The sequence below is a fragment of the Delphinus delphis genome, chromosome 3 (assembly GCF_949987515.2).
Source record: "Delphinus delphis chromosome 3, mDelDel1.2, whole genome shotgun sequence".
NCBI classification, from domain to species: domain Eukaryota; kingdom Metazoa; phylum Chordata; class Mammalia; order Artiodactyla; family Delphinidae; genus Delphinus; species Delphinus delphis.
In genome coordinates, this window is record NC_082685.1 from 159,462,869 (window position 1) to 160,039,584 (window position 576,716).

The 576,716-nt window shown below is 40.4% G+C and overlaps 1 protein-coding gene and 2 non-coding genes across 3 annotated transcripts; 1 reads left to right on the top strand and 2 right to left on the bottom strand.

Annotated features, from left to right (window-relative positions):
* Nucleotides 1-10,601: 10,601 nt before the first annotated feature.
* On the bottom strand, nt 10,602-426,339 carry FBXL7 (F-box and leucine rich repeat protein 7). Its single transcript, XM_060007103.2, has 4 exons — nt 425,882-426,339; nt 311,022-311,111; nt 18,953-19,564; nt 10,602-11,421 (listed from the first exon to the last, which is right to left on the bottom strand). The coding sequence occupies exons 1-4, from the start codon at nt 425,916-425,918 to the stop codon at nt 10,685-10,687; spliced, it is 1,476 nt and encodes a 491-aa protein (XP_059863086.1). The 5' UTR covers nt 425,919-426,339; the 3' UTR covers nt 10,602-10,684.
* LOC132423735 (U6 spliceosomal RNA) lies at nt 203,620-203,721 on the top strand. The gene has a single exon (XR_009519055.1). It is a non-coding gene; the product is annotated as a U6 spliceosomal RNA (small nuclear RNA).
* A 147,905-nt stretch (nt 426,340-574,244) lies between the features above and the next one.
* On the bottom strand, nt 574,245-574,351 carry LOC132423804 (U6 spliceosomal RNA). Its single transcript, XR_009519107.1, has one exon. It is a non-coding gene; the product is annotated as a U6 spliceosomal RNA (small nuclear RNA).
* Between the last annotated feature and the right edge of the window lie 2,365 nt (nt 574,352-576,716).

Genomic DNA, 576,716 nt, shown 5'->3' on the forward strand with positions numbered 1-576,716 from the left:
AGATCTAACTGCCCTGCCCAAAAGAAAACACTAAGAGGCAGCACATACAAAAATGTAGCTGTGTTCTTTGGAAATTGTTTCCCTAGAACGCTGGCTACTTCTGATTATCAATGGTATTCATTCTGCTATATTCTTCCAGAAAAAAATCTGGCTAGGGGATTTTAAAAGTCAGTACAAAAGACACATTTCACTACCACATTGGAAAAAATATTGTGTTTGGCAAAGGGGAGACTTCTGGATGCCATCAGCAAATACCCTCATCTTTAGTCCTAGTAACCAGAGCTGAGAAAAAAAAAAATCTAAGCCATGAAGTCCTGTCTGCATCCTAATTCAGATGGGTTATTTATCCCCTTGGCTTTCTCCTATAGGGTTTCAATTTTATTGGCTGAGTCAAACATCTTTCTTGTCCTTATTCCAGCATCAGTAGAATATCTCTATTCTTTTACTCTTCTTAGTTGGACAGATTGGCAAGATTTAGAGTGATTTTGATAAAAATTGAGGGCAGACGCAACACTCAATATTTTTGATAGATGTGGCTCCATTGTTGTTTTGTTCTGAGTCTCAAAAAGCTAAATAAAATACTGAGCAAGTGAGAGTTTCACAAACACCAGAAACTTTTATGAGATGGCATCCGTGCTGGGTACTCCTCGACCAACTATACACATGTTTGTATATGTATACATTATCTATCTATCTATCATCTATCTATCTGTCACCTACCCAACCACCTTTTTACATGAAAACCAGTCTGTCATGTAAAATATGAACAATGGTGATACTTCCCAAAAATTTGACCCCTTAACTCTTGTTGTCATATCTTTTAATATAGAAATTAAACGATTCTTCCAAATATTAACAGAAAATCAGTGGCGGAACCAAGAAGCAAATTCTGGACTCTTAAATTCTAATCTGATAATTAATTAACTTGATCAGATCTGATCATGTTATAAAAAGTTAAAGGCAACTTTTTCTCTTTGTATTTGTAATATGTGCCAGGGGCAGAGTTGGTCAATTATCTCTGTGTTTGCTCTTTTGGAGTCTGTAGGAGGGACCTGATCTTAGCACAAGAGCATATTGAAGTTCTGCTACCACGGACTTCTAATGTCAAGAGGAATGCTGGTGGAGACATTAAGAAATTACTGTAGGGCTTCCCTGGTGGTGCAGTGGTTGAGAATCTGCCTGCTAATGCAGGGGTCACGGGTTCAAGCCCTGGTCTGGGAGGATCCCACATGCCGCGGAGCAACTAGGTCCGTGAGCCACAACTACTGAGCCTGCGCGTCTGGAGCCTGTGCTCCGCAACTAGAGGCCGCGATAGTGAGTGGCCCTCGCTTGCCGCAACTAGAGAAAGCCCTCACACAGAAACGAAGACCCAAGACAGCAAAAATATATAAATTAATTAATAAACTCCTACCCCCAACATCTTCAAAAAAAAAAAAAAAAAGAAATTACTGTAGAAAGCTTAGAGGCATCCCAAATGCTAGACCAAGGTAAATTCAGGGACATTTGGAAATTGTTAATAAAGAAGTAGAGAATAAATGAGCTAAGTGCATTTGGTTTGAGCCCTTTGGCAAGACTCTCTGCTTTCAGATTAGTGGTGGGGAGAGGTTTTAGGAAGGTTGGAAAAAGGGCCTGTAAGAACTTCTACTCTTTGTTCGGATTCTGCTAAAGAAGGATGGTGGTTAAAAGTAGTTTTCTGAAGGATTAGGTGTTCAGATGTGCATAAATCCTACTGAGGCTAACTGCTTGATGCTAACTTGAAGCAGACTTAAATTTATCTCTATGCTAATGATAACTTGGAATATAATCAATGACACCTAGAGCTCATCTGCTACACAATCCATGTCTATTGCACCTATTACAACCCAAACAAAAAGCAAAGGATTTTTTTTAGTTACATAAAGGTGTGGGACCAGCAGGTCTTCCTATGACAAAGGTGAAGTGAAATGAGAAATTTCTAGTTGTAATCCTTTCAACAGAAGTTGGAACACATCTAAAATGAAACTTAATCTTTAAAAAGTTCAGTTATTTGTATTTCTAGTCCATTCCTGGACATATAGAAAGGATATGTTTGGGCATTCATTAAAAGCAAGACAAGAGACCTACAAACCATTCGTTCCTGTGATGTTCTACCAGAAACAAAATGTCATAAAGAACCTTGACACTTTTCTCTCAGTGGCTTTTTGAAATTTTTTCAAATTTTTAAGCCCACATCTATGGAGGGCTTACCTGTAGTTTTGTAGCCATTTTCAAGAGACTTGCTGATACTCACTAATCATTTACATGAGGGACCCTGGATTCTAACGGGAGCAAAATTTACCACTGTAAACACTGCACGAGCAGGACCATCCAGGGAAATGAATAGGAAATGATGAATGATGAGGGAACATCTACAAATAGATCATGAAGTTTTGAGTTTGGCAAAAAAAAAAAAAAAAAAAAACCCAAAACAAAAAACCTCCGAATTTGTTAAACTTATAGTTTATAGCTATGGGGTAATGAAGTCTCTGCATGCTGTTTGGAATTCAACTTGGAGAAATGGAGTGGAATACCTCTGTGGTCTTCCAGATCAAGCCTCGTTATATTTCCAGGATCATCTCCAAAAATGCTCTGTGGCCTTGACAAATTGCTCGAGTGTCTGACAGTGGTATTTTCTGCTGAACGTTGGGCTACCCATGCTTAGCGGTGTTGTCTGAGAAGGTCTTTGAAATCACCAGAGAATGCACCTCACCCCACCGTCCAACCCAGGGACACATCTTCTGAAAACAGTTTACAACACAAGAGTAGCCAAACCCACCTAGCACAACTAAAAACAATACAGAAGAATACAAAACCAAAACAAAACAGGACTTAAACTTGAATTTGTATTTCATCAGTTGCCACAGAGAACTCTATGGGCAGTACTGTGAAAAAGGAGGTTAAGTACATAAAATTTATCTCACTCAAATCAAGACATAGTAACCTTTAAAAAAGTTTAAAAAGTTGCATTAGCTCAGTGTTTCTTAGTTTCAGCCAAATTCTCCCAAGGCCTTTCCTGGATTCCAGCTACTCCCAAGGTTTAACATTGGGTTCCCAAGCCCTGGAGAGGGACTTTGCTGTGGAGCTGCTGATATAATACTTTGCATTGAGTAGAAAATCAGATAAGAAAGGTCACTTTTCTCCGTGACCAGAGCAAGCTATTGACGGTGAAGAACTAGGCGTCGGGGCCCTGAAGCCACAAGGCCAACGAATTTCGGGTGAGGGAAGTTAAAGACACAGAGACAGTACCTGAGAACGTGTGGCTGTTCTTCTTGAAAAGCAAAAGGACTCGTTACATAACATGATCAGCTTTGAGGTTATTTTGCCACGTGCATGTGGGATTAAGCACACGTTTTAAAAGGAAAGGAGACTAATGCCCTCCCGTGGCGGTGTTTGTATTTCCCATCGCTTTCCCGTGTGCACTATTTTTAAAAGAAACATTACACACAGGAGCCCCAAGGTGAGGGTACCAGTGAAACAATGCCAGCTTGCAAATCCGGAGGAGATTTCGGTTTTCATTATGTGAGTTAGAGGTCATTATTTGAAGGGTTCTTTTTTTGTTGTTGTTGTTTTTCTCTCTCTTTTTTAAAAATCCATAGCCTCCTGGTCTCCAAACTTCCAGTGGTCATTATTCTTCGGGTGTTTAAAAATTATGAACATAAAAGAGAGCCAACTGGAGTCTCACAGTCCGAGTAGCTAATGGAAAGCTTGTGCTTCACGAACGTCATTCATACAGATCAACTATGTCATAAATCACATGCTGGCCTGCGTGGATGTAATGAGAACAAGAGATATGGTCTGAATTCTCCCTCTCTGGATCTTCTACTAAGACAAGGCTCTGTTCAGCAAAATGATCTCTTCAGGGGATTTACTAGGTGGCAAGGGAGCATGAAAAAACAATATTTCTCACATTTCTCCATTATTAGGCAGCAGGACTGCAAAATGAGAGACTGCACAGTTTAAAATCTAACGCAGTGCATTTCAGTTATACTGGATGTATAAAAATGTAAAATTATACAAAGGGAATCATGTCTATTTTGGTCTCCATCTCTAAAAGAAAGGCTTTGAGATAAAAATGAAGAAGGATATTTATCAGTTGTGACAGTTTTGTCCCTTTATCTACTTTCTCTTAAATGAAAAAGACCATGATAAGTTTGTTTAAATTCTTAATGTAAACACCCGTGAAGAATACATTCAGGATGTGAAACCCGGATTTTTTTTTTATTTTTTTATACAAGGTGGCTGTGTGTTCATTAGTGGTTGTTGGACGATTAGAGAAAGAGGAAGTACCAATTACTGGTTAATCTTTGTAATTAGAAATCGTCTCCCCTGTATCTTTGTGTGCTTATCTGGAAATGGGCTTAATAAGTCTACTACTCAGACTTTGGGAGACCTTTGGGGCTCTGAAAAACCAGGAGGATTATTGCCTGTGACTGCAGGGGAACAGGGATTAAAAGCTTTCCTATCACTCTTCCACTTTTTAATGGATTTCACTGTTTAGTTGATTATTACTGATAATTTCACATTTGCAACCCTGATAAAATTTGAGCTTTCAAAGAATCCAGCCTCAGTGAATTTACAAGTAAAATCCATTTCTTGGAAATTTTAACAGCTACTTAATCAATCTTACTTGGGCCATCCAGTACTTTTCAGATTATTGACACAGACCAGTTTTTAATAGAGACATGGTACACTGAGAAGCATCACTTATTCTCTCTGACCATTCCCATCATAAGTGCATAATGCTTAGGGTAAAACCAAAGAGCACAATGTTGGCTGAAGAACCCAAGGATTATTGAGGGGGGTACCTGCTATCTCCCTCTCCCCGAGCTAGATTCTGTGGAAATTATTATGGCAGTTTTGCTGGGCTATGGCTGTGTTCGGACTGTTTGTTGTTTCATATGCTGTTTGAAGGATAGTCAAGCTGCTTTGACGTTCTTAGAGTTTGTCCCAGAAATTATGTGTGAATGTTGTTTCTGCAAAATGTTCCCATCCTTTAAAAACTATATTATGTGCGTATTGTATGTGTGTGAGAGAGAGCGTGTATGTGTATGTAGGAATTAATCTATGGGATGACCTTAGAATAAAAGAGAACTTTCTATTTCCATATGACTAACTCAAGGCGAAGGCAAGGTTAACCTAGAGTTAGAATAGCTAATATTATGATTATCTTAACCTACAGTAGAGAGAAATTGCTTCATCAACTTTATCAAATATTTTGTCCCTGAGTGAGCTCCACGTTTTGGATGTTCAAGTGCATCATGGCTGTGAAGCTCACCTTGTCTGAGTTATAAAATCCAGCTCAAGGATCTTCTCCCTGAGAGGAGTCCCTAAGCTTTAGCCTTCTCTCCATATAATGATGAAAATGATTTCTTTGGTGAACACCGTCAGGGCAAGACTCTCAGAGCTAGCATGGTGCCTGACACATACTGGGTTCTTAAAAAATACTTATTTGATGAATGAATGAAAAAATGTTGCCACTCTCCTTTGTATGTTCCCTTCTCCACCTTCCAGCTCCTTACATGATATTATTTGATCTGAGATCCTTTAGCGTAAGGATATTGTTTCTTATTCACCCGGAACCTATTACAGTACCTGGTCAATAAACTTCCGTTAAAGGAGTTAAGGGATGCTGAGTACCATCTACTCCTTCAGAAGAAAATGATTGGCACTCCCTGGGGATTCACTGTTCATGAAGAATGGATTGCATCATCCAGTTTCCATCATATGCTGAAAATCACATGGGCCAGGACAGAATTCAGACATACTGATCTCATCAGTATAAAATTCAGTAGCTGAGTAACCGGAGGGAGGAACATTCTACGATATAGAAAAGACCAGATTTGGAAATATTTAGGTCAGGGTTTTCAACTTTATTTTTTAATGATCTTTTAAAGCCATCCTTTGATACCTGGATGATGTTGACTGTTACTTCCTGAGCAACAATTTAGAGCTTAAATGTAGACTTCCTGGATGCTGCACGAGATCAGCATTCCAGCTGTACGTATTTCCTAGGATAGCTCTGCCAAAGATGTCACAGCTGTGCTGTTGACAGGCAGGGATGGTACCATAGCCAGCTCCCAAATGGCCATGTTCTTTCATCTCATGTGGTTTCAAACGCAAGTTGACCTGCTGACTTGAGAAGAAAAAAAAAAAAAAAAGACTCTACAAAATGGACCTGTGGCTTTAGGAGATAATGATGCACTCAAGGAAAGAAGGAGAAATAATCACTTCTTGAGTGCATTCTTGGTTGGTGTGTCCCCAGTCTGAGTGTCTATGAGGGTATTTCTTCCCTGGAGTGAACAACTTTGCCCACTTGATGGTCATCTTAATGAAACGTGCCTGAGTTGCTCTTTGGACAACTGGAGCTGTGTTTAGGCAAGTCTCAATGATGGCATGAGCATCCTCTGCAGACAGAGGGCGACAGGCACTCCCCTTGCCCTGCACCGCTCCTTCCTGCAACATTAAGAGCCCCTGTTGGTGTATGGAGCAGAAAGAAGGAACCATTTGACCAAGAGCGTGCAAGATGAAAACCAATTTTGTTTCACAGACTGTGTGAACGTTTTCACGCAATATTTACCCAGTCCCTAAAGAGTCTCTCTCCCTCTTCTACCGTCTATTAACTTCTCCCTGAACTAATCATGATTGCCGGCTATTGAACAAATGCACTACTTTTGGTGACTTTTCTGTGGAAATTTAGACACAGTAGGCAATTTTACTGCATTATTTTTCCCTTAAAAATACTCGGTGTTTTTGGTTTCATGTTGCGTGCTCTTGGATGTCAAACTTCTTGAAGCCTTTTTTCTACTTCTCAACAAATGTCAATATAAGAAATCATGGACCACCAGGGCAAATGCATTTTATTGACTGCTAACCTTATTCTGAGATCTGGACAAGAATTGCATGGGTCTGTCTACCTTCGAGTTGAGGTTCCAAAGCAGTTAATAGTCCCATTGGTTTCCGTGAGAGTCATTAAGCAGCTCACATAGGGTGAGAAGAAGGTTGAAGACAACTACATTTAAAATCGATATCTCAAAACCGTTTTACTTGCTAAAGATGGAGTCTGTCATTCATCAATCAGTACTTACTTTCTGCCATGTTGATTTCTCAGATCTGAAGGTTTGGGTGAAGAGATATTTGGCATTCCTCTTTTTCCAACTGACTGATAATTTTTCCTTTTAGATCAAGTTGCCATATTCTTCTCCCAGGTCGTAATGCTCTAAGACTTTTTAAAAAATTTGTAACAACCAATGGTCAACGTAAGTTTGCAAATTTCTCCAGTGTTTGTAACCAGTGCCAGGGGAAGTATATTCAGGGCCACAGTTACTTATTTATAATTCTCAAATCTAGAAAGCTCTGCTAAAATAGCTTTCTTCATTATGCTTTTGCACAACTTAATTTGGTGACAAAACCTGACCTGAACGGATACAAGGCTATTTATAGCCTCTAATCATCTTATGTAGTTGACTATTTACATCCACTGCTGTAGAAATAGTAACACATTTATTAAGAGTGCTGGGCTTCCCTGGTGGCGCAGTGGTTGAGAGTCCGCCTGCCGATGCAGGTGAACGCGGGTTCGTGCCCCGGTCCGGGAAGATCCCACATGCCGCGGAGCGGCTGGGCCCGTGAGCCATGGCCGCTGAGCCTGCGCGTCCGGAGCCTGTGCTCCGCAACGGGAGAGGCCACAACAGTGAGAGGCCCGCGTACCACACACACACACACAAAAGAGTGCTGTCCAAGATTCTACCAGGGTGTTACAATATACTCCATAGATAACTTCCTAAAATGTGAAAAATTATAAATTCCGAAACACACCTGCCTCCAAAGGGTTGGTTAGGGAATTGAAGACCTAAATTAAACTGTGAAGGTAATGATTTTTCACTTACCTGCTAAGTTTCAGCGAACGATAGTGAACTAAGGGGAATGACAAAACCATGGGTGCAACTTTAAAGGGACGACAAATTCAGTGACCCGACCTGCTCTCTACTCGGACATGAGGCAAGTCTCTCCCTCACTCTTGATTGTCACCATCTGAACACCAGGCTCCTTTGGCCAGGGTATTAAATGAGGCTTAACCCAATTACGAACATATTGCTTTATTTCTTGGTGGTAGTAAATTAAGGCTTTTTAGAGTCATACAGCACGCAGTGATTTGAACATTAGAATTAAAAAACAACAACAACAACGAGCATTCAATTTTGCAAAGGCAGGAAGGAAGCAATGTTTAAAAACAGATCAATTTCCTAGTGAGGCTTTTTGCTTGGTCTCTAAAAATCTGCTGAGCTGTTACCCCAGGAACCTGTGTCATAGGTACCTACAACAAGGGGAAGCAGAATGGGTGAAGAGAAGACGGGGGAAAAGGGAGAAACCGGGAAGGACAGTCCATGCTGGGCAATCGGTGTGAAAGTCGGCTTTGTCTCATGTTTGGAAGACGTTTAGGTGCTGTGGTCAGGTGGTGGGGATAAAGGTATTTGGAATGGGATGCCCCTTCTCTGGTTCTGGGAGCCATTTTGGACCTCTCCTCTCATTCCGGGAGAATTAAAGCAGCTCACTTGGAAGATGCCAGTGCCAAGGGTTAGGCACAATCCTTTGTGACTCTCAAATTCTGAAGCTTTAGACAGGGTCACAAGTCATACAGCAGGGAATGCTACCTTCAACCCCTTTCACGGTTCTAAACCTTGTGACCATCACTAGATATTATCCCCAGCCAAACCATTCCTTTTCCCCCATGGCACACAGCCTTGAGCGCGCCTCTAAGCTGCTGGCGGTGTTGATTGGAGAGGAGGTCATATTTCATACCCTACCTCCTGCTTCTCAACGTAGGACAAAGCCACGCACGAGTGCAGCTGTCAAGTGGGGCGTAGGCTCGATCTGAAACCCATTCCACATGCTTGACTTGCAGACGCAGAGGTTCTGGGTTTGGGTGGTGGATCCTTTGAGAAAGAAATGGATGAACTGTTTGAACAGTGACGGAGGAGGGCTGTTGCCAAAGAATAATTTAAGAGAGGTCATGGGTTTATTAACAAAAAGCAATTAAATTTCATGAAAACAAGCAGTGGAATTTCTGGCATCCTGACTTCACATGAATGAGGATAGCAAATGGATTTCTATCCAAATAGGACCATTTAAAATGCATACTTGGCAATGACTTTAACGTTGTATTCCAAGGGTCTGGTTGGTGGACCAGCGCCTAAGTCTTACCATTCTGTTCCTTCTTCCGTTTGTGTGGCACTTTTGAGTGGACAGGATTTAAACTACCTGGAAGTCTGCTCTGCATCTTGGACGGAGGACATGCAAACAGTCACAGGGGAAGGCACACAAGGTGGCAATCTGCAAGATTAAACACTTATGACTTAACCCCAACAGGCTTCATGCGATGAAGTCTGGATGCACAAGGAAACAAATAGATGAGAAAAGTAGAAATGTGATCTGAATGACAAAGAACCGAGGCGTCTGTTCCTCCCAGCTGCAGGGCAGATGTGTGCATGCATGCCACGTGTGCAGTGAGAGGGATTTGAAAAACCCTAGAGGACATGTGTTCTCTTGGGCCTCCCTTGTTAATTAAAAATTATGAGTGCCTTTCCTCCTACTTGAAACCACTCAGAAAGATCAACCTGACTGGGGGATGTGGGTTTTGCTGTGATTAGGAATCCCATGGCCTCCATACAATGGTGTGGAGTGGAGTGATGCCGAAAGCATCTGTGTATGGAAACCATCCATCTAGCTGGGCAGGAGAAGATGACCAAGAGACTCGCTCACCAAAACAAACAGGCTGTGAGTGATACTCAGATCGGAGTGAAGGACATACAGGACGCCGGTGGTGGCGTGCCTCCTGAAAGCATTCACAGAATCAACACCCCTGGAAGAGGTAGAGGTCTCCTGTGCTCTATGCCAAGGAGCCTGTGTTTACTGCTGTCTCTATTCCCTCGGCTCTAAAATGGGCATGAAGCTAATCCTCGATCAGATCAGAGAATGGCCTCTCATTCGGTGCTGGAAGCCGAAGCCCAGAGAGGTCAAGTGCCTTGCCCAAGGTCACACAGCTCATAAGTGGCAGAGCTGGGAGGTGGGGGAACAACGCAGGTCTCTTCCTCCACTGTGCTGCCTGCCACCAATGATTCTTTAAAAAGGTTTAGAAGCGCTTCATATATACCAGGTGCTGTGACGTTTATCTAACAAGAATTTGCTTGGGGGTGGGGCTGAAAAATGTGCTTTAGGCCAATCAAGAAGTTGAAAGAGGAGGCGGTCTGGAGAGCATTATTATTCTGATAATTTGCTGTCAGTGTAGGAGAGGGAGCAGTGGGGTAGGAGGGACCAGGGTGTAGACCTCGGGGCTCTGGCCAGGAGGAAGGAGACAGAGAGAAAAAGGCGCGTTCCTAAACACACTGCAATCCGCTTTCTGAGGTACATCCTTCTGAGACGAGAAACTGCCTACAAATGACCTGACCCCCCAAGAAACCATTGGCTGCGATAGAAATGTGCCCCCCAGCCTCCTTTCCTGGACCTCTGTTGCCCACGAGAAATAAGGAAAAAGAAAAGCCAGATTCCTAAGAACCTTCCTGGAAGAAAGAGCTGTTACGAGTGGGTGTCGGCGCTTACATACGCTGCTTTGAAAAAACATTTTGTTTCGTTCATGTCTGTATGAAGACAGCGACGGCTGGAAGCTGTCCCTTCAGAAGAAGGCAGGGTTGGTGTGCTCGATGACGCAGCGCTTGCAGTGGCGTTTCACGAAGCGCAGGGCCTCCACGGACACCTCGCAATCCTGCACGTTCAGCATCTGCAGGTCGAAGCAGTTGGCCGCCACGATCTGCAAGCCCTGGCCTGTGATGCTCTCGCAAGACTTGAGGCTGAGCCGCTTGAGATTGAAGCAGTTCAGGGCCAGGCACTCCAGGCCCGTGTCGGAGACCAGAGGGCATTTGCCGATGTCCAGAGACTTGAGTTTCGCGCAGTTCTTGGCGAGGTACTCCACGCCGTGGTCCGTGATGCCCTCGCAGCCCCTCGCGTTGAGGTAGCGCAGCTTGCCGCAGTACTTGGCCACGTAGCGGATGCCCACGTCGGTGACGCGGCCGCAGTGGGCGATGCTGAGGTACCGCAGGCGGGACTCCAGCTTGGCGATCTCTCGCAGGCCGAAGTCGCTGACGAAGCGGCAGTCGCTCACGCTCAGCTCCTTGATGGAAGCGCAGTAGATCATCAGGTAGCGGAGGCCCTCGTCCGTGAGGCGGACGCAGCGGCGCAGGTACAGGTGGGTCAGCTGCGTGCAGTGCGCCGCGATGGTGTGCAGGCCTTCGTCCTCCAGCACGAAGCAGTCCGTCATGTCCAGGTAGCGGATGGAGATCTGTTTGCCATGCAAGGGGGACAGTTTAATGGAGGCCTCCCGGGTCAAGCTGATGCAGGTCACTTTGGAGCACCCTACACGAAGAGACAGAACACACGCTCAGAGCGACCTCCGAGAATTGGGGGGGGGGGGGCTGCGGGTGCAGTTGCGGGACTCCTTTACGGATTGCTAGCCCTCTCTGGATTCAGGTCCTGAGGTTACCCCTTCCCTTCCCAGCCCCTACGGAGGAGGAACGCCAAGAATGGGCTTTCCATGTTCATTTCATCCCTTAACGACTTTGGGTTTAAGAGGCTTTGGGGCTCTAGAATCAGAAAGATAATGGTTCCAATTCCAGATCCATCACTAGTTGCCTGACGTTGGGCAAATCAATCCTTCTCGGTACTTCCTTTGTCTTAAAATAAGGATGAGCACGTTCCCTGCAAGGTGGCTGTGAAGAGGCAATGAGACCATGTGTGTAAATATCCTGCCCTGGCCCTGGAAAGTTCGGGAAGCTCAGTAAAGGTTAGTTCTCACCCTACAATGGTCTGGTCCAAAGAAGTGAGATATGAGATAGAAGGGTTGGCCATGACCTGGGTGTGGCAGAAAGAGAGCATTGGCTTGGGAATCACAAACCAGTTCAGATCTACTTTTTATGGCCTGAGGCAGGAGGCTTAACTTTCCTGAGTCTCACGACTCTCCTCTGAAATGAGGATGAGTAGCTGGCGTGCCTCCACGGGGTATAATGAGGATGCAACGAGAGATAATGGATACGGACGTACTCTGAAAACTACGGCAAATGTATATACCAACAGTTATTAGTCTAACAAGGTGACCGTCTAGGGATTCAGTTCAACCCTCTTTGGTCAAGGAAGAACAATTGTGTCATCGGGATTATCCCTCTAGCCCCTCAACCAGTTTCCCTGCCCTGCCCTTACAATCTCTACGGTCTATTCTCCTCACAGCAGCCAGAGAGATTCTGGAAAACAGAATTCCATCTATCATGCTCAAAGCCTTCAGATGGTACCATCTCACACCACGTGTAAAATCGAAAGGGGCCTCCAAGGACCTGCACCCCTGTGCCCTTATCTCTTACCCCCTCTTCCAACCCTACTGGCCTCCTTGCTGGTTCCCAGATGGCTCAGGTGCCCCCCGCCTCAGCATGTGTGCACTGGACAGGGTTTCCCTGGATAGCGCCACGGGCCACCTCCACTTTCTTAGGTCTCTGAGCAAATGTCCCTTTACTGGACAATTCTTCCTTCTTCACCCTGTATGAAGTGGTATCCCCATTTATTTTCAGCGCTTGTTATCACCTTGAGGCACTATATATTTATTTATTCACTTATGTATTTGCTGTCCTCACTCTGGAATGTGAGCTCCTAAGAAAAGGGACTCTGCACTGTTCACTGCTGTATCCCTCATACCTGGTTCACAGCTGGTGCTCACTAAGCATCTGTTGAATGAATGAATGATTTATAGAGTGCGTACGGTCTTTTCTAAGAAGACCTGATGGGATAATCCAACTTCCAACATTTAAATGTCCTCGGGACGTTGACCGTGGCTGACGTATATCTACATCAAAAAACTAATTATCTGTTCTATAGTTAATTATAATGCCTCTTATTTATGTTGAATTATGAAGTTTACAAAGTGCTTTCATAAACATTTTCTCACTTGATTCTTAAAAAAATCCATTTTACAGATAAGGAAATTAGTGCTGAGGAAGATATCTTTAGATGCCTCTCGAAACATTGTTTCCAACCTCCCTTCCCCTAAGAATGTCTGTTTGCATATGCATTTTATATGCATATATTTATACTATATATTATATAATAATATATTTTATATATAATGAATATTACATATATAATATATATATAATATATAATGAATATATAGTTATATATGAAGCCCTCATTTAATTGTGTATTTCAGTTCACTGGTTATTACTCTTTAAAATATGTACAGTATATTTTTCGTATATGATATAATTAGTAGCCATAGCTGATACACATTATATACATAAATGCATATGTATACATATATTTCATTCTGCTACACAGACTGCACTGATACACATTATATACATAAATGCATATGTATACATATATTTCATTCTGCTACACAGACTGCATATATACTTTTCATTTTCTCTTTGCTTTCCCCAAATCCCTCTGGCAGCTCTAAAGACAGGTGCCTCAACCCTGGCAGCTCTGTGCCTTGGTTGATGACGTCATCTCCAAGGCTTCTAAATGACCACGTGACAGTGCTAACGGGGACTTTTCCTCCCACTCCTGGCAGGCTGCCCAGGAAACTCCTATAAAATTCAGGTCATGGGAATAATGAGGTTCAGAAGCCACGTGCTACCAAGTCAAAGAATTTCAGGAAGGAGCAAAGCATATACTCCAACACTGGAGAACAAAGCTGCAGCTTGGCGAGGCTGCCCACACTACTCCACTGGGCTCCGTGGTTTTGCAGAACGTGGTTGGTACCCTTCAACTGTAACTTGGAAATCTTCCTTTATTTTGAATTTCTTTTTTATACTGACTGTGATCCTGCTTATGCTGAATTTATATGTTCACAGTAGTGGTTGCCCATCTGTGATGTTTTTCAAGATGATATGACAACCTTTGTTCCTAAACTCTTAGTTCCAGTTTCCTATTAAAAAAAAAAAAACCTAGTAAAATCTGCTGCACTCCAGGGAGGATACTCTATTTGGTCCAGGGAGATACCAATATATGCTTGGTTTTTGAAACTAAGCCCCAAATTTCATGAAATACTAGCTGAGCTCAGTTTTGGTAAAGACACTATTTTGATATGCTTGTATCGTTTTAGATCAATAATTTAAAATTTAAGCTTTAGCCTTAATTCTTACAGATTTGCTAAGTTTGGGTTGGAAAGAAAATAAATTGGTTCATGGCTCAGTAGGTAATATCTGTGGCTAGTGGAGGCATTCATACATAAGAGACATGGAGAGAACCTGAGAAATCATTCAATTTAAACTTCAGTTTTTAAAGATGAGGCATCTCAGATTCAGTGAGATTATAGGACTTGTACAGTCAGACTAGGGAAAAGTTTCCTGATCCAAGGTTTCTAATATAGCAGGGATGGTATATATAGCATGCAACTGATGAATTGCATGAGGGATTTACAGTAGATGTGTCAGCATGAAGTGAATATTTAGACACTGGGGCATCAGAAGTCTTGGGAGTGGTGATACCTATATGGGGATTCTTGGAAGAGAGCAACAATTTTAATACACAGATATGGAGCCCAGGTAGTATAAGGTAATAGTATGAGCAAATTCGAGAGACAAGAAAGCATAGAGGCAGAGGGGGAGTGAGGAGTGTTGATAGGCTAGAACATAGGATTTAATGGCAACTAAGATGGGAATGGTCCATTGGGATCAGATCTTGGGGGCCTGCCTTAACATTCAGGGTAAGGAGTAGGGATATTACACAACAGAGAGTGAACAGTATGGGTTGAATAAATCTGGGGATATCTTCAATGAATTCCAGATTTGGTTCAGCTTTCACAAATATGCTCTTCATTACCACTTCCTCTCATTATTGGGGTAATAATATCTACTTCTCTGGGATACAAAAGGCCTGATGAAGACCAACTACTGTCACTGAAGACCAACCTCTGCCCTGCAAGCATCTTAATAACAATGACAATCCAAAAATGATGATAACAGTTATGATTTATTGAATGCTTACTACATAGTTTTCAGCAGAACACACATGTGAGGACTTATCATGAATTAACTCATTTAATCCTCCCAATGAACTCAATTTTACTGGTGAGGAAGTTTTATTTACTGCACACAGCTTCCTAAATGCTCGTTCAGAGTATTAACCAATGACAACTTTGTTTGAACGCTTCAGAGGTCAAGATGACTGTTTAGGGCTTTGACACCCCTCTGTTCACGTCATTACAATATCGTAAAGTGCAGAGATAAAATATGCCTCATTTTTGCCCATATAAAGCTTGTAATGAATTGAGAGAAAGGAATCTTGAAATATACAAGTATACAGTGGCAAAACCCCGTAACACTCTACCTGCTTATACTCAAAAGGTAGACACCTGGGAGGAAACCTTCAGCTTACCGGGCATCAGGCAGGGAAGGCTTTACTTAAGGGATGCTTGCGCTGGGGCTCCAACAATGAGAAATCTGTTAAGAGGGCTGTTGGGGAGAGGCAGGGGGCAGAGGAGGGAATGGCACGCAGGTCAGAGAGTGCCCATACATCACAGTGTGCACAGGCATGATGTGTTGGGAAATGCAACTGGTTCTATAGAAGGGAGCGCTGAGGTTACATAGGAAAGGCGTGAGGTTTGAACTTGAAAAGGGCAGCTCACAAAGGGCCATATATACTCTGCTGAGGAACTTTTTCCTGTATGTTGTGAGGAGGAATTGGAGATTTTATGTAGGAAAATGAATGGTGAGACTTGCAGTCTGAAGACATCCTTTTGGAGGCTGGCTGTGTGGAGGGCGGGTTGATGAGGTTGAGATGGGTGTAGGGACAATGATGGGGGAAGCACGCATACAGGCTGGCAGGTAGGGGAGAGGGGACGGACTCGAGATTCTGGGGAAGTAGAATCACAGGGACAGGATTCAACTGGTCTGATATAAAAGATTAGGAAGAATAGTAAGGAGGACTCCCAGATCTCCAATTACAGGGGACCCTTTTGAAGCCATTTCACTTGTAATAATCACAAGATTTTATACTTTAAAAATTGGTTAGGGGCTTCCCTGGTGGCGCAGTGGTTGGGAGTCCGCCTGCCGATGCAGGGGACACGGGTTCGTGCCCCGGTGCGGGAAGATCCCACATGCCGCGGAGCGGCTGGGCCCGTGAGCCATGGCCGCTGAGCCTGCGCGTCCGGAGCCTCTGCTCCGCAACGGGAGAGGCCGCGACAGTGGGAGGCCCTCGTACCGCAAAAAAAAAAAAAAAAAAAAAATGGGTTAGTCTTAATATATTCCATTGATGTTTAAAGATGTCATTAATTGTGATATTTAATTTTATGTGTCAGCCTGACTAGGGGACAAAATGCCAAGATATTTGGCTAAACCTTATTTCTGGTGTGCCTGTGAGCGTGTTTCTGGTTAAGATTAACATTTGAACCGGGGAACTCAGTCAAGCAGTCTGCCCTTCTCAGTGCAGAGGGACACCATCCAATCTGTTGAGGGTCCGAATAGAACAAAAGGTGGAGGATGGAGAACTCTCCCTCTGCCTAAACGTTTGAGCTAACACAGTGGTCTCTTCCTGCCTTCGGACCGAGACTTACACCATCAGCAACCCTGGTTCTCAGACTTTTAGACTCAGACTAACTGCATCACTGGTTTTCCTGGGTCTCCAGCTTGCAGACGGCAAACTGTAGGACTTCTCAGATGCCGTTAATTGTGTGAGTCAATTCTTCTTCATAAATCTCTTTATATATATACTATTGGTTCTATTTCTCTGGAGAACCCTGACTAAACTTTAATAAAAGGTAATAAGTGATAATGAAAAAACACTAGAGCTAGTTATAGTAACTTTCAGTGACGTGAAAAGATGACTTTCAAGGTGGGCATGCTAGGGATGGGAGGGGCAGTCTCACGTCCTCTGGGGGAATTAGGCTCTAGACCAGCGATGAGTCTTCCAAAGTCAAGTTTATTGCCATTGAGGAGGTGGTCACTGTCAGAGGCCAGCTGTAAGACCCAAAGGGAATGAGGCATAGGTGAAATCACAATTTCTAGATTCCCTCAGAACTGGAGGGCACTGTTCAGAGGTGGTGATACAAATTCATCCCTATGGCTTGTTGGGTCCTTCAAGTTCATCTACCTGAAAATACCCATCACCACTCCTGCCAATATCTACAATTATGTGCTCTCGGTGAGTCAGAGCTTCCCCTGTGTACACAGTCTTTATATACCCAGATCACAGCGTGTCATCGGAAGACATGTGAAGAAGATACATAAATATTTTAGGTTCTGCAACGGGGCAGGTTGATAAAGACGAAGGGCATCAAGGCTTCCATGATGGTTAGCAAAGGGACCAAGCAGGATCGAAGCCCAGAAATTTCCATTCTCAAATAGCCAAAGTAGTTTCTGCATTTCTGAATTTCAAACGGACTCCAAGGACAGAACACAATTACTTGCAGCCTGTACTGAGGGTGCATGGGCTGCCCCTTTAACTAAGATGAGGATTCCAAAAATGAGTCATTTTCTAATCTGAGAAAATGAGGTGTTTATAAAAGAGGCCCACAAGCTTCAGAATCTTAGCCTGTTAAAGAATCCAATCCCTTAGCCCCCCGTCCCCCCCCCTTTTTTTTTAAACGAAGAGGAAACACATCTAGAGAAAGCTGTGAATTGTCCCAAATCACAGAGTTCTGAAACTAGTTTCTACCACATCACAATGCTTTCTTTTTCCAGAAATCCTTGGGGGGAAAATGTAAGAAAACCTTTTAGTTTCCTGCTTCTTTATGCCAACAGCTGCTCATGACGAACTGAACATACAGTTTCTATGGCTTTGTCCTGGAGCCAGCTGAAGGAGGGGGGCAAAGAGCTGCTTTCCAGCAAGGGAAAGAATCTGCGAGAAATAATTGACTGTCATCTGAAATATTTTCAGATGTCGGTTTTCAAAAGAGAGAGCGAGCTCAGAGAGGCGATTTTTACCTCAGCTTTTGCCGGAGGGTATCATTTACCTCAGATGCTTGCAAATCCCCAATTCTGTTTATTCACCCGTCACAGTGGTTTTTACTTCTTGACCCTCTTCCCCAACAATCCCTGAGGTTGTAGCTCACGCTGTTCATTTCTTTAACTCCCTGATGCATCTTACACATTTCAGCCTCTCGAATGTTCGTCTTCTGACTGAGCAGTGGATGAGATAAAGAAAGGCTGTTAGTCCGGCTGGATCCACGTCTGTCTGGCGCCTAAGTATGAGTCTGGGTTTTAATTCTTCCTGCCTGAGAGAGCGTTTCAAGCAAAGCAGCCATGCTGGGATTTCCTTCATTTTTAAAAGGAACTAAAAAGGCTCTCCCTGGTGGGCCCTAACCTTGCACTACTAATTGAGAACTGTGCTTGAGAAAAGGTGCAAAATCAACCCAAGGGTGAGGAGAGTAGGGGTGAAATGTGAAGAGGTGCTTGGCCATGATGGATTTTCCCCAATGTCTGCAAAATGGTGAACAATCACAATCACAGGCCACAACACAGAATCAGCTTAGACACAGCACACAGGCTCCATGAAACAGTAACCAGTGGACGTCAGGGCACTTTCTAAACTACCTCCGTTTGAGTTAGAGTTGGTTCCTATTTATCTGTGATTAGATGTTTAGTTCCCATTATCTACGGTTGCTCTGAAATTACTTTGAGAATGACGGGGAGGAAAGACACGCTTAAAAGTCACCCCAACTTGAACTGCCAGACAAAAGGTGCTTCTAGTTCCTCTAAGAAGTTGACATCATTTGATGAAAGGCATACCTCTGGCCCCCAGGGTCATGCTTCCGCAAAGACAGTCTTTCAGGAAGAAGAGTCAGCCTCCTGACCCCTGGCTATCACAAGGGGGACCCTTCCCAGGTGGCAGTGTCCTTTACGGGTTCGGGATGGTGCACTGGGAAGGGCCTGCCGATGGCAGGTCAGTGGCCACGTACCTGACACATCCAGATGCTCCAGATTGGGACAGAGGGACACCACATCGAAGACTGCCTCGTTGGAGATATTGTAGCAGCCCGAGACTTCCAGCCGCCGGAGCTCCGGGCAGCGCTGGGCAATGGTGTAAAGACCTCGGTCCGTGAGCCGCCTGCAGCCACTGACACTTACGGTTTCCAGCATGAGACAGACGTTGGGTGTGTCCTGACAGAGCCTGCGGGTCAGCACCTTGAGGGCGCGGTCCACGTTGACAGTCTCGCCCGTCAGGCGGATAGTCCTCCAGAGGCGCGGGTCCCAGGCCAGGTTGTACCAGCGGCGGCACACGCGGGCGCAGCGGCACAGCTGGTTGGTGGGCAGGAAGGAGAAGATCTGCACCATGGCGTGGTCCGGGAGCCGTTCGATGCTGGCCTGCTCCTTCGGGGGCCGGGAGGAGAGCCGGATGAGAGGGTGGGTGAGACGGGTCGGGGGCGGGGAGTGGACCATGGCCACCGTCTCCCCGGTGACGGAGGACGAGGAGGTGGACGAGCCCCTTCCATTCTGAAATCCCGGCAGGTTGGGTGGACATATCAGGGCTGGGCTGGGCGTGCTCAGTGTGCGCATGCTCAGGTCGGAGTCTGGCAAAGGACATAGATAGAGCAAAGGGTTAAGGATGGCCAGAGCGGAGCCCCGGGAAGGAGGCAAGGGAGGTGACACTCATGCCACCGACATCCTTCCTGGGCCGACCCCTGCTGAATCCGTCACCGGAAGTGGAAGCACATGCACGTTTCACCCATTCCAGAAAAGGGCTAATCCTCCCATATCTACATCAGGGGTGGGCACACTATCTGTGAAAGGCCAGATAAGAAATAGTTGAGGCACTGCAGGCCACATGGGTTCTGTCTCTGTTGCAATTATCCAGCCCTGCTGTTCTAGTGCAAAAGCTGCCATAAACAATTCGTAAACAAGCAGTCGCGGCTATTTTTCCATAAAATCTGTCCTGTAAAAACAGGTCAGCTGATCTGGTCCAAGGGCTAGAGTCTGCTGACCTTTGATCTACGTTAATGGCGGTTATCGAAAGGGCACAAGGGCTGTAGTTTGCTGACCTTTGATCCACGTTAATGGCGATTATCTAAAGGGCACAACTTCAAAGTTTCATTATTTCTATACTGGGAAGGAAGCTCATACGTTATGAACACAAACTGATTTACTTTTCTGATTATACTTTAGTTAGGCAGATGGTTACGCTTCACTTACGAATGAGGGGAATGTGTTTCCCAAGAGGGGAAGACTGGCCAGTGGGTATAGAGAACATTTGCTGTCTCTGCCCTCACTTGCCCCCTGGGGTTCAGTCCCCCATCTTTTGATAACCGTACCCCAAACTCTGCGGTCTGAGTTCTGGGGAGCCCCTGCTTCCTTCCTCCATTAGATCTAGCACTTCAGATGGTATTTCCAGGCCTTGAATATCTGTGGCAATACTTATTTTTCCTTCTTAGTAATCATTCCTCCCTTTGCATTTGAATACTGTGACTCATATTCTGTTCCTCAGAACCAGAAAGATCACTTGATGAAGATGCAAGTGGTTTTTGTTTATGAGGGATTGAGAGTTCTTTAGAATACTGCTTTAAGAAGTCTGCTCATTTCATAGCTGCCCCTCTCCCAACCTTGAGAGACATATATACATATATATGGAAGAATTTATTCTCGTGCTATATAAATATATTTATATAATAAATATTTTACATATTTAGATGGATAGATTTATTTAGGAAGACATTTATTCTCTTTGTAAATATGTTTATATATTTCATACAGATGTGTGAATATACATATATATATGCATATATACATACAGATATATATATATATATATATATATAGAGAGAGAGAGAGAGAGAGAGAGAGAGAGAGAGAATGAATTTACCTCCAAAATACACATTTCTTTATCTGTGAAATAAGTGAGTTCATCTAGATAATTTCTAAGTCATTTCCAGCTCTAATTATAGCTCTAAAGACTTAAACAAAAATTCTATCCTCGTGTGCTTTTTCACATTTCGTACCTTCAGAATTTTCAAACACTTGTCTTTTCAAAGAACTTCCGGCAATAACGTATAACACAAGAACTTCTGACACAGGACATCTCTGCTGTCTACTTGTAGTTTTCCTATTGATATACTTTTTCTATTTCTATGTTTTCTTTTGAATTTACTTCTCTGTAACCTAACACTGAGACTGTCCTACACATGTCCACCATTATTGCTCCTGGAGCATCCTTAAATTATCTGTCCACCCCTCTCCCACCGACAGACCTATACATACACCTTGTCTGCCTTTTGAAATGCAAACACCTTTTGTGACTGAATGCAAATGTCACCTCCACTAAGAATACTTCCTTAGTGTCTTTGAGATATAATTAATCCCTTCCCTTTGGAAATTCCCACCCTTTGTTATACAGGCATGTGTGAATTTATCTTTCCCTAATGTGGCTCATTGTATTATTTTTCTCACTTTTGCATTTCTCCCTATATCCCCGTATCCTTTGTCGCGTATCTTTGCAGTCTTCCTAGGCAGAGTATATTTCTTCGGTCCAGTGATGTTGGCTTTGGCCTTGTGACTTGCTTTGGCTAGTGAATATCAGGGGATGTGATTTGTCCAAAGCCGGTTGTGTGGTTGGGCTTGCCCACCTGCTTCTGTCATCACCATGGGAAGAACATGGTTGACTGGTCCACTGATCTTAGGATGACGAGAGGCCCATCATCTCATCAGATGAGCAGACAGAACTGGCCCCAACCTGCAGCTCAGGGCCAAGCTCAACCAAGCCTGGCTGGAGTCAATGGATGCCCAGATGAACCACAGACGTGGGAGCTAGAGTACTGAGTTTTGGGATGATTTGTACCACAGTATTGCTGCGGCAACAGACGACAGATATGTCTTCTATTACACTAAAAACTCCTTTGAGACAGGATTAAATCCTTTTCTTATTGTGTCCTGGCAGCCCCTGACGTAGGTTTATGGTACATAGTAGGTGCACATAAATGTCTTGAATGGAAAGGAAATATTTATATGTTTAAAAAGGATTAATACCTAGCTTGGCATGTACTTTTCTATCCCAGGTGGTATACATACTGCATTTTAAGTCATTCATAAGAAAAGAAATATGTACTTCTCTCTTTTGTAGTCAGCTACAATAAACAGTAAATCTTTAAGGAAAAGCTTAAGTGTAAACTGATTAGGGATTTCAGAACTGCCATCCAAGCTACCACGGTACTAACCATCATGACATGAACTCCAAGAATTGCCTCTGAAGTTACCATTTTTCTTAGGCAGTTGAACAACTTCTTTTGGACCAGGAAGGAGGGGCAATCTTAGGCTTTCAGCTCTGACATTTTAGCAGCTGTGAGGGCTCTCAAGTCTCTCTCCTGCCTGCCTACATTCTGTTCGTCTTGAAAGAGAAGACACTTAATTGTTCTGTGGAGACCTGCACGGCTTGATTTAGGCCCCCGAGGAATGAACTATACTTACGGTGGAGGTGGAGTGGATTCCTAAAACCTGCATCTATAACGGGTTCACTTTTCGTCTCTCTTTCATACTCCCAGCACTGGATTATAGGAATGCATCCAGATTGCCTAGCACTGCTGTGCATTCAGTAACGCTTTTAGTTTTTTCTTTCTTTTCTTTGCCAATAATCATGCCCTGGTATTAAGGGAATTCACACTCAGAAAAAGATGGCAGTCTGGCACCTCCGTCGGGAAAATTCTGCCCTGGGAGACTCAGGAGCACGGTAATGGCTCTCCTCTCTAGTGCTTGGCAACAGGATTCTCATCAGTAATTCACGATGGCTCTGCACTGCTCCCCAAGGTGGGAGTAGAGTAGGGGAGTCTGGGGGATTTCAGCCAGGACACCTGGATGTGTCTTTTTCCAGAGCGTACACCAGGTTTCTCTGAGTTTTTCCTATTTATTCTACAGTAGGTCAAAAACCCTCTGAGAATTTTTGCAAGGATACAGTTTGTCATAATTGAATAAATAGCACCCGATAATTATAAAAATAATGAAGAATGATAAGTAATGCTATGGTCTGAACGTTTCTAGCCCTCTCAAAACCATGCTGAGTGAATCTTAACCCCCAAGTTGATGGTCCTAGGGGTGGGGCCTTTGGGAGGTGATTAAGTCATGAGAGTAGAACCCTCATGAATGGGATTAGTGCCTTTATAAAAGAGACCTCACAGAGCTAGCTCTTACTTCTGCCTCGTGAGGTGACAGTGAGAAGGCAGATGTCTACGAGGAAGTGGGCCCTCACCAAACACCGAGTCTGCCAGCAGCCTCTTGGACTTGCAGCCTCCAGAACTGTGAGAAATACATTTTTGTTGTTTATAAGTCACCCAGTGCCCTTCTGCAATAGTAGCCTGAACAGACTAACACAATAACACCTGGAGATATTTATATCTAGATGTTGTCACAAAGTATCTTTTCTTGATATTTTATATCCAGAAACGTATATATTTTGGGAAATAGAAATACGTAAATATATTTTTTTCGCAGAATACATGCACACACATACACGTAAGCACATATTTTTAATTTGGAAATAAGCGCTATTATGGAAAAAGTATGCATAGCTTGCCACACAGTTTCTTTTACCCTTTGATACTTGGAGCCATTTATTGCCACAAGCGATGACTTATATAAACAGGAAGTACTTTTTCCATATAGAACTATCAAGAGTCCTAGAGTATCAATGTCTATGTGCCAAGAAAAGGTAGTATGGCTTCAAATTCAAAACAAGGACCATTTCCGCTACCAAGTCATGTATTCCATGTGCCCATGGCACTGCAGAAGGACCTAGTGCTCTCTTTGTACATTGTTTTCTCTCCTATGTCCTTTTCAGAGGACTGGCAGCTAAATGGACATTGGCAACAGCTGCTAATTTTTCTGATAGAGCTTAGAAACAAGGATGCTGATGCCCTGATACCTGGACACACACACAGAGAGGAAAGGATCAAAGACAAATATTAAGACGATAGAGTTAGAAGAAACCTGGAACCCTCCTCCTGGCCTTGTGACATTGCAAGACAAACAGAAGCAGAAAGAAAGATGACTTTATATGAACTTAGAATATGACTTCAGAATATTTTGTAGGAATGAACATATTTTCATATCTGAATACCTATTCCAAGTGAATTTCTACCTATCTGATGTCTTGAGGGCAAACTCAACCTGTTTATCTTAGCAGTAGGGTGATACCCATTGGGAGATAACACAGTATAACAATAACTGAGAGGACATTATCACTACTTTTTTTTTTTTTTTTTTGCGGTATGCGGGCCTCTCACTGCCGCGGCCTCTCCCGCTGCGGAGCACAGGCTCCGGACGCGCAGGCTCAGCGGCCATGGCTCACGGGCCCAGCCGCTCCGCGGCATGTGGGATCCTCCCGGACCGGAGCACGAACCCGCATCCCCTGCATCGGCAGGCGGACTCTCAACCACTGCACCACCAGGGAGCCCCCCAGGCATTATTTTGAGCAGGGAAAATAGCACTGGCAGAAAGTACCAAGTGAAATAGACATCTCCAAAAGCTTCTATCAAGAATCAAATCTACTGATGCTTGCATTAAGTGTCCTTAAATTCTGAGAAGTCCTTTTGATAACTGGAAATGGGGATCACGAAATGGCACAGAGTAGCTTGTTTAAAAGCCCTTCTTCCCTCCTGCTTCTGTGGTATCCACATGGCCATGAGGCGCAGATACCACCCACAGCGTTCTTGGCAAGAATCATTGGAAGGGGGGTATGCAAAAGCCGCTTGGATCACTCCTTTGAAGATCAAATGTCCCCTGAAATATCAGGACAAGGAATGCCCAAACTCTTAGGAGACAAATACATCTTCATCACATATGAAAAATTTCCAGAATGTACAAGGTAGGTGGCTTTTGAAATTTACCAAGACTGCTGTCTACTCTGCAGACAATCTATGAGCAAACCTTTTTCAAAAATAAATACATGAATTGGTAACGGAATCAGTTAAAGGTACACTCAATGAATTACGTCGTTGTAGGATGGATCAGTGAATGGACGGATGGACAAACAGACAAAGCTATAAAAGGAAAAATGATAAAATCTGCAAAATAGGACATGTTTGGTTAATTTCACATATAAAAATGGAATTGGAGGGCTTCCCTGGTGGCGCAGTGGTTGAGAGTCCGCCTGCCGATGCAGGGGACGCGGGTTCGTGCCCCGGTCTGGGAGGATCCCACATGCCGCGGAGCGGCTGGGCCCGTGAGCCATGGCCGCTGAGCCTGCGCGTCCGGAGCCTGTGCTCCGCAACGGGAGAGGCCACAACAGTGAGAGGCCCGCGTACCGGAAAAAAAAAAAAAAAAAAAAATGGAATTGGGAAAGAGGTTGTCAGTTATGAATGTGTAAGACTCTAAGAAAGATAGAGATGAACACATGTGAATGTCATGAAAGCAGAATGGGAGAATTTAAGGAGAAGTGAACAAACCGTTTTTTGCAATAGTACATGTATTTTGTGGCCTGTGTCTCTTAATGATATCGGGAAGCTGGATATATCCCCCAAACCGAAAAAGAACATAAAAACACACACCACTGATGTCTGCAGGAAAATATACAGAATAAACTGCAAGGAATACATACACAGGGATAGACACTGGGTATGAAAATTCAGTAGGTTGCGCTGCTGCAGATTCTTGGATTACAGATTTATAGGCAGAAAAGAAAGTGACGATTCATTTATTCACTGGATCATTTAACACACATGCTTACTGTTGCCTGAGTGCCCAGTGTGGTCTGGAAAGCAGGAGTTTTTGCACTTGAGTAGATTATAAAGCAAATGTTCCCGACCCACCTCCTTTCTGCACTGCAGCCCCATTCAAGTACATCCACAGCAAAGACTCTGCCCTTTCCAATTGCTTGTAGCCTTTAGGGAGAGAGAAAAAAAGACTCTCTGTTGAGAATGTGCCTGAATCACACAAAATCCAGGATGGAAAAGGATAGAAAAGTACGTCTAAGTCTGAAAACATAGTTTTCAGGAGTCCAAGGTAAGGACAGTGAATATAAAATCTCCTAGTAGTGGGAAACATTTGAATTAAAGAATATTTTTGGTAAACTTTTGGATTTCCTCAACATGAGGCTAATTTTTATTTCATACAATGGAGATCGTAAATCAAATGAATAGAATTATACTTTTTTATACTGATATTTTCATCTGTTTTCTAAAATGAGAGACAGTGGATACTTTAAAGTTTAAGAACTCATGGCTCCATTAATAATTTCAAACATTTCCAAGTATGTGAATTATGTGCGAATGATGTGCTTTATGCTGTTAAATTAAATATGTAAAGAATACCAAAAAGTATAGCTGTCTTTTTCTGGAGGGAAAACCCTATGACCTTTTATTCTCATGGTTTCAAAAGTCCTGGAAATTTTACCTCTTCAGTAATTATACTACAGTATCAAAAATATTCAAGGCATCTCACGCATACATGCTTATTAGACACATTTTCTTCTAACTAGATAGCTGCCCGTTTTGTACAAGTTTTTATTTTCAAACCACTGCTGTTTACACTCTAGGAAGTCATATTTACATTGCATTGGCCTTTCAATGTCAAAATTTACAAAGCAACTCTGCATTTTCCCCCTCTGATTACCAAAACTTTTGTGCAAGATGCTTTCCATTGTAAGCTGCCTTTCTACTCAAGAACTCTTGCCATAAAAAGCAAAGTTTCTTTTCTTAGCTTAAACTCAAGCTTAAAAAAATAGATCCATAAAACCTAGCTAGTAAAAAAAAAATACAATCTAAGAGATCTTTCTCTTCTTGTTTTATTTCAAAATATTTTCTTTTAATGTGGTTCACATCAAAGACACACCCTAGAACTTATTTGAGGTATTGGTTGCTATGAAGTGGAAATTTATACAGACAAGGTTAATCCTGCATTTTACCTGGGAGGGGTTACCTTTAGGACTCAAGGGTTCTTGTTGGGAATGTCCTTCAGAAGGTGGCACCCCCCAGGATCAGATTATGGCTAAGACTTCTGCCCAAGAATAAAAACCCTGCTTTGTCAGTCACCTGGATCAGTCCTATAAAGGTAGAGGTATGGTGATTGGTCCCTGAAATCTTGACGAGGGCGTGAGGGTCCTCTCATATCAGGGGATATAGTCTAGTCCAACGCCTGGCTCTATTTTTATGCTTAACACCAATTCCTCAATTTATCCAGTTTTTGACTCTAAACTGATTTGAGTGTGGAGTCTATTTTGTCCTTTAGCTCCTCTAAAAGAGAACAGTCACACTGCTAAGGAAGCTTTTAACCCACGTTGCCCTAAAAGCCGTAATATTATATAATCAATGAAATGTACAGAATGGCACCTTGGGAATCTATAGTGCAGGATCATTTTGTCTGCAACGCAGAGTATCTAGAAAGGATCTTTTAGACAATTTATTCCCGAGGAAGTATCAAGTGGCCTCAGAAACTATGTAAGAGTCCTGGATTATAATTCACAGCCTCCTTATGGCTTTACTTTGTGTTGAAATGATAACTTCCTAGTACTTTTTAAAAAGTCTGTAAAATGGCAAAGGGAGATGACCTTACACTATTTAGTCTTTAATGGAAAGCAGGATATTTTATCCCTGAGTACCACTGCTATTAGACGCAACCCTTTTCAAAAGGTGAGGAGATATTCTCCTTTGGGTAGAGCATGTTTTTAGAACCACTTTAACCATTTGTTCATCTTCCTTTGTAATAAAAAGAAAGGTTCAGATTCAAAGTCTTTGACAGGCAGCAGTTATTTAGCTAGCATTTAATAACATTTTAATGTTTTGTAAAAATGATTCTTTATAATTTACTCTTATTTAAAATTCATTTAATTATGACAAACGATACTGGTCTTTCAAGTAAGGTTATGAATATCTGGCTTTTAAATAACTTAAGTTTACTTTTAAAAATATTAAGTGATAATATTTAATAGTACAGGTGTGAAGAGCTATGGCAAAGATCATGATGGCATTTGTAAATGTCTCAAGTTTAGGAAACACTGTTAAGGTGAAAAGAACATTGAAGACGGATGAACTTGGATTCCTGCCTCTGCGTTACTATGTGCAACTTGCATCATGTGAGACAAGATGCTGAAACTCCAGGGGCCACCAACCTCCTCTTTCGTAAACTGGAAATAATTCCACCCACTTTACAGAGTAGTTAGGTGGAGTCCATGAAAGGTTAAGATATTGCTATCTGTAGAAGTGTTTGACAAAAATTATAAATCTCTACTGAGGACCTCATGGGAAAGAACTTCTGGGCTCTCCTGCTATGGGGCTGAGTTTTTAGGGGCATACTCTTCTGGATTTCCAGTGAGCAGTCTCTTGGCCATCTTCTTCTGCCCCACTAGATTTCATGTATAGTCCCACCTTCATAAATTTCTTATTGTTGCTGCCACAAACCTTTGAAATGTCTTTCACGTCAATGGGGGGTGATAGGGGGAGAATAAAGATAAATACAATATAGATAAAAATCCATGGTTAGAGCACAATGTACTTTTGGTGAACAAAATATGACCACTGCATTTACTGGCAAAAGAATACTGTAATGGTGAAAGTCTTTTCTCATAGTTTATTATAATTTTTTTTTTTATGTCACGGTGGACTGCTCTCTCCTTGAAATTTCTCTCCTGGTTTTGCAGCACCTTTCTCTCTTCTGCTTTTCCTTTCTCCTTCTCAGGAGCTGTTTTCTCACCTTCTTCCGTGGTGCACCACTTATACACCAGTGTTTCCACAGAGTTTCATCGTTAATTCTTCTGTTAGCAGCTGCCCCCCTCCTCACCGTGGGCTCATGCGCTCACAAGGCTTCAGCAAGTGCCTCTAAGCTAATGACTCCTGAAACTCAAGTTCCAGTCTAGACCATGCTCTTTCTGCATATCTCGCCCAAACATTAAATACATATAGCCAAATACCTGCTAGAACAGTGCTGCCTACTATGGTAGCCACTAGCCATCTAAGGCTACTAGAAATTCAATTTATTAAAATTAACCCAAAAATTCAGCTCCTTGTGTGCACATTTCAGGACTCACTAGCCACATGTAGCCAGAGGCTGTTGTACCAGACAGCACCGATACAGTACAATTCCATCACTGTAGAGAGTTCTACTGGACAGTGCTATCTATACTAACTCTTTCCCACAAGTGTATCTCCAATACAATATGTACAAGACTGAATGCATCAATACCCTTTGGGAAACAACCTTTTCCTGTTACTTTCTGTATTGGTGTTAAGGTATTACTGCTGGTCAAGTCTGCCTCCTAAGCTGGAAATCTGGGAATCACCTTGAATCCTACCTGTATCTAATAAGTTGTCAAGTCCCTCACTTTGATTAGTTTATGGAACTAGGATTCCCCTCCCTTTCTCTGTCTCCACTGCTATCTCCTCAGTTCAAGTTTTCATCATCTCTGTCTTCTCTCAACAACTCCTTGACTGATAGCCCTTACTCTGGCCTTCCTTCCAATTCTCCAGCACTCTAATATAGCCTTGGCACTGCATTTAGAGTCAATTTTCTAAAATATGGTCCAAGTCCCCTGCAACAAAACCTTGAATGGCTCATACCTTTCGTTGGGGTTTGAACTGGGTCCCCTACAAAATTATGCTGAAGTCCTAACCCCTGGTACCTGTGAATGTGGCCTTACTTGGAAAAAGAGTCTTTGAAGACGTAATCAAGTTAAGATGCAGTCATACTCAATTAAGGTGATTCCTAATCTGATATAACTGGTGTCCTTACAAGAAAAGAAAGCAGAGACACAGGGAGAGAAAACATAGAAACAGACACAGAGGTAAGATGGCAGTATAAAGATCGAGGCAGAAACTGGAGTTATGCTGCCATAAACCAAGGAACATCGGGCCACCAGGAGCTGAAAGAGGCAAGAAAGGATCCTTCTCTGTGTCCCTTCCAGCACCTTGATTTTGGACTTCTAGCCTCCAGAACTGTGAAACAAGAAATTCTGTTAAGTTACCTGGTTCGTGTACTTTGTAACGGTAGCCCCGAAAACGAGTACACTTCTTCCCATACTTTTTAACTGAATGATTATTATGTGCCGGACATTGCATTAGGCACTACCTAGGTAACAAAGTCTAATCTTTCTTACAGTGTGTAGGAGACGCTTCCCCCAAGTTCACATCGCAGAGCACATGCTCATGTTGCTCTCCTGGCCTAGAAGTTCTTTTCCCCCAGACTAACTGGTTGATTCCCAGTCATTGCTCCAGTTCCCAGTAGGATGTCAGCTTCTCTGTCAAGCCTTTCCAGATCGACCCAGGCTGAATTATTTAACTACTTTTACTGTTGCACAGAATTGTAGCTGTACCATGGCCCTTTTCACACAGTGTCTCTCCACCCACCGGACCGCAAGCACCTTGAGTCCAGGAGCTGTTCTCCTGCATCTCTAAGTCAATCAGGAGTCACAACTGGATTCGGCCACCAAGAAACTGTCTACCTAAAGAGCAAAAGGAAATGTTCTTTGCTTGGCCCTACAACAAACCCCTTTCAGTTTTCTTTTGTTTGGAGTTGGAAATATTTATAGGAAGTCCAGATCTTCTTCCCATTATGAAGGAATTACGTCTGCATAAACCCATCATAAGTTGAAAATATCTTAAGTTGAAAGTGCATTTAATACATCTACCCTACCGCACATCATAACTAGCCAAGCCTACCTTAAACATGCTCAGAACACTTACATGAGAACACAGTTGGGCAACATCATCTAACACAAAGCCTTTTTTTTTTTTTTTCTTTTCGGTACGCGGGCCTCTCACTGTTGTGGCCTCTCCCATTGTGGAGCACAGGCTCCGGACGCACAGGCTCAGCAGCCATGGCTCACGGGCCCAGTCGCTCCGTGGCATGTGGGATCTTCCCGGACCGGGGCACGAACCCGTGTCCCCTGCATCGGCAGGCGGACTCTCAACCACTGTGCCACCAGGGAAGCCCACACAAAGCCTATTTTATAATAAAGTGTTGAATATCTCATGTAATGTATTGAATACTGTACTGACAGTGAAAAAGAGAATAGTGGTCTGGGTAGTGTTTACCCTCGTGATCATGTGGTTGACTGACAGCTGGCTCATTGCCACTAGCCAGCATCATGAGAGAGCGTGGCACCGCATCATGTCAGGCTGGGAAAAATCAAAGTTCAACATTTGCATATCACTTTTACACCATCATAATGCTGGAAAGTCATAAGTCGGGGACTGCCTGGTACTTGGAGCAACCAGATGGTTCAGACTGAACGAGCTGGAACATCTCTGTCCTTCATCAACATCTCATCTTTGGCCCTCCACTTAATTTAGGCTGAGGTAGCATACACACTTAGTTTAAAAATATTCGTTGGACTTCCCTGGTGGCACATTGGTTAAGAATCCACCTGGCAATGCAGGTGACACGGGTTTGAGCCCTGGTCCGGGAAGATCTCACATGCTGCAGAGCAACTAAGCCTGCAAGCCACAACTACTGAGCCTGTGCTCTAGAGCCCGCGAGCCACAACTACTGAAGCCTGCCTAGAGTCCGTGCTCTGCAACAAGAGAAGCAACAAGAGAAGCCACCGCAATGAGAAGCCCGCGCACCGCAACGAAGAGTAGCCCGCGCTCGCCGCAACTAAAGAAAGCCCACACGCAGCAATGAAGACCCAACGCAGCCAAAAATAAATAAATAAAATTTTTAAAAAATTCGTCTACTCGGAAAATATTTAAAAAGACACATGCACACACAAAAACAATCTGTTGCAGCTCACATCACCTGAAGTATCTGAGAGCCAAATTCTTAGTGCTTTGTTCACGGTACCTGCTGTTGTACATGAGTCACATCACTGCTCACTTCTAATAACAATGAAACATGAAAACTCACAATAAATGAAAAAAAGAATAACATTTCTACATTGGCCCACAATTTTAAAATGTATTCTGTTTAACTTTAGTTACCTAAAATGGAACAGGAAGTTTTGTATGTGTGTGTGTTTTGTTTTTCCCCCAAATTGATTCACCCATCAATTGTAATAATCGGAACTGGCTTTTCCTTGACAGTGTGGGAGAGACCATAATATTTATTTGTTTTTTCCCAGAGAGCTCATGGATAGCTTTTGCAAAGCTTGGGAAATGAGCCAGTTTTGTCTAGACAAGAAAACACATAGATTTCCATGAAAAGGCTTGTAATCCATAATTTTCCACTTCAAGTTGTACTTTATGTGGCTGCCTTAATTGCTTTCTACCTTCAATTGTCAGATAATGCTTTTGCCTTATTTCTCCATGAATAGTTACGAAATTCCAACGTTTGCATCTTTCAAAGTGCAATAGATGGTATAGTATTGAATTTAGATTTTGGTAAAGAGAAACATAAATTTTCAGTTCATAGCAGAAAATAGGCCCTACAGGGAGAAATAGTCTAGCTCACACATTCAGCTCTCAAGTGAGAAAAAACAGAAATCACCAGTAAACTTATGAACATGTAAAATATCAATAATTAATTAGAATTGTTTCCAAAGCAAAGCAAGTTCCTGAATTTCCTTAACCATTTGAAAATATGATCCACCATTGTTTAAATTCTTTACAATTTCTTTTAATATAAAAAATGTATAAAGCATTTATTATATATAAGACCCTGTTCTAAGTACTATATAAATATTGACTCAAATACAATGTTCCTATTATCATTTTTTTAGTGCTTGGGAAAACCAATGACCCAATGATATAGAGAAATATTTTATTCTCTCCATATTATCAAATAGAGAAGGGACCAATAAAGGAACTTCACACATTTAAATATTGTTTTATTTACCTACTGAGGGTCTCTTTGCAGCCTGGTGGGTGGATGGATACCTTAAGGTGACCTAGGATACACTTGCATGGCGAGTTCTTGCTGTAGCCCAAGTTCATAATCTCTGCTTGAAAAAGTGGGCATAGAGGGAACCTACCTCAAGAAAATAAAAGCCATATGTGACAAACTCACAGCCAACATCATTCTCAATGGGGAAAAACTGGAAGCATTTCTTCTAAGATCAGGAACAAGACAAGGGTACCCACTCTCACCACTATTATTCACTATTATTATTATAGTTTTGGGAGTTTTAGCCATGGCAATCAGAGAAGAAAAGGCAATAAAAGGAATTCAAATTGGAAAAGAAGAAGTAAAGCTGTCACTGTTTGAAGATGACATGATACTATACAGAGAAAATCCTAAAGATGCCACCAGAAAACTACTAGAGCAAATCAGTGAATTTGGTAAAGCTGCAGGATACAAAATTAATGCACAGAAATCTCTTGCACTCCTATACACTAACAACAAAAAATCAGAAAGAGAAATTAAGGAAACACTCCCATTCACCATTGCAACAAAAAGAATAAAATACCTAGGAATAAACCTACCTAAGGAGGCAAAAGACCTATATGCAGAAAACTATAAGACACTGATGAAAGAAATCAAAGACAATACAAACAGATGGAAAGATATACCATGTTCTTGGATTGGAAGAATCAACATTGTGAAAACGACTATACTCCCCAAAGCAATCTACAGATTCAATGCAATCCCTATCAAATTACCAATGGCATTTTTCACAGAACTAGAACAAAATTTTTTACAATTTGTATGGAAACACAAAAGACCCCGAATAGCCAAAGCAATCTTGAGAAAGAAAAACAGAGCTGAAGGAATCAGGCTCCCTGACTTCAGACTATACTATAAAGCTACAGTAATCAAAACAATATGGTATTGGCACAAAAACAGAAATAAGATCAATGGAACAGGATAGAAAGCCCAGAGATAAACCCTCACACATATGGTCACCTTATCTTTGACAAATGAGGCAAGAATATATAATGGAGAAAAGATAGCCTCTTCAATAAGTGGTGCTGGGAAAATTGGACAGCTACATGAAAAAGAATGAAATTAGAACACTTCCTTACACCATACACAAAAATAAACTCAAAATGGATTCAAGACCTAAATGTAAGGCCAGACACTATAAAACTCTTAGAGGAAAACATAGGCAGAACACTATGACATAAATCACAGCAAGATCCTTTTTGACCCACCTCCTAGAAGAATGGAAATAAAAAAAAAAAATGAACAAATGGGACCTAATGAAACTTAAAAGCTTCTGCACAGCAAAGGAAGCCATAAACAAGACGAAAAGACAACACTCAGAATGGGAGAAAATATTTGCAAACAAAGCAACTGACAAAGGACTAATCTCCAAAATTTGCAAGCAGCTCATGCAGCTCAGTATCAAAAAAGCAAACAACCCAATCCAAAAATGGGCAGAATGGGACTTCCCTGATGGTGCAGTGGTTAAGAACCCGCTGACAATGCAGGGGACACGGGTTGGAGCCCTGGTCCGGGAAGACCCCACATGCTGCTGAGCAACTAAGCCCATGTGCCATGACTACTGAGCCTGTGCTCTAGAGCCCACAAGCCACAACTACTGAAGCCCGTGCGCCTAGAGCCCGTGCCGGCAATAAAGAGAAACCACCGCAATGAGAAGCCCGTGGACCGTCATGAAGAGTAGCCCCCGCTCGCTGCAGCTAGAGAAAGCCTGTGCGCAGCAAGGAAGACCCAACACAGCCATAAATAAATAATAAATTAATTAATTTAAGAAAAAAGGGTGGAAGACCTAAGTAGACACTTCTCCAAAGTAGACATCCAGATTGCCAACAAACACATGAAAAGATGCTCAACATCACTAATCATCAGAGAAATGCAAATCAAAACAACAATGAGGTATCACCTCACACCGGTCAGAATGGCCATCATTAAAAAATCTACAAACAATAAATGTTGGAGACGGTATGGAGAAAAGGGAACCCTCCTGCACTGTTGGTGGGAATGTAAATTGATACAGCCACCATGGAGAACAGTACGGAGGTTCCTTAAAAAAAACAAAAATAGAACTACCATATGACCCAGCAATCTCACTACTGGGCATATACCCTGAGAAAACCATAATTCAAAAAGATACATGTACCACAATGTTCATTGCAGCACTATTTACAATAGTCAGGACTTATTTGGAAGCAACCTAAATGTCCATCGACAGATGAATGGATAAATAAGATGTGGCACATATATACAATGGAATATTACTCAGTCATAAAAGGAACGAAATTGAGGTATTTGTAATGAGGTGGATGGACCTAGAGTCTGTCGTACAGAGTGAAGTAAGTCAGAAAGAGAAAAACAAATACCGGATGCTTACGCACATATATGGAATCTAAAAAAACGGTATTGATGAACCTAGTGGCAGGGTAGGAATAAAGATGCAGACGTAGAGAACGGACTTGAGGACACAGTGGAGTAAGGGGAAGCTGGGACGAAGTGAGAGAGTAGCATTGACATATATACACTAGCAAATGTAAAATGGATGGCTAGTGGGAAGCTGCTGCATAGCACAGGGAGATCAGCTTGGTGCTTTGTGACCATCTAGAGGGGTGGGATAGGGAGTGTGGGAGGGGAGGCTCAAGAGGGAGGGGATATGGGGATACATGTATATGTATAGCTGATTCACTTTATTATGCAGCAGAGACTAACACAACATTGTAAAGCAATTATACTCCAATAAAGATATATATATATATATATATATATATATATAAAAATCTCTGATTGAGAGCCTCCAGGGCCTCCCTACAAGGTAGGGTTATTTCAAGGAATAGACCCAATACTCAGTAGCACAAAGACTGGCTTTTCAATGGGCCCCTGGATTTTGGGGGCAGTACTGTACATGGCTGGCTCACATGGGCCCAATTCTGGACTACATTATTAATTCATGCTTGTTTTAGGAAGTCCTCATTTTAAAGGGAAATTAATAACAACCTTAAGGAAACTCGGCTGCAGCATAGAATTCAAGCAAACTGAAATACTTCTGGGAAATTCTTCCACACCAACTGCATATTTTTCTGTAGAATTAGGACCTTTTATCAACTTTCCAATTCACCCATATTCCAACCAGTCCATAATTTCTGGGTCATTTTTCTCTTTAGAAAGATATCTAGAAGTGTATACTTATTGAGTATATCTCTTAGCAGCATTTGGGTGACGATTGAAAAAATAAATCTAAACGTAAGTTCCTAATTATAACATGCGGTTCAGCATAATCAGCGCTGAAAGCTCCCGCTTAATCCTGAGATCATTAAAACAAAAATGCTTGGGGTCAGGGCTGGGAACCAGGAGGGGAGGAGGTATACATTTGATACGTCGGAGATGATCTCTATTTACAATAGCTTTTTTGGACAACGTGTTCCTTTATTTCTCTTTTAACCAAAATTCAAGATTTAGTCATAGCAAACAAAATGGTAGATTCTGGTTCAACATGTATAATATATGGATATTTTGTATTCTAGGATGTTTCATATTTAGTAGGAAACTTCTAGTTTCCCCAGGAGGCCATGGTTTGACCTTGGAACATGGGTCAGGGTGTAGGCGGTGGCCCATGAGTAGACTGGGAGGTAACTCAGGATTTACCCCCTCTCTCCTGCCCCTGCATTTTTCCCTTTGCCTCCCCTAACCCAAGATATCCAGATGGTTCTCGTGGGTGGACCACTCTGCTTACTTTCATTACTTTAGATCTGAACTTAAAATACTTTATTTTTTACCAGCAAATGGTAACACTTTGACATTTGCCAGGCTGGTGGCTTGGGTTTTCCTCAAGATTTGTTGCTGTTACACTTATTCACTTGGTTTTAAAATCTCTCTCTATTAAATTAATAGGAGCAAAGATTACTTCCAAAGATGATAAAAACATCTTCAGATTTATGCTTCAGAGGTTGAGCAGATAGAAGCCTTGAGGTAGGAATTGTTTCGGCTCATTCAAAGTGAACACCCTTAAAAAAATTCCTCATTCTGGGTCAGATGGTGTGCAGGTTGGCCTCTAAGCATTAAGTTAGTACTTTTTGGTTAAGGAGAAGATCAAATCTCTTAAAACAGTTCAAAACCAGAAAATAAGTTGAAAATGGCAGCTTAATTTTAGATTTTAAGAAATTTCAATGTTTTATTGTTTAAGAGTTAATTTCAGGTTATTCTGAATAACAAAAAAATTCACGGTTGAAAGCTAAAAGATTGGCTCCATGGATCAAGAAAATAAAAAGATGATTTTTGCATTTTGCAAAATGGTCCATTTGGTTCTTCTAGCCATGTCAAGAACCTTATGAAACAGTACAGTTAAATATTCAGTGATTGACTATTATGATACTTAATTACATCACAGAATGGCACAAGCCACAAAGAAATGGTCAGGTATTTGTACTTTTAATAATCATCTTTGGCCAGTCATGTAATGTAAAGGACACACTTTTCTTCATTATAAAAAAAATAACCTACATAAATACAGTCAAACAGTTATGAAACAGAGATTTCATTTTCTTAGGGAAACATTTAGGACCAAGATTAATGTGCAAGATATCAAGTGTGTGGTTTGTTATTAACATAATTCTTTCTTTTTTTGTATCTTACAGACCTGGAACTCATTTTGAGCTTTGAACAGAGCTGTCCTTTATCCCTGGAAATAGTTTTTCTTCTTATGATTTGAATTCTGTAACGATCACAATAAAATTAGGAGTAACCCATCACAACCATAATTTATCGAATACTTAATCATTGCAAAGAACCTCTGTTTTTGCCACAAAAGCCACAAAGCGTTTATAATTTACCCCTCTTTAGAGTTTGGCATTGTTACCTACTCAAAATAGGGAACAAAGAGCATTGTGTACTCACATCAGGGTTATGAGTTTTGTATGTTTTCGTTGTAAATAAGTACACAAAATGTCAGAAAGGGTCCGTTGCAATTTACATTCGACTAAACAGATAACCTAGTATGAACAAATCTGGCTCAAAACTTAGAAGTCTATCAAAATACAAGAATACATCTTTAAATTAGAGTAAATAATTTTTTACTTTAAATAATGCTTGAAGTAGTCCTATGACTTTAGTGATAAAAAATATAAACACAATAGAAAGCTGTACCTATGAAGATTCAGAGATAATAATATATTGTACCATGAAATGTAGCAACTACCATGGGATGTTCTAAGGGTGCTGTATTTCACAATGTCAACCTTAAGCTTAGGTCCCTGAAATAACCATTATTTCTCCAATTCTTTCCTTCTCTTTCCAGGGGCTATAAAAATGTAGTTTCCAAAAGTTACATAAAGAGAAAGTCAGTGTCCAAGGTTTCGATCCCTAGATTGTGAAAGCGTGGACGACCATCAATACTTGTATTGGCCATCAATACAAGTATTGATATATATTCTATTGCCCCATGTGCTGGACTTTTTTGAAATGAATTAGTGGCACTCTGACCTCTAATCTGTTTTGAAAATTTTGAGTTGCATGAGAAATAGAAAAAAACAAAACAAAACATTAAGGCAGTTACTACGTTGCAGAGTTGTATAATCTCCTTTAAAGGAGATTCCACAAAAATATCTCTTCATGGTTCTATCTTTCAAAATTGAGAACTAAAACCATGTTTAAAAAAAAAAAAGTCAAATGTCTGAATAAATTCTGGGTTTTCCTACTTCCTCCCTATTTTTGCACAAAGAAAGGAAAAATTGTTGCTGGTCAAAAAGAGTTTGTTTTCATGTGCATGCAGAGACCAGAGGCCATAAAAAGATAAAGCTATGGCAACTAAGAAGGTGTTGATCTTTCTGGAGAGAAGTGTGACAATACCAAAGGGTGAGGAGAGCCTTCATCAGATTTCGTGATGTTTACATCTAAACCCCCTCCTCCCAACTCCTGTATTTAATAGTCTGCACCCAGTGGGCACAATACTGGAAAGGGCATGGTAAGGGATGGGAATTGACCTCTAGATAGGCACCATTTGTCAGAATCCTTCAACTAAAGAACTGAGAGTCCGATCTTTTAAGAAACTTTTCCTTTCCTAGGTGGGTCCCATTTTCCACTCTTTTATTTCTGAAATGTTGCGCATGGAGTTTAATATATCCTTTTAAATGGACTTTTCTCCTCAGTGTACTCATTTGGCTTGCCTGGCCTTCAACCTGCTGAATTTTCTGCAAGTAGCACAGAGGTCATCAGCATGGTGACTGCTGTCTTCCTCTCCCAGCCCTTTTGTAGAAATGCCCTTGACCTAGACATTTGGCAGGCAAGTTACCAGTCAGTCCTTCAGGGCTTGCTCTGATCTGCTTGCCTAGACCTACCACTTGAAAATGTCACCATCAATATCATCGCACTTCTGTTGAGAGCCTACACCGTGCTCACCAGAGATCAGAGAGGCAGGAACTGAACTGGCCTGGAAGGACTGACAGTGACAACATGGTGTTGGATTTCTGAGGACAGCTCCGTGACTTCTCTCAGTCTAGGGGACTTGGTGAAAGAATTGTACTGAGCCGCTGACTCTTGAGCTGTACAAGCCAACTGGAGACCTATGTGGGACCCCACAAAGAAAGCTAGCAAGTTCTCTCCTAAAGAGTAAGCCCTCCACTCAATCATGGGCAAACTGTGAATACCAGCATTACTACTTAAGCCAAAGTACCTCTCATACGGGGAACTGACCAGCTTCCTCAAGTCATCTGGACACTTTTTTCTTTTAATCAAAGCACTGAATTCTTCCTTGTATATTGTTCAGTTGTCTTCAATCAACATAATGGCTGCAAAGAGCGAAAATGTGCTGGCTCAAAACATTCGACCATTTAGATAATCATAATTGTGTAAACAGAGATGCAAAGTTGGGCACTTTGTGCTATGAGGATGTTAAGAGTTCCAGGACTTCGCATACTGGGGCATCTGTGCCTTCTAAGGAAAACAAACTGATAACGCCACAACTTTAAACATTCTGTCTCATCTTAAATATTAAACATATGCTGTAAGGGGAAAAAAAGCACAGCCATGTGAAAGCAAGACAACCAATATAAAACTGTCACTGCGTACTCTGCGGTCACAAAGAGAAGGCCAGGAGCGACAAGATGAGAGGCAGCTGCATGGACGTTCCCCATTTGGAAGACTGGACAGGAAAAGAGAAGCAGGGTTACTGGGAGTAGAAGGCTTTTGGGTCCTAATGAAGTGCAGGTTTCTGGTCATCCTATAATCACATTCCCTTTGACAGTCTGCACAAAGCAAGTTAACTGTTGAAGAATGCAGTTAAATTCCCTTCACACATGCGTTCTAAAATGAACGATATTAACCTGAAAAAATAAACCTGTACAATATAGAGCAAGACACGGCCATCACACCTGCCTAAAAGTCATTAAGAATGCAAAGCCAGCCCATCATCAGATGAATGGATAAAGAAGATGTGGCGCATATATACAATGGAATATTACTCAGCCATAAAAAGAAACGAAACTGAGTTATTTGTAGTGAGGTGGATGGACCTAGAGTCTGTCATACAGAGTGAAGTCAGTCAGAAAGAGAAAAATAAATACTGTATGCTAACACATATATATGGAATTTAAGAAGAAAAAAAAATGTCATGAAGAACCTAGGGGTAAGACAGGAATAAAGACACAGACCTACTGGAGAACGGACCTGAGGATGTGGGGAGGGGGAAGGGTGAACTGTGACAGGGCGAGAGAGAGTCATGGACATATACACACTAACAAACGTAAGGTAGATAGCTAGTGGGAAGCTGCCGCATGGCACAGGGATATTGGCTCAGTGCTTTGTGACCGCCTGGAGGGGTGGGATAGGGAGGGTGGGAGGGAGGGAGACGCAAGAGGGAAGAGATATGGGAACATATGTATATGTATAACTGATTCACTTTGTTATAAAGCAGAAACTAACACACCATTGTAAAGCAATTATACCCCAATAAAGATGTGAAAAAAAAAAAAAAAAAAGAATGCAAAGCCAATCATTCACGTTCATGGCTGAGTATTTAGTACACTGTGCTGAGTATGATTAAAAAATCCTTCTAGGGCTTCCCTGGGGGCGCAGTGGTTGAGAGTCCGCCTGACCATGCAGGGGACACGGGTTCGTGCCCCGGTCCGGGAAGATCCCACATGCTGCGGAGTGGCTGGGCCCGTGAGCCTGCGCGTCTGGAGCCTGTGCTCCGCAGCGGGAGAGGCCACAACAGTGAGAGGCCCGCGTACCGCAAAAAAAATAAACAAAAATAAAATAAGAGACAAAGTGCTCGTAGAGTCCACATGGTCCTACGTTTTCTGCCCCTACTTACCTCAGTGACCCAGTTTCCTACAATGTTTCCATTTGCTCACTGAGATCATGTCCTGGAGCCCCTTCCTGTTTCTAGGGTGTGTCAAGCACACCTCCCCCTCCTCAGGACCTTCCTGCTCATCGTGAGGCAGGAGATAGATGGGCCCCAGGCTAAACAGCTAGAGTCTGTCCACTGTGGACAGATACTCCAAGCTGAAGAGGAGAAGAGCTGAGCAACTGCCCAGATAAGAGACCACATATTTCTCATTCTCGAGGTCAAGGAGACCTTCCCGTCTATACATGCACAGAAAAGCTCCTTGGAGGTCAAAAGGGGAGTGATGTCAACCTACCCATAGGCCTCTTTGCTGGAATCCATCTTGGCTAAGAGATGTGCACGCACACATGGGAGGATCCTGAGATATACCAAACACAGACTCAGAACCAGGCAAAGCAAGATGAATGGTCACAGGAAACCCGGAAGAAATGCCCCATATAGGTGATTTAAACTACCACGAGGGTGCGACTCTCTCCCTGAGCCCGCCCGTGTGTCTATGCACGTGTGTGTCTATCCACGCGTACTCTCTCTCGTCCTAAAAACAGTATCCTTGTTTCACTGCTTTCCGTTTCTCTGTGGAAATGCACTTTCTGCAAAGCTGTATGGGCCAGGGCCTTGTCACTGGCCACTGGTCTAGTGTCTAGGATTCGGCGCTCTCACTGCTGCAGCCTGACTTCAATCTCTGGCCAGGGAACCAAAATCCTGCTTCAAGCCGCTGCAGGCTGAGGCCACCCGGGATCCGTTGGAGTGCTGTCCCCAGAACGTGGGATAGCTCACACCATCTGCCCCCTTCCCTTGGTGCTTTCCCTGAGCTCTGCTCCTTGGGCGGCAGGGGCCTGGCCTCTATGCATCGCTTTACCAGGCTCCTTGTTCTGTGGGACGTAGGAAGGGGCGGGGAGAGTCAGTCTTCCACACCCCTCTGTCCCCTTCCTGCTGGGGGCTTGGGCAGTGGCTGCGTTCCTTCCCCTCCAGCCCCCTCTGCTGACAAGCAGCCCCTCTCCCTTGGCTACGGTTCTTGCCAAGTTCCAATATCACCATGCCTTTCCTCTGCCCCTTCAGGACGGTGCATGGTAACGGCTTCCCTCTGTAGCTAGTCCCTGGGTACTCACCATCCCTTCCCCTTAATCCTACCTGTATCTGTGTAAATAGTATTTTTATTCAACTCCTTCAATTACTCCTTGTGCCATCTGTCGCTGCTCATAGCTTACCTCCTGGGTGAAGTCTTCCACAAGAAGCTCTTTAAAACATAAGTCAGGGGCTTCCCTGGTGGCACAGTGGTTAAGAATCTGCCTGCCAGGGCTTCCCTGGTGGTGCAGTGGTTGAGAGTCTGCCTGCCAATGCAGGGGACACGGGTTCGAGCCCTGATCCAGGAAGATCCCACATGCCGCGGAGCAGCTGGACCCGTGCACCACAACTACTGAGCCCGTGTGCCACAGCTACTGAAGCCCGCACGCCTGGAGCCTGTGCTCTGCACCAAGAGAGGCCACCATAGTGAGAAGCCCGCACACTGCAACGAGGAGTGGCCCCCGCTCGCTGCAACCAGAGAAAGACCGCATGCAGCAACGAAGACCGAACACAGCCAAAAATAAATAATAAATTAAAAAAAAAAAGAATCTGCCTGCCAATGCAGGGGACATGGGTTCGAGTCCTGGTCTGGGAAGATCCCACATGCCGTGGAGCAGCTAAGCCTGTACACCACAACTACTGAGCCTGTATGCCACAACTACTGAAGCCTGCGCACCTAAAGCCCATGCTCGGCAACAAGAGAAGCCACTGCAGTGAGAAGCCCACGCACCGCAACGAAGAGTAGCCCCTGCTCGCTGCAACTAGAGAAAGCCCGCGTGCAGCAACAAAGACCCAATGCAGCCATAAATAAATAAATTAAAAAACCAAAAACATAAGTCACACTTTATCTCCATGGTACTTACTACCACCTCATATATAATACATTAATTTTTAAAAATTGTGTGCCTCCCTGTATAGATTGTAAGCTCAAACGACTTTGTGTTTGGTTTCCTGATGTGTCTCCAGCTTGCACAAAATATGTGGTTAATAAATACTTGTTTCCTAATTCTAAAATATAGGAAATTATATTTGGGGTTTCTTTTTCCTTCCAAGATTTTAAATGGTAAAGGCAGTGACTTAATGTCAACAGAAACCACTCTGCTCTGGAGAATAGAACTTAAGGAGAGGATGGAACATAAAAATCACAGGAAATCTACTGACCCTAGGTTAGGCTTATAGTAAAAGTAATTAGTATATCCCTGACCTGAGCAAGAACTTGAAGACCCTTAAGAGTCTACTTCCCTACCCTCCTGCACTGCTGGTATGAATGTAAATTGATACAGCCACTATGGAAAACAGTATGGAGGTTCCTTCAAAAACTAAAAATAGAACTACCATATGACCCAGCAATCCCACTACTGGGCATATACCCTGAGAAAACCATAATTCAAAAAGACACATGCACCCCAATGTTCATTGCAGCTCTATTTACAATAGCCAGGTCATGGAAGCCACCTAAGTGTCCATTGACAGATGAATAGATAAAGAAGATGTGGCACATATATACAATGGAATATTACTCAGCCGTAAAAAGGAATGAAATTGAGCTATTTGTAGTGAGGTGGATGGACCTAGAGTCTGTCATACAGAGTGAAGTAAGTCAGAAAGAGAAAATACCCTACGCTAATGCACATATGTGGAATCTAAAAAAATGGTACTGATGAGCCTAGTGGCAGGGCAGGAAAAAAGACTCAGACATAGAGAACAGACTTGACACGGAGGGACGGGGAAACTGGGATGAAGTGAGAGAGTGGTGTGGACATATATACACTACCCAATGTAAAATAGATAGCTAGTGGGAAGCAGCCACATAGCACAGGGAGATCAACTCGGTGGTTTGTGACCACCTAGAGGGGTGGGATAGGGAGGGTGGGAGGGAGATGCAAGATGGAGGAGATATGGGGATATATGTATATGTATAGCTTATTCACTTTGCTATACAACAGAAACTAACACACCATTGTAAAGCAATTATACTCCAATAAAGTTATATATATAAAAAAACGATTCTACTTCCCTGACATATGTGAGGGCATACGGTAGAATTAGGAAGTGATGAATTAGGCAGTGTTAATGTTACCTTTTTTTTTTTTTTGCCGTACATGGGCCTCTCACTCCTGTGGCCTCTCCTGTTGCGGAGCACAGGCTCTGGACACGCAGGCTTAGCGGCCATGGCTCACGGCAGGAACCCGTGCCCCCTGCCTCGGCAGGCAGACTCTCAACCACTGTGCCACCAGGGAAGCCCTAATGTTACCTTTTAAAACTACTTCAACTTAGGGGCTTCCCTGGTGGTGCAGTAGTGAGGAATCCACCTGCCAATGCAGGGGACACAGGTTCAAGCCCTGGTCCGGGAAGATCCCACATGCCGTGGAGCAACTAAGCCCGTGAGCCACAACTACTGAGACTGCGCTCTAGAGCCCGTGAGCCACAACTACTGAAGCCCATGCGCCTAGAGCCCGTGCTCTGCAACAAGAGAAGCCACCGCAATGAGAAGCCCGCGCACCCCAATTAAGAGTAGCCCCCGCTTGCCACAACTAGAGAAAGCCGCGTGCAGCAACAAAGACCCAATGCAGCCAAAAAGAAATAATAAATAAATAAATAAATAATAAATACTACTTCAACTTAGTTGAAGAATCCAAATGGTAATAAATTATAGCAACAACAGTACAACAATACCAGAGAGAAGTGTAAATGATGTGGCGAAAATACTAAGAATAAGCTGGCTAAAATTAAGCTTGAATTCTCTCTGCACAGATGATAGATTTTAGCATTTTTTTTTAGATTCTTCTAATTGTGTAGATTATTCTGCTTAGTATATCATTATTCAAGTAATTTTAATTCATCTAAAATATCACCAAATTGATCACCAGAAATTAGTTAATAAACTAATCTTGATCTCCTTCTGGATTTGTTTATAGTATATAGAGTTCACATATTGAAAAGTAAGGCTAGAAAATCAAACTTCTTGTTGGAGTCTCCTATGGATTTCTATTTTCAGACCGTCTTTAGAGGATACCAAGGTTGAGTTCTGTCAGTGTTCTGCTCGTTACTTGAAAAGAGAGCATGAAGCTTGCTATTCCCAAGAATTTTTGTCCCTTATAAAGTCAGCACTATGAGAAACATATCTCAGGTTATGAACGGTCCACTGCTTCCCACCTTGCTTCTTAAATTGGCCTGGGTTATGGCACCTGGCTGATTTTTTGTTTGTTGTTTGATTTCACAAGTCTTTGCCTTGTTTTTTATTCGGGAGTGGCTGCTGAATAATCACATGTTTGTGGAAGGAAAGGATAAATGGACCCTAGAGATAGAAATGCTCCAAGCACAGAGCCCCACTTGCAGACACTCGAAGTGTTCAGTTTAGTGTACTGATTCTCAGCCTTTGCTGAAATTACATGAGGATTTTTAAAGCAGCACTGATGCCTGGATCCAACCTCCTGAGATGCTGATTTAATTAGTATGGCGTACATCATGGGCACTGGAGGTTTTCAAAGCTTCTGTGTGTTCTAACATGGGAGAGAGTTGGAGGACCACTGATTTAGGGAAAATGAATGCCACTGGCATATCTTTATTCACCTGATTCTAGTCACATATAGCTTCTGCTGCTTTAACTCTAAAAACACCGTAGGTGCTCCCGCGTTCCCTCGCTTTGGTTCATTAGGAACAATCTCTGTTGCTCACTGTTTTTCTAAGAAACATGAGCTTTTGCTTTTCGGTGAGGAAGTTCATCAGAAGTCATGTGCAAGCTTCCTGATAAATCACACGAGGAGGGATCTTATCTTCATCTTAGGTAGGGCTGTTTGGGGGAACATCAAGAAGGAAGGATGCTGCTCCTTGAAGAGAAGAAGAAACTCTCGGCTTGTTAATCTGCAACCACTGAACCCCAAAGTGGAGTGTTTTCATTGGCTTGTATCTGGCTGTTAGTAAATTTCACAGTGCTTAATACCATCCATTTTCTCTGGGAGGGCATTAATATCCTCTTTCCCCACTTTTCTGCTTGTTTGTCCCACTGGCTTTGTCATGGATATCCAAGATACAGAGGGACCAGGCATAAACAAAGAAGAAACTAAATGGGGAAAGGAGCTTTAGCATTGCCTGAACACTGCTATAGGCTTTAGGAAGGTAAAGACCAAATCTGCCATTTTTCATGAAATGGAAATGCACGCACAGGTGGCAGAATGGAGTCAGGCGCAGAAGGTTATTATTTGTCTTGGACTTCATCTCCTTATAAGATTCTTTTCCAAACCCGACCAAGTGATTCTCTTAAGAACTTAATAGCTTTAACAGTCTAAATGTCCATCGACTGAGGAGTGGATAAAGAAGATGTGGTACATATGTATAATGGAATATTACTCAGCCATAAAAAATAACGAAATAATGCCACTTGCAGCAACATGGATGGACCTAGAGATAGTCATACTGAGTGAACTAAGTCAAACAGAGAAAGATAAGTATCATATGATATCACTTATATGTGAAATCCAGAAAAAAGGGTACAAATGAACTTATTTACAAAACAGAAATAGAGTCACAGATGTAGAAAACAAACTTATGGTTACCAGGCGGGGAAGGGGGGAGGGATAAATTGGGAGATTGGGATTGACATATACACACTACTATATATAAAATAGAAAACTAATAAGGACCTACTGTATAGCACAGGGAACTCTACTCAATACTCTGTAATGACCTATATGGGAAAGAATCTAAGAAAGAGTGGATAGGACTTCCCGGGTGGCGCAGTGGTTAAAGAATCCACCTGCCAATGCAGGTTTGAGCCCTGGTCCAGGAAGATCCCATATGCCACGGAGCAACTAAGCCCGTGTGCCACAACTACTGAGCCCACTCACCATAACTACTGAAGCCTGTGCGCATAGAGCCCGTGCTCCGCAACAAGAGAAGCCATCGCAACGAGAAGCCCGTGCACCACAACGAAGAGTAGCCACCCCCCCACCGCAACTAGAGAAAGCCCGGGCGCAGCAACAAAGACCCAACGCAGCCAAAAATAAAATAAATAAATTAAAAAAAAAAGAGTTGATATATGTATATGTATAACTGATTCATTTTGCTATACACCTGAAACTAATACACTGTAAATCAACTATACTCCAATAAAAATTAAAAAAAAGAACTTAATAGCTTTAAAATGTCACCACACAAAGATAAAAATCATGGGGGAAAAAATTCAGTGGCTTCTGGAAGGCATCTGTATTAACATTTTATGTGGAATTTTCAGGGGGGGTCACAAGAACCACTTCATCAAGTAAATTAAGAGCTCTTAAGTTCCTGGATGATAATGCAAGATAACTTAGTTTTAGTTGCTAGGGATGCACTTTACAAAATCTCCTTACATTGGCCTCTCAGGTTGTCCGCCCATGGGATTTTCACTGAGGAAAAGAGATCAGGGACCTCTAGAGCCTTTGGCACTGTTATGATGTCAACCGTAAAGAGGCTCAACCCTAGAGCTGGTGTCCAAGGGCTTGGAAGGGCAGGTGGATGGGAGCGGGGGCACTGGGAGACAAAGAATTCCGGAATGAGTTAACTCTGGCATTTTAACATTGGTATTTCCTCCTCTTTCCACTGAAGAAGCACCTATGTATTTAAAATAGTTTCACAGACACTAACACAGAGTTACTCCTCTTGAGTTTACCAAAATAACCACACGCGAGACTTTCTAACTCCTACAAAAGAGCTATTGCATGCATGAAACCGTCATGGGTGGCAGTTAATACCATAATGTGTGTTTAGTGAGCTTATTAGCTCACTCTTTTCAGGGACAACCCTAAACAAAGCCTAGAAGTGCACATGGTCAATATTTATATTCGCTAGACACATTGGGATGGTTTGGAGCCTTTTCCAACAACAGCTGTGCAAATGGTTGATGCTGGGGTCCTTTCTCAGACTTAAATCTCCATTTAGCAATTCCTGCATACGTCCAAACACTGAAAATATTTTCGCCTTTGATATGTAGGAGAATCCAATTTGGTATTTAAATGTCAAGCCAAGAGGGATCACCCATTCTCCTGCCTTCCCTCCCACATGTGGCTTTGTTTCCCTCCCTCGCTCTCTTTCTCCTGTGACAATGCACACTGCCCTGACTTCCCCTTGAGAAATTCCCAGAGCTTGCTCTTCTGTGCTGTCATAAACATAAAGGGTGAAACACTGGCTGGAAATGTAAACTTGGATCAAACTTCCAAAACACAACAGAACAATTGGTGGTCTTGTCAGGTCCAGTCCTTTCATTGGACAAAACCATAGCCTTGACTAGGTTGTACTGTTTATAAGGCCCATCCCCACATATAAACGATTTTTTTAAATTATGGGAGAGCCACGTTTATAAACGCCATGAGTCTGTTTAGAAAAAGCAATTTATCCGTCTCTTGAATGGTTAAGCTTTTTCTCTTTCCTCTTTCCAGCTCCAATGCAAAACAAAGCACAGTGTGGCCTTTTAATTGAACAATGAACTTGTTCCATGCAACAAAATCTTCACGACCCTTTAAATCATTGTGGAGAGAGTGTAACTGTTAGATCAACCATGTTGCTTTATGAACCACGACTCTTGGAAAATATGTGCTTTGGAGACTTTGGGTCACACAGGCACGTGTACACGCACACACAAAGGCAGACCCACATGCAGCTTCCAAAGTTTTGTCAGATTTTATTAGAAAAGGACCTTCTCCTTGGCTCTGCGTACACTATTGTACCCTGCTAATTAATGAAGTGGAAGATCCTTGGTTTATGGGGTGAAAAGCCTTCCTGGCAGGATGGCCATCCATAAACCAGCATAATAAAGGGGAATGTGGGGATTACTGAAATTTGCCTCCATTTAAAGACAGAATATAACTCGGGAGATGTACTAAGTCATATCCACTGAGATTGCTGTTTGGAGAAAAAAGAAAATAGCATACGTCAGAGAAATGCCTTTTGGAGACAAGGCTAATTAAGGCGGTGGCTAATAACTTGAGAAGTCCCTCTGTCCAGTTTTACCGCCACAGTGAGAAAGGAGCAAGGGAAATATACAAGGCCACCCACTGGGACACGGATCCTTTCCCCTGTGCGTGTTCTCATTGTAAAACTATGTATGCCTACATGCATATGCACACATAGGAACTCACGCATAAGTGCACACACACTCACACAGAGCTCACGATTACTTCCTGATAGTTCTTTCAGCTGATTCGAAGAAACAGAAAGGGGGACACAACATCCAGTCTGCATTTAGTACGGACTGTTCCAGCCCCCTTCTCCCTTCTTTTTTTTTCTTTTTTTTTTTTTTGCGGTACGCGGGCCTCTCACTGTTGTGGCCTCTCCCGTTGCGGAGCACAGGCTCCGGACGCGCAGGCTCAGCGGCCATGGCTCACGGGCCCAGCCGCTCCGCGGCATGTGGGATCTTCCCGGACTGGGGCACGAACCCGTGTCCCCTGCATCGGCAGGCGGACTCTCAACCACTGCGCCACCAGGGAAGCCACTCCCTTCTTCTTGCTCTCCTTCTGTAATTTACTCACACACATTTTAAACAAGAAAATGTCATTTTAAAAAGTGAGACTAAATGATAATAGGGATTGCTAACTTGCCCGGTTCTGGCTATACATACGGTCATAGAAACTGAATCAGGTCCTAGAAAGACAATGACTTATAAATTTTTAATATTTTGGAGGGTAGTCATGGTGGGAACTTAGCCATTTCTTTGATCTTCCTCCTTTCATTTCGCAACCATTGAAGTGGAAATCAATATTTGCTTGTGGTAGGTGCTCTCTGACATGGGTCTCAGTGATCTCCCTTGCTGGTATTTACTTCTGTGTGTCATCACCTCCCCTTGAGGGTGGACTGGACCTAGTTACACGCTTCTAAACAATAAAATTTTTTAGATCAGTTTATAAAGGACTGTGACTTACCTGTCACTTGCCTTCTCTCCTCCTCTCTCTCTTACTTATTCTGATGAAGCCAGATGCCATGTGTGAGCTGCCCTAAGGAGAGGCCCAGGTGGCAAGAAAATAAGGGAGGTCTCTAGCTAACAGCTGGTGAGGAACTGTAGCCCTCAGTTCTGCCAACAACCTGTAAGGGAGCGTGGAGTGGGGTGCTTCCCCAGCAAGACTTGGGACGGCCACAGGTGATACCCAATTGCGATTTATCTGTCTCTACGAAGTGCCAGAGGGCACAGCTAAGCTGTGCCTGATTCCTAACCCACAGACTCTGTGTAATAATAAATGGTGCTGTTCTTAGCCACCAAATTTGGGGTAATTTGTTACCCAGCAATAGGTAGCCAATACACCATTCTAAAAACATTCTCCATCATTAGCTGGTAGACTCTGAATATTTTTCACAATGGTAAACATCCACAATTTATTAAAAGTTCCCTTCTAGTTTTCTGGGGAGGGAGAATGTTTTATTTTGAATCCCACCACTCTTCCATTTCTAAAAGAATCTGTTAGGTTCACTGGAATTCAAACAGTAAAAAATGTTCCCAATAAAATAAGCCTGTTTTTACCTACTGAATTCCTTACTCAGAACACTGTCTTTTCTCCACTAACATCTTGTATTTGATATTTTTAATTATCTACATTGAATTCATTTGTAAATAAATTGTGTTTGTCCCTCTTAGCCCAGTTTTGTTTGTTCATTTCTGCATCAAAATAATAGATGATCAAGATAAATGCAGTTAGCTGGCTGCGTGATTACCATTAGTATTATTATTTTTTTGGTAAAAAACTGATTCTATAAGCATTTATTAGGTAGTTAACTATGCTTGAACCTGTACTATACATTTGGGCAGACAGTTTGATATTTATAAACAAATTATCTTTACATGAAATAGTTTCTCAAAAAAAGGTGGATTTTAGGATTTAATTAGATTAAGGTCCTACATATTCTTGTCCTCTGCCACCACTGAAATATCATCTCCAGATGTTCAAGGAAACTGAATGACCAACAGAAGTGGTAATTTGGTCAACATTGATCTAAGACTTAAGGGAATAGACCCAAGACCACATCTTGGACTTGCTGACAAAATCTTTCCAACAAAAAAGATGCTGGTTTCACCACCTGTAAAGTGGTAAGTGAGTTCACAATGCCCAATTGGGGGTTATAAAACCCTTTTCTTACAACACTTAAAATTGTTATGCATACAACTTGTTGTGATGAGAAACCAATGTGTGGGAAACCTTGTTTGGTGAATAATAGCTTTTCTATACAGGGGTTTAGAAACCATTGAGTATCTCATGATGTATTTTCAATAAGAGTGGGGTAAATTGGTAGTACTTTCTCTTCTGGGAAAAACCAACCAAACAAACAAACAAAACAAAACAAAACAAAAAAGCAAACAAATGAAACCTTAAAACTGCCCTGTCAGGGATAAAGTGCTTGGGAATGTGTATTCTTCTGAATTTCCTGCTCTGTCACAATGCTCTTAGTCAGCATCTATACCCAACACTAAAAATGTAGATAAAAATATCCTCATATTTCCTATCTTACGGCAAATGTTTGCGCTTTTACAGCCTAACATATGAATGATAAATATGGAAAGGGTAGTTTTAATTACATGGAAGAATTTTTCAACTGTTGTGAGTTGGCCGCCATCTTGAAGATGAGATAATTTATGGTAATGTGTCTGGGATTAAGAGAGAGAAGGCTAGGACTTAGCTTGATTCCTGAAAATGACTGGACTGACATGAGAAAATACACTTAGTTAATAATACATATTTTAACAAAATATGCTGTATCATTTTTTCTACATGAATTTCAGAGATTGGAGCTCTGTTTGGCTTCAGAAGAACTGCCTTGCCTGATGATTCCACACTTGAGTTATTTCTACTCTGCAAACTCAGGCGTTTCACCTCAGCTTAGCCTTAGGGTTTTGGCCAAGGAGAAGGAACCAGTTCTGTGCCCATACAGCAAGCTTTTCTTCTAAGGGGAATCGACTGAGAAGAGACTGTGCTTATGCAGTAGAGGTCATCTGACTTCATTGCTAATATCCCCTTCCTGGGAGCATTAATGTATTTCCAGTTCTGTCTAGTGACTTCTGCCAGGTCTGAAATGTGGGTTTTATAGCAGTCTTGGCTGTTTATGAAGAACGGGGATGCTGGTTTCATTCATGGTCCTGGACAGCAGACATTTCCTAAGACCACACCTTAGACAAGTCAGATGCACATAGAAAGCTCTGCACTCTGACGCCAGCCTGGATCAGGTCCTACAAGAGCTCCTTGTGTGTCTCCCGGCCCGGACCCTTCAGGTGCTGGGATCCTTGTCTCTGATAGGTCATGACACCAGAAGCATTAGATGACCTGGAGTGAGTGCTTTCTGTCAGCCTCCTATGGGATCTTATGCTTAGTGGCTCCACTTTCTCTCTCTTTGACGCTGCAAAACACAGACATCCCAGGGATTTGAGTTTCAGCAAAGAGTTACCTGTAATTTGGTAGAGAGTGATACATGGTCACTGTAGAAAAGTGAAAAGATTTTAAAAAATGAACCTGCTCAAATCGGGAAACAACAGCAACAAATCCAGCAAAACAGTGAAATCATCTATCTCGGGAGTCATTGTTTTTTAAAAATGGTTTTTAGCTTACTCAGAAGAATAGTGAATCTGACCAAAGAATCTGTGCTTTAAAGGCGACTTCTGACAGTAAAGAATACTATTAAGTTACCTCCGGGCTGCCATTATGTAGGGGCTTCCATGCAAGAAGGTAGTGTGGTTTGGTGGGTAAGAGGGAAATTTCTGGAAACAAAATGCTTGGGAAAGTTAATCTCTGTTGATTAGTTTTCTCACCTGCAGAGTGGGAACAGAAATAGTACCAGCCTCACAGGGTGGTAAAGCTTAAATGGGCAGATAGTAGAGATAGGCAGAACGATATGATAAGTACTCAATATATGATTTTTTTTTTTTTTTTTTTTTTTTTTTTTTGGTATGCGGGCCTCTCACCGCTGTGGCCTGTCCCGTTGCGGAGCACAGGCTCCGGACGCGCAGGCTCAGCAGCCATGGCTCACGGGCCCAGCCGCTCCGCGGCATGTGGGATCTTCCCGGACCGGGGCACGAACCCGTGTCCCCTGCATCAGCAGGCGGATTCTCAACCACTGCGCCACCAGGGAAGCCCTCAATATATGATTTTTATTATTAAATGAAAATATAAAACTTTCCCTGGCCTACGTGATTCAGAATTTATTTTACTAAGCATATATTACAAACCACATTATTTATATGGTAAGGCGTAGTACTTCTCAAACTCCCTGTGTTAAGGGACCAGCTTTTTGTCTCCAACGTGTCCTTGACCAATACAAAATTAATAAAAATAAATTACTAGAAAAATAAAATAAAAATGGAATAAAGATACACAAAACTTAAGCCTAAACTGCTGTATAAAATATTTCTGAAAGCTTCGTTTCATTCCTGTGTTTGTCTCCTTGCCATCTGGTCATGCAATTCACAGATGGGTACGTGTCTGTAGACCCCACCTAGAGCAATACAGTGGCAGAAGACAGTAGCTTTTAGTTAGGACTGTAGTGCACGGGCACATTTTCCTGTGTTGGGCAATTCACCTTCCTCTGAGGTGGCATGCCCACCCCGCTAACCACAGGCACTGAAAAAAAAACTTAGGGCCAGCTAGCTCATGATCTTGGCTTGACCAGATACAGTGACGTGGAATGGAAGTTAGGTATGAGAAGAAGCAGAGAGAACAGAGTCATTCCAGTAAACAGTGGAGAAAGCAACAGAGGCACACGCCACCTCCAATAATAATCAGGATTCTAGAAGCAGCCTGGGAGGGGTCTGTGCCCACGTGGGCGTGGTCCTTCACCAGGCCAGTATCCTGCCATGATTATGGCCCAACACCTTTGGAGGGGAGCTCCTGGGCCTCAATTTCAGACTCTCTTGGAAAGTTAACCTACTTGACATTATTTTAATGAGTTCTCTCTTAGCTGGTAGATTTGTATTGCTTGAAATTAAGAATCATTAGTAATTGATATGAATTTAAAAGACAAAAATCAAGAAGATGGGCTGTCCTGGCGTTTGGCATCTCATTGACTCTGGCCAACCTATGGCTGTCTACAAACACTCTGGTATTCCTATGTGTATTATTATCCCATTACTAACCCAGCTCTAACTTCTTTTCCGTCTTGCTCCCTACAGTACCATCATATGTGTAAAGACACTCCAGTTTAGTTCCAGAATCAAGCTGAAAATGGACGAACATTTTGTACTACGTTCTGACAAGTTTAAGTGACATGGGCCAGTTGGCAGGCCGTATGTCACAGTTATGAAGGAAACTGGTCTCCCACGTTGTGCTTTTTTACACGGAGGGGAATTTATCCTGGAATTTATTCATGCTTTTGTGATCTTCAGCAAGAATTTAGCCCCGCAAAGCTGATTTCCCATGTAGGAGGCTGCTCTAGTGAAAGCCTCCTGCCATGTAATGGGTGACAGAGGCAGTTTCCTGCTCAGCCGACAAAGAAAGGTGCACAGTGGTGTGAGCTCACCGCGGGAAGTGTGCCTTCCCCCTCATGCTACAGTGTCTGCAGGGGCTATCCAAGTGTCTTTTAGGAAAGTTTTAGCTTTAGAAAATAAGGGAACTAGGCTTGAGGATTTCTTTCCCCTTCCAAACTCTGAGAACCTGGTTGCTGTCCTTCAAGTTTCTTCTGGCCGTTATAATATGATCTGAACTTACTGTTTGATCAGCTGGCACATTTTGTGTCAAAAGGCAAATATCATATGATATCGTTTATATCTGATAAAAAAGACACAAATGAACTTATTTACAAAACAGAAAATAAAAGGCATTTTGTTAAATTAGACCCTCGAATGTGGTGCATATATACAACGGAATATTACTCAGCCATAAAAAAGAAGGAAATAATGCCATGTGCAGCAACATGGATGGACCTAGAGATGATCATACTAAGTGAAGTAAGTCAGACAGAGAAAGACAAATATCATATGGTATCGCTTACATGTGGAATCTAAAAAAAAAAAGATACAAATGAACTTATATACAAAACAGAAATGGACAGGCAGGCATAGAAAACAAACTTATGGTTACCAAAGGGGAAAGGGAGGTGGGGAGGGATAAATTAGGAGTTTGGATTAACATATACATACTACTGTATATAAAATAGATAATCAACTAGGACCTACTGTATAGCACAGGGAACTCTACTCAATATTTTGTAATAACCTATTAGGGAAAAAATCTGAAAAAGTATATATATAAATATGTATGACCGAATCACTGTGCTCTACATCTGAAACTGACAAAATGTTGTAAATAAACTGCATTTCAATAAAAAAATTAAGTAATGGGGAAAATAAACAGAATAATACAAAGTCAAAAATATTAAAAAAAAAATTCCTCATGTATGATCTCTGCAAGGAGGTAAAAGGATGAAAAAACCCAAACTACCTGAAATTACAAATCATGAAGATAGGGCTTTGCTGGTTGTATAGGTTCCCTATCATGATGCAAATAATTATTGAGAAAAGAAACAATGAAATCATCACCTATTACTGCTGAATTAGTAGGGATCCGTGTGCCTACTCACTTTGGTCTGAATAGCCAGATAGCTGACAGCAAGTTTGCTTGGGAATGAGAGAGTTCAGGGCAACAGTTTTTGACCTTGGCTACATATGAAAAGCACCCAAGGAGCTAGAAAAATGATCCATGTCTGGTCCTACTTCTAGAGAGTCTGATATTCCAGAGAGTCTCCAGCAGAAGATACCTGAAACGTAAAACTCCGTCAATTTCTACACATGAACCTCAAGGTAGGAAACTTCCTTTACTTCTTAAAATAGTAAACTATTACCCTATGTCTGTTTTTGAAAACTTCTGCTTTATAGTCAAGCATATTTTTAGTCTAAATTCCACTTATTTCTGATAAATGGGAGCTTTTATTTCAGTTTCCTTAAAATAAATAATTACAAAATCAAACTCAGGTAACACTTCTTGGAAAACATTTTTCATGACGTGATGCGTCATGCTTTGCCAGAAGCAAACTCATTTATTAGTGTGGGACTCAGAACTCCATCCATAGGAGAGCGTTAATAATTAGTTTGGGAACATTCGAAACCTAAGTTCATCTGGTAAACTTTCATGTCAAAGAGCAGAGATTTTAAGTATTTAATATCTCTGTGCATTTGCTTCTCTAGAGATCAGTTCAACTTCTAAGTTAACTGCATATTTCAACTACCTTTTTTTTACCAGTTCATAAAGGCCAATTGGTTTGTCTCTGATCACATAGTTAGTACCAAAGCCACGTCCAACCCCAGATTATAGCGTCTATTCCTACTGAAAAGCTGTCATTGGATTCACATGACACCTGCAACCGTTAACATTTGTAGCGGTTTCTCTTTAGTAACATGTAGACATTTTGCCAAGTAACCAAAAGGTCCCCCACTTACTCCATGATTATATTTTGGTTATGAAAAGAGAATGCAGCCCGTGTAAGGACTTGAATGGGAGACTTTAGCTCAGTCACTTTGCATAGTCTCTACTGACTTTATTATATGATATTCAAAGACAAGTTAGACTCATATGAATAGCAACAGAGAGATTAATTTCCTTTGTGTTGGTTGTTAATTTATGTGAAGGGTTCATTTAATCATATTTAAATTCCACAGAGATGAAAGAGATGCAATTAGCAAAATATGAACAATCTATCTTTGTCATTCTAGTTCCTCACTGTTTAGATCTGTGTACTTGGCAAGGTAAATAACAATGAATAATGAAGTAACTTCAAAATATTACTTGGAGCCATCTCTCAGTACGTAGGAACAGACAGATCCTATAATAGAGGAAATTAACAAGCCAAACAGAGAAAATTAGTAAAACATTAATTTCTAGACTACTATTATTTCTGCATTGCTGAGCCCATCTGCAGCACTGATTTTTCCCTTTAAAATAATTTGTAATTCTTTCTAAACTCCTGCTGGTTTAATCACATGGCTGCAAAAGAAATTGCTGGGGTTTTTTTGTTTTTTGTTTTTAACATCTCTGCAAAAGAGAAGCATTACCCTTATGATGAGCAAACTCTTGGAAGGAATACACTCTTCTACTGCTGTTGCAGTTCATCTTTAATGCTGCATCCTCCTTCATGTCTCTTCACATAGTTTCTTGCATGACCTTTTAGCCTTGCCAGACTTTCAGGCCTGTTCCTTAAAAGACACTGGGTTTCAGCCTTATGTGAGTGTAGCTTGATTCCACAGATGCAGACCAGATCACAGCCCATGGGCTCCCAGAAGTGCTTGATCATGAGGACATGAGTGTGAAAGGACCACACAAATCCTTTAGCTGTCTTCACAGACAACTCATAGAATACCTCACCAGCAATATCAGCCACATCCTTTTGAATAAAATCTGCACAGAAGGTCCAAGGAGCTGGCTTTTTAACAAATGATGGGGGACTTAAGTCACCCACACAATAACCATAATGGAACCTGTTTATTTCATGCCATTACTTCTGTTAATAAAATCCCTATACATTTCTCTAATAATTAGCAATGTTGAGTGTCTTTTCATGTGCCTTTTGGCCATCTGTATGTCTTCATAATTCGAAGAGATACATGCACTCCAATATTCATTGCAGAATTATTTACAATAGTCAAGACATGGAAGCAACCTAAATGTCCATCAACAGATGAATGGATAAAGAAGATGTGGTACATATATACAATGGAGTATTACTCAGCCATATAAAAGAAGGAAATGATGCCATTTGCAGCAACATGGATGGACCCAGAGATTATTATACTAAGTGAAGTAAGCCAGACAAAGACAAATACCATACAATATCACTTATGAGTGGAATATAAAAAAAAGGATGCAAATGAACTTATATACAAAACAGAAATAGACCCACAGACAGAGACAACAAACTTATGGTTACCAAAGGGGAAAGGGAGGTGGGGAGGGATAAATTAGGAGTTTGGAATTAACATATAAACATGACTATATATAAAATAACCAACAAGGACCTACTGTAGGGCACAGGGAACTCTACTCAATGTTTTGTAATAACCTATAGGTGAAAGGAGTCTGAAAATTAATGGAGTAAAATAGATAGCTAGTGGGAAGCAGCCACATAGCACAGGGAGATCAGCTCGGTGCTTTGTGACCAGCTAGAAGGGTGGGATAGGGAGGGTGGGAGGGAGGGAGACGCAAGAGGGAGGGGATATGGGTATATATGTATATGTACAGTTGATTCACTTTGTTATAAAGCAGAAACTAACACACCATTGTAAAGCAATTATACTCCAATAAAGATGTTAAAAAAAAAGGAATGGATATACATATAGTGTGTGTGTATATATATATATATATATATATATATATGTATGTATATAACTGAATCACTTTGCTGTACACCTGAAACTAACATTGTAAATCAACTATACTTCAATAAAAAGGTAGTTATGCTTAAAATTTTTTAAAATCCCTATACATATAAATATAGCCATATCATAAACTCAAAGTGACATCTTACCAAAAATGTCTATTTGAGTGCCTAACCTACTGCCCACGGATGGCTCCTTTCCTCCCGAATCACCCTCCATGCTCCCCAGCAACTCTGCCTGAAGATGGAAGATTCAACAACCCCATGGGACAGTTTTGGCTCAAAATTTAATCTCCAACCCTGACAACCTGGGAATAACCTTCAAATTATTTATAATTCACTCTCAGATCACGAGCTAGTTTCCACATCTCCAAGTCCTTGAGGAATTCCCTAGAGCTTAGACCACTCATTTCCTGCAGAAAACTCTCTTTCTTCTGGTTGTCTTTGTATCATACTACATGGCCTTCCATCCACCCAAAGTGCAACCCATGCAGTCAACTGAGAGTGTGAGGAAGGGAAGAGAAACTGGAGGGAAGCCAGGCTGAGTTCTTCTGTCCCTCTGTTAAATTTTGGAGGAGGTGAAATGTGCCTCTCTTTTCATAGATTCCTTTAAGCCAGTGGTGCTCCTATCCATCTCCTCCCTTTGCAAAATGCCCTAGGTACCCTTGATGTCTCCTGGCTGACCAGACCTTGGGCTACACCAATCCCCCAAAGTGAAAGCAGAACCCAGGATCTCCACCAGAAACCAGAAAGCATCAATATTTATAAAAGCTCCCCAGGTGATTCTAATCGGAAGCCAAGACATGGGTTCTGAAGACCCCTGCTTCCTGGTATTGACACCCTTCTGTAATCACCTCCTCTTAAGTATGGGAGATACATAGTGACGGCCTTCTAGAAATAGAATATAGGGAAAGGGATGGGATCATGTCTAAGATTAGGTTATAAAAGGATGTGGCTTCTATCTTGTCAATCTCTCTTGCCTTCTAGGTTTGCTTGCTTTGATGAGAAGTCCATGTGGCATGCAGCTGAGGTCAGCCTCCAGCCGATAGCCAGTGAGGAATGGAGACTCTCAGTCCAACAACCCACAGTGATCTGACTATGGACACCAATCACCTACATCTTCAGCTGAGCCTTTAGATGACCCCAGCCCCAGCTGACACTCTGCAGCCTTGTGAGAGTCCCTGAAGCTTTGAGAACACAGCTAACCTGTGCCCGCACCCCTCACCCAGAGACAGTGAAAAAATAAATGTGTATTGTTTGCTTTCTCCATTTTTATTGAGGTATATTTGATAAGTAAAAACCATATATGCATACTTAAGTGTATAAAATGGTGTTTTGATATATACCCACATTGTGATATATACCCACATTACCACAATCAAGTTAATTAACACATCCATCCCCATGTGTGTGGAAGGAACACTTAAGATCAAATCAATATGGACTGCTTTAAGTCACTACGTTTTGGGATCATTTGTCACATAGCAACAGATAACTGATACACATGGTTACTCTAGTGATAAACGTTATAGGAAAAATAAAGCATGAAATAGTACTAGAAAGTGATGGGACTAGGGGTGAAGGAAGAAGTTGAAATTTTGAATAGTGTCACAAAGGAAGGCCTCATTGAGAAGGTTCCACTGAACAGAAACTTGAGGGAGGTGAGGGAGGGAGTCATGCAGATGCCTGCAGGGACATCCTTCTAGGCTGAGGGTTCACAGATATGCAATGGGGTAGAAGGAAAAATTCTCATGGGCCCACCATATGTTGAGTGCTTTATTTGTATTTTCTCAGGCTCTCCGCACAGAGGCCTAAGAGATGGGCTGAGATTTTATCCATGTACAGATGAGGACCCTCAGGCTCAGCACCCAAGATGACACTACCATAAGCACTGGGGCACCAAACGCAGGCCTTCTGAGTCCAAGTCCATGCCAGAGAGCATGTATTAGTTTTCCATTGCTGCTGTAACTAATTACCACAGACTTTGGGGCTTAAATAATGCAAATGTATTATCTTACAGCTTTGTAGGTCAGAAACCTGACATGCTTCCTACTGGGAGAAGATCAAGGTGTCAGTAGGTGTTCACTCCTTTTTGGAGGTTCTAGGGGAAATCCATTTCCTCGCTTATTCAGGTTGTTGGCAGAATTCAGTCCTTCAGGGTTGTAGGACTTTGTAGGTTGGAGGTCCTGGTTGCATTGCTGATTGTCAGCCAGGGCTGTTCCCAGATTCTAAAGGATCCCACATTCCTTGGCTCGTAGCCCCCTTCCTCCATTTTTAAAGCCAACAATAGCAGGTTTGAGTTCCTCTCAGGCTTCAAATCTCTGCTGCCTCTTCTTCTGTGGTTGCACCTCTTCTGTCTCACTCTTCCACTTTTAAGGACCCATGTGACAAGAATGGTTCTAACTTGATTGTCTAGGTTAACCTCCATATATTAAGTTCCACAACCTTCATTCCATCTGCAAAGTCCCTTTTGCCATGTAATGTAACATATTCACAGGTTCCAAGAATTGGCCTGTGGACATTTTGGGGCAATTTTTCTGCCCATTGCAGAGGGACACTTTAGGGAAATTAACCTCAGAATTACTTAAGATACACAGATGCTCTACTGTAGTTGAACAGCAAGTAAACCAATCACTACTCTGATTGGTTTATGTGATCAGTCTATGTGATAAATGTTATCCATGGGACTAGCCACCATTTTCCTTAGACTGGGGAACTGTCAAGAAAGGCTTTCAGTAGGAAGTGTGCTTGAGTTAAGTCTTGCAGGATATTCAGGAGAAGGGCAGAGTTGATGGGCAGGGTCTTCCAGAAAGAGGCAGCTCTGAACAGTCACTGAGTTGATAAACAGTATGCTGAGTTCAAAGAGCTCCCTGCTAATATCTTACACACATGCTTTTGGGGAAGGGGAGGGAGGGAGTGATTGCAGGGCTGAGAGAGGTAGCTTCAGTGCACAGTTAGTGTTGAACTTTATCCTGAAATGTATGGATTTGAATTTATGAGTTCTTCAAATTAAGAAAGATTTAAATATTGCAACTTAATGTAAATTGGAAAATTCATACATCTTTATGTCTTACCCACTCCAAATATATTTTCCTACCATTATGCATCTTTCTAATGTTTCTAACATTAGAAACATGTTTCTAAACTTTCAGGTTAGGTATGGGCAAAAATGGCTCGTTCTACCTCATTTCATATAAGTGATGGGCACTAGTCACCAAATTGAAGTTATAAATATAGGAACCGTTTCTCATTGAAATGGCATCCAGAAATTTCTGATCCCATGCTGCTATGTGCATGGATATATGCACGTATGTGTAGACTAGTGTATCAATAAATATGCATTTATAACCTGTAAATGTTTTGTTGAGTCTCATATATTAATGAAATCAGCCCTTTAATTCTACCTGGGGTTGAGGGCACATCTTGTCTCAGTAGCATTTATTAACTTCACTCACCTAATAATTACTGTTTGGTGGTTCATTGTTGTGACTGCAGAGAACAAATAGAGAATTGAAGCCATTCTCTGCATAATCGAAAGCAAAATCTACATCTGTCCCATTTGTGTGCCACTTCTGTGGAGAGATGACCTTTTCTTCGGTAATGAATTTGGTGTTGTAGATTTTGTCTTAGGAAAAAGAAATCGCACAATTGTTTGTGAGACTTGGCTGGCACTGTGGGCCTTCTGTGCTAAGGGGTCCCATTGTTGGTGTCTTTGCAGATAATGAGACGGGGTAGGAGATCTAGTCTTCTGGGAAAACTAGAGAATTACATGTTGTGGTGTCAGGAAGGGAGCAGTCCCTTTATGTGGGCATTTTCCCTGCAGCTGGTATTTATGGGATTGTTTTCTCTGACCCCTGAGGCACTTTTAATTTTCTCAACATGGAAAGGTCAGTATTTCATCTGGGCAACAATTATGGTGAAAACAGCTCTAAGCAAAAGTGGATGGAAAGCAATTGTCCTCCCCAAATGGTACTATTGTATATTGTTTTCAAAGAGCTATTTTAAAGAGAAAGAAGAGGCGGAGGGAGGGAGGAATGGGAGGAGGAAGAGTGAGAGATCCAGAGACGAGAACAGAGAACAAAATGCTGAGTGAGGCTGTGAAGGGATTAGGGGAGAGGATGTTTGCAGAGTTAGAGACCTGTCATCGATTTTCAGCTCCCTCCATAGACGCGGGCAGTGCTGATGGAGAGGTCAGCTTTGTGCAGTGTAGGAGTGAAGTGGTAGAGTCATCTTTGCTTCTGGATCCTCCTGACAAGTCTAATCCCAATTCAAATATTTCTCCCTTTGGTTTTCTGAGAGCCTGCCCAGCAGTGAATGCCCTCTTCCTACACTCAGGTAAGCTCCCATTTGCTTTCTAACCCATTTCTCCCCCTGTGGCATCGGGATCTCCTGCAGGTCTGGAGTGGAGAGCTATGGTTCCTATTTGCCTTCCTTTGGGATCTGCCCCTCCTCAACCTCATGGGATTACGATGGAGCTGTCAGTCAAGGGGCTCCATCTCTCCCACAGAAGCTGGACAACTGACGCCTGCTCACCTATTAGGGACATTTGGGATACTGGAATGGATGCTTAGGGCCAAAAATTGCTTCTTTCCTTATGAAATTTTAAGTTTTTAGGACCATCTATGTTTAAAATAGTAATTCTTCCCATTTTGTAAAGAGAATCACTCACTGAATGAAAGCGATACCGCAGAAATCAGAGCTAAGGCTTGGAAGAAGAGTCAGTTCTCTGAGACCATTCATGGAACGCCTGAATTTAGCTAGCCGAAAGCAAGACAATACCAGAACTTTTCAGCTGCACCAGACGATAGATTCTATTTTAGCTTAAGGTTAGATTAAAGTGGGCTCTATTTCTTGTAGTGGGAAAATATCTTAGACAATATAATATTTTCTTTAATATTTTTGAAGTCTGATTGTGATAGAAATCAAAATCTACTGATTCTACTGAAACCTAAATCATGAGTCTTGGCTACATTTCCACATGAACAGAAATCTGCACTGCTTTTTCGGCTTCTCTCATTAAGTTTCTCCACTTGCTCTGTGAGGCTTGTGTTAAACGATTTCTGCCAAGATTTATTCCTTCCCTCTGGGAGACCTGAGAGCTAATCCTGTATTTTCATTCATTCTCAGCACTTCTTAGTCCTCATCACCCTCTCTCACTCTAGCCAGGAGAGCAGCAGTGATGCACCACCTACCCCAACTCTAGCCTGGGAAGATCAGTGATGGGGCTTCCAGAAACGCAGAAACAGTAAGTTGGACAGTAGAGAGACAATAAGGAAAATTTTGTCATCAAAGTGAGGTCACATCCACCACTCTCTGAGGTTCCCATGTAGATATTTTAAAAACATAGTCCATGTGGATCAAATTCACCTGGTACCTGTCGAATTTCTGCCTTGAATTTTTCTATACTCTCTGGTACAAGAAAAGGCATCAACACTTCTTCTTCTTAAATAAAAATGGGCTCTTAAAAATCAAATGATGACTGCAAAGCACATGGGCCAAGTGGAAAAGATTAATACTGGAAATCCTTAATTATTAAGGATTTTCTCAATCCTTTCACGGCTTCTCTTTCTGGCTTTCCACTCTTGGGTTTTTAACTACAGTACTTATTGGCACTGGTTCCAGAGAGCAGATAAAATAAGAGCTAATTTAGAGTGGATAATCTGTCACCTGGCAGTGCCTTTGAGAAATTTTAGTAGAAAAGGTCATTGTTTAAACTTTTTGCTGTATATAACACATGGGGATTACCGTTAACCTAGATATCTATGTGCAGAGTGTACACATGCCCATACAGAAGCAAATGCTCCCGACAAACACTGACATGAACATACACGAAAATGCCTGAGTCCCCCAGGGACTTCCTTAGACGAAACGAGCAGCCAGCCTCACATTTTGGATGTGGCAGAGGGTGGAGAGTAGCGGGGAAGATCCTCTTTCTCCCAGGTTAGTCCTTCCCACCATCTAGACTCTGAGGTTCCTTTCTGCTTCCTACCTTGTGTTCCAGCTCAGGGTTGCTCACCTTCTCCTTGCCCATTCCCATCCCATCCAGATGCTATAGAGACACATTCCTGTTCAGCGTGGCAGCTTTCTCCTCCATTGAAGTCACTTAAAGTACAGAAAAGAGTAACATCCAGCTCCCTTCCTGGCTCTCTACTCACTGGCTTTGAGACCTGGGCATGCTGTAGAGCATATCTGAGCCCATTTCTTAATTCAGAAATTGGTAATAATAATGACTAATAACAGGAGTCTTGTGAGGACTCAGGGCCATAAGACACATAAAGTGCCTGGGTTTTGTAGATGTTCTGTAAACATTACCTCTCCATTCTCGTCCTTCCACTCCCAAAGAGAGTCAGTGTTAACTCTATCCATAAGTTTAGTTCGCCATGTTATCTCATGCCAGCTACTACACCTGGCCTGTAGCAGGTGCTCCATAAACATTGTTTAATTAATAAATAAAGTCTGGCAGATCACATATTATCAATTTGTGTTTGTAGAAGGTGAATGCAACCTGGCTTCTTATACAAAGGGCATTGGAACACAGCAGATAATGATAGGGTGGGCATGTGCCGCAGTCTCCAGAAGGGGACACCAAGAATGTGCCACACTGCAGAGGGCAACTCCTACAGAGGGTGGCTGATTTTCCGTGGTCAGCAATCCACCACTTGAGAATGCCAGCAGGGCGAGCAAGGTTAAAAGGACCACAGTACCAGCTCTTTCTCTTCTGTTGACAGCCTTGCCGCTGTGTTCTAGAAAAACATGTGCTTCCCCTTCTGCTTGGTCTTAAAGCAGAGGTTGGAAGGTGTGGGAAATGAGGCTTACTTCCACCCAATCCTCCATGCTCAAGGGCTCCGAGAATCACCAAGTGTTGTGCATTTTCCCACTGAGTCAGGACAGATGAGCTTTGTCTGAGCGTCCGTATGACTGTCACTAACGTGTGGCCCAACACCCAGTACACAAAGACGTACCTTCAAATCTGCAGGTGGTTGAGCAAAAGGCTTTGGTTTGTCAGGAGAACACAGGATTTGCTTTCTTTCTTTAGTCTGAGGGATTGCTGTGGCTCTTTTAAAAGACAACAGAAGTATGGACAAAGCAAACATCTGTCATTCTGGTAAAATTCTTGCATATGTGGTCTGTGAGGCAGCCTACCTTGGGAGCCAGTGACTGTGCCTCATCTATAAGAAGTCTGTGACAGCCAAGGCACTCCCTGCTCAAGTGCTGGAGCAATGGCTCGGTCTCAGTATCACCATGTCACACCAGAACCTAAGAAACGGGGCGTTATCTTGGCAAGGCCGGTGAATAAGCCACAAAAATATGTTAAATATGTTAAAGAACACACAGTGAGCAGAAGTATGCCACTTTGGAATCTACAGTATATTCTGTGGAGTAGAATTCACTACCACCTAGCAAATATTATCTTGAAACACATTCCAGCGAACTCTGTTATTGGAAAGAATTTTGTCAAAAAGTGTAGTGCAGAGAGCCTGGATATGAGAATCAGCAGATAAAGACTGTGGTCTCACTGAGACTGCTAATGGGCTATTCGACCTTGGCCAAGACACTCAACGTTGTTGGATCTTATCGTCTCTAACTATACAAAATAGGAATATGGACTAGCCAATGTCTAAGGCTTCTATCAGGGCTAACACCCTATGGGTCATTTGGGTCCAGAGTCTGGTCATTTTCCAAGAGGAGTCCAATGTCAAGAATTGACACTATCCCTAAGTATTTAACTAGTTAAGGAGGGCTTGGATTTGTTGATAGTGACTATGGAAGTAAGAAGCCAGGTTAAGGGAAATTAATATGCTGATGGACCAATATGAGAAGATGAGGGAGGATGGAATAAAATTTTCAAAGATAGGCTCCAAGGACCTACATTTGAATAAACTCATCAGAAAGCGAAATAAACCCAACTTCCCAAAGTGTGAAATGCTGTCACTAAAACTAGGCTCTATCGATATCATATGCAAGGCTCCGTCAAGATCCCTCATTGGTACCCTGGCCACAGGGGACTTCTTTGATGAGAGATAACAAGAAGAAAATGAAGCAAGCCGGATGGCCAGAGATGATATCTCTTGATATTTGTCAAGTAAAAGTGAAAATGTATAAAATAAAATGTTTGATTTGATTTTGATCAAAGTTTGCTACTCTTAATAAAATTTGGCAACTCTAGGCTGTCAAGAAGGAGAATATGTGTCTATGTAAACAGGAGAGCATAAGGAGTGAAATTTCATGACTAATAAATTGGTTGAAAATAGGAATTTATGTGTTGTGGTGTTATTTGCCCAAGTCATTCTAATTGAGCTTTTTTTTTTTATTATTTCTGATTCCTCAAGAAGAAATGAATTCTAGTGATAAAGAACGTCAGGCCTGAGTTTATGGACCTTTTAGATCCTCAGTTTCCTTATCTGTAAACAATGGACAGCATTTCTCAGCCTGATGCTATTGGCATTTTGGGTATGATAATCAGGCAGCATCCCTGGACTCTACCCACCAGATACTGATAGCACCCTTGGAGTTGTGACAATCAGAAATATTTTCAGACACTCCCCAGTATCCCCCTTGGGCAACATCACTCTAGGCTAAGGATCTCTGAATTGGGTACTCATGGTTATCTCATGTGTTACTGGGAGAATGGAATGGAAGAAAGATAAGAAGCTCATGGTGCAGTCTGGGCCCAGCAGTTGTCTGGTGCCTTTTCTCTTGACTCCAGTCTTGGTGGAAATTCTGGGGACCTTCAAAGGCTCCATCTATCAGCTCCTTGAGTCATGTGCCATCTACTCAATTGGTTTCTCTGATCTCTGTTCATCACCTGATCATGATGGCTGGCTTTGAAAACCTAATTGACATAGGTTTAATGTCATTTAAATGACATAGTTGAGGAAGAGGAGAGAGAAGATCCAGGTATGTTTTTTAAATCCCAGTATATTAAAAACATACATTATATATGCAATATTTATTGAGCATGGTAGTAGAAATTTTTCCAGACCGAATTGTCTATTAATCACATTCTAGTTCATAGCTATGAAACTATATTTTATTACATTAAATTTCTGGTGATCCACTGTGTCCCATAAGTACAGTAAAGATGGGTCTATAAAACAATCAACCAGAACTTTAAAAGCAAAAAAAATGGTAAAATCTGAAAAATGGTTCTATGTTGACTTTAACCAAAGAAGCAGAGGCAAACAACTTAAATCAGGTTATAGAATCAAAATAATTTGGCTCTTTTAAAAAGAAAGAGGGGCTTCCCTGGTGGCGCAGTGGCTGAGAATCCACCTGCCAATGCAGGGGACATGGATTCGATCCCTGGTCCAGGAAGATCCCACATGCCACGGAGCAATTAAGCCTGTGCGCCATAACTACTGAGCCTGCGCTCTAGAGACCGCAGGCCACAACTACTGAGCCTGAGTGCCGCAACTACTGAAGCCCACGTGCCTAGAGCCCATGCTCTGCACCAAGAGAAGCCACGGCAATGAGAAGCCCGTGCACCGCAATGAAGAGTAGCCCCCCCCCCCCGCTCACAGCAACTATAGAATGCCCACGTGCAGCAACGAAGATCCAATGCAGCCAAAACATAAATAAATAAATAAATAAATACTAAAAAATACTAAAAAAATGAAAAGAAAAGCTAAAGCAAAAACGAACATCTGGTCAAGGCAGCTTGCTCCCTTATGAATTCACAGTTGGAAGTTGCTGAAAACAAAGTCTTACAAATGTATACATTAGATAATTCCCACCAAAACACCTCTCTGCAAATGAAGTTACTGTTCATATAAGGGTATTGCCTGTCCTGTATAACCACAGTACTTAACAACAAATGCCATCAGAGAATTCTACAGTTCTTAGATCCCTTGGAGCTAACTGCCACGGGGCTTAAGCTGCAAAACCACTGCTTTCCTCCTAAAAACCCTACTTTCAACCAGTGAATACCAGAAAGAACACCTTTCCTGACTCAAATATTGGCTGAAGAGTTTAGTGTAGAACAGTCCTTTATCTTTGCTGTCAACGACAATGTGTTATTTATGGTAATTTCTCATAGGATGAATTGTTTGAGTGTTTGACACATCTTAAATAAGTTATATGTGTGTGTGTGTGTGTGTGTGTGTGTGTGTGTATGTATACATATATATATTTCCCTCCATTTTTCCATTCTCTAATAGCTGAGAGGTTGAAATTCGCTATGATTCTCTTGGAGTGTTGTAGAATTTTAATGTGAAAAAAGAAATGGAATAAGACTGGAATATGAAGCCATGAACTTGGAAAGAAATCCCAGTTGCCACATTGATGAACACTGCATTTTCTTGAGCCAGTGTGCCTGCTTGGAACAATTGTTTAACTTGTCTGTTCCCATTTCCTCAATTTATGGCTGTTAGGTCCTTGAAACAGAAACATTTCGAACACATGTATCAAATATTTATACACATATACACCCATGTATCAGAAACTGTACTTTATATATTGAAAATCACCCTTTGTAAGTCATCTTTGCGCATATCTGTTAGTAGTTAAAAAGATTCAGGACTTTGTTGTGGGAGAAAGGAAATTGTCTATTTCTGCATAATAAATATGTTTTCTGATCACAATCCAATCTTGTTGGTTTCTCACTTTGCCTAGAATCACAAGAAAACGTTCATTACCTTTACCAACTCACTCCCTTACTAATAAATTTGAATAGTTCCTCTTTCTAGAACAGTGGTTTTCAAACTGTGTTCCTGAGGGCTCCAGGGTTCCACAGATGTGTACCAGGTGTAACAAGGGAGAACAGAGCTGTTTACAGGACTCTTCTCTGCCCTCACGCTTGAGAGCACAGCTTCCATTCAATGTAAATAACATATGGAATATATCTATTCTTAGACTTTCATTTCATGGATGGACCTGCCACTAGAACCAGATGGTACCATAGCTTTCCAAAGATTTGTGGAATGGCAGCCTGGAGAAGAGACTCTGAATTCATTTCACTAAAATCTTCTTCTGCAACCTGGGCCCATATTAGGGCTGCTTTTAGGAAAGGAGGAGAGAAGAGGAAAGGGGGAGGAAGAAAAGAGAAGAGGGGGCAGTTTTAAAGAACAGAACTTGCAATACGTGAGTAGGACGTAGACTTCCTGTGTCATCAGGTTCTGTGGCAAATGACAAGTGAAACCTGGTGGCCCTTTCCCTGGCTAAGGTTTGCAGAGCGTTGGGACTGACAGACACGCCAGGACGCCATGGAATGTTGGAAGAAAATGGTCCTCAGGTGGCAGAGCAGTGGAGATGCCCAGTGTTGTTCAGGCAGAGGAAAGGATCCCTGAAGGACTGGGGGCCTGGCTATGGAGTTGAGGAGGGTAGATGGAAGTGAGTTCCGAAGGATGTGCATTTTGCGTAACATCTGGGGGCAGGTATGATGCCCCTTACAGAAGGCAGGCAGATAACGTCTATCCAAGCTCTCAGGCGCCCACTAACCCTAGGTGGGCTTCGAAGGAATGAGATCCCTGTGTGCCCAGAAGAAACAAACACTGAGCTGTGTAACTATTTGAGTGAGAAGTTTCAACTCACTGAGGTATAAACTTGGAACAGATTTCCCTGGTAACTTACTAATTGTGTTCTCTTTACTGAATCATAGGAAACACCTTACTGGATGTCACTTTCAATTGTGAAGGTTTTTCTGGTCCAGGTTATACCCCAGGCTCATATTCAATTCAAAGCCCTCCCTTACCTGCTAGATCTATGGCTCAAGTGGCGAGCAGACAGCAGGGGCTATGGAACTCCCAAGAAGTTCCAGCTACAGTTCTCTTCAGTCAGAACCGATGGCATGTGCTCCTTCACTTGCCCAGAGCTCCATGATCTCCTCTACACACACACACACACACACACACACACACACACACACACTCGTGCATGCTTGACTTGCGTTCTTTTTAACTCAAAATCCTTCATCCTGCACTTTCTCTGTATTTGACGCTACATATGGATTTCTTATAACTTCTTAATGGACTTGCTGGGCAACTTGATTCCAGCAACTCTTGGGAACAACTTAATTAGTAGAAAATAAGTATAAAACAGATATACAGTATGCAGGTAAAGAACATGGACTTTTGGACCACATTGCTCAATTCTAACTGTGTTGATCTGGGAAAATGTCACTTAGCCTCTCAGTGCTTCAGTCTCTATATCTGCAATCTCAGGATAGTAATTGCTCCCAGCTGGTAGGGTTTTTGGGAGGATTAGGGGATTTTAACAGTGTTTAGAACAGTGGTTGGCACTCTGAAGTGAAGCTATCATTATTATTCTATTTTATGTATTTGATGCTATAATCTTGGCTGGGTTTGAAGCCACGTCTTACTGTACGTATGATGTAACAGGAAAACCATGAGCATCCCTCAGGCTCAGTGTTTGGTTAGTAAAATGAAAGGGATGAACCGTCTCCTGTACTCCCTTCCTTTGGTTAGGGTGTACAAAGGATGGCTGGGGCAGGAGGACAGGGACGTACTTACATGATGCCACGGGACTAAAAACTGGTAAAATCTTTTTGGAAAGCAACGTTGCAATATTGTTTATAATTTAATGTGTGCATACTTTTAATCTCAGCAACTTTTATTTTTTGTGGCTTATCTTACAAAAGTACTTGCATACATGCCAAAAGATAAATGTATAAGAACATGTATTGAAACATTGTTTATAATGACCCTAAATATGCATTTATTAGGAACTGATTACTTATCATAAATAATGCTACTTTAGTTTATAGCCATTAAAAAGGAGTTTGAGGGCTTCCCTGGTGGCGCAGTAGTTGAGAGTCCGCCTGCCGATGCAGGGGACGCGGGTTCGTGCCCCGGTCCGGGAAGATCCCACATGCCGCGGAGAGGCTGGGCCCGTGAGCCGTGGCCGCTGAGCCTGCGCGTCCGGAGCCTGTGCTCCGCAACGGGAGAGGCCACAGCACTGAGAGGCCCGCGTACCGCAAAAAAAAAAAAAAAAGGAGTTTGATAGTCATGGAAGTAAACAGCCAAGTGGAAAGAGCACAAGTTGTAAACAGTGTGTATAGCATAATCTCATCAAAAAAAGAAAGAAAAGAAAGAGGGAAAAGGAGAAAATGAATGAAAGCAATAACAAATACATGTGTATTTTAGCAGGTACATAAAACACAAATGCAGAAAATATATGCTCGACAATTATCAGTAGTTATTCTGGGGACGGAATTATGGATATTTTTATTTTTCTATGTTACATATTTCTTTATTCTCTAAGTATTTTAAAGTCTAAGTAAGCACTACTTTGGTAGCTAGGAAACAAAGCTATTCAATTTTTTTTTTAAAGAACAATCATAGACTTTGAATCAAACAAGCTTGAGTTCAAACTGTAACTTTATAACTTTTTAGCAGTGTGACCATGGGAAAACTATTGAAAGCTTCTAAATCTTAGTTCCTTTCGTTGTCAAATGGATAATACTGAATTCTCATTATTGCAAGGTGATTTAAATTCCCTAACGCAAAGCCGTAAATGTTTCATAAATGTTAGTTTTCTTCCCTCTACTTCATGCTAATTACAAAATATCTATAGACTATGCTGTTTAACTTAAAAAATAGGAATAATATTTCTTGACAAAGATTTTAATTTAGCTCTAGGAGTGACACAAATTTAATAGACCAAATTTGTGATATCCTTATTTTAACTGTATCATGTTTCCTAAGATCGTTTTTATTTTAGAGGGACCAAGAAACTATGTAACTTAAGTGTGAAAGAAATGGTTAAACCCCTGCAATTTTACAGTAGGTCTATCAGGACAAATATATATGTAATTTTCGTGTCCCAACCCATCTGTAATCCAGTAAATCACTGCAGAGTGAAGTAACAGTTATTTCACTATAAATGTTTATAAATATATGTATTTATGCACATTTATATAAACATGCATATGCAGAAAAAGCTCTTCCGCATGTTAACAGATCTTTAAAACTACAGAAAAATTTCTTTCTTTTGAACTCATTTTACACCTTTAAAACGTTGTAAATGTATATTTCTTTTGAAATAAAAACTACACAGTAAATGTTGCAACATTTTATTTACTTACATCTAAAAATATATAGAAGTAAGCAACAGTGAAAAATAACCAAGGTCTTTGATAATTATTTTGTTTTTATTTTCTGTCAAAATTACCAGGGCAAACCTTCAAGCTACGTGTTTTCCTAATTTGGATGAGGTCAACTAGTAACTCCGTGCAGGAAGTGAGAACAATGGATTTTGACTTGTTTCTAACGTTAGGAAATACACTGGTCTTATCATCACAACAGTGGACTGGTACCCTGGTTTCATTGTAAACAATTAAGCAAAACATTAGTCAAGAAGTTGATCAGTATTATTTAGGGAGTAGTATCTGCTTTTTGAGGCTTGCCTGCAACTGTTATAATCAAGTAGTGTAACTTTTTGTGTGAGTGTTTTTTAACAGAAAGGAGTCAACTGTCACACTGCCGACTCCAAATAGAACTTGACTGAAAAATTCAGGTAAGTTCATGCGGTAGGAAATTGTTGTTAAGTGGCGAGGGCTGTTTGTGGCCAGTTTCAGCCAGAATGACCTACTCCATGTTGAAAGCAAAATAGGAAGCATGCTGGGAGAGCATGTGACAAAAAAATGAAGTCTCACACTCTCGGCATGTGCATATTCAGAGAGGATGAAAAAGAGAGCACCTGATCTGAACCTGAACTTGAACCAGATATCTCACCACAAAGTCTTCCTTATTTCCTTTCCCCCAAGGTATGCTAATGTAATTAACATTCAGGTAAGCTCACAGGGCAAACAGGCCTAAGATTACTTTGACGGATTCCAAACTCTATGGAAAAATAGGATAGTTCACATGATGGGTAGCAGGATGTGTATAAAAAATGTGTGTGGAATTTGATTCTTTCACGTTTAGGCTGACCTATTAATTACAGTCAATTATTAAACGTACACACTTAGGAGGACAAACGTTTGTTAATGTGGCACGTCCAAATGAACCTAGCATGCTCGGGCCCTCTATAAATATTTGTCAGATCAATTGTTAACAGATGCTTATTTACTACATGGATTCATAACTCCTCTGCCTCTCTCTCTTATTTCTGCTTCATATTCTGGTGCCAGAACCATTTCTCTCTGAAGGCAGAAAGATGAAATCAGAGTAGGGAAACTCTCAAGTGGTCTACTTTATTCTATTGAATGTTTTGGTCCAATGGCTTGGCAGAGAGGAACTTTCTAAACGCTGATGAAAACAACCTGTTACATCTCTGTCACCGTTCCTTAAGGGAGTCGAAAGGATCAAATATCTGTATGTCATTCAAGAAGACAGCCAATGTCCTAGATGTGAAATTTTGAGTCGTATCCCTAACATATTCAAGATCCGTACAGTTGCCACATGTTTTCTAAAACTATCAGTGTAGGGGAAATTTCAAGTCCTGATCGTAAATATCAATAGGAAATCCTTGCAATCGAGCCCCTCGCCATACCCTTAACTTCAAGCCCTGCTCCTTCCTGCCCTGTGCTTAATAATCCAGGGCTCTGAAAGACTTTACTCTCAAGTCAAGGCATCAATGTACCTGAGCATCAGTACGCCTGAATGCGCAGGGCAGGAACGGCTTAAACTTCAGAAAGGCAGTGATGTCCACAAAGTCTCCTCCCAGATCCTACTCCATGTGAAACGTCTGTATCACCATCCTGATGGGTCAGAATTGCGTTTAGGCACTCAGATCCCAGAAATAGACACACGTCTTCCACCTCTCACCACCCTTCCCATCAGGTGAAGTACCACTTCTCAATTCAGGGTCTTTGCTGAGCTATGACCTCTCCTTGGAGGCTCCTCACGTCTCTTCCTTCAACTAGCAACCACTTAATCATCCTTGAAATCTCTGTTCAAGACGGAGCCTCCTTGAAAAAAGACCCGACGCACAGCCGGAGATTCTACCTTGAGTTCGACCTCCCCAGCCGCCACGTGCCAGGCCAGGTGGTCCTCCTCTGTGCTCCACGGTACACAGTGGTTCCGTGTTTAACCACTGCATTTGTATCACAGCCTAGTGTTTCTGAACACAGACTTGGGAGCCAGTGCACCTGGGGTTCAAATCCGGGCTCCTTCGCTCGCCAGCAGGGTCAGCTTCCTCATTTGCAAAGTGGACATAATACTAAAATCTACCCTACAGAAAGGGGGGTTCAATAAACCGATATATCTACCCTACCCTACAGGTAGGTAGATATATCTATCTACCCTACAGAAAGGAGGGTTCAATAAACCGATATATCTAAAACTTAAAACAGTAATCCTCAACAAGTGTGAGCCCCTGACAGCGATTATCGTGTTTGCTCTTCACCCTGGATATCTGGTTTATTTTTTTCAGGAAGAGAGGTCTCAGGTATCTGTATACCCCTCACCCCTTACATAGTGCTTGACACCCAGTAAGCGCAATGCACAGACTGAACTTGTAAGAATAATCTCAGAGTCATAGAATCCTAGAACTGGAAGTGTCTAAAAATCAACATTTAGTTCCAAGTTCACAGAGCAAAGAAGCACTCTATGTAGGCACAGAGAGCCATTTTTTCCCCAGGGAGGAAACAATTGAACATTTCAGATTTTACCCTTGACTGTAAACACGGCCTCCTTAAATGGCACAGTCCTCATACAGCTTCTGACAAATACCCAAAGGCTTCGTGTCCATGCAGGGTATCCAATTATAGTTTTCAACAGAAAGTGTAAATTACAGGATGCCTGATAAATTCATCCAGAAATGCTAAGAAAAACAGATGGTATTTTCCAAATCTTATCAAATGATTCCCTTTCTCCTCACTCACCAGGGTAGTTTTGTGCCAAATATGATGGAAAAGTAATTTGCCTGTCCCTGATCATTTACACACTCCAGAGGGAGGGGTTGTCGGACTAAGTAAGATATATTGATTTCCCACACAGTATTCTCTTCCTTCTCTGGGTGGTTAAAACAAAACAAAGTATTTGATTTCCCCCATTTTTCTGCTGATGAAAGATGACAGATCCAATAGTTGAGCTCACAAATAGAAATCTTTATTTTGCATGATTAGAATCTTTCTGTTTCCACTGTAACCAATCCAATAGCAGAGAAAGATATTCCAAAGTCTGCAAGGCCAGTGCTAAGGGAACTACAATCTAGCATGGACTGATGGACTTTTTTTCACCATGGTATCATCTCCCTACACACTCATAGACCTAGACAGCTTGGACCTTGATGAAACTGACAGGGCATGCAGAGGAGAGAGGATGGGTTGTTTGTGCTTAGTGGTTTGTATTCTGGGTTTCTCTTTAGTACCCTTTAGACATACCCTTCACCAATAAAAAGTGAATTCGTTATGTCTTTTCATGAATCGAGAACCTGCCTTAGAAGGAGGCCACTGGAGCACTGCATGTAGGAAACATCTCTGGTTTCTAAGATTATTTATACATTTATTATAGTTTATAGACTCATTTTTTCCATTTTGCTATTTATTTCTATGAATATCTCAATGAACAAGCTCGCATTTACCCTTAGATATGCTTAGCTCCCCCAAACTACATTAACTACCTTGACTATTAGAAAGAATTAGGAGAGAATTGAAACTATAAGTCAACAGACACAGCAGACAAGATTTACGCAATTCCTATGGACTTAGCCTTGAGAATTACTGTACACGAAGAGACTCATGGTGACTAAAACTCTCACTCTCAGGCATAACAAGAGGACAAAAGTGTCCTTATGCTACAGAGTACATATGAAATGATTGGAACAATCCATTAGTTCATTAATTCAAAAGGGGTCTGTTGCTGAGAAAGTGAGTTCTAGCCTCTTGGAGGACAGGGAAAGAAGGTCAAGCTCCCAACAGGCTGCTTTCCTAAGCTCAGGTGCTATAGTGACCTCAGCACGTGCTAGTGTGTGAGTGATTCTCAGAGAAAGTCTGCTTTCAACTTGGACTCCATTTTGCATACAGACTAAAACAGGAAAAGAGGTCATTTATGCATCATTTTCAAATGGAAAGTACTCGACAGATGAAAAATTCTTTGAACCGTGGTAAGACTCTGCAAACAGACAAGGGAATGCCAAAAAAAGGAGTGACTGAACTGGCCTGGCAACATGTGCTTCAGGAAGTGGCTGGGCGTGTGTGTCCTTGCTGATTACACACATAATAGCTCCAATGCCATGTTCTGTACCAAGAAGGGCTGCATTGCAGAGCTATGTTTTCAAAAGAAAAAAGAAACAGCGCTCTAATCGAGCCCTGTTGGAAAGAGGCAGAGCAGCGACAGGAGCAGAGAGATTAGGAGGCCTGTGTGCTGGGGACAGAGGCAAATCGCACAGGAGGAAAAGATGAGTGGGGCTCACAGCACAGTCAGAGGGAAGATCCAGCATTGACAATGCTCCAGGATTTTCTAGAAAAGGATTCAGGAAAACAAAAACTCAAAAGCATGGCTCATATCTCTTTTTTTCATTTCCTGGATGAGAGCCCTGGAGAGGAAATGGTGGGTACAGGTAAGAAGCAAATGGTATATTCAGATTTTAGGTTGTAACTAGAATTATCTGAAGCCTGATGATAAAGGAAATTAGCTGGGTGTAACCCCCAGTTGACTGGGGAGGAAGGTGTGAGAATTGATGAGATAATGCTTGAAAGCACTTGCTACAATGCCCAGCACATAAGTTCTATGAAAAAGTTATAATCCCAAATGATAATATCAATAATTATAACAAATGTCCGTATTTTAAGAGGCCCTTCTATCTCTGTCATCCTGGAGATGACGTGGAGGTGATCTCAGCTTATATGGCTGTGAAAGTGGTTTCCCTGTGAACCCTCCCACCTGAAAATCCAGGACTGATTTACCTGATCTGGGGTGCTTTCAAAGACATGTCCCTGTCTCTACAGAAGCTGTGGTCCAAAGACATCATCAGATAGAAGCTACACTGCAAGGAAGGATATAAGAGAAACTAGAACAAGGGGCTTCACACTTAGAGCCCAACTGAGGAAGAATATTGTACCATTTCTCTTCAAAATTATTGCTTTTCAACCTGGAATCACATGTGTGCATCTCTTGGAATTCATCAATTCAAAGGTTTCAAATACTTTCTTATCATTGCCCATGTTGCTTTAGCTTTTTTTCATACTTTCACTAACCCTCGACATTTCTAAGTTTTCCCATATTAAAAAGTAATCATTACTAATTTAATTTAAAATTGTGTAACAGCTTTAATTGTGATGACACTTTTCCATGATGTTATGGTATGTGGATACCTAGGATATCTAAGCTCTGATGTTCACAGGCAGAATTGCTGATGCTTATGAAGGGAGGTCCTGGAACCAGACTGCTGGGATTCAAATCCTCAGTCCACCTCTACCTAACTAGCTTGTCAGGCAAGATGACTGACCACTCAATACCTCAGTCTTCTCATCTCTATAATGGAGACAATAACAGTACTTCACTCATGGGAGAACTGAATGAGTTAATACCTATTAAGTTCTGAGAACGGGTAAGGCAGAGCAGAAATATTTTAGTGGACTTCAAGTTTTTATAGGTAAATAGAATTCAGACAATCTGTCTTAATAGTATTAATAGTCTCATTTCAAGAGATTAAAAACAAAATTAACATGTAAAAAGTTTGCATTTTGAATTAGCAGTGATTCGTTTCTTTGAATTCATTCATTCATCTATTCATTTATTCACCAAATATTTACTAGACTTCTAGATGGTCTCTTTAAGATACAATGAAAAGAAGAAAAATTGACACTCAATTTTAATACGCAGGTCAAGAGCGGGATCACACACTGAATTCATTTTACATTTAGGTGGCTTTTTTCCAATACTTAAATCACAAACCAAAGGATAAAATTTAGGAGTTGGTCAAAGCTATAAAGGGTTTTTAATGCATGGAAGAATTGCCTGCATAAACCATATTTCAGTAGAGTTCATTAAACTGCACATAACTAGAGCAATAATTTATATATTCAGCTTTAAGAATACCCCCCAAAACATACTAAATCTTGGCAACTGCCATCTTGGATTTACTTTTCCAGAACAGAAAATAATTCCAGGCAATAGCATTTGAAAACATTAACCCCTGGTTTTATTTCCTTTTGAACAGCCAGGGAGTCAGTGCTCCCGAAAAATACTGTTTGAAATAACAATAAAACCCCTAGAGTTTCTGGAGAAGCAATAGGGACTCCTTTGTCACAAAACAAATTTTGGGCTCTCAGTCATTACAAAATCCTGCAGTTACTTTCATTGCCTTCGAAAGTTTTACTTTTGACTTAAGGTTCTTTCTCAGTTAAACAATTCCATTAAAACATACATCTGTGCACACACACAAAACCTTCTTGGTTTCAAAGAGTACTGTGCCTTTAAGAATGGAAAAAGGCATTAAGTTTCCTTTAAGAATGGAAAAATGAATTAACTGAGGTGGTCTGATAACATAAAGAGCTGGATAAGACTTCTAAATTTTCAAGAAAGATTAGACTATTATAGATAATTCAAGGATAATTATAGATAATTGTACATACAACACCATAGACTCATCAGAGATTTGTGTCAGATATATCTCTAGAAGCACAATTGCTAGGTGTACTTGTCACCTATTGCTGTGTAACAAATAATCACAAACTTAGCGGCTTTAAACAACACCATTCATGATTTCACAGTTTTAGTGGATCAGGAGTCTGGGTTGGGTGTTTGGCTCAGAGTCTTCCAAGGCTGCGATCAAGGTGTTGGCTAGGCTGTGTCCTTTCTGGAGCTCAGGATTCCCTTCCAAACTGACATGGTTGTTAGAAGAATTCAGTTCCTCGTGGTGGTAGAACCTGTTTTCTTGCTGGCTGCTCACTGGGGGCCACTCTCAGCTCCTACAGGTCACCTGCAGTTCCTTGCCATGTGGCCCCTTACAATATGACAGTTTACTTCTTCAAGGCCATCAAGAATCCCTCTCTTTAGGAAGGTGCCAGTCTCTCCTTTAAGGGCTTTCACCTAATTAGGTCAGGCCCACCTAGGATGAACATTTCAGATTCTACCCTTGACTGTAATTCCCTTTTGATTGAATTAAAAATAAATGATTTAGGATCTTAATTACCTCTGCAAAATCTCTTCATCTTTACTATATGCTGCAACCTAATCAAGAGAGTGAAATCCCATCCTATACATGGGTCCTGCTCACAGTCAGGGAAGGGACATATGCAGAGCTTGTACACAGAGGGCAGGGATCTTGCAGATAGATGATCTTAGAATTCTGCCTAGTGCCCTGGGCTAGAGTACTTACTTTGCCAAGGTATGGAAGCAACCTAAGTGTCCATCAGCATATGAATGAATAAAGAAGATATGATATATAGATATAGATATATATGTACAAAATGGAATCCTACTCAGCCATAAAAAAGAATGAAATAATGTCATTTGCAGCAACATGGATGGACTTGGAGGGCGTTATGCTTAGTGAAATAAGTCAGACAGAGAAAGACAAATACTGTATGTTATCACTTAAACGTGGAATCTGGTAAACAAAACAAAACAAAACAAAACAAAGAAAACTCCCAAATAATAATCTGGTAAATAAAACAAACAAAAATCAAAAACAAAAAAGAAGCGGACTCACATATATAAAAAAAAAACTAGTGGTTACCAGTGGGGAGAGGGAAATGGGGAAGGGCAATATAGGGGTAGAGGGAGAAAAGGGTTATTATGGGATTATATGAAATCATGTGTGTGAAACTTTTGAAAATTGTAATGCACTATAGAATTTAAAGAATCTTTCACTCAATAAAAAAATTAATAAAGTTCTAATTAACAAAACATAAAAATATAAATAAATAAATGAAAATAAATAAAAATTTTAAAAAATAAATAAAAAGAGTACATACTTTAAAATTTTGGATCCATACTGCCAAATTGTTCTGCAAAGAGGTCGGGACAATTACAAGTCCACCAGCAGTGTATCAAACTTGCTTGTTCACATTTTAATCAATATTCAAGATGATCAAATCCTTTAATTTTTTTCCAATCTGGCAGGAGAAAAATGTTTTATTGTAGTTTTTTTTTTTTTTTTTTTTTTTTTTTTTGCGGTACGCGGGCCTCTCACTGCTGTGGCCTCTCCCGCTGCGGAACACAGGCTCCAGACGCGCAGGCCCAGCGGCCATGGCCCACGGGCCCAGCCGCTCCGCTGCATGCGGGACCCTCCCGGACCGGGGCACGAACCGGCTTGCCCTGCATCGGCAGGCGGACTCCCAACCACTGCGCCACCAGGGAAGCCCTATTGTAGTTTTAATTTCTATTTCTTTCAGAAAGAAACTGAGCATAATTTTATGTGCTCACACATCTTCTGTGAATTACCTTTTTCATATCCTTTGCTTTCTTTTTAGATTGGATTGTTTTTAATTTTTCATATTGACTTATAAGAGCTATTTTTGTTTTATGGAACAGAACTTTCTCTATTTTTATGCTTTGCAACTATTTTTTTTCTCTCTCTCTTTTAGCCTTTGAACTTTTTGTTTTTGCCCGTTTTTAGTCATGAAGAAGTTTTTTTTTTTTTTTTTTTTTTGCGGTACGCGGGCCTCTCACTGCTGTGGCCTCTCCCGTTGCGGAGCACAGGCTCCGGATGCACAGGCTCAGCGGCTATGGCTCACAGGCCCAGCTGCTCCGCGGCATGTGGGATCTTCCCGGACCGGGACACGAACCCGTGTCCCCTGCATAGGCAGGCGGACTCTCAACCACTGCGCCACCAGGGAAGCCCATGAAGAAGTTTTTAAAACAAATATATAATAGTGGAAAATGAAAATCAAAAACTGTGTCCATCAACTTGTTGGATAAATTGAATAAATTGATGGAATATTCTTAAAACATTAAAAAATGAGTTTGATATTGATGGTTGATATTTATTGAGAGAATTTTTTTTTTTTTTTTTTTTTTGCGGTACGCAGGCCTCTCACTGTTGTGGCCTCTCCCGTTGCGGAGCACAGGCTCCGGACGCGCAGGCTCAGCGGCCATGGGTCACGGGCCCAGCCGCTCCGCGGCATGTGGGATCTTCCCGGACCGGGGCACGAACCCGTGTCCCCTGAATCGGCAGGCGGACTCTCAACCACTGCGCCACCAGGGAAGCCCGATGGTTGATATTTATAAGATATGGACACAGAAAGGAGACTTCAATATTTCAATGAGTAGGAAAGCAGGTTAGAGAATATAATTGTGATCCCATGCTTGATAAAAAAAATTGTTATATGCCTATTTGAATAATTGTATATTCATAGAAAAATGTCTAGAATAGCACACATCAAGATAATAGCAACACGCCACAGTGGATGTATCTGGAGAATTGGATGAGGCAGTTGCCTGTGGCTTTTTACTTTATTCACCTCTATTTTTATACTTCCATTTAACATTACAATAAGCAATCTTTGATTTTATATTTGAAAAGAGGGTAAGTAATGAGGTAATAATATTTAATCCACTTTAAATATAAATGATGCATTTTACTGTGTTATTGGAATATTCTTAATCATATTTTCCATTTGAGGGATATTCATTTAGCAATATGAGCTTTTTCATTTCTTTACACCTGGTGGGTTAGTCCTAATTTTCCCAGTTGACAAGAGGAGCTAACTGGGTCTCAGTGAGTCTGCTACTTGACTGGTGATCAGAGGGCTGGTTGGTTAGTTGGAAAAGTGAAAACTGTAACCTAGATGCTCAAAATCCTACCAGAATATTGATTCTACACTATCACCCACAAAGTGGAGTTTATTGTGTGCATCTCACATTGGACTGGGCTGGTGTGTGCAGAAAAACCAACTAGAGACTGGATTAATTTACCACATCAGGAGGGCACACAGAAACATCTGCTAAGAACAAAATCATCCAAATATTTTCCACTCTATTTGAAAGAACCCATTTCTCAGAAGGACTTATTTTCCCATAGTAGGTAAGTCAGAGGAATCAGCACGATTAGCTACCAAGTTGCACAGAAGAGGACGTAGGAAGTGGTCCAGCCAGCCGGTCGGCTTGGTGTCTAGGGGCACAGCACGAGAGCTGGGGGGTAAACTGGAGGTCTGTGTGTCAACCGGAGGGAAGGAGGGAACAAGTTGGATCCTGAGACCAAGGTGGCTTAAGAAAATGGATCTTTTCCTACAGGGTCCCTAGCTATTTGGATTTTCTTGTATTTGTGACTCTTAGTTACTTCCAAAGTCTTTTTTTTTTATTTTTTGAGTTAGGGTGGCTCTATGAGTGACTACGGTTTATCCCTTGTGACAAAAATAATGCCTTTTAACTCTGACCAGTGCCAAGCACTGGTCCCCTCTGTGGCACACCCTCTTCTGCTCTCTCCATCTCTCCACATGCCCTGATGTAGGCATCCCTTCCTAGTGCTTGGTTTCTCTCATGCCCGCAGCATCCTGCCCTGGGGTCTGAGTGATGCTGTCTGGAAGGTGGGGACCCTGATGGAGATGGAGGAACCGTTCTTCTTCCCTAGCCCTGCCCATTCCTCCTCATTCAGCTCATTCCTCCTGTACCCTGTGCCCCCAGCTCTCTTCCAGCACGAAGATGGCCTGGACACCCCGCCTGGCTTTCTCTCACTGCTCAAGGGGATCGGTCCCTGGCAGTGCTGGAAGCCGGCCTGACTCCAGAAATGTCCCTGCCTTACTTGGAGTCACTTCAACTCCTCTCACAGTGAACTTTCAGGCCCTAGAAAGAAGGCAAGACTTGCTTCGCAAGTGACAGCTGCTAAGTGAAAGCAGACCTCTGATGTAAATAGTGGAGGTAATACTTCCCATTCCCTGGCACTTGAACGGAAAGGACTGAAGCAAAATTAAAAGGCCAATCTGTACATAATTCAAAGCATCTACTGACAATTACCTTCCCCACCCCCCCACCCCCCGGCGGTTAAAACAATAGAAATTCAAATTTTCCACCTTCTCAGGCTCTCCCCACTCCAATACTAAACTGTCATAGGTGGGAGTGGTGTCTTTAGCCTTGCTGGCAAGGTTATAACCATCAAAGGAAGAAGGAGTTTTGAAATGAAAAAAAAATTCTAACGTATGGCATTTCTCCAGAGCAGTAGTTACTATAATTTTTAGCCTAATTTTTGGAAAGTATATATATTTTTACTGTCACTGTGCATTGATTCTTCTTTAAAGATTATTCATATGACACCTTCTTGAGATATCTGATTAACTTTAAGATTTTAAAACTCAGACAAAAGAAGACAATTACTCAGCAATTTGCAATCTTCTGGAATTCTTAGAAAATCTAGAGAGCTCTATAGTTCTCTTTTAAACTTTCATTCATTAGATGCAGGAATTTGAGGAGAGCAACGTAAGGATATTCACTTGTCTTCTGAAAACTGTTGTTCTTTGCATTCTTAGGCTACGGGACTTTCTCATATTTTTAACTCTATGACCAATCCACCACATAAAAGGAAATATTCATATGCTTTTATTCATTTATATATTTTCTGAATTCCTACTATGTGGGAAGAATACAGCAGAGGAAAAAAGAGGCAAAATCTCTGACTTTAGGGAAATTTCATTCCAATAAAGACAGACAATCAATAAGCCAATAAACACATAAACGTATGTGCATGAAATGTGTTATGAAGTAAAAAGGAGAGTAATAAGGGCAGATAAAAATGAGAACCTTTATTTTAAATCGTGTATCTTAGAAGAAGAGGGGAATATATTTTTTAACAGAAGCAAAGGCTTATGTGAATCATCATTTTATATGAGAACACACACATTTCTTAGCATTATACAGATGTAGAAAATTTGAGGAAAGTGGGCATAAAAGATGTTTCCTGAAAATTATAAGAAGAATCACCTGTAAGAATGAGGTCAAAATAAGGATGTTTCAAAACATATCCTTTTATTCGCAGAGGTACTTTCATAGTCTCTTTTCTCTTTTCAAATCATGGTTAGCAAAATATGGTCCAGCTTAAAGAAGCTGTAGTTGTTTTCTCACTTGTTTCAGTGAAAAGCAATTGTTCATAAAACGCATTTTTCTTTGTCATGATTAAATCATCAATAGATGATATATTTTCCATAAAACGTTTGAAAGAGTTACGGCAACAAAAGCTATTCTCACTGGCTTTCTGAAGCCACTAGTTAACCCGCACTGTCTGCTCCACTGTAGAAGCTTCCCCTTTCATTCAAACTCCATCTAAACCTCCGTTTGGCAAATTCTTATGATTTCAGCAGGACTGGGACTTCCAGAGAACACTAGCTCCCTGAGATGAAGATAACAACAGATATTTAAAAAAGGATCTGTAATGCATTAGGCTTGGAAATAGAACTTAAGGAACTCTGAGCCTTCACGTATCAATGTGTATCATACATACAGAATTGATGAATATCATGTGATGTATATCATATCACGCATGCATACCATGCAGAATTAATATGCAGAGTTTTTCAAAATTGTTTAAAAACAATTTAAGAGATGCATAGTCTAACCAATTGAGAAATCATGAATTAACATTAGCCCCACTGAAGATTTCTGACACTTGATTCTTTGGGGGTTTTGTATCCCCCAGAAAAGAGGGCTGGCTTCCTTAAGGAATGTCTGATTGGGAAAAATTTTTGAAATAATTCATTTTTAATCAGGAGGGTTTTCAAATACTTTGTACTTATTCTGAAGTATCTCCTCAAGTTTCAGTTCAGTAAACACTGGGAGACAATAAAAAAACCCCAGAAGCAGAGGACCTAATAGAAAACTGGGTAAAGTATAGGACTAGGCGATTCACAGCAGAGAAAACCTAAGCAGCACAGAAATGCATAAAAAGCTCTTGACCTGCAGAGTACTCAGGGAAAACAAGATTTTTTTTTTAAAAATGAGAAAAATCACAGTGAAGGAAAAACAAAGCAAAAAGAATACATATTAGAAAGTTATGGGTAAAAGCAGTTCATAAAGGGCATGTTGGAAATACAATTATATGGTTCGTAGGGTCTATTTAGCATTTCAAATGTGCAGTCAAGGGAGAAGAGACGCCAGTAAAAGAAGAGGGTTTTGGTTCTGGGAGGAGAGAAAGACCAGGAAACCAAGGGTGAAAAAAGCTTTTCTAGAAGGCGCTGGGGTTATCAGCCAAATGTAGCAGACAAATGTACTGAGATAAAGATACAAATATTTGTAGATTTAAAAAGTTTTAGCATTGAAGATAGTCTCAGTGGATCCACCCACGGTGTGCTTGTCTAATTCCCTAAGGTGGGGACCGAGTGGCCTGGGTGAGTCTGGAGCCATAGCAGGCGAAGCCCACCATATGCCTTTCCCAAACTCCAACACACTGGACTAAACGGTTGTCTTTCTTCACGGCCTTAGACATGCCAAGAGGAATGAGTATATCTGTTTTGTTCCCAAACAAAACTTACTTATCCATTTATCCTCCTTTTACTTTATGCCGAGTGATTAAGTTTCAAAACTTTCTCTTAAAAAAAACTACTGAGGATCTGAGAGCAATGCAAATAACCACTGAGGACAGAGTCTGCGTCCAGGAATCCACAGCCCTGAGAACTGCAGCTGTCAGATGTTGACCTCCGATTCCTGACTCCCTACCAAGTTAGTTTCAAGGAAGATGCACTGTATTCTGGGTCTTTGACCAACCTGACTTCTAGCCATCCTTAGCTCTTATAATATCATTTTTTGTTGTTGTTGTTCATAGTATCTTTATTCATTACAGGCAAAAACTGGAAACAACACAAATGTCCATCAACAAGTGAACGGATACGTGAGTTGTGGTCTGTGTATACAGTGACACGACTCAGCAACAAAATGGTAAAAACTACTCATAGGTGCCCAGCATGACGGAATCTCAAAAACATTATGCTGCAAAGGACTACGTATTGCGGGATCCCATTTATGCGTTCAAGATCAGGCAACACTAATCTATGGTGATAGATTTCAGAGCAGTGGTTACCCGGGAGAGAGAAAAGGAGATGAGACTGGGCACTGTATTTGATACCGACCAGGGTTCTTGGCCTTCCCCAATCAATAGAAATTGACTAGATCTTAACGCTAATCGTTATCATAATAATAACCAAGAAAGGAAGTGATTAGGTAACAGATTATCTACAGAGGGTGGTCTGGCTCTATCTAGAATCTGGCTCACTTTTCCTTTGCTGGATTCAGTCTAAGCATGCTTGTTTTAAATGTCCATTGTAACCAAACATAAATGTCTTGTTAAAACAAGTTTATCTTCACTAAACTTAACTGTAGTCTTTGATTAGCTGTTTCGAACTGAAAGGAAGCATATTTATGGTTGTTTTTCCTTTTGATGGATGTCAGCTACATACAGGCAGAACTGTGTGTCTCAGATCCTTTAAAATGTCCTAGAATTTCTTCTGTGAAGTCTGAAAAGACCAGTATCACACTTAATTTTATCCAACATATGCAGTTAAAAATAAATTGAGGGTTTACTGCTTTATGAAAGGATTCCTTATTAAAGGATTAGCAATAAATTTTAATAAGAAGCAACTGCCTAATTTTATCAAATAATATTATTTGCAGGATTTCAATTCATGTTAAATTTTAAAATTTGAATGTTATGATGGCTTCGGTCCAAGTTGGGCAATAGACTGGATGTTTGTGTCCTCTCCAAATTCATGTACTGAAACCTATTCCCCAATGTGAGGATATTAGAAGGTGATTAGCTTTGGGGAGGTGATTAGGTCATGACGGTGGAGCCCTCATGAATGGGATTAGTGCCCTTATAAAAGAGGTCCTAGAGAGCACCCCAACCCCTTCCTCCATGTGAGGTTACAACAAGAAGACCACCATCTGGGAACCAGGAAGCAGGCTCTCAACAGCAGCTGAATTTGCCAGAGCCTTGATCTTGGAGTTCACAGCCTCCAGAACTGCGAGAAGTAAATTCCTCTGTTAATAAGCCACCCAGTCTATGAATATTTGTTATAGCAGCCCAAACTGACAAAGACAACATGTCAGCAGAATATCAGGGATCTTAGTGTCATAGATTAATGAGTGACAGAATGTTTTGGCTCTAGGCTATCTAATTCTATGTAATTCTGGGTATTTGTCTGCCAGACGTAAGGGAGAGATCTAAAGCTGCAAAGTCTGGATGCCTCAGTGTTTTCTTATAAGTGAAGTAGCAAAAGAAGACAAAACCTCTCAAGATGTCTAACAGAAGGTCCTGCCTGGACAAAGGGTGAAGATACAGTTGACAGCTGACTTACCCCAATTCTCCTGATAAGGTTCCTCTCAAAGTTTCCATCGTAGTGTACAATGAGGATGGTTATGGTGCTTGAATGACAGAAGGCTCAAAGCTGACAGAGGCTAGGTCACATTGTCCTCTGCTCCAAAACGTGCAGGGTGTCTTGGACTAACCTCTGTATGACATGTCACATGATCTGGCCTCTCATTCCTCTCAAACTCAGTTCTCACAATTCTTCCTCTTTTCCACTTAGCTCCAGCACACTGCTCCTCACTGTTCCTTGAACACACGAGGCTTATTCCCACTTACAAGCTTGGCACTGCCTGTTGCCTTTGTTGGAATGCTCTCATCATAAATATCTACATAGCTCATTCCTTGTCTTAGTTCGTTTCAACTGCTATAAGAAAACACCATAGATCAGCTGGCTTATAAAGAATAGAAATTTATTCCTCCCAGTTCTAGAAGTTGGAAGTCCAAGATCAAGGTGCCAGCAGGTTCCATGTCTGGTGAGGACCCACTTCCTGTTTCATAGATGGCCATCGTCTCACTGTAATTCATAGGGAGGAAGAAGCTAGGGAGCTCTCTGGAGTCTGTTTTATAAGGGCACTAACCTTATTCATGAGGGCTCCACCTTCATGACCTAATCACCTCCCAAAGGCCTCCTTCCTAATACCATAATATTGAGGGTGAGGATTTCAACATATGAATTTGGGGGGATATAAACATTCAATCTACAGCACTCCCCACCTCATGCAGGTCTTTGCTCAAATGTCACCTTCTCGATGAGGCTGACCTAGAACATCTTATTTAAAATTGCAACCCACTTGCCTCCCACCTTGATCTTCGCAATCTCTTCATATGATCTTTTTTTTTTTTTTTTTTTTTGCGGTACATGGGCCTCTCACTGTTGTGGCCTCTCCCGCTGCGGAGCACAGGCTCCGGACGCGCAGGCTCAGTGGCCATGGCTCATGGGCCCAGCCACTCCGTGGCATGTGGGATCTTCCCGGACCGGGGCACGAACCCATGTCCCCTGCATTGGCAGGTGGACTCTCAACCACTGCACCACCAGGGAAGCCCCATACGATCTGTTTTTTCATTTTTCTCCCTTTTCTCTATAGCACTTATCACCTTCCAAAGTACTATATAATATTTCTCATTTATCACGTCCATTGAGTACTGTCTGCCTTCCTTTATTTAAATGCATGTTCCAGAAGAACAGGGATCATTATTTTGTTCACTGGTGCATCTCAAAGCTCTGAAAACAGTTCCTGGCACATAGTAAGTGTGCAATAAATATTTGATAAATGAATAAATGAATGAATGAAGTTGGCAGAATATTGTGCAATGATAAGATATAAGGACCATGAGGGTCAAGATCATCTGGAGTTTTGTCACCACGATATCCTTAGCGCCTAGGACAGTCCCCAGCAGACAGTATTTATTGAATGAGTGAATGAATGTTATTGGGGTGGGGGGAAGAGTTCGTAAAACCCAAAGAAGCATAAGTGAAAATGAATACCTTTGGACCAGGACTGGGGTATTTTTGTGTACCAAATCCTGTCCAGAGTTCTTTAGCCGCATGCAGTTCATAAAATTACCCAGAGTGTTGCAAAAAAAAGATTATTCTTTTCAGTTACCTGAGAATTCAAAAGGGCTACAACTACTTAAAAGAAAGTCCTGAAAAAGATGACAGCATCTGATAGACAAAGCAAAGTACATGAAGATGGTTTGTCCTGTGACATAATTCTACTGCAGTATGAAACTCTCTTTTCAGTGCTGTTTTCCTGTGCTGTAATCAGAGATCATGGGTTTTGGAGTCAGACCGACTTAACATCAAATATCCTCCCCATCCTGTCCTAGACTGTGTGGCTCTCAAAAACTCATTCACTTTTTCTGGGCCTCCATTTCTTGTATTTTAAAGGGTTTTCTAGCAAAATTCTATGGTGATTACCTCTGGGCAGCAGAATTATGGGTGGTTTTATTTGGGTCTTTGTACTTTTCTCACTTCCTCAATTTTCTCCAGTAAACATGCTTTTAATAAATGTTTTTATTTTAAAAGCCAATAAATAAAATAAAATAAAATAAAATAATACCCCCTCTTTAGGACTCTTGCAAAGCTAAAAAGGATGTGTCAAGTAAAATGCCTAGACGTTCCCCTCAAAATCACAGTGCCCTCTATGTCTTTTCTATGCATGATTCTAATATTTCTATTGCATAATTATGCATAATAATACATTATTACAAATTATAATTCTAAATAAGATTTTGTTTTCTCATCCAAGGTCTAGCCATTAGATCACTTTATTCTTTTATTTCCTTCTTGTATTTTACGCCATAACTGTACAGTAGGAAATGTCACAAGAAAATGGAATTAAAATACAGCCCATTTCATTTATTTCCTCAGGGCAAATCTAGCCATGAGTGTTTATTAATGCTGGGTTCCTTAAAAATTATAGCATTACATCAGAATATTTACTAAAAGGGCAGATCAATGATTCATATGTTACCCACTATTTACATCTGAAAGAAGCTAATGATGTATATCCCTGATAAGTCATGACTTGATTACCAAGCAAAAGTGACCATTAAAAGATGAAACTGTAGTTTACAATGACTAGCCCAGCTCCGTTACTTGGAAATATTTCTTTTTGAAGTATGATTAACATTTAGCTACTGAAATTAAAGAATAAGCAAATCAGTAGCCAGTGAATTTGCTGATTTTTCTCTTGCCTACTTAAGTCTTCATAGATGCCACTTGCATAATGTAAATCTTATTGAGAAAGGAGCACTTCTGTAATCTGCATACTTCCAGAAGGCCAAGTTTTCAGCTCCAAGGCTATAAAACACACGCTGTAGAAGAAGACATGGGAACCTTGAAGGATTAAGAACTTTGATAGGTTTGCACAGCTTCTAAGTGGCAGAGCTATGATTTGAACTTCTTGAAAGAGAAGCCAGTTAAAGCCATAGAATTTATAATCAGAGAGCCGTACATTTAAGGTTGTCTGGAGTGCTTTCAGCCATCAGATTCAGAGCAGCAATACTTTTATCAGTTTTATGTATGTGTCTTTTACAGAAGACAAAGATCCTATTAAAAAATCTATATACTACCTGTGTCAGAGTATAATTTTCAAAACCTTAAAAACATGACTTTCATATAAATGCAAAATGAATAAATGTAAACTTTTTTTAAAAACTCTTTAATGAGGGAGCCAGCAACAAGGATTCAAAAGAGAATAAGAATATATAGTCAGAGGAAAAATAAACTTTTAATAAGATTTCTGGATCTGATGCACAACTGATTCCCTACAGGGAAGATATCTTTTCTGCAGACAGAAATAATTTGAACGCTACTGGCTAAAAATCTACATGTTAACATATATAACTTCATAGAATTTAGTCTTTAGTAAATAGTACTCAGCGAGTCAAACAAAATTACCTAAACTTGTTCCCTAAAACAAGAATATGATCCTTGGGTGAACATGTTAAGCAATGTTTCTGTATGGCATCAAAATGACATGCTCCCCTAGCTTTGCCTTATTTCCAAGTTTTAGTTAACTTTTCTTAACTCCCAGTAAGTGTCTTCCTGGAAATTGAAAACAGATTAGTAAGTACAATGAAGACAATAATGCTTTATTTACAGGTAGCTCTATAGTTTACCCTTTGATAATTATAAAATTACCTAGAGAGTGAAGATGGCGTCAGGATAGTTCTGATGCAAGAGAGCATGGCTATTATTTTCTAAGAGTAGAAACCAGATCTTCCCTATAAATATATGTTACCAAAATACATATTTCGAATGAAAATGATTACTTGTGTCAAAGCAGTTAATAACATCATGAAACTCTTAGACTGTTCATGCACTTCCTCTCAGACAGCACTAAGAAGCAGATGCAAGGGGGGAAAAGTGATGGATTGAAGGTGACATTCCTGACCTGGGATGGGAAGATAAACAAATCTCCTTTCAGTACAACCTCTTTTAGCTTGAGTACGGGTCTCTGTGCATCACAGGGACAGATGCCAAAACCTGGCCCAACACAGCTGACAACAAAGCCAAGGGTGGGATTGGAAAGACTTGCCTTGTGTGGCTATTGCTTTGGATAGGGAGTCTGGCTCCATGTTTGCCCAAATTAAATTCAGAGGGGAGATGACAGAGCTGGTCGATTACAGCAAAGCAGACTGGCTAACCCGCACAGGGACTCTCTGAAGTTTTGACTCGATCATCCCAATTTACCAGACACAGGTCTCTGAGGTTTTTTATTGCCTTGGTTCTTCTCTGCATTCGGACCAAGAGAATTCCTACTAACTCAGTGTTGTTATGTCTCGCAAGTGTCTGTATTCTCCTGCCTTGTTCTACTTGCAAAAACATCCTTAATTGAACTAGCGGTTCTGAAGATGGTTAATCTAAAGTGTCCTGTATGAAAAAGGATCATCTGACCCAACGTGGAATCAAATCATGATGTGTTTTCACCATATTTCTGAGAAGTATTCAAAATTCTGTCACTTTTGAATATATAAATTCACATTGAGGAATAACACTGATATTTATTAAGGAACAAATGATTTTTCTTGCTTGATTTATCCCCTAGGAAGTGCTACTTCTAGCATTTGTAAAAACAATCTTTAAACAGATGTAATGAAATCATATTTTATGATATTATAGGACTGCTATTCTCCAAGGTTGCTAGCTCCCATGATCCTTTTCTCCACTATTGAGGTAGCAGAGATAACCTCCTCTAGGAACTGCCCTGAGGGAAAGAGGGAGAGCTCAAAACAGTCTTTTGAAATTCACAGCAGAGGCAACAGTATTCTTGAAAGTAAAAATAATTTAAAGTCACAAGAAAGGCCTGGGCCTTTCCAGTGAGAAAAAGATGTGTGGTTTCCATTAACCAAAGGCTGGAGTACTTAGAGCACAGAGTTCACACCATAAATCTTGAAGCAGGGAGGCCTGCGTTAAGACCGATAGCAGCTTACTTCTTCTGAAGGTCAGGGATTGGGGTGAAAAGAACAGCAGAGGTCCTGCAGAGTGGGAGCTAGAAGAGCAAGGACCATGGGCCACCTCTTTATAGAGAGTGAGTCACAACTTGGGGTTTCCACGTGTACAGACAAATGTCCATTACCTTCTTTCCTAATGAAAGATGTTATGCAGATCTCTGCATGCCCGCTCCCAGCCCCACATATCCTACCACATCCCCCCTTTCCCCATCCTCAAACAGACGTCTAGACTCAGCCTGCAGATCAGCCTATTAGAGCTTTGACAAGAGTTCTGTGTGGGACAGGAGAACCTCTTGGTGTTTCCCTAGAGTGTCTGCCCATAAAAAGTCCATTAAAACACAGATATCCCTTTCCCTGGAATGCTGACGTCCAGTGAGGCTGTTGTTCCTTGAATCACATTGTGGGGAACACTGGCTCAGCTCCCTGGTTGTAGGATCAGTGTGTCCTAGGGTTGTCTCCTGTTCTAGGTTTTCCCACAATAGGAATAATACCATTTAGTATCATTGACAGTATCAGATGAGTCTGTGTCGTACAAAACCTGCAGAATCTGGACTATGGTAAGGTGCCCTGTGCCTTGTCTTTCCTCCTTTTCCTCATACCCCCCTCCTGAGAACGTTCTGGCTCACATCCCCCCCCTCCCATCTACATCCTCCTCAGCATTCAGCTTGAAAAGCCACTATCGCCAGGAAGGGTTCAGATATGCCACCGGCACGCAATCTCCCTTGAGCTTCCAAAGCTTATTATTCACTTGAAGTTAGACGAATCTTAAGGATCTTTAGCAAAACTAGCTACTCTTTTGATTGCATTCTGTCCTAAGTTATTATCTGAGTATTTCTCTCCTCCATAGACAGACATTTCCTTGAAGACTGAGACTTTAGATGTTTTTCTGAATTTTATGCTTCTAGAAAGAACCTTGACTAGAGTAGGCACCCATTTGATATCTGATGGGTTCAGCAGGTTGCTGGGAGAGAGAAGTGGAGAGCAAAGGGGAACCTTAAACAGTTAAACAGTGTGTCAGTCAAGATGAGCTAGGCTGAACTGCAGTAACAAGTAGCCCCAGCATCTAAGTGGTTCATACAGTAAAGATGTATTCCTTATTCATCTACATGAGGGTGAACATCTACGTGGGCATGGTTTTATGCCCATTATTCTCCCTCTGAGATTCAGGATGCTACTTGGAATATGGCTTGTTGATGTGGCAGAGAAAGAGAGAACTCTGGAGGGTATCTCCAACAAAACATCCCACAAATCCCATAGCACCCAGTTAGCCAGTCAGACCAGGGCTGGGCCTGAGCCCAAGGCACCATGTCAGGGTCAGCAGTTCGTGATGGATTCCGGTGATGACTGTGATCACAGTATTTTTATTAGCGGTTTGCAGGCTAAGGTTGTCATTGTGCTTCACGTTCTGTCCTCGGCTCCTGAGAAACAGCCAGAGGCCAAGATGGAGAACTTCCTGTCTGAGTCTCTCCAGTTATAAACGTTGCAGGAAAGTTGGCCCTAAAAGCACAAGGGAAGAGGGGAGAGGAGAGAGGAGACCCAGCCCCAGAAGGGGCCATGCTGGGCTCCAGGGGAGGCTTCTTCTCACCATCCTACTCTCCCTTGGGGAGAGTTGACAGCGACCAAAGCTGGCTCCAAGGCCAACATGTAACAAATAGGCATAACTTTAAAAAATGCTCAACCTCACTTATAATCCTGAATATGTAATTAAAACAATAAGCTCTATCTTGGGAACAGGGCTGGATCCCAGTTTCATGGGCCTGAGGTTTGTGCAATTTGGAGGGAGTCCTCTTTAAACTTGAAGAGGAAAGAGATTGGACTCCTGCCTGATTGCGGCGAAATATCTTCCTTCTGCACAATTTTCTGAAGTCTAAGTGAATCCATTTCTAGATCTTTCCCAGGACCTTGGAAAGACCCAGGCAAGTGTGGATGCTGAAGTGTAAGCCTCACTGGCTTCAGGATTAATCCAGCTTTGCAGGGGAGGGTTTTAAGCAGGGAGAGATGTGGCCAACCCCACATGTCATTCTCTGGGCACATTTCAAGATGCCAATGATTTGAATCTCAGTTTTAATTTAAATTACTGAAATAATCACATTACTAGAAGACGGAAAACCCGCAGAGAACCCCTTTGCAGGATCCTCATACAGGAAATACCCAAGTGCCACATATTATTATTGTGCTAATAAAACAATATTTCAAAAGCAAATCTTGATGTTCAAGTTTTCAATGTTACGGTCCGACAGTAGAATAACATTTCACGTTCATACTTTCAAGAGCAATTCTAGGAAAATACAGATTGAGTGTGGACTGCAAACTTATATGCCGACTGGTGAATTTTAAAGCAAAGAGAGTCAATGTTATTAAGATGAAAATAATTGTATATGATTCAGAATCCTAAATCATTACCATATGTTACTTGGGTGACTCCGAACATTAGGAAAAAATATAAAAGTGAAAAAAAAAACCCATGTTTCATTTTAACCATTCATTTCTTGAGATGGTTTTGAAACATGGATTTTAGATATATTTGAATGGCAGCTGCTAGCTTTCCAAAAGTATAAGAAAACTTTTTTAAAAAAGTCTATAAATTTAGTATTTTTGTAGTTACAACTTTCCAGAGATAAATGGCTTAGAAAGCAGAAAAACAAAAAAATTGTAACCAATGAACTGCATTAAAAATCAAAGATGGGACTTCCCTGGTGGGCCAGTGGTTAAGACTTCGCCTTCCAGTGCAGGGGGTGCAGGTTCTGTCCTTGGTCAGTGAGCTAAGATCCCACATGCCTCATGGCCAAAAAGCCAAAGCATTTAAAAAAAAAAAAAGAAGCAATATTGTAACAAATTCAATAAGACTTTAAAAATGGTCCACATTAAAAAAAAACAAAGATAATTACTACAGATAACAAGGGTAGAAAGAAAGGCTTAAGATGTCTCTGAAGTTTCAAGGGTTAATTTTGGGTCATTATTAAATAATGATATGAAAATTCACTGTTATTTAATTAGCTGTTTAACACAACTTTATAAAGAAAGCTATATTAAAAACCTAATAATCCAAGGCAGTGGTCCAGGCTTCTGAAGGTCATGAATCACCATTCAAATTAACAGTAAATTACTGGGCCTTCCCTGGTGGTGCAGTGGTTGAGAATCTGCCTGCCAATGTAGGAGACACGGGTTCAAGCCCTGGTCCAGGAAGACCAAATGCCGCAGAGCACCTAAGCCCGCAAGCCACAACTACTGAGCCCGCGTGCCACAACTACTGAAGGCCACGTACCTAGAGCCCATGCTCCACAACAAAAGAGGCCACCACAATGAGAAGCCTGCACACTGCAATGAAGAGCAGCCCCTGCTCACCGCAACCAGGAAAGCCCACATGCAGCAACGAAGACCCAATGCAGCCAAAAATAAAAAAATAAAATAAAAAAATGTTTAAAAAGGGTATATTACTACTATTGATTTTTTCTCACACTTCACCTTTGCTATTTCATTAAAAATTCTAGGAGGAGACCTTCAAGATGGCGGAGGAGTAAGACATGGAGATCACCTTCCTCCCCACAAATACATCAGAAATACATCTACACATAGAACAACTCCTACAGAACACCTACTGAACGCTGGCAGAAGACGTCAGACTTCTCAAAAGGCAAGACACTCCCCCCGTACCTGGGTAGGGCGAAAGGAATAAGGAAAAACAGAGACAAAAGAATAGGGACGGGACCTGCACTTCTGGGAGGGAGCTGTGAAGGAGGAAAGGCTTCCACACACTAGAAGCCCCTTCGCAGGCGGGGACAGGGGGTGGGCGGTGGGGGGGAAGCTTCGGAGCCACGGAGGAGAGCGCAGCCACAGGGGTGCAGAGGGCAAAGCGGAGAGATCCCCGCACAGAGGATCGGTGCCAAGCAGCACTCACCGGCCTGAGAGGCTTGTCTGCTCACCCGCCTGGGCAGCTGGGGGCTGGGAGCTGAGGCTCGGGCTTCGGAGTTCAGACCCCAGGGAGAGGACTGGGGTTGGCTGCATGAACGAAACCTGAAGGGGGCTAGTGCACCACAGCTAGCTGGGAGGGAATCTGGGAAAATGTCTGGACCTGCCTAAGAGGCAAGAGACCACTGTTTCGGATGCGCGAGGAGAGGGGATTCAGAGCACTGCCTAAGCAAGCTCCAGAGACAGGCACGAGCCGCGGCTACCAGCGTGGACCCCAGAGACGGGCATGAGACGCTAAGGCTGCTGCTGCCGCCACCAAGAAGCCTGTGTGTGAGCACAGGTCACTATCCACACCTCTCTTCCCAGGAACCTGTGCAGCCCGCCACTGCCAGGGTCCCATGATCCAGGGACACTTCCCCAGGAGAACACATGGTGCACCTCAGGCTGTTGCAAAGTTATGGTGGCCTCTGCTGCCGCAGGCTTGCCCCACATTCCGTACCCCTCCCTCCTCCCGGCCTGAATGAGCCAGAGCCCCCGAATCAGCTGCTCCTTTAACCCTGTCCTCTCTGAGTGAAGAACAGAGGCCCTCAGGCGACCTACACGTAGAGACGAGGCCAAATCCAAAGCTGAACCCCAGGAGCTGTGTGAACAAAGAAGAGAAAGGGAAATCTCTCCTAGCAGTGTTAGGAGCAGCAGATTAAATCTCCACAATCAACTTGATGTACCCTGCGTCTTTGGAATACCTGAATAGACAACAAATCATCCCCAAATCGAGGTGGTGGACTTTGGGAGCAACTGTAGACTTCGGCTTTGCTTTCTGCATCTAATTTGTTTCTAGATTTATGTTTATCTTAGTATAGTATTTAGAGTTTATTATCATTAGGAGATTAGTTTATTGATTTTGTTGCTCTCTTCCTCCTTCTTTAAAAAAAAAATACATATATATATATATATATATATATATATACTTTTTTCCTTTTTCTCTTTTTGTGAGTGTGTAGGTTTATGCTTCTTTGTGTGATTTGTCTATATAGCTTTTCTTTTACCATTTGCCCTAGGGTTCTGTCGGTCTGTTTTTTCTTCTTTCTTTTTTTTTTAGCATAGTTTTTAGTGCTTATTATCATTGGTGAATTTGTTTTTTTTTTCTTTTTTGCAGTACGCGGGCCTCTCACTGCCGTGGCCTCTCCTGCTGCAGAGCACAGGCTCCGGATGCACAGGCTCAGCGGCCATGGCTCACGGGCCTAGCCACTCCACAGCATGTGAGATCTTCCCAGACTGGAGCACAAACCCATGTCCCCTGCATCGACAGGCAGACTCTCAACCACTGCGCCACCAGGGAAGCCATGGATTTGTTTTTTAGTTTGGTTGCTCTCTTCTTTCCTTCTTTCTTTTCTTTTATTACTTTAAAATTTCCTTTTTATTTTTAATATTTTTTTATTTTAATAATTTCATTTTATCTTATTTTTTTCTTTCTTTTTTTCCCACCCTTTTCTTCTGAGCTGTGTGGCTGAAAGGATCTTGGTGCTCTGGCCGGGTGTCAGGCCTGTGCCTCTGAGGTGGGAGAGCCGAGTTCAGGACATTGGTCCACTAGAGATCTCCTGGGTCCAGGTAATATCAAACAGCGAAAGCTCTCCCAGAGATCTCCATCTCAACGCTAAGACCCAGCTCCACTCAACGACCAGCAAGCTAAAATGCTGGACACCCTATGCCAAACAACTAGCAAGACAGGAACACAACCCCACCCATTAGCAGAGAGGATGTCTAAAATCATAATAAGGTCACATTCACCCCAAAACACACCACTGGATGCACTCCTGCCCACCAGAAAGACAAGATCCAGCCTCATCCACCAGAACACAGGCACTAGTCCCCTCCAAGAGGAAGCCTACACAATCCACTGAAGCAACCTTAGCCACTGGGGGTAGACACCAAAAACAACGGGAACTATGAACCTGCAGCCTGCAAAAAGGAGACCCTAAACTCAGCAAGTGAAGCAAAATGAGAAGACAGAGAAACACACAGCAGATGAAGGAGCAAGGTAAAAACCCACCAGAACAAACAAATGAAGAGGAAATAGGTAGTCTACCTGAGAAAGAATTCAGAATAAGGACAGTAAAGATGATCCAAAATCTTGGAAATAGAAGGGAGAAAACACATGAAACTTTTAACAAGGACCTAGAAGAACTAAAGAGCAAACTAACAATGATGAATAATGCAATAAATGAAATTAAAAATTCTCTAGAAGGAATCAATAGCAGAATAACTGAGGCAGAAAAATGGATAAGTGACTTGGAAGATAAAATAGCGGAAATAACGACTGCAGAGCAGAATAAAAAAAAAAGAATGAAAAGAATTGAGGACACTCTCAGAAACCTCTGGGACAACATTAAACGCACCAACATTCAAATTATAGGGGTCTCTGCAGAAGAAGAGAAAAAGAAAGGGACTGAGAAAATATTTGAAGAGATTATAGTTGAAAACTTCCCTAATATGGGAAAGGAAATAATCAAGCCCAGGAAGCGCAGAGAGTCCCATACAGGATAAATCCAAGGAGAAACACGCAAAGAAACATATTAATCAAACTATCAAAAATTAAATACAAAGAAAACATATTAAAAGCAGCAAGGGAAAAACAACAAATAACACACAAGGGAATCCTTATAAGGTTAACAGCTGATCTTTCAGCAGAAACTCTGCAAGCCAGAAGGGAGTGGCAGGACATATTTAAAGTGATGAAAGGGAAGAACCTACAATGAAGATCACTCTACCCAGCAACGATCTCATTCAGATTCTATAGAGAAATCAAAACATTTATAGACAAGCAAAATCAAGAAAAAAAGGGAGGAGACTCAAATCATAGAATTAAAAATGAAAAAGGAGAAGTAACAACTGACAATGCAGAAATACAAAGGATCATGAAAGATTACTACAAGCAACTATATGCCAATAAAATGGACAACCTGGAAGAAGTGGACAAATTCTTAGAAAAGCACAACGTAGTGAGACTGAACCAGGAAGAAATAGAAAATATATACAGACCAATCAGAAGCACTGAAATTGAAAAACTGCGATTAAAAATTTTCCAACAAACAAAAGGCCAGGACCAAATGGCCTCACATGCAAATTCTATCAAACATATAGAGAAGAGCTAACACCTATCCTTCTCAAACTCTTCCAAAATATAGCAGAGGGAGGAACACTCCCAAACTCAGTCTACGAAGCCACCATCACCCTGATACCAAAACCAGACAAAGGTGTCACAAAGAAAGAAAACTACAGGCCAATATCACTGATGAGCATAGATGCAAAAATCCTCAACAAAATACTAGCAAACAGAATCCAACAGCACATTAAAAGGATCATACACCATGATCAAGTGGGGTTTATTCCAAGAATGCAAAGATTCTTCAATATACGCAAATCAATCAATATGATAAACCATATTAACAAACTGAATGAGAAAAACCATATGATCATCTCAATAGATGCAGAAAAAGCTTTTGACAAAATTCAACACCGATTTATGATAACCCTCTAGAAAGTAGGCATAGAGGGACTTACCTCAACATAATAAAGGCCATGTATAACAAACCCACAGCCAACATCGTTCTCAATGTTGAAAAGCTGCTACCATTTCCACTAAGATCAGGAACAAGACACGGTTGTCCACTCTCAGTACTATTATTCAACATAGTTTGTCAGTTTTTGCCACAGCAATCAGAAAAAATAAATAAATAAAAGGAATCCAAATCGGAAAAGAAGAAGTAAAGCTGTCGCTGTTTGCAGATTGACATACTATACACAGAGAATCCTAAAGATGCTACCAGAAAACTACTAGAGCTAATCAATGAATCTGGTAAAGTAGCAGGATACAAAAGTAATGCACAGAAATCTCTTGCATTCCTATACACCAATGATGAAAAATCTGAAAGAGAAATTAAGGAAACACTCCCATTTACCACTGCAACAAAAAGAATAAAATACCTAGGAATAAACCTACCTAAGGAGAAAAAAGACCTTTATGTAGAAAACTATAAGACACTGATGAAAGAAATTAAAGATGATGCACACAGGTGGAGAGATAAACCATGTTCTTGGATTGGAAGAATCAACATTGTGAAAATAACTATACTCCCCAAAACAATCTACAGATCCAATGCAATCCCTATCAAACTACCAATGGCATTTTTCACAGAACTAGAATAAAACATTTCAGAATTTGTATGGAAACACAAAATACCTCGAATAGCAAAAGCAATCTTAAGAAAGAAAAGCGGAGCTGGAGGAATCTGGCTCCCTGACTTCAGTCTATACTACAAAGCTACAGTAATCAAGACAGTATGGTACTGGCACAAGAACAGACATATAGATCAACGGAACAGGACAGAAAGCCCAGAGATAAACCCACACACATAAGTTCACCTTATTTTTGATAAAGGAGGCAAGAATATACAGTGGAGAAAAGACAGCCGCTTCAATATGTGGTGCTAGGAAAACTGGACAGCTCCATGTAAAAGAATGAAATTAGAACACTTCCTAATGCCATACACAAAAGTAAACTCAAAATGGATCAAAGACCTAAATGTAAGGCCAGACACTATCAAACTTTTAGAGGAAAACATAGGCAGAACACTCTGTGACATAAATCACAGCAAGATCCTTTTTGACCCACCTCCTAGAGAAATGGAAATAAAAACAAAAGCAAACAAATGGGACCTTATGAAACTTAAAAGCTTTTGCACAGCAAAGGAAACCATAAACAAGACGAAAAGACAACCCTCAGAATGGGAGAAAATATTTGCAAATGAAACAACGGACAAAGGATTAATCTCCAAAATTTACAAGCTGTTCATGCAGCTCAATAACAAAAAGACAAACAACCCAATCCAAAAATGGGCAGAAGACCTAAACAGACATTTCTCCAAAGAAGATATAAAGATTGCCAGCAAACACATGAAAGAATGCTCACCATCACTAATCATTAGAGAAATGCAAATGAAAACTACAATGAGGTATCACCTCACACCAGTCAGAATGGCCATCATCAAAAAATGTACAAACTATAAATGCTGGAAAGGGTGTGGAGAAAAGGGAATCCTCTTGCACTGTTGGTGGGAATGTAAATGGATACAGCCACTATGGAGAACAGTATGGAGGTTCCTTAAAAAACTAAAAATAGAACTACCATACGACCCAGCAATCCCACTACTGGGCATATACCCTGAGAAAACCATAATTCACAAAGAGTCATGTACTACAAGGTTCACTGCAGCTCTATTTACAATAGCCAGGACATGGAAGCAACCTAAGTGTCCATTGACAGACGAATGGATAAAGAAGATGTGGCACATATATACAATGGAATATTACTGAGCCATAGAAAGAGACGAAATTGAGTTATTTGTAGTGAGGTGGATGGACCTAGAGTCTGTTATAGAGTGAAGTAAGTCAGAAAGATAAAATCAAATACTGTATGGTAACACATATATATGGACTCCAAAAAAAAAAAAAAAGGTTCTGAAGAACCTAGGGGTAGGACAGGAATAAAGACACAGACGTAGAGAATGGACTTGAGGACATGAGGAGGGGGAAGGCTAAGCTGGGACAAAGTGAGAGAGTGGCAAGGACATATATACACTACCAAATGTAAAATAGATAGCTAGTGGGAAACAGCTGCATAGCAGAGGGAGATCATCTCAGCTCGGTGCTTTGTGACCACCTAGAGGGGTGCGAAAGGGGGGGTGGGAGGGAGACGCAAGAGGGAGGGGATATGGGAATATATGTATATGTATAGATTCACTCTGTTATAAAGCAGAAACTAACACACCATTGTTAAGCAATTATACTCAAATCAAGCTGTTAAAAAAATTCTAATAACTCAAAGGCCAGATAACTTCTAAGAAATTGAAAAGTACTCAGCAAGGTAGGAAACCTTACATGGACAGGCTCTGTACGGCATCGGGTGCATTGTCTCCAATCCTTTCTCAGATTCAGAGAAGTTTTTTCCTAGTCAATTGACAAATGATTGGCAACAAATGAATGGCAACATTCTGGATATCACTCTAAGATTTCTGCTACAAATTCTGTTTGGCCTTTCCAAACAGAAATACCACTGCAAGTCAGGGAGAGACCAAATCTAAACTTAAACTTTGGCACTGAAAACCCACAGGGTTCCCCAGAATTTTGAATCTTTGTTTCAACTCACTTTCAGGTGCTTCCTACCTCCTTACCTGAGCTTACAGTGTGACAGATCAAGAAACCATCTCAGAAGGTGTTCCATTATTTACTGAAGGTCCCTGCTGGAGTGGATTTGTACATACTATTCCGCTGATTAAAAACAACCCTTTCAAGCTACATTCCTAAACTCCAGCTAAGGTTTATTCATTCATTCAGCCTATGGTTGCCAGATTAAATACAGGACACCCAGTTTAGACTGAATTTCAGATAGCCCGTGATTTTTTAGCGTGGGTATATCCCAAGTATTGCATGGGACACACTTGTAATAAACAAATTATGTGTTGTTTTAACTGGGTATCCCATATTTTTATTTGGTAAATCTGGCAACCCTAATGCAATCTTACATTAATTACAACCAGCAACACCTACACAGCACTGACTATGCCAGTCACTTAACATGTTTTTATGTGTTTTTAATTCCAGCAATAACCTCATGAGGTAGTTATTATCCCCATTTTACAGGTGTGAAAATGGAAGCACAGAGAATTAAAGTAAACGTTCTCTTATGAAATCAAGTAATTTAAACCTGGACCCTCAAGCTTTAGATGGCTTTCCATCTTGTGGGGATGGAAAGCGCCAAGGTTTTCCAGAGAAAACATTTTCGAGCTGCTTGAGCACAAGGACAAGTGCTTGATCCAGGTCCCTAACACTCTTTGGCATGGAGTATGATATATACTTTTAGTTTGGAAAATATCCACAGCAGGTGTTACCAATTGCCCACTGAAGCCATTAAGACACTCACAGAGTATTGAATTTTAAGCAATGAAATTCTGGGTGAGCTTTCCAAGATAAACTGGCTACAATGCGTGCCCCTTAATCTCCAAACGATCTGACCTGCTATTTGTTTGATATAGCTATTTAAAGAGCACCTACAACTGCCAAAATGAAGATTTCTGTTTTAACATAATTCCATTTATTATGTACCTCGTATGTGTCAGATCTAGGAGAAAGACACATACAAAATTTAAATGCAACATGCTGAATGTTAGGGTGGAGATATACACAGTAGCTCTATAAGTGCAGAGCAGAGAAGAGCTATCCAGCTCAAGATTAGGGACTACAAGAAGGTCTTCACGGAAGAGATGTGACTTGAACTAAATCTTAAGGACCAAGGAAGCGTTCATAGGGTAGGAAGTTGGGAAGGCTGTTGTAGGTGAAGCTGACGGTGAAATGGAGAGAACCTTGCTTCCCATCATCATCGGGGAGCCAGGTCCATCACTGCTTGAGCACATTCTTAGTATGAAAAAATGAAGCAGCCCAGAGGAGAATGCCTGGTTCTCTACAATGTCAAGAGACGAGTATAAGGAACACAGGTACACTCTCTTATTTCAGGCCTCTCTGCTTTTTTTAAAAAAATTAATTAATTTATTTTTGGCTGTGTTGGGTCTTCGTTTCTGTGCGAGGGCTTTCTCTAGTTGCGGCAAGCGGGGGCCACTCTTCATCGCCATGCGCGGGCCTCTCACGATCACGGCCTCTCTTGTTGCGGAGCACAGGCTCTAGAGCGCAGGCTCAGTAGTTGTGGCTCACGGGCCTAGCTGCTCCGCGGCATGTGGGATCTTCCCAGACCGGGCCTCGAACCCGTGTCTCCTGCACTGGCAGGAGGATTCTCAACCACTGCGCCACCAGAGAAGCCCCCTCTCTGCTTTTTAATATTATTTTTTTCTTTTGCTGAAACAGACTAGGCATGATATTAGATCTTAGTGTATGATGGACAGAACAAAAAGATCACAGAAAATGTTGGTGCTTTCCTTACTCTGTACTTAAAAGCCTGAATTTTATACCCTCTAATGACTATTTTCTCAAAGTACTAACGTCTTAAAAGCTCATCTACATTTTCTGAGAGTTTGTCAACATTAGACATTTAGTATTAAATGAAGAGTCTTTAAAATATTTTGAAATGTGATTTTTCTCTAATATTTTCAAGTATATTAGTTTATACCTAAGGAGTGGGAAATAGACTTTGCCAAAGAATGAACTGATGCGGATGTTGGTCAGTCATACCCAAAATATCACAAAGCATTGGCTTCAGTACATTTAATTTTGCTCTCGAGAGAAGTCTTACTTTCAACCTGGCCCGTTAACCAGGGAAGAAATGTCAACCGCGTCCTCAAGTTTCCATAATATGTTTCTTGTGATTTTCAGTTCACTAGAAGCTCCATAAGGAGGCTTAGATGATGTACTTTAGGCAGAGTGCAATGAGCACCGGTCTGGGAATCACTGGAACCTAAGTTTGCTCTTGGCTTTGGTTCTTACTTGGTCAAGTCATCCAACTGCTGAGTTTTTCCTTTTCTTCATCTCTCAAGGGATAACTGAGGTTGACAATGGCTCCAGTCCCCTCTGGCTCTAAAGAATTCTGCTTCTATAACTTAAGTTGTTTGATGGAATTACTTTTACCCATTTGCATTTCAAATTTTTTGAATAATAGATTTAGCAAAATTGCAAGAGACCTGGGATAGTATCCAGAAAAAAAAAAAAAAAAAAAGGTAATGTCTTCCACTGACCCGAATGCATACAAATTTGGAAATTAGGAAACATCTAAAATAAAATTCTCAGGGCTTTATTTTACAATAGGAATTGGAATAACTTCTACTTCTGATAGAAATATGACAGGTCTACTTCTTTCAAATGCATGTGTGATCTTTTCTTCTTTTGGCTCGAAGCCAGTGAAAACCTCAAACAATCCTAAATAAGTAAATTGCAAAGTTACTTTAGTTAGGAGTTGTAAGCTCTATTCAGTATTTTACAGCAACATATGTGGTGTTTTATTGGATTGAGAACTTATATTCCATATAAAGTCATTTTTTTTCCAAATAAAGATGATTTTACTGGATTCAATTCAGATAATATTAACATTTATGGACCAATTCCAAACTTTCTTTGGTTTCTAGTAATCATATACGAATGAGAATGGCTACAGCAATTCTATTAATATATTTACTTCTGTCAGAAGCTGCATTAGCAAGCATAACAAGAAAACATAAGAAAATAAATGTTGAAAATTGGACTTTTAAGGGACTCTTCATAGCTTATGGATTTTATTAAATAAATGCCAAAATAATTAAATTACTACAAAATTTTAACTAAATGTTTATTATTTATTTTGGCTTAAAATAAAAAACCCAGAAAGTTTATAGTATCTGATGTTCCAAAATTAATATATTTGATTTACTAAAATAAAAACATATCACAATGAATTAGGTTCACATCTGAAACGTGCAGAATGGCTTTGACACTGCTTATGCCTTTTGGAAACTCTTTTAACTCCTCAGAACCTCGGTTTTGCATCTGTAGAAAGACTGGTTGGTAATTTTAAAAGTGCCTTTGAGCTCTGAGAATTTATGATTCCAGATAACAGCTTTCAAAAAGTACTTAGAAGCCCCTGAAACTGTTTCGTTAGATCAATTCCAAAGATCTAATATAAAAAATATATATATCCTGTGTTTCCAACATCAGCCAGTGGTGAAACTGGGTTATTTAGACCAAGCAACACTGGTAAAGGGGGCTTACAGTATTTGTCTACCATGAAGAAGAAAATTATCATTGTTTTAAATCAACAGATGTTATGTTCTCCTTTGAACTGCACTTAGCTTTTTCTTGGAAAATGCAAACATTAAGGACTATGAAGACCAGCAGAGGGCGCCACAATCACAACCAAAACAAACAAAAGAAAAACCTTGTCATCACATCCAGTGCCAGGAAGTCCCGAGCCTGGAATCAGAAAATGAGCCACAGCCAGGTGGGAACAAAGATTTTCAGAATGTATTTGGGAAACTGCCAATGAAAATGGTTTACATTTAATCTCAGCATCCACTTCCAGATCAAGGGCTATGATTCTCTTCTTGGGTATCTTCTGGAATATTTCATTCTCTTTGGGACACCATATAGGAGAGAGAGGACAGTGCCAGGTTAGAGCACGCCCAGGGCAGGCAGGGCAGGAGACAGGAAGACAAGTTTGGTGTATGGGGCGTCACTGATGAGAGGGCAGGCATAGTCTGAAGACTAGAATCCTTGGGTAGAGCCTTTGCACACTTGAGACGGTCTCATGTGAAGCATAAAAAGGACTAGTGTATCGCCAGAGGTCTAGGACAGATGGAGCTCACAGGTGCTCAGGGTTGGGGTAACTGTGGGGAAGAGTTTCTAAACAAGTGGAGCTGCCCACAACTGAGTCAAAGAGCTCGGGAAGTCTCCAAGCCACGGCTGCCCACGCTTCATTCACAGACCTGAGAGATTTATGAATCTGGTGAGAGGCTCGAGTTGATGACTAAGAAACTAGAATTCGAATGCATTAATTACACTTGTCATTATGTCAAATTGTATAGAGTCTGATTTACTTCTAGGAAATAAGTATGAGATTACACATGCTTTTGAAACACAAGCTCATTATTTCCAAATAACAGGTCATAATGACTGTGATGAGCTCAGAGATCTGTTATTAAAACAAACTAATGATTATAATTATTAAAGTAAGTATAAGAATGATTAAAGAATTTGCTAATGGTTATTCTCTGTTGATACAGAATTGGACTCAGTAGAGTGTCTGGTTATTATGTACACGTGTATATTCCTCCACACGTATGCAGACACCCACACAAACGTGCATATTTCTACGCAGAAAAGTGGAAAATGGTTATATGGAAACAGGCATTCTTCTTACAAAGGCATGAGAGTCCTGTCCGGTTATTACGCAAGGTAATGCAAAGGCTTCTGAGACCTGAGTGCCGGCGTTCAAATCCAGTCTCTAGTACTTACTGGCTGTGTGGTCCTGGGCAAGTTCCCGCATCTCACTGGCTCTCACGTGGTCCCCGGAATGGCAGCATCAGCATCAGTGTGCCCTGGGAACTTTCTAGAAATGCAAATTCTCAGACCACACCCCAGCCCTCCTGAATCAGAAACTCTGGGGGTAGGGTCCAGCAACCTATTTTAACAAGCCCTCTAGGTGATTTTTGATGCACACTAACATCTGAAAACCCTCGGTCCATGTGCCTCAGTTTCCTAATCTATAAAATGGGAGCAAATAGGGTTATTATGAAAAATAAATGAGTTAATATACACTTATAGTGTTTAGAACAGTATGTGGTACATGCAGTATGCAATATGTACGTGTTTTTAATATTACTATACAAATCTTGATAGCCATTAGAAGAAAAAAATATCATCAACTGGAATGTTAACGTTACGTGGAAGTAGAATCAATGGGAAAACGGTGATTTTGCTGAGTGCAATAATTTAAAAAATGAACCCCACTGAAATATGGGATGGAGAAATATCCAGGCTTCATAAACCAGGATTGACAGGAATTCCTCCAGAGGAAAGGACAGCCAACCTTGCTCATCGGAGAGCAGTCCCATCACCCTTGTTGCTGGGGTCTGCACACTCACCCCGGCGGGCTTTCAGAGGGACATCATTTGGGTTCAGGCTGGCCCACCTCAAACCCCACATAGGATGATTCTCACTGAGGCAGACACGGGAGCTCCATCTAAACTATTATGCCTTCACGTCCATCCCCAAGATCGAGTTAATCGGGGTGCTGAGATTCTTCTTAACTGAGAAATTAGGGATGAGGTCACCCAGGTGCTATGAGGGCAACATGACGACTTTCTCAGGCACTTTCAGTTCACCCCCCCTGAAATCTCAGAAAAGCCACTCCTGACTTTTTGGTGGTTATTAAGGGAGGGCTCTGGAATTTCTCTAATCCTTTAAAGTGTATAAAGTCTTTAATCTTCCATTTCCAAATATGTAAAACAGGGATGGTGGTGGTGATGATGATGTGATGATATTACTTTCCTCATAGGGCTCTGAGGGTCAGTTAAGAGAAAGGGTAAAATGGGACCCACCTAGCAAGTGTCCCATACACATTCGCCATTGCTGAGTTATTCATTTTCATGGCTAAGTAAAATGACGTTCCGAGATCTTAAGTAAATCGCTCACCATCCCACAGCCAGTAAGTGGCAGAGTTGGAATTCCAAGCCCGGTACATTGGACAGGAGGATGAATGGGCTCCTCCCTGTACAACACTTTCCTGAGAACTGTCATTTTACAGGAACTTTGAGATTGGTCTCCCTCAGGAATTATAGGAGATATTGATTCACACACAACTAAGACATTAGCAAAAAAAAATCTTCACAAGATGAAGACTGATGCTAATAATCTAAAAAACTTTTTTAGGTAAAGACATATCTAGTTGATAATATAAGTAAAATTATGGTTCTAATTAATGAAATTGCCAACGATTTCTTTAGAAATTAATTCACAACAAAGCTATCTAATTTAGAAACGATTTACTGAGGACATACCATGTGTCATGTCCTATTCAGTGGATAGGACAGGGAAGTTGAATAAGAGGTACTCTTGCCATCAGGAAGAAGGCATCCAATAGGACAGTAGCTCACTTCTATTAGAGCACTTACTACTCCAGACAAATTACTTGGGGGTTTCAAGGCAGGAGGGTGGTGGTGGTGTAGGAATCAGTATGTTCTAAAGTCTCTTTAGATAAACATTGAGGTGCAGCCAGGTTTGAGACCATAGGGGAAGGGAGCCGATTTTTTTTGGACCATTGCAACTCCTGGGATTCATTTTTTCTTCACTGGCCCGTGTGGGCTCAGGTGCCCCTTCCTGACCAATCATCATTTCTGATGGGGAAAAATCCATAACTACCACTAGATACTAGGGTGTGGTCAAGTCTTCAAAAAAAAAAGGCCTAAGACTGAGAAAAGAGAATTCAGTTGATAGGAAATGAAATGGGGGACTTCTCTAGTGGTCTAGAGGTTAAGACTCCATGCTTCTACTGCAAGGGGGCACGGGTTCGGTCCTTGGTCGGGGAACTAAGATCCCACATGCCATGCAGTGCAGCCAAAAAAAAAAAAAAAAAAAAAATGAACTGGGCAAATTGAAATTGGATGCTTATAGAGGAAACCCACAAATGTCCAGGAGACCAGGAGGTCTGAGATCTGGGAGAGGTTTCTCAGGTGGAACTTGGCTCTGAAGGCACGGAGGACAAAATATAGCACTTGAATTGCAGGAGGGAAAGTGGAGGAAGGAAGGGACAGGGATGAGAGAGAAAGAGGGAGGATATAAGATGAGAGAGGTCTGGCTAACTTTTTGTGATTAAATAAAAAACAGGAAAATATAAGCTGAAGGGAAGATAAGGCAAGAGATAACCAATGGAGTCCTCTAAGAGCAGAGAGGAAGGGGTATGATCCAGAATCAGATGCCAGGAGGAGCTTCCCTGGGTGGAAAGATGTCTCTCCTAATGAGGGTACCTGAGAGGAGGTGTGGATGGGTCCACACAAGGACAGGACCAGTGCCTGGGCAGCTCAGTGTGAGTGCAGCCAGGTAAGGTACAGTGCTGGTACCAGCAAGAGACCTGTGCAGTCACTCATCTTTGCTATACTGTAAAATAATAATAAAGGCTCTTCTAACATGAAGTGTGAAGGGCCTCCCAGATGTAGGCTGGAGTTCATTCCACAAACACACCAACAATGACTTCGTGATCTAGCATTTGCAAGGAATACACAACAATCCCAATATTTATTTTTACTAGACTCTGAATAAACAGAGCTGGTCTATTTTCATTCTAGAATTCAATATGGGGCCCAGCTTTGCCTTCCAATAATATTTTGAAAAGGAGAAGCAATCACAAGACTTTTGTATAGGACATATTTCCTCATTCTATCATTTAAGATTACCAGCTCCAACAAAACCCAGGTGGGCATAACCCCGCATCATCCCTTTTCCTGAAGTAACGACCCTCTTGGAAGGTTCTCTTTCCAGCATTAGAACCCAGATAGGGATCAAGTTGGGAAGGATGTGGAGGGTGGTTCCGTGTGTGTTATCCTGGGGTTGGTTATGTCTCCTAACAAAGAATCTTTAATTTGCAAACTGGTTGATATCAAACAAACTCAGTGCTATTGTGGCTTTAATTATGATGGTTTTAAGAGAGTATCTGATATTAAAAAATATACACTGTCTTTTACTGGAAACATTTTTTCCCCTCCATTGGTGTTTGTTTTAAAATATCAAAGTGAAAAGAAAAAAGGTACAATTTCACTCTGTTTCCAGCTCTTTAAAGATGTTGAGATCACTCTTGGAATGAAGTACACAAAGCTTAGTAATAGTCATAATGATAACATAATAGGTGTTTTTTAAACTTTGGATTTCCAAACATCCAGATGTTTGGACTTTGCTGAAGGTATCCAGATGACTGATTACATTTTTTCAGTTTTCATACAGCCCCAGGACTTCATGGAGCCACAAACCTTTTACTTGCAACAACGCAATTAGAAATTACAATTATTCTCCTATCATGTAGGACCCCTGTGAACAAACTAAGGTCTGCAGGCCAAACCCAGCCCCCGCCATTTCTTTACGTGTTGTCTCTTGGCGGCTCTCAAGCTACAAGGCAGAGTCTAGTAGTTAGGATGGCCGGCAATGCTGAAAATATTTACTCCTGGCCCTTTGCAGACAAAGTCTGCCAATTCTTTATGGAGATCATCATCTTCTTTCTGTAGCTAACTGGCTTTCTCTGATTGGCTTTAGGAAGTTATCTAAATCAGTAAACTTATTGGCACATGAGTAATAAGCACTTTGAGAAGATGCACTAATGACTTTGGCCCTTGTTCAGTTGTTCAGAGGTGAACTTAATGGAATTGAATGTTTAAGAGGCCACTGGGTTAACTGCTCTTCACCTTGGAGATCATTATGCATTTGGTTAAGAAAAACGCTAACTTCAGATGCATGGGTAAATGAATAGACAGTATGTTCTCAGTTTCCATTTTTATAATTTATCCCACGGGGATTTTAAATGATATAAATTACAAGAAATGATGGAGCACTCAAATTCACCTCAATATAAAGATTTAAGTTTCACCAAATTTTATTATGTGATAATTTCTTCGAATATGCTTATTTAATGATCAGTATTAAATTGACATTTAGACATAGAAAGTTAAGGAATAATGAAAACATTAAAAAATGATAAATTAGGTCACTATTTTTTCTGTATCATTTAAAACTTAAAGTTTTGTAAAATTTACTTTTTAGCCTATTCCTTCATGATTTTCTAAAAGAAAGGGTTAATTTAGCCACCTTAGTACGCAAAAGTCTTAATAAATAAATTCGAATTAATAAATATTTACTGAATAGCTTAGAGATGAGCTTTTCCTGAAGATATATTAGATGAGAAGGAATAATACAATGTTTTCCTTTCTATATCAACGTCTAGCTATGAAAAAATAAATTTAAAACGATCTTTTTCACTGGTTTGAAAAACTGGAAGAAAAGGTCACAGTCTATCTACTGTCTACAGATATTTAGGTTCTCATTTGAACATGATCTGGGACTCTCTCCTAGTATAGCTAGTGCTTTGTCAGATTTTTATCTCTTCATAAATACTACACACATGCTATTTACTATAATAATATATACTACTAGCATTGTATTTATGTGTATATATGTATGCATGTGTATACGTGTATTATTATATATGTATATATAATAATGTATACTGTTAGCGTTGTATTTATGTGTATATATTGGTGATGAAGAAGACAGAACGCCTGCCATAGTACCAGCTACTGTCACACAGACCCTCTCTATGTTTCCTGGGTTCCAGTTGGTTCTACGTTGTACAGAATCTCTATAAAGGAAGCACAAACACTTGAAGCTGGATCACAGAGAAACATGCCTTCTTTTGCCATTATTTCCAAGTGGAATCTGCTGGTATCCAGTCTTGAAATGCCAGTCTCTAAATTTTCTCACCCATTTAATCCTCAGTCTTATATGCTAACCCTAAACTTGCCTTATCTATTACAACTTTACCAGCTGACCAGGGATTGCGATCCAGACAAAAATGAAAAAAAAAATTTTTTTAAGTTGGTAAACATCATGCACTCAGGAAAGGAAGTCTCTAATAGCCTCATTTATCAAGAAAAAGCAAACCTGTCTGCTCCCTATGACTGATGTATTCGTCACTGGCAAAGCCTCAGGCACTTCCTCCCACCACCTTTTGACTTGTTATAAGGGATGTCCTTCCCATTTTACAGGTGAGAAAACTGAGGTGCAGTCAGAGTAAGTGACCTGCCCAATGCTTACAGCAGAATCTGGGACCTGATCCCAGGTCTTTGGACTCAAAGCCCAGCAAACTTACCATTACCTCACATTCAACCACAAGCCTCTCATGGACTTAAGGAACAAGAACAACCTACACAGAAATTAGGAGGAGTTTTGTGGTTTAAACTTTGGTTTTTGACAAAGGTTGATTTGTTAGGGAATTGCATTTTATTTTTGGACAAAACTGCCAATGCAATTATTTTGTATGAAAAAAACAAAATAAATACATTTCATAACACCCAGTTTTGAATAGATGATCACCTTTGTGGCCTTCACAATAAAAAAAAAATTAAGTAGCTGCAGCGCAAGATCTTTAAATCAACTTTGAGTTTAAAGGTGGCACCTAAAATATATCAAACATCTGAGCCACGATGGTGTGAACAACTGAATGTTTGTTTTTAAAATTTGGGTGTGGATGTGCAAAACAGGGAAGAAAATGAGGGCAGCACTAAGGCAAGGTCTTGGATAATTCCTCATTTTGTAGATGAGGAAAATGTGGTCAGGAAGGGTTAGAACTTCACTCACGGCCCGTTAATATCACATCCAATAGTCTTACTAAATTATGATGCTTTATTGTCATGTTTACATCCAGGTTTGGGTATCAAATTAATTGTGTGTTCAGTGAATTTGAAAAGGCATGACCTTTACAGGTACATAAAACTGAAAAACACTGCCAACATGAGAAGGGCCATCCATCTCCAGAAAGAAAAGAAATCCTGATGGATTTTACCAAACCCACCTACCAGCACGCACTCACGGCTTTCTTCAATTTATAGACAAAAAACTAAGAAATTAAACACCTTTTATTTGCATACCCAGGAACAGAACAGAGTAGTAGATGAGCTAAAAGGGAAGCAAGTTATTTCGGCAATATATTTCTACCAGTTAATTCCTGAATACTTTGTATCAGAGTGATAAGATCAAGTCTAAAGAAATAATACTAATAGTTTTCATTATGATAATTTCTTTTTGAATGTCCAAACATTTCCAAGTACCTAAAAACATTTTAATTATGTGTCTAAATCTTGAGGTAGATGTGGATAATTTGCATCACATTGGTGAGAATCCAAGAGCACTTTTCACATACAAACGTCTTTTCATAGCTCTGTCCATACAGTTTGAAATGAAACATATATTACAAATTAATCTAAAATAAATTACGTTTTCTCAATTGCAGCCATTGGCTGTCACCTTACTAAAAACACCCTTCAGCCAAAACTCAATATATAGCCATTTGATTTAGTGCAGGATACTGAGGTCTGATGAAAGCAAGAAAGTGTGAAAATTTAAAACCCTTAAAGCAAACACAGCCCATTTTATAGGTGATGAAAATAACTGAGTATAAATTCTATATTTTATTTCAATCTCTCACAAAACTGTCCTGCCCTAAATAGTCAAGTGTCTTGACTGAGTAGACTTTAACATTCCAAAAATAATCTATCAAGGCAGAGTTTTCCCATCTGCAGCATGTGACTCTCATCACCTTCAAATATTTCTCATTAAATAGGGATTAATTCACAAGGCCCCCTACTCCGCTAAGGACCCACTATAAATATGCAATAGTTCAGGGAAAGTTGCTAACATCCTTATCAAAGGCACTAATGTCCTAAAGAGCTTAGCAAGTTTGCTTGTATAATGAGTCCTTAAAGAATTCTGTCTCCATGGAGGCTGGACAGCTATTCTGCATTGAAACCCTATTCAAAGTTGTAAATTTATGTTTCTTTCTCTCCAAGAGGCATTACACTGCATTTGTTCTTTTCTTCATTCCTTTCAAACAATCAGATAATTAGCTGCAAAAATGTTATCGAATGCCAATGCCTATAGAGAAAGATGTCAACAGTACCTTCACTTGGAGCGAGGAAGTATGTGGAAAAATTGGTACCAGTTGGTAGAATGCAAAAACGCAAAGTCATAACTTAAGAAAGAATTATTAAATGTATAAAGAAAAGTCCCGTGTCAAATTCATAATCTGTTGTGGAGACGGTACAGAGTTGGAAACAATTGCTCATGCGACTGGACTCATCACGGGGTTGCTTGGGGTCAGACAGATCAGCAGCCCTCGGTAACAGCACCACTCAGAGGCAGGGCTGCCAACACAGCGCCGGGCCACCACTGTGATTTGCCAAGCGGGTGTTCCAAGGGAAGATCTGGAGTGTTGACAGTGTATGTTATTGGAGTGAGGGAGGGCTTGTTTTTTCCCTGGGCAAAACTAGCATCCTGTAGTTTTCTCTTGGAGGTTCCTAGAGCACGGCAGCATATTAAAAGGATCTGTTAAATCTGGTCTCACCAAAGCATTTCTCAAACCAATCTGATCATGGAAGATTTTCAGGACCACATTGTTATGGTGTGAACTGCATTCCCCCCAAATCCATATGTTGAAGTCCTAACCCTCAGTACAGTACAGTAACTCAGAATGTGACAGCGTTAGGAGATAAGGTCTTTAAAGAGGTGATTGAGTTAGAATGAATTCTTAGTGTGGCCTCTAATCCCATATGACTAGTGTCCTTATAAGAAGATGAGATTAGGACACAGACACACAAAGAGGCAAGACCATTGTGAAGATACAAGGAGAAGGAGGCATTTGCAAGCCAAGGAGAGATGCCTCAAATGGAAACTAGCTCTGCTGACACCTTGATCTTAGACTTCCAGCCTCCAGAACTGTGAGAAAATACATGTCTGTTATTTAAGCTCCCGAGTTTATGGTACTTTTTATGGCAACCAGAGCAAATTAATACACACAACAGAAAGATTTATTGGAGCAGAACACTATCTCACAGCAAAAATATCTCTATAATTAGTGTACAGTGGAAAGCACAAAGCCCACGGCCTATCTGACCTCTGCATCCCACCATATGAGCAACTACTACTAATAGTGTGGTTAATAATTGTGAGGATCATAGTTTCTTATTTGCCTGAGTTGTAAATTTAGAGATACTTCTACAATTTCTTTTAATTTTGCCCAAGGACCAATTTTTGTGTTTTCTTTTGTTAGGAAAGATGGAAAGGGTAAAAATGCAAGAGTAGCATTTTCGTATCTACATCTTGTTTGATCATTTACTTAAGAGGTATCTGTTAAATGCCTACTATGTACCAAGAACTGTGCTAAATAGTAGACACACACAAAAAGCAAGATAGATCTGCTTCTTGGATTTTAGAGTTGGGAGGAGAGAGAGAAGTATTAAATATCAATACCATTTATTATTTCATTTCAGTTTTAAGTGAAACAAAATTTCTTTTATGTAAGTGATATAAAAGAAAAATAGTGGCAACTGAACCATAACTAACAATATTACAGCTTTCACTGAACAAATCTAAGGCAGATAAAATAATGATGCAAATAAAATTTGCAGTCATGGTATTCATAGTAATATGGTCAAATCTGTGTCCCATGTTTTACTCTTTTCAATATTAAATAAGGTACGTGATTATTCACCTTCTTAATATCTCTTGTGGTGAGAGAAATCTAGAAAACATTAAGCAATAAGAAATACATTTCAATTTAAAGTATTTCCCCTATTATTTTTTGCATAAAATGAAAACCATGGATCATTATTGTCTGAGCTCTTTACTGATATGTATTTAAATTTTTAAAAATATATTACCCCCAAAAAGACTAGAGTGTTATTTGCTAAACAATCCAACAAAATATTTTGTGTTTCTAAAGAAATTCTGGGAATCCATATTCAATGCTGTACATTCAAATGACGTGTGTCATGTATGACACTAGGGGAAAGTGGAGAATTGCAGCTTTGGCTGTTAAAAGACTGTAACGTTCAGATACTGTGTTTCAAATGGGCATGTCAACATGTCTTCAGTTATGCAAAAGAAACGCCTTTCAAGTCATCTGTTTTCATGTTTTGCCCTTCCATTTCAGCTTCATGCCTCAGCTCTGTTTACTGATTAGTTGAAAAATCCTAGCGTCTCTCCTCTTTTGTTGTATTAGCTCTGTTCTTCTATCAAAAAGTTTAAAGCTATTTTTTCTTTTAAATCATTTGATCTTTCTAGGAGTATCAAGCATTTATAGGCATAAATGATTATTTTAATATAATTAGTTCTTTGAGATTCTAGAGATATTAATATACATGGCTAATAATGACTGAGTGTCCACTCTGTATTAGGCCCTGTGCTAAAATTATTACATACCCTATCAAATTGCATCCACCTAATAGCCCTACGAAGTCGATTCAATTAGTGGTCATCTTCTTTTTTTTTTTTCTCAGGGGGAAGTGAATTTTAAGGAAGGGTTAGCAATTAGGATTCTGACCCAGATCAAGCTCTTAGCCACCACAATGATTGCCTGATAAAGTGAGTCAAAAGGTACCCATTGGGCTCCCCTGCTGGCGCAGTGGTTGACAGTCTGCCTGCCAATGCAGGGGACACAGGTTCGTGCCCCGGTCCGGGAAGATCCCACATGCCGCGGAGCGGCTGGGCCCGTGAGCCGTGGCCGCTGAGCCTGCGCGTCCGGAGCCTGTGCTCCGCAATGGGAGAGGCCACAACAGTGAGAGGCCCGCGTACCGTGGAAAAAAAAAAAAAAAGGTACCCATTGTGGTAGTCCAAGAGCACCGAAGGATGAGCAGTTCCCACAGGAAATTCTGAAGTTCAACATTCAAGTAACCATCTGCATAAACCATCCCCGAAATATGCATACACCATCTGCTTCAGAATATGCAATTACACAGATGTTTGTGATACGGACACACTGATACACATTATCGTTAAATATAGCAACTTCACATGGTGACGATCATGGGTTGCCCACTAGCAAGAAAATATTTCTGCACAGTTACATCCACGATGGCTGTTTAATATTAAGGTAGAGCAATTCCTTCTGCGAGTTCCACTGAAAGAAAATGGCTGGGGTTTGGATGGTTTATTGGGTGAAAATGATAGCCAGCTGTCTTCAGAGATCGAGGATGGGCGAAATAATATAGTCAACGGAGGCAGACTCTCTAAGTTACCCACGTGAATTCTGAAAGGCAGTGGTTAGCAGAACAAAATATCCCTGCACAAACTCACAAATTGTGCTGTATATTAATTCCACACCTTGAGTCCCTACTGTGTGTCAGGAGCTGTGCAAGTGCTGGCAACAGCAGAGTGTAAGAGCACCCAAGTCCTTGCTTGTGTGGGGCATCCAAACTTTCACTTACGAAGGAAACTCAGACAAAGGGGATCACCACTGGGTCACTTGGGACAAATCTCTCTTATATCATAATTTATCAAGCTGTTATTATTTCTTCATGTGTTGAGTCCGACTAGGGAAAGAGAAGGGCCCAAGGCTATGTCATGTCCATCATTATTCTCAGGGCCCAACCTGCCATCTTTCACTCTAATAGTTACTGAAGGTCTGACTACCATATACCAGGGTTATCCTGTGCGAGATGTGCAGCCATGCCCAGAGCATCCATTGAAGATGGGGGAGGGGCAAGTCCAGGCTGAGCTTCAGGAAGGGGCTCTGGGGAAACTATCACTGACCATCAGAAGTACATGGCTGGATACAGAAGGATTTACAACTGGAAATACATTTTAAATAAATTCAGGAGTTCCCTTTATTCCCCTTACATATAAAGACTTGGTAAACGGAACACTTGACCTGGAGGGTATCTTCAGAATTTGATAGGACACTGAGAAAGACAACGAAGAAAATCTAAAGAAAAATGCCCACTGCGGACTCCACAGGAAGCAGGCGAGGGACTAGATCACTTCCACACACGTATTTCAGCTAATCTGGGGCAAAGGAAAATGATAAATTATCCGGTCCTCGGGACTGTGTGAGTAATTTCCAGCACAGATGTGCCCTCTGCTGCTGACAGACCTGGAACAGCTGTCTTTTCTCAACTGCCAAGTCCTGGGTTGTGGTCACAGGGAGACCTAGCAGATAGTCAGAGCTCCCACAGCAGATACCTCGTCTTCGCTTTCACCCAGCCGAGGAGCCCGACAATTTCCAGCTCTGGAGAGCTGTGAATTCAGAGTGGAGTGCGCTGTACCGTGGATTTGCCCAGTCAGGCTCAGGGGTTACTTCCGACCACTGGCAAAGATACCGCCCTGAAGTGCTTTTGGGGGGTGCCTCGCGGCTAGACATCTGTGTATACTGTGATTCAAAGACACAAGTGGGAGTTAGTTCTGGAAGGGATCTTGAGCATTTGGAAGCTCAATTTATGACACCTTCTTGAGAGATGTAAGAGGAAAGCAGGGGTTAGAGGCAAAAGTAAGTCCCTGTCGTGAGGGGAAATTTGATTAAAACCAGTTTGCAATTTAACTCTCTTCCTCAGGAATGGTGACTATTCCGGATTGCCAGAAAACTGCACTGAAATACTCCGACCTACGTTGCATCAGAATGTGCTGAATTGTGCCCACTGGTGACTGCAGCGCTTTTTTCCTCTCCAGACAGTGAGGCTACTTCCTTCCCCTAGCCAGCTCTCCGGGGTGTCTGGGGCACAGTTCTTCCCCCTCTACGGCCCTCTCCTTCCCAGCACACACAGGACCACGCATCTGCTGAAGTGTGTGTTTGGAGGACATCTAAAGGCAGGGTGGCAGGGTGACCTACCTCCATGTGCCAGAATGTTCACTTTTGTTTCTCAGTATAATACATACATATATTATAATGAGAATATATATTTATTATATATTATATATTTATAAAAATATATATAACATATAATGAGAAAAAATATATATATATATATTTACTGTTTAGAAATGCAATCATGTCATAGCATAGACTTAGAAATGGAAACAGCCTCACAGGACAGGACACATTGGACAACTGGGCAGCTTTGGTCCAGACAGCTGGACTGGGGAAGTCACATAGTAAATCTCTGTCCCCTTGCTTTAGGCTGCTTCTGTCACTTGTCCCAGGAGAGAGCTGTTTCTGGACACAGGTAAGCCTCCACTCTGTTTAGCTGGTGTATTTGTGAGACATACTTACCAATCCACGATTGATCCCGTCTGTCTCATAGATCTGGGCAGGGCTAATCTTCCGAAAGAATAGGGTGGCCATGTCTCCAGGGTGCTGGGCAAAGCCCTGTTTTATGCCTGATGTCTCAACCTGATAATTATCAAAACATCTGCCCTCTCAAATGAGCCCCAGTGTGGAAGAGAAATCTGTGGTGTTGTCCTGATGTCACTTCTCCGCTCAAAATCTTAAAACTCCTTCCCATCCGTTGCTAACTCCCTCGTTTCCACACTGTTTTTAAACAATAATTTATTTTTTAAGTTATTCACTCTAATTTTTTCAGGCTATGCCAGAGATTTTATTTTGGTTTTCGTATTTACATTTGTCAAAGCTAGTTGAAGCTGATACACGGGAAGGTACTTTTGAGATGAATCATCCACAAATCAACACGTGAAGTGTGAGCAGGAAGTGAATTCTTCCGCTTTGGCTGAGGAAACACCACCAAAAGCACCAAAGTGACAGACTTTATGTTATTTTAGAGAATAAAAGCAACTCACTTATGTAGCCTATAAACAAGCAAACTGGAGAATGATGGGGACAAATTAAACAAGTTTATTTTTAAGCTTTAAATGTTTCTGTTAAATTATTCAATCTGTAGTTAAGTCCTTTTGGCTTTCCTGGGTCTAGCTACTAAGCCTTTAGGTTATAGGATTAGATCAGATGATCTCGAAGAACTCCATCACTTGTAAAGTTTGATTCTGTGATTGAGATTTTTTTAAAGCAACTTGAGAAATGAACATAAAGGCTGTAGGACAAAAATCCATCTTCACTTTTCTCTTCCTGTTTATTCACAGCCTGAAAAAGGAAAGTGAGTCATTCGTGTCCATATTTCATACCCAAATAACTGTCCAATTTAAAATAAATTAATAAAAGCTAAGATATCTATTTTTAATCAATCTCAGAAGCTGAATGATTAAGTAAATCCCATCAAATATTTAAGTTATCATAAAGAACTTAGCTTTCTTTTTAAAATCCTATGATTTAATAACCATTATTTTCCCCCAATGGATTCTTCTCTCCTGGAATTGATTATGGTTGATAGTCAGTAACCTTAAGGGTCAAATAGGGCCTTTGGGGCCCTGCATTGACTCTTTAGAAAACTTCTCAATGGCTACGGTGATACAGTTTCACAAAGACCTTTGTAATTAGATGTCATTATATGAATCCCCAGTGAAGACCTGGCCTGTAGATAGATCTTAAGCTAAATCCATAAAAAAACTAAAATCCATAAAAATTAAAAAGTTGTATCTTAATATAATCTTCTACTATATTTAATATGATAGTTTACTATAAATTCAGTGTGTGGAGTATTTATAGTTATCAAATTCAGAGAGCTTTCTATTTGGGAAGAGTGAAATTTCAGGATCTAAAAGAGATATCATCCCTCCTCACTCCTTATAGCTATTAAGTCATGCTAAGGAATTCAGAACAATATCCTTCTCTATGCTAGTGTCTCTATAGTTGTGACCCCACCCCCAGATTCATATACTGAAGTCCTAACCCCCAATACCTCACAATGTGACTGTATTTGGAGATAGAGTCTTTAAAGAGAAAATTATGTAAAAATGAGGTCTTAGGGTGGGCCCTGTAATATGACTGGTGTCCATATTGGGAGAGGAGATTAGGACACAGACACACACACAGGAAAGGCTATGCGAAGGCACAGGAGAAGGTGGTCATCTTTAAGCCAAGGAGAGAGGCCTCAGAAGAAATCAACCCTGTTGTTATCTTGATCTTGGACTTCCAGCCTCCAGAACTGTGAGAAAGTATATTCTTGTTGGTTAAGTCACCCAGTCTGTGGTACTTTGTTATGGCAGCCTAATAAACTAATACAACAATCAACTTTTACAATTTTATTGTAAATATAGAAAAGTAGAATAAGAATGCTGTAGTACAGATAAGTTGCAAAAATATATTCTGGTGTTAACAAACAATATGGAAGTGTAAAATCAATTATTTTAATATTTGGGTTAGAAGAAACAGTCACAAATAACTACAAGTGATGGTAAGAATCTTGTGATACTTGTTTCAGAAAGAAGAGCTATCACCATTCCACTGAAGTGTCTGATTGTTTCTCTTTTGCGTGACACAAAGATATGTAGGGAATGTTCTGGCGGGCTGCTACGGAATGTCCAAGTCCTGTCTCTTAAACATGGGACTCCCATTTGTGTGATTCCCCCCTGCGCAAAGGCTGGAGTGACTGACTTCCCCTTCACACAGGGTCTTTGCACTGGTCGAGGGACGAGTCCGTGGATGCAGATAGTAAGGTGAGATGCAGCAGCAGGTGAAAGAGATGCTATTAAAATTCATCCTCCTTATTTATTTCTAAAGAAAATAAGAAAGCTTTTGGAGAGAGGTAGAGATCATCTAATGAATTTTCCCATTTGGGGTTGCATGGAATGGGACAAATTCTGAAACACTGATGGAATTACAGAAAGAAAAAGAAGGCGAAAGAGGGGGAGGGAAAAGAGGGAGGGAGCAAGAGAGAGAGAAGTATGAGACGCAAAGAATATTTAATTGAGCATAATATGCAATTTCAATTCCCAAATTCAGTATGAAATTTATGGCAAGATAATCTATGCTTGGATTCATGCAAATTGACTCACTTTCCTTCAACCATGCATTTGCTACAGTTTTTCTCTTTTCCTCCTACTACTTCTCCTTCTCCTTCATCTCCTTCTTCTTTTTTTAATGCATGGTCAAGATAGTGTTGTATTCAAGAACAGGACAAAGTGATGACGGGAAATGCCAAAGTTGGTTTTATCTGACTCAAACCCATTGTTACACAGATAAGTATCTAAGATATTAGGAGATCAAGGTTATACTTGTGGTATATTTCACGATAGAATGTTGATCAAATATTTTTAAGTGGCTAATTTCCTAAGTCTGAGTATAAAACTGCTAGAAGTCAGCCAGTGCACAGATATTCATCAAAGGTCTACTCTGGCTATAATACAGGTCAAAGCTCTGAGGATACAGTAAGAACCAGATGATGTTTGCGTCTTCAAGGGTCTCACTTTCTCCCAAGGAGTGACAGACAGACATGAAATCCACCAACAGATTAACAATATGACTGCAGACATAGGTAATTGCTAATAAGAAAACATAAAGTAATTTGGTGAAGGATGACTTGGCAGTGCTGAGAGCAGTGCTGGTTTATCTAGGAGGGCTGAGGAAGCCACTTTGAGGGGCTATTTAAGACACTTTGAGGGGCTGTTTAAGCCAAAACTGCAAGGAGGGAGCCCAGTAAAACTCTGGAGTAAAAGCATTCAAGAAAAAGCAAGAACCAGTGCAAAATGTCACGTGTGGGAGGCCAAGCTTAGCATGACCAAGGGAGAGAGAGATGAATGACTGGATGGCAGTGAATGAGGGTAACAGTCAGACCTAAGAGTATAGATCTGGACTTAGAAGTGGGTGAGATCGTACAGATCCCCCTGCCTTGTGGAGGAGCATGGATTTTACCTTAATTGCATTCAGTTTTAAGCAGAGACCGACGTGATCTTGCCATTAATGCTTCTAAAACATCACTATGGCTACTGGGTTGAAAGTGGACTGTTTGGGGTCAGAATAAAGGAGGTGAGATCCAAAGAAGGGGTGAGATGAAGGCCTTTTGGAGTGGTTACCATAGAGGAGACGGTGAGAAGTACTCAGATTCAAGGTAGATTCTGGAAGTACATCCAAGTGGACCTGTGGATGAGCACAATGGGAGGAGAAGGTGGGAATTGGGGGAACTTAATCACATGCGTGTGACCTTCAGTCATCTTTGCTCTTTTTTTCTGCTGAGGTGAAGAATACTCCATCAGACTAAGCCTTTTAACTTAAAGTCCCTAACATCTCTGAATTTCATGGATAGAATGAAGATAACTATACCTCTCTCAAAAAGTTCAACAAATGCTTCAAATGCATCAACTGTATTAGTAATCAGCTGGCAGACTAGATTCCTGCACAAGTATGGAATGAAGTTATTATGTTCACCATTTTGGCTTCGAATCTTCTGCACGCCCGTCTCTCAATGAATATTTTTTTTCTTTTCTTTTTTTTTTTTTTGCTGTACGCGGGCCTCTCACTGTTGTGGCCTCTCCCGTTGCGGAGCACAGGCTCCAGACGCGCAGGCCCAGGGGCCATGGCTCCCGGGCCCAGCCGCTCCGTGGCACACGGGATCCTCCTGGACCGGGGCACGAACCCGCGTCCCCTGCATCGGCAGGCGGACTCCCAACCACTGCGCCACCAGGGAAGCCCCCCAATGAATATTTCTAATGCCAGGGAAGAATATTTCAAAACCCTGGCTTGCTCTCTTCACTATATACCCCAGTGGGGGATCCTTTACCTGTTGATAAAAATCTACAGTGAAGAAAATTCTTTATGCTGTTCTAGAAAGGACATGACTTATCTTTTCTTGTCAAAATGAAAGCACCATTTTTTTGACACTACTTGATTTCAAATGCTGGGAGTGATATTTGGAAAGAGACACTCTGCCCTGGTTAGAGTTGGTCAACTTCCTCATGACGTACCAATGGAACTCCTAGACAGTGTGTTTTGCAGGGAGAATGCAATAGGCATTCTAAGGATATGATGTTAATCTGTGCATTGAACATTTTCCCTCAGCCTTTGAGACACAACACTGTGACCTATTTTTTTCCCCAAGAGGGTATGGGGAGGCGCCTAAAAGACCTTTTACTGCACTTCCAAAGGGAATGAGCCTGGCACAGCCCTTCCTTGATCTGTCTTAGGCGAGGATAGTCTCTCCTTCTCCTGTCCTCACATATAACTCTACCGTTAGTCGTCTCCTGTTCTGTACATTTCACCCATGACAGTGCACTGACGCGGTGTATGTAAATGGCCATCTCCTCAATTACACTGGCTCTACCGGGCACAGTGAAGGTAGAGCTGCCCGGCCAGGGCTCAGCTCGGGTCACTGCTTGTCTTATGAGTGAGTCCCAACTACACTCGATTGTCAGTAAGTAGGAAAATGTATGATTACCTCAATAAACTCTGGCAAAGGGACTGCCTCAAGGCACCATATTGTATCCCAAAAGCGGGTACATTATTACACTTAATTTTCAATCCAGATCAGAATCCTCACTTGCAGACAGGAAATTTCATCTCCCCCAAGATGGACCAGGCAAAGTTACAGATACAAATTTATGTAGAGCTCTGACATAACTGTGTCAACCACACGCTCTCAGAAGAGTGAACGTCTGCTAGACCTTCATAATTCTCCTGTGGGAGAGTGCTGATGAAGGATTTGTTCAAGTTGCTGCTATCTTTTGTTTTTGTTTTGATTTTAAAAAAATATTTTAACTTAGCTTGTAAAGATGGGTAATAAATTCGCATAGTCCATAAGTGAAAAAAATCCAAGATACACAAAGTCTTCTTCTAACGCCATCTGCAGTCTGTTCAGCAAACTCTTCCTAATGTTACCACCGTTACTAGTTTTAGTGAATCCTAAAGACTTCTTTTACATCTGCAAATATTCATTCTTATTCTCCCTTTTTTCACAAAATGATCATTACAAAAAAGTTAATTTATCAGTGCTAAAGGAAGCTCAAAACAATGTGGGGAAACTATCAGGTTCACAAATGGAAGAAATTAAGTTAACCCAAAGAAAAAGGGGAACTGGCAGAAAAGAAAAACATAAAGGGCCAAAGTGGGTTTTATTTGCTGCTCCATCAGCCTTGAGCAAAGGAGAGAGAGTCTTCACTCAGCTGAGTGTGAAGGGTCTTGGCAAGCCTGTGGGTATCTATGTGCTTCAAGGCAGACTTGTTTGGTCATCAGTCTTTCCAAATAAAAAGCTTAGGTTCTGTCAGGAACACGGAGACAATAGCAGACCAACCGGTCTGTGGTCAGAAGAATTAGATGAAATGGCACCGACGCTCTTAATGAGAAGTCCATCTTGTTTTATTCCTCTATCTCAAAGCTCCCATTTTTCTTTGCTACCTCTTTTCTGTCATCTGGGGTGTATTAATAGAGAAATGGGGAGGAACCATAGAAATTAACTGGAAAATTAAGTGGAAAAAATCCAAAGTACTTTGCCCCAAAAGGTCTGGGCAAACCTAAAAGCCAGTATTTCCTGTGATATAGATGACTCCAAGTTTCAGAATATATAATTTCTTTCAGGAGCTTAAAGTTACATTTTTAAAAACACAGACATCACACATTTCTTGTCTAAATTGTAAGCTGTCATTAAGATCTGTCTTAATTTGTTTTAATACAATTTAATCTTTTCTGTCTATCCAAAATGTAACAGTTCAGGTAGTACTGATTTTAGATCAAGGCTGAAATGCTGCAAGTATTGAACAAGATTCATCCCCATGAACCTAGTTTTACTACCATTACCACTCCGGTGTTGAGCAGGACAGTCACATATGGTTGTGCCCTGTCAGATATTTGGCCAGGGGGGTCTGAGATTTAATCTGCCCCTCAACTAGTTATGCCCTATGGAGGAGGGCTGCACCTATCCAGAGGAAGGGGAGCATATCTCTAGCGGGCCACAGAAAGCAGTGACTTCTTGTAATTCTCACACAGGCACTGCAAGTTCCAGCTCAGCCCTGAAGCCAAGCACTTTGAAACCATTGGCAGTAACAGGCGCCACCATGATTATGTTTATATGGGAGACCACACATCAGGTTCAAATGGGATAGTCCTGCATTATACCTGTTGACCAGCTTAATCATTATTAATGCCACTTCCACTCTTAAGAGTGTTTGGGACTAGATGGCCTTTTATATTGGTCATCCTAGTCTTGTATATTTTGTGCTACCTTTGTAGAACAAAACATACAGGGAGATTAATTTACAGGGCTTAACTGAATCCCTTTCAAAGCTACACTCATGAGAATAGCCAAGATGATCTCTTAGCTGTGTTGTATCTCTTTTTGAAATCCACTTTGTAGTGTAGATTCCTCAAATAACTGAATCTTTAAAAATCAGCCCCAAATGTGTACTGTTTCATGCTAATTAGGATAGTTGTGCTCTTTCTTCAACTATCCCTTATATGCATGAAAAAAAAAGGTGGTAAGGGTAAAACAAGCATTCTGCAGTAACTCTGAGTCTCCCACTGAGGAGTTCCTGATCTTATTATGCACATTCTCAAATCCTTTCTCGGCCACCTTGTCTGTGCCTAATTTTGGCATTGACTTGGGCAACATGATAGCACCTCAGGCAGCTGAGGGAATTCCATAATCCTCACTGGCCTGGCACAGTGAATCCTAGTGAAGTCTGGATCGTGCCAGTTGGAGAAAAAAATATTTACTGCTGAGTTGCTAAAAGCTCTGGATGCTTCCCTCATCTGCAAATCATATAAGAAGTGGATGTCACAGCAGGGTATAAAATCCAACTGCTTTGATGCTTTTTTTCTCATGCAATTACCTGTGTCATTATGTCATTATTTAGGACTCTGTTTCGATTTGAAAGTTTGGGTCAGTAATCAGTGCAGATTCTAAATAGACAAGCTAGCAGAGCAGGGGTTGGCAACTTTTTTTCTGTAAAGAAACAGATATTAAACATTTTATACTTTGCATGCTGAACAGTCTTTGTTATAACTACTCAATTCTGCCTTATAGCACAAAAGCAGCTGTAGGCAATGGGTAATCAAATAAGCATTGCTGTGTTCCAGTAAAACTTTATTTACAAAAGGAGCTGGCAGTCTGGATTTGGCCTGTGGGCCATAGTTTGCTGACCCCTACAGTTAGAGGACTCCCCTCCCCTCTGGTCTTCCCCATTGGCTATCTATTGGAAAATGTGCTCTTATCATCATCATGATTCATAGCAAAGTTCCCATGTCTCTTTCCTTATCTAACGAGACATTATTGGTTTTTATGGCAGAAAACCATTCAAAGATTTTCAGAGTTGATTTTGAGAATCCTATTACATCTCAAGATTTATTCATGAGTTGACTTATTCTTTGGGCAATCTTCTGGATGGAGAATTAATGGCACTGAAACATTACAATGGATACAATGGATCCATACAATGGCTTGGCTTCAAATGGGATATCACTTTAGTAAGAAAATCTGCCCACTGAACAGGAAAAATACCTGTAATGTCATAAACTAGAAAATTAGATTATAAATTATGACAAAAGCTTTTGAGAGTAAGAAATTTGATAGTTTGGGGCCTGCTGTTATTCTAGTTTTAAAATGTGCCTCTCTTTTCTTCTCCTCTGTTACACTTACGGTAGTAATTTGATGAGTGTGCCTTTGAAATCAATGAGATGCTCACGCTTACTTGGATCTCTGCATAGGTAAAAACATTAAGATGTGTGCTTACTTCCTTCTAACTTAAAATAAAAATATTATATTCACCCATCCTCTCCACTTAGCCTCCAAAATAAAGAACAATGGAGTTATCCATATTCATCTCTTGAAAAAACTCATGGAGCAAAAACTTGAGCTGATTTTATTGATCAAACACACCATTTGTTTGCAGATAATTTTTGTGACTGAGTCCTCAAGGAAAGTACGTTTTGTTCAAATTAGCAACACTTAAAAGGGCATGGATTTTAAAGTTTCCACCACAGAAAAGGTACTGCGATGATAATGTTAATGTCTGGCCCTTAGGCACATCTTCATTAGAATTCTATACAGTTTAAGGCTTGCAAACTGCATCAAATCTTGATAATTACCTTAGGCTTCCAAAATCGATACACATTTAAAACCCTGGTATGAAAAACTTAACCATCTTTTGACTATATCCCTCTGAACTGCAAACAGTGACATATTTAGAAAAATGTTAGTCAAATTATCATATAAGAAGAAAGGCTTTCTAATTCTGTGTTACTACCTCTTCACCCACAGTCCCCACTCCCATCATTTCTCAGAGGTTTTTTTATCCACTCTTGTCAGAGCCACGGATTCTCCAGTCCCTGAACTGGAGATGGATGGATCCCTGGAGGAAGAGAAGGCTGTAGAAAAACAAAACACACAAACACAAACCAGATTGGGCATGGGGTATAACAAGAGATGAAGAGCCACAGAATCAAATGTAAGGCTTCCTCTGGCAAAGCTGTTAGCCACCAGCTTCAGTCTTAAAATGTCTTTTAAAGTTTCAAGAGCAATTCATGCTAAGGCATCATACTAAGAAACGAAGCTAAAAAAAAGTTGGAAAGTATTTCCCACAGGAAATGCACCCTGCTTGCTCTCTCCGGCCTGTATTGAAGCCAAATTTCTATCTAGAGGAAGGACCTTTGTTTCTCTCCCCCCCCCTCCTCTTACAATATTATTAGGTTGCAAACAATAGCTTTTTTGTTGCAAAGCAGGAATAAAGGAGCCTAAAATCAGCACACAATTGTGTGATCACTGGTTAGCCTTGTATCCCAAAATTGTTAAGGAAAAAAAAAAAAAAAAGAGTATTCACAAAGCCAGTCACCCTACTCACACCAAAAGATAAGGGAAGGCCCTGGAATCTGTGAGCAAAAATCCTCACTATGCATTTATAGGGCCCTGGCAATATTTCCCACAAGGGCTTGCCAATTTTAAAGCACTTTTTCTTGCTTTATTTACCCATCTTTAGTCAAGGGAGATATTATTAGTTCTGAGCTTTCCAAGTTTGTTATTCATGGTGCTGAACATGGGGGTAATGAGAATATGAACATATAAACTGCTGATGGCTTTAAAGCAAAACATTTGGTAAAAATCTTTTATTTTGTTTAGATCTTGTCATTTTCTATCACCTCGGAAGAAGTTTATCAGTTAGCTCTCATCTTGGCCAGGAGATGTCGCTGTAGTTGGATTAAATAATTTACAGAGCAATTTGGAATATGCTGGAAACAGTCTGAGTGTTAAAAACTTTCCGTGGGACTGTCACGAATGTATAGAGAGGCATTCTGTAATAAAAGTGGACTCTGTGTACCCAACTCTGCTTTTAGCCAATAGATACATTTATGTTATGCTCCAGATTAAAAGGAAATGCTTATTCCCTCCCACCTTGCTAAAAGTCAAATATACTAGAATAAGATAGCATCATAAACTTAGTGATTTATCCATCTGGGTGAGTAAAGGTTTTAGTGGACATAAGCATGAGGGAGTTTTGTTTCCACTTTTCATAGAAACAGAAAAAACAATCCTAAAATTTGTATAGAACCACTGAAGACTCTAATAGCCAAAGCAATTCTAAGAAAGAAGCACAAAGCTAGAGGCAACAGACTTCCTGATTTTAAACTATACTACACAGCTATAGTAACCAAAACAGTATGGTACTGGCATAAATACAGACACACAGACCAATGGAACAAAATAAAGAGTCCAGCAATAAACCCTTGTATGTATGATCAACTAATATTTGACAAGAGTAAAGGTATACTCAGTGGGGAAAGGATAGTCTCTCCAATAAATGGCATTGGGAAAACTGAATATCCACGTGCAGAAGAATGAATACACGCTAAATCAAACTGAATGGAAAAAGTACAGTGAAAATGCCATAATTACTGCTTTCTCTCATCCCCCACTTCCCCTCCAAGGTGCTTTATGAGCATCATTTATTCGTGGGGTTAAGGACAGCTTGCTTGAACATAAAATGCCTGAGAGCTAAGCCAGCATATGCTGTAATTGCATTTCTCTGTTATTTTACCTAACTTTATGAATATATCAGGTAGGATCTTGCCACTTATTATTATAATATTATAGTTAGCGATTGATAAAGCTCCAGATGACAAAATGATTCTCTCTTTAGGCATTAACCAAAATTACCAATTGTTCTTGCAAAGTAGGTACTAACTGGAGTTTTTTCATGGGACGCTCTTTGGAGTCAGTGTTCTGCATTTGCTCCACCAGATTCACTCTGGAACCTTCCGTACCCTCCTCAGTGACCAGGAGCCAGGCTTCTGAGGGTTACATCTACACAACAAGGATCCTCTGCTGTCCGGCTCCTAGTTGGAATTGACCAGTGGGAAGCCCAGCAAAAACAGAGAGGGCAAAGGAAGGGAGAGGTCATAGCATTCATTATGCAACGTCCTCCCCACTCAGCCTTTTCTTCTCTACCAAAGGCTTCTCCTTGAGACATACCTACAGTTCTCTCCCAGTCCTGGCAAAACCCCCAGGGGTTTGCCTGCCTTTGCCCTCCAAGGCCCAAGAGCTAGCCCAGGGTACTACCCATCTTTTGCAGGTCCCTTTTAACCCTGCCCTCAACTTTGTAAAGTCCTCTCTAGGAAAATCTCTCCAGTTGCCTTCTTTGAGTGTTCTACATACACACATCATTTCTGGATCCTGGCTGGCACCTGAAGCATGAAATAAGCTTTAGTGGAATGTGTACTGTCTACTATTTAAATACATGATTAGGCATACATCCCTTGTAGGTGTCCTAATTTGAGAATAAAATAGTTTTTATTGGACTTACCCAAAACCAAGTTTTGGAGAGAAATTCATGGAGAGAAGAAAATGTATAAAGACCACAGAATATTTGAAACAAAGAACCACAGAACTAAACTTGTTAGACCCAATCATAGGTTTATTTTAAATCCTGATTCCAAGTTATAGTATTAAGTTTAGCGACTGTTTATTGAGAGCCTACTAACAGCTCGACACTGCGCTCAGCATTTTAACATAAGTCATCTGTCATCGGTCTGATAAACTTGCAAGGCAGGTATTATCCCCATTTTAGAGTTGAGGGTAATGAGACTCAGATAAGTGCAATAACCGACCCTCACATACATGGCTAGTTACGGACTAGCAAGGAATCCAAACACAGCCGCACTCTGTCTACTGGACAGACCACCCCGTCCAGAGGGACACTGGGACCTCATGGACTCCACACGGCTAAAAGGACTTCAAGGAGTCCAGAGCCTTAACATAAGCCTGTTTCATTTTACTTAATCTAATCTTCCCAACAGATGTCCTCACAGAACCATTATCAGAGAAAACTCATTAACATCATGTGTCCATGGATCACAGTTTGGAAAATGGGGGCTGTACCTCTATTTCCTGATTTTCCTCTCTTAGAGCTGAGTCTGATGCCTCTTATTTCTTCTGGGACCAGTGATTACATTTAGGAAAGCCTGCTCCAAAACATCAGATGTACTGGAGTTTCTCAAACACTACCTTGTTATCAAAAGGATGTAGCGTATTTGTGAGACTTTCAAAGCATGTCACAATTTGATCATGATAAGGAAGAGGGAAGAGGAATCTTCGTAACAGGAAGTTTTCTTCAGCACTTAATGATTTGGGCAGAGACCAGGCTAGCAGTCATCTGATAAAATGATTTGCTAAGGAAAATGCCTGTGTGGGTGATTTGAATAATAGCTAACATGTACTTAACACTAAGAATGCGCCAGCCACGACTCTTCAGCCCTTGACAAGAGTTACCTCATTTAAAACTCATGGTACCCCTTTGAGGTAGATATTAGTAGTCTCTAATTTTACAGTTGAGAAACTGAGGCACAGACAGGTCGAAGAGGTTGAAGAAGTTTCAGTGTCAGACAGCCAGTGTAGAGAAAGTGGCATTGAGCTCTAGGTAGTCGGATTCCAGAATCTGCTCAGAGGAAGGGCTTTTCTGCTTAAGAGATGCGAGCTTCCTCCTGTTATGGACCAGCCAGATTTTAATTAAAAAAAAAATCCTGTACAGTGATCTCCACTAAATGCAAGGATGAATCGACTTCCACACATGAAATGTGGTAGGAATAATTTTTAAAATCAAGTCTGATATTAAAAAAATAGTTTCACGAGTTCAAGGAGAATTGTAATTTAGCCTCAGTGGGGAGACGATCTGGAGATTTTAGTTAACGGTAATCTAAATAGGAACAAGCAGTGTTAGAGGTCTGAAAATGGGGTCTTATGCAGCATCAGAGCAAGTTCAAGGCCCCTCACGAATACTCCCAGGCCTGCCGCATGCACAACAAAAGCATTATTTTATTTTGAGTGCTACCCTTTGGCAGATTCAGAGGCAAGTCATCAGCACAGTGAAACGATTCACAGCCTGGTCTGACGGTCTTCCTGTAGCAGCCCTGGTCTACCCTGCCTGCTATCCCATCTTCCCCAGAGCTGGCCACGAGCCACGGAACCAGAGCCAGGGAGCTGGCTTCAAGCTGAAGCGAAGAGAGGCAGGAGCCACAGAGCTGGGTGATGCTGGGGTCCAGAGAGGGTGGGAGAGACCCACACAGCCAACCCTTTTGTATAGAACACACAGCAGGGCACCAGGTAGGCTGTGATGCCAAAGCTCATTGGTGACGGAATCAGCACAGACAGCCTGCACACCTGCCAGGGCAGTGGTGGCTAACGGCCTTGAACATCACTCTGTTGTGCTTCACCTTTGTGCTCAGCAGGTACAGGGCAGAGGTGAGCATCAGGTTGCCTTCAAGGACAGGGTATGTTCACTTAAGGACATAGGTGGTCCACTCAGGTGGAAGAAGCCTTAGGGTAGTCATGGTGATAGTCTGACCATATCTGAAGAGCTGTCATATAGAAGGACCTGAAACACACCCGAGATGCTGGGGATACTTCCTTGAGCGTGTTAGGTAAGCTCTTGTCTCCATGGAGCTCCTGGTCTGATGGAGACGGAGACATTAAACAAATGATTGTATTATTAAAAATATTGTTCCAAACTCTGAGAGCTGCCAATAAAGGAAAGATACCAAGTCGTACAGAGGATCTGGGGAGACGCCACCTTTTTGAAGAAGCGTCATTTAAGCTGAAGAGCTAAGGATAAGGAGTTAGTTGAGTGGAGAGTGGAGAGAGGGATGTTTCGGGTGAAGGGTACAGGACCTGAAGAATCTGGAAGAAGGGTGGTCCAGCACGGAGGAGGAAGGCCAGGGTCAGATCTTAAGAGACCTCATAGACCCTGTACAGATTTTGGATTTACACTTCCAGGCAACACTTGGAAAGCTTCTCTTCTCCCTTCCAATTCCCCTTCTCTTCTCTTGTTTTATAGTCTATGTTTTATTTTCTCGCAATTTCCCATAATTAATGGACATTACAGGTCTACTTCCTTTGTCAGCAAAATATTAATGGTTACCAATTTTACATTCAACACTGGACTAGGCCCTATGGCTTAAAACGTAAATAGGATGTGTACTGGGTTGAAGTATGTTCCCCCCAAAATTTACATCTACTTAGAACCTCAGGATGTGACCTTATTTGGAAATAGGGGCTTTTGTAAGTGTAATTAGTTAAGATGTAATACTGGATTAGGCTGGGCCTTTATAAGAAGAGGAGAGAACTCAGAGGCACAAAGGCGGCCATGTGCAGAGCGAGGCAAAGATTGGAGTGATGTGTCGAATAGTCAAGGAACTCCAAGGGAGTGCCAGGGATCTCCTGCGGCTGGAAGAAACATGGACGGATTCTCTCCTAGAGCCTTCAGAGGCAGCGTGGCCCTGCTGACACCTTGATTTCAGACTTCTGCCTCTAGAGCTGTGAGCCGACACATCCCACTGTTGTAAGCTACACAGTTTGTGGTAATTTGTTACAGCAGCCTAGGAAGCTAATACAGCATGCATCTCCCTACTCAGGCCACAGGGTATGAAGCAATGGTGTAAAAAGAAATTAGTGTAAGTTAAAATACTATAATAAGTGCACATCCAAGGCATTATAGAGCTTTCAGAACATCCCTGAAATTATTTCTTTCCTCTCTGAATTTAATTTTTATTTTTACCATGCTTCCTCAGAAATCTATGTTTTAAAGTCAATTTAATTTCGATAGAAGGTGGGACGTGTAGGTTTCTCTATAATCTAAGCCAGGCAACAAAGGACCTCTCTGTTTGACCAAATTGAGGCTTTCTGCATTTCTGAACACAAATTCTCATGGCATTAGAAGTTTGGACTACATCATTTCCTTTCTCAGGACCCAACTACGGTACCACGTTTACTCAGATATTTTATCTTCTGAATCCCCCTCTGTCTTAGCTCTGCTTATGTCCTGAAATTTCCTGTCCCCTGATCGAGGCACACCTCTTTCAAAAGGCCTTTCCAGCTGTCTTTATTTGAAATAAGTTCCCTTCTCTCCTATACTGTAATGCCTTTAACATTGCACAGGTATCATATATTACATGTTATAAACTCTTCATTGGGGATTGATTTCTGGTTGTTTTATTAGCCTTCTAGGGCTGCCCTAACAAATTACCACAACCTTCGTGCCTTAAAACAACAGAAATGTATTCTCTCACAGTTCTAGAGACCAGAAGTCTGAAATCAGGGGGTCGGCAGGGCTGCACGCGGTTGGAAAGCTCTAGGGGAGAATCCTTCTGCCCCTTCCAGTTCCTGGTGGCTCCAGGTGTTCCGTGGCTTGTGGCTGCATCACTCCAGTCTCTGCCTCCACTTTCACACGGACTTCTGCTCCGTATCTTTCTCCGCTGTGGGTTTCTTATAAGGATAGATATCATTGGGTTGACGGCCCGCCCAAATAATCCAGGATGATCTCATCTTGAGATTCTTTACTTAATCACATTTGCCACAATCCTTTTTCCAAATAAGGTCATCTTTATAGGATCCGGTGGTTAGCACATCGATGTACCTTTTGGGGGGCTACCACTATACTTCGCATCCACTTGCACCTATAAGTTCTTTATGCGTAATATGCATTTAGTAATCAATTGTTTGATTAAACTGAATCAAATTAAACTTTTGAATCTACAAACTATCCTAATTCACTTTTTACCAAACATATTAAACTCACGCCAAGCCACAAATTCCATTCTGGTGTAAGGTTACATGGCTGCCAGCTGACGTTATTAGATATTGAATGACCCTCCCAGGACGAAAGAGACAGTGGGAGTCGTCACTGTCTATATATTATGCACTGACAGAGTTTTGAATACTGTCAGGACATTTAAAGAACATAATAATCTGACAGGAAACAGAGGGCAATTTAAGAAAATAGGAAATATCAAAAAATATAACCAACAATTATACTTAAAAACTTTGTAAGTGAAATCTAGGCAGTGATAGACCTACTCTGAATTCCAGTTCTACTTACTGGTTGTCCAGTCATGGCGAATTCTATAATATTACACTTCTGTTTTATTCTAAAGGTAAGGAAGAGAAGGAGAGAGAGGAAACAAGAAACCCCAAAACCCTCTAGTACTATCTACCATTAATTTCAGTATTGCTATAGTTATTGAGAATTCTCCTGTGAGAATTCACCTATGGAAAAGTCTAGAACTTGTGAGGACTTTACTTAGTAGCACTTGCACTAGGAGAAGACAAGTTTTAGAAAATCAGGACACAACAGAAGCTATTTCTGCGTGTTGCTTTTTCTGTTCCAGGACTCATTTCATGAAGACAGTCTAGCCCAATTAGTTAGATGAATGGAGTCATTCCAATATTGAATATTGTTTTTATCAAGTATTTTCTGTTTACTGTAAAAACATAGAAGTGTCATTGCTTTACAGATGCCACCCAGAGCCACATGCTACCACAGCCAAAGTTGGGGACTTCGCACTGTTGCAAAGCTAGAGCAAACAGGCCACAATATATACCAGATGCAGCTGAACTGCAATGCCACTTAAAAAGGTTCAATTGAAAATGTCCTGAATCTACTTTGCCCAAGAGTTATCAGTGGGACAGTGTGCTCTTTGACATGATAATACAACAAGCTGCTAGTTCATCTGCTTCCAACGTGGTATTCCACACTGCTCTTCATCTTCTTTCCATCAGTCATGTGACTTTTAATATTAGGAGGGCTCTAGATTCCATGTATGAGGCTGGTTTGTTTTCCTTTAATTGGGGTAGGGAAGCGGTGATTGGCTTAGACTCCTAGAGGCATGAAGTCACCTTCACCATTCCCATCTACTACTTCTCTTCCTCTGTGTATGACACACTTCAAAGTAACTTGTCTAAGTTTATAACCAACTGGATGCAAAGGTGACCAGGGAGCCTGCCTCGCACTCTGAGACGTTTATAGTGGGCTGTGTGTGTGCTGTATGTGTAAATGAGGACCGTGGTGGAATTCACCTCTGCTGCAGAAGAAGGCTCCACAGCTGGCCTCTACCCCTTCTTCCCATGGTGTTCTGGTGACAGCAGTGCAGAGCGCCCAAATGTCTATATACACGCGGGGATGGGAGGTTAAGAAGTCCAAGCAGTGATTCTTTTTAACCTCATAATTATAAGCTGTTTTTCTGAAATGCCGGTAATTGCATAAATCTCGTGCTGGTGAGACAGAAGCTTCCTTCATCACATCCAAGGCTGTGTTACAGACATGGAAATCGGTACACCCACCCTCAGATGAATGAAAGAAGAAACGAAAAGGAATATAAAAAAACAAAAACAAAATTACAGTGATGACACACACCTGTATCATATACATATATATGTGAATATATATTCTTATATATCCTGTCAATCTCTCAGTCACAAACGGCAGCAGAGTACATATGTTAAAAATGGTAGCCCACCAAGGGTGCTTCTTTCTAAGTCTAATATCCTTGAGCATTTCTGTTTGATGATATGGGCCCAAATCTTCAATTTTGAAGTGCTACAGGGACTTCCCTGGCGGTCCGGCGGTTAAGACTCCACGCTCCCAAGGTAGGGGGCCCAGGTTCGATCCCTGGTCAGGGAACTAGATCCGACAGGCCGCAACTAAAGATCCCGCATGCCGCAACTAAGACCCAGTGCAGCCAAATAAAAAAAATAAATATTTTAAAAAAATAAAGCGCTACACACATATCTTAATGTATTTCATGCTATAATCACAAAAGTTTAGCCTGAGGAGGGGCTAAACTCATTTTCTTCTTTAACAGGGAATCTGAGACTCACAGAAGTTACATGATTTGCCCAGGTTACCAGGGGAAGTGGTAACAAAGTCACGACTGCCGCTCTCGGTTCTTCCTCTCATGTCCACATAGCATCACACCGTTACATTCTTTAAAGGAAGCTTCCCCAAAGCAATGACAATGACGATTATGGGAGGTGGCGAATTCAGCCACCCAGAACTGCTGTAACAACGTAGGCTGTGGGAGGGACAGTCACTACTGTGCTACCAAGGTAAGAGTTTGGGTCACCATGTTAGAACCGAGCGCCCACTTGCTGAGAAGAAATTCTCCAAACTGATTCACTGTGGCCCACATCCCTGTTTACCTTCGCCCCTGTCCAAAGTTCAAGCTTCCTGTGAAATCTGATAACTCTCATTCCCATTCACACACATCCGGTCACATGACCCCAAACTTCACTCTTCTTTTTCTGGCTAAGCCTTCCCATTGTGACTGCTCGTGCTCTCAATCAATAATCCAGCACAGGGCTTCCCTGGTGGTGCAGTGGTTGAGAGTCCGCCTGCCAATGCAGGGGACACGGGTTCGTGTCCCGGTCCTGGAAGATCCCACATGGCCGCTGAGCCTGCGTGTCCGGAGCCTGTGCTCCGCAACGGGAGAGGCCACAGCAGTGAGAGGCCCGCGTACCGAAGAAAACAAAAAATCCAGCACACATCCTTAACTTCCTAACTTACCTCCTTAACTACTCTGAATGCTCCCTACACCTCTGTATGTTAACTGATACTCGGACGACTCCTTCCTCTGCATCTCTGTCCAGTGAATGATGTCTTTTCTCCAGTATCCCCTGAACCTCAGGGCTTAGAGCTGGGGTAGGTACCCTCCTATTCTCCTTGCTACTCCTTTCAACCAGTTATCATTCTTGTTCTCACAATGTCATGCCCCTCTGAGACTCGTACCAACCAGTCCCACCACCCTTGGACCTCACTGCTTTCATGTTGCTTATCTCATTCTTGGGTGGCTCACAGTGATCATTCTTGGACACTTCAGCATCCAGGATCCTGACTTTTCAGTTCCTTGACCTCTCCTCCAATGGCCTCTTCTTGCAGCCACCTTAGTCACCTACTCCCAACATCATATCCAGGACCTGCTCATCTCTGGGAGCTCTGTCACCTCGTAGTTCTCTACCGCCCCTCATAACCTTCCAGCTCACTTACTGGAAATGATGACAGTCCATGACTCCAACTTCTCATCCTTACTGACCCTCGAATTTACTAACCCTACCACTATTCCTCAGCCATCTTTTGTTTTCACTTCCTCCTTTGCCCAGCCTGGATTCCCTGGCCCATCACCATTGTCACACTCATGTAAAAACTGTCACTCTCTTGCTTCTCTGTGCTGCTGTTGTAATCCCCCGTCAAAATCCCAAATCTAATTGCTCTAACTTTCCACCCTCTCTCTGCCTGCACATTAGCTGATTTATGTTGCTGAGGAATATCATACAGCTATTTGGTTTCACTTTAAATTTATGACTGCAAATGTCAAATAAAGTCTCAGTATTGCCTGGTAACCCTACTACATTTCCTTCCTAAATTCACTTTTCTGCTTTAAGTATCCTTTTTTTCTCAAATATCTCCCAACCCTTGGCCACATCCCCAACCTCTGTCTTAGAATGGAGGAAACACCCCTTATCTTTTCATAGGCAAATGTCTTCATTTTGGCTGTAGGTCTGAGTTATACTTCTTTGATCTTGCTTTGTTTCTCCCGTGTTATCAATCTCTCCATTCCTACTCTTCAATCCTATCAACAAGAAATGCACACTCTAGGGCTTCCCTGGTGGCGCAGTGGCTGAGAGTCCGCCTGCCGATGCAGGGGACACGGGTTTGTGCCCCGGTCCGGGAAGATCCCACATGCCGCGGAGCAGCTGGGCCCATGAGCCATGGCCGCTGAGCCTGCGCGTCCGGAGCCTGTGCTCCGCAACGGGAGAGGCCACAACAGTGAGAGGCCCGCGTACCGCAAAAACAAAAACAAAAACAAACAACAAAAAAAGAAATGCACACTCCAATCTTTCCCCTTAAAGAAAAGGTCATCCCTCAACTCTTCAGATGTCTTTAGCATCTGCCCCATCTCTATGTTCTCCTTTTCAGAAACACTTGTCAGGAGATGTCTACATATATGGTCTCCACTTCCTGGTTTCTCATTTACATTTTAAAAATTTTATTTTTAAAAATCAAAAAATATATATATAGTTTAAAATATACTTGTATATTTAAAATTTTCTCCCCTTAGGCAGTCACTTAAAACTCTCTTAAGTGAATCTCCTGTGATTCACTTTAAAGAACACGTTCACAAAGCACTTCTCTATTTCTCAATTGTGGACACTTATATTGGCTCCCTATTACTGAATATGGCAGTTTATTCTTTTACACAACACCCTACACACACACACACACACACACACACACACCCCACACTTCTCCTTTCCCTATCCTCCCAATGTAGTTATGTCATACTTTTTGGTTACATCAGTATTCAGTGGTATGGAAATACCATTCATAAACATGATTGTGGTGTACCGTGACTGTATTTTATTTTTTGAACAACTTTTAAATTTTTCTAAAGTTATCAGTTGCTTCAATTTTCTGATTATTCTTCTATTTATCACAAACTCAATCTCCACTAGGGCTGCAGAATTTGTCTTAATATAGTCAAACATAACAGGCATACTATCAGTTCCATTTCTATTGGACAAATCCTTCCTGAAGTCCCCTATCCTCTGACTCAAATTAGACCATGGTGACAAAGGGGGAGAGATATAATAAAAGAGACCCTTGGGAGTCATTGTTATAACTGCGTATGCAGCATGTTTTAGAAATAGAGCCTGGCCAAGAAGTTTAAGGAGGGGATAATGAGATCATGAATAGCAACAGTTTCAGGATAAACAGAATCAGAGCACTACTTTTTACAGCCCAAAGGAGCTTTTGCACCAGACAGAAAGTTGAGAATTTTCCGAACTTTTTGGAGCAGCATGGCAGAGGCAAACTCAGCTTCTGGTGGTGCTCAGAAATCTGACTAATTGACTGCTCTTGTTCATTCATTTGTGTACTAAATTTCCAGTTCATCCATTCCTACACTAAATTCTTCAGAATATTAAAACTATATTAATATAGATTCATTAAAGGGCAAAGTTTTATGAAAAATCATTTTCATCTTTCGTGTAATAATTCCAATCACAATTCCCCAAATCTCTACTCCGTCTGCTTTAATAAAACGCATAGAACTCACTGACCTCCTATCTTGGAGGTGCTTATTGAAGAAACAATATGGCCATGTCCACCTTCTAAAACCCATTCCTATTTCTTAGTAACTCTGAAATTGGTTTATGGGGCTAACGGACTTAATTTTTTTTCCTAGAAAATAAAGCAGGTAGGGCTTCCCTGGTGGCGCCGTGGTTGAGAAGCTGCCTGATAATGCAGGGGACACGGGCTCGAGTCCTGGTCCGGGAGGATCCCACATGCCGCAGAGCAACTAGGCCCATGAGCCACAACTACTGAGCCTGTGCGTCTGGAGCCTGTGCTCCACAACAAGAGAGGCGGCGATAGTGAGAGGCCCACGCACAGCGATGACGAGTGACACCCCTTGCCACAACTAGAGAAAGCCCTCGCACAGAAACGAAGACCCAACACAACAAAAATAAAGAAATTAATAAACTCCTACCCCCAACATTTCTTTAAAAAAAATAAAAATAAAGATAAACCAGGTAATCTTTGGGCAATTCCAATTCAAATTATGGTACATTCTGAATTAGTGGCGTTCAAATGATTTGAAATGTTAAAATATATATAAAATAAAATAAATAAAAAATATAAACATATTTTATATCTATCTATATATATTTTTTCCCTTCACCCCTGGATTCTACCTAAGATTCTTTCCAGTAACACAAATATGGCTTCCTTCAGTTCAGTCAATGTAAACAGGTTACCACAGCTAACCTTTAGCTTTTTACTTTGAATGAGTGATTATACATTGAATATTAACCATTAATCTTGCTGCTTATTTAGTGAAATCAACGATAATTTGATTTATTTTCAACAAAGAAATATAGACACAGCAATGGAGAGTGGAAGCCAGTTACCCCCCAACCCCAAGCTCCTTGGCAAATCCAGGCTTCCTTTGCCCCTCATGTTCCAAAAGACAACTAGCCAGAGAGAAATCATTTATTTAATTTGATACCCACGTGATGTGACAATTAGTTTTCAAATACATTTTTGACAAACACAAGTAGGACATCTGGAATGAGGTAGGGATGATTAGGTTTGGGGAGAGAAGACTAATACATGGAAATTTCAGAAATCTTTACTGAAGAAACAAGTATTCCAAAAGTAAGTGGTTCTGTCTTTAAAATAAAATTGCTTTTTGAAATAAGAAAAATGCTTACTGAGTTCTGCTACAGAATAAATCAATTTTTCATGATGATGCTTACGTAAAAGCCATAAATCAAGTCTTAAGCACTTTTGAAAAAGGCCATGCAGATGTCTATTGTGTAATTTATTATACTGCTATTAATTTGCTGACTGTACCTAAAAGACTTCAAAATGCTCAAAAATACATACTCAAATTTATTTTGTATGAATTATTATTAAAATACTCAAAATCATTTTAATCCATGTAAAATTTTATCTCAGTGCTATAAAGCAGTTTTTTAATGGGCCATGGATAATTTTCCTTAGAACTCAGAATGGCAGAAAACCAACAATTGGAAACCACATTTCCTGAAAAGGCACTTATTGTGACAGACAAGAAGATAATTGCTCTCAAACCACTCTTTTCCATTTTTAATGACACGGCTTTTCTACTCTGTTCTAGATGCAGTAATAAGACCCGCCATAAGTGTACATGTTGTCAACTGCATTGACAATTCTGAATAAATAAGGATTTTACCCACTAGCTAAGAGGAAAACAAAAAGCCCATTGAAAGTAAGCTCTCAGCGTGAACTTCATATCATATATTTAGTAGGAAATAACAAGCATTTGATCTTGAGAAGAAAAGCGCTGCAATTGTAAGACATTATCGTTAGTGAGATCATCCCTTCCTTTCTATCTTAGGGCATGATTAATGTTTATTTCTAGCTAAAATCTCTTCTAGATTCTTGGTCTTTTGGAAGTATGACTTTCTGAAGCTATTTCAACTGTATTAGAAAGCTGACTGGAGCGTCTGCAGCTATCCCTACATTCTGTGGAGGGGGATGGGGACTCAGGAATTCACACTACCTACAAAGACTCTTGGAGTAATCTGGGGAGACATAAAGAACAGAACTGCTTAGCAGGATCAGGAAAGTGAACCACTGGAAAAGAAGAATGATGAAGACGAGAAAGAGAGGTGGTTCAGGGAGCAGTACTCTTGAGAAGGCACCACAGGTGGAGACCTGGTTTTAATAGAGAAGTTTCTTCTCAGTAGAAAAGATTAGGTCAGTGGTTCTCAGTCCAGATTCTTAACTCAATCAGTCTAGAGTCGGTACACAGAAAAGCTCTCCAGGTGATTTTACTGTGCACCCAGGGTAGAGAACCACTGAAAACTGAAGAGAAAGAAAGGCCAAAATACAGCGAGGTGTTGAGAAGGAGAGTAGCTGAGATGGAAAGGGCAGAGACTATTCTCTCAGTAAAGTGACAGATGGAGTTATCTCTTGATACAGGAACTGGGTTGGAGGTTTGAAGAGAATGGGAGTTATATGAAGGGAGGGGAGTAAAAATGCAATAGGACTTTAACCAAAAATATCCTTTGAATGACCTAAAATATATTAGAGTGTGTGAAAGTTATATAATGATCCCTTATTGTTGAGAAAGGATAACTAAATTTGCTAAGCATCTTAGATACTCATACATTTGTCCCATGATTTCTTCATATTAATTAGGTAGAAAATATAGGAAATATTTAAGTTCATTGTTGAGTGCACTTACAAATTTTGACTCATCTTGAATATAGTCAAAATACTACAACTTTCTCAAAATATTTTTAATGCAGGTTGATTTTGTTTGGTTACTTGTTGGTATGTGTAGGGGGGAGTGAGTTATGTGACTTATTTCCCACACTTCTCCAGCATGGCTGCAGAGAAGATAATTAGCGTTGTTCTAGACTAAATAGTGCTTCTTGCACAGTTGAGCACTAGGCCGATATAAGAAAGAAGTTACTCAACCTTGGAATTCACTTTTTTCTTTCCTTTCTTTTTTCTTTTTCTTTTTTTTTTTTTTTTTTTACAAGAATAGAGGTTTGTACCCTATATATATCCCATTTCCTTAAAAGGGAAATTCTCTTGTGTCTCCTAGGACCCACACTTTCTATGTATCAAGCTTTTAAATTCGGATTCAACTTCTTTCACTGTTCAGAACTGTGCCATGTGTATTGTCATTTTGTGAGTCTCACAATCTCATAATAAGAGGATTTGAACCCAGCAGCTGTTTACTATTTCAGGCTAACTGAATGTGATTCCCATCATCGTTAATTTTACTCTTTTGCCTTCCAATTGACTACCAATAAGAGAAAGACACAGGTAGAATACAGGGAATACATTATCTGTATGTTACTCATTGATGAGTCTCAACTATAAACACTTTTTGGAGGGAAGATTTAAGAACTACATTATTTGATTTACTCAAGGTTGATATCCAAGTGCATTAATTTTAAGTTAGCAGGGAGCCACACTGCAGTGGGAAAATAATGCTAGGTCTTGGGATACAAGGTTGGCATTTGCCCCTAGGTCCACTACCACCTACAAACTGTAATTTGAAGTAAGTCTCTGAAACTTTTATGTGTCACTTTCTTTCCATGCAAAATGGAAATGAAAACATCCTCCCTCACTAGGCTGTTAATAGGATGACTGGAATAATGTGTGTGAAAAATATTTTAATGTGAATTAACTTTGCTTTAATTCTCTATTTTGAGAATGTGTTATATTTACATATTGAGCTTCCAGAAAACAAAGCACAATATTCTACAGAGTGATAAGGAAGCAGAAATTAAGATACATACGTAAATGGAGTGCCATAGGCAAAGAGGGTTAAACGCCAAACGTTCAAATTGGTGGCTTACGTATTTCATTTAAGTTCTATAATGATTACCTTCGTAAACATTAGCATTATACGTAACAAGGTATAATGTTCTGTATAACGTAGGAGTATTTAAAATAGAACTTATGAATACACTTCTGAACTTGGAAAGGAGCTAGCCCACTTACAGGTCTTTTCTTTCTCTCGTGCTGATGTCGGTGCCATGAAGTTGTAAGAAACATATGAGAGAAATTATACTAAAAAATGTGAGAATTTTTTCCTGCCTCGCCATCACATATATTGAGCCCAAGACACAATTAACCTTTTAGAATATATTACAGATGCAGTACTTAGCGAATGGGTGGAAGATGTTTGTTGAGATAGAAACTTGCCGGCCAACGCTAGGGGAAGCTGGCAAAAGCTTTAAGCTTTGCCATGTTTCTCATAGGTTGCCAACCCACATGACTTTTTCCCTGAGAGTACTGGCAGCTGCCTTCCTTCTCTTCAGGGTGCACTTCTAATTGGCTGTTTCCATGGCGACATGGACTTCCTACCACAGTCTTCTTTATTAACTAGCTATAAAATGGAGGTGTGCCCTAAGCAAAATGTGACTTGGGGTGTAACAGCAATTAGGATAAAACCTACCACACTTTTCTGGAAGATGCTAATTATGCAACCAAGAGTCGTGCACGCACAATTTATTAACCCAAGTGTTGGCAGGTACCTACCCTGATTTCTTCCTGTAATGCTTCACTTAACAAAAGGCTCTGGAGGGGCTTCCCTGGTGGTGCAGTGGTTGAGAGTCCGCCTGCCGATGCAGGGGACACGGGTTCGTGCCCCGGTCCGCGAAGATCCCACATGCCGCGGAGCGGCTGGGCCCGTGAGCCATGGCCGCTGAGCCTGCGTGTCCGGAGCCTGTGCTCCGCAACGGGAGAGGCCACAACAGTGAGAGGCCCGCGTACCGCAAAAAAAAAAAAAAAAAGGCTCTGGAATCAGATTTTTTGTTATTGCCATTAGTATTATTATTATCATTCTTATTATTATTAAATACAAGAACAAAAAACGGTGGCTCACATTTTGCATTAAGGAAACTCACAATATGTTGCAGGTGTCTATGTTAATCCTGAGAAATAATAAAAACTGAAATCTGTTTTAAGCTTTACTCTTTAAAAACCTAGTAGTTTCAGGTGGAAAGTTACATAATCAGAGTATTGTTGCACCTGCATGTCCAGAATCTCTGGTATGTCCAAGTAAATGTCTATGATGAATGGAGCGTGGAAGAACAGTCAGGATGTTTTGATAATGTAGTTGCAATGGGGTTGCTTTGGCCTTATCAACATGTTTAAGACTGCTATTGTTGTTCTTAATCACCACAAATTGTGTGCAGCTGACGTGCCTGAGCCAATTTCCCTTCAGTGCCTCACCGAAGTTCTGAATTAGCTGAAGCAAATGTGTAAGCACTGGTTTTGTGAAATCCATAGTTTTTTCCTACAAAATAATGTGAATCACAGACATTCAGCACCCAAAATCTGTTCCTGATTCCCATTCCATCCCAGCCTTAAAGAATGGAGGTTTGAAAGACGGGGAGCCAATGCATAATGAATATCACAGATGAGGTAAAGGGGTCAAAGATATAGTTTGTGTTTGATGGGGGAAGGGTGGAGAGTGAAAGAAATTCATGGAATGACACTGTCCCCTCCACGGTGAGTGATAATGAGTGGGGGAGATGCAGAGTAAATTCCAGAAACATAATAGAGCTGTCAAAATACATGGCATAAAAAATACATTATAGATACGCATTACTATATATGAAATAGATAAGCAACAAAGACCTACTGTATAGCACACAGAACTATATTCAATATCTTGTAATAACCTAAAATGGAAAGAATCTGAAAAAATATATATATGTAAGTGAATCACTTTGCTGTACACCTGAAACACTGTAAATCAACTACACTAAAAAGTATGGGTTATAAATTACACAGGGTACTGTTTTCCACCAAATTACAACAAAAAATTTTTTTGAACTTTTTTTGGGCAAATAATCACTACACTTTTACCTTTTTTTTCTTTTTTTGGCCCAAAGGTTGACACGTGCACCCTTTACATTGTTTGAAGCACAAATGTCCTACTCCCCTTTAGTTATTTGATACTTATGTAATGTTTAGTTGTGATATCTTTTCTAGTTGCAATTATTTGAAAATTATCTCAGAAAATGTTTCTCTATTTTCTACCTGGCAACCTGTCAAGGGGTATGCTCTGTCCCTCTTATACTCTCTCTCTAAGCCCCCTTCACAACCCTAACTACTTCTTTCCTCACCTATTTGGAATTTCTGGGAGAAGGAGAGAAACTGGACAGGAGTCCCTCACGTCCCAAGGGTCAAGAGGAAGAACTGAACCCTAGGAAGGGGGGTGGTTCAGGACCATGGATAGCAACCGCAGAGGCACCTGCCTTCACCTCCAAACTCAATAGCCAAGACCAGAGAAGGCAAGGAAAAACTGTTGCTTATATTACTTTGTAATTAGTCAGGGATTTATGTTAAATTGTTATTTTTTAATTTTTAGGCTGTCAAAATTCTTCCTACGGCCGGATTTAATGGTTTCATTAAAGTGTCGTCCCCTTAGAAAAATAATGGTCTGGAAAAAGGTATCAGGACAGGCCAGAAATCTGGACTCCCTATTATGGCAGGGGCATGCCAAGCTCAGGGGTCAAATTTACAAAGATGAGAACAGATTTTTAAGTCCAGGGCCGTAGCTAGATAAATTGGGAAAGAGAAACTCACAGAGAAACAGTAAAATCTGAAATAAAAACCTCATCTAGGTCAATATATATGGTAGGCTGAGTGATGGTGCACACAGAAATGTCCAAGTCCCAATATCCGGAACACGGTAAATGGAATGTCCAGGTTAAATTAAGGCTATTGAAATGAGGACACTCTCCTGGATTAACTGGGTGAGCCAATATAATGACAAGGGTCCTTATAAGAGGGAGGCAGGAGGGAAGGCGTTAGTTGCAGGAGACGTGATGAAAGAGCAAGGAAGCAAGAATAAGTCAAGAAATGCAGGTGGTATCTAGAAGCTGAAAAAAAATCAAGGAAACACATTCTCCCCTCCAAGCCTCAGGAAGAACGCAGCCCTGCCAACACCTTTATTTAGACTTCTGACCTCCAGATCTGTAAGAGACTAAACTTGCATTTTTAAAAGCCATTAAGTTCATGGTAATTTGCTACAGCGGCAACAAAAAATTAATACAAGATCCACAAGAAGAACCCAAGTGTAAAGAGAAATGAAGGGAATCAAGCAACATGGGAGTATTTATGAGTGGAAGGACTTCCATATCATCACTTTCCTCTGTCCATTTCCTTAAAACGACTGAAACATCCAATAAATGTTTCCATTACTCATCCCCTTTTCCCAAGTAGAATAGATTATATAGAAGCATATAAACCACACACTTCATTTAATGCCCTAACTCTGCTGTATAATAAGCAATGGCAATCAGTATGGAACTCAGCAGACTGTCCTCTAGACCACTGGTAATTTCTTTCATTATTTAAAAATTCTCTAAGTTTTGGAAAACAATGTGCTTAAAGTAAAATATTTAAATTGAGGCCCAGTTCAATAAAGTTGGGTGGAACCAAGTGAATGCAATGCAAATAAAGGAACGTTTTTCATTAATCTGGACTTGCTTTTCTGTTTAAATGTCAGGCATTTTAGACCTTGAAAAAAAAAGGGTCACATGATTTTCATAGGTCCTGGTCGCTACTGAGGTCTTCAGAGAATTGAAGAGGTGCTAAGACTATATGTCAAGCTACAGATAGAAAGAACCAATGTGGAAACAAGAAGGGGAATAATGAAGGGTATTTGAGGTGGGAGGGGAGTGGTGAACAGAAGATTGATACAACCTAGCTCTTTCTTCCACTAATTCCAATCATTTATTTTGTCTGGCTAGCTCCTGTCCTAGAATCTATGCCAATATTTTTAAAATTCATACAATCACATCAAGAAGAGGGTATTATTATTCTCATTTTAATACACTTAGAGGTCTAAGTAACTGATCCAAGTTGACATAGCTTGAGTGTCTGAGGAAGGGGGCCTAATTTTAAAATATCTGACGCCAAAGCCATGCTTTTTCAGTCACGCCTTTCAGCGATTCGAGACAGTACAGAAAACTTTTTAGTTTAACTAATTGTTTTTAGTTTGTCTTCCATGTCCTGGAAAGACAGGGTTTTGCTTGTCCCCTTGCCAAGGGAACAGAATTTTCATTGAAATTGAACAGTGATTCAGAAGCCCCCTTTCTCGCTGATACACCAAGTATTCTTCAGCTCAGTTTCCGGAAATACGAAGGATGCTACCACCTGTAAACCTGTGTACATAACATGTTCTTTAGGTTTAACTATCTTGTACCATTAAGTGGAGCAGAAGAGGAAGTGGAAGCTGCTAGAAAAATAGGAGTAAAGTATATGTGCTAACATCACTCTTGTAATTTTCATGCCTAATTCATCAATTTATGAGACTTTTAGTTCATTTATGGATAGTTTCTTTTCTTAATTTAATTTTGATGATCACCTCTCGAATTTCCTATACATATCCTCAGTGTAGCACAGGCTCAGTAAGTATGTACCCAAGAAAGTAACATCATACAGGAAGATGCGCTGGACATTAATTTTCTAGTTAAAAAGAAAATGAACTGAAGTCCAACTAAAAATATTCAGAACTGTGTTCCCCCACTGTTTTTTTTTTTTTGCGGTACGCGGGCCTCTCACTGTTGTGACCTCTGCCGTTGCGGAGCACAGGCTCCGTACGCGCAGGCTCAGCGGCCACGGCTCACGGGCCCAGCCGCTCCGTGGCATGTGGGATCTTCCTGGACCGGGGCACGAACCCGTGTCCCCTGCATCGGCAGGCGGACTCTCAACCACTGCGCCACCAGGGAAGCCCTCCTCCACTGTTTTGAGTCACCTGATCTCCATTTCAGGGCAGGCAGGGCTACATTTCGCAGCACAGTGAAGAATGAAAGTGCCGATAAGATGTATTGTTTAGGGAAAAGCTCACAGTGATTAAAGGTGAAAGCAAATGTCATGCATTAGAGCAGACTAGCAAGGTGCCAAGAAGCCAATATCCCTCTCAGGTCCACTGATGACCCTCTATGTGACCTTGGACTGGTCACACCACTTTTGTTGCAGAGAAGACTAAACTATAAATCACAGGGAAGAAAGCTAGTTCTAACTGTCCCACAGGAGTGTGGGATGATAAAATTGTATCAGAGATGTGGAAATTCCTTTGTAAGCCTTACTTGCTTTTGCTGAGCTATACAGAAAGCCAGGCTTTAAGAAGATCTGAAGACTTGCCTTAATACAACCTTCACTACTTGGGTATCTCTGGGAAAGTTTCATAATCTAGAATTTTCACTGCCCCACAGTGTGTACAAATAACCATGGAGAGGCCGTGTGTTGCAGCAGAAAAGGAAGGAGGCTAAGGGCTAGGCACACTTAGAGTCTAATTACTTCCATAAGCCCCAGTTTCTCAATCTGTATAATGGGTAGGATGACAATGCCTATATCAAAGGAATGTTTGTACAGATGAAATGAAATAGTTCATGTAAAACTTTTGGATAAATTAGACATATTTTTCATTTCAAATAACAAAACCCACAATATTGGCTTAAACTAGTAAGTGTTTATTTTCTTCTCATATCAAAAAGTCTAGAGGTAGGGAGGTAGCTGCTGGTTGGTTTATCACCTTGGTGGTGGCATCTCTGTAGTTTTCTTGGGCTCTGCCTCTTGGTCACAAGTTGGCTGCCAGAATTCCATACATCATAGTTGTATTCAAGGTAGGTAAAAACGAGGAGGAAGGGAGGAATCAGATGTGTTTGCTCCTTTTGTCAGCAAAACAGTTTTCCTCAAAGCATTTCCTGCATCCTCTCTCTCATTTTATCCTATTGGCCAGAACTGCCTCACATGGTCACCCTAGCTGCAAGGGAGACTGGGAACCCAGAGACGAGGATGACCTATCACCCAGACTGGGCACACGTGGCTCTGAATAAAATCAGGGTTTGGGTGACAAGAAAGAATAGGTCAGAGAATACTAGGAGACAATTAACTGAGTTGGCGACAACCTAGCACCTAGTAACTAATGGTTAAATACTGCTTTTTTCATCCTTCCCCCACCAATAAACTGAATAATCCATCCAGGTTTAATAGCCTGTGATTCCATATGGTCTATTAAATTGCAATTAGAGATCAGTACTGTATAAAAGTTCTCTAAACTGACTTATTTGAAGATGAATAGGACAGTGACAAACCTGATTCATGACTCTTTAGTTTGAGATGATTTTAGATTTACCAAAACAGTTGCAAAAATAGCACAGTAGGGTCTCATACACGCTTCTCACCACTTCCCCAAATGTTAACATATTATATGACCATAGTAAGATCATCAAAACCAGGACAATAACACTGATACCGTGTTATAAACTAACCTGCAAGCCTTTATTCACATTTCATCAACTGCCCTGTCCAGGATCCAATCCAGGATCCCACTGCATTTATTTGTCATGTCTCCTTAGCCTCTTCCAATCTGGATGTGGAATATTTTCACAACTAGAAATTTTTACTATTTTGATGTAGTGACAACAACAGAGCCATTTGTTTTGAAGTCTTTGGAATGTGCTGTATTGAATATGAAAGTTCCATTACCATGTGGTGCCTGGAGGGTTAAAAAGTTGATTTGCTAAATATTCTTTTACATCAAGAATACATGTACATTTCAGAACAAAAAGTACAGATGATCAAGCTACAGATGCGTACAGTATGGATTAATGAGGGAATTTTGCATCGCGTCTGGGTAATGTTAAATTTCTCCTTTGGACCATTTTCTTGCCCATGACATAAGCATCCGTCATATCCACAGAGGGTCGACTTTGAAGGTTCCAGATGGATACATTAAAGATATATGCTCGAATGGTGACAATTAGCTAAATAGGGACAGTATCATTCATTAGAGAATTCCAACACGGAGTGCTGGGCTGTCTCAGGAAGTGCAGCGTCCTTACATTTCCCTGTCAGGAGGCAGCTGGCGGCAGAGGGAGTCGCATGCCAGAGGTCATGTGGCAAAGCAGCAGAGAGTGCGGCCGGGGCTCCCCACGCAGCCTCCTCACCTGGATGCCCTGCTGCCTGCCTGGTCATGGAATTAGAATGATTTATGATCTTGGCAAATGAACTTGAATATTATGCCAATCTTTTGGATCAATACCCGGGAGCGTTTCCCTAAACGAGGCATCTTGACTCTGATCTTTTGATAAACTGAGACTTGACTGCCCTGAGATGGGAGTCGAATGCATCAAAATGTCCACAGTTCTGGGCTTTGATGTATGGTTACGTCTCCATGTCTAGCGCAGATCAGCGTCCTCCAGTTGCTGTCTCATGCACCACTGCAGCCGCGGTGCCCAAGGATGCAGCTCGGAGTGGAGCCTCGCCTGGCACAGCGCGAATGGAGAAACTCCGCACACTCTGAGTACAGCACGATGCCTGTGCTATCACTACTGATGGCACGATCTCAGAAGAGGACAGTTTACCAAGGTCCAAAATTCTAAATGTAGGTGTTCTTCTTTGCTTTCCACTGGTGCTCCACGTTATGTTTCTCTTCTGGGGATTGAGAATGAGCAAACCTGTGACAATGTTACTCCTTAAGCAAATGATGGGTACTTGCTTTTAGAGTTCACACTATCCTTAGAATAAAAGGGTATCAAAGCACATGGAAAAAGGATAACATAATTTAAAGGTATTCATTTCCCTCTACACCAGTAGAAAAACATAACAACAGATTTCTAATTCTGATACTGGTTAAATCGTGTACTTGTTAACCAAAGTAAAGGGACGTATTGCATCTTTGAATATTGTTATTATGATGTTGAAGACGTCAAAGGGGGATAATTGTTCTTAAGGAAACTTGACAAAAAGTAGTAAAAACGTATGAATGTGACAATTTCTTGCCATATGTACATATATTATTCCTTTCTTAGATTAAAAAATAGTCATGTTATGAACGATCGTACAGTTTAAGTACAATCTGTGTGTATGCTTTCCTAGTGGCATCTGCCTTTGTCATCAAATATTTATCTCTTTGTGCTAGATAATATTGATGCCTCATCATATACATTTAACTAACAGAATAATGTTGAAAATAATGGTGAATTAGCAATGACGAGCAGTAAGAAACGAGAACAGGGCTTCCCTGACGCGGGTTTGTGTCCCGGTCCGGGAAGATTCCACCTGCCGCGGAGCGGCTGGGCCCGTGAGCCATGGCCGCTGAGCCTGCGTGTCCGGAGCCTCTGCTACGAAACGAGAGAGGCCACAACAGTGAGAGGCCCGCGTACCGCAAAAAAAAAAAAAAAAAAAGAAAGAAACGAGAATAGGTCTCCGCGAAATTGGTTGCATTTATTGTATTGTAATGAACCTTCTGCAAACGTTCTTTATATATATGCTTGCTGGGTTTGGTGTCCCAGTTTTTGCTTATTCCTAGAGTAGCTCTATACATTCACAACCAAGTTGTAGGGAAACATATGCTAAACATCCATTGTGGTTCTGCGGTTTAGAAAAACAGTTCCATGTAGCCTTCTGCACACTGAGAAGGCTGCAATTCCTGCGGAAGACACAAACCCCACATCAGCAAATCAGAGCCCAGCCTTAATTTTGGCCTGTGGCATGCTATGGATATCATCCTTAGAGTAAAACAGTGTTAAACTGTTTCCTAGTAGTTTAAGACATTTTTAAATGAAAACTGTAGATTTTGAAAACAGAATTATTTATCATTGGCGTGAGAGAGAAAAGCAAGGATGCTTAGAGGAAAACTGTCCTCTTTTCAGGTTGCCCTGTCCGACACGGTAGACTGTAGCAGGTGCATTTACAGTGGACTGAGTTTCTTCGTTAACATCTGACAATTAGAAAACTTCGGTTTTCTTCCCCCATTTACTTGGTTTGATGAAGGTGGAGAAAAACACAAAAATCAAATATGGGACAGAATAACTTGATAGGAAAGTTATTAATCCCTGTTTTATTTGGGAAGAGGAAATATACTCTAATGAGAGTCAATTTTAAAATAAGAACAGTTTTATTCCAACACAATCATGGATTTATACATAATAATGGAAGTGGAAACTTGAAGGCAGACTTTTAAATATTAGGTTCCTGAATCCTCACTTATATTTGTTTCTTGTTTTTTTTTTGCGGTACGCGGGCCTCTCACTGCTGTGGCCTCTCCCGTTGCGGAGTACAGGCTATGGACGTGCAGGCTCAGCGGCCACGGCTCACAGGCCCAGCCGCTCCACGGCATGTGGGATCCTCCCGGACCGGGGCACGAACCCGCGTCCCCTGCATCGGCAGGCGGACTCTCAACCACTGCGCCACCAGGGAAGCCCTCCTCACTTATATTTGTCCCTCCACTCTGCGGTGATGAAGACAAGATAAAGTCAGTGGCAACAAGCCAGTTCCATATAGCTTAACTAAATGGTAAACGTTCATGGAATGCCTACTTCATATAAGACTCCTGTCCAGGGACATGAAAATGAAGACGTAGTTGTAGTTCTCAAGCACCTCTGTAAGCAGTGAGGGAGACCGACATATCAAAAGACTATTATAATTCAGTGTAGAAGGGTGCACACATGTTTAAGACCGTGCCTGGAATTTTCGCCATAAGCTTCTTCTGCCATAACCATGTTTGCTGCAAACATTTTTTCTGCATAACTAATTGGCTGTAAGACAATTTCGCCATGAAAAATAAAATAACCGATTGACGGTTTTTTGGTTTGACAGTCTGTCTGAACTGGTTGAAATGTGTTAGCATTTCTTCCAGTTAGCAACATTAGTGATGATGGCTTTATCCAGCTGACAGGTGATGATGATTTGCCCCAAGAGTGGCTCCTTATTTTGAAACACACCACACTGGAGGAAAAATGAGGCCGAGGGCCCCGAAGGTGCGGAGTTGAATCTACGTTTCCCACAGAACTTTGTAACGTCTATCAAGAGCCATGTAATATGAACAGCGGTGCAGAGGCTTCCACAATGCAATACAAAGCTCTGTTACAAACATGCAGCCCAGTGTTTGGAAACTGATACCTCTCTTAATGAAGGAAGAAATTTTAGTGAAAAAGAAAAGGTGTGATGCTGAGTGAGAGGACAAATCAACAAGGAAAAAAAAAAAGTATAAAATACTATGAACGAAAGACTTGGAAGACAAGTGCTTAGGTACAACCAACAAAATAAAATCAATTATTTGTGCAGTGCTGCCATGAATCTACACGCATTTTTATGTATTTAAATATTTTGTATTTCACAATAGAGTCTTTCAAATTTTGTTATTTATTTCTTGTGTTTCACTATGTCCTTTTTAATGGTCCTCTTTTGTTTTTCATTAGTTTGTCTTTTACAGCAAAATTCCTTTACAGCCAATTAGCAATGTGGCAAAAATGTTTGCCGCAAAGATGCTTACGGGAAAAGTACCTAGAACTGCCTTAGTGATTGTTGGGAATACAGGTGTCCCCTGCTTTTCAAAAGTTCACTTTACACCACTTCATTTTTACCAAAGGCCAACATTAGTACCTGTTTTCGATAACCAAAGAAATCCTAAGAGGATTTTTGCTTTTACAATGAAGGTAACTGCTTCTTTGCTTTATGCCATTTCAACTTACAAAAGGCTCCACGGACACCTTTTATTGTGGATCCTCCCCCTCCCCGCCCCCAAGTGTGCTTCTAACCAATAGAATCAGGCAAAGGTGAAGGGACATCACTTCCGTCTTTAGGTTATAAAAGAGTGTGACTTCCGTTTTGTGAGCAGACTCTCCCTCTTGCTGGCTTTGAGGAAGCAAGCTACCATACTGCAGAGGCCCCCCACAGGCAATGAACCCATGACCACATCTGACTAACAGGCAGAGAGGAACTGAGACACTCAGCCCAACAACTTGCGAGAAACTCAATCCTGCCGACAATGACATGAGTTCAGAAGCGACTCTTTCCTGGCCAATCCTTGAGGTGACCACAGCCCCAGACAATACCTCAAGACCTTGAAGCTAAAAGCCCAATTAAACTGTGCCTGGATTCTTTATCCACGGGAACTGTGAGATAGTAAATGTGCATTGCATTAAGCTATTAAGTTTGGGGGTAATTTGTTATGTGGTAATTGATAACACAGTGACGTATTCATGTTGGGAGCCCACATTTGTTAAAGAAAGTTGGAGAACTTTTATTTTAAAAAGTGATTCAAACATATTTTAAGATAATTTCCAACTAGGGTTTGCTTTTAAATGATTTCTAGGAAAAGAAATAAATAATGGTGCTGTTGCAGAAATGAATTCAATGGAATGAGATGAATAAATGAATAAATAAATAAATGAATAAATCTTTTGTTTACAAACTTCACCAAGTTCAAGGTTGTGAAGAACCAGGAATCCCTGTGCCTTAGGCAGATCTCTCTGCAGACCCAGAAGAGCAGAGATGTACAGCCATGAAGCCCTAGGCCCTCCTGATGCACATGAACACCTCTGGGAGCACGCCGTCCCTGTTTAAGGCATTCTCCTACCCGAAAGCTAACTGTGATATTTTTGGCACCAAGTCAGCCATAAACAATTATTTTTAAAGACAGGGAAAAGGAAATTACCTACTTAGAAAATTAATGCTGTAAATTACTCAGAAAGTAACACTGAAGCAATGGAAAGGAAATGGAAGAAACAAATTGCTTCCAATGTCAACATAATTCTACTTCTCAAATACTCCTTCTGTTCGCATGCACGAACACTGTACCTAACCAAGACAATGGACAAAACAGCCAGGAGAGGGAAGTGGTTGTCCAGAAGAAAGATGAATGATATTCACAATTCTTGCCTCTTTCATTTTCCATTCGTGTAAGATTCTTGTAACTGTCCATGGTCACTTTGAAACACAAATGTCTGCTTATTTTTCTGCTTTCTTCTCTAGCTGTTTCTAGTTGCTAAAATATTTCTCATTTGACACTTTGCTATGTGGGAGTTAATTTTTTTTTTTTTTTACGGTATGCAGGCCTCTCACTGTTGTGGCCTCTCCCGTTGCGGAGCACAAGCTCTGGACGCGCAGGCTCAGCAGCCATGGCTAACAGGCCCAGCCACTCCACAGCATGTGGGATCTTCCCGGACCGGGGCACGAACCCGTGTCCCCTGCCTTGGCAGGCGGACTCTCAACCACTGCGCCACCAGGGAAGCCCAAGGAGTTAATTATTTTGTTCAATAAACTCATCGATCCAGACAATCTATGACTTAAAAGTAGGTGCAGGCCTTGTCAATGTATGTAACTTGGTGTACAACTGTCCAGACGATAAGGAGAGCAGTGACCCCTGCCCCAGCAGGAGGCTAAAGGTGATTCCACTCCTGCCCTACATCTGCTTTGTGACTTTCTTGATCCTAGTTTTTTCTTCATCTTTAAAAAAACAAATGATCGAGGCAAATAATCGCACAGATCTCTCTGGCTCTGCAGTGATGTACGTCTGTGGCAGTCATTGGCTCATTACTGATACTACTTAGTTATGTGCTGAGGACCTTGCTTTACTCACATTCCATTTCCAAGAGACAGGTCTATTCTTCTTGGGCAGTGCATGCCACTGTTGATGCCAAGCTCTACCCTTGGCACTTGTTCCCATAATCTTCCCCATGGGAAATGCCTACATTTCCATCTATGTGATCATGTCCACTACGCAGTCTTCACTCAGGTTTGCTTGCCTTTAGCTGGGTTAGATCTCTCACTGCTGAGCTCTGACAGCACCCTGTACAAACCTCAGTTACAGCTGTTACTAAATTGTACTGAGATATTTTCTTTCATACCTGTCTCCTCCATAACTAGACACAGAACTCCTCATGACCAGACACCACTCTTCAATAGATTTAATCCCCATGAGGGCAGGGATATTGTCTGTTTTGTTCCTTGTCATATTTCCAATGCCATGGCATGTACTAGTGGCTAAATAAATATTTAATGAACAGGAGAATGAGTGAATATATGAATTAATATCTACTGACATCAATGTCACTAGCACCTCCAGGGAATAGCATATTAAACATTCAACAGATGATCAGGGTCATAACAAACCATTTACATTTCCAGGACATATACTACTGAGCTCAGAATGAAAAAAAAAAAAATATATATATATATTGATTTCACAAAGCATAATGTCAAAGCATAATTATTATTAGTTTTTTAAAGCATAATTATTTTTTAATAAGTACATGTAAAATGTTCTTTCAAATTTAGAAGCTTGTCAACATCATGTACTAAGTTATTTCAGAGATGGTCAGTGGAAGTCTGGGAAAGATCATACCTAAGAAAAATGAAAAGTAACTTCATTATCACAGCTTCCTTTCAAGTCCATGGTTCAGTTTTAATAAAATCAGTGAGAAAAGTTATTATGAAATCATTTGGTAAGATTGGATTCCATGTTAGTTGTGGATTCCATACTGATTACACTTTATGTTTTCATTTTTAACAGGTTTAAAAATATGGCCTGAAAAAAAAAAAAAAGGGCTTCCCTGGTGGCGCAGTGGTTGAGAGTCCGCCTGCCAATGCAGGGCACACGGGTTCGTGCCCTGGTCCGGGAAGATCCCACATGTCACGGAGCGGATGGGCCTGTGAGCCGTGGCCGCTGAACCTGTGCGTCCGGAGCCTGTGCTCCGCAACGGGAGAGGCCACAACAATGAGAGGCCCACGTACCGCAAAAAAAGAAAAAAAAAAAAAGGGCCTGCCATTAATACAATTATACTAACATAGGATGATAATAATAGCTTCAGCATTCTGACACAATCTTATTTCAATTCCCTAGGTAGGAAAAGCCTAAGAAAGTAACTATTAGTGTATAAACTGTAAACACCTTTGTAAACACCTTATGGGATGATCAACGATTCATAATGTCTACCTCACACTTATACGGGGGCTGCAATTATTTTAACAAATGCAAGAAACGATAGTATCTTGTTGGCTAATACATTAGCATATTTCAAACGCATGTACTGTCTATTCTGATAATAAACATACATTTTAAAGATTTAATAAAATTATAGTGGCTGCTTATCATGTGTGCCTTCTCAATCAAGATATACTAAAATGTTAACTCATGTAAAAATCCATCATAGGATTTTATTTTAAAATTTATCAGGGTTTGTTTTATTAATTCTTTTCTTAATATAAAGGCAATTCAAGTTAACCAGGCTAAAGAGATAAGTAAAAAGAACACCTGTGATCAAACCCAACTACATGGAGCCAACCCCTGTAAACACTTGGCTACAGGTATATTTAATTATATTTAATTAAGTCTATGTTTTTAATCAAAGATGGGATCATGCTGCTTTGGGACCGGCTTTAAAAATGTAATATGTTGTGAAAAGGTTTCTATATTAATAGATATATTTCTGTAACATTTTAATTGTTGTGAAACAGTCTGTTACACAGAAACACCATGATATATTTAGCCAGCCCTTTGTTTTGGGGTGTTTTTCACTTTATTAAACATCCATGTACACCAGGATTTTTCACCGTCAACCCTATGAACACTTTAGGCTGGATAATTCTTAGTTTTGTGCTGGTCTGTCCTGCTCATTGCAGGATGTGCCTCTACCCACTGGCTGCAGCAGCAACTGTCCCAAGTTGGGACAACCCAAAATTTCTCCAGACACAGCCAAATATTCCCTGGGGGACAAAATCATTCCCAGTTGGAACCACTCCCATAGACAAATAACTGCATACAAAATGGGTTATCTGCACTGAATGTTTTCCCTGAAGTAGAACTGCTGGACCAAAGGGCGTGACCTATGGAAGGTTTGAACGTGTGTGGCCAAATGGCTGCTGTTGAAGAGAGTCCCTGTCAACTCGCCACCCCAAGAGTACAACTGTGAGATAGTCTGTTTCTCTTTTACTCACCAGCATTGCACAGAACCCTGTTTCTTGTCTTTTTTTAAAAAGTCAACACCGACTTGAGAGTACCTCATTGCTGTTTAAAATGCATTTTTTTAAACAACTGGTGAAGAGAAACATTGTACAGTAGGTTTTTGCAACATTTGTATTTCCCCTTTCTTTGGTGAATAGTCTTTTTTTGACCTCTCCTGTTAAAGGATTTTCTTTCTTTGGTTTTCTGAGCGTTCTTTATAAATTAAGATACTGCCACTATCTTATGTTGCAAATACTTTTTTCCATTTTCTTAGCTACCTTTATTTTCATTTAGTTATCTTTTATGCGCAAGCTTCATAATGTTATATCTATAGCTATGTATTATATAGATATGAAACTATGTATATTATAGTTGCTTTTGTAACCTCTGATCTTGGCAGCATGTTTACAAAGTCCTTTCTCTCCTCAAAACTATATAAATATTAAACTATATTTTCTTATAGTATTTTTATCTTTGTTTCCCCGGAGTTTTTAAATATTTTAAGCAGTTGACGTTTATTTGATTTTGGAGTAATACATAAGGTGATTTTCAAGATATTTTCATGTTAAAGAGAGGGGTCCCTGATACCTGGAGGAATGGGAACCCCACCCTGGCTTATCATATGTTTCACTCTGCCAGCTTTACTTGGCTCTTAGATCCCCTAATTCTTTCCTGCTATTTCTCCCATCATTATCATAATTTGACCATGAAATAGGTGTCAACAAAGCCAAACAGAATGTAAAGGGAAAAGAAAGGAAGAAAAGGAAACCATTTTGACTAATCTGTTAACTTGAAAACAAGAATCAACTAGTTGTGGGTAGAAAATGAATATGTACTATAAAGGGGTTGGTTGAGATGAGTTCATGTTGGCTGAATGAAGTGTTGTCCCCATTTAGCTCAGTCCTTCAGCCCTTTGAGATTCGTGGGATGCCTTAAGTGCATGAAACACGTCCACATATGTAACCTCCTTACATCCTCAAAAGAGCTTTAGTAGAAATTCTAGTCATTCTTAGTTTACTAATGAGAGAACAGCAGTTCAAGGGCTTACCACCATCATGCAGCTACTGGAATAAGGAGAAAATCTTGATTCTTTTGTCTATTACCTCTACATGTATTATAATGTAACAACACAAAGCCTCTGGTCAGGAAGGTTTGTTGTTGTTGAGAAAATAAATCGACATAGGGTTTTGCCAGGAATGCCCTTCAGCTTTCTGTTTGTCACAGTGAATTGATGTCTTCCGGACTCTGTGACTCTACTTGGGATTAGCGTCTGAAGTCTGAGAGCCTCCTAGGAGTATAGGAAGAATTTGAAGCATTCTGCAAAAAATGTAAAGGAATGTAAGCGGCCAGGTCTCAGAGCTGCACAGCTTTAGTCAATTTCCTCCTAATGGCCTCCTTGAACCAAGGCAAAGGCTTCTCTGGTTTTGCGTTATTTCACCATCTCTTCGATAACTTTTCTTAACCACAAAACTTGCCTTTAAAGAAAAAAACACACACTCTTCTAGGAAAGGATTCTGAAGCAGGAGTCAGACTCAGAATTTGAAATGACAAGTCAGCTATTGTTTATTTATTCCTGATTCCTGAACCCTCACCCCGATGTACTTTCTGAGGTTCACAGAAATACCATTTAATCTATTCTCTGCAGGCACTACTGCCATATAAAGGAACACTTCCCACCTCTAACACTCCCCCAGCAAAAGATACCTAGAAACCTTCGTATTTACTCTTCTGCTCAGACTACTGACCCTAATTCTTTGTAGAGAAATAAAAAATTAGGCTGGCAAATATTTTAAGTTTGGTAGATCTTAAAAACATTTTTTCCCTTTCTTATTATTTGTCCATCAAAGCTATTTCTCATATTAGATAATGCTCCAGAATACACTGAGTTCATTAACACACTTGAGAATTAGGGAAAGATCAGACTGGAAACTGATCTCTTAACGACTTCAACTGCACATTTTACAAGGGGCTGTTGGCAAGTCATTAAAAATGACCCACTCATACAAATGGACACCCTTGTATTGCTGTGGGGACTTGATCTTTGAAGCCCTTCTTTTTCCTGGTTAAGGACAGCATAGCTAGTAAAACTAGGGTCATATGGCTTTAAAGTATCTGCATCCAACGTTGATACCCTAAGAATGATCCATTTGTCTCAACACTTAGTGACTTCATGACTTTTCCTGTGATTTACACTGCACGTCCCTGGCATAAGTCAGAGCAAGACAGAGCTATCTGGATTGAACACTTCAACTCAAATCCATCTTTTTCTTGGGGAGAGGATGGACTGAGAACAATTTGGTTCAATGAATATAAGAAGTAATATCAAGATGCCCTTTTCTTATTTATTTATTTATTTTTTCGGTACGCGGGCCTCTCACTGTTGTGGCCTCTCCCGTTGCGGAGCACAGGCTCCAGATGCGCAGGCTCAGCGGCCATGGCTCACAGGCCCAGCTGCTCCGCGGCATGTGGGATCTTCCCGGACCGGGGCACGAACCCGCGTCCCCTGAATCGGCAGGTGGACTCTCAACCACTGTGCCACCAGGGAAGCCCCTTTTCATTATTTTTAACTCTTTGCTATTGATATTTTTGTCACCTGGAAGCATCATTATTGATTAGACCAAATGTTTCCAAATGGATAGTAACAGATTATGAAACTGAGAAAAAAAATAGAAAGGAGGTAATCTGCTTTCAGCTAACACTGAAATTCTTACAAGGAGGGGAGGAAATAAGATTGAAAATGTATAGGTATGCTATCATAAAACTAAATAAAGTATTTCCCTTTACACGAAGGCAGAAAGAAATACAGAAAATCGAAACATGGAGATGATTTCTCTTTTTTTGCTTCCTCTTGATGTAAGAAATTATTAAATGGTATGTGTGAAGCTTACATTTTTCAAGTGAAATACAGTGGAGTGAAATATTTGAAAACACCATCTAGATTTAATGGAAGAGAATCTGAGCCAGGTCTTGGGAGAATCCTTTAAGATTTCAGAAACATGCAAATCAGTGACTAGATTGGACTGCTTCACAAATAACTCTGGAACTGTGAAAGTTCTCAGTATACTGGAAGTACCAATTTACTTATGCTACGCCAAATTCTCATTAACTAGATGCTTTGAATGCAACCAGTCAGCGGGGGAGTCTGGAAGCCGATCACCTCTTCTCCCCCTGCCCCGACTCCCCCCTCCACTATTACGGAAAATTCTGGAAAACCAGAATGCAGTTGATTCAACAGAAGCAACAAGTATTTTCTGGCCCAGGCATTGGAATGCAACAGATTTCTTCTGTGCCAGCCTTTCTCAGTTTACTCCAGCTGTTGTCTTCAAAACAACCTGTGAACTAGTCGCCATGTTTTATACACTGGTTGATAACATATGTCTGGCTAGTTCTTACTGGCTAGGAATCTGTGTGGGTCGGCTACTGTTGTTGGTTATTTCCAGATATCATGGAGAGTGTTCACCCTGATGGAGGAAGGAAGGCAAGGGGCCAAGGAGATTTCTCCTGGATGCCCTTTGAAAAATTGTCTTTGGTTAAGTCACAAACTGAGGTCACAAACTGAGGTTTCCTAAGCCTGGTTGCCCAGGCAAAGTATAACTATTTGCTGAAAGCTTTATGCTTCTTGGTGTGCAGAAATTGCCCTCCCATGTGATGGGTAGATGATGTAAGTATTTTCTACACAGTAGATCCAGCCAGCCCCTTGGATATCCATCTTTTATGCCTGCCTGATCATTCATATTTTCAATGCCTCCATCCTATTTTTCATTTAGAGATGTTCTTGGATGGGATCTATTGATATTTCTCAATCACATTCTTTTTGCCAGTGCACACAGGACCACTTTTATCTACTAAATTACAAAACTTTCTTCTAAGCTGAGGCTTCCCTAAGATGTACAGAGTTTATATTTACAAACTTGTTTTCAGCCAATAGTCTGGTATGAAAATCTGAGCAACATTATGGGGTTTTGGAAACTGTTTCAGCAAATCAGCAATCTTGAACAACTGGGGCAGATGAAATTTCCTAAATATTCAGAAATAAATTCCAGCCATGCCCCTTTATCTTCCCAAAACAAATTACAGCTATAAATTGTGTTAATCAGTCCCTCTCTCATTTCCTAGTCTGCATCTAAAAGTCAAGTACTTTGGTCCTTGGAGTAAGCAAGAATTTTCCTAATAGCAGGAAGTGAGATGTACTTGAAAACAACTTAATACTATTGTGGGCAAGGTTCGAAAAAGCCAAGGATTTAATGCTTTCCAGAATCACGAATAGAGCCAGTTAGAGTCTAGACAACAAAGAAAAAAGCCAATACTATTCTTAGTTACTGTTGTTCATGTTTGTGCACATGGATTTATTTCACAGTTGCTGAAGGATAGTGGGGATACAGATATGACCACAGCTTGCTTAATTTAATTTTATTTGCAGAATAGCACACTTTTCTCATTGATAGTAAAAGTTACATTAATGTTAGAAATACGAAGAGTACTGGCAGGGCAGTGACTGTCTTGTGAAATCATATTATTCTTTTTTTCTGTATCCAATGTCCCTAAACTGGCTGAAATACGTCACAACATTTATACGAAACTCATCACCCCAAGTAAATGCCCAGTTCCCTCTAGCCACCGCCACTGTGGTCTTCCTGCTGTGAAACTCCTGTACACCAACTTTTTGGAATCTTTTCACCACTAGTTCAGGGTTACTGTTAATATCTGGGGCCTTCCCACCACTGAATAGACCCAAATTTCTGTTCTTATTAAGGTCTACTGGTAACACTTCCCCAGCTGCACCTTCCACAGCCAATGCATTCAGAAGCTCCAAATAGGCTATTACAGCCACTGGGCATGAAGCCGTCACCCAAAGTTAACGCCGGAAGTAGTCAGAGAAATCAGAAGTAGTCAGAGCACTACCTGGGACCTTGTTAAAAAGGCAAATTCTCAGGCCACCCCCGCTCCACCAAATCGGGAGGTGAGGTCCAGTGATTTCAATGTAACAAGCCCCCTAGTTGGTCCTGTTAACACACTCAAGTTTGAGAACCACTGATCTCACCCAACCTATTCATTCAGATAAGAATGCTGAGACTATAGAAGTTAAGTGAGTTTTCATGGCTTCCCACTTAAGTTCGTGGTGAAGTCGAGGCTAAAACCCACGTCTGATAATCCAGGGCTTTCCGTGTTCCAGAGCTGCATTATTATTCATTATGCCATAGTTTGCTGACCCTGTCCCAGACTAATAAACCCAAGCCAGTAAATATAAAGCTTTTATAAATATAAATCTTGGAGGTAGTGAGAATGGAAGGCTGTTGCTCTAAAGCCACGTGCCATTGCTTGATCCCACTCTTTTCACCCTCCCTGCAAACATCTAAATATTCTAGGAAACAGTAAACATATCTATTAGGACAACGAGATCCTTTGACTACGTCTGATTAACAGTGGTCAATAACAACACAAGTAATGAATTTGTACTAATTAAAGTTCTGAAGGGGGAAAAGCAATACAACATAGATTTATGGGTTCCGTCTTTAGAACAAAGGGCCATGAGAATCTCCTGTCCACACCTCCTTATCTGCAGATTTTTAAAAATCACATAGGATTTTGACAGTAACGAGGGCTTTTACAACTTGATTTCTGAGTGCACTTTAGAGCTTTTGATGTACTCTCACAGACTGGGAAGAAAGCAAGCCGGTTGGGATCAACTGCTCTGCCAAGTCACAGATACTAACATTAAAAATGTGGATCATCTAAAGTTGAGGTCAATTACTCCCCTTGATCGTCCTTGAGCTTGTTCAGAGAGCTGATTATTCACTTGCCAAAATGAGCTCTCAATAGCAAAGTGTCTGCTGAAAGAATAAAGTAGCAGATATTCCAGTGCTTAGTGAATTCATCAGTCACAAACACTAGAAGAAATAAAAAAGAGTGTGTCCTAGGGAGCGTGTGTCTGGCGGGCTGTCCAGCCCACGCCTGCTCCCGAGATTCCAGCCCTCTGTGCCGGCAGCGTCGCAGCCCCCGAGTCCACTGCTCAACAGCCAAGTCCTACTTGAATTGAGGTGACAGAAATGTACAAAGGCTTATCACAATAGAAACAACATTGCCCTAAAGCCAACATTTTGCTGAAGAAAAAGATTGATTAAACCGAGGACAAATCCCTGGACACATCACTCTGAAACAAGAATGAAGGACGGTAGTGAAAGTACAGTCGTCCCTGGAGTAGTGTACAGTTCCCCCAGAACTTTCTAGAAGGATAATTCATGGTTGATGAATTTAAGACGTGACTGTAAAAGAAAGACTGGGGGACTGAGGTTGGGGTTGAATTTATACACGTCTCTATGAATAGACATATATTTCCTAAAATGGAGCAATAAAAAGTACAGTCAGTAAACAATACGCTATGAATTTTGATACATCATAAATTAGCAACAATGACACAATCCTATCGAATCCCATTTATCATTCTTTGACTGCATATATTCTTTAAGATCTTCCCCTACAGATTCAGTGAGATGTTTACAAAGTCTTTGGTTGCATATTAAGATGCATATTGTGTCCAGGGTTTTTTTTTTACATCCAAAAATCTTAGTATTTTGAAATTCTCAATTTTCACATCCTGTTACTTGCCTTGGTACTGGTGGGTTGGAGCAATCCAAGATTTTGAGATTAAAATAAAATGCTTTGGGAAGCTCAGCTCTGTTGATTATTTCTCACACTAGGTCTCCTTTACCTGACACTTTCTGTCCGTGAAAACTTGCTGACAAAGCACAGGCTAGCAGCGCACTCATCCATCTGAGCTCCTTCTGTTGCAACACACATGCCTCCGGAGAACACATCTGAGGCACATGCTTCTTTTCATTTTTTTCACAAGATTTTATTTTAGGTTCACTCTCCATGTGGAGTTACTCGCAAACTGTGAGCACTAGAAGCTAAATTCTGAAGATGGATGAGAAATAAAATATTAAAATTTTTGCAAGAGGAGTTTACTCTTTTACTACAAACCTTGTCATTACTTAGCAAGGTAAAACACTTTATTTCCCCATTCCGTGAAGTGCTATTGAATGAGAATGACATTGGGGATTTGCAGCTCTGCCTTATTTTTACTGACTCTGTGGATTATCCAGTTTCCCAACTGCTGAGCAGCTAACTCCTGGGTTGCCCTCCTGCTGCTGGGTAATCGTTATGCATCCAGGGAACACATTCTTAACTTACATATTAATCTGAGAAAAAAAATATTACTTTATATCTAAACCCACTACAAAAGTAATGGGAGCAAATACTCCAAACAGTAGACAAGAATGCATTTTTAAGATGAGCCATTGTCACAGGCCATGCCCACTGCATTCCTCTCTTTGATACATATTGTTAAAAACTGACATTGAGCCCTGAATCTCACCGACTTCTACTTATTGTAATACTGACTCTCTAAAATGATAGGAAAGGCATGCGATTCCATTCAATTTATATAGGAATCCTATGGTCTCAAATACTCTCGAGCTTTACAAATGAGTCTAAACTCATGTAGAAGATATCAAAAATTCTTAGTAGTTTCCAAAATGATCATAGCCAAGGGTTTTCGGAACCAACCCATACCTAGACATGCCTCCCTGTGCAACAGGAAGTCTGGCCTGGCTTCCAAGTCAGAGTTCTAATCCGAACATCAAAGTTCACGTGAGAACCCTCCTTCCAAACTCTATCATGTTACATACATCTTTCCGTCTCCTGATGGCCCCCTTTATCACCACCCAAATTCTAGCTACCACCTGGCAATGGACCAAAGAAAAGGTCAAAAGAAAAGTTGTACTGTAGGTAAAAAGAAAAGTTGACCAAAGAAAAGGTCAAAAGAAAAGTTGTACCATAAGGCCAGAGCCTTATGGAAACAAAAGGTAAGTTTTCAAAAACAATGAAGAAACTAGCAGTTGAGCTTGACTGAATATCACGCCAATATCTCCCTGAAAGGACACAATCCCCAGAAGTGACAGTATCTTAGAATCAAAACACAGAAAGAGGAATATGTTTGAATGATGACAAATGACTTCTGTCCTTTGGAAAAAATTAATTCATCTTTCTCTTTCAATGTAATAGACATAATTTGACAAATTTTAGAACAGGAATGACCGAGCTTAGTCATTTATATCATGTCGGTTTGGGCATTGTTTCCTTCCAGATATTAAAGGAAAGACTGAGGGTAACTCACACCCCAGCAAATACACTTCAGGGCTGCATTCCACTCACGTGAGCTGCTCACTGCTGCCTGCTTTATCAGCTGTATTTTTGCTTTTCTGTCCCTTACATGCTTTGCTCTAAGACTACAGTTAAAAGGATGGTGACAGCGACATATAAAACCTGGAGCAAAGCAGCCACTCATGACATTGCCCAACGGCAACCCCCAAACCCCCAAACAGAAAAAACACACAGGAAGGCTTCTGACCAATATGGCCCAAGACAGGTTTTGGGTACCCAAGGGCAAAAGACGCAAAACAAAACCAAAAAGGCAGGAAACGGCTCATAAATTTAGAATGGAGCCCTGAAGTCAAATGTTCAATCAGAGACTTGCCAGGATCCGCAGGTGGGGCTGTTCCAAGTGGTAAGAGCCAGGCAGGGGGTAAAATGCTTTCTTCTTCACCAAGCCAGGCCAGAGCACAGGCTTGAGGGCAGAGAATAGCGTTACAGCAAGTAATGCAAGAAGGAAGCTGCGTTAGACCTCAGGATGAGGTCAGCTGAACATCCTGCTGCAGGAAGAAAGCCCAGTCCAGGGCGCTGGTAAGATTGAAACCAGGCCACTACTCTCTGCATCTAATGATGAAAATCTTCAGCAGTTTATTATCTTTCACCCACAGTATACAGTCATTACTAACTTTACACCACAAACTTAAAACACAAGCTCCATTCGACTGTAAACCGCACCAGAATGTAAGTTCCTCGAGAGTGGGGACCTTTACCTAATTTACCAGCCCACTCAAGTGCCTACAATGGACACACAGCAGGTACTTCACACATATCTGCGCAGTCAATAAAAACCAGAAAGGATCCTCGTCATAAAGACAGTGCTCCGGCAGGGCTGTTGTATAGGTCTGTGCAGGTTGGGTCCTGTACAAAAGCACCTGGCGCCCTGCAAAATGAGGCTGGAAGCCAGCCAGCGTGTACCCATCAAAACCTGACCCTGGCTGGAGAGTGCAAAGCTCAGAAAAGGGTGCCTTTTTGCAATTCATCCATCCATACAGGAAGAGGAGTCCCCAGGGCTTTGCCAAGGCGAGCTTCCTCAGGGAGGTTACTTCGGTGAGCTGGGAAGGTCAAGGCTGGGGGCATTCAGATGTAATGCAATGCATTTCACCAAAACCATTCTACAATTCAGACATTTTGTCAGTTCATTTCATTACTGAGGTTTTCCTCCGTGAATAAGGCTTTGCAGGAAACATAACTGCAAAAAACGACTGAGGACACCCCTTTACCAAATTTGTCACCAAGTTCTTACAGATTTAACTCACAAGCAGAATTGGAAGTTTTGAAATTACGAAGACATGTTAGCCCTACTCCTTATGTAGCTATTAACTAGCCAACATGATGCTCTGAGCATTTGGGTCATCATTTTTTCTTTTTCTTTTGTTATTTCTTAAATATAATTAGTCACTGAAAGTATCTAAGATATTTAAGTGGAGAGAAACATTAGCATGGAGGGTAAATAATGAATGAATCAGTGTCCAGGTACAGGTTGAGGTTCCTTCACTTTGGTTCTATTGGTATTTGAAGCCAGATCATTCTTTGTTGTCACGGGCTGTCCTGTGCATTGTAGGATGTTTAGCAGTGTCTCTGGACTCCACCCACTAAATGCCAGTAGCACTCCACCTCCCGGATGAGTCAAACAAAATGTCTCCAGATGTTTCCAAATGTTCCCTTGGGAGGAAAATCACCCCCAGTTGAGAACCAATGACATAGGTGAAGCTGCCGTACTGGAACTGAAGTAGAGCCAGAAGAGACTCAGATATTCATGGGTAATTAAAAAGAATTACCGCAAAGTACTAGAACGGGTCGAAGCCTTAACATCAAGCTGGAAAACGGTCCAAGTTCAGCTGCCCCAGTTGGGGAACAGAGGATGGTAGGAGAGTGGAGGGATGGGCAGAGAGACAGGCACCAGGCTAAGCAAAAAATATGGGGCAATATTTTTATGTCAGTGAATGAAGTCACAGATGGAAAATCTAGATTGTGCAATTCCCTCTGGGCTCCACATAAGGTAGTAATCTTAGGTTGGATCCACATGTGTGCATTTGAACCAACTAACCATTGTCCATAGATTTTTTTTTTCCCCTTTGCCTGAAAAAACAATCTTTGCTGAGAAATCAAGAGTACCATTACACTGCTGGCCTGATTCAGTGAATGTGTTGGCTGAAATAATACCTACGGCTAGTAGTAAAGAGGGACAACCAAATAAATAGAAATGGTTGGTTTGGTGATGACTTCAATGGCCACGTTGAACCCCTAGGGCCTCCAATTTAAGAGTTGGGTCACTTGGCTTGTGCTTTTAGGGAGGAAGATGTTGAAAACTCTGATCTCACCCTAACCTGGGCGACGGATCCTATTGCTCATTTTCTGAGCGTCTTCATTCGGGCTTGTCCCCAAAGCATCTTAGAACCCTGCAGAGACAAGGCTGAAGCTTGGTAGAACTGCATCGTCTTGAAAGCTTATGGGGAAAGGAACGGGTGAAAGCAAAAGCACATCTTTGCATTCATTCTGGCCTATATGATCATTCTAGTTGATGCCTGGGAACGTCTACTTTGCATACGCTATATATTTGCCTCATTTTTCTTGAAACGCTTTCTTCGTCTGAATTCTAGGAACTATAGTCTCGTGACTTCCCACCTTCCTCCCCATCTTGCTGAGGGCCAACACGGGAGGCCCAAAGCTCCTTCTCTCTCTGCACTCATTCCTGGCTTGTTTTGACACTTCGTTATCAGTGCATGACAAGGTAAGTAAAAAAACTCAGAGTAAATGTTTAGAAACTTTGACAGCAATTTGACGAAACAATTTCATGTCCGTTAAATGCAATAGCAAAAATAAAATAAAAGTTGGTACTTGCATTTTGTGTTTCTTTCTTTCACTTTTAATTTCATTTTCCCTTTAATTTATTTTTACTGTATTTGACAAAGTATTCATCCACAGTAACTGAGAAAAAAACAAAGGTTCTTTAGCGGAGATCAGAGATACTTTGAGAAGAGCCACCTTCAGATGATCTCATCTAATTCCGTGGTTTTAAATCACCATCTCTATGTCGCTGGCATTCAATTTTACGTCTCCAGCCAGATTCATCAGCCAACTGCCTACTCACCTCTCCACCTGGAAGTCTAAAAACCATCTCAAAGTGACGTATCAGAAATGAAGTCTTGTTTTACGCTAGCCAGTCGTGCTCCGCCCAAGTCTTCCTCAGCTCATTAAACGGCACTATCACCCACCCAATTTTTCAGGCCAAACACTTAGGGATCATTGTTGACTAGTATCTTTCTACCACCCCATACATCCTATGCAGTAGTAATTCCTGGAGGCTCTGGCACTAACAGATATTTCAAATTGGACCACTTCTCACCATCTCACCAAGATATCAGTTCAAACCATCATCTTCTCTCATCTGGAAAAATGAAACAGCCTTCTGCTATTTCTCCCTGCTTCTATACTTGCCCATTATATAGTGTATTATCCCTGGCAGTTACATTGTTTGTTTTAAAGTATAAACCTGATCCAGTTCTCCATGTCCCCAATTCTCCAGTAGATTCCCATCACACTTAGAACAAAGTCCAGAGTATTACCATGGTCTAGGAGACCCTATGCAATCTGCCCCACCACCGTCCTTACCTCACTTGTGACCATCGTCCTGCTGGCAACTCCTTAGGCACCTTCCTATCTTAGGAGCTTTTGCATCTTGCTTCCCTCTGCCTAAAACACTTTTTTCCCTAGACATTTGCAAGTCTAACTCCCGTGCTTCCCCAAGAACCCATTTCATGTAGCAGTACTACGATGCCTCATCACGATCACTCTTACGTCAATGCATTGTAACTAAATATTGTAATATGATTTAATTATTTCAAAATTTGTTAAATGCCTCTCCCTTCTCCCAAAATGTAAGCTCCAGGAGGGAAAGTGTTTAGACTTGTTGATTGATATCTCTCCTGTGTCTAGAGAATGCCTGACACAAAACAGAGACCCAAAAATGTGTTCGAATGAATTATGTTATTTGAAACATGTCTATGAATATAGAAAATAGTAAAAACAGTGATTAGCTAACACAAGGGTTTTGCTACTTAGGCTTATTCATTATTCATTCATATTATTCCTTTGACATTTTTGTTGAAAAACTATACACCCTCACAGCCATGGTTGCCAAATAATTAAATATCTATAACTAATATTTAGACTGTTCAGTAATGAGCCACAGAAATGTCAACTGGAGAGAAATACATCAATGCAGACTCATTTGATTCTCATCTTGTGATAACAGTTTGCGTTTTGTTCGGCAAATAATGGAAAGTGCAATGTAATTGTGTATATAAGATTGAAAGGAAAATGCTTTAAAATTTTTCGGAACGCCAACTCTCTAATACCACGGAAGAAGCCATAAAAGTACAAATGATTTCAATGCTAATTACAACGTAGTTTCATCCATTCATCAGCACAGGTTACCCATGGCTCTACTAGACAGCCCTCATTCATTCATTCATTTTGCTACTTAGGCTTATCACTCATTCACTCATGTTACAGATATTTATCAAATATCTACTATGTGTTGGACTCTGTTCCAGAGGGTGGGGAGGGAAGGACACAGTCATCGACAGAGCACACAGAAGACTTTCCCTCACCAAGCTGCCTTTCCAGGACAGTTTTATTAGTTCCGACACCTGTTTGTGACAACAGTGAAACTACTTTTCATCGGCCAAATTCTGTAATTCATTGGTTTGAATGAGTTTAGAGTCCTCTTTTTAGAGATGGGTTTGCTCTTTTCTCCAGTCTCTGTATTTTCAAATGTCTGAATGGCTTCAAAATTAAGATATATTACTCTCCTCCACCACCACAGGGGAAAACATTTAGGAAATGCTTTTCAGATTTTGATTTATTAAAGACAAAACCACTTGTATTTCTCACCAGGGAGTATTTATATATATACCCCCTATACGTAATCTCATCAAGTAGTTTTGGACGAAAAAACCTCTGAAAACAGCAAGTGTCCATGAAGCAGAAATGGACTTAAGAAATCTATGTGCACAATTAATAATTCACTCATTTTCTAAGCTTTGAGTTCGTGCCAGCATGCTGCTCATTTTGGCCTCAGTAAAATCGTTATCTCTGATTTTTATTCAATCCTAACTGCCCAGACCAGGGACTTAGCGTATCTGTCCCCTGACTGTGGCGCCCTAGTGCACTCAATGGATTTGCTTTATATTTGTGAGGTCATCCTATTCCAGCTGGGCTGTTGGTTTGCTCAGGGGCAAAAAGGTTCTTTTTTTCAACCTCTTAAGAATGGTTTCATTTTCTTTATAGAACTTAATTGGACTATACGATATCTTCCTTCTTTCTTTGCCTCCCATCTTGCTTTTTTCATTAAGGCAGCCTCTGAGAACACACACATTAATATTCACTGCACAGAGCCAGATGTTTTTTAAAAATTTGTAATCTCTGACTCTTTTTTACACCCAAGAGTAGCCTTTTCCAGGAAAAGAAGAAAAACAAAGAACAAGGAAGGAGCATTAAATCTCCCACAAAATGAATTCAATGCCAAAGAATGACTTCCTAAATATACAATTTCACCCTGACTGCCAATCCACAACTTTTGGAAAGAAAAATTCTTTTTTTAAGTTGGAAATTCATGTGAGAACTATATGGGAAAGAAGTTGCAAGTATACACACAAACACTCATATCTATCCAATGGGTAAATCACCAACAAAAGTGGGTATTATTACGTTTGACATTAGGCATAACTGTCACCGAAGTTAAAAATATACATCAAGAGACTCAAAGTGTGTCTGTGTAACTGTGAAGGCCCAATACTAGGCTTGTCTAAAGGAAGACTACCACTTGGCATCATGTTTCTATCTATAAGAATATTTTCTAAATAACTAAGAGTCTTTGGCTTTCTGTTTGCATTGAGGAATGTTACAAGAACGAGCGTGAGGGTTGTGCTCTTTTGTGGGTGATACTGACTTTTAGTCCACCCCCTTGTATAGTATCCCCACCACGGGAACACAGAGGAGACATTCCTCTCTTAGGAAAAATATCTGATTATCTTGAGCAACTACATTCTTTACGTCTTATAAATATATTGAATTGTGAAATTGATTGCCTTTCCCTCTTTGTACAACTAAGGAATTCAGCCAAAATTTGTGACCACCTCTGACAAAATGCACAATGCCAAGCATTTGTGAATATTACCTATTCCCCAGTTGTGTTTTATTCTTCTATCTTTGCTTTCCCTTTGCCCAATTTCCTCTCTGTTGATTTTATTTCCTTCTCTGGGTTAGCCATCTCGAGTCCATCTTATCCAAAAAGTAGGGATGTAAGGAGACAGGGAAACATACAAACGTTTGCCAGCAAACATAATTTCTCATTAGATATATAAACACTCTCACTTGTGACTATTTGCAATAGTCTTTTTTCTCCTGCCGCATCTTCAGAAGCTAGTTGTATCAAACACAGGTCCTTTTAAAGGTGAAATGAAGATGGCAACACATTCAAGTAAAGCCTGAGGAAGTCTGTGCCCAAATAGGGAGCTCTGGCTAGATAGTAAATGGAAGACCCGTGTTTCTGAAGAAATTCGTTCGTAACATGATGTTAAATGGACATTTCAGCTGAGGTCTGATGAAGTGGGGACCCAGCATGTTAGAGTGAAGGGACTGCACCGTGCAGAACTGGTGGAAAAGGAAGTGGGGGAAACCAGAGGAAGAGTCAGTGTTGAATATCTGCTGAGTCCAGACAATGGGGACGGCGATGCCACCCCAACACCCGTCAGCGAGAACCCTCCTGTCCCCTTGCCTTTGCCCCCTCCCCACGCCCATCCTGAAGGTCTCAAAATCCCAGGTTAGAAAACGGGAAGTTGATGGGAGAAGAAACCAAGAACTTCTGCTTCCTGTACCTGTAGCCACGCAGTGGGGGAAGGAGTAACCCAGCTTCCATCAGGTCGGAGCCTTCATTATTATAAGGGCCCCAGACAACTGAGTTACTGAGATAAGGTTGTCTTTGCATCTTATCTAAGAGCGGCTGAGAAGTCTGGGTCCCTGTGACCGCTCATCCAGGGAGAGAGAGGCTGGCCCCTGCTGAGTAACGAAGAGACCATGGAAGACAAAAGGACTTTGCTTAACAAGTATATGCCATGAGCCATGCTTGTTGGACATAACGTTTACACATTTTGCCAAGGGTTACATATTTATTTGTCATGGTTAATTTTATGGGTCAACTGACTGGATCTCAGGGGGTCAGATATTTGGCTAAACATTATATCTCGGGGTATCTGTGAAGACGCTTCTGGATGAAAATAGCATTTGCTTTGGTGTATTCAGTAAAGCAGTTTGCCCTCCTCAATGCAGGTGGGCCATCATTTCATCCACTGAGGACCTGAATACAACAAAAAGGCAGAAGAAAGCAGAATTCAGCCCTTCCTGCCTAATTTTTTGAGCTGGGATACGGCCAGCTGCACTACTCGTTCCCAGGGCTTTGGACTTGTACTGACTCGCACCACCAGCTTTCCTGGACGCCAGCTTACAGATGGTAGATGGTGGGACTTCTCAGCCTCCATAACTGAGTCAATTCCTCATAATAAATCTCTTCATATCCCATTGGTTCTGTTTCTCTGGAGCACTCTAATACATTATCATTTCATCCACATCGTGAAGCTGAACATGTCCTAACATGTAAATGACACCCCTTTTCTACGGACCATATCCCAGGTGCTGGTGACTCTGTCATACTGTTTTCGAACATCTGCGGACAAACATCAGCTCTACATGGGGGCCCAGGCGCCCAGTCACACATTAGCTTTCCTTGAGGGAAATCACAGATCTGAAAAGGGCTTTGTTATTTGTCTTATTTCTCTACAGACTATTTGATTCAGACAGTTGTCAAAGTATTAGATAATGACAATGTCATTTATGGAGAAATACACAAAGGGACAATGGAAAATCTCCTTCCTTACCAGATCCGGCGAGGGGTTTCTCAGCTCTATGATGACACTGCACAAAGTAGTCATTAGGCAAAGTGACAACCCTCTTTCCGGAGTAAAAAAGTCACTTTTCTACCTATTCTATTTACTCCTTTTTAAATGTCAAGGAATATCCTCTAAGGTTGGCACTCTAAGCCTCTTAAAGTAAGTCCACTTAAGTGACATTTGAAATGTTATAGATCTCAGGTCATTTGCTCGTTGAAGTATTTGTTGAACATCTATGAGAAGACAGGTTCTGTGGCTGGGTGTGGGGTATAAAGGATGCACATGGCCAAGGAACATATAGACCAATAGGGGAGATGACTAAAAACCACTAGCAGTCACAGTATGTCATAAATGTTGCAGAATAGAGCCAACAAAGAGCGTCAGGTGCCCAGCAGAGGAAGGACCAGGGAGAGGAAGGACTATGGGGGAGGGGTGAAGATGACTCTGGAACTAGGGTGCTGGGGCTCAAACCTGAACTTTGCCCAATTACTAGCTGTGTGACTCTGGACACGTTAGTAACCTCTCTGTGTTGCCACTTCCTCCTCTATGAAAAGAAATGATCGTTGTATCTACCTCGTGGAGTTGTTATGGATATTACAGTTAAACCACAGAAAGCGGATACAATGGTTTTGGGAACACAGTGTGGGTCATATAAGTTTCAGATATGATAATTACTAGGTGCCATTATCTGTGGTAACAAGCAAATATTTGGTGCCTTTTTATCCATAAATAGACAGGAACTCTTGTGTGTATTCCATTGGACAGAAGTGTGTCAAGCGGGCCCCTGTGGCCGTAAGAGAAACTCAGAGTTTGAATATTTCACTTTCTAGCTCTTAAGTTAGAGGAAGGCAAAGGGAATTGTTGCTGAGAAGACCAGACCTTGGGTTGCAGGACTGTCTCCTTAGTGTATAAATTTTCTTAAAACCAGTCAAGTTTAGAGTAAGGGACAAAGATGACAAAGCAAAAACAATCATTAAAAACAAAAAACAAGCAAAAAACAAGCATTAATACATTTGTGCTTAGGAATAATTTGTGTACATGTGCTGTGTTATGTACTTACCAAATTTAAGACTGGGTGATTTATTTAGGTTTGCTCTTTTAATTATAAACTTATAAAAAACGTATAAGAGGGCTTCCCCGGTGGCACAGTGGTTTAGAGTCCGCCTGCCGATGCAGGGGACGCGGGTTCGTGCCCCGGTCCGGGAAGATCCCACATGCCGCAGAGCGGCTGGGCCCGTGAGCCATGGCCGCTGAGCTTGCGCGTCCGGAGCCTGTGCTGTGCAACAGGAGAGGCCACAACAGTGAGAGGCCCGCGTACCACCAAAAAAAAAAAAAAAAAAGTATAAGAAAAAGTCACTACTTTATAAAATAATATTGTAATGTTTATGAGAACTGAAGGGTCAGCATGCTTATAAATTTAATTTACTATATTTATGTAAATTTCTCCAGAACTTGGGACTCTTTGCTATGTTAGACCTTTGAAAAGCTTAAAAAATAGAAATGAATATGTTAAATTTATGAATGCTATTTAAATATTCAGTGAAACTTAACTAAGTTGTGAAGGTCCCCTTGAAAGTGACTGCTGAACTGTACCAGATTTATATACAGAATAATGATGGTTTGAGTTAACTTTAAGAGCTTCAGAAAAACTACGTTTTGGAATTTGCAATTTTAATAGTTTGAATGTTAATTTGAGAAAACAAGAATAGTTACAAATTATTTTTTCTTTGGATGAAACACCTAGAAAGACACCAAATCTTACAGTGAAAACAGCTAGTAGGAAACACGTCTTGCTTCAAACCATCAAATCAAATTCTAGGGCTGACTATGAACCACTGTGCTGTACTTTGTTCTACACTGGGTTTGCAAAATATTACCCTATAAAACTGTTTCTTAAAAGTCTCCAGTGACCTCTTGTTAATAAACCCAACAGCTTTTAATCTCCCACCTTCCTGAAAGTCGGTGTATCACCGTATTGGAAACAACCAAGCACACCTTTCTTCTTCTTCTTTTTTTTTTTTTAATCTTTATTGGAGTATAATTGCTTTACAATGGTGTGTTAGTTTCTGCTTTATAACAAAGTGAATCTTTCTTCTTTGAGCACGATCCCGTCCTTCTGAACAGCTCAGTTTCCTGTTCTGATGCCTCTGGATCATCTCTCACCTTTCAAAAACTAGATCTCACTATCCCTAAGATCATCTCATCTCAGACCCTTTCTAGAAGATTCTGACATTTATTAACCTTGGACATTTCTGACAGTCATTTAACCTCTATTCCAAAAGCCATGCAAGTCGCTCTTACACAGCTGTGGAATGTAAGGCTTTTATTTCCCACAACTTTCTAAAGACAACATCCCAAATTTTTAGCGGACACCTCAAGCTTCCTTTGCAAACATGTTTCTCTCCATGTATTTCCTCTCCCTGATCATGTCACTTTTATCCCTCTAGTCACTAAGCTTAAAACCTCAAATATTTTTGCTTCCACCATATGCTTTACTCCTTACATGCAATTAGCTGTGAGTCCTACTGAGAACGCAATTGATTCCTCAACAGCCCTTTCTATTTCGCTTGTCATCATCCTGATTCAGACCCGCTGAAACGGTCTCCCTCACCCACACCCCATTCAGTGAATCAAGAATGCCATTTTCAACATCAACCCCGCTAAAGTATACCTAGGACATGATGAAGAAGAAAAAAAAAAAAAAAAAAATTTCAAAGGCTCTATACTGCCTACTAGAGTACAAACACTTTAACTAGGATACAAGGTCTCCATGATGGTTCTGGCTTTCTATTCAAAGTCTAGGTGTTCTTTCTTTCCTTTCTACATATTAAGGTCTACTAACTTCAAGACCTACATTAAAGGCTCTCCCCAAATACTTCTCTCATGCCTCCAACTGTCAAATCTCTTTTCTGAACTCCCAGAATACAACATGGTCCCTCTCTTTTGTGGTTCTTATATCTCAAAAATAATGATAATAATAAAGGAAAGGAGGAAGAAAAAGAAGTGGAGCAGAAGACGGACAGCAGACAACAAACAGATAAAGAAAATTGGAAGGAAGGAAGGGAAGGATGCAGAGGTGAGGCTTCCCTGAGACTGGGGTTCTGCTCTGGGACAGGCTCTGCGAGGGTCCTTCTCACTTGTTACCCACTTGACATGGACAACACCAGTCCTACAAAAGCTTATAATAATTTGTAGTTTTCAGAAAAGGACGCAGATCAGAGAAATTAAATGCCTCGCCTGAAGTCTAGCCAGCCAGTAACATCTAGAGCGGGAATTTAAATCCATGACGTGACTGCCAGCCCCAGAGGAGGGGTAGTGTGTGATGAGAGGGGGCTGAGTCAGGAGGGAGTGCATGTCCCACGGAGGTCCCAGGGAGAGGAGACAACGCATAGCATCACGAGCTTTGGGACCACAGCCACGAGGACACACGAACTGCCACGGCCACGCACTCTCCGTTCAGCGTAGTTGGGGGAAGCTGACAGTCAGCCCAGCCCAAGCGGCAGCAGCCTTTTGGGTGGCAAGAGGAAGGGGCTCGTGTAGCAGGCGGCTGCAGAAAAGGGTGCTCAGCCTCGCTGCGGGCAGCAGGACGAGGGCCTGAGCAGCAGCAAGGACATGCATACACTACTTTATAGGGGAAAAAACCTTATTAAAATAACAAATAATATGCTTGAAAAACACTAATCTGCTACTTACCGCTAAAGCTTTTTTTCTTAATTTGGTAATTGTCTGCTCTTGGAGAGACATGCGGCCTCCACTGCACCCCGCTACCCAGCAAACACTTTAGTTACATCAGATTCACGCCAAACCCCAGTTTCTAGCCTCTGCCCGTTCTATAGACAGATAGGTCATGTCACGACTGCTACGTTGGAATCATCTTTGCAGCACTGACTCTTCCCAGTACAACACTCTTCACGCAGCAAATACTCATCAAACGTTTTGCTAGATTCATGAGTGTGATTTGGAATCCATTAATCTTTTTTTTTTTTTTTTTTTTGCGGTACGGGGGCCTCTCACTGCTGTGGCCTCTCCCGTTGTGGAGCACAGGCTCCGGACGCGCAGGCTCAGCGGCCATGGCTCACAGGCCCAGCCACTCTGCAGCATGTGGGATCTTCCCGGACCGGGGCACGAACCCGTGTCCCCTGCATTGGCAGGCGGACTCTCAACCACTGCGCCACCAGGGAAGCCCTCCATTAATCATTTTAGAAAAAAAATGATAATACACTAATTTCACTTTCCTATAATTGTATGCATGTTAAATATAAGTTCTAATGTTTACACTTGGTCCAAGTCAATGAGCACTATCTCAGCACTCACTATCGTGCCTGTCACAACGTGATTATTATTTCTGTAATGTTTGGATAGTTTTACCTCTTTTAAGTATACAGGCAGACCTCATTTTACTGTGCTGTGCCTTATCATACCTCGCAGATAGTGTGGGTTTTGGTTTTTTTTTTTTACAAATTGAAAATTTGTGGCAAACTTGCATTACCATACTGCGTTATTATGACGGTTAGCATTTTTTAAGCAATAAAGTATTTTTAATTAAGGCATGTACATTTTTCAGACATAATGCTATTGTACTCTTAATGGACTATAATATAGTATAAACATAACTTTTATATACACTGGAAAATAAAAAAAATTTGACTCGCTTTATTGCTGTGGTCTGAAACTGAACTGGCAGTATCTCCTAGGTCTGCCTGTAACTGTTCTGTATGAAACCATTTTATAATACTAAATAGAACAGTCAATCTGAAATCACTTAAGCCCCAAAGAGAGGGAATTCCTGAAGGTGCAAAGCTCCTTTGTCTTTCTGCGTTAAAGTCCAAGGGCAACATCATTACTCTTCTTTTTTTTTATTGCTATTTTTTTTAACATCTTTATTGGAGTATAATTGCTTTACAATGGTGTGTTAGTTTCTGCTGCATAACAAAGTGAATCAGCTACATACATCCCCATATCCCCTCCCTCCTGTGCCTCCCTCCCACCCTCCCTACACTAACATCATTAGTCTTGATGGCATTTTGTCTTCTGTATTTGACACTAGGAAGTTGAAGGAGGAAATTGCACCCGAGAGGGACTCCCTTTTTTGGCATTAAGTTGTGGTTCAGAATATGCACGTATTGCAGTTTAGACCGAGTGGAGTTTCCATAGATTGTGATCTTAAAATTTACAAACCACTCGCCTTAATTCTGACCTTAAGCCCCACTACCTTTAAAATGGAGCTCAAAGGGACCTCACACGTGCCTCTGCAAATTAATAAATACAGAAGTCCTGCATCTGACATGTGGGGATTTCTTATTTTACCTAAAAATTAAAACACTGTAGAGTAAATGAAAATATAAATAAAGGAGACAAATAAGAATAAACATTAAAGGCTTCATTTTAATTACTACAAATAGTTTCATTGCTATTGGGTTATTTAGTGCATCAATTAATAAAAATGATAAAACCCCAATACTCCTTGTGTATGAATCTGGCTTCTCCTTCTCTTGCTTTTATTTTGTTGGTTGGTTGGTTGGTTTTAACAAACAAAGTGACCCTTAAATCCTGAAAGAAATGCTAACTCTTGATATGCCCTGTAATTTGAGGAAAGAAAGTATTTCAGACGTGAATAAATAAACACATCTGTGGAATTAACCTAAGAATTACTTGGTCAACTTTGCCAGAACCAACTTTCAAATATTGAATTTTATATCGGGGAAAAAATGTTCAAGTATGGAAAACAAACATACCACGGGCAAAAGAGCTCATAAGATTCACCAGAGGGACATGGAAGAAGCAAATCCGTCCATCTGTTCATACCTTATTTTTGCATCGCATTTGGAAACGTGCTGGACAGAGATAACTTTGTTCAGTCCTGAAGTGCGACTTGACGTGACTGTTGTTTCTGGCGCCTGACACACCACACAGGACCCTTGAAGTGCGAGGAGCTGGCCAAGAGAAAGGCAGCTGCCAGTGGCTGCGAGGGGATCAGAGCCCCGGATGAGCCTCCCTCTCCCTCTGTGCTCTAAGCACACGCAGGAGTTCAATTTGTCGAGCAAATTCATCATCTCGCCTCACCAACAGGAAACTTTCAGAATGAACAGGGGACCGTGTGCTCTGTGACCCGCCCCACGTCACAGAGATGATTCAAGAGGGCTGTGGGAAGGCTGATGCTCTGCATTGACTTATCTTGGTCATCTGTGTTCTGTGCTCATTAATTTTTTCATCCAGAAGCAGTATTTTCTTTTTCCTTTTTTCCACTTAAAATCCTTCCTCTTCTCCCCTCCCTGGGATACTGTGGTGTAATTTTCTTTTTTTCTTTCAACCACTTTCCCTCTTGCAAAGAAGAATGGACTTACCAGGTTGTATCTCAAGGGTCAGTGGTGCCTCGAAAAACCGTTCCCTCCTGGCCACACTGATAGAGATGCTCCCCGGCATGACTACCAAGAGAGCTGAGCAACCTCGCTTCAAATACAACCTCTTAACCTCATCTGAACAATCAACATGGGGTTTCTACCTCCAAAGTGTTAGAATACTCAATTCTGATGTCAGTAAAAAGTTATGGGGGTGGGCTTCCCTGGTGGCGCAGTGGTTCAGCATCTGCCTGCCAATGCAGAGGACACGGGTTTGAGCCCTGGTCTGGGAAGATCCCACATGCCCCGGAGCAACTAAGCCCGTGTGCCACAACTACTGAGCCTGCGCATCTGGAGCCTGTGCTCCGCAAGGGGAGAGGCCGCGACAGTGAGAGGCCCGTGCACCGCGATGAAGAGTGGCCCCCACTCGCCGCAACTGGAGAAAGCCCTCACACAGAAACGAAGACCCAACAAAGCCAAAAATAAATAAATAAATAAATAAATTTATTTAAAAAAAATGCTAACTAGGCTGTACATAGGATTTAAAAAAAAAAAGTTATTGGGGTTAGGTTTGTTACTAGGTCATCCAAGATGACACTATTTTATAAGCAATGAAGTAGTCTGCACAAATTCAAATTTAACATTCATTATCAGGCACCAGAATACTATCTAGTTGGGTCACACACCTAACTGTGAATGGAAAAATGAACGCTAGAAATAGCTTTTCCAAAATAGAACAAAACATTTTCACAGTAGGAACGTGAACAAGGTTTCATGTAATAATGTGACTACATCTACACTCTGTTCCTAAAACCAAACCAAACCAAACTAACCGTCTCTTGTCATTTAACAGTTAGAAAATCTCAGTGGTCCTGTTTATGACAATTCTATGACTTTAAATAAAACAACATGTTTTTTGAATTTTTATCTTACATATTTTTGATGTATTTAGTAAACACCTCCATAAGATCTTGAGGTGCCTTGAAGGAATTTTTGCAATTCAACAAAATGAAAAGCAAACAGCTCAAGAAAACGGGACCCATGAAAAATGTGGCAGAAAATAATAAAAAGCCAAGATATGATTAATACCGGGAAATCCTTTAATCCTATACAATTTTTACAAGTAGGCTGTACATCTGGTTCTGAACTTCCTAGTAGCCAAAGAAACTAGGCAAACACAACTGGTTAGAAGACTCACAGCACCTATGCAAAAGAAAAATAGACGAAAGTTTAGGAGAAATTTCTTCCAAATTTCTCTGTTGTCAGAAAGTGCAGACTATGTGAAACAGGAAAAATGTCTCTAAAATGTATTCTATTTCTACATCTTATGTTTCAAGAGAATTCTAAATACAAATATCTTCCTGGCCTCTTAACTTGTTAACATGATAATATGGGACGTTAGCAGTTGGGATGCTTTGCAGTTGTTTTGTGAGGCATGTGTTTGTTTGTCATGGAAACTCTGCTTCCCATCCCCTCTCATCATGCATCATACAGCATCACTGCACATGGTTAAGAATGTGGCATCTAGAGCCAGTTTGTTTATTAGTGTGAACTGGCTGAACTGCATCACTTCTTTGGGCATCATTTTTCTCATTTGTAAAATGGTGATAACACTAGTACCAACCTTTTAGGTTTGTTGTGGGAATCAAATTAAATCCCTTATGATACTGCCTGGAGCAGAGTAAGCACTAAAAATGTTAGTTATGACTAAAATTGTCATTAGTATTTAGTAATATTTAAGTCTGTGTGCCACATGTAACTATTTATTACTACTTAACTATTAATGTTTATGTTTATGTATAACATACACCAGTGTACAATCATAATATCAATTCTGCCTTAAAGAAAAGATACATATCATTACTAATAGATTATGCCAACGTATTTTTCCCAAATAAATTTTGTGTGTGAACTTCTATTAAATCAATTTAGTGCTGGTTTGGAATCATGGTATTTTTTTCTTTCTTCCTTATAAGGTAGTCATATTCAAGGAAAGAGGCTAATAACATATTTTACATATCATTATTTGGAACATCAGTCATTTCAAAAAGCCATCATCAAGTGGATGGGCCTCTGGGAAAGAGCACCAGTGAAAGGCCCCTGGAAGTTATTCATGTACAAGTTCTCTGTTGGTGTTAAAAGAAAAAGGGAACACTAAATTATCCAGAACAATGAATTCAGAAACCTAAGAATAAACTTTCAAAAACTGACACCACGTATCTACAGCCCTGGTTGATGTGGAAATAGCCTAATGAAGGAATTGACGCAAACATTTTTGTCATCCTTCCTGGCTTGTTATGTCCAGTGGAGAAACAAGATTCTTTAATTATATATGTTCTAGTTCTCATTTAAGTGCATTTCTATCATGCATTAACTCTACAGAGGTTACTTTGTTCATTTCACTAAATTAGATCCATACACACATCATATATTGCAGTCCTCTGTGACACTAATAAATCAGTCATCATCCAATCCTTAATTCTACAACACTGAGCAAATCAGATGATGTAAGAGTCAAATCATTTGGCTGTTTCAGACAGGATTCATGAATGCCTGATCCATGCTGTATTGGAAAAGATTCCAACATGGAAAGTCAGAAAACCTTTGTTTACATCTGAGCTTCACCACCCATGAGCTTGTGACTTTGACCTAGATACTTAAATCTCTTAGGCTCAATGCACTTAACTCTAAAATAGGAAAAATAATTATCGCTAATTCAAAGATATATTGTGAGGATAACATGAGATATTTGTAAAAGCCTTTGAAAATTATAAAATATTATACAGAAGTAAAACCACAGTTCATGATCTGACCCTTACTTAGTTACATTCAGATATATGATCCTAGTGGTTTAAACCAGGATCGAACTCACAGGAGAGTGATTACAAGCTAGAATCTCATTTTTAAAACTTAAATTGCAGGACATAATTGGTCTAGACTTTCTTTGCAGAGTACTGCTTTCTAATGGCCATGTCTTTTTTTTTTTTTTTTTTTGTGGTACGCGGGCCTCTCACTGTTGCAGCCTCTCCCGTTGCAGAGCACAGGCTCCAGACACACAGGCTCAGCGGCCGTGGCTCACGGTCCCAGCCGCTCTGCGGCATGTGGGATCCTCCCGGACCGGGGCACGAACCCATGTCCCCTGCATCGGCAGGCGGACTCTCAACCACTGCGCCACCAGGGAAGCCCCAGCCATGTCTTCTTAAGATACTAAAGTATGCAGCAAAAGTTTGGGATCCTGGCCCACCATTATTTCTTTATGCCCGTTAGTTTCTCCAAGCCTGTTTCTTTACATGCAAAGATGAAGGTAATGGTAAAATTTAGTAGAATAGCTTGAAGGTAGGTGAGATAATCTGTGTCAAGCGCTTAGTGGAGTGCCTGGCATACACTGAGTGCTCAAAGAATACTTGCTCTGATTACCTATTAACAGAGGTCCAATATCCTGTATTATTTAATGAAGAATGATCTTCCATGTGAGAAATATCTACACCTTCATTTAAGTATGTAGTTTAAGAAAGGACACAACATAGAGTGGAGATGGACAAACCAGGTGGAGGAATGATCTACCATCTATAGATCAGTCAACGTATTTATAGGTTAAGTGGAAGAAAAGCATGAGGTCACCATTTCCTTGGCTGTGCTTAAAGTTTTGTTAAAAGTCATCAATAAAACAAACATTCCAAAACTGATCAAGGTGAAAGGCAGAAGTCTCAAACAAAAACATATTGTAAGAAAAAGAGTGATGAAATAAAACAAAGGAGAACTACAAATAAAATAGGTGTAAAATAAATGTTAAAACTTAGATGAAATAGAAAAAAATACCAGAAAATGTAACAACAAAACTGACTCAAGAAGACACAGAAAGTATAAAAAGTCCTAGCATCATAAAAGGTTTTGAATCTGTTTTACTGACAGGAGTCAGCAGACTACAGTCAACAGGCTGGCTGCCTATATTTGTAAATAAAGTTTTATTGAAACACAGCCATGTCTATTTTAATGTTTACACATTATCTATGGCTGCTTTCATACTACAATAGCAGAGTTGAGTAGTTGTGATAGAAATTGTATGGCCCACAAGCTGAAAATGTTTATCATCTGACGCTTTAGGAAAAAGTTTGCCATACCCTGCTTTTTGAAGTCAAGCTCACTTATGAATATAGATGCAAAAAGGACGTTAAAAGACAAAATGTTTATTAATAGTTACAGTAAAAAGCATTCAATAAAATCCAATACCCATAATGATTTTTCAAAACCTTGGCAAACGTAGAATGGAAAGATGTTTCGTAAGCCTAACAAAACCTGTTTATATTACACCCACAGCAATCATTAAACTTAATGGTGAAATATGGAAAAGCATTCCATTTAAGAATAAGAAAAACATGATGAGGCTTACTATTATAACTTCAGTTTAACATTGGATACTCTGGCTAGCATAATAAGACAAGAAAAATAAATAAACAGTATAAGGGCTGGAAAGGAAGAAATCAAAATGTCATCATCTCCAAGTTCTATTATTATTCATATTAAAAAAAAACCAAAATAATCTCGGATAAATTATTGGGTGTAACAAAAGGGTTTAGTAAAATAACTGTAAGATGAATTTTCACAAAACATAGATTTCATTTCCATAAATCAGCAAGTTTATAAACGTTTGGAAAAGAACATTAGACCCAGCAAAAAGAGCCAGACCCCAAAAATGTACATATATACTGTATGATTCCATTTATATGAAATTCAAGAACAGGCAAAGCTAATCTATAGTGACAGAAAATGAATCAGTGGTTTCCTGGGGCTTGGAAGGAAAGGGGGATTTGACTGAAATGAGGCAATAAGGAATATTGTGGGATGACAGGAATGTTTTACATCCTGATTGTGGAGGTGGTTACATGAGTTATACATTTGTCAAAATTCATCAAACTGTGTATATATGATTTTTCATATGGTTTCACATACTTGGTGCATTTCATCATATGTAAATTATACCTCAATTAAATTGACTTTAAAGGAAAAAAGGAAGATAAAAAAATCTCTGTACCACCAACCAAAAATATAAGGTACTTAAGAATAAATTGTAAAAAAAGTTTTAAACATTTTAAGATTATTTTAAAAACATGAAGAGACCGACAATGGAGAGCTATAAAATATCAGTGAATAAAAAACTCAACATCATAGAAATGTCTGTTCTTACCAAACTGACCTAAGATTCAATGCAATTTCACTCCAAATTCCAAATTTTTGTGAAATTCACAAAATAATTATAAAGTATACATAGCAAGGAAAGTGCCAAGGTAGCCCCCAACAAAAACAGCCAAGATATTCCTGAAGAGAAAAACTGTGAAAGGACTGCCCTTCCAGATACCAGGTTGAATTTTAAACATGAATTAATACAGTGTTTTATCAGAGCAGAAATACACAAACAGGACAATAAAATAGAATGTAAACCCAGAAATGACTGACATAGCCTATTCAGTCAATGGTGTTGGGCAATACTGTACTGGAGCTGGTTTGAACCAATAGCTGATTGTTAAGTTTTAAAAAATTTTTGCAAGCTATTTGTTAATATAACCATTAAAAAGTGAATTGCATAAACTTACAATTAAGTAAATCTTATTAACAACAAAAGAAATAAATACTCAAAATTCATCACTTCTTAATGATCTTACTACATTTTACTAAACACCATGTTCCTGAGGTCATTTATGTCCTTTGATCTGTGTGGTGGAAACACGATGTAATGTGGACCACAGCATGCCCTTTCCCAGTTCTGTGTTCAGCAATGTCATGTCAGTAGCGTGAAATGGGCAATTGTGGAAGTATTTATACCAAGGAAATTTTCAACACTACAAATCAGGGCTTCATTTATTGTTTTGTGTATTGTCTATCCTTAAGAGCGTAATAGAAAAAACTGTTAATTATGCAGATTAGACTTAAAAAGTGTGTCATGCCTATAGTCATTACTTTGTGAATAGCACAAAAAATAAGAAATAGTCCTCTAGTATTCAAATGTTATTATTTGATTTAACAAAGAAGTCACTAATGTCACTGACAAATGGTGAATTTCCAAAACACATTTTATTTCACTTTTGTATTACTTGTTAACATAAGCAAAGAAATCACCCAGTAGTCAGTACTATAATCATTCATCAATTGCAACCATAGGTTGGCTACAGATACAATAAAATCAGTAAAAGCATTCTGTGATAATGAGCTGGTTATATAAAATTCACCCATAAATGATATTGTATAAAATATTTATAATATTTGCATACATATGTTCACTGCATTATAGCATTCCATTATGTAACATAAGTTTCCAATGACCTGTCAACCAGTAACTGAGTTGTTTTCAGATTTTTTTTAGCAATGCTATTATGAACATTTCTATGGAAATCTTCTGAGGGCATATATCCGAGAAGTCAGTCAGCCAAGGCAATGTGTCCACCTGATGCCTGCACCTTGTTCTAGCCACACTCAGATATCCTGGACCCTGGAATGCACTGCCCAAGTGGCCACAGCCCAATTCCAGGGACTGTGTCAATCTATTCCCTGGGTCTATCCCTGCAGTAGCAGACTGTGCCATTACTGTGTGTACCCCTAACCTTGATGGAGAGCCAAGGGCAACTCTGTGTGTGGGTTGGGCATGGAGCCCAGACACGCAGGCTGTGCTGTCTAAGTGTATATGTGCAAGCTTCCTGTTGGGAGGATAAAGCAGGGAGCAGGGCAGGGGTGGTGGGGCGGTGATATGAGTATGAATGAGGCACCAAGATCAAATTCAAACCTGGCCTTCCAGGTCGTTATGAAGAAATAATGAATGAAGATTGGGGGATAGTCGACATAAGCCTGACATATATCTGTTAAATATTCATCGGATGGTAGGTAGGCCTCCACTATACTCTTTCAATTGGCTCTGAAAGCCTGCTATTGGAAGTATTGAAATATTTCATAATAAAATATTTCTTAAGAATGAAGAAATATGCTAGGTGCACAATTATGCGCATTCTTAGGCAATACTTGCGATTTTTATAATAGCAAAAATGATCTGGGTAGCCAAAACATAGTGTTTAACACGATCGTACTTAAAAAGTGTCCTTATCTGGGCTGAAAATATGCCTGGGAAAATATCACTACAATGCTAACACTTAAAAAAAAAAAGATTTAAAAAACGGGAAGTGGGGAAAAAAGGCAATATGAAAAGAAAATATTTTGAAAAGTTTAACTACAAAGGAGAGCTGAGAATTGGCATAGTTGGGTCTGAGAGTCAAAAAAACGGTTTTCTCTCTCTTTTTTAGTTGGGGAATATTTATTTTTGTGTTATCATGGAAATAAACAGAGAGAGAAGAACTGAAGATAGTGCAGAGGAGAAAGGAGAAGGGAGAAAAAGAGGGAAAAGAGGATATAAATAATTTTATTTGAAATGCAAATAAAAAGGTAGGACCTAAAATGACTAATTTTTCCCGTATGTTCTGATCTTTGTTTGCTATGATTTTAGGCAGAGTATTTGTAGATTTTGTGAGTGACCTTTACTTACAGATCCTGCAGCTCCACAAGCTTTGGAACTCTTATCACTTTAAATATTCACAGGTCTCTTAAAGTCACATGCCTAAAGGAATTTAGAAAGAGACTGTTCTGCTTAACAGTGTAGACTTCACACTACAAAACAGTTCTTTGAAAATCCAAGACATACCTAGTCTCCAAGCAGAAAATGAAATGAAAATTTACCTAGTCCTTATAATAAAATAAAATATTGAGCTTCAAAGATGTGTGTGTCTGAGCATTATACAAACCTCCCTTACCAAACAGTTACAACTTTCATAAGTATTCTATCATAAAAGCAAAATAAATTATACATCTGAAATTTAAGAGGGGATCTTTTTAAACAATAAAATACTCCAGAATTAAAAACAGATATTACTGTTCTGCAGAAAAAGTTGCACCATGAATAAAATGTAACAGAGGAAGAAAAAATACTGTATATAAAATTATTACTTTCAAACATATTTCTCACTTGAGTCATCACTGCCTTTATTTAACAAGCATTCTGCACTGTAAAAACATACAGCTTGTCCCAGAATAAGCTCATTCTCTGAGACTATTATGTAAGTTTTTAGAATTTTGGCATTTTTCTCCCAGGGGTGTGTGTGTGTGTGTGTGTGTGTGTGTGTGTGTGTGTGTGTGTGTGTGTGTGTGTGTGTGTGTGTGTGTGTGTGTGTTTCAGAGAAGCAGGGGTAACTACCAATTTAGGTGGAAAATCTCACATTAAGCTGTGATAAGCACTGCATAATTATATAATATTATACTCTTTCCAATAAATCAATTTGAAAGGAAACAGCTAAAAACAGATGATAGCTGATGATGCCACTGTTGCCAAAGCTGGTGGCTTAATGTACAAAATGATTTGCCATATTAGAAAAAGTAATTGTTGACCGACATTTCAGATAGTGAGGATTGCTGAATTTACTAAATGGGAGAGAAAAAATAAGCTAGGTACGAAAGCAAAATCAGACTTACAATTTAAAACATGAATTTTTAATGAATTATTAAATGTTTTCCCAATATTAACAACCTACATGCATGCTTGACAGGGTTCACAACAGAGATGGACCATGTAATCAGGCACAATGTGGTTTTATAACACCATTTTAAGTCTGGAGAAAAGTCAAGTAATTTACTCAGCCACCCAAGGTAAATATAATCAAAGCTTAAAGTTTACAACATGAAAGTTTCTAACTGGATGTCTTCCATATGATTCTTGAAGGTTTTCAGGAAAAGTTCCAAAGGAAGTCTTCAAGGAAAATGTCCTGGGGGCATCCACAATGTGGGCTCTTCATTACTAGCATAACTTGGAAGATGATGCTAATTAATAGTCATAATTGCTAATAAATGACTGGTTTAGTACAGGTATTATGCTTTATTGCTAACATCTCACTTTATGCATGGCAATTCAACAGAGATTGAAATTTAGACTTGTAGACAACTGGGTGACTCTTGAATGAGTTCAGTACACAGCCCGATGCCTGGCACAGAACTGGTGATAATGTTTGTTGAACAAACGAGAAGCAGTAGCTACTGATTTTGAATATGCGCTCAACTTCTCACCTGCCAAGTACTTCTGAGTCAGTGAGTGGATATCAGTTGATAAGCCTATTACTTCAGATTCTCTCACTGCTGTTCTCTCTCTTTTCCAAGGAGGATTCTGGAGAACTCAGCTGAATTCTCCCATGATCTCTGGCCTCAATCAAGGCAAGCTACCTTGACATTAATCATTCCTGCAGAATGTCTGTTATTTCCTTTAGTTCGTGCTACAGATTTTAATCGACAAATAAATGTCTATCCGTGTTAAGACTCTAGAAAGATAATTACGCTCATAAAAGACCTAACTGACCAGCTGGTGGAGAAAAGAAATAATTGCCACCTTAAAAGGATTTGTTTCCATTCATTTGATTGTGTTTCTGTGTGCTGTCACAATTTCTAAGTGGATAATGGAATAAAAGAAAATAAATATCCTCCATTTGCAGGAAGCAGTATATTGTAGTGGTAACAGCAAGATTATTACCAGACCAATCACTACCTACTAACTTAGCCGTAAAATTTTCCTTCTCTGTAAAATAATAGTACCTGTCCTACAGGGCTCTTGTGGTGTCGGTATCTCATAACTGTAGGTAATTCAACTAGTATGGTGTCAGAAAAATCATGGCTACTCAAATAATGATATTCACTATAGTTCTGGATATTTTTTCAGTTAAAGAAAAACATCTTCTTGCTGAAAGATTTATCATGTCAGATTGAGGGAACAAAGACGAAACTTGTTACTATTTTCTCATAAGACAAAAAGTGAGGATATGAAATCTCACCAAAAAGATGTGTTCAAGTCTTTGGCTGTTCCCTGGAGATATGTGTAAACCCTTTTAGGATACCACACTGTTCAGAACAACACTGGTTTGAGTCAACTCCTAGGAAGTAAGTAATGGCATCATCTGAGCTTACAGTTCCATCCTGAATTGTATTCAACGGTCAAAATGCAGATTTCAGTAGGAACATAAAGCCAACTTGCTTGGACAAAACTCTGAGCTTCTCCTTGTGTGAAGGCCACAAACAAAAGGGCTTTGGAGCTGTTCAAAATGATGGTGAAGCCCTCGTGTAACTAGTCTTTTTATCACCTCTTAGTCAGTTGAAATTCTGTCTCCCCCAATACACATTCATGAGACTTTTTTGGGTGATCTGAATGTTTAAAGAAAAAAAGGTCATTTATGTTTTCTCAACAGTGCAAAACTGTACTGATGATATTTATTTTAAACATCACATATTTTTCCCTTAGAGGAAAAGCCCGTTATTATTACAGCTGAAAGCAATAACTCTCAAACTGGGAAACATTTCCAAATCAAAAACTTGTGATTATCACAGTGCCTGGATGCTTGGCTGTTATTTTATTTGTTTGTTTATTTAAAGTCATCCCTTAAAGGGTCAAATATATAAAGATATTTATTTAGCTAGTCTTCAACTGGCCTTGTCTGTAAGTACTAAAATATCCAAATATTGCAAAAGATAAGAACGGATTATTTATTTGGGTAGCTTCAGGATTTTCCACTTTCGTTTACCTGAACCTTAACTAATGTCCAAACAAAAGCCTGGGGAAAAGACCCTTTGGGATTCGTTGTCTACTTATCCCCCAATTTTTGTTTTGAAAAATGTCAAACTTATGGAAAAACTTGGAAGAATAGTACAACAAACACCTATATGCCAAGATTTACCAATTGTTAATGTTTACACATTCTCTCTCTCTCTTATATTTACAGATATGAATAATACACAAGTATATGTGTACATATGTGTGTACGTATGTATAGGTGTACACACATAGAAACACTCTCTTTCTCAGAATTACTTGAGAGTTAGTTGCAAATCTTGTGACTCTAAATCTCAAAAATACTTCGGCATATACCCTCTTATGAAATATCCCACATCACATCAATACAATCATCATACACAGAAAATTTAACAATGATTCATATACCCTTATCAATAGAAACTCTATATTTAAATTTTTTCCATTGGCTCAATAATGTCCTGTAAAGCTGGGAAATTTTATTTTATTTTATATTTGAATCTAGGATCTGATCAAGGATCCTTTAATCTAGAACATTCCCCCAGACTTTTCTTTTTTAACATCTTTATTGGAGTATAATTGCTTTACAATGGTGTGTTAGTTTCTGCTGTATAACAAAGTAAATCAGCTATACATATACATATATCCCCATATCTCCTTCCTGTTGCCTCTCACTCCCACCCTCCCTATCCCACCCCTCTAGGTGGTCACAAAGCACCGAGCTGATCTCCCTGTGCTATGCAGCTGCTTCCCACTAGATATGTTTTACATCTGGTAGTGTATATATGTCCATGCCACTCTCTCACTTCATCGTAGCTTCCCCTTTCCCCTCCCCGTGTCCTCAAGCCCATTTTCTATGTCTGCATCTTTATTCCTGTCCTGCCCCTAGGTTCTTCAGAACCACTTTTTTTTTTTAGATTCCATATATATGTGTTAGCATACGGTATTTGTTTTTCTCTTTCTGACTTCCTTCACTCTGTATGACAGACTCTAGGTCCATCTACCTCACTACAAATAACTCAATTTCATTTCCTTTTATGGCTGAGTAATATTCCATTGTATATATGTGCCACATCTTCTTTATCCATTCATCTGTTGATGGACACTTAGGTTGCTTCCATGTCCTGGCTACTGTAAACAGAGCTGCAATGAACATTGTGGTACATGACTCTTTTTCAATTATGGTTTTCTTAGGGTATATGCCCAGTAGTGGGATTGCTGGATCGTACGGTAGTTCTATTTTTAGTTTTTTAAGGAACCTCCATACTGTTCTCCATAATGGCTGCATCAATATACATTCCCACCAACAGTGCAAAAGGGTTCCCTTTTCTCCACACCCTCTCCAGCATTTACTGTTTGTAGCTTTTTTTGATGATGTCCATTCTGACTGGTGTGAGGTGATACCTCATTGTAGGTTTTTTTTTTTAATTTAATTGTATTTATTTTTGGCTGCATTGGGTCTTTGCTGCTGCACACAGGCCCTCTCCAGTTACAGTGAGTGGGGGCCACTCTTTGCTGTGGCACAAAGGCTTCTCATTGCATGGCCTCCCCCACTGCGGAGCACAGGCTCTAGGTGTGCGGGCTTCAGCAGTTGTGGCTCGCGGGCTCCAGAGCACAGGCTCAGTAGCTGTGGTGCACGGGCTCAGTTGCTCCACGGCATGTGGGATCCTCCCAGACCAGGGCTTGAGCCCGTGTCCCCTGCCATCGGCAGGCAGACTCTTAACCACTGAGCCACCCGGGAAGCCCCGTTGTAGTTTTGATTTGCATTTCTCTTATGATTAGTGATGTTGAGCATCCTTTCATGTATTTGTTGGCAATCTGTGTATCTTCTTTGGAGAAATGTCTATTAGGTCTTCTGCCCATTTTTGGATTGGGTTGTTCGTTTTTTTGATATTGAGCTGCATGTGCTTGTAAATTTTGGAGATGAATCCTTTGTCAGTTGCTTCATTTGCAAATATTTTCTCCCATTCTGAGGGCTGTCTTTTCGTCTTGTTTATGGTTTCCTTTGCTGTGCAAAAGCTTTGAAGTTTCATTAGGTCCCATGTGTTTATCTTTGTTTTTATTTCCATTTCTCTAAGAGGTGGGTCAAAAAGCATCTTGCTGTGATTTATGTCATACAGTGTTCTGCGTATGTTTTCCTCTAAGAGTTTTATAGTGTCTGGCCTTACATTTAGGTCTTTAACCCATTTTGAGTTTATTTTTGTGTACGGTATTAGGGAGTGTTCTAATTTCATTCTTTTACATGTAGCTGCCCAGTTTTCCCAGCACCACTTATTGAAGAGGCTGTCTTTTCTCCATTGTATTCTCTTGCCTCCTTTATCAATGATAAAGTGACCATACGTGCGTGGGTTTATCTCTGGGCTTTCTATCCTGTTCCATTGATCTATATTTCTGTTTTTGTGCCAGTATCATACTGTCTTGATTACTGTAGCTTTGTAGTATAACCCCCAGACTCTTTTGACTTACATGACATTGGCATTTTTTAGAGCCCAGATCAATTATTTTGCATAACATTCCTCCATTTGGAAATGTCTGTTTTCTCACACTTAGATTAAGGTTTCATATCCTGGACGGGTGTATATCAGAAGTGATATTGTGGAGCAATGTCTCATATCTATTTTTATGTAATTATTTGCAGTCAACTTTTCACTCACCTTTTCTCACTCATTCCAAGAGTACAATATGAAAGATGGCAAGCAAGCACTTTTAGTGTAGTTTCTTATTATGTCCTGACCACTGGTCTGCAATACCTCTGGGCATCAGAATGTCTACTTCACTAACAAATCATGATAACTTTTTTCAGTGGAGTAGGTGGTGAGAGAATTTTTTTAAAAAAAAGGATGGTTTCAGTGCTCAGCACTTACGCATTTTAAATGAACATCCTTAGAACAGTCTGTAAAGGAATCTCAGTAGAATTCTACTTTTTATATCTGCTGGGTGGCTTAAAGTATACACTAGGAAACTAGACCAACAACATGGTCATCATCCCTATGAGACAGCAGAATACAAAGACCAGGTGTTGCTGGGAACTGGAAAGAAAATAGAAATGCACTACCAAACATAGCTCTGCATACCAAGTGGCATATTCACTGAGGCCTGGCAAATGTATAGGGCCTTACATGGCAGAATATTTAAACTAAAATCAGTCCATGTCAGGAGACTCTGGACTTTTCTCTCTGTAAGTTTTTGAAGATAATAAAATTTCTTAATTTTCTGGAATAGTTTAGGTAAAGTCATATGCAAATCAAAAATGTTCCTCATTATTCTTTGCTTCCAAGATATTAATTAAATGTTATCATCCAATATGATTTTTAATATAAATGACAGCCACTAAGCAAATCTGGAAATCAGAGTAGACTGCTTTCTCTAAAATATTAAGTGAACACTAGCTGTAACTGAAAAGGTAAAATAAAAATAAAAATTCTGTTGTAAATCACTAGCATATTTCTCAATATAATCCAAAGAAAACCCCTTTCTCGGAAATGAGCAAATATAGTAGGCAGAAAATCAGTAAAGACATAGCTGAACTCAATAACACCATCACTCAACTAGATATAATTAACATCTACAGGCTACTTCATTCAACAGTAGCAGAATACACATTTTTCTCAAGCTCACAGGGAACACTCACCATGATAGACCACATTCTGGGCCATAAAACACACCCTAACAAATGTAAAAGAATAGAAATTATACAATGCCTGCTCTCAGACCACATGGGATTAAACTAGGATTCAAAAACAGAAGTTAACTGGAAAACCACAAAATACATGGAGATTAAACAGCAAACTTCTGAAAAATACATGGGTCAAGGAAGAAATCTCAAGGTGAGTTTAAAAATATTTTGAACTACCTGAAAATGAAAACACAACATATCAAATCTGTGGAATGTAGCAAAAACAGTGTTTAGAGGGAAAATTATGGTATGGAATGCATAGATTAGAAAAGAATAAAGATCTAAAATCAACAATTTAAGTTACCACCTTAGGAAACTAGAAAAAGAAAAGCAAAGTAAATCCAAAGTAAGCAGAAGAAATATTAAGAATTAGGGTAGAAATCAATGAAACAAAAAAGAGGAAATCAATAGAGAAAATCAATGAAGCTAAAAACTGGTTCTTCAAAAAGATCAATAAAATCAATAAGGCTTGGGACTTCCCTGGTGGCTCAGTGGTTAAGAATCCGCCTGCCAATTCAGGGGACACGGGTTCGAGCCCTGGTCTGGGAAGATCCCACATGGCGCGGAACAACTAAGCCTGTGCACCACAACTACTGAGCCTGTGCTCTAGAGCTCATGAGTCGTAAATACTGAGCCTGTGTGCCACAACTACTGAAGCCCACATGCCTAGAGCCCATGCTCCACAACAAGAGAAGCCACCACAATGAGAAGCCTATGCACCACAATGAAGAGTAGCCCGTTTGCCGCAACTAGAGAAAGCCCACACACAGCAATGAAGACCCAACACAGCCAGTAAATAAATAAATAAATAAATAAATAAATAAATAAATAAATAAATAAAATAAGTCTCTACCCAAGGTAACAAAAAAAAAAAAAAAAGAGAGAGAGAGGGAGGACATAAATTAGTAACATTGGAAATGAAAGAAGGGACCTCACTACAGATCTTATTGAAAATTAAATGAATAATAAAAGAATACTACGAACAACTCTATGCCCACAATTTGATAAAGTAGATGAAATGGACCAATTTCTTCAAAGACACAATCTGCCAAAACTCACACAAGAAGAAATAAATAATCTGAATAGGCCTATACCATAAGATGTTAAGCAAAAACCTGAACAAACTTTTTGGCCAACCCAATATAAAAGAAATTGAATCAATAATTAATAACCTTCCAAAGAAGAAAGGATTGGACCCACATGGGTTCACTGATGAATTCTACCAAATATTTAAAGAAGAAATTACATCAATTCTACAATCTCTATCAAAGGATAGAAACAAAGGGAATATTTTCTGTGAAGCCAGTATTATCCCAATACCCAAACTAAACAAAGATATTAGTAGAAAAGGAAACTACAGACGAATATCTCTCATGAACATTGATGCAAACATCCTCAACAAAATATTAGCAAATCATATCCAAAAATGCATTAAAAAGAAGTATACACCATGACAAGGTGGAATTTATCCCAGGTATGCAAGGCTGGTTCAGCATTTGAAAATCAATTGATGTAATCTATCACAGACTAAAAAAGGAAAAACAAGTCACAGCAATAGATGCAGAAAAAGTATCTGACAAAATCCAACACCCATTCATAATAAAAACTCTCAGTAAATTAAGAATAAAGCAGAGTTTTCTCAACTTGATAAAGACTATCTACAGGAAACCTATAGCTATCATCATACTTACTGGTGAGAAACTCAAAGCTTTCCCATTAAGATCAAGTACAAAGCAGGGATGTCCTTTCTCACCAGTCCTTTTCAACATCATGGTGGAAGTACTTGCTAATGCAATAACGTAAGAAAAAGAAATAAAAGGTATACAGATTGGGAAGGAAGGTTTAAAACTGTCTTTGCAGATGACATGATCCTCTACGTAGAAAATTTGAAATAATAAACAAAAAACTCCTGGAATTAATAAGTAATTATAGCAAGGTTGAAGGATACAGGTATAACAAAGTCAATTGCTTTCTTATACACCAACAATGTTCAAAGGAAAGTTAAAATTAATAATGCAATGCTATTTACATTAGCACCCCCCCAAAATGAAATACTTAAGCCTAAGTCTACAAAATGTACAAGCTCTGTGTAAGGAAAACTACAAAACTCTGATCAACAAAATTAAAGGAGAACTAAATAAATGGAAAGATATTCTGTATTCACAGATAGAGAAATTCAATATTGCCGAGATGTCAGTTCTTCCCTACTTGATCTGCAGATTCAATGCAATCATGATAAAAAATCCAACAAGCTATTGTATGATATCAACAAACTGATTCTAGAGTTTATATGAAAGGCAAAAGATACAGACCAGCCAACACAATACTGAAGAAGAACAAAGTTGGAACAATGATGCTACCTAACTTCAAGACTTAACATAAAGCTACAGTAATCAAGACACTGTGGTATTGTTGAAAGAATAGACAAATAGATCAATGGAACAGAATAAAGAGCCCAGGAACAGGCCCCCATAAATAGAGTCAACTGATCTTTGACAAAGGAGAAAAGGCAATACAATGGAGCAAAGATAAGTCTCCTCAACAGAAGGTGCAGGAACAACTGGACATCTACATGCAAAAAAAAAGAAATGAATCTAGATACAGACCTTACATGCCTCACAAAAATTAACTCTAAATGGATCACAGACCTAAATCTAAACACAGAAGTATAAAACTCCTAGATGGTAACACTGGAGAAAACCTAGATGACCTTGTATATCAGGGGTCCCCAACCCCCTTTTAGGAACTGGCTGCACAGCAGGAGGTGAGCAGTGGGCAAGCAAAGCTTCATCTCCCACTTCCCATCACTCGCATTACTGCCTGAACCATCCCCCCACCCCATGTTCGTGGAAAAATTGTCTTCCACGAAACCGGTCCCTGGTGCCAAAAAGATTGGGGGCCGCTGTTATATATGACAGTGACTTTAAATACAACAGCAAAGACACAATCCAAGAAAGAAATAATTGATAACTAGACCTTGTTAAAATTTTAAACTTCTGCTCTGAAAAAGACATCAAGAAAATGAGAAGACAAGCCACTGACTTAGAGAAAATATTTGCAAAAGGCACATCTGACAAAGGGCTGTTATCCAAAATATACAAAGCACACTTAAAACTCAGTAATAAGAAAATAAACAACCCAATTAAAAATAGACCAAAGACCTTAACAGACACCTCACCAAAAAGATATACAGATGGTTAAAAAGTTATGAAAAGATGCTCCCCATTATATGTCATCAGGGAAACACAAATTAAAATAAAGAGATAGCACTACATGCCAATTAGGATGGCTAAAATCCAGTAAACTGACAACACCAAATGCTGACAAGGATGAGGAGCAACAGGAACTCTCACACACTGCTGGTGGAATGCAAAATGGTACAGCCACTTTGGAAAACAATTCGGCAGTTTCTGCAAAAACTAAACCTACTTTTTTCATATGATCCAGTAATTGTGCTCCTTGGTTATTTCCCCAAAGGAGCTGAAAACTTATGTCCACACGGATGTTTATAGCAGCTTTATCTATAATTGCCCAAACTTGGAAGCAACCAAGATGTCCTTCAATAGGTGAATGGATAAACTGTGGTACACCCAGACAATGGAATATTATTCCATGCTAAAAATAAATGAGCTATCAAGCCATGAAAAGACATGAAGGAATCTTAAATGCATATTACTAAGTGAAAGAAGTCAATCTAACAAGTTACCTGTTATGATTCTAACTATATGACATTCTAGAAAAAGCAAAACTATAGAGACAATTAAAAAAAAAAAAAAAGAAAACAGTGGCTTCCAGGAGTGTATGTGTGTTAGTGCATGGGTGGAGATGAATAGACAGAGCACAAAGAATTTTTAGGGCAATGAAAATACTCTGTATGATATTATAATGATGGATATATGTCATTATATATTTGTCCACCCACAGAATGCACATACCCAGAGTGAGCCCTAAAGTGAACTATGGACCTTGGGGGATTATGATGTGTCAATGTAGGTTCATCCTTGGTAAAAAAGGTACCATTTTGGTGAGTGGTGTTGATAACAGAGGAGGCTATGCATGTGTAGGGGTAGGAGGTGTATGGGAATTATCTTTCCTTTCAATTTTGTTGTGAACCTAAAAGTATTCTAAAAAATAGTTTTTAAAAACCCAAAGAATCAAATTAAGTAAAAAATCTAGCAATCAATAAGCCAGATAATATTTATTTAATATTATACGAAGTATTATGAACTATAAAAAATTATAAGTTAGTTTCTGAATATGAGCATCTGTAATTTAGTAGCGTGCATGCAAAAATCATGCCAACAGTAAAGCTTCATGTGACATGAATTAACTAATCCACACATAGACCAGAAGAATGTTAGGAGAAGTTGCAGAGGAAGTAGTGATGATGCAGGTCTGACCGTGGAGGGGGTAGGATGGAGTATGAGCCGTTAAGGTTGGAGGTCAGCACGATGAACAAGGAAGAAAGGAGAAGGAAGCCAGCAGGCACGGGAGGTGGGCCAATGTCATGTAATCCTGATATAAACATGATGAAAACAGAACTGTATTTGGCAAGCCAGGTATAAGCAAGCTGTTTTAACTTGCCACATTTACACAGATGTTTGGGGTCAGGTTCACAAAGCAAAGAGAAGTACAACACAAGTCTAATAAGAATCCCCGCGTGCAGCAATTTTTTTAGCTAAAAATCACACTGTCTGTACAGTACCTCCTCTGCTGAGGGAACATTTGCCTCAGGAGAGATGTCCCAGGGAGAAATTATAAACAAAAGAGCATTAGCAATCGTGACGTCTGTACACAAAAAACATGGTTTTACAGTTTAGTTTAATCCTCTGTAGACAGTGCTTGATGAAATACATTTTCATGAGATGTGCATATTCTTAGCATTAGAAATTCTAGAGGCTTTGTGAAAATACAGTATGGTCTTCTCACTTGAGCAAATCAAGCCAGAATCATTTAGCACTGCTATTTACACCTCTAGGATACAATCCTTGCAATATGCAAGTACCGAGGAATTAAAGATGACTGTAGAATGTTAATAATAAGCTGCATCTTCACTTAAAAATCTTAATGTTTCTGGTTGGAGAACCAATTTCAGACCATTGTTGAATGTTCTGTTCAGTGGGTCATGTGGCATACATAAACAGGACTGAGATTCCAGAATAAGATGAAGTATAAATTAAAACAATAAACAATTATGAGGCATTGGTTTACACCATGTATCAGCAAGCTACAGCCCATGGGCGAAATCCAGTCTATTGCCTATTTTTGTAAATAAAGTTTTATTGGAACACAGCCACAGCCATTTATTTACATCTTGTCTCTGGCTGCTTTCATGCTATATGGCAGAGCTGAGTAATTGTAACAGAGACCAGATGGCCCACAAAGCCTAAAATATTTACTATCTGGTCCTTTACAGCAAAGATTGCCAAACCCTGGTCTCTGCTTTTAATTGTCAGCGCCTTAAAATATGTGTTAGTTTTCTATTGCCACTGTAATAAATTACTGCAAAACTAAGTCACTCAAAACAACACAAATTTATTATCTTATAATTCTGGAGGACAGAAGTCCTAAAATCAAGGTGTCAGCAGGTCTGTATTCTGTCTGGAAGTTCTAAGGGAGAATTCCATTCCTAGCATCTAGAGGCCAACTGCATTCTTTGGCTTATGGCCCCATCCTCCACCTTCAAAGCCAGCATTTCAGTCTCTCTCTGCTTCTGTTGTCATGAAGCCTTCTTTTCTTCTCTGCTTTTGCCATTACATCTTCTTCTTAGAGACTGACTGTCTTGCTTCTGTCTTATAAAGATCCTTGTTATTACACTGGATCCAGCCAGACTAATCCAGAATAATCTCCCCATCTTAAGATCCTGAACTTAATCATACCCGCAAAGTCCCTTTTGCCGCGTAACTTAGCATATCATAGGTTCCAGGAATTATGACGGGGCCATCTTCCAGAGGACATTATTTGGCATACCACAATATGTAAAATAATTCATTTTCCAAAGAGAGTGTAGGTGCTTGAAAAGAGACCCAAAGGTGGCTACATGCAATTTAATATAGACTTTTTTTAAAGATTTTTTTGATGTGGACCATTTTTAGTCTTTTATTGAATCTGTTACAATATTGCTTTTGTTTTATGTTTTTGGTTGCAAGGCATGTGGGATCCTAGCTCCCCCACCAGGGATCAAACCCGCACCCTCTGCCTTGGAAGGCAAAGTCTCAACCACTGCACCGACAGGGAAGTCCCTAACACAGACTTCTTAACATCCACCCAACTTCCTCCACATTTCTTAATTCTTCTTTCTCAAACCCTTCCCTCTGAATCTTGACCTCATTTCATCACTGTGTATTGCTATCTCAGAAAACAACTGAGGAAAGACATGTTCTTACATCTGAAACCTCGCATTCTTTGATTCAGAACAACAAAAGCTTTATTAAAATTTAAATGTACAATCTTCTCACAAGTTTTATCAACCAAAAAATCACGCTACTGGTATGTTTATCATCCTAATTTAGAGGAGACAAAAGCTTCATTCACATATACCTAAAAGACAGGATAGGAAATAATGAATGCCCTCAAAAAGGTAGGGGTAATCTTGCATGCATGCTTTGAAGATGGAGATGTTGGACTTAGGAAGGAAGATGGCAGGAAAGTCTTTATGTAATGGTTTCACTAAAGAAGGGTTGAAAGAAAAGCATAAGACGAGACATGTGTGGGGATGCCCCAAAGGGTACCTATGGGGAGAAGCAAATCCTACAAGTTAGATAGGTCACAGGTTATGTGATAGTGGATGGCAAACAGAATGTGGAAAACCTCAAATTCTAGACTAGAGAATTCAGACAACTTATAGATGCTGAAGGTTTCTGGTCTGAGTAGATGCTGGACCAGAGCTGTATTGATGGGATATTAGTCTGGCCAAATTTTAGAGGAAAAAGGGAGGTGAGATGACATAAAAGGGAATAGTTTTCCTTCCACCCCAAATGAGGAGAGAATGTCATGTGACAACGGGGGTAGGGATTGAAGTGCTGCAGCTGAAGTTGACACCTGAGGCTGCCAGAAGCTGGCAGAGGCAAGTCAAGATTCTCCTCTACAGATTTTAGAGGAAGCATGGCTCTGCAGACACCTTGATTTCAGATTTCTATCCTCCAGAGCTGTGAGACAATAAATGTCTGTGCTTTAAGCAACCTAGTTCGTGATACTTTGTTACAGCAGCCCAAAGAAACTAATACAACACCTCATGCTCAAAATAACAATAATCATTCAATAAATATTTATTGGCCACCTACTGTGTGTCAGGCACCATTCTAGGTGCTAAAGATACGGCAAACAAAACTGGAAAAAAAAAAAAAAAACTAGCTTAGCTCCTACTGGGGAAAAGACAGATAACACACAAACTATTAGGGTTTCGTATGGTGGTATCTATATGGAAAAAAGTTAAAGCAAGCAAGAGAGTGTGTGTGGTGCTCACTTTGGCAGCACATATACTAAAATGGGAACACAGAAAATTAGCATGGCCTCTGTGCAAGGATGATGCGCAAATTCAGGAAGCGTTCCGTATTTTTTATAGTATATTAACCCATATATATGGAATCTAGAAAAATGGTATAGGTGATCTTATTTGCAAAGCAGAAACAGAGACACAGACATAGGGAAGAAACGTATGGATACCAAGGGGGAAAGGGATAGTGGTGGGATGAATTGGGAGATTGGGATTGGCATATATACACTACTATGTATAAAACAGGTAACTAATGAGAACCTACTATATAGCACAGGGAACTCTACTTGGTGCTCCGTGGTGACCTAAATGGGAAGGAAATCCAAAAAAAGAGGGAACATATGTATACGAATGGCTGATTCACTTTGCTGTACAGCAGAAACTGACACAGCAGTGTAAAGCAACTATACTCCAATTAAAAAAAAAAGTGTGTGTGTGGGCACGTGCGCAAATGGGTGCATATGAGAGCCCAGTTTAAGATAACGGGGTCTAAAAAGTCCTCACTGTGAATGAACACCTGAGCATGTGAGGGGTGAATAGTCATCAGGGTATAGAGGATTGCTGGCAGAGGGGTCAGCAAGTGCAAAGGCCCTGAGGTCGCAACATTCCTGGTGTAGTCCAGGAAAAGCAAGGGGGTGAGAGCATGGATGGAGCAGAACATGCAAGAGGAAAACTGGTAAAAGTTGAGAGCAGAGAGTCAAAGAAGGTGTGGGTGGCTGGACTGTGTGTAGACCCTTGTATACTGCAAGAACACTTGTATACTGCAAGAACACTGGCTCTACTCTGAGTGGGTCCAGGAGCTTCGAAGGGCTTTCGACAGAGGACTGACATGATCCAACTCACTCTTTAACTGGATCACCTTGATTGTTTTGTTGAGTGTAGGTTAAACGGGGCCACAGTGGAAGCACAGAGATACCACTTGGGAGATTACAGCAATAATCGGGATGAGAGATGATGGTGGCTTAGAGCAGGGTGGCAGCAATGGACATGATAAGAAATGCCCTGACTCTGTATATTTTGAAGGTAGACGCGAGAATGTTTGCATCTTTAATGATGTCTTTGGGACCACGATGTAATGTCTTAACTTCCCAACTAGATTGTTAAGTTCATTGTGGGCAGGACCCAGGTCTTATGTGTCTCCAGGGACTTCTCCAGTCTTGGCCCTGGCATCTTACAGACAGCAGGTGCTGCATTTAACACACATTCTTGATCTTTCAATAAGAAGGAACTAACTTCTTACTTCCAGAGACCCACCAATGTCACGTGAGTATGATTCCAGAACACTTGCCATTTGAGTCAATGACCAACTATGTGAGAAAATGTTTCCTGGGACAACTCCAACCTTTGTCCTTTGCCAACAACCCTCCAACACATAACTTTACTGCTGTAAATTCAGCTATATTCAAATATTCCAACAGTGTGTTATTAAGCCTTGGGCATTTTTAAATTCCATAAATTTTACTTAAAGTGCTCTTCTGGTCTGAAAACAAAGAAAACCCGAAAGAAAAAGATATAAGTTGGAGGATTCATGTGAATAGAACTGAGAATAAAAGCACATTTGATTATTGGCACAAGTTTCTTGAAGCGAAAGAGGAAAAAAAAGGACTATTTCCTTCTGAAGATATTGTCTCAGAGATTTATACAAGTGTTCAGGGGATCTGATAACTGGTGGTTCATTCCCTAAAGCAAAAATTAACTGGTAAAGAGAACTCTTCAGCATCGAGATGTCAGGCAATGTGATATTTGGCATCAGAAGCTAAGTGTGGCACTCCCGTTCAGCTCCTTGCAGAGAGCGGTTGTAATTTCTAGCTACAGTAACTGAAAGTTTATTTGGATTGCTACTTTTTCAGGTAAAGGAATGCTGGGGTTGATTAGTAGTGAAAATTAGGTAAGGGCACCCTTCCGCACCTGCTAAGACACGTGACAGAGAGTGGACCCAGTACTCCGGTGGGATTCAGCACATCTGGTTTTCATTTGGAAACAAACCTACTTGTTTTACAGGTTTGTGCCTCCGTCCCATTAGCTGAGAAATGGGAACCAGGTGACAGGCTGAACTCTTCCCCATCTCTAGAGATGGGGCCACTTGTATAAGCACCTCGGTAAGCAGACGACACTGGGAAAGGATGGGTATAGCTCTGTGATTTGTCTTCAGATGTCAAACTGATGTTCTGATGCGAAACCAGGGCAGACAGGTATCATTCCTAATCAGACACCTACCCAGCCCCTGGGCATGAAGAGATTTAGAATGGAGAGCGAAACTGCAAGTAGAAAAGCATTTTAGGTCTTTCAGGAAATACATATCCAAAGCTTGGCAGAGAAATAAAAATAGTTGTCGGCCAGTTTAGGAAGACAGCAAGATACAGCAGAAAAACAAAAAGAGAGGAGGTGTTGATACAGAGGTGGGACAGGAAATAAAGGTAAAGGGAGAGAGCTGAAAGAAGAGGAAAGACACAGGGTGGAGAGAGGGAAGGTTGGAGACACGTAGAGAAGAATTTCCTGACACCACTCCTGGCTACTTACACAATCCCACAGTGGCTAAAGCAAGCTCTCCCATGAAGACGGAAGGGCATGTAGGTGCTTCAAGAAACTGAAGTGATTTTGGGCACAGGAACTCGCCTGACTCATCCAGCTCAGATGGAAAAACATCCCTGTGGTCTGTAATTTACACTTTTGTCCTCTGTAGAACTTTCAAAGTAGGTGCTCAACAATTATTTGTTGAAGGTGATTGAACAGTAAATACTCCAACACAGTACTTCAAGAGCAAGACAGACCCCTGGTTTCTCCTTTGGAAATTCTGTACTGGCGGGAAAAGTAGTATAGCCCTTTGAGGAAGGGCAACGCACTGAGGTGAAAATAGCATGAGAAGAAGTCAATATCCAATGGTGGGAGTGGTCAGGAGAAATATTTGGGCTAAGAAAGGCTGCATGATCACAGCACTGGATGGTGGATAGGTTGACATATTCTACACCCCTTCCACAAACACACTTTATATGGTTTATAGGCGGATCTAGCAAACAAACAATAAAACCCATTTCTGTAACTGGTTTCTGTCTAACCTTCTGACTCCTACTGCATTATATTCCTGGGGAAAATTTCCTAACAGATCCAACCAGTAGATTTTAACGTTGAAGGTTCTAGAAAGTCACAGGTCAACCCTTCCTTCTCACAACTGCTTAGTCCTTCTTTGTGACAACATTCTTGGAACTCCGTTGTCACACGGCAGCCTTCTGGGGCTCTGGGGCTCTTCTGATTCCAAAGTGTTTGGGGAATCACAAAGAGCCTTCCTAATTCCTCATGAAGCTCCTGGCTTCAACCTGGCAAATGCAAAGAGCTGGTCAACCTTCTTTTGCCTTGGATCCCTTTGTACAGAAATAGAGCCAAATGACAACATCCCTACACAGGGTACGTGTCACGAACAAGCATGTAGTGTGTTCATCCCGAGTACATACAGTTTAAAAACATTAGATTTTTATTCTTTAGATTTTTTTCAAACTGTATAGATTCTTTACTAAAAATGAAAGCTACTTATAGTGAGGTATGCGCACAGAGAAACGTTGTTATCCAGGTAGTCTAGAAAGACTATCGTGGTATTACTTTTTTTTAATCTAGCAAAATGTTAACAGATGAAATCCCTGTCCCCATGCTAAATGGATACCTTAAAGTGGAATTCACTCTGAAATTTTACGTGTAGTAAAGAATATTGAAAATCCTTGTACAATTTGCATACACTGGTCTTTTCTGGACCTGAGAGTCTGGAAAATATTTGAATAAGATGATTCGCTGATTTTCCTTTCAGGAATGAACACCAGAAGATCTGTAATCAATAATTCAACATGCCTCCAGGAGATGCAAATTATTACTATAAAGTGAGTTCTTTAAAAAACTGCTCATCAACTTTGTATAGTGACACACGGTAACTAGACTTATCACAGTGATCATTTTGTAACGTATAGAAGTATTGAATCACTATGTTGTACACCTGGAACTAACATAGTGTTGTAGGTCAATTATACTTCTATTTAAAACAACTGCTCATCAGATTGGCATGGTAATTTTGGGGGAAAAGTTACAATCTTGGAACCTCTGACGTCAAGGCCCAGTAAAGGGGGGGATGCAGATAAATGGGCAACAGAGATATAGGATTGAGGGTGTAAACAGTTAAAGTGAGTGGTGGCATAAGGTATCGCAGAGTGATACTTCTCAAAACCTTTGGATATATTTACAGAACAAATTTCATTTAATCAGTAACTATTAAGAACTTAAAATATATCAAATACTGTACTACTATGGATATTCATGGTGTTGAGAGGGAATTCAAATGGTAATAGTGAAGCCGGATCCGGTCTCTGTACCCCAACACCGAATTAATTCTTGGAGACAGAGTTTTGGGTGAAGGAGAAGCAAAGGGGGCCACAGCGGGCGAATGCCCTCAAGACTGTGTGTCCCAACTTGGAGGGGGTAGTGAGGAGTTTTATAGTAAAACTATAAAGGAGGGCGTGATCTATAAACTATAAACTAAAAAACTATCAAAGAGGGCGTGATCAGCTCATGGACAATCTTCTGATTGGTGGGGAGGTAAGTGGGAGTTGGCATCATCAACCTTCTGGTTCCAACCCCTCTGGGGTGTGTCTGCTTGTGAGTACCATACCTTTTCAACTTCTTCCACCTGGCAGGGGTTTCAGTATCTGCAAAACAGCTCAAAGATACGTATATCCCTTGTTGGGGAACCAGGACCCTGGCCCAAGGCTGTACTATTGTTTCTTTTGACTGTTCCTCCCTTGTCTCCTGCATCCCCTCCATTCCCTAATTAGCAACTGTCTGAACCTGCCCATAGGAACTCAGGGAAGGTCACGGAGGCTGAATTAAGCCTATTTCCTATAATCAAGAAATGGGGGACACAAAGGTTTTTGTGCCCAGGAGCCCTACAGGGTCCTGCTCGGTAGTAATAGGAATCCTGATCATCTAGCATCTTATCTTCCTAGTAAAAAAAAAATGTTTCTATCTCATGACATTACTTGAAAATTTGAGGCAGATGTCTCATGAAAACAAATTCTATTGCCTGATTCACGTGGAGATTGGAACCTGATCTACAAATGCCCTATAACCAATAATCGCCCCCATTCCTTTCTTCTTCCTCCTCCTTCTTGTAGGAATGCAGACTCATTTTTACTGATGTACTGACAGATATATAATAATATTGGAAAGGACGCCACACCTTCAGAGATTTGTAGGACTTAGAATATGGTATGTAGCAGACAGTGAGAGCCTAAAGGTTGAAAAGCAGCTGATGAGAGCGACCAGGTTAGGAGACGGAAAGGAGGGTGGGCTGGAGCAGAAAGGTGGGAGATGGCAGGATAAACTAGGGCAGGTGAGAGAGATAGCTAAAGAATTGAGTCAAGGTCAGGAAGAGTGAATGCATGTGGACAGGGGTCCTAGGGCAAGTAGAGAAAGTATAAGCCCAGGTGAAGAGTGAAAGACTGGGTAAAGTAACGGGGCATGAGAAAAGCGCTTTCCTGGGTTCACTGCCCCAGGTAGATGTTCTGTAAACTGAAGGTTTGAATTTTAATATGCCCAGCTGGTCCTCCATCGCTGTGCCCTCAACATATCAGAGATTCCCACGTCTATATCATCAGCTCAGAGGCCTCCTCTGAGATCCTCACTCACAATCTAGTTCCATGCTCTGCCCTGACATCTCTGAGTTTATCTGGCAGACGTCTCCAGCTTAACTTGTCCACCACTGAATCCATGCTTCCCCACCCCAGATCTGTCTCCTTGCGCCAGTATTTTCCACCTCAGTAAAGAGCACTATTATCTCCCATGAATTCAACCAGGAGCCCGGGAGAATTCCTCCTTCCTTACTTCTCCCTTAACCCTCTTCTACTTTCTTCCAACAGTAAATTCTTTAATCCTACCTCAAACCTTTCCGTACCTCGTGTTCATCACTGCTGCTACCTGATGAATGGAATACTGCCTGTCATATCAGTAAACAAAAAATGTCACCGTCATCACAGCACAGCCACTGCCAACAGTGAGCTGGTGAGCTCTGTGGGGACTCAGGAAAGAAAAGAACACCTGCCATCTAGCAGCCACCAGACTGCAGCCACTCCCCACAGAGAGCCCTGAGGAAAGGCAGGATGTGAAAACAGAACACTGGCCCCAGAGAGCTAAGGTGCATATCAAAGGAACAATTTCAGGGAGCCCAGACTCTTGCATCTTCCCCTACAGAGAAAAGCACCAAGTTCCTTAACTTGAGATACCTAGTTTTCCTTAATTAACAATAATCCTTTGATGTTCAGACTAACTGCCCTTTGCTGCAAAACTATATATCCTGGCTCTCCCCCTCACCTCCTTGGAGCAGTTCTCCCGGGGTTACCTGAGATGCTGCCTCCCTGGCTTGAAGTCCTAAAAATTCTCACCAAATAAAACATAACTCTCAACTTTTAGGTTGTGCATATACTGTTTAGTCAACATACCTTAATCAAGTTCACCATCATTCCTTGGATGAACTATTAAACACCCACTTCCAATCTTCTGCACCAGAATCCATTCTCCACTTTTGAGCAAGGGTGAATGTCTTAAAATGTCATTGTATCATGTTCATCGTGGTACATTCATTTACCATGTCCTCCTGTTCAAAATCATTCAGTACCTGCCTCTTTCTTTATTCCCATAGAGAACAGCTCTCTTGGTGACTGAATTCCATGCTGCCTCAGTGCCTTTGCACACATACTTCTGCCTGGGATGTTTTCACAGAACTGACTCCTTCTCACCCTTTAAGTTCAGCTTAAAGGTTCCATTCTTATAGTTTATCCTTTCTGGAGCAGCTATTCTCTGTTATTCTCTATCACAACGTCCCATTTTTCCCTTCAAAAATTAACATTTTATTTATTACTTTTTTCCCCATTAGATTATGAGTTCAATTTGGGCAAGACCTACAACTCTTTTCTTCACTATTGACTCACCAGCACCGGATATACTGCCTGGAACATAGAGGCACTCAAAGATTTATTCAGTACATAAAGAAATAAAAATAATCCAACAATGTCAAAGTCTTTTGGGGGTAATGCATGTTATATATTATTTTCCGACTTTGAATCTCTAGAACAATTTTTATGTTACCATTTGGACAATTAAAATATGAGTGTCCAGTGATTATTTACCATTGTGGTACCTAATTAGTACCTGCTGTTTAATATTTTGCCAAGCTGCCTCCCAAACAAGACTTGAATGACAAGGACCAAATCCCTAAGTCCATTCATTCACTCAACAAATGAGACACAGACACCGTTCTAGGGGCTGTAGCTACAGAGCTGTACAAAACAGGCATGGTTCTCACCCTCCAGTGGACATGGGCTATCCTCATATTCGTTAATTTAATCTATTAAATTAAATTAAATCGATTAAATTCGTTAATTTAATCTATTAAACAGAGCATCAAGTTCTGTTGACGACAAAAGGTAGATAACAATAAACAAACAGGAATTCCTGCCCTCCCGAGTTCACATTCTTGTGTACATGAGCTTAAATGTGTACATTACAGTACTTAGCCTCTAACGCTGAGACTGTTAATATGTATTTAAGGATTTCATGTCAAAACATGTTAAGTTGGGAAGGAGTTAGATAACTACGTGTTTACGAAAATTCAATGCACTTCTTCAATCACAAAGAAGGCAGCCAAATAAATAAATATTAAATAAATATATAATCAAAAGAAAATACAAAATTAGAGGTGGGGCAGTCCTGAAGCTCTGATTACCATGATTCTTTTTAACCCATTTAAACCAGGTAAAAATTGCCCACATCATTTTTTTTTTTAACCCAATCCACCCTACCAATCTGAATGAACTGTCTATGCATAGAAATCTGCCTTAAGAGAGAGAGAAAGAATGTCCGGGGCTGAGAAACTAGGTAAGACAAAGGAGACGGACTAAACCCAAGCCTGCCCTTCAAGAGCTCTGGTAACGGACACCACATTTCAGACATGTGATTTCATTCACAAAGCATTTTAAGTAGTTTAATATGGTGCACTGTCAGATGACAAAGAGCATTCTGGATTTAAAAAATAAATAAAAACATGCAGTGTAGTCTCCAGCAGAATTTAACTCCAACGTAAGGGATGAAACAGAAGAAATGCTGTTATGTCTTGACTTGGACATGACTGATGGAGATGGAAAACTGTCAGAGGATTTGAATCTAATTCTTGGATTTGATATCACCACAAGGAGTTCTGCATTATAGCTGTTTTCTGTAATTGTCTTTCAGAATCCCTATGTTAAATGCAAAGATTCTACCTGAATAATCTCAGAAGAAAACTTTTTTACCTCAAAGAATTGTCTTACATTCAAAGGTCAAAATAAATGTTACTGTTTTATAGTTTCTGTAACTAACATACAGAGAAAGAAAGAAAGAAAGAGAGAGAGAGAGAGAGAGAGAGAGAGAGAGAAAGGAAGGAAGAAAGAAAGAAAGAAGGGAGGAAGGAAAAAAGAGTTCTGCCATTGAATTACAGAACTTAGAATCTTTGTTGTTTTTATTTTTAAAGAGATGTGCAACTTATTTATTTTTTAAAAATTTATTTATTTTAAAATTTTCGGCCATACCCCAAGGCACGTGGGCTCTTAGTTCCCCAACCAGGGGTCCAACCCGCGACCCCTGCTTTGAAAGGTGGAGTCTTTTTTTTTTTTTTTTTTTTTTTTTTTTGCGGCACGCGGGCCTCTCACTGTTGTGGCCTCTCCCGTTGCGGAGCACAGGCTCCGGACGCGCAGGCTCAGCGGCCATGGCTCACGGGCCCAGCCGCTCCGCGGCATGTGGGATCCTCCCGGACCGGGGCACGAACCCGAGTCCCCTGCATCGGCAGGTGGACTCTCAACCACTGCGCCACCAGGGAAGCCCTGAAAGGTGGAGTCTTAACCACTGCACCACCGGAGAAGTCCCAGAACTTGGAGTCTTTTCATATCAAAGTTAGAGAAGTCATCATGCCAGTTCCTCATTTTATAAATAAGGGAACTGAGATCCCGAGAGACTGAAGGTTTTCCCTAAGTCACCAAGTTCATGAACAGCACAAGCAAGATTTAAGTCGGATGACCTGAAGGGTAAACTCTTCACCCTTCCAGAAAGAGCGGCTATCTTCCTCCTCTTCCTCCTCTAGGTTAACCCTTCTCAGTGGACTCCCAGCACATTTTGCCCCTCCACCCTGAAGCAGCAGGAGCAGCAAAAAGAGCAGGAACCCAGGCCACCGAAGGACGAAGAACACAGAGGAGTCAAGTGGCACTGAGATGCCAGCCTACTCCTCAGGGCTGACACTTAGGACCTGCCACGGCCTGAGTGTGACCTTGTTTATCTGCTCTGCTCAATATTAGCTGGTTGTATCCTTCTGTTCTGGGGGAAAATATAATTGCATTTGTTCCTGTGTATCTTTAGTCTATGAATGCTATATACTTTTTGAGTTACAGTGAGGTCACTGACACTTAGGAGACTGAAATGCACATTAAATTTTATTATTTAAAAAATTATATTATTGGGACTTCCCTGGTGGCACAGTGGTTAAGAATCTGCCTGCCAACGCAGGGGACACAGGTTCGACCCCTGGTCCAGGAAGATCCCACATGCCGCAGAGCAACTAAGCCCGTGCGCCACAACTACTGAGCCTGCGCTCTAGAGCCCATGCTCCACAACAAAGAGAAGCCACCGCAAAGAGAAGCCTGCGTACCACAACAAAGAGTAGCCCCCCGCTCGCTGCAACTAGAGAAAAGCCCACCTGCAGCAGTGAAGACCCAACATAGCCAAAAATAAATAAATAAAAGAAATAAATTTTTTTAAAGAAATAAAATATTATATTATTAAAAATAAAATTCCAACACTCCACTTTTGAATCAAATGGGTCACATCCTTCAAAATCAGCACCTATTTTTATCATCTAGTTTCTGGCCTCAGCACTCTACCAAAACTTTTTTGACCTTATGAAATCCATAAGACACACGATCTATTGAAGAAGCATTATAACTGCTATGAAAAGTTAGAAGTTATTTTAGGAAGACTGTGCCTAAAATTGACAAGTTAACATGTGTGGCTGTGCAAGGTGTATCACATTCGTCCATGAACCCTGACTTTTCATTTAGACCATTCAATGCTTTGTTGAATTACTTTTGCTTATTTTCAGTTCCAAGTTGTTTCATGCATATACAAAAAGTGAAGCAATAACTGTCCATATGTTGGATCCATGAGCAGAGGAGAACTTCTCAAAAGTTAAACCATGCAAATTTTGTCAATATCATTTGATACTTCAAATGCAAAATACAGTTAATTCCAATAATAACTTTGTTTTCTTCATCCAGTTCATAGAATCAAAAGTAAATTTTTGGAAATTCATTCTGTTAAAGGTGAAACATCTGACATTACTGTGAATGACCCCTGTAAACTCAATTTAAAAATTCAACACTGTAGGTGAGGGGAAGGGGGAGGGGGAGGGGGCTGGGTGAAATTGGTGAAGGGAATTAAGAGGTAGAAACTTCCAGTTATAAAATACGTAAATCTCGGAGATATAATTTCAGCATAGGGAATATGATCAATAATACTGTAATACCTTTGTATGGTGACAGATGGTTACTGGACTTACTGTGGTGATCATAATGTATGTAAATGTCAAACCACTATGATGGACACCTGAAACTAATATAGTATTGTATGTCGACTACACTGCAATTAAAAAATTTTAATAAAAAAATGTCTATGGGGTTTCCCTGGTGGCGCAATGGTCGGGAGTCCGCCTGCCGATGCGGGGGACGCGGGTTTGTGCCCCGGTCCGGGAGGATCCCGCATGCCGCAGAGCGGCTGGACCCCTGAGCCATGGCCACTGGGCCTGCGCATCCAGAGCCTATGCTCTGCAGCGGGAGAGGCCGCAGTGGTGAGGGGCCCGCGTACCGCAAAAAAAAAAAAAAAAAGTCTATGAAAAAATTAACATTGTAAATAAAATGTGAAAACATTCAGTCTGAAATAGTTATGTATTTAAATACTAAACATTAGAATTAAGAATAAACTCTATTTAGCAGAATTTGCTCCAAACTTAGCAGGTACCTAAGAAACTGTAAAGAGTATTTTCTTGTTTATAAATATTTTGATCTACAGAGAAGACTGAACTGGAAATGTCAATAATTTCCAATTTCTTAATTTGTTAAGCATAAAATGCAACCTTGAAGATGACTGCAGGCAACTTTATTTAAAACAAAAGAAGAAAAAAGACCCTATTGAGAAAAGTATGTTGTTCTATAAAATACCAGTGACTTGGTATTGGAGAAAGTACATGTAGAAAGAAGCAGAATGAGACCACTTAGAGATGGAGAGAGCCAGATGTGGAGTGGCTACTCTTGAGACCAGACACCCTCTGCATTTTGTTTCTCTGAAAATCCCTCATGTCATTCAATGACCCCATTTTTATTTGAGCTCATCTGAGTGGACCTGGTCTTTGCAAACCAAAGACCTGACTTTCTTTACTTCTCAAGAACGACTGCCTCTGTGCTCCACGACACAGCCCTCCTTTCTCTAAGGTCATATTTTCACAATGCTGTGATTCTTAATCTACTTCACTAACTTCCTTCCAACCTGTGAGTCTTTAAAGCGAAAACCACATTCCATTCATCGTCAGAACAATGTCCGATACATAGAAATCTTCAGTAAATACATGGTGAACGAATAAATATTCTAAAGACCAAGATTATCTTCATTGTAATCGTCCATTTCACGAGGAGTGTCTTACAGCCCATGGATTTCTTCTTTTCTTCCTTATGCATTAATTTTTGCATTTTGCTCTTTTATTGCATTATACTATTTATCATATTTGAAAAATATTTTTACGTTAATTAATTAGTACACCAGTGAAAGAACTGAAGCATGATGATGAAGATGAAACCAACACAACATTGTATATCAAATATACTTCAATTTAAAAAATAAATTAATTTTTTAAAATACAGTTTCTAAAGTTAAAAAAAAAAGATGAGCTGCAGCCAAAAGGAAACCATTACAACAAAGTGAGAAAACCCAATGACTCGATGATGAACAGCCGGTTAATTCTGAGACTGAACTATAATATATATGTTACTCTTTGCCTGAAGCTGCTGTTTTCCAGTGAAGGTCTAAATATTTACGTGGAATACCATAGCTGGTCTTTGGACTATTTGGCGTGCGCGTGTTATTCAGCTTAGATTCTCCTGCTTCTCTTTGAGGACTATTGATGCAGAGACACGAAGAATAGTGGGTCTTTCTAGAAAATATGCAACCCTTCTCTAAGACTCTGGAAATCAAGGTTTCAGCCTCAGTGGAGGATAGAACCAAAAAGATACTACGAATAGGAATAGTCTTCCCATTCTATCGCCAACCTGACCCTGAGGAAAGTTCACAGACTCATCTGCATCCTCTCGCACTCTTCCTAAATCTAGATCTATGCATACCGTATACAAACCTGTTTAAAATTTGCTAATTCATACTAAACATGCTTTCTATGAGATAATGATTTAGGCAAAATACTTTATGCACCAGACATGCCAAGAATCATCAAAAATCTGTACCTCACTTTATATGCCACGTCACCAGAGAGGCAAATAGACATACTGGATGGAATTTTGCAAACTAAATACAGATCAGCAACAATAACACTGTTACTGAAAAAAGTCCCTTTGGACCACAAGTATAAGTAAAAAAAAATGAAAGGAAACTATGAACTGAGTACAAATGATTCACATATCAACCACATTTGCTTTTTCAAAATGTGTTATTTGAAACAGCCGACATAATAAAAATTATAAATTCCACTCAACATGCAACTCAGTGATCCTGAGACACACTTGTTAATACTTAAATTGGTGTGACTTCACTTGCCAAAGAAAGGACTAAATACAAAACTCTAGATTGCAAGACACACACATTCACATCCAATTGGTTATACAAGCAACCACTGGCAGACTCCACGTATTATCATACTTAAAGACATGCAATTTGAATTATCTTAGTCTCCAAAACAGAAAATTGGTTCCATGAAGAAGCCTACAATTACTTGGAAATGATCAGGGATTAACAATGTATATATTATTGAGTGTGTCTGCAGCAAAGAGCGCTTTTACCTTCAGTCCATCTATATTCTATCTGTATTCTATCCTGAAAGGAGGATTTTTAAACATGCAATTTTGATCAAATGCATGGCCTCCTGAAATCCTTAAAAGGCCTGGGGGAGCTCATATTTGCATTTTGGTTCAACTTCAAGAAGAGCTTTTGCCACTATTAATGAAAAGAAAACAGTCATCATGGGAGTGAATGACCCAATTTTCCTCATTCCTTTGATAGTTAAAATAGTGGAAAAACAAAAACATCGAAACTGTGCTTAATTTTATAAACAATTGCTGTTAAGAGGAGTCTTAATTTTCTTTAAAAGCATGGGGTGATCAGTTCAACAAGCATAATCTGTGAACACCACTTACCTGCCTCTGCCGGAATAGAGGAACACATGGTGGCCGTGCACTGTGAAGATATTACACGTGGCTACATGTGCTTATTGCATAAGCTTTATGTGGTCATAACTTATCATTTACCCAGTGCATTTGTCAAACATCAATTTAGTGAATGCTTCTGGTAGGGCTCCTCCACGTGGGTATTTCCTGCAGAGGGGTAATTAATACAGATTCTAAGGCACAATCTCATACTTCCAAAGTCAGACTCTGGAGGTCAGGTTAAAGAAACCTGTAATTTTAGCTTGTTTCTCAAGAGACCTTTAGAGAGTCATGCTGGACCAGTTACTGACTCTGATTTCAGAATCCCTGACCTATTCTAGCCACATCCCCTTCCCCACTCTGTTGTGGGTTAAACTGAGTCTTCCAAAAAGATATACTGAAGTCCTAACTTCCAGCACCTTAGAATGTGACCTGTATTTGGAAATAGGATTTTTGCAGAGGTAATTAGTTTAGTAAAGGTGAGGTCATACTGGAGTAGAAAGGTTCCTTAATCTAATATGACTGGTGTCTTTTAGCAAGAGGAAAGAGACACACAGGGGCAGTGTCATGGGTGACAGAAGCAGAGAATGGGGTGACTGCAGCTACAATCCAAGGAACACCAAGGATTGATAGCCACCACCAGAAGCCAGGAAGGGACAACGATGTTTATTCTCTCCCGGGTGGACTACTACAGTTACCTTTTCATCCAACGATGATCAGAGTGTGCTTTGAGGACACCTACCTTAGAACCAACTTGGGAGTGCTTTATGAAAGAAAAAAACCCATGTTCCTGAGTTCCTCTGACCTAGAGTCTCAGAGCCTCCTGAAGGCAGAGTACAAGAATACACATTGTCTTCAAGTACACACACTACATTCTCCAGGAGAGATCACATGCTGGACCACAAAGCAAGCCTCTGTAAATTTAAGAAAACTGAAATCATATCAAGCATCTTTTCAGACCACAATGCTATAAGGCTAGAAATCAACTACAAGAAAAAAACTGCAAAAAACACAAACACATGAAACCTAAACAATAAGCTACTAAACAACCATGGATCACTGAAGAAATCAAAGAGGAAATCAAAAAGTACCTAGAGATGAATGAAAGTGAAAACACAATGATCCAAAACCTAAGGGATGCAGCAAAAGCAATTCTAAGAGGGACGTTTATAGTGATTCAATCTTACCTCAGGAAACAAGAAAAAAAATCTCAAATAAACAACCTAACCTTACACCTAAAGCAACTGGAGAAAAGAACAAACAAAACCCAAAGTTAGTAAAAGGAAAGAAATCATAAAGATCAGAGCAGAAAAAAATGAAATAGAGACTATAAAAATAATACAAAAGATCAATGAAACTAAAAGCTGGTTCTTTGAAAAGACAAATGAAATTGACAAACCTTTTGGCCAAACTCATCAAGAAAAAAAAGGAAGAGGGCCCAAATCAATAAAAACAGAGAAAAAAGAGAAGTTAAAACCAACACCACAGAAACGCAAAGGATCATAAGAGACTACTATGAACAGCTATACACCAATAAAATAGACAACTTAGAAGAAATGGACAAATTCTTAGAAAGGTAAAATCTCCTGACTGAACCAGGAAGAAATAGAAAATATGAGCGAACCAATTACAAGTACTGAAATTGAATCAGTAGTTTAAAAACTCCCCAAAAGCAAAAGTCCAGGACCAGATGGCTTCACTGGTCAATTCTACCAAACATTTAGAGAAGAGTTAACACCAAACCTCTGAAAATATTTCAAAAACTTGCAGAGGAAGGAACACTTCCAATGTCATTCTATGAGATCACCATCACCCTGATACCAAAACCAAACAAGGATATCACAAAAAAAGAAAATTATAGTCCAATATCACTGACGAACACAGATGCAAAAATCCTCAACAAAATACTACCAAACCGAATGCAACAATACATTAAAATGATCATACACCATGATCAAATGGGTTATCCCAGGGATGCAAAGATTTTTCAATATCTGCAAATCAATCGATGTCACATACCACAAGAACAAACTGAAGAATAAAAACCACATGATCATCTCAAAAGATGCAGAAATATCTTTTGATAAAATTCAACATCCATTTATGATAAAAACTCTTCAGAAAGTGGGTATAGAGGGAAGCTACCTCAACATAATAAAGGCCATATATGACAGACCCACAGCTAACATCATACTCAATGGTTAAAAGCTGAAAGCATTTCCTCTAAGATCAGGAACAACACAAGGATGCCCACTCTCACCACTTTTATTCAATATAGTTTTGGAAGTACTAGACACAGCAATTAGAGAAGAAAAAAATAAATAAAAGGAATCCAAATTGGAAAAGAAGAAGTAAAACTGTCACTGTTTACAGGTGACATGATACTATACATAGAAAATCCTGAAGATGCTACCAGAAAACTACTAGAGCTCATCAATGAATTTGGCAAAGTTGCTGGATATGAAATTAATATACAGAAATCTGTTGCATTTCTATACACTGACAACAAAATATCAGAAAGAGAAATTAAGGAAACAATCCCATTTACCACTGCATCAAAAAGAATAAAATACCTAGGAATAAACTTACCTAAGGAGGCAACAGACCTGTACTCTGAAAACTATCAAATGCTGATGAAAGAAATTGAAGACAACACAAGCAGATAGAAAGATATACTGTGTTTTTGGATTGGAAGAATCAATATTTTTAAAATGACCATACTACCCAAGGCAATCTACAGATCCAATGAAATCACTATCAAACTACCAATGACATTTTTCACAGAACTAGAACAAAAAAAATTTTTAATTTTTATGACCCCAACTAGACAAAACAATCTTGAGAAAGAAGAATGGAGCTGGAAGAATCACTTTCCCTGACTTCAGACTATACTACAAAGATACAGTCATCAAAACAGTATGGTGCTGGCACAAAAACAGACCTATAGATCAATGGAATAGATAGAAAGCCTCAAAATAAGCACATGCCCTTATGGTCAACTAATCTACAACAAAGCAAGCAAGAATATACAATGGAGAAAAGACAGTCTCTTCAATAAGTGGTGCTGGGAAAACTGACAGCTACATGTAAAAGAATAAAATTAGAACATTCTCTAACACCATAGACAAAAATAAACTCAAAGTGGATTAAAGACCTAAATGTAAAACTGGATACTACAAAACTCCCAGAGGAAAACATAGGGAGAAGACCCTTTGACATAAATTGTCACAATATTTTTTGGTTTTGTCTCCTAGAGTAAAGGAAATAAAAACAAAAATAAACAAATGGGACCTAATAAATTTAAAAGCTTTCGCACAGCAAAGGAAACCATAAACAAAACTAAAAGACAACCTATGGACTGGGAGAAAATATTTGCAAATGATGCTAGCAACAAGGGATTAATTTCCAAAATATACAAACAGCTCATAAAGCTTAATATCAAAAAACAAAAAAACAACCTAATCAAAAGATGGGCAGAAGACCTTAATAGACATTTCTCCAAAGAAGACATACAGATGGCCAGTAGGCACATGAAAAGATGCTCAATATGGTTAATTATTAGACAAATGCAAATCAAAGCTACCATGAGGTATCACCTCACACCAGTCAGAATGGCCATCATTAAAAGTCTACAAATAATAAATGCTGGAGAGGGTGTGGAGAAAAAGGAACCCTCCGATAAAGTTGGTGAGAATGTAAATTGGTGCAGCTACCATAGAGAACAGTATGGAGATTCTTTAAAAAACTACAGATAGCTACCATATGATCCTGCAATCACAATCCAGGGCATATATATGGAGAAAACTCTAATTTGAAAAGATACATGTATCCCAACGCTCACAGCAGCACTATTTACAATAGCTAAGACATGGAAGCAACCTAAAAGTCCATCAGCAGATGAATGATTAAAGAAGATGTGGTGTGTATATATATATATATATATATATATATATATATATATATATATACACACACACAATAGAATATTACTCAGCCATAAAAATGAATGAAGTAATGCCATTTGCAGCAACATGAATGGACCTAGAGATTATCACATTTAGTGAAGTAAGTCAGACAGAGAAAGACAAATATCATGATATCACTTATATGTGGAATCTAAAAAAAATGATACAAATGAACTTATTTACAAAACAGAAATAGAAGGATTTCCCTGGTGGCACAGTGTTAAGAATCTGCCTGCCAAAGCAGAGGACACGGGTTCAAGCCCTGGTCCGGGAAGATCCCACATGCCACGGAACAACTAAGCCCGTGCACCACAACTATTGAGACTGCGCTCTAGAGTCCACGCTCTAGAGCCTGTAAGACACAACTACTGAAGCCTGTGCGCCTAGAGCCCGTGCTCTGCAACAAGAGAAGCCACCGCAATGAGAAGCCTGTGCACCGCAACAAACAGTAGACCCCGCTCGCCGCAACTAAAGAAAGCCTGCGCACAGCAACGAAGACGCAACACAAATAAATAAATAAATAAATAAATAAATAAATAAATAAATAAATAGAAATAGACTCACAGATGTAGAAAATAAACTATGGTTACCAAAGGGGATGGGGGGGAGAGACAAATTAGGAGTTTGAGATTAACATATACACACTACCATATATATAAACTAGGTAAACAACAAAGACCTACTGTATAGCACAGGGAACTATACTCCATATCTTGTAATAGCCTATAATGGAAAAAGGTCTGAAAAAGAAAATGTGTGTGTGTGTCACTGAATCACTTTGCTATACGCTGGGAACTAAACATTGTAAATTAACTATACTTCAATTAAAAAAAAAAGAATCTGAATACTTCAAAGAGAAGTCTGGGCTACTCCAGCAATTATAATTAGTCTTCCTACCCTGTCTAAAAGAATAGAGTTTCCTGATTAACTTGATTTAGAGTTAATCGAGCATTATTCAGCAATCCTTTGACGTCAACATTTGTTTTGGAAAAGTGTTGTACGCTTTCAGTCCAAATTCTTTCTTAAGTAACTGAACTCAGTAATGCTCATTGTGAGTCACTGTAGAGCAAACACATTTGGGCCCCATGGATCTTAGAGGGAGACTAAGAGAAAAAGAGAATCCTTTCTTAATTAAAGACAACTTAATACTGTCGACTAGAATTTATCGTCACGATTTCACATAAAATCAGGAGTAAAATAGTCTTCTATATTTACAAAAAAATACAGCACACCATCTTTATTTTGCTCATTTCACTTTTGACAAGTAAGGATAAAAGAGATTTTCTTGAGAATCACTACTCAAGCTCTGAAGTTCTTAACTAGCCATTATGACTCCTTGGATAAACTCATAAAATGTCAACATGCTCCCCAAATGCACATGTGCATATGCAAAATTTGTATGCAACCTGGAAATCAAGGTTGAAGACAGGACTTAAATTTAGGTGGCTACTGGGTTGGAACGTGAATTGACTCTGCCATGTTCTAGAAGTTATCATGTTTTATAATACTCCTTGATAACCATTTGAAGAATAGCCATCAGTTATTTTTTAAGAGATTATAGATGATCTGTTTCTCGGTGTTTTTTATTAAAACACTCCCCCTTCTAGTGCTTTCTGTTTGGCTTCTACTTACACTCCCTGTGTCTCAACTTCTGGAAGACATATTAAAAATCAGGAAGAAACATTTTGATTTCACATTGCAACTTCCCATGTTATTATAAGGGTTCTGAATCATCACCAAATTTCCATCTAAAATATAAATGAGAAGGTAGGTCTCAAGAGAATAGTGCTATTTTACCCGAAAAACAAGTTTGAAGTAATTGGTTAATTTGGGGAAATAGCATTTCTTCATTAGTTCTTTGCTTTAGGGTGCTGGTTAGTTTTAATAAAATCCAAAACCACATTGGCTTTAAAATAGAAAGTTGATTTCTTTGCTCATTTTTAAACACACTATAGGGAAAAGAAAAAGAATTTCACAATTCTGTTTTTCAGGCAAGTTTTTAAGACATATGAGAGAGAGGAAAATGCGTTCCTTTGCTAGCTTAATTAAGCCTTGTACGTACACACGGCGTGCCAACTCTAAGAAAAATGTCTTTGTCACCTCCAGCATCTCTCCCCACTCCCCCCACTCCCAATCTATGTCTCCTTACCTCAAACCTAGAATGTAGAAATAGACTGTTAGGAGACTTCTCTACCCATTCAACTTCTTATTATCCCTGGATATACTACATGCTATTGCTATATTAATCTCATAGCACTTTTCGAATCTTACCATGGGTTGGCTCAAAAACTTATATTTGCTCTCCGATTGCCTTCAAAATTAAATATAACTCCTTGGTTCAGACATTTAAGACACTTTAAATGTGTCACCAAAATATATCATTCTCTTGCTCTTCCTAGATGAGTTTTTCTCTTCTACTCACCTTCTATTCTTGACTTTGACTTGTGCTTTTAGACTTTCTAGACCTTTCAATTTTGTCATTCCTTGCCCCTGGCATGATTTCTCTGCCAGTCTTCACAACCAGAGAGGATCTATTCCTTATGGCCCAACAAAAATACCAATTGCTCTAGCAGTCACTCAGGTCCCCATGAGGACAGTATCTCACACTTACATGGACCTTTGCTAACATGTACCTACAACTCAGACCTTCCTATAAGGTGTCTGGTGTTGAGTTACAAGCAAACTTCTCTTAAAGGTCCTGCTTTTTTTGTAAAAGCATATGCATTCATTCACTCACGCAACCCATATTTATTCATAACCTACTATGTGCTAGACAATGGGGATATAAAACTTAAGCAAAACTTTCCATGTAAAGGCAAAACTGTCGTGATAAAGGCACACAGGTGCTATGGAAAAGGGGAAGGTGAGGCACTGAAGCCATGTAGGATGTGAGAAACGACCTCCAGAGAAGGGACCCCTAACTAAAATTGGCATTCGTCCCATGAATAACTGTGGGAGAGGATGAGATTCCAGGAAGACAGGATGGTTCCACAGGTTCTCAAGGCCCACATTAGAATTCAGATTGATCTTATTCTGATAGAAATCAGCACTGAAGCCATTTTGAAAAGGGAAAGTCTGCTCTAGTTATGCAACCATGTTAAAAAGGTAGATTGGGCATTCGTTTAGTAGAAGGCCCCCTTTAAAACTCCAATAGTGGTAAAACCTGACCACAGGCAGTATCCTGACGAAGCCGGAGCCGGCTGCATGGAGTGGTGATAATATAAAATTAAGTTTGTAAAGCATGGCACACACAGGATTAAGTCCTGATCAGTGATTTAGGTGGAGACTCAACTTATAAGACAAGGAGTAATTGAAAACGAAACCAGGTCATATCATGGTTTTATCTATTTTAAATTCTAGAATGTGTCTGTAAACCCTTCTAATTTGAAATAATCCCTTTCCTCCCTTTCGAGCCCAATGTATAAGGCTATGGAGAGAAAACTGACATTTAGAAAGACAACTACAACTTTAAAGCATGACAATGATCATTTCACAATTAAAAAGTATTAAATTATGTATTCTAGGGCAGTAAAATGTACTAGTGCTTTTTGGAATGATGGAAGAACCTGAAATTACAGTTAACCACACCACAGCATACGTATTCCAATAAAGCAGTGTTTCACTCCCAGACAGCAAGAGTTTGGGGCCAAATACACTCAGGAGAACGAGGATTAGCAAGAGGCACGAAGGACAAGGGGTGGCAAAAAGAAGAAAGGGAACCTCGCGTTTGGCCTGGGGATGCGGTAGGCATGCCTCTCATGCAACGAAACAAACCTTTCAAAGGTTTCTGCCCTGAAATTGCATCAGACTTAAGCAAAGAATGGAAGCAGACCTGGTATTTGCAGGACACAGAAAGCAACTGCAGCTGGAGTTCTACTCTCCAACCCTGGGCCAGTCATTAGCACCATCGCTTTTTTGGAACACAGGTTAGGAGCTTGATTTCCGGATTCAGACAGGCTGGGTTGATCCCAATTCCAACGTTTATAGGCTGTGTAATAATCTCTCTGAATATGACTTCCCCATCTGTAAAATGGAGATAATAAAACCTACTTCAGAGTGTTTGTTGGGAGATACAGAGATCATCCACGTAAAGCACTCTGCATGCTAACACACAGTGAGAAATCCACAGGTCACAGTTGTTGTGACCTAAGAAATCTCCCTGGTGCTTGAACTAGATGTGCAAGTATTTTAACTAAATATTCAGACTCATATTCAGTCAGTGGACCTCTTCAGACTAACTTAGGAGGGCCTCTCGTTCTCAAAAGGACCATCATTTGGAACCAATTTGGCCGCTGGCCAACGACCTTCACAGCAGTGTAGGGCTGCATTGCAGACTTGCTACAGAGCAAATGCAGACAGGCTACAATGAGCACAGGGGCTGAGAGGCTTGCAGATTTAAACACTCTCCCCTCCTGAGGCCCTGAATGCTCCCACCGACTTCTATTTCCTCCCAGCCTGGGCATCCAGAGAGGGTCTAAAATGGGGAGTTGTTCTTTGAGAGGACTCCTATTCATGTTTTAGGACTACGCACACCTCAAATGCCAGAAATGCAGACAAAAGGCAGATTGAAGTCATTTGCAAAGTTCAAGGTCATCTTTCCTTTTTCTTTCCTTTGAATCTAAAAGTTAAGTCATTAATTATACCACAAGTCTAAAAAAGGAATTCTCCCAATCCTGGTCTTTATCGAGTTGGGTTAGACAAGAAGGCAGTAATTTCTGTTTTTGTTTATTTTTGAGTAGGTCTGTTGCCTATGCTTAAATTTCTTGTTAAGTCTCTCTGTTTTATAGCTAATCACATTTTTATAGCAGGCATGAAGCTCTCTACAAGGCCCTTGCTGAGCTGTTCCTGTAAATCAAAACCTTACTCGGCTGTTCTTGTAGCTGGCAGTGGAACAGGGTTAGTTTTACCATTTATGGTTGCAAAGTCCATCCAGATTTTTTTTTTAGTTCCCCTTAGCTTTTTGTTTTTTCTCCACTCAAACCCCCCCTACTCCTGCCTTAAAAATGTATATTCCAGGCTTAGCTAAAACATGTCTGAATAGATTACTTCATTCCTTACCACAGTACATTAATAAAGGTGTCAAAATGACAGAGGATGCTTGGCTTACCTCCCTGTGTCCCAGATCCATTCCTCAAGGGCAGGCTATAGCTATTTGGGAACAGTCGATCTGATCTTTGGGGCTCCTGGAAGCTGACCTCCAAAGTCTATTTAAAGTATTAAACACTTTCTAGTAAAATATAAAGTGGACTGGGCACTTAAACACATCCTGTCTTGTTAGGCTACTCACACCTCAGCCTTGTCTTTGCCGTCATGCCTGTGTCCAGCTGGGGACAGAGGGAGCTCAGGCATTTAACCCTAGATTGCTTCACTACAGGAGCGTCAGTATCTCATCTGTGTTCACACTAGTGTTCCAAATTGTCCCACTATTTTGCTAGTTATGGTGAGATTAAGATAAAAGAAAGGTGTGAAGATGTATGAAAAATAAAAAGAAGACGTATGTATGCAAGGGGGAGATATTTTTAAAGAGCAAGTGAAAGAGCTAGGGAATAAGGGAATGTGGATCCCATCCAAAATTTCCAAAACAAAAGACCTCCACAGGCACCACGGTGGAACCTGTACCTGTGGGAGTTAAGAGCAGGGGGCAATGACCAGATGGGCTCTCAGCAAATCCCACACCTGGTGGCATCCACTGTCACCTGTTCCAGGTGAATACCCCAGGTGGCTCTACTCACAGGAGACAAGAATTTGCTCTCTGGTCCCAGTAACTGACCAAAGTAAGACCCCAGGAGAAGGGAGTCTCAGCTCTGACATTGGGAGTTCTCCTTCTCCTAGGGACCCAGGCAGTTCCTCTGCCCAAGTCACGTGCTAGGCGAAACCCTGGCATCATAATGATGAGTAAAACATTGTCACTGCCCTGATGGAGCCCCTGGGCCCTTTTTCTGAGCTCTAGTCTCTAACTGGTTCACAGAACCAAGAGGCAACTTAAACATGATTAAGCAGGAGGGGATGTATTGACTCCAGGAAGGAAGGGTGGTAGGTGACAGAATAGAAGGAGAAGCTGGAGGAAGCAGTGGCTTCCGGGCTGGAGCTGAGCGCTAGCATAGTCAGCTCTCTCTCCCTTTCTTCTTCACCTCTTCCTAAGTCTGCTTCCATTGCTCTTCCTGGTAACAAGAAAGTTGATGCTGGTACCACCAGCTTAGTAACCCCAGCAGAAAGACGGAACCTGTTCAGTCCAGCGTGTGCATAGCAACCACTAGAAGGGCTCTGACCACCGGATATCACAGGCACAACCCTCGAAACATCTTTTTTTGTAGCAGATGAGGCCTCTTGGTCACACCTGGATCAGGTCCCCAATTCTAAGGCCAGGGTAAAAGGGTCTATCATCAGAAGAAAGGGGACTGGAGAGTTAACTAGCTGCCTCTGTTAACTCCAAGGCCAGAAGAAGACAAGGGTCAACAGTACCAGGATATTTACCCAAGAGAGAGGCACCGGGAGGCAAGGAAATATATTAAATGAATGGCTCTTAAATTGGGATTGACCTGTACACACAACTATATGTAAAACAGATAACTAATAAGGACCTCCTGTATAGCACAGGAAGCTCTACTCAATACTCTGTAATGGTCTATATGGAAAAGAATTATAAAAAAAGAGTGGATATATGTATATGTATAACAGACTCACTTTGCTGTACACCTGAAACTAACACAACATTGTAAATCAACTATACCCCAATACAAATTTAAAAAAGAAAAACGGCAGAGGGAAATAAAGGATGGAATAAGGTCCTTTGTAGGTGTTAGTATTTAAGTGAGGAGAAAGGCAGTGGACTTCAGAAAGGCACTCCTTATAACCTGGCCATTTCTTGTCCATAACAAGAGGTAACACTTCTTATTATTAGGCACCAAGCACTCTTCCAAGTACTTTATATTTTTTTAATTTTTATTTTATTATAGTAGTGTTTTGTTTTGCTTTGGCCGTACCACACGGCTTGTGGGGTCTTAGTTCCCCAACCAGGGATTGAACCCATGCCCCCTGCAGTGGACGCTCAGAGTCCTAACCACTGGACCACCAGGAAGTCCCTTAGTTTCTATTTTATATTGGAGTATAGTTGAGCTACAATATTGTGTTAGTTGCAAGTGCACAGCAAAGTGATTCAGCTACATGTATACACACATGTATTCTTTTTCAGATTCTTTACAATTACTTTCAATGTATTAACTCAGTCAATTCTCATCCCTACGGAGTCGGTACTCTTATTATCCCCATTTGACAGATGAGGAAACAGAGACACAGATGTTTAGCTGTTTGGAGGACGTCACACCTATGAAAGGGAAGAAAACCTAGATTCCAGTTCGAGCAGCCTAACCTGAGGGCCCACGCGCTCACTTACACTCTCCTGCCCTGGCCCTTTCCCCACGTGGTCAGCACCATTTCTGCCCACAGCAACGCAGACACGCCCAGATCACAAGTCCTCCGTAATCTCACATCAGCCATACCTGATCACGGATGTTCGTCAGAAACCTAAACCCCCCCTCTTTCACTGATCTTTCATTATAATCCAGTCTCAACGGTTCGGAGAGTCCCTCTGGATTTACTTCCTCCTCGAGTGACACTGACTCCCAGACTTCCCTCTTCCCAGTCGGTTTCATCCCAGATGAGGATGGAGTGATAAGGTGATGAGGAATGTGTTAGGTTTCCCTGGATCATTCTAAGAGAATTAGGCCAAGCAAACGCCTTTCAGAGACCTTAAAACTAAGGCATAAATCATCACACAGCTAGCCTCAAAGAGCCCATTTCTGCTGCCTGACGGCGACTGAAACGTAAACGTGCTCAAGGGAAGAAAGTGAACAAAAGGAAACCATCATCAGAGGGACACTTTCCCCACTGAATCACAGTCTGAGGCACCTGGGGCTTTGGGGGATGAAGCAACCTCCAAAAGAACAGGAAAATCCACCAGAGGAGACTGAACTCCATCGGCTGCCTACAGCAGGAACAGGACGGCAGAAGGAACAAAACACCAGCAGGCTCACACTTTATAGGAAAGCCTTAGAGAAGCACCTGTAACAAGCACGTTTAGAGCTTTAGGGGTAAAGGTCAGAATATGGAGATTAGTCAGTCCTCACTGTTGGTCCATTACATAAAACATCAAGTGGGTGTATGACTTGCCCTTAGAAGCAAGTAACGCCGCTCGATGATGCTTCTAGGGCATCATCTGCTGTGTGATATTCTGAAGAAAGGCAGGGGGGAAACCTGACCCAAAAGGGTGATGTGAATTCCTGTGGCTTCAGACAGACACCAGCAGAGGCCAACTGTCTCCCAGACACTGTCCTGGGTGCCCAGTGCAAAATAAGGGTGACGTGATTGGCTAGGAAATCTTGGTGAGATGGATGTATCTCCCAGGAAATGTCCCACTTTTAAAAATTAAAATCAAGTATTTTAAATAAACATGAGGAAGTATCCTTTCCCTTAAGTTACAAAAGAGGTGCTCTGATAACACTATGCACAGAAATCCCACTCATTCTCCTCCAAACCTTCATCTCTTCCTACAGTTATAACAGCCTCTAGAGCCCCTGCAGCCTGCAGGTTAGAAGACTCCAGTATCTCCTCAAGACTGCCTTCACACTCCCATGGCGTTAACCAGAGAATCTGGAAGAACAAAGTATATTTATTCTACTCACTGACCAGAGGGACAGTGTTCTAGCTGCATATGATTATTTATTTTAGTTGAATTGGGTTTTGATTATACCCGCCAAGCTGATTATTTAAAGTAATGACATAGTTTGAAAGCTTTTGAAAGCAAAAGCTTCTTTTCTAAAGTGAAGAAATGCCTCATCACTTAGCTCATCTGTTTAAAAAAATATAAAAAAGGATTTTCCTTCATGATGCGGAGAGTGAAAAAGGCAGAATACTGCCTTCCACCAGCGGTTCTTAACCAGAGGCAATCTGGTACACAACCGTCATCTACGGGGGTATTTGGCAACATCTGAATACGTTTTTGGTTGTCACAACTTGAGGTATGTAACCAGCATCTAGAGGGTAGAGACCGGGGATCCTGCAAAATGTCCTGCAATGCACAGAACAACCCTACGAGAAAGAATTATGTAGACCAAAAGGTCAGCAGTGCCACGGTCGACAGACCCTGATTTAGATAACCTGGATTCTATCCATTATTAGCTGAATGGCTCTTCACGGGCCAGTCACTTAAATTCTGCAAAACTGCGAAAGACAGTTGTGAGCAACTATGACTACTCTTCTTTTACAACCACTTCTATTACCACTAGATCGATTCATTGAGCACTTACTCTGTGTTAGGTATTGTTCTCAGTGTTCTTATTTCGGTGAATCAATACAACTACCTTATGAGGCACTGTTATTTCTCCATTTTACAGATGAGAAACTGAGGCACAAAGGGGGTGAGGATCTTGCCCAAGGCAAGAGCTGGCAGAGGAATGCAGAGCCTAGAAGATACTGTGCACATTATCAGAGGCTGTGTCATGGCTCTTGATCTTAGCTGCTAAATGAAATACTGAGCAGACGATCAAGACGTGCTGATCAAAGGAATCCGTCATCAAGCTCTTTCTATCACACTGGAAAATACTGCCTATGAGTTTTTCTAAGAAATATAATAACTGAAGCATATCAACCTGAAGAGAAGCAATAGTAATTATATTTAGGAGAACAGAGAAAGGAGTAAGAACAATGAAAGAGAGAGAACTGCTGGGCATCAGTGACACACAAGCCAGTCCAGCTCGTAGCAACAGCACTGGGCACGGTGGATGTCAGAGTTCCCTGCAGGAGGCTTGGGAGAGGCAGTGATGGAAGTGATGTCCTCCACGTGAACAACCTTGCTACTCTGGGCGATGGAGGATGAGGCCCAATTCACTAGCTCTGTCCTTGGCAGTTGGGTGTGAAGAGGACCATCCTTTCTGGACCAATTACCCAACGTGGGTTATTCTGGAATGTTCCCCTAGCATCTCTCTGTGTGGTGGTCTTTCTGAGCCTCACCAGCTCCACTTTTACTTCACCAAACAAAACTCCCTGGTGGTCCCTCCATACATAAACATACTCAGTTACAGAAGAAGCCCCACTGTCATCAACTTTGAATGGTATTCATAACGCACACCGAGTGGTCAGGAACCTTTAGCCTCAGGGACACTACTCTGTTCCCCAAGTTCACTGTGCGTTTCCTCAAGTGGGACATTTATGGGGAGGTGCTGGCTGATCTACATAGAGAGCCCTCAGGTACAGACTGGGACGTCTTTATGGGGGACGAGAACGTGGCCTTGCTTTTGGGTGATGACAAGGCAGCAGTAGAGCCTCTGACTGACAGCAAACTGTGGCGTGGTTGTGAGCGTGGTCTGACTTACTGGAGCTACACGAGTTTGTATGCCTGCTCGCAACTCCGAGCATGTTAATGACTTTCACTCAGCAAGCCTCAGTCTTCTGATTTGTAAACTAGTAATACTGCCGATAAAGGATAATCATAGTACCAGAGACATGATAGGCACTAAATCAGTGGTTGCCATGGCCAACACAACCCAACACTCCTGTAATAAATGTTTGATTGTGTCCCCTTTGCTATCCTAAAATGAGATTCATAGATATTGACCTTCATACATAATTTCAAAAGAAATAATATAATGCCCTAACTATATAAACATAGGAGAAATAGAAGAAAAGTAAATACTGATAAAATGCCACGCCTTAAGTATGTAATCTGTCGTGTTCTTCTACCTTCATTGCAACAGCTACAAATGCAGACACAAGTGTGAGGTGCTGGTGCCTGTGGCGCCACAGCAGCACGGCAGCTGTGACGGATGGGACTGTCTGAAAGCATCAGCAACTCCTGGGGAAATTCCGACTCCAAGTCCTACCATCCCTCAATATACATGGTAGTTTCATTCCTGGAAAATTCAATATTTTCAATATTCAATATTCAATATTCAAAATTCACTCTGCGCAAAAAAACCCAAAAAACAAAAAACTTCACATTTACATAGACATGGGTGTTAAATCCTACACCCAAATAATTATTAACAACATTTTTTAACCTACTTGAATGTCCAGTAAGCTCACAAACATTTCTTCATTGTCTTTGTTATGAAAAACTCTTCTATGCATTGCAGGCCACTAGCATCCCTTGTCCTTCCCTGAATTCCAGCAGCTCTCCTCCAGTCACTGTGATAACCAAGGGCATACTCACAAAGTTGACCCCCACACTGCTTTCAGAGCGGTGCCGTACCAGCTAAGAACCATCACACCAGACCAGTGGTATCACTATTACAACAAAAACGGGAGGTCCTACAGTTCTATGAAATGATTATCCATTTCTCTTCCCACGCTGCATTAAATGCATTTAGAATTGGCACTAATTAGTAAAAACAAGCTCATGCAGGCCTCTCTGATGGAGCGTGGCAGAATGAGAATGGGAGGGGCAGCTTTAAGTGGGAAAGGAGCACAGGCTGCTCACATCGGGGCTTCTGGTCTCTGAATGTCTTTTTCCGCTGCCACAATTTGGATCCACTAAGGTGACACAGGATAGCAAGAGTTAAGCTCAGAAGTCTGAAAAGGAAAAGGCAGTTATAATTAGGGCTTTTGAATTCTAATCAGCCATATGGATTTATTTCTAATGATTTTCCAAATACAGGATTTCCTGTAAAGGGGTTTTGTTATTACTACAGCCACCAATTCCAATCCGGGGTGGCGTTGGATTGTGATTCTCTCTAATGATTTCACTTAGTATGCCTTTAAGGGGGGCAAGAGAGAATTTTACTATGGAAGCAGACAGTATGGCATCCTAATTCATTCAACAAACACGTAAGAGCCACAACCTGCCAGGCCTTGAGTTCAGAGATGAGGACAGCCTCCCCTGGAACACTACATAGAAGCTAAACCCACGTGACTGGTTCTAGAATTTCTCTGTCCCAGATAGAGATTATCTTCGCTTAATTATAACTAGCCTAGGCTTGGAGTCTGACAATCATAACACCATGTCTGAAGCCCCCCAGAGGGTGGTCACCATGCCTCTTGGCTCAACGGTCCAATCCACTAAACGTTAAGTGGGTCACAATTTCCAAACCTTCTTCCTTCCAAAAATTTACATTTTCAGGCATCACTGCACTTCCAAGCTATTAAAACTCCAGTAACTAAAGATATAGGTCCAAAAAAGTCCATTTTTCCTTCTAAATTATACTGAATCTTATATAATTTGAGGTTTCTTTAATTCTGTGTGTTTAAGTCTTAGATAAAATGCAATGATTAAAATAATATCCCTAGAGGTCAGTATACTTTGTTCATTGCTACACAGGGAGTAGTTGGGAGAGGGAAAAAAAAAAAACAAGCAAATGCAAGTTGAGTAGGAACAAGGCCCCTGCTCAGATAATATGGCTTCTAAACAAGATGGGGGAGTTTAGACAGAGGGACCACAGAGGGGTGCTTGGTTTGATACTAAGTCTATTTACTGCACTGCTAGTAGAGAATTTAAATACTGTCAGATTTATCTAACACAGTTAATTATGTAAATGCATTGGCTCTGTCAGCTAGGGGGCTTTCTAAACCTGAGTGTAATGGACAACATAAGAGAAAGATAAACTTAGTTCTTTATGATCTTCAAGGACCTCAGTGAAGAATCCATCTCACCTGCACATCAAGGGCACGACAGCAAGTGTGAAACTGAGACAGGCTGGGGCCTGGGGCCTGGGACCCTTTGCTGCAATGCTGCAATGCTTGCACCTGGACAAATGTCTCCTCCAGCAACAGCATACAAAGAAACTATAAGGGACTGAAAATAGCTGTGTACATGTGCGGTTGGGGCCAATTCTGGACGATCAGCCAGAAGACCAAAAGGAACCCAACTGTCACTTCTGAAGAGCCGAGAGCAAAAACACAGTGTAGGGATCGAAAGCAGGGGACCGCTCATGCCCCCTGCACTCAAGACAACCAGAGGGGTGGGCAAAACACCTGAGCCACCCCTCCAGCTTGACCCCTGGACGCAGCCCTGCCCTCACCCCATAGAAGGAGCGAGCTCGCTCCCCTCCTCTGGGAGTGAGCAAGGGAAACTCTTACCTGTTCTGGCTCCCCTCTGCTGCCCCAGGGGCCCCAGTAAAGACTTGCCTGAATTTCCTGTCTGGCCTCTTATCAATTTCCATTGATTGAGGAAGGCCAAGAACTCTGGTCTGTGACAAAATTGCTTACATTCTAAAGTACTTGGAGTGAACAGGTAGCCCAGTGAAAAGCCATTCAGAGAGCTAAACTGGATGCATTTGGAACTCGTGTCCAATACCAGTTTTCGTATACAGAGTCCACATGCCCCTTGTAAGGGCATTCCTGAAAAACCACATCTGGCCATTGTTCTGTGACAAAGAGACCAACAGGGACATTGTTCAAAACTTTTTTTTTTTTTCCAGGTATGGTTTTTGTGCATTTGCACATCTGCTCTGCTTTCAGCTGCCTACCTTGACTACCAGGCTGGTGACTGCAGATCTGAGATTAGGTCATAATAACACATAGCAAGGTCAAATGCAGAACACACCATAATAATAACTACATTTATTGAGTGTTTCTTATGTGCCAGGCACAGTGCTAAATTCCCTCCCTATATATTCTTTCATTGAATCCTGGCAACAGCACTGCGAATAAGGTACTTCATCCCGTTTTATAGATGAGGACGCTGAAGCACACAACAGTTAAAAGAAGTGGCCAAGGTCATACATATGGTAAGTAGCAGAGTTGGGATTTGAACTCAGGTAGGACTGTATTAAAAGCCTGCACTTTGTAGCCTTCCAAAACATCCAGTCTACTTTGCCAGCACTGAAGAAATAGATGGAATATTCTACTATCCCCCACACGCATTTCTTTCTGACGTGTGCACTATACCAGATACCATCCCTTTCACCTGAAACAGTCATCGCAGCCTTTCAGGTAAAGTTATTCCCGATGTGTGCCTTGAGCTGCTGTCTATGATTACCTTCTTCATATAATCTTGAGACCCGCCCCCCTCCATGCAGCTGCAGTACCTCCACTTGCTTCCAAATCCTTTTGTACCTTCCCTGTATGCAAACGCAGAAAGCACATGCAAGATGCATTTGTACCTTTTAGGTACTTAATGTCATGTTCATAGACTTATATTCACACTATGAACATAATTAAGAATTTGAAAAATCATTTCCCCAAATGCATTCATGAATTTTATTATTTGGTTATACTCAAGAGGAAGGCTTTGTTGTTGTTGAAGATACACTTCTGTCTACAACGACACTGCTATCATGTAGTGTTGGGTTAAGGTGTGATCTAAACCACCTACCTCTTCTTTATACTACTTTGCATATATCTTTCTCATAGTATGCATCACTTTATAATATCATTTGCCTCCCTCCCGCACCAGACCAGACCATAAATTCCCTGGGAGCAGGTACTTAGACTTAGCAGGTACTTATACACCCCCATAAGTTAGCACAGGGACTTTACGAGAACCACATCAGCAATGACTATTTGGGAAATAAATGGATGGATGAAAAGAGAGATGAGTCAGGGGTGGATAGCATGAACTAACGGTAGCATATTACGATTAAAATGTCAACTATATCATATACATATACTGAACCATTATGCTGTACACCTGAAGCTAATATAATGTTATACGTCAATTATATCTCAATTAAAAAATTAAACTGTATTGAAAATTGTCTACATTATCTCAACCAATGTGGGAAAATTGTTAAAATATTTCATCACTTCAACTTTTAAAAAGGCTTGTGTTCTTAAATTTTACTCTGCACAGAGCCCTTGGGAGGCCCTGTGGGTTCTTCATTTTCCATACAAGAAAACTGCACTTTAAGGAAGTTAAGTGATCCAAACATGTAGGAGGAAGGTGAAAGAAGTGATGGACTTCAACTTCGTACCCTTAAACTACAAAATAAAATCATTAAGGGTGAGGATTTTGGTAAAATCATGTGCTGAACAATTTTTCCTCTAACTTGCGTTATTCAAGAGAAGGATCATTCTTCTAGGTCTAAAACAACTTAATTCTTTTAAAAGCCATGCCTCTCACCGCCTGTGCTTTTATGAGGAGAACATTACATTATTACGGCTGCCTTTTTACAGCCATGCTTCCAGGAGGACCTCTGCTCTGCTGTGAAACAAATTTCTTTCATTCTCAGACACATTAAACTTTCCACCCTCTTTATGGTGTCCCAGAATGCATAGTTTATACCTCCTTAAAGAAGGGACTCACCCGTGGGACCTGGGGGTCAGATGCAGTATATCAGAAAGCTTTAGGTGGAAATTCTTGCAGAGTCCTGTCTTGGGGTAACAGAGGGCATGGCCTAGCAGGGCTACATGGTTCCCAGAAGTTGTTCACCTCTGGTGCTGCCCAGCCTCACTTTCACACACAATTCCTTTTTTTTTATTTTATTTTTTTTTTACAGCAGGTTCTTACTAGTTATCTATTTTATACATATTAGTGGATATATGTCAATCCCAATCTCCTAATTCATCCCACCAAGACCACCCCGCCCCTTTGCCCCTTTGGTGTCCATACGTTTGTTCTCTACACCTGTGTCCCTATTTCTGCCTTGCAAACCGGTTCATCTGTACCATTTTTCTAGAAACCATATACATGTGCTAATATATGATTATTTGGTTTTCTCTTTCTGACTTACTTCACTCTGTGTGACAGTCTCTAGGTCCTTCCATGTCTCTACAAATGACCCAATTTCGTTCCTTTTTATGGCTGAGTAATATTCCATTATATATGTACCACATCTTCTTTATCCATTTGTCTGCTGATGGGCATCTAGGTTGCTTCCGTGACCTGGTTATTGTAAACAGTGCTGCAACGAACACTGTGGTGCATGTGTCATTTCTTTTCTTTTTTTATAATATCGTTATTGGAGTACAACTGCTTTACAATGGTGTGTTAGTTTCTCCTTTATAACAAAGTGAATCAGCTATACATATACATATATCCCCTCTTGCGTCTCCCTCCCACCCCCCCATCCCACGCCTCTAGGTGGTCACAAAGCACCGAGCTGATCTCCCTGTACTATGCGGCTACTTCCCACTAGCTATCTATTTTACATTTGGTAGTGTGTATATGTCCATGCCACTCCCTCACTTCATCCCAGCTTACCCTTCCCCGCCCCTCATGTCTTCAAGTACATTCTCTATGTCGGCATCTTTATTCCTGTCCTGCCCCTAGGTTCTTAAGAACCCATTTTTTTTTCTTTTTTAGATTCCATATATATGTGTTAGCATATGGTATTTGTTTTTCTCTTTCTGGCTTACTTGACTCTGTATGACAGACTTTAGGTCCATCCACCTCACTACAAATAACTCAATTTTGTTTCTTTTTATGTCTGCATAATATTCCATTGTATATATGGGCCACATCTTACTTATCCATTCATCTGTCAATGGACACTTAGGTTACTTCCTTGTCCTGGCTATTGTAAATAGAGCTGCAATGAATATTGTGGTACATGACCCTTGAATTATGGTTTTCTCACGGTATATGCCCAGTAGTGGGATTGCTGGGTCATATGGTAATTCTATTTTTAGTTTTTTAAGGAACCTCCATACTGTTCTCCATAGTGGCTGTATCAGTTTACATTCCCACCAACAGTGTAAGAGGGTTCCCTTTTCTCCACACCCTCTCCAGCATTTGTTGTTTGTAGATTTTCTGATGATGCCCATTCTACCTGGTGTGAGGTGATTACATCACTGTAGTCTTAATTAGTGTTGTTGAGCAGCTTTTCATGTGCTTCTTGGCCATCTGTATGTCTCCTATGGAGAAATGTATATTTAGGTCTTCTGCCCATTTTTGGATTGGGTTGTTTGTTTTTTTAATATTGAGCTGCATGAGCTGTTTATATATTTTGGAGATTAATCCTCTGTCTGTTGATTCATTTGCAAATATTTCCTCCCATTCTGAGGGTTGTCGTTCATCTTGTATATAGTTTCCTTTGTTGTGCAAAAGCTTTTAAGTGTCATTAGGTCCCATTTGTTTATTTTTGTTTTTATTTCCATTACTATAGGAGGTGGATCAAAAAGGATCTTGCTCTGATTTATGTCATAGAGTGTTCTATGTTTTCCTCTACGAGTTTTATAGTGTCTGGCCTTACATTTAGGTCTGTAATCCATTTTCAGTTTATTTTTGTGTATGGTGTTAGGGAGTGTTCTAATTTCATTCTTTTACATATAGCTGTCCAGTTTTCCCAGTATCACTTATTGAAGAGACTGTCTTTTCTCCACTGTATATCCTTGCCTCCTTTGTCATAAATTACCTGACCATAGGTGCATGGATTTATCTCTAGGCTTTCTATCCTGTTCCATTGATCTACATTTCTGTTTTTGTGCCAGTGCCATATTGTCTTGATTACTGTAGCTTTGTAGTAGATTCTGATGTCAGGGAGTCTGATTGCTCCAGCTCTGCTTTTTCCCACAAGGTTGCTTTGGCTATTCGGAGTCTTTCTGTCTCCATACAAATTTTAAGATTTTTTTTGTTCTATTTCTGTAAAAAACGCCATTGGTAATTTGATAGGGATTGCATTGAATCTGTAGATTGCTTTGGGTAGTATAGTCATTTTCACAATATTGATTCTTCCAATCCATGAACGTGATATATCTCTCCATCTGTTTGTGTCATCTTTGACTTCTTTCACCAGTGTCTTATACTTTTCTGAGTACAGGTCGTTTACTTCTTTAGGTAGGTTTATTCCTAGGTATTTCATTCTTTTTGTTGCAATGGTGAATGGGATTGTTTCCTTAATTTCTATTTCTGATCTTTCATTGTTAGTGTCTGGGAATGCAAGAGATTTCTGTGCATTAATTTTGTATCCTGAAACTATACCAAATTCACTGATTAGCTCTAGTAGTTTTCCGGTGGAACTTTAGGATTATCTATGTATAGTATCATGTCATGTGCAAACAGTGACAGCTTTATTTCTTTTCCAATTTGTATTCCTCTTATTTCTTTTTCTTCTCTGATTGCCATGGCTAGGACTTCCAAAACTATGTTGAATAATAGTGGTGAGAGTGGGCAACCTTGTCTTGTTCCTCTTCCTGAGGAAATGATTTCAGTTTTTCACCATTGAAAATGATGTTTGCTGTGGGTTTATTGTATATGGCCTTTACTATGTTGAGGTAGGTTCCCTCTAGGCCCACTTTCTGGAGAGTTTTTATCATAAGTGGGTGTTGAATTTTGTCAAAAGCTTTTTCTGCATCTATTGAGAGGATCATATGGTTTTTATTCTTCAATTTGTTAATATGGAGTATCACATTGGTTGACTTGCATATATTGAAGGACCCTTGTATCCCTGGGATAAATCCCTCTTGATCATGGTGTATGTTCCTTTTAATGTGTTGTTGAATTCTGTTTGCTAGAATTTTGTTGAGGAATTTTGCAGCTATATTCATCAGTGATATTGGTCTGTAATTTTCTTTTTCTGTAGTAGCTTTGGTTTTGGTATCAGGGTGATGGTGGCCTCATAGAATTAGTTTGGGAGTGTTCCTTCCTCTACAGTATTTTGGAAGAGTTTGAGGAGGATAGGTGCTAGCTCTTCTCTAAATGTTTGATAAAATTCACCTGTGAAGCCATCTGGTACTCGACTTTTGTTTGCTGGAAGATTTTCAATCACAGTTTCAATTTCATTACTTGTGATTGGTCTGTTCATATTTTCTATTTCTTCCTGGTGCAGTCTTGGAAGGTTATACCTTTCTAAGAATTTGTCCATTTCTTCCAGCTTGTCCATTTTATTGGCATAGAGTTGCTTGTAGCAGTCTCTCAGGATGCTTTGTATTCCTGAGGTGTCCGCTGTAACTTCTCATTTTTCATTTCTAATTTTATTTATTTTAGTCCTCTCCCTTTTTTTCTTAATGAGTCTGGCTAAAGCTTTATCAATTTTGTTAATCTTCTCAAAGAACCAGCTTTTAGTTTTATTGATTTTGCTATCGTTTTGTTTCTATTTATTTCTGCTCTGATCTTTATGATTTCTTTCCTTCTACTAACTTTGGGTTTTATTTGTTCTTCTTTCTCTAGTTTCTTTAGGTGAAAGGTTAGATTGTTTATTTGAGATTCTTCTTATTTCTTGAGGTAGGATTGTATTGCTATAAACTTCCCTCTTAGAACTGCTTTTGCTGCAGCGCATAAGTTTTGGATCGTCATGTTTTCATTGTTATTTGTCTCTAGGTATTTTTTGATTTCCGCTTTGATTTCTTCACTGACATCTTGGTTATTTAGTAACATATTGTTTAGTCTCCATGTGTTTTGTTTTTTTACGTTTTTTTCCCCTGTAATTTATTTCTAATCTAATAGCATTGTGGTGGGAAAAGATGCTTGATATGATTTCAATTTTCTTAAATTTACTGAGGCTTGCTTTGTGACCCAAGATGTGATCTATCCTGGAGAATGTTCCGTGTGCACTTGAGAAGAAAGTGTAATCATCTGTTTTCAAATGAAATGTCCTATAAACATCAATGAAATCTATCTACTCTACTGTGTCATTTAAAGTTTGTGTTTCCTTATTAATTTTCTGTCTGTATGATCTGGCCATTGGTGTAAGGGAGGTGTTAAAGTCTCCCACTATTACTGTGTTGCTGTCAGTGTGCTCTTTTATAGCTGTTAACATTTGCCTTATGTACTGAGGTACTCCTATGTTGGGTGCATATATATTTATAATTGCTATATCTTCTTCTTGGATTGATCCCTTGACCATTATGTAGTGTCCTTCCTTGTCTCTTGTGACATTCGTTATTTTAAAGTCTATTTTATCAGATATAAGTATCAATACTCCAGCTTTCTTTTGATTTCCATTTGCATGGAATATCTTTTTCTACCCCCTCACTTGCAGTCTGTATGTGTCCCTAGGTCTGAAGTGGGTCTCTTGTAGACAGCATATATATGGGTCTGTGTCTGTTGTTTGGAGCACTTAATCCATTCACATTTAAGGTAATTATCAATATGTATGTTCCTATGACCATTTTCTTAATTGTTTTGGGTTTGTTTTTGTAGGTCCTTTCCTTCTCTTGTGTTTCCCACTTAGAGAAGTTCCTTTAGCATTTGTTGTAGAGCTGGTTTGGTGGTGCTGAATTCTCTTAGCTTTAGCTTGTCTTTAAAGCTTTTGATTTCTCCAACGAATCTGAATGAGATTCTTGCCAGCAAGAGTAATCTTGATTGTAGCTTCTTCCTTTTTGTCACTTTAAATATATCATGCCACTCCCTTCTGGCCTGTAAAGTTTCTGCTGAGAAATCAGCAGTTAACCTTATGGGAGTTCCCTTGTTTGTTATTTGTCATTTTTCCCTTATTGCTTTTAATAATTTTTCTTTATCTTTAATTTTTGTCAGTTAGATTTACTATGTGTCTTAGCATGTTTCTCCTTGGGTTTATCCAGCCTGGGACTCTCTGTGCTTCCTGGACTTGGGTTGCTATTTCCTTTCCATTGTTAGGGAAGTTTTCGACTATAATCTCTTCAAGTATTTTCTCGGGTCCTTTCTCTCTCTCTTCTCCTTCTGAGACCCCTATAAAGTGAATGTTGTTGCATTTAATGTTGTCACAGAGGTCTCTTAGGCTGTCTTCATTTCTTTTCATTCTTTTTTCTTTATTCTGTTCCTCAGCAGTGAATTCCACCATTCTGTCTTGCAGGTCACTTATCCGTTCTTCTGCCTCAGTTATTCCGCTATTGATTCCCTGTAGTATATTTTTCATTTCAGTTATTGTATTGTTTATCTCTGTTTGTTTGCTCCTTAATTCTTCTAGGTGTTTGTTCTTTAATTCTTCTAGGTCTTTGTTAAACATTTCTTGCATCTTCTCAATCTTTGCCTCCATTGTTTTTTCCAAGGTCCTGGATCATCTTCACTATCATTATTCTGAATTCTTTTCCTGGAAGGCTGCTTATCTCCACTTCATTTAATTGTTTTCTGAGGTTTCATCTTGTTCTGTCATCTGGTACATAATCCTTTGCCTTTTCATTTTCTCTGTCTTTCTGTGAATGTGGTTTTCGCTCCACAGGCTGCAGGATTGTAGTTTTTCTTGCTTCTGCTGTCTGCCCTCTGGTGGATGAGGCTATCTAAGAGGATTGTGCAAGCTTACTGATGGGAGGGACTGGTGCTGGGTAGAGCTGGTTGTTGCTCTGGCGGGCAGAGTTCAGTAAAACTTTAATCCACTTGTCTGCTGATAGGTGGGGCTTAGTTCCCTCCCTGTTGGTTGTTTGGCCTGAGGCAACGCAGCACTGGGCTACAGGCTCTTTGGTGGGGCTAATGCTGGACTCCAGGAGGGCTCACTCCAAGAAGTACTTCCCAGAACTTCTGCTGCCAGTGTCCTTGTCCCCATGGTGAGCCACAGCCACTCCTTGTCTCAGCAGGGCACCCACCAACACTAGCAGGTAGGTCTGGTTCAGTCTCCTATGGGGTCACTGCTCCTTCCCCTGGGTCCCGATGCGCACACTACTTTGTGTGTGCCCTCCAAGAGTGGAGCCTCTGTTTCCCCCAGTACTGTCAAAGTCCTGCAATCAAATCCTGCTAGCCTTCAAAGTCTGATTCTCTGGGAATTCCTCCTCCCATTGCCCAACCCCTGGGTTGGGAAGCCTGCCGTGAGGCTCGGAACCTTCACTCCAGTGGGTGGACTTGTGTGGTATAATTTTTCTCCCATCTGTGAGTCACATACCCAGAGGTTATGGGATTTTATTTTATTGCGATTGCACCCCTCCTACCCTCTCATTGCGGCTTTTCCTTTGTCTTTGGATGTGGGGTGTCTTCTTTGGTGAGTTCCAGTGTCTTCCTCTTCAATGACTGTTCAGCAGTTAGTTGTGATTCCAGTGGTCTCACAAGAGGGAGTGAGCACATGTCCTTCTACTCTGCCACGTTGAACCAATGTATCTCACACACAATTCCTGGTATAAATCTACATGACCCAAAAGTGCCTTGGTATGGTAACAGCATTTGAAAAGACACATTTATAGCTGATTAATTTAAAACAACAATAAACCATTCTTTGTCAATTGAGAGCTTCACGAAAAACAAAAGACAAATTTTAGGTCTCCAATAACTAACTCTCGATGCTCCTGAAGCAGTGGTTTAATTCTACATTTGAAATGGAAACTTCCTATGTTTCAAAAGAATAAGCAATATCAGCAATAATACCTTCACCTTTTACTGTGCTCTCTAATTCTATTTACAGCCTGCCCTTGGTTTCTGTAAACATTACTAAAAGGATAATTAAAGCTACATTTTACTTATTATGACCAGACATCGCCTAAAGCTCTAGATCTGAAATATGGAACCAGGTAATTCCATATGTTCAAAATTTCTTTTACTGCCATCTTCAACAAATAGAATATCTCAGACAGTAAAGTGTTTTTCCAGCATCTGACACAAGCTGAAGAGTTTCCAATCAGACATAAACACTTTGGAAGCCAGCGGTAACAGACTGTATCCATCCGTTAAGTTGTAGCCTGCACAAACATTTCCTCTTAACCAAGTGCCGTTTGGGAGTTCTGTCAGGGGAAATATGTTATCATGTTTTGGGCACCAATGACTCCCTGATAAATAGTTTGGTTTTTTCTCAGCTGGATATAAAAGTTTTAGAACAATGTACTGTAAAAAAAAAAAAAAAATGGTTTTAGGCAAGTTACTTAGAATAAAATTTAAAAGCAATATTTTACTTATATGCCAAAGTAAAATAGGGTATTGAAATACCATTCTCTATAATTAAAGACAAAATATCCTTTTTATCTGGGTACGATGATATATTAGGTGGATGAGGTAGTGACATGTGTTATATATTCATCCAACCTGTTTTGTTTTCCTCCTGGAAACACAGTAAGACTGTAATAGGGAAGAACAAATCTGACTCCATATTAGATCTGTTATTATTTTACTTTAACCTTTGTACTCTGTTGCCTGTGCTTAGTTATGCTGGCTCTGCACCTTCTGTAAGAGAATGTTGCCTATAGCCTGAAATATACAAGATGGCTTATTCTCAGGGCTCTGACCTTTAAGAGGCCATTCATGTAAAGATAAAAAGTTGAAGAACAGAGAATAACATTTGTTTTATTAAAGGTTTATATGAACATCGTGACCTGACCTACGTGGACAGCTACAAGAACAAATGATTCCAACACCAAGAAGTTTTTCAACAACTAATCACGATCCTCCCTCACCTTGCCTTTAAAAGTTCTTTGCTGAAACCCTTCAAGGAGTTCAGGATTTTGTGGGCACGAGCCACCCCATCTCCTTGCATGGCCCTGCAATAAACCTTTCTCTGCTCCAGACTCAGACGTTTCAGTATTATTTGGCCTCACTGTGTGTCAGGCACACGAACTTGTGTTCAGTAACAAGGCTACATTTCCCAGCCTCCTTTGCAGTTAAATTTAACTACGGTCATGTGATTGAGTTCTGGCCAATGGGATGTGAACAGAGGTGACTGAGGCCACCTCATACCTGGCAATAAACTCACTTGCAGGAGCCTGAGATTACCTCTTATTTTGTGGCAACTTTGGCAGCCACATGTTGACCAGGAAGGACAAAGCCTGGGTTCCCAAATGTCTAAATGACACCGGAACAGAGTTTCCCTCCTCCTTCCCTGACTCTGACCATAATGGTCTACGAAGTAATTAAGCAATTAACTTTTATTATATTAAATCACTAATATTTTAGGTGTTGTTTGTTACAATAGTTAGCATATTCTGACTAATGCAGACCTGAGTCATCTGGGTGACTGACACAATGTGTTTACATAAACCTAGTCTGAATGAAACTACATAAACCTAGTCTGAATGAAACAAAGCAGAGATTTCTTATTTCTTGAGAGAAATCATCCTGCTTAGGCAGCATCAGTTATGTTCTACCTTCAGAAAAGTAAAATGCTTTTTTCCTTCTGTTCTTATTCTAGTTATCCCTGTATTTCCTAACAAAGGCAAAAAGAAAATGTAAAACTGAGGTAAACACGAAAAAAAAACCAACATTAACCCATCTTTATATTTGGTTCAAATGTAATCATAGGATAAATGACTATATTAAATCCATATTTTTGAACCATCTTTTTCTGATTATAAAAGCAATATAGTTTATTATAGAAAATAGAAAAAAATCCACAAAAGCAGAAAAAATAAACATCACCCATTATTGCACCACCCATTGGTAACTACTATTCACAGGTTTGCATAAACCATTTTAGTCTTTTCCCTGTGTATGTGTGTGGGTGTACAAATACATATTTAATTTTATAAATTTGTAATCATACATTTTCAATAATGCCCTTTAAATATTTTTCAATATGTGTAGAACATTTTCAAAAGAATCTTTCTTCTACAACATCATTTTTAAAGCTGCATATAAATGCACTTTACAAAATCTCCTATTGATGAATATATTATTTCAGTTGTTAGCAGAACCAATGCTAAAGTGGATCAATCTGTAGAGAATCCTTTGCTACCTCTCTAATTACATCTTTTGGATAAATCCTCACATTGAAGTTGATTATTTTGAGAGTATGCTTTTTTATAAAAGCTTTTGACACAAACTGTAAAATTATCCTCCAGAAAGGTTGTACCAATTTATGTTCCTACCAAGTTAGTAATATTCTTCACATTGATCTCTTGACAGATCTATTCTTCAATGCTATGCATACCCATCTGCTTGTATCTTTTAATAATTACATTTTCCCACCTGATTCTTGCTGGCATATAAAAAAGCTATTAATCTTTTTTTTTTTTTTTCATTTACCTTCTCAGGAATGGCATGGACTTTGGGTTCCACATAGGGTATATCTTTAAGTTTAGATGATGGGAATAACTAAAAGTAAATCCTCATGGAATTATTACAGCCATTCACTAAGATAATATATAGAAAGCATTCAGCACAATAACAAAGTACCTAATAAGCAATTAATAAAATTCAGAAAAATGATGCACTGAGAGAGCATCCTAACACATTTTCAGAAATCTACACGTTTGGATCAATGTCACTGACATAGATTAAAGCTTGCTCACACTCATGATGGCAATGGGCTTGAGCAAACATGTATTCAGCACAAATTACCTGCCTAATTATTTCTGGCTGACATCTCATCTTTACAGCTGTTTTCCTCTATTTTGGATATATTAATCAGAAGTCTACTGAAATCCAAACACAACCAATAAAAGACCATGTGATCTATCTAAGCCTGGTTCTTTCCTCTCTATTTGACTATAGGTTAGGAAGATGAAACTACGAGATTTCTGATTCCTATAGTATTTATCACCTAGAATAGCTAACTGGTACAGTTGTTCAGGTTGTGTATTGCACAAGAGCACCAAATCTAAGGAGTTATGATTCACATCTAAGCCATCTGTTTTTTATTATAACTTCATCACCTCCAGAGATGAGTGTTTATTTATTAAAAAATTTTCCCCCAAAATGGCAGTGACATTTCTTTCTTCTGATGAACTTAATACTTAGAATAATTTTCTGACAACTAGAAATAAAATGTCTCAGGAAGAGTTACCTTCTTAAAACACACATAAAGTCATCATGTAGCAGTAGCCTTGTCCTCAGTTGCTTCTGTAGTTTGCAGAAGTGAATATCCAAAGCATTGGACAAAATTGCATGTAGTTGTGAATGAGGACACTTGTTCCAAAGAGAACAATGTTCAATTAAAACTTGTTTCTATCACCTGCGATATATATATATATTATCTACCCTTCTGCTTCTCCAAGCAATTAATGAGGAGTTTTGACCATATCTTTATTGCACAAAAATAACCTTCTTCCTTTGTCTCTCAATTCCATAAATGGTGCAAATGTATTTTATTCTATTTTCAGTTTTATCACCATCTCATTTTTTTCTCATGATTGAATTGTTATATGTGGTTGATGGACTCTCATTCTATGCAATAGTACACAGTCCTCAAGACTTCATAAAAAAAACAGAAGGCTGTAAGCCGTTACCAACTAAAAATTCATTCAATGCTCATGTTTCCAAGAGATATTGGCACTGCAGTATATATTGTTACTTTTAAGGAAAAAATATAATTTTCTACAACTATATTCAGGAAATATGCTTTAGCTTTCATATTTGAGTGTGAGAGGAACAAAATTCTGAAAAAAAAATATGAAATCAGTGCAGTACCTTATGGGTGCTTTTATTTTCCAAGCTTTTTTTTTTTTTCAGCCACACCGTGTGGCCTGTGGGATCTTAGTTCCCCAACTAGGGATTGAACCCGGGCCACCACAGTGAAAGCGCCGAGTCCTAACCACTGTACCTCAAGGGAATTCCTGTATTTTCCAATCTTAATTAATAGAGAGACAGTCTCCTAGCAAAGTAACCAGAATAATGTGTAACTTATTCAAAAAACAAAGTGGAAAACCATAATTAAAACTGTAATCACATCTAAAATAGAGATGGTAAGAAGCTTTGCCCTGGGCTGGCTAAAGTACAGTCCATAGCCATCCAGTCACTGTTGACTTCGGTTTCAACTCAGAGGGTATTTTATTAGCATTTAGTAAAACAAAATGAAGTTTTTCTTTAATCATGCCTTTCAGTGAGGATCAGTGAAAAAACCACCAAGATTTTCAATTAAGCTGATTCCAAATAACTCAACTTCCATAAACACGTTAGTAGGTAGCTATATTTTTTTCTGTAGCTGCCTGTAAGATGTTGGTCAGAAAAGTAAGAGTCCAGAAATTGGTCAAAATTATTTCAGATGGTCAGCTGTATGGTAATAAAGAATCCAAAGAAAAGAAAATTAGAGGGCCCTGCCCCGCACCAATTTTCTCAATTCATAAAAATGAGGACTTAGAACAACTCTAAGTGGAGTATAATCCGTAAAAATATTGAATCACTATGTTGTACACCTGAAGCTAATATAATATTATAAATCAACTATATTTCAATAAAAAATAGAAAAATAGTTCGGGTAGAAGAATTTTTTTTTTTTAAATCTCAGGTTGAAAAGAAATGTGGAGTTAGAAATTCAAGCCATTTGTATCTGCCTGAAATTATGTGATATCCAAATGCCCTTTTGTTCTTTGACATTAATATGCTCAAAGAAAGAGTTTGATTCTTCTCCTCTCAGAACAGAGGCTGGTTTCGCAGGATGACTAACTCACATACCTCATCTTGAAGATGTCTATAAATATCAACTGTTGAGCCATATTTCCTTACATCGATAGACATTAGTAGGGAACCTAGATTTTCTTGGTCTAGTTATATATATCCTTTTTTTCTGGGTTGAAGAATCAGGAATCTGAACACCAGTATCATTAAAAACCAAGCAAAGTCTTTCTGATTTCCATCCTATAAACTCAAGATCAATGCATCCATGCTTTATTTATCCTTGGAGAGGATTAATTTAATTTTTATTTTCTCTCCCTGTGTTTGCTTTGGAGCTTTTCACATATGTTGCTGAAACTGACTAGAATTTGGCAGTGAGAGGCTGTAATGAGATGTATATCCCTTCAGTCTCCCTCGGCCAACTTGGCAAGGCTGTCAGTGCAGGCAGGAGGACAGCTCCATCTCCCATGCAGGAGGTAGAAGATGGATGAGAAACAAAGTCACAGGACCATCTCTGACCAAAGCATTGAAGAGAGGTTGGCACACTTAATGTTCCAGGTGAATGGTGTTCTTCACACTATCATCTTTCTGAGGATGTGAAGCTAAAGAGAAAGGGAGGTTAAGGCAAGAGACCTGGAAGAGGAATAAAAATTCAGGATTTGCTAATGTCCTTTTCTTTCCCCCCTATTAAAAAAAAAAATGGTTGGTCAGAGTGGTAGTTCAGAAACGAAATCCACATGGTGGTCTGAGATATACATGCTGAAACATGCTGTTAAAAACTTTGTTTCTCCCTTTGATGACAGATGACTTTTTTAATAAAGTTCTCCCCAAACTAGGTTGTTTCCATATCTTGGCCATTGTGAATGTTACAATGAACATGGGAATGTAAATAGCTCCTCAAGATCCTGATTTCAATTCTTTTGGATCAATATTCGAAGTGAGATTGCTGGTATTTCATATGGTAATTCTATGTTAAAATTTTTGAGGGACTTCCATACTGTCTTCCATAGTGGCTGCAACATTTTACATTCTCACCAACAGTGGACAAGGGTTCTAATTTCTCCACATCTTCACCAATACTTTTCTTTTCTAAAATTCTAAAAGGTGCAAAGTGATATCTCATCATGGTTTTAATCTGCCTTTCCTAGATAGATAAAGAAAATGTGCTATATATATATATATATATATATATATATATATATATATATATACACACACACACACACACACACACTATATATACACTGGAATATTATTTAGCCTTAAAAAAGAAGGAAACCCTGTCATATGTGTTAACATGGATGAACCTTAGGACATTATGCTAAATAAAATAAGCCAGCCACAAAAAGATAAATACTATATGATTACACTTAAATGAGGTATTTGTAAGAGTCAAACACATAGAAGCGGAGAGTAGAACGATGGTTACCAAGAGGGGAGGGGAGGGGGAAATGGGGACTTTCTTTTCAAAGGGTATAAAGTTTCAGTTACGTGAGATGGTTAAGTGCTAAAGATCTGCTGTACACCACAGTATCTATAGTTAACAATACTGTCTAGCACACTTCAAAGTTTGTTAAGAGGGTAGATCTCATGTTAAGTATTCTTACCAGAATGAAAAAGAAGTCTCCCCAAACTTAAAAAAGAATTCATTGAGAAACAGACTAGAATTAAAGCTCACATCTTTTAAAATATCTATTACACATTCAGTATCTCTCCTTTCCAGAAATTTCTTGAGGACAGTAATTATATTTCATAATCATTCATCTACCTCGAAAACAATCACATGGTACTGATGAGCTATAAATTTTACTTACTGCTCTGTTGATGATGATAGGGAAATGACGATGATCTAGCCAACATGAGAGAGGTATTTTATATTTTCATTTTCACCACAAGAACTTAATATGGGCATTAAAAAGTGCTGCTTTTAAAGTTAAGGACCATATTTAATGTGTGGCTTTGCAATAGAAGAATATAAAATGGCAGGTGTGGAGTGCTAGACCCAAGACTGCCCAGCTAGTGCACTTAATGACAAGCTGCTTCCACTGCAGTCAGGATTTATCATGTGGAACACTGGCTCGGAGGCCAGTTCGTGAGCCTTCTCCTAGCTGAAAAGCATTCATTTCATCTTCTGTTTCAAATGCTTAAACAAGCGTTGTCCTTGTCCAACCCCTGGTGAAGAGCAGTGCCCTGCAGTGTGGTGACCTATGGTTCTACTTCTGTAACTGGAGTTTAAGCAAGGAGTCTTCTCAACACGCAAATGAGCTCTTTCAGGGCAAACTGCTGAAGATGAAACATGTCACTGAGCAGGAGTGTTTTCACCTTCATAAGAAATACTTTCAGTCAAACTGTCTGAGACAGACGCTAAACACCAGAAAAATCATTGTTTCAAAAACCTTGAGTAAGATTTTACAAAAATACAATAACAAAACCCTTTGCCATATTATTTTCAACACATAACCATATTTTGTGTTTCTCAAATTACAAAGTCTAGTGAAAACCCTGGCATCAATATCACGCTGCATTTTATGGATCAAAAAAATGGGGTCAAGAAAGGATTTAGTCCCATCAGATATGAGAGGAGAGAAGTGAGGGAGAAAAATATCTGTCTTCCCCCAGTTCGCTTGCAAACCAACTCATTACTTAAAGAACACCTGCAAAGCTGATTTAGTGTTACAGAAATTGAGAGCTGTGAAGTACCCCCAAGACTGTTTCGGTCTTATTTTAAGGATAGGCAACCTTGAGGCTCAATAAAGTTAGACTCCATATTCAAGATTAAGTAGAGAAATGAACGATCTCAGATCTCCTGACTTACTGCCCTCTACACAGTATCAGGTAAAAATACTGACACAGTTAAAAACATAACCTCAACGATCACAGCATAACACACAGACATTCAAGGGCTGTGAATACAGCCATTGCACACTGATTTCCTACTCTGTGCAGGCCACTCTGGTAGGCAGGAGGAAAGCAAATATGAAGAAGAGTTAAGACTGTGACAAGGAAGGGGACCAAGGAAGTAAAGAATGACTAAGCCATGGAAAAAGAACCTGAGAACAGGACTCAAAACTCAAAAATGTTCAGTGAGTGAATACTCCATGCATCAAAGAAGCCCTGAAAATAGTCTGCTGGGTGCTGTTTGGGATTGTCAGAGAAGACTTCTCGGAGGTAGGGATGGATATTCTAGGAAGATGGGAAAATCATGTAGTCGGTCAGCAGGGCGGTATCTTGGGGAAAGGTTAAGTAGGTTGGTATGGCTAATATGTCTTGTCCAAAGGATGAGAATGGTAGAAGGTGAATTTCCTCAGCCAGGCAGTAGCCTTGTATGACATGCAAAGGAATTGCAGCTTTATCTTAGCTCACTGTTTCTCAAAGTGTGTGTCATGAGGTATGTCTGAGAAGTTGCTCTTGTAAAACAAAACAAAACAGAAAACTATCACACACCCCCGAGAAGTCACAGCTCCTACTATTGTATTTATAGTTTCATATATCCAGCCAAAAGAACCATTCTCAACTTTGATTCTGCCCAATATTGAGACAAAGAACTATTTTTGAGTAATATTTACATGCTGAATACGGCTACATGGGACACATTTTGGGAAAGGTTGTTACATGTGATAAGTCAGTGAAGGGTTTTAAGAATCACTGGATAGAATGTGCAGCAAAGAACACGAGATGCATTAAGACTTAAGAATGAGGCCTATGTGGACTCATTTAATTCCAGATGGGAAGGGCAGACCTAGGAAGCCAGAGCAATAGAACATATAGATAATCAATCATATGGAGTATACGATTTATGGAGAAAACGAACAGCCAGCTGGAAACAGTGACAATTTTTACAACGACCCTGTCTCAGTTAGTGTTCCCTCGTGTTCTTTGTCCTATGATGCTGCTACCATTCTAGACCCCATTCTAGTGGCCAAGTTCTAGCACCTGAAAGGCATGAAAAATAATAAAGGAATAAATCAGCCGTACACTTCTTCTGTTTGAGGCCAAAAATTTTATCCCAAGGCAGGGAGTGAACATTCACATGATAAAATGAATGGTCATTCAAAGCAATCAAAACACATGCAGGATCTTTCCAGTACTGTCCTTAGTAAGATGACAGACGGCTCAGAACCTATAGAATGAGAATTTTACGGACCTCACATTAGTAGGTATTTAATCCAGTAAATCTATGAGCAAGAGTGGAAAGGTAAGCCCACTGAGCAGCAGCAGAGTGTACCACAGGCCTAAGCAACTGGCCTATTTCCTCCAAACAGATCGCCTACACAAAACAAGACCTTACGTTTCAGCTCGGTAAGTAAATACGTTTTTTGGAGCACTTACGTGAGCTAACTGAAATGGTGAATGGAAGCAATGACATAAACTTCTCAGGCCTCTACAGGCCAACACTTCGATGCAAAATATCCAGAAAACTGAGATATGAGATCGCTTTCTTTGTTAAAGTTTCCCAGCTAATGACTTAGACTCTACCTCCCTTTATTTATTTCAGGTGATGCCTAAATTCAGGAGGAAACCTTGCATATATCAATATAACATTTTTTAACAATCAGTGGTTACAAATACGTATCATAAAAATTTCTGGTTCTTAAACTTCAACTGCATCAAAAATGCCTTCAATTAACACGTAAATAATATAAAACTTAACATTTTGAATATAAGGTATATTTTGACTCCATTGTTTTTTCAGGGAGTTAACCTCCCATTCCAGACACTGCAACTGATGCATTATTCATCTGATTGCTAATTTACTGTGTTCCACAATAAATGCAGATAATCTATCTGACCCAGTCTGTTGCCGTTCAAAGGAAAGTCTGCTGATATCAGCTTCATTCACAGAGCAAAGACTGAAAACTGACATGGATGCAGTAATGTGAATTCAAGGGGTCCTTCTAGAGGTCAGTCCTGGAATCGTAATGATCTATCTGAAAGAAATGTGATACTGTCAGAGAAAATGAAAACCTTCCAGTTAGCTAAGGAAACTTAACTCTTTCTGATAATATAGGGCAAAACTAAAATCTCCCATACGTGGCAAAACATCAGAATTACCTAATGTAATTATCAAGTGCATTTTTGTGGTCAAGAGAGATTGGGCTAAACTCTAACTTAAAAGTAGGGGAGGGGGAGTTCTTTTATAGCTCTGAGATCTAATAATCGCCCCTTCCTTTTCTTTTTCAGGTAAAACCAACAAACTCTTAAGGTAAACTCAGATTCCGAACTATGTGAGTTGTTGTGGATTGGAGTTCTTCCCTCAAGTGAAGGGACAGTTCATAGTGTGAGTTTCCTTTCCAAACAGAAACCTCAGACCCAGTCTGGTTGGACTTTATACATACAACACAACAATCTCTAAAGATCTTTTCACAAATGGATCATTATTTTAATGTTTTTCCTTCAAAACCTTGATTTCTTTGCAACAGACTTCTAAGAAGTCGACAGCTGGATCTGGTCCTTCTTAAAAACTTGACAAGAAACTTCATCACGTATCTATTTGTTTCATAATGTAACGGTTGATAGCCAGTAACACAGCTACACTAACAAGAAGCTACATAAAGCATTCTACGAGCTATGTACAAACATTCCGATAACCCCAACCTCATTTCTGGTACCACTATTGATCCTGGAGTGATCCCAGGCATTGAAGTGGCTCACCGCCAGTGCTTACCCTAAAATATAAGGTTGCTTCTCGCAATGCCACTTCAAAACTGAGGAAATGGTAGTTCAGAAAGACACCTGATAATCACACAGTTAGCAAGTAGTGGAGCTCTTTTTGACTAACCTGCAGGACTCTTTAAAGCCTGTACTTAGCTTTCCCCCTCTGTAACATTATAGTGCAAATGCAATGAGACTGATTTCCCCAACGCACCAGACGTATATCCAAATGCATGTTCTTCCTTGCAAGGTAATTTGCTCAGGGAATTACATGCCTTTTCCAGTATGCTGCCATTGATTCACATAGTTTTTGGACTTCTTCCTTTTGGAATTTCATAGTTTAAAACATTTAGAACACAAATGGCAACAAACCTCTGTTCTTTAGAGATGTGTTTGCTGACTACTACAAAATAAATGAGGAGCCAAGACACAAATAAAATGGCTGATCAGGCTCGGGGTACAATTTGGGGTCAAAAGTGAAATGTGCCTAAAATACAAGGTTCATTTCTTTCTGTGGCGCAGAGACTCTGAAGGCAATTCCAAGGATACCCAAAATTGTTTGAGCAGCGGTAACATGTTGGAATCACTGCACATTCTTACCATGTGACCACTCCAAAGGACAAAACTCAACCTAAAGAATAATGTCTGCTTAAAAATTTGTTTCTATGTTTCATGATCAATGTTTACCATAGGTATAGTCACTAAGATTCATTCCAAAACATTATTCCTGTAACTAAATGATTAACAGACGAATATACTTCTAAAGTATTGTGAGTTCTGAATGAGAACGAGAGTATTACTTTCAGTCAGATTATTTAGGCTTTTTCTCTAACTTTAATGAATTTTAAAAGTCCAAGGAAACTCTGTTCAATATCCTATCCACATCTCTCTTAAATTGTATTTGGGTCACCTGGAAAATCTGGTAGAACATTCAAAGGAGCCTAAAAATAGCAATCAAATACATTTTCCAAGACAGAAAGAAAAAGGACAGGTGGACAACCGGCAAGAATTAAATTTAAGAAAACAAATTACAAAATCAGTTTTGAATTTACAATTTCAGATTTTAAAGGACCTCCTAGAACATTATTTCCAGCATAAAATCTCTCTATGAAAACAGAATTATTTTTAGAAACTGAATGAAAACACTGTTAATATATCTAATTTTAAACAGGAGGAAAAAGAAATGTAATACTGGCCAAAAGTGTTTCAACCACATAAAATAAATTCTAAGGATATTTCAAAGAGTTAAAGCTCTTTAAAATAATACCCCCTTTCAAGTAGTTTAAAGGCATTACTTCCTAATGTTCCTGGAAGAAATCCATTTAGAAACATTAAGATGTCTTGAAATATCCCTCTTTGCTGTATTTTTATATGGCCAAGAAATATATATATAAAGATATAGGGACTAAATACTATGGTTTTCTCCTTCCCTAAAAAGTAGGGAAAATAGAGGTCCCTGTCATAGACACAACCCAAAGTTTAGTCATGGCATGAATTCAGGTTTTTTTTTTCTAAATTCAAGATAATTTGTATAGCAACTAATACTATTAGCATTAGTAGCTCCCACCAACAGTGATAGTTTCAAACCTCCTATAAACGCTTATGACAAAAGTGACTTTTGTTAATAAGATACCTTGTCGACCCAAAGCACTCAAAAATGCTTTAAAAGGGTTCTATATTTCTCTCTGTGCGTATCACCATTAATAGAGCAGACCAAGCCTTAAATTTGGCACTAGAAATCAAAGTTGGATCTTCATAGTATTCAATGAACCAAATCATCTAAATGATTTTTTGGTCCCAATTCAACATTAAGCTCTAAAGGGTACCACTGTTGACATAACTCTGGAACTCTTGGCCTTTGCTACACCTGTGGTTGCCACAGGTCACTGAACCTAAAAATGAATCATCCAGGAGCAGAGAAGAGTCAGTTTCATCTCAAACCCAAAGTCAGAGTTAGGAAACTTTTAATCATGAGTCCTAAAAATTAAAAAAAAATCATAAACCCAAGCTGATATTTATTTTTTAAAAAAAGAAAAAAAAACAATTTCTGATGTTACATGGTACTTCTAATACGGCAGAGGATTGACTGAAAAAATATGGGCAAAACTTTCAGAAAAAATCCTTACTGCGGAGTGTGGCATTATTGATTTAATTGGAATTGATTATATCGGAGAAGATGGGATCAGGGTTAGTGGAAATTAAAGAGATTTAGTTAAGGACTTTAGGAAAGAGTGTATGGCTCTAGGAGACCACAGAACCATAGTGAAAAGCAGACCAAAAAAATATAGAGCAGGGAACTATAGAAACTTTACATTCTTTCCACCACAAAAGTGGGGGGAGCAGAGAACACACTTGAAACTGTTGAAATGGAGCAAAGATACAGCTGAAATTGAATAAAACATGCACCACTCTGAGTTACCTTGGCTCTTGGAGGCCCCCCTTATCATGATAATACAGTAATGAAAGAAGATCTATGCAAATGAAGTAGAACAGTAATTAAAGGAGAATGCAAAGTACCACTTTCCACTTAGCTCCACCTTGGAGTAAGGTCAGAGGATGAGTTTGGGGAGCATTACACAGCAGATAAAGGACAAGATAAAAAGGAACAGGGCTGTAAGTGTACAAGGGTGAGGAACTTTTGGGGAACTACAAATGAGTTGTTTATTCCACTGACTTCGACTGTGGTCAGGGTACATAATAAACTAAGGATCTGGACTGTGCACTGAGTCGCCTGACCAGTGGGATGGCTCTGTTCCACTGAAGAAAATCTTAGAAGAAGTAGTCAGGTGATCTAACACCTAGTACAAAAACAAATGTGAGAATATGGAGAAAGACGTCTTCATTTTAAGTGAAAGAGATGTACCTCAGACCCATTCATAGAATCAATAATAAAATCAGAAATGTTATCAGTTACTTTTCCTTTCACAGGAAACTTCAACATAAGTTCTTGCCCTGATTCAGATGGAAGGGTCCTGCTTTTAGCTCTTAATGTAGACTCTTCCTGTTATAGCTGACTGCTCTACTAAGTTAAATTCAGCGTATGTATCAGTCTACCTAGGGAAGGTTATGCTGCAGTAACAAACAGTCTCTCAGACAACACAAATAATACAAGCTTACCCCTCACTCATGTTATATGTCCAATGTAGATCACACCCTCATGGCACAGTTTCTATCTGCATGCATTGTGAACTTTGTGGCAGAAGGAGAGTAGAACAAGGCAAACCAAATGATGTCTCTTAAAGGTTCCACCTGGAAGAAACATCACTTCTACTCAAATTTCATTAGCAGGAGAAATGACGTGGCCAAGGGAATTAATGAAAAGGGATGCACAGTCCTTCAACAAGGGGCAACAAATATTTTGAAACAGTAATACAATTTACTACAATATTTAAGTTCATATAAAGAAGCCTCCTTTCTTAATCTAAATGGACACTAATAATAACCATTGTATATGTTAGTTCGGGTCCTCTAAGAAACATACTGTGACAGAATTAGATGTGCAAGTGATTTACTGGGAAAATACCTGCGAGGACGAATGTGTCAGGAGCAGGACGATACAGGGACAGCTGCCAGAACAACATGCCTGATGCTTGTGAAGGAGAGATGGGAAGAAGGAAGGTAGAAAGAGTCTTAAACTGCAGTGTAGTTCTACGAAAGTTCTGGCAAAGCCAAGAGGGAAGAGTTGGAGAGCCAAAGACAAAACAGTCCTGTGTCTCACCCTGTATCCCTGCCATGGTCAGTCATTGGCTGGGAACAGCCATGGGAGGCAAAGCCCTGGGGTAAATGCAGTGATGGATCAGAGCACAGCACTTGGGGCCATCAGTCTATCATGCTTCCCTCAGTAAAACGTCTGAGAATTGCATTTTCCTGGCTAGCAAGTTGTGCTTTAAAATTCTACACTTCAACGCTTCTGACAAGTTTCATTCATTTGTTTTTTTAAACTCATTGATAGAAGGCACTTAGCTAACATCTGCTTAATATGTCAAACCCTGAGCTGGACCATTGGGAGAACACAGACCCGGATTTTGAAGAGGTCATTGCTAATGTATGATACAGAAATGGTAGTGACAGAAAAAGCAGCAACAACAATAAAGCCTATATATTTGTCAATCACTCATTCTAAGTAAGATAAGGTCCTAATAAGCATTTTATATGTACTGTCTCGCTTGTGGTGACAACCTCAGACGGAGGCTCTTACTTTCATCCTTCTTTTTTTTTTTTCTTTTTTTTTTCATTCTTCTTTTCCAGATAAGAGAACTGAATGAAGCATAGATATGTCATTTGATAAAAAATATAATTGCAGGATACACAAAAGGTGTTGAGGGCATAGATGAAGAATGACTCTTGACTTTAATCTCTTAGAAATAAGTTCTTCTGCAAATAGCAGAAGTCCCAAAATAACAGTATGATACATTGTTGGGTTTTTAATCTACCAAAAGTCATACTCGTAGGCCAGTACAGATGAGGTTCCAAGTTGCTTCTATCTTTCTGTACTGTCACCTTTCAAATATGACTTTCTACCTCTTGGTCCAAGATGGCTGCTCAGGTTCCAGCCATCAGTCAACATTAAGAAGGAAAGAAGGGAGAAATGGGCATGCTCCTTCCCTTTAATGACATTTTCCGGAAGGCACATACACAATATCCACTTACCTAACACTAGGCGCAGATTAATCACATGGTCATATCTAGCTTCTGGGATATGTATTCTTTATTACAGGAAAACAGGTTCCCCATCAAAACATGGTAAAATTTAGAAGTTCTACCACCAAGGAAGCAGGGGAAATAGATATGGAGAAGCAGCTGAAGATCTTTGACACAATCTTGAGGAAAAACTGTAGGAGTTGGTCAGGTAGAGAAGGTGAATATGGGCTCTTTCAGTTAGCACGGAGAAAGACAGGGACATAAAGAACAGATTATCATATTCAGGGATGTGGCTTTAAAGAGAGTCAAGATTGAGAGGGGCATTTATGGCTCATTCAGAAGTTAGAATTGGCTTTTGTAGCTGATGAGAGCCCCTGCCAGATTTGAAGTAGAGAGAAGACTGGTCAGATTGGATTTGCAGTATTGGTGGGGTCGGGGAGCGGGGGTTGATAATGGCAGGGGCAGTGGTAAGGATACAAATAATGAACATTCATTACTAGACTGGTTACTGTGTTCACTTTGCACTTCCAGCTACCTATGAAATAGGTATTATTACTGTCAACGTTTTTAAGAGGAGGAAACAGAGGCTCAAAGAGGTGATTTATCCCAAGTTACACAAGTTCAGGGCACAGATTTGAACCCAGGTGAAAGGCTCCTACAGGCAAGAGGGACTGAGGGCCCAAACTGAAGGTCTAGTGATTGGAATGAAGGGAAGAAACAGCAGATTGCAGGGCTCTTTGTGAGATTCAACAGGCCTAGATATCATCTGAAGATTGGCACACAGGAAGGAGGAATCAAGACTAAGTGAGATTTTTAAGCTTGAAAGATGGTTTGAATGAAGGTGACTTAACTGGAGAGATGAAATACAGAAGGAAGAAGGCTTAGAGAAGAAAATAATAGATGTGTGTGATGTCAAACCTCAATCAGCAACTACACTGCTGAGACCACCAAAGAGCCATGGTCAACAGAGAACAAACCGGCCAGATGAACGAGGTGGGTACCCAAATGAAATGCACACTCAACAATTCAATCTCACTCTAACTTCCAGGAAACACGGCTGAAGGTAGCAAGTATAGTCCTCTTTTCTAGGAATAAGAGGTTCAAGTTTTAGTAACTAGTGCCCTGCAGGTAGTACACTAGCCTTTAACGGTGTTTTCTTTCCGGCCACTGTCTACTTACCTCAGACAAAGAAACTTGATTGCATCAGACGGAATTGGTCCAAAGCAAATGGGTTTAAATTAAGTTGGACTGATCAACATTCTGGCAGTTATTGTAACTACAGAAAGGAAAAAAAGAACACACTCCAAATGAGACTGCCTGCTACATCCAGTCTGTATGTGTACTATTAGCCTATGATTGGTGTTTGTATATATTTACTATCCTTTATAGCTAAGCTTCCAATATTATGAACCAGTGACTAGAATTTACTATAGACCATCAATATATCCCCGTAAACTTTCTCTTTTATTTGTTAAAAAATTAGAACGAAGTACCGGAAGTTTCCAATTTTCACCACAGAGTAATCCTACAAACAAAGTCATAATGTAATTTGTGAAAGAGTACTGAGGTTAAAATGAAACACTTGATGTCAAATTAATAAGTGATCAACTAAGACCACAGCAGGACTAAAAGCTGTGCTGGGAGCCAAGAGATAATAAGAAATGACAAAGAGAGAGCTCCTACATTATTTTTGTTTTCCCCAACAATGCACGTGAACTACCATTTAAAAATGGTGAACATAAATAGGTAAATATATATGAATCCAAAAAAGAAAAAAGAAACACACAGAGAATAGCTGCTATGTGATGCAAGTGAGTTCTAGTTTTCTGCCTCAGCTTAAAAATGTCCCAGACTACCAACAGAACGTGCACCTAAAATCATTGAACGTGATGTTGGAATAACTGCAGAAAATGATGTCAGAAGAATAAGACAATAAATGGGCAAATGTTATGATTTCAAAAAATGAGCAAGTGCACTCTCCAAACTGTAGCTATTACTATGGATTATTAAGGGATGGTGTGAAACTGGCTATAAGCTGAAGCAGTAATCACTAATAACTAGCATGGCTTTGCCATGTACAACTAACTTCATTTTATTCTTAGACAGGGTTATTACACAAGTAAATATAGTTTGCAAATATAGTGAATAATATATGTGGACTTCTGAGAAAGCCATTCAGAGCTATCATGTAATCAATCATATGACCAAGAACAATAAAGGATAAAAATAAGATTAAGTGGGTTTTATCAAGTTGAATGTAGCAATTCATGAATGGATATCAAATTTGGGAAGAGGTTTCTCTGGCAGATCTCTCTTTGGACCCAGCTGTGACCTATTCAATAGTTTCATTCGTGATTACTGAAGGAACAGCAACTCTGTTGAACGAAAGATCAGGATCTCCCAAATCTGGGCAATCTGAAGAGATTATATGAAATCTCAAACTACAATTTAAAATGACAATTTGTAAAACTTCACTCAAGGGATCAAAAAACCAGTTTAAAGAGCAGGATTGGGAAGAAATGGCTTAGCAATGGCAGGATATATGAAGAAGACTTGGAAGATATTTTGACAGTAAACACATTATGATCCAATGATAGTCATGATGCAGTAAAAGTTGACCTGACACTGACAAGTACACAGCTATGGATATGCCCTACTGTACTCTGTTCACCTGAAGCATTATTTTTATTTTGGGGTAATTTAAGTGGGCTATAAACAAATTGTAATCTGCCCAGAAAAGAGCATCCAGGATGATGAAGTGCTTCAAAACTATAGTGAATTAGGGTGCAGAAAGTTGCAAAATAATGTTGTTCCCCCTGTAGCAATGAAAATCAGAAAACGGTGATCCTCATCTGAGAGTTAAGCTCATAAAGCAAACGAAACTGATTCCAAGAAGAGACAGGAGACAGCCTTTGGCAGAGCATGGGAGGAAGAGATGGCCACCATGCAAAGAGCTAAAAAGAAATCAGCTACAAGTGTAATGGATTCTTACAGACCACAGTTGGACTGGGGTGGGGGTGAGGGTGGCCAGTCTACAATAGCTGCAAAGTCCAAGAGAGGGGTAGAGTTTCACTCATTAATCTGCTTTGTCACTGGCTTCCCCCGCCCCACCCCGGTGCTCATGGCAAAAATTGGGGGCAGATTGGGAGAATAGAGAGAGCTGTACTCAGCAACTGCTGGGGGCAGGCATGAAACATTCCGCATCGTCCTGGATCTTACTTTTATTGAAAGTATAATCCTTAAGCCACAGAGGGGAGAAAAGTACCTTAACAAAATGAGAATTAAAGGTAGGAATGACAGCAAACTCCCTGTCAGATGCCACACAAGACAGAAGGAAATAAAGTAACATTCTTAATGTACTAAAGAAAAACAGTCAACCCAGAATCCTATACCCTGTGAAAACATCTTTCAAAATTGAAATCACAGTAAACACTTTATCAGACAAACAAAAGCTGAAAGAATTTATTATCAAAGAGCAAACCAACAACAACAACAAAACATGTTAAAGAAAGTTCTTCAGAAAGAAGACATGGTATCGGATGAAAATTTGAATCTTTAATGTTGAAATCCAGAAAAAATAAAGTGAAGGTGAATATTAAAGACATTTTTCTTATTTTTAATCACTTCCAAAGATAATTGAATGTCTAAGCAACAGAGTTACATCGGTTGGGTTTATAACATATGTAGAGGTAAAATACATGGTCACAATAGCACAAAGGAGGGAGAGAGGAAAGAGATGTAAGGTTCTGTTGTAAGATTCTTACACTATATATAAAATTCTATAGTATTATTTGAATGTAGATGGCAATGAGTTAATTATACATATTGTAAAGCCTAGAGACTTCCCCCAATAAAGAATTAATAAAGAAAGAAAACTAAAAAACAAGAGTAGAGACACGATGGAATCATAACAACACAAAACAATCCAAAAGAAGGCAAGAAAAGAGGAAGAAAGGAAAATAAAACAAAAAGAATGAAAATAAAATGACTAGGAAGATGATAGCTATGAAAGCCAATCACATCAATAATTACATTAAATATAAATAGTATGAACACCCAAATTGGAAAAAAGTAGATTGAAGGGACAATAAATGGACTTTTAAAAGCAAGATCCAACTATATAATATATGTAAGAAATCCACTTAAGTAAAAAGACATAGACAGGTTAAAGAAAATGGATGAAAATACTAATCAAAAGAAAGTTTGAATGGCTATATTATCAGGCAAAGTAGATTTCAGATAAAGAAATATTACCTGAAATAGAGAAGGACGTTTTATAATTATAAAGGGCCAATTCACTAAGAAGGCACCATAATCCTAAGTGTGTATGCATGTAACAACAGAGGTTCAAAATATATGAAGCAAAAGCTAACAGAACAGCAAAGAGAAATAAAGAAATCCATAGTTTAGAGAGACTTCAACACTCCTCGCTCAATAATTGATAAAACAAGTACATAGTAAAACGAGTAAGGATACAGAAGATCTGAACAATACTATTTACCAAGGTGGCCTAATTGACATTTAAAGAACACTCAAACCCAAAATAGCTAAATATATACATTGAAGAGCACAAAAATTTTTGCCAACATAAAACTAGAACATACTCTGTGTCATAAAACAAATCACAACAAATTTAAAATGACTGAAATCATACAAAGTATGTTTCCTAATAACACTGGAATTAAGCCTGAAGTCAATAACTGAAAGAAATCTGGAAAATCCTAATATATTTATAAACAGAAAAAAATTAAGGAAATATTTAGAAATAATAACACATGAGAAGTCACAGCGAAATCAAAAACTATTTGGAATGAATTGAAAATAAAAATACACATATCAAAACTTGTGAGATGCAGCTAAAGCAGTAATTAGGGTTTGTTTATACCATCAAATGCTTATATCAGAAAAGAAGGTCTTAAATCAGTAATCTAAGTATCTACCCTAAGTTACTAGAAAAATAAAAGCAAATTAAACCCCAAGTAAGTAGAAAGAAAAATAATGATGATAAGAGCTGAAGTCAATACAACTGTAGCAGAAAAATAATAAAGTGACAAAATCTGGTCCTTTAAAAAAGATCAAGAAAATTGCTAAACCTTTAGCCAGACTGATATGCAGAGAGGGCGAGAGTAAGAGAAAGAGAAGAAGAAAGAGAAACTCTGAAAGAATTACCAATCTCAGTAATGAAAGAGGACACATCATTACAGATCTTACAGATGTGAAAGAATAGTAAGATAATATTTTGAAAATCTTTGGGTCAATAATTTTGATTAAATGGATGAAACAGAAAAATTCCTTAAGAGACATGAATTACCAAATTTCATTGAAAAAAAAAAGAACCTTAATAGCCATTTACCCATTAAACTAAATGTATAGTTAAAAGACATCTCCACAAAGAAAACTTCAGGTCCTGAATGCTTCACCAGTGAAGCCTACCAAACATTTTTTAAAAAGAAGTAATACCAACTCCCCACAAGCTTTCTCAGAAGATATAGGATAAAAGAATACTTCTCAAGACATGTTAGGAGATCAGCAATACCAAAACCAAAGATATTTCAAAATAAGAAGACTGACAGACCAATATCCCTTACAAACACGGATAAAAAATTCTTAACAAAATAGCAAATTAAATCCAGCAATATGTAAAAGGATAACATTATGAGCAAGTGGGTTTTTCCCCCCCAGGAATGGAAAGTTGGTTCAGTATTCAAAAAGTGCTTAATTTAATTCGAAGACTGAAAAATAAAAACCATATGATCATCTCAATAGATGATCAACAGTGACAAAAAAGGCATTTGACAAAATCAAAACATCCATTCACAATAAAAACTCTCAGAAAACTAAGATTAAAAGAAAACTTCTTCAACCTGACAAAGGATGTCTATAAAAAACCTACAACTAACAATATAGTTAATGGTGAAAGACTGAGTGTTTTTTCCCCCTAAGATTGGCAAGAATGTATGTTATCATCACTTCCATTCAGTATTGTACTAGAGTCCCAGCTAATGCAGTAAGTCAAGGCAAACAAAATACACACAAATTAAAAAGAAAGAACTATAATTGCATTTATTTACATATGACACAATCACAATCATCTACATGAAAAATCCCAAAGAACTGAGAAAAAAGGTACTAGAATTAATAAGTAACCTTAGTAAGGTTACAGGATACAAACAATTAATACAAATCAATTGTATTTCTATATACTAGCAATGAATATTTGTGATTTGAAATTACATTTGTGTCATCCTAAGACCAATAGTTAAAAGTGGAAAGAAATGAATGACTTTCTCAACATAAAAGATTGCTTCCTAACAGTCAGATGTAGAAAATTACACAAACTGTCTAGAAACTTCAAGAAACTATAGTTATTCCATCCTGGAATGGCAAACTGCTTGAAAGGAGTTTGAAGTGAGACAAGCAAGATTCTCAGTCTTAGACGGAGCCACACTATGTCATAGGAAATACTGCAAAAATAAAAGAAAATGGAAGCAGAAGCATTTAAAAATTGTTGGGTTACACTCCAAGGTCTACAAAATGGGCATAAATGTGAAGGGCCTTCATGCACTATGAAGTGTACACATAATCCCTAAAACCCAACTAGGCTGTGTCATAAATTTGATCTCAAGCTAATGTGAGGACAGTAATAAACAATAAACTAATAATAACTGTTTGCCTTCTTATAATTTAATGGGAGTTTAGAGAGATGAGCTGAATGGCCGCACATCCCTAAGGAAATCTACAAGGAAGTTTGAGCAGGTGCCTTTTTTTCTCCCAATAAATTCATCAAGACCCAGCATCCAAGTCCTTTCCACTGAACTTTGATCTGTTTCAATGATTGGTAGTCATGGCAATCGTTCAGTTCCTTTGCGAAAACCGAGAAAGCGAAAGAATGAAGAAGTAGAAAATGTGCTCTTCAGAGGGGATGAGATGCATGGAATCAAAGTGTTTCTATGAGAGCTTGGCGTAGGATTGAGAAACCCTGCCTGATGGGGACACTCTTGCTGAGGGCATTGTGGCTCATGGCTCAGGGAGTTAGAGCAGGGAAAGTACAGTGGATGACTGACTACACCTCTCCATTTGACAAACAATGTGCTGTTGGGTGAAACTGTGATGATGGTATAGGGTATTCACTACTGAGCATTTTTCACAATCATTTTGATTATAATAGCAATAGTGGCAAATGCAAACCACACAGAAACATCTAAAGCTTATCGTTTCTCCTTCCCACATCCAACATCTCCTCCACTGTAGTAACAATTTGGTATGTATCTTCTACAATATTAATTTTTTATGAAATATATTTACACATATAATCTTTTATATTGGGATAAGATTGTAATTTGATATGTTCATTTTAAAATATGTCAAGCACAGTCTTCAGGTTGATACAGATAGACCCACTTAAACAGTGCTGAAGAATTCTAGGCTACAGAAATATAACTGTCCTTATACCATCATTCTGATGATCATTTCAGTTGTTTCCTATTCCAAGGAAAGCTGTGATAAACATTCCTGTGTTTGGATTTATGCGCGTTTGTGTTTGCCTATCTTAGAAATTGAATGCTTTTGTTTTTGAATAAATCTCTGTGAATGAAACTACAGACCAATGAGTACCCACATTTTCACTGTATAAAGTATTACCAGGTCACAAGGCCTCAGGCCCATACATTCCTACCAACGGGGTATAAGAGAGTAGTTATTTTCCTACATTCTTACAAGCCCTTAATTCTAACCATATTTTGAGTTTAAACAAATGCGATGGTTGAAACTTGTGATTTTATTGTTGTTTCCCAAATTATCTAGGAGGTTATGCAGCTTTTCATTTGCATTTTTTCTCTAGTGGATTGCCTGTTTATATCATTTGCATATTTTTTCCTCTTTAGTTGTTTTGACCCTTTGTTATTTGGATTGTAATCTTCTTCTCCCGGACTGTCATTTGTCTTTTATCCTTTTAAGGAAGGGACTCTGTCATAATTCTTGGTTGCAAACACAATTCACTCCTACTAGTGTAAGCAGAAAAATAATTTATTGAAGAATATTACAGAGGTCACAGAACTTCCAAGAAGAAACAAACAGTTGATCTCTGAGGCTACAAAGCTAGGGGAAGTGTCCAAATTAAGCTGATGCATTGTTACACCAGATACACTGCTCTCTTCCAACTTCCAATGTGCAGGATGTCACTGCAAACAGCTGGACGTTTCTCTGTCAGTTTCAATATAATTAATTCCATGAGGCACCTTCTTCTTCATTTCACTTTTTCTGAATCAGAAATTACAATGGGCCCATGTGAATCATGAGACCAGTCTCAATACTAGCTGCAAGGGAGCCTGGGAAAGTGGATTTCTGGCTTCTGTTTTAGGAAGGCAGAATTTATAAAGGAGGTAATTCCCCAAACATCTGAATGACATTCAAAAGTTGGTAGCCAGTGAGGAAACATTTAAAATGTCCACTACATGGAGACTTTCCCTCACATATGTTCTTAAATTTCATGAAATCAAGTATGTCGTTTTTTTCTTCATATTCTTATGGTTTTGGTCTTGCTTAAAAAAAAAAAAACCCATCACCACAGGATGATTATATAAATGTTCTCTTATAGTGTCTTCCAAGACTGTTGTGGTCTATTTTGTAGCATTCAGATTTTTTCACTCATCTGTAATTCGTTGTTATGTAATGAAGTATGAAGTTGTAATTTCTCCAAAAGTATGGGCAGTTCTTTCTATTGCATTAATTGAATAATATATAATGTATTCACTGACTTATAATGCCTTCTTTAATTATATGTTAAATGATCTCTAATTGTTCTATAAAACTGTTTATCGCAGGCCAGTACCGCACTGTTTTATTTAAAGCAGCTTTATATTAGGTTTTCATGCCTAGTAGGGCAAGCTTCTTTGCTCTTGTTCTGTTTCAAAATTTCTTGGCAATTTTCACTCATTTATTCTTCTAAACACTTTATTTTTTTAATATCTTTATTGGCGTATCATTGCTTTACAATGGTGTGTTAGTTTCTGCTGTACAACAAAGTGAATCAGCCACATGTATACATATATCCCTATTTAGAATCACTTACGTGTTCCAACAGAGAAAAAAATTCTGATTGAGACTGCATTAAATTTATATGTTAATTTCAAAAGAAGTGACATTTTTATGATATTGACTTTTTATGCAGAACACGGTCTGTCTTTCCACTGATTTGGGTTTTGTTTTATGTCTTTCAATATAATTTTATAGTTCTCTTCATAGTCTTCCTCATTAAATTCATTCCTAGGTATTTCATAGCTTTTTCCCCACATTATTACAAATGGGATCTTTCTCACTTCCACTTTTATAATGTCACTTTAGCCTCTTTTTCTAAATGCATCTAATTCTACAACATATATACTGCATAGTCTACCCTTCATGTAAGTAATTCCCAGAGTGCTCAATATTGATAATTTTATATAAAATGAGTTTGAGGGAATATACGGCCACTTCCTAATTAAAACTGATTATCACATACAGTAGACTAATTATTTTCTTCAAATTGACACATCTATTAGATAATCATTGTCTAGACTTTGTAGTTCCATATTTTCTTTACTGTAATAATAACTATACGTGTTATAGTTACATCCTTACTGCTTACCAATGTTATTCTGCAATTTGACATGTGATTCACATAAATGTATGCATTCACAACTTCTCAAAGTTTATATCTAACTAGACCTAAAAATGTAAGTCTTTAGCAAACATTGTGAAATTATCTGTTTCTCCATGTAGAACCTGTAGTTCCAGTTTCTACTGCAAACCAAGAGAAAAATTTCCAAATGATTGTAACTTAGGGATAGGCACATAAACAAAAGACTAATTGTTTCTGTAAAATCTTCATAGTATTTTGAACAAGGTAAGGATTACAAACACACCTTTACACAAAAATGATTCTCAACCATCAAATTTAGGGGCTCCAACAGCACCAAGGTTCTGGTGATGGGAACATGCTTTGTACAGAGCAGAGCACCCAAGATACAGTAATCGTATCACTGGCTGCAGCAATGAACTGGGTCAAATGATCTGAGTTTTCATCAAGGCTTTGTGAGATGCCAGGTTTGTAAGTCATTTACTTTCTCCTCATATCGTTCCGACATCTATGAGTGAGTTAGTGTAATAGGCATTTAGGTCTCTCTCCGTTATCATGTTCCGAGACTCCAAGTTTCAAAAGTGGGCCCTGTGGCTCCCCCAAGACCATGGGGAATGGTGGACATGTCTGGATCCATGGACACAACTATTTCAGGCACACTGAAACCACAACTTTCAAGCAAACTGATCAACCATAGTTTGCTAATAAAGAAATTTTACTGTAGCCTGGATCTTTGCTGATGATACTACCACACGTATGGAAGTGCTGATTAACTTAGTCAAAAGGTATATTTCTGTATCAATTCTGATACCACAGAAAGAAATATAGCCTCTGCTTATTTCCACACCTTGGATTGGTTGGCACAGCATGTTCAAATGTAACTTGGACTAAAGTGTGTGCTGACATCAGTAACCATCATAATGTGGTCACACCAGGAATGTGGGTGTTTTCTACACATATGATTGCAAATTAGCCATATACCATCTACCAGCTTATAGTAAGATCCACTTGAGCCACATTCTGAGAAATTATCTGGCATGTAAATAGCATGCAAACATAAAGGTGAATACAAACAATTTTTAATATGTTGTTTATCTTCTAGAGACATAATTACAGAACCCACATGTGTGTGTCTAAATAAAGTAAGGCTTATGGAAGAATCCTATTACATGATTTTTTAAAATCTAAAGTGAAATTTTAAGCCCTAATCTTCTAAAATTTATCTAATACACACAGAGAAAAGCCACAAAAAATCTTGGGCAATATCTCTCATAGTGTTTCAAGGAGCCAAAGCAGGTGTCTGTTTTTCTAATCAGACAGTTTTCTGTCTCAGAGGTTACAGCTTTGGGGAATAGTTGGAGGTTTTGAATCCTTTAAATAACTTTGAATCCTTCAGGTATTAAATTCAAGATAAAAATGAGCCATAAGTAATAGACATGAAGAACATTTCAATAGAGAGATGGCTACCGAATATGCATCAGGCATTCAAACTACAGGAAAGACAGTTTACGGCTAGTAAGTAGACTGCTAAGAACCGTTTTAAGGTTTGTTGCTATTGTTTTATAAATTTCCCTCATATACAGAATGAAGAGGCAGATGACTCTCTTTTAATTTCATCCTTGCACATATGGATTCCAAGGCTCCTTTCTCAATGATGTACATGAGCCTAATTAAAGACCCTACCACTTACACATCAAGGTAACTATCTCTGAATTGCCAATTTCATCTGGCCTGATTTGGAGAACCGTTCAGGGGTATTACAGGAGTTACAGAACCTTGCCTTGGAGTAAAACTAAACCCTTCCCTAAGAAATAACTGGTTCCACTGTCTGCAGGAATGAAAGCCAGCTTACTTAAGTCTAATTAGTTCACTGCTTGGTGTGTTTCACTCACGTGAAGTACGATGGCCATTTGCATGACCTCATTCCCAGGTGTTGACACGTTCAGTGCGGCTAAATGACGTTTATTGCTTCTTTGCTTCTCCAAGTTTGAGTCAAAGCCATTCATGTTTCAGTAAACGGGCAAGTTTCTGTAAATAAACACCATGCTGAGGAAAAGAAAACTCAGTTTGGTGATGCAAAGTCGGGAGAACTGAAGGTACATGTCATTTCTGGTAGCTTCTGTACAGAACCCCCCAAAGGGAAATGATATCACTGTAGATAAATGCAGTGAGAACAAATGGATAAAACAAGCTTTTTTTATTCCATTAACCTTTTCTACTAAAGGCGATATTCTTGAGAAGTGGAAATTGCTTCATATTTCACCTTTTTTTTTAATTGGCCAATCGCTTATATAGCACACCTTCTTTAAATTTAATTCTGTTCCTCAATCGCCTAAGTAGTCTTACAATACACTGTACCAGATGGATGAAAAGCAAAGTTACTTGGAAAATTTTTGATAACCTTTTCATCCAGAAATATAATTCCTATAGGGAAATCAGCCCCATGGGTCAGAAGTCCTTTGACAATGGAATCTGAATAAAGGCTATCAGCAATTCCAGATAAACTCGAGTTTGAATGAAATCTTAAGGCATTTCTTTACTGTGGGTAATCGCACAAACTTCCAAATTCAGAATGAGACAGGCTTATAAAATTGTTTATGAATCAGGAGCTGAGATGTTGGCCCAAGACTTGAGTAACATTCTTTATACTCAAGGAAGTATGACAGAAAGGAGGAGAAAAGATGAGCCCAAAGGGAACGTAGAAGCTACTGGAGAGACTTTTGCGTAGACATGGTCTCCAAGTACAGCAGTGTTTATATGACTGGAAAACAGCTGATCAGAGAGTGGAAAAATTCCTTAACTGTCAAGGCAACCACTGCTTCATAGAAACAGTCCTACCTTTAGATCATGTAGAAAAATTTGCTAACCTTGAAGTGCATGAGGCAACACTTTTTATCCAGCCATTTGGTGATGCAGGAGCTGCTTCTATCTTAATCAAAGAAATCAGAGAAAATCAGAAGTGAATCAGAGAGAAGAGAGACTCATGAACAAGGAATGAACAAGTGAAAACCGAAACACAGGCACAAGCATGAGTACTGAGGTGGACAGAGCAAGATGTTAAAAGAAAAGAAAGATTTGCAGATAAGTCAGATACGAAAAGAAGATATGTTGGCATTCATATTTCAGATTGATGTAAGAGAAAGAAGAAATGCACACAGATGAGGGAAAATGGAGGCAAACAGAGCTTCTAAATAACAAAGGGAAATAAAGCAAATGCAAAATTTCATTCCCAAGGACGTGTAAAACAAAAATCCAGGTCTGTGTTCGGTCTTGAGCATCAAATATAAAAGAAATTTAAGCTGTAGAGATTTTAATCTTTCCCTACTTAAAGATTTGCATGGATCTATAACATGCCAGCACAAATTAGCAAAATGCATCATTGCAACATGCTCTGAAAATTTGACCACGCCATGTCATAGACAAGAACTAGTCAGACTTTAGGGGCCAGTATCAGGAAAAGATTTAACAACTGATGAAGGTCAAGTTTGGGGATGGAACACGACGAGGAATTAGAGCATTTTAAGTTCAGCGAGTGAAATAAAATGTGGTAAACATTAATGTAGAGAGCGAGGCAAAAGTACACTGTTATTCAGGTGTCATAGCTGATGAGGGCAAGATATGAAACAACCACATAGCCCAAAGGGGAGAGAAAGCACAGCCACAGCAGGGGAGAATCCAGGAGTATGCAACACTCAAAAATAGGAACAGACAGGTAAGAGCAAAATTGGTAAGAATGTACACATTGCTGTATTTAAAATAGAGAACCAACAAGGACCTACTGGATAGCACACGGAACTCTGCTCAGTATTCTAAGCAGCATCCTAACCTAAATGGGAAAAGAATTTGAAAAAGAAAATAGATACATGTACCTGTATAACTGAATCACTTTGCTGTACACCTGAAACTAACACAACATTGTTAATCGGCTATGCTCCAGTATAAAGTAAAATAAAAATTTTTTAGAAAGCATGTATAGACCGTTAAACTGGGGGAGAGGGTGAAGCAGGTCCTGTAGTTACCAGGGGCCAGGCACAATGCTGAGATAGGAGCTTATTAAGTCTTGGCAAACCAATGTCACTACGATTTTCTCCTATGGGCTCTTTTTGTTTGGTCTGTTTGTTGTTGTTAGTCTTAACTCTTACATTTTGGTCTACAATCCATTTTGAGTTATTTTCTGTATATAGTGTGAAGGAAGGATCGGGATTAATTTTGTTGCATATGACTGTCCAATTGTTCCAGCATCATTTGTCATGAAGATTATCCTTTCCCCATTGAATTAACTGGCTTGGCACATTTGTCAAAAATCAATTGTATAAGTCTATTTCTAAACTTCTTTCTGTTCTACTGGTCTATTTGTCTGTATCTGCATTGATACCTTCTGTCTTACTTCCTGTAGCTTTAGAATCTTGGAATCAGGCAGCAGTCCACTTCTAAGGACTGGCTACAAGGTCAGAACCAGATAAAAACAGGTGTCATTGGTAAAGATGAGAATTCTGTTGGAGCTCCTTAAATCTCTCCAGCCAAGGTCAAGATTGGCCATGGAGATCAAGTAAAGCTAACGTTACTGGGAGAGTTACAGCAGTCCCAGCCACAAAGGGGAAGCGCTCAGAAAGGTTACAGAGGGCTACGTAGAGCCCATAACTATCTGACCTCAGACTCCCACACATAGACCGATGTGATATTGGAATAACAAACTAACATCTTTTTTCATGTAGTCCTGCCTAGGTGACACCCCAGCAGTCTGCTGCAGTCATACCTTCGTAAGATAAATATCTAAAAAGCCAAGCTGTGAGAACATCTTTGGATGTCTTCACACTACCAGAAACAAATATACTTACCTAAGGGTATGAACAAGAGAGTTGATACAAGTTTAACCGGTTAACTTACAGTTATCCTGCCAAAATGTGATAGCCTCTTCTCTTCTGTTTTATTCTCGGGACGGACCTCATAACATGAATTATCCTTTGCTATTTGATTGTTCCCTAGGTACACATAGGTCTTATAACCGTAAGACTTGTCCACCTCAATAACTTGAACCAGTAGTATACTAACTGAGCAACCAATAAGAAAGGCTTGTTAGATTTCCAGTTGCAAGGTATACATGCACTGCAATAAAAAGAAAATAAGTATGTCAAGAAAGGAAATGAAAATATGGCCATTTTCCTAAAAGCATAAGAACAAATCTGGCTCCAAAAAAAGTTGAAATTGACTTGGCTGGGAGTCTGATGAGCACAGTCTGAGACAATAAAACAGTTACAGAGTCTGAGTTCAAGTGGTCATTCCTCCATAGTTTCCAGGGAAGATCATTTCAGCTGGTGTTCATCGTTCAACAGAAGTCTTCAACAGGGTATAAGGCTAAAGGATGGGAGATGTGGAAAATTACTGTGGCTAAGAGAGCCCGAATGGAAAAATAACCTTCACATGAATGCATGTGGAAGTTGGTAACAGAGACCTTATCCTGCAGGAATGTGGGCCCTTCAACTGGCCAGGTTCGAGCCATCTTGGGGCCTGATTCACTTGGCTCTGTGAATACTGAACAGTTAAAACTAGGCTTTAGTTCAGACAGGATAAAAATAATCACCACAGGAATGTTCCAGAAATTTTAAAATGTAGAAGAGAAAACCCTTCATGGAAAGCCCAAAGCCAGAGTCTGGTGCCCTTTCATGTATGTCTAGTTACAGATATCTTCATTTTCTGCATCTCAGAAGGTTTTATACACATCCTTTCACCGGACTTAAAAAATGTAGACTTAGGGCTTCCCTGGTGGTGCCGTGGTTAAGAATCCGCCTGCCAATGCAGGGGACACGGGTTCGAGTCCTAGTCCAGGAAGATCCCACATGCCGCGGAGCAACTAAGCCCGTGCGCCACAGCTATAGAGCCTGCACTCTAGAGTCCGCAAGCCACAACTACTGAGCCCACGAGCCACAACTACTGAGCCCAGGTGCCACAACTACTGAAGCCCACGTGCCTAGAGCCCGTGCTCTGCAACAAGAGAAGCCACCGCAATGAGAAGCCAGCACACCGCGACGAAGAGTAGCCCCCGCTCACCACAAATAGAGAAAGCCCGCATGCAGTAACGAAGACCCACACAGCCAAAAATAAATAAATAAATAAATTTATTTTTTTTTTAATGTACACTTAGTGGCAAGCAGGTGCCTTCATCCCCAATTCAGATATAAAAACAAAAAAAAAAAAACAAACAAAAACAAGAACAAGGCACAATGTTTAAGAAGACACCAGACAGGATTCTATAAAACCCATCTCAGTTCTTGGCTGACTTAAATATTAGTGAAAATACAGTTCAATGTATATTACAGTCACATCAGTGGTCGATGTGGTCAAGACAAACTAAATTCAGTAGCAGGTAACAGCAGGAAAAGGAAGTATGCATTCAAAAAGCGGTGATTCACTCTATGCACTTCATGTTCTCCTTTCCTGTATAAAAATTTTCATTAAAAATGTATGCCGGGGCTTCTCTGGTGGTGCAGTGGTTGAGAGTCCGCCTGCCGATGCAGGGGATGCGGGGTCGTGTTCCGGTCCGGGAAGATCCCACATGCCGCGGAGCGGCTGGGCCCGTGAGCCATGGCCGCTGAGCCTGCGCGTCCGGAGCCTGTGCTCCGCAACGGGAGAGGCCACAACAGTGAGAGGCCCGCATACCGCAAAAAAAAAAAAAAAAAAAAGTATGCTGGTGGCAAGTGTTTATAACATATTTTTGCAGACTGGTGTTTTCAGCACTTACTCTATCCTCCAGGCTGTAGAGAGGCAGCCTTCTGGTTTCAAATTCTGGCACAGAAAGTCTAAGTTGCATGAGCTCAGGCAAAGTACTTCCACCTCTTACTCTAAATTTATTCATCTAAATTTATTCATCATTCACCATTGCCTACTTGGGTTGTGGTAAAGATGAAGAAATGCAACGTTTAGATAGCATTCAGAGAGGTTGCAAAATACTCCAATAAATGGTAATGCTCCTCTATTCCCTCTGACTCTATCATTGGAACAAATTAAATTTGATGAAAAATTCTTTCTGGGACTCTTATTGTTGCCTACTATTTAGTGCTGAGAAAGAATAAGCATGGAAGGGCAAACTATGTAATGAATTCACTACACCCACCGCCAGCTCCACCCATAATACTCCCTTGCAGCACTCCATTTTTCCAGCACTTAGCCTCTTTGCTTTCTGGATTTTAGAATGTTGTGGTCTACCATTTGGATTTGGGAGTAACATATTATATGAGACAGTATGGAAAACTGACAGTTGCCTCTAAGCATTGAGCGATAACAAGAAATAAGAGAGACACTGCATAAGGCAGTAAGAAGGCTTGGTGTCTAAGTCTTGTGTTTAAGTCCCCAGTGGAACACTTACTGGTTTGATAATTTTGCGTCTTACTTCTCACATTGGAAATGTGGCTAATCATGCTTGTCCGATGGAAGTCATAAGAATTTAGGAGGATTAAATACAATTATTTGTGAAATTTCTTTGTAAGTGCTAAATACATCAACGACTGACACTTTTCTTATCATTATAAGGTCAAATCGATAGATTGGAATGCTTTTCTTCACATTGCCTTCATACTCCCATCTTGAAGTTGGTCCAATCAAATTTAGTGTAGGACTTCACAGACACTGAGCTTATCAGAAGCGGCATCAGCTTATCAGAAGCGGCATCAGAGAACTTTAACTGGAATCACTTAAGACCTGAAGACCAGACTAAATCAGGCGTTCTTTTGTGATTTGAGAGGCAGCATTCAATAAACATAGTGAGCGCACACTGCCCAGTGCAGTTCCTCAAAATCTGATCTGAATCTTCAGTGAATTCCAGAATGAACCAGGGCACTCCAGGCTCCTGAGTTTTCTGGGGATCTCACTTGGTCATATACTCCCCAGAGGACGGTCTGCTGGGCTCATCATAACACGATCTACATCTCTGAGACTTTGCATCCATAACATCCGTAAGCCTCAACGTGTGAGGGCAACAGTCCTCCATTTAGTATCACATAGTGACACACCATTAACACAGAAGGAGAATTTTAGGGGACTGCAAAACAACAAATAAGTTAAATTAATAACGTGGTGTTTAAACCTTTCCAGCAATGCCAAGGCTCTGTAACAGCTGAAAATGATTTGAGGAATAAGATTAGCCAAGGAGAATGTTTAATTTCCATTAACGTAGGAGTATCTATTCAGTCCTGCCGTAGCCATAGAGGCAGTACTTGAGACAGTTTTCAATTCTGGTTGCAGCTAAATTTGGTGAAAGTTATTTCTTGGCATTGTTTCAAGTTCTGCATTCTGGAGCCAGACTGCCTGGGTTCAATTCGTAAGGTGACCACTTACTAGCGGTATAAACTTAGGCAAGAACCTTAACCTCTGTCTCAGTTTCTTCATCTGTAAAATGGGGTAATAATAAAGCTACCTCACTCAAGTATTGTAAGAATTAAATTGGAAATAACTAGAATAATTCTAGACACAAAGTAGTTACTTACTATTTATTATTATTACTACCATAATTCAGATGCAAATGCTCAAAAATAGCTTTATACTTGATATTTATAGTGTACCAAAGTGATGCCTTCAATTTGTACGAGATGTGAGGCATTCACTATTATCCTCACTTTATAAATGAAGAGAATGAGTGTCAGACAGATTGAATTCACAATATTACCCAACACCTTGGTGGGTTAATCACGATTTCTAAAACGCTGCCCCTCCTCCCACCTCTATCCACCTGCCTCCAGGAGTTTTAAAGTTTCTTAGAAACACAAATGAATGAAGTAATTGCTGTGAGTGAGTGTTAGAATGGAGAAGAAGCTCTAAGCAAGCCAAAATTCCATGTTCGAAAGGAAGGTGAGGCAATTACATTGTCATTTTCAAGTGAACAATGCAGCCAAGATATTTTGTTACTGGACAGAACTTTCAAACTGTAAAGTCTCATATAGAATTGAAACAAATAAGCCCATTGCAAAGAGTACAAAGAGTTATAAAGAGACCTTTTTTTTTAACATCTTTATTGGAGTATAATTGCTTTACAATGCTGTATTAGTTTCTGCTGTATAACAAAGTGAATCAGTTATTTGTATACATATATCCCCATATCCCCTCCCTCTTGCATCTCCCTCTCACCCTCCCTATCCCACCCCTCTAGGTGGTCACAAAGCACCGAGCTGACCTCCCTGTGCTGTGTGGCTGCTTCCCACTAGCTATCTATTTTACATTTGATAGTGTATATATGTCAATGCCATTCTCTCACTACGTCCAAGCTTACCCTTTCCCCTCCCCATGTCCTCAAGTCCATTCTCTACATCTGCATCTTTATTCCTGTACTGTCCCTAGGTTCTTCAGAACCATTTTTTCTTTTTAAGATTACATATATATGTGTTAGCATATGGTATTTGTTTTTCTCTTTCTGACTTACTTGACTCTATATGACAGCCTCTAGGTCCATCCACCCCACTACAAATAACTCAATTTTGTTTCTTTTTATGGCTGAGTAATATTCCATTGTATATATGCGCCAAATCTTCCTTATCCATTCATCTGTCGATGGACACTTAGGTTGCTTCCATGTCCTGGCTACTGTAAATAGTTCTGCAGTGAACATTGTGGTACATGACTCTTTTTGAATTATGGTTTTCTCAGGGTATATGCCCAGTAGTGGGATTGCTGGGTCATATGGTAGTTCTATTTTTAGTTTTTTAGGGAACCTCCATACTGTTCTCCATAGTGGTTGTATCAATTTACATTCCCACCAACAGTGCAAGAGGGTTCCCTTCTCTCCACACCTTCTCCAGCATTTATTGTTTGCAGATTTTTTGACGATGGCCATACTGACCAGTATGAGGTGACACCTCATGGCAGTTTTAATTTGCATTTCTCTAATGATTAGTGATGTTGAGCATCCTTTCATGTGTTTGTTGGCAGTCTGTATATCTTCTTTGGAGAAATGTCTATTTAGGTCTTCTGCCCATTTTTGGATTGGGTTGTTTCTTTTTTTGATATTGAGCTGCATGAGCTGCTTATAAATTTTGGAGATTAATCCTTTGTCAGTTGCTTCATTTGCAGATATTTTCTCCCATTCTGAGGGTTGTCTTTTCATCTTGTTTATGGTCTCCTTTGCTGTGTAAAAGCTTTTAAGTTTCATTAGGTCCCATTTGTTCATTTTTGTTTTTATTCCCATTTCTCTGGGAGGTGGGTCAAAAAGGATCTTGCTCTAATTTATGTCAGAGTGTTCTTCCTATGTTTTCCTCTAAGAGTTTGATAGTGTCTGGCCTTCCATTTAGGTCTTTAATCCATTTTGAGTTTATTTTTGTGCATGGTGTTAGAGAGTGTTCTAATTTCATTCTTTCACATGTAGCTGTCCAATAAGCACCATTTATTGAAGAGGCTGTCCTTTCTCCATTGTATATTCTTGCCTCCTTTATCAAAGATAACGTGACCACATGTGCGTGGATTTATCTCTGGGCTTTCTAGCCTGTTCCATATTTCGGTTTTTGTGCCAGTACCATACTGTCCTGATTACTGTAGCTTTGTAGTATAGTCTGAAGTCAGGGAGCCTGATTCCTCCAGCTCTGTTTTTCTTTCTCAAGAAAAACTTTTTTTTGGTTTTGTTTGTTTCTTTTTAGGGAGCAAAAGCAAACTCTGATGAGGCTCAAATGGAGCCATGAAAGTGGGGATGGAGAGAAAGTCTTTCTTTTTTTAATTTATTTTGTTTTTATTTATTTATTTTTGGCTGTGTTGGGTCTTTGTTGCTGTGCGTGGGCTTTCTCTAGTTGCATTGAGCGCGGGCTACTCTTTGTTGCAGAGTGTGGGCTTCTCATTGCAGTGGCTTCTCTTGTTGCAGACCATGGGCTCTAGGTGCATGGGCTTCAATAGTAATGGCACCTGGGCTCAGTAGTTGTGGCTCATGGGCTCTAGAGCACAGGCTCAGTAGTTGGGGCACATGGGTTTAGTTGCTCCGCAGCATGTGGGATCTTCCCGTACCAGGGATCGAACCTGTGTCCCCTGCACTGGCAGGCAGATTCTTAACCACTGTGCCACCAGGGAAGTTTTCAGTTGCTCTCTTCCTTCCAGTGTAGTGAGGGAGGGGTTTTACTTCCTCCCGAGTACACTAGATTCCCTATATTAGAAAAACATTGACTCAGGAGCATCTCAAAGATGCCATTAATTCTGTTATGACAGCATGTCTCATTAAGGCATCAAACTTCTTGCACATTTCTGATGAGCTAAAATGCAGCCTCCTAAAGCAAACCTCAAACCAAAGTCATCTGGAAACTGAGGGTGTGTTTCCTTAAAAATGAAGCATTGCTCGAGTAGCCAAAAGTAATGAATAAGTGCATTCTCTCTCCTCTCTTATTGTTCATTTTCTAATCTTAATATGTTTATCTTTAATCCATGCTCAATATTGACTTTATATTGTTAATCTATTAGTAAAAATGGATGAACCTATGTTTAGCATATATACAAATCCTGTAGGTATTGCTGCAAGCCCTTAAAGTTTTAGATGTATTTTAGCATAAGAAAAAGAACTGTGGCTACGCTAAATCAGTCCTTTTGGTAGAATAAACTTAATATTTTCTTTTCCCCTAAAAATCTGCAGCTTATATTCCTTTTATATCAATATTTATTTTCTCAAAGCACTTCACGTAAAATCTTGCCTTGTAAAATTCAGCGTATTTTATTTTATTTTTATAAATTTATTTATTTTATTTTTGGCTGCGTTGGGTCCTCGTTGCTGCACGTGGGCTTTCTCCAGTTGTGGTGAGCGGGGGCTACTCTTCGTTGCAGTGTGCAGGCTTCTGATTGCGGTGGCTTCTCTTGTTGCGGAGCACGGGCTCTAGGTGCACAGGCTTCAGCAGTTGTGGCACACATGCTCAGTAGTTGTGGCATGTGGGCTCTAGAGTGCAGGCTCAGTAGTTGTGGCACACGGGCTTAGTTGCTCCTCAGCATGTGGGATCTTCCCGGACCGTGTCCCCTCCATTGGCAGGCAGACTCTCAACCACTGCACCACCAGGGAAGCACCATAGTTGGCTTAAAAGCAGCCACCAATTAAGAAAGTGTTCAAGCTCAACAATAAGTGTACCTTAATTCCAATATTAAATAAATCAGCTCCTAGTCTTACTACTGGACTAATCTATAAAATTATAGAAGCAATACCGTTAATATGAGTAACAAGAAATATTTCTCCTTGCACAAGTTTACATCAGCAACTAATAAGATACTGATAATTAACAGTAAATAAATATAACGCAACACTAAACTATTTATTAAATACACTGTTAGTCCAACACAGGTGTGCAGCCAAAGAAAGATTAAAATAAGTGAAAGGAACTCGGCAAACACAAACCCCGCCTGTTTACCAAAAACATCACCTCTAGCATTACCAGTATTAGAGGCACCCCCCTGCCCAGTGACAATCGTTAAACGGCCGCAGTATCCTGACCGTGCAAAGGTAGCATAATCATCTGTTCTCATTTAAGGACTTGTATGAATGGCTACACGAGGGTTTTACTGTCTCTTACTTTTAATCAGTGAAAGTGACCTCCCCATGAAGAGGCGGGGAAAACAAAATAAGACCAGAAGACCCTATGGAGCTTCAATTAATCAACCCCAAAAGCCATAATGAAACCACCAAGGGACAATAGAACTTCACGAGTTGACGATTTCCGTTGGGGTGACCTCGGAGCACAAAAAAAACCTGAGTGATTAAAGCCTAGGCCCCCTAGCCAAAGCATGATATCACTTATTGATCCAAAAATTGATCAATGGAATCAGTTACCCTAGGGATCACAGCACAATCCTATTCTAGAGTCCATATCGACAATAGGGTTTATGACCTCGATGTTGGATCAGGACACCCCAATGGCGTAACCGCTATTAAAGGTTCGTTTGTTCAACGATTAAAGTCCTACGTGATCTGAGTTCAGACTGGAGCAATCCAGGTCAGTTTCTAACTGTTATGTATTTCCCCCAGTACGAAAAGACAAGAGAAATGGCCCACTTTAAACAAGCGCCTTCAAAACAATGAATGACATAATCTCAACTTAATAAGCAAACACAAAATAACCACCCGAGACCAGGGTTTAGTGAGGGTGGCAGAGCCCGGTAACTGTGTAAAACTTAAGCCTTTATACTCCGCGGTTCAAACCCTCTCCCTAACAAAATGTTTATAATCAACATCTTAATGCTTGTTATTCCTGTTCTTTTAGCCGTAGCATTCTTAACATTAGGAGAACGAAAAATCCTAGGCTACACACAACTCTGAAAAGGACCCAACACTGTAGGACCACACGGCCTACTTCAACCCACTGCCGACGCAATTAAACGATTCCCTAAAGAACCACCATGACCAGCTACATCCTCCACCTCCGTGTTCATCATCTCACCGATCCTAGCTCTAACTCTAGCACTAACAATATGAATCCCCCTACCCATGCCATACGCCCTCATTAATATAAACTTAGGAGTATTATTCACAGTAGCCATATCAAGTCTAGCCGTATGCTCTATCTTATGATCTGGATGAGCCTCCAACCCAAAATATGCACTAACTGGGGCCCTACGAGCAGTAGCACAAACGATCTCACACAAAGTAACACTAGCAATTATTCTCTCATCTGTTCTCCTAATAAACAGGTCTTTGACCCTATCAACCCTCACCACAACACAGGAACAACTATGATTGATCTTCCCATCATGACCACTAGCCATGATATGATTTATTTCCACCCTAGCAGAAACTAACTGAGCCCCATTCACCTTAACAGAAGGAGAATCCGAACTTGTTTCCGGCTTTAATATAGTATACACAGCAGGCCCCTTCGCCGTATTTTTCCTAGCAGAATACGCCCACATCATTAAACTACGGATGAATCATTCGATACACGCATGCAAACGGAGCTTTCACGTTCTTCATCTGCCTTTACGTTCACACAGGACGTGGCCTAGATTATGGATCCTATGCCTTTCAAGAAACACGAAACATCGGGATTATTCTACTGCTTACAGTCACAGCCACTGCATTCATAGGCTATGCACTACCAAGAGGAAAACAGTTTTCACAAACCTCCTCTCAGCAACCCCAAACACCGGCACCACTCTTGTCGAACGGACCTGAGGCGGCTTTTCTGTAGACAAAGCAACACTCACACGATTCTTTGCTTTTCATTTCAGTCTCCGCTTCATCATTACAGCACTAGCAGCCGTCCACTTACTATTCCTCCACGAAACAGTATCCAACAACCCCACGGGAATCCCATCCGACACAGACAGAATCCCATTCCCCCTCTATTACACAATCCAAGATATCCTAGGCGCTCTACTACTAATCCTAGCCTCATCCTAGCCTCACTAATACTAGTCCTTTTCTCACCCGACTTGCTAGGCGACCCCGACAACTACACCCCAGCAAACCCACTCAACACACCACCACACATCAAACCAGAGAGATACTTTCTATTCGCATATGCAATTTTACGATCAATCCCCAACACACTAGGAGGAGTCTTAGTCCTATTACTCTCAGTCCTGATTCTAGCATTCATCCCAATACTCCACACACCCAAACAGCGAAGCATAATATTCCGACCTCTCAGCCAGTTCTTACTTTGAGGGCTAGTGGCAGATCTACTAACACTACCATGGATTGGAGGACAACCAACCCGTAGAACACCCCCTTCATCGTTATCAGACAACTCGCATCTATCGTATACTTTCTTTTAATTTTAGTGCCAATGCCAGTAACTAGCGTCATTGAAAACAATTTCCTGAAATGAAGAGTCTTTGTGGTATATCACGTTACCCTGGTCTTGTAAACCGGAAAAGGAGAACGACACACCTCCCTAAGGCTCAAGGAAGAAGCCCTAAACTTCACCACCAGCACCCAAAGCTGAAATTCTACCTTAAACTATTTCCTGAAATTGTATTAAAAGACATTTACAAAATTATTAAGTACTATGTCAGGATCAAAACAGTCCATTTTATCACATACTACCATGTACATCGTGCATATCTGTACTACCACGTTAATAAGTACACATATCTCATATGTACATATTACATTATATGTATAATCGTACATGACACTATTTACCCCATGCTTATAAGCATGTACATCATATTATTAGCATTACATAGTGCATACAGATTATTAATCGTACATAGCGCATTGAGTCAAATCAATTCCAGTCAATATGCAAATGCCGTCCATTAGACCGCGAGCTTAATCACCAGGCCGCGTGAAACCATCAACCCGCTCGGCCGGTGTGCCTCTTCTCGCTCTGGGCCCATAACTTGTCGGGTTTTCTATTGATGAACTTTATCAGACATCTGGTTCTTACTTCAAGGCCATCTCACCTAAAATCGCCCACTCTTTCCCCTTAAATAAGACATCTCGATGGACTGATGAGCCCATGCTCACACATAACTGTGATTTCATGCATTGGGTATTTTTTAATTTTTAAGGGAGATGCTTGGACTCAGCTATGACCTTAAAAGGTCTTAACACAGTCAAGCAAGTTGTAGCTGGACTTTAATTGAATACTATTTACCAACATCAACAATCCATGGTGTGCAATTCAGTCAGTGTTTACAAGACATAACTATATTATATGTGTACATACGTGCAGTAGACAGAGCATTCCACTCGCCCTCCCCTGTCTAAAATAATATACCCATCAAAACAAATCAGCCTCAGAACGCCCCCATCATACCAATAATCTACTTAGATGTTCACCACCCATACAGACAGACATCCCCCTAGATTCATCAGCTCTTTTATCAAAAATTTAATACTAAATCTGATACAAACCACACAACACAGCCATATAGACATCATCTGTGCACAGCCAAGTTGATGTAGCTTAAACAACCCCTAAAGCAAGGCACTGAAAATGCCTGGATGGGCCTACTAGCCCCATAAACACACAGGTTTGGTCCCAGCCTTGCTGTTAGTTTTTAATAGAATTACACACGCAAGTATCTGCACTGCGGTGAGAATGCCCTCTGAATCACTAAGATTAAAAGGAGCCCGTATCAAGCACACTGCACCAGGAGCTCACAACGCCCTGCTCAACCACTCCCCCAGGGGAGACAGCAGCGAGAACTAAGAACTAAGCCATAAACGAAAGTTCGACTCAGCCATATTAATCAGGGTTGGTAAATTTCGTGCCAGCCACCGCGATCATACGATTGACCCAAATGAATAGCAATACGGCATAAAGCGTGATAAAGAGTAATACAAAATAAAGTTAAACCTTGATTAAGCTGTAATGAGCCCTAACTAAAGTAAAAATAGACTACGAAAGTGACTTTAACATACCCTGATTACATGATAGCTAAGACCCAAACTGGGATTAGATACCCCACTATGCTTAGCCCTAAACCCAAATAATCAGAGGAACCAGATTACTCGCCAGAGTACTACCAGCAAGAGCTTAAAACTCAAAGGATTGGCGGTGCTTCACACCCCTCTAGAAGGGCGTGTTCTATAATTGATAAACCCCGATAAACCTCACCAGCCCTGGCTAATTCAGTCTGTATACCGCCATCTTCAGCAAACCCTGAAAAGGAGCAAAAGTAAGCACAACTACAACACATAAAAACGTTAGGTCAAGGTGTAAGCCATGGGGTGGGAAGAAGTGCGCTACATCTTCTGCACCAAGAATACCCTTTCATCTGTACGAAAGTCTTTATGAAACCTAAAAACCAAAGGAGGATTTAGTAGTAAATCAAGAACAGAGCGCTTAATTGAATAAGGCGATGAAGCATGCGCACACCGCCCCTCACCCTCCTCAAGTACTGACAAAACCACAACTTATTAACATATACTAGTCAATTATAGGAGAGGAGATAAGTCGTAACAAGGTAAGCATACTGGAAAGTGTGCTTGGATAAACCAAAGCATAGCTTAAATAAAGCACCTCATTTGCACCTAGAAGATTTCATAGCCTATGAATGCCTTGAACTAAATCTAGCCCACACCCCTCCCATCACACTAGCACGAACCCATCAAATAAAACATTCACCTAACGTCTAAAGTATAGGAGATAGAAATTTAAACACTAATGGCACCATAGAAAAAAACACCTTAAGGGAATGAGGAAAGGAACATTAAAAGTAACAAAAAGCAAAGCTTAGCCCTTGTACCTTTTGCATAATGATTTAATTAGCAATATTTTAACAAAGAGACTTAAGTTAAACTACCCGAAACCAGACGAGCTACTTATGAACAACAGTTACTAGAACAAACTCATCCATGTGGCAAAATAGTGAGAAGATTTATAAAGAACAGGTGACAGCTGGTTGTCCAGGGAAAGAATTTCAGTTCAACGTTAACTACTGAAAGCCCTTAATATTGAGAGAGAGTAGTTGTGCGCTCTCTCTCTCTGCCTAATATTGAGAGAGTAGTTGCTCTCTCTCTCTCTCTCTCTCTCTCTGTTGATGTGTCTGGAAAGCACTCGTTACCATTCTAACATCACTGTTATATCATTTCCCACATAAGGGCAATAATACAACTATTTTTAACTCCCTGCTCCAAATTATCCGTATAAGTAGCAAAATATCAATGAGAATGGATTTGACAAGGACAATTCCAGGAGGGATATTGTGGCCTGACAAGCTCACCATCCCTGTTAATGAATGAAAGTATAAACTGTCAAAATAATGTTTAATTCAAAAATCACTTATTTGGGGGTTTTTTGGGGTTGTTTTTTTTTTGTTTGTTTTTGTTTTGCGTTATGCGGGCCTCTCACTGTTGTGGCCTCTCCCATTGCGGAGCACAGGCTCCGGACGCGCAGGCTCAGCGGCCATGGCTCACGGGCCCAGCCGCTCCGCGGCATGTGGGATCCTCCCGGACTGGGGGCACAAACCCATATCCCCTGCATCGGCAGGCGGACTCTCAACCACTGTGCCACCAGGGAAGCCCTTATTTTGGTTTTATAATAAAGGAAAACATTGAATCATACACACATCCAAGCGTTCATTTGGACTAAATTCCTCTCATTTGCTAGGTCTTGACATGGCCTCAGATCAAGCCCAAGTAGCCACCTCTACAGGTGAGAAACAGATTATCCTTCCAGAGACAATCACTGCTTCCAATCAAGAGACACGTGAAGCACATCATGTCAACTGAGCATGTGGGGACCACTTCCTCTTCCTCAACCAAACCAGTCTTCATCTCCATCAGCTTTATATTGTGGAGAAGCAAATGCTTCCTTCAAACTCTCTGAGCTCAGCCTTCAATTCTTGCTTGACCCGGGAAGATAAAGCATGGTTCAAGGTTCCATACTTAATTCTTCAAAGAAGTTAGACCCTGCATCCACCCACCTTTCCAACCCTGGCCACAACGCAAGAGATAAAGAAAGTAAAAAGGAGGACAACAAGGGCTTCCCACGTGGTTCCACCCAAGATCAGCTGTTCCACCGAAGATCTTTCTATACATCTGCCTTTCACATGAGGAAGCCAGGGTGAGTTGTTGTTGCGTTTTTTTTTTTTTTGTTTTTTTTTAACAGGCATTGCATAGAAGTTCTGACCTACGATTACAAATATGGTACACAGGACAACGTGATTCTTGGCTAAATCTGTTGGCTCCCCAAACTCAAAATTCATGCAAATCTCTAGCTAGATTTAGCTGGTTCCTCTCTCCTAAAATTCTGCAGCAAAGGAAAAAGATGAGATTGGCCAGATCAATCATGCAAACGTATAAAAAGAGAAGCAGCTCCATGAGGAAGCTTGAGGATTGGGACACTTGTCGCTAGAGAGTTCATTTAGGTTTATAAAACTTGAGCTGTTTTTGCATGGTTCGTAAAAAATTACTACATGAAAACTTTGCGTGCTCGCTGCATTATTCATTGCAGACCCTCTTAAACAAATACCTGTTAAACACATAAAAGGGTTCGTGCGTGAAGTGGGGAAAAGCAAATGAAATCTGTTAAATAAATTATAACTGAGATGAGTAAAATGGTGCTCTGGTCACAAGAAGACAGGTAGGAAGTCCTCAGAGTTTTGCACTTCATTTATGAAAGAGAGATGCAACGGTTCTCTTTTTCTTTTAAGTAAAATCGCAAAATCAGTTGAAGGGGTAGGCAAGTGCACGCCGTGAGATAGAAGAACATTCGAGAATGGGACATGTTAGATGAGCACGAGGGGAAGCTCTGAGAGGGACCCCAGCTCTCCTAAGACTTTCTCGGCCTCTGCCCCCCACACGGAATCCTCTCGAGGTCTGTCTTGTTCTAGGAGCACAAAGGCTCACCCGGTTTGCTCCGTGGCAGTAACTGGGTCTAGAGCCAACCAGATTTCCCTTCACGTAGAAAGGCTGAGAGGTTTTCACCTGAAGGGCTTCGTTAGCTCCCCCACCACTTGAGGGTTTGGGTTTAGGTAAGGAAGAGAAGGTTTCAGAGACCATACATTGTTACTTTCTAAATAGCCCCAAATTCCTGGTCACGCCAGCCACGCCAAGCTCTTCTGAGTCAGACATCAAGGGCTAGGCAGGACTGTCTGTCTCTAGTTTTGAGCTGAACAGGTGCACGAGCCCTGATATCTGTGACCCTCAGAGGCCAGTCAGCACCAAAACTGGCTGCGTGTCGTACTCTTGAAGGATTACACATCCCTGTCACTTGCAACACGGATTTGAGTGATTTTCTTTTTCTTTTTGCAACAAACAGGAAGCACTGGAGAAACGTAAAAACTCACCCTCATGTTAATTTTTCCATTCACTAGAAGATAAAAGCAGCCTGGAGAAAAGGGAAGCGATCATTGGGCTAGGGTTGGGGTAGAAGGTCTCTAAGTCTCTTCTAAGCTATAAAATGCCCATCGTTTTAACTGCTAAGCTTGTTGAAATCGTGTCAGAATCAATACTCTTTCAAAGTCTCATTGAATCTTCAAACATACGGGAGGTCACATTTACTAATGTATTCAGTCAGGGTTCTCCAGGGAAACACACCCAATAGGAGATTATAAATGTAAACAGATTCATTACGAGGAATTAGCTCAAGTGGTTTTAGAGGCTGTGAGATCCCAAGATCTGCAGTCAGTGAGCTGGGGCCCAGGAGGGCAGATGGTATAGCTCCAGTCTGAGACCGAAGGCCTGAGAACCAAGAGAGCTGATGCTTTAAGTTCTGCTGCAAGTCCGAGTCCGTGTCCAAAGGCAGGAGAAGACTGACATCCCAGCTCCAAGATACTCGGGCAGAGAGAGAAAATCCTTTATTCTCAGGCTTTCTTTCTATTCAGGCCTTTAATGGGTGGGGTGAGGCCCACCCCCATATTGGGGAGGGCAATCTGCTTTACTGAGTCCACCGATTCATATGTTCACCTCATCCAGGAATACCGTCACAGACGCACCCAGAATAACATTTAACCAAACGTCTGGGCCCTCTGTGGCCCAGTCAAGTTGATGTGTGAAGCAAACCATCACATCACTGTTGGAGACCCTTACTCCCCATTCCCCCCGTTCCCCTGGGAAGGAAGGTCCACGCAAGCAAAACCCCCTGCTTCCCTCTGCTGCCTCCCTAATCACACCCAGGGGAGAAGGAGAAGTGAACTAAAGGACTGTAGAGTCTGGGAGAAGGACTCCGGTGTGCAGGACTCCGCCCCCTCTGGGCCTCTGCCTTGAACTCACCTCACAGCAGAGTGAGCATGCGCCATCCTCAGCGCGCAGCCCCCTGGGACGGTTCTGGAGGGACTGGCTCCATTAAAGGGGTCCTTAAAACATTAATATTTGGTGCATTTTCTGGGAACCTAGAGAAAAAGATTATGGATTTCTGGAAGTAAAATAATCCCTGGAGAGTGTGGAGAATCTTGGGGGGCAGGGGGGTTGCCTTAAGCGGGCTTGAACTCCGGGGGTGTGTTCTCAGGCTCAGGCCACAGGGCCTCAGCAAGTACCAGCTGTGGGAGCCTTTGCAATCCGCCCTGGAACGTTCCAGCTCCAGCGTGTGAGATGCTGCAGCTCCATCGTAAATGGCACAGGCTCCACTTGCCCTGGTGGTCACACTGGGTACAGGGAAGAGAGCAGACTAGCCCCCCTAGACTCTGTTATGGGTTAAATTGTGCCCCCTCAAAAGATCTGTGGAAGTCCTAGGCCCGTTACCTCAGAGTGTGGCCTTATTTGGAGCTGGGGGTCAATGAAGACACAATTAGTTAGGATGAAGTCGTGCTGAAGCACATGGGTGCCTGATTCATACAGAAGAGGAGAAAGAACGCGGAGACACACACGCGGGAAGCAGGCGGGGTGATGACAGAGGCAGAGACTGAGAGCCTGCAGCTGCTGCCCAAGGAACACCCGGCACTGCAAGGAAGGCTTCTTCCCTACAGGCTCCAGAGGGACCATGGCCCGGCCACCACCCTGATTTCAGACGTCGAGCCTCCTGAACTGTGAGACAATATACTTCTGTTGTTTTCAGCCGTTCAGTTTATGGTACTTTGTTCTGGCGGCCCCGGGAAACTACAGAGACTAGTGTAATATCACTCCGACACCAAATCCCAACCTCTAGACAAACACTAAGACATGCACCAAAGTTCCTTATGATGCCCTAAGATGCAATCCAAGGAAACCAGCCTTTTTGTAAATAGCCTAGGTTAATGCCCCTGCCCCAATTAGGGGCAAGGTGTTTCTCTGGTCCTCAGCATTGTAGGTGCAGCAGCAGGGCAGGGCTGGTCAGAGGCAGCAGCAACATCCGAATTCACCAACACAGCACTCACTGTCTCCCCTCCACACCCAGCTCTGGATTGCTACTATTCACTGAGTTAGTCTACTTCAACAGACACGAAATCTGTAAACTATTAAGAATAATGACAATTGTTCATTAAGCATTCTCCTATGCCAGGCAGTGACTTAGCAGTCTTTACATAGAATATATCCTGATGCTTGTAATAACTTGAGAGATGAACATTTTTATCTGCAGTTTCTGGAATGAGAGACTGAGCTTCGTAGGTCCAATAAATCATGGAGCCTGATTTTGAAGCCAGGCCTGTCTGAAATGCCAGCTCAGTCTTCGAGATATTTCTGGACATGAAGAACCAGATGGATTCTGCAATTTGGAAATTTAAGAATAAATCACAGTGCCAGAGAGGAACAAAAAATACAAGTCTTCCTCAATAATTATTCATCAGATTGTTTCTCGAAACATGAGAGGTCCTCAATGATCAAAACACAAAATAGCACTCCTTACTGGGAACTGCCACTAAAGGATCATTTTCTGATTCTGCCTGGGAAACCAGCCTGGGTAGGGAGTCAAACTTTGGTTTCTATGGCTCTGACTGTACGTTAAGGTTCAGAGAAGTGAGAAGGAGAGTGCCAGAGGATTGTTTTTATTCTAAATCTATTTTCTAGTACCACAGATATAATATTACTTTCTACAAACACAGTTGAAACACCGCTTCTGGAACCTATAAACAGGTCAATCAGCAGACTGATGACTGGTAAGGAGCAAGTGTGCAAACTGCTTGCTGAGCTGAGCTGGGATTTTACAACAGGTCGTCATTGCCCTTGAAACACGGTCTGCAGTCAGCCTGACTGGTGAGACAGGCTGTCCATCCCCCCTCAGCACCACCAACACCTACTGTGTGCACTCGACGCTAGAATTACACACTCACTCTACAGCAGTGCTTTCTTGAACTTTAATGTGCGTATCAGTCACCCAGACAGCTTGTTAACATGAAGATGTGGCAGGTGTGGCGGAAGTCTGAACTCTCTGACAAGCCCCCGGGATGCGATGTTGCTGGTTCTGGGTCCCACTTTGAGTAGCCCAGGGCTAGATGACCGATGTTCACAAGCCCCCTGGCAGCTTCACACTTAGCTATCCTCATGGGTGGGTACCATTCATTCTTCCAGTACGCACTGGAGGACCCTTCCTCATCATGCAAGCTTGTATCAAACATCAGGTCCTCTGAAGCTTCTGAAGATCGGCAGGCATGGCCTCTCCCTCCTCTAGGTCCGTTGTGGTTTCTGAGTAACACATTAAAAAGAACTAGAGTTCTACTTAATTTGTTTGTCTTTGTGACAGATTGTGCTTCTGGAGGGCAAGGATGATATCTACTGTGTCTTCTCGTCCTTAATGCTCTGAACAGGGTCTGCAACAGGGTAGCTGGTAAACTGGGTTAGCCAAATAAACACAGCAGACTTAATGGGCTGTGGTTTCAAGAGTTTACACTTTCCTTAATTTTCAAAATCAGATAATTAGTTTTATCTCCAGTTCTTTCAGTCCCTTGTGCTGTGATTTGTTCAGACTTGTTGACTGGTACTCATTTTAAAGATTCTTTTTAAAACATGTCATCACTTTTTGTGAGCTGCAGTTTTAAATCACAGAGGCCTACAACAGAGAATCGAGTCCAGAAAAGGATGCCTTAGTGCAAGGCATTGAGTAGCTGTATCACCCTGAATCCTCTCACTTCTAAAATGGTTTTAATAATGAACAAAGCAGGACCCTCTGGGGTATTCCCCGCTACAGACCGTGTCCCCGCTCCATGTCTCCACCTCTTGTTTGTAAAACAGCTTTAGCCTCTTAGGCCCTCCCTGAGTTTCAAAGAGCAAATTTAATCAGAGAAGTGAGAAAATACAGAAACAAAGGAAAGCAGTCAAGAAAGACAAAGTGATAATATTTAGCCATTAAACAAAGTCAAGGACTTTTAGTTCCTCCTCAAGGGCTGTTGATAATATCTTGAGCCATATTCTTGAGTTGTTTTGCAGGTACTAAACCCCCCCACCAGGTGGAAGAAGTTAACTGCTAACCACCAGCATGTAGACCCCAGACTGGTTGGAACCAGAAGGTTAATGATGTTGACTCCCAAAATACCACCTGGTTACCTCACCTCCAACCAATCAGAAGAATGTTCAGGAGCTGATCAGGCAACCTGAGACACTCTCCTTCACTTTGCCTTTAGAAACCCTTTGCCAAAAGTCACTGGGGAGTTTGGGTCTTTTGACCACGAGCTGCCCGTTCTCCTTGCTTGGCCCTGCAATAAATGCTGTGCTTTCCTTCATCACAACCCAGTGTCAGTAGACTGCCTTTGCTGTGAGTCAGGCGAGTGGACCCAGGCTTGGTTCGGTAACAATAATAGCACCTGCCTCATTGATTCTGGGGGTTAAATAAGATAATATATGTAACACATTTAGAACCATGGTTGGCACAGAGTAAGCACTGTTGGAAAGATTAGCTGTTGCTATCATGTATGCTTTTCAGCGTTTATGAAAACATGCTCCTTGCTACTGAAAGAATTGAAGACCAGCATCTGTGGCTCTGCTTTCCCTCTGTTGCCTGTTAAATGATACTATCTTCTGTCATTGCCTTATGCTTTCTTTGACATGTTTCCCACTTCACCTTCTTACAAACTTCAAACAACATACCATTGTGTAGTTTTCTGCTTTTTCATTCTTGTCTGTCTCAGCTCATTTGGGATGCTCCTCCCACTGACACCATTTCTGAAGCTTTGGTACTACTTTTCCCTTGATTCTGCACCTGTCTTTATCCCTTTTATACGGGCTTTAAAATCTAAGCTCATATGAGATCCATTCACACTGCCTCCAAATTCTGCTCATTGGAAAGGGTTGCAATTATCAGAATTTCATTCTTTACTTTTTTTATTTTATAATCTTCACCATCATTACTTTTTCTAACTTCTGAGGGATAAAACTATCAGCAGAGTGCCTAAATTTATCAGATGCTCTTTATTAGCAGAATGAGAATAAAGCATTTGAGGAGCTCGGTGACCCATCACACCTATCTTTTCTGTCTGCCGAGACAGAAGACTGTGTCATTTATGCATTCAATACGTGCAAAAATGAAACATTTCTGCTTCGTTCTCCTTCTATCATAACTAAAATCCACCATCTCTAGTTTTAAATATGTGGATTTATTATTAATTATATAACATATTTTTAAATGGTACTCCTCCCAAGTCTCTCTATTGGATCCATTACTTTTGAAAAAACAAAAGTATATTTCATCCTACCAAGTTTAAAGACATCAAAACTGAAAATCATAAAGGATATGCTGCTAAATAATCTACGCAAGGAAAAACACTGCAGAAATCCAATCAGCAGTCACATATCCAAAGAGAAGGTTTTGACCTAACTTCAAAAGACTGGAAAACAAATGAATATGTTTTGAGTTAAAAGAAAACATTTCTAGCCTACATATTAATTTTTAAATGATTTCCTGTTTTAATCTATTTTTTTTCTAATATTTGCCAACCACAAATTCGCCCGTCACCATGAGCAAAAAGTCTTGCATGCTTAATGCAACCAGAGAACACTTAATTCTAAAATGCAAATAGTAGACATATGACAAATAAATACTGACAAGATTTTATGAAAGAGCACAATATCAGGGGTTTTAACAGACTGTTATATGGGTTAAAGTAAGACACTGTGTCTTGAGGAGATGCTTCTCAATCTAAGCGTTAGAAAGGACCTTTTTTTTCCCACGTTTCCAATTCGTAGGAATACTTTGTAAAATGCAACAAAAATGAAGAGAAACACAAAAGTTTTTTTTTTTTTTTTTAAAGGCAGATGTACAAATTACAAGCCCATGAGCATCCCTTTGGATGTTGCAGCATATTAAGTCGTTACAAAGGATTCTAATCATTCTTAATTTCTACATCTACTTTGATAGAAGCAAATGTTTCACAGATTATCACTGAGCACACTTGATTATCACTCCTCTGTCATAAGCTACTAGGAAAAAACGTGACTGAAAATGGGTCAGAGCCAGACTAGTCCCAAGTACTGTTATTTCTTACCTGGCCCACAACTGACATCTAATGGGCTTTCCTTACTGCCCACTCCCAGGGTCACACAGCAGCCAGAGCAGGTCTGTCTCTGTTCATGGTCTTCAGGGGCTCCTCCTTGCTCTTAGAATAAATCCATAATCTACACATGGCCTAGAAGGTCCTACAAGAACTGGCCGTGCCCACTTGTCTGATGTCATCCCTTCTCCCCTCTGTCACTGTCTTGCAAATACACATGGGCCATTGCTCAGGGAAGCCCTCAGCTTCCTCTAGGTCCAGGGTCTTTCTACAGGTTGGTCCCTCTTCATGGAATCATGCATCACCACCCATCCATCCTAAAGACTAAAAATGACTGCAGGGACTTCCCTGGTGGCACAGTGGTTAAGAATCCACCTGCCAATGCAGGGGTCACAGGTCCAAGCCCTGGTCTGGGAAGATCCCACATGCTGTGGAGCAACCAAGCCCATGCACCACAACTACTGAGCCTGTGTGCCACAACTACTGAAGCCTGTGCACCTAGAGCCTGTGCTCTGCAACAAAAGAAACCACCACAATGAGAAGTCCGCACACCGCAACAAAGAGTAGTCCCCGCTCACTGCAACTAGAGAAACCCCGCGTGCAGAAATGAAGACCCAACACAGCCAAAAATAAATAAATAAATAAATTTATATTTTAAAAATACATATATAAATATATATATATATATATATATATATATATATATATATATATATAAATGACTGCAAATACATCAACATTCATCCCATGTAGTGGTAGAGTCAATGCCCCTACCTTCAAATCCAGATGACTCTGTGACCACTGTGACTAACAGAATATGGCAGAATAAATGCTGTGTTATTTCTGAGCCCAGAACTTAAACTGGCAGCTTCCACTCCTGTCTCTTGAAAGACTCTGGAACCCTGAACAGCCACATAAGGAGTCTGGTTACCCTGAAACCATCCTGCTAGAGAGGTCAGCTGTAGGCTCTCCAACTGACAGTCTAGCCATCCTAGGCAAAGTTTGGGCACACATTGTTAACCGTCTAGACTAGCCTATTCACCAGCTGAATACCACCAGTGACCTCAGTCCATGCCACATGGAGCAAAACAATTACAGTCGAGCCCCGTCCAAATGTCTGATTGGGAAAAAGAAACCCTGGGAAATAGGGCTTCCCTGGTGGCGTAGTGGTTAAGAATCCACCTGCCAATGCAGGGGACACAGGTTCGAGCCCTGGTCCAGGAAGATCCCACATGCTGCGGAACAACTAAGCTCGTGCACCACAACTACTGAGCCTGCGCTCTAGAGCCCACGAGCCACAACTACTGAAGTCCGCATGCCTAGAGACCCGTGCTCCACAGCAAGAGAAGCCACCACAATGAGAAGCCCGTGCACCGCAACGAAGAGTAGCCCCTGCTCACTGCAACTAGAGAAAGCCTGCACACAGCAACGAAGACCCAACACAGCCAAAAATAAATAAATAAAATAAATAATTTTTTAAAAAACCTCTATATAAAACTGTGAAATACATTACAATGGCTGTTGTTTGAAGTAAATAAATGTAAAAGCAGAGCAATGACTTCCCCAGAGATGTCCACATCCTAATCCCCAGAACCTTGAACACGTTACTTTACATGGTAAAAAGGACTTTGCAGACGTGATTAAGATCTAGAGATGGTACGATTATCCTGGTTTATCCAGGTGGATCCAAAGTCATCACAAAGGTCCTCATAAGAGAGAAGCTGAAGGATCAGAGTCAGAGGGACAGAGAGAGACAGAGGGAAATTTGAAGATGTTATGATGCTGGCTTTGAAGATGAAGGAACAGGCCATGAACGAAGCTGGAAAAAACATGGAGTGGATTCTCCCCTAGAGATTCTGGAAGAAACACCTCCCTGCCAACACCTTGATTTTAGTCCTCTTGAGACTCATGGAGGGCTTCTGACCTCCACGACTGTAAGATAATAGGTTTAGTGGTGATTTGTTACAAGAGCAACAGGAAATAAATGCAGTAAGTGTTAGGGTAGTTTGTTACACGATAATAGACAACCAGAACACAACTCTCCCTGCCATCACACCTCCCCGCATACCTATGTTCAAACAAATCTTTACCTTGCTAGTTCCTGTTCATCATTCAGACCCTCAGCTTAAATTTTTACTTGTAGGCATGTACTGAAGAATATATTCTCAGCATGTAGCATGTAATTTATTTCTGAGATTATATAATATCTGAGTCCCTACAAGATGAAAAGTTCCAGAAGGTGAGGTCTATTTGGCTCACCAAAGAATCCCCATTTCTGCATGTGCAATACCTGGCATTCTGTAAATATTCGATGTAAATGAATACAGAATGAATTAGAATATAAAAAATGTATTGGAGCAAAGGAAACTATAAGCAAGACAAAAAGACAACCCTCAGAATGGGAGAAAATATTTGCAAATGAATCAATGGACAAAGGATTAATCTCCAAAATAATATATAAACAGCTCATGCAGCTCAATATTAAAAAAACAAACAACCCAATCCAAAAATGGGCAGGAGACCTAGATAGACATTTCTCTAAAGAAGACATACAGATGGCCAAGAAGCACATGAAAAGCTGCTTAACATCACTAATTAATAGAGAAATGCAAATCAAAACTACAATGAGGTATCACCTCACACCGGTTAGAATGGGCATCATCAGAAAATCTATAAACAACAAATGCTGGAGAGGGTGTGGAGAAAGGGAAACTTCTTGCACTGCTGGTGGGAATGTGAATTGGTTCAGCCACTATGGAGAACAGTATGGAGGTTCCTTAAAAAACTAAAAATAGAATTACCATATGACCCAGCAATCCCACTACCAGGCATATACCCTGAGAAAACCATAATTCAAAAAGACACATGCACCCTAATGTTCATTGCAGCACTGTTTACAATAGCCAGGTCATGGAAGCAACCTAAATGCCCATTGACAGATGAATGGATAAAGAAGATGTGGTACATATATACAATGGAATATTACTCAGCCATAAAAAGGAACGATAAACCCATAAAAAGGGTCATTTGTAGAGATGTGGATGTACCTAGAGGCTGTCATACAGAGTGAAGTAAATCAGAATGAGAAAAACATTGTCATACAGAGTGAAGTAAATCAGAATGAGAAAAACAAATATCGTATATTAATGCATATATGTGGAATCTAGAGAAATGGTACAGAAGAACCAGTTTGCAGGGCAGAAATAGAGACACAGATGCAGAGAACAAACATATGGACACCAACGGGGGAAAGCGGGGGGGTCGGGGGGGGGTGATGAGATGAACTGGGAGATTGGGATTGACATGTATACACGAATATGTTTAAAATAGATAACTAATAAGAACCTGCTGTATAAATAATAAAATAAAATTCAAAACAAACCCTACATTCACACATCATCAAAAAAAATAATGTATTGGAGCCTTAGTTTGTAAATGTAAATAAAGAAGAAAAACTGTTAGAAGTGTGTTCAACTAATGGAAAGAAGTTTTAAGAATAGAAAATTCTTTTAAAACTTATTACAAAATGTCCATGAAAGCAAGTGATGGCTGCCTAGATGGGGGCTGAATGCATATTTGAGCATCAGGGAGGAAAAAAATAGCAAGGTTGACCTTTACCCAAAAATATTAACCAACAGTGAAAAAAATCAAAGAACTGAATTTTTGATCATATCACATTCAGCAAAATTCCAAAACAAGAAAAAACTGACCAAAGAGACATTCACACCCTTACAGAAAAAGAATCAAATTGAATTTTCTATAAATTGCCTCTTTAACGTGGAAAAGTTGGACAATACTGGAAAACACAAAAAAGAAATCTACAGTTGTCCCTCAGTATCTGCAGGAGATTGGTTCCAGGAGTCCCCACATATACCAAAATTTACGGATGCTCAAGTCCCTTACATAAAACGGTATAGTATGTAATCTCTGATTCTCAGTGATAACCCTTGATGGTACCTTGAAATATGTCCCCTCACTCGTTTTCCTTTAAGAATATGATCCTAAGGACAATTGGGATCACATAAGAAATGATGCTTCATAATCTGCATTCTTCATAAATGTTTTCTTACATCATTAAACATTGTTTGCTAACATGTTTTTAATAGCTTAACAGGACTTTTACATACAAATGTCTCAATAAAATATTTTACCAACATGTTTATATTATAAAAGTTAAGAAACTAGAACTACAAATAACACTCAGACTTGTAAGGTAATTTCCTAGTGTGAAATTCCTAGATCAAAGTACATATACATTTTTTAAGGCTCTCGATTCACATGTATCAGTGTTTTCTGATTGTGAGGTATAATAAAAGAAGTTCGAGAAATAAAATATGCTACGTGAAGATTAACAACATAGACTAACACATCAAAAGCTCTGAGAAGTCCAGCAATAAAAAAGAAACCTGCGATGAACTTAGCTTAATAGAAAGATAAATATTTTGAACAATATCAAGATATTTTCTACCCCATACGGCATGAACTACCCCATGAATGTGCTGGTGGTCTCCTTTAGCTTTATGACAACTTCTGTTTTTATGCTTTGAAAGGTTCTTCTACCCCAAGATCATAAAAGAAGTCATCTACATATAATTTGAACATTTAAATCTTTCATCCATCAAGAATTTATTTTGGCATCAGGAACAACTTAGGTTCTCCATGTTCCTTTTTTTAAAATGAGAAGCTGATTTTCCTGTTAGGAATACTGACAAGGCTTATCTCTCTTATCCAACTATAATGCCATCTTTATCATATCCTAAATGGCCATAGATAACTCAATCTACCTTAAGCTCTCTGTTCCATTACACCAAGCTCCACCATACCACACTTCGTAAATATCTGTAAATGCAGAATATATTTTCGTGACACTAAGGAAATGGTACTTTCATTACGCGTTTCCAAAATTTTTCTTGGATATTCTCACATGCACATGTATTAATTCAACGAATGAGTTCCACATATAAGTAATTCAACATCCATACTGTGATACATATGTAATTGAACTGAATTCATCATGCACATATGGTTAGGTACGTATAGATGTTGGATTTTTTCTTCTAGGTTAAGAAAGTAGAATTTGGTCAAGTTTCAAAATTAAAATCATATTGGGGGACTTCCCTGGTGGTCCAGTGGTTCCGAACGCAGAGGACGTCGGTTCGATCCCCGGTGGGGCAACTAGGATCCCACATGCCGCGAGGCAACTAAGCCCACGTGCCACAACTAATAAGCTTGCATGTCACAACTGGAGAGAAGCCCACACACTGAAACAAAGAGCCCGCACACCGCAACGAAAGAGCCCGCATGCCACAACTAAGACCTGATGCAGCCAAAAAATAAATATATATATTTTTTAAATCGTATGGGGATTTTCATAATAATTATGCTGAATTCATTTAGGGGAGACTTTTCCATACTAAGTCCTCCTGTCCCAGAACAAGGTTGGATATGGAACTTACGTAAAGTGACTGTGATTAAGCTGATGAAGCGAAACCAGCTAATATGCAGAGGGACTCACACTGAAAATATTTTTTTTTTTTTTTTTTTTTTTTGCAGTACACGGGCCTCTCACTGTTGTGGCCTCTCCCGTTGTGGAGCACAGGCTCCGGACGCGCAGGCTTAGTGGCCATGGCTCACGGGCCCAGCCGCTCCGCGGCATGCGCGATCTTCCCGGACCGGGGCACGAACCCGTGTCCCCTGCACCGGCAGGCAGACTCTCAACCACTGCGCCACCAGGGAAGCCCATGAATATAATTTTTAAATTCAATCCGCATGACCAACACATGAAGTAGATAATATTATTATTCCTGGTTCACAGAGAAGAAAATTAAAGCTACGTAACTTGGGTCACATATATATGGGGAGTTACAAAATCACAAAATTTTTGTTGTACAGGTTTTTTTTCTCCTCTCATTCAGATTAAATGAAGAGTTCAATCTCCAACTTCATTTTCCACATACATCCATTAACCAGAATTTAGCTCTGTAAATCTCTGCGATTGGATGAATTCACTTCCCAATCTCCATCCTGACCAGTTCCAATCCAGCGAGACAAAACATCTGAACTTTATAGTTTCCTAGTTTCTAGGAAATAGAACATAGCTGGCAAAAGATAATCTGAGGTCAAGGTTGGTTCTAGGATAATTCTTTTAAAAAAAGTAAAGAATAATATTGTTTTCTTTTTTAGGAATGGTTTTTCTAACATTTTCTTCATAACAAGTCAGTGAACCCAGAGAATAAGAGCACGTTTGTTAACTGGCCAATTCAGCCATATTTTGTGCCAATAAAATGAAACTTACTTCTCCAATTTCATCAGTTAAAGAACCACAGCCTCTAATTTGGTACTTTGAGATGTCAGTAAATGAAGAATTGAAACAATTCAATGTACTGAGGTTAAAAGAGATTAAAAAGGGATTTAATAAAATTAAGGTGGTGAGGGGAAAGAACATATTTTCCCCGTCCCTTAAAATTGAGGTTACAGGGAGGAGTGCTGAATAGCCCTAGAATTCTTAGATTTCTAAGTTTATTTCATTTGCTGATCTAAAATGTTAAAAAATTTTCTGTGAGAAACTGGTTGTTTATAGAGCTAGCATTCAGACAACTTAACCTTTTGGTTTAAAACAGTAAAGCATATGAAAACATAGAAACTGGACATATTTTCTGTTCTATCTTCCTTTCAACATGCCCATTCTGCTCTAAAAAGTTGTTCGCCGCTTTAACACAAAAGGCAGCTGAAAACACATTGATAGCAAATATTCCCAGGATGTGCCTCAAGTTTCCCTAAGCAATAGCATTACTCTTTTTTCTAAAAAGTAACTATGCTTCTCACATATTACTTTGGTTCTGCACAGCTTTTGTCGCTACAGTCTTTATGACTATAGTTGGAAAGTTAATCAAGAGGTCTACTCCTCCTTAAAATCTTGACTAACAACCCAGTCATTCATTCAATAAACATGTATTAAATGTTTATTACATGTCAAATACTGTGGTAGCCGTAGGGTATATACAAAGCTGGATAAAACATAGTTCTTTCCTCAAAGAAGTTCAAGCTAGTGCAGGAAGGACACCATGGAGGTATGAATTGAAGCAATACAAAATTCTTATGCAGTTGGCATCTCAGTTGAGCTGTAGTTTATTACTCGTCACTGCTACAGTGCATGCATGTCTGAGCATATCTGGAGATCTGATGGGGCAGCCCAACAAAGGTGATAGGCTTGGTTGCTGAGTAGTAGAAAAATCTTAGTAGCAAATGAAATTTCATACTATAAGGACATATGTATAGAGCAATGATTTATAATATAAAATACTATAAATTGGTAAAATCAGTGTGTACTGTGATTTTAAGACATACTTTTACCCCTGCTCTAACTTTCCTCAAAGTAAGCCCACAGCAGCAGGAACCCTTTGCTTGATTCCCAGATTTCTGTCTTGAATATATTTCTCCAATAAAAGGCCCCAGACTCGTTGGGGCATGACTTATTCTGTGTCTTGGGCAGAAGAAAAGAAAATAGGATGGACATTCTTTTGTGGCCAGAAAGCAAGGATGGTTTTATAGCCTGAAGGACAGGGCTGCAAGGGCAAAGGAGATGCTTAAAGGTTTTTCACAGAAGTTGTGAAAAGCCAAAGATCAAAAAGAGAATAATACTTATTAATAATCAGAACAAAGTGAGTTTGTAATTAGAGTCAAAAGAGAAAAGGTAATATAAGTTGCATAAGTCACTATAAGTTATATAAAATACTGTTATATACAACAGAAGATAAACATAATAGAATACTTAAATTTGGACTAATGTTAATGGTAAGGGAGTGTTCGCTGATGGATTCTTTAGAAGTTGGCTTTAGCTGTATCTGTGTAAGGCGAGTGACTACAAAGAAGGCAAGAGAACAGTCTCAAAAGTGAGTCCATCACTGATTTCTATAGGAAATTCCCTCCCTCCAAGAATTTTGTGAGTTTAGTAAAGACTGACTAGCGATTTTCAGGGATGCAGGACAGTGTCACTTTGGGCACCACTAACCCACAAGTTGTTGGAGTATCTCCCCAGTTCCACTATTTCTTCTTCTTCCCATCATCTCCCTCTTCCCTCCCCTGGATTCCCCCTGTGTCTCCTTCCTCTGAAGCTCAGAATCTCTACTGTGCAGAGGAATCTAGCTTTCTAAAGCCCACATCGGGAAACTCACTCAAACACATGCAGTTATTTGGAAGAACAAATGTCCTCACCCCACCCTGGAAGGCAGTAGCGGTTATAAACAGCTGAAAACTCCCCTGTTATATTTATAATTTTTGACTGTATTACTATCTGCTTCCCGCAGACTGCATCCTTATAACAATTCTTCAATCGCCTCTTAATGATCACAAAGAATTTCTAAATTACTTGTATATTATTCCCTCCATAATGTGAGTTTTCTATATTTTTTTGGAATACATAGAATGTAAAGGAATGTCCTTTACAACTCAAGTGCTTTTCTCTCATTTATTAATCAGCCTAACAGCCTTGGGAAGTCAGGGACTTCCTGAGGAAGTTAGTTTATCCTCAGGAAGTTATTTCCTGGTCAAAGAGGAAGTAAACAGACATGTTAACCCGAGTTTTAAGGTCAGATTCTGTCCATGACTGTAAAGGGCAAATATTTCCAACATCAGGATATTTGTCCTAAAACGTTGGTTCCCAACTTCCTCCATATTCTTTCTTTGCCTGAGATGAGCTCAGAAGTTGGTTACTCAGTGTAAAACCTTCCAAAGAACCCAAAGAAAGATGGTGGGTGTACAGTGTCACAGAACGATAGCCTATTTGTCACTGACAACCCCAATTATATGGGATCCACGGAAAACCTAATACAAAGAGTGTGCAGCCACTCCGTAACTAACCGTTTTAGTGAAAGAGTGGCGTTCAACGCACTTTTTGACCTTATTCAATGTTGCCAGAGAAAGGTCTGTTTGGAAGCCTCCCTTTCCCCCATGTAAGCCCAAATGGATTTTTCGTCACAATCTAACATGCCATGCTGTATCACCCTCTCCATCCTCCACCTTCTACCCACACAGCAAAAGCCAAGTCCCGGGCTCCCAGGATGCCTTTCCCAACTCCTCCAGCTATAGCACTTCTTCAGATCACTTGTTGGGACACAATCCCATACTACCCCAAACTACTATTTAACTGTTTCATAGGTGTTTATTTCCCCCAGAAATTGTGAAAGTTCTGTAAGCAGTGGATCTTGTCATAAAATCAAATTCCTCAGGGAACCAAAACAGCGACTAGCAATATTGTGAAGGATGATGGTTTATGGCGTTAGAGAATGACGGAGACTCAAGAGCTGCAGGTTGGATGCCTCACTTAAATCCATTAAACCCAGAGTTAGTTTTGAAACTTCTTCAGGTAGAAGAAGGGTAGGGATCATTCTCTGTGCTACCAGTTGGTGACTAACATACATTTTGTAGCCCCCAATCAGTGCCTAAGCAAATGTATTTGAACCTAGATTACATCCTTTCATAAATTTCCATCTAGTGAAATTACTGATATCTTAAGAATGATCCAAGCTTTTATTACAAACACACTTAGCTGTACTTAGATGAATCAGAATGTCTATATTTGAAATATATTGATTATTTGAGTGCTTTTTTACAAGTTACAAGATGTAGGTGAAGGAAATAAACATAGAATTTTGCACATGAGATTAGAATACTGAAGATCTGAGAAACTCTGGCTGTCTCAAGTATTACTTTAAAATGTCCTTAAACACACACACACACACACACACACACACACACCACATATACACACTCACAGAGAAACGTAATTTCCTTCTGAGACTCTTAAATGACATTTTTGCCATTCTGGATAATTCATTTGGGAAGATAACTCCCTCAAGAAATTAAACTTATTTCTTGAGTCTGAGATGGTATTTATCATTTCAATGTACATTTCTAGGCTCACATAACCACTTTCTGGATATTGAGTTGATGAGGTTGCCTCTGCTTAAACTAACCCTCAGAGGCAAATGTGACTTCCTTATTAAATTGGGCACATTGAATCTATAAAATGTTCAAATCGCCAGATGTAATGGGCACAGCTTTTCAAAAGTCACCTAAGTTACAATTAAGCAGTCGCTTCAACCATAAAGGAAATTTGATCAGGAGGCAGTAAGGTGCTAATTTAATTACCAAAACACATTAAGCTTCAAAGCTAAAGCCTTGCAAAGCATTCCTAAATGATCCTGAAATTTTAGAGATAGTTAAGTTTAAAATTTAATTTTTAAAGGCAAAACAAAGCTCTATAATAATCGGTCATCACCTTCCTCATATACTGAATAAAAGTTCCTAAACACCAGTTTTTGATTTTGGAATCTCTTCCTCCCCATAAGGTCCTCCACCCTACCTTCCAATTTGGATAAATGTCATTTTATAACTATTTTATTTATTTATTTATTTATTTTTATCTGTGCCGCACAGCATGTAGATCTTACTTCCATGTCCAAGGGGCGAACATGCGCCCCCTGCAGTGAAAGCGCGGAGTCAACCATTGGACCGCCAGGGAAGTCGTCCCTTTATAACTATTTCAAAAGAGATTTCTTCAGCATCATTTTCTTTCTCCAGTTCTTTATATTCCTCTTCCTATGTTATCTATTTGCTCTTGTGTCATAGATAGAATTTCATTCAACTGTAATAGACTGCTTCAAGGTACATTTCCAGTCTTCCAAGGCACATGGTCTGAGATTGGTATCTACCACTTGTGTGCATTTCCAATTTAAGAATAATTCCATCGCTCAGTTTTAAAGGGAAAACAAGCAAAACAACTATTCAGTACTTTTATATTACATACACTATAGACCCCATATCATGATTAACTGACATATCAACTTCAAATCCTAACTCTGTCCGGTGCAGTCTGTTAAGGGCACAGTTCTGGTAACCAGAAAACTAAGCCTTCAACAGTGCCGTATAAAAGCAACTTGGAATCTTGACTTTTGCTTTCTATAACTAAGGAATTGAAGTCATTTTCTAGGCTATACATGGACACAAAAGTGTTTCCATGCAGAATGTCAGCCATCTAGACATGATTATGAGTTGGCTTTTGAAAAGGTACTTCTCATAAGTACTTTCAAAATATACTTTTTTTTTTTTTTGGCGGTACGCGGGCCTCTCACTGTTGTGGCCTCTCCCGTGGCAGAGCACAAGCTCTGGACGCGCAGGCTCAGCGGCCATGGCTTACTGGCCCAGCCGCTTCGCGGCATGTGGGATCTTCCCGGACCGGGGCACGAATCCGCGTCCCCTGCATCGGCAGGCAGACTCTCAACCACTGCGCCACCAGGGAAGCCCTCAAAATATACTTTGATATAAACTTATAACAATGACTAGTGTGAAATTCTCATTATTTTTTGCATGACAATTACAAAACAAGCATTAAGAATAAATCTTAGCACTCAGCACTCAAAGCCTATCTTTGCTACCCAGCAGTTTTACATGACTTTGGGCCACCCTGATTCTTCCCAGTCTCCCTGTTTTCATCTGCCAAATGGAAACATTTATGCCTACGTCACAAGAGAAGTATGACGATGAAACAAAGATGAATGCAATAATACTCATGAAAGTACTAGCAAGAGCCTGAAATAAGTGTCCGAGAAATGTCTGTTGAATTTGTTGGATAGTCAAAAAGGCTTTTTGGGAAACAGAATCTACCTTGAGTTAAAAGCATCATCTTTCTCTTCCTGGGTGATTCATGTGAATTTTGTCTGAGGAGTACATTCAAGAAGTAAAAAGATAACATAAGACAAAGAGAATAAAAGCAAAGCCAAATGCCTGGACATTTTCAAAATAACTCTATTTGGAATTGGTCGCATTTGGGCACCGAAAACGTGAGAACCCAGGACTGTATAAATAAACTGGTGATTGTAGGTTCACGGAAAGAACATCACCGCAAATTCTTCCTAAATAACTCATTTCAGATGAAACATTTTAAAATGAACCTCTTTCAGGGAGTTAATTAAATGGGCAATTTCACAAAGCAACGTTAGGCAAATCTACTAAAAGGCTATTTTATAATCCTGAGCTGACAACGGTAGTGTCTCCATCTCTGGAAGCGAATCTACTCAAGTAGGTTGAGATCCTTTTGCCATTTGAAGCAGCTCCCCTCCTCCCACCGGAAGGACTGATCTATTGGGGCTCAACAATCTTTCTCAAACTCTTCCAAACAGCCTGCTTCAGCTTTGCAACCAGCTCAAAATAGGCAGCAAGAGATCAGGTGCACAAATGAGAGATAAATAGCTTCACGCTCCAAAGGCAAAAGCTTTTTTGAAAGGTTATGCTTTTTTCTTGGGCTTCCCTGGTGGCGCAGTGGTTGAGAGTCCGCGTGCCGATGCAGGGGACACGGGTTCATGCCCCGGTCCGGGAAGATCCCACATGCTGCGGAGCGGCTGGGCCCGTGAGCCATGGCCGCAGGGCCTGCATGTCCGGAGCTTTTTTCTAATTGGACCATCTTTCACCAAAACATTACTGTGTCAGACTCCTGCTTGACAATGTACTAGGTGTGTAATCTTGAGCAAATCTCTTCAGTTCTCTGTGCCACAGGAATTTCTTTGTAGAATGACTGCAGTAGATCAGAAGATTGCCAAGAATTTTTGTAGCTCTAAAAACTCTCGGATTCCACGGCTGTCCGGCTTGATAACCAACATGTATAAACAGCCATCACACCTATAAATTGTGTTGTCCATGAGTTCAGTATCTAAACTTGAATGTGATTAAAGAGCAGCTGAGTGAAGCTGACTCTTCATCAGCCAACTGCATTTGGCCTTTGAACTAACCACTTCATTTTCCCCCAGCTCAAGAGAAGGCTGAGTTGTTGAGATGCCACCCTTAAAGCCACACCCTCATGCCTCACCTCGCCCATTTCACGAAAGAAGCCCAAGCTCAGCTTCTTATTTCTAGGAAGCTTCGTCATGATCTAACCTAATCCAGCCGATTCTGCTCACAGCTGGACATGACTTTCAAAGAGCTGAAGGTCAAAGGCCATTCTTGCCAGTACAAGAGAAAACACCCTGTGGGTGAGAAAGACAGAAACAAATGGAAGAGAAAGAATAGTAATGCAACTGGAAAGAATGAAGCTATGGTGTATGATGTTGGAACGCAGATTTTGTTGGGAGAAAATGGAAAGTTCTCCAGCTTTCTACACTTGAACCCAAACCCCCTACAGTATCAGGAAACCAGGAACTTCAACTGTCACAAGAAATATAATGGATCTTAAAGAAAGCCTATATCGTATCAGAGAGAAAGCACTGCAGGCTGCCAATTCCTTGAAAGGGGTGTGGCTTTAGAGTCACAAATTAAGACTCATGAAAGTTTTGCATGAGATTTTGGAACAGAACACTACCATCAGGTAAAAAATGCCATTCTCTTTTGGATTAAAATCAAATTGTATCATCATCTGGGCCCACCATCCTAGGGGAATAGCCTTATGACCCAAAGTGGATCATGGGTGGATCCGCTGCAATTGGGATCACTGCAATTTGAGATAGACAGCAAAGACATAAGCCCTTAGCAAAGAATCCAACTTGGAGTGATGCTAACATGTTTAAAACCTGAGCTGAGGTTAACAACTATCCAAGAAAAGCTAAAAACTTAATTAATTAATTAAAAGGTTGGGAAATCTGTGGGTCTATAATCTCTCCCGCCTTCCAGAGCTTCATGGGCGAATATGTACATACAATAGGTCAACTCTGACAGGGTACCACACGCTGGGCTATGAACCCTCCTGGTCCAGGGATTTGTAATCATGGCTTTCAGGCCAGTTCTGGCCCCAAGGCCAGAGCATCTCAGGAGAAGCTTCCAGCCTCCAGCCCTGCACTTTGTACTGGCCAAGACTCAGCCTCTCACCTCTCAGAGTTGGGAGGCAGCATATTAAAAGATTGGTTTGTGATGGTTTAGATATAAGTCTGAAGGTCAGGCAGCGGCCCCCCAAAACCCTTTTTCATGTGTAAAATTCAATGAGTTTTAGTAAATTTACTGAGCTGTGTAACTATCACCACAATCCAATTTTAGAACATTGTCATCTCCCCCATAAGACAGCTCATCACCGTTCCTGCTGCCAGCCCCAGGCCAGTGCATGTTGTACGTCCTTCCCTTCCCTCCACTCCCAGGTCCTCAGTTTATTTCCCAGCATACGTTGCATAGAGTGGTTACCCACATGTTTCCCAGTTATAGATGGTGCCTGGGCCATCAGCTACCCTGTGGAGGTTGGACACAAATGCACACATGTGCACACACACAGGCACACACACACACCACCCAGGGAGCTGATACAACACCTCCTCATCCAGCCCATCAGAGAGAAGTCCAACACTGCTCCAAATGCTTCCATCCCAGCTGTTACAGGCATGGTCACGGTTTTCAAAAGCTGCAGGAAAACTGAATATTACCCTCCACAAAAGATACCATGTTTAGAACTCAGTAGCACACAGACCCTTAAACTGAGGATCCTCCCTGTGCTTCTTGAAGGCAATACCCAGGAATTCAGAGGCAAAAAATCATAAGAAGATCAAAGAACTGAAGAAAATAACCATAATCATACAGCTTCCAGAAAGTCAGGCACACAACTTACCCAATACGCTTTTTAATAGCAAAGGTTAAATACAGTCCTAGAAAACAGTGGAAAGAGAATCAAAGAAGCATTTTTAAATGTGCTCTTGTTTAGCGTGTGTAAGAAATCTGTGTCCAGCTTCTGTTTTCTTTTCTTTTGTCAGTGTGTTGCATACAGTGGTTACCTAGGTGTTTTCCGGTAGGAGGAACCATTAATGTCATCAGGTAAATCCACCTTGTAGAGGTAAGAATATGTGATGTCCTGACTGCTCGTCCTGAGAGATGGACCTGGGCTCTGTCACCTGTGCACTGAGAAACTGAGCACTGTCTATTATGCTTCTATCTGGAAAAAACTAGACCCATAATATGAGACCATTCTGTGGCAAACAACCCTGAAACACATTTTAATGTAACTAATACCCACATCAAATTCATTTTTTAATATTTTAAAATTTTCACTGATTGAAAAACAGTGGCAAAATGGATTCATGCAAATAAATAGCCAAACAACACATTCTTTAAAAATTTTTTTAGATAAGCAAAAAATGGATAGCATCTTTCATAACGACGAGATTCTTCCACTTAGGAGTTCGGAAAAAACTCCGCCATCAATTTAGCCCAGTTGCTAAAAATTCTGTTTCATATGAACATCACACATTTTCCCATTTTCCTCTCCTGAAAATGCACTGTGACCAAAATGTATGAAACATTGACAGGGCCTACACCAAAAGGATCTTCCTAAGAAAATGGCAAAACAAAAATGAAAAATTTTTTCATAGTTATATAGTTTTTTTTTTGAAGCATAAAAGCAGACTTTTTTTTTTTTTTTTTTGCGGTACGCGGGCCTCTCGCTGTTCTGGCCTCTCCCGTTGCGGAGCACAGGCTCCAGACGCGCAGGCTCAGAGGCCGTGGCTCAGGGGCCCAGCCGCTCCGTGGCACGTGGGATCTTCCCGGACCGGGGCACGAAGCCGTTTCCCCTCTATCGGCAGGCAGGCTCTCAACCACTGCGCCACCAGGGAAGCCCCAGACATTTTTAAAATGCATGAAATCCCATGGCCCCTTCCCCCAACCTTTGCAACAGAGCTCATATATTTTTGTATCTTCTATTTTTGAAAAGGAGAAAAAATATTAAGAGAACTTAAATCCGGATAGGGAAACCCGGAAGAATTATTTCACATACTTTTAACTTTCTATTTTCACAGCCACTCAAATTAGACAAATTACTGTGACAAGTGTGACTGTAAAATAATGATGGAAAGAAGTGATAATTTTACAAAACATAGACTTCTGATTAGAGCAGATCATAAATCAATTAAATTGAAGTGATTTCCACTCTGGCTTTTAAGAATCAAAGCAAAGGTCTAAAAATCAATTTACCCGATTTGCACATTACCTTAACTGAATTTCAAGAATGATCTAATCCCCATATTTGAATGAACAGGCACAAACTTGACAAAGCTGGATTGCTACCTGATTCTTCACTCCATTAAGGAGAACACCCCCATCTGTTTGCCACAGAATGCCGGTAAAAACAACGCTAAGGCACAAAACACAAGGGAATACAATCCAGTTGTAAAAGCTATTTATCTGTCAGTCTGGGGATAATTAACCCAGAGGAGATAATTCTTATTTGAAACACACCAAGTCAAAGAATACCCAAAGAGAAGATACACACAACAGAAGTAAAGCATCATCATTAATGCATACCCTGTAGTGCAGATCAAGAGCAATCAAACAACCGACATGACCAACACCAGGCTCTGAGTGCGTTTCCCGATATTACAAGCAGCAGAAATTAAGCCTCTGAAACAAAGACTGGAAACGGTGTTTCCACAACACCCTGCACACTAGGAAAGTAGGCTCTATACAGTGTCGTGAGAAAATCGGCTGACACCTCACAAGTCTTTCATGATAAACGGCATTCGCGTCTTCCATGGACCTTCATTCAACAATGCGTTTAGAAAGAACTCTTCTTCAGAAAAGAAGTCATTTAAATGTGTTTCACCTTAAAATAAAAGGAGCCGATTCCATAATTGGGTCAACTTTCCACTAAATAACTACAATAGAAACAATGATTTCCACACTCAAACGAGTAAGTAATAACTGAAAAGCTTCTCAACTATTGGGAAGCAATTAAATTCCAACATGTGCTACTACATATAGTCAAATTCTTTATCAAGAATATCAGTGCAACCAATCTTTGTTCTGACAAGCAGGACTTTTCACTTACTCTTTAAAGAATCAAACAAACCTCTTTTCCTACTCCCCAGGTAGTGGGAATAGTTCAAGTTCTACAAATCCCATGACTATGACCTTCCCGTTATCAAAATCCTGAATTCCAGGTGTGCCTATTTTGAAAGTTCTTGCAGGAACTTTCAACTGCAGCATAAATATTTTACAATCATAATGTTTTTCATACTGAAAAACAAGATATGTCATTCATAAACACTTCCCAAAAGTCAGCCTGTTATAGTTTCACAAAATAACAGCATTTACCTTAAACCATATCAAAACAACTTTAGTAGATGGTGACAGCAATGCAACAAAAAAGAAACCTGGGAAAACCTTGGCCTTCTCATATTTAAGAATCTCATATGCTTCCACTCAGTAGAACAAAACTGAAACTCACACCTTTTACGTGTCTTCCAAACACAGCCAGCACTGTGACCAGAGGGCAAGAGATAATGAAGAGCAGATGCCTACCTTCACTGGTAGCCACATTCTTCTGGGCTTGGGTCGGCGTGTGATCTGTACTTGAACTCACGTCGGATGAGATGCTTGAGCTGCCTTTGCCTAGAGAAAACAGGAACGAGCAGCTTTTGAGTTTTGTAATTTCAGCACTGGACCGTGCCTTCCACTCCATCCCTTACCAAGCCATATCACTTGTTTCCAAGAAAGAAGCCATAATACCAAGAAAGGAGTTCATTAGGTTCCTTGCCTTAGGCATTAAATATCTTTTGGGAAATATCTGACCCATGTCATAGTAGAACTAAAGCCCTATTATAATATGGCTTGACTATAAATTCAGACAAGATTATAAAACATAGTCAAATATGATAACGTAATCTTGTTTTGGCATACATGTGGATAAGAAAGTCCATGTGGGAAACACATCTACAGTATTAAGTTTTTCTTTGCAACTATACGTTTCCTAATAAAGGCTAAAGACAAATCTAAGAATGAGGCATTAGCCAAGGAGCGAGAGCCTGCTGGCTCCAAACAGCTGCATCACCTTAAAAAACAAATTCCCTGCTTTAATGGGTTCTTCATTAAAACAAACAAAACCAAAAAAAACCCACTTTGTTTTTCTAATGCAGGACTTCTCAAATGGGGGTGCCTCTCCCTCAAGTGGACATCTGGTAATGACTGGTGGTATTTTTAATTGTCACAACTGGGGAAGGTGTGCTACTGGGATCCAGTGGGTAGAGGCCAGGGATGCTGCTCCACATCTTACAGCGTATACAACGGCACCTCACAAGAAAGAATTATGCAGCCCAGAACATCAATTTGCTGAAGTTGAGAAACCCTGGTCTAAATAACCTCACCTCAGCTCACAACTGAGTTTCTACTCTTCTAAATTTTAATTTGAACATATACATTAATATTGCAGACATTCTGCAAATGCACATGAAAGTCTACAAATATGAACCACACTCACTGCCTCAGGAGGGAAGTGCCAATGACCATGGTGGACAGCATTCTAAGATGATCCCCATGGTACCTGCTACAGGCTGAATGTTTATGTTCCCTAAAACTCATATCTTAAAACCTAATCCCCAATGCCATGGTATTAGGAGGTGATTAGCCTTTGGAGGTGATTAGGTCATAAGGGTGGAGCCCTCATCAATGGGATTAGTGCCCTTATTGAAGAGACCCCAGAGAGCTCCCTTGCCCCTTCTACCATGAGGACACAGGGAAAATATGGCCGTCTACGAACCAGGAAGCAGGTCCTCACCAGACACCTTGATCTCAAACTTTTCAGCCTCCAAAACTGTGAGAATGAAATATCTGTTGTTATAAGCCACCTAGTCTATGGTATTTTGTTGTAGCAACCTGGACAGGCTAAGCCAGTGTCCATGCCCTTGGTAACCTGCTCCCCTTGAGTATGGATAGAACTTGCAATTTGCCACTAAGCAACAGGACATGGCAATGGTGAGAGGATTTTGCCAATGTAATTAAGTTTCCTATAGCATTAACTTTAATCAAAAGGGTGATTATCCTGGGTGGGCCTGACCTAAATACATAAGTAAACCCTTTTAAAGAGCCTAGAGGAGAGAGATCCTTCCTACTGGTCTTGAAGAAGCAAACCACCATGAGTTCCACAACTGCAAGGAAATGAATTCTACCAATCCCACATGAGCAGGGAAGAAGACCCCAACCTCACATGAGAAAGCAGCTCTGGTCAACACCTTGCCTGCAGCTTCGCAAGATCCTGAACAAAAGACCCAGCTGATCCAAGCCCAGAATCGCGACCCAAGGAAACAGTGAAATAATAGATATCTTGCAGTAAGCTGCTGCTAAATTCATGGTAATTTGTTACGCAGCAATAGAAAACTAAAACAGTCACCAACCAATTACATCCCAGATGAACTCTTTTCACACCCCAAGTTATGATCTAAACTCTTCCATTAAGCTGAGAAACACTGTTTTCCAACAGTCTTCCCGGCATAGTGTACACACCCCAGTTAGGTAGAGTGAGTTTATAGTCTATAAAAAGGACAAACTAGAAAAGCACAAATGGGCTTCAATTGAAAGAGCTTCAGGATTTTGTTTGCTAATGTTGAGAGTAATGGAACAATCCAAGCTCATGGGTGATATCACCAGAGCTGTGAAGTTCAATGGCTGTTGCTTCTCACCACTGCTCATTATAACTTATGGCTCTGAAACAATTCTGTTATTCCCATCATTTCTGCCTATTTCACATCCTCCTCTCTCAGAGTTAGCAGACAGTGCAGAAACTCTCCATCAGTATGTCAGGCCTTTGTGGCGGCATTTATATGAGTCAGGCAGCACCATTTATCTGCCATGGTTCACCCTCAGTGGGGGCTGACATGTTGGACCTGGTACCTAGTTAGAAGTATGTCAACCTGGTCTCTGACCTCAGTCTGCTGCTCCCTTGTTCTCTGACCTTGGACATTCACTTCTCAGTGTCGACATCTGATAGGGGAGATGGTTGGACTAAGGGATTCCCAGCAGCTCAAATAGTCTATGATTCTATGAGTCCATGGTCGTTCCTCAAACCTGAGTCATGCAAATACTACTGTAATGTGGCAAAAAAAAAATTATTGTGCACCACTAACTTATAGAAATTATTTTTATTATATTGTTATTTGTGATGCACAAATGGAAAACTAGAAATGACCTCCATCTGCCTTAGATCTGATTCAACAATAAGACCAAAACAAACTAACGAATTGGACATGAAAACAATAAAACCCATAAAATTCAAATGAACAGCATTAATTTAACCTGGCAGATGATGTTATTTTGCTGAGATGACATTGCCCTTGAAAACGTAAATACAGCACTGGCTCCTGAAGCCAATGGGCTCTTGGGTTGGGCATGTCCACACTACCCTGGCCCTCTGGGGACTCGCCCTGCCCACCACTTCCACCCACTTGAACTTGGGGAGTCCTTCCTGCTACAACAGGGTGCACGTCAGTTGGCCCTCACTTGCTCTGACTGTATCATTCACGTGCTTTCAGTCTGCTCTTCTTTTATCCCTTACTGGCCTATAACCACTGAAGGAGAGCTCCCTCCTTAAAAGCCAGGTGCAAACTTGGGCAATGAAGTCTTGTGGGAGGACTCTGCTACAAAGAGGACCGGTATGCAAGCATCATCTTTAAGATCATCATAAAAATTAAAGCACAAAAGAGAACAACAAATTTCAGGAGAAATTTTCAGACAGATCTGAAAATGTGTGGGCAGATCCCTCAGAAGACCATGATCTGCAGTATAGGAAATGCTGGCCTATGAAGAAAGGGAAGAAGATTGAGGAAACAAATACTATTATTAATGATTTTTCTAATAAATAGCTAACACTGAACGCATATGCTGTGCTGCATAGTCTAGTAAATACTTTAGATGCTTCATCATATCATTCACTGTGCCCTACAACTGTGTGTATCAACCTTTGTTTCATGATGGCCCTCCCTCCAAGGAAACTTTTTTAGACATTTTTCCTTATCACCCTCCAACTGAAATTGTAATACCACAGCTGTACTGCAGATTTCTTATGTACTGTGTGTGTGTGTATATATATATATATATATATATATATATATATATATATATATATATATATCTGCTTTTTATATAAAAAGAATAAGATTTTCACTCCCCTCCACCGCAAGAACCAACTTTTGTCCCCTTGGGGGTGATATCACCTCCATTAAGAATGTATGCCTTTTGATAAGTAAAGCATTCTTAAATGTCTGAGTATTTAATGAATTAACTAATTAAGGAAAGCAAGGTAACAGAGAGATCGATACAGTCCATTCTTGTTAAGTTCCTTGAAGTCTCTGTAAACACTGAATTAACGACAGGGAATCATTGCTCTGAGGGGAAACACAGGATTAGGTGTCTGTGAGCCTCTGATCACATTTTTGTCAACCCATCAATACGTAAACTTGTTTTATGCGTGGTTTTAAACACACCCTGGAGTCTGGGATTGACATGTACACACTGCTATATTTAAATTAGATAACCAACAAGGACCTACTGTATAGCACACGGAACTCTGCTCAGTATTCTGTAATAACCTAAATGGGAAAAGAATGTGAAAAAGAATAGATACATGTATATGTATAACTGAATCAATTTGCTGTACACCTGAAACTAACACAACATTGTTAATCAGCTATGCTCCAATATAAGATAAAAACATTTTAAAAAAAGAAAAGAAAATACAGACACCTTACTTAATATATATTGTTCATACATTAACATTGAACTCAAGGCCGACAGCACTGCGACTCAAGCCTAAAGGAAGCTGACCTAACACAGGTAAAGCCTATCACAGCCTTCCTGCACTTAGGAACTCTAGACACCTAGCTCTTCAGCACTACACATTTCAAATGGTGAATTCACCAATAAAAACATAAAAATGTGAAACACGTGGCGCTGCAGAGACTATAAGGACCCTTACTTGCAGCATGAGAGCTGAAACAAGAAGTCAGCCTGGCTCAACCTCAGCTGGGATCCTGCACGCCCGGCCACTCAAATTCTTCACCCTCTGTGCACATCCGAGGATGACCATGAAAGCATCGTGAGTCCCCTTCTGGGGTTACAAATAAATTTCAGCTAGTAGGCAAATCTGCAAATATGGGATCCACAAATAGTGAGGATCAACTACATATAATCTTGTATTAAATCTGGTTTCACAGCTTGTAACCAGCTTTCACGTACACTTAAGTGGGTAGGGTGTAGGATCTAGAGTCAGGAGGCCGGGGTTTATACCTGGATTTGCCACTTACTAGTATTGAGCAAACGATAAAACCCCTCGATGCTTTAGTGTTTTCAGCTATAAACAGGGTGGAGTGAGATTACATAAAATCATGCAGATATATCACTTAGGAGAGTGCATTCAGAAAATACTCAATAAATCTTAGTGTAGTGGGTTTCATATTTTGGATACTATTAATATGCTCGTCTCTTCTGCCTTGCTTCTGGAAGCATAACCATCTCCCCAGTGAGTTCAAGTGGAAAGGGAAAAGGTGTGTGTGTTGTGGGCAGGAGGAGAGGGGGCACTTACAGAAGAACTGTCACAGGAGGACCTCAGAAGGAAAGAACAAGGGGATACTTGGTTTCTAATAGTCAAAAACACATCTGTCGTGTGACAATGTTTCTGTGAGCTAAGTTATTGTCTTAGGAAGGGACTGCCAACATATCTCACCTCCTTTAGCAAACCAAGGGCCAGACCTGTCAGATTCGATCCTGGAGTTTTATATAAGGGAAGTCCAGACCAGAGGGAGGTGGTGGGAAGATGGGGCAGGAAGCCCAGCCTAGGGAAATAACTGGAAAGGACCAGGCAAAAGGGAAGCACAGGTAAGACATACCCAGATTGCATCCTGTTTCTCTCTCTGGGCTTCCTCTGAGAGAGGGGGCGGTGTGTTAGATAAAGAGAAGCTCTGGGCACAGAGGGGTGCTGTCACCTCGCTCCCTATAATTAGCACACCGGAGATCATCGCCCTTAGACACCCCAGCACCAACCAGACGCGTGGCCACGTCAGGCTGCAGGGTAATCTGGCTGGACTCAGGGAGCTCCGGAGGTGCGACTTCCTGGAGTCGCCTGGGATCCCTTGTGGCAGCGACAGGACCCCAAGCAGAGGAGCGTCTGCTGGGGACCCGCCTAGGGGAGTCCGCTTAGCGGATGTGATGCTTCCACAGCCAGAACAAGAGCTGATCACCACAGAGGGCTGCAGGGGAAGCACAGCCAGACCTGAGAAAACACTAATACCAGCAAGAACTGAGGTGCGCTGGTTTCAAAATATATCTACAGATTCTGTGACGGCTCCACTACAAAAGGCAGAGCTTCATCTCCCCTGCCCTTAAATGGGAAGCGGGGCGGGGGTGGGGGAGGGCCCAGCCACCTGTGTTTCCACATGCCCTCCAGGTGATTCAGACCTGCCATACGGTCTGAGAAGCAGCCAGGAGCTTCTCCTTCTGACCGATGCCTTGACCTCCACAGGAAGCTGTACCAAGAACCCAGGAGGACCAGGCAAAGTGCTCAGCGCGGCGACCGTCACACATACAAGTGATTAACAGACATCAGCCGCCCTGTCCTGTATCCATCACAGCTGCCCACTTCTCATGCAGTTGGAGTGATTTGGGTTCGAGTGTTTCGAGCACTATCTCTGGAGTCTCTGGCCTCAAACCTGAGCTCTACCATCTCCAAGCCACATGCGTATCTATGAGCACGTCTCTCAAACTCTGAATCTTGTTTCATCTCCTGTAATGTGGAGATGGAAACCTCTTTCACTTTTTGCAAATGGGTGTCATGGTGCCCAGGCTTTGATGTCCTTCTCCAGAGAAACAGAACTGATAGGAGATGTGTAAATATCTCCTATCAGGATACATGTAATGACCAGGGAAAATTATGGCATTATTTCTATAAATATATATACATAGGGTTATTCATATATGCATATATGTAAGATATATATATAATATCAACACATATAATATATATAGATACAGAGTCAGAGAGGGATTTAAAGGAATTGGCTCACAGGATAGTTGAAACTGACAAGTTGGAAATCTGTAGGGTAGGCAGGCCAGCAGGATGGAAACTCAGGAAGGAGTTAATGCTGCAGCCTCGAGGCAGAACTCCTTCTTTTCCAGTAAATCTCACATTTTGCTTTTAAGACCTTCAAGTGATTGGATTGAAGGCCCACGGTCCAGTCGACAGTAACCATCAACAGTAGTCTCCTTAATGTCAACTATTGCAAGTGTTCACCACATTCACAAAACACCTTCCCAGCAACACCTAGATTAGCGTCTGAGTCCACAGCTGGGTACTACAGCCTGGCCAAGCTGACACGTACAACTGTCCATCACGACGTCAGACCCACGGGAGTTCAAAATCCATGTTTACCACTTCCATGCACCATGCCCGGGAGAAGATCTCTCAAACTCTCTAAGCTTCACTGCCTTCATCCATAAAACATGGATAAAAACAAACAAACAAACAAAACCAACTACCTATTTTCTCTACTAAGAATAGGGGAACTGTACCGCCACCTTTCAGCGTGGGAGAGGTTGCTCTGAGCTAGGGGCTGTAAAGCATTCAATCACATCCGGTCCCGGCCAGAGTCCACCACGAGTGTTTACTATTGACACATTTATCACAGTTCAATTTGTATCAGGAAACAAGAAATGAAATTTGAAACACTAATTATTATTTTACTATTATATAATGGTAAGTAAATATTACATACGCATATAAATTCTACATGCCTTATAGATCCAGCAAAAAATCCCTCAAGCATAAACAGAGTTGGCAATTCTGCTTTCTATCCAACTGCTACATGAAAGTTTGTTTATTTGACCAATGGCCAAAACCCTCATTAGGAGTTGTTAGCATAGCCAAACCGTGCCTGCTGGATTTGGTACAGTAAAATTTGGCTTTTTATTGAATTTCCTCCCAAGTGGAGGCTAGAGGCCCAAATGAGGGCAATTGAACAAACAATTAGGTATCAAATATACAAATACCAAAGCAAGCAAAGACTAATAACGCACTGAAGTTGGTAAGCATTGTCTGTGAACAGGTGAACATACACACGTGTAAACGTGAACCACTGTATGGACAAATTAGTTGGTGGGTCAATCATTTCGGTCACTTGGGGCACACTGTTAACCTGGGAATGTTGGCAGAAGAATGTGATTCCAATCATTGATTCCTTCAGGCTTTCTGTTAGAGGGTGACAGGTTTTCCCAATGTCTGAAGAGGAGAATGTTCATTAAATGGGGACCCTATTAGAATAGGATTTTAAGTCTCTTCTAATATAAAAATCCTCATATATAAAATTGCAACACTAAGTTTCTTCTCTCTTCTCTTTCCCAGTGCCCAGGCTGACTGTGCAAATGCAGACGTTTAAAACAAGACAGTCAGACATTCCGTTGTTATTTATTGATAACATGAGGAAGGTAAAGGGGAAAACAGAAAAGATCAATCAAGACGTAACAAAAAAATGAATCAGTGGGGTCCTATGATTTCTAACACTCTTAAAGAGTCCAAGAAATCCGCTGCAAAATTGATGCCCTTTATCAACTCCAGACTATATGCACTGAACTCATTCCTGCAGATTTCAGCCACAGACCTCGGACAGGAAATCTACAAAGGAGCACGTGGACCCACGTGGTGAGGGCCTTAGCCCCTTATTTCCTGTTTCTCTCCCGCACCTTGTTTCCAAGTGGCTGCCGTGCACCATAATAGTCTGCTTTAATATTAAATGTCCACACCAAAGGAAAGAGAGTTTCTCTTTTTTTTTTTCTGTATCTCAGAATTAGATCACGGGAGCAGTGGGTCATGTTTGTGTGTTGAATTCACTGTTATTTGCCTGATTGTTACCTTGAGATAGTTTCTTATCTTCTTTGATACACAGTTCAAATGTCTGTATATACAGAATAATAATATTAGTTACCTCAAAAAATGATCTGGATTAATCCCTGGCCCAGGTGCATATTAGTTTTTGGAAAGAAACTCAACACATACTGTGAACACGTATTAGCTCTTGCAGGCCAGCGGGGATTTAATAGATGAGTTCTCCAGAGTTGGAGACGCTGAACTAGAGTGAAACGAGGAGGAATCAAGTCCTGAGCCCCTGCCTCACTTTATTGTGAGTGAAGAATAGTAGATGATGTCCTTTGCTTTGCTTCTCCATTTTTTGTTCTTTCCTGGTAAAGATTGGAAATACAGTCTCAGGAGGACAAGAAGAAGAAAGGAAAGGAAAGGAAATAGAGAACTTTCAGTCATGTGTTGATTTTTTTTTTTTTCCCCTTTCAAGCCATTTAATGTCTTAACTGGAACTTTCTTTACTCCAGTTTCCAAAGCACCTAACAAGTGACCTCAGGGCCACTGAGCAGGCCACACATGCTGTAACTGGGGGGCAGTCCAGGCAGAAACAGGAAACAAGACCCGTTAACTGAGCACCTCCTTCACCCTGCCCGTGTGCTGGGCCCTTCCCCTACAAGGCCACAGTTCTCACAGGTTTATGTCCAGCCTGAGAAAAGCCAAGGATGGTTTTCGACAGTTAGCTCATTGCTGAGAGATGCAAGATCTGGTTCAGGGTGCTGCATTTTTTTCATTATTTTAAAAACACATATAACATAAAATTTGCCATCTTAACTATTTTTTACGTGTACAATTCAGTGGCATCCATTACATTCAGACTGTTGTACACCCACCACTACTGTTTACAAACTTTTCCATGACCTGACCCAGAAATTCTGTACAATTACCCAGTAACTCCCCATTCCTCTGTCCTCCAGCCCTTGGTAACCTCTAACCTGCTTTCCATCTCTACAAATAAGCTTATTCTAGATATTTCATATAAACGGAATCATACAATCTTCATCCTTTTGTGTCTGGCTTTTTGTACGTATCACGTTTTCAAAGGTTCATCCAGATTGTAGCCTGTATCAGTACTTCATTCCTTTTTAGGGGTGAATAGTATTCCATTGTGTGTATGTACCACTTTGGGGGGCATACTGATGGCCACTTGGGGTGTTTCCACCTTGTAGCTACTGGGAATGATGCTGCCATGACAGAGTGCTGGATTCAATACTTGTGGTTTTTAACTTTGAAACTTCTAGAGCTGCTTGTTTCCAGCTGAAATCAGATCCTGAGGGCTGCGGCTGGAGCAGGCGAACAAAGTACACAGAGTTCTTCCAGGAGAGGAACAGGGACAACCCCACGGCTGAGTCAGCAGCTCCTCTGGAGTCATTTACTTACAATCCTGCAGCAGCTTCCAGGATGGGCTGCCAACCAGCCCACATCACAGACGCTAATGGAGCAGCACAGGGCTCTGAGACCCGAACACACACCTGCTGCACAAAGCTTGGCTCTTCCAAAGCCCGTGGGGCTTTGATTGGAGCTGGACAGCCAGGAGAGGCCTGGGGACGTCCCCTTTGCCCTCTTCCTGGGGATGGTCCACATTCTCTCTAGGAAAAGCAACAGCTTCGGCCTCAAGGCAGACAGCACAGGAGCGGAATTCCCCGCTCCAACACCACACAAGTGAAACCATGACGTGAAATGCAAGGCTGGGCTTAACCACACACGACCCTGCAGGGTATCTAGTCATTTAAGTGACATTAGCTTATAAGCCAAAGGCTAAAGAGAGAAAGAATTAAATAGAAATGATGTAAGTGATCAGCAATCATTCCACATTCTAGTGTCATGCTCTTTTTACCTTGGTGAGGAAAGAAGATTTTCTTAGACAAAAATGTGAATTAAAGCCAATCTTTTCTGCATTACTCCCGGAGTCTGTGATTAGTAAAAAGAAAAAGAAGGAAGGCACAGGATTCCGACACAGTCCTCTTAAACGAATCCATGGAAGGCAGCAGGATGCCTGCAAGTGTTTCTAAAGCCGGAGGTGAGGCCCAGGGCGTGGAGCCTGACTGCCCACTGCTTGGACCCACATCTTGGCTTTGCCGCTAACTAGCTGGTTGAGGTGGAGGAAGTTTTTTTACTTTCTGAGACCCTCAGTCTCTCCATCTGTAAAGTGGTGTACTGGGAAATAGAAACTCATAGAAACACCTATGAGAATAAAATGAGGTCAACTCTAGGGCTTCCCTGGTGACGCAGTGGTTGAGAGTCCGCCTGCCGATACAGGGGACACGAGTTCGGGCCCTGGTCCGGGAAGATCCCACATGCCGCGGAGCGGCTGGGCCCGTGAGCCATGGCTGCTGAGCCTGCGCGTCCGGAGCCTGCGCTCCGCAACGGGAGAGGCCACAGCAGGGAGAGACCCATATACTGCAAAAAAAAAAAAAAAAAAAAGAGGTCAATTCTATAAGGCATATATATAATAGATACTTAATAGATGTTAGCTATTATTAACCATCCTCCCTACTTTTATTCTTAATCAATAATTCAATTTAATTCAGCAACTACATGCTAAACCTACTGCATGTGAAGGATTATGATTAGCAGTAGAAAAACAAGACCGTCTATACTGGGTGAGGATATAAAACACAGACACAGAAATAGAATTGAACATAAATGCAGTAGGTTTAAGTTTTTAAATAGGATCATTAAGTGATATTCCCAAATACTAAATGATTCACAAAATCTCATCGCTTTTTAGCGTGACTTTCTTCTTTTATAATGATGTTAAAAAATATGTAGGTTGATTATGAACAAATTCCTGTCTTTCTCCTCCACTGGATTCTCAACTTCACAAGGGCAGATTCCATAACTATTCTGTTCACTGCTCTACTCTTCAGAGCAAGCACTGTGCTTGGCATATTATGGTCAATCAGTACATGTGTGTTGAATGAACTGGCATAAGACTGAAGGACTGACTGAGTGAGTAAACTGGAAATTTACTCCTAATGAAATAGCCCTGTTCTCGTACTATTTCCTAAAAAGCACTAGCCCTTCCTTACGGGCACCAGTTGTATCTATGTTACTCCAAACGTTAGTCTTTACATAATGGCCATGTGTTGAGCATGCAAACTGAGCTTAACAAAATTCATACAGATTCCCAGTGGCGACACACTGTATAGTACTCTGTATTAGCTTCCTAGGGCTGCTGTAACAAATTACCACTACCTGGATGGCTTAAAACAAGAGAAGTGTATTGTCTCACAGTCTTGGAAGCTGGAAGTCTGAAATCGAGGTGCCAGCAGGGCCGTGCTCCCTCCAAGGGCTCTAGAGAGAATCTCCTCCATGCCAAGAATCTCTCTCTTGGCTTCTGGCAGTTGTCAGCAATCCTTGGCATTCCTTGGTTTGTGGCAGCGTACCTCCAACCTCTGCCTGTCATCAAATGGCCATCTTCCTTCCATGTGACTCTGTATCCCTTCTTGGAAGGACGCCAGCCTTATGGAATTAAGGGCCCACCCTACTCCAGTGTGCCCTCATCTTAATAATTACACCTGCAACGACCCTATTTCTAAATAACGTCGGGCTTCCCTGGTGGCGCAGTGGTTGAGAGTCCGCCTGCCGATGCAGGGGACACGGGTTCGTGCCCCGGTCTGGGAAGATCCCACATGCCGCGGAGCGGCTGGGCCCGTGAGCCATGGCCGCTGAGACTGCGCGTCTGGAGCCTGTGCTCCGCAACGGGAGAGGCCACAACAGTGAGAAGCCCACGTACCGCCAAAAAAAAAAAAAAATTAAAAAAATAAATAAATAAATAAATAACGTCACATTCTGATGTTTCAGGAAGGGAGGGGGAGGACCCAGTAGATTCAACCCAGTAGATTCCCCAACGCCATTTTCTGCAGAATGAAGCAGAAAGCAGAAAATCCTACCCTGAGTCTATCATCTGAGCATTTACTCAAGTCTCACTGCATGGCAGTATTATGAGAGGAGAAGGAAGATTAGCCATAAGGTTTAATGTATCATGGAATGCAGAAGTCCTAAAAGAGTCTTCCAGCACGCGAAAAAGCAAGCACTTGGCACTCCATCACGGGTGGTTTTAAGTTGAAAAGGCCAGGCAGTATTTCACAAAAGGCACCAAGGCGGAGCCTGCTCCCCGCGAGCGTCACACCCACCTAAAACGGCCTTCAGGCAATTCCTCCAGAGTTAACACAGATGTCAGCTGACACTAAGACGGTTGCTGCTGCCGCTGCTGACAGATGGTGCTTCACAGCTGGGTTTCTGAGCAGAGTAATGAGAGGATCAGACCATGGACAGGCTAAAGGGTAGTGCGTCAGCACAAGAATTTCCATCATACTGTAAGTCATTCACAAGACAGTTTCATGCTAGTAACACCCTCACTACAATTTGAACCAATGATTTTCCTCCAAAGTTCTGAAGGACTACTATGTCCCAAAGATCATGAGAAGACCGTGTTTGGCTTAATCCAGATGGGCAGGGAAAGACATGGTTCTTTCTGAAGTTCAAGGCTGTTTCAGCAGGATCTGAGGGCGAATTCAAAGACACATGCTTGTTTCCTGGCATCAGGAGGCTCAAGTGACAAAGTCGTAGGTGCCTCTTCTCAATCCACGCACTCATTCATTCAACATCCCATGTGCCGGACACCATGTCCAACACAATTCCATCATCAAGCCATCTCGGTGACAGAGGTTACGTTACTGCAGGACATGGAGGACAGGGAAAGAGTGGAGAAAATACCAACCTCACCTTTCAACAGAAAGTGTTGTAAAGGGACAGGCAGCAATATTTTGTGGCTTTAGGTGACCCAAACCCAGACAATTACGGACCTTTGCACCCTATGGCCACTCACTGATTTTAGGGATTTTATACAAAGCATGTTTATTTATGTTTACCTTAATTGTCTGTGATGATTTATCCAAATTTGTGGAAATTCTGAATAATAAATCTTAAAAGGCATTGACTCTCCTCCTTTCACACATAAGCAGTAAGTCTACCAACGGTGAAAGGGGAAAAAAAGGGCTATACATTTCAGATCTTAATCTTATTTAATACAAGACAATCTTAGGATCTTATTATGTTTCCCATCCCACACGGCCCATTTATTAGAAAGTCATGAGCAGAAGTCTATTGTCAAAATTCTGTGAAGGGAATTAAGAGAGATCCAAACAGCCCTGCTTGGCAAAGAAGATTACAACAGCAGGTTTTCCTGCCACAGAGAAGACACAAGGCACTAAATACCGTTAAGAAATCACTTAAGTGAAGAAACCAGAATTCATAGCTCGGATCCACACTTACTCCCTGACTAGCTGGGTGGTCCTGAAGCTACTCAAGACTTTTCAGCAACAATCAGTGCAGCGTATCAGACCGGGGAGAGGAATATCGGAGGAGGTCATCTTCAAGACCCCTTTCGACTCCCACATTCTCTATTCCTCCCTGACTCAAAAAGTTACCAACCCTTAGGGCTTCCCTGATGGCACAGTGGTTGAGAGTCCGCCTGCCGATGCAGGGGATGCGGGTTCGTGCCCCGGTCCGGGAGGATCCCACATGCCGCGGAGCGGCTGGGCCCGTGAGCCATGGCCGCTGGGCCTGCGCGTCCGGAGCCTGTGCTCCGCAACGGGAGAGGCCACAACAGTGAGAGGCCAGCGTACAGAAAAAAAAAAAAAAAGTTACCACCCCTCTAGCAAAACTAAAAACCACTTTACAACCACAAACCAGGACCCTAAAAGTTAAAGGTCAAATGGAAGAGCTAGAGTTGTTAATCAACTTCCTCTTTCCTCAACTGAAAAGAAATTATATATATATATATAAAACATATATAAAAATTTCCTGGGTTATTTCACTGCCATGTCTTCCCTTTGGGTGTGCGACTTTTGACCTTGCATGTCCAGTGTGATCTTTCTTTGTGCCCAAATGAAAGACCCAATTTTATTACCTGCCATGCTCCCTAGGAGTGTCATTATTCTCCTCCTACATCTCTTCCACCTTCCTTGGGTTGGGAGAGAAGGTTCCCTTGGAACCACAGTGGGAAGCCACCATTCTATTTGATAGGAGGAGAGGTAACCATTCCTGCCAAGAGGCATCTCTGAGCACAAAGCAACTGAGAAAATATGAATGGCAGCAACAGAGTACTTCACAGATAGCCAGAATCCTTCTAAATCAGAACTGGAAGGGAGGAGAGGCCAAAGCAGTACACTGAGTGCAGTGACTGCCCCCACCCTGAATCCATTCCATCCGCCTGCCTCTGTGTAGCTCTCTCATGATTGGGTGACAGTGAATTCACCTCTGTCTCCAGCAGGGAGCTCTGCCTGTCCTAAGCCAATCAACATGAACCCATCCTCACTGACCAGTGATTGACTAGGCAGATAGAGAGGGGCACTTAAATGGCCAAAGTTGTCAATGGTGGGGAAATGGTGCTCTCTCTCTCTGGATTATAACCCTAGGAGTTGTTACCAACCATAGTGTATCAAAAAGGAGCATGCACCTTACCATGAAGATGCATGCAGCAAAGCAGAAAGACAGAAAGAAATCAGGTAAGAACATCCCCAAGACATAAACCAGTTCGAATAGGTCCTGACACTCACCCTGCTACTGGATTTCTGTTATGTGAACCAATAAGGAACAAAGGAAGAGTCTGTCTGCTGCACCTGGTGATCAATGTTGGAACTGCAGAAATGTATGCTTACCAAAGATAAAACTTAGAATTCAAGAAAAAAAATTGGGAATTCCCTGCCAGTCCAGTGGTTAGGACTCTGCGTTTTCAGTGCAAGGGCCTGGTTTCTATCCCTGGTCCGGGAACTAGGATCCTGCAGGCCACTTAGTGCAGCCAAAAAAAAAAAGAAAGAGTCCTAAAGGTATTTTTTCTACGTGAAAAGACTGACTCTGTGAAAGGTGTAATAGGCATAAAGTAATTATTTTAACAGTGATGAACTGTAACTTTTAAAAAAGCACAACCAAGTAAAAATAAGAAGCTGTATATATAGCCACATGATAAATTTGATAAGGCTTCCAGATCCTGTGAAATAGTTTAATTTGCTCTGGGCAATGAACAGATGCCTTGGTAGGTCTTTCTTCTTTTAAAAAGTTTAATTCAGCTTCCACCTACAATCTGTGTTGTATTTTTCAAAGCTTTATGCGTTAAAAAAAAATCGCTCTCCCTAAATTCTGCATGTATAGCCCTTTTATCATACAAGTTGCGGTCATAACCTTACTTAAGGTTTGCAGGGGCCAGTGAAGCGAAAGGTCTGGCTTCTATAAAATGAGAAACGTTAAGCAAAATAAATCTTGCCTGAAACTGGAATAGTTCTTGAATATAGCAACTTAGGATCTAATCTCTCCTCTCTTTTGAAAATATAACAGCTTTGCCTTTTAGCCAAAGTAGATCAAATACTCCACCAATAGCTGTTGTTCCTTTACTTCATTCGATGTACAGATACTTGATTAATAACTGTAAAATTCCCTAGAATTCTCGTCTCAAATTCTTCTAGAACAAAGGCATCGCCTCATCCGTGAAGCTGACAGGGACATTCTGACTCTCCCATTTTGTCTGAAGGAAGGACAGGTGACGGGGATTGGACATTTCAAGCTGTGCATCAGTGTCTTCCGCTACTCCAGGCCCTTCTTCATTCACCTTCTTGTAAAATTATTATACTCATCCTAAAAATCGAATACATTTTGTGGAACCCCAATGGAAATTCTAGGGCATGTTTATGATAGCAGTACGTTCATAAAGACTTTGTTGGAATGCAACTTGCAGGGCCTTCACTTATTTAAATCAAACGTAAACATTTCAGGCATTTGTGATGGTATTGTTTTTCTCAGTGTGATGATAGCTAAGGAAATGTTTTCGGATGTATGGTGTGAGACAGGCAGGATAATCTTGCTTGCCTCCAGATTTCTATCTTTTACAGTCAAGAGATGGAATTAAATATTTTGCCCTGTCTTCCCCCAGCCCTTTTGACCCCTCCTTCCCGATCTTCTTGAGGTGTCATAGACAATGATACGCACATCACCAGATCGTATCACCAGCCCAGTTTAAACCCCTTAACAGTTTCCCATTGGGTCCTGGCTTAAGCCCAAACTCTCTACTACGGCCCATGAGACTCTGTATGACCGGAGCAACTGCCCTCCTCCCAGAATGTGCCCCGAGGGTTCCCCAGAGAAGGACTCTGTCTGTGGAGATCACTGCTACCCACAGTGCCAGCTGCTTGTAGACCCTCGATACAGACAAGGTATCTTGTCTGTTGAATGAACAAGGTAATAGCTATCAGGTAAACACAGACTTTGCCTTTTTAGTTTATCCAAATTATAAAACTAGCAAGTTTTCAAACTACAAAGAATCAAGTCCAGAAAAATAAATTTAACATAGATCAATATGAGACAATGATTTAGTAAAGAGTCTGAATGTTGAACATTTAAAAGAAATGCCACTTGTACACTTTAAATCCATAGGAAAACTACTTAAATCTGACAGTGGTTAAGAGAAAAACAGACACCTGAGAACAGACCAGAAAATAAAATTATTTGGAGGTAGAGAAAGAGGATGCTTTTTTTTTCTTTTTGAAAAGTCCCCATTTTACTCTTTCCTTTTTATTTTTTTCTTTTTTCTTTCTTTCTTTTTTATTTTTTTGCGGTACGCGGGCCTCTCACTGTTGTGGCCTCTCCCGTTGCCGGGCACGGGTTCCGGACGCGCAGTCTCAGCCGCCATGGCTCACGGGCCCAGCCGCTCCGCGGCACGCGGGATCCTCCCGGACCAGGGCACGAACCCGCGTCCCCTGCATCGGCAGGCGGACTCTCAGCCACTGCGCCACCAGGGAAGCCCTACTCTTTCTTTTGAAGGCTGGCAAGTGTCTGAAGACCACAGAACTTAATCTGAATTCATTAGTCTGTGCTTTGATTGACCACAGTATTTGCCATTAAAAGAAGGTTTCATTTATTTACAGTATTTGACAGGAAGGAAACAATGCTGATTTTTTAAAAATGTTGCTTTGTATATTGCAATATTTTTGAAGGCAAGTTTATTATGCTTTTATTTTACCGTTTGGATATGGTGAAATATCCAATCATATCCATAAATGGTGTAATAATTAAATGTGTGCAAAACTTACAAGGATTTTGAAATGGACCAGTCCTATACCATTTATGGCATATAAAGGTACACCAATTAAATCAGAAATACCAGTTGAACAGAATGGAGAGCCCAGAGAAAAATTCGTATATAAACAGTGAAGACAGGAAAGTAACCCTGAAAATCTGTGAAGAAGGAAGAAATAATAACTGGTCCTGGGACAACTAGGTATCTATTTTTTTAAAAATCATATCCTCATCTTACTCAAAAAACAAAGTATAAAACTCACAAGATATAAATTCAAAAGAAAACAGAACTAAATATTTATCAAATTTCTAGACGGTTATAAGTCTATTAACCTAAAACCAACAGAAGAAAGTACAAAGAAAATTATCAGGACATTCAACCATATAAAAATTTCAAACTTCATATAAGAAAAATAAACAAATAGCAACAAATGTAATTGAAGCCAAACAACCCTTTGGGGGAAAAAAATCACAAGGGGCAAATGTCTTTATTCTCCAAAGAACTCATACGAATCACTTGAAAGACACTAAGACTAGCATATAAGCTGGGAAAAGATGACAATAGGCTATTCACCAAAGAAACACAAATGGTGTAACAGAATTTGAAACATAGTCTAACTTGCTCGTAAACAGACAAAACAAAACAAGAAGATACCACTTATACTCCATGCATTTGCAAAATGGTTTGAGTGAGAATATCCATTGCATGGCTGCAAGAATAAATAGATACAAGTACTTTAAAGTATCTGGCAACATGCACATCAAAAAGCCTTGATACGATTTAAACCTTTTTATCCCAGCAAGTCCACTTCTCCTTAAATTAACAGAAGCAGTCTGCTCCTTTCTTACCTACTGTATCCTTGAACTTGTCTTTGAAAGTAAATATACGAAAGTCAAGGAGCATGTTAGGGGGCAGGACTGGCTGGCTACATAGTCTGTGGGCCCCGGAGCAAACCGAAAATGTAGGGCCCTTATTAAGAAGTGATTGGGAGCTTCCCTGGTGGCGCGGTGGTTGAGAGTCCGCCTGCCGATGCAGGGGACACGGGTTCGTGCCCCGGTCCGGGAAGATCCCACATGCCGCGGAGCGGCTGGGCCCGTGAGCCATGGCTGCTGAGCCTGCGCGTCCGGAGCCTGTGCTCCGCAACGGGAGAGGCCACAACAGTGAGAAGCCCGCGTACCACCAAGAAAAAAAAAAAAAGAAATGATTGGGACTTCCCTGGCGGTCCAGTGGTTAAGACTCGGAGCTTCCACTGCAGGGGGCGCGGGTTCAATCCCTGGTGGGGAACTAAGATCCCAAAGGCTGTGCGGTGCAGCCAAAAAAAAAAGGATTAGGAATTTCAAGAGGGCAACAGCAGAACAACAAACCAAGCATGGGGCCCTTTTGAACACAGGGCAGAAAACTCAAGGAGCTGGTCCTGTTAGGGGGAAATCTGCACCCACGTTGCTGGGATGGGGGTAGGGGAAGGTCCATGCATGCACTGCCCTTCTGATTCTGCTTAGTGGATGAGAGCCTTGGGATGCAGTAGGAAGAGAGGGTGGGTGCTGAGAGGAAGTGACCCTTTTCTCCCTGAGGAGAGAGTGAGAGTAAGATCCTAGAGAGATGATGCACCTGAGTAGACACTGGTACCAAGGCCTGGGCATTTATCAGGGCAGCCCTTGACCTTCTCATCTCTGCGTGGCACTTAGTCAGCATCTAGAATGGGAGTCTGGTCACTCTCCCTTGCTCCTGTGCTGCAAGGGAAGTCAGATAGCCTCAGCAGCTTTGCCCACCTCCAGCCCAACCCTCTCTTGCCCCTGGATGGGGAGGGTCGCCAGGCCAGCAGAGGGGCTGGCCTTGCCCCTGGAGCCTGATTTCTTGGTGTCTCTGAAATCAAGGAGGGCCATCAAAAAGGGATTTTGAGATAACGGATAATCATCAAGACTGTTTGTATGTTGTTGAATAAATTCAGCATACAAAAGTCGTTTAGGAATAGCAATATATCGTATATACAATGTTGTGAGTATTTGAAAGTTCAATCCATCTTTATTTTAATGTAGGGAAACACATATTTAAAAATACAGAAGTAAAGAATTAGTGACTACTTCTGAATAATTAGTTGCCTATTTAGAAACAAAAAAAACAAGCACTCTGTACACACAAACACACACGTATCTTCCTATTGCACAAAATTAAATGATTTGTTCATCCACAAGCATCAGAATTGACCTTAAAATGTCTTTTTCTTATTATTTCCAAAGCAATCCTCAGCCATTTTGGCCTGACCACACATCCTGATTTAGCAGGGGTTGAGACAAGACCCCTTGTTCTTACAGACAAGAGGGCTCCATTCTAATCCCAACTTTGTACTTGAACAAACAGTTCATATTTGTGAGCTTCCATTGCTCCTTCTATCCTGCAGGAAGATTAGGGCTGAGCACTCCCCACTCTCTCACGGCAGCCAGCCCCTACCGAGCATGTTCTGACATCTCGTTATTCTACTGAATCCTCACGGCCACCCTGTGAGATAGGACCTGTGTCACTATCCCCATGGTCCACACAAGAAAACTAAGGCATAGATTGTGTAACCTTCCCAAAGCTTGCAAATGAAAGCATCAGGCATTAGTGACCTTGGTCACCACACTATATTCCCTTCGATTTTTATTACAGGCTCTTGGGGAAAAGCCCAAAGGCAGGAATCAGTGCACTTGGATAGGAATCCCTTGTCATTCATCACCTCCTTGACTTTGAAAAGATACTTAACTCTGTCTCAGTGGCCTCATTTACCAAATGAGGTCCCAGAGTGGTGAATCAATACCTTCAAAGCACCTAGTTCTATGTTTGGCCCATAGTAAGCGCTCAGTAAATGCTACCCATTAATAATGTTCCAGGAGTGTAAATTGATACTTCAAAATTAAGGTCCTAGATCAGCACTTTGTCCAATTTATTTTGCGGTAATAATCTGTATAAAGAATTCAGACTAGGTCTCTCTAAGTGGTTCTTTTGTCCCTGTATTGGCCAATTCGATCTGCCTGTAACTCCCCAAACTCACTTCATGCCTTGTTTTCATGCTTTTGCTAGCCTAGAATGGTGTCTCTTCCCTTCCGAAACATGACCCTTATCTATTATCAACTCTTCCACAGCAGCCTTCTCCAGGTGTTGGGGACCCCTCTGCACTTGGTACCATTTACAGTCATTTGGCACTTAAAATATAATAATCACAACAGATACTTACAGCCATCACGGGAATATACCAATTTGTTTTTATGTAGACTTTCTCACCGCACTGGAGTTCCTATCTTCTTAACACACCCTGGGATCATAGCCTCTCAGACACTGCAGCTGGCAAAAAGACTACACCCTCAGGAAACGTTTACTGCTTTAGTCTACTTTCTAGACAATGCTCTAGAAAATGGGAGATGAAAACAAGAAGGTCACAGTGGACTGCTTTGTCACGTGCAGGTTTATTTTTTAAACGTAAAGATTCACCAAGACTCTACATTCGTGTGGGCACATTGGTGCAGGAGAATAGCCAAGTAACTAAAGTTAGCGATGCAGATGGACACAGAGAATTAGAGGAGAGACACAGCAGTTCTGTTGCAATCGAGACCTTTTGTACTATGCAAAGAAGAGTCTGGCATTTCTGTCAGCAGCAGCTGGAATACAGTGTGCCACAGTACAGAGTATTACGGTTGGTCTAAAATTCTGAAAACCGGAATTCTGGAACATGTCCACGGCCACCCGTGAGTCTCTATTTTGGACCTGCCCCTTCTCAAGCATCAGTCTCTTTGGGTCCCTTAAGCCCACCCTCAGCTTCTTTATCCAAGGCAGAGCCCACAGATGCACTGCACCGTTCCTCTCCATCCCCAGCGTGAGCTGGGAATGGCAATCCACGCTCCTGTTCCTGTCTCTGAATTACATGCATTAGGAATATAGACTGTCTGGTGATGGCCTATGAGCAGTGCCATCCTTCATGCAAAATCTACCTCCTTCAACGCCAAGGAAGGACTAGAAACACCATTTCAAAGAGTGGATGTTAAGTTTACTGGCTTGACCTCCCAAGATCAGAACAGATACACTTTTAACCTTTTCAACTGTTTACTTTTCAAATGCCTTACGAAATTCTTCACCTCCTTGACCCATAATATGTCCTCCCTTTATATACAACCAAGACATTAAACCTCCAGCTCAGCCTCATGATGTTTTTTTTTCTTTTTTTGTTTTTTCTGTTTTTTTGTTTTTATGTTTTTTGTTTTTTTTGCTGTATGCAGGCCTCTCACTGTTGTGGCCTCTCCCGTTGCGGAGCACAGGCTCCGGACGCGCAGGCTCAGCGGCCATGGCTCACGGGCCCAGCCGCTCCCCGGCATGTGGGATCTTCCCGGACCGGAGCACGAAGCCACATCCCCTGCATCAGCAGGCGGACTCTCAACCACTGCGCCACCAGGGAAGCCCCCAGCCTCATGATGTTTTATGCTCATTGCATGGTGTAGAGGTGGACGCAAATGCCTTACAACCTACCTAACCAGTCTCACTAAATCAACTCCAGGCCCACTATCCCATCAACAATTAAATATTAAGTGTCTTATGTATATAGAACATATTACGGCATCAGACAACATAATTTAGCTCAAGAAAAAAAAATGAGTAGACTGGATCTTTAATATTGTATAAGTTACAAAAAATCCCACCATTTTTGTAGGGAAAAAAAGAGTCAAAAATCAACCATTTGACATGGTTCGACCTAATTATAAACATTCTTGGGGATTACACTAAAATGTTGGTGATCAGCATGAAGTAACTACATTTCATTGGATGGTGCCCAAGATAGAGTCCCACATACTGAATTCTTCTCTACAGCATATGGTGTCACAGTGAGCTACCAACGAACATGTTTAGAGAAATAACATATATTTAGCCTAAAGAGAGAAAATTCACAAACCTCCAACAAGCATAAAGCTATTTGTTATACTAATTAAATAAATAACACCAAAAGCTGTACATCTTTATGTCCATCTCCTATGCTCTTTAACTTCTTACATAACTCTTGGCAAAATCAGCTTATTAATTTCTAATCTAAATCTTTGTGTCAGAAAACTTAATGAGAATTCCACGCAGAGCACAGAAAGACTAAGGTCTGATTATTTCCAAAGAAGAGGCAAGTGACAGAAGTATTTGGAGGAAGGGGGAGAGAGGAAGGGCCACCACATAAGGGAACACAATGGTAAGCAAATGTTCACCAGCTAGATTCTAGTGCAGCTAACTAGTTTTCAGTCAGTCATTTTTCATTTGAAAGGCTCTAAAATGTCAAATGTTTGCTTGTATTGTTGTCCTATAAGGAGAATGGTTTGACTACTTATCCTTGAATACTTCCCAGCATTCAAGAAAATTATACTCATGCAGCAGCGTAATGTGGAAGACACTTCCCTTGGGTTTGAATATACGTATTTTATCCTGGAGCCTGTCATTCATCAGCATTTTTTCTTTTTCGTTTTCAAGTACAAAAGAAACTTTTAGCTCTAGGCTAAAATGTGAAGTAAGTACAGCATTCGTTGTAAATTTCTCCAAAAAATAAAATAATCTCTCACTGATGAATTTTTTTCCTTCTATGTGGTTAAGCTGAGCTAAATGTTAGGAGTCGAATTTCAGGGTTTTTTTTTAATTATAGTTAATTTACAGTGTGTTAGTTTCAAGCGTACAGCAAAGTGATTCAGTTATACATATATATATATTACTCATATTCCCATATTTTATATATATATATATATATATATCCATATTCTTTTCTTTTTCAGGTTCTTTTCCATTATAGGTTATTACACGATACTGAGTATAGGTCCCTGTGCTATACAGCAGGTCCTTGTTGTTTATCTATTTTATATACAGTAGCGTATATATTTTAATCCCAAACTCCTAAATTATCCCTTCCCCCCACCTTCCCCTTTGGTAACCATAAGTTTGTTTTCTATGTCTGTGGGTCTGTTTCTGTTGTGTAAATAAGTTCATTTGTATCTTTTTTTTAGATTCCACATATAAGCGATATCATACAATATTTGTCTTTGACTTTCTTCACTTAATAGAATTTCAGTTTTTTCACCTATGTAGAAAGCAAAAATACAAAGACTAAGGGCTTGGACTAGATGGGTAGACAGATGTTCTCTTCCCTCTGATGACTGAGGTCTCCAAATTAGTTACTATAAAACATATGCAGGGGCGAATAATACACCATGACCACAAAGCTTTCAGGGGTAGCCATATTTACATGAGAAGCCTGAAATTAAATGGCTAAATAGTGTGGATTTTAGGCATTCTAAACATAGGAGGAGAGAATATCTGTGATGGTTTCAGGCAGTGTACTAGGGATTTTATATACAAAATCTAATTTAATCTTCACAACAAGCTTATGAACCAAGCCGTATTGTCGTCATTCCCAAGGTAAGAGAATCAGAGCAGAGAAGTTTAGCTTTCCCAGGGTCACAGTGCAATGCCATCCCAGAGCAGAACCAGGTCCACCTTTTCTCTGTAATCCTGTGCCACCATAAATTAAAAGGATAACGATGAAGTTTGGAGGGTGGACTATATCAAATTGGAGGAGAGGACGAACAGAAAGAAGACCTAGAGTCTAGTCCAAGTTCTAGAATTTTCTAGCTAAGCAATTTAGGTTCTCTGAGCCCCAATTTCCTCTGAGCATGGACACAGTAGGCAGTCAATGAGCACCTATTGAGTCCAAATATTTCTATGAATCTCTGAGATGCCTCCAGTGCAGTGGCCTTCAGAGGGCCCTCCTTCCACAGTAGGCAGATGGCTAATTATGGGGCCAATCTCATTTCTCACAAATCTCAAGACTCACATTACAAGGTCTGGGGCAAAGGGGACTGATGTCTTTGAGCTCCTGGACCTGCCAAGTGGAGAGAGAAATGGAAGCTGACACTTCCAGAGTCAACTCTGGTCTACTCCTAAGGCTTCCACTAATCTGAGTTTCCCCCTTTCTCTTAGTCCTAAACAAGGAAATTATTTGCATTTTTTAAGGTGAAACTTGCATTTTAGTGGCTTGCCCCATGACCTGTAAAAGTCTCCAGTCTTTTTGTTTGTTTGTCTGTATGTTTGTTTTTCGGCTGCGCCAGGTCTTAGTTGCAGCATGTGGGATCTAGCTCCCTGACCAGGGATCGAACCCACACCCCCTTTATTGGGAGCACACAGTCTTATCCACTGGACTACCAGGGAAGTACCAATTCTCCAGTCTTAACCAAGAGCTATCACAACCTGCTTCTACTTGTGGAAAAAATGGTGTCTCAATCATTGAGGTCAGGGGAGACACTGAGCCTCAGGAAAACCAGATTTGAGTCTTTGACATACTAAGGGAATAAAAAGGGCAAGCTGTGGTCAATGTGGTCCAAAACTCGCTCACACAATTAAAAATCTGCCTTCTTTACAGAATTCTTCATGCTGTAAAGACAAATGGGAAAAAAGGCAGGAAGTGAAACAATAATACAACTGTTAACTAGAAGCATTTCCCCAAACAAAGCTATCTGACTCATTACTTTATACAACAGATATTGACTTGGTCCCTGCTTTAACGACCAGACATTAGGAGCTGGGAACCTAAGAGCAACAGCCTCTCTGCCCTCAAGACATTTACAGGTCATGAAGGACTAACCCAATAAACATAATCATCTCTACAAATGCCAGGAATAAAGACAAGGTGCTTCGAAGTTCACCGTATGTCCACCTAGTTCAGACTTGGCTGGGGGAATAAGGTGATCTGGAAATTTAGATAATGGTGAGTGCACATCCCAAGCAGAGTGAAGGATCCAGATGCAAAAGAGAACACTGAGCACTCAGGAACCACAGATAATCTCGCGGGGCCAGAGAAGGTGAAGGAAAGGAAGGAGGTGGGAGATGGTCATCTTGAAATCTCACAGATTCTGGTGGGAAAACTGAACTACATCCAGGGAGCAGTGACGCCCCTTTGAAGGGTTCGAACAAGCAGAGGGGCATATCAGGTGTAGAAAGGTAGACTGAGCTGCCATGTGGAGAATGGACCGAAGAGGGTACAACTGGAGGCAGTGAGACTGCTTAGAGAGATGCTACTGAAAGTAGCAGTGGTGGGTGCAGAGAGATGAATGGATTTGAGGGATGTGAGTCCAGTAGAAACCCCAGGAATTTGTGATTGGACAGTCAGGGTGAGGCAGGTGGAACAGTCACAGATGACACCCCCAGATGATCTTCTCAAGTGCTCAGAAGGGTAAACGCTGCCTAGCCTGCATGTCTCAGCAGTTGAAGACGGAAGGTCCTCTGAATCGTGCCTGCACCAAGAAGCAACCAGAAAGCAGACTCCCGTCCCTGCCATACATATGTCTCCCTCTTGGCACTCTCCCCATGCCTGTGCAATTCTCAAATGCTCTTATTTTTCCTCTTCACCCTAGAGATCAGGTCCATCTGGGACTCAATGGCTTCCCTCCCCTCCACTTGCCTCTTCCATACATGACTATATCCCACTGTTGTCTCTCAAGGTCAAAGACAACTTAAAACGTGTTGTAAAGGAAGATCAATCCTTTAAGAAAAAAACATGGCATGGCCTCAGGATGGTGAATGAAGTACCAATCTTGGTTCCTTTTTTAAACGCAGAGGATCCAGTTTTAGCCAATTCTTCACAGTCCTATTCATTAGCTGTAGAGCAGATGAAGAAGTCACTTGAACACGTGGCTGCAGGGTCCACAGCCGCCATCTGAATCTCTTCAGCGCATCATCACCTCTGACGACAGCACTGAGGACTCGCTGGCTGCGCCCAAGGCTGGCTTGGGAAACCCTACAGGGATGTTCAGAAAACAAAAACAGCTACTCGGGCCACATGTTGGCCGGACTCTACTACCAGCAGAAGGTACCCTGTCTTCCAGGTTTCTTTACGGACAGCTTCCAAAGCCATTCCTTCTGATTTAAAGAATTAATAGGGAAATAATGCACCTCATCAAGGCTCTTTAAGTGCAAGTACTCAGCATCACGCTCCCCACATGACATGTACCATGTCCACCCAGGAACACAGGTGCAAATGGGCTGCTTACTGATACCCAAGGCTACTGGGTGTCTGCGTCAAGAACGTGGGGTTTCCTGCTATTCTTCTGCTTATATATTCATCCTTCTTTCACTGAATATATTTTATAAGTAATTCCATTACTTACAACAAGAAACCTTTTGAAATTTCCGTTAGGAAAGGGGTTTTTGTGATCCACAGTAGTTCAATGATTTCCATATGAAGAATAAAGAGGCAACAGATTAACAATATCAAAAGAAAGAGGAAAAAGGAGCTAATTGAGTTTTAAAAGGAAAGAAATTGAACTAAAATCTTCAAAGTTTAAACAAAGGGAGGTTCTGATGGCACTGGCCTTCAAAAACTCATATTTAAGTAATTATTCCATGGTTTGCATGGAAACATAACAGGGATAGAGGTCAGAGACACATTTTACAACTGGGAGCAAAATCGTATACATATAACTTTATGTATATATATATATCCATCTTCGTGCACATAAACCATTACTGAGTTGAGATTATAACACCACTTTTGTCTTGTGCCACAGTTTCTCTGTAATGCCCAGAGTCACAGATTTACACATCAATACTATAAAATGTGTACTAAAATCAGCCTAAAATCTTTTTTAAACTGATAACTTATTTGGGGAATAATAGCATTCACTTGCAAAACTTGACCATGTAGTTCTGACAGTAAATAACTCACATGATAGTCTCTCCACAGCCTATCAACATTGAATAATAAATCTTTGAATTCAGCATTACACCAGACATAATGCTGTAAAGCAGGAGTCTAGTTTTAACTCAGTGACCTCAGTTTTGCCTCTGCTGGACAGTAAATCTGATGCAAAATGAGCAAATATGGGTGACTGAGTTTCAACCTGGCATAACAGTGAGGCTTTGTCAAGGATCCCAGAATTCAGAGAGTTTTTAGGAACCAAAAAAAAGTTTGCAAAACAAAAACATATGCTAAACAGCTGGGGATGAGGGAATGAAAGGATGAGAAAAGCTTTCACCTTAGCTAAGGAAACATGCTATTTAATGACTTTTTCTTTTAGCTGACCCATTCTCAGATTTTCTTTTTTAATCTCTAAAACTATTATCTCTAGAAGGCACATGTTAGATGAATAAAGGTACATTCATTCATTCATTCATTCAATTAATGTTCAACAAATTGTGTTTTTATCTCCTACTAGCTCTGGGACTCAGAAGAAATTATTTAACTTCACTGTACCTCAGTTTCATCATCTGTAAAATGGGACAATGCCTGTACCTAATTTACAAGATACTTAAACCATGGCCATGCATCCTCTGTACCAGACACCATGCCAAAGCTGATATTTACAACAGTGAATAAAGCAAACCAGATCCCCACCTCCAGGGAAAAAGAGGACATAATTAGGAAATTAAAAAAAAATACACACAGAATTTGAAAACCAACCAAGTACCTGGAGAAAATGCATAGGGTACTAATGAATAAAAAGGAAGGGGAGCTTCTTAGATAGAGGGATCATAGAAGGCTTTGCTGAGTTGGGAATCTTTGATCTGAAATCTAAAGGTCCCTGGAGTGGGCCATGCAAAGAGAAGAGACTAGCCCACTTCAGGCCAAGTATCTGGGATCCACAAAGGACCTGACCTTGGAATTGGCCAGCTGTATTCCATGAACTGGGGAAAGATAGGGAAGGGGCAAACCATGCAGTATCCAGAGGCAATAATAAAGAATTTGGCTTTAGTGAGTCTATCTATGTGAATTAGGAAATCACTGGATAGTTTTCCAGTGGGAAAATGACAGATCTTTGTTCTGAAAGATGATTCTAGCTGCTGGATAGTGAATGAACTAGGGAGGTTCAGAATGAAAGCACTGGGGGTCTAGTGAAATTCTAGTGGGAGAAGGTGATCGCTTTGCTTAGGCAGTGACAGGGAAGATGGAGAGAAACAGACAGAACTTATGACACCTCCTGAAATCTCACCAAATGTCTGCCCTGGTATTCTCTTCTCTGGTGCAAACATGCATAAGAGAAATGGCAAAAAAAGAAAACTTAAATAGTCCCTATTTTACTGAAGTTCTTCAGATGGCTCTCTTTGTGAAAGCCAGTGGCCAGAGAAGTTTACAAACTACCAGGAGAGTTTATAGCCATGAATGGATTCGACAGTTCAGGCTGACTGCTTGGTGTGGTTTAGACTGAGAGCCGAAGGACCCCATTACTTAGAAAGTAAAATCAAGATGTATGATGATGCTAAATCTGGGTTGCAGAAAATTCTTTATTGTTTTCACTTTGAATGAAATGGTAAATTGTCTTTTGGAACATGAGCTAGAGGTCTGATGCCAGCCAAGACTAGGAAGGAGAGGTTTCCCCACCATAGCTTCCTGGTAAAGGGCACAAAAGCAATAACTTTGTTTTCAGTTTTCCATCCAAAGGTTAACATAGGGAACGCTTCATGAAAATTATGGGCTTCCATTCCAACCTATCATGTTGTGCTTTGGGAAAGGAAAGAGAAGAGGAAGAGAGAGATGAAGAAAGAGGGAGGGAGGGAGGCAGGGAGAGAGAGAGAGGATAAATATAATAAAGGAAGGGAACTAAGGCGTGATTTGCCATCGCTCAGAAGTGCGATTGGCTCCAAAGCTCAAGCTCTGGTTCCTTCATCAATCTTAATACCCCCCAGATTCTGCAGAGAGCAAACACAGAAAAAGAAAAGTTCTTAGCTAGACTCTAACATGAGACTCTAGCTTGCAAAAATGAGCTTTGCAATGACAGCACATATCTGTAAGGGCTTATTGGGATCTAACTTAGGAGACTGGCTCCCGGCCTCGTAGTTTCACATATTTTCTTGGTTCTTCAGTTAATCCTTTTTACATCATCCACGTTAAAACAAGCCAAAGGGGAGCTTCCTCCAGAACCGCCACTCATTGGCATTTCACAGTTAAAAACAAGATCACGTTTGGGTGACCAGCCTGGAGCAAGAACTGGATTTAGATTTAATAAGATACACGCTCACGTGTAACACATACCATTGAGTCTGACAAGAAATGCTTAACGGGATACAACTCTAGCACAAAACTACATCAGTTTTAACAGTTCACCAGGATTTATAAGGCACAGCTTAGACAACTCGATGGAGGTATAACGAATGCTATCTGAACCTTCGATGGAAGAAAAGTGAGCGCAAATTTTCCCTCTTCTTATCAACATATCTTAGGCACACGATCCACAGTCTTCTCCACCAATAACACCCAAAGGTCAACGAGGCTTAGAAGTCTAACTTCCTCAGTTATGCTTATAGGATGGTAAATTCGCTAACAAAAACGGTTGATAGTTTTGAAGGGTAACTTTTAAGTGTGAACACTTATCCTCTTTGCTCTGAAAAATATCTCAGAGGGCAAATTGTCCATGTAAACAGGTGGCTTCTATATGCCTGGGGAAATCCCATGAAATAACAATAACCTGGGCTTCTCCAACTTTTCATCATTTCTAAATCTTATCATTTCTATAATTCACTTAACTGGTCTCATCGTCTCTCTCTCTCTCTCTCTCTCTCTCTCTCTCTCTCTCTCTCTCTCCACGCAAAGACAATGAGTTACCATGTGGTACAAATAGGTTCATGGTTTGGTCTCATTATACTTTTCAGTCTTTTCATTTATCTAGTAAAAATGACAGACACACTCCCTTCCTTTTGGTATGTTAGAAGTTGTTAAACCTCACAAAGGGCAACCCTTCAACTCCTCAACCCCACTACTAAACACAGATACACATTTTAAATTAAGAAGAAGATGGAGGAATCATAATCTAATTAAGTATAAAACACAGAATCTTTTTAAAGAAATGTATCTGATTGTTTTGGTACCCTACAGTGGTGTGGCTGAAAGGGATTCCACTTGGAAGCTTGGCTACACCTGTGTTCATGAGTGCACAGAACCAACTGGTTTAATAGCATATGACTGTGGGCAAAAGAGGGAGGGAATATGGGGATATCCATATGTATACATATAGCTGATTCACTTTGTTGTACAGCAGAAGCTAACACGACATGGTAAAGCATGTATACTCCGATAAAGATGTGAAAAAAAAAAAGAAAAGAAAAGAAAAATTTTTCTCATAGGCATTAAACATCCTCCCAGGAGCCTGGATTTTTCAATCAAGGGGTTTCAGAGTGTTGCAGTTTGGTCCCAGGATAAAGACAGAATTCTTTGATGATCATTCTTTCTCCCCCAACCCCCAGGAAAACCAGGAGACCAGGAAGTTCACTACTTCTGGCTGAACTCCAGCATCAGCAACCAGTACATCTATCAAGGGATTCATAAGTCTGGACAGAGACCTCAAGAACCAGGCAATCCCAGAGCATCCTGGACCCCAGGAAACCTCATGACCACATCCGGTCCAAGAGGCAGAAAAAGGGCAGGAATTATCTGCATCTGACTCAGGCTTGAAAATCAAAGGAGACTCAAGACCCAGGCAGACCTGACCACAAATCCCTTTTTCAAAGGTATCCCAGAGATCGACTTTAGCCCAGAACTTCTCATTATGTCTTATATACATACTCGGGCAATAACATCTAATACCCATAGAAGAGTTGCAGAAAGAATGTCTATCCATCCATTCATCTACTCATTTGGCATCCAAGAAATCTCTATTAAATGCAACCATGTGGCTGGCAATGAGGATATAAGTATAAGCAAAATCAGGCAGGGTCCTGACACAGTGAAGTTTCCAGCCCACTGAGGGACGGAGGTACTAATCAAAGCATCACACTTACAGATGTATAGTTTATAACTGAAGACTCTAAAGGAAATGAATATAGTTCTGTGAAAGTGAAATAAAAGACAGAAAAAAACTCAACCTAAGATTGGAAATCAAGGAAGGCCTCCCTTGATAATTAAGAGGTAACTGAAGGTGAAAGAGGAATCTGGGTCCAGAAAATCTCAGACAGAGGGAACAGCCTGTGCAGAGGCCCCAAGAAAAAAGGAGCATAATGTGTTTAGGAGTTTAAAAGGCTCACATGCTAGGACACGTAGCAGGCAGTGACAAGGTGTGGGCAGAAAGAAGACCATGCAAGACTTTCAAAACCCATTAAGGACAGAAGTCTTTGTCCCAAAAGCAATGAGAAATACCCAAGTGTTTCAAAATAAACTCAAAGTTGCGTGGACATTCAGTCCATCGTAAGGGTGGCATTTCAAATCAATAGGAGGAAAGGTGAATGTGTTCTCCAATGCAAGTCCATGTGCCCAACGCACAGTGAGGCCAAACAATACCCAAACGTTGGAGTATGGAACAGAGAAAGGTTTATTGCAGGGCCATGCAAGGAGGTGGGTAGCTCACGCCTTAAAAACCCCAAACTCCCCGAGAGCTTTCAGCAACGCTCTTTTATAGGAAAGGTGAGGGAGGGGTGTGATGAGCGGTTGCAAACTTCCTGGTGTCAGATCCTCTGTGCTTGAGGTCAGGTCTCGGTCAGGTCACTATGTTCCCATAAACCTCCACCAAAACAAATGTTACTCTCTGTTCTGACAAGTAAACTGGAGAGAATCATTTGCACAGGATCAATAGGAATACATGTGGTAGCAAATACCCATCAGGTGAATTCCCAGCTCACAACAATTGCCCTTCTTTGAGAACAGCCCCATCGCAGAGGTGGACCTGAAGTAATGATGTGCAGTGTGCTTGCAACTTAACCCTGACCTCTGGACACCTCCTAGGGATAGACAACTGATGGAAGTTGGACCAATTTTTGAAACTCGAATGGAGAGACTGAAGCTGGTTAAAGCTGTTACCTTAATGGCAGTGTCCATATACTCCAGCTGCTGAGGCCTCCATGGACTCATAGAGACTGCCACTGCCGTTAGGTCGCAGAGGTGAGGATGGGGGAGAGGTTCGCTGCTGCTTCAAGGCCTGGGCTGGTCAGTGGGTGGCCTGGCGAGGGCTCAGAGGCTCTGCAGGACACAGCCCTCAGCCTGTCCCTGGGTCCCCCCAGCTCACCCGCCGGCCCTGATCCACCTCCCACCGCACTCCCTGCCACCACGCGGACCACTGCGAGCTGACTGTTGGCAAAGAGGGACCCCTAGCTGCTGCGCTCAGGGTCTCACAGTAATGGTCTTGCGACAACAGTCACGTGAATGGCTGCACGCACACCCACCCCGTCCCTATTACAAATGCTTCAACAAATATTTTGGGACTACTATTGAACAATTTAGAAAAAAATAATAAGACTAGATCTGACCTCACTCCTTTCACTAAAATATATTTCAGACAAATGAATCATTAAAACGCATAAACTGAAAACTGAAGAGGTGCTTAAAAGAACACAAGTGTAAAGCTTTTCTGCTCTGGATTAGAGAAATCCTAACAGAAATGAGGCATAAGGGAGACCTAATAATAAGGCAGAACTTCTATGTAGCAAAAAGAGGAGAGAGAGAAAATCTCAGAATAAGGCACATGCAAGAAGAAATGAAATAGGAAAAGAAAAAAGAAACAAAAATAAGAAACTCACCCTAAAAATACCATATAGAAAGTTGAAAGACTTTTAAGAAAACTACAAAAAATATGAATAACACATTTTATGGACAAAGAACAGTTACCATGTAATACTAGGGAACAAAAGCTCCAACATAATGATGAGCAAGGGACAAGATTAGGCTATTTAGCAAAGAAAACATACAAGTGGTTAGTGAACATATGAAAATGTTCCATCTCAGTGGTGATAATAAAAATGAAAATGAAAATAAGAAGAAATTGCGTGTGCGTTAGTGAGACCATAAAAGATTTGAAAAGACTGACCAAACCACATGTGTGGAATGAGGCAACAAGGACTCTGCAGCACTCAGTAAGAGGGGAAGCTGGTCACCATGTGTGAGGCCAGTTTGACAACATGTATCAAAATTTAACAGGAGCACAGTCTTTAACCCAAGAAGACTTCTCAGAATTTAGCCTAAGAACTGCACAAGTTGAAAACGTTTATTCCTAAGGCTGTGCATCGAATCTTTTCTAACAAAAAGAGAACAATACAGAAATGGTTAAGTAAACCATCACTTACATCCAAAGGAAGATTATACCAACATTAAAATGTGATGTATTTATTGGCATGGAAATCTGTCAATGACACTACTGAATGAAATTAGGTTACAGAATAGCACGTGTGGCATAATTTCACATGTGGGGAGTGATACCCATGTAAGTTACCTTTGTATGAACATAGATTTCTCCTTCCTCTTTTCCTACACAGAAGAACACAGATGGTCAAATTTATTCATCATTTCCTATATGCTTTCAGTATATCCTAATATCATTCAATTAGATTTCAGAGTAGAAAACAATTCATGCTGACATTGTTCTAATACCTCTTCAATTTTCAGTGTATGCATTTCGATCTCTCATCTAGCTGGAATATATTTTAGTGTAAGTGAGACAGGCTGGGACCTGGGACCCTTCGCTACAGTGCTGCAGTTCTTGCACCTGAACAAACCTCTCCTTGAGCAACAAAATACAAAGAAACTCTAAGGGACTAAAAATAACAGGCATGCACAGTTGGGGCAATTCTGGACCAAAAAAGACCAACTACCACTTTTTTTTTTTTTTTTTTTTTTTTTTTGCGGTACTTGGGCCTCTCACCGCTGTGGCCTCTCCCATTGCGGAGCACAGGCTCCGGATGCGCAGGCTCAGCAGCCATGGCTCACGGGCCTAGCCGCTCCGCGGCACGTGGGATCTTCCCAGACCGGGGCACGAACCCGTGTCCCCTGCATCGGCAGGCAGACTCTCAACCACTGTGCCACCAGGGAAGCCCCCAACTGCCGCTTCTGAAGAGCCCCGGAGCAAAAACAGGACACTGTACACACTCCCTGCACACACCACCACCTAAGGGGTGGGCAGACCACCTAAGCCTCACCTAAGCCACCCCTGCAGCGTGACCCCTGGACACATCCCCACCCTCACCCCATGTAAGGAACAAGCTCTTCTTCCCCTCAGGGAGCAAGCAAGCAGTGGAACCTGTTGTTTGTTCTCCCTCCCCCTTGCTGCAGCATGGGCTCCAACAAAGCCTTGCCTGAATTTCTTGTCCGGCCTCTTACCAGTTTCTATTGATTGGGGAAGGCCAGGAACCCCAGTTAGTAACATAAGGAGTGAGCAAGCCTGTGTTAAGAGCGATTATGTCAGCATTGTGAGACGTGGGCTTCAGGGAGGGAGCTGGGTATCTTTCAGAAACAATCTTGTTTTCCCACCCTTCATGCCTTCTTCCCACCCCATAAATTCACACACGGGCGTACTACACCCATAAATGCTCACACAAGCACATAAACAGACACAAGGAAGGAGGGAGGGAAGGAGGAAAGAAGGCAAACAGGCAAAAGAGATTCTATTTATAACACCAAAGTCTGAGAGTCTTCCAGCTGAAAAGGGACAGACTGTTGAGGAGTCTTAAGTGTTTTAATCTGGGAGAAATTTCCACAACAGGGAGATCGGGTCCCATAAAGCTGGTAAAAATGGCTACATTGGTTCCAGACAAGCCCTAGAGGCTGCTTTCTCTAGGTTAATTTGAAATAATAACCAATAGCCAGTGAATGTTTCAGGAGGGAAACTTCTGTGCTGATCATTACGCATGATACTTGATATGCCCAATGTTATACCCAGTATGCATCAAGGTAAAACTGGTCAGTATGTTGAAGTGGGCTCTACTATGACTTTTGAGGATTTTTCAGATATGGTGCCCATTAAAGTGTGCCCTTGGTTACATGCGAGGACGCAAGAATGCTGTGCCCATCAGCTAGTGGCATGTGTCCCTGGATGCTGGAACTTTTCAACCATGATTAGGGGTTGGCATAACTTGTAATCTTGAAGAGACCTTTGCTGTGTCACCTTGCCAGCTCAAAGTAGGACTACCACAGGATTCCACCCTCCTGTCTGCCATTTCTCCTTCTAGCCATGTATTTAAATACACTGCTGCATCTGTAAGTGTCGCTGAGACATTCTCGCAGACTCCTGACTGCTCACCTGGACACCCGAGATAGACCATGTGCAGTCAAGAGACTCATCGTGGGCTCGAGACACACACAGGAAGGGCAATTTGTGAGAGTCTTAGGACCATCATTAGCTCCCTTCCCTATTCTGGCACCTCTGACACCCACTGACCCTGAGGTTTATGTTCATGTTGCCTTCAGTATTTTCCCCCAGGTAGGCACGGCCTGGTACTTGCCTATTACAAAAGAAAAGGAGTTAAATATTCCAAGACTTGTTCAAAGATTGTAAAAGCATGGCTTCTCCGTTTGCTTATCCAGGAACAGAGACTAAAACTCTGTTTTTAAGTAATTATAAAGAAAAGTATGGTAGACTGTATTTTTCCAAAAAGGATGACCCATTATATCCACATGCCCTCTAGACCCTATCAAGGGATGGAGTCTAATTCCCCTCCTCTTCAATCCTGGTGGGAAGTGACACTGCATGACCACTGAGAGTAGGTTGTGAAAGGTAACACTGCTTCCACCTTGTTCACTGGAATAAACCACTCTTGAGAACTTTTTCTACCATATAAGCAGACTGATCGCCCTGAGACTGCCCATGTGGAGATACCACAAGGAGAGGCCCTGACCCTAGGGAGAGACAGACAGAGAGACAGAGAGAAAGAGAGAGGCCAGCCCCATCCAGAACTGCTCTAGCCCTAATGGCCCCAGAACCAATCTGCCTAAGCCTTCCCAAATTTCTGACCCACAAAAACTAAAAGAGATCATGAAACGATGTCTGTTGTTTTAAGCCACTAAGTTTTAAGGTGATTTGTTATGCAGCAGCAGTAACTAGAACACACTGTGACATGATAATAAAGAGACTAGAAATGCTTTATTGTGAAATATGATTTCTTGCCCTTTTGTTAAGCAATTTTGGTTAGCTTAGGGAAGCATCTGTGCTTTATAACTTTCATTATTTCCCTTCAGACATGTTGTTTTTCTGGATAAGGAATTACAGGCTATATTCTAAAGCCACATGTTAATGGACAAATTATAGCCTGTGGGAGAAGCAGCATCCTGGAGTCCTACATCCCCCTAGGATACCAGTTATTCACAGAGCCCAACAGTAATATATTCAAATTCCCCTGAAGAAGTCTACTTCCCATACTGCTTATGGCCAAATACTGCTGGCGGGGTTGGGCGGCAGGGAGGAGTCTTAACTTGAATGTGGTTACACATAAGTAATGAGGTATAAAACCTCTTCCGATATCTTTTCATGAAATGAGGAATATCACTGCTTTCCTGTCTCATACTGTAACCCTCCCACATGCAGGTAGGAACCTAGAAGCCTAAAGACATTAAGACCCAGAATCTGAAAAGATGAAGACGCCAAAGAATGTGACACTGTTCAATCTCACCAAACTAATCCACTGCACTTTTTGGCAACAGCTGTATATCTATATGTATCTATTTGATGACAAACATGTAACTCACTTGGAAACAGTGAATGCCTGAAGCAGCTGAGTCGTTTATTTTTCCTCAAGATGTTCTATGTCATGGATGACAAAATCATACATAAACATTTAGCCAATTTCAAAACATTCCAAGTTAATTCAACCACCAAACTTAAAAAAGAATTTCAGAGGGGAGTATGATGGGACAAGAAAAGTTGAACATGTTTGTTCTGCAGAATGAGTACACCTGTGTTTGCTTCATATTGGATTGGAATTGTATCAATTTTCCTTCTAAACATATGGTGATTGTGCTACTTCCTGCTTAAATTATGAAAGTACTTTGGATCTCTTGCAGCATCATGAAGGGCATGAAAATCTCATGAGGGGTCTGATGCTGAAAGTACTGTATGATGCATTCAGAGTATTTAGTGCACTCCAGACTTTCCAGAGTTACATCTGAGACCACCGCTATGAGGGTTGGTTTGTTTAGACTTTTCCTAAGAAGATACAGAAGTTCCAAATCCACTGGGCTTTCACAAAACCACCGGAAAGGCTGACCAGTCAGACCAACTGATGTTCTTTTGATATCTGGAATCAGTCTAGAAACAACACTGTTTTTCTTAAGAGATCAAGTCTCTGCCTACTGGAAACCACATCCTAATTATTGCCCAAAGGGGATCTTTTTCAATTCATTGTTGTGTCTTGTCTCAAGAAATTCATTAGTTATTTCAAAACATGACCCGTATGCTGTTCTCCACCCCTCTGTTTTATATAACGATTTTCTCTGTTTCTGGCAGAAAGTTCCAGAAATTTCTCTATTCTCACAAGAGTAGTTCTAGGCACTTTCCCAGTATAATAAAGAAGCTTTTATGTTATGGGTGACGGCCAGTTAACATTTGTATATCTTCAGACAAAGTACAGCATTCCTATCAGCCAAGGGAAACACCTGTACAGCCCAAATTACAACCAGGATCACTCATCCCATAAACAGCTTACAGAAATCAAAGGACAAAAGCCACAGGTGCTGCAGAAAAACAGCTCCATAAGCACCAATTCCTTCAAAACAAGATTATAAGGGTATAATTATAGCTAGGAAACATGGACATCAACCCCAATAACCTACCATTATTTTTATAATATATGGGGTTTGGACTAAACATGACCACAGATTAAAGCACTAAGGCAGAGTTCCTTGGAGACACATGGTGGCTGACAAAGACCACACGTTGTGTTTGTAAAATAATTAGCCAGACCTTCCAGCGTCTTTTTTCTTAACAATTTTAAAACAAATTTGAACAAAGGGTATATTTAGACCTCAAGTCCTCTAAACTGTCACATCTTTAAGCCTATAAACACATACACACACACACACACACACACACACACACACACAATGTTTTACATATTAATAATGTTTCATTATTAGAATCAGAGCAAAAACAAAAACAGCTAGAAACCATTTTAATTTATTTGAAAATCATGATGTTGCCCAGAACACATCTTTTTCAGAAGTCTTACAGAACGAAGATGCAATGCAGCTAGCTAATGGAGAGCCAATTACGCTTTATCGTGTAGCAAATAGATATTTTCCATATTGTCTGACTTTCCTTAGAAGATAAGTGATGCCCACGGGAAGCTCACATACTCCAGGGAAAGAAAAGAAATGCCCTCATGAGGACGATGGAAGCCAGTCTTCTGAAGAACCCACATACTATGATATGGAAAATGAATGCCTTGTGAGATGACATCATCAGAAACCACACGAAGCCAGAGCATCTGGGAATGAGAAGAAGCTACTTACTGGAGGATGAGGCATGAGCGAGTGGGTCACGCTTGTCACAAGTGGCTTCACGGTGGGCAGATTAAAATGAAGCAAGTCTTTTACGGGACACTGTCAACAAGGTGCTTCTCAAAATATTTTACATAAAATCTCATAACTTTGGAGGGTTTGTTTCACAAAGGCTTTATGGCAATAGAATGGATACTGTTTCCTTTCAATTCAATTCAACTTTTTAAAAAATGTTTTAATGTTTGCTGATATGCACACCACTGTGTTAGGAAATGCCCAGGACAGAAAGATGATCAGAAAAAGTCTCCTGCCCTCAAAGTAGTTACAAAATAATAGGAAAGTCAGACAATAGATAATCAGAGTGTCAAAAGTGTAGTGATGACCTACTGTGATGAGATGCATCCACGCTTGGGAATGATTTTTCTAACTGATGGACCAAACTTCAGACAGCCAACTACCTCATCTAAACTTTATGGTTCCAACAAGTGATTAAGGACAAAAAAAAAAAACCAACCTTTTTAAAGGCATGTATCTTAAATGCCAGTGAGCCACACCAGCTGTTAAGTTAAGCAAGGGCTCTACACCAACTTTGCCTGGTGAATGTTGCCATTCACTAAGCACTAACAACATAAATATTATTCTTAATTCCAAAGATATAGCTTCTTGCTTATTTATAAAGTCTAGCTACTGAAATGTTATCATCCTACTATGAAACTTTAACCATGAGATTCCAAAGTCATCATCTTTCATGTTGCTACAAAAGTAGTGAGCTCTAAACCCATTTTAATGCCTAAAAGAAAATATGATATTAAGAATTTCTCTGACAAACATTATTTTTGACATTATTTAATAAACCACTAAACCCAGTTCCCATTTAAAAATATAAATCAAACACAAAACCTTATGGTACAAACTAAAGCAGGGAATTGAGAATGTATCGTCAAAGACCAGGGATGTGAGTTGCCAATAATTTATAGGTTTATAGGTCTCTTGTTGTTCTTTTGTAGAAAACTGCAGCTCTTTGCTCCCTAAACTGGCATGCGATGAGACAGGCATATTGGACGTGCTAAAACAGAAACAAAATAAGTAGCCTGAGATTACACCATATTTCCCAATAGACATAAACAATATTTAATATATTTCATTCAACTTATGTTATTGCATGCCAGCTTGAAAACAACTGAAGTGCAAGGATAGCTGTAGTTACCAGCCATTCTTCATAGGAGATGAAATGTTCAGCTAAGCGGTCCAAATACTACGGACAAAGAAACAAAAACTGTATTTTAAAGTACAGCAATACTCAGTTATTATCACAGGCTTAAAATATGAAGCCACCAAGAAAGAAACAGCTAACCTAAAAGAATGAGGCTAACCATAGGTTCCTCTAATGCAAAAGTATATGTCTTTTCTGATCATTCACAACAGAAAGCTGTTATAACTGAAAAGAACCAAGAAAACTCCAAGAAGATAACTGTCTTTCATGTGATGTTTAATCCTCTTGTGGGGATGATCCAAGAATCAAACTCTAGATGTATTTCATATTTCACAGAAAAGGCAAAGTACACACACACAAACGAAAAAAACACATAAATAAGTGCACAACGGGAGGAAATTTATGTGAAAACACATCTCCACGTCCGAATGAGTTAGCCGCAAGCCTGGAATGCTCCATAACTCAGGTTGGAAGAAAGCAGACAAGAGACTTTTTTGAGCCGGCTTTTGCGAATCCAGGGTTTCTCAATCCTGGCACTCAAACATTTTGATTTAAGCCAAATAATTCTTTGTTTTGAGAGCCTGTCCTCTGCATTTAGACAGCCTCCATGGCTTCTACCAACTGGAGGCCAGGAGCACCCTCTCCAAGTTGTGACAACCAAAAATGTCTCCAGAGAGTCGAACGTCACCTAGGGAGCAAAACTGTCCCCACTGAGAACCACTAATCTAACCCAATGACAACAAGGTAAAGCCAAATAGCTTTCAGTGCTGCATGGTCATATAGATACAATTAGCCTATCTCTGTCCAAGGTGCTCAAATGAGCCCACTGTGTTCTCTGCTCAAGAGGCAGTATTGTCTAGGCCAATGCAAAGGGGGGGAAACTTCAAACCTCACACTGTCCCAAAATGCTTCCAGAGCATTTCCTCTTCTGAGAGTGACATTTTCCATTTATACACTGGGACTTTAGCAGAGCTACCTATATAAGCAAAGTCTATTTAACTTGTCTAGATGATGTAGAAATTTTAGAAACCAACAGAAAGGAAAGGAGAGGGAAAACACTGAACAGTCACCAAAAATAATCAAGAAACTAAAATATATAAGAAATACTGGAAGGTTTACAAGATGCCTCAGATATTGTAAATGATAAATCATCAATTCATTTGATCAATACGCATTGCACACCTACAAGGATTCAAGGCATGAGATAAAAAGATAAGAGAGAACTGGGTCCTGCCATGTTAGGGAGTTTAGGGACCCATTAAGATCTGAGACATATAGACTAGACCTTCTCAAACCTGGCTGTATATTCAAGTCATCTGGCAGAGCTTCTTCAAATTACCAACGGACAGGCTTACATCCAGGTCAGTTACATAAGCATCTGGATCCCTGGACAGTTCTTAAAAGCCTTTGAGCTAGACCATGAAGGTTGGTGGGGACTTGGACATAGACAGTGGGCGAGTTGAAATTTCTAGTTGAAATTACAAGAGAAAAAAACCACCATGATGGAAAATCAAGGGCATATAACAACAGAGAATAAAAACAAGTGGCTCAATTCCCTCCGTTCACAGGGTCTGACTAGGGCAGTAAAGGAGAATAAGGTGGATGGAAACCAGACCTTGGAGGGTGTTAAACTGTGTACAAAATGGAGAACCTCTGAACATTTCTGAGAAAAGAGTAAAACTGTAATTCAAAAAATTAATCTTTCAAAAGTTCTTAAAATAAAGGATCCAGGGAAGAGACAAAGGAGGAAGTCGAGTTTCATGTCTAAAGCAAGAAGCCCAAAATAAAACACCAGCTTCCCTTGGTTGCCATGGGAACACTCCTGATTGACTCCCTTTCAGGCTCATCCAGCGCAGGTCGGATACCCCCAGGGGGCGGGGCACCCTGTAGTCATTTCTTCCATTTATTCTCCCTGGATGTTCTCACGGTGCTCTTTCAGTTCTCATCCGTATGCACGTGGTTTGGAAATTCTCCTCCTGGACGTCGCCTCACACTCAGAGTGGCAGCAGTAACTGCCTAGTTTTTAACCTCCCCCCCTTGGACATGTTGAAGTCGCCTCAAACTCACCACGGCCCGAACTGAACTCACGATATTCCCCACACAGCCTAGTGCTCTCTATGTCCCTTCTCTCTGGAAACGGTACCATGTCCTATCCAGTCACACAGGCCAGATATTTGCATGTCACACTTTCATCCCCCGACCCAACCTACCAGCAGGTCCTGTGGATATGACCTTGCACGCATCTCTCAGATCCCTCCTGTTCTCTGCCCTCTATCTGCACCTCCTTAGCCCAACCTGCCACGTTCCCTTGCTTGACTGTTTCCATAACAGTCTTGACTTAACTGACCCAAATTCATTCTTGCTTCCCTATTGCCAACACCAAGTCATTAGGTCAAATTCCAAACCTAACCACAACACCACTTCACTTAAACTTCTTCAATGGCTTCCCAGTGACCTTATGATATGTACAAAATGCCTCAGCAAGGCCTGACCATCATGAGAAACCAGCCACCAATGACTCAGTCCCGCAAGTTTGCCACGCTCACCCCGCCACAGGGCCACTGTATACACAGTTCCATCCGCCAAGAGCTTGGTCTCCTTATTTGGACTGTTAAACTCTAAGCCACCCTTCAGATCCCAGCAAAGTCATCACTTCCCCCAGGCAGCCTCCCTCATCTCCCTGCCTTATAACAGGCTCTTACAGCACATCTTTCCTTTGAAAGCTCCTGACCTGCATGCAATTCTGCATTTGGTTGACTTACACTTGATGCAAGTATTTGAGTCATACTTGTTCTCCCACCGGTCTTACCACTAAATCATCCCACCATGGGGCTGCAGGGAACAAAAAATATATCGGAAAGACCATTAACGGAGACAGGGAAGAGATTCAAGAGATCTTCCAATTTAGATGTGCTAAATTTAAAGGGAAAAGTTAGAATCAAGGATGACTACACAGATTTCAAGTCTGGATAACTAAGAAATATGAGCAACTAGTTTAGTACTTATCCTGATTCTAGTTGATTTGTTTCATTTTTATGTTGTTTTCCTTTTTTTTAACTTTCCACCATCCCAACTCCTACACCAAAAAGCCCTAGTTTTATTTAAAGCAAATGACCTAAGGCTGGCTGCTACCAGAACATTCCAGCCGAAAGCCCAAGCGCCGTAATTAGTGCAGGCTTAAGAAAAGCCCACCATCAGGCCCGCGCTCTCACTCTCTCCAGCATTAAATATTAAACACCAACAGAGAGTGAAACTTTACCTTAGGGCAAACAGAACTTTCTTCACATGGAAACTTCCAGGGCATGCATGAGTAATGAAGTTACTGGATTACTTCAATCCTTCATCGTTTATGTTTAGTCTTAATCTAATTTCAATAGTCCAGAAATATTAACACATCACAAAACATTTCTTCATAAAATAATGAAAGACATATCCAAAGGCTGCTAAGATTTGAATTTATTTTACCCTAAAAAACACTCTTCTCTTACACTGGTGAATATTGGGTTGAACCTGAATTATTTTATGGACTCTGGTAAGTTCCTGCTCAGTAAGTACTTCTGTTGTTAAACCATATTTTCTTCCCTTTGTACTTTTACGCTGGAGGCATTAAAGTTTATTTTTTAAGCCAAAGCTGTTATATAACAAACCACTCTGGAGATGGCACAGTTTCTGCATTCATAAAATATTTCTGAATTTTAAAAGATGTATATTATTACAGAGTTATTGCACCTACAAGACTTGCCAAATATTTGCAATATTTTTGAAATAATAATAAGGACAGGTATAGACAATAAAAAGCTACCAAAGGATTTCTGGGAAAAATAAATTGCCCTCAGAAGTCTTAAAAGAGTTTCCTAGAAGTAAAGAAATTATGGGCTTCATTCTGCCTCAGCAAGATATCCAATGTAGGGGAACACTCAATTCTATATTATCAGCTTTAGGACATGTCTATATGACTCAAAATTTTCCCGCTATATTATTTTTCTTTGGTGGGGGAGTTGATGTAAATGGGACAAATGTTTCTTAATGCTTATCTATATTTATGATAGTACAAATCAAGGACCACATAGTAAACTATCAATTTGAATGGATGACCTTATATTCACGGTCTACAGAGATGTGAGGCATATTGACATTACTCATTAGTGCCGACCAGCCGAAGAAGGGCATCCGATGAGGGGAACAGGGCATCGTCTAGCATCAGAAAGTACCTAGTTTACGTTGACAGAAGCCACTGCTTGCACAAGACCATCTTGATTCTGGGGGAAACAAAGAAAATCCCACAGTGCATCAGTAACACTGCCCTTCTTTGCAGTACTGAGGGATCCCCACTGCAGGATTCTCCCTTCAGCCAACATCACCTTCACTAAAAAAGCCATCACAGCTGCCCTCTTCCCCCTTCTACTAAGAAAATTAAAACTACCATCTCACCGTGACTTTATATAAAAAGGAAAAAAAAAAATTTTTCTAGCTAGCCTGACCATCTTATTGGCAGGGCAGTTTCAAGCCTTCCTTGAAACTTTCTGCTGTAGTATTATTCCTTGCCACTCATTCCTGTTCCCTCTCTATTTAGAGTGAATGAGAATGCTTTTCCTTTTGTAAACACATTCTCCAGAGACTTGAAGACATGGTGGGCTCAGAGTCACTCAATGCAATTGAGCAAACATTTATTGAGCTGCTGTATTGCTCATTGGGCCTTAGAGTTAAAAATAAATCACCTTTGAGCAGTGTCCCTTGACAGATTTCACAGTCTATTATAGAAGACAAACATCTGCTATAAACAAAAAAGTGCAATAACAGAGGCGTACCCAGGTTCTATGGGACACAAGCTGGAGGAGGGGAAATGGTCAGTTTTGCCTGATGAACAAAACTGGATCCTGCAGGCTTTTTGCAAGACCTACAGTCAGACAATATTCTCTAGGTCTCTTACTGATCCTTCCGTAACAAACAAAAATTCTATGTTTACCTGGGTTAACTTGAGTTAATATAAATCAAGAGAGTCTGCCTCAAAAATGGAAAAGTATAAAAAGGGGAAAGGGCTATACAAGGGTGGGTCAGGGGGCATAGGGTACACAATGCTTGGCATGGGCATGAAGGGAGAGGTAGAGTGCAGGTTTCCAGAACCTATGCCCCCACCTCACCCTGGCTTTAAGCCATCTACTTTCTGAGTTAAGGTGCAGCCATACCAGCCCGCATGACAGGGGCTCATTTCCAGCCCCTCAAAGCCCCTAACTGCGGCCATCAATTCAAATTCCCGCCCCCAAGGGACACATCTGTCTTTAAGTCAGTTGTCCACAATCTAAATACCATCTTCTTCAAAGTCAAAGAGGACATCATAAACAGAGCTGCTGGTCATTGGCCTCTGTTTGGTATTTCAGCAAAAGAGCTAGGCTGGTTCCTCCTCGTTTCAGCCCCGTTCACCGTTTAGCTAGTGGGATACAGCTGTGAAGCAGCTGCCAGAAGCCGGGGCCACTACCGGTGGTTCTGCTGAAGCTATTTGGAACGTTACCACATTTTGTCCTTGCACGTAATAGTCAAAGCCTCTAAAAGACTTTGCAATTACGAAGTGTTTCCATTTTCCCTCTCTGATTTCATCCTCATCATTTTCTAAAGCAAGCATCATTACTTCAACTTTAAAAAGTAAAAACTACACCCCAGAAAGGTTAAATTACGATGGCAAGTTTCTTCCAGTAGTAAATGTTAAAAACATGTGGACAGACCTGGGAACCTGACACCCAGAATCACAAACCAGGGAATCAGAGACATCATTGATTTGGTCCACGTGGTGTTTTTTTTTTTTAATTAAAAATTTTTAAATTGGATATTTCACATAAAAATACAGATTTTTTTTTTTTTTTTTTAGAATCCCTTGAAAAAATGGGATTCTGAGAAAATGCAACCTGGAAGCTCTGACAATTCTGGGCTAAATCTCTGTGCTAAGACCAGGGTGAAAGACCCCTCCCCCCTCCCTCCCTGCCCCGACCAAATGAAGTAGTCATTCATCTGATCTGCCCAGCCATGAAGGCACCTGCTAAACCCCGTCACAATGGAAGAAAACATTAATGATCAAGAGACAGAGATCTACAGGTGCCAGAGGGAATCTCACCCAAAAGCCTTATTCTGCTTTATGTCACCCAGGTGGTTCCAGGGTGATTCCATGCCCACTCACACAAACTCCATCCAAATGTCATCAGCTCAAAATGCCAAGCTACCACCTCATATGTACGTAAACAGGAACAGGAAAAAAAAAAGGAAAATACTTCCTCTGAAAAAGTATGTCTATACCGTGGTCAAACAATTTTATTATTATAAACTATTTACATATTTGTAGAGGGGAAAAGTCACTAGACTCAAATCACTGTCTCAAGCCCTATTCCACCTCTCTATTTTAAAGCAAAAACTTTAATCTTCTGGCATGCCACACCTGTTCATTTTCCAATTACTGTGGGGTAGGTCACAGTTTAGAGGTCTTAGAAGATTCCCCAGAAGTCACTTCAATTGCTGCTAGTATAATTTTAAAGAAATGATGGCCAAGCTACAACATTTCTCAGTTTCTACTTTGCTAGTTAAAAGGCATCGTTTGGAAACAGAGAAAAAATGTTAAGCCGCTGCTGATTTAAATAGTAGAATGAAACTCTTGGTTAGGTTTTATGATTTCAGTTCTGTTTTGGGATTTGAATCGCCTGTGGAAAAAAGATGTTTAGCTGCTGGAACAATGACATTTTAAAGTTGTATTTAAAATGTCATTAATAAATGACACTAAATGAAAGCACAGCTATAAACCAGAAGCAGAAGGAACCAGCCCACACAGTTACAGTCAGATGAGGGGCAACTGTCTTCCAAGTTTCAGCTGAGGGGTGTGTGGACAGCAGAAAACACACACCCTACAACCTGACACTGGAAGGCATTTTTTGAGAGCTGGCAAGTGCGCAGGGGCTGCCTGGAGTGAGAGGTGGACCATCTCTGGCCTTCCGTAGAGCTGGACAGCCACAGACCCTGGTCACCTCCTTTACCTTGGACGTGCACACTCTGACTCCAGCAGAATAGCATAATTCTGATGACAAGAAAGAAACAGCCTTACGGAAAAGGAAAGGAGCTCTTAATGAAGACCATCTAGACTCCCAAGTAATGGGCGCTGAAGCTGATCTGCAAGCAGAGGCAGGCTTACGGAAAAGGAAAGGAGCTCTTAATGAAGACCATCTAGACCCCCAAGTAATGGGCGCTGAAGCTGATCTGCAAGCAGAAACAGGCTTACGGAAAAGGAAAGGAGCTCTTAATGAAGACCATCTAGACCCCCAAGTAATGGGCACTGAAGCTGATCTGCAAGCAGACACTCACATTTTCTAAATAATTCAATTCAACCAGTATAGTTTTATTGGGAAGAAAAATAAACTTTGGAGATATCTTTTCCTACAAACCAGGAAACATTTTTAGACATATTTCACTTATAGTTGGGCAAACACCTTCATTTTTCATGGCCTCCGTTTCCTGATGTATAAGATGAAAGAATTCAATTCAGTATTCACTAACTTTCCCTCCAATCCAGTTCTGTGACTCTATACATTTCTATTTAGTTCATACATTTTCACAATACAAAAAATGTTTTTTTTTTTCTAACTGTAGAGTAGAATATGAAAATTTGGAAATATTTAATATTCTCCTCTATAGTCTGGATGAAAAAGAAGTGAATATTTTTTTTGTATTGACGAAATGTATGAACTAAGTAGAGATCTAAAAGTACAGTAGTCATTAATTATCCATAGAAAAAAAAAAAGGTCCCCTAAGTTAGGGGGCAGGAAAGCATGAACAGGTGGAGCACAGAGGATTGTCAGGGCAGCGAAACTACTTTGTATGATACTGTAATTGTGGGTGGATACATGTCATTACACAAACTCACAGAATGTACAACATCTGTGTGAACCCTAATGTCACCTTCGACTCTGGGTGATAATGATGTATCAGTGTGCGCTCATCAATTGGAACTAATGTCCCAGTCTGGTGGGGAATGTTGAGAATGGGAAGGCTACGCAGGTATAGGGTCAAAAGATATACGGAAAATTTCTGTACTTGCCATGCAATTTTGATGTGAACTTGAAACCGTTCTAAAAAATAAAGTCTAAAAAAAAAGAAACAAGGGGGAAAAAGTCCTGAAAAGTGATGCTGAGGAGCTGCTGGTGCCCACAGGATGCTACAGGTTTAAAATTTTTGAAAGTGTGGCAGTACAGTAGGAACCAGATCAGCAGTAAACACACAACACTTTGACAAAAATGACTGTTTTCTCAGCTCCGCCACTGGAAGGAGCCTGTGAGACTCAACGTCTATAATTGGGGAGAAAAAGTGGTCCTGCCCTAAACTTTTTCTGACAACCTTTCTCTGGTATACATACCACATCTATTTCAGAACTGCCAGTTTCCTGGAGAAAGGACAGTCGCTACGGATAGGTCAGGAAAGAGGGAAATACAAAGCAGGACACTGCATTTCACACACCAGTGCTAAGAAGCCCCTGGCATTCAAAACTCTTTCAGAGACTGCAGAAAAGTAGCCATTTGTTTTTTCAAATGCTTGCAATATCTACTCATTTGCAGTAAAATATGTTTCTCAGAAGCCTGCTTCTTGTACAAAACACAGTTTCCAGGGTTGGAACTAGCATCTAGTTCCCGAAGGTCATGTTCACATTTAGAAAGCCAAGGTCCTTTCTGTCCTTGAGTGTTTGCTCCGAGTCACGTCCCAGATAATCACACCCAGCTCAGTGCCGTGCACACGGTGCTTACTCAAGTTCACCAAACTGAATTAAATACTTTATAGGCATCCTTGGGGGAAATTACTCAACTATTGTTTGGTATTCCTAAGTCTGCCGGCCTAAATAAAACAAGAGAAGCCAGTGCTTCTTTGCCAAATGCACTTATAATTGAAATGCTAGCTGTTTATTTTTACTGCTTATGCTCCAAAGTTTTAAAAAGGTCCTGGAGCACAGGTTTTGGGAAACCTGCTCAATCTGAGTCTTATTCCTATCCAAATTCTCTCTCAATGTAACAGTGACCTTGGACCCCACACTCTTCTCTTGCTAAAACATTAAAATGTCTACAGCCTGAAGCATTTTACATCATCGTCAATCTATTTTCAACACAGGACACAGAGGAGATGTGAATTTTCCAGGACAGATTCCTGTAACTGCCTTATTCTCCCATCCTCTGTGATTTTCTCCTCCTATCCTTCAAAAATAACATCTTTTTTTTTTTTTGATGTGGATAATGGTTAATTTTATGTCACTCTGACTGAATGACACAGTGCCCAGGTATTTGGTCTAACATTATTCTTCATGTGTCTGTGACAGTGTGTTGGATGAGGTTAACGTTTGACTGTAAACTGAGAAAAGCAGATTGCCCTCTCTAGTGTAGGTGGGCCTCGTCCAATCAGTTGAAGACGAGAAGAGACCAAAAAGGCCACCCTCCCAGTGAGTAAGAGGGAACTCCTCCTTGCCTGACTGCCTTGAGCTGGGACTTCAGTTTTCTTACTGACTTCAGACCTGAACAGAAAACACTGGCTCTTTCTGGGTGCTGAACCTGCAGGCATTCACTAGAACTGTACGATTGGTTCTCCTGGTTCCAAGGCCTTCAAACTCAGGCTGGAACCACACCACCTGCCCTCCTGGGTCTTCAGCTTACCAACTGAGATCTTGGGACTGTCAGCCTCCGTAATTGTGTGAGCCAATTCCTATGCGTGTGGTCGTGTGGACACACACACACACACACACACACACACACACACCCTGTTGGTTCTGTTTCTCTAGAGAACCTTGCCTTACACAACACGACATGGAGGGTCTCTAACAAAGACCGCATTTTTCCCTTTTCTACTTTCACAAGTATAATCAAACTGTTTTGTTGAATGAAAATGAAGGTTTCCTTCAGCGTGACTATTACCCTTCCTCAGCTTCACATTTTTGTTGTAAAAATATGGTGTCATGTTAGAAACAGTCTAGGTTTCAATAGATATTTTCTCCATGGAAACTTGACAAATTTTTCTTAAGCACAAGCTAATCATACTTTTATGGCATGGAAAAATCATATCAGAAAGATAGGGAAATGCATCCAACTGCCATTCACTTTAATGGGAAAGATCATGTGCCTCTTCCTCTCTAAAAATAGGGAAATGTACTATTTTTATTACTGTTATTTTAATAGTGACATACTAGAAACATCCATAAATGCTTAGTTTTATTTACTTTTCCAAAGTTGTACTTTATTTCAAAAGGAAGCCACACACAAATACAATGTAACATCTTTCTTATGTGCTGAAAGACTTGAAATGTTTACTTTTTTTAATAAAGACTACATAACTGTTACCAGGCCTTTTAATATCAGTGCTGTGCACATCAGTACAGGAACCAAAAGAGCAAACCTTATAACTTTTGAATGTATTTCGGGCATATGGTGACTAATACTTTTTTCTATACTGAACGGCAATTCAGGCTTTTTTTAATTCCTTTTTTCATTTCTTGCTCTAACTGATATTGAGAGTGTGTCTCTTTTTTATGTATTTATTCAATAAATCTCACGAACACTGGCGTTTACTTTTAACATCTTCTTTGAGAGTAAATTTCACCAAATATGTCATATGCATACACACATACACATGCACACATACACACACACACACACACACACACACACACACACACACACACACACACATATCATTGACATCATAACTGACCTATCCACCAGACTGAAGATGAAAATTACTGTTAAAAGCTAGAGCCAGGGGCTTCCCTGGTGGCGCAGTGGTTGAGAGTCCGCCTGCCGATGCAGGGGACATGGGTTCGTGCCCCGGTCCGGGAAGATCCCACATGCCACGGAGCGGCTGGGCCCGTGGGCCATGGCCGCTGAGCCTGCGCGTCCGGAGCCTGTGCTCCGCAACGGGAGAGGCCACAACAGTGAGAGGCCCACGTACTGAAAAAAAAAAGCTAGAGTCAAAATTTAAGAATGATCAATTACACTAAAATGAGAAAAAAAGGCCCAACTGTTCTGTTATTTTGCATTAATATGACAAAAATGCACTTTACGACTTTTATTATGATGGAGCAGAGAGAAGTACATAGGAATCTTATAACATATATGCCAAGAACCCTTTGGCAGAAAGAATATTTTACCCCACCTTTTAATAAAGAAAAGTTAGCTGGTAACTAAAGGGTTCAATATATACCGGAAAGAATGAGGACTGTTAAAAAAAAAAAGCACTCCTAATTCATCTGTTAAATATGCTAACCAGGACGAACAGTTTCCAATGATCACGTCTCAAAAGGGCTTCATAAGAAATGAATTTGTTTATATTAAATGCTGAGACTGGACATTTTTTAACATGATGAGACACTCATACACAGAGTGACTGGATATAACCACCCATTTTTATTTTAAATATTTAGAAAGTAAAGACACAACTCTGGGGCTTGACATATTTCAAGGGTATTTCAGTTCAGAACCTCATTTTATGAGGCATCAAGCCTTCCCAAGCCCAAATAATTCCCCAAGTACCTTAGATTTATTTTCCACAAGCAAGCAAAGATCAATTTTAAAGTGTAACATTCTGTTTGCCAAAACATCAGCCAGACAGGAATGTACAAAGGGGAAAGTTCAAGTGGAGACTTGTGATTCCGTACAAGAAGCTAGAGCACTGTCCCCTCAGGCTTCAGAAGCCAGGAGCACAGAGGAAGGGCGGGGAGGGCATCCCATAAAGAGGACTTGGCTTCTTCAAGGGTTGTTTCAAACAGGAGAGTGAGAGATACTTGCAGTAAACAGCTAGAATCTACTTGCAGTGTTCCCTCATTATTAAAGAGGCTTTAGCAACTCCAACTGTCATAGCCAACATGAACTTGGCAAATGTCGGAAGGCATTCCCTAAGAATAATTGAGCACAGAAGACAAATGGAAGGCCAATTTCTGCTTTCCACTCAAGGTCCAACACCTTGACAGCAGAGCACAATCAACACGGTGAAGGAGATTTTGAATATCAACCCCTGTTGCTCCTGCTTCTGCAATGAAGTTCCACTTAGTCAAGCAAATATTAGCCCAACTCTGTGCCATGCACTATGCTAGCTTCTAAAGATGCAAAGACGAATAAATCATTATCAATGAAAAACCATTTGGCACTTTTAGAAAAGTCAGCAGGCCCACCCCTAGGAATATACACCTGGGAGATAACTCTGTACCTCTGCAGCTGAAGACACACAAAGCAGTGTTCATAATGGCCTCAAAATGAAACAACCGAATGCCATCCGCAGGAAAACAGTTACATGAGTTGGGCCATATGCCCTAACCATCCCTTTCAATGATTTTCCCTTGAAAATCATCCCTGCATACCAGGCTCCCTAACCTCTGTCATGCTTTAGCTTTCTGTATAACAATGATAAACGTCTAATATACAAATATGGTAACAATTAATTTTGTTTAGTATCTGTGTCCCCACCTGGAATTGAAGCTCCACGAGGGCAAGAATTCTGAGATTGCTTTCTTTACTGCTATGTCTCTCCACAGAGCCTAGAACAGTGTCTGCCATACGAAAAGAATTCAATAAATCTACGTGGACGAAAGGGAGGGAGGGGAGGAGGGAGAGAGACGGGCAAGAAATTGCTAAAAACAGTGAAAATGGAAGAACTATAGCTACAGGTCCAACATGAGCAAGTCTCATGGTTATAATGCTGATTGAAAAAAACAAGATATAAAAGAATACATATAGTATGTTTCCATTTACAGTAGATTCCAAACATGCAAAATTACTATTATGATACGTACATAAGTAGAAAAACTGGAAAGAGAATAAAAAAGGTGTGGTAAGCACAAAATCGGGGTTGATGACGTGCAGAGGGCAATGGAATTGCAGAAAGCACAGAGAGGACCTGAATGTGCTGGTAACATTCTATTCCTTAAGATGGGCTGTGGGTTTACGTTTCAGTAGTATTCCCATATTTCATACAAGTAGTAAACACGATTATGACTTTCGTAATTAATACAAAAACATCAAGTCACCTAAGGAGCCTACCATCTGGCGAGAAGGTCAAACCTGACAAGAGATGAATCAGCAGACGGGGATGAGGTCTTGGACAAAGGAGCAAGTGTGGGCTATGCAGCGCCCAGTCAGCTGGTCAGACCGGAACCATTTACAGTTTTAAATGTTTCTTTTGACAGTAGTTGAGGGAACTGGTCTCCAACTGTCACTTGATTTCTATATTTTTAAACCTGTAGTTCATTGGCTACTGTCAGTTATCAAGAGAAATGGTTTAAATAATTGTTAACAATGTTGTAAGGAAGAAATCTTACCCAGCTTAAGCAGAATTTGGATGGTTGAAGAAGGAACCAAAGAAAAGATTTTATTAGTATTACTAAGGTCATTTGGGTAGGTGCTATTATGAATCTATTGTCTATACATATAAAAGGCCAAGAGACACATGAAAAGATGCTCAACATTGCTAATTATTAGGGAAATGCAAATCAAAAGTACAATGAGAGGGCTTCCCTGGTGGCGCAGTGGCTGAGAGTCCGCCTGCCGATGCGGGGGACACGGGTTCGTGCCCCGGTCCGGGAGGATCCCACGTGCCGCGGAGCGGCTGGGCCCGTGAGCCATGGCCGCTGAGCCTGCACGTCCGGAGCCTGTGCTCCGCAACGGGAGAGGCCACAGCAGTGAGAGGCCCGAGTACCGCCAAAAAAAAAAAAAAAAAATACAATGATATAACCTCACACTGGTCATGGCCATCACCAAAAAACCTACAAACAATAAATGCTGGAGAGGGTGTGGAGAAAAGGTAACCCTCCTACACTGTTGGTGGAAATGTATTGATAAATAGGTAGAGCCACTATGAAGAACAGTGTGGAAGTTCCTTAAGAAACTAAAACTAGAGCTACCGTATGATCCTACAATCCCACTCCTGAGCATATATCCAGAGAAGACCATGGTTCAAAAGGATACATGCACCCCAATGTTCACTGTAGCACTGTTTACAATAGCCAAGACACGGAAGCAACCTAAATGTCCATCGACAGACGAATGGATAAAGAAGATGTGGTACATATATACAATGGAATATTACTCAGCCATAAAAAGAATGAAATAATGCCATGTGCAGCAACATGGATGGACCTGGAGATTATCATACCAAGTGAACTAAAAGTCAGACAGAGAAAGACAAATATCATATGATATCACTTATATGTGGAAACTAAAAAAAATGATACAAATGAACTTATTTACAAAACAGAAACAGACTCACAGACTTAGAGAACAAACTTATGGTTACCGGGGGGGGAAAGGGTAGGGGCGAGAGATAGATTGGGAGTTTGGGATTGACATGTACACACTGCTATATTTAAAATAGATAACCAACAAGGACCTACTGTAGAGCACATGGAACTCTGCTCAATATTCTGTAATAACCTAAATGGGAAAAGAACTTAAAAAAGAATAGATATATGTAAAATTGAATCACTTTGCTGTACACCTGAAACTAACACAACATTGTTAATCAACTATACTCCGATACAAAATAAAAATTAAAAAGAATCTATTGTCTATAATGGCATGAACTACTTGTTCTACTGTATATTCATCCATTATTCATTCAGAAATAATTACTGAGTAGCAGCAAAATGAAAGATATTTGCTAGATATACAGGAAGGTACAAACATCCGAATGATGTTCTCAATGAGCTTATATGCTAGTGTTACGGCTTACACATAACAATCGTCACCATAGGCACAGGTACCAGGGTTACCCTTGAACAACGAAAGTGACTGCGCATGTCAGGGTCGGTTTCTGCATGAAGTCACAAGAGGGGATGAGCAATTTGTTCTCATGCAAGGAAAAAACCCCACAATGTTCACTGCTGAATGCTGCCTTGCCTTACATTATTCAGTATCGGTTCTAACTCTTAACATCAATGTAAACGGTTATCATTCATGCCTCCAGGTGTTTTATTGCCAAAGCAATTACATATATGCTGTAAATCTTTCAAACCTCTGCCCTAACTCCACTAATCTTCCTCTTTTTTTTGGTCAAATACTAGGTACATTCTGACGAATTAGGAACTTGGCAAAATAACCTTTTCGTCCCTTGTTCACAAGATGTGTGGAAAACTGTCCCATAGAATAATGAAAAGGGCCTTCAATGAGAAATTTCCAGATCACTTTTAAAGTGAATATTACTTAGGGTGAGTCACTTAAGTTCTCAGATGCCATTTTTTATTTACAAATTCAGGAAGTTCAACTACCTAGCCAGGGACCTTTTATTGAACACACACACCCTTTGTATGCGTACAGATGAGAGTTTCTACCACACTGATACTTTCCATTGTTAGCTCCACGACTGCAGTCTTCAAATGGTTATGTTATCTATTCACGACGGTAGCCCTTCTACAATCTATCTATCTATTCATGTTTACTGAAGTACAGTTGATTTACAATGTTGTGTTAGTTTCAGGTGTACAGCAAAGTGATTCAGATATACATATATATATATATATATATTCTTTTTCAGATTCTTTTCCATTATAGGTTATTACAAGGTATTGAATATAGTTCCCTGTGCTATACAGTAGGTCCTCGTTGTTTATCTATTTTGTTTATTTATTTATTTATTTTTGGCTGTGCTGGGTCTTCATTGCTGTGCACGGGCTTTCTCTAGTTGCCGCGAGCGGAGGCTACTCTTCCTTGCGGTATGCATTACCTATTTTATATATAGTAGTTTGTACCTGCTAATCCCAAACTCCTAATGTATCCCTCCCCCGCTTTCCCCTTTGGTAACCATAAGCTGGTTTCTATGTCTGTGAGTCTATTAATGCCACTTGCAGCAACACGATGGACCTAGAGATCATCATACTAAGTGAAGTAAGTCAGACAAAGACAAATATCATACGATATCATTTATATGTGGAATCTAAAAAATGACAAAAATAAATTTATTTACAAATCTCACCTTAGATTAAACTAAATGGCAACAGGTTGAAGGGTTTCCAGTTGTTTCAGACACATGTCACCTCTCAGCACTTCATGTCTTCCTAACGTGTCCATTTCCACCTGTTATGTTATCTTCCTATGCACTCTCTTTCCCCAAACACAACTTGCTTCTTACATAGCATCCAAAAAAAAACAAACACACGGGGGCTTCCCTCGTGGCGCAGTGGTTGAGAGTCCGCCTGCCGATGCAGGGGACGCGGGTTCATGCCCCGGTCCCGGAAGATCCCACATGCCGCGGAGCGGCTGCGCCCGTGAGCCATGGCCGCTGAGCCTGCGCGTCCGGAGCCTGTGCTCCGCAACGGGAGACGCCACAGCAGTGAGAGGCCCGCGAACCAAAAAAAAAAAAAAAAAAAAAAACACACTAGTACTCAGACCACCACTATGACTGCTAATAATAATGGCTCACATCCATTGAGTACTTACTATGGGCCAGGCACCGTCCTGAGCACTTCATCTGTATTAATTCATTTAATTCCTATAACAACCCCCGGGGAGTTAAGTCCCTTGTGGAGATGACACGGCTCCTGCATGGAGGACCCAGGATGTGAATCTGGACAATCCGGCTCTAGGGTACCTGCTCCGAACCCGCCGTTACAAATGCCAGAACTGTGGATGCTTTCTTACCCGCACTCGCGCGAACACACGCACACGCACACAAACGCACATGCACGCAGACACACGCACACACACGCACAATTTATGGCTAAGACTCTAAAGAATAAAAGAGCAACCTCAGTATAAGAGGAGAAAATAATTCTCTATAAAACGAGTCTGACTTGGAGACCATTCAATGTGGGTTTAATTCCAAGTCCCCAAAGGGCCTCATATGTGGCCTCACCTACAGGGAGGTGCCGTTGCTTGGAACTTGATGAGGGACTCCAGTTTATTTAGGAGTCTTGGGGTTATTTTTGGAATCCAGCTGCAGGAAACGAGCTATTTCCATATTCAGTCCCTTGGGCATAGCACGCTGGGTCCTCAGAAACCACATACGCCAGTTAGAGTCAAACCCAGTCTGGCACCTGTGTGATGCCCTTGGTTGGCTCCCCTTGGCCTGGCAGCAATAAATAACAGGGCAGGAGCCAGAATCTGTGCTCCGCGTTCTGAAGGGACGGGAAGATTCATCCCCTTGGAGAGCCAAGGAAAAACAAGCCCAACCTCGTCAGGATCCTGGAGGGAGTAGCCGAGGCCCTGCGACCTGCCACTGATGCCCTTGCTGAGATCTGCACTGTGCAAAACATCCCACTGCAGGTTCTTTCTTTTCTTTTTTCACTCTTTCAAATATTTTAAATAAAAACTTGCCATTTTAAACATAAGTGGCATTAATGGCATACACAGTGTTGCACCACCGTCACCACTATTTCCTAAATTTGTCATCACCCCAAACAGAAGCTCTGTCCCCATAAAGCAAAAACTCCCCAGGACCCCTTCACCCAGCACCTCTAATCACCAGTCGCCTCTCATCTACTTCCTGTCTCTAGGAAATTACCTGTTCGAGAGGTTTCGTAGAAGTGGAATCATATAACATTTGTCCTTTTGTGTCACCTTATTTTAAGGTTTTATGTTTATCTCTTCATAGCACGACTAACTACAGGCACTAGACACTGGATGGCAGGAGAGTGGGGAGACCTGCGTCCTCCTTAGAGCTCTCCCACTGCTCGTCTCCAAGAAGCCATCTCACCCCCCGAGGTTCCACAGAATTCCAGCGATCCAACAGGAACAGCAGACCCAGATGCCTTCTCCACTTGGCTGAATACAAGACTCTCATGCATCTTTCCTTCAATTACCTCTACGGCTTTCAGGCCCCATAACTTCAGATAAAGCACGCCTGACTCTTGCATCCAAGACACCGACGGAGAAGCTAACACAAAGTAAGGTTCTTTTTTATAAAAGGTGTAAGTGGGGTCATTTTAAGCCTGTCATATGCCTTACGCCTTACTTCTAGAAGGCTTATCCTATAGGATATCAGTTTAAAATGACCCACAGCTCACTTTAAATATAATTGTGGATAACTCTGAATCAAACTGCATTATGCTGTTGCTATGATACATTTCAGAGACTCCTAATACGACCTTTACTCATTATAACGTTACGGTCTCATTTCTGTATTTAACGTGTTAGTAGGGCCAATAAATCCTAATAAATGAAAAGTCCCTTACATGAATGACAGAATGGTATATTTCAGGCAGAGTTAAGAATACGTATTCTTTAATGACTTCTCATTTTGGTTACTGGTTATTGCTCTAAAGCGCCACTTCGAAGTTGAGAAGAGATGAGCTCCATGTAACTCAAGCTCCAAACAAAAGAGATGTTGGCAGTTCCTTAATATCATCAAGATTGGGAAAATCCTAAAACTAAGTTTACATATAGACCTTACTTCCTTTCTGATTTGCCACAGTAAAAGAGGTATCAATATCAATATTCTTAGCTCATAACTTAGCAGGGATTTTTTTTCCATTTGTAAAGCAGAAGATTTCGAGTGCCACATTTTTCATCAAATCACCTACCTTCTCCTGTTCTCAGTTTCCTCATCCAACAAAAGGGGGATAAAAACAGGCTATTATGAAGTTTAATGAGAGGAAGTATAAGCACATTTAAGATACCTGGCAGATACGGAGCACCCACCATTGGTAGATATAATGGTCATACATCAAAGCACACATTTTACTGAGAATTTCAAAGTTCACAAATGAATTTGACAGAGACCGGCTTACTCTGGGGGAACATACAGGAAGCAGGATGCAAAGACCACAGAGTTCGCATTTCCACTCTGCCATCTTTGTGATGGAAGATGCTTTGGACGATGGCTGCTGTCTCCACACATCACCTCTTCCAACCTATTCTGAGGACTGGCACCAGGTGGCCCACCCAGAGGACACTGGATAGGGAGTGGGTCTGGGATGGACACCTAATAGGCAGAAATGATTCGGAAGCAAGACCCAGGCAATCTGATCTCTCTCCCAGGAATTTAATTGGAACATGACAACTTTCCCATGGTTTTCCCTGTGAGTCAGTTGTTCAGTGCCCCCAGACCTTGAACGTGGATGATAATAGGAGCTGTATGGCCATTGCAACCGAGCAGGACAGAGATGAACAGAGAGAAGCAAGGATGAGAACCCCACATGCTGAGGGAGAGAAAGAGCCCGTGAACAGGGGCAGAGGGAAAGGACAGACAGAGACACTGTACCACCCTCCTGGTTGCTGACAGAGTTCTCTTCTTGCTTCAAGTCCTGCACTTGTGTTCTTCAATAATTACCCTGTGTTCTTTTTTCCCCTTTTCTTTGGCTAATTTGTGGGGAATTCTAGAACTTACAACTAAACAGTGCATGTCTAAGAAACTTGAGTAAGCTTTCAATTAACCACTTTAAGCCTCGGTTTCCTCATCTGTAAAATGGGACTCATTTGTTCAATAAATACTTATTTAGTGCCTACTATTTGCCAAACACTAGCTAAGTAGTGGGGAAACAATGGTTAGATATTCCAGAAAGTATCCCCAACTTTGTGGAGTTCACAGTAAAGTAGACGACATAAGCTTGTAAGCCAGTCACGGTACGTGGGTATCACAGAAACAATACAAGCGTCCAATATGGTGATACAGAGTACATCGACATGGAAAGATGTCTCTGACATATCACTGAACAGAACAAGCAGTCTGGCAAACACCACAGAGGATCCCATTTCTCTAAACGTGGACACAATCATTTATATAAACATACGTATGTTTATGTACGTGCAGACTGACTTCTGGAAAGCCACACCAAAACGTTACTATGGGTTATCTCAGGGCAATGAAATACGAGGGGAAACAGTTTTTAGTTCTTTGCTTACTTCTGTATTTAATTTTTTCCAGTACGCCTTTTGTTTTTAAACAAAATCATAACAGTGTTTAAAATAAACTTCCTTCACATATAGATCACCCAAAAGAGAAAAAAAAAAAAAGATACAAGCTTTAGTGGATAAATCAATCATAAGAATAAACATAAAATTACAACTGGGGTGAGTGTTACAACTGCAGAAGTACCTGATATGATAAAAATATATTCAAAAGGGGCTGACTTAAGAGGAATTTTGAGAGGGAATCTAAGTAGAGGTTAACAAGGCAAAGAGGGAAGAGAAAAGCATTCTAGGCAAAAGGAGCATCATTTGCAAAGATTCCTAGGAGAGAAGAAGCATGGTAATATGATGGCTGCAAAAAAAAACAAGTGGGGGGCTTCCCTGGCGGTGCAGTGGTTGAGAGTCCGCCTGCCGATGCAGGGGACATGGGTTCGTGCCCCAGTCCGGGAGGATCCCACATGCCACGGAGTGCCTGGGCCTGTGAGCCATGGCTGCTGAGCCTGCGCGCGTCCGGAGCCTGTGCTCCGCAATGGGAGAGGCCACAGCAGTGAGAGGCCCGCATACCGCAAAAAAAAAAAAAAAAAAAAAAAAACGTGGGAAAGGGGCACTGTAGAAAAAAGTAGGGAAACTGTAATATGAAATGAAGCTGGACAAGAGGGCTGGGGTCAAAATGTCAAGGGCTGCGGGGGCCGTGATGAGTATTTTGATCTTTATTCTACGATACGTATTCCAAGATTAATGAATAGTTTTAGATAAAAAGATGTTAAGTCGGATCTGCCTTTGAAAAGATCACACTGGCCACATCGTGGAGAATGTACTGGATGAGACAGGAGTGGATGTGGGTGGACCAGGTAAGAGGCTGCTTCAAAGGTCCAGGGCAGAGGACCAGAGACAGGGGCAAAAGTCATGAGTTTGACTAAGGATGTGTTGAGTCAAGGTGTCTTTGAAATAACCAAGATGAGACTGACTTTTCATCTCAGAAGGCTACTGTGCCTATGAGTGTAGGACCTGCTGAGAAGGTCTAGACCAGAGATATACATTTGTGAGTCAAGGAGACCAACCGGTAGACCTAACGGAAGACCCGGGCATAGGGGAGTCTGCCAAGGGAGAGATGATGGTGTGAGGAGAGGAGAGGTAGAGGGTGACCAGTGGGTAGTGCCCGGCACAGGGCAGGACGATCCACAGGGGAAGCAGCGGCAAGACCAGGAGATTGATGTGTCATGAGCCAGGGATAAAGGTGTTTCCACGAGGACAGGAGGAAGTGGCCAATAGCGTCCATCAAATGACAGGATGGCTAATGGAATTAAACTGGATAACACATAAAACCTCCAGGACAGTACAGGGCACAGTGAAGTGAGCTCTGAAAATAAAAAGGCAACTACCATCATGAATGGCTCACAGATTTTGTGAGCATCAAACTAGACAATTCATATGTCAGAGCACCTCACAAGCGGAAGGAAGGCTTTCAAAAGATGGAGGTAGCAACCCATTGTCCCCTTTTGAAGATCGGATGAGTTATTTTATGTCTACAAATTCCTCCAAGACTAAGGGGTACCATGACATAGGCAAGATGATATGAAAATGAGATGAACACTGAAGAAACAGGAAGAGATGAGACTCTCTGGCACAAAAGAAACCAGGACTTACAATGGACGTATAAGCCAAGAGTGAAATTGATTTTCAAGTTTCTCCCAGTGCCAGCCGATGAAGGAAGCAGACGTCAGAAGTACTGCATTTCCACACACGTACATAAACACACGTACACAAAACACCACCACCTTTGAATCCAGAAAAATAATGAACAGGCATAAAATAAATTTCTCTGGAAAGATCCTTAAGATGTATTTTTTTTTGGAAATTGCTGAAGACTTACCCCATATCAAAAAAAGTTAAAATTATTTTCATAACCAGATAAAGATCAATAGGAAGCCCAGCCTGGAACACCAGTCACCCTTCTGCCGCTACTTCACAGTGTGAGGCTGGGTGATCATTTAACCACGCAGGCAACGGATTACTCTTGCGCTCGCGAAAATCCCCTTCCAAGGCTGAAGGAGTAGAATTCTTGCTCTTGGTCATATGCCACATAACGCATACAGCACAGACCCCTAGCGTGACTACCAGTTGGATAATTATGCAGAAATAAGGCACGGTTCTCGTGCTCTGTAGAGAGAAGCCCGCAGACCACAAAGGCTTTCTGCCTTGAGAGGGAAACTATTCAAATGTTGGTGCCTAACAGCTAAAGACACAGGATTCCATGGTAACACAGATGCTCCCGGGTCAAGTACATGTTCTGAGAAAGCAAGGGACATGCAAATGAACACAAACTAATGGACCAGGGCTTAGCTTACTCTGGTGGGGTTTTCTTTAATCAGGTCCTTGTGCCATGAAGTGACAATTCTGCAGCAGTGCCCAGGACAACAAACATCTAGAGATGAAAGGCAGGGGTTTCCCAATAAGACGTTTTCTGCCTCATTCTCCCAATCTAAAAAAAGTGGATGTTCATTTTACTCAAAATTGGCAGAAAATAAAAACTCCCACCCTGTTTTGTATGGCCCAAAGCCCAGATTTCAATTTTAACATTTGCTCGTAGGCTACTGTTTAAGTCAAGTCTTGAACTGTTTCAGCTGCTCGAAAGCAGAGGGCAGAAATGGTGGATAGACGAGCTCAAGGCCAGGTGGGCGCCCTTAGTCAGGATCCAGGTGAGGTGCAAGGTGACGGCGGTCTCATTACCTGTGGGCAGTCTCTGGAACAGAGGGTGAGGCATTTTTGGTGAAGGGTTCAGAAGAACTGGGGTCCTCACAAAGAGATCTCGACTTGTTTTAAATGTTAAACAAATTTCAGAAACAAAAAGGTTTGAAGCACTTCAGCGACAAAGTGAAGGAGGAGGTTGGCAAGAAGCCTTGCGTCTACCTCGGGGCCACTCACCAGCTTGGACAAGAGGTCATTTGAGATCTCTGAGTCCCCATCTTCACACCTGTGACATGAAAGGGCTGACACAGCCTGAACATCTTCAGGGCTCCTTTCAAGCCTCATACCCTCCAGAATTCCCTCTTTGTTTTTTTTTTTTTTTTTAATTGGAGTATAGTTGATTTACAATGTTATGTTAGTCTCAGGTGTACAGCAAAGTAAATCACTTATACATATACATATATCCACTCTTTTTTAGATTCTTTTCCCATATAGGCCATTACAGAGTACTGAGTAGAGTTCCCTGTGCTATACAGTAGGTTCTTATCAGTTGTCTATTTTATAAATAGTAGTGTATATATGTCAATCCCAATCTCCCAATTTATTCCTCCCCCTTTTTCCCCCCTGGTAACCATAAGATTGTTTTCTACATCTGTATCTCTATTTCTGTTTTGTAAATAAGTTCATTTGTACCCTTTTTTTTAGATTCCACATACTTTGGTCTATTTTCATTTCATAAAATCAAAATCACTGTGGGCTCCTTGTCACTACATCATACCATCTCCGCTACCAGAGCCCATTAACCATGCCCCAGAAGCCATTTGTTACGCAATTTTTATTCCAGGCACCAGTTATCTCCCAATAGCTCAGTGGTGGAAATGAGTTTTCCAAGCCTCCTTCAAGGGAAAATAAAAATATTAAAGTTGCTTTTGAAAAGTCCTGCCAAGCTTCTAGCCTTACATCTTTAGAGGACCTGTTTTATTTAGAGCACTCCTGAGAGGTGGAAAGAAAAGTGTAATCTGGGAGAATGTTCCTATTTCTACAAATTTAGCCGATGTTCCCTAGCAGAAGCGATCTTCAGAAACATACCCCCCCAGGCCTTTGCACAGAAGCGCCTGCTGGGCACAGGTTCCGGCCAAAATCTCGGTAGCTACGTTACACGCAACAGCACGGTGGCCACTCACAGCCCTACTTCTACAAGCACCCTCCTCCCCCCCTCCCCGCCCCAATACCCAGTTTCAGTCCCCTGCACCCTATCTGTAATGACCAGGTCTCCGGTTTTCCAAACTTTCTCCTACAGTGAGCACCCTCGTAGCTAGCAGAAACGAAGGCAGTAAGAGAGGTTTGGGTGGCACCCAGCACACCTTTTCTAGAAAGGGCCAGCAAGGAGTCTTTTAGGCTTTGCAGGTCTAGTGTCAAAAGCAAGGTTACTACGCAGATACTTACAAAAGAGAAAACACATTTCCACGTCTTTTATTCATGAAATCCAAAATACAATAATAATGATTGAGTACAATCACTTGTAGAACACAAGTCTACTAATGAGAGATTGTAATTATTTGGGAGGGAGTGGGGATAACGGTTCCCTTAATTTGGGTTCAAAGGTAGTGTTTCCTATGATTAACTCAATTGCAGTGTTCATCCCTGAAAACCATTCTCAGCTTCAGGGCCTTACAGAGGCAGGCAGCAGGGCACGATTGGCCCACATGCTGTAGTTTACTGATTCAAGGAGGTCTACTGTACAGCATGGGGAACTATATTCAATACCCTGAGATAAACCAAAATGGAAAAGAATACAAAAAAGAACACATATGTATGGATAACTGAATCACTTTGCTGTACCACAGAAATTAACACAACATTGTAAATGAACTACATATACTTCAATTAAAATTTTCTTTTTTAGTTTTTTAAAAAGGAGGTTTAGGGAAGAAGCTTGAGATTCTGCCTAGGCTTGGGTTGAATACTGGTTCCACAACTTACTTGCCAGCTTCTGTCTTGACTTCTCCAACACAGAATTTTCTCCACTTTATCTTAGAGGCCAAGAAGATAAGTGTAAGCATTCAGTGCACTAACAGCTAACGTTTGTCAAACTCCTACGTCTCGGAAATTATTCTGTGTGCTCTACGTCCCTTACGTGTTAACTCACTTGGTCATCAAAACATTCCTAGAAGGTAGATACAATTCTTACACCCATTTTTTGGGTGAGGAGACTGTGGAACAGAGAGGGTAAGCAAAATGCCCATGGTTACCCAGCCAGAGAGGGAGGCACTCTTCACCTCCCAGTGCCTGCGAGCTGTGTTTGATGGATGGGAGCTCTTACCACTTTCATTCTTGCTAATGAGGTATGTCAGTGAAGTAATTAGGATGAAGTTGTAACGTACATTCCAGAACACAGCCATCGAAATGAGCTTTATCCTTCAAAGGAGTTCACCTTTGGAGGTTTTCAGTGTTCCGAATAAAGCATCACTCTTCAAACTGTTCTTGGTTTTACCTTTCAAAACCACAGTTTACTAACTTCAAGGGAGCATTCAGACTCACTCCTCCCTTGTAAGCTAACTATCAATTAAAAATATTAGACTGCCTCATCACATGGTCTATTGTTGACTTAGGAAAAGAACTCCCAGCGTCCTTTCTTGGTTAAACAGGAAAGTAAAATGCTAGGCCAGGATGTTTCCCACTTTGTCAGTGTCTGTCATCCTGGTCCCTTTACCAGGATCCCCCCGGATCCCCTAGGAGTCCGGGCCAGGGAACCAGCCCGCAGGGCTTGACAGCACACCCCCTTTACTGCCCATGGGTCCTTCACTCAGCTCTCATGGGTCCCCGGTCTCCCCAGCCTTTGCACAAAGCTGCCAGACCTTCCTCGCCAAGCATCCGTGTAGTCCCCTGCCGGTTCCTAGAAACTAAACTGAAGGGGAACATTTCCCAAGAGCTAGTCAGTTTTCTTCATTTGCTTTAAACATGCATTCCCAGAGGCAAACATCAGAAGCAGAAGAGGAGGCACAGGGCAGCAGATGCAAACCTCCTGGAAGGAGCTCATAAACCGAGCCCCAGAGGTCCACCCCAAGGCCCCCCTCTCCTGTGAAAACCTCAGGTACCTTCCGGAATTTTAAGTGCAAAATCAAGTCTCCAAATCCCTATCTCTGACCCAAATCTCTCCTCCCAGTCAAAAACACATCTAATCTGCCACACCACGCCCAAGGGTAACGTCAACCTGGGCTGCCCACTCTCCCAACAGTGTGTCAACTACAGTGTGCGCAAAAGCTTCTTTCTTCCAGCTCTCAACTCGATCCGTGATCACATCCTCACACCAGAGGACTAGGTCCACCTGCCTCCCCCTTCCCTGACCCTCCACGTCATTCAATTTTCAAAGCCCCTTCCTCTCTATAGATGAATCTATCCAAGATGATGCAAGCCAAGCTGCCAGCCTTCCATGTTATTTTAAATATTCTAAAAGCTGTATTTAAATAGCGAAAAAAGGCAAAACTAATTTTAATACATTTAATGCAATATAGTCATAAGGCTATGACTTCCATATGTAATCAATACAAAATATTAAGGGTATATTTTAAATGTGTTTTCATACTAAGTTTTCAAAATCCAGTGTGCATTTTCCTCTTACAGCAGGTCTTGACTCCAGTTAGCCATACTTCCAGTGCTCAGGAACCACATGTGGCCAGTAGCTACCATCACGGACATTGCAGGGCGAAATTCTACCCAGCACTCAGGACCAGCTGAACTCCTTCCTCCTGCAAGATTCCTCTAGTTCCTGCAGCCCTTTTTCGCTTCTTCTTTGAACTGCCATTATAATGATAACCAACACACGCTGTTGGACACTTTTTTCCACGTACTTTATGACTCTAAGTTCTATCTTCACAACCAAGCTCCAAACATACTAAACATCTGTTTTATCCATAGAGTATCTACCATGATGCCAGACATAGCCATTCAATAAATATGTATTAATTTGTTGACAAGGAACCAACAAATTGTGTGTCTAGTAAATAGAAGGAGAAATTGAGGACAGAATCATTAGAAAATTGAAAGCAGCAAAGACACAGTGACATTTGGTTGAAGAAAATGACAATCCTATGAAAATACATTTTTACCCTTGCATAGAGCTATTATTCAATTTAATCTGTATTTTTGTGTAAGTTTCAAATGCTGGCATACTGATACCATGCCTGCAATTCTCACAGAACATGAGGGAACAGCGCCAGAGAAAAACTAGAGATGATAACAAATTAAAAAGACACATAGCACAGAAGCTCTTTATCACACTGTTTTGGTGGGGAGGGGGTCCCTGATTAGCTGCTAACACCATCAGCAGACTCTAGTGTACAGGACGGGCTGCCTGTCTGTTCATGTTGAATCCCCAGTCCAGGGGCAGTAAGTTCCATTACTCCACTGTTCCTGATGTCCATTTCTAAATTATAAACTATTATACCTGCTAATAAAACATTAGACACCTCATAAGGTAAATCTATTGTAAACGTAGGGTAAAGGAGCCGGTGAAGTGTCTGTTCATGGTACTCAGTAAAGGTTTATTGACTGAACGAGTAACAGATCCGATTGGTACCTGAACCATGATGATGAAAATAAGGATAACGTGCGTGATGGGAAATATGGAACCAGTGTGAGCAGAGAGGACAGCACGCGAGAAATAAACTTGTCTTCCTGATCGTTCTAAGGATGTTCCCGTGTATCACAAACAGTAAAGTGGGGAGATATCACCTCTCTTTACAAAGGCTGTGCAGAATGTGGAGGCTATGTCTCCAGGAAGACCCTTCTCTTTCCTCCTCGGGATGGAGATCATCTCAATAATCCTTCTTAGGGCTTCCCTGGTGGCACAGTGGTTGAGAGTCCGCCTGCCGATGCAGGGGACACGGCTTCGTGCCCCGGTCTGGGAGGATCCCACATGCCGCGGAGCGGCTGGGCCCGTGAGCCATGGCCGCTGAGCCTGCGCGTCCGGAGCCTGTGCGCCGCAACGGGAGAGGCCACAACAGTGAGAGGCCCGCGTACAGCAAAAAAAAAAGGAATAATCCTTCTTAGTCAAGTGTCGGCAGATCTTACTCGGCACACTAGATACATAATGACCCCCTGAATCAAAAACTGAACAAGTAAGAAATAAGATGGGCTAAAACAAATGAGGTCAGATGAAGGTGAAGTTCACATGCTTCATGTAGGAAGGCAAACTGTGCTGAGTAGTTAACAGGACACTCCGCTGTGCTCTGAAGCCATAAAGAGTTTCAAGGCTAGAAGTGACCTCCGGTGGGCTGTTTAATTGCCCCACTCACGAGCAAATTCTGTACCTACACTCTACTCTGAAAGTAAGCATGAACATAAGCCTAGACCCAATCCTTAAAGTAAATTTATCTTTCCTTCTTTGCTACTTATTTTTCGTAGCACTTAAACATGTATGGAAGGATGCGGTGTGTGTGTGTCTGTGTGTGTGTGTGTGTGTGTGTGTGTGTGTGTGTGTGTGTGTGTGTGAGTGCTGCAGACATTGCACCAAAAAATGGGTGAGCTGGCATTATCATGTCTAAATGACAAATTAGATAAGAAACACCTACAAAATCAAACCATACAATGAAAAGAGTAATTGTCAAAAATGGGCTTAGGGAACAATTAATTTTTGCAAGGACGCTCTCTCACATATACCGACTTAAGTGTATTTCCAGTGGGTGCTCATTTGATGTTCCCTTGACCTACTGAAACAGATGAGAAGCATGGATGAATAAGCAAGGGCAGTCTAACTGCTGACAGATGACAGAGCAAATGCAAATCTGGCAGGCCAAGTACATTTCTTTCCTGGGCCTATTTCGTCCTGAGAACCCTTTCAAAACATTTGGAAGACTTTAAAAGAAACAGATATCCCATCTATGGCTCGATAGCCCAATAACCATCACTACCCAACAGCCTTCCCACTGGGCTTGACCCTTCACTTTTCTCCCTTCTGTGCCTGTGACTGATAACCAGACCCTGGCTTGTGAAATCCCCACTGACCACCAGCAGTTCCTCCCTGCATGTTTCCAAAGTCATAAAGTTCCAAATCTGAGAAAAACATTTAGCCCTTGCTAGACCAGTCTTCAGAGTAGGGTGTGTGCTTTATTCATCAGTTTATCCCCAGTGCCTAGCTTGAAGCCTGCTAGATATTAAAAACAGTATAAATAATTGTTGGACGAAACTGGGTTTGCTGATTGTCTTTTGGAAACAAAAGTCTCTCTTCCAAGGCCAGCTCTCTTCTGTATTACTCACAAGTGGTCATCCATTAAACCTATGTTTAGATTTTCACTGCTCAGGAACTTCAAATTTCCCTTCTGCATGGAAAGGGCATCTGGTAGATCACCCCATTCTCTGCACTGATCCCCAACCTGTCTCTACTTCAGGAAACCAGTTCTTCTCTATTCTGAAAGCACATCACCTTCCCTGTTTGCATAAAGGGGCATAAAAATCATGGGGACATTAACAGAAAACAGAGTAACCTTGTTCGTGCTTTAGTGTACCTAAATCTATGATTTAAAAAGCAGAAAAGGAATTTGCAGTTTGGAACACTTCAGATTTGTCTCAATCAAAATATGGAAAAGGTCTTATGGATTCTGAAGTTGATCTCTCCGCCCCATGTCTGCTAACATCGCAAAGGGTCACATGATTTAGGCAATAAAAAATTAGAAGTTTGACATTTCCGGCTCTTCACAAATGTGGAAACCATGCCAAAAGAATAATAATAGTTATAGGTCTAAGTGTATGAAATACATGATCATATGCCCCATGGTAGATAGTTACAGTAATTACATTGGAAAAAAAATTATGGAATGTGCTAAAATTGTGACTAAAAATAGTTTGTCATTGCAGGGTTGTAGAATGTTCATAGGAAGGTCTGATGCGTGATGGCAGAAAAGTCTCCTATACCCTCTGGACCTGCATTTATTACTCAGCTAAATGGGATAACCAATGGGAAAATGCAGATGCATTCACGCACTCTCACTCTCACTTAATGCCCACAGTTACATGAAAGCAAATAAAAAAATCTACATGAAAGTTATTTGGAAACATATAAAGAACCATACTGTTTGGTTATTAACTACAGATAAATATTTAAGAGAATTGCTATTTTTTTTCTTTTAAAAATTTAAATAAAGCAAGGTCACTGGTATAAAGTATAATGACGCATCAATCCTGATGTGTAATTCAATTATATGATGTCTTAAAAGAGTATTACCTTTCAACTAACAAGTCCTCATTTAGAGAAAGATCTCTAGGAACATATAGGGAGTGATATCCAGGAGTATTAAGTTAAAAAAAAAAAGCTCCATGTAAAATCATGCTGTCTTTTGTGTAAGTAAGAAAGAAGAAAGGAACTCCATGCTCACACACTTATTTGGACAAAAAGAAACAGGAAGGGTAAACTAGAAAGCAATGAAAATGGCTTCCTACAGGGATGAGTGGCAGCAGGGAGAGGGGTAAGGGATGGAGATGGGAGGAATGCTTCTCCCACTACACCTTTTTATATACATAGAGTTTTGACTTTTGAAACTTTTAACTGTTTCCCATATTAAAAAATATAATTAAATCCCCCAAAATGAAAAGAAAAATAAACTCTACATTTGAATACAAATAGAAAGGGTGGGATATTGGCATTGTGATTATGTAAGAGAAGGGCTTTATTCTTTTCTTATACATATATAAATTTATTTATTTTATTTATTTATTTTTGGCTGCGTTGGGTCTTCGTTGCTGTGCGTGGGCTTTCTCTAGTTGCGGCGAGCAGGGGCTACTCTTCGTTGCGGTGCGCGGGCTTCTCATCGCGGTGACTTCTCTTGCTGCGGAGCACGGGCTCTAGGCACGTGGGCTTCACTAGTTGTGGCTCGCGGGCTCTAGAGCGCAGTCTCAGTAGTTGTGGCACACGGGCTTAGTTGCTCTTCAGCATGTGGGATCTTCCCAGACCAGGGCTCGAACCTGCGTCCCCTGCATTGGCAGGTGGATTCTTAACCACTGCACCACCAGGGAAGCCCAATGGCTTTATTCTTAAGAGATTCATGCTGGAGTATTTGGGAGTGAGGTGTTATTACATCTGTATTATATTTGCAAATAGTTCAGACAAATGAAAATGTATATGCAAGTGCATCCTCACATATGAGAACACACACACAGAAAGAGAGAGAGAGAGAGAGAGAGAGAGGGAAGGTAGAGAAAGAGAGAGAGATACAGTGAGACAGAATCTTACAACTGGATGAGCCCAGGGGAAGGTTACCAGGAAACATTTTACCTTCATTCTTTTTCTCTTAGCACTGAACAGGATTTTAACCAGAGCCTTCGAACGCTGCCAAGGGCTGACTGGCCTCACTGGTAGGGGTTGGAGGGCCAGGGGCTCAGAGAGGCAGGCAGGAGATTACCCCTTGGGAGATGAGATTGGGTCATGGAGACTTTAAACCTACGAAGAAACATCTTAGTCCTATGTGGCTGAAAAGAAACAACGTGGAACAAGTCTTCCTGCAGGTCAGATTCCTTGAGGCAAAATGGCTCAGTAAAAGGTATGCAAATCTATTTCGGTAACCAGAAGTTTGTTTTTGAAATCTGTGAGTCACCAAAGGGGAAACTTGCGGGGGAGGGATAAATTAGGAGTTTGGGATTAACATACACACACTACTATTTATAAAATAGATAACCAACAAGGACCTACTGTAGAGCACAGGGAACTCTGCTCAGTATTCTGTAATAACCTATATGGGAAAAGAATCTGAAAAAGAATGAATATATGTACATGTATAACTGAATTGCTATGCTGTATACCTGAAACTAACACAACACTGTCAATCAAATATACTCTAATAAAATTAATTTTTTTAAAAGATATGCAAATTTAGAATTTTAAGCTACAATAACAAGATGCCCTACAAAAGGACCACATAACCAATCAGTGAAATGTACTTTGGGCATTTTATTTTCTTAAAAAGGTTCCCTTAAGTTAAACAAATACTTGATTAGAAGGGCAAGAAAAGAAAGTTAACATTGATGATGACTCATGACCTTTTTAATGACATCGTCCCTGTCAATTAAGGCAAAGTGCTCCTTTCAGGGCTTTCCATCTCCCTCAAACTGGTTCCTCCATAGCCTACTCCAGGGACCATGGCTAAATCACGCAGAATGCTTAATTTGCATCTTTACCTGGGAAAAATGGATAATAAAGTCATTCTGAAAAAGCTATTATTGTGAAACAGTGATAAAGACAACCAAGAAATCAGATTTTCACCCAACTTTGTATTTCCTGAAAACCCATAAACAGAGTAAAATGAAGGATCCTTATTAGGAGTTGTATTAAATACTTTTATTTAAAAAAATTTTTTATTGAAGTAGAGTTGATTTACAATATTATATTAGTTTCAGGTGCACAACATAGAGATTCTCTAAAAAATACAACAAACTAGTGACTATAACACAAAAGAAGCAGACTCACAAATATACAGAAAAAAGTAGTGGCTACCAGTGGCCGAAGCGGGGGTGGGGACAATATAGGGGTGGGGGGCGTGGGAGGTACAAACTACTGGGTGTAAGATAGGCCCAAGGATGTACTGTACCACACGGGGAACATAGCTAATCTTTGGTAGTAATTGGAAAGTAATCTTTAAAATTGTATAAAAATAAAAAAATTTTAAACTACTTTTATAGATTATACTCCATTTAAAGTTATTACAAAGCAATGGCTATATTTCCCTGTACAATATATCCTTGTTGCTTTTTTTTTTTTTTTTTTTTTTTTTGCGGTACGCAGGCCTCTCACTGTTGTGGCCTCTCCCATTGCGGACGCACAGGCTCCGGACACACAGGCCCAGCGGCCACGGCCCACGGGCCCAGCTGCTCTGCGGCACGTGGGATCCTCCCGGACCGGGGCACGAACCCGTGTCCCCTGCATCAGCAGGCAGTCTCCCAATCACTGCGCCACCAGGGAAGCCCGCTTTTTTTTTTTATATATAGTACTTTGTACCTCTTAATCCCCTGCCCCTAAATGTCCCTCCCCACTTCCCTCTCCCCACTGGAAACCACTAGTTTGTTCTCAATATCTGTGAGTCTGTTTCTACTTTGATATATACATTCATTTGCTTTATTTTTTAATATTCCACATATAAGTGATAACATAGAGTATTTGTCTTTCTCGGTCCACCATATTTTATTGAGCATAATACTCTCTAGGTCTATACACATTGTTGCAAATGGCAGGATTCCATTCTTTTTAATGGCTGAGTAATATTCCATTTTATACACACACACACACACACACACACACACACACACACACACACCTTCTTCATCCATTCATCTATTGATGGACACTTAGGTTGCTTCCATATCTTGGCTACTGTAAATAATGCTGCTGCTATGAACAGTGGGGTGCATGTATCTTTTTGGATTAGCGTTTTCGTTTTCTTCGGATATATACCCAGGAGTGGAATTGGTGGATCATATGGTAGTTCTAAGTGTTAACTATTTTTTAATGAATTTAAAAGAATAATTTGAGTTATATGCAGAATGCCATTATTTTATAAAATAATCAAAATATTATTTACATAGTATTCTTCAATTTGCAAAAGAAAGCCTAAGAGCTGTCTGTTGGAAAAATGGGAAAAATGGCCTCCTTACGAAATTGAGTTATTTGTAGTGAGGTAGATGGACCTAGAGTCTGTCATACAGAGTGAAGTCAGTCAAAAAAAAAGAAAAACAAATACCGTATGCTAATGCATATATATGGAATCTAAAAAAATGGTACTGATGAACCTAGTGGCAGGGCAGGAATAAAGACGCAGATGTAGAGAATGGACATGAGGACAGGGGGTGGGAGGGGAAGCCAGGACAAAGTGAGAGAGTAGCAGTGACATATATACACAACCAAATGTAAAATAAAGAGCCAGTGGGAAGCTGCTGCATAGCACAGGGAGGTCAGCTGGATGCTCTGTGACGACCTAGAGGGGTGGGATAGGGAGGGTGCGAGGGAGGCTCAAGAGGGAGGGGATATGGGGATATATGTATACATATAGCTGATTCCCTTTGTTGTACAGCAGAAACTAACACAGCATTGTAAAGCAAATATACTCCAATAAAGATGAAAAAATAAATAAAAAACTGCTACCACTAAAAAAAGAAAAGAAAAATGGCTCCTTTCATGAATGCACCAAGGCAGGGGGACGAACTACAGGAGAGGCATCTGCCCACACCCTCAAAAACATAAATGTACACTGTCCAATAAAATCCCTCTTCTAGGACACCCAGAGTCCCTTGGACACGCCTCATCAACAGAAGCTTTTACTGAAGATACAAAGCATCACAGCCCAACTGGTACATGCACAGATGCCTCACAGTCAACTTAAAAATGGTGGCAAGTAAACAAAGTACCGTGCAGACCAGCAAGAATGACTCTGCTTACAAAAGCTCTTCGGCAAACTCCAAAAAGATTTCCCAACATCCTTGTTCTGAACTTGACGTTTGTGTGTAGGTGAGGAGAAACTTGAAAGCGGAGTACCACTTTAAGAGCTGAGCTATTTTCCTATGGTTCCTTACTTAACAAAGTCACTCATCCAAGTGCCTGGTTAGCCGGGATTGCCATCAGTCTTCAGAGTTCAACCCTACAAAGCAAGCTAAGACGCCGCATAAGTCATTTGCTATTGGGCATAATGAGGTTGTGCTGCTGCATTTTTATTGCCACTAGAATAAATTGTTCACAAAAGAAAGATGCTTCAGCTATTAAAATAACCGAGGGGGAAAAAAGCCCAGGTATATAAGTATGTTTTATGTGAAACGCTCAGCCGAACATCTGCAAATCATTTGCGTTCTGTACGCTAATAAAAAGTGTATGTGCTTTTTCCTCCGAGTTATCCTCTAGAATTTTTCCTCTGTCTACCACTCATAAGAATACATTTTTATTTTCTCTTCCATCAACATTTTTTACTGGCTCCTCTAATATACGCTGTCTCTAAATCTGTACAGAAGAATTACCCAAACATGCTTTCTGAGTTTGTGTAAACCCACAAGTAAGCAAACAAACTGATTCCCCCATTTCAGCTGGAATCGAACCAACACAATGTCACTGACCCACCAGCTCCCCACCAGCCCCTCCAAGTGCACACTGGCCTGTGTGGGCCCTTTCATAATCAGAGTCGATGCATTTAAACAGATTTAAAGAGTGGCTCTGCCAGGATACAGGGAAGAGAGAGTATCAGGTTCCCTGAGCACATTTGCCATTAATATTCTGAACTTATGAATGCCAGTAATTTCTTCAAAACTTGACTTTCAATGTCAACTTGAATCTGTTGGTTTCTGTCCTATGATTTAGCAAAAACCAATTATTCTCCCTCCTCCAATCCTATCAATGCAATTATGTTATGTATAAGACACGGGAGGGGTGGCTGCCGTCTTCAGTTTACCCCCTGAAGATACTTTGCCTTCGCTTGAATTTTCTAAGCATAACAAACCCACGGAAAAGCATCATTTGGGGTATTTCCACTCTCTATTAGCAGATGAAGAAGAGCAGGATATTAGTGACTTGCTTCTAAAAGAAAATCACGTTCTCAGAAATTACGAGGATCAAGAACTTTTTCCGAAAGTTAGTTACAACCTTCAAACTGTTTTTCTCATCGTGCTACCCCTTCAGTATGTAACTGCACACTGAGGAAGCAAGACTCACAAGGGATGAATTTCCATTGGTCCTCCACGACTCCTTTAGAATGTATTCAATAAAGGAAAAAAACTTCCCATTGCTCCTGGATAAAAACACAGGGAACGGAGTCCTACAAGGAGGAGAAGCAAGGTGAACAGAAGATCTCATTTTACTGGCGCTGAAAAGAACCTGGGTCCGGCTAATGTTTAACACACTTTTCCAGATTCTGGGGGCCACCTCTCCCCACCAGAGCTCAGTGTCTCTCACAGCAGTGCCCCTCCCATGGAAGAAAACTTTCTCTAGCTGGCCGCTTACTCCTTCTACAGCCCAAGGTCTAAGCTCCAGCCTCCCTCTGCTGAGAGCTAGTCAGCCCCAGGGCTGCCTATCTGACAGCATCTAAGTCCTTAGCTCTGGCGCATGTGAGCCTCACCTCCTTGGGAAATACTCCAAGCATCCTTTTCTCTATAAACTCACTTTAGGCACTCAAGCAGCTAGCCAGGAAGATTCTGCAAGTAGAAGAAAGACCCTGGTATCTCTGTCACTCCGCCTACGCTTCAGAGAACACTGCAAGTTGTCTGATTGAAGCTCTTCAAATGGCCTTGAAGGGAAGGGGAGGCACCCTTCCTGTCCCCTATGGGTTAGGGGAGGAGGCCCACGTAACACTGATAGCTCTCTCTAAAGATATTTGCTTTCATAGCTTCTCTTTTCATCTTCAGTAACCCAACTCTTTTAGACCCTATGCAGTGAGTGATTCAAGCATTACAAAATGGTTTTTGAAATGTCATTAAAAACATTTGTACTTGCTCTGGAGTCTTTGGTGTGTCATATCTACTGTGTTTTCATGCCTCAGTCAAAACCTGCAACTTAACATTTTGTTAAAAATGTTGCTCTCGGGCTTCCCTGGTGGCGCAGTGGTTGAGGGTCCACCTGTCGATGCAGGGGACACGGGTTCGTGCCCGGGTCCGGGAGGATCCCACATGCCGCGGAGCAGCTGGGCCCGTGAGCCATGGCCACTGAGTCTGCGTGTCCGGAGACTGTGCTCCGCAACAGGAGAGGCCACTACAATGAGAGGCTCGCGTACCAAAAAAAAAAAAAAAAAAAATGTTGCTCTCCAAAGAAGATACACAGATGGAAAACAAGGACATAAAAAGATGCTACACATCATATGTCACTAGAGAAATGCAAATTAAAACAACAGTAAGATATCACTACACAGGTATTAGGATAGCCAAAATCCAGGGCACTGAAAACGCCAAATGCTGGCGAGGGTGCAGAGCAACGGGAAGTCTTATTCACTGCTGGTGGGATGCAAAACGGTACGGCCAGTTGGGAAGACAGTTTAGCAGTTTCTTACAAAACTAAACATACTCTTACCATATGATCCAGCAATCACACTCCTTGGGATTCACCCAAATGAGCTGAAAACTTATGTCCACACAAAAACCCACACATGGATGTTTATAGCAGCTTTATTCCTAACTGTCAAAACTTGGAAGCAACCAAGACGTCCTTCGGTAGATGAATGGATGCACTGTGGTACATCCAGACGACGGAATATTATTCAGTGTTCAAAAGCAATAAGCTATCAATCCAAGAAAACACACGGAAGACACGTAAACGCATACTACTAAGTGACAGAAGATGGTCTATTCCTTTCTGATCATACAGTATGATCTTTCAAATCATACTGTGTGATTTCAACCGCTGTATCTCACAGTCTGGAAAAGACAAGACTATGGAGACAGTCAGAAGATCAGCAGTTGCCAGGGGTTAGAGGGGAGCGAGGGACGAACATGGGTGAAGCACAGAGGAGTTTTTAGGGCAATGAAACTATTCTGTAGGATACTGTAATTGTGGGTACATGTCATTATATATTTGCCAAAACCCCTAGAATGTCCAACACCAAGAGTGAACGCTAACGTTAAGTAAGGACTCCGAGTGATAACGATGTGTCAGTGTAGGCTCACCAACTGTAACAACGCACGTCTCTGGTGGGGATGCCGATAATGAGGGAGGCTGGGAGTGTAGCGGGGCAGGAGGTACATGAGATATCTCTGGACCATCCTCTCAGTTTTGCAGTGAACCTAAAGCTGCTTTAAAACATGCAACCTATTTAAGAGGAAACAGAAAGGGTGGCGGTGGGGCGGGGTTACATTAAGTAGTGACACTTGAATATTCTCAAAAGTACCTTCCTTGTCTCATCTATAGTAAACAAGAGAGTGATATGCTGGCTAAAGAAGTAGACAGATTTTGAAAATTACCCCTAATCCTCCCTACATTCCTTATCCTTCCAAATTATCCACATCTAGAATTAATCATATTTTGGCCTTTGATTCTGCCAAGCCACACAATGAAAACTCCTGGCCCAAATTCCTCCAATATTGTACAATACCAGCACAGGACACAAAAGCAGAGCCCAGAGGAAATGGGATCCCTCGTTGTTTAGGTGATTTTTCTGGTTTTCTGAGTTATTCCGACGTGACCTTTGTTCCCTTTATTTGCCTCCAGGATAACAGGTATTTATTCAACCACTTTCACGACGTTTTGAGAATCGGATAAAAATTATGTCTCCTTTACCCATTTCTGTATATAATTTCCTGTCTCTGTGGGCTTTCTGAAACTCATTCATAAATTCCCTCAGCTCCCTGCACGTAAACAATGCTTAATATCACTCATAACCACACGCCATGCCCCCTTTATCCTACCACAAAAATGTTTTGTCATTTCTTTGGAGCCAAAACGAGAAAACAATTTATCCCCATGAGCCAATGAGTTTTTCATCATTTTCACCAAATGTTTATAGAGCAGCCCCAGTATGCAGAGCATTAAAACAAGAGCACGGCTTGCACTGGACGTACAGTGGGATTCTCTAAGAAATGCTCTCCTTGGCCAACTTCATCCACTCAAGTGATTTCGACACCAGGATCGTGCTCCAAAATCTCTCTGGCCCAGATTCCTTCCCAAGCTTCGAACTTGAAAGTCCACTGGACATGCCCATTTGGGCACCCCATAGTCACCCCAAACTCAACAAATCGAGAAAACACTGTATTGCCCCCAAATCGTGCTCTTCTTGCTGCAATTCCCCTGTCAGTGAATGGCACACCCACGTAACCTTCATCCAAGTCAGAAACGTGGGACACTCTTTCACTCTTCCTCTTCATTCAGATATCCAAACAATCAACGAAGTTCTGCCAATGTTAAGTCCTAAGTGGTTCTTGAATCCACCACTCACCCCATAACCACCGTTCTGGTTGCATCTAATTGATAATGTTGATGTGAAGTGAGTTCTTCTTGAACTCTGACTTTCCCCCTCTAAAGGCATAAGAGCATTAGTTCTCTGGGTAGAGATCTAGAAGATACAACCAAAGGAAATAGAGCCCCATGAGAAAGGACACTGGTCACTGAGATTTTATTTCTGGCAATCAGGCAGTTTTGGTCCCAGGCGGTCAGTAAGATTTTTGAAAGGATGATTTTTATTCACCCTTAATTAAATCCTTTAATTTTCAACTTATCCAAGGAAATATCTGACTGATATAAAGAATAATTTGGACTTCAGAATACATCTTCAAGGAATTATCTTAGAAATATGGCCATTCCTGTGCCTCTGAGGTGGGCGAGCTGAGTTCAGGACATTGGTCCACTAGAGACCTCCCAGCTCCACGAAATATAAAATGGCGAAAGCACTCCTAGAGATCTCCATCTCAATGTTAAGACCCAGCTCCACTCAACGACCAGCAACCTACAGTGCTGGACACCCTACACCAAACAACAAGCAAGACAGGAACAAAACCCCACCCATTAGCACAGAGGCTGCCTAAAATCATAATAAGGTCACAAACACCCCAAAACACACCACAGGATGCGGTCCTGCCCACCAGAAAGAAAAGATCCAGCCTCATCCACCAGAACACAGGCACCAGTACCCTCTACCAAGAAGCCTACACAACCCACTGAACCAACCTTAGCCACTGGGGACAGACACCAAAAACAAAGGGAACTACGAACCTGAAGCCTGCGGAAAGGAAACCCCAAACACAGTAAGTTAAACAAAATGAGAAGACAGAGAAACGCACAGCAGATGAAGGAGAAAGGTAAAAACCAATCAGACTACACAAATGAAGAGGAAATAGGCAGTCTACCTGAAAAAGAATTCACAGTAATGATAGTAAAGATGATCCATAATCTTGGAAAAAGAATAGAGAAAATACAAGAAATGTTTAACAAGGACCTAGAAGAACTAAAGAAGAAACAAACAATGATGAACAGCACAATAAATGAAATTAAAAATTCTCTAGAAGGAATCAATAGCAGAATAATTGAGGCAAAAGATTGGATAAGTAACCTGGAAGATAAAATAGTGGAAATAACTACTGCTGAGCAGAATAAAGAAAAAAGAATGAAGAGAATTGAGGACAGTCTCAGAGACCTCTGGGACAACATTAAATGCAACAACATTCGAATTATAGGGGCCCCAGAAGAAGAAGAGAAAAAGATAGGGACTGAGGAAATATTTGAAGAGATTATAGTTGAAAACTTCCCTAATATGGGAAAGGAAATAGTCAATCAAGTCCAGGAAGCACAGAGAGTCCAACGAATACAGGATAAATCCAAGGAGAAACACGTGAAGACACATACTAATCAAACTATCAAAAATTAAATACAAAGAAAAAATATTAAAAGCACCAAGGGAAAAACAACAAATAACACACAAGGGAACCCCCATAGGTTAACAGCTGATCTTTCAACAGAAACTCTGCAAACCAGAAGGGAGTGGCAGGACATATTTAAAGTGGTGAAAGGGAAAAACCTACAACCAAGATTACTCTACCCATCAAGGAGCTCATTCAGACCCAACGGAGAAATTTAAACCTTTACAAACGAGCAAGAGCTAAGAGAATTCAGCACCACCAAACCAGCTTTACAATAAATGCTAAAGGAACTTCTCTAGGCAGGAAACACAAGAGAAGGAAAAGACCTACAATAACAAACCCAAAACAATTAACAAAATGGTCATAGGAACATACATATCGATAACTACCTTAAATGTAAAAGGATTAAATGCTCCAACCAAAAGACACAGACTGGCTGAATGGGTACAAAAACAAGACCCATATATATGCTGTCTACAAGAGACTGACTTCAGACCTAGGGACACATACAGACTGAAAATGAGGGGATGGAAAAAGATATTCCATACAAATGGAAATCAAACAAAAGCTGAAGTAGCAACTCTCATATCAGACAAAATAGACTTTAAAATAAAGACTATTACAAGAGACAAAGAAGGATACTACATAATGATCAAGGGATCAATCCAAGAAGAAGATATAACAATTGTAAATATTTACGCACCCAAAAAAGGAGCATCCCAATACATAAGGCAAATGCTAACAGCCATAAAAGGGGAAATCGACAGCAACACAATCATAGTAGGGGACTTTAACACCCTACCTTCACCAATGGACAGATCATGTAGAATGGAAGTAAAGAAAGAAATACAAGCTTTAAATGATACATTAAACAAGATGGACTTAATTGATATTTATAGGACATTCCATCCAAAAACAACAGAATACACTTTCTTCTCAAGTGTTCATGGAACATTCTCCAGGATAGATCATACCCTGGGTCACAAATCAAGCCTTGGTAAATTTAAGAAAATTGAAATCATATCAAGTATCTTTTCCAACCACAACACTATGAGACTAGATACCAATTACAGGAAAAAATCTGTAAAAAATATAAACACATAGAGGCTAAACAATACACTACTAAATAACCAAGAGATCACTGAATAACTCAAAGAGGAAATCAAAAAATACCTAGAAACAAATGCCAATGAAAACATAACGACCCAAAACCTATGGGATGCAGCAAAAGCAGTTCTAAGAGGGAAGTTTATAGCAATACAATCCTACCTCAAGAAACATCTCAAGTACACAACCTAACCTTATACCTAAAGCAAATAAAGAAAGAAGAACAAAAAAACCCCAAAGTTAGCAGAAGGAAAGAAATCATTAAGACCAGATCAGAAATAATTGAAAAAGAAATAAAGGAAACAATGGGAAAGATCAATAAAACTAAAAGCTGGTTCTTTGGGAAGATAAACAAAATTGATAAACCATAAGCCAGACTCATCAAGAATAAAAGGGAGGCCTTCCCTGGTAGTGCAGTGGTTGGGAGTCCGCCTGCCAATGCAGGGGACGCGGGTTCGTGCCCCGGTCCGGGAGGATCCCGCGTGCCATGGAGCGGCTGAGCCCGTGAGCCATGGCCGCTGGGCCTGTGCGTCCAGAGCCTGTGCTCCACAGCAGGAGAGGCCACAGCAGTGAGAGGCCCGCGTACTGCAAAAAAATTAAATTAAAGTAAAAAAAATAAATAAAAGGGAGAAGACTCAAATCAACCGAATTAGAAAGGAAAAAGGAGAAGTAACAACTGACACTGCAGAAATACAAAGGATCATGAGAGATTACTACAAGCAACTATATGCCAATAAAATGGACAACCTGAAAGAAATGGACAAATTCTTAGAAAAGCACAACCTTCTGAGATTGAACCAGGAAGAAATAGAAAACATAAACAGACCAATCACAAGCACTGAAAATGAGACTGTGATTAAAAATCTTCCAACAAACAAAAGCCCAGGATCAGATGGCTTCACAGGCAAATTCTATCAAACATTTAGAGAAGAGCTAACACCTATCCTTCTCAAACTCTTCCAAAATATAGCAGAGGGAGGAACACTCCCAAACTCATTCTACGAGGCCACCATCACCCTGATACCAAAACCAGACAAAGATGTCACAAAGAAAGAAAACTACAGGCAAGGATCACTGATGAACATAGAGGCAAAAATCCTCAACAAATTACTAGCAAACAGAATCCAACAGCATATTAAAAGGATCATACACCATGATCAAGTGGGGTTTATCTCAGGAATGCAAGGATTTTTCAATATATGCAAATCAATCAATGTGATAAACCGTATTAACAAAATGAAGGAGAAAAACCATAAGATCATCTCAATAGATGCAGAAAAAGCTTTGGACACAACTCAACACCCATTTATGATAAAACCTTCCAGAAAGCAGGCATAGAGGGAACTTACCTCAACATAATAAAGGCTATATATGACAAACACACAGCCAACATCATTCTCAATGGTGAAAAACTGAAACCATTTCCTCTACGATCAGGGAAAAGACAAGGTTGTCTGCTCTCACCACTATTATTTAACACAGTTTTGGAAGTTTTAGCCACAGCAATTAGAGAAGAAAAAGAAATAAAAGGACTCCAAATCGGAAAAGAAGAAGTAAAACTGTCACTGTTTGCAGATGACATGATACTATACATAGAGAATTCTAAAGATGCTACCAGAAAACTACTAGAGCTAATCAATGAATTTGGTAAAGTAGCAGGATACAAAATTAAGTCAGAAAGAGAAAGACAAATACCGTATGCTAACACATATATATGGAATTTAAGAAAAAAAAATGTCATGAAGAACCTAGGGGTAAGACAGGAACAAAGACACAGACCTACTGAAGAACGGACTTGAGGATATGGGGAGGGGGAAGGGTGAGCTGTGACAAAGCGAGAGAAAGGCATGGACATATATACACTACCAAAGGTAAGGTAGATAGCTTATGGGAAGCAGTCACATAGCACAGGGATAGCAGCTCAGTGCTTTGTGACCGCCTGGAGGGGTGGGATAGGGAGGGTGGGAGGGAGGGAGACACAAGAGGGAAGAGATATGGGAACATACGTATATGTATAACTGATTCACTTTGTTATAAAGCAGAAACTAACACGCCATTGTAAAGCAATTATACCCCAATAAAGATGTTAAAAAAAATTAATGCACAAAAGTCTCTTGCATTCCTATACACTAATGATGAAAAATCTGAAAGAGAAGTTAAGGAAACACTCCCCTTCCCCACTGCAGCAAAAAGAATAAAATACCTAGGAATAAACCTACCTAAGGAAACAAAAGACCTGTATGCAGAAAACTATAAGACACTGATGAAAGAAATTAAAGATGATACAAACAGATGGAGAGATATACCATGTTCTTGGATTGGAAGAATCAACATTGTGAAAATGACTCTACTACCCAAAGCAATCGACAGATTCAATGCAATCCCTATCAAACTACCAATGGCATTTCTCACAGAACTAGAATAAAACATTTCACAATTTGTATGGAAACACAAAAGACTCCGAATAGCCAAAGCAATCTTGAGAAAGAAAAACAGAGCTGATGAAATCAGGCTCCCAGGCTTCAGACTATACTACAAACCTACAGTAATCAAGACAGTGTGGTACTGTCAAAAACCCAAAAATACAGATCAGTGGAACAGGATAGAAACCCCAGAGATAAACCCACACACACATGGTCATCTTACCTTTGATAAAGGAGACAAGAATATACAGTGGAGAAAAGGCACCTTCTTTAATAAATGGTGCTGGGAAAACTGGAGAGCTGCATGTAAAAGAATGAAATTAGAACACTCCCTAACACCATACACAAAAATAAACTCAAAATGGATTAAAGACCTAAATGGAAGGCCAGACACTATAAAACTCTTAGAGGAAAACATAGGCAGAACACTCTATGACATACATCACAGCAAGATCCTTATGGACACACCTCCTAGAGAAATGGAAATAAAACAAAAATAAACAAATGGGACCTAATGAAACTTAAAAGCTTTTGCACAGCAAAGGAACCATAAACAAGAAGAAAAGACAACCCTCAGAATGGGATAAAATATCTGCAAATGAAGCAACTGACAAAGGATTAATCTCCAAAATATATAAGCAGCTCATGCAGCTCAATATCAAAAAACCAACAACCCAAACCAAAAATGGGCAGAAGTTCTAAATAGACATTTCACCAAAGAAGATATACAGATTGCCAACAAACACATGAAAGGATGTTCAACATCATTAATCATTAGAGAAATGCAAATCAAAATTACAATGAGGTATCACCTCACACAGGTCAGAATGGCCAGCATCAAAAAGTCTACAAACAGTAAATGCTGGAGAGGGTGTGGAGAAAAGGGAACCCACTTGCACTGTTAGTGGAAATGTACATTGATACAGCCACTATGGAGAACAGTATAGAAGTTCCTTAAAAAACTAAAAACAGAACTACCATATGACCCAGCAATCCCACTACTGGGCATATACCCTGAGAAAACCATAATTCAAAGAGTCATGTACCACCATGTTCATTGCAGCTCTATTTACAATAGCCAGGACATGGAAGCAACCTAAGTGTCCACTGACAGATGAATAGATAAAGAAGATGTGGCACATATATACAATAGAATATTACTCAGCCATAAAAAGAAACGAAATTGAGTTATGTGTAGTGAGGCGAATGGACTTAAGAGTCTGTCATGCAGAGTGAAGTAAGTCACAAAGAGAAAAACAAATACCGTATGCTAACACATATATATGGAATCTAAAAAAAAAAAGTGGTTCTGAAGAACCTAGGGGCAGGACAGGAATAAAGACGCAGACATAGAGAATGGACTTGAGGACACGGGGAGGGGGAAGGGTAAGCTGGGACGAAGTGAGAGAGTGGCATGGACATATATACACTACCAAATGTAAAATAGATAGCTAGTGGGAAGCAGCTGCATAGCACAGGGAGATTAGCTCAGTGCTTTGTGACCACCTAGAGGGGTGGGATAGGGAGGGTGGGAGGGAGACACAGGAGGGAGGAGATATGGGGATATATGTATATGTATAGCTGATTCACTCTGTTATAAAGCAGAAACTAACACGCCACTGTAAAGCATTTATACCCCAATAAAGTTGTTAAAAAAAAAAAAAAGGAATATGGCCTTTATCCAAGTACTAAATCCAGAAAAATAGAGGCTGTTGAAGAAGCATCAGTCACAGCTTTTTCTTATCAACAAACTAAAACAATGTCTTGGTCAGATTATTCAAGAAATGTTCACTCTCACTTCAAAATATTTTTTAAACAGTGGAAGGCAATATTAGTAATATTAAAACGGGGAACTGAAATAGAGTCACAGATGCAGAAAACAAACTTCCGGGTACCAGGGGGGAAAAGTGGGGAGGGATAAATTGGGAGATTGGGATTGTCAGGTACACACTACTATATATAAAATAGATAACTAATAAGGACTTACTGTATAGCACAGGGAACTGTAGTCAATATTCTGTAATGGCCTATATGGGAAAAGAATCTGAAAAAAAAAGGAGTGGATATATGTATGTGTATAACTGATTCACTGTGCTGTACACCTGAAACTAACACAACATTGTAAGTCAACTATACTCCAATAAAAACTATTATAAATAAATAAATAAAATGGGGAACTCTATGAACATGCTAAGAATTTTCAGGAAACCAAAGCTCTTCATTCTAGTGTCTACTAGAAGCAGACACTGCAAGAAGACATATCAGACTACACAGTACTGAGCACGTATTCACCAAGTACCTTCAGGCACATTGGCTTAGTTTTAACAACAACCAGGAATAACTTTTACCTAGCTCTCCCTATATACCAATCAATATGTTAACATTTTTTACAGAACATGTCAGCTCACAGAAGCTATGCTATTCTTATTAAAAGCGCCTCCATTTTATGACTGGAAACATCAAGGTCTAGGGAGGTTGGTAATTTACCAGAGATCAAACACTGCTGACCCTAAGCCACACGAGACCAACAAAGGGTTTCTCTGAGTATGACTCCATGTTGTAGAGCAATGGCAAGAAGGGCACGCGTGTAAATTCAATTTGATATAGTTCACGTCCTAAAAACGGTGGGGGGAAGAGACAGCAGGGGGAGAAAAATGGTAGTGTACAAAGATCAATTTAGTGTGAGGTACATAGTAGGCTTCAATAAACTATGACTGGGCTTCCCTGGTGGCGCAGTGGTTGGGAGTCTGCCTCCCGATGCAGGGGACGCGGGTTCGTGCCCCGGTCCGGCAGGATCCCACATGCCGCGGAGCAGCTGGGCCCGTGAGCCTGGCCGCTGAGCCTGCGCGTTCGGAGCCTGTGCTCTGCAACGGCAGAGGCCACAGCAGTGAGAGGCCCGCGTACCGCCAAAATAAATAAATAAATAAATAAATAAATAAATAAACTATGACTGATAAAGCTGAACGTGCAAGTAATTACGGAAAATTGGGTTAGACGGGGTAACATCTTGAGCAGAACTTTGAAAACTGAAATGAAAATTACATTATAACGAACATGCAGAGTAAAGAGCATTTCCGGATACGTGACCACTTGGGCCTCCCACAAGCCCTCATTTGACCCCAGTCAACTTGCCTCCATCCTAGAGCCCGTCCCATGTAACCATCCCAAACCACCAGTACATCCTGAAAATACTCAGTTTGCTCTCCAATAGCAGTTCTATTAGCAAACCTTGACATTACATTTTTAGAGCTGCATTTCATGTTGTCATAAAGTCACCATATCACCCTACATTACATTTAATATTTTTAATTATAATAATCCTTTATTCTAATGAGAAATTTTGGAAAATTATTAAAAGTATGATTAGGAAAGAATAAATCATGTATCTCACAACTCAGAGATCATAATACTTTCATGCCCTTGCTTTAGCTTCTTTTTCATGTATACTATATATGTTTTATACATTTCCTACTTATCTGTGTCTGCCCCTTGGTTGGCTCCTAGTAGATAAGCTCTGAGCCCTTAGAATATTCTGCCTGATAAGAATGTTTTTGTATGCTGAGACCTTGAGCCATTCCAGACTAAAGTGACCAGATAAATTTATTCTAACAAAGGGATTTATGGTGCATGCCTGTTTTTGCTCCAGGGGGACTGGTATCTGAGCAGCTGCCATCAGTCATGGGGGTGCTGTATGCCTACATGACTGAACCCCAATAAAGACCCAGGTTCAGGTGAGCTTTCCCGGTTGGTACCAAGGCTAGAGTCACTTTCCCTGGTTGTCAACACTTTGCACGTGATGTCACACATCACTGCTGGGAGAATTAGGCACCCTATGTGACTCCGCTGCGAGAGGACACTTAGAAGCTTGTGCCTTGCCTCTGGACTTTGCCGCATAAGCCTTTTCTCTTTGTTAATTTTAATCTGTATCCTTTCACTGTGAGAAATCGTAACCATGAGTATAATAGCTTTTCTGGGTCCTGTGAATCATCAAGCCTGAAGGTGGCCTTAGGGGCCGCTGACACAATTTGCTTAGCTGAGAAATCTGTACACTTTAGTTGAACCAAACTGTAATATAACCCAACCAGGTACCTGACTCATTTTAAAAATTCAAAGAGCACACTCTTAGGATCTATTAATGGACACATAAGGTTTATTTAGTAACTCACTCAACAAATATGTATTAAGTCCCATTATGCACCAGACAATAGGAGGCGGTAGTTTTATGATGGTGTCTTATTCTGTGTCTATATTCTAAGAGGGACATCAACAGTGTGGTGTTTGGACGGAGAAGGGTAATCAGGATGGTTGATAGTTTTGTAAAACCATCTGTATCAGTTAGAATACAAGGAAAAACCTCACTAAAAATGGCTTAAACTAGTAAGAGCTCGTTTTTCCTCACATAACACAAAGTATGGTCAGGAATAGCAGCATTAATTCAACTACTCATTGTTTCAATCAGGGAACCAAACTGTTTCTGTCATTCTGTTCTATCTTCCTCAGCACATTGGATCTCATCACCATGCATATTACCTAAGAGTTGCAAGATAGTTGCCACAGCTCCAGACATTGCAATTTCAGCCAAGCTTTCCCAGAACTCCCAGAGATATCGATTTACATTTCACTGACTACAGCAGCCATAAAGCTACTCCAATCATGAAGGAGTCTAGGGAAACTACTTTATTTGACACACCACCACCCCAGTTTGGGTTTCTACTAGCAAGATGGCTGGGGACATGGATATAGTGTCTATAACACTATCGATGAAAGGGATAATTTATATGCTGGTGCAAATAAGAAAAAGAGAAAACTGAGCATTAAGAAGGAAGGTAATAGGAAACACAGAAGAAAAGTAATATTTTTGCAACCATGCCTTTGAAAAAGTAGAAGAAGCTGGGTTAAAACAGTTAGCCTGTGGACTCTAATCCTTTTTGTTGGGAATGTGAGAGTTAATTTGTGAGGAAGGGTGATGAGCAAGGTCATAAATGTCAGGCTGGATTCTACCAAACAGGGCCCTAAACATATTCTGGGGAACGTGAAAGCTAAGGAAACTGGGAAGCTGAGTCCTGAGTAAATGAGCTAAAAAGAAATTCCTGAGCTCATACAGAGGCTTCCCTCTTAGACAGTCATAGCAGACTAGTGGAGGTGCCCAAGGCTTTTCCTATCCAATGCCTGCCTTGCATCCTGGGGTTTCAAAGTGAAAGATTCTCTCCTTGATCAACCTCTTATTAGGTTCCTCTGAACCCTCTTCCTAAGTAAGCCTCGACTTCAAACTTCTGTATCCTTCTTTGCATTGCCGAATTTTAACAAGAATCCTGTTAAGTCATTTTAGCAAGAATCCTCCACCCTCGATAAGTGACCAAATCCTTCGTCCCCCACTGTCCCCCAGGTGATGGCTGATCACCCTTTCTGCCCTCGGCAAGAATCCTATTAGGTTGGTTAGCCAGAATCTCCCCTTGTCCCTCACGCTTCCTCTTAGTAATTCTCCATCCACTGACCCCCCATCCTGCCCCTTGACCATGAATTTCCACTTTTCCTTGTCGTATTGCAAGTTGAGCCCAATCTCTCTCCTACTGCAAAGCCCCATTGCAGTGATTGATCTCTACACCTATTCTGAGAGCCCCCCCCCCCGCCTTCCAGTTCTTTAACAAATGTCATAATAATTTTTTCTTTAACAAAATCCATGAGGAGGAGATGGGAATAAACAGAAGTAAAGGGAAATGTTTATCCAGAGAAGGAACCAAGTAGAATGTTTCTGAAGATCATTAAGTGATATTTGCAAGAAAACAGTTTTTGTCTTAGCGAAGAATACCTAAAGAATTAGAACCATTCTACCCTTAAAAGTGATCTGTACTGACAGGCAAAGCACCTTGAAACAGGAGAAATTTGAGAGTCATAATATTGGATATATACCAATCAAGGCAGTATGGAAGACTTTCCTTCTTGGGTAAGAGGCTGTACCAGATAATCAAGGATCCCCTTAGGGATGAAAAATGTTGCCTGCCATTACCACTAAACAAAGGAAGTTGTAGCCATCACACCAGCAGCCACTACAGCTACCCCAACCCGGGCACCCTTAGGGGATTCAGGATGGAGGAAAGCAGAATACTGGCCCAAGATAGCTAAGGTGCCTATCAAAGGAATGATTTCAATGAGCCCAGACTCTTGCATCTTCCCACACACAGAAAAGCACTAAATTCATTAACTTGAGTTGTCTGGTTTCCTGTAATTAACAATAATCTTTTGCTGTTCCAACCACCTGGTTTTTTGTTGCAAAAACTCCTATGCATCCTGGCTCCACCCTTACCTCTTCAGACCTTCTTTCAGAGCAATACCAGAGGCCATCTTCCAGGCTTATTAAGTCCTCAGAAAGTCCGCTGAATAAAATATAATTCTCAGCTTTTACGTTGTGGGGTTTTATTTCAGTCGACACCCTGCAAGTCTAAGATTCTATGATGTTCTGTTTTAAAATATCCCCAAAACCCTTCTCTGAATAAAGTTTATGAAGTATATAACTGGAAGGAAATGGATTAAAATGTTAACAGTGGTTATTTCTGGGTAGTGAGATTATGGTAATTGTAATTTTATGCTTTTTGCTCAGCTATATCCTCTAAATGTTTTGTAGTAAATATCTGAGAACATTTTAGAGAAACTCCTTTAAGGTAAAAGGAGATATTCTGTCTACATATACTTGGCCAGTTGGCAACAGATAACCACACTAGCTTTCATTTCTTATGAATCGAATTTAAACATCTTCACGGCAGAGTAACATCTGAAGGTAATTTTTGGAAACAGTTAAGTCACAGAGATAAATATTTTATACTTTCTCAAGCTGATAATAAGAAAAAATAGCCATCAGTGATATTTCATTTTCTTCCTCAATGGATTCTTTCAGCTATTGTAAATTAAATTTAGACACTGTGATACTAGAATATAATCACTAAAGGCAGGAAAGCATATAGACCTAAGTTTTATTATACCTTACATTACTGATGAATGCTCATTTTCCAAGAATCTCATCTCACTTTTGAGTTACCTTAAGCTCAAGGCAGTTTAAAGGCAAAAAAGAAAAAAAAAAAAAACCCTGAAAATGAAAAAATGCAAAACTGTGTATTGTTTTCTATTCTAAGTGTACCCAGTCTGAAAGGGCAATCAGTACTGTAAAGGCCAATAAACCAACTGAAGGCCTGCGATGTGAATGGTAAGCAAGATTTAGCAGGACTCCACCCAACCTTGAGAGAATGGAGATTCTTTCTGAAGTAAACCCAGGAATGAGATTGAGAGCCCCGAGCATTGTCAGCCCTCCAGGAAGCTTACAATAGCTTCAAGTACTTTCTAGGAAGGCTACAATCCTTTCTTGGCATAGACAGTCCTCACAGGCACCAGAAAGCAAGTGGTCCAGGACAGTCTAAGTGGAGTATACCCTTTTTTACACCCCTTAACTCTCTTAGTCTAGATTTGATTATGAGCTTTCCCATTCCCTATGATGACATGCTCATATTCTCTTCATTTGCTTATAATCTGATTTTATGCAGGAATGTTCCTCTTCTATTTGTGGATGCAGTGCTTTTTAAGCAGGCTTCCCTCTACTGGAACAGCAAGCTCTTGCCCTGTTCCTTGGAGCGCCCCAGGTCTGTTTTGAATCAAAAGGCTCTAATTGTTTTGAGATTCTGACATGAGATACTCATTGTTTTACACTGATTAAATGGCTTCTTGATCATTCCTCCCAGGACTGGATGTCAACCAAAACTTTAAGGGCAACCAAAAGATGCCTTTGGAATTTTTGTTCCCACAAACAGACATTCTGCTTTTCTCCCTAGACAAGGTGTGAGCGAATGGGCTAGTATAACACAGAAATCGCAGGAGAGATTTTACTAATAAGTAAATTGGGTGATCTATGTGGACTCTTCTTGGGTAACCCTTACCCAGGATCTCTGCTCCATCCCACTAACCCAGCCTGCCATTCCCTACATGGAACTTACTCCCAAATGCCACCCCCATCACACATTCCGTCCCACCTGTCCTCTCTGCCAAGCCAAAGTCCCTTTGACTTTACACAGCAACTCCAAATCCAGGCACCCCAGCAGGAGTCCCTCCTTCGCCCCGCCCACCGCAGATGATCTCATTCACCTCCCCAGTTTCCTTCATCACTTCCACTTCATTGCCATCAAGCACACAGAACAGTACTTTACTTTTTGATGGGTGACTTCATGCTCAGAACTGATCACCGTGTTTGTGCAAGTGTGGGTGTCCTCTACGAAACCCCAAACCTAAGCATTCCGGCTTCTAAACAGCAGGAGGCATATATGTTCTAATGGTTTTCTTACATTTTAAATGACCTTGTGCAACGCTGTGCGGGGAGGACACTGTTTCCAGAGTTCAGTCAGGGAGCCGCTGACTGGCTAGAATCTTTAATGTGGGATCCAGATCGGCAAAACTCAAATTGTTCTAAAATCCCTTCTCATCACGTTCTGTGGACTCCTCTTATGTTGCATGTCATGAATTGTGTCCCCTGTGCCTTCTCTTACACAATAGATCCCTCAGCTACAGATGTATATGTATTTGGATATATGTAGGAATGCAAATACACAGACACACACACACAGACACACACACACAGACACACACACACACACACACACACACACACACACACAGAGCAATGCAGAGAGGAAAAAGCATTCTTCTATCCGGGAAGCCAGATAACTGGGCTAAGGGACAACTCAACAGCTTAACTCTGTCCGTGTGCACAGGTGACTGCACTTAACCAGCTTCAATGATCCCACTTGCAAAATGGAAAAATATGACTGGAACATTCTAGAGATGGTGGGGTCGCATTCTAAAAGTACCATGATGAAAGGAAGGCAAATGGGGCTTCCCTGGTGGCGCAGTGGTTGAGAGTCTGCCTGCCACTGCAGGGAACAGGTGTTCATGCCCCGGTCCAGGAAGACCCCACATGCCGCAGAGCGGCTGGGCCCGTGAGCCATGGCCGCTGAGCCTGCGTGTCCAGAGCCTGTGCTCCGCAACGGGAGAGGCCACAGCAGTGAGAGGCCCGCGTACCGCAAAAAAAAAAAAAAAAAAAAGGAAGGCATTGCTATGGATTTTTTAAAACGAATCAGGTCAGACTCATTCATTAGTAACTATATGGAAAATAATTTAAAAGTTTGAAGACAGGTACCTTTTCAAGTGTTCCTTTTCCAAGAGAGACAGTTTCGCTACTTTTCTACATAAAGATGTACCGAAGTTGAGTCAATACAGAGAAGAGCCGCCACTTACAGTGGGCTTACAACGTGCCAGGAACTTTCAATTCACTTAGGACTTTTTAACTCATTTAAAAATCTCACAATTGCCCTCTGAGCTAGGTACTGCTATTCTCATTTTAAAGACAGGGAAACTGAGGCACAGGGAGGTTATTTCTCTGGCTGACGGTCATATAGCTCATGAAGTGACAGAGCCAGGATCCAAACTATGAGATAATAAACATATATGCTATAGAAAGAGGCTTCTGCAGAGAGCTCAACAATATCAGAAATTTGAGAAAACACTCTCGAATTCTAAACCCAGTGGAACAGATGATACACGTAACAGGCTCTGGGAAGAGGGGGTCCACCAAACATCTCACCGAGGCATCTTCCCTTTCCACAGGCCTAAGCCACTCCTGTCCCTTCCTCATGGGTTGGGACATAAGTTGCAATGTACAATTAGCTGCAGAAAGATTAAAGTAGGCAAGTTCAAGGCTACCTATGTTATAACTTAATCTCCTATGATAAATGGATAAAGTAGAATCCAACACACCACCTGAGAAGAGATAAAATTCAACGTTTGGTTATCATAAGAAAAAGAGGAAATGTACTGACCTGCCAAAATTAATGGAAGTGCATGAGTTATTCTTCCAAGCCATAACTGATAATAACACCAACGTTCCAAAGTACATTCTAATAACTTCATAATCCTACCACGTCTGGGTTAAAAGAGAGGAGGGTCACCGGCAGCAAGGAGGAGAGAAATCACATGCAGAGACATACAAATAATTTCCCATTTTCATTCTAAAATAGAAAAGGGAAAGTAAAATATAATTCCACTAACTTGAAAAGAATGTCTCCAGCCTCTCTACAAGAGGTTTATCAGTTCATTATAGACACGAGCCCTTCCATCTCCCACGAAGGAAGCACCATTTACTCACACTAATGGACCATAAAATCCATTCCTTCAAAGTGTACTTCACTGCCTTAGTCAAGCCTTTTGCTTAGAGCAGCAAGAGTGTGCATGTCTTCCAAATCCCCAAATCCACTGAGCACTGAAAGCACACGGGGAGTCACAGGTCTGTGGTTCTTAATGAGAATCCAGACGGAGCCACTTCACACACCAGGTTACGTACTGGACGGTGGAACAAAACCAGCTGGGTAAAACCTTCTGGTTTAGTTTACTGGAATTCTATGCCCATATCTGCTTAAATGACAACATAGTAAACGCTGAGAGCCAGGCACCATCTAAATTAAATCCACATATCGTCTCTCCCAACACCCAAATTAACGATGGCAAATGAACCGTCACCTTAAACGTCATCTCTTTGCGTTGAGCATTAGCTTGTAGGGTAAAAACTGCTGATTCTGTCCCAAAACCCATTCTCTCTTCCACAGCAATAATTTAAAGGCCACAGTTCCGAGCCTCACGGGCAGCAAGGTGTCAATGTGCAGCTCTGCCTGGGTCAACAGGACGCGAACAAAAGTGATGCTACAATGTCTGGTTCCTTTTCTACCTATAAGAAAGCCACTTGCCCTGGAGTTCATTTTGATCTTCCCGTAAATTGGGACACTCAGGTGCAGACAATGTCACGAGACTGATGGGTCAAAAAGATGGAAGGAACCATATCCCGGTAGGACTTACCATGTGCCATCTGGACTGCTCACGTCTTGAATATTACATACTTTTTAAAAATTCTTTCATTTACTGTATTTTTGTAGTCTCTTATCACAACAGCTTAGTTTTACCCTAACTAATAAACCCAGTGAACTCGATCCGTTAGTCCCACTTACCCTAACTGAAATCCTCTGTAACAGCACAGTCCCATAAGACTTTCTCAATGAATTGTTCTGTGTCTGCACGGCCCAATATGGTAGCCGCATGGGGAGACCAGGCCCTTGTGATGTGGCTAGTGTGCCTCAAGAACTGAATCTATGATTTTATTTAATTGTAGTTAATTAAAAATTTAAAAGCCACATGAGGCCAGTGGCCAGTTACTACTTTATTGGACAATGTAGTATCTGGAACGTGTAAAGTTGTGAAGGCACAACAATTAGGAAGACCCATTATCATCATAGAAAGACCCATATTTTAAAGCTTAGAGCTTTTGCTAGAATGTTACAGAGAACAGAAGGCCTCAAACCACAATTTTCTCAAAGTAGAAGTAGACGCTGGGCTGAGCCTAAAGTATGCAGTGCGTAGGGTTGTCATTTTAAAGCTGACACTGGCTTCTATTTCAACATGAAGAACACTTGGGATTCTTGTACACTACCATCAATACATTTATCTTCCATAAAACTAAACTCAGCAGAAGAGTTTTTTGTGGGAGAGACACATGCAAAGCAGTTAGCAACAAGCAAGCTGACCAATAAGTTACTATCTTTATTCCATTACACTGAGACCTGGGATGGTGAAACTTAATTGAGAGATTAAGATTTGGAACGTCTTCTGATTGACTTGGGTACTCATTTTGTAAAACTCCACTTTGGAGAGGTCAAGTTTGCATTTATATTGTCAAACGCTACAAAACTCCCAGAAAATACCTGTGTTAGAAAGGAGACAAATGCCATGGGAAACGTCCATCTGAAACTTGTAGCTGAGGCTCTGAATACAATTATGAGAAACAAATAAACCAAACTGGGCACATTGCCCAGAGACAACAGTCAAATATAAACTTTGGAGAGAGACAGAAATGAAGCGAGGATGCTGAGACAAGAAGGGGGTGGCAGGGGGGGTAAGGGCAAGAGAGAGAAGGGGGAACCACGGGTGAGGGAGAGGGGGGGCGGGGAGGGAGGGGGAGGAAAGATAAGTCGCCTAGAGCAGGACAGATAATCAACTAGCAATGAAGGGGCAAAGAGAAGTGACTGGCCCAAAGTCTTAAAGGTATTCACAACAGCCCTCATTTAAAGCACTTTTGAGGAGGATTTACATAGACAAGTATAAAATGGACATGGTTTTTGCCCCCGAGTCAGTTTAGTAGTAACCTGAAAGGGACACTCCAGCCTCCATTGTTGGATGAACTTGACCAGGAATGAAAACAGTATTTCTAACTACTGTGAAAAGCTGAATCTGAACCTTCACTCAGTAGGAAGCAATTAATAACTGTTTAAAGATTTAACCTATCCAAATACAAAGCAATAACAAACAGAGAAAGATACACGCAGCTCCATCACCCCTGAGCCTGCAAGCACGTGCAGAGAGAGGACACTCATTCTTACACGGGAATTTGGGTGTTTCTTTACCCTGCTTTTTCTAATAAGTTAGGAGAATCGCACCCAGTTGTCCTTAGGACTTGGAACTACAAAACTTCAGTGCTGCAATAGTTTTAAATCAAATGATATTACCCAAAGTGGAGTAGACTCTGTGTGCTCAGAATAAACAGCTAAAATTTTTATTTCCCAAAGTGGAAGTGTCTAAAACTCTAGTTTATAAACATTGCCCAGACATACAATGTATTGTAGAACAATGGACTAAGGGCTGCACCAGGACATGTAGCTTCCCATTCCAAGTCAGTTAAATAATAATAATGATAATAATAGCAACCTATTTAATTGACTCTAAGTACCTTTTCCCCAACCCTCCCACCACCCATTTAACACCTTCATCTTACAACCAATATTTTCTTCAGTCACTTTGGCAAATCATACTGTAATTTCGTGAAAGCTTCCAGTCATATGTTCTGAGTTCGAGAAAGCAGCAGCCTCAAATCATCTTAGATTTGATGAAATGCAGATTAGGATAAATCAGAAAGTAGCATTTGTTACATGCCAAGTACTATCACTTTATAGCTACCAATTCAATCCACTCTCTGACAACTCTTGGGAGAGAAGAACTGCTACTAACTCCATTTTCCAGATGCAGAAATTGAGGCACAGAGAGGTTAAGTAACTTGCACAAGATCACACGACTAGTAATTGGCTGAGCCAACTGACACCCAGGAAGTCTGGCACCCAGGTCTGTGCTCTTAGCCACCACGCTCACTGTTGTGCCTCATACAGGACTTCGCCTGTCTTTTCAAGCATTTGGTACCCAAGCTTCTTGTTAATCTCCAAAGGAGTGCACTGGACTAATCATCTCTGGGGTCTAATCCATCTTTAAAACTCAGGGTGCCCTGACATGAAAGAGAGTACATCACTTCCCTTTGTAGGGCTGATACCATATTATTAAAGAAACAAACGTTACTTTATAATTGATTTCTTAAATTCCTTACAGAAGGATACTGGTTTTCTCTTCACTGACAGAAAACAGAAAATGAAAAAAAGCTTACAGGACAAAACTGAGGCATTTTTGTTCTTGGTTAAATATCAGTAATTTTAAATAAAGCAAATATTACTCTTTAGGAAACCCGACCACTACTTTTGTGCCATCTTCTGTCTAATTCAGCCTTTTCGATTTCTGTAGGATTGGACATTGGTGGACAAACTAAATCATAGCAAATAAATGTGCAAGAATCTGGCACGTAGCATATCATTCAATCTTGTGACTTTTAAAATAGAAACAATAAAGTGCACATATATATACACACCACACACGCACGCGCACATGCACACACACACACACACCAACAAATTTGTGTGTGTGAATGGTATTTCACATTGATTGAGGACTCTTGAAACAATGGGATTTTTCCCCCAGGTTTAGAACCATGAAAATGTCCATCACTGTATGAAACAGCATAGAAAACTACAAATCAGAGTGTTACTCCCTGAACTTATTTACAAAACAGAAATAGACTCCCAGACATAGAAAACAAACTTACAGTTACCAAAGGAGACAGCAGGGGTGGGGGAGATAAATTAGCAGTTTGGGATTAACATACACCACTACATACAAGATAGGCAAACAACAATGACCTACTGTATAGCACAGGGAACCATATTCAATATCCTGTAATAACCTATAATGGAAAAGAATCTGAATCACTTTGCTGTACACCTGAAACTAACACAACATTGTAAATTAACCATACTTGCATTAAAAAAAAGAATATTACCCCCGATTAATACCAGGTCTACCTTCAAATCACACAAACACTGGATCGCTCTACTTCACAGCAGTATCCAGCTTTGCCATAATAAAAAAATAGCTCAACTCTTTTTCAAATCCTTCATGCAGTTAGAACTCAAAAATGAAAACTTTACCAAAAAATAAACCACATGCTAGCTTCCCTCCATCAAGTGCTGATCTAAAGGGATCGTCCAAAAGAGGGATAAATAGAGCATAGCTTATGCTGCTCCTGTGACAACTTCTTCCAGCTTTAGACAGGAATTTCCTGTTTTAAAAAATGAATTCCAAAAGCAATTTTTTTTTTCAATTTTCTAAGTTTCTGGAAGAATTTATTCAAAGCCAATCCACCAGTTTACTGGGCCAAATGAGAAGTTACAAATAGTGTGAAGTAGCTGTTTGAGGGAGACACCAACTTAGCTCCCTTAAAAATGAGGTCCTGGGCTTCCCTGGTGGCGCAGTGGTTGAGAGTCCGCCTGCCGATGCAGGGGACGCGGGTTCGTGCCCCGGTCCGGGAAGATCCCACGTGCCGCGGAGCGGCTGGGCCCGTGAGCCATGGCCGCTGAGCCTGCGCGTCCGGAGCCTGTGCTCCGCAACGGGAGAGGCCGCAACAGTGAGAGGCCCGCGTACCGCAAAAAAAAAAAAAAAAAAATGAGGTCCTAATGAGGTCGCCTGTCTTGCAAGTAGTGGGATCCAGATTCTAACTCGGGCTGTTTGCCTCCAAAGCCGCTTAACCAGTAACCCCCTACTGTATGCGCCGACTTCCTCACCAGACCCCGAGTCTGCAGAGAACAAGCGAATGTTTTATTCACCGCTATATCTCATGGGCAGGCCATGCCCGGGCCTGACAGATGGAGATTAATAAATATCTGCTGGCTAAATGAATTAATAAAGGAACTGAACAATTTAGATGAGCAAATGCCCAAGTGTATCAGTCCCTGAAAAATTCCTTCAGATCCTGGGTGGTGATGACGAGAGGAGAGATCAAAGACCAAATTAACTGTCCTGGCCTCCAGAACCAATTCGGGGAAACTCAGGTCAATCAGAACATAAGGTCTGTGAGCTAATGTGGCCCCCAAGCACCCAAACAGAAGGCGGAGTCTTTCTAGAACCTTCCATCTCATTCATTCCCTTCGGCCAATGAGTCCCCAAGTCCTTCTACCTTCTTTCCACTGCTGAGACCCACACCTTCTTCCTCAGTCACTATGTCCCCGCTATAATTCAAGCTTTCACCTCCCCTCACTTAGCCGTTCTTCCTCCCCCCTACGTATACTACTGTTGGGTCTGGATGGGGCTCCAGGAATAGCACCCTTCTCTCCGAGTCAGATTCAAAACAAACTGAGGAAATCAGAAAAGAGGAGTGGCAGCGAGAGGAAAATGTCTCCTTTATTTCCAGGAACTCTAGTTCAGAGGTTGTATATAGTTTTAGGTCTACAGCCAAGTGGCTAATACTGAATCCAAGTGTTGGCAAGCATGAGACCAAAGCCGGTCTACTTCTGGGCAGAAGAGCTTCCCCCAAGAGGAAAACAGAATGGAGCTCAGATGTCGACTTTATTCCTTCCAAATTTACCAACCAGGTAAATACTCCAGGCCAGAAATTATATTAATGGCACTCCCTCCACAAGGAGTAGAAAAGAGGAATCTATGTGCCTGGCCAGCGATCTCTCTAAACCTGTCCCAAGCCGGCTGCCTTTGCTAAGCACTGATGCGCCCTCCTGCCATTCACAGGGCTTCACGCTGCCTTCACAGCCACGTGCACCAGCCTACTGCTCCAGGTATGGGGCTGAACTCAGATCATCCTCTCCTCCCCTCGTAGTTGACCCACTGGTTCCCGCCTCCTTGCCTGACCTTCTCTCATTCCCTCCTTAACAGCCTTGCCTGGCAAGCCCTGACTCATTTTTCCAGACCCAGTTCAAGGTCATCTCAGATAAGAAGTCCTTGTGAATATCCCCAGCTAAAGCTCACCACAGCCAGGTCTGTCCCCCATCGCATGCTTTAGTTTCGCCATCCATGGCTCTTTCAGTGCTTTATTCCATCTACTAGACTGCAGGCCCCTAAATCAAGAACAATTTCTTATATTTTTTACCCCTCAAAACCGAGCACAGATTCTGGTACATGGATACCTACAAAGATTTACTGGATTAGAGATGCAAGTAGCTAAATGCAAAGTGGGACATAAAAATTCCAGACAAATAAAATGCCACAGTGGATCAGAGGGAAGAAAAAGCAAATCCAGCTAAGAGCACCTGACATAGTCCCTCAAAGTAAGGGGTAATAAGCATTATGAACAAAGATATGTCTAAGGGAGATCAAAGAAAATTTTATTTTAAGAAGTTAACATTGAATTGGGCCTGAACTGAGCAGGACTTGATTGGTAATCAAATAGAAAGAACAGTCCAAGAAAAACAAAACCCGTGACAAAAGACACAAATCTAGGAAAATAAAAGACATATTTGGGGAACACTGAGGTTCCTAGTTTAGCCAGGGTACGGAGTACATATAGAAGAGCATGCTGAGAGAAAGCCAGAGAGGGAATCTGTCTAAGCACACACAGGGCCTTGAGTACCAAATAAAATAAATTTCTACTTAATTTACAGACGACAGGAGTCGAAGAATATTTTCTAAGAGAGTAGCTGCTTAATTATGCCAAGGAAACTATATAAAATCTGGATCCTTGTAGTAGTGATAATAAAAACTAATAATTTGTTTTTCAATTCCTTCCAAATTTCTCAGGACCACAGTGACTCTGAGCTTACAGTCATTTGATAATCTCAACGGAACATTATTTGAGCATAATAAAAGGATTAATAAACTATTTAGGATGATCAACAGACTAAATATTAATTTGTCATCATTTTTCATTTTGCTTAGGATTCTTTCAACCCACCCCTGCATGTTTCATCCACCTAATGAATCCGTACTTGCCACTGGCCTATCATGTAATAAGCCTTGCCAATTTCCCAATTCTCTTAATAGCCAGTATCACAAAACGCTGATTTCAGGCAGTAATAACTATGACCATCTGTTTCTACTTCGCCATTTCTTCTTCACTATTCAATTACCAACTGTGGTGAGCTTCAGAGATCACTCTTCAAAAATAGAACCACGGAGAAATTATTGAGATGTCTGACTTCAGTGCCAGAGTTGAACAAACGGATCAGACAGATAACTGGTCTCTAGACCCATCTGCAGTCAATTCTGAGTTACAGCAGCAAAACAACGCTGAACAAATTCCAATACGGCTCTTCAAAAACAGCACCTGGAACTGTAAGCCTGTTTTTGCTCTTTTGCCAACTAGCTATGTACTTTTGGTCAAGTTACTTTAGTGCATGGGGCTTTATTTCCTAAATCTATACAATGAAAGGATTAGACTAGGTCCCCAAGCAAAAATCCATTCATGTCTCTTAACTGTCAGATGAAGGCTCCCTTTTAAGAACAGCCAGGATTCCCAGAAAGATGATTTTCCCAGCAGTGGCATCCTGCCCTTGACCACTGCCAGAACAGCATCGTATTCAGCTTCTCCGTTGTCTTATACTGGTTTCCCCAGTAAATAGTCTCTGATATGATTTGAAGTACAGGTGCTTTGTTGGGAAGTACCCTTGGCATCACACTTAGGAAAGGCAAGGGAGAAGGCAGGCAGAGACAGAATTTGGTCTGTGATGCAGATGCAATATAGGACTCAGCCAACTGGAGTTCCAGACCAAAGATGGCTCTTCAGAGTGGTCCCAAACTGTACCCCCGCCTCAAAAAGTCATTCGATGGGGGCTGCTCCCTTGCCCTGAGTGACAGTAATTTCCAGAGAAGCCCTGAGCCATGCTGGGGGTATGAGACAGTCAGTCCCGGAGGGGCTAACTGCACAGAGAAGGAAAACAGCCACTACATTCACCTCAAATCTTCTGAAAGTAAGAAAAAAGGGCATGAAGCATGGTGAGTAAGAAAGAAATGGATTTAAAAGAAACACCTGGACTCTGTATGACCTTAACCAAACTCTCTGATTTCTTTGTGCCTCAGTCTCTTTCACTGTCAGCTGATCTGTGGTCAATTTCACCATGAACACATCCAAGATTCTATTACATGTTTCATTCTTGGTCTACCCTCAAAGCCCTTTTATCACCTACCTCAAGGCTTACAAAGATTGTGAAGGTAAAAACCCCACACATATCCAACCTCTCCAGAAGCATTTTGAGATTCAACTCCATTAACTGTGAAGAGTCGACCAACAGCAGCAAATTCAAATCTACACACCACGGTGGACACACAGCAAACCCACGATTAAATTAGATTTGCAGGCAGCAGCTTGGAGATTTTGATGTTAGACTGAATACATTACTCAGTTAGTTGTAACTTTATTACCCATGCTCCCCCTTGTGAGGCAATTTTCCTTATTGGAAGTAAAGCAACCCCAATCAAAGCATTTAAAAATGATCCTTTTCCTGTTTTTATTAGCCTGTATCAAAGAAAAGACTATTTGAAGCACAACCAAGGGGAGGGAATTGGCTTTTTATTGCTCAGTTCATGTTGTGGCTTCAGGAATGGAAAAAGACTCCCCAAGGAAATACCGTCTCTCAAAACAAGCTCACAGGGTGATCAACAAGAGAGGTCTTTGGGAGAGATGGAAAATAGAGAAAATTATTAAAATATAATTAAGTAGGCAAAGTGGATGCAAGATGAGATGTGAAAAGTAAGCTGTTCAGGACAGAAATGTCATGTCTTGAAATTTATTTTCATAGTAGTCTCCGCAATATACACTGTCCAAATGGGGCTACATAAATCTTTCCAACCAACGGAGCAACTGTTGATCTTTAAAATCAAAAACCAAAAGACAAAAAAAAACCCAAAAAGACAAAAATGAGGGTATGAAAGCTGCCTGTGAATCTGAATTTACGCTCTGGTACTTCAGAACAAACGTCAACCAGGCTCAGTGCCGTGCATAGTACAGTTCTCACCAACAGAGATTATAGCCACTCCTCTGAGCTGAACACATAGTCAGGGAAACCAACAAACTACAACATACAGTTCCAAGCGGATATCATGTCACAGAACCATTTCAAGTCTGTTCATAAACTACAGACACCTCTATCCCAAGTTCCATCTCAGAAAGCTCGTGTGCTGGACTATTTGATTCTTCTGTAGTTTGATTCTTACGGTGACCCTTTGTCTAAAGCTGTTCCTCTAACAGAAAACATACTATTTAAAAAAAAACGGGGCTTCCCTGGTGGCGCAGTGGTTGGGAGTCCGCCTGCCGATGCAGGGGACGCGGGTTCGTGCCCCGGCCCGGGAAGATCCCACATGCCGTGGAGCGGCTGGGCCCGTGAGCCATGGCCGCTGGGCCTGCGCGTCCGGAGCCTGTGCTCCGCGGCGGGAGAGGCCACAGCGGTGAGAGGCCCACGTACCATAAAAAAAAAAAAAAAAAAAAGGCACTTTAATTTTAATTGTATTTTTTAATTCCTTATAGGTTACATATTTCTCTTCATTTACAGAAAAAAACAGATGTGAGGAATAATGGATTTTGCTGAATTTATAGAAAAGGGTTATTTAAATAATGTGTGTATACACATATACACACACTACAGCGCAATAATTTTTTTTTTCCGAAATTGATGATTTCACTTCTGATTTTAGTAAGGAGGGAAGCCAGGAACAGAAGACCTACTAGAAACCATTCCAATCATACCAGACACATCTAATAACTTTTATAGTTTGCATAATAAAAAGGAGAAAAATAAAGATGCAGAGCCCCCAGCATGAAGTAGATGAATATATAAATTTAAAAGGATTCATAATGCTATAACCCTTTAATCCAGAGAAGAGAACAGAGCCAAAGGAGTAATTTATTAGAGATCAATTTTTAAATGCTTTCTAGATTGATTTACTTAAATTGTCACGTAAGCTCAATTTCCAAAGCAGCTGAAACAAATATTACCAAACAATACAATCTGCAATAAAAAATAGACAGCAGCATTCTACTCAATACCCATTGAAAATAGTTAAGTCCACAATACTGTAAATCAGTGAAGTTGAAATGTCTTCTGCAATTGTTTTCAGCAATGCTGAAAAATACATATTTCATTTTCCTCATTGAAAAGAATTAAGTCCACAATACTGTAAATCAGTGAAGTTGAAACGTCTTCTGCAATTGTTTTCAGCAACGCTAAAAACTACATATTTCATTTTTCCTTAAGTACACAAGCTATTTTCATCCATAAGATAGATCCACATTGTTCAAAATAAAAGTCCAAGTTAGAATATCCTCAGAAGAAAACATGCCCAGAAAAACTTTCTTGTAAGAGTAAAATGTTCAAGTCTAAGAAAAGTTCACTGAAAATATGATAGGGTTTTCATAGACTTTTTTAGATCCAATAAAGATCATGGCTACAGATTCATCCTCATGTATTTGTTTAACAAAAATATATTAAGGACCTAACACGTGAACAGGGTTAGAGTCATGTCGCGTAAGCATGTGGTCGGATGAGCAATAAATAAATACAAAGGAACAAGAAACAGAAAAAAACAAAAAAGCAGACAGTAAACCAGAGGACAATGAATGGAAAGTAAAGCAGTTAAAGGCTAAATGACAGTGTGGATTTCCATCACAACAACATCAGAACCTCAGTGACCTCTGATAGCAACTCATCCTAAAGGGCTTGTCCAGGACCTAAACACTTCCAAAGACCTCTGAACAATGAGGTTCTTCAACAGCAAAGGAAACCAGAAGACTGAAAACAATGACTCCAGCGATGCTGATTGGCCCCAGTTTTAGAGTTGATTCTCTGATGCTCCCAAAAGTAAAGCAACTTTCTCTACGCATCTAGAGCAGAAGCTTTCAGAAGGAAACACCCCTCACAGCCCCAGCTGAGCTTTATCAGCTAGCAAGTGACACCCTAACAAACAAGGCCATCTTGTCCTGAATATTTATCTAACAATTCACTCTGCATTCTCATTATCATAATCTTACCACTGCAAGGCTGCTCCCCTGAGCAGTGGCACAGCTCCGTGGCCTGAGACGACCAAGGGGGAGCAGGCTTCTCTACTTCTATCAATACTAGAGCTCCAAAAGCAATTAAAGGACAGGATGGATGCTTGCAGACCCCCACTTTCATCCTTGGGTGCAAGCAATTTAAAATACTGTCACAGATGCCTGGTGATAATACCCTAGCATGATTATATTATTTTATCTTGTGGCATTTTAAGGGAAGCCATATTATGATAGAAAGTGTACTAAATTTAGAATCGGAATGACCCCATCTAGTCTCAACTGTAAAATCAAGGCAAATCATTTCACCTGCCAAGGCCTCAGTTTCCTCATCTACAAACTGGGGATCATGGCAGACACCCCTCCCACAGTCCCTGTGATGATAAGTGAGATTAATTTCTGAAACGCTTTATAGTTTCCAAAGCAATTTCCTAGACATACGCATGGAGAAGTCTCCCAGGGGCTAGCAAAGATAAAGGCAAATACAAATACCTATTGGAATAATTCCCCACATTAATAGCTGTTTCAAATCCATACTTTTGAGACCAGAGGAAAATACAAGATATAACTTATAAACTACTTACGAAGGAAAATGTGAACACCTCTTTCAGTCCTCCGTTAGCTTTTGTTTGTGAGCAGGTGGCCGTCCCAGGTCAAAAGCTATCCCGGCACCAAGATAATTTGCTAACACTCTGGGGCGAAGTGGGACAGCCTCCCAGCTCTACTAGGCGCTCTGAAGACTCTAGAATATGCTAATTATTTTACAGGCTGCCATTCTCAGAGACACTAGTCAGCCTGCCAATTTGTCAGCAGATTGGTGCCTAATGAGCAGTTAATTGGCCCTTGGGAGAGCCAGGTAAAGTGAGTTGAAAGTCTCCTTCCAAAGATGTCTTTCATTTTTGCTCACCTCATCCACACATAAAACTGTCACTTTCATTTTTAAGGGGCTACTTCGCAGTCACTGAAATCCTTTGAAACACACAAACAAAACAAAGATCAGGAAAGACGCTGGCTGCCACTGACATGCCCAGGCAGGAGGGGGTCAGGGGCACAGCGGAGAGGGGCACAAAAGCTAGCACAGCCACAGGGATTTCAGACCGGACTGGACCACTCACCAGCTCTGTGCCCTGGGCAGTCAGTCCGCCTTGCCTCGAAGCTCCTGTGTTGGCAACTGCAAAATGGGATGATCTGTGCCCGCATCCCTGGCTGTCTTGAACTACAGGAATGAGTGTGTGTAACATGCTCGGAGAGGGAAGTAGCATCTACTAAGTGCTCAGTAATTGTTACTATTACTGAAATGACCGAAAATACAGTAAACTTGGCAACATCCAAGCCTACCGAGTAACTATTAGTAATTGTTTTTGTTCCTTGAGCTAAGATTTTTGTTTTTGTTTTTTTTTTGCGGTACGCGGGCCTCTCACTGTTGTGGCCTCTCCCGTTGCGGAGCACAGGCTCCGGACGCGCAGGCTCAGCGGCCATGGCTCACGGGCGCAGCCGCTCCGCGGCATGTGGTATCTTCCCGGACCGGGGCACGAACCCGTGTTCCCCGCATCGGCAGGCGGACTCTCAACTACTGCGTCACCAGGGAAGCCCGAGCTAAGATATTTGTAAGAAAAGAGCACTGAGTAGAACAGTGATTCCATTCTTTACGGTAGAGGGCAATCAGTGCCCTAACACCAGTTCTCTCTGAATTTCTCCTCTTCTTCCCTCTCCTCTTATTTATGTTTCTTCCGCTCCACCCTCAGTCTCATACATGTTCTTCCTCTCCCTGGGGTCTGAGCCACCTCCGACAGCTGCACCGTGGAAGACCTGGCCTTAGACTTGGACCTAACCCAGAGGCTCCTGAGATTCAATTCGAGTACTCCATCGGGTCAAAGGTTCAACTGCACATACAAGGAGCCTTTTCCTGACTTCTCCGCCTTGCCAAAAAGTGGGTGACTCGCAGCCAGAGGGTCAATCTGTGAGCAGAAGAAAAATTCCTGAAATTTTTCTCTAGAAATTCTGATTCTCTTTGCACTGCTACATCTGCTTGGAAAATGCAGCACAGGAATTTACCACAGAAAGGGTAGCAAACAAAAAAAAAGTTTTAATAACATTTCTACACGTTGCTCAAGACTTCTAAAGTTACAATTATGAGTTTGTGCGGTGTTAACAACTGTTTTTCATTTTGTTACTGGCTTAGAAGTTAAATAGGGATTGATAGAGTGAGCATATCTACTGCACAACCGAATAAAGATTTACGGCTCCAGACAAAGTTGACACTCCTTCACCCAGGGAATGGGGAGAATGGTGACCACGTGTTTAGATTTCATTACTCAGGAAAATTCAGAGATGGTTCATAATCAGTCATGTCAGAAGTCTGAAAGTTGTACGTCTCTGGGGTATGAACTAGCACGCTTAAGAAGCATCTGCCTGCAGGCTCCCATTCCCCTTGGTTGCAGGGTACAGGTGTGGCGAGGACCTAGGCTGGTCAGGTCCTGCCCCTCCAGTGAAGCCTTCCAAGGTCCTCGCTTACAGGTCCCACAAGAACCACTTCCCATGGAATAAACGATATCCGAAATGGAACATGAAGATTTTCGGGAACAATTAGGGAAAGACTCCTAACAAAAGATTTAGTTTCTCCCAAGAGTGTAAGCGACTCCCCCTCCAATTTACCTGTTTTCTTTTTTTAATTGAAGTATAGCTGATGTATAATATCGTGTTAGTTTCAGGCATACAGCACTGTGATTCAGTTATATATATATATATATATATATATAATTTATATGCATATAATATAATTATATTATTTATATATATATATATATATATATTCTTCTTCAGATTCTCTTCCCTTATAGGTTATTACAAAATATTGAGTATAGTTCCCTGTGCTATATATAGGAGGTCCTTGTTGGTTATCTATTTTATGTATAGTGGTGTGTATATGTTGTTATTGTTGTCATTGTTTTAGAAAATATGTGCATCCTTTAGATGTTTGGGGAGTTGCAGATATGGTCCAGTGCTGTCATTATTTAGAGCTGCTCTAGTCTTATGCCCACTTCCCACTTATCACTTATATTCACACTTAGCACATCGGAAAAGTAGGGTCCCTCTGTGAATCAGCATTTATCATCTTGTTCTGAAATCACTGGCCTCCCTGCCTAGCTTTTCAGTTAGATACTGAACTTCCTTAAAGCAAAAGTCTTATTCTATCTAGAGATTTAACGCAGTGAGTAGATGGAAGAAGAGGTCTAAATTTCTGTAACCAAAACCCAAAAAAAGCTACATTCTGGGAAAGTTCAGCAGATACGGACTTTATCACCCCGTGGCAGAACTGCCTGTCTAGCTCATGCACCGAAGACATGGTGCTGAACAAAAAGGAGTCAGGGCTCCTTGAGAAAGATGCTGTCTTTGTGAGGTTCTAGTCAATTTGTAGCTTCTGATCAGATGTCACTAACCAATGATGCCAATTAAGTCTTATCAACAAAGTTAAAACATTAATTCAAGATAGTCAACACGAGCACAATTCAGGGTCTTGCTTCAACTTCAGGAGATCTACATGTTTTAGGGTCATAATAAAAGGCACAGTAGGTAGAGTCCGTATCCATTACTGCACTGAAAATAGGACATGTCATTTATCAAACCCCATTTTTGGTTCAGGAGATTACGTACCACCGAAGGCAGGGAAACAAATTAAATCAGTTGATTTTCCAATTAATATCTAAATATATCTAAAAAGACATAAACACATACATGTAACAGAGAGAGAAAATTAACCTAGAGGAAGTGGGGATAGTACTTTTCAACAACTACAAGGATAGAAACGTATTAAGGGGGGAAGTAGCAATATGAGTTCAAATCAAACAATAACACTTCATCAAACATAACTGCAACCCACAGACACAGAAAACAAATTTATGGTCACCAAATGGGAAAGGGGGGAGGGATAAATTAGGAATTGGGGATTAACATATACACACTACTCTATATAAAATAGATAACCAACAAGGACCTACCGCAGAGCACAGGGAACTGTTTTGTAGAGCACAGGGAACTATTCTGTAATAACCTATAATGGAAAAGAATCTGAAAAAAATAGATATGTATATATGTATAACTGAATCACTTTTCTGTACACCTGAAACTAACACAACATTGTAAATCAATCATACTTCAATTAAAAAAATAAATAAATAACTGCACATGGCAAATTGTTTGCTAGGGATCTTGCTGCAGGATCCTATAGTAGACCCCTTAGCTGATGCAGAAATCTCGAGCACAACAATCTTTCCTGTGATCCCCCTTCCCATGTGCGAGGACTCACTTCCTCATTAGGCAGCCAGTCTCAGATGTGGGCAGCTCTCATCATTAGCTCTTCCTCAGACTGAGTCAAATCTACCTACGTGCTAGTAACTTACATATCTTGGTCTTTGCTCAGCACTCTGAAATTTAACCTTCATCATGACAGCTCTTCAAATATTAGTTTTTAAGGTATTAAGTGTCTAAACTTCATTTATCCCCTTCTTCATTATTCAGAGAATTAATTCACTCTAGATTTTACTCAAGATACTGTCACGTGCTTTACTACATTCCAAATGCCATGGTGCGTGATATCTAGGAGTTTCCCTCAATCAAAGAGCTAAGCCAAGTAGTCTAATCAACTTCCAGACACACCACTCAATAAGGGCTAAGGGTAAAAGTGATTAGCAATTACTCAATCTACCCAGAATTCATTCTGTTTCAAAGGGCAGAGAGAGCTGACACAAAGTTGAGGTGAGTTGATTCTTAAGGAGAACGAAAAGTTACCTCTCTTCTCTTTCTCTGTTTTAAATATGCAAAAAGATTCCTCAAATCTCTGAAAACACTGTCAGACCAAAAATGGTACTGATAGCTTCACTAATGCTTTGATTTGTGCCAAACAGTGGAATCACTATCATATATCTTCTGATTTTCATCAGAATGAATTTATTTACTGGAGGCAAAAGATAAAGAGCTACATCCATCTAAGAATTACAGAGACCTTTGGAGAGATCTTCGGGTGAGCAGTCACACATCCAGGAAGTCAGGCAACATCTACTGGTTGCAGAATGAAGGGCATTTCCTAGGCTCCCCCTCCCCTCCCTGCAAAAGCAGTCACAAACCATCTGCTAAAATACCATTGGATAAAACACATTTGTAAAGACTCTAGGCAAAAAATATGCCCAGTAGCCAGACTGACTCTGTTCCACTCTAGCTGACTACTTACAGAGGACTGATGATGTTACACTTTTACACTTGCATAAAATGATGATGCAAGCCCTCCAGCATAAAGAGTATTCACTTTGGTAGAACACAGCGGTTGAAAGGAACAGTCAACATGCTACATGGATCCTCAGGGCTTAGTCCCTCACTTCTTTTAAGTTTCAGTCTAAATGCCAATTTTTCCGTAAGGCCCACAGTGACTACTCTAATTAAAATTGCCACACCCTTCTCTTCCCAACTCCCATCAGTCTTTCTTTTTTTTTAAGTTTTTTTAGATGTGGACCATTTTTTTAAAGTCTTTATTGAACTTGTTACAATATTGCTTCTGTTTTTTATGTTTTAGTTTTTTGGGCCAGGAGGCATATGGGATCTTAGCTCCCCAACAAGGAATGAAACCGGCACCCCCTGCGTTGGAAGGCAAAGTCTTAACCACTGGACCACCAGGGAAGTCCCCCCATCAGTCTTAATTTGACAATTTTCTTTATGCAGAGCCTTGGCCCCTTAGAACTTACCATGTGGTTTACTAAATGACTGTGCCTGTGTGCACACGTGTTAACTGTTCCATTTCACCTCCCTCCCAACACACATGGACACATGCACACAGATGAAGGTAAGATTGACCAGGACAGGATCTTTATCTGTTTACTGTTGTATTCCAAGAATCTAGAGGAGTTCCTGGTACATGGTAGGAAATAAGAAGTCAACGTATATTGGTTGAATGAAAGAATGAATAAGTAACTCTGGGCTTAGACAGACTTGGCCCTGAGTCCCAATTCCACCTACGCTACCTGTAGGATCTTGGGAAAATGATCATCCTCTCTGCACCTCTGTTTCCTCATCAGTAAAATGGAAACATAGGAACACCTGCCCCATAGGATCAGGATTGTCGTGAGAATGACATTGTAACAGGGAAGAACAAAATCTGACACCATGTTGGATCTGTTTCTTTTACTTTAACCTTTGCTCTCCAGTTGCTTTTTGTTACTATAATCACTAAAAAGATGTTGTCTATAGCTATTGGCATACCTAATGGCCTCCCTCAGGGAAGCCTGCCCCTCTGCCTAAATGTTAAACTAAAGTGCCTTTGTTCAGTTCCCAGGGAGACATTCTGCCCACCTGTGGATTGCTGCAAGAAAGAAGAAAGTAACACATCCCCTCCCTGAGGCTGGCCAAACCAGGAGGTGGTTTGCAAGACTTACGGCCTTTTTATTTTACTTCCTCACCTCCTCCCCTTCTCTGTTCTATAAAAGAAACTAGCACACAGACCCCATAAGATGGTACTCTGGGACCCTAGTCTGCCATCTTCTTGGACGCCCGGCTTTCCGAATAACGTTGCCATTCCTTGCCTCAATACCTCGTCTCCCGATTTACTGGCCTGTCGTGCAGCGAGCAGAGTGAGCTTGGACTCAGTAACAACAAGAGTCAGCGTCCACGAAGGGCTCAGGATCAGGCTTGGACAAAGTAAGCATTCAATAAATGTAACTTGCCATCGTTATTATTCTTTCAAGATACGCTTCCCGAAGTGGTGATGGATTGGTGATGATTTATGCTCCCAGGCAACGTATCTGAGAAGCACAGATCTGAGATGGTGAAAAGGGACTCGGGGGCGTTGATAGAGCAGCAGAGCTAACAAGGTCAAGCCCCATCACAAGGCCTCAGCAGCTCCAATTCAACGACAGGCAGGATTTTACAAAGGAGCTGTTAACAGTGTAAGGACGACAGACTCAGCCCTGCTGGAGTAGAATAAACATAACAACGAAACCACTGAGTAAGTGAGGGTGAGGCTGGAAACCTTAAAAGGCAGGAAAAGCAGCTCCTCTCTCACTACTTGAACAGAGAGATTTGTTTATTTAGTTTAACTGGAGTCAAAGCTAATGGTTCTAATGGCTTTGAATCACCTCAGCTTATTCTCCAGATTTCTACACATGGGCTGTAACTTAAATTTTATGAAAGAAGACAAAGAGAAAAAATCAGCCCTCCATAATAAGAGTTTACCGGAACATACTAATCATACAGACATGCTTATATTTCTAGAAAGCTGAACATGGGCAGTGGTGTGGCAACTTTTTCCTGGAGCAAAATCCAAATCTGCCTAAAGGCTGAGAACTAAACCATTAACCAGAACGTTCACTAAGTATTTAGGAAAACAAAACACTGGAAACACCCAATATTGATAAACACACAACTTTAATCTCAGCAGAGACTGATTGAGTTAAGAGAGGAAGTGGGAATAAGTAAGGAAGATAGAGATGAGGCTAAAGGGGATAACAAAGGGATTGGGGCATCTACTGATTTCAGGGCAGTAATAGCCTTAACTTCCCTATTTATTATAACATGTCTTCCCAAGGCGAATCTCTGTTAAGTGGTCCATTCAGGCATTATAAGAGCAAACTAAAATGAAGGACTGCATGCACAAGGATGGGCATGACAAATAAAGCCAATAAAAAAAAAATTCTCTCCTCACTCTATAGAAGAAAGACCTTAAGATTTGGGGACAACTGAGCAAGGTCACAGTAGCTAAGTTGAAGCTGGAATCAAATTTCTAGACTCTCAAATCAGTGCTTTGCATCCCATATCAGAACTGCCTGGAGCTTTTAACACGCATGTGATAAGTAGTTCAGATTCAGTTTCTGACAAGCTCCCAGGTGATACTGCTGCTGCGGGGCCTGGAATGATGCAGAAGTAGGAAGCCTCTGTCCCATTGCACCTGCTAAGGTAAGTCTTGGGAATTTTTTTTTTTAATAAAAAAGATATTTTCCAGGAGCAGGAGAAGTGAGATTACAGATGAAATACTGAAGTTTTGAAAGTTCTAATAATTTGTAACAATATCTGTAAAATTTCAGGGCCATTTACATGGTGTCAGCTCCACTAGTAAGTAAAATATACTGAAGTTACAGTTTTTTTAAGTATACACAAACACCAGTGTTTTGTAGTTGGGGGATCTCTCACTGAGCCATTCTGTGGCTATGCATTTGTTGATAATTTGAAATACACCACACCTAAGTTGCTCTAAATCTATGAAACTCTCTTAATTCTCAGTCTGCTTTGATAATAGAAATACGATGTCTAGGGGTTGCTTTCACTTTCTTTGAAAGTTGACATTTTAGATAAGAAAGATTTAGATAAGGATTTGGTGTGGCACTAACACACCAAATTCCAAAAGGCTTATCTGCATAGATTTTACCATCCAATAGCACCATGTAATAAGGCTGACCATACCCAACTACATATATTATAACCATATAATACATTACATATATTATAATGACATATATTAGGAGAGGCCCGGTGTAACTGGGGGGAGAAAAGATTTTTGAAAAGCTCTTGTTATTCGATTTCTCTATTTTCCCCCACACCTATCACAGAGGAATGGCGATGCACTTGAAGAGAGTTGATGAACGCTGAACACGACGTGTCCCTCCAGCCAAAACTCAGTTACCTCCCAAAGCTTCCTTTTGGTCCCCTTGAATCAGCTGAGCCCAAGAGATTTTTCCTATAAAAAGTCCACAGTGTATCTAAGTCAGATCCCAGTAAAATTTCACTTCAGCTGAAGTGAAAATGCAGAGGTAGCATTTACGGATAACAGCTGGAGAACATTAGTTCTCTGTCTCTCCTTTTCTCTCCCAAGGGTTGAAAACTCCACTGTTCAGACAGGAAGTAGTCATACACCACACACTGTACAATGCAAGAACGCTGGGATCTAAGAACAAGTTGCATAGGAATACGAAGAGTGTGAGGGGTTTTGTTGAAGAACACAGAGCAGTGACCCTGTGTTCCTCTTGGGGTGTCCATTCCCCCCACCAGTGTTCAAATCGCATAACGTATGCACACCCAGAACTGACAGGCACACACTTCACTCCCCGAAAGCTTCTTTAATAACTCAGAGTTAAGGAGGCTTAATCTTTCATTTTTCCAAAATTTTTTAAAACATTAACTTCAAGAAGTTTTGGGGGGTGGCCAAGATTCTCCATTAATCTTTTTTGGCATAATTTCACGGTTGCTCTCTAAAAAGACCACCTTTTAACTTTTTAAAAAAGAAACTGTCAGGAAAAAAAATCTCTTTCACATAACTGCCCAGAATAAGGAAATATATATATTTCATATATATATGTGGAATTCAAAACATGATGCTCTGGAAAAGAATGATTTAAACAAAAGGTTCTTGTGGATACGGTTTTTTAGGGTCGGTTTCTGCTGTAATTCCACAAAGCTGCTGAGAAGGAACACAGACGCAAACATGGGGAGAGGCATCCACATTCTGTGGCCACAGCTCAAAGTTTTGAAGAGGATGATAGGAGTTTCCCTAACACCACAGGCTGAAGAGCCATTCTGCATTCCTACCAGTCTTCAGGCGCTGGACCCCGTTTCTAACCGCCGGTCCTCTGGGGGCGGGCTGTAAAACCGACCCTGTCTCTTCCACTCCCCTCCAGCCAAGTTCACGAAAAGACAAACCTTCCTAACTACTGAACTGCGGGAAATGCCTTTGCCGTAAGCATATGAGGGGCATGCAGTTAATCAACCGGGTTACAACACTACGGTTCTATGCAAAGGGCGGGGAGGGGCGAGGGAGAAGCCAACCCACATATCCATCATCCTTTTAGGAGTAGGTGGAGTTTAAAGTTTCCCCAACTTCCAAGTTCCCACTTGACAGGCAATATTTCTGTGCAATTTCCAGCCCCACGTAACAGATGGTCCTCTGCCCGTCTCGAGCCCCGAGAGAGCCCACACAAAGCCCCCCGCCACTCCTCGCCTCACACGGCCCCTAGGTGGTCAGTTTTACGAAGCTGTCAGCTCGGAGGCAGTGAGCAGAGAATGGAAACTTAACTTCTTCCAGAAGTTTTTCCTGCTACAGGAGACTCCCGGGGAATGGTGCACAAAGGCCTGGGAAATTTTTCACTGCGTTGTTTTTCAAAAACGTCTTCCGCCCTCTGCCAAACCATCATCCGAAACCCCAGATGCCCAGGGAAGGGAAACTGAGGCACGTGGTTTCAGAAACAGACAGAAATGCAACTCGAGCCGTCCCAAAGGCAACCTGGGAAGTTGCTTAGAGAGACCCCCGCGGTGGGAAAGCATCCTCGGGGCGCCGAAGTACTCAGAGCCAAAAGAGAAGGTGACGGCCCAGACAGGGTGCCAAATGGGGATGCGCCCCGGCAGCGTGCGAGAATCTTCCTTCCCAGACGGGAGGGCGAGGGGAAGGGAGGGGGGCGCGACTGGGGAGTTGTGAGGACTGGCGGCCCACTCACCCTCACTGCCGTACTGTTTGCCATTGTTCGCGCCCATCCTGCCGCCGTCATGCCCGCCGTCTCCCTGGACACTCCATAGGTGGGGCGCACCGCCTGCGCGCTCCGCCAGAGGAAAGCCCGCCCGACGGGACCTTTAGCTGCGCATACCCCACGCTCCGGGGCCGATCTCCGGACGGGGGCGGCCCCCGCACTCCGGTGGGAGGGGGCGCTCCGTCCCCTCCTGGCACCCCCGACTGCGCCGGGTGGGGCCGGGGGGCGGCCGCCGCCCTTAAAATCCGCGTTCGGGGCCGGCGGGCGCAGCGCCGCGGAGAGCCCGCGCCCCGGGGCCGCCCAGAGGCTCGCCGCGCCGCCGCCGCCGGGTCCCCATCCGCCCGCCCCGATCCCCCTGCGGTGGACGCTGAGCCGCGCGGGCTGCCGGGGCTCCCGGGCTCCGCCGCTTCCTCCGGGCGCCCCTGCGCACCCGCGGCTTCCCCAGGGAGGGCGCGGCGGCCACTTGTTGCGGGTGCCCGGAGCGAGCAGAGACGAGCGGCCCGGCGCCGCTCGCCCAAGGGCCGGACTTTTGTTAGCGCCAGGCGCCTCCTCTCGCCGCCCAGCGTCAATCACAGCTGGAGCCCCGGGGAGGAAGGCCGGCCCGGAGATGCGCGGCCTTTTAAAGGGGCAGCGCGCCTTTTCGGGGCTCCGGCTTCCAGCCTCAGGCTCCGCGCAGGCCCTGCGCGCCACCAGCGAATCGCTTCGAGCGAAGGAACACGCTCTTGGCTCTATTTTACTATTGTTCTTTTACCGGTTGGGCCCCTAGTTAGTAAGATGAGCTTCCGGGCGTCGTTTGAAATTCCTTGGGTTTGCCTGCAGATATGGCCTATTTTAGGTGTGGTGGCATTTAAAATCAACACGCATCAGAGGCTGATGCTGTCTGACAACTCCAGGTAGGCGTGCTGGTATCCTCCTGCGGCTCCCACGTTTGGGACTGAGGCGGGGAATGGGGACGCGAGGGAGGGAAAACTTGAGGGGAGCTTAGCAGGGAGTCACTGCAGAGCCAAAGAGATTCCCCGCCCCGGTGCGGAAGGTTTCCTGGCTCAGAAGTTTTAAGAGCTTCCGAGCCAGGAAGTGTATTTTCTCCCCGTTTCTATGTTTTTTTCTTCTTCTTCTTCTTCTTGTGGTTGGTGTTAACCTTTGTTTAATACATTACAACTTCTTCTGGAGATTTTATATGGCACTTGTAGAGTCTTAAAATGGCCCTTTGGTGTTCCCTCCTTTAAATGGAAAAAGGAAATTCTTCTTAATGTTTTATTCCCTTTCCATGTAAATACCTAGATTTTTGTAACATTGCATCTTAGTGAAGACCGGGGCATTCACTGCACAAATTACTTTGTACGGAAGCAAGCACACAGCGCGATTTCTCCTTATACGTGTTAGATGTTTTAAGTTAAACTTATATAATGATACATATATGTATGTATGTATGTATGTATATATATAAGCATTTATGGTACCTGAATGGAGATCCAGGAATTTTGTAATTACCTTCTTCTTAAAAGACGTGCGACCACATGCAGAAATCGTCAGTGACGACCTTCTGTAGATTCTATTTAGGTAATTTCCTTTAACTTAATACAATATTCTTTCTTAAAGATAAGCTAAAATATCATGTTTCCAAATTTAGCAATCTAGATTTATTGTTCCGGAGAGATCATATATTGAAAGAAAAATAATGAATTCATCTATTTTCAAGCACAGGATTAAATAGTTTTGTGTTGTACCGATAACACTTCAACTGTCCCAGTTCAAAGAGATTAAGAGCTGTATTTCAATTCATCTTTTCATATATATAATCTAGCACACTGCCTGGCCAATAATATGTTTCCCATATCTGTTGGGTTAAATTAAAAACTTGTGTTACGGGCCCTGTATAGGAAGTAAGGGTGTCAAAAATGTGGAAGAGTTAAATGGGTTTTCAGAGACTCCACCTGAAAATATAAACTCAAGCTAGAAATGAACAGATGTCTATATTCTCTTCATCCAAAGTGGGTCCCGGCTCACCTGGTCCTTGTGATTTTCCATCACCATGTAGGGACTTGCCCTGCATCTAACCCTGGATCAGATCATTCTTTGGAGACTTAGTTGAAGATTAACCCACTGTAAAGTAGTGGAACGATGGACGCTCATCTTGATATTCGGTATTGAGTTGACAACTTGCTTCTTTATAGGCTTTTATCTCCCTGATCCTCTCAATCGCTCTTTTGACGTCTACAGATCAGGAAAGTGATCAGAGAAGAAACTGAAGCTCCAACAGTTCAAATGTCTAATGTCACCTACGTGGTAAGTGCCACATGGCTTCAGGTTCTCAGGCCCTCTCCTCCCCACTCCCCTACTTCTCTTGACCTGGCCATTATTCAACTTGGAGTCACTGTCTCCCCTTTTGGTTGAGTCACCTTCCAGGACCTTTAACATCAAAGCAAAGGTAACCGTGAAAAGTAAATTGTAGACACTAACCACATATATCTCCTCTGAAATTAAAGTCTCTAAAGATTTTCAAGGTTCTATTGCCTGCCGTAAAAGGGAACAGAGACAATCCAGTTTAAGAAATTCCAGTATAAAACAAAAATAGAAAAAAATAACTTGATTTTTAACATCCTTCTGATTATAAACTATAAATACATGTTGTCATAGTCACTGTAAAATCTTGGGGAAGAAAAGAAAGAAAAGCACTACTTCTGCTTAAAATAAAGGTGCATTCACATGTATATATGTTTTGCATTTCAAAAGTAAGATATTGTACACATATATGATTTTAGCAAGAAATTCCAATCTTTTTACCTAGCTGCCAAACTGAAACCCCACCTTTTAAGCCTCTTGAGAAAAGGATGGTGGGTTTTTCACCAATGGGTTCTGAATAACTAGCATAGTTCCTAACACAATGTACTCACTCAGTAAAAACCTGCAGAAGGAATGATTGTTGAACGAAGAGATACAATGATTTAAATATTGTTCCACTCTCTCTCCCTGCCTTTTTCAAGAAGCCACAATCACTGAAAATATTTAGAAACTCAGTTCTGAAATAGATTTGTGTTGAAATGCCTGTATTATCCAAAAGCGGAAGTACTGTTTTTTAATTAATATAAATTTATTACCAAAATATAAAGTTGGATTCTTGGCAAGACAAATATTTGTTTCAGATAGAAAATGAGGGTAAAAGTGATTATTATGCCCACCCCAGAACATTTAATATATTATTACATAATCTGTAATATTAGAAAAGAAAAACAAAGAACACGCATTATTTTTATTTTATTATTGCAACTGTGCTGTTTTGAATTAAGTGTTTTGCATGTTTCGCTTAATGTTCATAACTTAATCAGGCAGTGCTTCTAGTAAATCTTATAATGATGACAGCAAGATTGGAACTGAGATCTATTTGCAAAGCCTATGATATTTCTCACTGCTTTCTGCCACCAATTTTGTGCCATCACTTGCCACCCTAGTTTTGGACGAAGTCTGGTTTTCAGTGGAGATACTATGTATTTAACTTAAAAAGAGTGAAGCATCTTTTGAAATCTGCTAAATTTAATTAGACTTCAAGACAAGTATTCATTTATGCCACATGAATCTTCATCATAGCCATGACGATTAATGGCTGGATATTTTAGATAAATAATTTAGATAGTTTAATCATTATAAAGTAAACAGATAGCTTAATAGGATGGGCACTTTATATAGGACTCTCAAAACTCTCTCTGCTCACAGAAATTCCCTTAACAGCTCTGGGAAACAAAGTAGCTCTAATTCTAATATATTGAATTGGCTCTAATTCAAAATACTACAATATTCACATACTCCACTGAACCATTGCACTTCACCCTTGACTGTACAGTTAGCATGCAACTTCATATTGCTTTGTCCTTTATCAGGCAACCATCCTATATATCAGGAAGTAAGTCACACGAGACCCCACAGTGGCCCAAACCAGCATCACAAAGTTCATGTGCTTAGCTCAGAGTATTATAGCAGTCGTTCAGAGTCCTAACATATTTAATTATCTGATTTCTTAGAACACAGCAAAATAGAAGCAAGGCATTAGAAAGAATATTGCTCAACATACTTGAGAAACTACAAAAAGTTACGGCTCCTTAAAAGTAGGGTAATGAGAAAAATCTCTAAATGGAAGATGGAAAAACTGAATAAGGAAAACAGAAACAAGAAACCAATGAAAAATCCAGGGTGATATAATCATAGGTTATTGTCTTAAATAAGGTAACATTAGCACCTGTAGTAAATAAACCTCCAAATTTTAGTGACTTGGCTTAATACCATAGAAATGTATTTCTCACTCATAAAGCAATCTAAGCACATGTAACTAGTCCACTGGAGATTATGCTCCACATGGTGATTCAGGTATCCAGGCTTCTGCTCTTATAGCCCCACCAACCCCAACATGGTCCACATGCAGCTGGCTTAAGGCACAAAAGGTAAGTGGAAAGTCATATCCCATCACATCTGCTCACATTCCACTGATGAGAACAAGTTCAGTGGCTTCATCTGGCCACAAAGGAGTCTAGAAAATGTAGTCTCTGACTGGCCTGCTGTCCCTAGCAACACCCCACACTGGGGGAGGGGAAGCAGTGATATTGGTGAACATGCATGTAGCTTAACATTCTTGAATAGCCCCGAAGATAACACTTTATTGTTACTAATACACATAACCACTACATGTCATACACTTTGGGGGGCTCACCCAACCCACATCTGCCCTTCTCCCTCGCCTTCCTCTTCTCTTTAGGTCAAAAGTTAAATACTTGTTTTCCCAAAAGCCCCCGTAGTTAAGAATGGCCATATGGCCCTGTCTTGGCCAAGGAAGTGTAAGCAAAATTCACTAGGAGCACCTGGAATAGATTTTTGCTATTGCAATAAAATCCAGAGTTAGTTCTGCCACTATTTCTTCTCTCTTCTTCCTACCTTCAACTCCACTGTTTTTTGAAACTGTGGCAGCATCTTGTGAACTTCAGGGAAATGCCAGGAGAATTGTAAGGATGGTGACCTGGAGTCCTGAAGATACAGAGCCCCTGAGGCAACGCCAGCAACTTCCTACTTCCAAAGTCCCTGTAATGGAAGGATAAAAACTTACTTAAAGCCAACTGCATACCTAAAAGATAACACATTTTGTTCATTTAAGAAGGAAGAAAAAATAGATAATATAATAATATTTCCATCCTTAATAGTTAAAAATAGTATTAAAATACATTGATGCTTAAATGAGTAATTTTAAATTATGCAGAAAATATACATACACACAAAAAAATTTTCCATACTACTTGCCCCTGAAAATGTCACTCTATTCACTTTCCATCATATCTAAATACACTATTGTATATATGAATAATATACATTTACTCAACATGAAGAAATAGTATTTTCAATGTCTTTATCAAAACTCAGTCTGTATTTAAAGCCAAAATCTTATGTCATGTAGAAAAGATGCAAAATAAAAACGGAATATTTCTCTCTCAACTATGGATAATATATAAAACTTTCCTGGAATTCAGCGTGACTTTCTTGAAAAAAAAAAGTTTTAATAGAGTTTATAATTTGTTTAAAGTGGAAACGTGTGCATTTATTCTCTGGCAGCAATAAATTAATTCCCTGATATAAGCAGTTCTCACATATGTTTCACCTTTCTCTACAAAACTCCAAGGGCTTTCACTATTGGACAAACTCTCCCCATTTCCCAGCTGTAAGTGGGCACTTAGGGTGTGATTGGAAAAGTCTCCGTGACTTCAGCCTTGCGGTCTTGAGGGTTGTGAAAACTAGGATAATAGCCAATGGTCTTATAACTGGTAGTTGCAGCCCAGCTGCACAGATTTCCAGGATGGTCCAGCACTCACATCAGCAGGAATTCAACACTGTTCCAAGCCATAGAACTACTACAGTGAATAAGGTACCAAGTCTCTGCTTTTACGGAGGTGGAATCATTCATGAGTAGAGACAGACAACAAGCACATTCACATATAAATAAATAAGTTCAAATAGTGAAAAAATGCTATGTAGAAAATAAAGCAAGATAATGGTGTATAGGAGGTGATTTCTGTGACTGGCTGCTATGGCTGGAGAGGTCGGAGAAGGTGTTTCTGTGGATGCAACATTTGTGCTGAGATTTGAACTCTCAAGAGATGTAGCCATGTGAGAGTTGATGGAAAGAATATTCCAGACAGAGGAAAGAGCAAATCTAAAGTCCCTAAGACTGGAATGAGCTTGGCATATTCCAAGGCCAGGAAGGGGGCCAGTGTAGCAGTCAGCTATTGCTCTGATAATGCTATGTAACAGATTATCCCAAACTCTGTTTTGCTCACAAGTCTGCAGGTCTGTAAGGGCCACTTTAATTTAGGCTTGTGAGTGAGCTGAGCTTGGTGCCAGAATTCAGGTCAAGTTTCAAAGTCCCTCTGGAGCCCAGGCCAAGGAGGCTGAGGGTCCCTAGTGCATGCCCTCCTCATGGTGGGTCTTAGGACTCAGAAAGCCCAGGCCAAAATTTGCAAGCACATTTTAAACTTTCACAAGCATCAAAACCAAAGTCACATGGCCAAGTCCAAATCCAATGGATGAAGGAGATGCTTGACCCATTTCTGTGCATTGCAAGGTCACTTGACAGAAGGAGGGAGTGAGGAATTAAGAAAAACATTCTCATCTACTGCAGCCAATATGGACAGAATGTTGTGAATAAATGTAAACTTTACAGGTTTGCTGGAAAAGGAGCAAAAGTCAGATTATATAGGATTTTGTAAGCATGATAATCATGTTGAACTTTGTTCTAATTATAAGGAAAACAGAGGGATGATTAGTAGAGAACTACTTTGATCTGACTGATACTTTTCAAATCATCAGGGTTTATTCTGAAAAACTGGCAGATCTTAGAAGCCCAGAGATGTGTTAAAAGGCTTCTGCTATAGAAGAGATGAGAGAAATTTGACTTCTGTTAGCACAATAGTGAAGAAGGTAAAAAATGGCTAGATTCAAGATATATTTTGGAGGTAGAGTCAACAAAACTCACCTGATTGTGTGTTTTATGAAAAAAGAGGAAAATGAAAGATGGCGTCTTTGCTGGGGCAAGAGGGTGGAGGGTCGTTAACGCAGATGGTGGAGAAGCACTTTAGAACTGGTTGTCTGGAGGGGGATTTTGGTACCCAGAAATTTGTTTGGGACACATTAAACTTGAGAGCACAACTAGAACAACTAGAAAATGAGATTTTAGGCAACAGTTCAGTTAATGAGTCAAGTCTTGTGGGGAGAACATCGCTGGATATATCTGTTTGGAAGCCTTCAGCATATAGAAAGTGAGGTTTTTCCCCAAATTGTGCCCTCACTTTGGCAGGCTGGAAGTGCCTGGCAATCCCTCCCACCCCCGGCAGCCCTCAAGCAGCAACAGATGAGAAACAGTGTGTAGATAGCCCTGCTCCCATGTCGTTGGGTGGGATGGTTCAGAAACTTGTGTTTTACGCTGTCTCCCAGCATTTGCCCCTGGGATTAAGCTCCAGGCACCCACAGTGGTAGCTGGCTTGATAAGGCGCCTTTCCCTTTCCCTGCCCCACTTTCCTCTGGGGTTTCCTACACTTACCAAATAAGTTACTTGCACTCAGAACCTTGTTTCAGGGTCCAATTCTGGAGAATCCTAAATTAAGACATCGATTTCTCCTACTTTACTCGATCATCGTATGATCTTTTAAACAAGCTGCATAATTTGCCTTGCATCCTTTGACCCCAGAAGCCTGTCATTAAAGACTTTTCTTGCATTGCTGTTGTACTTTTCCCTCTGCCCATTCCTTCTTGACCTCTCTCAGCTGGGTTCTCCCCTCCACTGCTCCACCAAGCCTCTCTTGTCAGCATCCTCATTGCTTCCTAATGGTTGAGTTTCAGTTCTTCTCTTGCTCGACTTGTCAGTTCCATTCAACTCAGTTGATCTGCCCCTTCTTCTTGAGGCTGTTTCTTCTCTTGGCATCGAGAAGCTACACGTCCCTCATTTTCCATCTACCTTAATGTCAGCCCCTTCTCCGTCACCTTAATATGTTCCTACGTATCTCCCAGCCTCTAGATTTCAGAGTAATTAGTACAAGGCTCAGTCTTGGTCTTTTTTTCTTCATCTGCATTCATTTTCTTAGTGACCTCACCCAGTGTCCTGGCTTTAGAAGGATTATTTCCTATTTAAAAGGATCTTCAAAAGGATTATTTCCAAATTCTCTAGCCCAGGTCTCCCTTGAATTCCAGATCAGTATATCTAACTGTGACTCTGGCATTCCCCACTTGAAAGTCTAATAAATATCCCAAACTCAACATATCCAAAACCAGACTTGTTTCTTCTATTGTATTCTCAGTAAATGGCAACTCCAACTTCATATTTGCTCAGGCGAAAACTCTTGGTATCATCCTTAGCCCCTCTCTTTTTCTCACAACCTATCAGAATATTATGCCTGCTCTACCTTCAGAAATGTTCAGACTGCAGCCTCTCATGTCTCTACCCTCATTCTGAAGTCCAGGACACTACCATCTTGCCCCAGAAACATTACCATAGTCTCCTTACTAGACTCTCTGATTCTCCTTTCAATATATAATTTTCAGCATATATTCCCTGAAAAAGTCAGTTAGAATGACCCTTTTTGAACAAATGAAGCCATGTCCCTCCACTGTTCTAAGCTTTCCTCTGTCTTCCCATCTCATTTAGAAAAATAGCCAAAGTTCTTACAATCGCCACATCTAGGACTTCCCTGGTGGTGCAGTGGTTAAGAATCCGCCTGCCAACGCAGGGGACACGGGTTCAAGCCCTGGTCTGGGAAGATCCCACATGCTGCAGAGCAACTAAGCCCATGAGCCACAACTACTGAGCCCGGGTACCACAACTACTGAAGCCCACGAGCCTAGAGCCCGTGCTCCACAACAAGAGAAGCCACCGCAATGAGAAGCCTGTGCACTGCAACGAAGAGTAGCCCCCACTTGCTGCAACTAGAGAAAGCCCGCGCGCAGCAGCAAAGACCCAACGCAGCCAAAAAATAATCAATAAAAGAAAAAAAAAAAGGGCTTCCCTGGTGGCGCAGTGGTTGAGAGTCTGCCTGCCGATATAGGGGACAGGGGTTCGTGCCCCGGTCCAGGAAGATCCCACATGCCACGGAGCGGATAGGCCCGTGAGCCATGGCCGCTGAGCCTGCGCGTCCGGAGCCTGTGCTCCGCAACGGGAGAGGCCACAGCAGTGAGAGGCCCGCATACTGCAAAAAGAAAAAAAAAGAAAAAAAAATTTGCCACATCTGTATTTACCCACTCTTTCTTTTTGTTTAATTTTTATGGGCGTGACATTTACCATGTTGTCTTAGTTTCAGGTGTACAACAAAGTGAATCAGTTATATATATACATATATCCACTCTTACCCACTCTTTCTGTTATTGATATGAACTCGTTACCTGCTTTGCTCCCAGATTCTCAACCTGGATTCTTGACTTTCGCTCTTCAAACTCATGGTCCATGCCTTCCTTACCCCCCCAGACCTGGGGTACCAATGACTCCCCCCAGCACCGCATCTTCTATGACTCCGTCCTTTTCTTGTCTGGAGCCAGCCTCCTGCTTTGTGTGTTTTCTGACTTTTCCAACTTTTACCAGTGATTATTTTTAGCCTCTGTGTTTGGGGAAGGGGGAGTGCTAGGCCCAATCCTATCTAACTCTTCTCTTGAGTCTGTCTTGACATCCAGCTGCCAAAGTTACTAATTTGGTTTTTACTCCGAGATAACTGTGGTTATACTCGGGGTAGGAAGATCTGTATTCACAGGGACTAACAACCAAATTGTAGGGTGCTTTTCTAACAGCATGGCCTGTCACATCTTCCCACAGACTTGTAAACCTCAGGGGGAGAATGCCTCATGGATCTTCATCACAATCTACAAGTTTAAAGGGGGTAAGAAATTTCTCAGGAACCCCTTCCATTGTAAAGTGTTTGGGGTTCCAAAGAGTTGGCAATTACTGCCTTCTCCTCCAGTCCTCCACAGAGTTATTCCCAGGCACTTGGCTTCATTGCTCTGCCCAATCACTCATGCATCCCTGGGACTGTCCTTGTCAATTACCAAATCAGATACTTGGAATGCATGTGATAATTCACAAAGCCACTTGCTGAACCTCATAGTTTAATGGTTGTGTTTGGCCCCTCTGCAGACGTTCCTAAGCTTTGGCAGTTTGCCTGTATGAATTCTTTAGTTAAGTATTTTTGATAATGTATACATGGCAAGTTTGATTGAATATCTCTTAATGCCTTCAAATATTCACAAGTCCTGGAAAGTGGGTAAAGCCACTGTTTTTAGACTGCAAAAGCATTCCCGTTTTCACATCAGTCCTGTTCCCATCCATCCATCCCACCAACATTTGTTGTTGTCTTCTAATACACGATACACTAAACATTTGCATTCTCTAAACAAAATTTTAAAGCTCCAGTAAGTGTTTCAGTTTAGCCTGGCTCCAGTGTAGCAGTGGGCTTTTCAATTTAGCAAAACTGTAAAATGACAACAGGGTAATTCTGGTGAACTAACCAGCTTGTTAAAAAGAGATACTACTTGCACTTTCTTTGGGAAATGGTAGCTTCTAGTTTTATCAAAACACTATTTTATGTGATGTAAAGGGGTTTTTCTTTTATTTCCTCCTATCTTTTCTCATGAACTCATAATATAAAAAACACGTATCAGGCACTTCAGAGGGATTTGGGGGTAAAGAAGAGTTTGTATATGAGGGAACATGTGCTTCTGAATTTCATTTTTCTCTGTTAGTACTGTTTAGATTAGAAGCAGTATGGATCACAACGAGAGAACAACTCTCTCCCTCTTTTCCCCGGCCTCATTTCTACCCCTTAAATACATACCTTTCTTTACGTGAAGAATTTCTACTTGTCTTTCAAGGAACAGTTCTAATAATTTCTTCATGTTGAGGATATCAGTAACTTCCTTTCATGTCTCTCCTACCCAGTCACTTATTTTTCTGTTCACACTATATTTTCTATATATTACTACTTACCATTTTTGTTAGCTGTTTACATATATTTCTTCTGGATTCTGAGATTCTCGAGGGCAAAGACCATGTTTTTTTTTAATGTTCAGTACATTATATTCAGCATACAATAAATGAATAAATTGGTGACAAACTGAGTAAATGAGTTGGAGTTTGTTGCTTAATGAACAGGAAAAGAAGTAGAATTGACAAAAGGGTCTCTGTGGTAAAAATATTCTTGGGTAAACATTGGGTTAAAGAGGGTTCTGCTCTGCAGGGTTTCTCAGTGCTTTAATGTGCACTGTCATTCTCCAATGCCATCATCATCCCCCTCAACACTGCCCTTGACTTTTATTTGTTCCAACCAAGCAGCAACTAAATGAAAGAGTAAAACAGACATCTCTCACGCGTCATCTGTAAGGCAGGGCCCCAAAGATCTCACTCATTCAGTTCATCAGAAATCCAGTGAAGAACACCCAAGATGGAAACTCATCATCCACTAGCAAAGTACAGCCCACCTAAGGCTGAGCCCAGCCCCTACTGCTGGGGATGGAAAATGGGAAACAGTTTTAACATAGTTAACCCATCATGGAAAATGTTTTCTGAGCTACCAGTCACCTTTTCCCATTTAAAGGCCAGCAGCGGGATTTCTGCTGGAGACATGGCCATTTTCCCCATAAAACATTAGAAAGTTGCCAAGTCATAAAGTTTTGAAACCAAAGTTCTTGGGAATCCAGTTGTTCTTGGACCCCTGGCTTATTTCCTATCAGTCAAGCTAAGGATCCAGAATGTTTGGTTCTCTTGGTCAAAGACCAGCAGCACTTCTTATGCCTTAATTCTCTTTGTTTCTTTAATACTTTCCCCCCAAATCTTGCAGGTCTTGAGAAGAATTTGGACCAGCTCATACAGCTGTTCTACTAATTAATTCACAGGACATTACCATTAGAGAAATTTAAAGGACCCTTGGCTATAAACACTTTTGAAAATCACTGTACTGACTAATGCGTCTTGAAGGAAAAAATATGTAATATCTCAATAAATATAAATAAATAAATCTCGAGGAAACAGATTGGTCTACTTTCATTTTGTAAGGTAAGTTATATTCTGAACAGGAAATTTAAATACAAATAGCTAATTTAAAAAGTCAATAATAGTCCCTAATATAAAATTATCTTTGGCTTGACAGGTATTTTACATTTGTGTATTTTTATTTTTTAAAAATAATATTCTAAGTAGGGAACTGAGATTATTAATGTTAAGCCTCATAAAATGGTTAAAATGTACACAAAAGGTGAAATTCCCTCCCAGAATTATCAAAATCTGAAGTTCAAACTTCTTGAGAGACAGCGTTGTAGTCGGAATGGACATTGGCTCTATGATGTGATTTTATCAGCTGAAAAGGACAATATGAGCTTGGTCCTATTATCTCCCCAATAGTTGCTGAAACCAGAGGTTTCTCTCCATTTAATCCATTCCGTTGAGTCATGAAAAAAGGAGATGGATCATTGAGTCCAGAATGTCACCATTGTGTCCTCCTCTCACCCACCAACCAGTCTGTGCTCCTCTCTTCTTTATATTTTTCTGTCTTCCAATCAGTGTTGAGCTCCTGGAGACCAAGAACCAAGAACTATGCTTGGTACATAGAAGAAAATCTACCATTAATTGTTAAAGGGATAAGGGGAGTAAGGGTACGTAAATCATAATATAGTCCTTCTATGTGATAGACACAATGCAGCCATTGAAAATATCATTTCCAAAGAGGCCCATGTTGTTGAAAAAAGATCAAAATATTCCTTAAAAAAAAAAAAACGGTGGGTATAGATCCAAGTTTAGAGAAATAAGACTGTTAATTAACAAGGATAGATTCATAGGGTGGTGATGACATGGCTACAGTAAAACCCCAGTTTTTACTGTAAAACTTAAAGCTTCACATGGCATTTGTGGTTGGGTAAGTTTATATGAGTGTGTTTCATATTTTATTTACATTAACTATTTAGTAAAGTATACATATTTCTTATTCTATTGTAGGTGTCTGGGCATTCTCATACTTTTCCTTGTCTTTATGCAGGCTGAAGTTAAAAAAAAAAAAAAACCATTTCTTCTGCCACTGTAAAGGCACATAGGGGATTCAGGTGAACCTCAAACAATAGTTTCACCGAATGCTGTGGTGCCCAGAGCAGACATGACAGGTAGGCAGCAGCCCTTTTAGAACATTAGTCTCAATAATGCTGTAACTCTTGGTTGGATGAGTGGCACGTTACAAGGGACCACTTTTGATCCACCTAAAATTAGGTCTTAGGAGTTCAAAGGAGGGAGAAGGAAATATCTATTAACGAGCATTAAATATTACTTTTCCCTTTCCAGTCTCTCACCAGAAAGCCTAAGAACATCTGATTTTCTGTTATAAAGGAAAACCTCTGAGTGATATAGCCCACACATAATCTCATACTTAGCACCATGTTCTGACAGAAATACAAAAACTAAGTGATTGAATACTTCCAAATAGCTTCCTTCTTTTTTCTCCCAGAAACGACTCAAAAACACCGTTTGCGTGGAAAATACTGACCATGCCCAATGACGGTCCCTGGAATGTAAGAGTTCAGTAGGATTCCAGAGCATTCTAGATTTCAAGCAACAGAACCTGCTAATATTGTTCTCTTTCCCCTTTGTCTAATTCTCACTCGACTTTGCCGCTCATGGAATTTTCTTTCGTTGTTTATAAAATCGCTCTGTCCTTGCTGAAGTGTAGAATTAGAGATTTTGCTGTAGAGGGTAGCACTGTAACTATGTGCCGTGGATAATGATCTTTTATCTGAGAACGGCTTGGTCGTTTTTAGGGACTATAGACTTTTACAGTTAGTTGAGTGTAACTCTTTTTGCAGCTTAAATACACATAGAGAAAGAATCCCCTGCAGTTCCTTCCCTTCTTCCATGCTTCCTCCTTTCTTTTCTTTCCAGGATGTTCCTTTTGGCTCAACAGTCACTATTAGCAGAGAGATATAGACATCTAGACCTTGGATTTCATGACTGTATTCTCTCTCCAGCGCTGCCTTAGATGCCTTCTGGCAGCAGCTGATGTACTTAGAATAGAAGGCTCTCTAGGCAAAAGCATATTCAGCTAGTTGTAAAGTTCTTCTTAAAAGGGGAAAATAAGAAAATATGATTTTTGAGACTTAGAGTGAAAATTTTATCTGGCATCATTTTGTTTATAAACCATTCTTATTCTCAATTAGTCTCAATTTTAATGGTGCTTGTTCACCTTTATTTGCTTCTAGAGGGCAGTTGGTCCTTTTACTTATATTAAAGCTATACTGACTTTCAGATCTTCTGCTTGAGTCGATAGCCTCTCAATTAGATGGAACTATCCCCGAACAAAGCACGACAAATTCGGCTTCTTACTTTGAAATCCTTCTCTTTTATCATCATCAATGCCTAAATTATAGCCTCTAACTGTACCTACTCAGACTCCAATTATATTACATAAATGCCTACATAGTGTCATATCTTTCACGACGTTATTTCTGTAATAATGTCCATCTCTTCAGCTCTTAGCCATAGTGAAAGGGCAATATAATCCAAAAGAGAGTGTCTGGTGTGTTAATCATTAATAAATCTGAAAAACATGTGTTTGATCAAGGCCATCTTTTCCCTTTGAGTAATTCTTTTCTTTTTTTTTTTTAACATCAGCAAGTTCTGAAATTCATGATCGTCTCTCTGAAAGCTCTAAATAACTGGTGTTGATTTCAAAACAGCCACTGGCCAATACTTTGTTACTTATAGTAAACCCCTAGTTGGCCTTTGCGTTGATAATCAATCTTTGTTTGTTGCTTAAACCATTCAAAATTCCTCCGATATTTACGATTTCATTAAGTAGAAGATGCTGCATGCAAACAAGTACACTTCAGTTACAGAAAGCAGCTGTCAGAACACATTTATATTCCAGCAGCAGAGAAGAAATTAATCTCACAGTGGCTTCAATTCAAATTGGTATGATATTCCAGTAATAAATTCCCTGCCCAGATGGAAACATTTTCTTTATCATAAATATTTTAAAACACTTGATCTGTGTTAAAGTTGTACAGGACTGAAACTGATTTTAGATATTTTAAATATTTTAAATCAAGCCCCAAATAGAAAAAACATTTTGGTTTTGTAGAATCCATTTAAAAATATTTTCAAATTTTATATAGGTTCATCCTATCATATGTATTATGTAATCAAAGAGAAAAGCTCATCAAATGCTAATCTTGTCTGATTTGGAGCACCCAAAGAAAGCTCACATTTCTAGCTTGTATTAATTATATTTCTGTCATATGTTTTAATGACACTAGTCATTCCTTTAATATTGAAATAAATTCTGAAAATAGCTCTTACTCTTTTCCTTCACTTATAGGATGATTTGTGGAAGAAGAGGAGGGAGCAATGATCACAGAATGTAAATGCTAAGAAACTGAGGTCCAGAGCCACAGAGTGCCTTCTGCAAAGTAAGCAAAGCAGTTAATGGGGCTGGGACAGTAACACCCAATACTCGATGCAGGGAATAGTGTGCTTTCCAATACTGTTTGCAGTTTTAAGCAGCGGGTTCTGGTATAGTTATTTGTGTGTGTGAGTGTGACAGTTCCCAATTCCTCCAACCTAACTGTTACGTTTTGAGTCACTCCAGCCGCAAGTCTCCCAAGAGGATCGTGAGACAGTAGAGGACATGCAGGTCCATAGAAATGACTTTATACTCTTCAGCTTCCCTAGAATATGAATCGAGAGTTAGGCATTTTGAGAGACTCTGCTTCTAACTCTAGCCATCACTGGAGTAGCTCTTCTTCTCATCTAGACTGCTTAGAGATTAGTGGCCCCTCATAAATCACCACAGTTCCATCTTTCTTCTGAACCAATACTCTGAAATCCTCCAGGTGGTAGGTAGCCCAGAGGAGAAACACAACCCCTAAGGGTGGGTTTGTATCTTTGGAATCCTCTCTGGACCTTGACTCTCAAGCCGAGGGGACATGTAGGTCTGGACTTCACAGTCCACTTTAACATTCAGATGTCTGAATTTAGAAGAGTTGATGGGTTCACCACAGCCACGTTGGTCAAATAGTGACCTTCTTGAAGCTGGATGTTACTAACTTCCCAATCACGACTGCTCTCCTCCAACTGAAATACAGCAAGTTTTATCACTGAAGAACACACCAAAAGCCAAACAGTAGAGTTCAAACTCTGAATTCAATCTTGAAACATCAGCTCCAAAATAAGATCCTTGCTGAATACCACACAAAAGGAGAAATGAACTGAGCGTAGATTAACACAATGAGAAATGGACAGGAATTTACCGAACAACTCTTCCTTACCATGGATTAAAAACAAATTGATATTTCACTTGCTGATTCAGACTACATCTAGCCCACATCTCATATTACAGGATATTCATTGGCAAAACTGAAGACTGGAAAATGCAGCCAAATTTGGAAAATGATACCAGATTCCTTAAAGAGCTGAGTCAAAGTTCTATGTTTTTCAGATTATAAACTACTAGGAAGGACAGGCTCTATCAGATAAACCCACTTGTATAAGACCTACACCAGTTTATATTTATTGATGTTTAAAGACTTTTAGACAGTTGGAGACTGGGTGGCAGGATTTCTGGATCTTAGTCTTTGCTCTGATTTGGCTGGGTGTACCATTGGCCAAGTTACTTTGCCTCTCAGTGATTTGATTACTTCATCCGGAAAAACAAAGGTCTGTAATGAATTCATTTGTCCAATGCCTATCTCAGAGCACTGATTACCTGTCTGGCTATTCACACACTGCAGAATTGTGTGAGGAAGAAAAGACATGATATGCAGGAAAGCCTTTTAAGAAGCAGGAATCATTGAATGAAAAAAATATGTTATCAAAATTATCTATCCTCTGCTAAAAAGATCCCCAGAGGAAAGAAGGCCTAAATGTTGGGTAGGCCATATAGGAACCAAAAACGCATTCCCCAAATAATGGACTTATAGATAAATACAGACATTTACAGAAACCTGGATAAATGTTTGTTCTTCAAATTCAAAGTTCAGACTGAAATTTGTGCTGATTCTCCAAATGTGTAATGATACATGTTATCATTTCTCGATAGTCTATTGTGTGTCAGGTAAAGGACAAGTTCTTTATGTATGTTCTCACATCGAATTTTCATTTTTAGCCCAGTCCTATTAAGTAGATATTAGTATTTTCAATTACAGATGAGGATATTGAGACACAGAGAAACTAGCTGGTTGCTTGGAGTCCCACCCCTAGAAAGTAGCAGAACTGGGATTTAAACCCCCAACAGTTAGACTATAAAACCACAGTCTTATCTTCTATACTGCATGGCACTGAGCTGAAAAGAGACAACTATAATGGAATTACTATAATTTCAAGGGTCAATAGGGGACCCCTAGTCAAAAGGCTTTGTTATTGAGAGGTCAATAGTTGACCAAAAAAAGGTCTTTCTACTTCACTCCTATTCCCTTTGTTCATCTGCGGGATAATAGGAGAACATTGAAATCCATGTTTTGCTCAGAAATTGAGTATTATCCACGTGAGTACTGTCAAGGAGAACCCTACTTTAAACTTTCTGCCGCTTTGCTCAAGAATAAAGGTTTTCAAGGACAAATATTGTTGCAGATTGTAACTTGACAGTGAATGTCTTGAAACTCTGCATAGTCATATTTGAAAGGAAGCCAAATTTATGGAAAAAAAATGTCCACTTCAAAAGCCTAATGAAGGCAATTTGTCAACAATTTCACACATCATTTGCCCACAACCTCTGAATAAAAGGTTTCCCAATTTACCTTTTTCCCACGTGAACTTCAGATCATATGCATTTAATGATTCATCAATCATCATCTTTCCCAGAAACTGAGATGCAAGCAGAATACAATCGAAGAGGTCTGTTAAAATATATTGTATGTGATACGCTTATTGTTTACATTTCTTTTTTTACCTAATGTCAGAGAATTGTACATGGAATGACATGAGTCTTTAAGATCAGAGTCTGGTTTAAGACTTAGGGTGAATTTGCTATATAACAGATTAAAACAACTTAACTTACCTTAGAACGTCTATATCTCAGACTTCTAAATATTCTGTAGAGAATTAGAGAGAGGAAAGGAGAAAAAAAGCTATAGATGAATGAATATGACTTACAAGAGAACAAGCAAAGTCTCCCCATGGCACTGATTCTTTAAATAATTAACAAGAAACTCTTTGCAAAGGGACCTACTTGTCAAATAACTAACTTAAAACCTGTTACTGTTGATTGTCAGCATGCTTTTGTAACCAAAATGCCTGAGGGATAAGTTGATGGAAAGTAATTAATAAGACCAAGAATAAGGTTTACTGCATGTAACTGATACTGTTTGTAAATCTGGGACTCATAAAGTATTGTTCTGATTGAGGAAGGAGATGCAGATGTTTCCGCTATTTTAGTAAAGGGAAGAAGTGTAAAACACTCCAACCAACAGAAAAGGGGGTGCAAAACATTTAGAGCTGCAATACTTACCATGACAACTATTTTCTGTTACATTTTTAATGTAAGGTAAAACTTCCCTATTACGTACTTGGGCAGCCCATATATGGGACTCAAGTGTGACATCAACAATGGCAAATAAAGGTAGTTTTATGAGACAAGGTGAAATGTATGGTTGACCCAGATATCTAGATATTTGGGCGAAAAGAATTTTAATTGGAAAAACTGGTGGAGGATTTGAGAAAATGTTGGAATAAATTATTCGGATAATTTTTGGCCTTCAATATACTTTTTCAGCATAAAGAAGTATTCTGTTTGCTAAACTCTTTGGGCCATGATGATTCATAGTACTGGTGGTGGAATTTGGTATGTATTTGTGTGTGTGTCTCTGTGCACACATATTTATGTTTATGCTTGCAAGTACTTTGTCAGAATGAAGTGTTTGGGCTACACTTACTACCCACCTGATTTTAATTAGTGTTACCAGATATTTACTGAAATCATCGAAGTTTTTAATTTAGAGATAATTTGGCAAAGGGCAATTTGCTGCTATTTACATTTAAATAGATGTGAAAAAAATGCACTGATGTTTTCTCAGACAGACCCCAGGGCAGTTTCATGTTCAAGCTCTGGAAGACCTGCTCCCCTTGAATGTGGGAGGGACCTGTTACTTGCTTCCAACCAATAATATAGCAAAAGTGGTGAAATGTCACTCCATGCTTATATTAAGATACATACACACACACACACACACACACACACACACACACACACACACACACACATGGCATTGCCCTGGCATATCTGCATGTAAGGGTTTGTATCACAGAAATTCTCATCACAGAGTTACAAAAATCTACCTCTTTCCGGTGCTTTGGTTTTAAGCAGACCAACCATTGGGTCAAAATGAGATACACAAAACAAGCTTTAAAAAGAAGAACAAAGTAGGAGGACCCACACTTCCCAATTTCAAAACTTATACTAAAGCAATGGTAATGAAGATGGTGTGGTACTCGCACCAGGATATACATGTAGATTAATGGAACTGAGATTTCAGAAACGAGCCCACCTATCTATGGTGAACCGATTTTCAACAAGAATGCCAAGACCATCCAATTGGGAAAGAGTAATCTTTTCAACAAATGGCACTGGATCAACTGAATAGTCACATGCGGAAGAGTAAAGTTGTGCCCCTACCTCACACCATATTAAAAACTCAAAATGTGTCAAAGATTTAACTTTAAGAACTAAAACTATAAATCTTTTAGAAGAAATGGATAAATCTTCATGATGTTGGATTTGACCATTCTTGGATTCTTGGAGGATTCCTGGATATGATACCAAAAGCACAAGCAACAAAAGAAAAAAGAGATAAATTGGACTTCATCAAAATTAAAAACCTTTGTGTTTCAGAAGACATCATCAGAAAGTGAAACAACAATCCACAGAATGAAAGAAATTATTTACAAATCATATCTTTGATAAAGGACTTGTATACAGAATATGTAAAGAACACTTAAAACTTAATAATGAAAAGACCTCCCAATTTAAAAATAGGCAAAAGATCTAAATAGACATTTCTCCAAGGAAAATACACACATGACCAATAACCACATAAGATGCTTGACATCATTAGTCACGAGGAAAATGCAAATCAGAATCACACATGAGATGCAACTTCACATCTTCTAGAGTGGCAAGATAAAAAAGGCAGACAGGAACAAGTATTGGCGATGATGTGGAAAAATCAGAACCCCCATACGTTGTTGGCAGGAGCATAAAATGGCTCCATCACCTTGGGAAAAAGTCTGGCAGTTGCTCAAAAGTTTAAACTAGATGACCCACCAATTCCCCTCCTTAGGTATATATCCAAGAGAAATGATAATGTATGCCCACACAAAATCTTGTACAGAAATACTTAGAGCAGCATTATTCACAATAGCCAAAAGGTGGAAACAATCTAAATCTCAACAGACATAGATAAAATATGGTATATCCATACACTGGAATGTTATTGAGCCATAATAAGGAATGAAGTACTGATACATGTTATAACATGGAAGAAACTTGAACAGATTAAGCTAAGTGAAAGAAGCCAGTCACAAAAGACCACATATGACTTCATTCGTACAAGATGTCCAGGACAGGGAAATCTGTACACAGTTGGACCTCCATACCATGGGTTCCACATCTGTGGATTCAATCAATCTTGGATGGAAAATATTCAAACAAACAAAAATATTTTCGGGAAGTTCCGAAAAGCAAAACTTGAATTTGCCATGAGTTGGCAATCATTTACGTAGCATTTTCATTGTATTAGGTATTATAAGTAATCTAGAGATGATTTAAACATATGGGAGGATGTGCATAGGTTATATGCAAATGGTATGCCTTTTACACGCGCCTCTCACTGTTGTGGCCTCTCCCATTGCGGAGCACAGGCTCCGGACGCGCAGGCTCAGCGGCCACGGCTCACGGGCCTAGCCGCTCTGCGGCATGTGGGATCTTCCCGGACCAGGGCACGAACCCGTGTCCCCTGCATCGGCAGGCGGACTCTCAACCACTGCGCCACCAGGGAAGCCCTGGTATGCCATTTTAATATGAGACTTGAGTGTCTATGGATTTTGGTTTCTGCGGGGGTCCTGGAACCAATTCCCTGTGGATACTGAGGGACAACAGTATAGAGAAAGTAGTTGCCCAGGGCTGGGAGAAGTGATGGGGTGATAGGGGAGTGACAGATAAAAGGTGTCTTTTCCAGGTAATAAAAATGTTTTAAAAGTGACTCTGGTGATTCTTGCACATATCTGTGAATATACTAAAAACCATTCAATTGTACACTTCAGATGAGTGAATGTATGGTATGTGAATTACATCTCGATAAAACTGTTTAAAATGAGATTCAGTGGACAAAATATACACATCATTTATACCAAAAGTATACGTGAAGACAGTCAAGACACATCTTGAGACACTGTTTCAGCACAACTGACTTCTGTTATTATACAAAGAGTTATATTGAGCAAAGGAAAGAAATTTGATTTGCTCATCACCAGCTGTAGGGCACTTAACTTGACTTAAGGGTAATGAAATAAGATAGTGAGTGATATATCACCTAAGGTCCTTGTCAGAAAATTCCTCAAACCTAGCTCATGGAGTTGGTGAACATATTCAGAACAGATAGGGTGACACAATCCCTGAGTTATACAGAATTGGCAGAGAGACGTGGTCATCAAGACTTGAGATGGAGCTGTGGTTATTTGAGCTATTGTGAGTAGCTATAGTGCAAGCCCTGACAGTTGGCTTTTCTTTTTGTAATGCAAGTGCCTAACTTAAGCTTTGACTACTTAGGCATCCACTTCAAATGTGGCTATCTCAAATAAACACATTGCCAGCTACTTTACTAGGTAAAGAGCCTGGCTGCCCCCTCACCCCATTCTTTGTTTGAGAGATCTCAGTTGATTTTGATAACTGACTGTTTGGGCCATTTGCTTTCTTCTCTTCCTGTGCTTTAAATTCCCACTCTTATATTTTAAAATCACCAATAAAGAATGAGCCCTAGAAACCCTAGGCCTTCACCCTGGACCCTGGACCCCAATAAAAGCAGACCCCAGGCCCCACTCACTCTCTGTCCCTCTCTCTCCCTCTCTTTCCCCTGCCCACCCATGAATTCAATGCATGGCCCCAGACATGCCAAGTAATTTCCAGAACCTGTGGGTAGTAAACCTTTTTGTCAAAGTTTCTTAGTGGTTATTGTTAAGGGCATCTTGCAGTCATAAGAATCTCAAGGGGCTGGTCCAGCCACAAAATTAGTTATTGAAAGGCTGAGACCAGTACACAACAGTAGTCGTTCACAGTCAAGAAATCCGCCCCCCAGCCCCCATGATGTACACGTACATTCAATACAGTGTCTTGACCAAAACTTTTCATATGTTCCCAAGACAAATGTGGATTGTGTTAACGTTTACTATTGTTTTCCCAGTCTTTGGGGAAAAAAACATGCAAACCTAAGAAATGAGAAAAAGGAAGTAGCATGGCCTACGTAGTGACATAATTAAGGTGTGTTTCTACTCTAATAAAATCGTTTCCAAAGAATATTATGATCAGTACTAAAAAATCCAGATGTAGAGGAAAATTTGAAAGATTTTTATTCCTATGGTTATCTTCGCACTTTGTGTGAGGTCGGTTCATTGATGGGATCACTCAAAGCTGGTAATAAATTGATATAGCTCTATGGCATTCTACCATTCTCATAGCTATTTGATATTGTACGGCTAAACGTTACTCTAACGTCATGAAGAGTCAGTGATTAAGAAACAAGAAATTTTTTTACAGGAGCGTTCCCCTGCTTGGAAGTCAATACTATTTGACAGTCCAAATAGTACCACCAACTAGACAAGTCCAGTGCCACAGTCTGGCTTTCTAGCAGGTCTGAAGAGGCTCAGGAATGATCATCTTTGTGGGGAAAACAACAGCATATGGAAAATCTAGGGTAGTTTGAAGGTATTTTTGTTTTTGTTGTTGTTTTGAGCATTTATGTTTTTTTTTTTTTTTTTTTTTTGCGGTACGCGGACCTCTCAATGTTGTGGCCTCTCCCGTTGCAGAGCACAGGCTCTGGACACACAGGCTCAGCAGCCGTGGCTCACGGGCCCAGCCGCTCCGCAGCATGTGGGATCTTCCTGGACCGGGGCACGAACCCGTGTCCCCTGCATCGGCAGGCGGACTCTCAACCACTGCGCCACCAGGGAAGCCCTATGTTATGTTTTTGACACATCTTTATTGAGTGAACACCTGTAGTGTCATGCTGAAGTTTTGTGGGTATTCCTAAATCTTTCTGTGACTTAATTACAGCTCCTTCAGAGGTTAAACATTTCCCCCCTTTTTGGAAGCTCTTATTTTTTTTTCCCCCATTATTTTGGGCTTTCAAATTACTATAGTGTGTTCAGGTGTGGATGTTATTTCATTCAAACTCTTAGACAGTCAAATGGTTCTTTCCATCTGAAAACTCATGGAAAATATTCTTCTATTAATTTGAGTAATTCTTCCTCTCCATTTGCATTTATTCTTTTTTTTCTTTTTTAACCAGAACTCCTATTAGACAGGTAATGGAATTTCTGGATCTATTTTCTAGATTTCTTATTTTTTTCTTTTATTTCTTCTATTTCTGTGCTATTTAACACTATATTCTGTGAACACTCACAACTTGAGGTTTTAGCTTCTGAATTCAGTCTTTATTAACTAATCTGTATTTTTAGTCGGCTCCATCTTCTTAGTTATTTTTTTATTTCAATGACCATAATTTTCCATCTCCGAGATCTCTAACAGATTATTTACATAGCAACCTGCTCCTGATTTATCCTGTCCTATCTTTCTCAGGTTAATAATGACACCTTATTTTTTTAAATTTTTATTGAAAAACTGATTTATGCTCATGGTAAGAGCAAAAAAAAAAAAAAAAACACAGCTTCAATGAGCAAATAATGAAAATTGTCTTCCTCTTATCTAGGACCAGCAGAGGCCTGTGGTCAACAGTTTCTTTTTTGTGGGTATATAATTCCAGAAATTTTCTATGCATATAAAAGCATATATTTTTCTGTGGGTATATAAAAATTCGTAAACAAAAAAGTTGACATACTGTATGTACTTCTGAATTATGCCGATTTTTGTTATTTCTTTTCATTATTTCACATAAAATTTGGGGGTTAACTTCATATTCATATATACAGAATTATCCTTTTAAACTACACTTTCTCATAATTCACCATATAGATCAGCATGAATCATTCATTTACTATCCTATTGATAAATATTTAGACTGTTTTTTGCCATTACAAACAATGCTGTAGTAAACATTTCTACACATCTGTTTTTACACTCATCATGTGAATATAAGTTGTAGGATGAATTTCTAGAAGTATAATTGCCAAGTCTAAACGTATACACATTTGAAACATTGACAAAGATTACCTAATTGCCCTCCAAAAGCTTGTACTAAGAATTTGCCTATTTCCTTGTAACCTTAACAAAACTGTGTATTATAAACTTTCTGATCTTTATAAATTTGATTGTTAGAGATGGTGTCATTGTTTATTTTGCTTTTCTGTAATTATGAGTGAGAGCTTTAAATTTTATGGATGATCTTTTCATACATTGTAAGTCATTTGGATTTTTTCCTATTAATTAAATTAATTAATGACATAGCCTTTGCTTATTTGTCTGTTGGATTATTGGTAATTTCTCATTGATTTGTAAGAGCTCTTTATAATGTAAAGTGATTAGCTCTTTTTCTGCCAGGTAGGTTGCAAATTTTTCCACTTTTTCACTTTGTTTTTAGTTTTATTGCAATACAGTTATTTAATACTTTTCTTCATTGCTTGTAAGATCTTTGTCATTCTTAGAAAGGTCTTTCTCATGCCAAAACTGGAAAAACATTCAGCCATGTTTTCTCCTATTACTATTATTTCACATGAAATTTATTTCTGTTGTAAATAATGAAGAAGCAAGTCAAATAATGTTTTCCTCTTTATTGAGTATTCCATCTATTTGTCACAAATTGCCTAGCACTTTTATCAGATGCTAAATTATCATATGATTATATTTCTTTCATGTCCTCTTCTATTTGCTAGTAACTCTGCTTCCTTGGGTGTTAGTTCTTTTCTGTGCTGAATTTGATGACTGATCATATTGATATACTGAAATATTTGGTAATTCTTGGTTATGTGCTTTATAGTTGAGATTCTCTCTGCCCCTAACTGTGAATTTGCTTGGGAACTGCTGCTAGCATTTGTTATGGAAGGAGCAGAATCTTATTCTTCTAGGGAATGCCAGTACCTTATTGTCTGGTGCTGGCGCCCCCTCTACTCACAGGTATCCTCAGACATATTGGGCACTTCTCTGCTTCTCTAGATCTAGTGCCCACACTCACTGTTCTAGGTTGGAAATAAAGAGCCCTGCTGTGCCTATGTGTCACTAGGTATAAGTTAGCAATTGGTGGAGAAGCACGAACATTCTTAGCTGTTCCTGTGGTTTACCAAAGCAATCACCCAAGCAGTTGCTACAGGTCCTCTTCCTACTCCCTGTGCCCATTACCTCTGGGCTAGAGCTTCTGTGAAAGTGGCTCTACCTTCTGCAGAAGTCCTGTCTGCATGTGCCATTGGCCGTTGTGCTATCAAACTTGTCTGCCTTCTGTTAATCGAGGATTCCTCCAAAATTTTGATCCTTTGTTGGCATTTCCTTGTTTTCTAGCACTGTTATAAATAATCTCTTTTGTGTCATTGCTAATTTGGGGTGGGAATGGCAAGTAGGCATGGACAGGCAGTTGGTGTGCCATTTTGACCCAAGCTATGGCTCTCTTCCTTCTTAATAGGATCGTACACTATTTCCATTGATGGAATCTAGAATATTCTTCATAAACTAAGGCCTAGGACTATCCATTTATCATGCAACTTTCGGCATCATTAACTGTATGGTCCTTGCAATTTCAAAGAGTATTGTCTTATCATTAGTTCCCGTACAGCAGAGCCTGATACGAGGACTTATATGCGATAGTTTATTTGGAAGGAAATCCTGGGAATCATGAGAGAGCAGGGGAAGAGAATGACACAGAGAAGGAGAAAAACTTGACAAAATGGTACATTATCAAGATTATCACTACAGGCAGTGGAGGTTCAATTCCACTGGTAATTGAAGATATACGTATAAAATACATCTTGGAATTGCCCACCTGAAGGAGGGGCAGCATGCCCATTGTGTTGGGGGTCCATTGCTGGTGTATTAAAGTAAGTATATGCAGATGTTGACCTGATGAATGAGGAGGCTCAAGCCACCCACACACGGGGTCAGCAAGTAGGTCCCTCAGCATCTGTACTCCCACTTTGAGGAAGGGAAAACCCTAGGGTCATTTTGATTAAAGACAGAGTTTTAGTACATTCACACAAAAGAAGTCAAGTCACAGGATTTATTGCTTACAGATCCCAGGAATGGGGCAATGAGCTTGGGGAAGGGCAGTCCTCTATTCCAGGTCATGAGGGAGCAGGAGATAGAGAGCAGGGTAGCAAGCAAGCGCCTGCTACTCATAAGGTGGCTGGGACAGAGGTCACTCACTCAGTGTTCATGGGCTGGAAAAGGTGTCTCAGCAAAAGCAAAGCAGGAACTTGGGGCAGGGATCCTGCTCAGGTCCTTATCTAAATGTCCAGACTCTGGGTGTGAGCAGGGTTGTCATACTGTAAAATGCCCAGGCAGTAACTCAAATAACGGTTTGCTCATCACACCCATTTACCAGCTGGCTCCTGTCCCCTGTTGGTTGAGGAATTTCCCTCGGGGACTTTACCTCTGCTTTTCACGTGTGTGTGCCAGCTGGCTGAGCAGGTCCCTGCAGAGTCAGAGAAGAAATGATGCCCAAAGAAAAGATGACCAGGCTCCCGGAGGAGAAAAGATGCCCTGAACATGCTTGAGGTAAAGAACTGTCAGCATGAGGTGATTCTAAATTTAAACCATCCATTGCATCTGCAGCTGAAATCAGATATCAGTCAAGGTGACTGATGTCAGCTTCTGATGCATCTGAGAAAAGTACGCACTGGTCTTGGCAAAGAGTCTTATGAGAAAAAGATCATAGAACCTATTTTGAAAGGTCATTGCCATATTACAAGTACTTTAAGAGTTCCTGGGCTGAATGCAATTAGAGTTTATTTGTGATCCTCCATCAATGCGTACAAGATACTTTTCTCCGTCTCTGCAGCCTGAGCAGGGTTTGCTATACCTGAAGACACATGAATATAGTGTGAATCCCACCAGAACTCTCTACCTGTGTTTTTCTTTAAATTTTTTATTTTTTGGCCGTGCCACGTGACATGTGGGATCTTAGTTCCCCGAACAGGGATCAAATCCCCGCCCCCTACAGTGGAAGCGCAGGGTCTCAACCACTGGACCACCAGGGAAGTCCCTCTATCTGTGTTTTATAAACAGCATTTATGTTAGAAGCTGATTTAATGTTAATATAATATGTAATATAGTCTTCCTTATACAAGAATGGCAAATATGTGACATATGTTTCCCACTATTGATAGACTATATAGCCTCTCAGTTACATACACTTCCCCATGGGATCCACATGGGACCTCAGAATGCTTCTCAGCACAGTGCTCCAAGTTGGCATTTTAATTCTAGTTTAGTCGCCATTTAGAGTATAATAAATTTTCTTGTTTTATTATCATCATCAAATTTACTCAGTCCCAAAGTGTTTCATCACAAGCATCACAGGCACTATAACATCCAAGAAATTGACAAAGCTCATATGTTAAGATAGATAGCAGGACTTGGCAATAAAGCTAAGATGACCCTCACCACGTTGTTAGTCCTGTTTGCTGATTTTAGATCTCTGAACAGAACCGTGACTAATAATGTTGGTAAATCTTGTGTATATACCGCAAGTTCATAAGGATGCAATAAAGTGTCCGGATTGTAGTACAGGCAATTCTCACTATGCATGGTGCCATGTTATCTAAAACATGTGCACATGAGCTGCGTCCTTGCTTTGCACAATTCTTTGGTAACCCAGATTTAATCTGCATTGTCAATGCACCGTGCCAAGCGAAGGCATGGTTCTGATATGTAATACCTGTGTATAATGTAACTCACAAATGGTCAGAATTACAGAATAATAACCTGGTTCGGTATCTTCCATGCTTTCTGCTCCAGTGTAGAAAGTCATGAAGCACATGAAATTTAAGACCAGGTTTACTGACGGAAGCTGTGCTCTAGAATATGTCTGTGATCCATGTATCTAAGCATACATTCTCCTTAAATTGCTGGGGAGAGGAAATACTCTGTGGCTTGAAAAAGCACTTGAAGATTTCTACCAACTGTTATTTTCATCTTTTAAAAATAAGATCTCATGCTTACTGCCAGAATACCTTGGTTCAAAGTAGTAGCAAAAGCAGACTAAAGATAAGTGTGTCTTCAACAACAGGCCAGTATAGAGACAACAGCTACTTTGGTCCAGCTCTGCTAATTACTGAATATTTGTGTACTGCCCCGATTCATATATTGAAATCCTAACTCCCAATGTGAGGATATTAAGAGAGTTGGTGCCTTTGGGAGGTACTTAGGTTGTGAGGGTGGAACCCTCATGAATGGGATTAGTGCCCTTGTAAGAAGAGACTTGAGAGCTGGCTTCCTCTCTCTGCTCTCTGCCATGGGGGGTACACCGGGAGAAGGCTTTCTGAAAACTAGGAAGAGGCTTTTACCAGATGCTGGATCTGCCAGCACCTTGATCTTGGACTTTCCAGCTTCCAGAACTGTGAGAAATAAATGTTTGTTGTTTAAGCCACCCAGTCTATGATATTTTTGTTTGTTAAAGCAGCCCAAATTGACTAAGACAAGCACCATTCCAAGTTGCATAGCATGCAACCACAAAATGGTAAAAGGAGGAGCATCATTCGTTGATTTTTAATGATGTTAATATAATATTTCTGTGGTTAATGACCAAAGTAGCCATTGTCCCTATACTGCACTCTTGTTGGAGCTATACTTATCTCTAGCCTGCCTTCAGGACAAAAGGCTAAGTTACAGTTAGAAAAACTTTGTCTTGCAAACAAGTTTGGGGAATTCTAGAATTAGAACAAAACAAGCAGTTATTTTAAAGTATGTTTATTGAAAGGTTACTCTCAAGTTTCAGTTTCTGCTCCTGTCTATTGTTTGTGGTGTTGCTAATTGCCATTTTTACTTGCCAGTACCATCCTCTCAGCTTTTAAAAATGTCCAGCTCCCCAAACATGATGCTTCAAAGTAGACTCATTCTGTTGCAAGGATTGAAATACGAATAATTTTAAAACTAGAAGGATCCATGATAAAATCCACTAGTCCAGTTTTTTCATTTTAAATATGAAAAACTGATACCCAAGATTTTAAGTGATGTGGCCAATGTCTCACAACTTTGTAGAAGCAGAGCTCTATCTTTCTCTAGATCTTCCATTCTGGGAAGTAGCATAGAACTGTTTTGCCAGCATATAGATAATTCCTGGGAGGAAACACAGAAAATATAAAAGAATTGCTTTCGTAGGCAGATTTCTGGGTAATTTCCCTCATTTTTAACTTCTTTTATTGTTATTACAATATGTTGTTACAATGAATAAAAATGGGGCAAAATAAGAAAGAAGCAAATTGCAAACAATTAGATTTACTAGGTCTTTGTGAAAATAACATATTTAACATATGTTTCTCGAGAATATAGCAGCCTGGAGGAAAAACAGTTTTGAAATAACAGCATCGAGAAGTATTTTTCTGACTCAGGCCTTGCCCACAGGATTGCAAGAAATTTAGCCTCCCTTAAATTCTTCCCAACTAGTTCAGAAAGTGATTATCTGGGGGCATTTCATACAAACACATATTCTCATTCTTCTAGCTCCACGTGAAGCCTACCAATTCTTTTTTTTTTTTTAATTTATGTATTTATTTATTTTTGACTGCATTGTGTCTTCATTACTGTGCACGGGCTTTCTCTAGTTGCAGCAAGCGGGGGCTACTCTTCATTGCGGTGCGCGGGCTTCTCATCGCAGTGGCGTCTCTTGTTGTGGAGCACGGGCTCTAGGCTCGTGGGCTTCAGTAGTTGTGGTACCTGGGCTCAGTAGTTGTGGCTCACGGGCTTAGTTGCTCCGCGGCATGTGGGATCCTCCCGGACCAGGGCTCAAACCCGTGTCCCCTGCACTGTCAGGCAGATTCTTAACCACTGCGCCACCAGGGAAGTCCAAGCCTACCAATTCTTATTCACTATGCTCTGCTGCTTCTTCTCTGGGTCACTTACCGAGACACCCCCTGCCTTCTATCCAGAGAGAAGTTTGGGAATCAGAAGAAGCCTATGGAGATGGTGCCACGTATCCCGGATAGCTGTGTCTGGATTATTCTCTGCTAACCAGGCCTCTTGATAGTGAAAGCAGCCATGGCAAAGAGCTCCTGACTCCTTGGCCCAGCACACTTTTGTGATACTTACCTGAGAAACGGGGTCCAAGTGCTGTCTGGGAAAAGACCTTGCCCCACATGATTTCAGACTGAGGGCTTCTTAGGGAAAAAACAAATGTGGGCCGAGGTATGTTTGCTGGGAAGTCATTTGGGAGCCAACTGGCCTCATTCTGTGACACCAAAGTGAATACAGAGCATCTGCTTTCACTTCCGTTTTGGGGTCCAGAGCCTGTGCTGTATTCTCTTGGAGAGATAAAGAACCAGTCCAAGGAAAGCATCCAGCTACCACCTGAAGGGTTAGAGTTTGCAAATCCCACACTGGGGCAGTGGACCAGGGCTCCTTTGCAGGTAGGTCTAGTGGCGTTTTTGAGGAAGTGGGTTGGGTCATCAGATTGAAAGGGACAATGGGTTTGAAGTGGAAATGTAGAAAGAAAAGAGGACCAAAGGGATAGAGGGACATTGAGAGGAAGAGAGGGTTCCCTTGAAACTCTCTGCAGGCCCACTGTGAGACACTTCCCATCCTCAGAGGAAATTAGTGTCTCTCCTGGCTCTTCAATAAAACAACAGCTTTACCTCCATCTGGGTCAGTGTGTGTAGAGGTTGGGAAGATGGGGTGGTGGTACCCAGGAAGGACCCAACACCTGTTTCCTGATTGCCCAGGTGGGAACAAGGGCCTCAGGAGGGTGGAGATGAGGGTGGAGAGTAAAATAATAGATGGAAGGAGGATGTGACTCCCAAGAGCATACAACTCGAGTCCTTGAGTCACTCAGCACAACGGTTTCCTTGCCCTTTCCCCTGCCATGTGGCTAGAGAGACAACCATGCTGCCTAGTTCCCAGAAGCAGCATTCAGATCAGCGTGCATGCGGATGGTGGCCCCTGGGGGCATGACACGTGGATTTGTTTGTATCGCTGTATAACTGTACCACAATTTAGTGGATCAAACAATACCAATTTATTTTCTTACAGTTCTGTAGGTCAGAAGTCCAAAATCATTTTCACGAGGCTGAAATCAAGGTGTCAGCGAGCCCGTGCTCCTTTTGAAGGCTCTAGGGGAAAATCTGTCTCCTCGTCTTCTCCAGCTTCTAGGAGCTGCCTGCATCATTGACTCGTGGCTGCTTCCTTCATCTTCAAAGCCAGCATCGTAGCATCTTCTCTCTGACCTCTGCTTTCTTCCTTGCTTCTTCTTATTCTGACTCTGATCTTCCTGCTTCCCTCTTAAAATGACCTTTGTGATTCCATTGGCCTCAACCAGATAATCCGGGATAATCACACCAAGTTTAACGACTTTCACAAAGTCCCTTTTACCATGTACGGTGACATACTCACAAAACAGGGCATCTGGATATAGGCATATCTGACGGGGACATTATTCAGCCTACCATAAGGTGCATAGTCTGTGCAGATGCCTGTGGAGGCCCTGGGAAGGGACTTCTCCGCCCTTGTCGGTGAGGCTGGCTTTGGACTTGGGCCATATAGCCCTGCTTCCTAGGCACGGGCTTCCCAGGTTCCTCTTCCCAGCCTCCACACCCACTGAACTGAAGGTTTCGTTCCCTAATCAATTGTTAGGAACAAATTTCATCCTCCTTTACTCAATCTTTCCCAAGGATGACTCTCTCTCCTGGAGGCTCTTGTGCAGAGAGGTCCCGCTCACATCAGCCCTCTGATGTTTCGATATCCTATGTTTTGATATGTTACAAAACATATCAGAAAGCCCATGTGTGTCTGGATCCTTAGGGTGGATACACATTAGAACCCTTGAGCTAGGATCCTTCTGCCGTCATGACTCAAGATAACATTTTCTCAGGCTGAAAATATACACCAGTAAAGCAACCTGTTGATCTGTTTATTTTCAATAAAGTAACTAATAATTTTGAGGGGGCAAGATTTAAGCAAAACCTACATGATATCAATTGTAATAAATTATTATCTTAACTATGCACTTTGGAAAACTTATGTTTGGCATTATGTAAATGCAGCCTTTTCCAATAATATAAAGCGTTTATTCTATTAAACATTTATTACTTTAAGGTAAATAGCAGATTTGTCAAAACCAAATCGGTATTAATACAGATACTACTATTAATACGGATAACAATGATAATAAGATCCTCACATAAATAATGAATGTTATGCTCTAGTCTCACGGCCCTGTTGGCTTATGCACAAACCAGGAATGCTAAGTGGCAGCCACATCTATCCTGCTTCATGTTCCAACACCTGATTATCTAGGGTTAGGATAAAGTGGCTGAATAGATCTCACCTTCTGGTGCTCTTTTTGAAAACAATATAATACAAAGAACTGTCATGGGGATGCACAATTGGGACATCATTTTCAAGTCCAGACTCCCAGTAGAAAGAGGTTCTTTCTGCCAGTGCAGCATCCCAACACACACACACACACACACACACACACACACACACACACACACACACAGAGTCATTGCAGGGCTCAGGGAACACTGGTCTCACAAAAGAGGATGAATCTAACAGAGATTAGAGGTACACAAAAAGAGGAGAGAAACAGATGGCCGCAGCCCCTCCTTCTGAGGTTAAAATGAGAAGACTAGGAAATATCTCTAATTAGTAGCAAGTAAGAACCCAAATTAAGAAAAGGACCTCTCCATGAAAGCCATACTTTGAAGGACAAAAAGAACCTGAATCACCCAGAAGAAAATGGAAACTAGACCAGAGCTATTATCCTTTCATCTTTCACATGAGGAAACTGATGCTGATATCAGGAACCTCACTACAACCTTTAATGTCACCCTTCTGTAACCAGTTTTCATTCTAAAGCAGAGTCCAATTATTCATCATGTAAGGACTACAAGTAGCTACACAATCTTCAAAGGTCAACAAGGGCCAGTATTTTTCATTTCATATTCTCAGTTCATGAGCTCTGAGCTCTATTCACAAAGGTCAGCAAAATGCCAGTCTGAAATCTTTAGTCAATTTCATAACATCCTAATGTATAAAGCCTCCTCTGGGTATTATTCTGTAAGGATGACTGGATCAGGTTAACTGTGCTCATCTACTAGAACCTTGGATCTTGTGCCCGAAGTAGGAAAAGACAAGGAAGTAGCATCTATCATGGAATTCTGCCTTAGGGCGATTTATAGTTCTCTTTAGGTCGCATTAGATACCTCCTGTCTAGATACGCAGGACATGAGCTAATTAGGGGCCCATGAGCTGCACTAGTTTGCTTAGTAGAATGAAGGGAGAAGAGTTTCCTGGAGTCCTTTAAAGGTTGGGATCTAGGGAAATGAAGAGAAGAGGAAAATGTGAGGGGAATTTGGAGTAAGAGGATAATACAAAAGTTTTCCATTTGCAGGATCTGCTACATATTTAAATGCTAGGTGTGAGTGTTTTTATTGGAGTGAGGGGGCTCACAGAAAATTAGTAACATTCCACACTTCAGCCAGTATGGAGCAGAGAAATGAGAGAAATTCTGGGAGGTGAGAACAAGAGTTCGGTAGGAGCCAGAAGTGACCAGGAGAGCATGAGCTCTCCTGGAAGTAACAAATTTAGGGAGGCTTTGGACTTCCCACCACGTGTGGGTTACAGCCAGATTGCATTTCCTCCACTTCAAGAGACTGCGTGGCCTCAGTGGACATCTGAATTACACTCATTTCATGAAAGTCAGCCTCAGCTTTTCAAAGAAAGTATGTTTTACAAACCTCATGCAGCAAAGGTGAGTTACAAATCCATGGTGCCATGTTATCATGACCTGGGCAAGAAGAGGGGGGTCCAGATGCTGTGGTTGAAGCTTGGAAAGAACATGGACAGGGCAGCAGGGAGGGAAATAGACTAGAACTGAGGGAAAGTGGGAGAAACGTAGGGAACGCCTTAAGCAAAAGTGGAGACAAGTGATACCACGATGGTGGTAACAGCATGAGGATTCATTTTGGGGAGTGATGGCGTGGTGGAAAAGCAGGCAGGGTTGCTGTGGATTCTCTGATCATCAGGTTGAAAAATTTTGAAGGGGGGAAGCTCTAAGATTGAACTATCATTTTTGGAAACTCAGCTTAGTTTTGGCCATCATTTGAGTCAATCGTGGTGATTCAAGTTTGTTAATCTTTCTAAATATTACAATCTGTGGCAAAGTGAAAGAAGTTTTCTGACAGATTGAGTTACTTTTTTACTGAGTAACATGGGAAATCTCTCAGTGAAGCCAGTTAAGTTTCAGACTTCTGAATGAAAGGCAATTAATAATGTATCTAGCAGATGAACAAAGCCAGCCAATGTAATTACTGTAGACCTTGAGAAATTGGCTGAAAACATTCAGGCACACTATTTGAAGAAAGAAAATCTCCCCTACTCCAAGCCACACTAAATCAACAACCAAAAAGTCATTTTAGAATCTCTCTTTCTGAAGGGAAGTAAACTTGTGCCAGGAAGATCTATTTTAACAGCCTTAAAAATAACCGGGTGGGCAGTCAAGTAAACCTTAAGATGTTCTCTTGATGAATGAATCCTTTAATATTATGAAATAATATTAATGTGCCTCTTTATTGCTAATAATATTCCTTGTTTGGAAATCTGACATTAATACAGTCACTTCAACTATCTTTGGATTAGTGTTCACTTGGGATATTTTTTCCATCCGTTTGCTTTGAAAAGAATCAGCTTTATTGAAGTACAATTTACATACAAAATATTCACTAATTTTAGGAATATTACTTGAAGAGTTTTGATCAATGAATACAGCCATTAACCACTATCATGGTTATGATATAGAATATTTCCTTCAGCCCATCAAGTCCCATCTTGCCCTTTAATGTCACTTTCCTCCCCGTATCCCTGAACCCTGTCGACCACTGATCTGCTCTCTATTCCTATGGTTTTGCCTTTTTGGGGTTCCATGCAAATGGAATCGTACAGCATGTAGTCGTTTGCATCGTGCATGTGTAAGATTCCACCTGTTCCACATCCTCACCAACACACTAATTCCTTTCAATTTTAGCTGTTACTCCTTTTGGTTTTAGCTAACCTAGTGGGTCTGTATTAGTACCTCATTGTGGTTTTAATGGACGTCCTCCTAACACTAATGATGTTGAGGACCTCTTTATGTGCTTATTTACTCCTTACTGTTTGCTTATATTAATTTTAAGTGTATTCAAATCTTTTTTCCCTTTTTAATTGGGTTATAAGACTTTTTTATATATCTCGATTACAAGTCCAGATAAATGCTTTGCAAATATTTTTTCCGAATCTGTGACTTGACTTCATTTTGTTTACAGAGTTTTTGGAGAACAAATGTTTTTAATTTTAACAAAGTCCAATTAAATATTTTTCTTTTGCAGTTTGTACTGTTTTGTCCTACTTAAAAATCTTTACCTAATTTGAGTCTCTAAACTTTCTCTTAGGTTTTCTTATGGAATTTTAATAGTTTTGACTCCTACCTTTAGGTCCATGATTCATTTGAAATAAAATGGTATGTGTTAAGATTTGAGGTTTTTATAATATATAGATAGCTGATGTTTCCAGTATCATTTGTTGAAAAGATTATCCTTGTTGGATTACCTTGGCAGTTTTGTCAAAAATCAATTAAATATATCATATATATTCTGTTCCATTGAACTAGGTATCTATCTTACAGCAGTACGACACTGCTTTCATTACTGTAGTTTATAATAAGGCTTGACTTCATGTTGTACAAACCCTCCAACTTTCTTCTTCTTTATCAAAATTGTTCTGGCAATTCTAGGTTCTGTGAATTTCCATAAAGATAAGAGTTTCCTTGTCTACGAAAGAGTATTTTAAATGTCAGCAAAAAGTCTGTGGGGATTTTATCTGGGATTATATTGAAAATGTGGTTCAATTTGGGGAAAATTGAAATCTTAATGACAGTCTTCTGAGCCAGGAACATGATATATCTCTCCATTTATTTTTAGTCTTATTTAAGTTCTCTCAGAAATGTTTTATTGTTTTCAGCACATAGTCTTGCATAAATTTTGTTAGACTTATAGCTGAATACTTCATATTTTTAATTCTCTTGAGAGTGACATTTTAAAAAATTTCAGTTGCTTGTTGTTTGTTTCCTAGTGTATAGAAATACAATTAATTTTTGTGTATTGATTTTGGATTCTATGAGTTTCCTAAATTTATTTATTAGCTCTAGTTTGCTATTTTAGATTCCATAGAATTTGCTACAGAGATGGTCATGTTGTCTGTGAATAAGTACAGTTTTATGTCAGTTTTCCAATTTGTATGTCTTTTATTTCTTTTTCTTGCCTCATTTCACTGAACAGAACCTCTAATATGAAGTTGAATAGGAGGGGTGAGCAATTGCCTTGTTCTCAGTTATAAGAGGAAAACATGCAGTCTCTCACAACTATACTGATGTTAGCTGTTGAAAGCTGTCCTTTATCGAGATGATCAAGTCTATTCTTAGGTTATTGAAATGTTTTTATCATGAATAGATGCTGATTTTTTTTTCAGTAATTTTTCTGCATCTATTAAGAGAAGTTTTCAATGTTAAACCAATCTTGCAATTTGGGGGTAAAGTCCACTTAGTCATAGCTTATAGTTACATAAATATGTATATATTCCTTGACTAACTTTTTTATGTTTTGTTAAGGATTTTTGCATGTATGCTCATCTGAATATTTGTCTATTGTTTTCATCTCTTATAACTGTTTGGCTGATTGTGATGCTAGTGTAAAGCTTGCTTCATAAAGTGAGTTGGAAAGTATAGCTTCCTCTTCTATTTTCCGGAAGAATTTATGCAGACTCACTTTTGTTCCTTAAACGTTTGCTAGAATTCGCTAGTGAAGCCATCTACTCTGGAAGTGTTTCTCTGCTGGAAGGTTTTTACTATGGTGAGGCTATTCAGCTTATTTCTCCTTGGGTGACCTTTAGTAGTTTGTGTCTTTTAAAGGATGTGTCCGTTTTGTTAAAATTGTCATATTTATTGGTTTATAGACTTGTTGGTAATATTCCCTTATGAGTCTTGCAGTGTCTGTAGCATCTGTGGTGATGTCCTTCTTTTATTTCTGATATTGGTAATTTAGCTCTTTTCTCCCTATTTTTGGATCAATCTGGCTAGAATTTTATGCATTTTATTGATGTTTGTCACAGGACCAGGTTTAGATTCCATTGATTTTCTCTATTATATTCTGCTTTCTATTTCATTGATTTCTGCCCAAATCTCTATTATTTCCCTGTCATTACTTTGAGTTTAATGACTTTTCTTTTCCTGGTTTCTTTAAAGTGAGATATAAGAACACTGGCTTAAGAACTTCTTTGTTTTCATTTCTGTATATTTCCCTCAAAGTAACTGTAAATTTTGATGAGTTGTGTTTTCATTTTCTGTCAATTCATAATTTTTTCTAATCACTAGTTTTCTAATCACTCATTTCATTGTTTTTTTGACCCATGAATTATCTAGAAGTGTGTTTTTCAATTTCCAAATATTTTGACATTTTCCACATATCCATTAGCTGTTGATTTCTAGTCATTATGGTGAAAGAACATGTTTAGCATGATTACAATCCTTCTAAATTTGATGAGCTTTTTTTTATGGCCCAGAATATGGCCCATCTTTGTGAATGTTTTGTGGGTACATAAAAATAGTGTGTATTCTACTTTTATTTCTGGTGGTATGTTTTATAAACCTCAACTAGGGCAAGTTAAAGTCATATACATACATATTCATTTTCTGCCTACTTTCTATTAATTATCGAGAAGAATGTTGAAGGCTGCAACTATAACTTTGGATTTTTCAAATTTTTCCTTTTACTTCTATTAGTTTTTGTTTCATGCATTTTGAAGCTCTGTTATAAAGTCCATTTACATTTAAGGTTATTATGTCCTCTTGATATAGTGATCCTTTTTTTACTACAAAATCTCTCTTTGTCCCTGATCATATTTCTTGTTCTTAAATTTACTTTGATACTAATAAAACATCTCCAGAATTTTTTATTAGGATTTTCATGATATACATTTTTTATCCTTTTAATTTTGGCCCATCTGTGTCTTTAGATATATGGATAGTATTTTTTAAATCTACCTAAAAATCTTTCCCTTGTAATTGGAATGTTTGGATCATGTGCAAATAATGGGATAATTGATAGGATTGTGATTAAATCTATCACCTTGATATTCATTTTCTATTTGTCCTATCTCTTGTTCATTCCTTTTTCCTCAATTTTCTGATTTATTTTAATTAATTATATATATTTAATGATTAGATTTGATCTCTACAACTAGCTTTTTATGTATAATTCATTGCTTTTATTTTTTGTGGGTACCCTCAGGTTTACAACACACATCTTTAACATACCACATTCTGCCTTCCAGTACTGTTACATCATTCTTTATACATCGAATGAATCTTGAAACAGACTTCTTCCATTTCCCCTCTGATCTTTTATGCTATTTTTATTGTGCGTTTCATTTCTTCATATGTTTTGAACCGTACAATACATTGGGTTTTTTTTTTTGTTTTGAACAATTTTCTTCTAAAGAGACTAAAATGAGAAAAAAATGTCTTTTATATTTATCCACTTACTTACAATCTCTAAGCCTCTTCATTCCTTTTTTTTAGATTCAGATTCCCATCTCTTATTTTTCTCCTAACTGAAAAACTTTCCTTAAGAGGTCTTATAGTACAGACTTGCTGGAAATTACTTTTTAAATTTTGGCTTAACTAAAAAAGCTTTTGTTTTGTCTTCATTTCTAAAAGATCTTCTTGCCAAGTATAGAATTTTCAACTAACATTTTTTGATCCTGTTCTTCAAAGACATTTTGCCATTGTTTTCTGGCTTGCATTATTTTCTGCTAAGAAATATGCTGTCATTCTTATCTTTGTTCCTCTATACTTAACAGGTCTCTTCCTTTCTGGCTGCTTTTGAAATTATCTTTTATTCATTGGTTTCCAGGAATTTGATTATGATATCACTTGGGATGATTTTCTTTATGATTCCTTTATAGGAGTTTGTTGAACTTCTTGAATGTGTAGCTTTATATGTTTCATCAAATTGGTAAAACTTTGACTGTTAATTTCCCCATTTTTTTCTGTTTCTCCTTCTCTCCTTTTGGAACTCCAACTATATGTTTACTAAACTGTTTGATATTGTCACTCAAATCACTGACTCACTGAAATTATTATTTTTTCTCTCTGTACTTCATTTTGGATGCTTCCATTACTATGTCTTCAAAATAACTAATTTTTTAAAAGTTAGTGACTATTTCATCTAATTCTATCCTGTGTACTATCCATTTTAGATGTTATATTTTTCAACTTTATGAGTTCCCTTTCATTTTGTTTTAATCTTTCATTTCTTTATCATAATCATGTTTCTTCTCTACCTTCTTGAACATACGGAGCATATTTACAATAATTGTCTTAACATTCTTCTTGTTGGCTAGTCCCGTCATCTCTGTCATTTCTGTGTCTGTGTCTATTGGATTTTTTTTCTTATGGTTATAGGTTATAGTTTCCTGTTTTCTCACGTATCTAATAATATTTGGTGGCAGGCGTGAGGGGGATGCAGGATATCATGAAGTTTACAGTTTGGTTTGGGACGCTAGATTTCTTCATTTTTCTTTGTACAGTTTTGACTTTTTGTGGTTCACACTCAATATTATTTGAAATCAGCGTGCTCCTTTGAGGCATGCATCCATGCCTTGTTAGGGCATGCCAGAGCACCGTGCAGTTTAAGGCTGATTTCATCCCACTATTAAGGCAATACCTTTTTGTGGACTCTACTTGCCCAGTCATTTATTACATGCCTTTCTACTCTGGCCAGTGGGCACATGAACTATTCTCAGCTCGGTGTGGACTCTGGGATTTGTTCTGTCTATAGCTTTCCAGTGAGTGATTTTTTTTTTCCTCCAGCCTTGGGTATTTTCCTCTCCTGCATATGGGGATTAATACTCAGTGAAATAGTTAAGGTATTATCTCCACAAATATCCAGACCTTTCTTTATGGAATTCGCTCCTCTTTGGCATTTTTTCCTGAAGATTCTAGTCAACTCTGCCCCCATGAAAGGGACAAAACTGGGGGGGAGGGGCGGGGAGGAGGGAAAAAAAAAAAAAAAAAGGGACAAAGCCTCCAAACTTTGTCCTCCCAACTCAGAAAGACTGGTTGGCTCTGTTTGGGTTCCTCTTCCCTTTGCTACACCCTAAAATTTTATCCAGATAGTGAGCTGATGCCATTATATGGATCACCTCATTTGTTTTTATTTTCTTGGGAATCACAGTGCTGCACTGCCTTTTGTCCAATATCTGAAATCCACTGTCTAATATATATACTGTCCAGTTTTCTAGTTGTTCAAGGGAAAACCATTACTGTATCATGAGAAGAAGCAGAAACAAAAACCTCCTCATAAAGAGCTTTAATGAGGGCTATAAGGATCTTTGACTTTATCTCAAATGTAAATATAAGTCACTGTAAGATATTAAGAAAGAAGATGGCATAGTCAGAGCAAAATTAGGAGAAGAGTTTGGACACTTTCTCTAGGACTTTGTCAGTGTTCATCCTTTGAGAGGAAACAGAGCTTGACATCAGTCCGAGAAAGGGAACTTTGACGCAGTAAAACAAACAAACATACACTGCATTTGGAGTTAGAATGCTTAAAGAGAGTGAGTCCTGGTTCTGCCAGCTACTAATTATGTTGCCTTAGAAATTTTAATGAGTTAATAACTTAGTAGGTGACACAGGTCAATGAACTTGTTTCTTCACCAGCAAAATGATGGTAAAACCTACTTTCTCACAGGCGTCCTGGGAGAAGCAGTCGGACATAAGAATGGTCAGATTAATAGAAGTCAGGATGTGAGAGTTCTAATTGCATTTGAGCCACTAATGTGCTGTGTCAACTGCAAGTGTGGAAAGATTACCATTGGCAGGGACCTTATAATTAATTAATTTTAATACCTTTAATTTATGAATAAGAGAATTCAGACCTGAACTTTTCTATGTAATTTATCATTTTTTTCACTGACAAAATTATTCCAAGATTTCAGGATTTGGAAATGAAAGCATCTTCCAGAATTCAAGTTTTGACAAACAAAAATGCAAAGTTTTATTCATATTTTAAAGGGTAAAAGAAAGGCTCTTAGTATAGGCTATGACTTCATTGCAAACATATAGTCAAGGTGACCCTAAATTCTTTTGCTTATGAATATGGGTGATAAAGTTGGGAACTGGCCAGGAATGTGGAGGGAAGGCAAATAGCTCACTTCCCCCCGGAGAAAGTATGAATTAGTGATAAGAAGCACAGTGCTAAATATTTTCCCTATCCTATACCACAATTTAGAAGGAATAAATTGAAATGTCATCATAAACTAAAGATACAACTACTATCAAACACTTAAAATATTTGTGAGAAAACTTGAGATGGGAATTCAGTGGAATCCAAAAGTCAAACTGTAATTCTGTTAAGAAAGTTTGGTTAAGACCTGCTTTTATGATTTCTAGCTTAGTGGCAAGCCATAGTCCCTTTGTACTTATAATATTAAACTGATACTTTATATCATTTACCCTCTTACCTCTCTTCATTAAAAGTGAGTTTTTATAGTTTCTGCTTCCAGGAATAGGAAGTAAGTATACGTTTCCCTATTTCACCTGCTAAGTACAATTAAATATAAGATATAAAATAAATGTAAGAATACTTTGAAAGATAGAGAGAAGGTGGTGGTCAGGGTGGGATCTCAGGATCTAAGGACCAATATAGAGGTGTCCTCTTGCCTTGTACATCCCAATTGGAAGTGAAGAAGTCAGAAACCTGTAAACACCAAAGGATACAGACAACAACCCCCAAATCCCACTTTCTCTGCCAAAAGACCAGAAAGTGGGGAGTCTCTCACCAGCAAAGTGTGAGTGGGGAGCCTAGACTTCCATCCTCACCAGGCCTTAACGAGATGCCCCAAACTCCTGCTGGGGTAGTTTCAGAGAAGGCTAAGTAGGAGGCTGAACTTTATCAAACCCAGTAGTAATGAGGGGCCTTCCACCACCCAGCTGGAGTGATGTCAGAGGAGGCTGAGTAGAGAGTCAGAACTCTCACCCCTGCTCAGCATGGGATCATTAGAGGCCAAGTGGGGAGAGTACTGGACCTTCCTATCCCTCCAGCCAAGTTAAGATACTTAGCTGGGAGTGAAAATTCCCACAGCTGCCCAGCACTAACAAGCTTCCTCTCCCCTCAGTATCAAAGAAGGGAACCTGGCTGTCTGTTCCCACCCAGAAGTAATGAGGCAGTCTCCTCCTCATTTCTCCTTCAAGAGTGGTGCCAGAGAAAGCAGCTAAAACAAGAGGTTTAAATAATCCAGACTTTCGGGCTTCCCTGGTGGCGCAGTGGTTGAGAGTCCGCCTGCCGATGCAGGGGACACGGGTTCGTGTCCCGGTCCGGGAAGATCCCACGTGCCGCGGAGCGGCTGGGCCCGTGAGCCATGGCCGCTGAGCCTGCGCGTCCGGAGCCTGTGCTCCGCAACGGGAGAGGCCACAACAGTGAGAGGCCCGCGTACCGCAAAAAAAAAAAAAAGAATAAATAAATAAATAATCCAGACTTTCATAACGCAGTCCCCCAAATGTCCAGATTTCAATAGAAAAATTACTCATCATACTGAGAATCAGGAGGATCTCAAGCTGAATAAAAAGACAATCAATAGATGCCAACACCAAGATGGTAGATACTAGAATTATCTGTCCAAGATTTAAAGCAGTCATCATACAAATGCATCGATGAACAATTATGAACATGATTGAAACAAATAAAAAATACAGATCCTCAGCAAAGAAATAGAAAATACGAAGAATACCTAAATGGAAATTTAGAACTAAAAATACAATAACAGAAATTAAAAACTCAGAGGACCAGATGAGGAGCAGAATGGAGGGAACAGAGAAAAGGAGGCATAAAAGGATGATAGAACAATAGGAATTACTCAATCTGAACATCAACAAGGATAAAACACACTGAAAAAAGGAAATGAACAAAGCCGCAGAGACCTGGGAGACTGTCATAATTTATCGTATGTGGCTACTTGCCTAAGCCGTAGTATCCAGATCACTTGTCAAACATTATTTTAGATATTTTTGTGAAGGTATTTTTTAGATAAGATTAACATTTAAATCAGTAGACTTTGAGTGAAGCAAATTACTCCCCATAATGTGAGTGGGCTGCATGCAATCATTTGAAGGTCTTAATAGAAAAAAAAAATTACCTCCCCTGATAAACAGGGAATTCTGCCAGCAAACAACTTTGGATTTGAGCTGCAACTCTTGCCTGGGTACCCTGCAGATTCTGGATTTGCAAAACCTCCACAAATATGTGTGTCAACTCCTTAAAATCTCTCTAGGTAGATAGGTAGATAGAGATAGGCAGGAAAGAGGGCTGAAAAAGTACTGAAAGAAATGATGGTGGAAAACTTCACAAATTTAGCAAAAGACATAAAATACAGATTCAAGAAACTGAGTAGAACCCAAACAGGATAAAGTCAAAGAAATCCACACCAAGAAATGGTAGAGTCAAATTTCTGCAAACTAGAGACAAAGACAACATCTGTAAAGCAGTGAATAAGGAAATGATACCTTTTCTACAGGGGAAAAATAATTCAAATGACAATGGATTTCTCTGACCAGATATCGCGGAAGCCAGAAGGAAGTGCCACAGTGTTTTTCAAGGGCTAAAAGAAAAGAAATATTAAGCAGAAACCAACCATACTGGCATCTTGATTTTGGACTTCTAGCCTCCAGATGATGAGAGCGCAATTTCTGTTGTTTAAACCACTCAATTGTATTTTGTCATGGTAGCCTGAGCTGCCTACCCAGGGAGAAAGTGGGTTAAGGGTACACAGGGTTTCTCTCTTATTTCTAACAACTTCATGTGAATAATCTTCAAACATCTCAAAATAAAAAGTTTAATTAAAAAGAATAAAATTTTACATAAATACCCTGAAAATTAATCTTGTTTTAAAACTGTTTTTAGAATGTCTTTGCATTCCATAATACCTCCCATTCATATGGTTCTTGACATTGTTCCAGGTGTTTTTAGACAATACCTCTCACCAGAACTTGGTTACCTGCTGGGCAGCCACTGTTGCCCTTTTAGACATGAGGAATCTGCAACTTCCAGACTTGAGCTAGCTGGAAAATAGTTGCATTAACAAATAAGAGTTGAGGCTTTGGCCCTGACTCAGGGACTTCTTCCATTACAACTAGACTACCTTGGAATCACGAGTTTGCCTAGCCATCGAAGAGGATGAACTACCTCTATATCCCTAAGAATACAGTGAAAATCAATGTAGAATTATATAGGAATATATTAGGTCCAGACCGACAGTATCAGGAGCAGTGTGACTCTCCAAATCCCAAGGAGTAGTCAAAGTTGACTTGACTGGTCCTTGATTGAAGATGCATCTGGACAGGACACCTCTGAGAAGGCAGAGGAAGTGCAGGTTCAAGGGCTTCATGAGCACACAAGGGTTAACTTCCAGTTAGTTATTCTAGCTCCAGCCCTCCAGATGAGGCTTTCCTGTGCACACCCTCTGCATGTAGAACTTGTAGAAAAAACTGTCTCCACAGAATACGTTCAAGTATAACTATGTAAGGAATGTATGGGGGAAAGTAGTGATTCTCTGTTTGCTTTTCATTAGGAATGGATTCCTGGTATTCACTGTCCCAAGCAGAAAATCAAGGCTGATTCCTAAAAACCAACTGTCTTTACTTTGTGGGCCTCGGCCAGGTTTATAGAAAATATTATGTGATGCAAAAATAATGGAGCTGGGCTTAGAGTCCTCTAACTCCAGCTGCACTCCCTGTGTTGGGAATCGATTTGAATGGCAGGTTCTACCTTTCAGCCAAGAGCCCAAGGTTTTATTTAGCATTTGAGAATTCAGGACAGAAAGAACTTCCCGGGTAATTGTTATTTTGTGAAAACACACAGTAAGCTAAATTTACTGTAGCAAGAGCCCGTTCAAATGTAGAAATCAGTGTGTGTATGTGTGACAAGTCATGGCACTTGGCTCACTGTTATTACTTTAATTTCCTTTTTCAGGCTATAAACCACCAAGGTGCTTTGACAAGAGGCTTGTTAAATGTAGATCGGAACTAAGTTATTCACCGTGTTGAGTATATCTATGAAAACCAAAATTTATCTCTCAGGTAGTCTGATGACTCACTTGGATCTTTCATACAACAAGAGAACCAAATAATCAGATGATTCCCAATGTTCACCTGAACGTTTTACGTGATGGAAGTGCCACAAGCCACAGTCAACTAACGTTAAATTAGTACCTCTTGGGGCATCACAGTTACACCTTTGCCCAGCTCTACCATCAGGAGTTGTATCTACTGTCATCACGACCATACTTCAGAAGGCCACTTGAATAGTGAACAGCGACTTTGATCAGGGCATTTATATCATCTAGATCTGTTAGTTTCTTAATTTGCTAGTAATAATAATAGCTACTACTTATTAAATTGTAATTATTTGCCATGCACTGATGTAGGGGCTATGCATGTATTATCTCATTTAATCCTCACAAGAACTGAAGAGGTGCATTGGATTGGCACAGTATTACAGATGAGGAAACTGACCAGGTAAGTACCAATCCTGAGATTTCATGTCTGGCAAGTACGGAGGTGGGAGTTGAATACAGGTCTGGCTCTCAAAACCTATGTTTTTTTTCTCCCATTCAACATGTTGCATTGACACTAAAACAGGACCCAGAGATTATTGTGTTGAAACCAAGTGTTAGAATATTGAATTCTGATTCTGAATCCCTACAGTTTTTAAAACCTCAAAAGCTGCTGTGATATGCCCCATGTGTAGCAAATTAGAGGAATCCATTACGCTGATTTAAGTATCTTTGAACAGTTTTTCAGTGTTACCTTTATTAGTTGGTGACATTTTATCTCACTTGTTTTAAGTCCTGGACATTTGGCTGGTCAATATTTAGTGCCTTCAGAAAGTGTATTCTGATGACAAGAACATAAAGCAATTTAAACCAGGAGACCTGGGCCCCAGTTTTATTTTCACATTTGTTTTGCAGTTGTGAAATTAGACAAGTCAGTTCAGCAATCTGTGCTACAGTTTTTTTATGGGTCAAAGGGACATAATATCTGCATTACTTTACCAGATAGGAATGTTCTCAGTTGAAAGTAACAAAATACATGAATAACAGTAGTTAAAGCATAAGGATATTGATTCTTTATTTAATAAAAAGTTTGGAGATGGGAGGCCTAAGAATAGAGCAGCAACTCAACAACGGTAGCAAGAACCCATTCTCTCTTATGTCCATTGTACCCTATCCACTATTTGCTGGTTTTCCATCCTTGTTGTCTTATGGTTGCAAAATGGCTGCTGCAGCTCCAGTATCATATCCACACTTGACAAAGAAAAGAATAAAGAAGGAACAGAACTAATTAAACTCTCCTTTGGAGCTGTTCTTTTAATTAAGAGGCACACTCAGAAATCCCATGGCACACTTTCCCTTATGACCTCATTGTCAAAAATTAGGCCATTTGGCCACCCACCTCTTACTGAGAGGCCAAGATATCAAGTGTCTGGTTTTTCAGCCTTGGTACTGGAAGGCAGAAAGGGAGAGAAAATGGTTCAGAATGATTTGTGTAGGTAACCATCAGTATCTCCCACATTCATGACATCGAGGGATTTGTTTACTCAAAACAAACTTTCCTCTTTATTCCTCTTCATCCAAAATAATTTGTAATCAGTATCGTAGACATTGTGTATATCCAACCATATTTTGCTAGGTAATGTTTCATATACGTGAACCACAAAAATGCAAAGTGGATACCATATATATTCAAGAAATGAATTATTCCCATGCAGGAAAATGCTCACCTGTGATCTAATGCCTGATACATTTTTCATGTCACCTCTTACGTTTGTGTTCTCTTCCTGTTTCAGTGAATAGTAAACTAGATGTGAGCTATGTATAAATAATGCCAGAGCATCTGGATGAAATGGGAAAAAAAATCAATTATCTGGATGTTTTGTCTACATAATATCAAAACATGTAGCACTGTGTAGACAAAACATCTAGATGATTGAATATTTTACTCTTCATCCAGACAGTTTGTTGTCATGCGGACAAAAAGTACTGCCAAGTTAGGGACATAAGAAAAAAACAGGATATAGCAAAACTTGCCTGATTTGTAGAGTTCAAGAATTGTTGCTTAGCTTATTATGAGAAAGGAGGACAATTGATGAGATATTGTGTCAATTAATTTTTAAAAATGCTAGGCTTTACTGGAATAAGCTTCTTACTGCATGTTCACAGTGATCATGATAAATGGTGGTTCCATTCTGAGACACTTAATAGAAAACACACAAACCACTTTTTATACAACATTATGTTTATTTTACAAATGAAGCAATGCATTCACAGAAAAGAACAGTGACTACTAAAGCACTCATTTATATCCTGGAAGAACAAATATAGAAATAAATTCTAGTTGTCTAATCATGGGTCAACTCATCAGCCCAGATTCAGTTCCAATTCAATAATTATTTACCTTTGCTGTTCCAGGTACTATGCTGGTCACTTTTTCATATGTAAGTCATCATTTAATTTATTCTACATTAATTTTGTGGGGATCCTATTGTAATTCCCATTTTTTAAATGGGAATCTGGGTGTTAAATATAAAGAAAAATCTCCAAAATCTCACAGGTTGATTATGTCTGCAAATAACATGGTACTAAAAAAATTTGTTTTTCATTTAGCATGGCTTATTTTGAGTAGAATAAAGAAACGAGAGTCGTAGAAGACCAAATTTCTAGTTTGGTGTTACGATTCCTAAAAAAGCTGGGAAATATGGCTAAATGCACTGTCATTCTATTTTGTTTTGTGTATTGTAATATATATATATATATATATATATATATATATATATATATATTCTTTTTTTTCCATGTTCTAAATCCAGTATACCTAATTGAGAACTAAAGTTGACAAAGAGGGATATTAGTATTCAACAGGAATCTATTTTATCCTTGAAGAACCTGATAGAGCAATATCCTTAAATACTATCTGGAGGGCCTCACTGAGATAACAAATTAAGTTTTATGACTCACTATTCCCACTGCTTCTTAAGCAGACTGTTCCAAATTCAATACACAGAGGTCACTAGGGGAACATTCTGTCTTCAAAGTCAGCCTTCTGTAGTCTCTTATTTTTCTGGCAGTGACTTAGCTGGATGTGGTAGTAACTGCGAGCTAGGAGAACTCTGGAGCCAAAATTTGTGTGATCAGGACCCAGTGGTCTGAGATTTTCCAGGTCAAAAAACTGTCAAAAATACCATCAGTAAGGGGATGGGTCTGAGCCGTAAAGCAGTAGAATTTTCAACTCGGGCCATCCTTGTGATAACCCCTGAGTCCTGCAGCCACTTTGTTTAATACAGATTTTTCTGATTTATGACTGTGGTATTAGGGCTGGCACAAGTCTCTCTCTCTCTCTCTCTCTCTCCCCCCCCTTTTTTTTTAACAGAAAAAACTCACATCAAATTCCAGTCAAGAAGCTTCAAGGTAAACTCCGCTATGCAGCGCGTTCGTGCATTTTCCAGCGTTACGGTTCAGCTTCCGATTAAGGCAATATGTTTAAAACCTGTATTGGGTTTTGGAATTAGATAGTGGTAATGGTCGCACAGCTCTGAAAAAATACTGAAAAGTACTGAATTATACACTTCAAAAGGGTGAATTTTATGGTATGAGAGTAATATCTCAGTTTAAAAACACTGTATTGGAGTAATTCAAATGGCTTCTTGGACATCAAATAGATCTTACAAAACAATATTTTGGTGATTTAAGTGTAAATGAAACAGAAACATATGGAGTAAATTTCTGCAAAATTGCACATGATTTCAAAAATTAAGGGGGAAACGTTCTTGGCAAAACTTAGTTGGGTTTCATCTAACCCAAAATATTTGAAAAATAAATTGAGACATTTCATAAACCAAAATACAGCTGTTTTTTCCATGCAGTATATATTTGCTATGCACTGTCCTTCTCACTAAGTACATTTCTACTTATATTGGAAGGTACAGTCAGTTCAGGTACCCAGGTACAAAATCATGAATATTTAAGGTATCAGACAGCATAAAGCAAGGTCAAGTTGTGGAAATTTTGCTACGGTATATTAAACAGTATTTTCAAGGAAATATTCCTTACTGAAACAATTAGAGGAGAAAGCCTCTTGTAACTGACTCTGAGTTAAATTCAAAAGCACAGAAAACTGAAATCTCTAAGACTATTCATCAGAGGTTATGCCATCTCCATTATACGTTAACAATCTCTGGGCATATTAAGTACCATTGTCACTGAAAAAGCAGTCTTCTATATGGCTTTATAAAACCCAATCACAAAAATGGTAGATATTTACACCATATATATCAGATTTTTGAAGTTGTCAGGCAAAACCTTGAAATCATTTTAAATCCATATATCTATTTTCTCATTTCTCTTCTATTTCATCCTAGACTGCAAACTAAGCAGCAGCTGTGAGTGTCCTTTTCACAGCTGATACATTGTTCATCTTCCCACCCCACCTCCAGTGGAATGTGCTGAGAGGTAAGAGTTCCATTTTGCCTTACTGGAGACATTTCATATACCCACATGGCCAGCTATGTTTTCCTGTAAAGCTGTGGCCAGCTTGGTAATGCACACAGTTGAATTTGTTTCCTCCTGTGCTTTTTTCCCTCATTTTTGCTTCACCAGATAGGAAGGTAAACTTTGTTCTACCCTAATTGTAGGCATCTAGGCTAAGACGAAAGCCGTCCCTTGGGATAGGACTTTGTCTGGAGGTGATATGGAGGACAAATGGAGTAGTAACAGTTACTAAATCTTTCATCTAATGATAATTGAAGTGCTGTCAGTGGAAAGCAGGGCATCAGGAGACAATGTGGCTTCTGTTCTTGATTGGTAAGAGGGATGTTGTAATAATAAAGATCGTGGTGAGAAGGAGGATACTTTGTTACCAGTAGAGGACTTGTAAGAAGTAAATGATGGGCTTAGGGCAACAAATTGCCAACTTAAATCACATTTCGAAAGTCCGAGGGCCTCCCTGGCAGCTTTAAAGTGAATGTTCCCTTCCTTCACACAGAGAAGATGAAAATTGAAAATCAGGCCCAGTATCCGATTACCAGCATGGCAGAATTGCAAAGGAAACTAAACGCGCACCGTAGATCTTTCATAATGAAGTTGAGACCTGATATAAAGAGTAAGAGTGGGGAATTTTATTTTATTTAAAGTTTTGTTTTATTGGATTGGCCAAAAACTTCGTTCGGGTTTCTCCATAAGATCTTACAGAAATATATTGGAGTACAGTTGATTAACAATGTTGTGTTAGTTTCAGGTGTACAGCACTGTACAGTTTCAGGTGTACAGTACAACCAATGTTGTGTTGGTTATACATATACATGTACCTATTCTTTTTCAAGTTCCTTTCCCATTTAGGTTATTACAGAACATTGAGCAGTGTTCCCTGTGCTATACAGTAGGTCCTTGTTGGTTATCTACTTTAAATATAGCCGTGTGTATATGTCAGTAGATCAACACGTCTAATAATCTTTGTCCCTCAATTACCAGAACTTTATTGGTCAGCAAAAGAAGTCCCCTTACCACCTGCCGGAGGAGAACAAACCCCCCTTGCCTGGAGATTGTACAAAGACTTCACCTGAAGCATGTCTCTCTCAATATGAATCTTTTTTTTTTTCCAAATGGTCTGTCCCTACTACTCCTCACTGTGACTAGGTTAGATGACAACACTTATTGGTCTGAGGCAAAGTAGATGTAATTATTCTAACAGTGGTGATGGAGTGGGAATGGGAATCACAATGTTTTATCCACAGGAATTTACAGCAACTATGTTTGGAAAAGTCAGAAAAGACAAAGAAGTGTTTAGATAACTATGGTGTTACTTGAGTGGTATAATTAAAAAATATCAAAGTCTGATGAACTGAAGGATGAGGTCAACAGCTACAATGGAAATTCAAGTTTCCTCACCCTATTTCGAGATCTAAGTTAATTCACAGACCCAGAGCCATTGAAGGGGAGTCATGGTAAGTGGAGTGAAGGGTAGGCATTTCCCCAATCCTTCCCCAAAGGGACTCATGGCCAATTTTCAGAGCACCCACGCATTGGGGAAAGAAGAATACCCAAATATTAAAGAGCTGTTAGATACAGAATCTGAGCATCCATTGATCTAATTAGACTTAAAATGCCTTTGTGGTCTTCTGGTTAAGAAGGGCGCTTTAAAGAGATTTGAGGAGAAGCAGTAGATGGAGAAAACTTCCAACAATATGGGTGGGGCTAGAACTGAACACCCAGAGTAATTTTTGAAACCAGAGGATAGGGTTGGTGGAGACAATAATTATACATGCCTAGAGAAGTTAGCAAAGGAAACAGTATATGGCAAGATGGAGACCGAGAGAGGAAAGAATTTCAAATAGGAAATGGCTTGTCAATAAACATTCTGTAGCAAGATCTCCATTTGTTCTGAGGATTAACTCCTGAATGTTTATTTCCATTTGTAGAGCAGCAGAAGACAAGTTCTGCCCACAGCGGTTCATGATGAAAAGGCAATTCTATTTTTCTCTCCTTCTTCAGACGTTTCTCACGAAGAGAGAGGGAAGCCTTCTTGGAGTGGGGCTAGAACAGGGCAAGAACAGATGCCTGGAGTGAAGTTTTGGTTAGTGGGAATATGGAGCTAACGGACAGACAGATTGGTTTAGCTCTCAGTTACATGCCCTTCTAGCATTATGGCCTTGGGCAAGTGTATTAAAATTGGAAGGGGCCTTGGGAGGCATTAAACAGAGAAGGAATTTTGAAGACTCTTTTCGCCTGGGCTCCCTGGAAAACAGAGCCTGAAGAAAAGTTTACATGCTAACACTTTATCAAATTATGCAATCCCATGCATAAGCAAGGGAAAGGGGAAGTGATTCAGGGCACAAAGAGAAGGCAAAAGCAAATATGGGGTTACTTTACCCAGATGACCACATCATCCCAAGAAAATACAACTCTTTCCTTGGCCAAATAAGAGTTTTATAAATTATTAAAATTAAGAGGTGAATTTATCAAGGTCAGTGTAAAATTAAATTAATTTACATATATCAGCAACAAACAATTAGAAAAGTAAATAAATTGAGAAAAAAAGGAAAGGTTGTACCCATTTCACTGTTAGAGTAATCTACATCCCACCTACTTCCATAAACAGAGTCTAGAGTATACATGTTTACAATCAGCTCTGAATTTTCAGTTACACAGAAATGTCCTCAGAAAATATTCAAGCAATTTCCCTGAAAAAGATTGTGTTGGTAAATAATGTCCTGTGACCATTTGTAGAGCCTTATTAAATTATCCTCTGATGGTCGATAGCTTTGGTTTTCAAGAAAACAGTGTATCTTCCACAGTAATCTTCTCCAGGTTCTTAATTGAGGCATCTCTCTGGTCTACCTAAACATCTTCATCACACAACCCAGATAAATCTCATCCTTTCTTAGCTCTCCCAATATAGCACCTGTATTCTGTTTGGTCCTTCTCCATCTGGACCTCTGTCCCACTTCTATGACTCCTTAGGAGTTCACAGAGCTTCATGTAACACAAGCCTGTTGAAGTTGGAAGTCAATGTGTGTATCAACAAGAGATTATGATATTGACATAAATATAGACACAGAGATTTAAGTAATTGAAACAAGCCATTCATGTTTAAACAACATGAAAATAACAGCTTCCCCTCCCTGAGGTATCACTATTAATACAAGTGTTTTCCAGTCTGTTGTAAAACTCATCACCAGCACCAGCTCTCACTTCTTGGTTCCTCCCAAGACACTGGGTCTATTTTCCTTGATAAATGTGAATACTTTTTTTTAAAAGACCCTCTTTTAAAAGCTGGTAAACTACAGACTTAAAACGTATTTTCAGTTTCCCAAACTTTTTCTACAATCTAACCAGAGAGTCATGCAATGCTTTTCTAAACAAAATGCTATAGCGTTTTAACCTTCAGATAATCTCTCTGAAGAGTGTATAAAAAATTTGGAGTACCCAAAAAGAACTATTTTGAGAATTGTTTAAATAGCGCCAACCTTCGGTCACCTACGCCACCTACCTGTGTATAAAATTCTGACACTGCATTGTACATGTGTTCATAATAAACTCACAAAGTATTTAGATCTGTGTGAAATTTTTCTTTTTTCTTTTTTTTTTTTCCTTAGCTAAATATAGTGGAAAGCGAAAAATATTTATTCGGTGAAAATGTCACATTTTGTGAGTCATTCATTCAACATTGTTTGGTTAATTTGATTTTGTTGGGCATTTTTATAAATCCGATATATTTACCCAGAGGACTTTTGGCACTGGCAGCATATTAAAATCAGCAGAAAAATAGCTATCTAGCCTAGGATTGAGAAGACTCAATTGCATCCAGATGAGGACCAAATCCACTTCACGTTTCCAGAGCAAATAAAATTAATTGTGTCAAAAATTAATCCTTTGGAGACTTCTGGAATGTTTATTTATTCCCATTCTAATTACTGTGGTATTTTAGCGACCCTATTTTGCATTATCTACACATTCTCTCAACTTCCTTCTTGTTTAACTTCTCGTTCATTATCCTCCTTATTTCTGAGTCAGATAGTTTTTCTGAACCCACAATTGAAATGGAGAATTGAGGCAAATATATAGGGGATCTGAGTAAAGCAAAACCACATATTTTTCAAATTTAGATCTCATTTTGCACCCCCAACTAATTGTTTGACTCCGTGCTTTCCTTTATCCAGTGTACCTCATCAGAGAATCCTCCTTAAACACTCTTTTGCAACTTATCTGTCCAAGGTTAGGTGGGCGTCTTTGAATGCCCAGTGTTGGGATCCTCATGTGGGTGACTTCCATGGAAGAGAAAAGGAGAGAGTTTAGATTGATTACCTGTTGGTCAAAGGGCACAAACTTCCAAGTAGAAGGTGAATAATTTCCAGAGCTCTAATGCACAGCAAAGTGATAATAGTCAACAACACTGTGTTACATACTTCAAAGTTGCTAAGAGAGTAGATCTTAAGTGTTTTCACCACAAAAAAGAAACCATCACTATGTGACATGATTGACGTGTAAACTAATGTGACTGTTGTCATCATATTGTATCAATGCAATATCAACATATTATATGATATATCAATGTCTCAAATCAACACATTGTTCGCCCTAAACTACAGAATGTTATATGTCAATTATACCTCAATTTAAATAAAATTGTATAAGTGAATGAATTGGCTAGTCTATGAGCCATTCCAGGAAAAAAAAAAAGGTAATTATTCGTTAATTATAACTTAGTTTGGATCACAAGAATTATTTCTAAATTTGATTTTATTTATTACTTTGGCCTTTCCCAAGATTAAACCCAAAGACAAATAATAAACATAGTAAAATACTATGAAACAAGTTGTAAGGGCAATTTCCCTAAGGAAGTTCTAGAAATGAGCTGAAAAATGGAGCATCTCTGAAAGAAGTACCAGTCTTCTAAGGTGGGCCCTGGAAGAATCATACCTCTGAGGATGAACCTGTCTAGCAAACAAAACCACAGTATTAATCCTGCAGCGATAGTTCTTTTATTCAGACTTACGCTGTGTTTTTACTTCCTCTGCATGAGATTTGACTCCCCAACATTTCTGCACAGTCGTGTCCTCCTGCATTTTCAGAATCCTCCATAAGTTCAGGGTAGTTCTAAGTACATAATAAGATCGCTATATTCGTACATTGGCAGATTTTTAAATACATTTCTTTATCTGCTTTTGGATCAACTAGATAAATTCAGACAAAATTTATTTGCTTTAATCTATTCAAACAGAATCTTGATTTGAAAATAGGTCCATTTTTATCACTTAAATGAACTCAGTAATCTATTTAAAATAATTAGTATGAATTATTTTTAAACCGGAGTAAAAATGCAGCCGAAATTTCTATAGATAGAGTCTTCCTATTTCTTTGGTTATATTTAGCAACTTCTATTTGCTATATTGCTTCCTGTTTTAGTACCAATAAGCAGGCTGATGTGCCTTATGTAAATGATATGCTGAAGAAATTTATTGTAATTTAAAAACTTCTGTTAGGCATAAATCTGTTACTTTATACAATGCCAGTTGCAATAGGCTAAATTAAAATTCATGTAGCTTTGCTTCATACACCCTTAAAAAGAATCTAAAGACTATCTACACAATGTCAAATAGTTGGAAAGGAAAAGACACCTAAAAATGAAGTAATTTATTGTTATAGCTATGAAGAAGTATTTTTGATGTCATATACTCCAGACATGTATAGTTAGACCAAAAGTTTCAATTTTCTTTCAAGTGTTTTATATTGGGTGTGGCATCATGTAGATAGACTTTATCCCTTGAGGATTTCAAGCACTAATCAGGGACATGATATTTATCCACATAACTAACATATTAGTCTGTTCAGGCTACTATAACAAAATGTCATAGATTGAGTAGCTTATATACAACAGAAATTTATTTCTCACAGTTCCAGAAGCTGGAAGTGCAAGATCAAGGTACAGTCAGAATTGGTGTCTGCGTTGGGGCGGGGGGGGGGGCGGGCGGCAGCTAATTCCCTGGTTCATAGTCTTCTCACTGTGTCCTCACATATCAGAAAGGGCAAGGGAACTCCTTGGGGTCTCTTTCATAAGGGCACAAGTCTCATTCATGAAGGCAGAGACCTAATAACCGCCCAAAGGCCCTCACTTCCACACTTCATCATGTTGGGGATTAGGTTTCAACATAATTTGGTGAGGATACAAATATTCAGTCTATAGCACCTAGCAAATGTTTGCTTTGTACCACCAGCTTTGTGCAAATTTGTGAAAGCATTCTTACATTGGGTTGGTTTGAATAATCTTTAAGGTATCTTCCCAGACTAAGATTCCATGATTTGAGATGAGCCCAAAACAAAACAAAATTCCATTGAAATGAGTCAAAGTAGAATTTTTTTTAAAAATAAACATTTATTGAACACCTACTTTGTACCAGTAACTCCTGTTACATCACCTCATTATAGTGGATGCTGTGAGGCACTGCTCAGATGCCTATTCAGGACTGGCACACCCATTCCCCCTGCTGCTGGGAGTGTTGACAACTGTGCTGGAAGCTACTTCCTTCTCTAGAAATTGCCCTTGAACAAAGGGGCTGCCCCACTTAAGTTTATGCCTCCTTCCTGGGGGAACCCAATCCAATAGCTAGACAAAGACCTTCCCCCTTTGCCTCACTTTGGGATAACTGAAGACCATCCCTGTTCTTGGAGAGCCCCTCCTGGATCAGCTGCAGCCTCTTTTGCATCTCAGTTCAATGTCTCCCTCTGTCTCTTACTGCCTCCCTCACTTCTGGACAAGAGTTGTCGCTGGTGCAGCCCCGATCAGCCTTCAGCTTAATCAACCTCAATGTCTTCTCCAGGGAAGCCGACCTAAGACCCGCATTTGGTATTTACATACTATTTGGTGTCTTATGGCAAGTCAGCACTTTTTTTTTAATAGTTGGGATGAAGATAATAGTTCAGCAGGAAAAAGCTTTTCAAGGGGTGTGTGCTAAAAACTCACTGGGCAGTAACAATTAAGTTGTTACACAGCAACATCCCAGGCACGTGCCGACAGTGCTCTGCAGAAAGTGCCGTATTCCAGATGGTCCACCATTTGGCTCCAGCCTAGTTTGAAAGAGGTTCTTTCTACCAAAATGAATAGAGTTTGATGGAGCTCCCCCGGTTTCAGAGTGAAAACAGAATACAGAAGTCAATAAAGAGAAAACTCAGATGACTGAGGCTGAAAGTGCAGAACTATGCAAAAAGAAAGTACTAGAAGACGTTTCTGAGTAAAAAGGGAAGTGATGTAGGTATTTAGTAGAAACAACACCTCCAGGGACTACAGATATTATCTTAACAGTGAGTTTTCAGTACATGTACACGTGGAGACTGGGAATAAGGACAGCTAGGCAAGAAAAAGAATCTCCAACTTGAGCACAAACAGCCTGAGGCAGATAGAAGGGACCCATAGAACCTAAATAATACAGGCGAAACAGATAGCTCTCCTTTTAAAGCAGGTCAGAAACAATCCCATTTCATCCACCCTTAGGTGGGAGTTTCTCTGCTCCTTCAAAGGGAAATATTTGACATTAGTATTAGACAAACCCCACTTTTTATATAAACTCACTAAATAGATTATCTTCGTCATTCTGTTGTCTCTATTTCCCATGTCAAGGAGCTTTTCTAAATGTTTTCACAGACAAACATTTGTATCCATATGGCCTTTACCAAGATTCTGGTGGCTCAGGTGAGTAGGTCCATAGCATCTTTAAATAACTTGGCCTTCAACTGACGTTACTTCTGTCTGGAGTTGCTACCCATTGTATATTCAGAGCGCTGTTCTTTCTTTGTTGACTGATTATCTCCTATTATGCCCAAGATATTGGGAGATGGAAGAACTCAGATCGGCTTCTGACGTTCCCATTGAACTGCCCTGTGGCTTATAGCAAGACAGTCCACAGTTAAGCTTCAGTTTCTCTGTTTGTCTAACCTGTATCTGTGTAATCTAGATCGGTGCTATCCAATAAAACTCTGACCATGATAGAAATATCCTATATTCTGGGCTGTCCAATGTGGCAGCTATAACCCATATATACCTACTGAACATTTGAAATGTGGCTAGTGCAACTGAGAAATTCAATATTACATTTGTATTTAATTAAATTATATTTAATTTAATTTAATGTATATTTAAATGTAAATAGTCGCACGTGGCTAGTAGCTACCATATTATTCAGTGCAGATCTTGGTTGACATTTAGGTGCTAAAACTTTATATTGCTATTATTCCAAGAAGTTTGGAGATTCTGCCATTGGTACAAATAGCTATGAAATTCGATGGCTTCACTGCAGGTAAATATTTGTTACACTGTCTATACTCTTAATGTGGTTTTGCTAACAATTAAGTCTTCTTATAACCTAAAACAGAAGTTGACAAACTAAGGTCCTAGGCAAATCCAGTCTGCTGCCAGGTTTTGAAAAAGAGAGAGAGAGAGAGAGAGAGAGAGAGAGAGAACCCAACAGCTGTATTGGAACAGTATCATGCCATGTGTTCCGGCATTGTCTTTGACTGCTTTTGTGCTACAATGGCAGAATGGGGTAGTGTGACAGACACTGTATGGCTGCAAAGCTGAAAATATTGCTATCTGGGTTTTACAGGAAAAGAATTGCCTATCGCTGATTTAGAGTAAGGTAAATTTGCTCTTTCATTGTATGTTATAATAATTAATTGTTTATCCTTTCTGGTTTTCTTTATTCTGTTTTGAGGGATAAGACTTCTGTATGAGAATGGTGGGTGCCTATTTAATTTTCTTCTCATTTTGACACCAATTAACTGTCATTGGCTCAGTGGGTTAGCACTTCTCCCTGCCTCGGCTTAAATGTTGACAGTCTGATGATGTGTCTTAGGCAGTGACTGTTCCAGTAAGTTGGCCAGATGTTGCAGTAGGCTATTAGTGATTTCAGGGGACTTCAAAATACTTCCAGGTGATTTTCTCTTCTTTTGTAGGAATATCAAGTTCAAGTCATTGATTTTCTTTTTATTCTTTATAAATTTATTTATTTATTTTTGGCTGCGTTGGGTCTTCATTGCTGCACACGGGCCCTCTCTAGTTGCAGAGACTGGGGACTACTCTTCCTTGTGGTGCACGGCTTCCCACTGCAGTGGCTTCTCCTGTTGCAGAGCAGTGGCTCTAGGCGCACAGGCCTCAGTAGTTGTGGCACGCGGGCTCAGCAGTTGTAGCTCGCGGGCTCTAGAGTGCAGGGTCAGCAGTTGCGGTGCACAGACCCAGTTGCTCCACAGCATGTGGGATCCCCCCAGACCAAGGCTCAAACCCACGTCCCCTGCATTGTCAGGTGGACTCTCAACCACTGTGCCACCAGGGAAGCCCAAGTTCAAGTCATTGATTTTCCATAGTTTTTGAGATGGGTTCATTCAGAGAGAAAACAATATAAAGTGTTGTTCAAAATACAAACATGATATCCGTTTCTCATTTGTAGCAAGGTTGGGACTTGCATAAAAATTTTTACTACATCTTTGGATGCTTTTACTTATCCACCCCCAAATCATTACACTTCTCAATCCAAAATCATCATATCTGGTGGCTACTTCAAGGAGGGGCATAGATGATTATTTACATATCAATAAACAAGCTAATATCTAAGATATTAATAAATTTTATTAAGACATTAATATATTATATTATATAATGATATACTTAATAATATCTAAGATTTATTTTTTAAATAGTAGGAAAATATCTGTGCTAACATTTTGGTTCTCAGTTTTAAGTCTGCAATTCTCATTTGTTTTTCAGAGTATTGAAAACTCAGTAATCAGCCTTTGGAACACGAGTTCATATGCATGTGGTTCAGCTTTCTGCTGTACTCAACAAGCATGGCCTGATCCTAATGGAGACGTTGCCTCCAATAAAAGCAAAGAGAAGCCCACACACAAGGTGTTAAATAACTGGGAACACAAAGGGGCCTCTAATTCATTGATACTGAGTATTGCATTTAACCTTATTGCCATAGTTGTTCGTCACATTGCTCTCTTTTCCTGTTTAAAAAGCATGGCATTTTCTTTCAAGAAACAACTGGTCTAAAAGAACTTTGCAAACAATGGGATACTGCAATTCCAATCTCCTTGGTTTTCACAGCTCTATGCTGGGATGAAAATTGGGTTCTTCAATATCATAGTTACAGCTTGTAACAAATTCTGTGATGCCGTATTGAAAACTAGAAATGTTATAGGGCATAAATATAATTTTGACTGTGTATCAGACTTTGGCTGTTTGGACTGCTATAAGAAAAATAGTGTGGACTGGGTGGATGATGAACCACAGAAATTAATTTCTTACAGTTATGGAGGCTGGGAAGTCCAAGATCAAGAACTGGTGTCTGGTGGGGACCTACTTCCTGGTACATAGATGGTGACCCACTTCTTTGTTCATAGATGGTAGTCTTCTCGTTGTGTCCTCACTTGACAGAAGGGGTTACGGAGCTCTCTGGGGTCTCTTTTATAAGGGCATGAATGCCATCCTTGAGGGCTCTGCCTTTGTGATCTAATCACCTTCCAAAGTCCCCACCTCCAAATACCATTACATTGGGGATTCTATTTCAACATATGAATCTGGGGGGACAAAAACATTCAGTCTATGGCAGTCTCCAGTGCTACTGGGCATCTGTCAAATGGCAGTTTTGTGAACTACTTCCTGCACCGAAATAATCTGTGCTTAAGTGGAAACCTTGTTGTGTGACCTCAGGTCCTCCTACAGCTTCTGTACCAGCTCTATGGGTAGGGTGCCCTGACAGAGCCGGATGCCCAGGCTGTTGGTGGCGATTGCCAGACATTTTAACGTCTCCTTAACAGCTTATCATATATTTCTGGCATTTTTCAAGAATATAAATTTTTATATTACCTTGTTTCTCATTTTCCCTCAACATAGTTATGATCATATCTTTCAGGAGAAGATCTTATTTGTCCGTGGACCTTCTGCAACACGTTTATGAAAATACGAGGACCTTTACACTACCTATGAGAGCAAGTTATTATTTTTCAAACTGCAAAGAAAACATAAACACTAAAAGATTTTTATGTTTAGTTAAACTTGAAGACAAAACTGTATCTATTTATTCTCTAAGAAACATTAGCATCTAATACTTTCTGAAACTATAGAACTAACATAGAAATTGACCAATAATCAGTTCTTCCCAGGGCTCCTCTAGCACTTTGCCCATAACACCAGCAAAGAACTTGTCACCCTGCACTGCTGTTCATTTACTGAGATCTGGAAGTTTTGATCGTGGGCAGGGCTAAAAGACCATTCTACTCATTTCTGTAGGTGGAGCCTTGGCTGCAAAGCCAGCTCTTTGATAGAGGCAGGATGGCCTCTGTGAGAAGACCCGAAAAGGCAATTGTTTACCTGGCTAAGATCACGAGGAAATGGCCCTGTAACATCCCCTGTCTGTGTCACCCGCAGCTGCTGGGGAGTAGGCTGTGCAGAAGAACCCCTCTATCAAGTACGTGGACCGCTGATTTCCTTCCAGTTTATTCTTTCTCTGCCTTTCTTCTTTGTTTGACTTATAAGACATATTCTCCTAACACTGTGAGAGCTTCTCCTTATGATTTTGCTGTCATTATTTCAATTTTCATTTTCTTTCTCATGTAAGTCTTAATGATCTCTAACGACTTCCTTTCCCCCGATTGTTTTTCAGCCTTTGTAAAGACAAAGGGAAGATCGTGCATCCAGCCATCTATCCCCTGAAATGCTAAAAAAAAAAAAGGACTAAATTTGATCCTTGGACTGTGCTTGACCATCCAAAGATTCCAGACCTGGAGCAGGTCCCTCAGGCTCACCGAACTACACTCCAGAATCAAGGCCATTGCTGGACTTCAGGAGCTATGACTCAAAACAGGTCAACCATATGTGTGATTGAATCTATTACAGAGATACTGTTGAGCATTTTACCCTCACTTGCATGTGTTTTCCATGAGCTCCCTTTCACCATCACTTTTACCAACCACCCAGCGGGGAAATTTCTCTAAGCCCTGGCCTCACCAACCAGCATTTGGTTCATTTGTGTCCTAAGGCCGTTGTACTGGGTGCCAGGAAATGCCAAGCCAAGTACAGAAGTGCGGTGGGGAAGGTGTTAATGTGGTCCCTGCTTTTAGTTTTTTTCTTCTTCTCTTTTCTCTCATTTCTCCAGTTTCCTCATTAAGTGCTTTACCAAATGCGACGTTATAAGCCATCATGAAAAATTTCTGGAAAGATGAGTGTAGATAAAAAGGAAAGAAGAGAGAAAGGAGAGGAAGGGAAAAGGAGAGCAGGAGTGTGGCATTCTCTCTCCTGCTCCAGGGACTTTTCGACAGAAAACTCTCTCTTATTAATCTTTAATTTTTTTCACATTTTCTAAGATAACGGGTTAATGAAAATTACTAAATGTTTAGGTCCTTGATTAATCTCTCCATCATTATTATTTTTAAAGATACTCAAGCCATTGGTAATGCCTTTAAGGTAATCTTTTAAAAATATCACTTCTAAAACGGAATTTTCCAAAATATCTATCAGAAGCTTCAAGTTTGATTTCATTTAGCTTGAACGTTTCCACATTTTCTTTTAGATGATATCCTTGATTGTGATCCCTTTAATCACATCTTCACACTGAGGTGAATCTCGTGGTACTGCAATGCCTGGGTCCTCTGGACCCGACCCAGCACCTGTAAGCTTCCACTCTGGGGTGAAGGGCAAGCGCTATTTCAACAGTACAGAACAACACTGAGAGTAATTTTAAGCAGAAAATGAATGCTCCTTCATCCCGCTGCAGTTACGGCCAGACAGGAATCATTCATGTTGGTCCTAAGCCAGCCATCCGAGTTGACTTGACGACTGTGCTCAAATGCCAAGGAAACTTTTGTAGACTCACAAGTTCAGAAGTTTCATCATTCCAAGCTTTCTAAAAAGTTGACAATCAGCTTCAGAATCATTTACTCTGTTTACCAGCAATGCTTTGCAATAAAACGCTTCCTAAAGAAGTTTAAAAGTAAAAATATAAACTTTTACTCGGGGAAAGTGATGAGAAAAAAAAAAAAAGGAAAGGGTGAGATTAGCTATTGACATCATTTGTGGGCCCATAAGCTAGCCTTTGCTACCTTTTCTTTGCTCAACATTCTTCAACTGTATTTTAGTTTCCCAAACTCTCCAACACGCTTCTCACGGTAGAGCCTTCTCCCAGTTTCCCACTATTTTTCTCTGTCTGAGTTTTAACTTGCCCTTCAAGTTTCATTCAAATGGACCTTTCTTAAGAAAGCATTCTGTGGCCCTAAGACTAAGTTAGGGTCTTGCTGTTATATGCACGCATGGAAACCTGTACTTTTCCTTTTTAGCATCTATCATTATCATGATCATATATTCAATAGTGCCTTTAGTTTATTCATGGCAGTAACCACATCACTTACCACAGAGCCTGGGAGGTAATGATTTCTCAATAAATAGTTGTTTATTGATTGAATAAATAGTATTTGATCAAAAGAAAAGTCTACATATAATGTTGTTAATTTGTTTTCATGTTATGGAACATAAAAGTTACAACTAAATTGGAAGGGTGAAGTAGATTTTTTTAAGTAGTCAAAAAACACAACAACTTATCACCTCCTTACTTATTTATGTCTCCTTGCAAATATACCAAATCACAGTTCCATATTTGTCTGATGTCCTGTAATTTCAAGTAAATTAGAGGATGTAATAAGACTATCTTAGTGGAAATTCTCAAGTTTTCAAAGAAAAATGAAAGCTTTAATAATCTTCCTCTGACTGCTATATGAACTGGTCTTTTTATGGTATTTTAAGATAAATGAGTAGCTACATTCCAGAGGGCTCACAAAATTGGGATTCAGCAGTAAAAACTTTCATTCTTGGTAGCCAGTTAGCTAGGAAAAGCCTTAGTATACTTGAATGAGAATCAGGAAACTTTGGCCCAGTCTCAAAATTTCCCAGTTTTTTTCATCAATGAAATGGAAAGCTTATTCATTCATTTAATGAGTATTTATTTTATACCTTCTCCATAACAACACTGAGGTAGGTGATAAAAAAAAGATGCAGAAGGAAAGAAATACATGAATAAGTACGCAAATTAGCCATAGAGGTAACAAATGCCAGAAACATTAAGAAAAATTTGGAATCAGTATACACTGGAGCAGCAGTTTCCTAGGCATGTTTTATGGATTTAACAGGGTTTCTAGGGGCTTCCCTGGTGGTGCAGTGGTTGAGAGTCCGCCTGTTGATGCAGGGGACATGGGTTTGTGACCCGGTTCAGGAAGATCCCACATGCCGCGGAGCGGCTGGGCCCGTGAGCCATGGCCACTGAGCCTGCGCGTCCGGAGCCTGTGCTCCACAACGAGAGAGGCCACAACAGTGAGAGGCCCGCATACCGCAAAAAAAAAAAAGGGTTTCTACATTTAAGAAGATTTTGAGAATGGTACACATTAATTTCCTCTGTGGAGAGATACAATACATACAAGCATAACAAAATCTCTGAGAATTCTCATGATTATTAAAACTAATTTTTAATCGAATACTTCCCCAGATCTTCTAACTGCAGATCTATATCTTTCTCCTAAAATAATCTATTAATATTCTAGTGTTCAAAGAAAACTTGCAAGCATTCCAAAAAATACTGCCTCAAATCCTTGGGAAAAGCCTATGTTTGAGCCCATGATGATCACAGAGAGTTTGGGAATCAGAGAGGAGTCAGGCCTGTCTGAGGTTCCTGATGAGGTAGAGGTTGAGACTGTCCTGGTGGAGTGGAGACAGATTCTACAGAACTGTTGAATGTTACCCCAAGGCACTTAGGGTAACACTCAACAGTTTACAATGGAATATTACTCAGCCACTAAGAAGAATGAAATAATGCCATTTGCAGCAGCATGCATGGGTGGACCTAGAGACTGTCATACTGAATGAAGTAGGTCAGACAGAGAAAGACAAATATTGTATGATAGTTTCACTTTGTTATAAAGCAGAAGCTAACACACCATTGTAAAGCAATTATACCCCAATAAAGATGTTAAAAAAAATATATATTGTATGATAGCACTTATATGTGGATTCTAAAAAAACAAAGAATGATACAAATGAACTTATTTACAAAACAGAAACAGATTCCCAGACTTGGAGAACGAATTTATGGTTACCAGGGGGGGAGGGTGGTGGGGGAGGGATAGAATGGGAGTTTGGGATTGACATGTACACACTGCTATATTTAAAATAGATAACAAACAAGAGCCTACTGTATAGCATAGGGAACAAGGCTGAATGTTCTGTAATAGACTAAATGGGAAAAGAATTTGAAAAAGAACAGATACATGTGTATGTATAACTGAATCACTCTGCTGTACCCCAGAAACCAACACAACATTGTTAATCAACTATACTCCAAGATAAAATAAAAAGTTTAAAAAAAGGACAAAAACAGTTTACTGCTAAGCAACCAGTTGCCTTCAGCATTTTCTGATCTGAGGGATGAGGCAGGAGAGAGCCTTTGATGAGGCTGGTGTTTCCATGAGACCTACTGGGAAAGAGATTGAGCTTAGGTTGGATGGGAAGAGGGGCATAGAAAAGAATCCAGAAACTCCTGTTCTAGTTGTTCAAGGATGATTGCCTGGGTCAGCATAATAGAAATGAGAACAGAGTTTGTGACATCTCAAATGACAACATGTCTAATCTTGAGGAGGAATAGTGAGGAAAGAGGGCAAAAAAGTAGAAGTAGTCCTATGGTGTTGCTTTCAAAGAATTGAAGGTTTATTGTTACCAGTGATCCCATATGGTGGCTGGAGGAGAGGCCTTGCTCTGGAGTGAAGGAAAATGTGTAAGATGTGTAAGGTCGTGTGACAGAGAGGTTAATAGCAAACACAGACGTCATGGCTGAAGTTGGAAGACAAAGATAGACAGAAACAAGGGTGAAAAAAATCAACCCTGGGAATGTCTACAACCAGTGATGAATGGGGAAAGAAGGATGGGGTAAGACCATTACATTCTACAAGTATTCATCAAACAATGATTATTTCAGGCACTATGTTAGCTGCTATGGAAACAAAGATAAAACACATTGATTGTTTTCAAATGTCTCATAATTTGGCAGAAGAGAATAAACACATAAAATCTACAGTGGTGGACCCTAATGGATTACACTGCCTGATATTCATGCCCTGGTGTGCTCCTCTCCATAGTGGATCTGGGATAGCCCTGAGACTTACATGGTGAAAGTGAAGCTCTGAACTTTCAAGGCTCAACCTTAGGACATTTTTAGCTTTATCTTTTGCCACATGAACATGTCTTTTTGGAACCCAGGTTCCATGTTCAGAGAAGCCCAACCTTCATGGAGAGCATATATAGTGGGTGACCAAAGCTCACCACCTGACATCCTCATCTAAACTTCCAAATGAAAGCAAGCATCAACCTCCAGCCTTATGAGTGAGACAGCTTGGATATTCCAGACCAGTCAAACTCTTAGATGATTGAAATCCCAGTCAGCACCATGTGGGGCAGAAGAATCATCTTGCTGAGCTCTGCCAACCCAAAGAACCACGACAGATGACTAAAAATTGTTGCTCTTTAAACCACTAAGTCTGGGGATGTTTTGTTATGTAGTTATAGAAAACTGAAACAATTACTAACATAGTACAACCTGGCCAGGTGTATAGAAGAATGAAGGAAGAAGTGATTAATTATGCAGAGTTGGGCCAGGGAATCTTAGAATATGGAGAGAAACTTTGGAGACCAGTTTAAAGAAAAACAGATATTTGCCAGAGAGAAGAGGGAAAGATATTCCAGAAAGATGGAAAAGGCATGTTATAGGAGGGGTGAAAAGAATTGAATCTAAAAAGGTTGTTGAGTCCAATTTCCTAAAAGCATTATATGTAGCAATAATAGGTATAAAATTTATACTATAGGTAATGGAGCTATAAAAAATAATCTAAAGATATATGATATATGTTACATATTTATTCAACAAATACTTGTTGAACACCTCCCCTGTAACTGATGCTGTTGTACATGTTGAGGAGAGAGAAAATGATAATAACAAACGGGCATGACTCATGACTTCATCAAGCTTGAAGTGTAGGAAGAGAAACAGATCAAATAATTATGAAAGTAATGCTGTGACAAAAAAGAACATGATGCTATGGAAGGACACCAGGATGGATGAAACAAATTCCCTTTATTGTCTTGATATAATAAATCCTCAATAAATGGTGGCAGTGTGGCTGACAGACTATAGAGAAAAAGAAATATTGGTGGCAAAGAGAACAATTGTGAAAATATTGTCATAATCCAAGGAAATAATGAGGGCCAGGGGTAGTGCAGTGGGAAAAGAAATGTAGAGATAGGAAAGTAACCTTTCAGAAGCAGAGTTGGCCATCATGGAAACTGATTTCTAGACAAAAGGGAAAAGAACACTGAGGACAAGTCCAGTTTTGACCTTGAATAAAAGAGTTTTGATCTTAACAAAAGAATTTTGTTAACAGAAATAGAAAGCACATAGCAATCTCACAAATGTAGAGGAAAGATAATGAATTTTGGTTTGTGAGCCTCGTGTGTGAGGTACTTTAAGATTTCTTATTGACATTGCAGTTGGTGTTATTCCATTTATATAAAATTCTAGTAAATGCAAACGAATCTATAGTAACAGATAGCAGATCAGTGGTTACCTGGGGACAAGATTAAAGTTGTTGAAAGGGGCCCAATGAAGAGACTGCAGAAGATCATGAAAACGTTTAGGAGTGATGGACAGGCTTATTATCTTTTTTTTTTTTTTTTTTTTTTTGCGGTACACAGGCCTCTCACTGTTGTGGCCTCTCCCGTTGCGGAGCACAGGCTCCAGACGCGCAGGCTCAGCGGCCATGGCTCACGGGCCTAGCCGCTCCGCGGCATGTGGGATCTTCCCGGACCGGGGCACAAACCCGTGTCCCCTGCATCGGCAGGCAGGCTCTCAACCACTGCGCCACCAGGGAAGCCCCAGGCTTATTATCTTGATTGTATTTCAAACCCAAGTGTACAGTTGAACATAGTGTTCAGTTTATTTTATATAAATTATATCTCAGTAAAGCTTTTTCATATAAAGAAATCCTGGATAAGAAGAGATTTATGAGAGTACCACAAATAATTGCGAACAACATTTGCAAATACAAACATATGCAAATTTGGTCAGGAAAGAGATGGAAAAGAGCTTGAACTATTTGTGATGTACAAAATAAGTTACTAATTGAGTTCAAAAGAAAAGGAAGAATGCACTTTTTACTTACGGAGAAATTCTCACATTTAGCCTAAAACAAAAGTAACAAGATTGGGTATTAGTGATATTTACTTCTGCTAGCAAGAATTGGAAGAAAATGTTTTTAAAGTTGAAAATAAAACGATCAGAATTATGAAAGCAGATTAAAATGAAGATGATGACAAATTTTGTCTCAGAAAAGCAACCTTGACAGAGAAATTTAAAACCAAAAAAAAATCCAGACAAACAAATTGGCTTAAGCAAGTCAAAGATTCCTGTTCATTGTGAGTATTGGCATGACCTGGGGAAAAATCATCATAGAACATCAAAGCAAAACAGAAAAATGGTGAAAAAAAGAAAAGCAGAAAGGAAAGACCTTCTATTGAATAACAAAAAAAGATTAATAGCAAATTAAATGTTATAGTTCCATTAAGACTAAGATAATAATAATAATAAAAGTTTGGGGCCTATGAATCTCTTCTTTTTATGCAAAGCCAATCTCAATATTCATTTATTTGTTTATATACAAAAATATTTATTGAAATCTTTCCATATGTCAGGTACTGTTCCAAGTGCTAAGGTTACACCGGGAAATAAAATGAAATAGATTAAAGGCTTACTGTCCTGAATCTTACATTTACTTATTTTATTGATAAATGTTAAATTCATTAACTAAATTATACGTAAATATGTTAAAATAGAGTTTTCTAATGTGAGCAACATTACATACTTTAATATAATGCTGTTTTTTCAAAGACTTCTGCTTTTTCTTGTGAATGCACTAAGAATAATGACATCAATAGTGGTTAATCCGAACTATTTTTATTCTTTAGTTTAAATAAGAAGGATAGAAGGGCTATCTATTTATATATGCTTTCAGGAGAGTGAAGCTCAAATACACAAATACTTCCTAAAATTAAAAAGGTATCGTTTTTCCCCTCCTCTCTGGTATTCCTGTAGTTTCCATCATTATCTTGGGTTTCTCCGGTTGAGAAAAGGATTAAAAATCCTTTGCCAGTTGCATAGTTCAAAAGTCAGAATTGTAATATTATTGCCTAAAGAATTCCCAACACCAGGGAATCTCCCAAAGAATGCCAAAGCCCGTGTTTCTTCACATCCCCTGTGGTGCTTTGCAGGCAACAGCCTGGTTGGACTTTGGGCTGCCAATAGAAACAAGCAAGTGAGAAATTATCTGCAAAAAAAACACACTGCCATCCTCATTGGGACTACCTTATCAAAAATCAGGATATCCAACTCAGCTAAACCTTTCAGTTTTGAAAAAAACATTTTTTGTCATTGATGCTAGGTGTGCCTAGTTGGAAATTTGGTTGAATAACCAAGAAAAACATTTTTTAGAAAGAGAGGAAAGAAAAAAGAAAGAAAGAAAGAAAGAAAGGAAGGAAGGAAGGAAGAAAGGAGGAAAGAAAGAAAGGAAGGAAGGAAGGAAGGAAGAAAGAAAGAAAGATAGAAAGAAAGGAAAGAAGGAAGGAAGAAGAAAGAAAAAGAAAGAAAGAAAAAGAAGGAAAGAAAGGAAGAAAGGAAGGAAGGAAGGAAGAGAGAGAGAGAGAAAGCAATAGCATTCTATAGCAACAAAATATGGAAATGCTCAAAATGGTTTTCTTTTGGTTTAAAATATGTCATCTCCTTATGCAAAGTTACCATTGTGAGACAGCTGGCTTTGAATTGTGTGAAAACAGAGAATTGCTGCAATCTTTGTGTTTGGAGAAAGTTATAATCCTTCTATAATTTTCTAACTGGTTTATTATAAGTAAAATAGTATGACTTCCCTTTGCCTCTCCCTTATCACAGGCAAAAATCTCTTCCATCCAAGTGAAAGTTTAACTGTATTTCTCATTTGGTCCAAACCACTAAAAATCACATAACATATCCAATTATACATGAAAACATATTATTCTACTTTTAATTATAAGAGTTTATTCACTCTTGATGGAATAAACTTCAAATGTTGCAAGTGTAAAATAACAACCTGTAGGGGTATTTTACCACTATCTGCCCCTTTATATCCCAGCCATTTATACCCCTAAATATAAAAGAATGCTATTTGCGAGATCGTTTTGGGCTTCCCTGGTGGCTCCGTGGTTAAGAATCTGCCTGCCAATGCAGGGGACATGGGTTTGAGCCCTGGTCTGGGAAAATCTCACATGCCGTGGAGCAACTAAGCCCGTGTGCCACAACTCCTGAGCCTGCTCCCTAGAGCCCGCGAGCCACAACTACTGAGCCCACGTGCCACAAATACTGAAGTCCGTGCGCCTAGAGCCCATGCTCCACAGCAAGAGAAGCCACCGCAGTGAGAAGCCCGCGCACCGCAACGAAGAGTAGCCCCTGCTCGCCGCAACTAGAGAAAGCCTGCGCACAGCAACGAAGACCCAACGCAGCCAAAAATAAATAAATAAAATAAATAAATTTATTTAAAAAAATCCTATAACAAGATAGCTCTGAGATATGTCTTTGCTCCCAATGTGTTCTTATAAAAGTAAAACCTTATTTCTGCCACATTTAGTCTATTGGCCCTTAAGATGTAAATTAATGTTTCCTTGGCATTATGGTTGCCAAATCAAAGAAATTCATAGCATCCGTATTCATTCGTGATGTATAGAAAAGCATGAAAAAGTGTTGTGACTCTTTGGCCTTATGTACTGTATCTGTGACAAATCACTCAGTTCCCCCCCCCCTTTTTTTTTAAAGACTGATGGTGTATCTCACAAGGAAAGTAGGCTTCAAAGACTCTTAAACTCAGAAAAGTAGAAAGTATAAATGAGGGCTCATCTAAAGAGAAAAATCACTATAAGGCAGAGTTTGAAGTAAATGCAAGAAGGCCAAAGGATATTTGGTTTGTCACTTTTTATGAAGTGCTAACAAGGAAAAGAGTCAAACTGCAAAAAGCCCCCTCTTTAGACGTCTTACTGCTTGAATTTTTCTGACATGAGGTTATGGAATATGAATGTTCTTGAACAAATCTTTTAATAACTAGAGCCTACATGTTGCTTTTAAAAAAATATTGATTTGTCTCCTGGAAGAGAACCCCAAAACCATAATTGTCTGACTTTATTTAGCTTGGGTTAAAAGGCAAATCCTATACCTAAGAACATGCCAATGTCCCCCCCAAATAACACTTTGGCCAAACCAGCTTCTTTTTGCCAGAAATAAAAATGAGCACAAAGCTATTCTAATGTTCCTGAGTTCAGAAGATGTAAAACAAAGACATTTGTTGAAACCTTGTTGGGTTTTCTCATTGAGAAACCATCTGTCTAGGGATCTGAGATCAGTTTAGGGAATAAGAATTCCCATTTTCATCCCATGTGACCCCCAATCCTCTGAGGATGCCTGGGGAAAGTAAACGAAGCTCTTTGAATTCAGCTTCATCGTCTGTACTCATGGAAAATCCACTGTCTTTATTTTAATTTCCTTTATTTACTTTAATTTGTTTTAATATTCAATAGAGCTAAAACAAAGTTTAAAGAAAGGTGAAAGATCTTCTCTCCCTTTGGTTCAAACAGCTGGTAAAAGGGGTCTAAAGTGAGGAAGTGTGGAGACTAACTCTAGTTACTAATTACTTCTTTCTAATCCTAGGAAGTCTGACCTGCACCTCTACACCCAACCCATCAGCATCAGTCCTTCAGAGGCTGAACACTCCGAATGAAGAAATTTGATTTATTATAGACATTTTGGAGTGGGAAATCTATAAAGCCTGAGGCTATTAGTAGATCTATGTGTTTAAGAAAAAGACTGAAAACAGTTTATTATAAGAATGAGACAATAATAGATCTTCCTCTAAGGAAAATACACAAGCCAGGATTTATTTTGATATGAGATGCATGGCAAGAACAGTTCCAAACTCTGATCTCTCCCTAAATGATTCAGTTTATTTTTTGAGTTGTAAAACAGGAGTATCATCTGAAAATTCTTCATCTCCTCCTAAAGGTGTGTTTAGATTGCATTTCTTTTATGTGAAATGAACCCAATTGGATGTTGTTTTTAAAAAGGTATCATAAGGTCTAAAATGCTTACAAATTTTATGAAATGTAAATATAAATAAAATCCAGGGGAGGAAGGAGGGATGAACAGGTGGACCACAGAGGATTTTTAGGGAAGTGAAATATTCTGTATGACATTATAATTATGCACACGTCATAATATATTTATCGAAACCCATAGGATGTACAACACCAGGAGTGAACCCTAATGTAAACTACAACTTTGGGTGATTATAACATAACAACGTAGGTTCATCAGCTGAAAACTACCCACTCTGGTGGGGATGTTGATAATGCGGGAGGCTGTACTTGTGAGGGGACAGGGGGTATACAGGAAATCTCTGAGCTTCCTCTTTTTCAATTTTTTTCATTTTCATTTAAAAACTGATATTCAAATCAGCTATTAGAATCTTTTAAGTGTGTTTGGGACACTTGTTTTAAGTGTGTTTGAAACAACTTAAGTATGTGAATCTTTTTCAACTGAAAATTTTATACCTAAGTATCGATCAAGTATTTCCAGTTAAAATTTTAGTGACCAGATGGATGGGCTGCAAGTGTAAAGTACACACTGGATTTTAAAGACATAGTACAACAGAGTGAAGTAAGTCAGAAAGAGAAAAACAAATATTGTATATTAACGCATATATGTGGAACCTAGAAAAATGGTACAGATGAATCGGTTTGCAGGGTAGAAATAGAGACAAAGGTGTAGAGAACAAACATAAGGACACCAAGGGGGGAAAGTGGCAGGGGGTGGGGGTGGTGGTGGGATGAATTGGGAGATTGGGGTTGATATGTATACACTAATATGTATAAAATGGGTGACTAATAAGAACCTGCTGTATAAAAAATAAATAAATAAAATTAAATTTTAAAAAATGTAAAATTTGTAAAATTCCTTTACAAAAGGAGTGTAAAATTTTTTTAGATTGATTACATGTTGAAATAATATTTTAGGTATACTGGGTTTAATAAAATATATTATTAAAATTTTAAAATACTCTATATGATACTATAATGGTGAATACATGTGATTATACATTTATCCAAACCCACAGAACATACAGGACCAAGACTGAACCCTAATGTAAGCTATGGCCTTTGGGTGATTATGATGTGTCAGTGCAAGTTCATCAGTTGTAACAAATGTCCCCGTCTGGTGGGGGATGTTGATGATGGGGTAGGCCATGCTTCTGTCGGGTCAGGGGGTATATGGGAAAATCTCTGTACTGTCTTAATTTGCATGGACCTAAAGCTACTCTAACAAAAATAAAGCCTTAAAGAAAGAAAGGTTAAGATAGTAAATTTTATGTTACCACAATTAAAAGTCTAAAAATTTTTTGAAAGAAAAAAATGGTATTGTGAATCACTCTCTGAAATTTTAATTTCACTCAAAGTTCAACTTACTTTTTCTTGGGGCAGCATTCCAGAAAGAATGAAGGCTGAGCTTGTTTGAAGGTAAGATCATACTCCAGGAGCTTACACGAGGCTCCACAAAAAACTATAAATGAGAGTTCCTCTTAAGGCCTTCTATAGGTCAATAGCCTGTTGCCAAATTGACCAGATTTGCCTGAACCTGAAATGAGCATGAACTTCTCTGGCTACACCCAAGTTTTACATGCAGAGCAAATCTGAAGAATTTTTGTCCTGTGTGCACTCCAGATGCTGACCAGATGTGTGTGCATTACAGTCCATTGGCCTGTTTGGAGATGTCTGGACATTTACACTACAGTCAGTTTTTGTTTTAGTATCATTAAAAGGCAATTTGCTTAAAACAGAAATTATGAAAATTATGGAATGTGGTTACTGTCACTTGAAAATGTGCCTGTTGCGAGATGTCATCGTCGCTGCTCTGTCTCTTCAGGATTTTAATAGTCCTTCTCACTTTTAAATGAATTAACGATCTCTGATCATTCGTTAAGACCCAGCGTACACGCAGGGCCTCCGGGAAACCTCCCCTTGGTCAACACGGTCATGCCTCTGTGGGATTTCCATCCGCTCTACATGCTGCTGGGTTTTTCCTGTACACCAGCTTCCTGGTCTCCTCCATGAGAAATCTCTGCCTTTCGCAATTCCTCAATTTCAGCTGACGACTTTGCTTCATACTTCACTAAAAGAACAGAGTTCTGTGAGCAGGACCCCCTGGTCCCCCCACCTCCATGTCCCACCCCACTTTTAATAAACTTTTCCACCTTCCTTTCCAGCATGCAGACCAGGGCTCAGCATGTAATGGCCAGTGAGCTGAATTCCGCCCTCCGCCTGTTTTTGTATGGCCAACCAGCTTACAGTGGTTTTTACATTTTTAAATAATTGGGGGAAAATAAAAAGATGAATCATCTTTCATGGCACATGAAAATTATACGAAATTCAAATTTCAGTGTCCATAAATAAAGAGTTCTTGGAACCGACCATGCTCATTTGTTCACTGATTGTCTAAGGCTGCTCTTTGCTATAACAGCCTGTTGAGAAATTGACCATATGCCACCGAAAGCCGAAAATATTTACTCTCTGGCCCTTTATAGGTTTGCGGACCCCTGATCCAGAGGAATCTCCTTTCTCCCTCCTAGCAAAACACAGAGAGGCCCTCTTCTCCCTTCAAAGGCCGAACCTCCCGGGTGACCCCTCCCTCCACAGGCACCTTTGACCCTTCAACCCTTTCTCTGATCCCTTGACAGCGCAGGCTGTTGACACTGCACCGTGAATTTTGTCCCTGCCTTTCCGCTCAGTTTCCCTCAGCCTTAGTGTTCTTTGCTCATCTTCAAAGGTTAGAATTCCTCAGGAGTCTGTGCAGACGTTTTCCCACTTCCTCTCTGCCCTCTCTGATCACCAGATCTCCAATATTCACGTGCGGAAGCCCCCCAATTTTACCTTCAGATCTTCAGCCCCGACCTTGCCTCCAACATGCAGTGTCACAAGCCCAAGTGACAGTCTTCTCAGTGTCACCGTGTCCTAAACTGAATGATGGTTTCCCCCTTAAATCTGAGCCTGTCCTGGTCCCTCTCACCTGCCCAGTTGCCTTAGCCAGACACCTGGGAGTTAACCTGAATATCTCCCTCTCTCTGCTCTCCACATCTAATAAGTCCTGTTGGTTCTACTTCCAACATCCCTCTTGGCTGTTTCTTGGATATTCTCATTCAAGCCATTTCCCTGCCCCGGACGGTAACTGGCTTCCCTCGTCAACCTCATGCACCCCTAAAATCCACACCCCATCATGAATAGCTATGCCACCCAACATTCTCCTTATCGCCTGTTTCATCCAGAGGAGAAACTGAACGCAGGAGCCAGCAGGCTGGGCGCGGGGAGTGGACCACTTCTCCGGTGCCCTGTGCCCCACACCCTGTGGGAAGCCAGCCGAGCCCTCCTACACCCTGAGCACCGAGCTGTCTCACAGGGAGGGGAGGGGAGAGAGGGTCTGAGCCAGAGCCCACAGACCCCTTCCTGGAACCCGGAGGCTTAACTCACAGGTGAGACTGGGCTGGAAGTGGGCATGATAAATTGGGGGAAAATCGTCATAAATCCAAAGAATGTAGTAATGAAAATAAAAAACAAAACACACCACCAAAAAATGCAAAACTCAGATGGCAGCGGGGACCACCTCTGTGCAAGACTCCCTCCAGCAGTTTCTCAAGAACAAGGACAGTATAGAAGAAAAGGAATGTATACACACTACTATATATAAAATAGATAAGGACCTACTGTAGAGCACAGGGAACTCTACCCAACACTCTGTAATGGCCTATATGGGAAAAGAATCTGAAAAAAAAAAGGGTGGATATATGTATGTGTATAACTGATTCACTTTGCTGTACACCTGAAACTAACACACCATTGTAAATCAACTATATTCCAATAAAAATAAATTAAAAAAAGAGAAAACAATGAAAAGATGCCATGTGGCCCCCAGTCAAGCCCTCAGAGCCACCCAGTCCCATCAGGACACAGAGGCGAGCCATCTGGAGCCACTGGCCACATATGTCCCCACCCTGACAGTGTCAGGAAGAGAAGGCAAGGCCGAGAGATGAGACAGCAGGGTGGAGGTGGGGAGCTGTCACGGCTGTGGGATTAACTGGTGCCCAGATGATGAAGGGGAAACAGTGGGGTGTGTGTGAGGGGAGGGGGCGATGGGGGAAGGGAGGGGAGCAAGTGTGAGGGGGCTACAGACAAAGCCTTCTTCGAGGTCCCTGTCACCAGGGGAACAGCTGACCCACCCTATAGTCCCCTCCTCACTCCCTGTCCTGGTTCCACTCCCTTCTCTCCCAGGATGGAGATTCGGGGAGAGATGGTGCCCACTTTTGAGAGAGAATCAAAGGCCTCGCAGAAGCTTGTGGAAGGAAAGATCCAGCTCTGGGGAAGGAGGAACGCCAGTGACTGCCACCCTTATCTCGGCAGCACAGAGCAGACCCCATGGCTCCCAGCCACCAGCTGCCCAGTCCTCCAGCCTACGAAGGCCACATCTGCTGGTTGGCCTGGAGGGGAGAAGGGGACGAGAGGGTAGAAACCTGAAGTGGGCCTGGCCCAGGCACTGACTGACGGGGAACTCACTACCCTGGTATCCGAGCCACCTTCCTGGGAAACCCACAGATCTGGTCTTCACGGACAATGGGGTAAAGAGGAAAGGTGGCTGAGGGAATGGATTTTTTTCCTTTCTTTTTTTTCTTTTTGCTAATAAACAATGCATTCATTTAGGCAAGATGCTTACTCTGTCCAACTGCAGCACCAAGGGGAAGCCCTGCTCCCCCTTTCTTGTTGGGGGAAGGGAGGTTTCTGCACAGAGGTGGATACACGGGACAAAGACCTAGCTCCCCTCCCCAACAATATTGACGAAAAATTGGAGAAGGATCTGGGAGGGGGAAGGATGAGCAAGGGTGACACAATGTTCAGGCCAGTCTGTGCCGTTTCACCCAGGTGAAACTTTTCACCACACTTCAGCTGGTTGGCTGGTTTGGAGGCAATGTTTTCTAAGGCTAGGGAAGTACCCCATGTCCGCTGAGAGACCTCATGGCAGTTTGACGCCTCCATGCTGGGTGGCCGCACATGCGGGGGTCTAGAGCCTACGGATCTCCCACCTCATCTTCACGGGCTTTGTGGTGTAAGTGGTCTCTGGCTACACAGAAAGTGTAGTGACTGTGGCCTGACCTCCGGGATATCTTCCTTTTCTTCATCATCACCTCCACTGCCACCATGGGAGGCCTGGGCCTTCACTTTCAGCGTTCAGGTTCATCCAGGTGCCCTCCGGCATACCTGCAAAGTATATTGGTGCGGACAAACTTGAAGGTGGCCTTGCTGAAGATAACCCCAGATGCCTCCAGCTGGCCTCTAAGGTGTTGAGGTCACACCTTAGGGCAATTTCTGCTGGGTCTACACTTGTCCACTATGGAAGCTGCAACTGGACTTACTGAGGAGGAAAATGGTCCAGCTGAGAGCCCATGACAGTTGTGATGCTGAGGGTAGAGAGCTGGGAGGAGACAGGCTCGCCTGGAGGCCATGCTGCCAAGGCACCTCTCAACCACTTTCTGTGAGGGGTACCCAGGGGCCTAGCTGGGGTGCACTGAAGCCTGCAGCGACTGCTGCTAGAGGCTGGCCAGCAGGAGACAGCAGTGCAAGGGGAAGGTGTGCAGGTAGGGGCCCCGGCGTGATTACTCTGAGTCTTCGTAGAACACAGGTTGTGGGTAAGAACAGCAGGGGCCACCTGAGTGCTGAAGCAAGCACTCCTGCTTGGGGTTGGTAGACCCGTTGTGCTGAACTTTGTAGGATGGGGCTATTGGTCAGCCCAGCTGAAGACTGGTTTCGAGATGATGATGTCGCCCTTCAGCTTTGAGCTCTTGAATCCCAGGAGCAGAATGGCCTTTTATTTTGTTGTCCCTCTGGCCCACCCACCAGCAAGGCTGGGATCTCTTCCCATTGTAACACATGGACACCACCAAGTTTATCCACAGGGGGTCCTTGTAGTCAGAGAGTGTGTCCACATAAGACCTTATTCGTCATCTTCATGATCCACAACCATCCATAATGATCTGCCCTGATGTAGTGAGACTGGGAATAAGAAATTTGATGTGCAGGTCTCTATGGTCCTTAGTACCTGCTTCCATACCTTCTTGAGGTTGTGTCCATCAAAAGGCAGGACTCAGCTGACCAGTGCATAATAACAGGACTTCCAGGCTCCACCTGTCAGGCCCATCGTATTTTTATGCTGCAACAGTTCTGGGGCAGTAATGGGGTGACTGCCACAAAAATAAAAGGGGTACTGCCACAGAAGGTAGCCAGCTTTTTGTCAAAGGTGAATTTGTTGTTGAAGCCAAAGTCAGCCATCTTGATATTCACCTCAGCCCCAAGAGCAGGCTTTCTGCCTTCAAGCCTCTCTGAGCAATAAAGTTCCACAGTCAGTACTTCACAGTAGCCTCTGTCTGGTGGAATTTGGCTTCAGCCTCTTTTTCGTTCATACTTCCACAGGCACCAGGTATGCAAACACCTTGACTCTATTGGTGTAGCCCATGGTAAGATAGCGTGTCACTTAGTCACTTCTAAGAATTTGACTATGTTGGGCTGACTCAATGCCTGCCTCAATCTTACATCTCTCAGTGATCTTCATTCATATCTACCCCTTCCCAGGTCAGGATGTGGAAAGCTGGCCTGTGCCAATGGTCTCAAGGAGCTTCCTTTCCACTGAGGTGGGTGATTTGCAACCTCACTGCATATAAGGGTTACTGCTGGGCTTTGTCAAGGTGTCCCAAAGGAGGCTTAAAATGGGAAAAAGCTGGTGAGAGGCTTGGGCCAAATTACCTCAAAAGAAAATCACTTCCAAAGGAAGTCCACTTCATGAACTTATCTTTGCAATAACTTCAAAACACAAGGCAGACAAAAGTAAAAATACCAAAATGATTCCATCAAACTAAATAAAAAAAGAAAAAAATGAGAAAAATAAAGAAAGTGAGAAAAAAATAAATTAGAAAAATAAGTAAGAAAAATTACAGAGAATAAACCTACCTAAGGAGACAAAAGACCTGTATGCAGAAAACTATAAGACACTGATGAAAGAAATTAAAGATGATACAAATAGATGGAGACATATACCATGTTCTTGGATTGGAAGAATCAACATTGTGAAAATGACTCTACTACCCAAAGCAATCTATAGATTCAATGCAATCCCTATCAAACTACCACTGGCATTTTTCACAGAACTAGAACAAAAAATTTCGCAATTTGTATGGAAACACAAAAGACCCCGAATAGCCAAAGCAATCTTGAGAACAAAAAAAGGAACTGGAGGAATCAGGCTCCCTGACTTCAGACTATACTACAAAGCTACAGTTATCAAGACAGTATGGTACTGGCACAAAAACAGAAAGATAGATCAATGGAACAGGATAGAAAGCCCAGAGATAAACCCATGCACATATGGACACCTTATCTTTGATAAAGGTGGCAGGAATGTACAGTGGAAAAAGGACAGCCTCTTCAATAAATGGTGCTGGGAAAACTGGACAGGTACATGTAAAAGAATGAAATTAGAACACTCCCTAACACCATACACAAAAATAAGCTCAAAATGGATTAAAGACCTAAATATAAGGCCAGAAACTATCAAACTATTAGAGGAAAACATAGGCAGAACACTCTATGACATAAATCACAGCAAGATTCTTTCTGACCCACCCCCTAGAGTAATGGAAATAAAAACAAAAATAAACAAATGGGACCTAATGAAACTTCAAAGCTTTTGCACAGCAAAGGAAACCATAAACAAGACCAAAAGACAACCCTCAGAATGGGAGAAAATATTTGCAAATGAAGCAACTGACAAAGGATTAATCTCCAAAATTTACAAGCAGCTCATGCAGCTCAACAACAAAAAAACAAACAACCCAATCCAAAAATGGGCAGAAGACCTAAATAGACATTTCTCCAAAGAAGATATACAGACTGCCAACAAACACATGAAAGAATGCTCAACATCATTAATCATTAGAGAAATGCAAATCAAAACTACAATGAGATATCATCTCACACCAGTCAGAATGGCCATCATCAATAAATCTAGAAACAATAAATGCTGGAGAGGGTGTGGAGAAAAGGGAACCCTCTTGCACTGCTGGTGGGAATGTGAATTGGTTCAGCCACTATGGAGAACAGTATGGAGGTTCCTTAAAAAACTACAAATAGAACTACCATATGACCCAGCAATCCCACTACTGGGCATATACCCTGAGAAAACCGAAATTCAAAAAGAGTCATGTACCAAAATGTTCATCGCAGCTCTATTTACAATAGCCCGGAGATGGAAACAACCTAAGTGCCCATCATCGGATGAATGGATAAAGAAGATGTGGCACATATATACAATGGAATATTACTCAGCCATAAAAAGAAACGAAATTGAGCTATTTGTAATGAGGTGGATAGACCTAGAGTCTGTCATACACAGTGAAGTAAGTCAGAACGAAAAAGACAAATACAGTATGCTAACACATATATATGGAATTTAAGAAAAAAAAAATGTCATGAAGAACCTAGGGGTAAGGCAGGAATAAAGACGCAGACCTCCTAGAGAACGGACTTGAGGTTATGGGGAGGGGGAAGGGTGAGCTGTGACGGGGCGAGAGAGAGTCATGGACATATACACACTAACAAACATAGTAAGGTAGATAGCTAGAGGGAAGCAGCCGCATGGCACGGGGATATTGGCTCGGTGCTCTGTGACAGCCTGGAGGGGTGGGATAGGGAGGGTGGGAGGGAGGGAGACGCAAGAGGGAAGAGATATGGGAACATATGTATATGTATAACTGATTCACTTTGTTATAAAGCAGAAACTAACACACCATTGTAAAGTAATTATACCCCAATAAAGATGTTAATTAAAAAAAAAAAAAAAAAAAGAAAAATTACAGAAAGAAAAATAAAAAATGAGAAAAAGAAAAACAGAAAAATGAGAAAAAGAGAATATGAAAAAATGAGAAACAGAAAAATGAGAAATGAAAGGGAGAGCATAAATAAAGAATGAGGGGGCACCTTCAAGATGGCAGCAGAGTGAGATGTGGAGATCACCTTCCCCCCCACAAATACATCAGAAATACATCTACATGTGGAGCAACCCCTACAGAACAACTACTGAACCCTGGCAGAAGACCTCAGACTTCCCAAAAGGCAAGAAACTCCGGACTTACCTGGGTAGGGCAAAAGAAAAAACAGAGACAAATGAATAGGGACAGGATCTGCACCAGTGGGAGGGAGCTGTGAAGGAGGAAATGTTTCCACACCCTAGGAAGCCCCTTCACTGGAGGAGTTGGGGGGTGGCAGGGGGGAAGCTTCGGAGCCGCAAAGAAGAGCACAGCAACAGGGGTGTGGAGGGCAAAGCGGAGAGATTCCTGCACAGAGGATAGGTGCCAACTGGCACTCACCAGTCCAAGAGGCTTGTCTGCTCACCCACCGGGGCGGGCAGGGCTGGGAGCTGTGGCTCGGGCTTCAGAAGTCAAACCCCAGGGAGAGGACTGGGGTTGGCTGCATGAACACAGCATGAAGGAAGCTAGTGCACCACAGCTAGCCAGGAGGAAAAAAGTCTGGAACTGCCTAAGAAGCAAGAGACCATTGTTTCGGGGTGTGTGAGGAGAGGGGATTCAGAGTATTGCCTAAATGAGCTCCAGAGACGGGTGCGAGCCGTGGCTATCAGTGAGGACACCAGAGATGGGCATGAAATGCTAAGGCTGCTGCTGCAGTCACCAAGAAACCTGTGTGCGTGCACACGTCACTATCCACACCCCGCTTCCGGGGAGCCTGTGCAGCCCGCCACTGCCAGGGTCCCGGGATCCAGGAACAACTTCCCCAGAAGAACACACGTTGTGCCTCAGGCTGCTGTAACTTCACACCGGCCTCTGCCACGCAAGCTTGCCCCACATTCTGTACCTCTCCCTCGCCCCCGGCCTTAGTGAGCCAGAGCCCCCTAATCATCTGCTCCTTTAACCGCATGCTGTCTGTGTGGGGAACAGACACCCTCAGGCAACCTACATGCAGAGGTGGGGCTAAATCCAAAGCTGAACCCTGGGAGCTGTGCGAACAAAGAAGAGAAAGGGAAATCTCTCCCAGCAGGCTCAGGAGCAGCGGATTAAATCTCCACAATCAACTAGAGGTACCCTGCATCTCTGGAATACTTGAACAGATAATGAGTCATGCCAAAATTGAGGCGGTGGACTTTGGGAGCAACTGTAGACTTGGGGTTTGCTTTCTGCATCTAACTTGTTTCTGTTTTTATGTTTATCTTAGTTTAGTATTTAGAACTTATTATCATTGGGAGATTTGTTTACTGATATGGTTGCTCTCTTCCTTTTCCATTTTTTGTGAGTTTGTATGTGTTGCATCTTTATGTGATTTTGTCTGTATAGCTTTGTTTTCCTATTTGTCCTAGGCCTCTGACTGTCTGGGTTTTTTTGTTTTTAGTATAGGTTTTAGTGCTTATTATCACTTGTGAATTTGTGTTTTGGTTTGGATGCTCTCTTCTTTCTTTCTCTCTTTTTTAAATTACTTTTCTATTTTTAATAATTTTTTTCTATTTTAATAAATTTATTTTATTTTACTCTTTCTTTCCTTCTTTCTTTCTTTCTTTCCTTCTTTCTTTCTTTCCTTCTCTCCCTTTTCTTCTGAGTAGTGTGGCTGACAGGGTTTTAGTGCTCTAGCTGGGTGTCAGGCCCGAGCCTCTGAGGTGGGAGAGCCAAGTTCAGGACATTGGTCCACCAGAGGCCTCCCAGCTCCATGTAACATCAAATGGAAAAAGCTCTCCCAGAGATCTCCATCTCAACGTTAAGACTCAGGTCCACTCAATGACCAGCAACCTATGGTGCTGGACACTCTATGCCAAACAACCAGCAAGACAGGAACACAACCCCACCCATTAGCACCAAAGCTGCCTAAAATCATAATAAGTTCACAGACACCCCAAAACACACCACTGGATGTGGTCCTGCCCACTAGAAAGACAAGATCCACCCTTATCCCCCAGAACACAGACACCAGTTCCCTCCACCAGGAAGCCTACACAACCCACTGAACCAACCTTAACCATTGGGAGCAGACACAAAGAACAACAGGAACTACAAACATGGAGCTCTAAAATGGAGACCCCAAACACAGTAAGTTAGGCAAAATGAGAAGACAGAGAAATACACAGCAGATGAAGGAGGAAGGTAAAAACCCACCAGACCAAACAAATGAAGAGGAAATAGGCAGTCTACCTGAAAAAAAATTCAGAGTAATGATAGTAAAGATGATCCAAAAACTTGGAAATAGAATGGAGAAAATACAAGAAACGTTTAACAAGGATCTAGAACTAAAGAGCAAACAAACAATGATGAACAACACAATAAATGAAATTAAAAATTTTCTAGAAGGAATCAATAGCAGAATAACTGAAGCAGAAGAATGGATAATGACCTGGAAGATAAAACAGTGGAAATAACTACCACAGAGAAGAATAAAGAAAAAAGAATGAAAAGAATTGAGGACAATCTCAGAGACCTCTGGGACAATATTAAACACACCAACATTTGAATTATGGGGGTCCCAAAAGAAGAAGAGAAAACAAAGTGACTGAGAAAATATTTGAAGAGATTATAGTTGAAAACTTCCCTAATATGGGAAACAGTCAACCAAGTCCAGGAAGCACAGAGAGTCCCATACAGGATAAATCCAAGGAGAAACACAAGACATAGTAATCAAACTATCAAAAATTAAATACAAAGGAAAAATATTAAAAGCAGCAAGGGAAAAGCAACAATTAACATACAAGAGAATCCCCATAAGGTTTACAGCTGATCTTTCAGCAGAAACTCTGCAAGCCAAAAGGGAGTGGCAGGACATATTTAAAGTGATGAAAGGTAAAAACCTACAACCAAGATTACTCTACCCAGCAAGGATCTCATTCAGATTCGATGGAGAAATTAAAACCTTTACATGCAAGCAAGAGCTAAGAGAATTCAGCACCACCAAAGCAGCTGTACAACAAATGCTAAAGGAACTTCTCTAGGCAGGAAACACAAGAGAAGGAAAAGACCTACAGTAACAAACCCAAAACAATTAAGAAAATGGTAATAGGAACACACATATCAATAACTACCTTAAATGTAAATGGATTAAATGCTCCCACCAAAAACATAGACTGGCTGAATGGATACACAAACAAGACCCATACATATGTTGTCTACAAGGGACCCACTTTAGACCTAGGGACACATACAGACTGAAAGGGAGGGGATGGAAAAAGATATTCCATGAAAATGGAAATCAAAAGAAAGCTGGAGTAGCAATTCTCATATCAGACAAAATTGGATTTAAAATAAAGACTGTTACAAGAGACAAAGAAGGACACTACAAAATGATCAAGGGATCAATACAAGAAGAAGATATAGCAATTGTAAACATTTATGCACCCAACATAGGAGCACCTCAAAACATAAGGCAAATGCTAACAGCCATAAAAGGGGAAATCGACAGCAACACAATCATAGTAGGGGACTTTAACACCCCACTTTCACCAATGGACAGATCATCCAAAATGAAAATAAATAAGGAAACACAAGCTTTAAATGATACATTAAACAAGATGGAATTAATTGATATTTATTGGACATTCCATCCAAAAACAGCAGATTACAATTTCTTCTCAAGTGCTCATAGAACATTCTCCAGGTCACAAATCAAGCCTTGGAAAAATAAAAAAATTGAAATCATATCAAGTATCTTTTTAATCACAACGCTATGAGGCTAGATGTCACTTACAAGAAAAAAAATCTGGAAAAAATATAAACACAAGGAGACTAAAGAAGACACTACTAAATAACCAAGGGATGACTGAAGAAATCAAAGAGGAAATCAAAAAATACCTACAAACAAATGACAGTGAAAACCTGACGTCCCAAAACCTATGCGATGCAGCAAAAGCAGTTCTAAGAAGGAAGTTTATAGCAATTCAATTTCATCTCAAGAAACAAGAAACATCTCAAATAAACAACCTAACCTTACACCTAAAGCAATTAGAGAAAGAACAAAAAAGCCCCAAAGTTAGCAGAAGGAAAGAAATCATAAAGATCAGGTCAGAAATAAACGAAAAAGAAAACAAAGAAATGATAGCAAAGATCAATAAAACTAAAAGCTGGTTCTTTGAGAAGATAAACAAAATTGATAAACCATTAGCCAGACTCATCAAGAAAAAAAGGGAGAAGACTCAAATCAATAGAATTAGAAAGGAAAAAGGAGAAGTAACAACTGACACTGCAGAAATAAAAGGATCATTAGAGATTACTACAAGCAACTCCATGTCAATAAAATAGACAACCTAGAAGAAATGGACAAATTCTTAGACAAGCACAACATTCCGAGACTGAACTGGGAAGAAATAGAAAACATAAACAGACCAATCACAAGCACTGAAATTGAAACTGTCATTAAAAATCTTCCAACAAACAAAAGCCCAGGATCAGATGGCTTCACAGGCGAATCCTATCAAACTTTTAGAGAAGAGCTAACACCTATCCTTCTCAAGCTCTTCCAAAATATAGAAGATGGAGGAATACTCCCAAACTCATTCTACAAGATCACCATCACCCTGATACCAAAACTGGACAAAGATGTAAGAAAAAAAAGAAAACTACAGGCCAATATCACTGATGAACATAGATGCAAAAATCCTCAACAAAATACTAGCAAACAGAATCCAACAGCACAGGAAAAGGATCATACACAATAATTAAATGGGGTTTAATCCAGGAATGCAAGGATTCTTCAATATATGCAAATCAATCCATGTGATAAACCATATTAACAAATTGAATCAGAAAAACCATATGATCATCTCAACAGAAAAAGCTTTCAACAAAATTCAACACTCATTTATGATAAAAACACTCCAGAAAGTAGGCATAGACGGAACTTACCTCAACATAATAAAGGTCATATACAACAAACCCATAGCCAACATTGTTCTCAATGGTGAAAAACTGACACCATTTCCCCTAAGATCAGGAACAAGACAAGGTTGCCCACTTTCACCACTATTATTCAACATAATTTTGTAAGTTTTAGCCACATCAATCAGAGAAGGAAAAGAAATAAAAGGAATCCAAATTGGAAAAGAGGAAGTAAAGTTGTCACTGTTTGTGTATGACATGATATTATACATAGAGAATCATAAAGATGCTACCAGAAAACTACTAGAGCTAATTAATGAATTTGGTAAAGTAGCAGGATACAAAATTAATGCACAGAAATCTCTTTCATTCCTATACACTAATGATGAAAAATATGAAAGAGAAATTAAGGAAACACTCCCACTTAGCATTGCAAAAAAAGAATAAAATATCTAGGAATAAACCTTCCTAAGGAAACAAAAAGCCTGTATGCAGAAAACTATGAGACACTGATGAAACAAATTAAAGATGATACAAACAAATGGAGAGATATACCATGTTCTTGGATTGGAAGAATCAACATTGTGAAAATACCTATACTACCCAAAGCAATCTACAGATTTAATGCAATCCCTATCAAAATACCAATGGCATTTTTCACAGAACTAGAACAAAACAATTCACAATTTGTATGGAAACACAAAAGACCCTGAATAGCCAAAGCAATCTTGAGAAAGAAAAATGCAGCTAGAGGAATCAGGCTCCCTGACTTCAGACTATACTACAAAGCTACAGTAATCAAGACAGCATGGTACTGGCACAAAAACAGAAATATAGATCAATGGAACAGGAGAGAAACCCCAGAGATAAACCCATGCACACATGGTCAGCTTATCTTTGATAAAGGAGGTAAGAATATACAATGGAGAAAAGACAGCTTCTTCAATAAATGGTGCTGGGAAAACTGGACAGTTACATGTAAAAGAAGGAAATTAGAACATTCCCTTACACCATACACAAAAATAAACTCAAAATGAATTAAAGTCCTAAATGTAAGGCCAGAAACTTTAAAACTCTTAAAGGAAAACATAGGAAGAACACTCCATGACACAAAACACAGCAAGATCCTTTTTGACCCACCTCCTAGAGAAATGGAAATAAAAACAAAAATAAAAAAATGGTACCTAATGAAACTTAAAAGCTTTTGCACAGCAAAGGAATCCATAAACAAGACGAAAAGACAACCCTCAGAATGGGAGAAAATATTTTCAAATGAAGCAACTGACAAAGGATTAATCTCCAAAATATATAAGTAGCACATGCAGCTCAATATCAACAAAACAAACAACCCAATCCAAAAATGGGCAGAAGACCTAAATAGACTTTTGTCCAATGAAGATATACAGATTGCCAACAAACACATGAAAGAATGCTCAACATCACTAATCATTAGAGAAATACAAATCAAAACTACAATGAGGTATCACCTCACACTGGTCAGAATGGCCATCAGCAAAAAATCTACAAACAGTAAATGCTGGAGAGAGTGTGGAGAAAAGGGAACCCTCTTGCACTGTTGGTGGGAATGTAAATTGATACAGCCACTATGGAGAACAGTATGGAGGTCTCTTAAGAAACTAAAAATAGCACTACCATACAACCCAGCAATCCCACTACTGGGTCTATACCCTGAGAAAATCATAATTCAGAAAGAGTGAGGTACCAAAATGTTCATTGCAGCTCTATTTACTGTAGCCAAGACATGGAAGCCACCTAAGTGTCCATCAACATATGAATGGATAAAGAAGATGTAGCACATGTATACAATGGAATATTACTCAGCCATAAAAAGAAATGAAGTTGAGTTATTTGTAGTGAGGTGGATGAACCTAGAGTGTGTCATACACAGTGAAGTAAGTCAGAAAGAGAAAAACAAATACCGTATGCTAACACATACATATGGAATCTAAAAAAAAGAAAAAAAATGGTTCTGAAGATTGTAGGGGCAGGACAGGAATAAAGGCACAGACATAGAAAATGGACTTGAGAACATGGGGGGGGAAGGGTAAGCTGGGATGAAGTGAGAGAGTGGCATGGACATATATACACTACCAAATGTAAAATAGATAGCTAGTGGGAAGCAGCCGCATAGCACAGGGAGATCATCTTGGCTCTTTGTGACCATGTAGCGGGATGGGATAGGGAGGGTGGAAAGGAGACCCAAGAGGGAGGAGATATGGGGATATATGTACAGATGATTCACTTTGTTATAAAGCAGAAATTAGCACACCATTGTAAAACAATTATACTCCAATAAAGATGTTTAAGGAAAAAGTGTACAATAAGACCCAGCAATCCTACTACTGCACATATACCTTGAGAAAACCATAATTCAAAAAGATTCCTGTACCACAATGTTCATTGCAGCTCTATTCACACTAGCCAGGACATGGAAGCAACCCAAGTGCCAATTGACAGATGAAGGGATAAAGGAGATGTGACACATATATACAATGGAATATTTCTCAGACATAAAGAGGAATGAAAGTGAGTTATTTGTAGTGAGGTGCATGGACCTAGAGACTGTCGTACAGAGTGAAGTAAGTCAGAAACAGAAAAACAAATACCGTATGCTAAAACATATATATGGAATCAAAAAAAAAAAAGTTCTAAAGAACCTAGGGGCAGGACAGGAATAAAACACAGACATAGAAAATGGACTTGAGGACAAGGGGAGGGGGAAGGGTAAGCTGGGATGAAGTGAGAGAGTGGCATGGACATATATACACTACCAAATGTAAAATAGATAGCTAGTGGGAAGCTGCCACATAGCACAGGGAGATCAGCTCGGTGCTTTGTGACCACCTAGAGGGGTGGGATAGGGAGAGTGGGAGGGAGGGAGCTGCAAGTCGGAGGAGATATGGGGATGTATGTTTATGTATAGTTAATTCACTTTGTTATACAGCAGAAACTAATAGCATTGTAAAGCAATTATACTCCAATAAAGATTTTTAAAAAAAGAATGAGAAAAGAGAAAATAAATAAAAAGTTAAGAAATTAAAAAATAAGAGAGAAAAGACAAAAAGAAAATGAATTAAGAAAAGAAAAATATGAAATAAAATGGAAAGAGTAAAGGACAAATGAAAAATTAAAAAAGAATAAATGTTAAATTGAGAAAAACAAAAGAATAAAGACAAAATTAGGGAGAAAAGAGTAAATAAATAAACAAGAAAATAATTTTTAAACATTTAAAAAAACAAAACCCCTACAATATCAATATGATATATTTGAAGGAAGAAACAAGCAAACTTTGGTCAAACCCTTCAGGTTGGTGCAAACAGCTTCCTGAGCCAGAAGGATGCAAACTCATGGAGTGGGCTCCTTCCTGAAACCGAAACAGGGATTGACTCCTTATGAATCATATCAAAAAATCAACCAAATAGGAATGGGGACAATCAACCCAAGTTTCATCTACAATAGTGGTTTTCTCTCACTTTTTGACCTCAAGAAACTTTTACACTCAAAAATTATTGCGGACTTCAAAGAACTTTGTGTTTTTTGTTTGTTATTTGTTTTATACAATAGCTGTCTACATTTATTGTATTAAAAATAAAACCTGTAGGATTCTTCAGTGGCTTTTTGCTTTCTAATTTGAAAAGCTGTAAGAATTTTTGGCTTTTATAGAACTTGTCATGTCTACACTTAAAATAGTCAATTACTTTTTCTTGAAACTCAAAATGACTGATCTCAAAATTATGCTGCAACTTAACTAGTGTCATAATAATATACAAACATGTGGTTGCTTAAGACTCAGTAAGATACATTATTAACATCTATAAAGCTGAAGGAATGATAGCTTTTGGCATATTTTCAGGTCTTATTTGCAGTTTGGCCCAGTTTCTTTGGAGTAGATTCTTCCCTACCATGAGTCAGAGAACTGACAGTTATGTCAGTTAAACATGGAACCTGCTGCTGTGGACTGAGAAAACAGGTCTTCTATTCTCTTTTTTCAGCTGTCAAATGAAAGCCAAATTTGGATTTACGTAAGGAGGCACCCTATTTGAGATGATGGATGCAACGGAAGGTACCCTACAAATGCTATTGTAATACCATAGAACATCAAAATGTCTCAAGGCCAGGCAACAAGGGCTTATCTTTCGTAAGGAGGACTAAGCAATGTTAAAAAGAACTGGGCGTGGGGAAGTGGGATGAATTCATGGGGTGACGGGACTCTTGTGTAGGAAATGTCATCTTCTGTGGCCAGATGATTCTCAGGAGAAGCTGTTGTGGGGAGGGTTCTCTATGTTCCAATGCTTGCTTAACCTCAGGGCAAGTCAGAAAGATAGCCCAAAAAACCTGATATATTTACTATGTGGCCCTTTGCAGAGAAAATTTGGTGACCCCCTAAATACACTGAATATTTTTCTGTCTATGATAAAGCTATGGAAACAAAATTTACCAGAATATAAGCTTTATGATGGCAAGGATTTTTGCTATTTTTATACACTGTTTTATCCTTAACCCTAGAATACTGCATGGCATATAGTAGGTGCTCACTAAATATTTGTCGAATGAGTGAAATAGTGCACAATAAAGCAATTTTAAATGTAAAATTCAATCTATTTCATCTCTGTTTTAGCTGTGTAGGAACAAATGATAATTTGTTTCATTTAGTATTCTATGCCAAAAGCAATGAAAATTTTATTTGATTTTTGGCAACATATAGATTCAGCTAAAAGTTATACCAAACAGAGGGAAGAAATTATGTACATAACGAATTGAAATAAGAAAGCAACAAACGCAAACAATGGATTTAAGTTTGGGGGATATAGCAACTCACTCCATGAGTTCATCTCACTTCCCCACACTCAGTTCTTTCCAACATAATTTCTGTCCTTGTCGATGGCTGTTCTGGGATGGCGTGAATTCCTGGCTACACCAGAGTTCTCTATGAGAATGCATCTGTGTTCAGTTTCTTGACATACAGTGCTGAATTCAGATACTCAAGCATGTACTCTAGAAGTACCCCATGCTAGAGCCTATGCACCCAGAGCTGAAATGCCATGTCTTCTCATTGAAACCGACCCTGAGGAATCCTCAGGTGTGGCAGAAGGAACTGATTCCTTCTGCCCATCCCTTCCTGCACTCCAACACCCATGTACAAAAAGAGGAATATAATTATAAAGTGCAGATAGCTGCACAACCCTCATGCTCCATTAAAAATCCTCTCTGGCTTGTGTATTTGTGGTTGACCTCATTTGACCCTCAACATCATGGAGTCTGCTGTGCATCACCCAACTCAGGTTCCCATCATAATCATAGGGTTCACTCTGCTTCATCTACCCCAGGTTCCCATCATTATCATCATCATGGGGTTCACTGTGCATCACCCAACTCAGGCTCCCATCATAATCATGGGGTTCACTCTGCTTCATCTACCCCAGGTTCCCATCATTATCATCATCATGGGGTTCACTGTGCATCACCCAACTCAGGTTCTTATTATCTCCCCTGCCACACTATGGGTGCCAGCATTCTTTCTCATTTTCTTCCCTCTTCTCCATCTCTCACTTCCTACTGTTCTTTTTGTTTCTAGTCAGTTCTACACATCTTGGCTTTGCAGAAAAGAAGAGTGTTTCATCAACCTATTGTGAATGAGGGTGGCTATGGCCCATGAATATCATAATGTGGTCTCTCAGGGGCTACTCCTGTGGACCGGACCTAAGGCAAAGTGTGTCATCAGAGTCTCCTGGTGCCTCTTTCTGCTTTTTAGAATTCTCTACTCCCTAGATCTCCCATTCCTTAATATGAAAGACCATTTTGTCAGCCTAACTCCAGGATCTAAACCATTCTCAGGTTTTCTCCTCAAGAAAACCTTACCTGTCCTTTTGTCTCAGTCCCTTGGTGGCTGAGAGCTTTCATTTAAAAGATGGTGCTTCCCTCTCTCGTCCTGTGTGGGCTGTCCTATGCACTTGTCCCTGAAACAAGAAGCCACATCTGCCTCTCACAGGTCTGAGCTTAGTGTTACAGGATTACTACCAGAGAATGTCTGAGAATTGGTTTAACCCTTTGCAAGTGCAACACTGCTCTATCCTAAACAGGAAAGAGATGAAGATAACTGATTGCCTGAAGTTTAAAGTGTCCTGCTGCCACCATTTGGGAATAGCACCAAGAATTGCCTAACAAAGAAAGAGAAATGACACATTCCCCATTGAGACTATAGAATTATTAGCTGACTATCACAGAGATGAAGCAAACTGGTATAGAACACATACAGCTTTATAGCAACTCTATCATCTTTTCTTTTGGATTTCTTTAGTCTCAGCTTTCTCCACCCCAAAATGAGCCTACCAAAATGGAGAAAATATTCCAGATGCTATGTGTTCAGTAGAATGTCACTTTCATCTGGTCTGTGTTATTTGGTATTTATTTTTAAACACGAATAAGCATCTTATTTGTTCTTCTGATGACTGTTGAGCACTTGGCAGCTGCCGGCATTGTTCCACACACAGTAATTCTGACAACACCCTTGCTCAATAGAACCCAGCAGAGGGCATGGGAAAATCAGCCTCCTTTGTTCGAGAAAGCATGAAATACCCAGTCCAAGTGAACTTTTATTTATAATAGAGCCCAACTCCACTAATCCCTCAAAATCTATACAGTTGTTTTTTAAAGTGTTAATGATGTTAAGAGCTCAAGCCCATTGACTGCTAATCATACATTAAACCAACACAGATATGGTTCTGAGAATATTTTGATTCAATTAGCTGTTTGTCATATTCCAACTTGTGAACAGCTGTAAGTGCAACCCCTATTATAATAAGATACCGACACATTTCCTTTCTTCTTTTTTCATAATGAAAAACCGCCACCATAACAAACACTTGGAATCTCTGTACAGTAAATGCCACCAATTTAATTATGTCTCTCAGCTACCCCATTTTGTACAGGAGCTAGGGAAGTGCAAAATTAAAAGGACAGTACGACATAGGAGAAGCAATTGTTTTTATTAAAGGTTTCGCTTCATTTTGTTTTCCATGTCACTCTGCATCAGTTCAGCAATGGAAATATCTGGATTCCTGGCATTCCAGTCAGAGTCCTTTAAATGGAAAGAGCAACGATGAACCACGATAATTAATAGGTTACCCACTTCCAAGAGGAGTCGACGTTTAGGGGTTAGAGCATAGAAGGCCTTTAACTAGAACTGTTCCAGAAGTGAGGAGAGCTACAGGTTACACGAAGATTTGATTTTGCAAGTCCTTTAATTTTTGTCTGATGAAAGCTTCCCCTTATTTGTCACTTAAGATATATTGTGATCAAGAAACTTAGGCTATGGGCAAATAAGAGAAAGAGATAAAGAGTCCCAGAGTCTAGAAAGTGTCAAACAAATAACCATCGGAGCAGTGCCACTCAAGGACATTCTGTCTGTTGGTGGTTTTCCTATGGAGGTTGTCAGACTCTGACTTTACCACCTCCTGCTAAAAGGCATGATGTAGTGTAAATGAGAAGTGTTTCCTTAATCAGTTGCTTTACTCCTGTTCTTTGGAACAGTCCACAGAATAGTGAACTAACACCCTGGATCTGTCTCATACCTACCAGTTCAGAATTCCATCACTCACTGCTTCCATGGCTGTATTGTAGAAATCAATTAATGCCAGCTTTCCTTTTAGACTATTATTGATCCATCATTCATTAACATTTGTAGGATGAGTCTTTCTAGAAAGAGTATGGAATTGTGGAATTTTCAAGCTGTGGGGGAGGCCTTAGAAATCATAGTTCAACTCTTGTATTTTACAGATGAAAAATCTGTGATCAAGAGTGGACACATGGGTTTAGCAGGGGCCCAACGCTAATTTAACCTGGGTTTTTATTTTCTTTCTTCTTCAGCAAGGAAGATGCCAGAAAACCACACTGTATCATGGGGAACAACTAACTACCCCTTGAGGGTAGAAATGGTAGGGTGCTCAGAGGTCGCAGAAGCAGAGGTGATATTCAAAAGATTACAAGTGGTGTGGTACAGGCAGTGACCAAGCAGAATGGGTACTGGCCACACACCTGGAGCTGGGTTCTGGGTAACTACTGTGTTGGGCACTAAATTTTAGCTACTGAATAATGGGGATGTCTGGTGGGAACAAGCGAGGGCATTGAGCAGCCAGGGATGGGGCTTCTGAGAAACTCAAGGCAGAAGCCATATACACTAACCAACATAGAAGTATTTCAGTGTTTAAACAACTGGTATTCCATATCACCATGTGCCAGCCCAGCTTGAAAGAGTAGATACTTAAGGAAATGGTTGTAACTAACCATTTTATATTCCAAGGACTTAATGTGAAAACTCTTATGACACCTAGGGGCATTGCCAGGGAAAAGGAAAGGGAAGTGATTCTAGATCTGTTGGTGGCAACAATCCTGATATCTTGTCTCACTTTGCGTGTTGGAACATGCTATGCAGGTAACTTGTACAAGAGGGTATTACTTTGAGAGTTGTACAGAAAAGAAGACCCAGTGTCTACCGCAGGGTTCTGCTCCCCATCTGAAGGACAGCAGCGCCAGCCTTCACCATGAGAACCACTAGAGACCAAACGTCCCAACCCCTCTTCCCACTGCAAGTGTTGGGAAGCACATCATATATAAGACACAACTCGTCAGCGTAGAGTCTACTGGGCTGCCACCAATCTTCTTCATGGTTAGCATAGAGAGTTAAGCTAGAGCTAGGACAGATTCTGGCCTCAGGACCATCCCTGAAAACTCCTGGATACACTGCAGGAAGGGTAGCATTGCCGCTCTGATGTTAGAAACTGCAAGGTGTGCTTGCACTGGATATGGACTGAGACCCATCCATTGACTTGTGAGGAGAGAGGGAGACACCTTGCTTTCTCAAGGTGGCATGACTAGAAATGCATGGAACTAGATCCCGCATCACCTGACTTGCAATGCTATGTTCTCTTCCCCACTATATGAAAATGATACTGTATCACACTGGGACATTCCTATGAAATAAGATACAGAAATGGACTCTCCATGCATAGAGGACTACAGAACATCCATCATTAATAACTGCTGGTTTCAGGAATTTTCCATTCATCCAGTCATTTACTCCTTTCCAATGGCTCTAAAATGAGTCTGTTTCCTATACTGCTTGAAGATGGTGTTGAGTTTAGGATCTATCTATCTATCTATCTATAATTTTTTTTTTTTTTTTTGCGGTACGCAGGCCTCTCATTGTTGTGGCCTCTCCCGTTGCAGAGCACAGGCTCCGGACGCGCAGGCTCAGTGGCCACAGCTCACGGGCCCAGCTGCTCCGCGACATGTGGGATCTTCTCAGACCGGGGCACGAACCCGTGTCTCCTGCATCGGCAGGCGGACTCTCAACCACTGCGCCACCAGAGAAGCCCGTAGGATCTATGTTTTGATCACTGATTAATTTATCCATCTACCACTCTTATGTCAGGATCTGAGCTAAGCCCTGGGAATAAAAAGATGTTATCACGGGTTCACTCCATCTGTCTTTAAGCCATGAGCCAACGAACCTCCATCCTAAGTGGGGACAAATATAGTTTTGTCATTCCATTTAACCAGCTTTTCAAATGTCATTACAGAAATTTCAATGATTCAGCACTAGAAGGAGAAGGATTAATTAGATCAGTATACAGCTGATATACATTAAATAATATGTTTAATCAGCATATTATTAAATACACCACACTTCTGACCCATTGTCCTGAGACCAAACTTAGAAGCCTGAATTCTTCCTTCCCATAGCATGATTTGTTCTCCACAAGGCTCCTTGGTCTTTGTAGAGGGTTAATGGTGGCCTCATAAAAGATATGATCATGTCCTAATTTCTGGAACCATGAATGTAACCTTATTTGGAAAAAGGGTTTTTGCAGATGTAATTACCTTATCGTCTCAAGACGAGATCATGCTGGATTATCTAGGTGCACCCTAAATCCAATGATGTGTCCTTACAAGAAACAGAAGAGGATCACACAGGGAAGAGGGTCACGTGAAAACAGAGGCAGAGGTAGAGTTTTGCGGCCACAAGGCAAGGATGTCAACAGCCCCTAGAAGGTGGAAAAGCCAAGAAGGCTTCTCCTCAGAGCCTCTGGAGGGACTCTAGTCCTACCAACACCTTGATTTCAGACTTCTGGCCTCCAGAACTGTGAGAGAATAAATTTCTACAGTTTTAAGCCACCAGGTTTGTGGTACTTTGTTACAGCAGCCATAGTAAACTGAGTCTTTCATAGACCTACATTCCTGTAGGTTCCCTCACCTACCCTGCATTTAGACATGACTTCAAATATTAATGGCAGTTGAAATAACTGCATTTGTTAATAACTCTTTTCCACCTTATATGACTCTCCTTGGATCTGCTGATCAGGATGAGATAACCCCCCAAACTTGATTAGACTCCCAGTAAAGCAAAGGTCATTTGTGAAGTCCTGTGCTGGTGGATAAATGTACAATCCCACTTATACATTTTGAAATACAGAAAATCAATATCAGGCCACCATTTTGGTTTTTTCAGAGTTGAGGAGGAAGGGGATATCAGGCTGGAAGCATTGTTCTGGGGCTTCCATGGTTTAGGAAGGTCTTAACCCTGATAGAAAGGAAACTCTACTTTCTCCTTATAGAAGGAGTACTGTCATTTACTTATATTACCACTTTTAACTTGGGACTCTTTCAAGTTGCTTTTTTTTTTTTTTTTTTCAGTACGCGGGCCTCTCACTGCTGTGGCGTCTCCCGCTGCAGAGCACAGGCTCCGGACGCGCAGGCTCAGCGGCCATGGCTCACGGGCCCAGCCACTCGGCGGCATGTGGGATCTTCCCAGACCGGGGCACAAACCTCCGTCCCCTGCATCGGCAGGCAGACTCTCAACCACTGCACCTCCAGGGAAGCCCTCAAGTTGTATTTTTATTAGCAGGCTATATCACAGGGTGCACAAGGAAACTCATGTTGGGCTCAGAGCCTGGGTCAATGCTTCACAGGTAGTGGGCACTCCATAAATATTTTGTTAAATGACAGAGGAATGGATAAAGAAGATATGGTACATATGTACAATGGAATATTACTCAGCCATAAAAAGGAACAAAATTGGGTCACTTGTAGAGATGTGGATGGATCTAGAGACTGTCATACAGAGTGAAGTAAGTCAGAAAGAGAAAAACAAATATCGTATATTAACACATATATGTGGAATCTAGAAAAATGGCACAGATGAACCGGTTTGCAAGGCAGAAATAGAGACACAGATGTAGAGAACAAAGGTATGGACACCAAGGAGGGAAAGCGGGAGAGGGGGTGGTGGTGGGATGAACTGGGATATTGGGATTGACATATATACACTAATATGTATAAAATAGATAACTAATAAGAACCTGCTGTATAAAAGTAAAATAAAATAAAATTCAAAAAAAATGTAAAAAAAATAATTAAAAAAAGAAATTGATTACATTTGTTTCTGAATCTATTTTCAGTATTCTCCACACATTTGTTCTCTCTTATGTGAGACCATTGCTGTTATTTCTCTTCTAAATCAAGAAACCAAAGACAGGCAGAGTACTATGGAAATTGAGAAGAGGACAGAATTACTTCTACCCGGAGAGACCAAGACTTTCCTGAACTTACAGGGCACTGGGTTTTTCCTTCTTGTATGGCTCTGAATGGGCTCTGCTTTGTAGTAAAGACTTGAGTGTGTGTATATAGCTGATCTCATAAATCCCTTGAACGCAAGGACGTATCTCATGGCACATTCATAACTTCCCTCCTTGCACCCAGAGCATCCATCAAAGTCCCTGCATGCGGAAGAGGCTGAAAACCCCTTTCTGAGTCAAAGCTTCCAGGTCCTCCTGATTTTCTCATCTAGAGATGGTTCAGGGGCTCTGGCTGCCAGCTGGATAGGGTGGTAGATGATGCAGGGAAGCAACGAATATCTGTGGCCTCATCATATTACATTTCTCTTTTATAAACTTTCCATTTCTGTCAGCATTATTCTTGGAGGCTTTCCTCCTCGGTGGTTAGAAACTAAGATGCTACTGCCTGACCTGGGCTGCTGTGTGGGTCATTTGAGATCTCCTCCCAAGAACAAATTGGAATGCCCTGCATTTTGTCTGTTGGTCCCAACCATAATTTATTTAAACCCAGCCAGTTGCAGTTTATTTATCTCACTTGGCCCATATTCTGTGGGATGCACGCCCCTGTGTGTTCTTGCCCTGTTTTCAGTCTCACATGCAAAGATGTTTGGCAGTTGAGTTTATCACTCTTTAAATCTGAGTCCTGCCCCTGTTAGGAGCCGATGCTTTTCAGCTATGGCTGGACTACATTGTTTTAAGGATTTAGGGGGAACAGCACACTTTTCACATAAATTTATTTTTATATTGGTATTTTACTCCTGGATTTTGAAGGAGCGTTGTCAATTTATGGGGGAAAAATTTGGTTTTCTTTCTTCTTTTCTTAATTTTTTTCTTTTCTCTTTTAGAATTTGGTTGGTCTTCTTGGATTGTATTCCATCAGATTTTTGTTTCAGGATTTTTCTGAAATTGTTCTATTCTTTTTCCTTAGGAAATGCTCTGCTTTTTAAAAAAATTTTTATTTTATATTGGAGCATAGTTGATTAACAATGTTGTGTTAGCTTCAGGTGCACAGCAAAGTGATTCAGTCATACATATGCATGTATCTATTCTTTTTCATATTCTTTTCCCATGTAGGTTGTTACAGAATATTGAGCAGATTTCCCTGTGCTATACAGTAGGTCCTTGTTGGTTATCCATTTTAAATATAGCAGTGTGTACATATCAATCCCAGACTCCCTAACTATCCCTTCCCCCAGTAACCGTAAGTTCATTCTCTAAGTCTGTGAGTCTCTTTCTGTCTTGAAAATAAATTGATTTGTGTCATTTTTTTTTTAGATTCCACATATAAGTGACATCACATGATATTTGTCTTTGTCTGACTTACTTCACTTAGTATGGTAATCTCCAGGCCCATCTATGTTGCTGCAAATGGCAGAATGCTTGTTTTTATACACTGCAAAAATGCAGGCCATTTTGGTGATAATATGCACTAGGAAATTATCCTGTTGTGAGAAAACTGGCCTCTGGAGGGCACTGCGAACTTTACACCCCACATACCTTGTGGCTATTGCTTCCTGCTTAAAGTACTGTGAGTGGTTGGGTTACATAGAAAATGCTTCATTCAACTGTAAATGTGGTTATGCCTAGGTTCCCAAAACACGTGTGAGGCTTGCAATTTGAAAATAGAAATTGAGAAATGTCTAGCTAGACCATAGGTTGCTTTACAGAAGGCTGATCCATGGATGCAATGAGAGGCACAAAGTGATTTGGACCCAGAGGTTGGCTTCTCAGTTTTAAAATGGCCCTGGCAGTGGAAATGCACAGCCCAGGTGAAACATTCGATGTTTGCGCTGCCTGGTTGATCAACTTGCAGTAAATCAAGAAACGAAAACAAAACACTTTTTACTTCTGAGTACTCAGTACATATTTATTCAATTCAATTAAGTAAATGAAGATTTGAGAATTTAACTATTACCTTAAAAAATAAATAAGTTTATTATTTATTATTAGAGGAGATAACCAGTGTGCATTTAAATCATGCATAAGAAAAACTTCTTACGCTACACTCCACAGTTTATAAATACTTGTACCATGAAAACATTGTTGTAAACCCGATTGACCAAGACTCATATTTTTATTATAGCCCCCAAAGAGAAACCTAAGTCTAAGATCCATTCATGAGTAATGACGATTTCATGGGGCAGCAGATATCACATAGCAAATTGTAAATGGATTTCCCAGTACCTCTTCTTTCACAAAATCCATTGCTATGGACTTCCCTTTCCCCCTTTTCTCCTCAATCCCTTTCACAACCAGCTCCCCTAGTCTGCTCCAGGACCAGCTAGGGAGTGGGTGAGTGTTTCAATAGCCCTTTGGTGAGAAGGTGAGGTCCTTAAGGGGAAATCAGTGATGCTATTTTCTAAGGAAGGATGTTTTCTCTGGGTAGGATAAATAAACTTTGACCTAGAGCTAAATTTTGTGGGGTACAGAACAAATTTTGGAGACTCAGTGGAGAGAAGGGGGGCTGGGATTTGGGGGTGAACTTGGAGGTCTCGGCAGCACTCATTTGGAAGCTAGCCTTGATTTACAGTTTCCATATGCAGCCAAGTTATCTATTTATTTGCAGGTCCTGGTCCACCTCTCCAGGACACCTCTTATGGTCACAGAAGTGTCTGACCCGGTATGAGATATATCCCCGGGTGCCTCTTGAGGTAACTCTGCAGTGTTATGCCTCTCTTCATGGGGCAGACCCTTCCTTGCAGTCTCCTCAACTACAATTCAGCTCCAGAGGGCTGTAATTTCTGCCTGGATTTCTGTGAGAGAGTTTTTAATCAGTTACATAAGACTTGAGAGTGAACTGCTTCCTTGAGATTAAACATCAATATCATGATTTAGTTGTGTCCTGCAGAGTGGACTGGTGCCCAGGGTGACCTCTGGCTTCTTCTTCATCAGGACAGAACTGGACATGAGCAGCTCTTGTCCCTCTGGAGGCCGCGACTCCTTCTGTGGGACTCAGGGCATTAATGGTGGGGTTCTCTCTGAATTCACCCAGAGGTGACCTAGTATAAGGGTGATGGGTGTGGACATGGCCAGTCTCCCTCACTCCCAAGCTCTGATCACATGGCAGGTATTCAGATCTCTTCCACCCATTCATTCCATGACACATTCCCACAAGCTTAGCAACCTAAAACAATATAATTTTGTTAACTTACAGCTCCGGAGGCTTAAACGAGTCAACAGGGCTGCACTCCTTTTGGAGATTCTAAGAAAGGATTCATTTCCTTGTCTTTTCCAGCTTCTAAATGCGGCCTGTATTCCTTGGCTTGTGGCCTTGCATCGCTCTGACCCCTGCTTCCATTGTGACATCTCCTTCTCTGGTTCTGATGCTCCTACCTCCCTAATTATAAGCACCCTTGCGATTACATTGGGTCTACCAAGCTTATCTCCCCATCTCATGATCTTTAACTTGATTACCTCTATAAAGTCTCTTTTGTCATGTAAGGTAACATACCCAGTTTCTGGAGATTAAGATGTGGACATCTTTGAGGACATTATTCAGCCAGTCACACACCCCTTCTTCAGCTTCCCATGGTCTATGCCATGAGAGGTCCTCAGTACTGCTGAGTCTAATCTCTGGCAAAACCAAGGCATCTCTGCCTGAGTCCTTCTCATTTCTTGAAGTTTTCAGGCTCACCTTAACTTTTCTATCATTAGCAGTGGAGTCTCCTGTGCCAAGCCTACAAGAAAATAACCATCTTCTCTAGAAACGAAACAGCAGGACGGGTATGTCCATTTCCCTGCCTCTCAAGGGGTTATCTCAGAAACACTTCCCTTTTGTGGCCGTGCATCCTGCCGTGTGAGGGAAACATTCGCTAAAACTTTTTGAGCCAAGCCCTTGACAGGCTGTTGCCTTCTTTCCTCTTCTCTGACAATTCTTAAAATACTTAACCAGCATATCTGTGGTTAGAGATATGTAGGTATTGCCTGTCTGGGAAAACTTGATGACTCCAGGGCAGACAACTTAAGGGTCCCACTAGCCCCTGACATTCTCCCAATCCACTCATTGCCACTCTTGCAGGCTTCTGTTACAGTAGGTCAGCCAAGGTTCAAACATCTTTTCTCCTGGAGCTGATGTTCTATTGCTTGAAAACAACTTCCATTTCTGGTGCATCACTATTTCTTGTGCAGACAACATGACCTTTCCTATCTCCTGTCTCTGTGTGTCAGCCACGTTTCTGATGGACGTTCCAGACTTTGGGTGATGGTCTGAGACAAGAGTGTTAAACATATCTCTCCATTCCCCTTCTCAGTTATCTCCCAGAAAGGGTGTATAGTCACAGAGAAATTATTTTCAGCAACTTGACTCAGTACTTTATCCCTTTTTTCCAACCCCATTTTATCTTCTAAAGACTTTGAGTCACTCATTCTTAACATTGTCCAACTGTATTAAAAAAATCTACACTGTATAGCCATTGTTTCAAACTCAAATGACTCTCACTGCAGTGATTTTTAGTCAGTGATAGAGAATCATACTGCCGAGGATACCTAAATCCAGGTCTTGAGCTCTCTCATGGAACTTCCATGAACTGCCTCCCAATGCAGGCTACACGTACGTTTTTCTCTCTTTCATTTGTTCAATTAAATGCTGAGCACTCATTTGCCTTTTTAGTGGGCAAGACTGTATGTCACTTTTGAACCATCTTGCACAAATATGGATGCAATTCCCTGATGGGTAGGGCTTCTGTCAAGTTGCCAGGCCTAAGTGAGGAAAAGACTAGGGTCTCATTAGCTCACAAAACTTGTCATGTCTCAAGGCTACAATTGTTTTCTGAGTTGCAATGATTCCTTGCTGACCCAGATGCCGTCACAGACCTCGACGTGTTCCGAGGAAGCAAGGACCCCTCGCTAGTGCCGACTCAGCCCTGACATCTCTAGGCTTGGGATCCTGTGATTGGCTTGTGGTGGTCAGCTCCTGACTCCCCAGCCTTGCGGGCATTCCCAAGAGGGTGAGGTCTCCTTACAAACCCATAACCATCACCAGCTTTATTTCCAGAGGGTCTTCTGAGGAGGACCAAATGCTTGTGCTTTCCAAACTTGGATCTGATTATACACTCTTTCCCCAATCAACCTTCTGCCCAGCTTCTCGAGAAAAGTTGTGATTCTAAGTGGTGCTTTGCTCATCTCAATAGTGGCTACCAACGTGATGCTAAAGTGCCTGCACCTACTCATCTAGGTGAGCTACTCTTAGTGGATCTAAGTTGGTGTCCCAACAACTCTTTTATAGAGCAAAAGGTTATGACACATGTAAATTTGTTCAGTGAGGAGGCTTGAACCCCTTTCTCTTCATCTCTTCCCTGCTCAATAATTAACTCCTTAATGAGCAATATTTGCTCAGTTCTATCACTTTCTAGTAACTTTGAATTATCAGAAAAACTATGTCTGGTTTTAAAGACTCAGTCCTGATCACTGAGAAATTTCAGTCTCATATTTCACTTAAAACTCTCCTTCTTAGAGATCCTAGGAGACTTGGGGCAGTGAAGGAGGGTGGTGTTTGATCTCCAACACCCACTTTCCTTTTCCCTGGGCTTTCCTGCAGAGCAGGGAGGAGGGAAAGGGGAAATGGTTCTCCTTATCTGTCTGCATGTATGAGGCTGCAATCTTCCTTGGTTGAATATAACTTCTACTCTAACTCATTGTCTTTTGGAACAATGAGGGAAGGTGGTGGCCAGGTCTCCCGGGCCTTGGAGACTATTGGTGAGATTCTGCTACCTCTAATTGATTACTAGCTAGCAGCATCATACTGCAGGCCTCTTAACAGGGGTCCTTTCTGTCTTTAGGCTACCTTCATCCCTAGCAAGCCTGTATCACACTATCTCCCAGTCTTCACAGTCTTATCTACCATCTCAATCTCCTAACAATTTGCAGGATCTGCCTTCCACATCGCTCAGGAACAAGGAATGGAAGAACAACCTTTCTTCTTCTCCACGTGGTCATACCTTACACAATTTCTCACTAATGCAGGTTTCCCTGAAGGAATAATGGGTAAAGGTTAGCAAGCATAATGGCCAAGCAGACAAATACCCGTGGAATTAAATGTGTTTCTCTTCTTGTGGATAACTCTTAAGTTATTTATAAGTAGATGATATGAGTCTTCCTCCCTAGACTATGGAAAGTGGAATAGCTTCTCTTTGTGAACTCTGCATTAAAGATGCTAAAATTATATAAAGTTAAACTTTAATAACTCATCCTCTCTACTATCCTGCCCTACTGCTTTTTATTTATTGTATCTTTAACTGCATAGTGGTATTTATTTATCCTTTCATATTATTAAGTATCTTAGTCTTTATTTTATGGGGTCTGGATACTCTGTCTTCCTGAATCTTTACCACTTTCAAATAATAAAAGAATATTCTTATTTGTTTCCCTAACTTAAATTTCCTGACTTAAAATTTAGATATTTAATCCAAATGGAATTTATTTTTCTGTATGGTGTGATGTAAGGATTGAAACATACTTTATCCATTATGACTACATGAAATTCTGAATCTTTTGCAAGATTTGCAATTTTCACTAAAATGGATTTGCCTAATTTTTACATTTTAGTTTGCACTATACTCAGGATCTGCCTATCAGCTAAGAAGGGCTAACGCTGACAGAGAGACTGACATAATTGGAGGACAAGTGGATTAAAAAAGAGAGATAGGAGAGTATGTTTCTCAGTCTCAGCACTTTAGTCAATACTTTTGGTTATGATGATGTCTTTCTTCTATACGTAATCTTTTAAATGCCTACTTGGGTAAGGAGGACCCTGTACCATAACACACGAGCGATGAGGCAAGTGAAATTTGCAAAGTAAAAAGGGCTGTTGCTCCACAATCAGTTTCGTTGGGTGAAAAGTACCACCGAGTTTGCTTCTGAAGTCATGTGGGTGCCATGAAATCTCTCCAATATTTGGAGCAGAGGAGACAGGCATGTTGCACAACATGGTCCTAAGATTCTCTAAAATCTCGAATATTCAGTCTATTATTCAGTGACTTCCCCAAGTGGAAAAAAAATAAGGCTCTTTAACCTCAGGCAATAAAATGAATCATACAGATAGAAAACATATATCTTGGCAGAGGAGAAACTTTGGTATATATGTACTATGTTAAAGAAATTATGTTAAAGCTACTACTACATTTTTACGTTCAATCAATAAATACCAGTGGAGTTTACCTCAACTGGTAAACTAGTTGCATCACCAAAGCTTTGCATCATCAAATTGCAAAGCTAAATAGAGAGGAGCATTCATCATTTTATAGCGTTCTCTTTTCACAAAGAGCTTTTTATTTTCTTGATATGAAGACAGAACCTTTATTTATGAAACATCAAATGACTCTGCAGGAAAATAAATGTCGTGAGCGTGATGGATCATTAAAGGCAGTTATGACGAGGAGCAGCCTCATAGAGGAGGTGGAAAATCAGTGAGTTCTAGAGGACCAGAATGCACAGGAAAAGGAGCAAAGGCTATTTCAAAAGGGAGGAACATGAACAAAACAAGCAGATGGAAATTCACAGGTGTCATCTTTTTATTTGATTTGACTTTTCAAAAGTCAGAGGTGAGGTAAAAATGCCATATTTTGCTACAAAATTGGCATGAAAAATAGGACTTTTTGTTCTATAAGCATAATGAGTATCTATGAAGGTTCCTTTTTTTCCAAATTTGCTCTAAAGCATATTTTTTCTCTAAACAGAAGCTGTCTGATTTGCTCAGCAGTGTAATAGATCCTCATCTGCTTTATTTTTAGTACCTTCTCCAGCTTTACAGAGGATGAAAATAATAGAGGAAACACACCAAATATAATCTTAAAGGCACAGTTCTTAGAAATTTAAAAGTTACAGACTGTTCCAAAGAACAGATCATCTCTGAATATACCATGTGACAGACAAGTCCATTCAACATCAGGTATTAGTAAAAGAGGCTTAAACAGAAAGCAACAGAGTTGAAATAATGATAGAGTCAGCAGTTCATAAAAAGAGTTTCCATGTTTATTCACCATGCATAATAATGCTTTGAATGCACACCCGAGTTGGTCTGATCAGCAAAGTTCCTTTTGGTTTGTTTTTTTTTAATTAATTAATTAATTTTTAACATCTTTATTGGAGTATAATTGCTTTACAGTGGTGTGTTAGTTTCTGCTTTATAACAAAGTGAATCAGCTATACTGATCCTTCTGGCTTTGAACGGCATATTTTGCTTTTTGCAACTCAGTGAGTTTCTACCTTGATGATGCATCCTTTCCCCACTTTCAGATCTCCTGACAACTAGGCAAGCCCTTTGCAACATCGTGACTTTTATACTATTCTCCTTTCCTCCCTTTCCCTTCCCTGCTGCCCAGACATCTCCCCACCTATTTTTTGTCTCCTCCAATACCCTCTGACCACATGCCAATTCTAATTCTTGGAACCACTTCCCAACTAATGTACAGCCATTTCCCCTACCCTAGCTCCATTTAGAGAGTCTCTGAGGAAAAAAGTGCCCTGCGAAGCATTTCAGCCCCAAGAATGCTGCGTGGCAGCCTTTTTCTGTACCGGTTTATGCCGTTAGGCTGAAATAATGGGGGAGGCATGAATAATTCTTTTTCCTGGGTGCCCTAGGAACACTTAAGGTGTCATGCCATTCATGCAAGATTACCATAGAAGAATTCTCTCTCCTGAGCTGTTTTGTCCCCTGCAGGACACATCAGTTCCGAGAATGGCCCTGGGCCTCACAATTCCAATGTAAGTTCTCCCTTTGGATATACCTGCTTTGTTCACTTTTCTAAAACCAGCAGCCTCTTACTATTTTTCCCCTCAAGTTCAATATCCAGGCACAAAGGTTAATGGTGGGAGCTTACAGCTGTTCTGTTGGGCTCATTCTTGAGTATGTACACATACAAAGCATCCATGGGCGCTAATGAAATCACTGGAGGCCTGGGCCTTTATTTCAACTCTTAAACCTTTGGTGAGGTTTGGCCCGCTAAGCTTGGGTTTTTTTTTTTTTTTTTTTTTTTTGCTTTACGCGGGTCTCTGACTGTTGTGGCCTCTCCCGTTGCGGAGCACAGGCTCCAGATGCGCAGGCTCAGAGGCCATGGCTCACGGGCCCAGCCGCTCCGCGGCACGTGGGATCTTCCCGGACCGGGGCACGAACTCGTGTCCCCTGCATCAGCAGGTGGACTCTCAACCACTGCGCCACCAGTGAAGCCCTAAGCTTGGGTTTTTTAAATGTCCCCTTAAACCAAACTGAATCCACACTCTGCTGGCAATTCCCACAAAATCTCTTACCCTGGTCAGAATAAAATGTGTAGTAGAAATTCTCAATGTCTCTCAGTTGGGAATGTAGAACCATTTCTGCTTTTCTTATTTGGAATGAGTGACTAGAAAATCAAAAATTGTTCTTTTAGTCCACAAAGCAGTAAGTTTTCAGTTTAAGCTATCCCCAAACACACTGTTTCTGTAAACCTTGAAATGTTTTGTAAGTGAATGCCAAATAATTAAATAAGTGAAGTGTTCCTGTGCTCTGCATTACTCTTCCCTTCTGGACAGGCACCAGTGAATCTGTACAAAGGGACCAGTTGCGGCAGTGGAGGGGAGGGGCGGTAAGTTAGGGTTGTCGTTTCTCTACCAGCCACTCTCTCATCTATATCATCATCGTTTTTACTTCGTCATTCAAGAGCTCCTGTTCCGCTACCTCCTGCACTGTTGGTGGGAATGTAAATTGGTGCAGCCACTATGGAGAACAGTATGGAGGTTCCTTAAAGAACTAAAAATAGAGTTGCCACATGACCCAGCAATCCCACTCCTGGGCATATATCTGGAAAAGACGAAAACTCTAATTCAGAAAGGTACATGCACCTCAAAGTTCGTAGCAGCGCTATTTACAATAGTCAAGACATGGAAACAACCTAAATGTCCATTGACGGATGAATGGATAAAGAAGATGTGGTACATATAGACAATGGAATATTAGTCAGCCATAAAAAAGAATGAAATAATGCCATTTGCAGCAACACGGATGGACCTAGAGATTATCATACTAAGTGAAGTAAGTCAGACAAAGACAAATACTATATGATATGTGGAATAATAATTTAAAAAAGACATAAATGAACTTATTTCCAAAACGGAAAGAGACTCACAGACACAGAAAGCAAATTTATGGTTACCAAAGGGGAAAGGGGGGAGGGATAAATGATCAGTTTGGGATTAATATATACACACTACTATATATAAAATAGATAAACAACAAGGACCTACTATAAAGCACAGGGAACTATATTTAATATCTTGTAATAACCTATAATGGAAAAGAATCTAAAAAAGAATATATCGGGCTTCCCTGGTGGCGCACTGGTTAGAGTCCGCCTGCCGATGCAGGGGACACAGGTTCGTGCCCCGGTCCGGGAAGATCCCACTTGCTGCGGAGAGGCTGGGCCCATGAGCCATGGCCGCTGAGCCTGCGCGTCCGGAGCCTGTGCTCTGCAACGGGAGAGGCCGCAACAGTGAGAGGTCCATGTGCCGCAAAAAAAAAAAAAGAATATATCATATATATATGTGAAATATATATATAAAACTGAATCACTTTGCTGTACACCTGAAGCTGTGTAAGTCAACCATACTTCAGTTTTTTTAAAAAACCTTAAAATTAATTAATTAATTGAAAAAAAAGAGCTCCTGTTCCTCTGAAATACAGGCCATGCAGCTATAATTGCCTCCTATGTTTCTTCATTGCTGTGGTCTGTTGACCTCCTGGTCAGTTGTTCTCACTGAATACTTTAAGACCTGATCCACTTACTTCTTCTCTGACAATTCTTAAACTACTTAGCCAGCGTATGCTGTTGTTCTGTAGGTTATGTAAGTTGCTATGTATGCTAGAGCTATGTAGGTATTGCCCATCTGGAGAAACATGACCTCCAGGTGATCTCTTTTTACTCCTGCGTGGCAATGCCGTGTAGAGAGTGCATTTGGAAATGCAGCCTTGCCTCCTTAATTCCAATGGCCTTTTACTCTTTTGGTCACTCACCATCCCTAGGCTAACATCCTAGATCGGGTTATCACCAAATGGAATGTCGCCTCGAGGCACAGGTACCTGAAATTTCTCTTATCTTAAAAATAAAATTCCTCCCTTGATTCTTTAGTTATACTTCAAACTTGACTTTGCATCTGAATCCCTCTAAACAGTGTTCTACACTTGCTGTGTTCCTTTCATCACTCCTTGCAATTCTGAAATCTGCTGTGACATGACATCTGTCCCCGCTATGCTGCTGAAAGCGTTCTCACAGTAGTCTCCCCATGGCTTGATCACAAAGCCAATGGGTTTGGCTTTTTTGGAAAATTCCACAGCATTTTGTAGTATAGAACACCTCTCCTTTGTCTTGTACATGCAACAGAATATTTGTTTGTTTCTGCACACATCTCTCTCTGTTATTTTTCTTTGCCTCCTTCCTGGACTTTCTTAAATGTTGTTTTCCCCAGGGTTCCATCTTGGATTTTCTTCATTTCATTTTCACTATGCTTTCTCTGTATGATGTATGTACTCTGATCCCAACTTTCAGCTAACTCATGTTTGTATGCCAATGAATCCAAAATCTATATCCTTAGCATTGTTTTCAAGTTTCAGACTCATAATAAATATTACCATCTTCTAGATATTGTCACCTAACTGTCACAGAGACCTAAATCTCAACATGTGCAGCAGAGAACTCATCATCTTCCCTCAAAATGCCCCTCATGCTCCTGTGTGTTCTAGTGGGTCAGTGGTCACAGCCAGGGACAAAAGCTAAAAGCATAGGCTTATCTTTATTTCTCCCTCTTCTTCATTCCCTACTTCCAAGACATAGAAAGTCTTTAGCCTGGCTCACAGTAACTGGTCAGTCAACTTTGTCAATCGACATAAAAACAAATTTGTAGTTTAGTTTTCTTTTTAAGAAAACACAATTAATTTGGAATGCAAATGTGTGTCAGTTTTAATAAATTTTTTAATCATAGATTTACCTAAAACAAGTAGCAAATAGTATATGTGGAGCTGATATTAATTTATACCCTTCTTCCCTAGGGAAATCATGAGACATTATAATTCTAAGGAGGTTTGCTGTCTTCCGAGGTGTGCTTTTCTGCAGAAATATCTCCTCCATTTTCTTGTCTGGAATTGACTTCAGACTATGGGTGCTCTACTGTATCAGCTTCTTGCCTCTCTCTGTTCTATAAGGTCTTTGCCAACTTGTGGTGGTGAGGAAGGGGGATTTTATATCCTTCTTAATTTCTCCCCTGGAAATAGAGAAACTTTTAGGCTAAGTCTGGTTGCTGTGGGCTGAAAAATACTTCTCCAGAATGTAGAAGTCATGGGCTCTGTGTGTTTCTGAAGCCAGGCTGCCAACACTCCCACTGGCTACAGATGCTTGGGGAGAAGACAGGGTTGCTGTGAATGGCCACATGTTCCCCACTAATCAATTTTAAACTTTCTACTCTTTGGACGTTCTTTTTCACCCTGTTACCAATCACAGGATTAAATCATGAGGTCTTTAGAAACAAAACTGCAGGACTATACTTTAGTACATTTGCATGTTATTCCACAGTATTTTTAAGAAATTTGAGCAACAAACTTGGACGTCCCAGCCTTAGCTCTCCCTGACTAATAATATTTTATACATATTGGCCCAGGTTGAGGAAAACTCTTCTTTTCAGTCTGTTTAGACAAATTGACAAGGAATCGGTAGCTTCCCCTACACTTGGCAATGACACAGTATCAGAGCATTCAGCTTCTGTGCCTGAGTGATCATTTCCTGGCTAGTAATTTTGGTGGGTAATTATTAACTTGTTCTACTGGTAATGAAAGTAGTTCTATACCTATACCTCTTCTGATTTTGATTTCATGTGTTGATCAAGGACATATACAGCCACTTGACCACAATGTGTGTGACCTATGCAGTGCTCTGTCTTGACCTCTTTCATGGCCGGCCCCTGCTGGTAAGCACAGGGGTGTACAATGTCCCACCCACTGGTAAGAGGCACGCATCACCCCTAATGATCTCTGCTTTTGATCTGAACCTTAGTAGCAAACTGCCACATCACTCCTCTATACCAGGGTCTCTGACTCAGACTCATATTTAATAGATGGAATCTACTTCCCAGGGACTGATTTATTCATTAAAACTCTATACTTCCAACCCACAATTTTTTTTAACCTGGCTCTTTGACATTTAGAAATGTTCAGCCTTAAAGGCTTTTTCTGCTAGAAATAGATTGCTCCTTTTAAGTCTTAGGTGTTAGGATGCCAAATGTGCCATTTATCTGCCTGCCAATCGATCCACTTTAAGCAGTTGCTCTTGCCTACAATTTTATGCTACTGTCTTAATCAGCTCTGGCTGCCATAATAAAATACCATACACTGGATGGTTAAACAACAGAAATTTCTCTCTCACGGTTCTGGAGGCTGAAATTCTGAGCTCAGTGTGCCATCATGGTTGGTATCTGGTGGGAGCTCTCTTCTTGACTTTCACGTGGCCATTTTCTCACTGTGTCCTCACATGGAGAGAGAGAGAGAGAGAGAGAAGGAGCTCTCTGGTGTCTCTTCTTATAAGGACACTAATCCTATCAGACTGGAACCCCACCCTTATGACCTCATCTTTTCATAACTAGCAGATCTTAAACCCCAACTTGCTAAAAAATCCTAAAGGATCCAGGTGAAGAAACTGAGGCCCAAAGAGGTTCTAAGACTGGGAGTCCTTGGCAAACCAAGATGAGTTGGACATCCTATTTTTCCAATATGGCACAATATTATGTGAATTTAAAAAGATGTTCCTCAGAGAATACTAAAGCCCCAAATGCACTTGAATTGTGACAGGGTGATGCCATAATGACAAATACAGAACTGTATTTTCAGAGAACATTCCTCTGCAGAGACTGGCAAATTCCAAACTTCCAACAAGTTTCCCACACACATGGGGCTTATTAGAGGCCCTGCATTTCCCTTGGCGAGGGAGACTAGTTGCATTTAAATACTGCCGCGAGCTGCTCTCCACAATGTATGCAGAGTGGGCTTCGACCATGTGTTGGAATGACATCAGCAATCCACAGACCCGCGCTGCAGAGGTTCAGAATCATTGCATGCCAGAAAGATGAAAAGAGTGGGATTGTTATATGTCAGGGGAAAACCGACAAACTTACCCACTCCAGCTAACAGAGGACTCTCGGGTTTGCCTCAAACTGAATGAAGACTTAAAAGATCTCTGATCTTAGCTAGAGTATTTATCTATACATTACTTTCATTAAATGTGAAGAGTAAGTGAGGGGAAATAAGTGCTTCATTTGCATTGTCACATGAGTTCCATGGCAAAGCCCTATGAAGAACTTGATATATGTGGATCTGCCTCTGAAACCGCAAAATGTGCACCACACAGGAAGTATGTAGACTATAGTTGGACACCTTCCTCCAGACACAGAACCTAAATCTTCCAGATAATAAGTAGGGAAATGCTTTTATTTAAAAGAATGGGCTAACACTGTGGCATCTCAACATTTTTTAATGACTTTCCAAGTTTTCATGAAATAAAATGGTTCCCACGATCTCTTTAGACCGATAATATTCAGTCATTTTCTTTCTCTTTTGTGGTGGAAGTTCTGATACCTGACCACGTGCAAGTAGAAGCCAAGAGTCTGGAACTCTTGCCAGCAGGGAAGAAGATAAATGGACAGGGCAGCTGACATTCTATCTGTGAATAATATTCATGTAAAAAAATCATGGTTGGTGAAATACATTGGCTCATTCTTCCTGCTTGAACATGTTACATGCCATTTAGGCAAAATGAATTTCACAGGATTTCTAAGTTGTGGAACTTGGAATGTTTTCAGTCTGGAAAGAGTAATAGGCTTAAGATTGGAAAAACTGATTAAAAATTGTGTCCAGGAATTACTGGCTGTCTGACTTGTGCAAAGTGTGTCATCTCTCAAGTACAAAGTCTCCTCACCCAATTTAATGGGACTAGTGCATTGGGTCATCTCTAGTCCCGTCCACCACTCGATTTCTATGATGCTAAGATCCCCAACACTGGATTTCAAAGCACTGGGGAAACTGCTCTTCCTTCTTTTGTACAACACCTGCATGAAGACACACTTAAGCAGACCCCAAATGATGACCCATATACTTTGTTATAGACTAAATGTTTGTGTCTTCCCAAAATTCATGTGTTGAAACCCTAGCCTCCAATGTGACTGTATTTGGAAGAGATAAAGGTTAAATGAGATCATAAGGGTGGGGCCCTAATCTAATAGGTCTGGTGCCCCAAAGAAGAGGCACCAGAGACAAGAGAGCACTAGCTTGCTCGCTATCTCTCTCTCTCTCTCTTTCTCTCCCTCTCTCTCTCGGCCATGTGAGGTCACAGCATGAAGAGAGTCATTTGCACCCCAAGGAGAGATCTCACATCAGACATTTACCCTGCTGCCCCTCAAACTTAGACTTTCAGGCTCCAGAACTGTGAAAAAATAAACGTCTGTTGTTTAAACCACCCAGTCTATGATATTTTGTTATGGCAGCCCAAGCAGACTAATACATACATATATTTTAAAAAATTATTTAAGGCTCAATTCCCACTCTCATACCCTGATTCCAACACCTAGATTCAGTCTCTGTCTGAACACGTGCCAATTCAATACTACTAACACTTTGGATTTGACCACTGTAGGCAAATACTTTAAAATAAGACTTCTCTGTGCTTTTCAAAAGCTATAAACTTTTTCACAAAAGTGAACTAAGGTGGTCAATTGATTTTTGGCAAGGATGCCAAGACCATTCAACGTGGAAAGGATAGTCTTCCCAACAAACGGTTGTGGGAAAACAGAATATCTACATGCAAAAGAATGAAATTGAACCCTTTCTTACCCCATGTACAAAAATTAACTCAAAATGTATCAAAGGTCTAAACTTGAGAGATAAGACTAAAAAAACTCTTAGAAGAAACCATAAAGGAAATCTTCGTGATGTTAGATTTGGCAATGATTTTTATGACACCCAAAAACAAGCAACAAAAGAAAAATAGATAAATTGGACTTCATCAAAATTAAAGAATTTGTGCATCAAAGGACACCATCAAAAAAGTGAAAAGACAACTCACAGAATGAAAGAAAATAGTTTCAAATCATATATCTGATAAAGCACTAACATCAGGAACATATAAGAACTCCTACAACTTAACACCAAAAAAAAAAAACCACCATAAGACACCCAAAAACCCCAATTTCAAAATGACCACAGAACTTGAATAGACATTTTTCTGAAGAAGATATACAAATGGCCAATAAGCACACAAAAATATGCTAGCACCTCTAGTCATTAGAAAAATGCAAATCAAAACCACAATAGGGTACCACTTCACACACATTCAGATGGCTATAATATAAAAAGATTTGGAAAATAACAACTACTGGGGAGGATCTGGAGACACTGGAACACTTGTATACTGCTGGTAGGGATGCAATATGGGGCAGCCACTGTGTAAAACAATTCGGCAGTTTCTCAAAAAGTTAAACATAGAATTACCCTATAATCCAGCAATTCTACCCCTTAGTATATACACAAAAGAAACAAAAGCAGGGACTCAAACAGATACTTGTACACCAATGTTAATAGCAATATTATTTACAGTAGTCAAAAGGTAGAAACAACTGAAGTGTGCATCCACAGGTGAATGGATAAACAAAATGAGGTATATGCATACGATGGAATATTATTCAGCCATAAAAAATTCTGATACATGCTACAACATGGATGAATCTTGAAAACATTATGCTAAGTGAAATAAGCCAGACACACACACAAAATTAATATTGTATGATTCCACTATGTAAGCTACCGAGAATAGGCAAATTCATAGATACAGAAAGGCAAATAGAGGTTATCAAGGGCTGGAGAGGTGGAAATGGGGTAATATTGTTTAATGGATACAGAGCTTCTGTTTGGGATGAAGAAAAATTCTGGAAATGGATAGTAGTCATGTACATACGATATTGTGAATGTACCTCGTGCCACTGAATTGTACACCTAAGAATGGCTAAGATGACAATATTACATTATGTATACATTACAACAATAAAAAAAAACTTTTTAAATAATCCTGAATTGATTCAGCTCCTTCTCCCTACTACCAGTCTAGCCCATGTCACCACATCTGTCACTAGGGCCCCACTAAGAGCCTCCTAAAGCGTGTTCTTGTTCCCACTCTTGCCTTCCTGGCCATCAAATTTCTTTACAGCAGCCACAGAAGCCTTTTAAATATAAATATCAAATTTTGTCATTCAGTCTCCCAGTGGCTTCCATCGTATTTAGAGTGAAATCTGAATGTCCTCCATGTCCTCCCAAGCCCACATCATCTGACCTGCTCCCCCATCTTGCATCTCATTTCAGACTTGGTCCTCCTCCTTGCTCCCTCTACTGCCCCACATAGGCTGTCCAATGGCTCCCTCCTCCAATTCTCTGCTGTTTTGATCACTCTTCCCTCCAGAGCATGGGCGTGACTACCTGGCTCCTCAACATCCAATTCTCAGCTCAGATGTTATATCCATAGAGAGGTTTCTCCAACTCCCATCTAAAGCGGCCCCCAGCCTTTAGCACTCATTATCTGGTTGCTCTGTTTATTTTCATCATAAGAATGATCATTATCACTATCTGGAACTATATTTTTTAATTAAATTAAATACCTACATTTTTAAGTATTAATTTTATTGGAACTATCTTGATTATTTACATATTTAAATGTTTATCTGTCTCCCTTTAGACTACAATCCAAGAAAGCAGAGACTTTGCCTATTTAGCTTACTGCTGTGTCTTCATTGCCAGAGACTATCACATAATATTGACAGACACTCAATCAATATTTGCCAAAGAACTTGATTTTTTTCAAAGTGAGCTAAAGTACTCCCTATTCCATAACTATAGTTTACAAGAAAACAGCCCACAAATTTACCATTTCTGTCTTAAATTAGAAGTGAGTGAATTCTTTTTTGGTTCTCATGTTTTTCTTCGTTCCTCTATATTAGTATGTTTCAATGAACTCTTAGCAATGTCCAAGTGTACTACTTTATTCTTTAGGATTCTTAAGTCCTAAGGAATATGTCAAAGAAACAAATGTAATCCACTTATATTTTACACATAGAAAGTATCTAAAATTACTAAATATAAAAATATTTTGTTTATCAAGATAGAGTTTCAATATAAATAACATTTGCATATAACTTCTCAGCAGTTACTTGACAATAATACACTGGAGAAACTGTAAGAATAACTTGTTTATAAAAATAGGTCCAACTGATAAAGCCTTTAAACCCACCAAACTGTACAGTTGAACATTTCCACAAAAGCCGTACTACAGGACTCCAATCATTTCAGAATTAAAACCTTCCATTTCAGGAAAAATACGTACTATTTCTTCAGAAAAATATTATAACTTTAAGATTCCTGGAAAAAATAATCAAACTGGTTTCCTTGGGAATCTGTAAGAGATAAGAGGATGAGTTGCAAAGGGAAAGATAAAAACTCTTACGGCCCTACCCAGAAGATACATTAAATAAGCAGGAAGCAATCAGACCAAGAATTCACCAAGTCTCAACATTTCTTGAGCTTCTACTGTGTTGAGGATTTGAGAGGAACAAATGTAAGGAATCTAAAAGAGTGTATAAATTTTGCACCTGGGGTTGCCATGCCTGTGATGGAGGCAAGAAACAAGATTACATCTATGTTTCACTTGGGACTTTGAGTAAAAGCTCAAGATTTCTAGCTAGACTGTCATTCATAGAATTTTAATCAGAGCTTCAAGCAGAGCTGTGAGTCCAGCTGAGCCCCATACTACTCTCTCCAAGGCATCCTTGACCCTCACCCCAAATATGTGTCATGGTTGGTCTGTTCTAACCTCTGCTCCCTTTGCCTGCCTTTCCACCCAAGCTGCCATTTCCCCAACATTCTCTGTGATATCCTCTGCAGCCCCCATTCCTCAGCCTGATCTCAGGAGGCATCGTTTTCCATCTGTTTCCCTCTTGAGTTCCTGCTCCTACTACTTTCCATGAATCTCGGGATAGTAGTGGGAGGTTTCTCAGTCCACATAGCTGTTTTCATACTATTTTATCATTGAAAAGCATCTTTGGGCTCAGAACACTCAGCTGTAATGTCCTCTAAGTAGTCTATGTTATGACCATATGCCAACCTCTTATGTATGCCCAGTTTTAGTCGAGCTCCTTGGCACTTGGTCCACCCCTTTCCTTTCAATACCAAAAGCCGCAGGATCCCAGCTGACTGCAACATCTAAGGGGGTCAACTTCTCAACTTCATTCTCTTTAGTAAACTATTTCCAGGACCAAGTAAGTCCTGGACTGGATCACTGTGCAAAAGTACTTTATCTCTGAAGTCATAAATCTCTTAGCCCATCACCCACGGGTGTCTTATAGAACTCCAGTCTCAGATTAATCTTAACAGAATTTTTGCTCCAACAACTAAGCTGCTGCTCTCTGCTTGGAAAAACCATTTGTCTGGCAGGGAAAAAAAAGTCATTCTTGACCTTTAGCTCTACCCAATAGTCCCTTTAAGTGTCCTTAGTCACTAACCTCCCCTTCCCTTCCCAAGACCTACTTTATGCTTCCATCTTTCTCGTCCTCCCTTGGCCCAGCCTTGACTCTCAGCTGGTGCTTTAGCTCTTGCTTCATTGTGGCAATAGAGGCTTTCCAGCCAGTAACACCCTCAACCCCCTGTCCATCTAGCTTATCAATTTCCATGTATCTGCATGTATCCACACTCCTCCTCTCCTCGTTCAGGGTAAGGCGCAGCCATCCATCCCTCAGTCTGCTCTCTGGATCCCAACCCCACCTGTTTCCTCAGGGATGTTGTTCCATTAGCTCTCCCCACTCTCTCTTGGGTCTTCAAACTCTATCTTCTGACGGCCCCTCCATCTTAGCATACAAAAAACACAAAAATATCTCAAAGTATACCCGTCTCTAACCTTTTCTTCACAGACAAGCTTGGTGAAAGAGTTGCCATTGCTTGCAGTCCCCATGCCTCCTTTTGCCGTTTTACTCCTCAATCCAAACAATGGGTTGGTGAATGCAAAGACGTGCATGCTATCTGAGAGGGAGCATGGTGCAAAGAGAAGTATGAGGCATGAAAGTTCTCTGTTCTGGTCCTGGCTTGACCACTGTGTGTCTTGGGGAAATCACTTCTTTCCCTGAACCTCAGACAAAGTGCATGAGCATATTCTGTAAACTATAAAATTAGCATTCAAACACCTATGTGTGTGAAAGTGTTTATTAATTTTAAAAGGCTATTTAAATATTCATTTCTAATTATTTATTCCTAATATTATCGATGTTTTAGCAAGGATCTGGTTTTTCCAGGTGATAAGTCTCTTTAGCAGAAAAGAACACTTATGTGAAGTTTCAGACACTGAAGTGGGTCAGCCCAAAGGGTATTTTGGGCAAGTGGTCATCATATTAGTACAACCTCACCTTGTTAGCCGCTCACCCTTGACTTAGGTTCCACTGGATACATGCAAAAAGGAGTTTAGAATTGAGCTATGGTAACAGTCTGTTGAAGGTCACAAACTGCTTTCCAAATGTTTAGGGTTCAATAAAATTCCAGATGTATTTGGCCCTGAGCAACTTTATTTTGTTTTTAAACCCATGTGTGTTTTAAAGAAAATTTTATCCATATGTTTTTGATTCATTTACACTTCAGTCATTAAAATTTGGTTTATTTCATAGTTATCTAATGTCCAAGGAGGGTTTTTTGTTTGTTTGTTTGTTTTGTTTTGTTTTGCTTTAAATAAGTGTTTAAAACCACTTTCCTTTAAAAAGAAAAATCCTCTCTAAAGAAAAGGTCAGATAACAGGAAGCTGTGTTTTGCCAAGAGTAAATAAATTCTACGTACCCAAAATTTCCATTTTGAGTCCAAACTCAAAACCTGTCATCTCTATGTTGTGTCTAAAGGAAACCTTAACAAAACAAGTTCTACTCTCCAAAATAAGCAGAAAAGTGCCAGGTGAACACAAACTTAAAATAATTAAGAAAATATGGCATTCGTATCCACAACAGCAAACAGCTACCAGCTGATTTGTAAATAGATATTGGCCATACAGCATGGAATCAGGAAGAGTACTTAAAGTACTCTTTAGTACTCTTAAAGTACTCTTCAATAGGGTCTCAGTTTCCCCCTTAATAATATGGAGTTAATAAGATCTGCCCTACCTATACCGAAGTGTTGAAGACACAGTCAAAGAATATATGGGATATGACAGCCCCTTGGAAAATATCAAATGCTATGTAATTGCATACTATCTAAAGGACAGTAGTTTAAAAATGTATAATTATTACTGTGGAATAAAGAATTTTGCAAAATTGTCAACTTTTGGGAATTACAATGGAACATTATTAGTGAAAATTTTTTAATTTGAATTCAACGTTTGGGTTTCTTTCATTTACAATCATTAATTTTACAATGCTGTGGCATTTATTCACCCTTATTTTTTCTCGGTCCAGAGAAAAAAGATTTTTAAACTTACAGGGTTGTAGTAAATACTCATTAAATATTTACAATGTGCCAGTCCCTTTAACATACATTGTTTTATTCAATCCTCACATAATCCTGTGAATAGATAAGATGATCCTCAATTTACAGGTGAGGACAAGAAGAGAGGAGTTGAAGGTTATATAGCAAGTGAGCAAAACAACACTCAAACCAGCAAAGCCTTTACACTCCGGATATTTTTATTTCCTTTCTTTCCAACTTCTCAAAACATACAGAAAAAAATTCAATATAAAAAAATTGTATTCCTCTTCCTGGATACACATAGGTAATAAAAATAAGTGGAACAACCATCTTTAATGCTGTCCTGATTCAATCTTTTCTTGCCTTGGAGGAGTGGCTATTTACAATGTATCTTTAAGTACTAAGTTCAAGGCAGGTAAACATCACTGTGATTTGATTAACAAGGGACATTTCATTGTTTCTCTAATGTTGGGCTTTATACCCTGTTCACTACCTGGGTAGATATCTTCTTTAGTTTTATAATGTGCCATTTTGCTGTTTGGTATTTCTTGAAAACCACACACACACACACACACACACACACACACACACATACACACACACACACACACAGAAAAACCTATCATAACCTTTACCAGAGTAAATAAGCCACCTCAAGAAATATTTTTAACAAAGTCCTAGAGTGTAGAATGAGGTTATCAGTCTCTTCTGTTTGCCCAAGTTTGCAATGTTTGTGGGTCTGCAGCCTGCCTCTGGTTCCCAGCTTCTATAATTCACCAGGTTTTCTTGTCTGTTTGGTTTTAAAAAGAGCCCTGTGTCAGTTCGCTCATCTGGTAGAAAAAATGACCTCACAGCCTAACGGCTTACATCATTTATGTAGTCCATGACTCTGTGTATCAGCTGAGTGATTCTTCTGATCTGGGTTGGCGTGGCTGACTTCTGCTGGGACACTACACACGTGTGTCGTCAGCTGGCTGGTTAGCTGGTGGCTGGATGGTCTGAGCCGGCCTCACTAAGCTGTCTGTCACTTGGCATTGGTGGTTCTTAGCAAGAGGAGTGATGGGCCACGTGAGTCTCTCATCAACCAGAAGGCTGGCCCCAGCTTCTCCCGATACTGGAGCTTCTTCTCGGGCTCCAGAAGAGAAGATGGGAAGCCTCTTGAGGCCTTGGCTTGGTCCTTGTGCAATCTCACTTCTGCTGCATTTTACTGGCCAAAACCAGTTACTGGTATAACCCAGATTTAAGGGTGAGGGAAAGAGACTCCACCTCTTCCTGGCTGGAGCTATAAAATAAGTGGCCATTTTGTCTATTTATCACAAGATTTCTTACTCATGCTTCAATTTGAGGACCAGTTCCAAAGCGTAGTAAAACTGTGTATTAGTCAAAGAACAATGGAGACATTCAGTCTAAACTACCTTTGGAATTTTGTTTTCTAAACAAATAATGAAAGAAAAATCTTATGCACAATTCTGCCATTTGATTCTGAGTTACCAATGCAGGTTGTTTAAAGACAAGTGAGAAAGCAAACCTTTAAATGGGTTCTTTTATTTTAAACCTCAAAGAATTGATAACCAAGTTCCAGTTCAATGACCCCAGCAATGCAATTAAGATGGTTTAGCATTTTGGGGGTTGGGGAATGCTGAGATGGAGGCCAGGGAGTTAAGCATTTTTTTTCCCCATTTCCTGTGAAAGAGCAGTGCTCTTAGGAACAATTTCTGGATTCTCTCCTCATCTCCGACACTCCCTCTCTAACCTCTCTGCTGTACAGTTCACCTGATTGTATAATTTGCCTGACTTTATTGAAATAACCAACTCATGTAAAATACACATAAAATTCCAACATCATATTCAAATAAGTGCTCTATCTAAAGTATTTTTTCTTTCTTCCTTTTTTCTTTCTTTTTCTTTCTTTCTTTCTTTCTCTTTCTTTCTTTTCTTTTTCTTTCTTTCTTTCTTTTTTTTTAGCTAAATAATGTTTTATTTATTTTTATTTTTTAACATCTTTATTGGAGTATAATTTCTTTACCATGCTGTGTTAGTTTCTGCTGTATAACAAAGTGAATCAGCTATACATATACATATACATATATCCCCATATCTCCTCCCTCTTGCATCTCCTTCCCACCCTCCCTATCCCACCCCTCCAGGTGGTCACCCTGTGCTATGCAGCTGCTTCCCACTAGCTATGTATTTTACATTTGGTAATGTATATATGTACATGCCACTCTCTCACTTCGTCCCAGCTTACCCTTCCCCCTCCGCATGTCCTCAAGTCCATTCTCTAGTCTGCGTCTTTATTCCTGTTCTGCCCCTAGGTTTTTCAGAATCTTTTTTTTTTTTTTAGATTCTATATATATGTGTTAGCATACGGTATTTGTTTTTCTCTTTCTGACTTACTTCACTCTGTATGACAGACTCTAGGTCCATCCAGCTCACTACAACTAACTCACTTTCGTTTCTTTTTATGGCTGAGTAATATTTCATTCTGTATATGTGCCACATCTTCTTTATCCATTCATCTGTTGATGGACACTTAGGTTGCTTCCATGTCCTGGCTATTGTAAATAGAGCTGCAGTGAACATTGTGGTACATGACTGTTTTTGAATCATGGTTTTCTCAGGGTGTATGCCCAGTAGTGGGATTGCTGGGTCATATGGTAGTTCTGTTTTTAGTTTTTTTAAGGAACCTCCATACTGTTCTCCATAGTGGCTGTATCAATTTACATTCCCACCAACAGTGCAAGAGGGTTCCCTTTTCTCCACACCCTCTCCAGCACTTATTGTTTGTAGATTTTTTGCTGATGGCCATTCTGACCAGTGTGAGGTGATACCTCATTGTAGTTTTGATTTGCATTTCTCTAATGATTAGTGAAAGGATTGAGCATCCTTTCATCTGTTTGTTGGCAATCTGTATGTCTTCTTTGGATAAATGTCTATTTAGGTCTTCTGCCCATTTTTGGATTTCTTCCTTCCTTCCTTCCTTCCTTCCTTCCTTCCTTTCTTTCTTTCTTTTCTTTCTTTCTTTCTTTCCTTCTTTCTTGTTGCAGCATGCTGACTCTTAGTTGTGGCATGCAAGATCTTTTAGTTGTGGCAATGCAGACATCTTAGTTGTGGCATGCATGTGGGGTCTAGTTCCTGGACCAGGGATTAAACTGGGGCCCACTGCATTGGCAGTGTGGAGTCTTACTCACTGGACCACCAGGGAAATCCCTAAAGTATTTTTGGAATAATACTGATTATTATTTCATATGCTGTTATAGTAATTATTTAGAAGTGATTTGATTAATATTATAATTCCCTAGGAAGTTTACCATGACATTGTTTCACGTAGCACATATGGAAATTACATAGAGCATGTTTCAGGGTTCAAAGTTACCACTGTTTCAAAGGTTAGCTTAACTGTTATTATCTAAATAACTTTTATGTCAGTGTCTGATTAGGTATATTGTATCAGAGAGCACTTCATCTGTATTTTTAATCTAGCCTCTGTGGAAATGAGCAGAAATCTCATTTGTAAGTTTTCTTTTTCTTTTTTTTTTTAAAGAAAGGCAGACTGCCAATGCAGCATATCATCTGAAGTATCTGGAGTCTTGGAAACTTGACTGTCCTACGTTCTCCTACAAATGGACTTTGAGAACTTGTTTGGAGGTTTGAGCAGAGGAGCACAGATACTTCTATACCCATGACTGGAGAATGGTCCTCCTCCATCAGAGAAGATTGTCCTCTTGGACCGAGCATGCATCTTCAGGAGGGATACATACGGAGTGGAGAGGGAGACAGGGGACCCCCACCTAGCCAGTCAGATCAGCCAAATCAACCCTATCAATGGGGTGACAGATGTCACAGCCAGATTGCCTTCACATGCATAAAAATATTATTTTTAAGACTGGGAAAACCACTCACAACACATATATTTTATAAAGGTCTTGTACCCACACAAGAACTCCTATAAATCAATAATTAAAAGATGATCAACTGGGAATTCCCTGGTGGTCCAGTGGTTAGGACTTGGCGTTTTCACTGGCGTGGCCCACGTTCAATCCCTGGTCCCTGGTTGGGGAACTAAGATCCCACAGACCTCATGGTGCAGCCAAAATAAAAAAAGAAAAAAAGACGATCAACCTATTAAAAAGTGGGCAAAGATTTTAAAAGACACTTTACTAAAGAACATACGTGAATAACCAATAGATACATGAAAGTGTATTCATTATGGTAGGAATTCCACATTCCTGAGCTCATTGCTACTTTTCGTCTGTTGTAAAATGAGTTCCTTGATCATAGTCAGCACTGTGAAGATGATCATAATAGTGAATAAGGCTTCACTGGTGGTTTGGGCAAAAGCATTACAAATAAAGAAGGCAAAAATTCCTATTCAGAATAAATGTCTATTCCAGTGAGAGCTAAGCCCTGTCCTTTTCATGATGGAATCAGTCCAGTGGAATCAACCTGCCATTAAGTGTCTGACCGATGCCCCCGGAAAGTGGTGCCACCAGTGGCTTAGTGTGGTCTTTGCTGTTGACAAGTGGTGCACTCAGCAATGTCCAGAGTGAGATCAGCTTTGGAGACACAGCTTTTTGATCCCATGCATAACTTTCATCCTGCTGCCTTGGACACATTACAACTACTTGGCAAAGACAGAGGATGCCTGGCAAAGAGGTTGATTGATATTTATAGAACAAGTGATTTTGTTTACCCAGTTTTTTTGATCTTACTCTGCTCTTTGTTGAGCATTCATGGGACCTATATATCTTTGAAATCTGTGCCCATTCAGAAAAGCCTATCTAAATACCTATTCCTCATACTTCCCTATCACCCCTTTCCTAATCATCTTCCTTCTAAGACCTAAACCATCTAGCCAAACTATATTAACCACTACCCATAAATCAATGTAGATCTGAATCTCTGGCTTCTTCTTCCAGGCAAACTGAACAGCCATGCACACTGCTCAAAGTTATGCTCGCCGGGGGGGTTTCCCATCATCAACGTCCCTCAAGTGAAATGCTGCAACCACCTACACTCAGCCAGTGCTAGTATACTGTTGGGAGATAATTTTCTATGGATCTTTTGCCTTTCCGTATCTCTTGTGAGCAGAGGCATTGATGGCCTTTGTTCTAGAGTATCTATTAAAGGATGTTTGCATAGTAAACAACCTTGAAAGATAGTGTCTCCATCCAGATCAGAGGGCATGTTTGTTTATTGTCTGTCAATGACAGTGAAGGTTCTGAGGTTGCACCTAAATTCTGCCACAGTTTCATGTAAAGGCATGCTGCTGGGATAGGCCAACTATGTTCTTGAACATGACATTTCCATTTGACAATTGAGACTTATTGGGCCCTTCTCACCTGATTAGCCATTAAGTCCAAGTTAACCCACCCCTAAGTGGGAATATCAGGTTTGTGGGTCACAAGGTCTCCGTGGGTCAAGCATTTGGGTTTTGTTTGTTTGTTTGTTTTTTGCGGTATGCGGGCCTCTCACTGTTGTGGCCTCTCCCGTTGCAGAGCACAGGCTCCGGACGCGCAGGCACAGCTGCCATGGCTCACGGGCCCAGCCACTCCGCGGCATGTGGGGTCTTCCCGGACCGGGGCCCGAACCCGTGTCCCCTGCATCGGCAGGCGGACTCTCAACCACTGAGCCACCAGGGAAGCCCAAGCATTTGGTTTTAATGAGAGGCTAGGAGAAGCCAATAACTGCTTTTCAGAATGGGTGTATGGAGGCCAAGTCAAAAAGGCGATGAGTCCAAATCCCAAGAGGTACCTCTGAGTGCAGGCTCTCTCCCTGCACTAGGTGGTAATATCATCAGTCACACAGACTTGTAGTTTAAAGGGATCATTAGGGTTGTGCGACCGCAAAGGTAAAGAGCATGCCACAGCTTGCTGGATGACATCCTCTGCAGTCTGTTGACTTGGCTACCACTCAAAGCATGCTGATTTGGGGATTGAAAGATATAAAAGACTAAGCAGGTAAGACACATATTGTCCAATACTTAAAGAATCCAGTAATGTGCTAGGACTCTTTTTGATGCTGCAGAGATTGAAGAGAGGGCAGTACTTCATGCAGTTTGGAAACCAAGAGTCCTCAGCCTCACCTCTAATCATCTTCCTCTTAAAGCATTTGAGATTGCATAGATGGAGAGGGAGACATCAGGGGCACAGAAGGAGCCAGAGCTCCATGACAGTAAAGAAGGCAGATTTACCTTCCACCTTGTCAGGGGCTGCTGTGGCTCAACCAGATGAACTTCTAATGTTTTTGATCCACCCAGAGCTCTTTATTCTCATTAATAACACCAATATTTCTACTCTGGAGACTCCTTGACTCAGCAGCCGTAGTCATATTGCCTTTTGTCTGGAGTCTAAGGACTTCTTGCCCAATTGTCATGATAAATGCCCCTTCCTTCTCTACTCAAAGGAAAGCAAGTAAAACCCAGAGCCCCATTCAAAAGACTTGTTTTAACTCTAGTGTTCAGCCTCTAAACATTCATCAACAGGTAGTCTAATGGAGGACCCTTATTCTACACCCCTCCAATCACTTGGTTGAGAACGTTTGCTACTGGATCGTAGGAAGTCTAAGATTCCCTAACCAGGCTTACAAGGCTCTCATCCTTTCTCTTCCAGCAAGCCATGTCTCTATCAGCACCCCATCCTCATTTCCAAAAACTTGCAGGAATATGAAGAGCCTGAGATTATTCTGTACTTGTGTGCTAAGAAATTAGCCTGCCATGGTTTCATGGGTGCTGGCAGAAGACATGAGATTCCTGAGTCAAAGACAAAAACGTTTATTACCATGGCCCAGCAAGCAGCATGAGTTTCATGTCTGCATCAATATTTCTTGGCCCCATGTCCATCCCACTGGGACATCATGAAGCAGCATAGGTAGATGCTGCACATGTACTGAATTTGTGTCAAGGCTGAGGAACCCCAAGTTTAGGGAACCCAACTATTTTACAACAGGCTGCAAGCAAACCTGCCTGAACTTTGCCTTAGAGGGACACATGACACATATTTTACCTGACATGTTGGGAGACAGCTCTCTCACATTTCTGCTTACCTTGCTGTTAGAGACACTTGACTGCCTTTCTTCTGGAATATCTTTTCAAGAATGTTCCATATAACATCACTATGAGTCATAGACATAATGACAGAAAAGCTTTCATGGCGACCTGGACATATTATGGCATTCTTTTATTTTGGTCCTACTTAAATTTTGTAGCTTTTTTTCTTTCTTAGGAGTATAAGAAAATACTTTATTTTTTAAAACAGATTTCTATTGGAGTATAATTGCTTCACAATACTGTGTTAGTTTCTGTTGTACACTGAAGTGAATCAGCCACATGCATACGTATGTCCCCATATTCCCTCCTTCTTGAGCCTCCCTCCCACCCTCTCTATCCCACCCCTCTAGGTCATCGCAAAGCACCGAGCTGATCTCCCTGTGCTATGCTGCTTCTTCCCACTAGGTATTTTACATTCGGTAGTGTATGTATGTTGATGCTACTCTCACTTCACCCCAGCTCCCCCTTCCCACCCCGTGTGCTCAAGTCCATTATCTATGTCTACATCTTTATTCCTGCCCTGCAACTAGGTTCATCAGTACCATTTTTTTCTTTTTTAGATTCCATATATATGTGTTAGCACACAGTATTTGTTTTTCTCTTTCTGACTTACTTCACTCTGTATGACAGACTCAAGGTCCACCCACCTCACTACAAATAACTCAATTTCATTTCTTTTTAAGACAGTAATATTCCATTGTATATATGTGCCACAATTTCTTTATCCATTCATCCAATGATGGGCACTTAGGTTGTTTCCATCTCTGGACTATTGTAAATAGAGCTGCAATGAACATTTTGGTACATGACTCTTTTTGAATTATGGTTTTCTCAGGGTATATGTCCAGTAGTGGGATTGCTGGGTCGTATGGTAGTTCTATTTGTAGTTTTTTAAGGAAACTCCATACTGTTATCCATAGTGACTGTACCAATTCACATTCCCACCAGCAGTGCAAGAGGGTTCCCTTTTCTCCACACCCTCTCCAGCATTTATTGTTTCTAGATTTTTTGATGATGGCCATTCTGACTGGCGTGAGATGATATCTCATTGTAATTTTGATTTGCATTTCTCTAATGATTAATGATGTTGAGCATTCTTTCATGTGTTTGTTGGCAGTCTGTATATCTTCTTTGGAGAAATGTCTATTTAGGTCTGCTGACCATTTTTGGATTGGGTTGTTTGTTTTTTTGTTATTGAGCTGCATGAGCTGCTTGTAAATTTTGGAGATTAATCCTTTGTCGGTTGCTTCATTTGCAAATATTTTCTCCCATTCTGAGGGTTGTCTTTTGGTCTTGTTTATGGTTTCCTTTGCTGTGAAAAATCTTTTAAGTTTAAGTACCATTTGTTTACTTTTTCTTTTATTTCCATTACTCTAGGAGGTAGGTCAAAAAAGATCTTGCTGTGGTTTATGTCAAAGAGTGTTTTTCTTATGTTTTCCTCTAAGAGTTTTATAGTGTCTGGTTTTACATTTAGGTGTTTTATCCATTTGGAGATTATTTTTGTATATGGTGTTAGGGAGTGTTCTAATTTCATCCTTTTACATGTAGCTGTCCAGTTTTCCCAGCACCATTTATTAAAGAGGCTGTCTTTTCCCCATTGTATGTTCTTGCCTCCTCTGTCATAAATTAGGTGACCATATGTGTGTGGATTTATCTCTGCACTTTCTATCCTGTTCCATTGATCTATATTTCTGTTTTTGTACCAGTACCATACTTTCTTGATTACTGTAGCTTTGTGGTATAGTTTGAAGTCAGACAGCCTGATTCCTCCAACTCCATTTTTCTTTCTCAAGATTGCTTTGGCTATTTCTTTCTCAAAATTGCTATGGTTCTTTTGTGTTTCCATATGACTTGTAAAATTTTTTCTTCTAATTCTGTGAAGAATGCCATTGGTAGTTTGATTGGGATTGCATTGAACCTGTAGATTGCTTCGGGTAGTATAGTCATTTTCACAATATTGATTCTTCCAACCCAAGAATATGGTATATTTCTCCATCTGTTTATATCATCTTTGACAAGTCTTTTGTCTCCTTAAGCAGGTTTATTCCTAGGTATTTTATTATTTATGTTGCAATGGTAAATGGGATTATTTCCTTAATTTCTCTTTCTGATTTTTCATTGTTGTTGTATAGGAATGCTAGAGATTTCTATGCATTAATTTTGTATCCTGCAACCATACCAAATTCATTGATTAGTTCTAGTAGTTTTCTGGTGGCACCTTTAGGATATTCTGTGTATACTATCATGTCCTCTGCAAACAGTGACAGTTTACTTCTTCTCTTCCAATTTGTATTCTTTTATTTCTTTTTCTTCTCTGATTGCCATGACTAGGACTTCCAAAACTATGTTGAATAAGAGTGGTGAGAATGGACATCCTTGTCTTGTTCCTGATCTTAGTGGAAATGTTTTCAGTTTTTCACCATTGAGTATGATGCTTGTGGGTTTGTCATATATAGCTTTTATTATGTTGAGGGAGGTACCCTCTATACCCCTCTATACTCATTTTCTGGAGAGTTTTTATCATAAATTGGTGTTGAAAATTGTCAGAAGCTTTTTCTGCATCTATTGAGTTGATCATATGGCTTTTATTCCTTAATTTGTAAATGTGGTGTATCACATTGACTGGCTTGCATATATTGAAGAATCCTTGCAACCCTGGGATAAATTCCACTTGATCATGGTGTATGATCCTTTTAATGTGTTGTTGGATTCTGTTTGCTAGTATTTTGTTCAGGATTTTTGCATCTATGTTCATCAGTGATATTGGTCTATAATTTTCTTTTTTTGTGACATCTTTGTCTGTTTTTGGTATCAGGGTGATGGTGGCTTTGTAGAATGAATTTGGACTGTTTCTCCTGTAATTTTTTAGAAGAGTTTGAAAAGGATGGCTGTTAACTCTTCTCTAAATGTTTGATAGAATTCATCTGTGAAGCCATCTGGTCCTGGACTTTTGTGTGTTGGAAGATTTTTCATTACAGCTTCAATTTCATTACCTGTGACTGGTCTGTTCATATTTTCTATTTCTTCCTGGTTCAGTCTTGGAAGGTTATACCTTTCTAAGAATTTGTCTATTTCTTCCAGGTTGTCCATTTTATTGGCATAGAGTTGCTTGTAGTAGTCTCTTAGGATGCTTTGTATTTCTGCAGTGTCTGTTGTAACTTCTCCTTTTTCATTTCTAATTGTAATGATTTGAGTCTTCTCCCTCTTTTTCTTGATGCGTCTGGCTAATGGTTTATCAATTTTAATTATCTTCTCAAAGAACCAGCTTTTAGCTTTTTTGATCTTTGCTATTGTTTTCTTCATTTCTGTTTCATTTATTTCTGCTCTGATTTTTATGGTTTCTTTCCTTCTACTGACTTTGGGTTTTCTTTGTTCTTCTTTCTCTAGTTGTTTTAATTGTAGGGTTAGATTGTTTATATGAGATTTTTCTTGTGTTTTGAGGTGAGACTGAATTGCTATAACCTTCCCTCTTAGAACTGCTTTTGCTGTGTCCCATAGGTTTTGGGTTGTTGTGTTTTTGTTGTTATTTGTTTCCACGTATTTTTTAATTTCTTCTTTGATTTCTTCAGTGATCTCTTGGTTATTTAGTAGTGCACTGTCTAGCCTCCATGTATATGTGTTTTTTTTACAGTTTTTGTCCTGTAATTCCAATCTCATAGTGTTGTGGTCAGAAAAGATGCTTGATATGATTTCAATTTTCTTAAATTTTCCGAGGCTTGATTTGTGACCCAAGATGTGATCTATCCTGGAGAATGTTCTGTGTGCACTTGAGAAGAAAATGTATTCTGCCACTTTTGGGTGGAATGTTCTGTAAATATCAATTAAATCTATCTGGTCTATTGTGTCATTTAAAATTTGTGTTTCCTTATTTATTTTCTGTTTGGGTGATCTCTCCCTTGGTGTAAGTGGTGTGTTAAAGTCCCCTACTATTATTGTGTTATTGTCAATTTCTCCTTTCATGGTTGTTAGCATTTGCTTTATGTATTGAGGTGCTCCTATGTTGGGTGCATAAATATTTATAATTGTTATATCTTCTTCTTGGATTGATCCTTTTACCCTTTGATCATTATGTAGTGTCCCTCCTTATCTCTTGTAACAGTCTTTATTTTAAAGTCTATTTTATTGGATATGAGTATTTCTACTCCAGCTTTCTTTTGATTTCCATTTGCATGGAATATCTTTTCACTTGGGGGTTCCTCCTGTCTCCTTGGGTGTCAAAGTACCCCACCAGTGGCCGGCAGGTGCCCTAGTTGTGGGGAGAATCTAACTTGGCACCTTCCCACATCACTGTCTTGACTCCGCTCCCTAAACTTTGTAGATTTCTGATGTTCTCAATAAACGGGCCAGAGCACACACCCAAATTAAGTATATGTTACTTCAAGGATCCAAAGAGGTCACTAGGTCTACTAAGCCCTCTTGATTCTTCTTTGTATTGAAAGGGACAGTTGCAACAACTTGTCATTCACTCTGGAATACTTATCTTGATATTGCTCAGACGGTAAGATTCCTAGAAATTCCACTGAGGTGGCAAACCAATGTAATTTTATGAAACTTTTCCCCGTCCTCAGGCAAACATGTATTTTACCAAGAGCAGTTTTTACTTCTTGCTCTCAGGTCCAACCAGCATGGTATCATCCATGTAATGGATCAGCATGAAGTCCTGTGGAATAGAGAGGTGATTTAGCTCTCCATGGATTAGATTCCAACATAGGGCTGGAGGGTTGATGAGGCTGGAGCTCGGGCAGTCAGTGGAAGTGTATTGCTGTCTGTGTCAGGTGAAGGAAAACTGCTTCTGATGGTCTTTACTAAGAGGTAGAGAGAAGAACATTTGCCAGATCAATAACTGCATACCAGTTGCCAAGAGATGTTTGACTTGCTCTAGAACAGTGGTTATCAATAGAGTGGGTGAGGGGAGGTTTGACTCCCAGGAGACATTGGCAAAATCTGGAAACAGTTTTGGTTGTCACAACTGGAGTGGGGGGTGATACTGGCATCTAGTGAGTAAAGGCTAGGGGTGCTGCTGAATATCCTACAGTGCATAGAACAGGCTCTCACAACACAGGATTATCTGGTCCAGAATGTCAGTGCCAAGTTTGAGAAAACCTGATCTGAATAAAACCCTGAGTAAAATTGGAACAGGAACAAAGCTGCAGTTAGAGTTGATGCCTGGTTTAGTTTACAATAATCCACTATCATCCTCCAAGGTCCAGCTAATTTCTGAACAAGCCAAATAGGTGAGTTGAGTGGAACTATGGTAATAATCACCACAGTTGAATTTTTCCCATCCTTAATAGTGGCATAAATCTCTGCAATGCTTCCAGAAATGTATTACTTCTAGTTTATTGTTGAATTAGGTAGAGACAGTTCCACACACTTCCCCTTGACCTTTCCTACCATAATAGTCATCACTCCAGGGATCAAGGAACCCAAATGGAGATTCTGTCAGTTGTTGGCTATGCATATTACAATTTGGCATTCTAGAACTGAGGAAATAACCATAGGATGGACTCAGGGACCCACTGGACAATTTGCTAAATGTAACCTTTACGTTGAAGATATGGAGTACCGAGTGGATTTATAACATAAGGTCTGTTCATTGATCTCCAAAATATGTCCCTTGAGGATATTCTCTTCAATAAGGCTGAGAGAAATATATTTCTGTTGGAAGCCTTGAAAAGCAGTGTGGCTAATATTTTCTGTAGGCCAAAAAGGGCAACAAGAATGGCTGTCTTCAAACTAGGCTTCCTAAATTCAGTGGGGATTAAAGAGTCCTGGGGAAATCTCTGAGACTGACACAAGCACAGACTCTACTGCTTATCCAACCTCCATAAGCAACTACTTTGATCGGTGAGGAAGTCATTTTGAAAATAGGTATTTGGAAAAATGTCCTTTGTGTTGTGCTTTTATTGCTAAAAAAAAAATAAAATGGTGTATAGTTATCACTTATAAAGACTCTCATATTTGTACATGAAAAATGGAAACAAAACTTCTAAACAACTTAAAAATCATCCCAAGAATTTTAGGAAGTCATAAAACCACTTGATAAAAATTTAACACTTTTTTATTACATTGACAATGAGTGATGGGCATCTTGAAATTTGACTATTGACTAGCTAAACTGCAACAATAAATTACACAATTGGAAATGGACTGAGAAATATCAGTCAATAATTTACTAGCAAAGTGTAGCAGAACTTTCTGACGATGGCTACATGAGATTTGCTCTATGTGATATGTTATAAGGCTCAGAGCGTTAAGAAATCTTTCAGGGCCACAGAACTAGTTATTTATTGAGCTCAACTAGAGACCATGTATCAGAACCCAAGGTTCAATGCTCTTTCTACTACTTCAGAAAGTGATATTTTCCCGTATGTATGTGTTTGTGATCTCATGATCATGATATACTCCTTTTCTAAACACCCTAGGCTAATTGTTATGGCTCTTGGTGTATATTGTGCATGAAAATGGCATAAGATGAAAGACAAGCATTTTAGGTACAGCTCAATATTAAGATTTCTGGTTAATATCATTCTCCCCTTTCAATACACTCAGAGGTATCCTCTGAGCTGTTAGAACTTTGTATAAATAACGACTTCCTTACAATGTAGAAAACCTTAAGCATTTCTTTCTCAGGGTCTAGCCACCAATCAATTGAGTTCCAAACTGTCCAGGAACTCTTTCTTTAGTAATCCTAGGACACTCCCCAATTGGTAGACAGTATGTTTTTAAAGAATTTTATTTGAGCCTTTGTACAATACCTGACTCTGGTCCTCTTTCTTACTTGTGTGAAGTTTCTGACTGTCTGCTTATTTTATCCCAACATATGGGGTAAATTATACCTTCCTCTAAATATGTAATTTAAATCACCTTTCCTGCCCAGCAGCTTGTCAAGATTCGGCCGCCTGTAGGGATCTAAAGAGATTATATGCTGAAAATCCTGAGTTCTATGCCAATCCTAACTTATGCTCTTGAGCCTGTGGCTGGATAATTCCACAACTCAACATTTCAACAAACATTTATTGATTATTTGAAAAGTACTATGTAAGTTACTCTGGGGGATACAGAGATGAATTTTTACCTACATCCTCCAGAGATTCCATGAACCATCTGGAGAACACACATGTGTTTGACACAACATGAGGCTGACTGTGATACAAGCCATGGTAGATGCACAATTTGAAGGGTGAAATTTGGTTGACATCCTGAAAGACTCATGGCATGTCAAACACCATCATGGGGCCAAGAGGACCTCAAGATGTGTTAGGGGAATGGAAGAATTACCAGTGTCACTAAAATGAAGGTTTGCATGTGTGTTCAGGGGTACAAGGCTGCAAAAGAAGGTAGGAAACAAATGACCAAGTGCTTTGAACTTCAACCTTTAGATCGTGGCCCATATTCTGATTGCAACTGTGACTCATACAAGTTTTGCGCAGAAGTGTGATACCACCAGCCCTGTGTTGTATGAAGACAGAGTGCATATGGGGGACAATTTAAAGTAGGGAAAGCCTGGAAACAAGAATGCTAATGAGTTGGCATAGAGAAGATCTATTGTGTTTTGCCTTTCACCACAATACCAAGCACTCATGACCTTTTCCTCTGGAAACAGTTCCTCAGTTTCCCTTTGGGGACACCAATGCTCCCAGCTAAGGCGCTTCAAGTGGCATTGACTCCACTCTTGGTTCCAGATGTGGAAATGTGACTTCTATGGCATCAATCAAAACAGTGTGTCCCCCTAAGTAAAATGATTGGTTTTAAAATGACTGTATCTGTGTTCCTAAAAGAGAAACAGAAGATTATTCATATTGGGATGAGATTTGGAAGCTAGAATTGACTGCCACACAGTGTGTGTTCAATTATTAAACTTTTAATAAGTGAAGGCAACTGTTTGCCACACACAAAAAGAAAGCCTGAGGGCTTCCCTGGTGGCACAGTCATTGAGAGTCAGCCTGCTGATGCAGGGGACATGGGTTCGTGCCCCAGTCCTGGAAGATCCCACATGCCGCGGAGCGGCTGGGCCTGTGAGCTATGGCTGCTGAGCCTGCGCGTCCGGAGCTTGTGCTCCACAATGGAAGAGGCCACAACATTGAGAGGGCCATGTATCACAAAAAAAGAAAAGAAAAGAAAAGAAAAGAAAAGAAAGCCTGAGAATAGAACTTAAACTGGGATGGAGCAAGAGAAACTGGGACCTGATGACATGGTCTGAATCAAGCCTTGCTTAAAGCTATCTCTACTCTAAGACTTTCATCAATGAAAGACTCATAACTGATAAAGCACCATAAAACTCCAAGAAAAGGGTGCTAGTTCAGGGAGCTGGCTTCAAACATAGGTCCACTTGTATCAGTCAGCTATTGACACAATAATTCTGTGTGACAAACCATCCCCAAACTCAATGGCTTAAGATACAGAAGCAAGCTAAGTGTCCATCAACAGATGGCTGGATAAAGAAGATATGGTAAATATATAAAATTGAATACCACTCAGCCATAAAAAAGAATGTTTTGTCATTTGCAGCAAAATGGATTGACTTGGAGGACATTATGCTAAATGAAATAAGTCAGACAGAGAAAGACAAACACTGCATGATATCACTTATACATGGAATCTAAAAACAATAAGCCAGTGAGTATAACAAAAAAGAAGCAGACTCACAAATTTAGAGAAAGAACCAGTGGTTACCAGTGGGGAAAGGGAAGGAGGGAGGGGCAACACAGGGGTAGGGGATTAAAAAGTACAAACTATCAGGTATAAAATAAGCTACAAAGATATATTGTACAACACAGGGTAGATAGCCAATATTTTATAATAACTATAAATGGAGTATAAACTTTACAATTGTGAATCCTTATATTGTACACAATTAATATGTAATCATCAACTATATTTCACTAAAAAATTAAAACAAATTTTTAAAGATAAAAAAACTCTAATGGCTTAAAATAATAATCACTTATTCTTGTTCACACGTCTGTGAGTTGGCTGCAGGAAAGCTGAAATAGACTGAGATCAGCAGTGTGAGTTTGCTTCGATCTGTGTATTTGACCCTTCTTGACTCCTCACTGTAGGTCTGACTCGGATCTGCTCCACGTTTGTTTTTTCTGGAGTCTATAATTGGGCAGTATTGGGGCAAGTTTTCACACTGATGGCATAAATGTAAGATGACAAGTCCAAACATATGAGTACAGGTCAAGCCTCTGCTACTATCACAGCTGCTAACTTCATTTGACTGAAAGCAAGACACATGGTTAAATCCCAAGCCATGGCTCAGGGAAGCACATTCTATATTAGATCAAAGCAAAACTCACACGGGCAAGCCCAACATCAATGGTAGAGGTAAGTACACTTTGCATATGAATGTGAAAAGGAGATTAAATATTTTTGAATAAAAATATATTCTGACATGGTATTCTCATGAAGTCGATGGGCATTTACCAAGGATTAGAAAATAGCTCAGAGAATGAAGAGGAAGTCCATCCAGAGGCCATCACAGGATTAGTCCATACAGACCAGGACTGCTTCAGTCCTGATCACAAAATAATAAACCCTGAAATGGGCATATTATAGTTTAAGTACAGTGAGACCTCAATCAAATAATGGTGTCTCTTAGAAGGCTAGAAATGACTAATATTCTAGGAGGAAATTTACACGTTGAGAGAGAAAGGGGCCAGGGACCAAAACTTGTGGGAACACTTCATCTCAGCGGGGGTGGGAAAGCCCACCAAGGAGACAGAGCAACAGGAGTTGGAGGGGCAAGAGACCCAAAGGCAGCACTGGCAGAAGAAAACAGCAACTTGGTGATAGTTGAAGGTGCTGAACGTTAAAGTTTTAAAGACTTTTGAGGGACTCAAAAAGATTAAGAACTCAGATAATGAGTTTAGTATCAGAAAAGTAGGTTATTAATGTCCTTTAAGAAAACAGCTATGTAGCAAATTGGGTTCAGAAACCAAATTACAAAGCATAGGAGAGACTACTGGAGTAGAGGAAGTGAATAGCTATTGGTAATATCTTAGGGCATTTTCACTAGTCATTTTCTTTTTTCTTCTATTACAAAAGATTCTGTATTTTGTTTGTTAAATCAATATTATAAATGGGTTTATGTAATGAAAAATTCTTTGAAAATACCATTTCTATTTCAAACTTGGTATCTTTGTTTACATGTGTGTCAAACTCATTTAAGCATTTCCTACGGTAAAACATTTAGATTATTCTTTTTGTCAGAAAAGTGTATAAAATATTACCATGTATACCTTACTTAAAACTAGCATATATTTCTGTCATTTCTTTAGAAAAGATCCCTGAAGAATAAATTATTTGATTAAAGTTTATGAACTTGTTATAGACTCAACACAGACTAAAATTTCTGAGCCAATTTAACCTCCCACCTGTAGGATGTTGCAAATACCATCCTTGTTAGTACTGAGCATTTTCAATTTTCAATTTTAGATTATTTAATATGTAAAAGTGAAACTCATTTTTTTATAACTCATTTTGATAGTATTTTATTTTTAAATTTTATTTAAGTATTTTTTATTGGCTTTCAAATTTTCTTCTTTGTTAATTGTCTGTGTTTTTTACCCATTTTCCATTGAAGAATATGAATTTTTTCAATGATTTATAAGATCAACTGTATAAATATTAAAGTTATTCACTCTTGTGATATTTCCCAGAAACCTCTGATCAACTATATTTATCCCTCTAGACAATGCCAACACTCAATTGCTCACAGAAAGCATTTATTTCCCATGTACAGTTCTTCAGGCAGGCTGTCTCTCTGCTGGGTTCAGCTGTGGTTGGCTAAACTTGTTCCAGGCTGCAAGTTGATCTTCAAGATCAGCTCCATTTGTCTCTGCATCCTCCTTGGACCAGTGGCTACAGAGAACTTCTTCTCATGGGAGATGCAAAAGACAAAGCCCAAACATGCAAACACATTTAAAGACCTCCTTACCATTTTCCTACAAACTTTTGGTCAAGTTGTATTCATCAGCTGTTGCTGCAATAATGCTGCAAAACAAACAACCCCAGTACTCAGTGGCTTACCTATTTATTGTGTATAGGATTTCCAGTAGGTTGTAGCATTGCTCATTTCACTTCTGCTAACATTCCATCTGCAAAATAAAATTGTAAGGCAAGCTCATCATCAATGTGGCAAGGGAATATAATTTACTTACCCTAGTGAGAGTACTACAAAGTTACATGGCAAAGGGTGTGGATTTTTAACTCTAAAATGTGAAGAGAGTGAAAAATTGGGAGGCTCTGATCTGCCACCTCAAAGTTTTTAGATTTGCTGTTGGATTATGATTCTTCAGTGTTAACATTTTAATGAGGTCAATCTATTATCAGTTCTTTTGTGAATTCATCCATGATATTTATGCATAAATATTTTTAAATGAACTGGTTTCCCTAATATTATAAAAATAAAAGTTATAGGTTTAATTTACCTTTAAAATAATATTTACTAAATGGAGAAGCCACCTAAAAATTTCTAAGTTGGTAAGTATTTTTATTAATTTCTAGTGTTAATGCAGTCTAGTATATATAATTTGTGCTTCGTGGAATTACTTCTTATTAAGATTTTATTTGTGGAGTAGTATATGAAAAAATTTTTATAACACATATATATTTGAAAACAGTGAGAATAAAATGGTACAACCATGCTTATCTCTTTCACTCTTTAAATAAATAATAGCATCAGTCAAATCTCATATTTTTGTTTGATTCCCTTGAAAGTCTCTAGAAAAATTTTTGTTTTTATCAATGGGCTGTGTAATCCTAATGTATTTTCATTTTTATATTTTGATGCTATGTGAACTACACTAATGATTTCTAACTATTATATCTTTTTTATGTTAATCACTATAAATGACCCTCTTTTAGCCTCTTGAAGTTTGTTTTGACATCTATTTTGAAATGAATGTTCCTTCCCTTGATTTCTTCTTACTGCTTGTGCCTGGCTGTGCCTCACACTGCAGATTGCCTTTTGCAGTGCCCACTCAGGCCCTTTCTAACATGCTCTCCTAAAAGTGGATTCACCTGTGCAAAACTTGGAATATGGAAATAAGTCATATGCTAATACCTAAGATGCTAATTGGGAAATTGACATACAAAGTGAGAACTAGTTTTAGTATGTGGCTAGCTATTGGGAAGATCTGCAGACTCTTAGGTGCAAGCAGTGTGGAGAAGTGAGGTTGCTTCCAGAAGAGTCTTGTGGTGCTGTTGAGTGTTTCTACAGGTCATGTTTGCACCTAGACAAAAGGCTGATGGGTATAAAATTCTTTTTTTTTTTTTTGCGGTACGCGGGCCTCTCACTGTTGTGGTCTCTTCCGTTGCGGGGCACAGGCTCCGGACACGCAGGCTCAGAGGCCATGGCTCACGGGCCCAGCCGCTCCGCAGCATGTGGGATCTTCCCGGACCGGGGCACGAACCCGCGTCCCCTGCTTCGGCTGGCGGACTCTCAACCACTGCGCCACCAGGGAAGCCCTAAAATTCTTTTTTTTTTTTTAACATCTTTATTGGAGTATAATTGGTTTACAATGGTGTGTTAGTTTCTGCTTTATAACAAAGTAAATCAGTTATACATATACATATGTTCCCATATCTCTTCCCTCTTGTGTCTCCCTCCTTCCCACCCTCCCTATCCCACCCCTCCAGGTGGTCACAAAGCATGAAGCTGATCTCCCTGTGCTATGCGGCTCCTTCTCACTAGCTACCTACCTTATGTTTGGTAGTGTATATATGTCCATGCCACTCTCTCACTTTGTCACAGCTTACCCTTCTCCCTCTCCATATCTTCAAGTCCAATCTCTAGTAGGTCTGTGTCTTTATTCCCATTTTACCCCTAGGTTCTTCATGACCTTTTTTATTTTTCCTTACATTCCATATATATATGTTAGCATATGGTATTTGTTTCTCTCCTTCTGACTTACTTCACTCTGTATGACAGACTCTAGGTCCATCTACCTCACCACAAATAACTCAATTTTGTTTCTTTTTATGGCTGAGTAATATTCCATTGTATATATGTGCCACATCTTCTTTATCCATTCATCCGATGATGGACACTTAGGTTGCTTTCATGCCCTGGCTATTGTAAATAGAGCTGCAATGAACATTTTGGTACATGACTCTTTTTAAATTATGGTTTTCTCAGAGTATATGCCCAATAGTGGGATTGCTGGGTCGTATGGTAGTTCTATTTGTAGTTTTTAAGGAACCTCCATATTGTTCTCCATAGTGGCTATATCAATTTACGTTCCTACCAACAGTGCAAGAGTGTTCCCTTTTCTCCACACCCTCTCCAGCATTTATTGTTTCTAGATTTTTTGATGATGGCCATTCTGACCAGTGTGAGGTGATACCGCACTGTAGTTTCAATTTGCATTTCTCTAAATGATTAGTGATGTTGAGCATTCTTTCATGTGTTTGTTGGCAGTCTGTATATCTTCTTTGGAGAAATGTCTATTTAGGTCTTCTGCCCATTTTTGGATTGGGTTGTTTGGTTTTTTGTTATTGAGCTGCATGAGTGGCTTGTAAATTTTGGAGATTAATCCTTTGTCCGTTGATTCATTTGAAAATATTTTCTCCCATTCTGAGGGTTGTCTTTTGGTCTTGTTTATGGTTTCCTTTGCTGTGCAAAAGCTTTTAAGTTTCATTAGGTCCCATTTGTTTATTTTTGTTTTTATTTCCATTTCTCTAGGAGGTGGGTCAAAAAGGATCTTCCTGTGATTTATGTCATACAGTGTTCTGTCTATGTTTTCCCCTAAGAGGGGTATAAAATTCTTGATTCACACCTGCTTCCTCCAATTCTCTTTGGATGATGTTCCATCATTCTTAACTTTCAGTGTTGCCAAGAAAAACTGTGAGCTCAGTTTGCTTTTTTCCCCCTTTTTAGGTAAGTCAGATATTTTAGAATGAGTGAGTAGTTAGGTGAATGTTCACAAGATTCTTTTTCTTTATTTTGCAGAGTGTTTCTATGAGAATGTGAGAAAAGGTCATAGAAACTAGGTCAACACCGCCACACCTGGAATTCAGATAATTTACTTAAAATAAAGTGTTATTTTCCATATACTCTTAGCTTCATGGATCCGCAGTTGGCTGAATTCACAACTGTAGAACCCGCAGATACAGAAGGCCAATTGACTACTGGTGAGATAAATGAAGGTTCAGAGGAATATGTAACTTAATGAAAATTTCAAGTTAGGAGCAGCAAAATCAAGACTTAAACCGAGGTTCTTTGATTTTGTGTGTGCTGATCTTCCCACAATATCATATAAGTGTCTGATCTTACCAGCTAAATGAGATGAGTTCTAGCACTCTTGCCCCCTTGATTTCTCTGATATATATGGTAAAACAAATAAATAAGCAAGCAGAACCCATGGAATTATTTGTTGCTCACTGCCTGACAAAGAAATTCAAACACTTTGCAGAGACTATATTTCTCTATGAACTAAATTAAAGAATATACAGATTCTTTTCTGAGGAGCACCAAATGACATAACAGATTAATAACTTTACAGATTTGCAAAACATGCAGAAAAACTGATCAAATGCACGATTCTCAATTTGTCATTTCCATAGGCTGAGCACAGAATGATTCAATTTTTACTCAATACAAGCATTTTTTGAGGAGTCTACAATAATAGGACCTACATATTTACCTTTAATGACTTACCTAATGCAGAAATGGCACTTGAGCATTCTGGAAAATAACTTCTTCCAATATCAGGTTTATTACGTGAGCAACTTGCAGAAGCTGATCAGTCCAACGGTGATGAAATTTTCTAGCATGTATTCGTAGTGTTTGTGTGATTAAAGTGGGAATACTCTATGCTTTAGACAGCATAGGTAGTGGAGGAGATTTTCCATAGCTCTGAAAATATAATTGCTTGGCTTATGTTTTCATTACACATAAGTCCACCCAACTCACATTAGCAGCAATACTAGCACCTGATGGAATTTGTTAACCTGTTGAAAATTAAATCACAAAGTAGACCATTGCACTAGGAAATCTTGGTTCATGGCAAAATTAGTCTTTCTTTCACATGAGGAATCTGATGCCTTAAATAGAAACTAAAAGTGAAAACTGCCATTTTCTCTCACAGAATAAAGAGGACACTTTAACTAGTTTATACCACTTGTAAAGACGCCACAGTTGAAATCCTCCTTTAAAGGGTATATTAACTTTGACAGTCTTAACGTTTCTATTTCGAATTAAGTGTCTGTATGGGGCAAACTTACACATGTTGAAATGTTTCCTAAACATAAAGTGTGATTATATTTGTTTGACATTTTCTCAGCAATATGTTTAACATATATACAAATGAGAAAAAAATTTAAGTCAATTCACATAAGTTATATCACTAATAAAATTTTTCTAGCATTTAGCATGTCTGGAGAGTATCATCTCCAACATACTTTGTCAACTGAAATGATAAATAAAGCTTAACCCATTGTAACAATGCTATGCTAACTAAACATTGTGACTCATTTGTTTATACTGCATTAAATTTACTCTCTTATAGTTGGGGAGCACTCCCCCGCCAAAGGTCCAGCTTTGATTGTAGACCTTGTTTGGATCATTCTACTCTCTACACTCAAATTTCCAATTGCTTTAATTAAATTTAAATTCTTTAAAATGCCCAGAAATATGTGTTTCTCTCAGATATCTCCTCTCATGTACAAAGTTGAGACAGGCTTTGCCTAGTCCTTGATTGACACAGAAGGAATGAGAAGAGTTTAGATTCATTGGCACCACCTGTTGGAATTTCTTTGTATGCTGTTTAGTCCTGTTGTGGTTTCTTTCCTAGGCTAGAACATTACTGGTTAATTGGCTATAATAGTACAAATATTTCATATCCAGGTTAGATACAGTTAGATGCAAACTTGATATCTAAATATTGAATGATCCATTGATACATATTAAGATATCTTAAAAGGGAGAGGGGCAAGAATTCTGCTTCTGTACCTTCTGCTGTGAACTGGAAGTTTGTGTCCCCTCAAAATTCATGTGTTAAAATCTAATCCCCAATGCAATGGTGTTAGGAGGTGGGACATTTGGGAGGTCATGAGGGTGGAGCCCTCATGAATGGGATTAATGTCCTTATAAAAGAGATCCCAGAGAGATCCCTCACCCCTTCTGCCTCATGAGGACACAGTGAAAACACGGCTGCCTATAAACCAGGAAGTGGGCTCTCACCAGACACCAAATCTGCCAGCACATTGATCTTGGACTTCCCAGCCTTCAGAACTCTGAGAAATAAATTTCTTTTATTAATAAGTCATTGTTAACAAAACAACAGTATTTTGTTATATTAATCCAGGTGACTTAAGACACCCTCCCAACGTAAACAACTATAACACTGGTTGAAATATATTACAAAACCATTTCTGACTTTAGATAACTGGCATCGAAGTACAGTGATCATTAAGAAAAGAAAAATATGAAAAGTTAATCCCACATTTGCTTTGGCATTCAGACTGCAAGCAGTTTTCTTATTATGGCATAGGGAAGTAGTACTCAAGCAAAACAAAATGAGAGTTTTGCTAACCTGAGAAGACAAAGATAAGAATTCTTGGCTGTTGATTCAGATGAAATTTTGTGTGTCAGGATACTTAGAAGGAGAAAGTGTACAGAGAGGAACCCTGAAGTCTGCACATTGGTTCTCTTGAGTCCTTAGCTGGGACTGAGCTGTACATGCACCAGGCAAGACTGTTGTCATGCATAGTGGAGTGTGGCTCCTGGAATGAGAGCTGCACAGAGTTACAGAGATCACACAGCTCAAATATATGGAAATTTCAGTTCAGCCAGAATAGAAAGAAATGACTGAGCAACTTAGATATTTAGTGTAGACCCAAGAAAGGTGATGTTTTGGGAATCAGGAGCATGCCCTAGAAAAGGGAACAAGCCCTAGGACAAAAGAAAAATCCAATCCAGGTCTGCTTTAACAAAGCATAATTCAATCCTGATAAGATCAAGAGGATGTTCCAGTAATTTAATGGCTGTCCAAAAATACTCAACACTCTTTAAAGGAAGACAGCCTACCTCACACACTCTATAACAAAATATACACAGTGTTCTGTATATAGAAAAAAAAAAGAATTAATCATGCAAATAAAAACCAGAAAAATTGACCAACAATCAAGAAAAACAAAAAGCCAAGCAACAGAAACAGACCCTGAAATGACCAAGATGTTGGAATTAGCAGACAGGATGTTAAAACTCTTACTGTAATACTATTCAAGAATTTAAAAGAAAATATTAACATAATGAGGGAACAAAAAGGAAGTATTATGAGAGGAATGGTAAGTATAAATAAGAACAAATGGAAGTGGTAGACTAGAATAGTATGATGTCTGAAAATGAAAAAGGTACTAGATAGGACTGAGTGGATTTTGGAAGTTCTAGTCTAGGATGGTAGCAAGAGGGGTCCTCTGGACCCCCTACCCAGAAAAACAAGCATAACTGATGAAAATTATTAGAAAAACCAAACCATTTAAAGCCTTGGGAAATTGTCCTAAGGCATATAGGAAATGAAAGGTTATCAAGAATATCTACTTAAACTCTATAGAACAGGGAGCGTATGTGGCATTTGAACTGCAACCCACACTTTTCTTCACTCTGCCCAGCTCAGCAAGATGGAAACTCCACTCCAGGTGGTTGCAGAACACAGGTCTTCATCTTCCTCTGGGTCCCTGTTGAGGGATATAGTATTGCTATGATCTGAATGTTTGTGTCCCCCTAAAATTCATATGTTAAAATCCTAATCCCCAAAGGTGATGGTAATAAGAGGTGAGACTTTTAGGAGGCACTTAAATCATGAGGGTGGACTCCACATGAATGGGATTAGAGCCGTTACAAAAGAGGTTCCAGAGGGATCCTTAACTCCCTTCCACTGTGTGAGGATACAATGAGAATTCTGCAGTCTGGAAGAGGGCCCTCACCTGATCATGTTGGAACCTGATCTCAAACTTCCAGCATCTAGAACATGAAAAATAAATTTCTGTTTTTATAAGCTATCCAGCCTGTGGTGTTTTGGTTAGCAGCCCAATGGACTAAGACAAGTATCTTCCTGGCATGGGCAGGCCACTAGTACTTCTCATTACTTCCACATATATGTTGCAGAGACTAAATTCCAGAGGAGCACAACTGCAAGGGGATCACTTCTTCCACCAACATCCCACTAACAAGGCAGAGGCTCAACCTCAAGCCTGGCATGCTGAGAATACTGAGACCCTCATGGCTTTCACCCCAGTTCATTTGTCGGGTGGGATCCAATGCCTGGAGAGGCTAGCCAAGAATACCAAAGGTTCCTCCACTCACCCAGCACCCTACTATTAATGCAAGACTGTGAGAGAAGTGAGCAACTATCCTTGCCCCAGATTCAGAGCCATGGCTCAGAAATTTTGCCCAGATGAAACAACAGACATAAAACAGAAAGCTTCAAAAATCTCCCCAAAGGAATTAAACTTCTGGGGAACAGAGTGTGAGAAAGTTCAAGCCAAACAATGCTCTCAGAAGCAGTGGTGGTTTTGGTACTAACCAATTAAGAGGAGGCTGGTAGCTTCACGAAAGGTACAAGCTAAACTATAGGCCAGTTAGTTTGCCAGTGAGAAGAAGTAAAAGAGACAATGAAGAAGAGCCCTCTTAGGGTCAGAACAAACCTCAAACACTGACCTCAAAAACTACCCCTGCGAAGGAGTCTGAATCTAATTGGATCAATCTGTGGAGCAATGTATTCACCCGAGCATTGCCGAAATCAAAAAGGCAATCATCTGGAATTTAGTAGAACATAACAGCTGGAAGCAATCAGGGAAAGAGAAAGTCAAAGAGAGCTTTGCTAAAACTACTCTCATCCCAGGGTGACTGTGCATGCCCCAAGGCTGCACTTTTTGAACAGCAACATCAGAAGCATACACTGCAGAGCAAATAGAATTCACTAACATAGCCCAGTCAGTCACTAACAAATATTAATTCTAATAGTTTTTAGTAGATTCGGCAGAAATTTTTGTATAAAAATAGGTCTTGTAACAAAGATAATTTTACTTGTTTGTACATAAACATAAAAAGTAAAAAAGCATGCAATTATCTCAATAGGAGGAGAAAAAATTGACAAAATGCAACATCCATTCATGGGAAAACTCTTAGCAATGTAGGAGTAGATGGAAAGTTCCACAATCTGATAAAGAAATCTATGAAAACCTATAATATACATCATAATTAATGCTAAAATTGAACTCATTTCCCCTAATTTTAGGAAAAAAGCTACTTCATATAACCAGAAAAAGATACCAATGGGAAAAGAAAAATTAGAACCATTTTTATTCACAGATGACCTTTTGGTTTATGTGAAAGTCCAATGGGATCAAAAATTTTTACTACAAGTACAATTTAGCAAGGTGATAGGATAGAAGATTAATATACAAATGTCAATTGTGTTACTATATACTATGAAAAAATAATTAGAAAATTAATTTTTAAATCCTATTCAAAAGAGCATCGAAAAGATTTTCCAGGAGCATAAGGTGGAGTGCATAGGCTCCACAAATTGTTTTATGCAGGTATGGCAAGATGCTACTGTCACTTAACCTGCAGTAGCAGGTGAAGTTTGAGAAGTAAGGAGATGGGAGGACCACCAGGGCACATCCAGCAGGGAGAACTTCCTTTTGGAGTAGTCTCTGTGGGCCATACACTTGGAGGGCTTTTTGAACCCCAGCTCCCAGCCTGACATCATTAAAACACTTCGATTGCCCAGAAGTAAAAAAGACTGGACATTACAAAGCCTGCGCCTTCTTTGAGTTTGAGTATGAAGATATTGCCAAGATAGTGACTGAAACAATGAACAACTACCATTTTGGCAAAGAATCTTGAAGTGTAAGTTTATGTCATCTGAAAAATTACCCAAAGAAATTTTTAAAGACTGGGATGTTCTATTTTCAAAGACATCATATACTACCAGTGGAATAGTAGAAGAAGAAGTGAGTACTTAAACAGAAGCTCAAAATGGAGAAGGAATTTAAAAACCAAGAAAAAATAGGAAAAAAAAGAGGTAAATTAGGAATAAATTGTGATCTTCCTTCGCTGGTCTTATGGAAAAAGACAAAAAAATATCTCAAGGACTGGTTATCAGAGCTCTATGAATTGCCAGGTTTTATCAAAGAAGATAAAGAGGTTTTAGGTATTCTGACCCTCTGAAGATGATTATGGATAGCCAGGGCCACACAACAGTTTGTACATCAACACTGATGGAGAAGTGAAAATTGCCAAGTGGATGAAACAGAAGGTGATGATGAAATAGTTTTCAAACAACCCATATCTGATATAAAAGAGGAAATGCCAGGGATATAATCACCTTACACATTCCGGAGCATGAAAGATGAAGAGAAGGCCACCAGTATACATTGATATGCATTCTGAATACATTATATATATTTCTTCTGAATATGTGATCATTTTGTTATTAGGACTGATTTCTTACATTTTGATATGTGCAATGAAATGAGACCATTGGCAAGATTCGGGGAATAGAAATATATCGTTGTTTTGAGTAAATAAGGGGAGTAGTAAGTAATTTTATCTTGCCCACCCTTGCTGAAATGCAAGGATGCATAACCGGCTCACAGTGGCTAGGCTCATGCTACCTCTTTGTTCTGTTGATCTCTTCTGGCTTCCTTTGCAGATTTCATAGCTATTCTTAGTTACTCCACTTAGATAGAAGCCTTATGTTAACTGTAGGCTTCTGTACTAAACTGCAGCCTCTGTTGTCACCACCAATCCTATTTGACATCTTTACATCACATGGTCTATTAAGCAGTGTACACTTAACCATGAATGGTACTTAAGAGTCCAATATCCGATGGTTAATTTAGAAGGATAAATTAAGCTGGAGAGTGAAGAAGCATTTCAGTACTACTACAGATTCATTTATTGTATATAATTCATTTTTACTATTATTTTTTTGATGAGCTAGCATGGATCAATAAATACCATTTTATAATTGTAGTTACTACTATTTTGTAATAGTTACATCAATGTGGAATTACATTCCAAGATTTAAGCACTGCCCAACAAATAAAATTTTTTCTACAATTTATTTGAATGCAAGTGGGACTAAGAAATCTTGAAATAAGATAGTAGGATTTTGCCTTCTCAATTAAAAAATATAGCATCGAAAATACAATACAGGAATACTTCATTTTATTGTGCTTCACTTTATTGAGGTTGCCATGTATCACGTTTAAAAAAATATATTTATTGATTTATTTGGTAGTGCTGGGTCTTAGTTGCAGCAGGTGGGCTCCTTAGTTGTGGCTTGCGAGCTTTTAGTTGCAGCATGCATGTGGGATCTAGTTCCCTGACCAGGGATCAAACCCGGGCCCCCTGCTTTGGGAGCACAGAGTCTTAACCACTGCACCACTAGGGAAGTCCCTGTACTATATTCTTTTACAAATTGAAGGTTTGTGGCAACCTATGTCAAGCAAGTATATTGGAGACATTTTTCCAACAGTTTTTTTTAAGTTAAGGTATGTACCTTTTTTTTTTTTTCAGACATACACTATAGCACATTGAATAGACTTTAGTATAGTGTAAACATAACCATTATATGCACTGGGAAACTAAAAAATTTGTGTGACTTGCTTTACTGCAATGTTTGCTGTTTATTTTTTTAAAACAAAATTCACCTTTTATTTAGGTTGAAATAAACTATACAAATTGATTTTCTTCACCAAAATAACAGCAATATTTTCTGTATTATTCCTAGATAAACTACAGAACACTTATTTTTGTAGGTTTTCTAGGTTTTGCTTGTAAATCAAGATGAGGCAGTAGATACAGTCATGGAAGAAGACAGAAGAAAATAGACAAATCAGCTGTCAGTATCCGTGGCCTCTGATCTTGCCTTGACCACGAAACAGAAGTGTCCAACATATACCTGCCAAGAACCTTATGAAGATGTAGGCTCAGTAAAAGACTGTAAACAGCAACAACAAGATGTGGAACAACAATGGCAGGCTCTTCCATTCAAACTTTAAATATAACTTGTTCCTTTAACTTTATTTGGTAAAGACAACATTTACACTGAAATCTTTGTTTGGCGAGTTCACGTTTCTCAAAAATATGGAACGCTTCACGAATTTCTGTGTCATCCTTGTGCAGGGGCCATGCTAATCTTCTCTGTATCATTCCAATTTTAGCATATGTGCTGCTGAAGCGAGCACAGTGTTTGCTGTCTTGCGATGGTCTGGAACCAAACCCGCAATATCTCCAAAGGTATGCCTGTTTTTAGGAATAAATTTGCAAAAAAGATGCATAATCTCTTTCATGAAAATAACAAGACACTGCTGAGAGAAATGAAGATTTAAATGAAGGAGCAGAAAAAAATCCATGTTCATAGATTGGAAAGTAATATTGTTCACATGTCTTTTGTCCTGACATTGATCTATAGATTCAATGAATTGCATGGTGTGACTTGTCAAGCGGATTCTAAAATTTATTTGGAAATGAAAAGGACCTAGAATAGCAAAAAGCTATTTGAAAGAGAAGAATACAACTGCAGGACTTATGCCCACTTGATTTAAAGACTTACCATAAAGCTACACTAATCAAGACAGAGTGAGTTTGCTAAGACAATAGACAATACAATCAACAATACAAAATAGGGAGTACAGAAATAGACCTACCTGTATATAATGAATTGACTCTCAAAAATGATGTCAAATCTACTAAATGGAGAAAGAAAATCTTTTCCATAAATAGATAATATTGCAACAATTAGATTAATATATGAAAAAACAATTAAGGTCAAGTCCTACCTCACACCATACAAAAAATTAACTTAAGTTGAAAATAGCCCTAAATTTTAAAGCAAACTCTATAAAATTTCTCAAAGAAGACATAAAGAATATCTTAATGATGTGGGGGCTAGGCAAAGAGTACTTACAGACACAGAAAGTATTAACCATAAAAATTTTAAAAATGGATAAATTAAACTTCATCACAATTTAATATTTCTACTCATCAAGAAATACTAGGAAGATAATGAAAATATGTTCTCACATTCTGGGTAGAAATTTTCGATAAATAGATAGATGATAGATAGATAAATAGATGATAGATAGATAGATATTTCATCTATCTCTCTGACAAAGACTTGTATCCAGAATTTATAAAGAACTCTGACAACTTAATAATAAAAAGTCACATATAGCTATAGAATATCTATACCCATAATAGAAGTACTATATAATTGCCAAAATGGTGCTACTGTTTTATAAAGTGTTGAAATACTAACAGACAGAGGCAGCTGAAAAACTAAAGGGCTACTGTAGCTATTTGAATGCCTGAAGTTATAGGTACTTTTCTCCAATTATTTTTAAAATGTGAATGATGTCCCCAAGGATATTAGGAGTATCACAGTGAAATATTTAAAAAAAAAAAGGACCACAATCCCTCCAAGTAAAATTCCAAATTAGCCAGGAGTGAAAGGGTAGAAAGGCCTCTGAATGGAGAGCTGAGATAACTGTTTCAGGACCAGCAACACTACTTTTCTACTGTGTGAGTTTGACCAAACCAAAGCCTCACTAAGCCTCATTTTCCTTTTGTGAAACACAGAATTTGGACAGTAAAACCCCTAATATCCCTTCCAAATCTAAAATCCTATGATTCATCCACTCATTTCATGTATTTCTTGACCATTTGTTGGTAACTGCGAGCTACATTTGCTAAGCATCATTAATACACAAATGAATCAAAGAATCTCTACACTTACCAAACTCAATCCAATTGAAAAGATACATATAAACCACTAAAGACATTTACAGGTGGCTAACGGGATTCAGATCCAAGCGTTGCTCAAGCAGGAGCTGAAAGTGTTGGTATGTCCAGGAGCAGCAAATGGTCACACATGGAAACGCTGTGGTGTGTGCCAGTCCACGGGGTGATGGAGCATCAGTAGGGGGGAGTGATGCTCTCAGAGTGTAGGTTACACCAAGGAGCTTGCACTTCATCCCCTAAAATCTTTTGAGAATCTTCAATATTTCTTTTCTTCTTTTTTAAACAAACATCTATTTTGAAATAATTTGCCTAGAAATATACTGGACTGATTAAAAATTATTTGGCAGTTTTTTAAAAGTGAATATATTCTTTAAAACACTATTTTTAAAAAGTTTCCGTAATGAATCTACTCCATTTTGAGATATTTGGTTTCCATCCTAGAAATATTTTTTCCTTTCTTTTAAATCGGCAGAGTGTCACTCAAAAAACGCTGACACACCATTAGATATACAAAGCTTTTCCAGGCAGTTTGACTAAAAGACATGGAGGAGAGTTAGCTTGTCTAACTAAAAGGAAAAATAAATACAGTCTTCTTTGCTGAAAGTAACTATCACTCTCCTTTCCTTTCCCCTTTGTGACACAGAAGAATATGCAGTTCAAGTAAGATAAAAATAAATTTTAAATAATAATGTTTTCAAAAAGCATATGGTTGGATCTGTGATGATTTTCACACAACGAAACCTGTTCTTCTATTTCCATTTATGCTGGCAAACTCACAGTAAGTTAAACTGGCAGAAACTTCAGCAGGGT

Excerpts from the sequence above, each read along its gene's own strand:
- FBXL7 (XM_060007103.2), bottom strand. The coding sequence starts at position 425,918 with ATGGGCGCGAACAATGGCAAACAGTACGGCAGTGAGG. Across the intron at positions 311,112-425,881 it reads CAAACAGTACGGCAGTGAGG|GCAAAGGCAGCTCAAGCATC; the intron begins GTGAGTGGGCCG and ends TGTTTTCTCTAG. Across the intron at positions 19,565-311,021 it reads GAATGTGGCTACCAGTGAAG|ACTCCGACCTGAGCATGCGC; the intron begins GTAGGCATCTGC and ends GTCCTTTGCCAG.